The sequence below is a fragment of the Heloderma suspectum genome, chromosome 8 (assembly GCF_057233095.1).
Source record: "Heloderma suspectum isolate Gila_16-S chromosome 8, 16-S_ref, whole genome shotgun sequence".
Taxonomy (NCBI): domain Eukaryota; kingdom Metazoa; phylum Chordata; class Lepidosauria; order Squamata; family Helodermatidae; genus Heloderma; species Heloderma suspectum.
This window is the reverse complement of record NC_139465.1, coordinates 2,312,332-2,819,046: the sequence shown is the minus strand read 5'-3', so window position 1 is coordinate 2,819,046 and position 506,715 is coordinate 2,312,332. Positions and strand designations below refer to the sequence as shown.

At 51.6% G+C, this 506,715-nt stretch overlaps 19 protein-coding genes and 1 pseudogene across 64 annotated transcripts; 13 read left to right on the top strand and 7 right to left on the bottom strand.

Annotated features, from left to right (window-relative positions):
- The first annotated feature begins 23,731 nt into the window (after nucleotides 1-23,731).
- CPNE7 (copine 7) lies at nucleotides 23,732-66,152 on the top strand. Its single transcript, XM_084812697.1, has 15 exons — nucleotides 23,732-24,334; nucleotides 42,617-42,799; nucleotides 44,728-44,802; nucleotides 44,956-45,030; nucleotides 46,381-46,464; nucleotides 48,692-48,781; nucleotides 49,178-49,276; nucleotides 49,983-50,069; nucleotides 50,462-50,521; nucleotides 53,506-53,639; nucleotides 54,956-55,010; nucleotides 59,458-59,509; nucleotides 60,793-60,926; nucleotides 62,623-62,859; nucleotides 64,651-66,152. The coding sequence occupies exons 1-15, from the start codon at nucleotides 24,161-24,163 to the stop codon at nucleotides 64,786-64,788; spliced, it is 1,677 nt and encodes a 558-aa protein (XP_084668823.1). The 5' UTR covers nucleotides 23,732-24,160; the 3' UTR covers nucleotides 64,789-66,152.
- Nucleotides 66,153-90,699: 24,547 nt separating this feature from the next.
- On the top strand, nucleotides 90,700-96,263 carry LOC146338764 (D(4) dopamine receptor-like). The gene is made up of 2 exons (XM_084812455.1): nucleotides 90,700-91,807; nucleotides 93,871-96,263. Exons 1-2 carry the CDS (start codon nucleotides 90,700-90,702, stop codon nucleotides 94,170-94,172), a joined length of 1,410 nt encoding a protein of 469 aa, XP_084668581.1. The 3' UTR covers nucleotides 94,173-96,263.
- A 5,365-nt stretch (nucleotides 96,264-101,628) lies between these two features.
- Nucleotides 101,629-116,730, bottom strand: LOC146338763 (sulfotransferase 2B1-like). 2 transcript variants are annotated; one of them, XM_084812695.1, is made up of 7 exons: nucleotides 116,539-116,730; nucleotides 113,877-113,957; nucleotides 110,619-110,827; nucleotides 108,861-108,987; nucleotides 106,596-106,690; nucleotides 104,836-105,016; nucleotides 101,629-104,626 (listed from the first exon to the last, which is right to left on the bottom strand). In XM_084812695.1, the coding sequence occupies exons 3-7, from the start codon at nucleotides 110,814-110,816 to the stop codon at nucleotides 104,511-104,513; spliced, it is 717 nt and encodes a 238-aa protein (XP_084668821.1). In that variant the 5' UTR covers nucleotides 110,817-110,827; nucleotides 113,877-113,957; nucleotides 116,539-116,730; the 3' UTR covers nucleotides 101,629-104,510. The 2 variants fall into 2 exon arrangements, with proteins under 2 accessions (XP_084668821.1, XP_084668820.1); XM_084812694.1 differs by lacking the exon at nucleotides 113,877-113,957.
- Nucleotides 116,731-129,663: 12,933 nt separating this feature from the next.
- On the top strand, nucleotides 129,664-146,682 carry DPEP1 (dipeptidase 1). The gene is made up of 10 exons (XM_084812692.1): nucleotides 129,664-129,782; nucleotides 139,385-139,517; nucleotides 140,049-140,181; nucleotides 140,968-141,118; nucleotides 141,509-141,578; nucleotides 142,959-143,135; nucleotides 145,472-145,556; nucleotides 145,647-145,722; nucleotides 146,133-146,268; nucleotides 146,434-146,682. Exons 1-10 carry the CDS (start codon nucleotides 129,673-129,675, stop codon nucleotides 146,599-146,601), a joined length of 1,239 nt encoding a protein of 412 aa, XP_084668818.1. The 5' UTR covers nucleotides 129,664-129,672; the 3' UTR covers nucleotides 146,602-146,682.
- Nucleotides 146,683-149,730: 3,048 nt separating this feature from the next.
- On the bottom strand, nucleotides 149,731-161,704 carry CHMP1A (charged multivesicular body protein 1A). The gene is made up of 7 exons (XM_084812690.1): nucleotides 161,643-161,704; nucleotides 159,774-159,793; nucleotides 158,301-158,378; nucleotides 157,200-157,346; nucleotides 155,490-155,618; nucleotides 154,008-154,195; nucleotides 149,731-151,292 (listed from the first exon to the last, which is right to left on the bottom strand). Exons 1-7 carry the CDS (start codon nucleotides 161,647-161,649, stop codon nucleotides 151,271-151,273), a joined length of 591 nt encoding a protein of 196 aa, XP_084668816.1. The 5' UTR covers nucleotides 161,650-161,704; the 3' UTR covers nucleotides 149,731-151,270.
- Nucleotides 161,705-167,487: 5,783 nt separating this feature from the next.
- SPATA33 (spermatogenesis associated 33) lies at nucleotides 167,488-168,080 on the top strand. The gene is made up of 2 exons (XM_084812693.1): nucleotides 167,488-167,634; nucleotides 167,875-168,080. Exons 1-2 carry the CDS (start codon nucleotides 167,562-167,564, stop codon nucleotides 168,078-168,080), a joined length of 279 nt encoding a protein of 92 aa, XP_084668819.1. The 5' UTR covers nucleotides 167,488-167,561.
- A 2,466-nt stretch (nucleotides 168,081-170,546) lies between these two features.
- On the top strand, nucleotides 170,547-180,177 carry CDK10 (cyclin dependent kinase 10). 3 transcript variants are annotated; one of them, XM_084812687.1, is made up of 13 exons: nucleotides 170,547-170,664; nucleotides 173,042-173,114; nucleotides 174,355-174,426; nucleotides 174,534-174,636; nucleotides 175,655-175,736; nucleotides 176,691-176,758; nucleotides 176,942-176,994; nucleotides 177,107-177,176; nucleotides 177,698-177,757; nucleotides 177,967-178,090; nucleotides 178,602-178,741; nucleotides 179,499-179,551; nucleotides 179,630-180,177. In XM_084812687.1, exons 1-13 carry the CDS (start codon nucleotides 170,569-170,571, stop codon nucleotides 179,728-179,730), a joined length of 1,095 nt encoding a protein of 364 aa, XP_084668813.1. In that variant the 5' UTR covers nucleotides 170,547-170,568; the 3' UTR covers nucleotides 179,731-180,177. The 3 variants fall into 3 exon arrangements, with proteins under 3 accessions (XP_084668813.1, XP_084668812.1, XP_084668815.1); XM_084812686.1 differs by having other exon boundaries at nucleotides 179,499-180,147; XM_084812689.1 differs by lacking the exon at nucleotides 170,547-170,664 and adding an exon at nucleotides 171,068-171,184 and having other exon boundaries at nucleotides 179,499-180,147.
- A 182-nt stretch (nucleotides 180,178-180,359) lies between these two features.
- LOC146338758 (uncharacterized) lies at nucleotides 180,360-182,723 on the bottom strand. The gene is made up of 2 exons (XM_084812691.1): nucleotides 180,712-182,723; nucleotides 180,360-180,602 (listed from the first exon to the last, which is right to left on the bottom strand). Exon 1 carries the CDS (start codon nucleotides 182,430-182,432, stop codon nucleotides 181,752-181,754), a length of 681 nt encoding a protein of 226 aa, XP_084668817.1. The 5' UTR covers nucleotides 182,433-182,723; the 3' UTR covers nucleotides 180,360-180,602; nucleotides 180,712-181,751.
- A 532-nt stretch (nucleotides 182,724-183,255) lies between these two features.
- Nucleotides 183,256-189,199, bottom strand: SPATA2L (spermatogenesis associated 2 like). The gene is made up of 3 exons (XM_084812685.1): nucleotides 189,131-189,199; nucleotides 185,772-186,081; nucleotides 183,256-185,673 (listed from the first exon to the last, which is right to left on the bottom strand). Exons 2-3 carry the CDS (start codon nucleotides 186,078-186,080, stop codon nucleotides 184,612-184,614), a joined length of 1,371 nt encoding a protein of 456 aa, XP_084668811.1. The 5' UTR covers nucleotide 186,081; nucleotides 189,131-189,199; the 3' UTR covers nucleotides 183,256-184,611.
- A 5,541-nt stretch (nucleotides 189,200-194,740) lies between these two features.
- On the top strand, nucleotides 194,741-205,092 carry LOC146338756 (uncharacterized; annotated as a pseudogene).
- Nucleotides 205,093-206,470: 1,378 nt separating this feature from the next.
- Nucleotides 206,471-231,932, bottom strand: VPS9D1 (VPS9 domain containing 1). Of its 8 annotated transcripts, none has more exons than XM_084812676.1 (16): nucleotides 231,520-231,932; nucleotides 229,274-229,360; nucleotides 227,464-227,542; nucleotides 225,734-225,826; nucleotides 224,644-224,803; nucleotides 224,385-224,496; nucleotides 221,882-221,944; nucleotides 219,577-219,629; nucleotides 219,368-219,455; nucleotides 218,174-218,259; nucleotides 216,395-216,924; nucleotides 215,129-215,258; nucleotides 214,523-214,731; nucleotides 213,122-213,206; nucleotides 211,064-211,168; nucleotides 206,471-208,027 (listed from the first exon to the last, which is right to left on the bottom strand). In XM_084812676.1, exons 1-16 carry the CDS (start codon nucleotides 231,625-231,627, stop codon nucleotides 207,934-207,936), a joined length of 2,082 nt encoding a protein of 693 aa, XP_084668802.1. In that variant the 5' UTR covers nucleotides 231,628-231,932; the 3' UTR covers nucleotides 206,471-207,933. The 8 variants fall into 8 exon arrangements, with proteins under 8 accessions (XP_084668802.1, XP_084668795.1, XP_084668798.1 ...); XM_084812669.1 differs by having other exon boundaries at nucleotides 229,304-229,360; nucleotides 231,520-231,802; XM_084812672.1 differs by having other exon boundaries at nucleotides 224,644-224,689; nucleotides 229,304-229,360; nucleotides 231,520-231,750.
- Nucleotides 231,933-232,125: 193 nt separating this feature from the next.
- On the top strand, nucleotides 232,126-253,487 carry ZNF276 (zinc finger protein 276). Of its 8 annotated transcripts, XR_014784697.1 has the most exons (12): nucleotides 233,759-234,031; nucleotides 238,366-238,675; nucleotides 239,012-239,067; nucleotides 240,965-241,465; nucleotides 242,186-242,264; nucleotides 244,948-245,025; nucleotides 245,330-245,440; nucleotides 245,529-245,604; nucleotides 246,651-246,768; nucleotides 248,085-248,184; nucleotides 252,711-253,066; nucleotides 253,172-253,469. XR_014784697.1 is itself a non-coding variant. In XM_084812681.1 (11 exons), the coding sequence occupies exons 1-11, from the start codon at nucleotides 232,196-232,198 to the stop codon at nucleotides 252,994-252,996; spliced, it is 1,752 nt and encodes a 583-aa protein (XP_084668807.1). In that variant the 5' UTR covers nucleotides 232,126-232,195; the 3' UTR covers nucleotides 252,997-253,487. The 8 variants fall into 8 exon arrangements, 7 of the variants coding, with proteins under 7 accessions (XP_084668807.1, XP_084668810.1, XP_084668803.1 ...); XM_084812681.1 differs by lacking the exon at nucleotides 233,759-234,031 and adding an exon at nucleotides 232,126-232,232 and having other exon boundaries at nucleotides 252,711-253,487; XM_084812684.1 differs by having other exon boundaries at nucleotides 233,588-234,031; nucleotides 252,711-253,487.
- FANCA (FA complementation group A) lies at nucleotides 253,262-301,996 on the bottom strand. Of its 14 annotated transcripts, none has more exons than XM_084812657.1 (43): nucleotides 301,445-301,770; nucleotides 299,773-299,882; nucleotides 299,016-299,103; nucleotides 298,380-298,513; nucleotides 294,576-294,671; nucleotides 293,655-293,728; nucleotides 291,720-291,835; nucleotides 290,909-290,991; nucleotides 289,398-289,431; nucleotides 287,378-287,444; nucleotides 285,633-285,745; nucleotides 284,311-284,447; nucleotides 282,807-282,948; nucleotides 281,252-281,385; nucleotides 280,491-280,601; nucleotides 279,692-279,787; nucleotides 278,844-278,903; nucleotides 276,174-276,262; nucleotides 275,063-275,123; nucleotides 274,837-274,886; nucleotides 272,456-272,532; nucleotides 271,055-271,162; nucleotides 269,162-269,304; nucleotides 268,435-268,505; nucleotides 268,225-268,324; nucleotides 267,456-267,658; nucleotides 266,905-267,001; nucleotides 266,369-266,545; nucleotides 264,971-265,044; nucleotides 263,964-264,092; nucleotides 263,305-263,395; nucleotides 261,339-261,508; nucleotides 260,621-260,726; nucleotides 260,105-260,164; nucleotides 259,119-259,223; nucleotides 258,404-258,516; nucleotides 257,945-258,086; nucleotides 257,680-257,742; nucleotides 257,241-257,346; nucleotides 257,041-257,116; nucleotides 255,913-256,069; nucleotides 254,723-254,815; nucleotides 253,262-253,379 (listed from the first exon to the last, which is right to left on the bottom strand). In XM_084812657.1, the coding sequence occupies exons 1-43, from the start codon at nucleotides 301,680-301,682 to the stop codon at nucleotides 253,362-253,364; spliced, it is 4,512 nt and encodes a 1,503-aa protein (XP_084668783.1). In that variant the 5' UTR covers nucleotides 301,683-301,770; the 3' UTR covers nucleotides 253,262-253,361. The 14 variants fall into 14 exon arrangements, 12 of the variants coding, with proteins under 12 accessions (XP_084668783.1, XP_084668787.1, XP_084668782.1 ...); XM_084812661.1 differs by lacking the exon at nucleotides 253,262-253,379 and adding an exon at nucleotides 253,402-253,683 and having other exon boundaries at nucleotides 301,445-301,996; XM_084812656.1 differs by lacking the exon at nucleotides 253,262-253,379 and adding an exon at nucleotides 253,402-253,683 and having other exon boundaries at nucleotides 267,456-267,574.
- Nucleotides 301,847-354,737, top strand: SPIRE2 (spire type actin nucleation factor 2). 4 transcript variants are annotated; one of them, XM_084812667.1, is made up of 17 exons: nucleotides 301,850-302,659; nucleotides 311,648-311,731; nucleotides 313,166-313,561; nucleotides 328,101-328,138; nucleotides 333,021-333,383; nucleotides 338,611-338,694; nucleotides 340,333-340,497; nucleotides 341,789-341,875; nucleotides 343,074-343,197; nucleotides 344,955-345,124; nucleotides 346,313-346,487; nucleotides 348,054-348,196; nucleotides 349,637-349,774; nucleotides 349,870-349,937; nucleotides 350,058-350,085; nucleotides 350,327-350,442; nucleotides 351,403-354,737. In XM_084812667.1, the coding sequence occupies exons 2-17, from the start codon at nucleotides 311,686-311,688 to the stop codon at nucleotides 351,605-351,607; spliced, it is 2,346 nt and encodes a 781-aa protein (XP_084668793.1). In that variant the 5' UTR covers nucleotides 301,850-302,659; nucleotides 311,648-311,685; the 3' UTR covers nucleotides 351,608-354,737. The 4 variants fall into 4 exon arrangements, with proteins under 4 accessions (XP_084668794.1, XP_084668793.1, XP_084668792.1 ...); XM_084812666.1 differs by having other exon boundaries at nucleotides 346,313-346,526; nucleotides 349,640-349,774; XM_084812665.1 differs by having other exon boundaries at nucleotides 346,313-346,526.
- A 5,510-nt stretch (nucleotides 354,738-360,247) lies between these two features.
- TCF25 (TCF25 ribosome quality control complex subunit) lies at nucleotides 360,248-395,136 on the top strand. 4 transcript variants are annotated; one of them, XM_084812646.1, is made up of 18 exons: nucleotides 360,248-360,596; nucleotides 361,765-361,926; nucleotides 363,170-363,244; nucleotides 363,781-363,902; nucleotides 368,318-368,383; nucleotides 369,590-369,672; nucleotides 370,578-370,708; nucleotides 379,329-379,383; nucleotides 380,325-380,418; nucleotides 380,662-380,754; nucleotides 381,091-381,196; nucleotides 387,234-387,393; nucleotides 388,842-388,929; nucleotides 389,503-389,661; nucleotides 390,100-390,190; nucleotides 391,105-391,184; nucleotides 392,449-392,521; nucleotides 393,888-395,136. In XM_084812646.1, the coding sequence occupies exons 1-18, from the start codon at nucleotides 360,369-360,371 to the stop codon at nucleotides 394,050-394,052; spliced, it is 2,031 nt and encodes a 676-aa protein (XP_084668772.1). In that variant the 5' UTR covers nucleotides 360,248-360,368; the 3' UTR covers nucleotides 394,053-395,136. The 4 variants fall into 4 exon arrangements, with proteins under 4 accessions (XP_084668772.1, XP_084668771.1, XP_084668774.1 ...); XM_084812645.1 differs by having other exon boundaries at nucleotides 379,284-379,383; XM_084812648.1 differs by having other exon boundaries at nucleotides 363,170-363,286; nucleotides 379,284-379,383.
- Nucleotides 395,137-405,547: 10,411 nt separating this feature from the next.
- Nucleotides 405,548-406,575, top strand: MC1R (melanocortin 1 receptor). The gene has a single exon (XM_084812650.1). The coding sequence runs from the start codon at nucleotides 405,612-405,614 to the stop codon at nucleotides 406,554-406,556; it is 945 nt and encodes a 314-aa protein (XP_084668776.1). The 5' UTR covers nucleotides 405,548-405,611; the 3' UTR covers nucleotides 406,557-406,575.
- Nucleotides 406,576-413,734: 7,159 nt separating this feature from the next.
- On the top strand, nucleotides 413,735-423,020 carry TUBB3 (tubulin beta 3 class III). Its single transcript, XM_084812649.1, has 4 exons — nucleotides 413,735-414,187; nucleotides 419,051-419,159; nucleotides 420,367-420,477; nucleotides 421,610-423,020. Exons 1-4 carry the CDS (start codon nucleotides 414,131-414,133, stop codon nucleotides 422,683-422,685), a joined length of 1,353 nt encoding a protein of 450 aa, XP_084668775.1. The 5' UTR covers nucleotides 413,735-414,130; the 3' UTR covers nucleotides 422,686-423,020.
- Nucleotides 423,021-431,506: 8,486 nt separating this feature from the next.
- On the top strand, nucleotides 431,507-444,385 carry DEF8 (differentially expressed in FDCP 8 homolog). 6 transcript variants are annotated; one of them, XR_014784694.1, is made up of 13 exons: nucleotides 431,524-431,651; nucleotides 434,285-434,419; nucleotides 435,660-435,757; nucleotides 436,691-436,840; nucleotides 437,548-437,689; nucleotides 438,456-438,620; nucleotides 439,007-439,134; nucleotides 440,011-440,124; nucleotides 440,494-440,574; nucleotides 440,839-440,979; nucleotides 442,607-442,716; nucleotides 443,206-443,379; nucleotides 443,823-444,119. XR_014784694.1 is itself a non-coding variant. In XM_084812643.1 (12 exons), the coding sequence occupies exons 2-12, from the start codon at nucleotides 434,296-434,298 to the stop codon at nucleotides 443,306-443,308; spliced, it is 1,356 nt and encodes a 451-aa protein (XP_084668769.1). In that variant the 5' UTR covers nucleotides 431,507-431,651; nucleotides 434,285-434,295; the 3' UTR covers nucleotides 443,309-444,385. The 6 variants fall into 6 exon arrangements, 4 of the variants coding, with proteins under 4 accessions (XP_084668769.1, XP_084668766.1, XP_084668768.1 ...); XR_014784693.1 differs by having other exon boundaries at nucleotides 431,577-431,651; nucleotides 436,691-436,846; nucleotides 443,823-444,115; XM_084812643.1 differs by having other exon boundaries at nucleotides 431,507-431,651; nucleotides 443,206-444,385.
- Nucleotides 444,386-454,202: 9,817 nt separating this feature from the next.
- LOC146338747 (mitochondrial inner membrane m-AAA protease component AFG3L1-like) lies at nucleotides 454,203-486,060 on the top strand. Of its 5 annotated transcripts, none has more exons than XR_014784691.1 (18): nucleotides 454,204-454,394; nucleotides 457,865-457,934; nucleotides 458,743-458,802; nucleotides 459,024-459,139; nucleotides 459,247-459,396; nucleotides 460,223-460,291; nucleotides 460,529-460,653; nucleotides 461,110-461,380; nucleotides 462,055-462,192; nucleotides 462,798-462,951; nucleotides 463,834-463,941; nucleotides 464,988-465,113; nucleotides 466,163-466,273; nucleotides 467,551-467,666; nucleotides 468,783-468,983; nucleotides 469,948-470,142; nucleotides 471,764-472,273; nucleotides 475,791-486,060. XR_014784691.1 is itself a non-coding variant. In XM_084812635.1 (17 exons), exons 1-17 carry the CDS (start codon nucleotides 454,263-454,265, stop codon nucleotides 471,980-471,982), a joined length of 2,361 nt encoding a protein of 786 aa, XP_084668761.1. In that variant the 5' UTR covers nucleotides 454,204-454,262; the 3' UTR covers nucleotides 471,983-475,247. The 5 variants fall into 5 exon arrangements, 3 of the variants coding, with proteins under 3 accessions (XP_084668763.1, XP_084668764.1, XP_084668761.1); XR_014784692.1 differs by having other exon boundaries at nucleotides 481,469-486,050; XM_084812635.1 differs by lacking the exon at nucleotides 475,791-486,060 and having other exon boundaries at nucleotides 471,764-475,247.
- DBNDD1 (dysbindin domain containing 1) lies at nucleotides 480,328-498,313 on the bottom strand. Its single transcript, XM_084812639.1, has 4 exons — nucleotides 498,146-498,313; nucleotides 486,919-487,071; nucleotides 484,919-485,056; nucleotides 480,328-481,600 (listed from the first exon to the last, which is right to left on the bottom strand). Exons 1-4 carry the CDS (start codon nucleotides 498,174-498,176, stop codon nucleotides 481,443-481,445), a joined length of 480 nt encoding a protein of 159 aa, XP_084668765.1. The 5' UTR covers nucleotides 498,177-498,313; the 3' UTR covers nucleotides 480,328-481,442.
- Between the last annotated feature and the right edge of the window lie 8,402 nt (nucleotides 498,314-506,715).

Genomic DNA, 506,715 nt, shown 5'->3' with positions numbered 1-506,715 from the left:
AAGAAAAGGCAGGGCCACTTGCCCCCCAGCCCCCTCCCCCCTGATCAGTTTTCCTGCCTGTGCCACAAGCGGAGAGCAAGACACAGATAAAGAGCAATCGCTTCAGCAAAGGTCAAATAATTTCAGTTGTCGATAGCCGATCTGACTTCCTGGCCTGGAATGCTACCTCCTGAATTTCTCACTTTGCAGTTTGGCTGGATCCCCCCACCCAGGAAGAAACTGATGTCTCTGGAGAATACCCTTGGATGAGGCACATCAGCAGGGCTTGGGAAGCAAATGGCAAGGGAGACTCTGCGTTCTGGAGCCTTCTCCAGGAAGCAGCCAGTGTTGCAAACTGTTCTCATTAGAGACAGGAAATTCTGCCTCCTCTATGTGATCAGCCAGCACAGTGTGCCTTGCTGGACATCCTGGACAGACTCTGTGGCACCTGCTATGGCTGGCAGTGCAGATGGGAAGGGGCTGCTCTGTGCGATGCTCCTGCTTGCCTCAGAACAAGCATTCTCTGCCATGGTACAAGGGGCTTCCCAAATTACAGGAGGGCTTTTTCAGCTGGGTTCTCTGTCCCTCACCCACTTTCCCACTGTGTAGTCCTCGTTTGGGTCTGTTTGTCCCTCGGGCTTGGGGCAAGCCCAGTGCTGAAAGACAGGCAAAGCACGAGGCAAAACACTAGGTCTTGGGAACAGAAGGAGAGCGTGCTGGATCTGGCTGGAGGCCTGTCTCAGTGGCCAACCGTGGGAAGTGTTTTGTGGACATAAATCCCATAGTTCAGCTATGCACCGTGGGAAGGAGGGCTTCCTCTTACCTGTTCTGAATCTCCCCCATTCAGGTTTTAGGGTGCTGTATAGGGGGAGGGAGTAAAATCTCTCCCTATCCACTTCCATTACACCATGCATATTTTTTTCACCTCTATCATGTCTCCTGCTTACCCCTCTTTTTTCTAAGCTAAACAGTCCCAGAAGTTGCAACTTTCCCTCCCAGGGGAGCTACTCCAGTGCCTTGTCGGTTTTGGTCATCCTTTTCTGCACCTTTTCCAGCTCTATTTGCCCCTTGCGTGATGTGGTGACCAGAACTGCACCCCATATTCCAGCCTTCCCCATCCTGGTGCCCTCGAGGCGTGCTGGACCGCATTGCCCATCATCCCCAGCCAGCACGGGCAGAGAAAGCTGCAGTATTCCATAATATTTGGCCAACATGCATCGCAACACTTTCAATTAACTGGCAAAATGCTGGAGTTCTCCTAAAACGTGGCATCGCCTTTCATGAGCAGTGCTGCAGTCATGCCAACCATCCTTGTATTTTTGGTATGCTTGAAGATTTTCATTCCACTCTCTTAGGCAGGTTTGCTGTGATAAGGGCACCTCTGAGCATGGGCCAAATTCCCCTGCAGCCCTGCCTGGGGCCATGGGGCAGTAGTTCCAAAGCACCCTATTCTGGACAAGTCTGGGAAGAGGTTTCTTAATAGTATGAAGCCTCTGCTTTGGAGCAAGCCAGAAAGGAAGCTGATGGCTGGAGATCCCAGCCTTGTGCCTGGCTGCCTCCTGCTCTTTTGCTTTGCCTGCCCTGCTGTGCGCAGAGTCGTGCACAGAGTCTTGCCCAGAGGTGTCAATCATCCTGTAGCCACAGGAAAGCTGTTAACATGCACTGAGAACTCGAAAGAGGACCAGTGCAGGGACAGGAGTCGCAGCGGGTGCACCCGGGCTGTTCAAAATCTGTGTGCTGGCAGGTTGCAGAGGAAACAGGCTTGCCTGCTTGGCAGAGGACTCTTGGGGCTGGTTGAGAGCGGGAAACTCTGCATGCTCCCTCCCTATAAAAGAAAACGTGATTGAGCAACCGCAGCATGAGCTTCCCATATTTTGCCAGTTGACTCTGGTGCCAGATGCTAGTTCCAAGGTCTCTTTTTCAGTGGGATGATGCGTTAGGAAGCAGGAGAAGGATCCCCTGGAGTTGGATATGGTGGTCCTGGGTTCAAGTCCCCCCTGTGCCATGGATTACTCCTTGTACAGCAACCTGCTCTTGGCCTTAGTTTCCCATCTGTGAAACAGTAGCAATACTGGCCTACTTCATAGAGTTCTTGAGAGGGCAAAATTGCTAAAAATCACCTGGGAGGAAAAAAGAGTGGTGCATCTTAAATCAGTGCTTTGCTTGCACCAGTCACAGCCATCTAAGTACTTTCACAGTCTGCAGCCACCTTCAATGAGCCTACCATGAAGTAGTTACCTTCATGGGAGAGGCTGTAGCTCAATGGCAGAAAAGCTGCTTTGCATGCAGAAGGTTGCAGATTTAACCCCCATGATCTCCAGTTACAGCAGAGAAAACCCCATGTCTGAGACCCCAGAGAGCTGCTCCCAGTCTATGTAGACCAGCCTTAGCCCATCTGGAGCCCTCCAGATGTGTTGGACTACAGCTCCCATCACCCCCAGCTAGCACAACCAGCTGGGACAGTGAGAATTTTAGTCCAACACATCTGGACAGAACCTGGTGGGGGGAAGCGAGGGTAGACAATACTGAGCAAGGTGAACTAATGCTCTGACATTGTGTGCAAAGTGTCCTTAAGATCTTGGATTAGCTCATCTGAAAAAGGCTGTAAGCAAGGACAAAAGAGCAAAAGCTGTGTAGTGGCTAAACTGCCTTGCATGGGGTGCCTTCCCCCGTTCTTCTCGTAGATAAGAACCGCCTTCCAGCTGCAGAGGAGCATTTCTTATGGCAGGAGTGGGCAAATTGTAGCTCTCCAAATCTTTTTGCCTACAACTTTAGAGAGCCAGTGTGTTGTAATGGTTAGAGTGCGGGACTGGGGACACCAGGGTTCAACTCAGCTGTGAAGCTCATTAGGTGACTTAGGGCCAGTCACTGAGTCTCGGCCTAACCTTCCTCGCGAGCTTGTTGTGAGGATAAAATGGAGAGGAGGAGGAGGACCTTGGCTCCTTGGAGCCAAGGCAGGATGTAAATGTAATAAATAAAGCTCCCATCAACCTAGCCAGCATACCTGATGGTGACGGATGATAGGAGTTGTAGGCCAAAACCTCTGGAGGGCCACACGGTGTCCACCCCTATCTCATAGGGAGGAAGCCCCCTGCAATCACTGGTTGCCCATGGGATCCAGTCTCCTGACCAGGCTGGGCTGCTGACTAGGCACCTCCACAAATCCCTCAGTCCAAAGGGCTCTTGCTGTTCTTCAAGCAGCCTGCGTTCTTCCCTGCCCACTTTCCCCCTGGGCTTCCCGCCTCTTGTTAACACTCACTTAATGGGCAAATGCCTGCCTTTTGACAGAGTGCATTAATTAGACTGGCTCTCTGGCAGCTACTTGGTGCAGGAGCCATGAGCCATTGCTCTGAGATGGGGCGCATGGAGGAGGCTTCTTGGCTCTGTTGCTGACCCGAAGAAGTCACTGATCAGGTCAGGAGTTCATCTTACATCCTCACAGGCAGGGCCGCATTCTGATTCACACAACCAAGTTGGAATGCGTGCTAAGATGAAATGTTCCTTTGCTGTTTGGAGATTTGGGGACAGGTTTTAGAAACAGCTTTGTGGACAGATGAATCACATGTCCCCAAACTTTTTGGGTCGGTGGGCACATTTGGAATTTTGATACAATGTTGTGGGCACTCTCACAAAATGGCTGCCATGGGGGTGCCTTGCCCATTCATAAAATGGCTGCCATGGTGGACATGGCTGGTCATGTAACACTTGTTTCCCAGAAACCAAACTGGTGAGACTAAAAGAAAAGTGAGTTGCTCAGTAATCTAAGTACAAGGCAGAGGTGGCATCTGAGCTCCAAAATGCATAATCTTCTGAACCCAAATAAAGAGGGTGCTGAAGGGCAGCACTTTGATTTGCAGCAGGCCGGCCGCCCAGTTAAAAAAATAAATACAATAGCAAGAAATAAAATTAAAATCCGGAGGGGCAGGGAGCTTGGTGGGTGCCACGAGAGATGTGTGTGGGCATCTTGGTGCCCATGGGCACCACATTGGGGACCCCGCAGCCAATGTGTGCATAGCCTGCGAAAGATGCCAAAAGTGGGTTGCACTCAGTGGTTTTGTTGCATAAGAAATGGTTAGGTGATTCAGCCTTGAAAGCTGACTGTGGGTAATACAGCTGGCCCAGCAGTGTCCCTCCCCATAGAAGGAACCACTTCCACAGGATGTAGTGATGGCCACCCATTTGCATGGCTTTAAAAGGGGGATAGACACATTCCTGGAGGAGAAGGCTATCAGTGGCTAGTAGTCCTGACGGCTCTGTGCTACCTACAGTACCAGAGGCAGTGAGCCTATGTATGTCACTTACTGGGGAACATGGGCGGGAGGGTGCTGTTGCACTCATGCCCTGCTTGTGGGTTCGTGGTCGACAGCTGGTTGGCCACTGTGTGAACAGAATGCTGGACTAGATGGACCCTGGGTCTGATCCAGCCTCAGGGCACTTCTTTTGTTCTTAAGGAATAATAAAATCCAGTCCCAGCTATCTTCTTTCAGCACAAGCTGTCTGTGCTCTCTCTGAGCCTGCTCCTTGCTGCTACTGCTTTTCATTTATGCAGGGGCAACAGTGTCAGTTGCTGTACAAACCCAGGGACATGGTCTCTGCCCTAAAGGCCTTCCAATCTACACTAGGAACTCCACCATTTTTGTGTTGCTTTTAGGGCCTTTGGATTGGGCCACGCATGTCCAGCAGTGGTGAGGCGGTGTGGCTGCCAAGGTCTCCATCACGGTGCAGATGTTGCAGCAGGAGGTCTGTGCTATGGCCAACCACCACCAGTGCAGCTTGTGCCCTTGTGGCTGGCGTGGGCCGCTGCTCGGACACTGCACGGGAGTATCGGAGCTCCCTGGCCTGCACCCATGTTGCTCTGTCACTTTCTCCGCTACCCCCACTCGTGGCCGTGACCAGTACATGCACAATCCGTCTCCCCTAGTTGCCTCTGAGCACATGCAAAGGGCTTGCACCTCACAGTTGAGTCATTGCTTTATATTGCATGTGTGCGGAATGCAAGGACGCTGTGAGGAAGGTGAACACTTTCTGCACGTGCTCTTTGCACCCCTTTCTCCATCATTTGGGGGTGGGGAGGAGGCTGCATTGCCAAGTTGACGCTGCTAACTGAGAACTAGACACGTCCCCCTGCTTTTCCAGTGCGGGCACCCGCCCCTGTTGGAATCGCGTCATGCAGCTTCGTTTGGAATGTGCTTCCACAGAATTGTGTTCAAGGACAGGTTTGGAAGGGGGTGGAAGGAGTGTGCGTCAGAGGGACCATGGCACAGAGGTGGGTGATGTGCAGACCCTCTACAGGGCAATTCTCAAATTCAAAAATGACCTTCAGGTGTTGGAGGACGCTTCTGAAAACAATAAAAATGAAATTGCAAACTGGCAACCCTTGTGTTATAGTTTTCTTTAAAAGAAAACCAAATATATAACAAGCCCAAAGCGGAGGAGAACGAGTGAGTCGGGAGAATGGCTGAGGAGTGAGTCATCAACAATTTGTTGTTGCTCAAGGGATAAATACTTGGGGATGTGGCTGAAATTTGTCAATTGTGGGATCCGTCTGTCAGTTCAAAATGCTTCTATGGAAATTAACAGAATTCCACAATGCTTCTATTGACTTCGCTGAGTGTTTATCCAGGCAGTTTTCAGTATTTTCAATGCAAAAGCAATAAGCATTTTGTATTGTTGAAGACAATTTTCCCCTTTCATGCCAAAGCTACCACCTGCGATCTGCACAGTCCAGTTCTTCATGCCTGCAAGACTAGTTTAAAAAATGTGGATGTTTTATACACTTCTCTCCCAAATGAACAGAAACATTAATGTTGTCTGTGATGGAGTGCAAATGTAAGAGAAATATGCGTGGGAAAAATGTTTGTACAACTATAGAGAGGAGGCTGTTTTACTGCATTTATTTGTCTTTGTACCGCTCTTTCAGCCAGGATTGGTTCCCAAAACACTTTACAACTATGTAAGAACATAAGAAGAGCTGTGCTGGATCAGACCAGGGTCCATCCACGCCAGTGTTCTGTTCATGCATTGGCCAACCAGCTGTCAACCAGGAACCCACAGGCAGGGCAGGATTGCAACAACAGCCTCCCGCCCATGTTCCCCAGCAACTGGTGTACCTAGGCATAGTGCCTCTGATACTGGAAGGTCGCATATAGCCATTAGGACTAGTAGGCATTGATAGCCGTCTCCTCCAGGAATCTATCTAACCCCCTTTTAAAGCCATCCAAACTGGTGGCCATCACCACATCCTGTGGAAGTGAATTCCAAAGTTTGACTGTGTGCTGTGTGGAGAAGTCCTTCTTTTTATCTGTCCTGGATCTCCCATGAATCAGCTTCATGGGAGGACCCCACTGGGTTCTTGTATCATATGCGAGAGGGAGAAAAATGTCTCCTTATCCACTTCCTCCACACCATGCATAATTTTGTACACCCCTATCATGTCCCCCCTCACTCGCCTTTTTTCTTAGCTAAATAATCCCAGCTGCTGTAACCTTTCCTCATAGGGGAGTTGCTCTTTAAGTTAGCCTTTTCTGCACTTTTTCCAACTCTACAATATCCTTTTTTAGGTGCAGTGACCAGAACTGTGTACAGTATTCCAAGTGCAGCTGCACCATAGGTTTGTATAAGGGGAGTATGATATTGGCAGTTTTATTCTCAATTCCTTTTCTAATTATGCCTAACACGGAGTTTGCCTTTTTTACAGCGGCCGCACACTGGGTTGACATCTTCATTGAGCTGTCCACCACAGCCCCAAGATCTCTTTCTTGGTCAGTCACGGCTAGCTCAGATCCCATCAGCTTGAAGTTGGGATTTTTTGCCCCACTGTACACTTGCTGACTTTGAACCACATTTGCCATTTGGATGCCCATTCTCCCAGTTTGAAGAGATCCTTTTGGAGCTCCTCACAATCCCTTTCTGTTTGAACCACCCTAAATAATTTGGCATCATCTGAAAATGTGGCTACTTCACTGCTCACTCCTAATTCCAGATCATTTATGAACAGGCTGAAAAGCATTGGTCCTAACAGAGATCGCTGTGGGACCCCACTATCTACTTCCCTCCTTTGGGAGAATTTACCATTTATTCCTACGCTCTGCTTTCAGTTCTTTAACCAGTTACTGATCCATAAGAGGGCCTCCCCTCTTATTCCATGACTGCTAAGTTTGCTGAGTCATCTTTGGTGAGATATTTTCTCAAAAGCCTTTTGGAAGTCCAGCTAATGTCCGCATGTATTCATCTTCAGATCAGATAAAGCGCGTGCTGTGTGTGCACATATGCGTGAGAAAGAAAGAGAGCGTGCCTCTGACTGATGGAAGGGGCTTTATTCTCCAAAGTGCTGACCTGTGTCCCAGGCAATTATACATGTTGAAAAACAAGAGGTCGGGGAGGGTAATTTTTCCTGCATTGATTTTCCTTCTGCTAATTGCAGCCATTTGTTATAATTAACCTGCTTGCCTGCTCTCTTGGGACACAGGACAATATGGATGCAGTGACTCACTTGGGCTAGGCCGAGAAAACTGCTCAGGAGTGGGGTGTGTAGCAGGCTCTCCTCGCTGCCCCAGTGGAGTAGCTGAGGCACCACCACCCCACTGCTGGCATGGGGAAGCAGAGGCTAAGTGCTCAGGGGCTGGGTAGGGGCCGCTGTCTAAACGTAACTCTGTGTTTCCCCTTCGTCAGGGGCTCAGTGGCAGACCACCCCTCCCCTTGTATGCAGATGGTCCCTGGTTCAACCCCCAGGATCTCCAGTGCAGTTGGGTCACTTCAGGTTGTGGACTTAACACTCTTCTGGGAGCACCCCTTGTTGGATGACTTGGTTGACTTCAAGATGCAGTAAGCCAGCCGGGCTGCATTTGGGAGACCTCCTGCTCATTTCACGGAATGGGGTTTTGGACGTATGCCCCAGTGGCCTACCCGACAGCACCAGTGTCTCCAGCTAAAAGGATCTTAGCTAGCAGGGGACAGACAGGACCATGGAGGTTCTGACTCAGGATAAGGCAGCGTCTTAGGTTCCACAGCAGCAGCGAGGGGAAGGCAAGGCAAGGCAAGGGCAGCGCTCCTTCCAGGGCTAGTGTGGTGACATGCACACCCACCCTGCCCGCACCTCCAGGCAACTCCGCTTTTCCCAAGCATCCGAGGCTGGTGTGTTCAGGGAAGAACTCGCTGAATCTGTTGCTACAGAGGGTCCAAAAGCAGCATCTGGACTCCTGAACACTGGAAGTGATGGTGCTGAGCTTAGTGCTAAGAACTGCCAGCTTTATTTTAATAGCAACAATACTTTTCCTTCTTCTAACCTGGCTTGAGCAAAAATGCTTTGGAAATGGATTTTATAACATGAAATAAATAAAACATTCTGAACATCACAGCACGTTCCTCTTCAAACAAACAAACATACAAAAGCCCTGGCAGTGTGTGGGGTGTATTACGGTATTACAGTCCTATTGCTGGAGGTGAGGGTTGCTTTCCCATCACCCAGGATGCAGAGCTGGACGTCCACCATCCTCAGTCTCCCTCGAGACCTAGTTGTGTTGTGGCATTGGTCGCAATGTGTGAGGGATCGAGGGGAACCACGGTAACTTAAGTCGCAGAGACAGGGCACTGTCTGAGTGCATTTGCCAAAGAAAAGCTCTTCTCCACTAAGAGCTCCCCCTAACGCACTCCTGCTCCGCTGGGTCATTGTGACGGCCACGCCCACTTTGTGGGCCACGCCATGAACGGGATCTGAGCAGCTGCAGGGAGCCCTTGTCTGCTTGTTGGCAGGAGGCTGATGCAGGAATTGGCCCCCTTGCAGGGGAGAGGGTCCTGCTGCCACCCCCTTGTGCTTCCGAAATCCAGGTGGACTCCTGCTCCCTGCTCAAGGAGCAGCATTGAATAGGCCGAGGTCGAAGCTAAGCTCAGAAGAAGCCTACTGCTTCAGAGACCCAGAACACTGACCAGGAGTGCACCTTGTCTTGCACCAGCAAAGACGTTTGGGTAGTCTCACGATCCTGAAGCTTTGGAAGGTGAGGTTCAACCACAGCTATCTTGCCCACTGGCTGAAGATTATGGGAGCTGTGTGTCCAACACAGCTGGAAGGTACCAGGTTGGAGAAGACTGCATGGACATATTTAAAAACACCCCAAGCTGGAGGACTAAAATGCTTGGGAGAATAAAATGTTCTGTGTCTACCACCAAAAAGACCACAATGGCGGCTGCAGGTGAGCCTCTCTGGGGGAGGGGGGGGGGAGAGAGAGAGAGAGAGAGAGAGAGAGAGAGAGAGAATGGCTAGCCCTGCCCACTCTGTGCTCCAGCCCCACCCACTGCTGGGTTTGGCTCCTCCTACTGCTGTCATGTGGCCGTGATAGAGAGAATGCAGCCCTCAACAGAAAGGGGATGCTGACCTGGTGTTGAATGGGGTGCGGCTACCCTTGAAAGACCAGGTCCACAGCTTGGGGGTCATCTTAGACTCCCAGCTGTCCATGGAGGCTCAGGTGTCAGCTGTGAGCCGGACAGCGCTGTATCAACTCCGTCTGATATGGCGGCTGCTCCCCTTCCTTCCCGACCATCTGCTCCCATTGGTAGTACATGCCCTGGTCTCCTCTCGTTTAGACTACTGTAATGCGCTCTACGTGGGGTTACCCTTGAAGACAGTTCAGAAGCTGTGGCTGGGACAGAACGCAGCAGCTCGCCTGATTAAAGGCAGCCAGTGGCAAGATCACATCACTCCAGTGCTGAAGGAGCTGCACTGGCTACCAGTTGTTTTCCGGACCAAATTCAAGGTGTTGGTTTTGACCTTTAAAACCCTATATGGTTCCGGCCCAGCCTATCTCAAGGAGCACCTCCAGCAACACCAGACAGGCCGCTTAACAAGATCAGCCTCGGATGGCCTTCTCTCTGTCCCATCAGCCAGGACAGCTAGACTGGTGGGGACGAGGGAGAGGGCCTTCTCTGTGGTGGCCCCCACTCTGTGGAACTCCCTCCCCAGGGAACTCCGCCATGCTCCCTCTTTAATGAGCTTCCGTCGTGCATTAAAAACGTGGTTGTTCAGGCAGGCATTTGGGGTGGGCTCGGGTACTTTTAGAAATGTGATGTTTTTAATGTTGAATTTTATTGTATAAACTATTTTTATTGCTGTACATTGCCCAGTGTGGCTGGGTGACCGGCCAGATGGGTGATTAATAAGTTTAATAAATACATAAATAAAACAGGTTCCCCACCCCTGAGTTACAGGGTCAGAGAAAAGGTGAGCAATGCAGCATGGGGGCTCATTCTGGAAGATGGGGGAAGTTGCATGGCGTGTGTGTCAGAAGACATTTGAACAGCACATGGGTTGCTCCTGTTGCTGACTTCCGTGGGTGCCCCCTTTGGCTGAGAGTCAGCAGAGTGAAAAAGGAATTAGAGTTGGAGAGACCTTTCAGGTTGCTATTCTATGGAAATGTTAAATTCCTACTTTGGGAGCCATTTAAGCAGTATTTTGTTTGTGTTTCCTTGTAAGTTTTAGAAGATTGGGTGGCCATTCTGCCTCTGGGGAACGGTGGGGCTTAAACCGACACAACCCGAAATGACGGATAAACCCAGAGCCAGCACCAGACTGAGCCTCTGGCACAGCTGCTGGGAGAGAGGCTGTCCGCCTGCCTGCTCTGCAGCCCTTTCCTCGCCTCACCAAGGATGGATGGAGGCAATAAAGGCCGTAGGCTAACGAGAACCATCCATCTGCAAGCCGCTGCCCCTGGAGAGGGAACATCCCTGGCCAGGCCCAGCTGCCCCCCCCCCCCGGCATTTCTCCTTGTACTGCAACAACTCTTGTGCTACAGCCTCCTCTGCAGGAGCCCAGAGCCACCCACGAGCAGGGGGTGGTTGGTGGATGGTGGGCTGGTAGGCAGAAAGCCTCAGGGGCGGGGTTTCAGTCCCAGGCCAGCCTCAGCTGCTGCATCTGGTGGCGGGGGCTTTGTCCACAAAGGCTCATGCCGCAGTGAATCTCTTCCTTCCTTAAGGTTCCACTGGGCTCTTTGCCGTCCTTCAGCCTGCCTGTCTGGGTGCTCGTTCTTGGCAACTAGCTGGCTGCTTCTCGGCTGGTCTTTTTACCCCAGGGTGTTGAGCCCCTTTCAGCCCACAGGCCAAACACACTTCAGCTGCCTGAGGTTCCTTCCAGATGTGCCAGCAAGCAAGGATTAGGGTGGCTGCAAAAAGGTGCTGTTAGGATGGGTAGATTCAGCCGAAGGGAGCCTCTGCGGTGGAACTGAGCACCTGCTTTGCATGCAGAAGGTCCCAAGTCCTATCCTGAACATCTCCCGTTCCGAAGGACCTTGCCAGGGACGCAAAGAGCCTGTGCCAGTCAGGGCAGACAATAGTGGGTGAGATGGACTTAAGGCAGCTCCATATCCCCAAATGGTGCTCCGGTTTAGCTGAATTTCCTGGAGGATGACATTGCTGAGCTACCTGGGTCCTGCCTGGGTGATGACCCCCCCCAATCCTTTACACAGATGGCAAGAGTGGATCTTTGATTTGCCCAGTGCTGAAGGGAAGGGCCAGAAGAGGAGTCAAGCCAAAGAGGTGACAAGGCAGTTCTGCCAGAAATCCTCTCCCAGGAACTGAATAACTCAGTCTTTGCTGGTGACTATTTGGAAGGCATCTTCAGAGGCCCACGTGGATTTCAAAGCATCCAGGCAGGCAAGGTCTGAATCACTAGCATTTGTTAGGATTAAACAGTAGAATTCAGAAAGGAGATGCTGCAAAGCATTTGCTGGGGGGTCGGCAGGCCGCACACTTGCGCTTGGATGGAGATGGCACATGGCAGCAGCCTCATGCCTGTGGATTAGGGTAGCAGGTGGAGGCGGCTCAGCGTGATTGTCTCTCCAGGAAGTGTCTCCTTCTCCTCTCACCTGCTTTCTCCTATCTGTGGCAGACGCTGGTCACATTTCTGTTACTGCACAACATGACACCTCCTCTCTTGCATTTTGAATTCATATGTTGATTCAGAGAATGAATGAGCTGGGAGAAATGGTCCCTTATATCCCAAAAGAACAGGTAGAACTGTCATGGGGAACCTCAGGCACAGGGGCCAAAGCTGCTCCTTCTGGAGTCCCAATCTGGCCCTCCAGGGTCCCCCAGATGGCCACACCCTTTCCACAGCCACAGCCCTTTCCTCCATTCATCCATCCTTCGGGAGGTGGCTTCCCGCCTTTTGTGCCATTTCCCCCCCTTCCCAAAGGTTGAAATGCATCTCCTAAAGCTTAATGACTGGCTACCAGAGCTTTAAGCTACAAGATGCTGGTAGATGTTTGCACTTTCGGACCCACCCCCATTGCCTTTCGCCTGGCCCACCTCTGGAATGCAGCTCTTGAGAGCCTCATGGAAAGAGAAATCCGGCCTTGGGGCTGAATGAGGTTCAGCATCTCTATGGCAGAGTATTGCCAAAGGACAAACTGAAACGCTGCTCTCTCTGAATGGTTATGAAAGGATTACTGAGAGAATGGATGGGAAGCCCTTTGGACACCCTAAAGCACTATACAACCGCTAAACAGAATCACAGCTATTAATGGCAGTGTCATTAACTCGGTGGATTTAAAGGTAAGCAGACCTAATGGCGTCCATCTCTGTTTGACATTCTTTCAATTAATGGAATCCAATTTTTGTTGAGCAGGCAAGAGGTTTCTTAAGGAAGGTGAGGAATAGGAAAGGCGGGAGGTCAGAGAGCAATAAAGACTGATAGCAAAGAAGACAGATGTAAACAGAAGCTGGGACTGTGCCTCCTCTACACAAATCCCAGCATCTTTAACACCACGCATGTGCAAAGACTGCACCTTACAAGTTCCCAGCATCACACAGGAGCTGCTCAACCCTCCATTGCACCCTGACGCATTCTTGGACCATGAACCACAGCTGTTTTAACAGTCTCCTGGAAGATGTCCCACTCCTTACAGATGTCCCAGGTTACTTCTTTCTTCTCTTCCAAAGCCCACTGACATTTCTGAAGAGGCTTCTCACAATGTCCCTATCCAGGCCTGTCACATGCCTTGTATTGTAGCAGGCTTGACAAGAGGGAGGAAGAATGGACTGAGCACCGGGGTGGGGTGGGGTAGTGGGGGCCCCTCTGCAGTTGGCAAATATGGGTTTATTGGGAGAATACCATACAGCAACCCTGTAAGGTAGGCAGGTATATTGCAAATAGGGAAGAGAGAGGCTGAGAGAGAGGGAAAGAGAGAGAGAGAGAGAGAGAGAGAGAGAGGGTGGGTTGACTAAGAACATCCAGTGGCTGGAGGCTTGAAACTGGCAACATCCTCCTGTCTCACAGTCCCAGTAGCCCCGGGACTCGACACGAGCGGACTTCTGACAGAGAGTAAGAGGTCTGGGGTTCAGGAAACTGAGGCAAAAGCAGAGAAAGCCCAAGAAGGGCTGCTGTCAGAATCCTGCTGAGTGCCGTGGGGGCTTGTTCATGCCAGCTGAGGGCTGCCGAGGGTCCTGGAATGTGGGAAGCAGCATAGCTCGGTGGCGGAGCCCCTGCTTGGCGTGCAGAAGGTCCCAGGTTCAATCCCCGGCACCCCCAGGTAGGGCTGGAAACGTTCCCACCCGCAGTCCTGGAGAGCTGCTGCTGCCAGTCAGTGTCAGCAGTACTGGGCTAGATGGACGAAGGGTTTGACTCTGTCTCAGGCAGTTTCTCTCCTCCTGTGTACCTAAGGTGGTGGTAACAGTGATGTAAAATATCAGAATCAGGCCTAAGAATGCAGGGTCCCCTCCTTTGCAAGGATGCCAGCAGTGGCATATTTGGGACCTGCTCAGGTGTGCTGGCGGTCGGTGCTGACCGAACCTCTTCTTTGTCTGACTCGGGCTCCTTTCTAGCCAGCATCAACAGCGCCCAGCAGAGGGCAGTGGCAGCCTAGCGCAGGGCCCTCCGGGAGAGAGGGAAGCACTGCAGACCTGCCACGTCCCCCCACCCCCACCTCACTCCACCGCCACCCCGTGGTGGCAGGAAGCCAGAGTCAGGCAGCAGGCACCATAACTGAGTTTCATCTCCAGGACTTGCCTAGTCATTGCTGTGCATTTACTAGGATTCTCCCCTCACCCACCACACACACATGCACTTGCAAGGTGGGCTCAAGACAAGAGGACCTCTGAGCACATGCAGAGTATTGTTCTCTCACTACCATTTAACCACAGCCAGTCCCCACATATATAGGTTTAGGGAGAATGGGTCCCTGCCAAACAGAACTGCACACCCAGGCACCAGACCAGTGGCCAGGATACTGTCTCTGGTACTGGCAGGACAACATCCTCATTCTTGAGGTCTTCAGGGGACAGTTGCTGCCTGGTTCCTTCCAGCCATCCACCTGCTCCCATTTCTGTCTTTCCTGACTAGCTTGAAGGCCTTGCAAGAACCCTTGGAGCCCTTGCATTCAACTTCCTTTAGCAGCTGGCAAGAAAGGGACCCAGAAATAAGGTTAACACCTTCCTTGACCCTAAACCTATTAAGGGGAAGTGGGTTCCATTGATCTCTGCAGCTATTTCCCTGCATCATGTTGTAGGATCAGGTTTCAGTGTCCTTTCAGTTTAGGAGACAACCTCCTGCAATCAGTTCCCACTGGGCCCTTTATATTGATGGGCTGTAGCTCACCAGTAGTGCACCTTCTTGGCATGCAAAAGGCATCCCAGGTTTGACCCCCAGCATCTTCAGGTAGGGCTGGGGCACCCTCCCTGTCACCCTGGAGAGCTGCTTCCCTTCAGTGTAGACCAGGGATGCAGAACATCTTTCAGCCCAAGGGCCAAATTCCTCTTCCAAGAAGCTCTCGGTGGCTGCGTTCCCGTGGGAGGCAGTGGCCAAAAGCAAGAGGGAGCGGAGCCCAAATGCAGAAAATACCAGGATATTGTAGCTTAAAGCTCTTAACTGCCAGCAACTCAGCCTTAGGAGAGATGTTTCAACCTTGTAGAATGGGGGGAAACATGCTCAAAGGCTGGGAAACCACCAAACAGAAGGTGGTTGGGGAAAGGGGCGTGGCCCCAGGGAACCCCAGAGGTCCTGATTTGGCTTGCAAGCCTGAGGTTCTGCACCCCTGGTGTCAAGAATACTGAGCTAGGTGGACCAATGCTCTGAGTCTGTATAAGGCAGCCTCCCATGTTGCAACGGGAGCCCAACATGTCACCTCTCCTCCCTCTCGAACTTGTCCAGAGCCCTCCAGAGAGTCTATAATGCAGGGGCACAGAACATGCTGCCCGCAGTTCCAATTCGGCATGCAGAGCCCTGTGCAGCCTCCACGGTTGACTCTAGAATGGAACCCTATGCCTGGTTTCCCCCTTTTTCCGTTCCTTCCTGCTCCATCAAGTTCCTTCTCCATATCAGGGCATGGTGGCTCCCAGCTTGGTGCAGGGAGGCACACATGAACCTCACTGTGTGAAATCCCCCCCCCCAGCCCACATCATCCTGCGAATGCCATGCTGAACCAAGAGACAGGGGGCTGCTTCTGCCAGCAAGGAGGGGATTAGCGCCCACAAATGTTGTCCTACATTGAGGTGCTCATCCGGTGCATTTGCATTGCAAATACCTCAAAATATTGGCTAATTTCATCATTTAAAAAGAGCCTAAATCTGTGCACGTGTGCGCCCATGACTACAACGCAGGTTAGACTGGTGCGTGTGCTCATGAAGATGCAGTAGGTTGCAAAGGGGTGCTGGTGTGTGGTGCTTAGCCGAGGGCCAGATTTAAAGTGTTCATACTAACATCGCAGAGCTGTGCTTTGCTGAGGGAATCCTCTTCAGATAAATTGTGGGGCAGACCAGCTCACCCCAGAAGATGCAGCCAGATTTATGCATCTGTTGCTTGCAGGCTACTGGACCTCCAGTGCTGGTTGCCATGTTATAACTCTGCAAGTTACTTTTCTTTTAGTCTCACCAGTTTGCTTTCTGTGAAATGAGCCCTTTGTGACTGGCCATTTCTACCATGGCAGCCATTTTACGAATGGCCAAGGCACCCCCATGGCAGCCATTTTGTGAGAGCACCCACAACACTCTCAAAATTCCAGATGTGCCCACCAACTGTTCTGGTCACTGCGCCTAGACAAGAATATTGTGGAGTCTGAAAAGGGCCACTGAAATGATCAAGGGGCTGGAGCAACTCCCTCTGAGGAAAGGTTACAGCAGCTGGGATTGTTTAGCTTAGAAAAAAAGGCCAGTAAGGGGAGACATGATAGAGGTGTACAAAATTATGCCTGGTGTGGAGAAAGTGAAAAGGGAGACATTTTTCTCCCTCTCTCATGATACTAGAACCCAAAGGGGCCATCCCATGGAGATGATTGCTGGGAGATCCAGGACAGAGAAAAGGAAGGGCTTCTTCACACAGCGCATTGTTAAGCTATGGCATTCGGTTCCACAGGGTGTAGTGATGGCCACCCATTTGGATGGCTTTAGAAGGGGGTTGGACGAAACCCTGGAGGAGGTTTTCAGGGGCTACAAGTCCTGATGGCAATATGTGACCTTCCACTATCAGAGGCAGTATGCCTATGTACACCAGTTGCTGGGGAACATGGGCCGGAGGGTGCTGTTGCCCGCATGTCCTGCTTGTGGGTTCCCCACAGGCAGCTGGTTGGCCACTGTGGGAACAGAATGGTGGACGAGCTGGACCGTGGTCTGATCCAGCAGGGCTCCTCTTCTGTTCTTAACCCGCAGGGGTTGGGGCCCCTGATCTATCCAGCTCTGAATGATGCGTGCGGTGTGGTTTGGGGGGAATCCATTTCCCCCAGCGACTGTGAGGACTGAAGCTCAGCTCAGCTCAGCGGGAACAGGGGATTCGGGGGGGGGGGCAGCAGAAGGGGTCCGTGTCCCGCTAGTCCCAGGCTGCCGCGCTTGACCACGCGAGCCCGGGCTCCTCTGCACCCGCGCCTTGCCCAGCAGCATCCCGGCGGAGAAGGGGCTGCACACGGGCCGCATTCCCCGCAGAAACGCGCATCCCGCTGGCTGGGGCACGAGAGCCTCCCCCGGGCAGAGAAGCGAGGTGCGGCGCTCTCGGGCGAGCGCGCGCCACAGAGGGAGCCAGAGGCGCGACGCGCTCGGCCCGGGCCAGAGCCGAGGCGGGGAAGCTGCGGCCAGGACAGCGGCGGCGCCCGGGCCCGCGGAGGCGCTTCCTCCGAGCTGCCTGGCGCCGAAGGGGCCAGAGGCGCGAGCGGCCGCAGGCTCCCCGGGGTGGGCCGGGCGCCGCCGGAAGGAAGCGGAGCCAGCGGGCCCCGCGCCGGGGGCCGCTCTTCGCCGCGGGGCAGGAGCCCGGAGCGCCCGACCGCCGCCCTGCCCCGCGCGCGAGGCCTTGGTGCCGAGTCCGCCACGGGGGTTCAGGGGGGCTGGGGGCCTTGCCCCGCTCGGGCGCGCAAAGCGGGGTGCCTGGGGGCGGTGGCTTCAGGCCCACGGGGGGCCATGGCTCCGGAGCAGGCGGGGGTCTCCTCTGTGGGGTGGAAGTGTGGCCCCCCACCCCACCCCACCCCACCCCACCCCACCCCAGCAGGGTCGCGGCCCCGATTCATTTCTGCTACTCGTTGCAACTGAGTGGAAACAGCAGAAGGAGAATCCTTCCTTTCCCTCCCTTCTTTCCCTCCCTTTCGCCTCGGCAAAATAGCGAGGGACAGCGGGGCCTTCCCGAGGAGAGAAGGCTTCGTTTGCTCTCCGTGGCAGCCCGCTTTCAGGTCCGGGCGGAAAGTTGCTGGAAATGGGCCCTGGGGGTGGGTGGCGTCTCTCCGGGATCGTCGCGGGACGCGTCTAGCCCCCCGGGGAGGCCCCTGCCCGGACGGACTGGTCCTCCCGCCCGCCTTCCTGAGAAACTGGCACGTGTTCGGACGGGCTGGCACCGAAGCAGTTAATCCCCGAGTCGCCGCCGCCGCGGCTGGCTCTTCTTCGGGCTCCGCTGCTGGAGAGGCGCAGGCAGCAGGCGGAGGCGGCGGAGGCGGCGGCGGAGCGCGCGGCGCGCGGCGCAGGCTCCAGTGCGCGCCGGACCGGCTGCGAGGGGGACGCTGCGGCGCGGGCAGCCGGACCAAGCAGCGGGTGAGTGGGGCAGCCAGGGAGGCAGCTGATGGGCAGAGGGCGTCCCCGCAGGCGGTCAGACTTTGTTTCCTGGGGAGGGGGAGCAGAGGGAAGCAGGTGGCGGGGGGGGGGAGATGCCCAGCTTGGGCAGTGCTGAGAGGGGGAAGGGCTCAACCCTCCTGCAGGGGACTTTAGCAAGAGGAGCTGCTGGGGTAAAAGGGCAGCCACTGTGGCCCCCCCCCCCCGAACTCGCCCCAGCTCCACCGGGCATGCAAGAAAAGGAGGGCTCCAGCGGCAGCAGTACACCTGTGTGCAAGGGAACTCCGCATGGGTGTACATGTGGACCCAAGGTCTAGGCGTGTGACACAGAAGAGTGTAGATGCTGGGGCACGGGGCACATGCCTGCCTTCTTGTATGCAAGTAAGAGCACTACCACCAGCCCACAGGTTTTGTGCCTGCCTTTGTGGTGTGGCTGATGTGTGTCCTGAGAATTGTGTTAGGGTGCTGGAACTCTGCACGCGAACCAAGGAAATGTTTGTATCGATGTGTGGCACCTCTGTGCGTGTGTACCAGTGTGGACAAGGGTGTGTTCCCAGACATTCTGTGTGCCTGTGCCAATGACTGGAGGGCCAACTTTTTAAGGTATTGCTGTTGTTGTGTCTGGGAAACTGTAGACACTGTAAAACACTGTATACATGCTGTGAGTGGCAGCATGCTGGAAAGCAGATACGCACATCATCTTGCCAATATGTTCACATGGAGCAAAACAAACTCACCACTCTTCACACATCAAGGTGTTCAAGCTTGTGTGTATGTGTGTGAGAGAGACACTGAGAAAGGAAGAATACCAGATCTGGAAAAGAGGCATATGACAGAAACAGACATGAATGTGTGCATCTATGTTGGAATACACAATTCTGCGTGAACGTGTAATGTCAAAGAATGCAATCCATAGCTTGATGAATGTTTTATTCTACATCCTAAGTAGCTTTGACTTTACGCTTGTATCTCATAAATGCATCTTTCCCCATTGGGGATTAGAAGAAGAAGCCAACAAGCTTAAGAACCAGGCAGGCTTGTGGGGATGTTGACAGACGCATGCATACATGATCATCTCTGTGTGCATGTGTGTTACACGGGGATTGTGGCGGCGGAGCATGCATGCACACTAGTGTGTCTGGATGTGCATGCATACAATCATATGCACATGACATCACTGTGTGCCAGCTAATGTGTGCTGTATGTGGGGAGAGATGCGTGCACTGAAAAGTCTCCTTGTCAATCCGGAGGCACCGACAAATCCAGGCAGCAGCTGTGTGCAATTAAGCGCCTGGCAAGGGAAAAGACCCCCACACACACTTCCTCCCCAGTGTGGGGACCCCCTGCTGCTCTCCACTTCCCAGCAGTGCCAGGGTCCAGCATCTGGAGTTTCCTGGAGCCCAGAAATGAGCTGTTTTGCCAGAAGAAGTTTTGAGTTCTGTGTAACAGAACCTGGGTTTCTGCTCTGGCAAAATGGGCAGAAATAAAAGCCACAAAGAGGCCAATCTTGCTCTCACAATGGAGAGAGTGATGCACTCAAACACCGGAACGCAGCACTTGTTCTGGTTTGGGCCTTGGCAGCTAATTTGCAACAGCCGCCCCACCCCCACCCGCCCGGAAAGAATAAACAGGAATGAACAGGGACAGCCCAGCGCTGAGCGCTGTCTGGATTCTGGAGGAAGCAGCAGCTCCCCTCTTGTCCTCCCCATTTTGAGGAAAGAACTTCTCCTGAGGACTTCTCCCTGGTGACCTTGCTGCCCCCACTCCAGCTGTGAGGGAGAAAGTGGCAGGCAGGGCCCTCGCCCCAGAGTCCCAGCCTTTCCAAAGCCCGGAGAGCAGCACGGAAGCCTGCTCAGGTAGCTGCCTCACGTGCGGGGGGCGGGGGAGATACCTGTCCAGGTGGAGCAGTCCGTGCTCGCGGCGGTGCTCCTCCACGCTCTCCTGCTCCAACATGGCCCGCTGCGTGTGCAGCACCTGTGTCCCCCAAGCAGTGCGGCCACGAACAGCGGTTGCTGGGGAGCATCAGCCGGAGAGCCCTGTGAGGGTGCCCAGAGGAGGTCCGCCGGGTCCAGCACCCTGCTTTACACACTGGCCAACTGGATGCCTCCGGGCAGCCCAGAAGCTCAGTAAGAGGGCCGTGGCCCCAGAGGCGTCTGGTGGCCGGCATAAGAAGCAGGGCGCTGGACTTGGTGGGTCTTCAGGGCGACCTCACAGGGCTCTTTTTATGTCTCCCCTCCTTCCATCAAGGCACTGAAGCAGTGGCCACAGGGTGGGGTGGGGTCCCAATGGCAATTGCTACAGCCCTCATCTGGCTCACCTTCATGATGAGACGTTTGAAATGTCCTTCCTTCCTTCCTTCCTTCCTTCCTTCCTTCCTTCCTTCCTTCCCTTTCTATTTCTTTTTTCCCTTTCCCTTTGTCTCCCTTTTCCCTTCATCTCCCTTTTTCCCTTCTGTTTCCTTCCTTCCTTCCCTCCCTTCCTACCTTCCTTCCCCTTCCCAGTTTAATTTCAGCCACAGCTCAGCCCCTTTTTTCTAAATCCCTCTGGCACCGCATGCCCAGTTACGTAACCTCATAGAACAGCAACAAATGTCGAAACAAGGCCCAGCAGCGGCCATGAGGAAAGCCCGCCCCCCCCCAATGAAAGGGCTGCTGCTGCCCTTCACCACTCACTGCCCACAGAACAGCCACCACTTTTGCAAGGGAGAAGGGCTAAGCCATGCCCAGGTTCTCAGGTGAGGGGGTAGATCCTGGCAGATCCACAGTACCCAGGGAGGAGACACTGCCATGAGAGGAAGAGCCCTGCAGGATCAGATGGAGGGTCCACTGGCCAGGCGCCCAGTGAAGTCCTCCCAGGAAGCTCCTTTGAGCATTAGCTCTCTCTCGGCGAACATGCGCTGCCTCTGGCGCACAAAGCGAGGTGTGCCACTACAGAGCCCAGCATGAGAACATGTCTGGGGCTGTGCTGTGTCCTCCTCATCTCTTTGTGTGATTATGCCTGGCATCTACATAGGTGCATTATTTGGAGGTGGTGGCGGAGGGCAGGTGGCCAGTTTTGGACTTCAAACATTCTTGCCCCAGCCTGGAGTGGAGCGCAGTGTGCCCAGGGCCAGGAAGGTGGTGCCTGAGCCAGAGCACCTGGGAGACATTTTTCTCCCTCATAATGCAAGAACCCAGTGGGGTCATCCCATAAAGCTGATTGGTAGGAGATTCGAGACAGATAAAAGGAAGGACTCCTTCATGTGGCGCATAGTTAAACTATGGAATTTACTACCACAGGATGTAGCGATGGCCACCCATTTGGATGGCTTTAAAAGGGGCTTAGACAAGTTCATGGAGGAGAAGGCTGTCGATGGCGACTAGTCCTGATGGCTCTATGCGACCTCCAGTACCAGAGGCAGTGAGCCTATGTACACCAGTTGCTTGGGAACATGGGTGGGAGGGTCACATCCCGCCTGTAGGTTTCCCATGGGCAGCTGGTTGGCCACTGTGTGAACAGATGGACCCTTGGTCTGATCCAGCAGGGCTCTTATGTTCTTATGTTGTTGCAAGAAAACAGAGCAGGGTGGTTCTTATGAGAACTTGGTGGGCCAGGAAAGAGCCAGCCAGGGAAGAATCTGGCAGGGTAAGGATGTAAGAGCCCTGCTGGATCAGACCAAAGGTCCATCTAGCCCAGGTGTGGGCAGCTTGTGGCCCTCCAGATCTTTTGGCCTACAACTCCCATGACCCCTTGCCATTGGCTATGCTGGCTAGGGCTGATGGGAGTTCCAGGCCAAAACTTCTGGAGGGCCACAAATTGCCCACCCCTGATCTAGCCCTTCCTACAAGGGTGAACAGATGCCTCTGGGATGCTCCAGAGCAGGGCATGAAGGCAAGGGTCCGCTCTTGTAGTTGCTCCCAAGCAACTGGTATTCAATGTGGTAAACTGTTCTGACCCTGGAGGCTCCCCTTAGCTGTCATGGCCAATGGCCACTGACAGAGGGCTCCTCCATGGATCTGTCCAGTTCCCCTCTGAAAGCCATCTAACCTTATGGCTGTTGCCAAATCAAGTGGCAGTGAGTTCCATAGGTTCCATGAATTCATCATGTGAAGAAGAGCACTTTCTTTTGTTATGGGCCAAGTCAAGCAGGATCTGGGGTTTGCTGGCTGTTCATACAACAGTCATGGTCCCCTGACTGAGCTGGCTGGATGAGTAAAATGCTGTCTTGTATCCATTCACCAACTCTAAGGGTGCTATCCTATGCAGATTTAGACAGAAGCAAGTCCTGAAACTCCCAGCATTCCCCAGCCAGCTAGGACTTTTTTCTGTCTAAATCTGCATAGGACTGCACCCTGTGGAGCAGATGGAGAGGAAAAGGCCAACTCCGAGATCGAGATGGTGATGGTTGGTGTGGATGCTCTGACATGGCATAGCCACATGGTGCCTGCACAAGAAAGACACACACACACACACACACCCTGATTCTGGAAGACTTGCAGCAGAGGCTCTACATTCTGCTCTTGCAACTTGGCTGCAATGAACCAGAACACTTGCATGAATTTTATTTACCATCTGTGACACAATATCAGCCATTAGTCATAACAGCTGTATAGCTGGGGTCCCCATCATGGGCCCCAGGGGTGCCATGGAACCCACAGACACCTCCCTTGGTGGCCAATAAGGTCACCAGCCACCCCTGATTTTAGGGTAATGTAGAGGAAGAGACAGAATGCATTGGGGGGGGGGGGCATCCTGAGAGTGTGTGTGTTTTTTGTGTGTTTGCAGTGTGGGGTTCTTATATACAAATTGGGGGTGATCTGCCTACTAATTTGGAGAGTTAGTGCAATACATTAACTTCAGAGATGATTTGGGGAAATCAATTGGCTTGCATTTCTGTGAAACGTTAGAGCAGAAAACAATGTGTTCAACAGCATGGTTTTGCATTCTGGAGCTCAGACCCAACCTCTGCCTTATACTCAGGTTCTTGGGCAAGTTGCTTGACTTTTAGCCTCGCCAGTTTGGCTCTGTGAAATGGATGCTGCATGACTTGCTATGCCCACTACAGCAGCCATTTTACGAATGGGCAACCCCCATTGCAGCCATCTTGTGACAGTGTCCATGACACTTCCTTAAAATTCTGAATGTGCCCACAAATGCAGAGACAGCATGCTTCTGAATGCCAGTTCATGGAGAGGGCAATTTGGGCTTCCTGGAAGCACCTGGGTGGCCACCACAGAAAGTAGGGTCCTGCACCTGATGGTCTCATCCAGTAGGGCTCTATTTATGTTCTAAGCTGTTGGTAATTCCTGGATTTTTTTACGATGCAAGCTGTCCATCCATCTAGTCTGTGTCCCTTTTTCTATCCTGCAGGCATCTTTCTTAGTGATGTGGCCACCCTCCATGCCAGGGTAAACCGCTCCACTCGTTCTTGCACAAAGACACAGGAGACTGGGGCTGACGTTTCTTTTTCTGCCTGAGCAGAGGCAAAGAAGACCGGGGCCGTGGCACAATTGACGCTTCCTCTGGTGGTGGATCTGCAGGTGAAATCTGTGCCCCATCTCTGGTTGTACCAACCCAGCATCCAGAAATCCAGGAAACAGCTGGGTTACTTCTGCTCTAAGTGACTTAGAAGAGGAACCCCATCGCTTCTCCCCCTCCCCATTCTTCTCTGAAGTTCCAAAGACTGACACAAGCCAGCAGACAAAGCTGCCACCTCCTCCCCACCCCCAAATTCCTCCAGGGAAAGCCAGAGCGCAGATGCACCCAGGTTAGATCTGTGCCAGCAACAAGAGGGAGGCTGACTTGGATCCAGCATCCGGGAGAGGAAGAAGAAGAACAAACCACCTCTTTTTAATTTGCAAGGAGGAAACCCTCGTAATTAGGTTCATTTGGCAGCTGCCTGGCTTGGCCAACGAAGAAAGTGGCAGCGCCCCCTGTGCGTGCTTTGGGGATGGCATTGACCACGCAGACCCTGTAGACAAAACTCCGCTGTCCTCCCAGGGTGCTGCCAGGAGCTGGCTACTCCCCGGTGCTGAAAGCGAGCTGGACTCCTTGGCTGTGCCACGCAGGGGCCAGGCAGTGTGATCAGCAGCCCCGGGTCTGCCGTGGATGCTGCCTGCTCCCCAAGCCCTTGAGTCCCCGTGTCCCGCCGTTGCTCCCTGCTGCAGCCACCGAGCGAGGATCCTCCACCCCGCTGAGGATGAATGAGTTGTTGGACCCGGCATCCCAGGCCAACCTGGGTGTTGTCTCTGCCACCTGCGTCTCGAAGGTGGAGCTGCGGGTCAGCTGTAAACACCTCCTCGACCGAGACACGCTCAACAAATCGGACCCCTGTGTGGTGCTCCTCATGCAGTCCCAGGGGCAGTGGATGGAGGTAGGCCAAGTCTTGTGCAAATGGGTGGTCGGAGCTGGATGCCAGGCAAAGCGGACATGTGTGTGTGTGCGTGTGCCTGCGCACGTGTATGTATGTATGTGTGTATGATGGAGATGCTAGGCAGGTCACCAGGCTTACATGGTGTTCTACGATCCGGAACAGAGTGGCCCGACTCCTGATGAGGGAGGGGTGCTTGGAGCACATGGTGCCAGTGCTGCAACAGCCGCCCAGCTCCCCCTCCTCATCTTTTGGGCACAGGTGCTGGTCTTGCCAGTTTGGGCCCTACCCTGCAGGTGACTGTCTTCTTCCCTTGATCTTCGCACAGCCTTTCCCGGACCTGCTAGGAGCCCGTCCTGTGTCAGTATTCAGGGTGGTGCTAAGACAGCCTTCCTCAACCTGGAGCCCTACAGATACTTCAGATGACAACTGCCAGGATTCCTGGCTATTGGCCATGATGGCTGGGGCTGATGGGAATTGAAGTCCCAAGCATCTGGAGGGCACCAGGTTGAGGAAGGCCATCTTAGCACCACCTTGAACACTGGTGGAAGGCCCACTCCCAGCAGTTCCATCTTCGTGCCACAATATTGGTGTAGGGCTGTGCGCTTGACAGGGTGTGTTTGTGATGGTTGCCTGGCCATCATGGACACATGTAGAAGACTTGCCAAAGCCTGAGCCTCTTCCAGAAGCACCTGAGACTGCCGTGTGTGGGCTGGATTTTGCAGACCCGGTTAAACCAGTTGAAGGATTAAGATTCTGAACTTAGCTGCTGCTCTCCCTGACTTTGGGGATGGGAGAGGCCCATGTGCACCTTTGAATAAATGAATTAAGGGGGCTAAACCTGCAAGAGTTTGTAATCCCAGTTTCCAGCTCTGCTGCCCAGACTGCACCCGATGGGGAAGACCCAGGCGAAGGACATGAGAATTAGGAACTGACTGCAGCCTGTCCATGCCAGACGCAGAGCAGAGAGATGGATCTGCTGTTCACCTGCAGAACAGCAGCATCTAGGGCATGGGAGTGGAATCTGTCAGCCTGAGGGTCAAAATCAATTTGGAGAAGCTGGGGAGGCACATTCTGATGGGGGGGGGCAATGCCAGCATATTTCCTGCCAGTAACTGAGCCTTTGGAGAGGCATTTCAACCTTTCAGAATGGGGGCAAAACTGCGCACAAGCTGGGAAACCACCAAACAATCGAAAACCCAGAGGGCTGCATCTGGCCTGTGGGCCTGAGGCCCTGCCCCTGTGCCATGATGTGATGTTTGCTGCGCAGCACCGCTTTGGCCAGCACACCCTCCTTGGGCAGCTGCGTTTCTTTCCACAGAGGCAGAGAGATGGGAGAGGGTGCCGGTTTCTCCGTGGGGATGTGGCACTAGGGGCGGGAGCTCCAAGGGACCAGCTTGAGGGGAAAGCGGCGGGGAGGCAGCCGCACTTGTCCTGCAGAGCCTTCTTTGCGCTGGTCATGGATTTCGTTCATTTATTCTCTGCCACAGTGTCATGGTTAGTACGCATCCCCGGCACAGTTTCTTTGTGGGAGATTCACAGGATGAATTTTGCTGTGCTCAGAGTGCGATTGCTCCAGTCGTGATTGAGAAGGACTTCTTTCCCTCACCCCAAAGTCAGATTGCTCACTGGCTGTCGCCCAATTAAAGAAATTAATCATATGAGTTTTGTTTGATTGATTAATCTAGCAATTAAAATAACACCAATTTAAATATGGGTAAAAACCATATTTTTGAAGCAAGAGGCACAATTCCTTGGTTTTTAGAGGATGCGCGAATGTGTCAAAGCAGACATGATCTTAGAAGGGGCATTTCATCCTATGTGAGAGAACAGGAATGCCTCCTAATGTTAGTGTTTGCCATCTGCAGTATTTATAACTCTTGTATTTTTTTTTAAATTTAAGCAGCAGCCTAATTGGGGCAGCTTTTTAGCCAATTAATTTTAATTGATTAAGCTCACAGATTAATTGATCAAACATCATGGCCCTATTAGTGACTCTTGTGGGTATTTTGCCTTCCTAAATGCAGCTTGGATCACTTTTTCAAGTCATCTGGAGCACTTTCGTACCTGTTCTTTGCTTGTGGGATGCTATGATGGACTGAACTGCCTAGGTTGAGCCCTAAGGGGGCCCAATTAATGGACAGTCCTACCTTGCAGTGGGTGGAATCCAGGAACTGCCTTCTGTGGACAGAAGGGCTCCACTCATGGAATGTGCCTCTGTCACATTTTGGGAGATCCCCTTTCCTCCTGTACCGCAGCTCACCCCATTCATCAGGGTTCTCCAACTCTCCATGTAGCATTTTCAGAGGGCTGGAGGGGCTGCTGTGGAGACAGGGGTGTCTGTTTCTGCTAGCCCAGCTGCATGCCCCTAGATCTGGATTGAACCCATTGTGGGTGCATGCTGAACTTCGCCTTGATGCCTTCTCCCAGTCTAGAGGGAAATCCCCGGAGAGAGGCAGCATCTGTCTGGAGAGTCTATTCTCAGGACCTTAGCTTAGTAATAACAGAGCCTGATCAATCTACCTGGTGCGTCACAGGATTAAATGCAGGTGGATCCGTAGAGAAGCCTGGAAGTGATGCTCAAGTCAGGTGCCTTTGGAGGCGGGAGGCGGGGAGAGACAGGGGCCTCGTTCTGCAATTGCTCTCTGAGTATGCGAAATAGACTCCGGTTTCTGCTGCTGGCTGTGAATTGTCAAATTGGGAAGGAGATCAAAGGTCCCAACACAGTAAGGGACTCGTAATTTCTAAGCTGTAAGCACTGAGATCATGCAAGACCTCGCATCTTCTGTGCAACAGGCTGGGCTGCGGTCCTTTGGTGAGAGAAATACATTCAACACATGCTCAGAGGCTCCCTCTTCATAATTATTTATGTGTCATGAGTTAGTAGTTTCTGGTCCTGAATCCTGAGCCCTTTATCACTATTTATTTTATTTTTATGTTATTTATTTCATTTCTATACCGCCCAATAGCTGAAGCTCTCTAGGCGGTTCACAAAAATTAAAACCAGATTTAAAACAGATTTAAAACAGCAAAGCTAAAAGTCTAGAAAGCTAAAATGCTAAAACGCCTGGGAAAATAAAAAGGTCTTCACCTGGCGCCGGAAGGAATACAATGTAGATGCCAGGCAAACCTCACTAGGGAGCTCATTCCACAGCCAGGGTGCCACAGCAGAAGAGGCCCTCCTCCTAGTAGCCTCTAGCCTGGGGGTTAGTGGAGGGGGGGCTTGCTGTTTTCCCACCTGTAAATGCTGCAAGCAGCCAAAGCAAATGATGCAAGATGATGAGGTTTGCATTGGTTTCAGTTAATAAGCTAAGTTGAGATTTTGCAGGTCACATTCGCAGCACCACCACCACCACTGCACTGGGAGGAACCAGACAAAGGGCAACATGCTGGGAATGGAGGCAAGCAGCAGAACTTGTACAACACATGGGAGTGGTAGTCCAGCACACCTGATGGGTGCCAGGTTGGTGAAGGCTCATCCAGCTCCTGATCCCCTATTTTGAGTCTTGTAGTTTCCCCAAGTCTCTGGAAGGTGAAAGCCTTTCTCCATCTTGCTGCCAGAAATCCATTTATTTATTTTATTTATTTATTAAATTTATTAATCGCCCATCTGACTGGTCACCCAGCCACTCTGGGCGATGTACAACCCACCATAAAACAATTTAAAACAATAAAATTTTACCATAAAATTTTTTTTTTAAATACCCTAGCCCACCCCAAATGCCTGCCTGAACAACCACGTTTTTAATGCACGACGGAAGCTCATTAAAGAGGGGGCATGACGGAGTTCCCTAGGGAGGGAGTTCCACAGAGTGGGGGCCACCACAGAGAAGGCCCTCTCCCTCGTCCCCACCAGTCTAGCTGTCCTGGCTGATGGGACAGAGAGAAGGCCATCCGAGGCTGATCTTGTTAAGCGGCCTGTCTGGTGTTGCTGGAGGCGCTCCTTAAGATAGGCTGGGCCGGAACCATATAGGGTTTTAAAGGTAAAACCAACACCTTGAATTTGGCCCGGAAAACAACTGGTAACCAGTGCAACTCCTTCAGCACTGGAGTGATGTGATCTCGCTGGCGGCTGCCTTTAATCAGGCGAGCCGCCGCGTTCTGTACCAGCTGCAGTTTCCGAACCATCTTCAAGGGTAACCCCACGTAGAGCGCATTACAGTAGTCCAAACGAGAGGAGACCAGGGCATGTACTACCGATGGGAGCAGATGTTCGGGAAGGAAGGGGCGCAGCCGCCGTATCAGATGGAGTTGATACAGCGCTGTCCGGCTCACAGCTGACACCTGAGCCTCCATGGACAGCTGGGAGTCCAAAATGACCCCCAGGCTGCGGACCTGGTCTTTCAAGGGTAGCCGTACCCCATTCAACACCAGGTCAACATCCCCCAGCCTCCTCTTGTCTCCCACCAAAAGTACCTCGGTCTTGTCAGGGTTCAGCTTCAGCTTATTCCTCCCCATCCAGCCACTCACCGTCTCCAGACATTTGGACAGGGATTCTACGGCCAACCTTGGTGAAGATTTGAATGAGAGGTAGAGCTGCGTGTCATCCGCATATTGATGACACTGCACCCCAAACCTCCTGATGATAGCCCCCAGTGGCTTCATATAGATGTTAAATAGCATCGGGGAGAGGATGGAACCCTGTGGCACCCCACAAGTAAGTGGCCACGGGTCCGAAACCTCCTCTCCCAGTGCTACCCTCTGGTACCTGCCGGAGAGGAAGGACCGGAACCACCGCAATACAGTGTCTCCAGTGCCCAACCCCTCCAGGCGGTCCAGGAGGATACCGTGGTCAACGGTATCAAAAGCCGCTGAGAGGTCGAGGAGAACAAGGAAGGAGCATTCACCCCTACCCAGAGCCCTCCTCATATCATCCACCAAGGCGACCAAGGCCGTTTCTGTCCCATGCCCAGGCCTGAAGCCCGACTGAAATGGGTCTAGATAATCTGTTTCTTCCAAGTGTGCCTTCATCTCCACCGCCACTACCCGCTCAATCACCTTGCCCAAAAATGGCAGATTTGAGACTGGGTGAAAGTTGTTCAGAACTTGAGGATCCAAGGAGGGCTTCTTTAAGAGCGGTCTTATCACTGCCTCCTTGAGGGCTGATGGCATCACTCCCTCCTCAAGGGAGGCGTTCACCATCGCCTTGATCCCCTCACCCAGTCTCTCTCTGCAGCTCATAATGAGCCAAGATGGGCAAAGATCAAGTAAGCAGGTGGTCGGCCTTACAGATGAAAGCACCTTGTCCACTTCATCAGGAGGAAGAAGCTGGAACCGATCCCACAAAACCGGTTTGCCACAGGCCGCCTCTTGCTCACTAACTGTATCCACAGTGTGCAGAGTAACACACCTAATCTGATCAATTTTATCTGCAAAGTGCCTTGCCAAAGCCTCACAGGAGGCCTTAGAATGCTCCAGTGTGGTTCCGGATTTGTTTGTCTGTTTGTGGGAGTTATATGCCACCTTCCCTGTGTGGCATCAGGTGGCTCACAATGTCAAAGAACAATAAAAACAACAAAAAGAGCAGACGAATCAGCAGATAAAACAACAACGTAATAGTGAACAGATGAGTAAGAAATATGTAGAGCCCCATCCAGTTAAAAGGGACATCAGATGTCATCAAATGCCCTTAAAATCCCAGCTTAATGAGGAACTCTGGAACCCTTTCCGTGCAAAGCCTGCTGTTCACGCTTGCTTAAAAGGGATCAGAAGGGGTGGGAAGCGCTGCGTTTCCTTGCAGAGGTGGGGGTTTACAGTGCTGTCAAAGCCACCTGTGTATTTAGTGCCGCAGTGTGCTAGACCAGGGCGGGTAGAAAGCAGCTCTCCAGACATGCTGGACTTCGGGTCCCCGCATACCTGCCCATTGACCTTGCTGGCAAGGGCTTCTGCAGGGGCTTCTGGGAGATGAAGCCCCAAACATCTGGACATCTCCTTCTGCCCACCCCTGTGCTCGATGCCGTACAGCTCACGGAAGTGACGCACCCCTCCCTGCAGAGAAAGCAGTGTTTTATTGAGCAGGGGTGGGCAACTTGTGGCCCTCCAGATGTTTTGCCCTGCAACTCGCAGCAGCCCTAGCCTGGATAACCATTGGTGAATTGTAGGCCAAAACATTTGGAGGGCCACAAGTTGCCCACTCCTGCATTAGATGGACAAGCTGCCTGGACGTTGGAATCACTGCTCCCCAAACCCAAATGTGTGAAAGTGGGTGGTGATAACTTAGTTTGATGAAGGAAATTCCCTCTTGACATGCTCAGAGGCACTCTCCCCAGTATCACGTCACATAATTCAGGGGTGAACCCTGACACTGAAGAGAGAGGGAGATTTTGGGACCAGACCCAAGCAAGCCAAGGTTCCAGCTAAGCCCTGAGATTAAATCTGCGTGGAAGGATCTGTTCCCACAGGATAAGGGAGCTTGGCTCTGCCATCTTCCTCCCGCTGCCTGTCCCGGGGTCGGCTTGGCCTGCCCTGCCTCTGACTCCCAGGTGGCTTTCACAGAGCCGCCAGTGACCTCCTTGGTCACGACATCTCCTGGCGACCCCCCTCTCTTCCTCTCCCTCTTCTGGGCCTCCTGCCAGCCTCTTCCTGCCTGGAATTCGTTGCTTCCTTTTGTGCTTGCAAAAGCTCCTGGCATTCTGGTTGCTACGTCTCGCTTCCCAGCACATGGTTCTTTTGTAACAGCTTCAGGGTTAATTGCCTGTAGCATCAGATGCTCGTTAGACGCTGGCGTGGAGGACTGTCATCCTCTGTGTGAGCCTCCGAGCCTGCGGTGGTAATAAAGGCCAGGCAGGTGGGCTGGAAGACTCGGAACAACGAGCCCTTTGAACCGTCCAAAGGCCTTTTCTCTGTCTAGGGCTTTTTGGTTTGGAGCGAACTTTTTGGCTGCCCCTTCTGGAGGATGAAGGGCAGTGCGCTCAGACTGATAGATCGGAGACAAAGGCTGATGGGCCCCCTGGCGCAACATGTGCCAGGCATGCCAGTATGCACCTGGCATCCCATGGTGCGCCAGCAGCCTGCCAGCGGCCCCAATGCCATTCAAAAGGTTGACTGCTGAGTTGTGAATCAGGAGAAGTTCTCGGGGGTCCAGGAACTCACTAGTGGAGAGGGGGCTTAGGCAAATCTCAGCCCCTCATCTGCAATATGAGAATAATATTAGCCTCATTTGCAGAGTTGTTGTGACGATTGCTGAAAACAGTATGTGAAATGCTTTCAGCAATACACAATGCTAATTGCTATTGCTGTTCCTATTAGTAAGGGTCCTAGCGAAGTTTGGGGCTTCAGAGCTTCTTGAATTCCTGGGCTTCAAATTCCTTACTGTCTTTTCCCAAGTAGTTTCCAGGTCTGCCACCACATTGTGGGCTGGCAGAGAAACCCTCGCTCCTCTCATGCACCTCCTCCAATGCTTCTTGCAGTGATTGTTGTTGAGTGAGCAGCTCCTATGGCATTGTGGGCACAGAAAGCGGGCGAGCAGGGCGGGGGGAAAGCAGGGGAGTGTCAACTTTAATCCTAACATTCGTTCAGTGGAGAGCAGTTGCCATGTTGGTCTCAAAAGCTCCCTTTCTGTTCTGCTTGATGGAGAGTTCAGTGATACCCAAAAGCTTGCATTGGGGAAAGCCTCCTGACAATGTTACACACTGGACAAAGTTGCTATGTGTGAGGCAGCATTGGCACCTTCCTGGGAGTGCTTTGTTTCAGTAAAAGTTTGGGCTGGCTGATGCAGAACATCTGGTTGAATTACACCAGGGTGTGACCATCTTTCAGGCCAAAGGCCAAATTCAGTTTTGGAGAAGCTGCGGGGGGGGGGGGCTGCATTCCAGTGGTGGGCAGGGCCAAAGGCAGAAGAAGCAAGGCAAGAAATAACAGCACATTGAAACTTAAGACTCGTACTACCGGTAACTAAGCCCTGAGAGAGGTATTTCTACCTTTTAGAATGGGGGTGGAACCACAGAAAAGTAGCAAATGGCTGGTGGTCGAGGGAAAGGGGGTCGGGCCATCTGGCGGTCCCTGGAATGCTGGATCAGGACCACAGCTGGGCTGGATTTGGCCCATAGGCCTGAGGTTCAACACCCCTGGACTAGATGATCTTGGGCAGAACTCCCAGGTTTGTGCCTCTTTCCATGTCCCCCATTCACACAACCACACTGCCTATTTTAAAAAGAAAAAAACAAACTGGCAAAGGCATCATCATCTGCATAACTCACCACCAGCAGAAGCCTCTGCAAACACGCCTGTGCAAACACACCTCCCTGTGTGGGTCATTGGACCCCACAGAGCTGCTTTATGCCAAATGAAACCATTGATCTGCCGAGCTCAGTTTTGCCTGTACTAGCCTGCCCCAATCTGGTTCCCTACAGATGTGCTGGACTACAACTCCCATGGGTTATGGGAGTTGTAGTCTAGCACATCTGGGGGCACGTGGTTGGGGCAGGCTGGTCGATACCAACTGGCAGCTGTTTTCCAGGTTTCCAAACTGCCGTCTTCCCCGACTGTCTCTGGAGATGCCAGGGATTGGACCTGGGACCATCTGTAGGCAAAGCAGGGGCTCCCTCTCCCCCGGCGCGATGGCCCTCCTTCCCTACCGTGCATGGCCAGTGACGGCACGGCCAGACAAGGAGTCCGTGTTCTCAGCAAACAATTTTGACCAAGCATTTGTTATGAGCTCTGTTCTACATAGGCAGCATGGGGAAAGTCTGAGTATTTGAATGAACAATCTTACAGTCCCCTGCGGGACTGTGATGGCATGGGGGTGGGGTGAGGGGACAGGGAAAGGCAGAAAGTTGGCCAGATGATACAGGAGTCTCCTGCCAACCTTGGGTACAGGCGGACTAAGCCCTCATGTGTTGGGTGGTGATAGCATTCTTCCCACTAAGTCCCGGTCCCCTTGCGATTTGCATGATGAATGGGGGCTGTTAAAAGCTTTCTGGATAGCTCAACTGCGGGAATACGTGCATGCACACACTTTGGCTGCCCCTTTTCAGGTAGGATCAAGCTTTACAGGGCAATGGGCAGAGCTGCCCACACGGCAGTCTTCAATCCTTCTGGCATGGTCTCTAGAAAATGCTGTGCCATCTACAAAGAGAACCAGGTGATGGTTGCCAGCTGACCAGGAAAAAATGGCCTAGCCGTTCCTGTGCCATTAATGTTAGCAGGTGAAGCATTTCACGGCATGCAGTGCTATCGCCTGCAAATGTCTTCACAGAAACATTTGAAGCTTCCTTGTACTGAGCCAGACCTCCAGTCCGCCTAGGTCAGAAAGATCTCCACGGACTGGCAGTGACTCTCCAGAGGTGTGCGGGGAGGGTGTCTTTCCCAGTGCTGCCTGGAAATAACAGGGACTGCACCGGGGACCTGTTACAGGCAAACTGTGTGCTTTGCCACTGAGCCATGGCACTTTCTCTGAGGATCAGGCTGCTGTTAAGGGCACAGGTGCAGAATGAGTAAAAAAGTTGGCAACCCCCAAGCTTTGAGCCTGTGAGCAGAGTCAGGGGGACATCGGGGGCTCAGAGAAAGGGGCAAGAGGGAAAGGGTTGGGCCAAGGGCAGTCATGGGGATGCTGGGCAGCCATCTGGATTGTCTCGGGACTGTCTAGAAAACCACACGGAAAAAGCCACTTGGGCTCCAATTAATCCCGGCTTGTGGCGACCTTCAGCCAACATATTTGGCAACTTTTGAAAATCCAAGAGAGGAAGGTAGTGGGCTGGGTCCAGGAACTGCCTTCCACGAAGGGAAGGGCTCCTCTGGCGGAAGGTCTCCCTGCCCAATTTGGGGGGATCCCCCTCCCACCCACACCACTGCTCTCCCCATTCAGCAGGGTCTCCTGACTCTGTGTAGCATTTTCAGGAGCCTGGAGGGGCTGTGGGAAAGAGGGGGTGGCGAAGTCCACTTCCATCCATGCAGCTGATCCAGTGTAAATCTGGATTCAGCCCTTACAAGGCAACCCTAAACATGTCTGCTCAGAAGTAGGAACCTCTAGGTTCAGTGGGACTTACTCCCAGGTAAGAGTCTATACGATTGCAGCCTATGTCTCTCTTGCCCCTACCGCCCACACTTCGGCCTTGCTTGCCTGCATAATTATGATTAATATAGCACCACCATCAATGTGCATGGTGTGTGAGGAAATTGGAGAGGACAGGTCCCTGCCCTGAGAGACTTGCTGTCAACATATGTTGGCACAGGGGAGACAACGGAGGAAGGGGAGGGAGGCAGGGGGAGCGGGCACACACAGGGAGAGCATGCATGTTAATTTCAGTGACTGTGGCTTAGTTGGCCTGAGGCTTCCCAAAAAGGTGGGTCTTCTGCAAATATTTGAAGGAAACAAGAACAACGTTCTGAGCAGAACTCCCAGGCCACACATAGCCATGCACAAGCTGGGCGGGGCTGTAGCTCAGTGGTAGAGCCCCAGTTTTGCATGCAGAAGTTCCAGGTCAATCCCTGGGTTCTCCAGGTACAGTTAGGAGAGAATCCTTCCTGAAACCGTGGAGAGCTGCTGCCAGTCAGTGTCGACAACACTGACCCAGGGTCTGGCTCAGTATAAGGCAGCGTCTGACTAAGTAACCGCACATCAGCATCCTCTGCAACATTGCAAGACATCGTGAGGGGCATCTCCCAGAATACAGCATGCAGCGGCTAGTGAAAGTAAAGCAACCCACGCTCCTTTTGTAGACAGATTTTAATATTTGCATCCAGTCAGATCATAGTACTCATAATGTATGCTAAGCCCAAAAGCAAACATTCTCCAGATGACTCCATTTCAAAGCCAGACAGCCGATGCCATTATCTCTTTTGCATCTTTGTTATTATGCACCATTTGAAAGTTCTGGTTCAGGCATAACCTTCTTAATATGCTATCAAAGGAGCAACATGAAAGTGCCCCCCAATATCTTACATTTGAGCTACCTTGCAGCACAGGTTTAGCAGAGTTTATCTTAATTTCTTCTGGACTTGCATGGACCTCTGCTTTAGTTCAGGTTCTGGAAGTCTTAATTTCTATTAGTTTAGAATCATACAATCTCCTCAAAGGCTGCCAACCCCCAAATTGTGCACAAAGGCAGAATTACTGACCCAACCATTCCAATAGGGCAGAAGGGGGGAAAAAACCAGCTGATCAGCCTGTGCAGGTCAGACCTGAGTGTGCCGTACACAGACAAGAGGTGCACCACAGAAAGAGAAGCAAGCCACATACTGCAAGGGGAGGCACAACAGCAAACCTGCCCAAAAGCCAGGATTATTACTTTGTAAACAACCCTTTCCCAGTCCCAAATATCATAGTCAGGCCCTGAGCAAAATTCAGCCCACCCACCTGGTCATTCCAAGTTATATTTAATTGGCAGCAAGATCTTGTACAGTGTTTTGCTTTGATCTAGCAAGCTCAGCTCAGGAAAACTTCTAATTGCCAATCATGTTGTTAAGAAATTATCACAAAGCTTAAGCAGAGCGGAACAAAAGCTAAATTAGGGCAACGGATTTCAAAGTGGAAAGTCAGACTGGCCTTAAAATAGGTTGTTTCCAAAGTGCAAGGGAGAGTTGCCTGGTCCGAACCCAATCATTCCTTGCCCTGGATTGAGGGGGAACCCATGGGGCAGCTTTCCCCAGATTCTGGGGTAGAGTTGCCTTAGAAAATGTGGTGAGGAGACAACTATAGTGCAGCGAGAGACCATATTATGCTTTCTGTGCAGGGTCTGAATCCCAGCAGGGCTTTGTATCCTACTGCAGCTAGAGATCCAATGCAGCATATACTGAAGCATAATCCAGTGCATAAGCCAAATATGCACACAGACACCCCACTTCTTTGGGCAGTCGACTAGTCCATATTGTTCAAGCTCAGAGTCAACGTATATCTGTATACCAGACGCTGGGGATAAACAGGGGATGTCTTTGCAAGCTTCCCAGGGGCAGCTGGCCAGCCCCTGCCAGAGGCAGAACACTGAGCTAAAGGCACAATCCAATGCTTGTTTAGACAGTAAGAATGCTGGGAGTTGTAGGACTTTGTTCTGTTTAAACATGCATAGGATTGCACCCTATGTGGATGTGGCCTAGCACAGCATGGGGTGTCCTTAAGATTGCTCCACTCCCCTGCAGCAACACTGCAGAAGGGACAGATCCATGTCATCCTGCGTGTAGAACAGCTTTCCTTCCTGGAACGAGCCTGCTTGGCTCTTACTGAGGCTGATTTATTTTCTGAAACAGACAGGGCAAAGACACCGTTGCTGCGAAGATGGCATGGCAAGAATCAATACCGAAATGGGCTCTTGTCTTTTCGAGGGAGCCTCGCTGTCCTGACCCACGTTAACGGCCATGGAAAATCACTTTGGCTGGTGTCCCAAAGGGGTGTTTTGCCCTGACATTGATAAAGTCCCCGTTTCAGGCCTCCTCGTTATTTAAACATCACTGCGAAGTAGAACAACGTGGCAATGATTCCCACTTCCCCAGAGAGCATCTGATAGCTGCTCAGGCTTCAGTGGACCAAAGGGCTCTTGGCAGCTGGCACCGAGGCCTGGCATCTTGTTGCTTGCTAGCACCTGGGACAGTCACGTGGATGATGGGCTTTGTCCCCTGGAGCTCCCCAGGAGGAGGGGAAAGATCCACTCCGCTCACTCTTCCCTGGTGGCTGAGGAGTGGAGACTAGCCTTTGCAGGATGGGCTACCTGTCTTTGTGCAGCTGACATGGCAGTGTCTTTGCAAAGATCTATTCATTGGGGGGGCAGGTGACCTACATTACAGAGGACAGTCCACTATCTGAAGTGTCCTCTGTCTGAAGGGCTGCCCAGTCCAAGTCCAGTTTAAAGATCAAGAACCCTAAGAAGGAGCGGCAGCAGGGGCCTTGAAGTGGCCCATCCGCAGTGAGCACCTGAGCAGGGACACTGGTCACCTGGCCCCAGCTGCCCTCACTATGGTGAGACACGTTGTATCTCTAGTTGGATTATAGTAATTGTGTCTGAATGTGCATCTGTCCATATAAATTTAAAAAAAAAGGTAAAGGTGTCCCCAACCAGTCGTGTCCGACTCTAGGGTGCGGTGCTCATCCCCGTTTCTAAGCCGATGAGCCAGCGCTGTCCGAAGATGCTTCCGTGGTCATGTGGCCAGCATGACTGAACATCCAGGTGCACGGAACGCTGTCACCTTTCCCGCCAAGGTGGTACCTATTTATCTACTTGCAATTTCTTGCTTTCGAACTGCTAGGTTGGCAGGAGCTGGGACTGAAGACGGGAGCTCACTCCGTCACGCAGCACTCGGGTCTCGAACTGCTGACCTACCGACCTTCCAGTCTGCAGTTCAGCGTCTTAACCACTACGCCACCGCGGCCCCATATAAATTAGCACATACAAATGTTATGCAAATCAGTGCCCTCTTTTGTGTGTGCCACATTTCCCCCTTTTTATGCCAACTGCCTGGGTTCCCCTTATGATCAGGACCCCCTAAGCAACTCCTTAAGGATCTCTTCACTCCTTAAGAGTCCCACCTTCCTTCTTTTGCCTTCCCCTTCCAAGTAACGTGGCGTTTAGGCTATAGGCATGGGGTGATTGACACTCTAGACACAGGGTTTAACCACAGCAGTTTACTGGTCAATTAAAGCAAGCAAATCACAACTAAAGGAATTTACACAATAGAGCTAAGTGATAAAAAAGGCCCTAAGAGAAAATAAAAGTTGCAAAACACAAGACAGCCAGTGTGGTGTAGTGGCAAGAGTGTTGGACTAGGAGCTGGGAGATCCGGGTTCTAGTCCCCACTCGGCCATGGAAGCTCACTGGGTGACTTTGGGCCAGTCACACACTCTCAGCCCAACCCACCTCACAGGGTTGTTGTTGTGAGGATAAAATGGAGAGGAGGAGGATAATGTAAGCCACCTTGGGTTCCTTGCAAGAGGAAAAAAGGTGGGGTATAAATGTAAAATGTAATGTAATGTAAGTTCCTTTACAATAGCTGTACTTAGACTTCTCTAGGCTGCTACTTCCTGCTCCCTCTTCTGGCTCTGGTCTCCCTGACTCTGCTCTTACTGGCTCTCTCACTCTCTTTATATACCCTCCTCCTCAAAACCGGAAGTACTGCTTCAAACCTGAAGAAATGAAACATAACTGGGGAAATGAAACTGAAACTTAATTGGGGAAGTGAAACTACTCCTCTTAAGGATATGCCCTCCCAACAAAAAAAACTCCAGGCCTTTTTCTTTTCCTTGTCTCTGTAGGCCTCAGACCTTCACAGCAACGCATATGCAGCCACCCTACTTTATTTACAGATGGGGAAGGAATGAGAGGGACTCAGTCCCAAGACAGGGCAATGCCAGCCCCACTGCAGAGCAGCACAGGCCCCAGCATCCAGGGACAGCCCGAGGCATGTTGGTGCCTGAGACAAAGGACAAGATGGCACTCCTCTCCGCTCCACGTACTGAAGCCAGCTGTGTTGGCACTGATAATGGGATAGCGTCCTCCACCACATGCAAGGGCTGCAGGCTAGTTTACCCACGCAGGACACATGTGGCACGCAAAGCTTTGTCCTCCAAGAGAAGGGAATGGGGGGGGCTCAAGAGGAAAGGCCAGCCTGCCCCGAGCATCTGTCTCCTGAAGTGGTCGCATCACTCTGCCTTATGGTTGGGCCTGGGCCTGCCGGAATCCAACAAGGCCAGAGCAGACCAAGCTGTTCCTCCAAAGCCTTGCTTCCCTAGTACAACCAAGCCCAGTCCTGGCCCCGTCTCTGGTTCCCATCAGCACTCTTCGTTGGTCTGTGATTCACACTAAGGCCATTCTAGTCGGAGAACAACAGAGCTGCTTCTGGAACCAGGGGATCCCGGCTACCAGCTCAGCCCTCCGCAGGCTGGATTGGGAACCCCCATGGGCCAGATTAGGCACACGGACCAGGGGTTCCCCAGCCAGAGCAAGAGGATGCGTGATGGATGGAGGCTGCCCATCTGTCCACTCCATTATTTCAGCTTGGCTGCTGAATCTCGGCATCCTGAGGGTTGGTGAGCAGGAGCTGCTCCAGGATGAGCTGAGCAGCATCTTTAGAGGAGATTAGAGCTGACAGTTATGGCATCTAATTAATAAATCCCCGCTCATTAGAGGGAAGATATTTGGTGAGGTTTCATGAGATAAAGGAGCTTTAGGGAAATTGATTGCCACGGAGTGTGCATCCCACTGGCTGGCTCTTTGAAACTCAAATGAAATCAGGATTGGAGCAAGCAAATGGAAGGCCCGCTGCGCAATCAGTATGGAAAACGGAGGCATTGTCCAGGCTAATCTTGCCGCCTTCCCTGCTGGTGTGAGAAACTGGGAGCGGGGGGTATACTTCCTTCCCTGCCCAAGGAAGGGGTTGCTGGGGTGGAGAGAGGCGTCAGCTCTGCTCCAGAAATCAAGGGTGATCTTGAAGCCCAGGAACATCTCCTGCACAAACAAACAGAAGAACTCTTGCACACTTCCCATTCGTTCCAGTGGCGCTTTAGCATGTGTGGACGAGCGCCTTTGTTCTTCATCCTTTCAGGTCTGTTGTTTGTGGCAGTTAACGGAGAGTGAGAGGGAGGGAGAGAAGGTGTTTGGAATGATACCCTTTGGGACTTCCAGTCAGAGGGGTCCCCGTGGTAGCAAATCAGTAGGTGCTGGGCAGCTATTCCATCTTTTCTTCCTTCACGGATTTTCCATGGTTTAAAAAAACGCAAGAAATGGTGGGAAAACATGGGAGGGTTATGAAGGGAAGATGCCATCAGCTCCCCAGTGAATGAGGCAGGCTGACGGCGGGATAAAAGCCTTGCCTGGAGGCACCCTTTGATCTGAAAGCCCATCATCCTGTCCTGTATATGGAGCCCTCAGCGGCATGAGGAAGGCACTCTGCACATGCTCAGTTTCCAGAGCGGCAGCAGCAGCCCTGTTAGCCTGCAGCAGCAAAACCAGTGGAGAGACGTGTGCCGCCCTGAAGACACACATTGGGGCAGAAGTTTTTGCGGATCCGATGAGGGTGACTTTCATGCATCTGCTGAAGTGGACTCTGGTCCCTGGCAGCTAAGGCCACAATAAATCTGTTAGGCTCTAAGGTACTTCAAGACTCTGTGCTGTTCTTGCACTTGTCCAGAGCCTCTCATCTCCTTTTATTTCCCTTATTATTTATTTATAAAGCACATAAAGTTTTCTAGAGACTGTGCAAAGATTTAAAAAACACACACCATCTAATACACATGATACAAGAGTCGGGTTGGGAGGAGGATGGCAGAGGGAACAGGAAAACAAGCAAATTTGGGCACTAATTCTCTGTAAAGTTACATCGCAAGGTTCTTTTTTAAAGTTGGTGAGCACTGAAGCTTCTGGGTGGGGAGGAGAAGAGATGATAATGTAAAATGCTGCCGCTGCCACTCCCAGCGATACTCCCAGGAGGTTCAATGATGAGAATCATCATTGTGTGTCCCAAATCTTGCCAAGTAGCATCATGTGATGTTTTGGTCGGGGGGGCAGGGCATCTCCTCACCTGGGCAGCCAAAGAGTCTGTACCTCCTGGCTCTTCCTGGCAGCAGAGGTGATTGATGGAGGCTGGGGATGGGGGGAAGACGTATTCCTAGTTGTTTCTGGCATCCCAAACAGCCCCTTGGAGCCCTGGCCCGCATGAGGTCCCACTTGAAATGTCGCATGTTGCAGCTAAGCCTGGGAAGGCCAAGTGAGTGCCCTGATCTGTCCTCCTTCTGCAAGACAGGACCAAATGAGCCACCAGACCAAGGGTGTTGGAGCTCAGGCCTGTGGCCCCCCTGGTTTCCCCAGATGGCCACAGATGAGAAGATGCCCTTCACCTCAGACAGAATGCCTTGGGTAGCCCCTGCTTGTGATGGATTCACTACTGCTTAGTGGTGTCTGTTGTGTATAGGGTATGAACCAGGGCCAGCCCTCCCATTAGGCAGAGTGAGGCAATTGCTTCAGGCAGCAGATGCTGGGGGGGGGGCAGTGGTGGCAGCCACCTGGGTGTTCCTCCTGGACTCCTCAGCTGTTCCCCTCTGTTGGAGGACAGAGGTGTGTGGGCTGCATGACCTGTCCTGGCCCCATGAAACTACCCTGTTGTTGCAGGTGTGGTGCTGGACAGCATTCCCATGCCAGCATCAGTTTCAACTGCTACTGCAGCCAGCTTTGCCCCCAGCAGCAACATGTCTTGGGCTGGCCCTGGTATGAGCCATGTCCTCGGAGCTGTGTGGAAGGGCCCAGGGGACCTGTGACCTGCTTTGGACAAGGGAGGGAGGGAGGGCTCAACCATGGACCAGATGAGCCATGGGGAGAGGAGAGTTTGATGATGGTGCAGAGGCCGGTAAGGCACCTTTGGCAGCATCTCCCTGCTGCTTGAGAGAATCAGGTGGCACCCTGACAATCCCCCCCCCCAAACCTGGCACCCTGACAAAAAAGCCTCCCCATAGAAACTGGGATGAGTGCCTGGGGAATGGCTCATTAGCATCTCATCTGCATTCACCACCCTCACAATTCAATTTCCCCCGAATGTTGAGGCAAAATTCTATTCCCTTTCCATACAAGCGTCAAACTAATAGGGTGGCAGCTCCTGTCCCTTAAGAAGGGAGGAGGGAGCACAGATGCTATCGGCTGCTTCAAATAACCACCAGCCCTCTGGAGCCAGAGATAAAGGGCAGGCAAAGTTCTCTCTCTCTCCTTTTCTCCCCACTGCAAGGCACGTAAGCTGAGCTCCTTCCTTTCATCAGAATCATTTTTACTGTTAATCCAGAAGAACTCCAGTATTTCTATCAGGGCATCTCGGGGGAACAGTCCTGTGGATTTGTGGCTCTCACATTTTCTTGTCCATTTACTATTTACAAAACAGACCTCCAGAATGCGTTATCTTCTTACAGAAAAGAAAGAAGAGCTTTGGCTATTCAGAGGTATAGAAATGTAATAAAGAAAGAAAGAATAAACGAACGAACGAATGAAATGTTATTCCAGGATAGAAAAGTCCAGTGTACATTTTGCCATGTTTACACAAACAATTGCTTCTAAAGCAGGGGTGTGGAACCTCTGGAGATCTCGAAAGCTTGCACATTTTTGCCTGATCTTTGATTTGGGCTAATGAACATACTGCACTAACATGGATTTTGGAATCTTCCTTATGTTCACTTATTTCACAGCAACCTTGTGAGGTAGGTTGGTCTTTCACAGATGGGAACTGGAAGCGAGCGGCTTGCCCAAAGCCCCTAAACTGAGCAAAGGTGGCAGCAGGACTTGAGTCTGAGTGCCTTGCTTCCAAGTCCATCTGTCTTGGCACTGGCCCTGCACTGGCCCTCCACCCATCTTGAGTGCCTGTTTTTCTTTCTGTGCATCCCAGGTGGACAGATCGGAGGTCATCAAAAGCAACCTGAACCCTGTTTTTGCCAAGGTCTTCATGGTGGACTATTACTTCGAGGAAGTGCAGAAGTTGCGCTTTGAGGTCTATGACATCCGTGGCCACACCAGCATTGGGACCCATGACGATGACTTCCTGGGGGGCATGGAATGCACTGTGGGCCAGGTAAGGGTGGGCGAGCAAAGGATGTGCAGGTGGGCACACGTGTGGGTTGCAGCACAGCGGAGCTCTCTCTTTCTCCAAAAGCAAGAGAGAGGCAAGCAGGACCTGCAAGGACCAATTCGTGAGCCATTAGCAAGGCCTGCCGCTCACCTCCTTTCTTGCGGCTTCTCCACAGCAGTTCCCCTTTGAAGGGAGACACTGCACACAAGCCAGGAGCGCTGGGCTCCCTGCTCTCCCACTGCAGGCGGGAGTTGCGAGCGACGGCCAGCCACCTGTAGTTTTGCCAGGCAGCTTGTGTGCTGCAGCGGTGATGAGCAAGTCTCCCGAGGCGGTGAGCAACTTTCTCACGTCCGTGTGCCGCATCTCCCCCCTGCCCACACTGCTGGCGGGCTGCAAGATTCCACCTCATTGTGCTTTCAGTCAGGAGGGGCAGCGTGGGACTTGCACATCTCTCCTTCAGTGCCCCTTAGATCCTTGAGCATTAACTGTGTATTTAAAAGATGTATTTATTTAAGATGTTTATATGCCACCCTTCATTATTGGATTACAGGGCAGTGTAGAAAAGGCATTAAAACAACAATTAAAATAAAATTCAAAGAGAAAAGCAACAACAAAGGAAATCTTCCGCTACGTATTAAGATCAGCAGATGCCTGAGGATGTGCCGAGGGCATTTCTGTCACCCTCCAGTCCACCTTGGGGGGCTTCCAAGGCAAAGGGCCCAACTTCCAGAGATGCTGTGGCCCTGGCATCTCTCTCCTTACGACTTAAGCACCGCTATCACGCTCTTCCTGCTTCCTGCTGCCCTTGTGCCAATAGACACCAAAAGGCAAATGCAAGCGAGGTGAGCCAGCAGTTCACGCACAGAGAGTAAATGTGCTAGAGGAGCACATTGCCTGTTGAGGTGCCTGCGGGGCAGAGAGAGAAGAGAGGATTCCTGCAACGTGAATGGGGGCCCTTCGGGCATTTTAGACCCCGGACGTGATGGTCTTAGGGGCGCCCCCTTTAGTGGCCGTGGGTATTACTGCAGTTGTGAAGCACACCGCTCACATTTCTCTCCCTGCACTTCAACCGCCCTTCCACAGTTTGAAACAGCTTCTGCATTCCTAATATGCTAGAACCATAACACCAGCAAAACTGTTTGCCAACCCTGATGATAAAAAAACACCCTCTGAGCATGTGCAATTTGCACTTAAACACACTTAAATTGTAGCACCATCACGACCACTACTCAGCACTGGTGAGGCCTTATCTGGAGTACTGTGTCCAGTTCCGGGCACCAGACTTGAAGAAGGATGCAGACAAGCTGGAGAGGGTTCAGAGGAGAGCAGCGAAGATGATCAAGGGACTGGAAACAAAGCCCTATGAGGAGAGACGGAAAGAACTGGGCATGCTTAGTCTTGAGAAGAGAAGACTGCGGGGAGCTAGGATAGCGCTCCTCAAGGACTTGAAAGGTTGTCCCAGAGAGGAAGGCCAGGATCTCTTCTCTATCATCCCAGAGCGCAGGACACGGAATAACGGGCGCAAGTTACAGGAAGCCAGATTCCGGCTGAACATCAGGAAAAACTTCCTGACTGTTAGAGCAATAGGACAGTGGAACCCATTCCCTAGGGCGGCAGTGGACTCTCCCACACTGGAGGCATTCAAGATGAGGCTGGACAGCCACTTGTCAGGGATGCTCTGACCTGGATTCCTGCATTGAGCAGGGGGCTGGAGTCAATGGCCTTGTAGGCCCCTTCCAGCCCTACTATTCTATGATTCTATGATGCCCTCATCACCTGCTGCTTTGTGGGTGTCATTTCGGGGCCCTGGAATTTGGCCCCAAGGTCCAACCCTGGCTGCACCTTTGCTTACAGGGAAGGCATGCGTGCGCACGCGTGTGCACGCGCACACACACACACACACGGGCTTATACCTTTACTCTCCCTTGCAGATCGTGGCTCAGAAGCGGGTGAGCAAGCCCTTGTTCCTGAAATATGGGAAGTACGCTGGCAAGTCCACCATTACAGTGAGTGTGCCCCCCTCCCCTCGCCCTGCAACCTGGCCACAGAAGTGGATGTTTGGGGCTCCCTTCTGGCCTCCATGCCACAGGGCCCCATGCAATCCCCACGGGGTGGCCTCTGGCAGGCTTCCTTCTTGACTCCCCCCTCCCGCCCACCAGGTAACCTCAGAAGAGATTTCTGGGGACAATGGCTTTGTGGAACTGTTCTTCCGGGCAAAGAAGCTGGATGACAAGGTACTTAGGGGCCGTGTAGGGCCCGACCCCCACCCAGGGCATTCAGGGGAGTGGGACTCTTGGGCTTGGGAGAGGCAGGCAGTGGGGAGAGAGGATGGGTGATGATGTGTAGTGGGGAGCGGCAGTGTGGAGGGGTTTGGAGAGGGGTAATGCAGCCTTCCTACCTGATGCCCTCCATGGCTGGCTGGGGAATGCTGGGAACTGTAGTCCAACATATCTGGAGGACATCTCCAGGTTGGGCTGGAAAAACTCTTGCCTGAAAGCCTGGAGAGCCCTTGCAGCCCATCAGCGGTCCTGGACTGGATGGACCTGGGGTCTGGCTCAGGCTGCTTCCGATGTTCCTATCTGGCTAGAGGTTGCTGTGGGAGGCAGGGAGTCCCAGGCCATAGCAGAGGCGGTGGGCAGGGACAGGCTGTGGTCGGGGGGTGGTCTGCCTGGACCATCTAGTAGAACAGTTGCATGAAATGAAGTGGTTCTTCTTTATTCGTGGAGGAAATCTGCAACACCAGTGTCCATTGAGCAAAAGGGCTGTGCAGGAGGGACCATAGTCAGGCCCATGGGTGCACATTTGGCCTCTGATGTGACAGGGGTAGAGTGCTCACCCATGCAACTTGTGCATGCAAGGTGTGCAAGTGGGATACAAGTGTGTTTCTACAAATAATCAAACAAAGGTATTTAAAAGTGGAATGAATAGTGTGGGGGCACAGAGGGTGCCAAAGACACACCTTGCCTGATGTGGCTTTGGTCTAGTGCTTCGGCAAGGGCGGGGGGCATTTCACTGGGGTGTCCGTGGGTGAGCCCCTTCCAGCATTTGCCAGCCCTGGCCAGCCAGTCTGCATGGAAGCCCATTTATCTTTTGATTACATCCCACCTCTCCCCAAGGAGCAAAAGGCAGGATTCAGGGTCTCCCCGCACACACACACACACACACACACACACACACACACACTTTCATCTTCATCTTCCTGACCACCCTACAAGGTAGTGGCTGACCTAGAGTTACCCAGTGAGCTTCATAACTGAGCAGGGGATTTAAAACTGAAGTGTCCCCAGTCCTAGTCTAACACTACCCACGACACCAACCTGATGCCCTCCAGATGTGTTGGACTGCAACTCCCATCGTTCCAAGCTGCCATGGTCAGATGTGTCGGACTGCAATTCCTGGTGACTGTTTGCACTACTCTGTTCTGTTGTTGAGGTGCGAGCTGCAGTCCAACACACCTGGAAGGTGGACTAGGGTGGGAAACGCTGCACAGCACCACACTGTATCTCCCCTGGAACATCCAGGGGGAGAGGAGATCCATCCATCCCACATCAGGATAATGGGGCCCTTGCCCTGTCTCCCCACAGGATCTCTTCAGCAAATCAGATCCCTTCCTGGAGATCTACCGGATCAATGATGACAGGAGCGAGCAGCTGGTGCACCGCACTGAGGTAAGAGTTCCTAGCCAGGTGAAAAGGTAGCATTCCCAAACACTATCAGCCCTGGTGGCCATTGGACTGAGGCCCTGCAAAGGGAGGGTTCAGGCACATGGTTGCTTGTCATAAGCTTCCAGTCCTCCTGTTGGCTCTTGCCCATTGAACGGGGCGTGGGGGCTGGGGGGGGGCTGGAATAACTTCCCTACCCCTTGCTGGGGAATTGTGAGGCACCTGGAAAATCCATCATCATCATTTCAATTCCAGGAAAGGAACTGAGAACAAAACTGCCAATATCTTACTCCCCTTATGCAAATCTATGGTGCAACCACACTTGGAATACTGTGCACAGTTCTGGTCACCACCCCTCAAAAAGGATACTGTAGAGCTGGGAAGAGTATAGAGCATCTCCTCTATGAGAGAAGATTACAACAGCTGGGATTGTTTAACTTGGAAAAAAGGAGGGTAAGGGGGGACATGATAGAGGTGCACAACATTATGCCTGGTGTGGAGAATGTGGAGAGGGAGGCATTTTTCTCCCTCTCTCAAACTACTAGAACCCAAAGGGGTCACCCCATGAAGGTGATTCAGGACAGATAAAAGGAAGGACTTATTCACATAGCTCAGGTGAAACTATGGCATTAACTTCTAAATTCAGCCCTTTTGGCATACCGTAGCCACCAATTTGGATGGTTTTAAAAGGGGGTTAGACAGATTCATGGAGGAGGAGTCTACCGGTGGCAACTGGTCCTGGTGGCTATGTGCTACCTCCAGGATCGGGGCAGTGAGCCTCTTTAATATCTGTTTCTGGGGAACACAAGCGGGAAGGCCCTCCTTGTGCGCTCATGTCCTGCTCATGGGCTTCCCATTGAGCAGCTGGTTGGCCACCGTATGAACAGAATGCCGGACTGGATGGACCTTGGACTGATTCAGCATCAGGGCTCTTCTTATGTACCTTCTGGGAATTCCATGGAAAAATGCATTGTCAAAAAGAGGTGTGTATGCGTGAAACCACATACCCAAGGAAACATGAGATGAAAGGACTACAAATCTTAAATCAGGAAGAAGAACAATGCTACAATAAATTAGGGAAGAACAAGAAAGATACATACTAAAAGGCCATAATAGGGAATAAATGTAAAACTCAATACATTTAGAAATAAGCATTCAAAGTTATTATGAGAAATAGATATTGTTAGTTCTCATATAAGAGACTGCTTTTTATAAATGTTTCAAGACTGCTAACAACAAGGTGAACATAATAAAAACAAGCATGATTAAATAACAATATAATGAAAATAGCAACAGGCGGCACAACAGAAGCAATAATACCAAGAAAGCCATTATGATGAAAGATGCTCCACCCGTGTACTCCCTTCTCTTCTCCCCCAGCATTTCCACTTTCTCCCCCCACCCTGGACTTCTGCAGGGCCTCTGAAAGGCTTTAAGACTTTGGAGAGCCAGTGTGCTGTAGTGGTTAGCGTGCTGGACAGGGACATCGAGATCCGGGTTCTAGTCCCCACTCAGCCATGAAGCTCACTGGGTGTCTTTGGGCCAGCCACTGACTCTCAGTTTAACCTACCTCACAGGGCTATTGTGAGGATAAAATGGAGAGGTGGAGGGAGTGAACATGCTGTCCCCAATGAGCAGAAACTGCTGAACAGGAGAGCCTAAGGCAGCCTTCCCCAAGCTGGTATGTTCCAACTGTTTGGGACTTCAGCTCTCATCAGCCCCAGCGTGCATAGCCAGTGGTCAGGAATGCTGGGAGTTCCAGTCCAAAGCAGCTGGAAGGCCACAAGTTGCCCGCCCCTGGCTAGACAGACCAGCGGTCTGACTTGGCAGACAGTGCTTCTTGCGTTCGAACAGGCGGATCGGGTGCCTTTGCCTCCAGAACAAGCTGTCAAGAGCTTCAATTCTTCTTTCTTAATTGACTCCATCCCAAAGTATTCAGGTCAGCAAAGACACTAAAAGATCAGACCAGAAAAACCAAATGACCGTTAAAAAATGCACAATACTGGAATGGTTCTTGCCCTGAGAAAGTTGCCTCGTCCCAGAGGACCCTCAGCCGTTAAGATGGAGCCCAAGCCCAGAAGTCCCCGGGAGGATGCTCAGGTCCCAACTGTGGGAAGCTCCGGGGGAGGGAGCATGCCCCACCTGCGTGGCCGCAGCCCCCGGGAAGGCAGCGCTGCTCTCTGTGGCCTGGCCGGGGGAATCAGGGCCTCTTTTCTGCCTGTGTTTTTCCCAGTTTGTCAAGAACAACCTGAGCCCAATTTGGGAGCCATTCAAAGTCTCTCTGAACTCGCTGTGCAGCTGTGAGGAGAAGCGGAAGCTGAGGGTGAGCCTGCAGCTAGGGAGAGGGAGGAGGGACCCTGGCAGGCCTGGATGGGGGGCGGGGGAGGGAGGCTGGCTCCACTGCGGAAAGTCACTCACTCGCCCTCGGCATGGGGTGACTGGGCTGTGGCTCAGCAGTGGAGCCCCTGTGTGGCATGCGGAAGGTCCCAGGTTTGATCCCTGGCAGCATCTCCAGGTAGGGCTGGAAAACTCTGCCTGAAACCTGGGGAGCCACGGCTGCCCGTCAGTGTTCACGATACTGGGCTAGAGGGACCCAGGGTCTGACTCCGTATGCTGCCGGGAACCTCCCAGAGACCTTTGCTTGCTGGGTGGTACAAAAGTGTAATTAATCAATAAGGCAGCTTCCAGTGTCCCTAAGCAGTCTTCTCTGTGTGTGCAGTGTGTGGTATTTGACTACGACTCCAGAGGCAAACATGACTTCATTGGAGAGTTTTACACAACCTTTGAGGAGATGCAGAAAGCAACAGGGGGCAACAAGGTTGGTGTGTGGAGAGACCCATGTGATGTCCTGTCACTGTTTATTTTTAATATAGGGATTTTTTAAAAGATCAATGTTTCATGGGGGATAAGGCTGTCAATGGCTACTAGTCATGTTGGCTATATAGTCCCTCCGGTAATGGAGGCAGTATGCTGGGGAGCACGAGCAGGAGAGTGTAACTGCATTCCTGGCTTGCTTGTGGGCTTCCGATGGAGGCATCTGGTTGGCCACTGTCAGAACAGAATGCTGGACTAGAGAGGCCTTTGGATGGATCCAGCAGGGCTCTTCTTACGTTCTTACTTTCTTATCTCAGCCCACCATGTGGTTGTAATGGGCACAGAAAGTGGGTCTCCCCCGCCTCTTGGTTCTAGCCAGTGAAGTTCAACTGTGTATTGTCTGCATAATCTGGGAGTGACGCACAGTGATGCGCCTGCTCTGGGAAGGATGAGTGCTGAGGCTGGCATGGAGGTGGGAAGGTTTCACCTGGGCTCAGTACCACAACCTGTGCCCAGTCAGTGCCAGGCCGTGTGCTCTCTCTTGCAAAGGCCACGTTTGTTTCAATGGAGTGTGGAGACATTCTGCCTGGACACTGGTCTGGGGGAAAGCCCATGCTCCCCAGCAATGCGCACCTCCCTTAAGGGTGCGGTGGCAGGCTGGCTTCCCTGCTCACACCCTTTCTCCCCCCTCTCCCCTCCCCTGAAACCAGATCCAGTGGGACTGCATGAACCCAAAGTACAAACTGAAGAAGCGAAACTACAAGAACTCAGGCGTGGTCATTCTCCTAGACCTGAAGGTGAGCAGGGAGGAACTACAGGGTGGCTCCTGTTTCCTCTGGAGGAAGGGGTACACAGTGCCCTGGGGAGGGGGGAATCATGGGGTGGAGATTGGGGAGTGGTCTGGCAAGATATTCTTGCAACCCAGCAGAATCAAGGGAGGCTTGTGCTCCCGGCTCCCCCCGCCCACGTCCCAGGCTGCAGCAGGGTCAGGCGCCTGAGCCTTTCTCCAAATCCTGCCCCTCTGGCACCTGCTAGGTTGCCGATCTCTTAGCAGGGCCAGTGCCTTATTGCATCACCCCGCCCCCACCGGGGCATATAGCCTGGGCAGGTGGCTCATGCCTGCAGGATGACAGGAGAAGGCTGGCTGTGCCCTCCCAGGGAACTGGCTGACATGCTGTTTGTCTGGAAGATCCATAGGGTCTACTCGTTCCTGGATTACATCATGGGCGGCTGCCAGATCCACTTCACGGTGAGTCGCGACACATGCCTCCCCCGTTGGCACGGGGCAAATTCTTATGACCCCAGGTGCCTGCAGCTAGCTGGGAAAGTGAGAGTGCCATCCTGGCCTCTGCTGAAGCTCACGGGTGGTCTTCAGGGGTTAGGGCACGCCTTCTAGGGAGCGGGTCCCTGTGCTGGCGTCTGTGCCAGAGCTTCTGCCACTTTGCACACAGTGAAGCCCTTGCCCTGTGCGCACGGATGCCACAGCCCTGGCGAGGGAGCTCCCTCGTGCAACTCCGTCCCAGGTTTGGGCAGAGTGGCTGTGCGAAGGCAGGCTTCCGATCCTTCGCTCTACCACTCTGCCACCTGGTGTGGGTCCAGGCAGGCGTGTGTGTGGGGCAGCTCCTTTTCCTCCTCAGCCTTTCACAGTCCCTGCTGTCAGACTTTCTCTGCAACAGCTTTGCACAGATTTCTCCCTTGAAAACAACTAGCACCCAGATTGCATTTTGAAAGAGCATCTCCTTCCTGGAGTGAGTCAGATCCCAGAACATTCAAGGAACAGATTGCTGGCTTCAAGCCTCCCCACAAGCTGGGATATGAGCTGGGCACAATCCCAGGAATGAGAAACCCCCCCGGGGGGGCAGGACTGCTGCGTAGTGGTGCTCTGGCTCAGAGGTGAGTGGAAAAGCCGGAGCCAAGGAGCAGAAAGAAGGCGAGTGGCACAGAGCTCTGTCTGGTGCTGCTCCTGGTGGCAGGCAAAATGGGAACATGTACTGGCGTTCCTCCTCCTCCTCGTGCATCTCCAGCAGGGCTGGTATCGAGGGTCGGCATGCTCGGGTACGTGCCAAGGGCCCACGTTCCAGCAGGGCCCACTGACCGGAGTTCCTCCACTTCACCATTGCAACCTGCTTGTTCCCTTGCCTCTCACTCTGGCCCAGGCAACGATGGGTGTGAGAAGAAGGAGCAGGAGATGCTGCGGCCTCCTTGCTTCCTGGCTCTCTGCTTGGCAAACAAGCAGATGACAGCAATGAGGAGGAAGGGGACAGGGAGGAGCAGCTGGTGACAATGCTGGAAAGCAGGCAGATGCTTATTGAGGGGGCCCATTCAGGCTGTATTTCCCAGGGACCCCCCAAAACCCAGAGCTGGCTGTGGTCTCTGGCAGAATGTCAAGTCCTGCGCCCAATGCCAAGCCCCAGGGTACATTAGGATGGATCCAGCTACTCAGCATGGGGGAGAGAAAGATGGAAGAGGCTGACTGCCAGCGGCACTTGCAAGCCCAGATTCCCCTTTGCACCCACAATCAGCCAGAATAGTTTGCTAGGCTAAACGCCAGATATTCCAGTGCCCCCTCGACTTCTCTGCACAACTGGTAAGAATTCCAGTTGGAGGAGGAGCGAGAATCTTGGCGGGTCCCCTCGGTGCTTCCCCCTTCTGCCTTTCTGGGAGGGTGCTGACCCCGTGAAGGGTGCCCGCCCGCCCGCCTGCCCGCCCCTTTGGGGTTCTCTGCCTTGTGCTAGTTACCTTTCACTTTTAATGGGTTCGGTCTCAAGAATTACACATTCTTTCTCCTCTGGAAAGGGTGACAAAGTACATGTCTGCATAAACAGTTATTTCAGTCTAATGAACACGTTTTTGAACTCCTGTTCTGTTCTCGCTGGGAGAAGTGTGAAAGTAAAGAAGAAGCAGGAGAAGGAGAGACTTTCTTAGGAGGAATACATGTTTTTAATCAGATTTCCGTTGGGCTATCAGTGTGGCTGGCCCTGCCTGAACCAATGCCTAGCCAGACAAAAGACTGTCAATAGCCCAGCAATGTGTTTCCATGGGAACTGTTCTAACGGTTCTCTTTTTTTTCCTGAATGGCTAGGAAATATCTGAAAGGGGGCAAAAGGCAAAAGTCTCCACCCTCAGCTAAGGACATTGTAATCCAGGTGTCTGTGTGTGAGAAGAGCAGACTGCAGTTTGAGTGAGCCTGAGAGAGAGGCGGGGGGGGGGGGAGAGCTGAGTTTGGGCTCTGTAGCATCTCAGGGTGTTGGGTCTCACCCTGGAGATCTGACATGGCAGCAAGGAGCATTGGCAGTGGGTTGCAGTGTTCAGGGGCAGGCAATGTGGTGCCCTCCAGATGTTTTGGACTACACTTCCCATAACTGCTGGCCACTGATGATGCTGGCTGGGGCTGATGGGAGTTGTAGCCCAAAACATCTGGAGGGCGCCAGGTTGCCTCCCTCTGGTTTAAGCTGTTCCTCCACCTCCTGTGTTCAGCCTTTATATTGGTAAATCAGTGCAAAGACTACACAGCACCGGTTCACCTCCAGTGACCTCCTCCCAAAGGGAACCAACCTGAGTGTGCGCTGCGCACTCAGCACTCAGTGAAGGGGCGGGTGGGCGTAACAGTACCTCTGCTGCTGTAGTATTTGGTCATATGCATGACACCAAAGCAGGGCTCCTCCCCTTCCCAGGGTGTTACTGTCCACCACAGGAGACAGGACTGTTTCCTCTACAGCAGCCTCCCCCAAGTCGGCGCCTTCCAGATGTGTTGGACGACCACTCCCAGCACGCCCCAGCCAGACATGCTGGGAGTGGTCGTCCAACACATCTGGAAGGCGCCGACTAGGGGGAGGCTGCTGTAGAGGATCCAGAGGGGAGGAGGACCGTGGGTGAAGTATGAGCTCCGTTACGTTCCTCCTCCTGGCCTTCTGCGGAGAAAGAATGAGCCTCTCCTCCTGCGTGGGCTGCTCAAGCAGAGCAGGCCCCTGGTGCTAACGTGCCCCCCCACAGAGGATAACATGGCTTCCAGCCACGACAGCCCTGGTTTGCCTCCAGAAGCAGGGCAGTGTGCCACTGTGCACCAGATGCTGGGAAAGACAAGCAGGAGGGTGCTGGTGCCCGCATGTCCTGCTTGTGGGTTTCCCACAGGCAGCTGGTTGGCCACTGCAGGGACAGAACACTGCACTAGATTGACCCTTGGTCTGATCCAGCATCAGCGCTCTTCTGATGTTCGTGTTTCCATCTTTCCAGGTGGCGATTGACTTCACAGCCTCCAATGGAGACCCCCGGAACAGCTGCTCCCTCCACTACATCAACCCTTACCAGCCCAATGAATACCTGAAGGCACTGGTAGCAGTGGGAGAGATTTGCCAGGACTATGACAGGTGAGCTGACAGGTGTCTCAGTGCGCCTGGCTCTGCCCCCTGAGCAGGCCTCATCCCTCTGCCCTGTCTAAGGACACCTGGGCTGGGGAGGGGCAGGAGGGAGGGGGCAGACACAGCCCTGTGCGTGGGGCTTGGGGAGAAGGGTTAGGCTTGGAGATGCCACGCCCCCTCCCCTTTCGACCTGCACAGCGTGGGCGCACAACCTCTTTCAGCCCGAGGGCCGGACTGCATCTCGGGGGCCACATTCCAGTGGTGGGTGGGGCCAAAGGCAAAAGAGGCAGGGCCAAAATTACAAAAAATGCCAGCACATTTTAGCTGTACGGTCTTGCTGCCAGTCACGGAGCCTCCAGAGAGGCATTTCAACCTTTTAGCATGGGGAAAAAATGGCACAAAATCCGGGAGACCAGCACAGGGCCGGGGAAAGGGGGTGGGGCCAGGTGGAGGGGGCGTGGCCCCTTGGGGGCCTTGGAGGGCCAGTTTTTGGCCCCAGGCCTGCGGTTCAAGCCCCTGCTGTAGAGCCTCCATCAGTGTGCTTGGTGTGACAGAGACACTCCCTGGAACGAACAGGGGTCCTCAAGAGCAGAGTCAGGGCCAGGCCAGACATGATGTTAAAAGTGTCTTTGCATTTAACTTACTCATTTTTTAAAAAAAGAAAATGCAAATAGCTGCTGGGAGGGGCTGGTAATTATGGGAATCACAACAGGCAGGGTGGGGGGGTGGCCCCCTCCCTCCCATGATCCTGACAAAAATCACTCCTCTGCAGATGCTGTTTTCATCGGGAGAGAACCTCTCACCAGCTCCAAACAGAGCTGTCCTCCCAATGCAAACAGCAGCTTCAGAGGAGAGATTTTTGTCAGGACCACGGCAGGAGGGTTAAACTCCACCGCCCTTCCTGCTGTGATCCGGAGCATTATTAGCCACCCCACAAGGAGCTGCTACTTCCATTTTTTAAACGCACGCACGCACATGAAATGCGAACATGTATTTAATGTCACATCTAGTTTGGCTCTTGGAGCCCACCCAAGCGGTCTCTTTGCCTGGCAATATTTTAACCACACCAATGAGGCTCTGTGCAATCCAAGAGTGGGGTGCCAGCATCTTCTCTCCAGCACACAAAGGTGGGGGATCCTGAGGAGCACGGTCGAGCTGGATCTCTTGAGCATGTTCTAGCAGGAGCCAGAGGCTGGGGCAGGGGGGCGGCTGGGCGGCTTGCTTTTCACAGCCTTCCCCTGGGACACCCCTTCATGTACGACCATGAACACAGGAAAACACAACCCCAGTGCCCATCTGACACCTTGAATCCTGCCTCTCCACAGCGATAAGAAATTCTCGGCCCTAGGCTTCGGAGCCAGGATCCCACCCAACTACGAGGTAAGTCCAGGACTGTGTGTGAGACTGGATGCTTTGGGAGGTGGTGAGGGGAGCAGATTGGTTTTGGCCTGGACAGAATTGGAGCCAAGGAAGGGAGCGGTGGCAACACTGGCTCCAGGCTTTGGAGGGGTCTTGGCCAAGGCACCCTCAGTTAGGGATGTATGGATTTTGTAAATCCTGCTCTGTCTGCATTTCACAGATTGTCAAGTGCCTTTTGCTCCATCGTCTGCTCATTGACGAAAGCCAATTTTTTCAGTTTCCCAAATTTGCACAAATCCGCACTTGCACAAATCCCTCCCCCAAATGTGCATTTTCATGCTTTAGCCTATGGGGGAAATGCACATTTTATGTATTTTTCTGCAATTACATTTGCCTAATATTCCAGAAAGTAAAAACAATGGTCCGCAAGTCTGCGGAATCCGTGTGACGGGAAAAGCCATTCCACTGTGGGATTCGTGGGTCGGATTCATAGAAATCCGAACTCATTTGATTCCGTTGTGAATTTCTCCAACGTCACCTGCCCTCCGTGGGCCCCTCCCTCCATGAGGCCGCCTCCTCACCGCCATGGTCTCCAGCTGCTCTGGCTCCTCCTCTTCCTCAGGGCTCCCCCGGCTTGCTTGGCAGGCAGTGAGCCGGTAGGCAAGCCGGCCGTGGCATCTGCTGCTCCTCTTTGCTTCCCACCACCACTGTTGCCTGGGCCAGAGCGAGAGGCGGGTGGACAAGGAGGGTGCAATGGGGAAGAGGAGGAGCAACTCTGGGGGGCTCTTGCCAGTGGGCCCCTGCTGGGGTGCAGGCCCTCGGCAGGTGCCCCACCATGCCTGCTCTTGGCACCAGCCCTGAGATGGGCATCAGTGCCAGAGGAGGCTGCATTGATGGCAAGGTGCTTAACTTGCCATTTTGCAGGGATACAACTGACAGTTTTGTGATGCTATGCCCCCCTTTTATGCTTTGCTCCTCCCTGAAAGGAAGCTCAGCCATAACTAAGTGGTAGAGAGCACACACCTAGTATTCAGAAGGTCCCAGGTTCGATCCCCATCATCTCTAGTTAAAAGGACCAAGCAGCAGGGAATGGGAGAGGCTCTGCTTGAGACCCTGGCCTCTCCCGCTGAGGGATGACAGTCTGGGCTCGATGGTACAGCTAGGGCTGGACTGTAGGGCTGGTGTCCAGGGCCTCCGCAGTCGAGGGGGACCCAAATGACAATGCAGAGAGTAGCAGGGGATGGAGGCAGCAGCAAATAGGCCCTGCATCAGCACCTGGGCTGGCACGGCCATGCTGGCCCCCCCCTGGGCGGACGGCCGCCTGACAGCCACAGCATGCTTTCCTCCTCCTTTGAACATTTGGGAGCAGGCATATATATGGTTGCAGATGCTGCACATATCGTTTTTGCTTTAAAAACATTTTATCCTTTTCTACAACAAAATAGCTTTACAATCAGGGCAGTAGAAGCAAACCCCTGTATCCCTGTAGTCATAGAATATTCATAGAATAGTAGGGTTGGAAGGGGCCTACAAGGCCATCATGACAGTGATGACAGTGGTATGATTTAAGTGAGCTGCAAATGCAAAACTGCACATGCGCAAATTATTTCTTCTTTTTTATCAGGGTCAGCAAACAGATTTTGTAAATGTTGTTGTTGTTGTTGTTGTTGTTGTTGTTCTAACAAGAATGTCGGACCAGTTGTGATGTGTGGAGTGGCAGCTGGGAGGAGAAAAATGTTAGTTCTGTGCATCATTGTGGGAGCGATGCACATGGCTGTCTCAAGGCCAGCCTTCTCACAAGATAACTGAGCTCAGGGTCTAAAATCACAGAGCTGCACCACTGTCTGGGCTATAAGGCCCAATCCAGTACTGTCTACCTTCCCATGGTGCCTTCCAGCTAGGCTTAATCTGAGCCAGGATTCTCCGAGGCTCGGGCCCTGGAGCTCGGAGAGCACGCCTGGTGCTTTGGAGCTCTTACACATCTGAGACGAGGGAGAGGGGGACATGCAAGTGGGCTGGAGCCTCATTTTCTCTCCCTGGCTGGGCTGGTTTGTTGGGACGAATTCATAACAGGAGTTTCCCGTGGCAGCAGAACTGAGCTTTGGCAAGCAAGCCTGTCTCTGGTGGAGCTCCACACCTTGGATAGCTCCTTTCGAGTTCTAACTGAAACCCTGAGTGGATTCACTGCCTCACTGGCATCAGAGCCACCAGCCCCCACTGGGGCTAGGCAGGTTCAGACAACCATTTCCCCCCAGCTGTGGAGCTGGCAGGCAGAAGGGAGGAAGCTGAGCCCACCACTTGCTTTGATTCACCATCTCTAGAAGTGTTTTGCAGCCTTTGCCGTATTTCCCTCTGATCGCAGCTTTTGGAGGCAGGCTATGGCCGTACCTATCCGCGAAGCAGCCTGCGCCGTCCAGATGTGTTGGGCGGCCCTTGGCCATGCTGGCTGGGGAGGATGACAGGTGCAGCCCAGCACATCTGGAGGGCACCAGGTTGGGGCAGGCTGCCTTCGAGGAAGGAGAGATGAGGGGTCCCCAAGGTGCTGCCTGTGGACACTTCCCTCGGCGCCAGCCAGGATCCCTGCCCCTTTCAGGGGTTTTTTAATATAGCTTTTTAAATTATTATTTTTAATTAAAAACCAACTGGAAGGTTGGGCCCAAAGGCATCCTTGGGTGGTGGTGGTGGGAAATCGGAGGGCAGCTGCATCCCAGCATTTCATTCTGAAGTGTGCCCAGCTGCCCAGAAAAAAGAACAAGTTGAGTTGGACTGAGGGCAGCCCCCTGGAAGGGCAAGGGGGGCAGCCTGGGGGCTCGGGGGGATGGTAGAGAGTGAGGGGGCGTTTTGCCTGTACTGTGTGCACGTCTGTTTGCCTCTTTTTTGTTTTGGCTTTTTTTGGAGTGGTATTTGTTTGCTGGTGTGTGTGTGTGTGTGTGTGTATTTTGCCTTCATGTGTTTCTCCGAGCATCATCAGTTTTCCATCTGTGAAATGGGAATTTTGTTGTGCATTATGGGGATAAATATGTGATTTGGCATTTGGGGCTCAGACCCACCTCTGCCTTGTACTCAGTTTCTTGGCCATGTTACTTGTCTCTGAGCTTCATCAGTTTGCCTTCTGTGAAACGGGTGTTGGAACAGAAAACTGTGGGTACAAAAGTTGTGTGTTTTGGAGCTCAGCCCCCCCACCTCTGCCTTGAACTCAGCTTGTTGGGCATGTGACTTTTCTTCTGGCCTCACCAGTTTACTTTCTGGGAAATGGGTGTTCTGTGACTTACCACACAACCACTATAGCAGCCATTTTGTGAGAGCACCCACAACACTCTCAAAATTCTAAGTGTGCCTACCAGCCCAAAAGGTTTGGTGATCTCAATGCCACACAGAAGTGGGACATGAATTTGGGCCTCTCAGCCCTGAGTAGAGGCAGGCTCCCTGTCTAAGTGGACTGCCATTAAAAACACTGGCTGGATGCGCCTGATCTCATCTGATCTTGGAAGCTAAGCAGGGTCAGCCCTGGTGAGTGCTTGGATGGGAGACCGCCTGGGAATCAGGCTTCCTGCACTGAGCTGTGGGTTGGACTCGATGGTCTCGTAGGCCCCTCTCAACCCTATGATGCTGTGAACATAAGAAGAGTCTTGAAGCTAGATCAGACCAAAGGCCCATCTAGTCTAGGGGCAGCAAATTCCATAAACGAATGGAATGTTGTGTGAAGGAGCAATTTCTTTTGCCTGTCCTGAATCTACTGCCCATAAAATAGAATAAAGACCAGCAAAGAGCTTTGTAGCATGTTAAAGACTGATGGGTTTATTGTCGTTGAAGCTTTCGTCATGGTCTACAGCCCACTCCATCAGTGACAGCAATGGTATTATGGAATATTGTGGAGAGTTCCAGCCCATGCAAGCGTTAGCTGCTGTGAGTGTTCATTCTGGGGGCACCACGAGGGCTCTTTGCTGTTCTGGCTGCAACAGACTAGCAACACAGCTGGCTCCTTGAATATTCCTGCCCGCTGCCTTCCACTGCCTTCAAGCCTCAGGGCAGCCACAGAGTTACAGCCAGCAGCGACGTGCTCCCACCTCTCTGCATTGTGCCATGGTGGTTTCTAATCTTCTCCTTCTGCCCCATCCTCCCACCCTGCAAAAGCACCGGCTCAGCTCAGGAGCCCCAGTAACAGCTTGGCAGCTCTGAGCCTTCCAGAATAGCGAAACAGCCAGTCTGTCCGTCCACTTGACGTTTTCCAGCAGGGGAGTCTCCTCCTCCATGTCATTTCTTCCAGGCAAGACAGGTCTTGGAGGTCTTCACCTCCCACTGAATCATCAAAGTGGCACATGTTACTATAGATAGCTGGGGGTGGGGGAGGCAGACAGCTCAGGACCCACTAAGAAGCTCGGCTGTTCTGGCCAAATCAGATCCAGGGCAGGAAAAGGCCACAGGGAGGTTCCTTTTGTACATGGCAGTGTTTCTCTTTCCCGTGCAGGTCTCCCATGATTTTGCCATTAATTTCAATCCAGATGATGATGAGTGTGAAGGTAAGGAAGCAGTTTAACTACTTTGGATCCCTCCTTTATTGTTACCGACTGGGAGGGGTGGATGATGCCAGTGGGGGCGGTCAGGATGAACCTGTCAGGATAAACCTCCTACTCTGTCCACCTGCTTGGGAGTTTCTGAGCCCTATTGCCAAGGACCCTCCCCTTCAGCCCAGCCTAGGAAAACCTAAAAGGAAAGATAATTTGGATTTCCTTGCCCCAAATTGAGAAACACAGAATGTAACCAAACTTTATGAAACTCCTAAGAATACAAGTGGAAGTTTTGTAACCATGCGGTCCTTTGTGCGAGGAAGAGGTGTTAGTAAGAAATTCCCTTTTTAAAGGATGCAGCCAAATGTCCAAATATAAAAAAGAAGTGCTGTTTGTTGGAAAAGGGAAAAAAGAAGGGAAGGCAACGATCCCATACACAGATTTCCAAATAAAAACAATAAAGTCGATCTGACTTATCTAGTTACATGTTACCTACCTGAGGAGAGTCTTGGGTTCCAGAGCATATGCAGAGTTCATTGCAGAAAGTATAGTCTGAGAGAGAGCATGCTGGCCTCTGGCTATATGTTATATGGAAGGCTCACCAGGAGAGAGAGCAAACTCACTTTAATGGGAATCCAAATTCAGTAAAAGCCAGCCCCTTAGCAGAGACAGATCGTTGTTTGGTCCAGTAATGTGATGCTCTCTATTTCTGATGTCAGTGGTCTAACCAGCAAATCAAAACATTGCTTAGTGGCTGGATCAACCTTCCTAATGACCCTAAGCTTACATCTCAAAAGAGCCCACCAGTTTGAACTAGTTAGGCAATTATATATTTAAAAAAGAGCTTAGGTTTTGGGATACATATTAGAGAACAAAACAAGGTGAGATATGCTTATTCAGGCATCCCAGCATGGTGCCTACTTACCAGACTCTCTAGGGGGCACTCTTGAGCTAATCAGTGTCCCACCAGCACAGCACCACTGCAACTTCTGTGCCCATCAGGGATATCCTGTGACCATTCAGATGAGCATGTCCTCTCCATGGGCCTGCTCACTCAGAATGTTTTCCCCTGGAAGAGCAAGCCATGCAAAGGTCATCACTGGATTCAAGACATTATGGCCTTTAGAGATTAAAGAGGAGGATGTCCCCCTCCTATTTGCTAAGGTTGAGGTCTCCCCCTTTTCCCCTGGGGAAAGACTGCCTTCCCCATGCCATTGTGGCCTAAGGAAGGTGCCCCACTGTGGACAATTGCTTGTGGCTGCCTCCTAACCACACTCTTTCCCTCTCCTTGCTAGGAATCCAGGGCGTAGTGGAGTCCTATCAGAACTGCTTGCCCAAGATCCAGCTCTATGGACCAACCAACGTGGCACCCATCATCTTGAAGGTAGCCAGGGTAGCCGCGGATGAGGAGAAAACCAAGGAAGCTTCGGTGAGTGACCCACGATCTGCCGAGCTGCTTCTGGGAAGGTTTAGAGCGTTGAGGCCGATCTCACCTCTGTGCGTTTGTTGAAATTTCAGCATAGGAAGCCCTGGGGCCAAGGAACGTGCAGCTGAATTTCCAACAAGCAACCCCCCCCCCCCCCAATGCCACTTGCTTGGTGGAAAGCTACTGTGCTTGGAGGGAGTCTTGGGCCACTTACAAGCATGCAAGGAAGCAGTGGACAGGCAAAGGGGACTTTTAACTAAATCCTCCTCCATTATTTACACTCACCAAGTACTCGGGAGCTGAGGGACAGGCCCATTTTTCCTCTTCTGAGATCTCATCTCCTCTTTGCTCACTAAATAGCTGAAAGCTTTGCTGACAAGCCTATCAATTAATGACAGTGGCTAATGAATCATTACAGGCCTGCGCTGAGGGTAGGCTGCATCCCCCCCCCCCCCCAGCCCTGAAATGGCCTTTCTGTGGCTTCATTTGAGTTCAAATGTTCAGCTGGAATCTGGCTTCCTGTCACTTGAGCCCATTCTTCCGTGTCCTGTACTCTGGGATGATCGAGAAGAGATCCTGGCCTTCCTCCCTGGGACAACCTTTCAAGTACTTGAAGAGCACTATCCTATCTCCCCTCAGTCTTCTCAAGGCTGAACATGCCCAGTTCTTTCAGTCTCTCCTCATACGGCTTTGTTTCCAGTCCTCTGATCATCTTTGTTGCCCTCCTGTGAACCCTCTCATTTGTCTGCATCCTTCTTAAAATGTGGTGGCCAGAACTGACACAGTACTCCAGGTGAGGCCTAACCAGTGCTAAGTAGAGGGGAACTAGTACTTCCTGGGATTTGGAAGCTATGCTTCTATTAATGCAGCCCAAAATAGCATTTGCCTTTTTTGCAGCCACATCACATTGTTGGCTCATATTCAGCTTGTGATTGACAACAATTCCAAGATCCTTCTCGCTTGTCATGTGGTTGAGCCACGTATCCCCCATCTTGTAACTGTGCATTTGGTTTCTTTTTCCTAGGTGCAGAACTTGGCATTTATCCCTATTAAAAGTCATTCTGTTATTTTCTGCCCAGTGCTCCAGTCTATCAAGATCACGTTGAATTTTGTTTCTGTCTTCCAAAGTATTAGCTATCCCGCCCAATTTTGTGTCATCTGCAAATTTGATCAGCATTCCCTGCACCTCCTCCTCCAAGTCATTAATACAAATGTGGAAGAGCACTGGGCCCAGGACTGAGCCCTGCGGTACCCCACTCGTTACCTCTCCCCAGCTTGAGAAGGTCCCATTGATAAGCACTCTTTGAGTCCGATTCTGTAGCCAACCGCGGATCCACCGGATCATTGTTTCATCTAGCCTACTTTGAGCTAGTTTGCAGGAGGGCACCAGGGTGGACAAGGCTCTTCTTTGAGAACCTGGAGGTGTTGGGGTGACAGCTCCGGAAGGGAGAAAAACAAGCAACAGCTCAGGTGGCCGGTTGTAGTGACTTGGAAGTGCTGATGAATCCTGAAGGAGATGATGTGTGTTGCGGCCTACTAATGCAGCCTGTTGAGGAACCATTCTGAATTCTGGCAGCGAACCTGGGCTATGCTCCTGGGGCAGGGCACGCCAGGGGCTCTCCTCGTTCCCTTCCCTGAGCCTTCTTGCTCATTTTGCATCCCTTATTGGGTGTCTCGCTCATTGCACTTCTCTCTGCAGCAATATTTCATCCTCCTGATCCTGACGGACGGGGTGGTGACTGACATGGCAGACACTCGGGAGGCCATCGTCCGGGCCTCGTACTTGCCCATGTCCATCATCATCGTGGGTGTGGGCAACGCTGACTTCACCGACATGCAGATCTTGGATGGGGACGACGGAATCCTGCGCTCCCCCAAGGGCGAGCCTGTCCTGCGTGACATTGTGCAGTTTGTCCCCTTCCGGGAGTTCAAGAACGTAAGCCGCCCCCGGCACAGATGCCCTCGCCTTCTCTGCTCCTGCTCCCGGGCCGTGAGGCAGGAGTGTGGAGCCTCAGGCCCAGGGGCCCAAATGGCCCCGCCCACTTCCCCTGGCCCCACCCCTCTCCCCAAGCACAGGCCATTTGGTGGCTCCCTGGCTTTTGTGCAGTTCTTTCCCTACTTCAGAAGCTTGAAAGGCTCCAGTACTCGCGAGGGCTTTAAGTTAAAATATGCGGATATTCTTTGGGCCCACCCTTTTGCTTTGGGGCCTGCCCAACCTGGAACAGGACCCGCAGGAGCTTCTCTGAAATGGGATTCATCCCTGGGGCAGAAAGGGTTAGGGTTTCTGGGGCGGTGGCTCCCCAGGGTCTCAGGAAGGGCTTCCCCCCCGCCCTACCTGGAGATGTCAGGAACTGGGCCTGGGGCCTGCTGCATGCTATGCAGGAGGTTCACCACTGAGCTATGGGAAGAACCAGTACCCTATGGGTGCTGGGGGGCGGGGGGGCGAGAAACAGCACTTTCCAGCTCTCTGAGTAGCCACAGCTCGTGCTCTGAGCCAAAGCCTCTCCGGGGCACAAGAGGCGGCTTCCCTGCTCCCTGGCCCTGTCGCCAGACTGGAGCCAGTCTGAGCCGCCCTCGGGCCAGGAGGGCGGGGCCTGGGCAGGCCTGCTGGGGATGTTCTCCTCCACTTCGTCTGCACCTCCCACGCCAGGGAGGGAAATCCATAGCTGGGTATTTCTGGCAGCCGGAGGCACAAGACGTGCCTGCCTGCGCTGGGCCACTGCGAAGGCTTAATTGGGCGTGATTGTCAGTAATTTAGGCCTCAGGAGACAAGCTGTCTGTTGCTTGGAGAGCTGTGAAGCGGGATTAACCCTTTGGGCCCTGGTGCCAGAAGAGCCGACCCGATGAGTGCAGAGAGCTGGAGGATCCCAGGCAGACCTTCTCTGCCTGTGGGGGAGGGAGACATCTTGCCCCCCTCAAGGTCACTCCCCCCCTCCATCCTGGCAGTGTTCTCTGTGCTGTCCAGGAATACAGGGAGCTGCAAAGCGGTGGCTTCTGTTCCATGGAGGGGGACTCTGCAGGGTTTCAGGACCTTTGCATTATGAAATGATGAAGTCATGACAAGCAGCCACAGGGGCCCTTGAGAGTTGGGGGCGGAGATGTTGGGGCTCAAGCCACACCCTTGGGCCTGGGAGCATTTCCCCCAGTATGGGGGAATCTCCTTGACTGAGCCACGGCCGCTCAGTCATGACAGCAAAACACTTTGCACAGACTCAGGAGGTTCCCAGGTATTGTTGCACACATTCCAAGCAAAACCTGGATCTGGGCCCAGCCTCACCTTAAACACTGCTGGGCCACAACCTCCCCTCCTTCCTCTGAGCACTGCTTTGAAAGCGTTCAGCTCTGCCACAGGGACAGAGAAAGGGTCCCACCCACGGAGTATTGGGGCACTGAGGTGAAGGAAAGCCTTGGTGGGCAGCCATGGCCAACATGGGACATACTAAGAGCAAACCACATGGAATAACCGCTGTGATGCCTTGGTTCCTTCGACATGCCGGGAAGACACTAGCTTTCCAAATGGCCAATGGAGGGCATCAAAGCCAGGCGACTGGGCTGCTTGTGCCGTGGCCTTTTGGGCCCAGCCCCAGTGGCCAGTCAGAAAAGAGCTCTCCTCCCCAGCAGCCAGTGAAATGCACCAAGATGCCACCATGGGGGGGGGTGGCAGGAGGGGTGAAGCCTCCCGAGGGAGAAGAGACCAACTAACCCGCTTGCTTCCTCTGCTTTCCAGGCCTCCCCGACTGCCCTGGCCAAGTGCGTGCTGGCAGAAGTGCCCAAGCAGGTGGTGGAGTATTACAGCTACAAGGCGTTGCCACCCCGTTGCCCCAAAGGCAGCACCCCTGACTCCACCCTGAACTCTCCTCAATGATGAGGCCCCGCTGGGGCTCCAGCCACATCATCTGTCTGTCTTCCCCCCGCCTGCCAGCACATTCCCCCGGCAAATGAGAAAGGGGGCAAAGCCCTGCCAGAGATGCAGGACGGGGCAGATGGCTCCTCCTGCGACAACCTCCTGCCAGCGCCAGAGAAGACCCACATTTGCCAGCCTCCCTTGCCAGGCCTCTCCGCAGCTGCCACAGAGCCTCTCTCTTGCCCTCTCCCGTGGCCCAGGCAGCAACTACCCCGGGCCCTTGGATGTGAGCAAGTTCTAAGGGCATCCCGCTCTCCTGAGGGGAACAGAGGGCCAACCCCTGGCAGAACGCACGGCGCTCCCTTGTGAAAGGAGCACTGCTGGCGCCGAGCTGGGAGCACCTAGAGGAAGCCCACTCATGGGGGGGGCACGGCAGGGGGAGGGAGAGAGAGAAGGGGGCACGGGTGGGCAGGTGGCATCGCTGTGTTGGTTTTTAGAAGAGAGAATTCAGGGAAAGGTGGATGGCTCAGTTGGGGGAGAATTAGCTTTATTGCCCGTCGTGCACTCGCACACAAACACACAGACGCGCACACACACTCGCCCGAAAGAGACTCCAGGTAGCCCTTTATTTTTGTGTCCCCCACCCAGGATGAAAATAACCCTCCATATAATTTATCATCCCCCACCCTGGGTGAAACTGTGCTGAGAGATCCTGCAACTCCCCTACTTCCGAGAGCCCCAGCGAAAGAGGGGGAGTCAATGGAGCAGAGGGAATGCTGCGGAGGAGGCTCCCCCTCCGAGGGCTGAGAGGCTGCTGGAGCTGGTGCCGCCCTAGCCCAGGGACATCCCCCTGGTGGAGGGCCCCATCCCCACTCGGCAGGTATGCCCAGGACCCTTGCTGGTGGGGCTCTTTGCTGTGCCAAGGGGAGGGGCTCTGAGGCAGCTGCAGTACATCCCACAGCCCAAGTTCCTGGAAGAACTGATTCAGTAGCTTTTTCTTTGCCATTTCACCTGGGAAATGCACCCAGCCCTCCTGGGTTTCATGAGTGGCAAGCTGGAATCCCGCACCTTCCCTCGGAGTGCAGAATCACCTGGAGGTGACCCCGGGGGCACCGCTGGCCTCTGCATGGCACGTGGGGCCACAACCAAGCACCCAAGAGGATCCGAGTTGCAGCCCCACGGCTGTCGCACTTCCATCCATTTCACTGCCCCTTCCTGTGCATGAATCTAGCTGGGCTCCAGTGGAGGCTTTGTGCCTGGCTCTGCCTATCCCTCCATGTGGTATGTGTTGTCTTGCTCTGATGTCCTTTGCCTAAGGTTTGCATGACAAATCTGCTGTTCTTAATGTATCAGGGGAGGCAGCCAAATAAAAGATGTTATGTTTTCCCCTGTGCTCTGTACCGATTTGATGGGGAAAGTGAAACATCCCCAAAGGGAAAATGTCAAACGGCAGTGGGGCTGGAGCCAGTCCACAAAAATCTAAGAGCATCAGCATCTCAAGCGGTTGTGGGGGCAGCAGTTTTCAGGGGCAGCAATGAAGCAGCCATGTACCACCCAAGAGGCCCCCTTCCCAGGGTGCCTTGCAGTGCCACAAAGGAATGGGGGGCACACCCATTGGCTTACGCAGCACAGTCATTTGTGCCCAGAGAGTAAGATTTGCCCTTGGGTGCTTAGTGAGTGCATCAGCAACAGCAAACCGCCAGCATGAACACATCCATACATTGGGTATCTGAGTGTTGGAGAGTGTATGGGTGAGGTTACATTTCAGAACTGACAAATCACTGGCAGAGAACATGCAGTGGCTGTAATTGCGTGCACAGTGACACTCTCAAATCCCTCTGAAATAAATGTGCCTTCCATGCACATAACTGTGTGTGCTGGATTACACCCGTCTTGTCCGGTGGTAAATTTTGAAGTGTAGGCACTCATATGCAATTTATAATTTGCATAACCACAGGGATCATTCACAATACATTGCTGGAAAACCCCGTTTCTCTCAGCCACTATGGGGACGGCAGCTAAGCTCAGAGGGATCAGAGAAGACTGACCAGGCCGGGGGGGGGGGGGCAGCTGGCATCACCCTTGCTAATCAAACAGCCCCCGCTCCTCGACCCTGTAATCCCTGATTCCACTCCACCTCCAGCCATGTGATTGTGCCCAGTGCACCACGTCCACCTGGGATATTGCTTTTTCTGGGTCTAACAAGGCTCCAAATCTCATTACGCTCCTTTTCTTAAAATCCTACTCTGATGCTTCCCATCAGATATGTGCACAATACCTCTGAGAGGTGGGATTGTCCATCTACTGAGGCGTCTGTCTGGTTTGGACCAGCAATGCCAATTAGAGATGAAAAGCAAAGGCCAGGCGATAGGGGCCGACAACGGAGACTGTTTCTGCAAGCAATGTGCTAACGAAGCCCCAAGGCAACCCCACTGGGAACGGTTGATGCGTCCCTCTGATCAGTCTTGCCTCTTCCTTTGCAGGCCAGCAACATGGTTTGTATACTACTGGCTGCTTAGAGACCCTGAAGCCCAGGCTAGAGGTGGTTCCCATCTTCAAACAATTGAAATGGCAGGATTTATTTACTCTTCTGTAAAAGTTTGTACCACCTCCTGTACAGCCAAGATGAGGCTGCAACACAGGCACACTTCCCCTGGCCACATCTTGCCTAGTCACCAGAACATGTGCAAGGATTAATAGTGTGCTACACAGCCTACTGTACTCTTGCCTCACCCACAGCATCCTCCATGTGGCACACAGAAGAGCAAAACAGCTCAGCTGCACCTGATTGTGGACAGGTTCATGCATAGCCCTAAAAGGGCAACTGGAGTTGAAAACCCACAGAAGCCAGGGTGGTATAACAGTTAGATCAGCTTTCCCCAACCTTGTGCCCTCTGGATGCATTGGATAGGAACTTCCATCATTCCCAGGCAGCATGGCTATCATATCACCTCTTAATTGTCTCGTGCTAGTCTTGTGGCACCTTAAAAAGTAACACATTTATTATGGCATAGCTTCTGTGGACTAGACTGCCCAGGTCATCAGATGCATGAACTGTTATCCTAAGTGGTGGGGAGGGTGTCTGTGTAAGCAATGAGATGTAAAAAGTACAGACAGTGGCAATTACATTAAAGTGTAACAGTGACCTTTCTCAGAGCAGCATTGGTGATAGCACAAACATCCTGGCACTGAAAAGCTAATGTACACAGACAGTGTGATACAAACTTGTTATCCCAGTTCAAGCCACTGGTGATATTAGAATTGGGCTTCTTGATGATTCAGTGCTTCCGCACTGCTCCACTACTCCACTTCAAGAATAACTCTCCTAACGACAGCAGCAGAGTGTTCTGGGAGGCTGAATCCCCCCCCCTTTTTTCTTTTGGAATATTACTGTATTCAGGATAGGGAGTAAAATTAACTGCAAGGTATGGAGAGGGGGAAAGCACCACTACAATACATTCCTTCCACCTGCCACCCCCCACCTGGCATCCTCCAAATGTTTTGGACTACAACTCCCAGAATTCCTGATCATTGACCATGCAGGCTAAGCTGATGGGAGTTGAAGTCCAAAACATCTGGAGGGCACCAGGTTGGGGAAGACTTACACTGTTAATAGAGAGGAAATAGACCACCAAAACATAAAGATTGCATTTTGATTTGTTGTGATTGCTTCTCTCCTTCCCTATTATTTCTCATGCTTCCTTTGATACGTTTCTCCGCGGTGGGAGGGGGCGCTCCAATTTCCATCTTCATTTCTAGTCTAAGTACACATCATGTCAGTCTGCAAAGCATGCACAGATAATCTTGTACACACCCTCTCTTGATTGCAGCCACCCTGACAGGCTGCGCATGAGCGCCAAGGGAAGGGAGTACTAATCCAATCACCATTCCAGTGCGATTAAAAGGCCGTTTCATAGCATTTGCAATAAATACAGCACCATATAATGGAAGCATTAAGACTCAAGGGGAAGGCTTAATGCAATGTGAAGAGAGGCACCATCAAGGCAGAGAGGCAGCTTAGTGCAGTACATTGCTGGCAACAGAAATATCTGGTTCGCTTAGCTCAGGTTGGGGAAGATGGGTTAGTCCTTTCAGGACCTTGGCCAGCACCTGCTGCCCTTGACGGGGGCGGGCGGGGCTGAGCACGGCAGACATTTCCTTCTGATGTGAGCTCCAGAACACACACAACATGCGAGTAGCTGTGAATGTCAATCAGCCAGAACAAAACAAAAAGCCCCCAAAGCTGCTGAAGGGTAATAGCTTTTTTAAGGACCAACTACAAACTCACAAGGGCTGTGTCACTCAGGCCACATTAGGAGTCCTGAGTCCTGTTCTGGGCATTCCATATTAAGGAGGACATTGACAAGTTGGGCCACATCCAGAGAAGAGCAATCAGGATGATGAAGGATATGGATGCCAAGGATCTGGAAATGATCGAAAGAGCTGGGTATATTTAGCCTAGAAAAGAAGATTAAGGGGAGACATGATAGCAGTCTTCAAATGTCTGAAAGGCTGTCATGCAGAAGATGGAGCAGACTTGTTTTCTGTTGCTCCAGAGGGCAAGACTTGAATCAACAGGTGGAAATTGCAAGGAAGCAAATTTCAGCTAAACATTAGGAGAAACTTCTTAACAGTGAGAGCTGTTCATCAGTGGAACAGGCTGTCTCAGGAGTGGGGGGTTCTCTTCACTGGAGCTATTTAGGCAGAGGCTGGATGGCCAACAGTCATGGATGCTGTACCTGCCCCTTGCAGTGCAGACTCTGTCTTGAGCAGGGGGTTGGACTAGATGATGTCTGAGGCCCCTTCCAACTCTATGATTGCATCAGAGGGGTGCCCTCTGTGTCCAAGGCGTCTGATAAAGCCACATCCTCCAGCCTGGAAGGTTCTGGAGTAGCAGATGATGGGTTACTGGATGAAGTCTCCTCCTCTAAGCCAGACAGGCAATCTCGGCTGGAGAAAATGGCACCAGCACCCACTGCCCCACATCTGATACCCAGCTAGATGCTTCTGTGAAGCACGAGCAGGGCAGGGAGGCAAGAGCCCTCTCCCACTGCTGCTCTCCAGGCACTGGTGCATTCCCACTGCCTCGGAACATGGAAGTTCCATTTTAGCCACTATGGGCTACAGATCATTGCTAAGACCTCTCTTCCTCCTGCATGAACTTGTCTAGTCCCCTTTTAAAGCCATCTAAACCAGCAGCCGTCACCACAACGTGTGGCAGTGGGTTTCATAATGCATCGTGTGAAGGACTTCCTGTCTCCCAAGCAAATAGGCACGTGGTTATGCTGAAAGATGCAGCCTTCCTTCCGCTTGAACATGGGTCTATTAAGTTTGCAATAATGTAATGTAAATCCACCCCCTGCAAATGCACACGCAGGAAGACAAATCACCGCCTAGAGCAGGCAGGTCCAAGCTCCCTGCCATCAGCCTCAGAGCTGGGTATTCAGCGTCAGCACAATGAGGCCCTCCCTCACCTGACCCACTCCCCCACGCAACAAAGGAGATGGGCTTTCACTCCAGAACAGCTCTATTCAACAGGGACAAGATGATTATTTCTGACTGTCGGGATAATTGCTCAAATTGTTCTAACAATAAATGGGGCTTGCTGACAGGGATGAAGTTTGATGGGAAAGCACCTGCTGCAGAGAATGGGCGCACATGAACCCAGGGCTCCAGCAAATCTGCTGGAGTCAGATATTTCCATGCTCAGTGCCTCAAATTGTTCAAGTGAGCCATCTCTGCCTTGATTGCTGGCTGGCTTCTGAAAGCAGGCCTGGCTTCACAGGAGGCCAGGCTCACCGGTGCTCGCGTGGCCCACTTTCTCAAAGGAGCCGCTCTGACACACTCATTGCCACACATCTGCTCAGCCCCCAGATCTCTTAATAGGCAAGCAAACACGTGAAGGAGAGAGTGATTGAACACAAAGTAGGGGAAATGGGAAAGGAAAGCGTTTGTGCCACATCCACAGAGATGCTCCGCATCCGTACATATCAGTGTCTGCATCACCATCGGCAGTGCCCGCGCTGGGTCTTGGAGGTCCCTTGGGCAAGACACACTCAGTAGGATATGTTCTGCTAACATTTTGATGAGTTCAGGAACAGGCACATACAATGCTTTTAAAAAACAAATATCTCACAGGCTGAGTTCAAAAAGATAAAGTCCTTTCAAGAGCATCTAGGGCTATTTGGCTTTGCGTATCCAAATGCAGCTTCTGATATTTGCTCCCTACAGTCTAACTCACCCTTGCCCAACCTGGTGCCTTCCAGATGTGTTGGACAGTGGACTACAACTTCCGGCTGGCTCGGAGATGCTGGGAGTTGTCGTCTCACACACCTGGAGGGCGCCAGGTTGGGGAATGATGGTCTCATGGATCGAACCAGCCCACCCTGCATCAAAAGCAGCCTGCAGCTGACACACACCTTCCCATTTGCCCTGTGCAAACCCAGCCACCCATCTGTCTGCTGAGCTCTTTCCAAGTTCAGAGGGAGCCGATCCCTGAATATTCTGCATGCCAGACAGCCCCCTCATCCAGTTTGCCCCAGCCACGTGCCACCCCTCCCAGATCAATCCGCTACAGATCTTCTTATTTATAGCTCTTGATTCATCTCTACGTTCATCTCTATATAAAGAGGGATAATAGACGTCACCATAGTAACCCCTGTGCCTGATGAATTTCGCTCCTTTCTTGGGGCCCAGTCTTTCCTAAGCATGGGAATCATAAAACATGAAATGCTGATTTTCTTGAGCCAAGTTATTCTCCTTTGACACTTCACTATTCATCCATTCCCTTTCTTGGTTCCCCCCACCCCAGACTTCTTTCTCCATAGCCACAGACTTCTTTCTTGGCCTCATCACCTGAGATGGATGGAAGATTCAAGCAGGTGCATGCACATACATGCACACAGTCACATTGGAAAGGGTGATATGCAGTGGTGTAGTGGTACATTTTGAAGTGCAGGTGCTCACCATCACAGGCGTCCTGGAGGAGAGTCCTAAATGCAGGCAGGGACCTGGGAACTCCCCACACCCCTGAACCCCCAAGAATGTAAAGCTTTCTTGTTGTGCTCCATGCCTCAGTGGAGCAGGCCCACCTTCCTCTGGAACAAGGCCCTGACTCACGCTGTAAAAGAAAATAAAAACACAGAGGAGAGAGATGGTTGATGCAGAAAGAAAGAAAGAAAGAAAGAAAGAAAGAAAGAAAGGAAGGAAGGAAGGAAGGAAGGAAGGGGAAGGGAAAGAAAAAGAAGGAAGAGAGGAAGCTGTTTTTTTGCTCTGTGCTGAACTAACATGAACTGTCCTTGCAGGGATCTACCCAGGACTACAGATGCTACAATCTGAGACCACAGAGAAAAGATGCTCATCAGACTAGCCAGACCACAAAATGAAGGTTAGGCCAGGCAGGAAGCACAGAGGAGAAATGAGTGGATGAGGAGGGCAGCTTAATGCAGTTTTGGCAGGTCTGCACTGTGACAAACCTACATGGGCTTTAGTCAGCTGAACCTAACTCTGCCACAAAAGGTGTCTGTCTGTGGCCTGGTATGTGGATGCCACCAGGCTGGCTCAGTGAAGATCGCTTAAGGGCTGCCCTTCACCACACAAAGAGTGATTGGTTAAAGCAGACCTGCCCCTCCCAGGGTCCAGGAATAGCCAGCTGGACACTGAGCTGGGCTTAAGCCCTGGCTCAAAAGGTCAGGCTGGGCAAGCCACTCTCGGCCTCATCACCTGGGATGGATGAAGATCCAAGCAGGTGAGTGCACGTGCATGCACACTGTCACATTGGAAAGGGTGATATGCAGTGCTGTAGTGGTACATTTTGAAGTGCAGGTGCTCACCATCACAGGCGTCCTGGAGGAGAGTCCTAAATGCAGGCAGTGATCCACATCAACAAAAAACACCAGGAAGGAAAAGATCCCAAAGCGCCACTGAGTATGGTCTATAATAATGGTCTATTCAGAGATTTGCACAAGAAATAAACAATTATTATAGACCCTACTCCGTGGCGCTTTGGGACCTTTTCCTTCCTGGTGGTTTTTGCACATAGCACCTTCCCTCTCAGTTTTCCCATCCACATCAACAAACCTAACAGTTTTTATCTCCACCTGGAGCAAGTCTTTTGGAAAGCTAATGGTTCTTAATTGCCCATTAAAACCAAAGCTTCCCTGCCCAATACTTTGATTACAACAGGCATAACTAGGAAAATCCATTTTACCTCCATCTACTGTGGGGATCGGAGCAATGTTCAGAGGGAACAGGGAAGCCAGAGGAAGGTGGCAGATGAGGTCATGATCCCTGCTAATCAAGAAGTCCTGGTACTTTGACCCTGTGAACTCCACTACAGCATAGGTTATATACATCTATTCCACCACAGTCCCCACAACTGCTGCTCTTCCAGTTATGTACACATGGTGAAATGAACTTGAGTAAACCTTCCAAACCTGGGAATCTTCTTCTTCTTCTTTTGGGATTTAAGGGCAGATCAAGGCCAATAAGTTCCCATGACCACCACCTCCTGAAAACCAGAAAAACCCGCAACAAAGTCCGACAAGGGAGCATAAATGCCTGTAACTTTAACAAATCTCCATAGATTTTGAGGACCGCTCTTCTAAGATTTTTACATTGGAGAACAGACTCCAAAGAAAAGCCTCCAACCCCCCCAACTCTGGAGCTCAGTAATAAGAAAGCCCCGTTCTGCACTATACATCAAACAATCCCAGAGAAGATGATCTATAGTTTCATCCACTTCACAAACCTCATAAAGAGCAGAATCTGATCTTCCCAAAACAGACAGATTGCTACATAAAGTGCAATGTCTGCTCAAGACCCAAAACATAGCACCCTGCTGAATCTAACCATATTGGATTCCTACACAAGGCAATCTTGAAGCCATCCAGAGCTGCACAGGATGCAAAACCTCTCCTAACCTGGGGAATCAGGGAGGGCAAAGAGCTTATATATCGGACCCTCCTTGGAGTCTCTTGTTCTGCCTCCATGCCCAATTGGTATAGCATGATCCACATCTCCTGGCTTTAGTCTTAATGGCCAAGCCCATTCACCATAATTATCCTGCCAAAGGCCTATGTTTTGCCCAAAGGTTCAAGGCCTGTCCATGAGTTAATGGTTAATTAGCAGCATTGCCTGTCAGGGCCTTCCTAATTATAAAAGCAGGAAGAGACAAGGCAGCCAGAGCCCCTGGGGTCCTGTCTCACACAGATTGATGGTGATGTTGGCCCACTGCTGGAAGGAAAGAAAGCAGGCAGGCAGGCAGGCAGGCAAGCAGGCAGACACAGCTGGAAGAAGCCAGAAGGCCATGGTGTGGGACTGGCGTTAAAAGTTGGCAAGGCTGGGCACATGCCGAGGGCCCACATCCCAGCAGGGGGCTCACCGACATAAGCCGCCTGGACCTTCTCCTTTTATTTTAATTTATTAATTATATTTCTCCTTTTCTCCTCTGCAGCCTACTTGTTCTCCTGCCTCTTGCTCTGGCTCCAACAACAGTGGGGGGGGGGGAGGCGCAGATGCCACAGCCTGATGGCCCCCGTCTCTCTGCTTGTCAAGCAGGCAAGTGGCAGCAATGATGAGAAAGAGGAGGAGGCGCGAGAGCAGCTGGCAGCCATGGCAGTGAGCGTGTCTTGCAGGTGTTTTGCCCCAAGGACCTAAAAAATCTGGTGCCCACCCTGCCAAGGATCCTAGCCTCCTTCTTGAAGACCACATTATGCACAAGTGACCGCCACCACCCAGCACATACAGGAAATCTTGTGCAGCACAAGTGGTTCAAGAACTGGACTTGGTTCTGGCAGCCTGGATCAAGCCCTTCATCTGCCAGGGCCTTGTTGCAAAAATCTTTGTTCTAGAGTCTGGGAGGAATACTTATGCCCAGCTTAAGTGTGGCAACACACGCACACATCAATGGTCTCTATCCAACACGGCCATCTGCCAGAACCAGGGGGGTGGGATACTGATTCAAAACAGAGCAAAGAGGACCCAGGGAGCCTTGCAAGAGGCCAGACCTACACCTGGCTCATGCTTTCGGGGATGCCCTCATCCACTGTGGGAGGGTATAGGATGGTACACAACAGAGGTGTATGTGCTGTTAGTCTTGTTATCCAATGGAGCATAGATTCAGCATGCCAGATGGAGACATGTCCATATGGCCAAGAGAGAGCACAGAGGGAATTAGGAGTCTCAGAACTGGAACAGGACGCGGTGTTACACTGAGTCAGACCCTGGGTCTATCTAGCCCAGTATTGTCAACACTGAGTGGCAGCAATCGCTCTCCAGGGTTTCAAGCAGGAGATTTTCCAGCCCTCCTAGAGATGCCTGGAATCAAACCTGGGACCTTCTGCTTGCAAAGCAGGATCCCTACCACTGAGCTAAAAGCATTTTGTCCTGCTTGTGTTCATTGCATCCTAGTATTATTGAATCAGCTGCCGTATGCTAATCAAGAGTATTTTCCCATCAAGCCCAGTATTGTGGGCTCTGACTGGCAGCGAGTGTCTGGAGCCTCAGGTGGAGGAACTTCTCCTATCGCCTGCTACCTGATGCTTTTTAACTGGAACTGCTGGGGTTTTGAACCAGGGGCCCTCTGCATGCCAAGCAATGGGATCTCCTGCAACAGAAGCCAGCTGTCCCACAAGTCCAGGGCGGGGGCACTGGAAATGCCGGCCAGCTTCCAGAGACTCTGCCTGCCCGGTGAGCTGGCATGCCGGCTGCCAGGCCTGTGCAGAGCAGCGTGAGAGCCCCCACTGTGGCCCATCTGCTTGCCCTGCTGTGCCACCATCCTGCTGCCAGGCCTGGAGCTCATGCCAAGCTCTGATCAGGGTTAAGTAGAAAATTGATGGCACTAAGTGGAGGGAGGCAGCGGAGGCTTCCCGGAAGCACCTTCCCCCTTTCTCCTTCCAACCCCCTTGGCTCCAGAGTGCTATGAATGTGTGGCAGGCTGGCAGCAAATCGGAGTGCAGACAGAACGTGACAGAGGGTTGGAACTGCCTGGGTAGGGGGAGTCGGTCTTTGCATGCAGAAGCTCCCAGGTTCGATCCCAAGCAGCATCTCCAGGTAGGGCTGGGAAAACTCCTGCCTGAAACCCTGGAGAGCCCTTGCTGCCAGTCAGTGTCGACAACACTGGGCTAGAGGGACGAAGGGTCTGACTCTGTATAAGGCAGCTTCTTAAGTCCCCACCACCACACACACACACACACACACACACACTTCTTCTGGAGGACCAGGAATGCCAGTGCTAGAGGCAGAATGGTGGCTGACATGCCTTAAGATACACCCCAAAGAAGAAATATCCATTGGAACAATTCTGAGATCGGTGAGCTCAATCTCTGGTCCTGGCTGATCACAACCTTTGGGAGGGGGAAGACTCCTCACCACAAGACAGCGTAAGCCTGCTTGGTGTATTCTCCCCTGCCCCCCTCCACGCCACTTATTTCTTCATCCCCGTAGTGTGTGGCTTGGATCACTTGCACGAGTCATCTAGAGCTCCTTGTGCTGCAAGCCCCTGCACTCTGCTTGCAGCTCACCGCAGCCTGGATGGCAGTGGCTGACTGGCAAGGGAGCTGAGGTCCAGCTGATCTGGCTGTTAGCAAAGCCATTAGCTATATGGCTTTGTATCTTATCCAAATCTACATGCTATGTACGGATGTGCGAATCAGCAAAACATCAACTCACCAAAGTTCTCCAAATTCCAACTCGGAGCGCATTCCAACTCAAGGCTGTCTCAGATTGTGAGCTTTGCTTTTTTCCTCTTTGCATGAAAATCTGAGTGCATATTCATCAGTATTTTTCCAAACGTGGGCAACAGTTGTGCACATCTTTGAAATATATGCATTCTTCTCCCATTTTTCAAAAGTACGCATTTTTTCATGCACATTTTTCAAATATCTGCATGCTGTCGAACTCTTTTTTGTGGGGTCCATGAACCACATGGCTCCGAAATGTACGGACTCTGACTCCATGTTCGATCTGGAACATATGAACTGGGTAAATGCTGATCAAAACCAAACTGAAATGAATTTCTCATCCATCCCTAATTCTATGCCACCCTCACCCAACCTGTAGCCCTCCAGATGTGTTGAACTACAATTCCCATCATAGGGTGATGGAAGTTGTACTCCAACATATCTCGAGGGCCACTGGTTGGGGAAGGGTGTTCGATACATCCCATAAGTGGTTCACTTAATGCAGGGGCCCAGAACCTGATGCCAGGGTCCCAATCCAGACCGCTGGGGTCCCCAGAGGGCCAAGTCTCCTTCTCCTTTCCCCGGACAGCCTATCATTGTGGTTTCCTAGCTTTTGTATAATTTCCCCCCATTCTAAAAGCTTGAAATGCCTCTCCCAAGGCTGAGTTAGTGGCAGGAAGTATGCTAAAACAGGCTGGGATTTCTGGCTCCCCTGCAACTTTGCCTCTGGCCCCGCCCACCAGCGGAATGTGGCCCCCAACAGCTTCTCTGAAATGGAATTTGGCCCTCAGGCTGAAAGAGGCTCTGCACCCCAGCTTAATGACATGCCAAGAAGGAACAGACCCCATCTACTGCCACTGGTCTGCCCCTCGCCACCGATGTTCCTCCCCTAGCCTGAGCACCACTTCGCTGTGCTGTCTGAACTTGGCCCTGCGTACTCAGAGGGAGCCTGGCTTTGTGCGCAGAAGCTGTGTCCCACTCAAGGCCAGCAGCTATGGCTCCACTCCAGGATCATGCCGGATGCGTCCCACAGCCATCAGTGCGCAAAGCCTCCCCAGCAGCATCCTCTCTGGCAACATACAGGAGGTGGCTGGAGCTGCATTGCGAGTCCAGCCACAGCACATGCCAGCTGCGCTCAGAGGGACACAAAACATTGCTAATTGCGGGGAGCGATTAAGGCGGGGAGCGGAAATGATTGCAGGGTGCTTGGGTAGGCATGTGCTCCCCCTCCCCATGCCTCCTCCGGCACGTAAACAGCAAACAGCCCCCCCCCCCCCCCGGACTCTGAAAACTTCCATTCAGTCACAGGGCTCTTCTGCATGAACCCAGCCTCGCCTCTTTTCTTTCTGCAAACAGATCTGAGTAATTTGCCACAAGCACGTGCTGCAATTTGGCATGTCCCGTGCCAAAGAATAAGCAGTTTGTGTTTGGCCGTGTGCATGGTGCCATCCAGGGGCACAGAACGGCCCAACCATGCACAGCCTGGTGTGAAGGGGCTTTGTGGCCTCCCCATTCTGTGTGGCAAAGCTCTTGTGCACACTTGCCGCAACACCCCCTCCCAGCCCCCAGAGCAGCTGCCCCTCTGCCTCAAGCGTCACTGCTCGCCCTGCGGTAGGCTCTTCTCCGCCCCATGAGATTCACCAGGGAGCTTTCTCACTACGTTCCCTGTTGGCACAGCAAGAGAGCAGGAATTGGCCTCGCTCCGGGCAGCTCAGGCACTTGCTCACTGAGCCCTTTGGCTGGTTTACTGGTCAGGACGGTGATGAAGTGATGGGCACCGAACCAGCCTTGCCCAACCTGGCGCTCTCCAAACGTGCTGGACCGCAACTCCCATCATGCCCAGCCAGCATGGGATTCGTAGTCCAACACATCTGGAGGGTGCAGATTGGAGACGGCTGGCTTAGGGCTTACTTAGTGGGAACGGCTTATGGGGCGGAGGTGCTGCTGGGCAGCACTGCTTTTTTCTGGCAACAAAGCACCATCACTGGGTAGCCCAACCTCTGTCCGTCAGCCAGACTTCTGAGGATGCGGTGCAGCCTCCCACCAGAGTCCGGAGCGCTGCGCGCGTCTCCCTCAAGAGGTTGCAGACTGGCCGACAAGCACAGCCATGCCTCTATGGAAGGCACTACAGTGCCCCAGCGCAGGCCACGCTTCCCCGAGCCGTGCTGTGCCCCTCCTCACGACGGCCCAGTGCTGCAGAACCGATGTCCTCTGGAAGCGCAAGTCAGATCTATCCAGCCGGACAGAGGGATGCCGAGTTCCAGGGCTGCTCACCAGAACAGGGTCCCTGAGGAGGCACCAAGCACTTTGCCCTCGTAAGTAACGCAGGGGCGTTTAATGCAACTGTCAGGATACATTTGTAACACCACTTCACCAACACCATGTTTAATGCCATCCCTCATCCTTGTCCTGGGCATGGGGTAAGGAATGATGGGGAGGTCTCAGGGAGTTTCTCTACACGTTCCTGTGGACATCCATGTGCTTTGCAGAAATGCAAGTGAAGACTGCACATCCAGAGGCATGCCACGGCCTATGCATCCCCACGTTCAGGCTTATGCACATGTTGCAGCCTCCATCCTCATGCAGGGCTACTTTCTCCAGGCTGTACCCCCAACTCAGTCCCTTCCCCATTCCTGCCCCATCCCTTGATGTTCAAAGATGAGGCAGGAAGCTGGTTCCTGGTTTCCTGACTCAACACAGCACTACAGAAGCAGCATACGTTGACACATCTCTGCATCCTAAAGCAAGGTTTGGGCCTGTTCAGATCCTACACTCCACCATGGGATAGCCCAGGCCAGCCCAGTGCCCTCCAGGTGTGTTGGACTACAACACCCAGCATCCAGGGGAGTCAGCGTTAGGGGAAGAGGGGGCATCTTTCGGGGTTGTCGTTGTTGTTCAGTCGTGTCCAACTCTTTGTGACCCCATGGACCATCGCACGCCAGGCCTTCCTGTCCTGCGCTCTCTCCCGGAGTGTGCTCAAGTTCATATTCATTGCATCAGTGATGCTATCTAGCCATCTCATCCTCTGTCGTCCCCTTCTCCTTTTGCCTTCAGTCTTTCCCAGCATCAGGGTCTTTTCCAGAGAGTTTTCTCTTCGCATTAGGTGGCCAAAATATTTCAGCTTCAGCTTCAGTATCTGTCCTTCCAATGAGCACTCAGGGTTGATTTCCTTTAGGATGGACTGATTTGACCTCCTTGCAGTCCAGGGGGACTCGTAAGAGTCTTCTCCAGCACCACAGTTCGAAAGCATCAATTCTTCGGCGCTCAGCCTTCCTTATAGTCCAGCTCTAGTACATTACTACTGAGAAAACCATAGCTTTGATTAGACGGACCTTTGTCGGCAAGGTGATGTCTCTGCTTCTTACTATGCTGTCTAGGTTGGCCATAGCTTTCCTCCCAAGGAGCAAGCGTCTTTTAATTTCATGGCTACAGTCACCGTCTGCGGTGATCTTGGAGCCCAAGAAAGTAAAATCTGTCACTGCTTCCATTTCTTCCCCTTCTATATGCCAGGAAGTGATGTGGCCAGATGCCATGATCTTCGTTTTTTTAATGTTGAGTTTCAAACCAGCTTTTGCACTCTCCTCTTTCACCCTCAACAAGAGGCTCTTGAGATCCTCTTCGCTTTCTGCCATTAGGGTGGTATCGTCTGCATATCGGAGGTTGTTGATAATTCTTCCGGCAATCTTAATTCCGACCTGTGATTCATCCAACCCGGCATTTCTCATGATGTACTCTGCATATAAGTTAAATAAGCAGGGCGACAATATGCAGCCTTGTCGTACTCCTTTCCCAATTTTGAACCAATCGGTTGTTCCATATCTGGTTCTTACTGTTGCTTCTTGACCCTCGTACAGGTTTCTCAGGAGACAGGTCAGGTGGTCTGGTACTCCCATCACTTTAAGAATTTGCCACAGTTTGTTGTGATCCACACAATCAAAGGCTTTAACGTAGTCAATGAAGAAGAAATAGACTTTTTCTGGAATTCTCTTGCTTTCTCCATGATCCAGCGAACGTTGGCGATTTGATCTCTAGTTCCTCTGCCTCTTCGAAACCCAGCTTGTACTTCCGGTAGTTCTCGGTTCGCATACTGCTGAAGCCTAGCTTGTAGGATTTTGAGCATCACCTTGCTGGCATGTGAAATGAGCGCAATTGTGCGGTAGTTTGAACACTCTTTGGCGTTGCCCTTCTTTGGAAATGGAATGTAAACTGACCTTTTCCAGTCTTGCGGCCATTGTTGAGTGTTCCAAATTTGTTGGCATATTGAATGCAGCACTTTAACAGCATCATCTTTTAAGATTTTAAATAGCTCAGCTGGAAGACTGTCATCTCCGCTAGCTTTGTTGTTAGTAATGCTTCCTAAGGCCCACTTGACTTCACTCTCGAGGATGTCCGGCTCAAGTTCAGTGACCGCATTATCATGGCTATCAGGGACATTCAGATCTTTCCTGTAGAGTTCTTCTGTGTATTCTTGCCAACTCTTCTTAATCTCATCTGCTTCTGTTAGGTCCCTGCCTTCTTTGTCCTTTATCATGCCCGTCTTTGCACAAAACGTTCCCTTGAGATCTCCAATTTTCTTGAAGAGATCTCTAGTCTTTCCCATTCTGTTGTTTTCCTCGATTTCTTTGCATTGTTCATTTAAGAAGGCCTTCTTGTCTCTCCTTGCTATTCTCTGGAACTCTGCATTCAGTTGGATATATCTTCCCCTTTCTCCCTTGCTTTTCGCTTCCCTTCTTTCCTCAGCTACTTGTAAAGCCTCATCAGACAGCCACTTGGCTTTCTTGCATTTCTTTTTCTTTGGGATGGATTTCGTTGCTGCCTCCTGAACAATGTTACGGACCTCTGTCCATAGTTCCTCAGGCACTCTGTCTATCAGGTCTAGTCCCTGAAATCTATTCCTCACCTCCACTGTATATTCATAAGGGATATGATTTACGTCATACCTGAATGGTTTAGTGGTTTTCCCTACGTTCTTCAATTTAAGCTGAAATTTTGCAACAAGAAGCTTATGTTCTGAGCCACAGTCAGCTCCAGGTCTCGTTTTTACTGACTGTATAGAGCTTCTCCATCTTTGACTGCAAAGGACATAATCAATCTGATTTCGATATTGACCATCTAGTGATGTCCATGTGTAGAGTCGCCTCTTGTGCTGTTGGAAAAGAGTGTTTGCTATGATCAGCGTGTTCTCCTGGCAAAACTCTATTAGCTTTTGTCCTGCTTCATTTTGTGCACCAAGGCCATGCCTACCTGTTATCCCGGTGATTTCTTGACTTCCTACTTTAGCATTCCAATCCCCTATGATGAAGAGGACTTCTTTTTTGGGTGTTAGTTCTAGAAGGTGTTGTAGCCAAATGCAGAAGGAGTTGGGTGAGCTCCAGAAATAGCTGGGGCAGGGAGGAGACAGCATCACCCCAGCACCACTGGACTGGAGAGAAGGTGGGGAGGGGGCTTTGGCAGGTATGTGTGCACACATCTGGAGGTACTGCACCCTGGTGAGAGAGAGGCGCGACCAACTGGGCCAGGCAGCTCAGCGCTCCAAAGTGTGTGGAGCAGCTGCTGCCCTCAGCAACTTCCGATGTTTGAGGGCACCCGTGCCATTTTCACACTGGAGCTTCAGAAGACCAGCCCAGGAAGGGCAGGGGCAGGGTTTGGGGTCACCAGCCTTGCTCCATCCAACAGGAGGGCAGGGGGGTGAACTGCACCTACTATTTAGTAGGTGTACTCTTGAATTCTTTCACAGGTCTCTTGGCTGAGCCCTAGACTAAGAACAGGTGCAAGGGCTGCATCCAGACCTCCAAGGTGGACTCCCTGGCACTCTTCAAGCTTCTTATATGGGTTCTGTCCTCTCTATCCAGTCACTGTAATGGGATTCTGCTGCCCCCTGGTGGCCCCCAGCTAGATTTGCCAGACAGCTGCCATCACAACGTGAAGACCCCGGGACAGCGTTCCCTGGTGATCTGCTTCAATGGCCCAATTATCCCCCCTCCCTCCCCATACACAGAACCACCCGAGTGGTGGCTTTGGATGGGGGTGCATCTGTATTCACAAACTGCTCTGCGCCAAAAAAAATAATAATCCTGCACCCGACAGAGCGCAAAATGATCTATGAAAGGGAAATCGATTTCCTTTCCATGGAACAGCCTCTGACTGCATCTTTCGAACGCAGACAGTTGTCAACAAGTGCGTTAGGAAGAACCCAAACAGCCTCCCTGCTTCAGTGAGTTCACAGAAAGCGTTTCGCTCTGTTCACTCTTTTAAAGATTAGAGCAAATTGCCTCCAAAGAGAGAACCAAAGGGGGAACGTGCCTGTCCTTCGGGGAGATGAATCTTGCTGCTGCTCCCGCCCCCGGTACCCCCCCACATCTTCGGTGAGCAGGCTGAAGCAGCCGGGCCTGCGCTGGTAAGCCTTAAGACACAAAGGTTGGAAGCAACAGGACTGGCACTGTGTTGACAATGCTCCGGGATTTAAGAGGAGCTCAGAGCGAAAAGGGGGAAACAATTTTTTGCTCTTCACTGAGGGTGGGGTAGGAGGCAACAGCAGTGGGGGCAGACTCCAGTTAAGGCAGGGGCACGGAATCTCTTTCACCCCGAGGGCACAATTCAATTGCTGTGAAGCTTGGGGGCGTGGCAGCATTCCATTGGTGGGCAGGATGAAGGTAAAGGGGGCCAAAATCCCAGAGATACAAGCCTATTCTAGCTTAAAGTGCGCAACTATGCATCAAGAGAGGCATTTCAGCTGGGGGGGGGGACACAAAGGCCAGGAAACCGCCAAGCGACCAGTGGTCGGGGAAAGCCGAGGGAAAGGGGCGTGGCCATCTGGGAAACCCCTGAGGGCCGGTTTGGAACTCTCCGTGAGCCAGGTTTGGCCTGCAGGTCTGAAGTTCAACACCCCTGAGTTACACAGAAGGAGAAATTCCCTCGCTCTCTGTACAGTTTGGAAACAAAACCTACTGCTTCGGGAGGTGTGAAATCTCCTTCCTTTTGAACCAGACTATGGCCACTGGATATTTTTCACTGACGCAGGTGCCTGGCTTTGGCTTTGCAAACTTCATAGCTGTGAGGCAGTCTCCCAGGGTTGCCATCCCATGGCTTGTGGGACTGCAGCCATCAGCTCAGCTCCTGGGGCTCCCCACTGTGTCGGTTTGCTGCAACCATCACGGCTGTGCGGATGGGTGCACCGCACTGAATGATTCCCCACACCTCCTGATCAAGATTTCTGTGACCCAATTTACCTGGAGGCAAAGGAGGTCAGATGACCAAGTGCTACAGTCTGGAGCCCCCGCACTGCACCCTGCTCTGGCCTGCAGCAAATGAGCCTGCTCCATTAAAGAGCGCTTCACCCCAGGCGCTTAGCAGACACCCCTCTGCGCAAAGCCCACTGCCGGCTGCACTTTAAGCAGAACTGAAAGGGCCCAGCCCCAGCGCCACGTCAACGGAGGCGCAAAGCCCAGCTCAATCGCAGGCCTGCAGCACACTTGAAAGGGAACATTGCCTCCAGGAGATCAGAGGCTCCGCTTGTGGGAAAGCAGACCCCGAGGGAGCCACCACCCTGTAAGGATGTCAGAGAATTCCGCCACGGATCTCAATGAGGCCGAATGTCAGTGCACTTGGCCCCCCGAAATCTGTGGCGGAACAAAGCCCCCTGCCCCACCACCCCGCGAAAGGCGTGCAAAACGGGACACTTACCTGGTGCCGTTCGCGCTGCTTTGCAAATGGCGGCTGCGTCTGCTTCCCTATTTTTGCCATGATAGGCTACGTAAATACTTACATAGCCTATCACGGCTAACGCAGAGACGCCATTTGCGTTCCCTTTTTTTGCCGTGATAGGCTACGTAAATATTTACGTAGCCTATCACAGCGAAAGACAGGGGCGCAAATGGTGGCCACTACACCATTGGCACCCGTTTTTTTTTGCCGTGATAGGCTACGTAAATATTTACGTAGCCTTGTTGTTGTTCAGTCATGTCCGACTCTTCGTGACCCCATGGACCATCGCACGCCAGGCCTTCCTGTCCTGCGCTCTCTCCCGGAGCGTGCTCAAGTTCATATTCGTTGCATCGGTGATGCTATCTAGCCATCTCATCCTCTGCCGTCCCCTTCTCCTTTTGCCTTCAGTCTTTCCCAGCATCAGGGTCTTTTCCAGGGAGTTTTCTCTTCGCTTTAGGTGGCCAAAATATTTCAGCTTCAGTATCTGTCCTTCCAATGAGCACTCAGGGTTGATTTCCTTTAGGATGGACTGATTTGACCTCCTTGCAGTCCAGGGGACTCGTAAGAGTCTTCTCCAGCACCACAGTTCGAAAGCATCAATTCTTCGGCGCTCAGCCTTCCTTATAGTCCAGCTCTCACAGCCGTACATTACTACTGGGAAAACCATAGCTTTGATTAGACGGACCTTTGTCGGCAAGGTGATGTCTCTGCTTCTTACTAAGCTGTCTAGGTTGGCCATAGCTTTCCTCCCAAGGAGCAAGCGTCTTTTAATTTCATGGCTACAGTCACCATCTGCGGTGATCCTGGAGCCCAAGAAAGTAAAATCTGTCACTGCTTCCATTTCTTCCCCTTCCATATGCCAGGAAGTGATGTGGCCAGAAGCCATGATCTTAGTTTTTTTTAATGTTGAGTTTCAAACCAGCTTTTGCACTCTCCTCTTTCACCCTCAACAAGAGGCTCTTGAGATCCTCTTCGCTTTCTGCCATTAGGGTGGTGTCGTCTGCATATTGGAGGTTGTTGATAATTCTCCCAGCAATCTTAATTCCGACCTCTGATTCATCCAACCTGGCGTTTCTCATGATGTACTCTGCATATAAGTTAAATAAGCAGGGTGACAATATGCAGCCTTGTCGTACTCCTTTCCCAATTTTGAACCACTTGGTTGTTCCATGTCTGGTTCTTACTGTTGCTTCTTGACCCTCGTACAGGTTTCTCAGGAGACAGGTCAGGTGGTCTGGTACTCCCATCACTTTAAGAATTTGCCACAGTTTGTTGTGATCCACACAATCAAAGGCTTTAGCGTAGTCAATGAAGCAGAAATAGAGGTTTTTCTGGAATTCTCTTGCTTTCTCCATGATCCAGCGAATGTTGGCGATTTGATCTCTAGTTCCTCTGCCTCTTCGAAACCCAGCTTGTACTTCCGGTAGTTCTCGGTTCGCATACTGCTGAAGCCTAGCTTGTAGGATTTTGAGCATCACCTTGCTGGCATGTGAAATGAGCGCAATTGTGCGGTAGTTTGAACACTCTTTGGCGTTGCCCTTCTTTGGAACTGGAATGTAAACTGACCTTTTCCAGTCTTGCAGCCATTGTTGAGTGTTCCAAATTTGTTGGCATATTGAATGCAGCACTTTAACAGCATCATCTTTTAGGATTTTAAATAGCTCAGCTGGAAGACTGTCATCTCCGCTAGCTTTGTTGTTAGTAATGCTTCCTAAGGCCCACTTGACTTCACTCTTTAGGATATCCGGCTCAAGTTCAGTGACCGCACTATCATGGCTATCAGGGACATTAAGAGCTTTCCTGTATTGTTCTTCTGTGTATTCTTGCCAACTCTTCTTAATCTCATCTGCATCTGTTGGGTCCCTGCCTTCTTTGTCCTTTATCATGCCCGTCTTTGCACAAAACGTTCCCTTGAGATCTCCGATTTTCTTGAAGAGATCTCTAGTCTTTCCCATTCTGTTGTTTTCCTCAATTTCTTTGCATTGTTCATTTAAGAAGGCCTTGTTGTCTCTCCTTGCTATTCTCTGGAACTCTGCATTCAGTTGGATATATCTTCCCCTTTCTCCCTTGCTTTTCGCTTCCCTTCTTTCCTCAGCTACTTGTAAAGCCTCATCAGACAGCCACTTGGCTTTCTTGCATTTCTTTTTCTTTGGGATGGATTGAGTTGCTGCCTCCTGAACAATGTTACGGACCTCCGTCCATAGTTCCACAGGCACTCTGTCTATCAGGTCTAATCCCTGAAATCTATTCCTCACCTCCACTGTGTATTCATAAGGGATATGATTTACGTCATACCTGAATGGTTTAGTGGTTTTCCCTACCTTCTTCAATTTAAGCCGAAATTTTGCAACAAGAAGCTCATGATCTGAGCCACAGTCAGCTCCAGGTCTTGTTTTGACTGACTGTATAGAGCTTCTCCATCTTTGGGTGCAAAGGACATAATCAATCTGATTTCGATATTGACCATCTGGTGATGTCCATGTGTAGAGTCGTCTCTTGTGCTGTTGGAAAAGAGTGTTTGCTATGATCAGCGTGTTCTCTTGGCAAAACTCTATTAGCTTTTATCACGGCCAAAAAACAGGAACGCAAATGGCGGCCACCGTAGCCGCCGCCATTTGCGTCCGCAGGCTCCACACGGCGCCTGCGAATGCACCCAGCTGGCAGCTCCGCGGAGTTCCCGTGGAGCAGAGCCAGCCGGGTTAGGATTTCGTGGGGAGGTGCGTCACGCCTCCCCCCCACTGCGAATCACCCCATCGAAAAGGTAAGTGACTTTCGTACATCCCTACCGCCCTGTCTGGAAGGCAGCATCGGATGCTGCTTTCATCGTGCAGGCACTGGCAGAAACAGATGTCCAGGGCCCCCTTGGAAGAGAGGCGCCTGCGCTTGCTTTTGAAAATCCAAGAGGGAGATTCAGGGTCCTCCCTCTAGGTCTCACCCATCAAAATACCAAAGACAAGACAAAGGAGGGATTTTAATATTTGCAGATCTCTTTCCCTCAAGACCTTCTAGCACAAACCTCCAAAATAAATATTCAGGACCAAATCCTCTAGGAAAATTTCATGCACAAGTCCCCTCAAAGTTAATGGAAGCTATACAAAACTAGAGAGGGACAGAGAGGGAGAGAGAGGAGGGATTTTTTAAAAAGGGGGGGGAGAGAGAGAGATGCAGGCTTCTCTGAAGATGGGTGCACAAGCGAGAGTCAATTATGGTTATGGAGTGACATCCCCTGACAACGTTCAGTCATCATTTGGCAGGAAAAGGTTCCAATTTAAAACATGACACTTGTGTCTCTAGAAACGAGACAAATGAAATCAGCCTCTTCTCCCTGCAGCCCGTTTATCAACAAGAATAAAGACAGCACATGTAACTGCTGCAAGCCTCAAGCAGGGGAGGGGCCGAGCGCCTGCTTTGTGGGCAGAAGACCCCAGGTTCAATCCCCGGCAGCATCTGCAGTCAAAACGATCGGGGAGCAGATGATGGGAAAGGCCCCTCCCTGCTTGAGACCCTTGGAGTAGGCCAGCTGTGCCTTTCAGTTGTGTTAGACTACAACTCACATTATCCACCGCCAGCATGGCCATTGGCTTTTAAGGGCAGCATTTCCCCCCTTCATCCAATACACTTTGCAGATGAAGCAGAGGGATCAAGCGCAAGGGCAGTGTGGTCTCTCAAGGGCAGCCAGCAGCAGCCAACCCACTGACCTCTTTAGTCCAGCGCAAGGGCCCTTGCGCCAGTAGAGCATCATGGGCTGCATGCTCTCTCACATGCAAAACATTTCACAAGTCCAGGGTGGGCAGAGCAGGGGTGGAAAGGCTATGCACTTGTGGGACAGCAGTAAGGAAGTGGGGAAACTACAAACAGCCCTACACAGAAAAAGAACACATCGCCTCTTGGCCGGCACAGCACTGCAGCCACAGAGAACGTGGCAGAACATCAGTGCCCATGTGGTGCACCCAGGACCCAACAGCCAGCATCAACACTAGTGCTGGAGCAGAGGCACTGCCTAGGGTAGTGGGTTGTGCCTAATGGCCACTGCTCCTGTGTCTGCATCTCCAGAGCCCTTGGATCTGTCTTATACCCGCCCCATCCCTAAGGACAGGAGGTCTTCTTAAGATAAGCATCTTTGAAAAACCGGGTTTTTCTTTCTACAGCCCCTTTCGGCAGACTTCTAAAGCAGCAGCCATCATCCCTCATCCAAGCAACTCAGTGGATTTGAACTCGGAATGCTGGACTAGATGGACCCTTGGCCTGATCCAGCAGGGCTCTTCGCATGTTCTTATTATTCCTGAAAGCGAAAAACCCTCCTGCAATTGCGATATTCCACTACAGCACACCACCACCTAGAGGTCACATAGCAGAAAAGCAGGAAAGGAAAAGTTCTTTGTCTAGAGCTGGTATCTTCATGCTGCAAGAAGACCGAAAGTGAACAGAGTGATTAACAGCCTTGTGTGGAAAACCTCTTTCTGTAGCTGTCATTCACGGTCACACACTGCCTGCTCTTCTTGTCCTAAGAGGATGCAAAGAGCCACACACCTTAGGAACTAGAAAGTGCTCTTCACTACCATGGCCTCTGTACCACTAGCACACAAGAAGCCACTCCACTGAGATTCATCTCCCCTCTCCTTGAGTCTTCGGCAATCCTGCCCTGTTCCCAGGAATGGGTAGGTAGAGGCCCAATTCTGCAAAAACTCCTGGTGTTTGCAGGACAGTGATGTGGGAGTAGGTGTTTTCTGGACCATAAGGGCCATGATTTCTGGGATGTGAATCATGACGTACACCCAGATCTCACTCTCCCCACATACCCAGCTGGGTGCTCAATCCATGAGAAAGCACAAAGGAAATCATTATGAGGTGAGAACGGACTCCCAAGGTCTGGAACTGGGTGGAGAACTGTACCTGTTGAATGAATTTCTGCTTGGCACATGGCTGTTAAAGGCACAGCAGCCCTTCTGGGGGGTGAGTGGGTGGCATCTTAAATCCACAAAGGCACCTGGGGCAAGTCTGATATCACAGCTGGGGCCATCACCTTGCGGCATTGCAGAATCACAGCAGAGTTCCTGCTCACAGGTGCAGCTGTCATGCCTGCCGTCCCTATTAGTAGCCAAACTCTATGCAGAGTGAGGCACTCCTAAGCTCTAAATCAGGGGTGTGGCCCTCAAGATGAAGTTGGACTCCAGTTTCCATCAGCCCCAGCCAGCATGGCCAAGGGTCAGGGATATGCAAGTTGTAGTCCAAAAGCATCTGGAGAGCCATGGGCTCCCCACCTCTGCTCTAAATACACCTTGAATTGCATCAGATTGTGCTCTGAAGTGTCCCAAGGGGACCCGAGTTTCAGCATGCTACAGCAGAGAAGCACAGAATTCTAGAGTTGGGAGGGGGCCTTGAGGCCATCAAGTCCGCCCCCCTCCTCAGTGCAGGAATCCAGTTTAAAGCATCCCTGAGAGACAGCTCTCCAGTCTCTGCTTGAATACCTCCAGCGACAGAGAGCCCACCACCTCCTTGGCCAGTTGGTTCCATTCTCTGACTGCTCTGACCATTAGGAAATTTTTCCTGATGTCCAACCGAAATCTCCCTCCCTGTAACTTAAGCCCGTTATTCTGTGTCCTACAGTATTGGAAGACAGAAAACAAGCTGCAACCCTCTTCTGTGTTATGACCATTGAGGTACTTGAAGAGCACTCTCATATTCCCCCTCAGCCTTCTCAAGGCTAAACACACTCCACTCCTTCTATCTTTCCTCGCAGGACTTGGTCTCTAGTCCTCCGATCATCTTTGTTCCTGTCTGTGAGCTCATCCCAATTTATCTGAGTCCTTCTTAAAGTGTGGTGTCCAGAACTGGACACAGTATTCGAGGTGAGGTACGGCCAGCACAGAGTGGAACTATTACTTCCCACATTTAGAATCTATACTTCAGTGGATGCAACCTAAAATTGCACTTGCCTTTTTTGCAACCACATCCCATTGCAGACTCGTATCCAGGTTCTGCACAACCACAGCTCCAAGGTCCTTTTCACACAAGCTGTTGCCAAGACAGGTAAAGCCCATCTCATACCCGCGCATTTGATTTCTCTTCCCTAAATGAAGAACTCTGCTGTTGTTACGTTTCATCCCGTTATTTTCTGCCCGGTCTTCTAGCCTTTCGAGATTGTTCGGAATTCTGCTCGGGCCTTCTCAGGTGTTCGCGGCCCCACCCAACGTGGTGTCACCTGAGCAGGTGATAAGCGGCCCCCACCTCTCCCTCCAAGTCGCTCAGGGCAACCCGAGGAGCGCGGGCCGGGGGCGCTGGCCGGCGCCACAAGCCAAGGCGCGCCCGGCCCCTCCAGCGGGCGAGGCCCCCGCGTCAACACCAGCCTGGAAAGAGCCCTCCAGGCGCACCCGCTCGGCGCTCGCCCGGAGGCCCAGCGGCGGCCTCCTCCTCCGCCGCCCTCAGGGCTGCGGCCGGGAGAAGCGCAGCGCCTCGCGGAGGCCTCCCCCAGGAGCCCGTATAGGGCCCCGCTCCGCGCGAGCTCAGGCCTGAGGCCCTCGCGGGGCAGGCGCGCCGCCCGGCAGCCATGCTCGCGCCCGGCCCCGTCCGCTGCTCGCTGCTGCTGCTGCTGCTGCAGCTGGCCGCGGCCTCGGCGGCGCGGCGGGCGGAGTGGGGCGAGGCCAGCGGGGCGCCCCTGAGCGGGCGGCGCGGGCCGGCGGGGCCACAGCAGGGGCGCGCGCCCTCGGGCCCGCGCGGGGGGCGAAGCCTGAGGCGGGACGGGCGTGCCCCGGGGCCGCGGGGCGCCCCGCCGGGCGGGGAGGGGGTGGCCCGGGCGGGCGGCGCGCGGCAGCCGGCGGCGGCGGGGCGGCAGGCCCCCGGGGAGCCCCCCGCAGGGGAAGCCGGCGGGCCCCAGCAGCGCGGCGGCAGCCGGGCCGTCAAGACCGGCCTCGTGTGCGCGCTGGGGCTGCTGGTGGTGGCGGGCAACGGGACGGTCATCGCCGTCATCGCCTCGGCGGTGTCCGGCTGGAGCCGCAGCAGCCGGCTGGTGCTGCTGTCGCTGGCCGCGGCGGACGCCGCCTCGGCCCTGCTGGTGGTGCCCCTCAACCTGTACCGCGGCCTGGCGCCGGGCCCGGGGCGGGCCGCGGGCGGGGAGGGCGCCTACTGCCGCGCCGTGGCCTTCGTCAACTCCAGCGTCTTCGGCGCCTCGCTCTACTCCCTGGCGGGCGTCTCGCTGGAGCGCTACGTGGCCGTCTTCTTCCCGCTGCACTACGGCCGCCTGCTGAGCCGGCGGCGCGTGGCGGCGCTCGTCGCGGCCGCCTGGCTGCTGCCGGCGCTCCTGCTGGTGCCGCTGGCCGTGCCGGCGCCCGCGGCCGTCCTCCGGGTCCGCTTCTCGGCCGCGGCGCTCCTGTGCGAGCCGGACTACGGCTCCAACACGGCCTACTCCCTCCTGATAGCGGGCGCCGTGTTCTGCCCGGCCGCCGGGGCCATCACCTTCGCCAACCTGCGCCTGTGGCGCGCGGCCCGCTCCCAGCGCCGGCGGGGGGCCGGCGGGGCCCTGTCGGCGGGCGGGCCGGGGCCGGGGCCGAAGCGGCGCCGCCTGCTGCCCCTGGATGGCGCCGCCCGCGTCCTCCTGCCCGTGGTCATAGCCTTCTACGTCTGCTGGGCGCCCTGCATAGTCGCCATCCTGTACAATTGTGAGTGCCCTGCCCGGGGGGGCGGGGAGGCGGGCGGGGAGGCCGCTGCCCCAGGGGCCTCTGCAGCCGGAGGCAGGGCGAGGGCGCGCTCCCGTCGCCCGCTTCTCACCCCAGCACGCGCCCCCATCTTGGCGCGGCCCAGGGGTCTCCAGCCGGGTGCCCGTGGCCCGCCCTTGGTGCCCACCAGGCTCCCGCCCTCTCCTGGCCCCCGTTTTGTTTCTAAGGTGTCTTTTTCAGAATTAATGTGTTTTAAACTGGGCTGTTGCGAACTGACGGGCAGCCCTCCAGCACCGTCTTCATGTGGGTTCCAAAGAGTGGTTCGTGTTCTAGGGCTCAGCTCCCGCTCCCTGCCTCAGGGCAGGCACTTTTATTTTTGTCTCATCCGTTTGCCGTCTAGGGAACGAGGGTTTTGTGATCCGCTGTGCCCACCACGGTAGCCGTGTTAGGGACAGGCAAGCCCCACCATCATGGCAGCCATTTTGTGAGAATGGCCACAACATTCTCTCAAAATTCCAAATCGGCCCACTGATCCAAAAAAGTTGGGCACCATGCTGGCTTGGTTTACTCTGCAGTAAGTTGTACTCTACTGATTTAAAAGCCAAACGGTTGATTAACAGTGAGACCATATGTGGGGAAACTATACAGTGGGCCTACACTAGGTTATCTATCAACAGCTGAAAATATACTTCATCAGTTGTAATATGTGACTAATGGCTTAGGGTTCGTTACAGGAATTTAGCGAGAAGGATGCTAAAGGCGAGTGACATGAGCCTTCCCCGACCAGGTACCGTCCTGATGTGTTGGACCGCAATTCCCATCATTTCACGTCAGCCAGTGGCCAAGCTCACTGGGAATGATGGGAATTACAGTCCAAGACATCTGAAGGGCACCAAGCTGGGGAAGGCTGAGCAACATCCGTTCTTGAGATCTCGCAGAGGAAGCTGAACCCAGAAAAAGGGTCATGCTAGTAACTCGCACTAATAAAAGGTTGTCAGGGTATTCACAAAGGAATAATAAGGATAGTGATGTACCACTTGCAGGAAGCAGAGAATAGGGGCTGTCACTTGTAAACTGTAAATATGTGCAATCCTGAACAAAAAAGGGGGGATTCTAGCAAAGTTAAGTCGCTTGCAGTGTGTTATGCAATTCTGTTTATTTTACTTAAGTGCTGTCTGCCTGCACACTATTCTGAAGTTTTACTCTGAGAAAAAAAATCCCCCCCCCCCCCCGTATGACAGATATAAAAAATGTAGGGTCAATAGAAAAGTAAGAGTAGAAAAAATAGGACCCAAAGCTGTGGAAGATTGAAGTGTCGCAATGTAGGATATGGAAGCTGCATGCACGTGCACGCCCCAACTCTGTAAACACTGGAGGCTTTAACAGACAGGGCTGCATATCACCCTGAAACCTACCAGCCACATCTCATGCACAGAACTTCATAAGACGTACAGGCCTGCCTAATAAAGTGGCATGAGCCCGCCCTTCTTATTGCTACCATTTGCACTGTACTGGGGGATTTGGTCTCAGAGAGAGGGATAAAGTTGGGCATTTTTTGCATGCAGGGTAAATAAGAAAAGCTTGGGGTGACTGAGCATTACGCTTTAGATCGAAGCTCTAAATAGATGTTGTCTTAGAACAGGGGTGTCAAACCTCTTTCAGCCTGATGACTGAATTCAATTTCAGAGAACCTCTTGCGGGGAATGGGGGGAGGCACAAACCTGCGATGCGCAGGGCCAGCCGTACCAAACATACCAGCCTATTTTAGCTTAAAGCTCTTCCCGCCAGCTACTAGCCTTAAGAAGAGGCATTTCAACTGCTTAGAATGTGGGGGAAACTGTGCAAAAGCCAAGAAACCACCAATCAGCAGCTGAGGAGGGGGCGTGGCCATCTGGAGAACCCCAGAGAGCCAGAATGGGACCTCAGGTGGGCCAGATTTGGCCCATGGGCCTGTGGTTCCACACCCCTGGCTTAGAATGAGGATGGGCTGGGTTTGCAGACAACATGGGGAAGGTAAGAAATCCTGAGTGAAAACTGACTCCTGACTCCCTTCTGTCTGCTTGCAGCTATCACACAGGAAAGAGTCCATGAATGGGTTGAGTTTGTAGCCTTGTGGCTCCCCACGGGGAGTGGCTTCATCAACTGCTTTGTCTACTTCTGGATCAACAGGAGCTTCCGGCACAAATTCCAGAAGATCGGGCGTAAGGTGTGCTGGCCTTGCCGTCGAGCCAGGCAGGAGCAGTGGCCACACCATCTCCCCACCATCAGTTGTGGTGTGGAGGGGGGCCGTGAGCTCCCAGGTTGCTCCTGCAGCATTTCCTCTTCCAACAGCCTCGTGCTCTTCCAGGAAGGCCAAGCCAAGCTGTAGGGACCCAAGCTGGGCTCTCCTTGCCCTGTGCGGTTCTGGAAAGCTCACTGTATCATCAAGTTGGCAGAAGAATGCACTGCGTGGGAGAGACTTGGAGGCCTGTGCAAAGCACTTCAGGAAATACAGCCCAGTCCATGACAAATGGGCCACTTCCATTGTGGATGGTGTCTGCTGCTTGGCTTAAGACCAGCTGGCTTTGCTCACTCTCTGCCTGGAGCCGAAATGCCCAGGGAACAGAGAATGAAGTCGTGCCTTACCCTGCCTGGCCCACCCTCTCTCTTTGGAGCCACCTTTCCAGCGTGGTTCTGGGATGCAGGCAGCAGGCTGTTTTTCAGCCAAGAAGCCAGGCAAGCGCTGGATGGTGGTGGAACAGCTCTAGGCAAAAGGCTACAATCTCAGGTGGAGCCACTCTAGGGAAAGAAGGGCAAACTAAGCCCGCGATGATGGGGCATCTGGAATGAACATGGAGCCCTAGGAGGATCGGTGATGTTCCCTCATCTAGAACATCAAGTTTCCGCACAACTCTGCTTCCTTCCACTCCCCCATCCCCCCATCCCCATACAAAGACTTTAGCAAATTTCCTGTTCCACAAGACCAGCCCCCCACAATGTGGTGCCCTCCAAATTTGTTGGACTACAACCCCCAGCACCCCCAGCTAGTTGGCTGGGAATGATGGGAGTTGCAATCCAGCACATCTGAATAGGGCGCCAGGTTGGCGAAGGCTGCACAAGATCATGGAAAGGGGTTTCAGTGGCCAGGAGAGTGGAGGGAGATTTTTTAAAGACTTTTTTGAAAACGTGTAAGGGACGTGATTCATAAGGTGACACCACCTGGTTTTAATGCCCTTTTTAGTGGCCAGCTCTTGAGTTTTAAGAGTTTTAGCTGATCCCTTCCCCCTCCATGTGGTTGACTGCGATCAATGTAAAAGGCCTGCCCTGTAAGCTGGCGGGGGGGGCGTGCCTTGCCACATTCCATGACTTGCCTATGTTCTCTTGCTTGAGGTTTAAATTTCCAGCACATTGTGTAGTCTTTAATTTAATATAATTCAAAGCAAATATGGGGTTCTGTGACATAAAACAAATGCAAATTTCATATTGAAAGACAACGTAAAGATGTTTGACCTGAGCTGACCCACCCGGCGGCTTTTTTTGGCATGTCTTGGCAGGCCTCACATCTCAGTCATTTCTTAGTGTACCTTCTGCAAAAAAGAGCTGAACCAGGATGTGGTGAGTTACCCAGACACACATATCAAAGCTTGCACAGAATCAGTTCCAGGCTGCAAAAACCCACTAGAAAAAGTCAACAGTTGACTTCACCCCGTGGGCGGGGATGCTTGTGTGACCAGATCCAGCAGCTGTGGGGCCTTGGGGCACTCATGCTGCTGTTGTATTTTCCCAGTACAACATCCTTTTGCTGCCCAGTCAGGTTTTACAAACAAAACATCCCCCAGCTACCCACCACAATCTTATTTTCCTTAATTTTTATACACTGGACTTTTAATGCCTTGGACTGAGAATAGGAAACTGTACTGAAGAGATCAAGGTCTTTGCTTCATTTATTTCCCCTGCCCCCACCCCCATTAAAATCCTAGGGCTTACCCACATACGTAGAACACACCACTGTGTGTACAGTTGGGGGGGGGGGCTTTATAGGGATAACTTTCCCTCCCCCCATTTAAGTACAATTGGTAATTTTGAGCAGGTGTGTTGGTGGGAATACAGACAAACTTGTCACTGTTTTTCTGCTGCAAGCAAATCAGACTCGTATCTCAGGCATGGCTTCCATTCAGAAAAGAAGCTGTCTGTGTTAATGATGGATTGTCAATAGCCATTTTATCTATTTTCCTCTGCCACACCCAATTTTCCTGCCCGTGTCTCTGTCCCACTCTACAGCTATTGTGCTGTTGGGAAACAGTACAATTTTATTGCTATCCAAACCTTTTAAAATTCTATTGTGACTCAGAATTCATGGTGTAAATAAAAATCCCTTCTCTCACCCCTGCCACCATGCCCCTGCTTTCCCCTCTAAATGCTGTTTTCCTAAGAGAAAAAAAATTAAAATGTAAAATGATTAAATAAAGATGTTTTTCAATTAAGCACTGGGCTTTCCTAATGTTGATGGTGGTGGTGATGATAGCAGCAGCAGCCTCACATACACAAACTGAGCGGCTGAAGCGTTTCCTGACATGGAGGTAAATAGCCAGCTCTGCAGTTTCTGTGAGGTCTTTTAGGGTCTTGCAGAAATGCCACACAAGTTGCTCTCTGTTCAGTGATATCCAGGGTGCTGAGAAGAATACAAGAAGAGCCGTGGTGGATCAGACCAAGGGTCCCTCTAGTCCAGCATTCTGCTCACACGGTGGCCAACCAGCTGCCCGTGGGAAACCCACAAGCAAGACAGGAGCGCAGCAGCACCCTCCCACCATGTTCCCCAGCAACTGGTGTGCGCAGGCACACTGCCTCTGATCCTGGAGGTAGCGCATGGCCATTAGGATTAGTGGCCGCCGACAGCCTTCTCCTCCGTGCATTCCTCCAGCCTCCCTTTAGAGCCATCCGAACAGGCGGCTACTGCCACCACAGCTTGTGGAAGTGGATGCCACAGTTTAGTTATGGATTAAGTTGAACTGACAGAGGCCCCTCTGCTTGAGGAGAAGCTGCGTGGCCATTGCCACTGGACGTGCAATGGAAGGCAGGTCTTTCCCTCAGCCCAGACTAGTGTGGCGATGGTTGGAGTGGCATTAAGGGATACTGGCAACACTGTTGGCAGGAGCGATGCATATAGACGCTTAGTGGCTGGTGTGCGTTTGTCCCCTCGTCAACATTGCCAGGCCTAAAACCAGTCTTGCCTTTTCTGTTGTATGCATGCACACAAATTAATTATGCACTGCCTCTTTAAATCAGGGATGGGGGATGTGTGTCCCTCCGGATATGGGACTGTAAATCCCATCATCCCTCACTGTTGGCTGTGCTAGCTAGGGCTGATGAGAGTTGCAGTCTGCCAGCTCTGGAGGGCCACATGTTCCAACCCCTGGCCTAAGATACTCTTAAAACAAGCCTCTGCTGCAGGCTTGTATTAGGAGCCCAATATAAACCTCTGTTGACTGAGCCAGTTAAATTACCAGTCCCCGTGTGAAGCCCAAATGGCTGAAGGAGGCTCAACGGACAACGCACCTGTGCTATGTAATACCTTGACAACGTAAATTTTATTACTTGTCTTTTAGTGCAGGAGTCCCCAACCCCTGGGCTGCGGACCAGTAGTGGTCCATGGCCTGTCAGCAACTGGGCCGCAGTGGTGTGCAAAACCCCCTCACCTTGAGTCTGTGGGGGTGGGCGCTCCCCCCCCCCAAGAATCCTTGCTGGCCCCAGTCGGCTCCGCTCCGGCCACTGGCGGACCTGCAGACGCTATTTGCGTCCCTGTTCTACAAGTAATAGGCTACATAAATCTTTACGTAGCTGATTACTGCAAAGAATAGGGATGCAAATGGCATCCGCAAGTCCGCCAGCAGAACACACACACACACCCCGGTTCGTGGAAAAACTGGACCGGTCCCTGGCACCAAAAGTTTGGGGACTGCTGTTTTAGTGCACCTAATGATAAAAATGATCCCCTTCATGGATCACTGCCTTGTTGTGGCGAAGGGGCTTGTGTAACTCAGTGAAGCCATAAGCTATGCCGTGCAGGGCCACCCAAGACGGACAGGTCATGGCAGAGAGTTCTGACAAAATGTGGTCCACTGGAGAAGGAAATGGCAACCCACTCCAGTATTCTTGCCAAGAAAACCCCATGGAACGTATCACAAAGCTAAAAGATATGACGTCGGAAGATGAGCCCCTCAGGTCGGAAGGTGTCCAATATGCTACTGGGGAACAGCAGAGGGTATTTCCAAGTAGCGCCAGAAAGAGTGAAGCGGCTGGGCCAAAGCCGAAAGGACACTCAGCTGTGGATGTGTCTGGTGGTGAAAAGAAAATCCGATGCTGTAAAGAACAATATTGTTTAGGAACCTGGAATGTCAGATCAATGAATCAAGGTAAGCTGGAGGTGGTCAAACATGAGATGGCAAGATTGAACATTGACATCTTGGGAATCAGCGAACTAAAATGGACAGGCATGGGCGAATTTAATTCAGGTGACCATCATATCTACTATTGTGGGCAAGAATCCCTTAGAAGAAATGGAGTAGCACTCATAGTCAACAAAAGGGTGGGAAAAGCAGTACTGGGGTACAATCTTAAAAATGATAGAATGATCTCAGTACGAATCCAAGGCAAACCATTCAACATCACAGTAATTCAAGTCTATGCCCCAACCACTGAGGCCGAAGAAGCTGAGGTTGATCGGTTCTATGAAGACCTACAACACCTTCTAGAACTAACACCAAAAAAAGATGTCCTCTTCATTATAGGGGATTGGAATGCTAAAGTAGGAAGTCAAGAAATCACCGGGATAACAGGCAGGCATGGCCTTGGTGTACAAAATGAAGCAGGACAAAAGCTAATAGAGTTTTGCCAAGAGAACATGCTGATCATAGCAAACACTCTTTTCCAACAGCACAAGAGGCGACTCTACACATGGACGTCACCAGATGGTCAATATCGAAATCAGATTGATTATGTCCTTTGCAGCCAAAGATGGAGAAGCTCCATACAGTCAGTAAAAACAAGACCTGGAGCTGACTGTGGCTCAGATCATGAGCTGCTGCTTGCAAAATTTCGGCTTAAATTGAAGAACGTAGGGAAAACCACTAAACCGTTCAGGTATGACCTAAATCATATCCCTGATGAATATACAGTGGAGGTGAGGAATAGATTTCAGGGATTAGACCTGATAGACAGAGTGCCTGAGGAACTATGGACGGAGGTCCGTAACATTGTTCAGGAGGCAGCAATGAAATCCATCCCAAAGAAAAAGAAATGCAAGAAAGCCAAGTGGCTGTCTGATGAGGCTTTACAAGTAGCTGAGGTAAGAAGGGAAGCAAAAAGCAAGGGAGAAAGGGGAAGATATATCCAACTGAATGCAGAGTTCCAGAGAATAGCAAGGAGAGACAAGAAGGCCTTCTTCAATGAACAATGCAAAGAAATCGAGGAAAACAACAGAATGGGAAAGACTAGAGATCTCTTCAAGAAAACTGGAGATCTCAAGGGAACGTTTTGTGCAAAGACGGGCATGATAAAGGACAAAGAAGGCAGGGACCTAACAGAAGCAGATGAGATTAAGAAGAGGTGGCAAGAATACACAGAAGAACTATACAGGAAAGATCTGAATGTCCCTGATAGCCATGATAGTGCGGTCACTGAACTTGAGCCGGACATCCTAGAGAGTGAAGTCAAGTAGGCCTTAGGAAGCATTAGTAACAACAAAGCTAGCGGAGATGACAGTATTCCAGCTGAGCTATTTAAAATCCTAAAAGATGATGCTGTTAAAGTGCTGCATTCAATATGCCAACAAATCTGGAACACTCAACAGTGGCCACAAGACTGGAAAAGGTCAGTTTACATTCCAATTCCAAAGAAGGGCAACGCCAAAGAGTGTTCAAACTACCGCACAATTGCGCTCATTTCACATGCCAGCAAGGTGATGCTCAAAATCCTACAAGCTAGGCTTCAGCAGTATGCGAACCGAGAACTACCGGAAGTACAAGCTGGGTTTCGAAGAGGCAGAGGAACTAGAGATCAAATCGCCAACGTTTGCTGGATCATGGGGAAAGCAAGAGAATTCCAGAAAAAGTCTATTTCTTCTTCATTGACTACGTTAAAGCCTTTGATTGTGTGGATCACAACAAACTGTGGCAAATTCTTAAAGTGATGGGAGTACCAGACCACCTGACCTGTCTCCTGAGAAACCTGTACGAGGGTCAAGAAGCAACAGTAAGAACCAGATATGGAACAACCGATTGGTTCAAAATTGGGAAAGGAGTACGACAAGGCTGCATATTGTCGCCCTGCTTATTTAACTTATATGCAGAGTACATCATGAGAAATGCCGGGTTGGATGAATCACAGGTCGGAATTAAGATTGCCGGAAGAATTATCAACAACCTCCGATATGCAGACGATACCACCCTAATGGCAGAAAGCGAAGAGGATCTCAAGAGCCTCTTGTTGAGGGTGAAAGAGGAGAGTGCAAAAGCTGGTTTGAAACTCAACATTAAAAAAACTAAGATCATGGCATCTGGCCCCATCACTTCCTGGCATATGGAAGGGGAAGAAATGGAAGCAGTGACAGATTTTACTTTCTTGGGCTCCAAGATCACCGCAGATGGTGACTGTAGCCATGAAATTAAAAGACGCTTGCTCCTTGGGAGGAAAGCTATGGCCAACCTAGACAGCATAGTAAGAAGCAGAGACATCACCTTGCCGACAAAGGTCCATATAATCAAAGCTATGGTTTTCCCAGTAGTAATGTATGGCTGTGAGAGCTGGACTACAAGGAAGGCTGAGTGCCGAAGAATGGATGCTTTCGATCTGTGGTGCTGGAGAAGACTGTTACGAGTCCCCTGGACTGCAAGGAGGTCAAATCAGTCCATCCGAAAGGAAATCAACCCTGAGTGCTCATTGGAAGGACAGATACTGAAGCTGAAGCTCCAATATTTTGGCCACCTAATGCAAAGAGAAAACTCCCTGGAAAAGACCCTGATGCTGGGAAAGACTGAAGGCAAAAGGAGAAGGGGACGGCAGAGGATGAGATGGCTAGATAGCATCACGGATGCAATGAATATGAACTTGAGCACGCTCCGGGAGAGAGCGCAGGACAGGAAGGCCTGGCGTGCTATGGTCCATGGGGTCACGAAGAGTCGGACACGACTGAACGACTGAACAACAACAACAATGATAAAAAGGGGGGGGAATCCAAATGCAGTAAAAAGAAATTGCAATAAAATAAATTGAAAGTCAATTCACTGCCAAAATACAACACACTTTTTTATTTCAAACCTGTGTGTATATGTGTAAGTGAGATAGACACCAGCTACATTTTGTAGCCCATCTGTCCTTTTTGTTTTGATTTGTTTTTTGCTACCACTGGGGTGAACTGTTTCTAAGGTGGCTCAGGCTGGTTTTACTTTATACATATGCGCGCGTGTGCGCGCACACACACACACACACACACACACGGAGTTTATAAGTATAATAATGTGTTCCTGTTATAAGTCTATGGTTATAGTGATTGTCTCTGGAGTGAGAATGGGGTGAGTGACAGGAAGAATGGTGACTTTGCATATGTGTGATGATTGGCTGGGGGAGCGAAGTGTGTGTGCTATGAAGCTGGGTGCTGTGCTTGCGTGAGTCGGACAGGGTTTAGAACAAAGATAGGGATATAGGATTTTAGGTCTGAGAACAGGGAGGGAGGGAGGTCTGAGGTGAGTTGTGAAGTGTTTGTTTGAGAGTGATCTGGATTATTGTGTATGAGGGAACATACATTAATAGAACCATTAAGAGTTACTTATTTACTATTCAACTTATTTCTGTAATTAATAAAAGTTTATTTGTTTATACAAATCCTATGCCTTCTGCTCTTGGCTATGTAAAGGGGAAAGTAATACAGGAAACAATACAGTTGATATTATAAACAAGTGTGTCCTTGCAGATAGAGGACTGACTGTGGGTTGGACCTGAGCCTTAAAGGTCCTGGCGGCAGCATGATTGTGTGTGGGGAAGGTGTTTCCTTCTTGGGGTGAGAAAGGCCTTACAGAAGGGGTATTCTCCCTGGGAAGGGGCAGGAATGCAATAGCTGGTTTTAACCACACCCATAAGAAGCCCCTGGAAAAGATGGATTTGCTGGTATATTTAAAAGTAATCTGAGACTGGCTCCATCTAGCCAGAAAAGCAACAAGGGTCCCGGCAGAAGCTTTGTGGTCAGACAATTCAGCTTTTCTTCTTCATGGCTGCATAACACAGTATGGCCATCCCCAACCGGCTGCCCTCCGGATGTCTTAAGACTACAGCTCCCATTATCTTTTGCCAACATGGGCCCTGGAAAAGATGGATTTCCATTGGCCACAATGGCTAGGTGATTATGGGTGTTGTAGTCCAACCCATCTGGAGGGTGGGGTCAGTATCCGATTGGACTGTTGTGCAAGCGGCCCCTTCCAGCCATGCCGTTGCACACATGGAACCCGCAGCTAGCTTGATTGATGGTTTGTTTGTTTCTCTTTTTATTTCATTTCTATACTGCCCAATAGCCGAAGCTCTCTGGGCAGTTCACAAAAATTAAAACCACAAGCACAGCATAAAACAATATAAAATATAAAAGCTTTAAGCTATGTTATAAAGATACAACCAGAATGAAACCTATTGCCTGCACACCAGAGATTGATTGCTTCCTATAGGAAGCTCCAAAATAAGCGGAGACGCTCATTCTGGATTGGGACAGGGCAGCCATTTGCAAGCTCCACTGCCCTGCCCTGTTCCAGAAATGACCATTTCGCTTGCTCCCAGAAGCGCTAAATCTCTGTGGCACAGGGAGTGGGTCTCGCTGGCAGAACCGAATCCGTGGCGGTGCAGCGCTAGGCTGCAGCACTCTGTTTAAGGGCCATGTGAAACCACAGCTCTAGTTCTGCTTCCAGCGGATTGCTGGAAAGCATGACCTCAGCAGTGTGAAGAAATCGTAGTCTGGCAGCAACCCTGGAAATTATGGTGTACTGCTGTGCAGCGTCATTGTTTGGGATGCTGTTCAGTGGATTGTCGTTGCTGCTGCTGCCCGTCCTCTCTCCTGCCGGAATTTTCACTCTGCTACTTCCTTGAGGTCATGCAGTGTTTAAGATACCCATGGGACGGTGCTGATAAAGAAGTTTGCTGAGGACAGTGCTGATCAAGAAGTTTGCTGAGTCTTGGGTACAGGCTTGTTAAGAGCAGTGAATTAGTCTTACTCACTAATTCCTCAGCTTGTTGAACAGGAAGCAAAACAAGGGCAGAAGCTGCAAGTAGGAAGTTTTGAGCTGAAGGAACAGTGGCCCTCAGAAGTCTCCATGGAGCTTTGCTTGTCCACACAAGAGAAGCTGGAATTGCAACTGCATTTCATCACAATTTTTCCACAGCCAAAGTCTGAAAAACACACACATGGCAGTACATCGTAGTGGCCAGTGTGGAAGCAAAGGTACTTTCAGACCGGTTCCTGGGAGCCGACAGATGTGGTTGCAGGAGAGATACCTGCCTAGATGCAGTGGGCAACATCAGCTCTTCAGGAAGAGGTTCCACTATGCATCTTGCCATGGCTGTGCAAAGGGTGAAAATGGCCACTCCAAAGGCATCCCTACACCAGCCTAAAATCCTGCATTTAAAGTGGGGCTTTCTGCTTCCATTTTAAATGCAGGATCACAACAGACTCCTTTTTTCACCCGCTTCCTTTCCCCTCACCCCCTTCCCCCCTCTTTCTGCCCTTATCTGAGTCTTCCATTATCTTTCATTGATCTCGCTCCTCTCCTTGCCACTTTTCCTCTTTTCACAGGGAACTCAAGCAGAACACAAGGGGGTAATTTGATAGCTCATTATCTGCAATCTATTTAAACATCGAACAAAGGACCCTCGAGGGTCACGGTGAGCCCACCGGGACATGAGGGAGCAATCTCAATTGCAGGATAAAAGCTCTGTGTGAAGAAGCCCAAGACAGCCAGCTGCTTCCCTTGGCTCCCCAGCCCTACATGGGACTCTGCTGCAGGGTACCGTATTGTGGCGACAGACTAGAACAGCCTTCCCCAACCTGGCGCCCTCCAAATGGGTTGGACTATAAATCCCATTGTCCCCAGCTGGCATGGCTAATGTCCAGCACATCTTGAGGGCTCCAGCTTGAGGAAGGCTGGAATAGAACATCTGGTAAGCATGTCCCTTTTGTGGGAGCGCATCATTAGGATGTTCTCCACACAGCTCACCTGCCCTTCCAAAAGATGACTGTGCTGCTCTTCTGGGGAGGCTGCCTCATTTCTAGGCACATTGGCCCATTGCTCTGCAAGCTCTGGGGAAGGCAAGGGAGCCCACGAGGCTGTTGCTACTGCTTCCATCATTCCAGAGCCTGCCTCCCGCTCGTTGGCAGAGCATGTGGCTTTCAGGAAGGAGACGCCAGTTTCAGTCTCAGCCAGAACAGATCTTTGGATAGCAGAGCTGGGAAAGCATTCTGTAACCGGTGCGGGTAGAAACTCTTTGGCTGCATGGGATGTGGATTTGACTCTGAGCCTGTCCGGATGTCACTGAATGTGAGCCATGGGAAAGGAGCATGCGAAGCCTCCATGCAGTGGCAGCCAGCCTGTGGCAAGCTGGTCCTGTGTGCCCACCTTGGTGAGAAGGTTCTGGCAATCAGGACAGACCAGGAAGCACCAGCCAACCCCCTGATGGCTCCCGGATCATGCTGCAGTCAGTCCATGAGCCACTGGAAATCCTGGCAGCGGTCTCCTATTTCCTGCTGGTATTTCTTGTTGAACAGGGCACTCTGCAGCGGGGAGAAGTGGTTCCTCCAGTCTCCGACAATACCTAAGAGAGCAGATGGTTTGCCTTGCGAGATCAGAGCAGACCCCCGTAGCCTTGATCCAGCACTGGCTGGCCAGATGCAGCCATCATGGAGTGAGGAATGCTTGGAGAGGTGTTGGTTGTCTTGGGGGAAGCAGCGACTTTGTGTTCTGCTGCTCAGGCCCCAGCCCTCCCTGCCCTGCCCTGCCCTGCCCTGCCCTCCACCCACTCACCTTTCCTCATGAACTGGCTCTTGCTAGGATCCAAGATCTCATGTGAGATGAGTGCACCGTTCACCATGGTGTTCTTGCTCATGGAGGTGAAGCTGCAGTGCCTCTGGATGGCATCCAACTGGCCTGGCTGCAAAGGGCAGCCCAGGAAGTCGCTCAGTCTCCTCACGCAGCCCTCCAGCTCCTGCGGGTCAGAGGGTGGCAGAAATAGTTTGTGGATTATAGATCTAATTAAGCAGGCCTCTTGTTATCTTGACAGGCTCCTACTTTCTGCCTATATCTGGTCCCACAGAGGTGTGGCTTTCTGATGCTGAGGACTCAACCATCTTACACTCAGCACAGGTACTTTATCTATGGATGCCCATAAATTATATTTTAAATATTTAGTAACACCAAGAGAGTGTATTTGAGATAACTGTAGAAAGAAATTGATACCATGGTATTTGTTGACAAAGGTTACAATAGGAAAGGAAAGCAAGGCAAAACACAGGGCATACATTACCCATACAGATTTCTGCCCACAGAGATTACTCCCCGCTGGAAGAATGCCACCCAACATCTTCCCTTTATTTTTATAGAGCCAGTGTGGTGTAGTGGTGAGAGTGTTGGACTGGGAGCCGGGAGATCCGGGTTCTAGTCCCCACTCGGCCATGGGAGCTCACTGGGTGACTTTGGGCCAGTCACAGACTCTCAGCCCAACCCACCTCACAGGGTTGTTGTTGTGAGGATAAAATGGAGGAGGAGGAGAACGTAAGCCGCCTTGAGTTCCTTGGAGGAAAAAAGGTGGGATATAAATGTAATAATAAATGTATAGTTCCGTACCTGAACATGATATGTGATGTGATTGCTTACTACTCTGATTGGCTACTACACTCTTTCAATCCCACTTCTTCATATTTATTCATATTGGACGGAGTTTTGTTTTTACAGAACTTTCCCAACTTGCCCTTTGTTAATTCGACCTGTCTGGGACATGAACCTTACTGAGCAAGGACGTTTCTTGTAATGTTCCCTTTTCCCCAGGTCAAGCATCCTGCCAGGAATAGGTCAGAAGCAAACTTTGGTTCAGACAGCCATTGCAGCTGTGCCTGAAACGACCGTTGCCTTGAAATTGCCCACAGGAGAAGCAGGCAGAGTGGGAAAGCCAACAGCTCGTGCGCTGCACCTGCCTGCAGCCTCCTGCCAGAGGGCCATTTAAGATCCGATGCCGCTGTTTATATGTAGCAGGGGTGGGCCATTTGTGGCCCTCCAGACATTTCAGCCTACAGCTCCCATCGCCCTCGCCAGCATCGCTGATGGTGAGGGATGATGGAAGTTGCAGCTCACATCTGGAGGCAGTGGAGGCTGGTGGCTCCGATTTTGTATGGCTGTGAATTCATTTCAGTCAGGACCAGCCAGAACTCTAAAGAAGCCATCCAAGGTGCTGAACCTATCCCCAAAATGGGTTCAGTGCCTTGGATGACTCTTTTAGAGTTCTGGCTGGTTCTGACTGAAACCCAGAGTGAATTTGGAACCCCAGCGAAACCAGAGCCACCCACCTCCACTGTCTGGAGGTTGCATGTTCTCCAGCCCTGCTGTGTGGCTTGCCTGGTCTCGCCTCCCAGCCTGCCTCCGTGCACTGCCCAGACAAAGCTGTTCGCTTCCGCAGGGCCAGTTCCCCCGGCACAGCATTCCACCTCCTCTCCTATAGTAGCAGGCCCAATCAAAGGCTGTGCCAGCTGAATAACTACCCGTGTCTTGTACCTGCCTGTAGGTGAACTCACCTGGTGTAGCTCCTCATAGGTGATGTAGAAAACACTCAGCTCCTCCTGGCAGCTGAGCCAGCCTTTGATGTGTTCAAACCAGGAGCCGTAGTGCACTGGGTGGGATAGGGAGAAGAGTAGGGTCAGACAGCTCAAGCAGCCCCTTTGCCTCACATCCCGCCACTGCACAGCTCTGCCAGGGTCCTCCAGTGCCATCCACGCCCTTTGCTGAGCTCTCAGCATGTTGCCTGCCCAGCACACGGCTCTCATGATGCACCCAAGCCAAGCCAAACAGCAAAATGTTCCCAGTCACAAGGGATGCTCTGCCTCAATGCTTTCTCCCCCACCCGCCCCTTCTAATGCAAAAGGCTGGAGGGAGGGGTCCCCATCTGACCAAGAAGGGAAGAATCATTGCCTTCTAAGGATTCATGCCCAGTGCCCTGGCACAGAGCTGCCATTAAAAAAAGCATGTTTCCTGTACATTTGACATCAGCTGCATGGCAGGCAGAAATTCAGGAGCCTCCTCCATCACTGCCACAGAAAGCAGCACCAACTAAATAACAGGGCTCTCCAGAACCACATGTTCAAGCAAGTTGGAAATTTTAATTCCTTTGAGAGATGCCTTCCATAGCTGTGCTTTCTTGTGGGCTCTGCTCCTCCAGGTCTTGGCAAGCCATGCTGAGCTTTGCTAGGATTAAAAGGTGAAAGTTGATTTCCACAGTCTTGTGGGTGTTTGCTAGGAAATGTCTCCTCAGTTAAAGGATGGAAATTTGGAGGGCACCCATTGTGGCCATGTTGGACGTCCCCAGAAGAAAAGTCCTTTAGAGTGAGCCTACTGGAACTGCAATTGCACTGCTGCTTAATATGTTGCATATTTGTATGACAGTCTTGAATTATTGTTTTTAAATTGCCTGACAATGGAGAACAGGTTTCCATTTTTTTTAAAGAACTGCTTAAGGAGAAAAGCACAGGAAATCTCAGCATGAAGTAAAAAATGTGAGCATTTAGTACGTACACACCCATAATCTAAGTAACAGGACCTTGGAGCTGGTGCAAAAAGAGATGACAGATTAGCCAAAAGAGCATTGTGTTGTTCAGGGCATGGAACAAATGAGGTCCTTGCTGTTTTCACCTTACTAGCATCATGACAAAATAGCACAGGTATAAGATTTACCATCTCCAGTGCTATATAAAGTCTCTTTAGCATTATGTCTGCAATTTTGCCTTCTCAGTTTCTTGCGGGAGACTCAAGCAACATTCCAGTTAAACAACAGCTATGTATTGGTGGAGCGCATTCAATTGAAAACATGTGTCATTATGTTCTCTACATACATAACTCCTAAACACAAATGCATAGAAAATATTACAGTAGCACTTTTAGTGAAAACAAAATATCCCTTGTCTTGTGACACATTTCTTCTAACACTTCGAGTCACCAAATTTGAAGTTATTGTGAAAAACCTGAGATGAGAGTTTCTTGAAACAAATGCTGTGAATTGTAAAGATATTCATATACACTAACTCCCAGTTCTACCCAGGGGGAACAGAGATATCTGACTATATTATTGTGACCTTAAATCTCATCCTTTCTGAATTTTGTGGTGGCTTTTTAACAACAATGTATATAAGTCTCCCAGAGAATATTTGTTGATGGGCAGCCAAAGAAATGTAATTAATATGCAGAATGAACTGAACTGAATTTCTGCTTGCCTCAGGAATGCATTGTTACAGGAGTAGCATTTCTGCCAGCAAAAAATGCCCATGGTCCAAGACAAAATTTCCCAAGCACCATCCTTCACCATTACTACCATAACCCAAATAAACAGTTCACAAATAGAGGATCCTTGGAAGCTACCACAGACTGACTAGGACCCTTGGTCCACCTAGCCCAGTATTGTCAACACTGACTGGCAGCAGTGGCTCTCCAGGGTTTCAGGCAGGGGTTTTCCCACCCCCACCTGGAGATGCCAGGGATCAAACCTGGAACCTTCTGCATGCAAAACAGGGGCTCCATCACTGAGCTACGGCCCTTCCCCTAAGCAGATAGTAGTAGTGAACAGAGAGGGCACTATACTGCGGTACCTGTAGAACAGAGAGATCCAGATGACTCAAGCAACTGAGGCAAGCTACGTGCTCATTAACTAAGAATTATCTGCACCTGTATGCCCAGGAGTTTTGGGGGGTTGGGTCAGGTGGAGAAGGGAGAGGGGCCATGGCAGCTAGATCAGTTTCAGGTCAGTCTGTATTATGACTGCGGTGTAGAGATGCCCAGTGTGTCTCACGCACCAGTGCCATCCAAGAAGCCAAGCAGAAACTCGTCAAAGGAACCAGGGTCAGGAAAAAAGTTGGCCATCCTATAGAAGTGATAGTAAGATACAACGACGTCCTTGGGGTTTCTGGCCAGGTAGATCACCTGTGGGAGCAACAGACAGAAAACCCCACTGGTCAACATGACAACCCATCTGGAAAGGACAGCACCTTCCCATTTTCTTTCCCTCCATAAGAAGAGCCTTGCTGGCTGAGACCAAAGACCAATGCTCCAGCTTGTGCTGCAGCCAGGAGTCGCTTTGCCCACTTTGAACAGGCATGCCAGCTGTGTCTGTTCCTGATGAAGTCAGACCTGGCATGGTGAAACAGGCCTTAGTTGCATCTAAATTGGATTATTGCAACATGGGCACTCCCATCAGAGTTTTCAGGCACCGCAATTGATCCAGACTACAGTGGCGAGAATGCAGATGGGCACCCGCAGTGCCTGGAAACAAACTGGGAACCTATGGAGCCCTCGGAGGACAGGTGTGGCAGGATCTCATAAGTGGGTGCCCAGTGGAGGCTGGTGGCTCCGATGTCAGTGGGTGGTGAGTCCACTCCAGGTTTCAGTCCAAGGGCTGCACTGGTTCCCGATTTGTTTCCAGGCACAATTCAACAAGTTGGCAATGACCTTTAATGCCCTAAAATGCTGAGGTCTAGGACACCTTCGGGACCAACTTCTCCCATACCAGACTCTCTGCACCCTAAGATCTGATGGAGATACCCTTCTCTGTGCCCCAACTTTGGTGGAGGCACAGTTGATGGGGACAAGAGAAAGGACCTCCTCTGTGGCTATACTGAAACTGTGGAACTCTTGGCCTCAGGGGTTTGGTTGCCCCCCTCTTTTGATGGTGTTTCACCTCATGGCAAAACCTTCCTATTTTGGCAGGCATTTGTTTTATTGGATAGATAAGTTTTTATTTCTTGCATCTATCTCTATTTTTATTATAATATTTTTAAATTGTGTTTTCTGGTTGGTATGAATCAGGTCCCCCCAAATTTGGGGGCCCAGCAGGCACACTAGGAATCTTGAGAGCATGTCATGGGCATTCTCACAAAATGGCTGCCACAGGGGTGGGGTTGCCCACTTATAAAATGGCTGCTATGGTGAGCATGGCCTACCACAAAACACCCATTTCTCTGGATGAAAACTGATGAGACTAAAAGAAAAGTAAGTTGCCCAAGAATCTAAATACTAGGCAGAGGTGGGGTCTGAGCTCCAAAACATAAAACTACTCTTTTGAACTCACCGTTTCCTGCTCCAGCACCCATTTCACGGAAAGCAGACTGAGGCTTGGCCAAGAAACTGAGTGCCAAGTGCCAATCATCACATACTTGCCCCTACAAAAGACCCATGTGGGGTCCAGAGGTGTTTTTGGAAATAAAGATGCAGCATGCCAGTCTCCCAGTTAATTTTTTTAATTAAAGAACATCAGGAGAGACAGGGAGGCTGAAGGGTGGCAAGGGAGGTGTCTGTGGGGACAGTAGTGCCCATGAGTACCATGTTGGGTACCATGAAATTATTGTTAATGGTCCTGATGAGAGAAATGCATGCCATCTCCAATACCCCCTTCACCAACTTTGGACCTCCACAATTTGAGCAGTTAGGAGCCCCCCCCCCCCCCACAGACACCCTCAGATATCATTGTTTTGGCACAACCCCTGTGAATGTTAATTTTAAGAGACCCCCTGATATCACAAGCAAGCTGGCCAGCTGTGGGACCTCCCTACACCCACCTTGGGTTTAGCTTTACTCAGGGCAGCTGCCAACACCTGCTGAGGCAAGTGAGTGGTGAAGAAGTGGGGCTGATCCCCACCCTGGAAAACGTCTTTGAAGTAGGTGTGCTCCAGCCAGGGTATCCGGGCCCAGTTGGGGATGGTCTTCGCAGGCTCAGGGTCTCCACCGCTGTAGATGAAGGTCAGGATCTCCTGCATCCAGGTGGTCCCTGGAGGGGAGGACTGGGGTGTCAGTGTGGGCAGCGTGGGTCTCCAGGACAGCCGCTCTAACTATGGGCACCATTCGCCTTTGGCAGAAAAAAGTGCATGTGCTTATGGCAGCTTTCCCCAACCTGGTGTCCTCCAGAAGTGTTGGACTACAATTCCCATCATGCCTGGAGTTGCAGACCAACACATTGGGACAACTGACAGCCTGGGACACCTGACTTACAGCATAGGGTGAGGGACCACCAGCAATACCAACAGATTCCAGCCCTATGGAGGAGTGAACACATAACATAGGCAGAAACGTCAGGTGTAATAAATAAACTGTCCAGCTTTTTCAAAGGACTTTGTTCTGAGAATTGGAGTATAACTTAGTCATTTCTTGCAGGCATACAAAATACTCCACGATCTTACAAAGAGGGCTGGTGCCAAGAGCAGGCATGGTGGGGCACCTGCCAAGGCCCCACACCCCAGCAGGGGTCCACTTGCAAAAGCCCCCTGTACTCATTCCTCTTCAGCACTGCAACCTGCTGGCTCCCCTGCCTCTTGCTCCGGCCCAGGCAACGATGGGAAGGAGGAGCAGGAGATGCCGCGGCCTCCTGGCTCCCTGCCTGCCAAGCAAGCAAGTGGCAGCAAGGAGGAGGAAGAGCAAGAGCGGCTGGTGAGAAGGTCGACTCAGTGTGGGAGGCAGCCCACTGTGGGTGTCTTGCCCCAGGGCCACAAAAACCTTTTGTGGCAGGTCCGTGGCAAGACAAGTTGGTTTTTCAAGTCACACACCAGTTTATTCCAGGGGTCATAACCCAAGAAGCCACTGCCTTAAGATGCACATGAGAACTGCCCCAAAGCTGGATCAGACCAAAGGCCTCTGTCGCTGAGCACGTGGCCAACCAGATGTCCCCACAGGAAGCCCACAGCAGGACATGTGCACAATGTCGCCCTTGAGATCCAGCAGCTGCAAAATGTGTGACAGCCCCTGTTCACCTGGGGTGACCTTGCCACAGACCCAGTGTCCCCAGTTCCAAATTCCTCAGCTCAGGATTCCTCCCAAGCAGCTGACAGCGTTAGAGAAGAGCTGCAAAGGAGTGCCTGCTTCTGATGCAAAATGTCCCACCTTCTGTCCTTGGCTTCTCCAAGAAGGTAGGATGGGCAAGGAGGCCAACCCCAGGTAGGGGGAGTTTAACTCATGTCGCCCCCTCTGTCCCCCTGTCTCTGACTTGCATTTCAGTGGAAGGTCTTCTTGGTGCCAAAGAAGGTTTCCCTTGAAGGGCAAATAGCTCTTGTGGCAGGCAACTGACAGGGAGACGGGAGAGTTAAATGTCCCCTTCCCACCCCAACAGCTGAGACTCTGCGTAGGGTTCCGTCCGTCCCCCTCCGCCAGCTACTACTTCTACTACAAAAGGCTGTGCAGGAGAATGGCATTTTGTGCAATTAATGCCTCTTCTAGTCTGGCCTGGACACCCTGGAGCCCTTGCCAAAAGTCAGGCAACAGAGAAGGCTGAGCTAGAGGGGCCAACGGGCCAACCTGACTGAAGGCAGCAACTTCCCGTGAGCTGGAAAATCAGGTCAGCTTCACATTGTGATGTGACTGGCTGCTCTTAAACACAGACTCCTCAGTGGCCATTGTTGCCAGAGTGTCATTCATGGTTGTGGCTTATTTGGCTGGGCTGGTCCTGATATCACATTCCCCTCTGCAGATGTCAGCATGGAACACAGTAGCAAACAAAAAACAAGAACCCAGCTAAGGACGCAAGACACTGCCCTGTGGCAAAACTGAGAGACTGGTTCTGCATACTTTGGGTGGAACTCTTCCGTGCAGCTAGGAAGACAGATGTGTGACACTGGAACCAGCCCATGCCATGGAAGTGAATGCAGCCTAATGCACAGTAAAAGCAAGAGGTGACATGTACTTTCTGTGATATTGTGTGGTCTTACACCTGACGCTACTTACCTTCCTTCCACTCCCCAAAGTTGGCATATCTACCTACCTGGGCTCTTAGGGTGACCAGAGGATAGGGGAACAGGGGTTCTCATGCACCTTTAATTAAGAGCTGTTTAGGAGGCGGAATTTGGGGGTGGGGTGGGAGTGCAGCTTCTTCTCATGAAGCAGGTGAGAAATGATGCATTTGCTGAAAACCCCTCTGCTAAGCAATTGTGCAAAGCACATAATTAATTGCCCTAGCGGCATTCGTTGTCTCCCTTGGTAAGTAAGAGAGATCAGTGCAGGCTTGCAAGGGTCACAATAGGCTGAAGGGGTAGATCTGATCCTACATGTCTGTTGGACCTTGACTATTGCGTTCAGGCTCCAGATAGGTGTTGGTAACATAAGTTTATTAAGCAGGGGCTTATACAAATCCCTGGGAGGGCTCTTAACATAGGCCTGCAAGCCGGGTTTCTCCTAACCCAGGGGAAGAGAGGGAGGGGAGAGTCTGTACTTAAGGGGACAGTAAACAGTTAATTCACTGTTAATTCACTGTGTCTGAAAATTACATAGAGGGCTTTTTCACATGTAACAGTGGCAAATCGTGGGTTAGTTAACCCAAAATTTGTCATGGCACGTGCCTGGTGTGTGCTGCTGCTATTGTGGGTTAAACAAATCACAGTTAATCTAACTACTAATTGTCAGTTAACTGTGGGTCGTTTAACTCACAGTTAACCCATAGTGCCCAGGTTCGGATGTCACAGAGCAACCTCTGATCGGGCTGATAGGAAGTTGCATATTTAAAGAGACAGCAGCACACATGTGGCCCATGTGAACTGGGTCATAAAATTACATAGTTCAAAGAGACCTCCAAGGTCATCTAGTCCAACCCCTTGCTGATGCAGGAAATCCATTGTTACAGCATCCCTGGCTGTAGCTCAGTGCCATAGCTCAGTAGTAGACCCCTTGCTTTGCATGCAGAAGGTCCCAAGTTTGATTCCCAGCATCTTCAGGTAGGGCTGGAAAGAGCCCTGCCTGAAACCCCGGAGAGCCGCTGCTGCCAGTCAGTGTCAACAATACTGGGCTAGATGGACCAAGCGCCTGACTCGGTATAAGGCAGCTTCCTATGTTCGTACCTCTGATAAGTGATCATTCATCCTCTGCTTGAGAACCCCTATGGAAGGGGAGTCCACCAGCCTTCAAGATGATCTATTCTCCTGTTGAACAGATCAGACTATCAGGAAATTCGTCCTAATGTATAGATGAAATCCTCTTCCTTGTAATTCTAACCTCTTGGCTCAGGTTCTACCCTCTGCAGCGAGACAGAGCAAATGTGCTCTACCAGCTACATGGCAGCCCTCCAAATGTTCGAAGTTAGCTATTATACCATCTCTTGGCAGACCGCGTGAGCCTCCAGTGCAGTGCCAGGGGCCTCCAGGTCTGCCTCTCCCCAGCCTCTTTTGGACTGGATACTTAGCAGAGGGTTTCTCTTGTGCTGGTGAAGATGACTCCAAGCATGGTGCAGTACAAGAAGCGGCACGTGCACACCACTCTTTTCTCAGCCTGCTTTTTCAGTTGGCTATGTGCATTTGTGTTTGGGGGGGATCTTCTCGGGTTCTGCAGCCCTGGCAGGTCCAGACAGCTGGCAGGGGACAGGGCAAAACTCAAACTGAAGCAATGCCATTTGTCCAGCTAGTTCAAGATATTTGGCTACCGCAAGGTACACCGCAGAATTTGTAGCCATTTCCCAGAAGGTGCAAGGGCACTACCCTTGGATGGCATGCCCTGATCCAATGGCTCAGCGAGAGATGTTCCCATGTTTCCACTGGCAGCTGCTCTGGCAATCCTCTGTTTCCCAGCCTGTGCCTGTGTGCTAAGCTCGTGCCGTGGCAGCCCACCCAGCTACCCCAGTTTGAGCTCTGGGACTAATGAAGCCCCATAGTCAGAGAGTGCAGTTCTGTCCCTTCAGACGCTGAGTTTGGAACTGCAGCACCTGGAGGGTGCAGAGAGACATTTGCATGGCAGGACCACTGTGGAAACACACTAAAGGCTTTTCTACACAAGGCATTTATCCTGCACTTGTCATTCCCTACCCATGGTTATTTATGGGTTCTTTAGGTGACTACAGGACCTTCCATGGGTTTTGGTTCTAGGTCTAATGAGCATTTTCAGCAATAATTTTTAGAGCAGGGGAAATGCAGCAATTGTGAAAGCAAAATAAACCACTTTTTCACTCGTGAATTTCAGCTATTCTGCTTTATCGATTCCACACTTAAAAAAAGATATTGCAGAGCTGGAAAAAGTGCAGAAAAGGGCAACTACAATGATCAAGGGGTGGAGCAGCTCCCCTGTGCAGGAAGGTTACAACAGCTGGGATTGTTTCACTTGGGAAAAAGGAGGGTAAGGGGGACACGAGAGAGGTCTACGAAAATATGCATGGTGTGGAGAATGCAGACAGGGAGACATTTTCTCCCTCTCTCATAAAACTAGAACTTGGGACCGGCCCAAGAAGCTAATTGGTGGGTGATTCAGGAGAGATAAAAGGAAGTTCTTCTTCACACAGCACATAGGCAAACTATGGAATTCGCTACCACAGGATGAAGGGATGGCCACAAATTTGGATGGCTAAGCAAGTATTAACTTTTATTGAAAGCCACTGGCGGGATGTATGTGTATGCTGAGGTAACAGTGGATTTGAAATCCTATGTATTATGCTTTATCTCATTGTATTGGTTATTGTTATTTTCTTGCTTTGTCTTTTTGCTTAGTATGTAGCCTAGCAAGCTAATGATATATGATGTGTTTTAATTGTTTAATGAAAAACTGCATATGGAATCTGAAAATTCAAAGGGTGGCGTGTATTGGATTTGGTTGACCAAAAGCTTTGGACTGGCCAAAGCTGCTGTCATGTGCCTTGTTTACTTGCTTGTATAAATACCAAAGTCGCCTATTGTTCTGAGTCCAGTCCTGAGGGGCCACATTGACAACTCCTGACTGCACCACCCCTTGGTGTTCTGCTAATAAACATCCGCTCAGACAAAACTCGGTGTCTGTTCTCTGGCTGAGCCTGGCAGAGGCGTGACAATCTGCAACAACGCTTTCTGGGCAGTTATCAAAAGTTAAACCATAAAAGAAAACAACGCGCTAAAAGTAGTATCAAACTTTTAAACGTTGAAAACTACAATAGAAAGCCAAAGTCTAAAAAAAACAGAACACATTAAAAAAAACAAAAACTGAAGAACCAAAATACCTGGGGGAATAAAAAGACCTTCCCCTGGCACCCCAAAGACCGCGGCATGAGTGCCAGGCGAGCCCCTCCGGGAAGCTGCCGCCACCGCAGCATTTTCAGGGGGCTGAGCGTGTTTTGAGAGCGGCTTTGCTTCCCGGGGCACGCACGCTCCGTTGGCAGGCCAGCTGCCACCCTGGCGGGGCTGCGGCTCCAGCGCCTGCTTTGCGGACAGAAGGCCCCAAATTCAGTCCCCGCGTCTCTGGGGCACCCCTGGAGAGCCACTGCTGCCAGTCAGTGCCGGCAGCACTGGGCTATATGAACCCGCGGCCTGACTCGGAATGAGGCAGCTGCCTGTACTTCTTTAGCCAATGCGGTTTTGCGGCCTTTTAAAACAACACAAAGCCCGGGGAAAAGGCGAACCAATCTTCGGAGAACCAAAATTGGAAGGCGCATCCTGTGTTGCATCAAGCGGTGCCTCTTTCGAACAGACGTCGGTTTTCCTTTGGCAAAGCAAAAGCCCGACGCTCATCCGCAGAGCCCCCCGCCCCCCCGGCCCCGGCAACTCTTACCTGACTTGGGGTAGGTGACGAGGAGGACATCCGAGCTGCGGAACTGGAAGGCGCGGGCGGACTCCAGGGACGCCTGCGTGTGGAGGTGGCCGGGCAAGCGGATGCCCGCAAAGCTCTCGCTCACGTCCAGCCGAGACATTCCGCCGAGCTGGCTGGGCGCGCGGCCGCGGGGCTGAGCCCCGCTCCGGCGGCAGGGGGGGCCCGCCGGAGGGGCGGAGCGGCCGGAGACGCCGCGCCTCCTCCCGCCCCGCGCGGCGCCCTCCCGCCTGAAGTGCGGCGGGCCGAGAAGGGCCCGGGCCCGGGCGCGAGGGCGAGCCGCGCTGGCTGCAGACGGCGACGGCGAAGCTGGAGCCCGCGGCCTCGGCGCCCGGCTGCGTCGGGGCGGGGGCTTCAGGCAAGGCCCTTGCCGCCCGTGGCGCTGCCTCGTTCACGGAGCTCGGCGGGGCGCGGGCCGGACATCGTCGCCCGCCGCTCGTGGCCTCCCGGAGCGCGTCGGCCGCCTCGCCCGTGCCGGAGAAAACTTCGCAGCTTATCCCGAGCATTCGCATCTCTACTCAACGGAAGCAGAAGGCAGAGACGAGCGCGCGGAGACCCCCGCCAATGCTGCACGGAGGCTCCCTCCGCGTGCGCCTCGAACAACTGCTGAGTACCGGGCGTGACGAGGCGCAACTTTCGCCAACGCTGACCGGACACAGACCATCGCGGAGGCGGGATGAGTCGCGTAACGCGTGCGCCGCGGTTGCCGGCGCGATGAGCAGGCTGGCTGTTCTGGCTTCAGCCAGCTCTTCAGGGGGCCTCGAAACCCGGGGCCTGGAGTTTCCCCCTGTAGCCCGGCACGTCCTTTCACCCGGGCACGCAGCCTGCCTGCTTCTGCTTGCCGGCCTTTGGTGCACCAAGGTGAGCGAAAGGCAGGGCCAGCCTGAGCACCAGTCTGGCGAATGGCTGTCGGGATTTGCTTCCACACCAGCATTAGCGGCAGCCGCTCTTCCCCCTGTCCCCTTTCTCCTTATGGCTCCCAGCTGCTCGCCTGACAGTCCAAGAACCAGAGAGCCAGCAGGCCGCAGCATCCCCTGCTCCTGCTCCTCGCCACCACATCTGTCTGAGCCGCGGGAGAGGCAGGTGAACAAGCCAGGGGCAATGGGGAAGAGGAGGAACAAGTCCGGGGGCCGTTGTCCGTGGGCCCCGGCTGGGGGGTGGGCTCTCAACTCTTGATCATCTGCTCACCACACTCTCATTTTCTTCATCGCTTCTTCTGCCTTTTTCCTTAGCACAGAAAATCCAAGGGAAAGGCAGACTAGCTGCATCATGTCTTCAGACACTAGGAGCTGCTTGGAAGCACTTTTCAATCTTAAGATGCCACAAGACCTTTTGCTGTTCAAACAGCTGGCTGCAGGGGCTTCCTGCCTCAGGCAGAGCAACAAATGGCACACGCACGCCCAGGTGCTTGATACCTACAGCCAGCCCAGTTATTTTTGGCACCTGAGGCAGAAAATCCCACAAGCACTTCTCCCTGGCAACGCAGATACAGCCATAATAAATTAAGGGCACAATCCTATGGTGATGATTGTAAGCCTCAGAGGCTTATGGTCATCCTATGCAGGGTGGGAAGAGTGGCGGAGGCCATCTTCAGTCTGCATTTTCACTAGATGGGCTTTTTTGCCCATCTAGTGAAAGCTCCTCAGAGTGCAAGGGAAGGAGACTGGGGCGGGGGGGCTGAAGACAGCATGTATCCTGGCCTCTCTGGCCTCTTCCCCTCCCTGGCCACCAGAACGCCCCCTTCCCTCATCCTCCAAGGTTGACTTCCTGATCTCAGAAAGCAGCTGGCACCGCTGCAAGGGGGAGGGGCTTGGAGCTCCGATTCTCAGCTCTGAGGTCAGAGCGCTGTCTCCAGCCTTGGATCTGGGGATCTGTACTATCCTCAGACGCCATCGGGTGGTTCCTTAAATAACTAAGAATGTGCTGCTCTTTCACCCCAGATCAGCTTCCTGAGGTGGCTGCCTCACTCCGCCTAATGGTAGAGCCAGCTGTTGGCATGGGGTAGTAAGGGCGCTACGTAAGTAAGTAGCCTGTGCCTCTGCGAGTTAATTTAGGGTGTAATCCTATGCATGTTTCAATGGGAGAAAAAGTCCCACAATGCCCAGCATCCCTTCAGCCAGCCATGCTGGAAATTGCAGGGCTTTTTTCCTGCCTAAACATGCATAAGATTGTGCCCTCAAGAACGTGAAGTCTGTGTTTTCTCAGCATTATATGACCATCCTGCAAAGTGCTCCACATGTTGTCCAGGACTAGCACTATGGAGGGGGGGAGCAGGGCCAAAGGTCAATTATATACTTAAAAGCAAACAAGCAAAACTGCTGTGCCAGGCACTTTACCTGGGCATACATGCACATGCACGCACTCACAGACGTGTGCACACACACAGACCCCTAGCCTATTTTCTTACACTGTGGATGTGAGCACAACTAGCAAATCATAAGCTCAATTTTTAAAATTGATGGTTTGAAATGTGTGCACAGTCACTGGGTTCTGACAATGGAAATGGGGTCAGAGAAGCGGATTTGGGGGAAGAGTTGACAGACTTCATTATGCCCACAAATGTACAAGAGAAAAACCACATCACAGCATAAAGGCCTTTTTCATGCAGTTAGTGCCTTTTTCACAGATATGCTATTGGAATGGAAAAACCCGATCACCCTTTCATATTAGCAGTTTGAGAATCAACCACTCATCAGAAATCGATGGATGGAGATATGGGTGTTGCTAGGAATGGGCCCGTGATGCTCAGCCCTGAATCAGTTTCCCACGGCCCAGATCTATTCTGCAGAAACCATGGAAGGTTTTTTTCTCAGCTCAATTGCCCTGCAGGGGCAATTTTCAAAGAGGAATGCAGCTGGGGAGGGAAGGCTTTACTCCCCCACTGCTTTCCACATGCTGCAGCACTCTCCAACTCTCACATCCACACATGGCAATAAGCTGGTGGCTCTGATTTCATTGGGGCTGTGAATCCATTCCAGGTTTCAGTCAGAACCAGCCAGAACTCTAAAGGAGCTATACAAGGTACTGAACCTATTTGGGGGTGGGGCTCAGCACCTTGGATAACTCGTTTAGAATTCTGGCTGGTTCTGACTGAAACTTGGAGAGGATTTACAGCCCCACTGAAATTAGAACCACCAGACTCCACTAGAAACAAATCTTTCTGTTGGTGGCAATGGGAGATTTTTCCCTCTGCACTTAGGTTCCCAGCAGGTGTGCTGGGGAGGGATTTTCTCCCTCCACAGGGCAGTTAAGATTAGGGAAAAAAACACCACCTATCAATATTAATGGAAAGACTATCACTAAATCATTTAAATGCCTAGCAAGGCCTCTGGATGGAGAAAAGATTTGTGAACTAAGATTATGCATAAGCTAATTTAGGTCACAATCCTATGTGGGTTTAGACAGAAAAAAGTCCTACAACTCCCAGCATTCCCCAGCCAGCCATGCTGACTAGGGCATGCTGCTGGTTGTCGGGCCTTTTTCTGTCTAAACATGCATAGAGTTGTGCCTTAGAAGGCAGGCAACGCAGCTCAGAATAGCAATTCAGTGGCCATCCTGCCCCCTATTTATATCTTACGCTGAAGCCATTTGCCAAATGAACATACACCTCCTAAATACAAATGTGTCTATTTTTAATCTCTCTATTAGTCTTTAAGGTGCCACAAGACTGTTATTTTTAATCTATTATGGTTACTATAATGCACCTATTCTTTTCTTTGTTCCTCTACCCACAGATCTCACGTAACTGATAATGCTTTAATGCAAACAACACATTTTCTTATTATGCAGTCCATATTGTTGTGTGTGTTATTTTTATACTTATAGGTGTATGTTTGTAATTGTATGTTTTCTTCTTGGTCATAAGCTTTCATCTTTTGGGAGGGAAAAATCTATTTATTTATTCGAGTTATGAGTCAACCTATAGCAAAGCTCTCAAGGAGACATACATAATAAAAACAAATACAATAAAACTGATGATAAAACATATTAAATATTTTTAATGTTCTAAAAGCAGCAACAATATTTTAACATTAGTTTAAGAGAAGATATTAATATCCAAGCAGCTAAAACATGGGGAAAGACTATTTTAAAATGCAGCATTAAACACAGCATTGAAAATAAAACAAGCAGCACTTTGAAACTCTTTTTAAAGGGCTGGGAGAATAAAAAGGTATTTTCCTGGTCCCAAAAAGTAATCAAAGTAGGCACCAGGTGCACCTGTCTGAAGAGGGCATTCTGGGCCACCACAGGAGAAGGCTCACTCACAAGCAGCCACCCATCAAATCTCAGTGTAGGGGCACTCAGAGCAGGGCCTCAGATGATGATCTCAGGGCACGGGCAGGAACATATGGGAAGAGATGGTCCCCAGATCGTGAAGGGTTTTATAGATTAATACCAGTACCTTGAATTGAGCCTGGAAATGAGCTGGGAGCCAGTGAAGATACTGGAGTAGTATGGTCATAACACCCAGTTCCAGTCAGTACCTTAGCTGCCATGTTTTGTATTAACTGAAGGCTCTGGATTGTCTTCTAGGGCAGCCCCACAAGCAATGCATTGTAGTAACCTAACCAGTCAGTTACCATGGATCACTGAAGCCAGGCTATTTCTATCCAGGTGGGGTCATGGGCTCACCAGCCTAACATGGTAAAACGCACTCTGTGCCACTTGTGCCTCCAGTGACACAGTTGGATCTACAAGCACGCCCAAGCTCCAAATTTGATCTTTCAGGGGGAGAGAAATCCCTCCCAGAACAAGTTGACCACCACTTACCCGGACAGACAAACTACCCACCAGCAGTACCTCCATCTTGTCTGGATTGAGCTTCAGATCATTAGCCCTCACCCTGTCCATTACTACGGCTGGTGACTAAGCACTTTCACAGCCTCACCTGGATCTCATGAGGAAGAGAGAGAGAGCTGTGTGTTATCAGCATGCTGATAACATGGTACTCTGAATCTCCAAATGTCCTCACTCAGCAGTTTGACGTTGATGTTAAAAAGCGGAGGGGGGGGGGAGAGACAAGTTGGAACCTGATGGGAACACAAAACATAAATGCCATTGAGTCAAGGAGAAATCCCCAAGCACCACCTTCTGGAAACAGCCATCCAAGTCTGAGTGAAACCACCACAAAACCATACCACCCATATCCACCTCAGATAGCTTCTCCAGAAGGATACCATGGGAATCGAAAGAGCAGAAATGAAGAGAGAAAGAGCATCATGAATGACAGTGAAGAAGGGGGAGACAAGCCATGGTGCTCAAGAAAACAAAATTTATTGCACTCAACACGTTTTGGAATGCTTCCTCAGGAGCTCATACAAGCCGTTTGATCTCTTGCTCTGAAATACACGGCTGTTCTTACTTCTGGATACTTGCAAACAATATAGTTGAAGTCTATTGCTCTCACTAACGTCTTCTTATCGACTTTTTCCACACCATGCATAATTTTGTACATCTCTGTCATTTCTCCCCATAGTTGCCTTTTTGCTAAGCAAAACAGCACTAGACGTTGTAACCTTTCCTCACAGGGAAGTTGCTCCTGCCCCTTAGTAATTTTGGTTGCCCTCTTCCAACCTGACAATATCCTTTTAAGGTGCAGTGCCCAGAACTGTACACAGCATTGCAAGTGTGGTCACACCATAGCTTGTATACAGGCAGTATGATCTTGGCAGTCTGTTTCCCACCTCCCAGCTAAGCAGAGAAGGGAAAAGCAAGTTGCTCCAGCTGGTCCAGGGACTACAGAAGCAAGCAAGCTCCCAGAGAGTGAGCGACCAGAACGAGTGAACAGGGGAGCAAACAGGAGTTGGCCAGGGGAGTTGCAGTGGTAGAAGAGACAAAGGAGACAAAGGAGACAGAGGCTAAGAGTAGGACTCTGCTTTTAACCTCTACTGAGTTCTATGATTTTTTATTCCTTTCCTAATTATGCCTAACATGGAATTTGCCTTTTTCACACCAGCCACACACTGGGTGGATATTTTCATCGAGCTGTCCACTACAACCTCTTTGTTCATCAGTCATAGCCAGCTCAGATCCCATCAGCATATGCATGAAGTTGGGAATTCTTTTGACCCAGTGTGCGTCACTTTGAATGTGCTTACATTTTTGCTCAGGCAGGATTGGTGTCCCTTTTGCTGGCAACCTCTACACAGCCTCTCTCCCCAACCACACCTCAAAAATTAGCTTACAGCTGCTATCAAGGCTGCTTATCTGCCCATGATGATATGCTGGGTGAGGACATACATCAAAGTGCAACCTTCATGTCTCTTGGCTGAATGAGACAGTATGTCCAAATGAAGTCCTCTCCTACTGATAGAACAGGACAGACCAATTAATATGGCAAGCCAAGGGGAGGAGTTGCTGGCATTTCACATGTCAGCAAGGTTATGCTCAAAATCCTACCAGCTAGGCTTCAGCAGTATGTGAACCAAGAACTACCAGACGTACAAGCTGGGTTTCAAAGAGGCAGAGGAACTAGAGATCAAACCACCAACATTCGCTGGATCATGGAGAAAGCAAGAGAATTCCAGAAAAACGTCTATTTCTGCTTCATTGACTACGCTAAAGCCTTTGATTGTGTGAATCACAACAAACTGTGGCAAATTCTTAAAGTGATGGGAGTACCAGACCACCTTACCTGTCTCCTGAGAAACCTGCACGAGGGTCAAGAAGCAACAGTAAGAACCGGACATGGAACAACTGATTGGTTCAAAATTGGGAAAGGAGTATGATAAGGCTGCATATTGTCGCCCTGTTTATTTAACTTATATGCAGAGTACATCATGAGAAACGCCAGGTTGGATGAATCACAGGTCAGAATTAAGATTTCTGGGAGAATTATCAACAACCTCAGATACGCAGACGATACCACCTGAATGGCAGAAAGCGAAGAGGATCTCAAGAGCCTCTTGTTGAGGGTGAAAGTGGAGAGTGCAAAAGCTGGTTTGAAACTCAACATTAAAAAAAACGAAGATCATGGCATTTGGCCCCATCACTTCCTGGCATATAGAAGGGGAAGAAATGGAAGCAGTGACAGATTTTATTTTCTTGGGCTCCAAGATCACCGCAGACGGTGACTGTAGCCATGAAATTAAAAGACGCTTGCTCCTTGGGACGAAAGCTATGGCACACCTAGACAGCATAGTAAGAAGCAGAGACATCACCTTGCCGACAAAGGTCCATCTAATCAAAGCTATGGTTTTCCCAGTAGCAACATATGGCTGTGAGAGCTGGACTATAAGGAAGGCTGAGCGCCGAAGAATCAATGCTTTCGAACTGCGGTGCTGGAGAAGACTGTTACGAGTCCCCTGGACTGCAAGGAGGTCAAATCAGTCCATCCTAAAGGAAATCAACCCTGAGTGCTCATTGGAAGGACAGATACTGAAGCTGAAGCTCAAATATTTTGGCCACCTAATGCGAAGAGAAAAGTCACTGGAAAAGACCCTGATGCTGGGAAAGATTGAAGGCAAAAGGAGAAGGGGACGGCAGAGGATGAGATAGCTAGATAGCATCACCGACGCAATGAATAACACCTCATTACTTTGAATGAGTTCAAATCTCCAGGGCCAGATGAACTGCATCCTAGAGTCATAAAGGAACTGGCAGAAGAACTCTCAGAACCGCTGTCTATTCTCTTTGAGAAATCATGGAGGACGGGGGAAGTGCCAGATGACTGGAGGAGGGCTAACGTTGTCCCTATCTTCAAAAAGGGTAAAAAGGAGGAACCTGGGAACTACAGACCAGTCAGTCTGACATCAATCCCTGGGAAAATTCTGGAGCAGATCATAAAGCAATCCATCTGGAAGCACCTTGACAACAATGCCGTGATTACTCGAAGCCAACATGGATTTGTCAAAAACAAGTCCTGCCAGACAAATCTGATCTCATTTTTTGATCAAGTAACCTCCCTTGTAGACCGTGGGAATGCTGTAGACATCATATACCTCGACTTCAGCAAAGCTTTCGACAAAGTGCCCCATGATATCCTGATGAGCAAACTAGCTCAAAGTGGGCTAGATGAAACAACGATCCAGTGGATCCACAGTTGGCTACAGAATCGGACTCAAAGAGTGCTTATCAATGGGACCTTAAATTGGGGAGAGGTAACGAGTGGGGTACCGCAGGGCTCAGTCCTGGGCCCAGTGCTCTTCAACATTTTTATTAATGACTTGGAGGAGGAGGTGCAGGGAATGCTGATCAAATTTGCAGATGACACAAAATTGGGCGGGATAGCTAATACTTTGGAAGACAGAAACAAAATTCAAAGTGATCTGGATAGACTGGAGCGCTGGGCAGAAAACAACAGAATGACATTTAATAGGGACAAATGCCAAGTTCTGCACCTAGGAAAAAGAAACCAAATGCACAGTTACAAGATGGGGGATACGTGGCTCAACAACACGACAAGCGAGAAGGATCTTGGAATTGTTGTCGATCACAAGCTGAATATGAGCCAACAATGTTGGTATTTGGGGTGGGTTAGGGTATTTAAAAAAAAATTTTATGGTAAAATTTTATTGTTGTAAATTGTTTTATGGTGTGTTGTACATCGCCCAGAGTGGCTGGGTGACCAGCCAGATGGGCGATTAATAAATTTAATAATAAATAAAATAAAATAAACAATGTGATGTGGCTGCAAAAAAGGCAAATGCTATTTTGGGCTGCATTCATAGAAGCATAGCTTCCAAATCCCGGGAAGTACTAGTTCCCTTCTACTCAGCACTGGTTAGGCCTCATCTGGAGTACTGTGTCCAGTTCTGGGCACCACACTTTAAGAAGGATGCAGACAAACTGGAGAGGGTTCAGAGGAGGGCAACAAAGATGATCAGGGGACTGGAAACAAAGCCCTATGAAGAGAGACTGAAAGAACTGGGCATGTTTAGCCTTGAGAAGAGAAGACTGAGGGGAGATATGATAGCACTCTTCAAGTACTTGAAAAGTTGTCACAGAGAAGAAGGCCAGGATCTCTTCTCGAGCATCCCAGAGTGCAGGACACGGAATAATGGGCTCAAGTGACAGGAAGCCAGATTCCGGCTGAACATCAGGAAAAACTTCCTGACTGTAAGAGCAATACGACAATGGAACATATTACCTGGGGAGGTGGTGGGCTCTCCCACACTGGAGGCCTTCAAGATGAGGCTGGACAGCCATTTGTCAGGGATGCTCTGACTTGGATTCCTGCATTGAGCAGGGGGTTGGACTCGATGGCCTTGTAGGCCCCTTCCAACCCTACTATTCTATGATTCTATGAATATGGACTTGAGCACACTCCGGGAGAGAGCGCAGGACAGGAAGGCCTGGCGTGCTATGGTCCATGGGGTCACGAAGAGTCGGACACGACTGAATGACTGAACAACAACAAGGGGTGGAGACAGTCCTTCACATACCCTGCTCCTAAGTCTTGTAGGGCTCTAAAGATGATAACCAACACTTTGTTCCCAGAAACAAACTTCCAGGCAGTGCAGCTAGTATAAACGAGGACACGCATGTCCCCCAAACCTGGCACTGGTTAAGAGCCTTTCCCAGGCATATTTAACTAGCTGAAGTTTCTGGATGCTCTTTAGAGGCAGCCCCACATAGAGGCTCTTTAGAGGCAGCCCCACACAGAGTGGGTGACAGTCATCCACTCCAACTGAGGTTTGTGTGACTCTGGACAGGACTGCCTTCTCCAAGAACTGGTGCAGCTGTTCAGGAGTGCCTTTCCACAACACCACTCCCTGATCAGGGAACAAACTTCAACTTTAAAGGGAGCAGAACTTCATCCAAAGCATGCTGATTCCCAATCTGCCCCAAGAACATTAGTTATTGGATGGATTAGAAATGTAATAAACAAACAAACAAATTATAAATAATAAATCACAGGTTCTCCAGCTAACCAGTCTTTCTGACTTCAAACAAGCAGATATAGGTTAACCTGTCCCTGTCTGGTCTTCTATTTATAGACTAAAGGAGGTGACCATGGGAAAAAAGGTCTAGTCTGGTATCTGCATCATTTAGATTAGACAGGTCGGACCTTTCTAAAGAAATGGTTGCCACTCTGGGATCTTTAAGCCCATCAGAGCAAATGCTAGAAAGACATGAAACAAGTGTCAGTATTGATAAGATTTATCAGGGAGGTTTCCCAGGAAATCCCTTTCCACCTTGCCTCCCTTCAGTTAAATGTCAAAAGCCTGTGGAACAGTGCCAGATTTAGGAACAAGCCAAGTAAGCCACGGCTTAGGGACTCATATTATGAGGGGCCCCTAATATGTTGGAGATAACTAAGAAGTTTTATTATAATTGAAATCACTTTGGCTTAAATAACCTTTCATATAAAATCCACCACCAAAATTCTGAAACCTGACCTCCCAATCCCATCAACTTCCCTTCCAGGGCTGCTGGACTACTCCCATCATCCACAGGTTGCTCAGCCTCACCTCAGACCTCAGAGGAGACCATGGGAGCCAGCCTGCCAACACATTCTAAAGTCCCGTTACACACCAGGCATCATCTCTGCTAATCCCTCCCAGGCGCTTTCCCACCCCCAGACCTCCATTTTCCACCACAAAAGCCTGTAGCCAGCCTCAATTTTCTGGCGGGGATGACAAAAATATAGGGGGGTGTTGTGCTGTAGGAATTGCAAACTACCAGAGATAAGGCCTTGAAGCTTCTTTATTTCAGAAGCTTAGCAAAACTGAAATTTATTTAATTACAGCTATAGAGAAGGGATCTTATGGTCAAGAGAGTACTCAAATCATTCTTGGGTCCAGAATCCACAGTACCAAAACATCTCTCTGGCACTAGGTGAGAAGCACATGCAAAAGCTACTTCAGCTACAGCTATGGGTTATAATTCAGTTATGGATGCTTTTACTCATATCCACACGAATGACCTTGAAAAAGGTTATACAAGAAGAGAAGATGGCATTCTTCTGGAGAAAACGGAAGAATTAGAATCATAGAATTATAGAATCATAGAACAGTAGGGTTGGAAGGGGCCTACAAGGCCATCGAGTCCAACCCCCTGCTCAATGCAGGAATCCAAGTCAGAGCATCCCTGACAGATGGCTGTCCAGCCTCATCTTGAATAGGGAAGGCAGAGAATTCCGCCATGGATTCCAGTGAGGCCGGATTCTTTAGAATCCGGTCCCCTGGAATCCATGGCGGAACGGCCTCTTGCCCACCCCCGCAGAATCCCCCGGGACAGAACTTACCTGTGGCGGATGCGGCAGATGTGGCGGCAGCGGTTCCAGCGGTGGCTCCGGCAGCGGCAGCTCTGGTGGCTGGTCTCCTGGCCGGCCGTGGCCGGGCTGCTGCGGCCGCCATTGGCGTCCTTGCAGCTGTGATAGGCTACGTAAGAATTTACGTAGCCTATCACGGCTAATCCCCCCCCCAAAAAAACCCAGTGTACGCAAATGGCGGCGGCTACGGCGGCCGCCATTTGCGTTCCCTATTTTTCACCGTTCTAGCCTACATAAATATTTACGTAGGCTATTACGGTGGAAAAAAAAAAAGGAACATAACAGTCCCCATAGCCATACCCCCAAGGAGAGCCCCAAATTGCAGCTGTGTGGATGCATATCAACAAAGCAGTTCTAACAGTGTTCAGCTCCACCACCAGCAGGTCTTTTGTAAAGCCAATGGGTCTGAAATGCCCGTTCAAGACCAACCCAGCCCAGAATACTTTGCATTACAACAGGGAACATTGTACATATTGTTACTGGGAATCTCCATTTCCCCGCAGCTACTGTGAGGACTGCAGCTAAGCTCAGGGGGAACAGGGAAGTCCAGAGGGGTGGCAGATGAGGTCCAGATCCCTGCTGATAAAACAGCGCCAGCACTGCATCCCTGCAAGCCCTGGCCCCACTGCACCACTACCCGAGGGCAGCAGCAGGATGGCCAGATGTCCTACTTTACAGGGGATAGTCCTCTGTGTGAAGAGCTGTCAGAGGACAGTCCAGAGGAACAGTCCAGAGGAACATTTGAAGATGTCCTCTGTTGAATGGCTGAAAGCCAAAGAGCCACAGGAAGGGAGAGCCACAGGGGCCTTGAAGTTGCCCATCCACTGAGAGCCACTGGACAGCCGACGGAGCAGCCCCACAGGTCACCTGGTCAGCCTTCTCCACTAGGTGAGATGTATTGCATTTTTTGGCAGAACAGTGAGAACCTAGCAAGGGCTGAGCTATGCAGAACCCTCGCTGAAGGAGCACGCTTTACTCTGGATAAATCACACCGGGGACTCCGGGTCAAAGGAATAAGAACCCTTGCATTGTATTGCGGGAAAGGCATGTTGTATAGGAGGGTCCCCCACTCAAGATGAAGGGAGACCCAAAGAGATGTCTCCTCTCTGAGAGGCAAGAGCATGAAGGAGGAGGAAGTGAGGTCAGCAACCCTAAGGTTATCCGTCTGCCGTGGGAAGGAAGGTCAGCACAGATCAGAGGATAATCTCGGAAGCTTGGAGTTCCTCTCTCTCTCTTCACTTTCCATGCCGACCTTTTCTTCTCTTTTGGAGTTAACCGAGTTGCACGCGCACTCCCAACAGTATCTCTATTTAAATTATAGTTATTATTTCTACATCTGCATTGTTACATATGAACTAGCATATGCAAACATTATGCAAACCGGTGTCCTCTTTCACCCTCTTTTTTTTGGCAATGCGGAAATGGCCCCCCTACTGCTGCAGGCACAGGAGGGGGAGAACCACATTCTGTAGCAGGCAGTGCAACCATGTCAGAGCATCTCCAGAAGGCAGCAAGCTGGATTCCAGGAGCGCTTCTCCACAGGCACACTTGTGCCTCTCACCAAAAAAGCGGTTTCCACACACCCCGCTAAGGCCGAGTCTGAACAGGCGCAGATTGAAGCCAGCTGTTTGCGGTTGTTCCGTGGCTCCTCCTAAGCAGTTATTTATTGACTTTGGAGGGGTATGTTCACCTCTTATATAGCATCTGCGTTGCTGTTTGTGTTCACAGGAATAATCTAAGGAAACAATCGCTCTCCACACCAAAAGGAGGCTCCTTGGAATTCCACTGGGGCTTGTCAGTCCACTGCAGGGAAAGCGTGAGGGTCCTCGAGGAAGCCTCAGCCGAGGAAGCAGAGCCCCCTGGCCAGACCACCACTCTCCAGGATGCCTTTGCTGGCTGCCAGCCTGTTGCTGTCCTGCCTCTCCTGCTGCTCGGCAGAGCCACTTCGGCTGCAGGCAGAGAGAATCATGAACACGACACCTGTGATAGATGGGTAAGGCCTCCGCTTCCTTTCTATGCTTTCCCCCTGCAGTGGAGGGTCAGGAAGAAGCCTGCAGTGCTTCTGGCCGCTAGTAGGTGCTCCCGCCATCATCGCAAGATTTGCCCCTTTGCCACAGGGACCCCCCACAGCATGGACCTGGCTGGGTCACCCTGGGCTCATCCAGGAAGCAGCTGTCCACACGGCCAGCCGGCTTGCTGGGTGTGGGCAGCCAGTGCCATACAGCTGGGCCCATGCAAACAGGGCTGACCCGACTCACATCCGTGCGGCGCCTTTAAGGAGGACCTTGCAGCATTGCAGGGCTGGGTCATACATTGTTCTCAGAGACGGGGGAAAATATATTGCGAGGAAAGCAGAAGAGCCAGATGAACAGGAGTGCCCTGAACAGGGCAGCAGTTTCCAGAAGGGGACATAGGGAGAGCCCTGCTGGATCAGACCCAGGGTCCATCTAGTCCAGCATTCGGTTCCCACAGTGGCCAACCAGCCATCAGCTGGGAACCCACAAGCAGGGCATGAGTGCAACAGCACCCTCCCACCCATGGTCCCCAGCAACTGGTGTACGCAGGCTCACAGCGTCCGGTACTGGGCCATCAGGACTAGTAGCCATTGGTAGCGTTGATCAAACGTTCCCCACCAGGCACTGAGCATTCCCCTGCTGCTCCGGAGGCATGCGCTGATGGCTGCCCAGGCAAGCCCATGCTTAGAGCACATTTGCAGGCAGCCACACCTACATCCCTGTGTAGGAACAGTGTGGATCACTCACATTCCCTTTCTTATCAGGAAAATGCTCATTGAGTTAATCAGTAGTGGGGGTTATTGCCCTGGGTGTCATCCAACCCTTGCACATCTGCCCGGAGCCTCCGGAATGAGGGCTGCAACTCAAGGGGAGATGCTGGCTGGCCTTGGGAGAGGGCCAGGCCCTGACACCTCGCCCACAGTGGTGCGGCTGCGTCATTTCAGACCCTGGACTCGCTGGATAAAAGGAAGAGATGCTCTGCGCATGGGCTGATCTGCATCGTAAACTCCCTTAAATCATTTAGACCATCACGACTACAGCAGGGCCGCATCAAAGGTCGGCTTGGTGGGGCAGCTGCCAGGGCCCACACCCCCGCAGCGGCCCACTGGCAAGAGCCCCGTGGACTCGCTCCTGCTCCTCCCCACTGCAACCTGCTCGTTCACCGGACTCTCGCTCTGGCCCAGCCGCGGGGGTGGGGTGAGGAGGAGCAGCAGACGCCAGGGCCTGCTTGCTCACTGACTCTCTGCCCTGCAGACAAACTGAGAAAGGGGAGAGGAGCAAAAGCAGTGGTGACAATGAAAATAGACTCACCGAGGGAGGGGGGCCACTGAGGGTGCCTTGCCCAAGGGCCCTCAGAAACCTGGAGCCGGCACTGACTATGAGAACAATATGGAGTTTACCAGCCCAGGTGCTGACCTGTTTGCCACTGTCCCCATCATCTGCTGAGCTCTGGGAGGTCATCTGAGGCTCCCCCCCCCATGGCTGCAGGGTTCTGGACGTGGGCCCCAAAGTCCAGTGCTGGCTGCACCATTGCCTATCAGAGCAAGTCCTCATGCAGAAGGAGGAAAGGAGGGTGGTAAAGTCTCAGGGGCCTTCCTTAGTTGCCTTTTCATTTCAGAAATTCTGGCATTGAGGTCAGATTTCTGCTGAGCCTGTTGTTACAGTTTAAAACACAGACCTATTGGCAAAGTGCCTCTGAGGACACAGAGAATGCATTTCCGCTCTTGAAGGAATCCAGCTAGAGTTTTAAGGAAGAAATACTAACAATGCCATATGTATTGAAGCTTGTGCAATCCAGAGTCTGTCTCCAATTCAGCAGTAGTCTTTAAAAAGCCCAGATCAAGGACAACGACAGCAAAGGCACAGCTACCACAGACCACAGGAGCTTCTCCCCGGGAGAGGAGAACGCCATCTGGTTTCACTTGTGGGAAGAACAGCAGGATCCCCTGTTCCTGCCTGAAGGCCAAAACCCAAAGCAGAGAGGTTGGACTGTTCCCTCAGTCATCAGAAAGAGAAGGAGCTCCCTTGAACGGGTGGGGATTTACACAGGGGGCTAAATCGAGTGGAAAGTACATGTCCAACCGTTAGCAAGCTTTAAGACGAGGAAGGCATCCCTGAAGCAGCCAAGGCAACCATGCCAGATGCCAAGAAAGCAGTTAGAGCACTTCAGGTGAAAGTGCTCTAATTATGAGGATGAACACAATACAAAGTGTGTGTGTGTGTGTGTGTGTGTGTGTATTAAAGACAGGTTTGACGAGACTCTGGCCTACTTGTCCCAAAGCATGGCAGAGTTTGGCATTATGACCAAGTGCTAGACCGATAAAAGACAACTTCTACAACTCTGCGGTTAACAACCTTTTAGACTTTGAAAACTGTCTTCCATTCACCTTCCCCACAAGTGAACTCCCTAGTGACTTTTTAGGGTGAGTGCCTTAGGGCGCAGTCCAGTGCATGTTTTGACAGAAAAACGGCCCACAGCTTCTGGCAGGGAGAGGCTGGGCGTTGTTGGCTACTTTTCTGTCTGAACAAGCATAGGATGGTGCCTTTAACTACAGGGAAAGCATGCCTCTTTTCTCTACAGTCAAAAGAGTCTAATGTTTCAGGCGGCTTTTTAAAAAAGAAAGCACCATGCCAAAGCACCCTTTCTGCCAGGGAAGGAGGCAGACAAAAGAATGAAACTCTATGTCATGGGAATTGACTCTGCAAACTGTACTAAAATAAGAGTTGGGCAGAGAAGGAATATAACTGACAAGAGGTTCTCAGCAGAGCCTTCAAGGAATGAGTATGTCTACACAAGGCAGCCCAAAGAGCCATTTCACACATGACACATTAGCAAACCAGAATGACTACCCATGACACACTTTGCCCCCCCCCAAAGTCACATCTGGAAATGTCCTCGAGTCTGGCTGGAACAACCAGTCCTTAAAGCAGCATTCCTAGCCTGATGCCCAGATGTGATAGATGGCTGGGGATGCTGGAACTTCTAGTACAGCACATCTGGAGGGCACCAGGTTGGAGAAGGCTATCTTAAAGGGAAGGGCAGACCCGCTATGTGGGTCTTTTTCTTCTCTGCATGGCAAATCCATCCATTCCTCTGAGCTGCCTGATCCCCAGGCACAGGAAACTAATACTCTTAGATCTTAAATACCTGGAAGAAGTTTGCAGCTGATGCTTAGGCTGTCACTGAGAAATGCTTCTCCATGCCCTGTCTGGTCAAAGTCTTTTGACATGAAATTTCCATAAAAGGTAAAGGTGTCCCCAACCAGTCGTGTCCGACTCTAGGGTGCGGTGCTCATCCCCGTTTCTAAGCCGAAGAGCCAGCGCTGTCCAAAGACGCTTCCGTGGTCATGTGGCCGGCGTGACTGAACACCGAGGTGCACGGAATGCTGCTACCTTTCCCGCCGAGGCGGTACCTATTTATCTACTTGCAATTTCTTGCTTTCGAATAGGCGGTACCTATTTATCTACTTGCAATTTCTTGCTTTCGAACTGCTAGGTTGGCAGAAGCTGGGACTGAAGACGGGAGCGCACTCCGTCACGCGGCACTCGGGTCTCGAACTGCTGACCTGCCGACCTTCCAGTCTGCAGTTCAGCGTCTTAACCACTAAGCCACCGCGGCCCCATATTTCCATGCCTTGTTGCAAAAGTTGGGATCTACATCAAAATGATTCCATATGTCTGGCCCCGCAAAATCTGCATCATCTTTCTCTTGCAAAGAAATACGTCTAATGCCCTGATTACCTAGGGAGGTGGTGGGCTCTCCCAGGGGATTTCTACACCAGCCTAAAATCCTACATTTAAAATGGGGCTTTCTGCTTCCGTTTTAAATGCAGGATCACAACTGATTCCCTTTACACATGCTTCCTTCTCCGTAGATGGCCGTTCCCATAGCATTATGTTTCCATGAAGAGGCATTACACATGCTCCAGGTTCAGCGATGCTTGCTCCTGGGTTCCTGCCCCTTTCCCTCCCTTGCACACTACTGGTGGATGGGGCCTGACACGTGGACAGCCCCCCACACACACCGATCTCCCTGGGCCCCGCCTCCCTCTTCCATGCTTTTGGCCAGTCCCTGCTGCTCAGCTGCTGTGCTGCTCCTCCGCTGTGCCGCCCCCCCCATGCGCTGCCACCCTGCTGCTCTGCTTTGAACAGGCAGGCCGAAAATGGCGAGGAGCCAAAACGGCGCAGAAGCGGGGAGGCCGAGTGCCCATCAGACCTTCGTCGCCACCTTCGGCATGGCCACGCCCCCAACAACTACACTCAGTGCATCATTCACGCCAGGGGAGACATACGCGGGGAGGACATGGCACTCCATTTGCGCATATCTGGAAAAATACCCCACTTTTTTCATTTGAGGAAAACATGGGATAGGTGGGAGGAAACAGTGGAATAATGACTAGACAACCACGATGTCATGTAACGGACCTGCACAATTCAGTGAGTGAGCAACCATGAATGCACAATAAACTTGAGGTGTAGAGATTCCCCCACACTGGAGGAATTCAAGATGGAGCTGGACAGCTGCTTATCAGGGATGCTTTGACTTGGTTTCCTGCACTGAGCAGGGGGTTGGACTCGATGGTCTTGTAGGCCCCTTCCAGCCCTACTGTTCTATGATTCTGTGATTAATTTGGGAAAAGCTTTGCTACTGTAACTTTAGCAAATGCTTTGAAGGACAGGTGGGGGCGGTGGCCAGGCCATTCATGGCCATGTTGAGCCTCTGCCTCTTACCCTCTCTTTGCTATGGGCTTTTCACAAAAGAACTTACAATTCACAGCTCAGCTGCTCACAACAGTCATAGAATCATAGAATAGTAGGGTTGGAAGGGGCCTACAAGGCCATCGAGTCCAACCCCCTGCTCAATGCAGGAATCCAAGTCAGAGTATCCCTGACAGATGACTGTCCATCCTCGTCTTGAATGCGTCCAGCATGGGAGAGCCCACCACCTCCCTAGGTAATGGGTTCCATTGTCGTATTGCTCTAACAGTCAGGAAGTTTTTCCTGATGTTCAGCCAGAATCTGGCTTCCTGCAACTTGAGCCCATTATTCCGTGTCCTGCACTCTGAGATGATCAAGGAGAGATCCTGGCCTTCCTCTCAGTGACAACCTTTCAAATACTTGAAGAGTGCTATCATCTCTCCCCTCAGTCTTCTCTTCTCAAGACTAAACATGCCCAGTTCTTTCAGTCTCTCTTCATAGGGCTTTGTTTCCAGTCCCCTGATCATCTTTGTTGCCCTCCTCTGAATCCTCTCCAGTTTGTCTGCATCCTTCTTAAAGTGTGGTGCCCAGAACTGGACACAGTACTCCAGATGAGGCCTAACCAGTGCTGAGTAGAGGGGAACTAGTACTTCCCGGGATTTGGAAGCTATGCTTCTATGAATGCAGCCCAAAAGAGCATTTGCTTTTTGCAGCAACATCACATTGTTGGCTCATATTCAGCTTGTGATCGACAACAATTCCAAGATCCTTCTCGCTTGTCGTGTTGTTGAGCCACGTATCCCCCATCTTGTAACTGTGCATTTGGTTTCTTTTTCCTAGGTGCAGAACTTGGCATTTATCCCTATTAAAGGTCATTCTTTTGTTTTCTGCCCAGCGCTCCAGTCTATCCAGATCACTTTGAATTTTGTTTCTGTCTTCCAAGGTATTAGCTATTCCGCCCAATTTTGTGTCATCTGCAAATTTGATCAGCATTCCCTGCACTTTGTCCTCCAAATCATTAATAACAATGTTGAAGAGCACTGGGCCCAGGACTGAGCCCTTTGGTACCCAACTCATTACTTCTCCCCAGTTTGAGAAGGTCCCATTGATAAGCACTCTTTGAATCCGATTCTGTAGCTAACTGTGGATCCACCGGATCATTGTTTCATCTAGCCCACTTTGAGCTAGTTTACTCACCAGGATATCATGGGGCACCTTGTCGAAAGCTTTGCTGAAGTCGAGGTATATGATGTCTACAGCATTCCCACGGTCCACAAGGGAGGTTACTTGATCAAAAAATTAGATCAGATTCGTCTGGCAGGACTTGTTTTTGACAAATTCAGTCATAGCTGCATTCTCTTAAAAAGTGATGGATGCAAAGAAAGGGGCAGGTTTTAAAAACTACCTCAGTTACCCTTTTAATCACTTTCTTTCTCAAGAGAAGTCACCTTCCAGCCCAGCTCTATAGCACAGGCAAGCAAATCCATGGGCTTCTAGAACCCACAAAGTGCATGGCTGGTTGCCGAGTCTCTTGCCAAGCTTCTTGTCAGGATGTGACATCTCCAGGGAGAGGTCCTTAATCCTGGGCCCCATCTACATGAGCCTTTTACTTTGGGACGGCTGCGAGTTGAGGTTCCGTCAGGGCATATGACACAGTTGCCACTTTGCAGCCATCCGTGGTTTTCTCCCAGAAAATGCGGATTTCCAAGGAGGTGTTTTGCTGCTATGTTTGTAGTTTGCTGTGGGTTTCCCGCAGTTGCAAGCTGTCTGTCCCTTCCCCGACCTGACTTTGCATCTTGTGGTGGGCGTGTTGCAGGCTTACGTAGTGCTTGTGTCGCTCTGTGATGCCCCTTTACTCCCCCCGTCCCTTCGCATCTGCACAGTTACAGAGGCACAGAGAGGTGTTTTCATTTATTAATCACACTTTCGCACATTTTTGCAGCTTCGTATCTTCACAGTGGTTGTTTTGGACTCAGTGCCCAAGGGCTGGGGGGAGGGTGTCCTTGGGGGAGGATCAACTTCACTCTGGCCACCATTTCGGGGCGATGGCTAGGCACGTACCACTCATGTGAACCATTGCAAGAGTCTCAGGCTGGGGAACTGACAAACAGATGACGTGGAAATGAACACCCACTTTTTACCTAAGGAGGGACGGAAAGACACAACAGAACCCCTAAAATACAAAACAGACACTGCAGTGTCTCACCCCCATGGTCACCGGCCTGCACAGCTGCGCATTAAAGTATAATGGCAAAAAAAAGGGGCACAGTGGAGTCTGTTAGGGGAGCGTGCAGTAAATCGCGAGTGTGTAAATCATATCCCTTATGAATATACAGTGGAGGTGAGGAATAGATTTCAGGGATTAGACCTGATAGACAGAGTGCCTGAGGAACTCAAACAAATCCATCCCAAACAAAAAGAAATGCAAGAAAGCAAAATGGCTGTCTGATGAGGCTTTACAAGTAGCTGAGGAAAGAAGGGAAGCAAAAAGCAAGGGAGAAAGGGGAAGATATAGCCAACTGAATGCAGAGTTCCAGAGAATAGCAAGGAGAGACAAGAGGGCCTTCTTAAATGAACAATGCAAAGAAATCGAGGAAAACAACAGAATGGGAAAGACTAGAGATCTCTTCAAGAAAATTGAACCTAATTCGAAGCTGCAATGCTGTGCAGTTGCAATGGGGTGGGGGTGAAAGTGGTGCCATGTAAATGGGGCCGTAGCTAATGTGGGAGCTCTAACACAGGGGTAGGCAACCTAGTGCCCTCCAGAGGTTTGGGACTGCAACTCCTGTCACCCCCAGCCAGCATGGCAGATGGTAGGGGATTAGGAAAGTTGTAGTCCAAAACCCCTGGAGGGCACCAGCTTGTCTACCCCTGTTCTCCAAAGACTGAAGTGGTTTTGTGTAACTAATATAACAGATTAATGGGTGGGAGTCTGGGAGTTAAGGGCATGTCTGCTTGTTTCTTTTTTTAGTTTAGTTTGGTACTCTATTACAGATTTTTTTTTAAAGCTTACATTGGCCTTTCCTCTACCAGCGTTTGTTAGGTTTTTGTTTATTAAAATTGCAAATGATCTCTGACTTCATTCAATATTTCAAAAAGGCACCTATTTTGAGGTTTTGCTAATCTGTAGATTCATTTCAATTAAATCCATTAATTTAATTGCTTAGTTAGGGGGAAGATGATTAATCAACTAAACATCGTTCAGTTTCCCTGAATAAACATGGTTGTCATATGGAGCTTACAATAAAAGGGACCGGATCTCTTTATGCTTCTGGGTGTTGCCGTATACTCTTTGGTTCTGTGAATCCACAAGACAGACAAGTATACCTGCCTCACCCATGGCCTCCACGAGAAAAAAAAAAAAGCACACGGCTTTATTCGGAAGGTTATATTGCAGAGAAAGGCAATGCACAGCCACCCAAGCATATATCCTGGTTTTAAGTACCTGCTTTCAGATCACCTATTCAAGAGCCTTTCTACATGAGGCATTTATCACATTTATCATGCACTTGTGATTCCTCACTTAGGATAGTTTGCAGGTCCTTTACACGATGTCATCAGTTGCAGGTCCTTTACACGATGTCATCCAGGGCCAATCCCATGCGTTGCAACCATTTTAGCGAGGTTTTTCTCATGAGGAAAGTCTGATATTATTTGTGAATGGCAAGATAAAGCTTAGGGATGTCTGGCGCGAGGAAATCTAGCCCTCTTGGGGCTCAACAGATTTTCCCCGAGCCTCTGGCTTGGCTTGCTTCAGCAAGCCGAGCTGCGGACTCCCTGCCAGAACTTGGGGGCACTGTGCACGAATGGCTGCTTCTCCCCTTCCCGGGAGGGGGAGAAGCTGCCATTTGCGCATGGCATGGCAGGCACTCCTGCCATTGCCGCCATGTGCAAACCCTTTGCACTCTCTTTGCCAACACCGGCAAGGTGAGCGCGAGGGGCTTGCACATGGTGGCGGCGGTGAGCAGTGGCAGGAGTCCCTGCTGCCGCCACCATGCAAAATGGCTGCTTCTCCCCCTCCCGGGTCCTGGGAGGGGGAGAAGCAACCACTTGCACACAACAGCAGTGTCACTGTGCGCGAGTCTCTGCTTCTCCTCCTGGGCCATGCGGCAGAGCAAAGGTGGAAAATCTGCCAGCTGGCCCAACTCAGTGCAGGCTGAGCCAGGCCAGCTGGTGGATGTCTGACCTGAGGCCAGGGGGTTGAGCCAGTGAAAACTCGCCAAGCTCCACCCCCCAAATGGACTCCTTGGGCATCCCTAAACCTAATGTAATTCTGCTATACCACAGTGGCACGTAGTGCTCGTGTAATGGAACATACGGAAAGGAAGAGAAAGGAAACCCCTGGAAAAAAACATGCATGAAGGTGCGGATCTTAATCCTGCAAAGCATCTGGAAAGAGAAGCCTCAGTAAAGTGGCAGGTTAAAAGCCTCATGTAGAAAAGCCCAAAATCACACACCTGAGCTTGCAGGAAACAAAACAATCAGCTCAGAGAGAACAAAGTTTAGCTGATATTTTCAATTGCTCACCATCCTCCTGAGCAATAAATATTTGTTCATGGGCCTTTAATAGTGAATGTATGTGGCAAAGGCATAGAAACCCAGATTCACACCCTGCAACCACTGCAGGAGCCTTCCCCTACCTGGTGCCCTCCAGATGTGTTAGACTGCAACTCCCATCATTCCCAGCCAGCATGGCCATGCTAGGAGTTGCTGCCCAACACCGTTGGAGGACACCTGGCTGCCGAAGGCCATGCCACAGCCACCCTTCTGTTAGGCATCAGGCATGAGATTCTGCTGGAAGAAGCAGGACCCCCCCCCCCGCCTGTCCAGTGGGAGGCATCATGCCCCACACTCATGGGGTCTTATTCCTCTCTGGTTCTAGGCACAATGACTTACCCTGGCAGGTGCTGAAAAAATTCAACAACCAGCTCTCCCTGGGCTTGGCCAACCTTACTGAGCTGCAAGGAACCCACACCAACATCCAGAAGCTGCACCTTGGACGCGTGGGAGCGCAGGTAGGGGAGCCAGGGGGAGGGGCAGCCGCCGATGTGCACAGAAACACCCAAAATAGGTGCTGCATTTCACGCTGCTTTTGAACCATTTGGTAATTTGGATGCTTTGCAAGCTTCCAAAGCCTACAGGTTCTTTATCAGACAAAGGTTTCCAAGAAAAAAGAAAAGCAACAAACAGTAAATGAAGATGTTGTTATATGTTCAGGGTGTTTTCCAACTCCCAGCTGCAAGGCCCTATCTGTGGCAGGACCAAGCTTCACCGTATGCCCACTCCCTTCCTGCAGGTATCACACCACTCTTCCTGTCCCTAAGCTCAGTGTGAAATTGTTGCTGGCCAAAGCGATTGCCTAGTTTGCCAGCACTTTACAGACTGGTTCTCCTCACCATCCACCCGAGTGGTAGAACGTTTGCTGATGTTCCATTACATCCCTGCAGCTCACCCCATCACTGTGGAGCTCACACACAGGCAGCACAGAGGCGGCCATTTTCACAGTACTGGAAACCTTCCTTCTGCTTTCCTCTCTCCTTGCTCAGTTCTGGGCAGCCTATGTGCCCTGCGACACACAGGACAAAGACGCCGTGAAGCGAACCTTGGAACAGATAGATGTCATCCATCGGATGTGCCACCAATACCCAAAAGTCTTTGAATGTGTCACTGACAGCACAGGTAAGGGAGAGAGGGAGAGACAGCTGCTCCCTGGATGGGGATGAGTAGCCCAGGCAGTGCACTTTGAGGACAGGAGCCCATCCATTCAACTTGAGCTGCAACCATTTAGAAGAGGGCTCTAGCTTTGCCAAAGGGAGAAGGCTCTGGGCCAAGACAACCCTGGCTCCCCTACTGCTCCCTGCAGTGGCAGATAGGATGCTGCACTAAGTTCAGTGCAGGCTGCCTTTCAGGGGCGTGGGTGGGTTCAACAGGTACAGCTTATAAGAAGAGCCCTGCTGGATTAGACCGAAGGCTGAGCTAGTCCAGCAGCCTGGTGGCTAACATAGCCAACCAGGGGCCTCTGGGAAGCCCACAAGCACGACAGGAGCACCGGAGACCCTCCCGCTGCTCTTTCCCAGCAACTGGCCTCCAGAGGCCTCCTAGAGGTAGCACGGCCTTCCCCTCCAGATGTGTTGGACTGCAACTCCCATTATTCCCAGACAGCATAGCTTATCGCTGAGGTAGTCTATAGCTAGTGTGACCAGTCGCCACTGACAGACTTATCCGCCAAGATCTTGTCTCCTCCCCCTTTAAAGTCCCGCTTGTGTTGTCATGGTGAGAGAAGCAGCCCTGCCGGAATTCTCCCTCTTGCTTGGTCTCTGTTGCATCCCACGCTGGGTGAGCAGGGGGCCTTGGTGAGAAGAGATGGATTCACAGATCCGAGTGCCTCCATCTCCCATGACTGTCCTGCCCCCGCCACTGACCAAGCTTAATCCTAGAAGCCCACTGGCAATGTCTCCCTTGTAGGTGTCAGGAATGCCTTCCGCAGCCGCCGGGTGGCCAGTCTGATCGGTGTGGAGGGCGGCCACTCCATCGACAGCAGCCTGGCTGTGCTGCGCACTTTCTACCAGCTGGGGGTGCGCTACATGACCCTCACCCACAACTGCAACACACCCTGGTAAGGCTCAGAGGGCTTGACTCATGCTCAGTCTCACCAGTTTAGCCCCAGCAGCTGTGTTCAGCCCCAGTGCATTAAGCAAGTGCCTCTGAGCATGTGCAGACCACAGCGCCCTTGGTACCGATTAAACATCCAAAATGTCTGCAAGTTTAGAGGCCCAGCTCACCTTGCTTCATCTGGATCCATCACGCCTTTAGGGCGAGGGAAGGGGAGCATCTGCCGCTCCTTATGGGAGGAGAGATATCTGGAGTACAATGTTAGGGCAGAGGGAACCAAGGGGTTCGGAGTGCCATCAAGAAATGCCAGTAAAACCCCTTCCCCTTGCACTTGGGAAACGTACGGGCCTCCTGCTCCCTGGCCCACCTCACCTGACGTACCTTCACTCCGCAGGGCTGATAACTGGCTGGTGGATACACAAGAAGAGCAGCCCGTGCACAACGGCCTGTCTGAATTTGGGAAGGTGAGTAGAGCCTCGGCAGGGGGATCAGAGGAGGGGAGAGAATCTTACACTCCTGTTAAAGGAGGTCTTTTGTGTTTGAAGCACAGAGAAAGATGCACCATTGGCACGATGCAGGACAGATTCACAAGACCCTTGGAGCGCAGCAGGGCCGGCCCTAGGATAACAGTGCCCTGGGCGAGGAGTGCCTTTGGTTGCCCCCCCGCCCTGCCAGTTCTGCAGGGCCACCTGGTGGCCCTGATTTATGGGACCTGGGGCAGGTGTGATGTCCACTGAGAATGACTTTGCTCAAAACCTTGATCACTCAGCCACTGCGCTTCCGCTTGCGCAAGCCAAAGTTCAGGAAGCCACGTCCTGAGCAGTGGCTGCGCGCTACTCAACACAGCAGAACTATCACAGGTTTTGCTCATTATGTTCTTTCATTTGTAGCAGCTCCCATCTTTTGGTAAGCATTCTTTATTTTAGAATATGCATTATTTTTATCTTTAAAAATAATAAAGAAAAGTTATAAATAAAAATGGTATCCAGCTGACCTCTTACAGGTTATGGCTTAATTTTATTATTCTTTATATAGGGCTTATAGTGTTTGCAGTGCTACGTGCTCAGTAGAGTAAAGCTGTGTTCCACTGATTTTTACCTAGAGCAAATGACATCAAAGTGGAAATTGAAAAAGAAACATACGTTAAAGCTAAGTGAAGAAAGATCATTTTTGTAGTTAGTACCCAAGCAACCTGTAGAACCTTGAAAGAAAAGCTACAGACACTTGCGCTTTGCTACGCTAGCTCACTGCAGACAGTGCATTCGAAAATGCAGCCACTGAGCTCCGCTTGGCGCCCCCTCACCTCGGCTTGGTGCTCCCCTTAGCTCAGCATCCCAACCACACCTAAGGCCGGCCCTAAAGCTCAGGCTCAAACCTGGGTGTCGTCTGAGCATCCACCATGATTTAGCAAACCTCTGACAGCTGGATTAACGAGTCCAGCCTCCCCCAACCTGGTGCTCTCCAGATGTGTTGGACGGCGGCTAGGGGTGCTATGAGTTGCATTCCAACACATCTGGAGGTTCCAGATTGGGGAACACTAAACTAGGTACAAGAAAGAACAGGGACTTGCTATGATGGATTTATTGTAAGCAATTATCAATAAAAGATGGGGAAAGATGCTGAAGTGCTTGGATACAATCCTGTGCACGCTTTCCTGGGAGTAAGTCCCCTTGAACTCAATGGGGCTTACTTCTGAGAAGACATATACAGGATTGCTTGAGGGTGTTTGTCCTGACACGGTTACTTGGCAACTCCCCTACTATAAAAATTGGAGGCAAAAGCAAAGTGAGGAGCCCGTCCACCTCCTACGTGCCCAAACCGCCTCCCATTTTTCTGCCCCACAGCGTGTGGTCAAGGAGATGAATCGCCTGGGCATGCTGGTAGACCTGTCCCACGTGTCTGTGGATACGATGAAGGATGCATTGAGTCTCTCGAAAGCCCCAGTGATATTCAGCCACTCCTCCGCCTATGCAATTTGTGCGCACCGGCGCAATGTGCCAGACGATGTGCTCCTCCAAGTGGTAAGCAAGACTGTGGCAGGCACATGCTTGTGCTCATACCAGGGACCATCTGAAAGTGTGGCCGCAGCTGAGGAGGGGCAGAGGGCAGCAACTGGAATGCCACGGCTGTTGTCTTCTAGAGCTGCCGCTGCTCTGGCCACTGTCCAGCTAGCCCAGCCCCTCCCTTCACTTCCTCAGCGTAGTCAGCTAGCCTTCCCCAGATAGCTGCCCTCCAGTTATGTCCAGCTACAACTCCCATCAGCCCTCAGCCAGCACAGAATTAAGAATAAGATTGCCAATATCATACTGCCCTTATACAAATCTGTGGCGTAACCACACTTAGAATTCTGTGTACGGTTCTGGTTGCGGGACCTGAAAGAAGGACATTGTAGAGCTGGAAAAGTACAGAGAAGGGCAACCAAGGGCGCAATCCTATCGGGATAGGCAGCTGCCTCCGAACTTGGAGGTGACTGCCTATCCAGGGCAGGGCAGGAGCCGTGTGGAGGGGATCTGTATTTGCTGCTAGACAGCCAATTTCGGGGGGGGGGGGATGCCGGATGACGCACAGCAAGTGTTGGAAAGGCATGTCTGCCCACTGTGCCCCGCCCCCAGGAACACCCCATTTTCACTGCTCCGTGCTCTTCTTACAAGCGCCAAACACGGGCCGATCTCCGCTGTCTATGAGGCAGTGCTGGAGGGGGTGGAGGTCGGTTCTCTGGGAACCGACCACAAGAGCACGGGCTCCGAGGTCAGTTCCCAGGAACTAACCTATCCTATGGCCATCTAGCCACTGAGGCCATAGGATTGCACCCTAAAATGATCAAGGGGCTGGAGCATCTCCCCTATGAAGGAAGGCTACAAGAGCTGGGATTGTTTAGCTTGGGAAAAAGGAGGGTAAGGGGAGATATCCCAGAGGTGTACAAAATTATGCACAGTGTGGAGAAAGTGGAGAGGGAGACATTTTTCTCCCTCTCTCATAACACAAGAACCCAGTGGGGTCATCCCATGAAGCTGATCAGTGGGGGATTTGGGACAGATAAATGGAGGGAGTTCTTCACACAGTGCATAGTCAAACTATGGAATTCACTTCCACAAGTTGTAGTAACGGCCACCCAATTCAATGGCTTTAAAAGGAGATTAGACAAATTACTGGAGGAAAAGACTCTGGATGGCTACTAGGTTTGATGGCTATGTGCTACCTCCAGTACCACAGGCAGTGAGCTTATGTGCACCAGTTGCTGGGGAACATGGGTGGGAGGGTGCTGTTGCGCTCATGCCCTGCTTGAGCATTCCCGGCCGACAGCTGGTTGGCCATGGTGAGAACTGAATGCTAGACTAGATGGACCCATGGTCTGACCCAGCAGGGCTCTTCTGTTCTTATGTAGTCCAACACAACTTGAATACACCAGACTCTTAACTCTTAATTTTCTTGTGCAACTGAAACATCCCCCCACCCACACAGTGTACTAAAAGACAGTAGGCAAGCCACCCTGATGGCCCACTCAGTCCGTTTCACCAAGCTAGGCTTCACCGAGGCCCTGGTTCCTGCCTGGGAAGCCCAGTTTCCCCAACCCTAACCCTAACTTGAGTTTTAATTCTAATTTTCTTGTGCAACTGAAACATCCCCCCATCCACACGGTGTACTGAAAGACAGTAGGCAAGCCATCCTGATGGCTCAGTCTGTTCACCAAGCTAGGCTTCACCGAGGCCCTGGTTCATAGGAACATAGAATAGCAGGGTTGGAAGGGGCCTACAAGGCCATTGACTCCAACCCCCTGCTCAATGCAGGAATCCAAGCCACAGCATCCCTGACAGATGGCTGTCCAGCCTCGTCTTAAATGCCTCCAGCATGGGAGAGCCCACCGTCTCCCTAGGTAACTGCCTGGGAAGCCCAGTCTCCCCAACCCTAACCCTAACTTGAGTCTTAACCAAGCTGTGAAAGCTGTAGTGATCAATTTTGCATTTGCAAACATGCAAATTAATACCTCGTTTGTTTACAAGATTTGCATCCCACTTCACAATCACAAATGATTCTGAAAGCAGACTGTTCATAATCAGTTAGCCTACTCAAACAAGCCGGTTCTTTCCTCCTGGAGCTATTGATGATGAAGATGGATCAATTTAGGCTGCTAACGATAAGCTTTTGATTTTCACCAAATTCCTCCTCAGCATAACTTTCCCCCAGCTGCAGGGCTCAGCTCACCAAACTCTGGGGTCAAGATTAGGAAAGGGAGCTGGGCCTAGAGCAGAGTGACGGGGACTGTTCCTTCTGAGCAATGGGTAAAGGAGCAATGAGTACCAGCTCCTTTACGCCCCCCTCCTTGCCCTGAAATTGCGCCCCCCGCCTCTTTCCGCAGAAGGAGACCCGCAGCCTAGTGATGGTGAACTTCTACAGTGACTACGTCTCCTGCAGCCCCAGAGCCAACCTTTCTCAGGTAGCAGGTGAGCCAGGCAGGGTAGGGGGCCGGTGCGGAGGCAGGGAATGACGGATGATCGCAGGGGCTTGCTCACCTCCCCCCTTCTTGCCCACAGACCACATGGACTACATAAAGCGTCTGGCTGGGCCGAAGGCTGTTGGCTTTGGGGGAGACTACGACGGTGTGCCCAGGTATCTGCAGCAGGCACGACGAGGGCAGGAGACACCCACGTCTCATGCCCGGGACTAATGCTCCTGCTGGGAGCTCGTAGGTGGCTGCCTCGGCCAGCGCTGGGCGCAGTGAGACCTGGCCGGGCGGCGGGGGGGGTTACCGCAGAGCAGAGGCTGCAAGAGCTGCGTGTTCCTCACGCGCCTGTGCCCCGGAGAGTCGCCAGAAATGCCGAGGGGCTTCCAAAGGCGTGCGGGGGGCGCTCCTGACCGGCCCTCCCAGGTGCAGCACCGCCTTGCGAGGGGGAGGGGAGGGGAGGGGAGGGGAGGGGGCGGCAGCGCTCCCCCCCCCCGCACAGGGCTAACGGGGCTCCCCGGGGAAACCCTGGCACTCATTCCCCGCGCTTGTCTCGGCGCCCTCCGGCTCCCCGCAGAGTACCGCTGGGCCTGGAGGACGTCTCCAAGTACCCAGGCTTGGTCGCAGAGCTGCTGAGGAGGAAGTGGGCGGAGGACGAAGTGAGGGGCGCCCTGGCCGAGAACCTGCTGCGCGTCCTCCGGGCCGTGGAGCAGGTGAGCCCCCGCGCCAGAGGGGGCCCGGCTGCAGGGGCCGGCGGGGAGAGGCCGCGCGCGTGCCCTCGCCCCGCGCTGCCGCTCCAAGCGCCCCGGGGCGGCCGCGCCGCTGGGGCTGCCCCGCGGCCCTGCCCGAGATCAGGGCCGGCCCTTCTCCTCCCCTAGGTGCGGGACCGGATGGCCGAGGACGCTCCCGACGACACGCCCATCGCCCTCCAGGCCCTGCGGGAGGCCTGTCGAACCCGCCACGGCTACCCCGACGGCGGGGGCCAGCCCAGGCCGCTGCCCGCGGCGCTCGCGCTCGCGCTCCTCCTCCTCGGGCTGCTGCTGTGAGGCAGCGGCGCCGCCGGGCGGGCCGGGCCGGGCCGGGCCGGGCCCGGCCCTGGGCAGCCTGCTGGGCAGCCGGGGGCGCGAGGCGCGCCGCCCGCCACGAGCATCGCGGCGGCCGGGCCGTTCCGAAGCCCCGCGGCTCCGCTGTCGACGGAGGCGTCTCCAGCGGTCTCGCGCCCGCCCAAGCGGCCCTCATGAAACGAAGCATCAGCCCGGCTTCCCCCCCGCCCTCCTCCGCCCCATTGCGCCGCTCGCCCGCCCCTGGTCCTGCCGCTGTACTTCTCAGTGGGAAACCGGGCCAAGCGTTGCGTACCTTCACCGCGCCCACGCGCCGCGTGCTGCAGGTAGGAGGCTAGTCCCAGTGCACAGAGGACCGCGCCCTCTCTCCGCGGAGTTGCCCTCCTAGGGGCATCAGAAGCTGCCTTATGCTGAGCCAGACCCCCTTGGCCCATCTCGCCTCGTATTGTTAATCCTGGCTGGAGGCAACGGCCCTCCCTCCTGCCAGGGTTGCAGGCGGGAGCTCTTCCATCCCTACCTGGAGATGCTGCCGGGGGCCGAACCTGGGACCTTCCGCATGCAAACCGGGGGCTCCACCACTGAGCCACTGCCAGTCCCCTCGTAACCCCAACGCTGCCACAGGAGGTGCCCTGGCCTACCGCTGGGTTAGAGGGCCCTGTCTGAAATCTCCTGCAGGAGCACTTGAGACAAGCTCGGCGAGGGCCTGGCCGTCCGGCATGAGAGCGCTCCACTAACTCAAGGGCGCAGGCCCACACTCAAGGAAGGGGGCAATTTCTCCCCCCGCAAAGGCGCAGTCTAGCTCCCTGGGTCTTAAGGGCTGGCACCTTGTCTAGCAAGCAGCAGGAGGGCCACATCGATCTCCTCCTTGCGCTTAGGTGTAGGGCTCATTGCCCGGGCACAGATGGCCCTCAAGTACCATCCAGGCAGCTGTTGCCTTCCTGTTTCACAGCCTTCATCCAAGTGCTCCTCATTAGCCAATTAATTAGCTAATCAACCAGCTCATTAGCAGCTTCCGCTGGCATTTCAAAAACAGCCTGTCTCTGATGCGGAGGCGGTAGTGGGCACCTGCACAAGCAGACCTGGGGAGGGATTCATTGCCTGGTTGCGTCTGCTAGCCGGCTGCAGCACAGAGGCTCTGCGTGGGAGGATCAGCACAGGGTGGAAGGTGCAACCCACTTTCCCTCTGTAGCACCCCCTGCTCAGCCCTGCATGGTTCCCCACAGAGAGGAGACAAGCTAGGCAGGTCTCCCTCCCACACTCACCCAGGCCTGTCTTGCTGCCAGAGATCTCAGGATTCCTCAAGAGAAATGAGGTGCATCTCTCTACATTTAAGGCAGGGAAACCAACAGGGGCCTCAGTGTGAGCTGCAACCCACCGCTTGAGTTTTTTATTATATTTAGCAGTATATAAATATCACTAGTATGTAAATAAACCTGCTGTACAAGCGGATGAATGCACCTGTTGCTATGTATGTAATTCCTCTGGAGATCTCTCCATCCATGCTCCTGCATTCCTGCCCTCAGCTGTGCTATGAACAGGCATGTGGGCCTCCTTTTATCTGTGGCCTAGCTGATGCGGAAGTAAGGTTAGGAGAATGCCTCAACAGCTGCTCCCGTGCCTTACATAGAGAACACCTTCCTCCATGTACACATCCTGGAACAAGCCAACTCTGTCTTCAACAAGCCCTGCAGACATTCCACACAACTGTGTGGATGAGCCAGGGACTTGTTTTACTAGAGGACCCCCCAGGAGAACATGGAAGGAGCCGATTAAGCAAAAGCCACACAGGCAATGCTTCTGACACGTTTCTGCAGGTGCACTGGGAGGGAAGGGGGGGGAAGGACAAAGAAAGAAAAAGTGTGTTTGACAAAGGTGAGGGAGAGAAAGCAGGTGGGAGTGTGTGGGAGACCCTAAAGCACTGCCCCCAAAAACATGGAAGAAAGGAATCCTCTGTGCCCAAAGCCAAAAGGGTATGCAGCACCATGAGCAAGGTAACCATTGTCTCAATTAACTTATTTCCAGCTTCTTGGTGCCAAAAGACCGCAGGGTGATCAATTGCTTCATCTTACACACACACACACCCCTACCTTAAAACACCAAAGTTCAAGGAAAAGGCACAAGCAACTTGAAAGCTCACTTTCAGCACTTTAAAACACTGCCTGGCCATCATCTTGCTTGCTGTAGATGTTGAGCTCTGTGGGCACAGGATCCAGCAGAAGCAGACATAGTCGAGGGTGTTACAGCCCCACATAGATCCAGACCACATGGCTCTGTCTGATCACATGCTCAGGGATACCTGCCACAAGTCCCCCACCCCATTTGTCCACAGCACATGATGTAAGCTGTGTAGGGTTCCCTACTCCACAGGACTCTTTGGCCAGCGGTAAATCACACTTGAGGCTGGACTGAGAATGAGGACAAACAAGAAGGGGCGTTCTTAAGGGAGAGGGAGACCTCTAGTGGCAGAACCATTTATCACAGACCCCCCCTCCACACACCCACACCCCATTTGGGAGCCGGCAGGGTGGGGGGGAACAAGCAGGGGAGGCCTGGCTGCTCAAGCAACTGCTCCATGATAAAACGATTAACGGCTGCTGAATCATTAATTAGCGTGTGCCACTTCCTTTATCGCACAAGGGCCGTCTTTTGTCTTTTTCTGTGTATGCTGCAGGGAGCTGTAGCTGGCTGCTGCATCTTGTGGTGTGCAGACACATGTTCCCAAATCTTCGAGGCTGTCCCTCGCACAGTACACAGAACATTAGATAGGCAATTGATGGAGCGATGCACCTGTACCCTGCCACATGTGAAGCAGCCTGCAGTAATCCCCCTGGCATTTCAGTTTGGGTGGGTGGCTGAAAGCACTTCCAGTCTTCTGCAAAACAGTATCACTGGTTCTTAAGAGGGATTACTTGGCTCCTAGCCAGCCTAAGGAGGCAGGGTTGAATTCCAAGGCCAGAAAGGGAGGGGCTGTAGCTCACTGGCAGAGCCCGCTTTGCATGCAGAAGGTCCCAGGTTCGATCCCCAACAACCCCAAGACCTCTAGTACAAAGCAGGATACCCTCTGCTCCCAGCCCCAGCCGACTCAAGAGTGAGCAAGGATCTGTAAACCTCCAGGCGACTACAGATTTCCAGACAGGATATATTTATTCAAAACAGCATCAAAGAACTGACATCATTCACTTTAATTATTTTTTAAAAAAAGAAAAAAGGCAACAGAACACCATTTTCCCGAGAGAGAAGAATGTACCACTCCGTAAAAGGCTCAACAAAAGGGTTACTCTAGGAAGTACAGTTTGGAGGAGCAGAAGCAGCACCGCCTAAGGCCCATGAGAGGTGGTAGGGAGGAAAGAGAATGAAATAAAATGGCCTCCTTTTAAATGACAGCAGCAGAGGGGGAACGATTTGCTCACCCCCACAACCTTGGCCTTGGAGAAGGCTGCGCTCTAAAGCGGGGAGTTCTTGTTCTTTTATGCCAGCCTCCCCCAGCCAGGTGCCGTCCAGGTGTGCTGGACTGTAGATCCCATCATCACCATGCTGGCTGGAGATGATGGGAAGTGCAATCCAACTCATCTGGGGGGTGCCAGGTTGGGGAAGGCTGTTTTACACACTCAGGCAGAAGGGGTCAAAGCAACACTGTCGGGTATTAGACTGTAGGCCTGTTAAATCCTACCGTTTCCTCCCAAAGAGGTCCTGGGGGGGGATATCAGCAAAGGGGTGCCTCAGAACAAACAGCCCAGTATCATCGAGGCCACAATGAGGGAAACGGCTGAAGCATCCCTGTACATGAGGGTTCTCCCTCCAGCTGTGGCATCTTCTGGGAAAGGTGTACGCCAGTCCCAGGCAAGCAGAACGGACAGTCCACAACCAGACAGAGTTCTTAGGAGGGAAAAGCCGACGCCAACAAAAGCAGCAGCTGGAGCAGAGGGTGCAGGGGCAGTAGTGTGAATGTGTGTGGGGAGGATGAGAGTAAAGGACTGTTGTTTTCAAAGGTCACTTAATGGTGTGTAAATCCAAAGCAGGGGTGCACAGCTGCAAGAAAAAGGGGACACGTCCACCGACAGGCTTGCTCCACTGCCCCGTGGACCTCACACGCTGCCAACTGGCTTGGTCCCCATATGCCATCCCCTAAAAGCAGCAACACGGGAGGTCAATAACTGGTATTAGGAAAAACGAACACCACGCCTGACTCCACACCCAGGCCCAGGAGGCCGCGGGGAGCACCCTGGCCCTCTTAAGAATGCCAGCGATTGAGCTCACGCATGGGCCACACTTGAATGATGGGCTCCCGTCCTCTCAGCCAATGTGCTCCAGACACAAGAGGAGGATGGAAAGTGTAGCCTGAAAAGAGAAGAAATGGCAAGGGGTGGGGGGGAAGGGGAACAGACCCAGGAAAGTTTCTTCCGCCCCTCACCCTCAGGCAAGCTCACGCACAGAAGTTTGTCGCTGTCACTGCTTCTTTAGAGCGGGGACACCATCACCGTGCAAGGAGGTAAAGTCCACTGCTGAGCACAGCAGGCCCAGAGGAGTGGAAGGACCAGTCTTTTTTCTGGCCACAGGAGAGTTAGGAGGATGGAAGGCCAGGGGCCTCTCGCCATAGCCCCACAAATCATAGGTGAACAAGGCAGAAGCAACAGTCCATGTGGGTGAGAGGGAGTTAATTCCGCAAGGCAGCCAATCTGAGAAGGAAAATGTTGACACAGAGGAAAGAAATTAATGAAGGAGAATGAACCAAAGAAGATCCATGGACACAAATCTCACATCAGGAATGTCAGGGTTCAAAAATCAGGGGAACATTTCAGACTCCTAGGACACTCTGACCAGGTTCGGACACCATGCTGCTGCTTAGAATCATAGAATAGTAGGGTTGGAAGAGGCCCACAAGGCCATCGAGTCCAACCCCCTGCTCAATGCAGAAATCCAAGACAGAGCATCCCTGACAGATGGCTGTCCAGCCTTGTCTTGAATGCCTCCAGTGTGGGAGAGCCCACTGCCTCCCTGGGTCATCGGTTCCATTGTCGTATTGCTCTAACAGGAAGTTTTTCCTGATGTTCAGCCGGAATCTGGCTTCCTTTAACTTGAGCCCATTATTCCATGTCCTGCACTCTGGGATGATCGAGACAGGATCCTGGCTTTCCTCTCTGTGACAACCTTTCAAGTACTTGAAGAGCACTATCTTATCTCCCCTTAGGTTGCCATTTAACTCACCATGAGCTGAGGCACCTACGGGCACCAGGCTGCGTATGCAACCCCCACTGGGTGGTTGTCATGTTGTGTGAATGCAGAGATTGTGGGTTATGCAAGGGTTAAACAACCATAGGTAAAGGGAGGGTTCTTTAACACTTGCATAACTCATGCTCACCAGGTTTGCACCACAGGATATTTTACATACGCAAAACTGCACCTGCATGCAGCACAGCCCTCTGTCAATGACCTTAGAGTGGCCATTCTCGAACAAAGGAATTTCAGGGAAATTGCTGAAGTACATCAAGAGATTCAATTCTATGTCTTGTAGTTTGAATAAGGACAAAGGTGTTTCTCTAAAATCACACCACATATGCTAATCTCTCACCATTGCAATGATGTTTGTGTTAACAGCCAAAAACCTTTTGTGAATGGCAACTGTTCATATAATTATCACTGTCTGTGCTTTTTGCATTTCAGTTCCCTCTGTCCACATGTTTTACATTTCCTCCCCAGCATATGCATATAGATCTACCAATTCGAGATTAACACTTCATGCATCTGAACATATCAACAGCAGTTTACTCCAGAATACATCTGTTAGTCTTTAAGGTGCCACAAGACTCTTTGTTGTTTTTGCTGCAACAGACTAACATGTCTGTTACTTCTCTAAAAATTGGTATAGAAAAGAGCAACTGAAATGATCAGTGAGTTGTGTTTTTAGTGTAGACAAAATGGGACCGGAATTTTTTTTCCAGTGTTCCCGCCAGCCAGGCATCTTTCGGAATACATCATTCCAGTCCTCCTCCCCCCTTGTTTTCCAACTGTTCCTCCTCTGCCCACAGTCAGCCAGCATTCCATGCACCCCTGCCCAACATCCTCCGCCTAGCATGCTCAGCCCTTATCAGGCTGTTTGAGGTTCCCCTGCAACTAGGGTTTTCTTCCCTAAAGACTTTTTGTACTTCTGCAAACTTTGGGGTTCCCCCAAACCTTCTGTTGCCTCCCCACTTGTGCATGGATAGTGCTGTTTTGACTGCATGGAATAGGCAGAGAGAGAATGAGTTTGCTACTATTATATATATATATATATATATATATATACACACACACACACACACACACACACACACACGATATATGATGCATGATATGATAGTAAGAGGGCAGAGAAAGGACATAGGAGAGGCTTATAAAATTATGAATGGTGTAGAAAGGGTGGAGGCAGGCAGGCAGACATTCTCTCTCTCTCTCCCACAATACTAGAACTTGGGGTCACACAAGCACATTGACTGGCAGGTTCAGGATAGACAGAAGAAAATACTCCTTCATGACATGCATAGTTAATTTTTGGAACCCGATGCTGTGATGGCTAGTACTTTAGTTGGGTTTAGAAAAGGGTTAAGACAGATCCATGGAGGGAAGTCTAACAGCAGCAGCTATCCATGACAGCCAAATAGAGACTCAGACCTTGATCCATCTAGCCCAGTATTGTCAACACTGACTGGCAACAATGGCTCTCTACAGTTTCAGGCAGGAGATTTTCCCAGCCCTACCTAGAGATGCCAGGGATTGAACCTGAGACCTTCTGCATACAAAGCAAGGGCTTTGCCACCGAGCCACAGCCCTTCCCTCCACGTTCAGAGGCAGCGTTCTGCTATCAGCAGCTACCAAGCGTAAACAATGACTGTCACCATCATCACCTGCTTAGAAGTCCCACTCAGGCATACGGTTGGCCACTGTCAGGCAGAGTGCTGGGCTAGGTGATCCTTTTGTGTAAACTAGCAATGCAATTCTTACATACCCATCAGCAAATGCAAGTGGGAGCAACGTACAAGCAGTACAGTGACTGAAGAGCAATGGGTGCTGGTGGCCGAGGACCCATTGCAGGCCAACCACCTTTCTCCTTGAGTTCCATTCTCATGGTTCTCCATACTCCAAGGACACGTTCCTATGCGTGCTTGGACATGCTGGTTGGGGAATGCTGGGAGTAGCAAGACTTTTCTGCTGTCTAAACATGCATAGGATTGCACCCTACGCAGTTAGATGGCGGGGGCAGGGGGAGGACAGAAGAGAGGGGTTACCAGCCCAGAGCTGTCAGGATACAGCAAGTTTAAGAATATAGAGGTTCCCAGGCCGTGTCCTGGGCCACAGCCATTGGCCCCTGGAAGGCAGGAATTCAAGTCCTACCACCCCTCAGGAAGCCAACCAACCTTCGCGATAGCTGATCCTCCTGGGAACGCACGGAGCTCTCGCCCACGGCAGAGGCCCCCTCGGGCAGCTGGCTCAGCTGGTCCATGACCTCCAAGCCATTCTCCTCCGCAATCTGTACAATCAGACTGTCCACTTGCTCCTGGGGCGTGGTCAGCGTCATGGCAGAGCTCATGGAGTCCTCCATCACCTACAGGGGCCACAAGACAGAGCTCAGCGCGGGGGCAAACAGAAAGTGAGAACAGGTAGCCAAACCTGGGCCCATGCATCCGAGTTCTCCCTGCGGCAGGACCGTTCTGCTGCTGTTGCCTCTGCAAAAGCTGGGCAGGAAGGCAGGGATGACCCCTTTTCCTCCACGCAGTTTGGGAAGAGAAAAGGGGGGGTCTCTCCCCCCTCCTGCTTGACTTTGCAAAAAGCCTAGCAGGAGGGCAGAAAACATCCCTCCCTTCCCCTATGTTCCCTTTGACATGCCTCTGGACTCTGGGAAAGGGAGGGGCTGGTGGCAACCAAAGAAACAGTTGGCTAGTACATTAAGGTTAGCTTCAGTGAAGGAAGAAGCAAAAGGACTCATTGCTGCATATTTATGGGAAGAGGAGGAAAAACCCCGGAAGGAGGAATGCTGTTTCTGAAACATGTTGAGCAGAATAAACATCACAGACGCTTCAAGAATCACTGGTCTCTTGTTTCTGCAGGGCATCCAGTGCCTTTCCCTTTTGTTGGTTGTGCAGTAGATTAAGCCAACGTTTGTGGACTCTTCTTAGTCAAAGTATTATTTCAAGACATTGCACATGACCAGGACCGTTTCTTAATATTCTGTGTCCCCCGACCCAGACCAGATATACACACAATTAAAAAACTTCCTGCACTGGATGCTTGTCTTTCAACAGAACTTCACCAAGTCTGGGAGCAAGCAGGATGACTGCACGAGACGGTGACACAGGTAGGCTGGGGCAGGAGCAGGTTTACCGGCAGGGGAACAGGAGGCCTTGCTCCCCGGTGCCTTGAGCCTGGCATCTCCAAAGTGGCGTCCGCGGACTCCTCTCTTGGTGCCCACCAGGCTCCCTGCCCCTCCTGATGTTTAATTCATTTCTTACGTAATTTTTAATTAAGTTGGGAGGCTGGCATGTTGCAAAGCAAAGGCCTGCCCTCGGCACCACCTTTATTTGGGTTCAAAAGAACGGTTTTGCGTTTTGGAGTTCGGAACTCACCTCTGCCTTGAACTTAGGTACTTGGGTAAGTTATTTTGCTTTCAGTCTCCGCAGCATGCCTTCTGGGAAATGAGTGTTTTGTGACAAGCCATGTCCACTATGATAACCGTTTTGTAAATAGGCAAGCCCCAACTACATGGCAGCTATTTTGTGAGAGTACCCACAATGCTCTCTCAGAATTCCAAATGTGCCCTCTGGCCCAAAGAGGCTGGGCACCCAGTGAAAATTCCAGCACAGCTGCCCACTTCTTTTCCTGGGCAAGCATGCAGCACTTACCGAAGTGTGAACATCCAAGTTCTGCACCTGCTGCTCAAACTTGTCCATCACAGCAGAGACCTTCTGCAGGTCCATCGAGCTGAGCGCTTTGTCCAAGGCCTTGGTCACCTGGGCCATGTTTTTAGTCACCTGCAAGAGAGTCAGAAAACATACTTGTGCATTCGAAGAGTAGAAGGAAATGGGGCCTCCCCACAGAGCTACGGCCAGGACCTGAAGATGACTTGAATGCTACGGTCATGGGGAAGGCCAAGGCAAGAGACGGGCAGAGAAGAATCAAACTACCAGGGAACAAGTGTTTCAGAAGTGCAGAGGACATCCACGATGGTCTTGCCCTGGGAGGCCCAGAGGGCCGTTTCATCACTTCCAGTTCTGGAAGTCCAGATGTGTGAGGAGACTCATGGCCCAGACACCAAGGTGGGGCTGGGGCTGAGGAGATGGGAACTACTGCAAGGAGCCAAGGAAGAACTGGGTACAGCGGCAAGGAGTGGACAGGGCAAGAGGACAGACCACATTTTCCCCAGTAAGCCAGCCTGGGTTTAAAAATCCCCAGGAGAGGCCCTTCTCTCTTCTGCTGCTAATGCAGGGACTTTGGGTGGAGACACAAGGAAGGCAGCTCCCAGGCTATGGGACTCCCTGCCAAGGGAGGCCAGGCTACTTCCACCAGTGCTGTCCTGCAGCTGGCTGGCAAAGACATTTGTATCCAGACAGGCTTCTGGCAGCCAAGCCAAGCTGCTTCTGGAGCTGGTTTTAATCTCGTGGGTTCTGCTGTTTCTTTCTTATTGATGTGTTTTCATTTGCGCTTTTATTGGATATGTCTTTAAACAATCCATTTTAGATGTAAGTCTGTCATTGTATCTGCATTTTCTTCTTAGCCACCTTGAGCATTATTTTTTAAGTGGAAAGGCAGGATATACATCTAATAAAATTTAATTAATAAATCAAATACTGAGGAATCAGACCAGTCACTTCAGCTCTTATGCCAATATGGCAGAAGGCAGAGTCAGGCTAGGGAAAAGGGGCTGGGGACGCCACAACTCCTGCCGATACCAGTCAATGTGGGTTCTCTTGAAAGTGGCCTAGGAGTTAAAGCGCCACAGCACGTGCTGGTGCCATTATATATTACATCTGAAGTCTTACAATGCATGAATCTGGGTAACAGGGCTGGAAAAGACCCCCACTGGTGAACTTGGAAAGGTGCCGCTGGTCAAAAAGGACAGTACTGGGCAAGACAAGTCAGTGGCTCGATTCTCCGTAAGGCTGGGGTGCAGAACCCTCAGGCCCGGGGTGCAGAACCCTCAGGCCCAGGGGCCAAATCCAGCCCTTCTGAGTCCTGAGACAGCTTTCCTCAGATGGCCTACCCCTCTCCCTAGGCTCATGCCCTTTCGTTTGGTGGTTTCTTGGCTTCTGTGCCGTTTTTTCCCCATTGTAAAAGGTTGAAACGCCTCTCCAAAGGTGAGTTACTGGCAGGAAGAGCTTGAAGCTAAAGCAGGCTGGCATCTGGGGTCTTTCAGCTCTGAGCCTTTTACCTTCAGCCTCACCCACCACTGGACCGTGGTGACTGAGAGCTTCTCTGAATTGGCATCCAGTCCTTGGGCTGAAAGAGGTTCAATATGCCTGCTGTAAGGCACTTCCTTGTAGCCTTAGGCAGCACGAAAAAGGCACAACAAGGCCGTGGCTACTCAGTGCCAGGGTTAGAGAATGTCTCCTTACCCCCTTCATGGTCACTGCTGTCTGGACCTTGGAGGCCACTGCGTCTACTCGGGAAGCCATGCGGAGCCAGTTCAAGCCTTCATTCTTCTTCCGGATGGCATTCTCTGCATAGACACGGGCACATTCCACATTCTTCTGCTGAAGAGCCTGGAGCACACAGAAGGGGAGCTGGTCAGGACAGATCCACTTGGGTCAGAGCCCTAAAAGCTCACCACCTGCCACAAACCCAGCATCCTCGCCTCTGCCAGCAACAGCATCCCACGTAGAGCCTTTCATATGAATTGGTGAACATGGAGCAGGGCAGGAAAGAGGCCTCCCAGGAGACACAACCACGACAATGCCTGCATGGGCTACGGCCAGGCAGTTGAAAACCTGCCCACCATCGGCCCCCATCCTTTGGAGTGGGCTGAAGGTGCAAAGCTCAGCATCCTGTTTAGAAATGAGAGACCTTTTCTGCAGAGTACCTTTCTAGCCCTCATGGAAGCACATCTGCAGACATCCTGGAATAGAGGCTTAAAACCAGAAGATGGACTTACCACAGCCCTTCCCATGATCAAGGGAAACACTACAGCCCCTAGGTAAGGATTGCTCCATGCTCCTCCTATTACTATGATGAGTACCAACAGTGCCCAGAAAGTAGAAGGGCCCCTATCCAGAGGGCTTACAATCTACCACTATACAGACAAAACAGAAGTGGAGGGAGAGAACAGCGTTTCATGGAGGATCAAGCTGCAGTGGATAGATGTGTGTAGGGGAAAGCTAGAATGACTGGGAACTGGAGTCGCTGAAGAGGCAGGCTGAGGAGGAGGAGATGGTGGTGGTGGAGGAAGGGGGGAACAGCTGTGGGAAAAGGAGTGGCTGTTCCGAGCACAGAATGCAGCAAAAGACATCAAGAGTGGAACTAGGAAAGGAAGGCCAAATGATGCAAAGGTGAGGGGGGGAATTGCAGAGAGCCTTCAACTTAAGAGGCTAGAAGCTGAAAGGGAGCAAGGGCAAGACAGCACAGAGGCTCAAGAGCAGGCCTTCCTGACTGCAGAGGCGCTCGGCCTTCCAGGGCCATCTCCGACAGTGACTCTCCTCATCGGCATTCAGTTCCATCACCTTTTTGACTTTGGCTTGCTCAGTTTTGGAGTCCTTTTCTGCCTTCTTGGCTAGCTTCTCCAGCTGCTTGGCTGTAAACTAGAGAAAGAGAAGCAGATGCTCAGCAAGCCTGCAGGCAGAAGCAGCTGACTACAGGATATACGGACTTCCCAGCCTATCCCATTGTTCTGCATTAGCCCTGATCAAAAGAAAAAGTGAGCTGCTTCATCTGATGCCACATAATTCGATTACCAACTCAGGGGCTGTATCTAACCAAAGCTATTAAAGGGACTTGGGTGGAAAAGCACTTTGTATGGTGGTAATTTCCCTCCAGCAAACTTCACAGCAGAGTCATATTGTCAGCAGCATCTTACACTCCAGAGCAGGAGGAAGGGATGTCCATAAGACACAACTCACTACTGTGTACATTTCTGGCTGCTGCATCTCAAAAAGGATATTGCAGAGTTGGGAAAAGTGCAACCAAAATGGCCAAAAGGCTGGAGCAACTCTCCTGGGAGGAAAGGCTACAATGGCTGGGACTGTTTAGCTTAGAAAAAAGGAGAGAAAGGGGAACTGACATTACGCATGGTGTGGAGAAAGTGGAGAATGATCTTCTTCCTCTCTCTTAACACTAGAACCCAACGGGGTCATCCAATGAAGCTGAATTGAGGTGGGGGTGGGGATTCAGTACAGTTAAAAGGACATCCTTCACACAGTGGACTCCATAGCTTAGCTGTGCACTACCACAAGGTGTGGCAATGGCCAGGTATCCATTATGCTCACTATATCTAAGCCCACATCCTATTTCCATCCTGTTCTGTTTGGGGCAACTGGAAACATTCTCACCTTCCTCTTCTAGGGATAGTTCAGCCTGAATCAGATGCTTCCCAGTTCCTGTTGGCTTCCACCTCCGATTCAGTTTAAAAGCTGCTCTGCTTGTTTATATTATGTGCCAGCAGTCTGGTTCCATTCTTGTTCAAGTGGAGCTTGTCTGTAAATGTTTCCCACTGCCTAACAAATCTAAAACCCTCCTCACTACACCTCTCTCATCCACGCACATACCCCAGCTGTGGGCTTCACACTGGGCCAACGGGTTGGCCACTGTGAGAAACAGGATGCTGCGGGGAAAGCTGCCCTGACTAAGCAAAACTCAGGGTGATCTTGCGCTGCCATTTCCAGGCCCCTTGACACAACCGCAGGCTAGTAACCTGCTAACCTGGAAAGCACTACTGTCCAAAAGACACAGTGCTCCCTGACTGAAACCTAGCAGACACCTACACAAGTTCACCATGACAAGAGTGTACCTGTTTATGGATTATTTATTTATTTGCCACCCATCTGGCCGGCTACCCAGCCACTCTAGGTGGCATACAATACTAATAACAAATTTACATAATCAACTGAAGAAAAAATAACAAAACACTGCTCTAATTTTTTTTTAAATCTAGCCCTAACTAGAGATAAGAGAGAGTGTTTCATAGTGTCTTCACTCACCTTTAACTGGAAGAGTGTATCTGTGAAGAGAAAGACAATCGTTGGAAGATTTCAGGGATAAAGCGGGGCTCAGAAGGAAGGGTATTCACACCTATTATTTTTAACACACACACACACACACACACACACTCCTTCTGCCCTAAAGAGGTCCAAACTGGGTGCTCCTCAGAAACCATTTCCACAGATCTGGAAAGATTCCATGTGCCGAACTGTATGCATGTCTAAAAACTTTATGCTGGAGACTAGGAATATGAAATACCTTTAGCTCTATACAGAGAGTGAGCTCTTAAAACATTTACACTTGCAATTAACAATTATAATATATCCTGCTCCTTGATTCCTGAGGAGTAGCTCTGGTGTCTTGAAGACAAATCTTTTGGCCTCTCATGAGTTTCACAGGCTACATACTAATCATAATTCTGAGACAGATAACATGGAGTATAACTTATCCAAATAAAATTATACACTTCATACAACAGCATACCAGTGTGTCTCTCTTGGAAGTGCCACAGCACGCTCCCCAGAATTCAACACTCAACTTTGACAGCAGGAGTCATGTGCCTCCTCCGTACTCTGGCCTCTCAGGCTGCCCGGGAGAGTAAGCACCTGTGTGAGAGCCCTGCTCTGCCTCCACAAAGGGTGCCGCCCAGATAAACAGCTCAAATACTGTGTCACCTGCCTGGCAGGCAGGAACAGAAAATGGTATACAGGAACCACGGAAAATATGTTAAGAGGCTGCTAAGGGGTCCACTTGAAGACCCTGAATGTGCAGTCTTACTTTGGCCCACAAAAGTGATTCCTTGGTGAGGATGACCAGGCCGGTGAACAGTCCAGTTTCTGGTCAATGCAAGCTTGTCTCTCGAAGGCAGAATACATTTCTGCCAACAGGATTCCATTCCTTGGGGGATTTCATGATACCAATGGGTCAGAAGAGCATCGACCAACCCCCTGCCTTAGGCAGGATCTTCCATACAGCAACTACAAATTTAAAAAACCATGCAATCTAGATCATATAGTGGGCTGTAAGCAAAAAGTAAGGAAAGTTTGCCATATCAAGGATATCCTCAGCACTCCCAATGAATCAAGGCCAAACACTTGATTTCATCACTTGTAGAATCACAAGGCAAGTCCAAGACACAATCTAGTCTAATCCCATGGACAGGACCATCCACCAAGCCCCCACAAAGCAATCCATGATGCCAGCAGAGAACACCACAGACTAGATACACACTGCTAGGGGAAGCAACCTCACTGCTTTTCTGGGAAGGCACCTGAGCCAGAAACTGAAGAGGTGAATCTTCACCTGTCAAGCCTGCACGAGTGTGTGAGGCAGGTTTTCAAGGCACAAGAGCTTGGTGGGGTGGAGCAAGGCTGGCAACCCTAACAGGTAAGCAGAAAGACAGGCCTGGAAGGGGGACCCTTCAACCGAGGCCCCTGCTAAACATCAGAGAACCCACCCCCAGGTCACACTCACTCACACCAGGCATGTATACATATCATTAATAATCAGCTATTAACAAAACCACTTGTATCCTGCTCTTCGGCCAAGGCCCCCAGAGCAGCTTACGAAGCCCAGAAATAAGACAGCCCTGGCTTGCGGTCTAAAAGACACGACGCAAAGGGCAGGGGGTCGGGAGGGAGGAGGAAAGCGCGCGCACATCGCCCTCCCATGGAGTCGAGGCGGGGGGATGCCCGGGCGACGTCATATATCACCCCCTCCCCAGGAGTCCCCCGCCCCGCGGCGGACAAGACTCGTTGACTCGTTCCTTGAGGCGCCAGCCCCTTTCCCCGCCCCGGGCCCGGCTGAGTGTGACGTCACCCTCGCCCACCCCCCACAGACGGAGGGCGGGAAGAGAGCCGCTCCCTCACCGTCCATCCCGGCTCGAGTCCTCAGTCGGTTTCTCTTGCCAGGACTTCCGGGATCCTTCCCCGCCCACTTCCGGCCTCTCCGTCGCCAGCCTCTTCCTTCTCCTCTCTCTCGCGCGATCTCACTCTCGTCTCGCGAGAAACGCCGGTCGGACTATTCCTCGACAGCGCATGCGTAGGCCAAAGGACGGACAAGGCCGCTGTCGCGGGAGGTCATGTGGTTGCCGGTGGCGGTTCCTATGGCAACAAGGAGAGAGCAAGAGTTGTGCAAACATCCGCAACCGCGTGCACAGTCTGGCACAATTCTGCGTATTTTTAAAATAAGAGGCCCGCCTATAAATCAAGACCCAGAATAACGCATTTGGCTCTGTCCGCCCCCGCCCCCAAAAGTTTTGTAACACCTTGCCTGATGAAGAGATCTGGAGAGCTCGAAGGCTTGCACATTTCTTGTGATCTTCTGGTTGGCCGCCTAATAACAACAACAACAACAACAATTGCACCAGCCTGGTGCCCTCCAGAGGTGTTGGACTGCAATGCCCGTGATTCCCAGCCAGCATGGGCACCGGGCTGCCGTTCCCAGGGTGGAAGTTGTGGTCGAACGCCTCTGGAGGGCACCAGCTTGGGGGAGGCTGGTGTACTTCCTTGGCCCAGCCCAGACTTGGCAGCTTTTATATAGCTGAGCCTCCCATTTTGGGGACTTTAGAGTTTGAGGAAAAGGAAAATAGTTGCTACATATCCGGGGCGGGGCGCGGCTTGACACTCCCTTTAGGGTCCCTCAGCCTGAGCCCACAACAAAACCTCACATGCTTCTGGGCTCCATTTCTCTAGCAGGGCTGCTCCCTTTTCTGGTCGGGTTCTGTGGGTGCCCCATCACCTTGATGCAGACCCACACCACCAGTCCAGACCTCAATGCTGTTTCCATACACACCTCACTGTTGTGGGCCTCAGAGGGTCCACTGATTTTGAGGGCAGAGCAGCAGGAGGAGGAAGAGGAGAGAGGGTGTCATGAGGGTCTTGAACTGAAGCCGTCCTCGGCTGGGAGCATCTGGTGTCCTGCTTCTTTGATGATGATGGTGCTGGCTGATGCTGAGTCACAAAAGCACCCAGGCAGCCAAGCAAGGATGTAGTTGTGCCAATGTAGGGGGGCAAGGACTGTTGGCTCATCTATGGGGCGGTCTCACAGCAAACATGAAGATGTGGCAGGAGGTAAAATGTTCTTGTTTACAGAGGGATGTCCAAGAAGGGTACAGGTTAGTGCCAAGCATCAGTTGGCATGAGCAGAAATAGGTCAAGCCCGGAGGACATCTTCACGGCTAGGACTCTTAAAATGCAGCAGGGAGGAGGGTTTCCACCCCCTTTGTTTTGAGAAAATGCCATTTCAGGTGAGAGACGGAGGCCTGGACGCTACACAGGAAGCAGCAGCAGGATGAGGCCACAGAATCCAGAGGTCACACAATGGACTGTTCCACTTGAGACTGAAGGGAGGAGGTACCATTGGTGAATGCTCCTCCATGTAGAAGCAGATAGTCGAGAAAGGTTCTTGCCTAGCCTTCTCTCCTAGTTTTTTTTACTTGTGGGGAGATTTATTTATTTCTGGAGAGCATCCAACAAATGCAATTTCCCCCACCTGGGCAGGCACTTTCCATTTTAGTACCTCATTCTCGTGTCATTTTGCTGCATATGTAGACCCATCCATCCATGCTGGAAGCAAATCCCACAGAAATTAAGGGCACTTACTTCTTGGTAAACATGCTGAGGACCAGGAGATGCCAGTCTCTGGGGTTCCATGCTTAGTTCCAAAACAGATCTAATCACAGTCAGATAATGGCTCCCTCTGCCTTGCTTTTCCCCATCTGGAAAAGGAATTTTCAGACTTTTCAATACAAACAAACGAAGTTGGATGCCCCGTGTAAGCTATAGGACACCTACCGTGATACTGAAGATGATCTTCCTCTTCTTGCTGGCTCCAGTCCCTCCTTCCCTCCCTCCCACCCACCCACTCATCCACTGAGCCACATGCTGGTCTGCATGAAAAAGTTCCAACATTCCACTCATTTTCATCACTGGAAGTTCCTTGTGCAAGACTATGGCTCTGCTGGGTGTCCTCTGAGAGGCTCACAGTGAAGGGTGGTAGAGAAGGACTGACTTTGGGTTCATCCTGAGTAGATGGTTGAAAACGGGAGGGAGCAGGGGAGGGAATAAGGCTGGGCAGGACCGGAGCTGATGACAGGGGAGCAGTTTAGTGCACAGGTGGGAACCTCTTTCAGCCCAAGGGCCAAATTCAATTCTGAAGAAGCTCTCGGGGGCCGCATTCCAGTGGTATGTGGGGTCAAAGGCAGAACGTGCAGGGCCCAAAATACAAAAACTGCCAGCATATTTCAGCTGAAAACTCTCACTGCCAGTAACGATGCCTCAGGAGAGGCATTTCAACCTTTTAGAATGGGGGAAAACCTGCACAAAAGCCAGGAACCACCAAATGATCAGTGGTTGGGGAAAAGGGGGGGGAGCCTGGGGAAGGGGTATGGCCATCCGGGGAACTCTGGAGGGCTGGATTAGGCCCCCAGGCCTGAGATCCCCCACACCTGGTTTAGCACGTCCAGCCACCTTCCTCAATAAAACTTTGGGTTGCCAGATTACAACCCAGGCATTTGACTCATGCCATGGAATTTTCTCACACACAGCAGCTGTGGTAGGAAGTCTGTGTCTGGCTTGTGCCGCTTTAGACTGCAGGTGGAGGTTTGAACACTCTTCCGTGCAAAATATAAAAATACCTGCACACAGAAAACTCAAGTTTCTCAGAGAAAGCAAGGCTGCCTCCTTCTTCCCTGTGGCATCTAGTTCTCTATGTGGAGGGAGAATTCTGTGAGCCCACACTGACAGGCTGAAGTGGTACAGTCCAGATGCAGGTTTATCACCTCATCTGCTTTGTGAGGAGTTGGTCTCACTGTGCCTTACACCCACAAAGGGACGCAGGAACTCTGCCAACCATTGGCTGCTGATTGGTGCTAGTCCAGATGGGCTGCCAGGATTGGCATGGGTGGCACTGGCCAAATCAGGGACATTGACTAATCCCATGAATGCTGCCAGTCTCTGGGAGCCCTCGTCGTATGGCAGGAGTGGGCGCCTGATGGCCCTCTAGATGTTTTGGCCAAAGGTGAAGGATGATGGGAGTTGTAGGCCAATATACCTGGAGCATCACAAGTTGCCCACCCATGTCCTAGAGGCATTTCCCCCCTGCTTTGCACCACAGTCATTGGCTGCGTTTGCATGACATGAAACCCACCCTGTGAACTAACTCACGCAGTGTGGGTTATCATCAGAACAACCCACGGTGACCCTGAGAGACCATCAGGCTTACCACAGATTGTTCTCCCCAGACTGTCTCCGCCTCCCAGCTGAGCTGAGCAGAGCAGAGCAGAGCAGAGCAGAGGAAACTGCTCCAGCTGGTCCAGGGACTACAGAAGCAAGCAAGCTCCCAGAGAGCGAGCAAACAGGGGGAGCAAACAGGAGTTGGCCAGGCGAGATCGGCAGGGGAGGTCAAGGGGGAGGCCCCTAACTTTTTTAAAAAATTATTTTTCTTGTAACACACACTACCACACCAGTGGGACTCTGCTTTTAACCTCTAGTGAGTAGAGTAGCAGGCACAGGCTAGTCTAGAACAATCACAAAGCTAGACACAAAAAGGGAAAAGAGGCTATGGAAGGACAAGACTCTCCAGTGGTGGTGACCTGCAAGTTGTGTGCAATGTTTGTTTTCTTGCCTGAGAACAACATGGCCTACATCTGCAACAAGTGCAAGTTGATCACACTGCTGGAAGAAAAAGTAAGAGGACTGGAGCAGCAACAGTCGACCCTCCGGGGAATAAGAGAAGACGAAGAGTTCTTGGACAGAATGGTGGAACTACAGCAGCAAAGTGAACACCAGAAGCTTGAAGAGCAACAGCAAGCTGAGGCAGAAGTGGGAAATGCTGAAGTGAGGAAAAATGGAGTAGAGGATACTCCTTGGAAAAGGGTGAGTTAGGAGCAGAAGAACTAGACACCACTCTGCACCAGTGGAAGCAGTGGAGTTGTGGAACCGATTCCAGGTACTTGCGGATGAGACTGGAGGACAGCCTGCAGAGGAAGAATTACAGGGGAACCTACACGAGAGTGAGCAAGAGGCTGAAGGTCAGTCAAGCAGAGGCCATGAAACCCAGGCCTACAACAAGAAGAGTAGTAGTCGTAGGAGACTCCTTGCTACATGGGATCGAGACCCAAGTATGTCGTGAAGACCCATGGACTCGCCAGGTATGTTGTCTCCCAGGAGGACGGATTAGAGACGTGACTGAAAGGTTGCCTGCACTCATAAAGCCCACTGACAGGTATCCATTTCTTCTCATCCATGTGGGAACAAATGATACTGCCAAGCGGAGCTACAAAGACATCACGTCAGACTTTGAAGCTTTGGGAAGGAAACTCAAGAACTTTGAGTTGATACCCCGGCTGAATGACTGGCTATGAAGGTGGTGCCGACGAGAGAGATTTGGATTCTGGGACCACGGGCTATACTTCCTGGAAGATGGGCTGTTGGCAAGGGACGGGTTGCACCACACAAAGGCTGGGAAGAATGTGTTTGGCCACAGCATGAAGAACTTCATCAGGAGGGCTTAAGCTGAATCCTGCGGGGAAGGGAGATGTAAAGTTGGGAGTAACAATGGACGAAGGCTCATGTACACAACGGAGAGAACAGCTCTAACAGCACCCAATAATAGACTTCAGACACATGTAGGAAGAAAGCCAGACTATGAAGCACATGGTCTTCAATGTCTATATACTAATGCCCAGAGCATGGGAAACAAACAGAACGAACTTGAACTCTTAATACAAGAGGGAAATTATGACTTGATAGGTATAACTCGGACTTGGTGGGATGACTCTCATGATTGGAATTCAGCAATTGAAGGATATAACTTGTTCAGAAAGAACAGGAGGAACAGAAAGGGAGGTGGGGTTGCACTGCACATGAAAAATACATATCTCTGCACAGAAATACAGGAGGATGAGCTTGGTAGCCCCATCAAGAGCATCTGGATGAAAATAAATGGAGCAAAGAATTAAAGGAACCTGGTGATCAGAGTCTGCTACCGGCCACCCAATCAAGGAGAAGACAAGGATGAAACTTTTGAAAAGCAAATAGCCAATGTTTCAAGGAAGCATGATGTAGTAGTAATGGGGGACTTCAATTTCCCCGATATTTGTTGGGAGACAAATTCTGCAAAACATGGCCCCTCCAGGAAATTCCTGCCTTGTGAGGCGGATAACTTCCTCCTGCAGAAAGTAGAGGAAGGAACTAGAGGATTGGCTATCCTAGTCCAGGGGTGCTGGACCTCTTTCAGCACAAGGGCTGAATTCAATTTCATAGAAACCCTCAAGGGGTTGCATTTCAATGGTAGGCATGGCCAAAGAAAAAACGGGAACCAAAAATTCTAAAACTACCAGCATGTTTGAGCTTAAAGCTCTGGCTGCCAGTGTCTACTCCTTAGAAGAGCCATTTCAACCTTTTGGAATGGGGGGAAAACTGCACAGAGGCCAGAAAACCACCAAAGAATTGGTGGTTAGGGGAAAGGAGTGGGGCCAGGGGAAGGGGTAGAGCCATATGGAAACCCTGGAGGGCCAGACTGGGACTCTAGGCAGGCTGGATTTGGCCCACGGGCCTGAGGTTGAACACTCCTGGGATAGACCCTTGGCCTCTTCCCTTAGGATGCTTCTTACATCTATCTTTGGGGGAAAGCCAGCATATAGCAAAGGAAAAGAATGCTTTGGTTCATTTTAGTTTTTCTTTCCCTTCTATTTTTATTTTTCCTTTGCAGCTCACGTTCATAGAAATATAGAGAGCAGCAAGGCAAAAGATCCAAAACAGGCCTTCCAAGATCAGAGCCCGCATATGCACTCAAGCATTCAACCCTCAACATCCAAAGCAGTAAAGAAGACACCGCCACATGTAATGCAAGTGGAAGGTAAGAGAGATGGCAGTGGGCCAGCAGGACAATGGTGGTGTATGGTACCTGCCTCAACCTGGTGCCCTCCAGATGTGTTGGACTGCAACCAGGGATGCTGGGAGTTATAGTCCAACACATCTGGAGGGCGCCAGGTTGAGGAAGTTGCCTTAAACTTTTGCTACATCCCTAAGCCAGCAGGAGGCTGATGCTATTTCCCCCTTATACCCAGCGCTGTCATATTTCATCACTTCCTTGCAGTATCTGCTGATAAACTTGCCAAGAAGAAAAAGCTTATCCCCAAGATCATTGTCACTGGACCCTCTGAGGAACTGCTTTTGAACAGCTTTACGGATGAACTCCCTGAGACGAAAACTATCCGGGATTCAGAAGACTATGGCCCATATACCGTGCACTCAAAGCCCAGCACAGTAGACGCTTATAAGAACGAGGAGGAGGAGCAGTGAGTGCGCACACTGGAGAGTCGACGGCACTCAGGGTGAAACTGGGGACCCTCCAGGGAACCTAGCAGCCCAGTCCTGGGCTCCCTCTTAATAAATGGGAATCCATCACAATGAGTACTTTCATGGTTTCACTTTCCCTCTCCTCCGTGGCCATATTTGGTGGTGGTGGAGGAGGAGGGGCAAAGCCAAATGTAAATGAGGGAGCTGGATGTTCACTTCTAAATAAATATGTTTGGTAAATGTCTGACAACTCCCAGTCAATAACAAACCGGTATCTGCATGGATGAATGTGCATTGTTGGGGCATGGGTTTGCTCAGCTGCCACAGCTGCGATCCGGGAAAGGAAGGCGCAGGCAGAATTTGTGCGTACTTCGGGTTTAGGACTTGGGGGACCTGCTTGTTGGGCTTACTCCAGGAGAGGGTGTGGCACAAGTATAAGGCACGATCCACCATGACTATGTGACGCCCTTGGTACAAGCCCCTGGTCCTCACGGCGTAGTGCAGGGGTGCAGAACCTCTTTCAGCCTGACGGCCAAATTCAGTTTCAGAGAAGCTCTTGGGGGATGTGTTCCAGTGGCAGGGGGTGGGAAGGCAAAGGAGGCATAACCAAAATACCCCAAATACCAGCATATTTTGGCTTTGAGCTCTTACTGCCGGCAACTCAGCCTTGGGTGGGGCATTTCAGCCTTTTACAATAGGGCAAAAACATGCAAAAGGCAGGAGACCCCCCAACAATGAGCGGTCAGGCAAAGGGGGCGTGGCCATCTGGGGAACTCTGGGAAACCAGATGGAGTCCCCAGATGGGTTGGATTTTGGGGTTCTGTGCCCCTGCCCCACTGCCATTAATCCCAAATGCAATAATCAAATAATCTTCCCTTATTTACCCCTGTCTGTGCTTCCTTCCACTTCCTCTGTCATCTCCCTTGTGTCATTTTCTAGATTCTTAGCCCCTTGGGGCAGGGACCTGTCCTCTCATTTTTTGTAAAGCCCCATATGTGTGGATGGTACTCAGTAACTAGTCAGAATAACAAGCCACCTCGGTAAAGCCACATATGTCTGGATTGGCAGATGAAGCTCGCTTAAAACCCCCAAAATCAGGAAATCGTACTGAACTCGCACCCTGGCACGTGTATTTAGGGCTCCACTGGTCTTGATAGGATTTGTACTTGTAAATCCACAGAGGCCATAACGGATCATTCTGTTTCCTTTCACTTCTATTCCAAACAGCTGTTAGGAGGCTCTACGTTACTATAGCAACTGTGCCAGGGCAAGCAGGAACATCTTAATACATTTGATCATATGGCTCTGCCTGTTTTTCTTTCTTTAAGGAAATGTCTACCCTGGCTTTTGGCTCCTAGACAGGCCCCCAAGGCGGCTTCCAGATCCAAAACAAACAAAATACAGCTAAAATAATGGGACAAAAATAAATACAGTGCATCAGTGTGAGAGGGGCATAAAACCACCTTAGAAATTAATAATATTCCCAAAGAACCATAAAGATTTTCAAACTCCTGGCAAATTAAACCTGAAAATTGGCACCAGAAACCTCAAAGGAGTTTTTCAGGTATGTAGAGATCAGCCTGGGATCATCACAGTTCTCTCTGGCAAACCCTTGTGGGTCCTGCCCCATTCACACATTATGTCTTTCTCTAGTGAGATTTGAGGCCAACCAAGAGGAATCCTTTGCAGTGTGATCCTATGCTGGTTGGATGCCGATAAAATTCTCATTAAAACCCTTGCACTGGTGTAGCTCAGAGTTAAGAGGGGACAGGGAACTTACGATGTCGCCAAAGCTCTATGTTAGGGCTGGCGAACCTGTGGCCCTGTTGTCGGACTACAGCTCCCATCATTCCTGACCACTGGCCATGCTGGCTGTGGCTGATGGGAGTTCTGTGTCCAACAACATCAGGGGGGCGGGTTACCCATCCCTGTCCTGCACCTCATAGCTAAGCCGGAACAATGGGGAGCAAATGGAGGTTCCAGGAGTGCAGTGGAGTAAGATCAGGAGAGTGTCCACGGTGGGTGAGGATGATGGGAGTCGCAGTCCAACACATCTGGAGGACGCCAGGCTGGGGCTGCTCTGTAGGTGGCCTTGATTTTGATCGACGCCGGGCTTGCGGGCTGAGGCGAGCGGCGGATCATGTCCTTTGGGGCTGTTTGGCCCCTCGGGTGCCCCGGGAGTCTTCGGGGTTTGGGGGCTGCCGGGTTCCGACTACTCCCGGGAGCGGGGTGCTCTGGGGCGCACCTCTGAAGAGCCGCCTCCCTCGCCCTGGCGCCCCCCAGGTGTCTGGGGCCTCCACTCGCGCCAGCGCCAGCCAGCACGGCCGACGGCCGGGGCTGCCGTCCGCAAGCCCGGAGCGCGCCAGGTCGGCGAAGCCAGCGATTTCCTCGGCAGCCGGGGAAATGTCCGCCGCGCCCAGCAGGCGGCAGGCCCGGCGCTCTGCTCGGCCGCCGTGCGCTGCGCCCGTCGTCGGAAGCGGCGGCGGCCGTCATGGCGGAGGCGGCCTCCGCTGAGCAGGAGCCGGAGACGCTGCGGCTGAAGCGGCTCCGCGGCAGCGGCTTCTTCGCGGCGCCTTCGGGGCACAGGGTGAGGAGCGCGCCGCCAAGTCGCGGCGCCCCGGGGCGGGAGCGTCGCCCGCGGCCCTCGCGCAGCGCCTGCTTGGCTCCGGCCCCCGAGGCGCCCGGCGGCGCGCGCGCGCGCGCGCGCGCCGAAGCACAGGAGCCCCGCTGCGCGCGCCCGCCCGCCCCGGCGCGCCCGGCGCCGCGCGTGCCACGGCCCCCTCCCGCGCGCGCCGACGGACGAGCCGCGCGCCCTGGGTGCCTCGCGCAGAGGCGGGCGGAGGGCGGCCGCGGGGCGCGCGGCCGGGCAGCGTCAGACCCGCGGGGCGCGGGGCCTGCGGGCGCCCAGGCGCCTCATTTCGGGCGCGACTCCAGCGGCTGCATGCGCTGTCCCCGCCCGCACCGCGCGCGCAGCCGTGCCGTGCTCCTCCGCTCCCGGCGTGCGATACGTGGCTTGCGGCCCTCGTCTGAAAGGGCGCGCCCCGCGCGTGTAGCCGCGCGTGGTGGACGCCCTGGAGTCATGGCGCCGTCGTGACCACAGGGACGAAGTGGGATTTGCTTCTGCTGCTCTGCTGCTAAGCGCGTGTACTTGGGAATAAGCACTGTGTCGTTGTAGAAAAGGGCGATGTGTTTTAGAAGTGAAAGTAATGCACTCGGCCCTGTAACGATAAGCATGCCTGGCCGGGCGCTCCCTGACAGCAGCATGTTTTAAAACAAGTCGGAAGGATGCTGCAGCGGCCGGCCTGGCACGCCCCTGGTGCTGGCATGGCCACCCCGGGTGGGCATTTGCGGGGTGGCCCTGGGCTGCAGGGCGCTGGACCTTGGCCCCGAGGTCCAGCGCTAGCAGCAGCACCACTGAGAACGGTGCAGGTATTTGCCTGTACAAGTATCCTTGACCACGGAGACTGTAGATGAGATTGGGGCTTGCATTTTTACTACCTGGAAAGCACTTGCGTAAAAGAAAGGATGACAACATGCAACTTGCTTGTACTCACATGTGGCACACACACGTTTTTCAGCTGGAGTGCATGCACTGGGAAGCTCCAACCAATCATAAAAACATTGGGTTGGGAAAAAACTCAAAGATCATCTAGTCCAACCCCCAGCTGATGCAGGAAATCCTCTGCTACAACCCCCGATAGGTGGCCATACAGTTCTTGAAAAACTCTAATCAAGGATAGTTCACTACCTTCCAAGGCAGACTATTCCATTGTCAAGCAGCTTGTACCATTGGGAAATTCATCCCATTATTTATTCAAAATCCTTTTTCTTCTAATTTGAACCTTGGTTCAGGTCCTACCCTCTGAGGCAGCGGAGAACAAAACTGCTCCATCATCTCCATGTCAGCCCTTCAAATTTTTGATGATAGCTATCACATCGTCTCTTAATTGTCTCTTCCCCCAGCTAAACATACCCATCTCATAGAGTTGTAGGGTTGGAAGGGGCCTATAAGACCCTTGAGTCCAACCCCCTGCTCAATGCAGGAATCTAAGTCAAAGCATCCCTGACAGGTGGCTGTCCACTTCTGTCTTTCCTCATATGACTTACCATCTCTAAGCCTTCTCACCATTTTTATTGATAGATTGAGTTTATTTAAAATATATCTTAAGTACCCTTTATCCACAGAGTTTCAGGGTGGTGTACAAGAGTGTGAATAAAAGTATTCTTTGCATTGTGTGTGTGTATTCAAGTGCCTCTAAGGTTCCATTTTGCTATCATGGATAATGGCTGCTGCTACGTCTGCCCTCCGTGAATTTGTCTAATACCCTTTTAAAGCCATTTAGATCCTCTCAGCTTTCATTCCACATGGACTCTTTAGCTTAGAAAGAAGGCAAGTGAAGGGAGATGTGATAGAGATGCAGAAAATTATGCTTGGTGTGGAGAAAGTGGGGAGAGCTATTTTTCTCCCTCTCCCATAATACTAGAACCCAAAGGTGTCATCCCAAGAAACTGATTGGTGGGAGATCCAGGAGAGATAAAAGGAATGGCTTATTCTTCACACAGCACATAGTTAAACTATGGAATTCGCTACCACAAGATGTTGTGATGGCTGCCAATTTGGATGACGTTAAAACGGTTAGACAAATTCATGGAGGAGGCTAAGGCTGCTAGTCCTGGTGACTATATGCTCCCTCCAATACCAGAGGCAGCATCCCTATGTATACCAGTTACTGGGGAATATGGGTGGGAGGGTGCTGTTGCACCCATGTCCTGTTTGTGGGCATCTGGTTGGCTACTGTGCGAACAGTAGCCTTGGGTCTGATCCAGCACAGCTCTTCTTAGGTTCTTCAGTAGGCTTTGCCACCTTCCAGTTAGGACTGACCTTTGCTAATGCCCTGGACCCTAGCAGCATCTCATTAAAGGTCCGGCAAGAGCTCATCCTGTGACCTGTCTCTTGTTTTCAGCTGGGAAGATGTCGGAGTGTGAAGGAGTTCGAGAAACTCAACCGGATTGGAGAAGGGACCTATGGCATTGTGTGTGAGTTGTGTCCCCACCAGGCAGCACAGAACCAGGAACCTACTGTGTGTGACCCAAGGGGCTAGGGAAGACATATCAGTGGCTTGAGGCTGAGCATTGGGGCAGCCCCAGAGTGGACTGGGGACCCACCTTTTGAAGCCACCTGTGTTCCTTGGGGCTGTGCCTTCTGCAGTCGTGCAGGGCTCTTCGGGGGGTCCCAGGCAGCATTCAGAACCTCAGCTGCTTGGCCTGGGCAACACACACATCCTCTCCAGGTAGGGACAGATCCATGGATTCAGCTGTCTTTGAAGTCTTTCCAGTGACAGGACACCGTAGCTGACTCGTTTATTTTATTTAGCTCAAGGTAGCTAATGATAATAAAATACACATTAAAACGAATCTTGGTTAAAATCAACATAAAAACAGATCGATTAAAACAAATTATTATTATTATTGTTGTTGTTGTTGTTGTTATTATTATTATTATTAAAAAGTATTTTTATCCTGCTCTTTTGCCAAAAAGGCTCCCTGAGCAGCTTACACGCTAGCAATAACATACGGCAGACCTCCAGTCTAGAAAAGACACAACACATGAGGAAAAGGTAATGGGAAGGGAAGAGGGGGGAAATTAAGTAGTCTTTCCGCAGGCCTGGTGGAATGGCCCTGCTCTCCCTCTCCTCTCCCTCTGGACAGCCTGCTGGAATGGCAGTTGAATATACAATAAAATACATAGCCAGCACCCCACCAGTGAAGCCCCTTCAACAGCAGACCAGCTTACATGGCAAAGGCCTGCCTGAATAAAACCATTTCTGCCTGCCAGCAGGAGGACAACAGAGAGGGAGTCAACAGTCTCTCACGCCCCCACCATGATGCCCCCCCGCGAAAATCTTAACATACATAGTTAGATTATAGTCTTCATAATTATAAGCATTAAGTGTGGGTAACAACATTTTCATATTTCAAATAGGGCAATGATAATTCCAGGTGGAAAAGCAACCAACAGCACGCCCCTATATGTGTCTACTCAGAAGTAAGCTCTAGAATACAATGGGGCTTACTCGCATGTAAGCGTGTACAGGATTGCAGCCCAAGTATTGAGAAAGTGGGTTGCATCAAGCCACTTAGACCAGGGCCGGCTTTTGATGTGCTGGTAGTTGAATCCAGGGCAGGCCGTTTCCTGGTCCTGGTCCACCTGTGCTTTACCGGGGGCGGGGGGGAGGGCTTCCCAAGTGATGGAGCTTTGATTACACTGTCATTCTAGATCGCGCCCGAGACACCCAGACGGATGAGATCGTGGCCCTGAAGAAGGTGCGAATGGACAAAGAGAAAGACGGTGAGCAGGCAGGAGACCCGGAAGGGCGCAACACCCCCGGGCGCTGTTTGTTCGTCCTGCTCCCCATTGTCAGGAAACTGCCTCTGACGAGCTTCTGCTCCCCACAGGCATACCCATCAGCAGTCTCCGGGAGATCACCCTACTGCTGAAGCTCCAGCACCCCAACATCGTGGAGCTGAAGGAGGTGGTGGTGGGGAACCACCTGGAGAGGTACCTGCCAGGCTTTCCTTACGCTCATCATAGTGCCACTGGGGCGAGGAGGCCTGCCGTGGCTGCCCACCAAAGCAGGCATGGGACACATTGGCATGCTTGCACACGTGAATGCCCATGGTTGAATGCTGAGATTGCAGGATACAATAAAGAGAGAGAGGGGAAAGAGCAAAGGGAGCCATGTGGGTGAATCTGCTGTAGATCTGAAAGCGGGCAGAGAAGAAACCAAAGCACAGTTCCCAGGGTTCATGGTGCAGCTAGGGCTGGTCCTTGGGGCCAAAGTCCAGGGCCCTCCAGCCCAGGGGGCCCCACATGATCACCTAGAGAGTACAGGTGATGGGGGAAGCAGCAGACAGGCCCAGCATTGGCACCTGGCCAGCATGAGCCCACAGGGGCTTTTGCTGGGAGCTGCAACAAGTGTCCATCCATCCTTCCTTCCTTGTTTAAAAACATTTTATAGTCAGGGGCCAGCTGGGGATGTATGTGGTTAATGATGCACATTTTATTAATTTGACTTGTAAAATATATTATCCTCTTCTACAACAAATAAATGCATTTAGCATCAGGATAGGAGAAGCAAACTCCATTTTATTCCTATAGTCACGATGGTTTAAGTGAATTAAACCATGTGTGTGAAACTGCACATGCTTGGAGTATTTCTTTTTTAAAAAATCAGCAGACAAACAGTTTTTTAAAACATTTGTTTGGCTGAACCACTGTTTTGCCATAGAATGGCAAGGGTGGGAAAGAAGAGGAATATCAGTTGTGTGCTTCAGACCTGAAGTAATACCCATGACCATTTAAAGGTGGCAGTGGCGGGGAGGGGGGTGGGGGAGTCCCTGTAAGACCCTGCGATCCGGGGTCTAAAATTACCTAGCTGTAGCACTGCGCCAGAGTCCAAGGCCAGCCTCCGTGCCTTTGCAGCCCCTCCTGCCTGTTCAGCCCTATCCATCTGGGCAGCTATCCCATCTCCAACTGCAACAAGGAATGAGCCTGGGTGTTTGTGATTCTGCTGCAGCATTTTCCTGGTGATGGGTTACTGCGAGCAGGACCTCGCCAGTCTCCTGGAGAACATGCAGGCTCCCTTCTCCGAAGCTCAGGTGTGTATAGCTCAAATGGCAACCAGCACAGCAGGGGAAGTAGTTGGCCCAGTTTGCTTGCTGGGATCAGTGTCTTTGCCAGAAGGATAGGGCCGTCATATACGGGTGCAGCTCATTGAACTGAAGGCAATGCTGGCCTCAACCACCTTTTGGAAGGAGGGGAAAAAAGGGCCAGGAAGTGCTTTCTAGTTTAAGCAGTAACAAGAGGCACAAAGAAGGCGATTTCACTCTTGAAATTTACTGCATTCCTATACCACTCAATAGCTGGAGCTCTCTGGGCAGTTCACAAAATAGAGGAGAGACCATAAAATACAAGAACAATAAATCCCAGTGTAATCCCAGAAATTTCATTTCTTTGTACTGAATGGGTTGGGCTAGCAAACTTTTTGCCATTTGTATGCTTTAGGTTGGTTCAAGGAACATATTTTACATTCTTACACTGCCTCAGGTTCACACATAATGCTAAGCCATGGTGTGGTTTGTTGAAGCTTGGCTTGTCGCTGTGCCCAAGCCCATCCCTGTGAACAGACCATGGTTCATTACCAGCTACAAACCCCAAATAGAAGTCATGGTTTGTTGTTGGCTTACGAAGTCTGGCTTGTTTAAGCCATGGCTCGTTGCGATGTCTGAACCCAAAACCATGGCTTATCCCTAGCTTGTTTGTGCTGCTGTCGGCCCCAAAACAGAAGTGCCCAGCAAACACAGCCTGAAAATGAAACTACTCTGAAGGCTGGCAAAACATGAGAAACAGACCAGAAATCCGGAAAACAAGCCATGTTTTGTTTGCTCATTTGCAAGACGATTCATGGCTAAAGCAACCAACCATGGTTAGCATAAACCATGGCTTAACATTATATGCAAATGCAGCCCGTGGATCTCCACCCCAGCGCAGAATCTGGCACAGGACAAAGCAGTGATACCCCTTAATGATGTTCCATTCATGTGCCCTTACAGGTGAAGTGTATCATTCTTCAGGTTCTCAAGGGCCTTCAGTACCTGCATGACAACTTCATCATCCACAGGTGAGGGAAGGGCCCAGGTATCAGGCTGCAACTGTGAGGGATGCATAGCTTAGAAGTCCAGCTGTTGCCATTGGTACTTGCGTGGAACCTTCTGGGAGAGGCTTGCTTAAGAGAGCCAGATTAGGGACTCTTCCCACCTCTCTGTGTCCTCCCGTGGACCTCTCTTCTTTCCTCCAATGACAGAGACCTGAAGGTGTCCAATTTGCTCATGACTGACAAAGGCTGTGTGAAGACAGGTGAGTCTTTGGCAAGTGCTGGCCTCTCTTGCCGACTCTTCCACCCACCCCACCTCCCCCACACACCTGGTTGGTTTGTAACACAGCTGACCTGTCTCCTCTTTGCTTGCAGCGGACTTTGGCTTGGCTCGTGCTTACAGGGTGCCTGTGAAGCCCATGACCCCCAAAGTCGTCACACTCTGGTGAGTAGAGCATCTCCTGGGAGATCCATCCTCCTGCATTCTCACTGCGCAGGACGCTGGTGGGGTCATGGGCTTTGCTCTCACAAATAGGCTGCTTCCCTGGGAATTTGATGCCCAACAAACCCAAAGTGGGAAAGTTGCCAGGGGAAGAGTTGGCTCGGGGAAAGACGTGCCCACATCTGCCAGCCCTTGAAATGCATCTGATGCTGCAGCCCAGGGCCCTCCAGGTGTGCTGGACTGCAAGTCCCACCATTGGCTAGGCTGGCTAGGGATGATGGGAGTTGTAGGCCAAAATATCTGGAAGGCCACAAGTTGCCCACCCCCGGGCTAAACTATTACAACACACACAAGACCCACCCTTTCCATATGTTGCAAGCCGATTAAAGAAATACCTGTCACCTTCCACTGCATGTGAATTGCAGCATTCTGGCATCACAACACAACAGCCCCTTGTGGGCTGGCTGGAACGGAAGCGTGGACCCCCTCTGGCATGCCCTCTGTTCTTTCTTTACACCTCGCAGGTACCGAGCACCTGAGCTGCTGCTGGGGACGACGACACAGACCACCGCCATAGATATGTGGTGAGGGAAGAGGATCTCCTCCCCCCACCCCCCCACTGCCCCTAGTGTGGCAAGTTTGAAGGTGGGGGGGAGGACGCACTCTGCTGGGCCTGGATCCGCAGCTCTACAAAGGACGTGAGACAAACGGGTTTCTCCCAGGCCCATGTGGGGTGCAGGGGCTGCCTGGGGCGGGGGGCTTTATTGCCACTAACTCCGAGTCTCCCCTGCAGGGCGGTGGGCTGCATTCTAGCAGAGCTGCTGGCCCATAAGCCCCTGCTCCCTGGCAGCTCCGAGATCCAGCAGATAGACATGATCGTGCAGCTCCTGGGCACGCCGAACGAGACCATCTGGCCCGTGAGTGTCCTTGGCCCGAGGCCACCTGCTGCTCCCCATGCCTGCATATGCCTTTGCCACATTGGGCCTGTTTTCATGCCGCTTTCCTTGGCGTCACAGCACTGCAAGGGGCGGAAAGCCCGCCTGGCCTGGCTCCCTGCCCAAAGGCATGGCTGTTTGCCAACAGATCCACCCACCACCCCCATCCCAGATCTACACTACAGTCAGCTATGGAGGGACTCAGTGGCAGAGCCCCCGCTTTGCACGCAGAAGGGCCCAGGTTTGATCCCCGGCATCTCCAGGTAGGGTGGGGAAAGACCTTAAGAGCCCTTGCTGCCAGTCAGGGTTGACAGTACTGGGCAAGATGGACCGAGGGTCTGGCTCCGTATAAAGCAGCTTCCTCGGTTCCCAGCGCACTGCAAGATAGTCTGAGAAGCAGTAGCTTTACATGACTCCTGTGAGCGGGCCAAGCAACCTGCTAAGGACAAGTGCTTTATTTTAGTGCCTTTCTCCGCATGCTCCTCACCTCCAGGGTTTCTCCAAGCTGCCGCTGGTGAGCCAGTACACCCTGCGCAAGCAGCCCTACAACAACCTGAAGCACAAGTTCCCCTGGCTGTCGGAGGCCGGTCTCCGCCTCCTCAACTTCCTCTTCATGTATGACCCCAAGAAAAGGTAAGCCGTGCCAGGAGAGGGGCTGCGATGACTGTGGATGCTGCTCAGACTGCCCCCTGCTAAACTAGGAGCGTAGGGCTAGGAAAGGGCCACTACAGTTGCCACGGGTGGACGGATTCCCCCTGCCGCCTCTACACTTCTCAGAATGCGGTTGTCCAGGGTCATCTCCTGAATCTGGCTGGCAGCAGGTTTAAAGACAAACAGAAGCGGTGCCTCATCACACAGCCACGTTGCTGACCTGTGGAGCCCGTGCCAGGCTGGCATTGCAGCTGTCAAAGGTCCAGATCAGCCCACAGAGCTGTCGCCTGCTGCACGCCCTCGCCCCCCGAAGCAGACGTTCCGTGGTCAGAGGCGGCCCAGCACCGCTTGCCAACTGCTGGGCATTTAACCACAGCAGATGACCACCAACCTCATGTCAGGAAACTGGAATCCTGAGCAGGCTGGATTAAATTTGTCCTAGTGGCCATTTCCAGCACATCATGTTAATGCGACCGTGACTGGCACAGTTCCTGAGCGCGAGCCCTTGCCTGGGGGAGCAGGTCTATGCCACGGTGAATGAATCCACGGCACGTGTGCTGGCTTGCACCCGGGATACCAATTGGCCAGGGCCCTTGGCTGGCAGAGGCCCATTCAGGAGGGGTGGGCAGAGCCGCCGCCCGAGACCAGCTGTCCCACCACAGCCAGACCCGTGCGGAGAGGAGTGGGGAGGCAGGGGCGCGTGAATCAGCCCTCACAGGAACATGCCTCTCCTCCCCAGAGCCACAGCTGGCGACTGCCTGGAGAGCTCCTACTTCAAGGAGAAGCCTCTGCGTAAGTCCCTTCCACACCTTCCTGTGCGAGGCACGGAGTCCCCCGCCGCCCTGCCTGATTCATCTTCTCTCTTTCCAGCCTGCGAGCCGGAGCTCATGCCGACGTTCCCTCACCACCGCAACAAGCGGGCTGCCCTGAGTGCCGGCGCCGAGTGCACGGGCAAGCGCAGCCGGCCCTGAGGACGCTGACGGGCGAGCCCTGCTCCGGCAGGCACGGGGCTGGGTGCGAGGCGTGGGGCTGCCTCCGCAAGAGGAGAGCGCAGCTCGGTGGGCGGACTGGCATCCCCGAGGCTGGGGCCCTTTTTCCGTCTTTGGGGGAGTATCTGGGAATGCACACGCCACAAGCGGCAGCTGGCTGGATCAGGGCCACCCGGCCTGCTGCTCAGCGAGAGAAGTTAGTTGAGCTTCGGTCCATCATTCCACCAATTAAACTTGCATGAGGATAAAAGCAGTTCTCCTGCAACAGAGCTGTGCTTGGAGGGGGCAGCCCGTGCCCTCCTGTGCGAGAGGGGAGGGGAGCCTCTCCTTTGCTGGTGTCGGCAGGTCTCTGTGTACTTGTATTCAAAATAAGAAGTGTCTGTATTAAAAACCCACTGCCTAATTAACTGAGGGCACCTTTTGAAGTCTATTCAGGGTTTTTTACATTGATCCATCTTTCTAACTGATTAAGTGCAGCAGCCCTCCACCAAACAGCCCTCCAGTGTAGGATTCCCTTTCCAGCAGGAGTTAGTTGGCTGCTTCTGGCCAGCCTACGAACAGGACACAGTGGCGACAGCAGGTCTCTCTCTGTTGCTTTATTTTATTTATTTCATTTCTGTACCGCCCAATAGCCAAAGCTCTCTGCTGGGCAGAAGCATCCCGACTCCTAACATATAGCCATGCTCCTCCCTGTATCATTTCTCAGATTTTAATCCAGTGGTGGTGCCGTATCCTTCAGGCGATGAGTTCTGTAAGTTACCCTCTGTAAGTTAAATGAAAGCTATAGTCCTGCCTGGGAGATAAGATATGCATTATTTTACCATCTACCACAGGAGACGGCAACTTGTGTGGCCCTCCAGATGTTTTGGCCTACAACACCCATCAGTGCTCACCAGTCTAGCCAATGGTGAAGGTCCATCGGAGTTGTAGGCCAAAACATCTGGAGGGCCACCAGTTGCGCACCCCTGCTCTCCCAAGAGAGAACCTGCCCGTTCACCAGGAACCCTTTCTGTAAAATCAGCCTTCCCTGAACCTCAAAATGCCCCCAAAATGCGTTGGACTGCAGCTCCCATTATTCCCACCCAGCATGGGCTGGAGCACAGAGTTGATAAGCATTTGCCCAATGAAGACATCTGTAGATCTCAAAAATTTGCACCTTTTGGTTGGCCCAATAAAAGTGTTACCCCAGCTCACCCAAATCTGGTATCCTCCATGCTGGCTGGGAGTGATGGGAGTTGCAGTCCAACCCATCTGGAGTGTACCAGGTTGGGGAAGGCCATGTAAGAGCAAAGCTTCTACATCAAGACAAGCATATTCCTGGAATGAACATTTGCATAACTTCTCTTATACATTATTAAGGATGTTGGAGAAATCTGCAACTGAGCCAAATGAGGTCAGATCTTTATGAATCTGACCTGTGGATTCCACAGTCGACTGGCTTTTTGTCTGTTGGGCAGATTCTGCAGACTTGCGGATCGTTCTTCTAACGTTCCCGATTTTTGTGCAAATTTCATTGCAAAAAAATATGCAAACATTTAAGAAACCCAGCCAAAAATGCATATTTCCCCCATAGGCAAAAGCGTGAAGATGTGCCTCTTGGGGGAATTTGCACCATTTTTCACACATGCAAATTTGCACAAATTCACATTTGTGCGAATGCAAATTTGTGCACATCTGGAAACTAAAAACACAATCCAATTCTGTTGATGGATGGACGACGGAACAAAAAGCGCCTGACAATCTATGAAGCAGATGGAATGGAAGTTATGCAAACCATACATCCCCATACATCATTTCTCCTGCTTTTGCTTGTTACAAGAAGGGGCAAAGAGCTGTGCAGGGGCTTGGTATCCCATTCTCCCCAACCCCTGGAAAGGCTAGGCAGGCCCCGTCCCTACCTCTGGCTTCTCAGATCTGGCCCTGCCTTGCTTGCCTACACACCTGCGAGCATCTCAAGAAGAAACTCGCTTCTTCCAACAACAGCAAAGCACGCTAGCCGAGGCTCACAGGGAGCAGAATCCCGTGCCTGGGCCTCCCATCCCGTGCCTCTTTGCCCCCTGCGTGCATCCACAGCAGCCCCCGGCCACGCTGAGGGATAGCTCAGCCCTTCGAAAACCACCTTGGAGCCCCGGTTGCTGAGACAACAAGCAACCCGTGTGCAGGGCATTCTGCTGCCCAAGCACAGACAGTGAGCGCGTGGCTGAAGGGTCTGCAGCAGCCTTCTCCACCTTGGTGCCCTCCAGACAGGTTGGACTGCAACTCCCAGCATCCCCCGGCCAGCCATGCTGGGTGTCGTAGTCCAGCGCAGCTGGAGGGTGCCCGGCTGGGGAGGCCGATCTGCAGGCCCCCAAGGGCGGCACCTGCGTTGCCTTGGTGCTCCGCTCTCTTGCCGAGAAGCGGGGAGCGGCCGCCAGCGGACCTCGCGCGGACGCCTGCCCGTCGCCGGGCCGCCGGGGAGCGCCGCGCCGCGCCGCGCCAGACTGCCGCTCAGCTCCCGCCGCCAGCCGGTGGCCCCGCCGCCTGCCCCCCCCCCCCCCGCCAGCCTCGCGCGGGAGGGAGCCGCGCCTCAGCACGAGTCTTCGGCCGCGGCCTGCGCGTCGTGCCAAAGCGGCGGGGAGGGCGAGGGCGGCGGGCATCGCGCGGCCCTCGCGGCGGGCGGCAAGCGCCCTCTGCCCGACTTCCATTCGGGGAAAGCGCCCGGGGCGGCACTCCGGGGTGGGCGGGGCCACCCCCCCCCGGTAAACGCTTAGCTGAGCGCACACCCTCGCTGCCCCGAGTCGAGGCTCAGGAGAGGCGCTTCGGTCTTGGAGAACGGGGGGAAAGCTGCGCGCAAGCCGGGGAGGCGCCGAGCAAGCGGAGGTTGGTGGAAGGAGGGGCACTGGGGGCCCCCGGAGGGCCACCTTTGGCCCCCACGCCTGAGCTTCGGCGCCCCTTCCGTATAGGAAGGGCTGGGAAAACACCTGGATCCCTAGGAAGCCGCCTCAGATACAGCTCGGGAGGCGCGCACGCCCCGGGGCACCAGGCCCACCGCTCCAGAGGCCAGGCGCGCAACTCCCGCGCGGAAGCGCCTGCCCGGCCCCGCTTAGCAATATCGGGGGGCGGTCAGGGGGCCGCCTCCCTCCCGCCGCCTCCGCGGCAGCAAGCGCCTCTGCGTGGGGCTGAGAGCTCGGGGAGGCCCCCGTCCCGATCGCAGGACGGAACGCGGCGACTCGGCAGCCTCGCGACAAACGCCAGTCGCGCGGAGAAGCTGCCCACACACGACGGCCAGCCAGCAGCGCAGAGGCCGGGCTGGGCCTGGCGCCGTTCGCCGGGCGAGAGCTTGCTTCTGCGGGGCAGCCAAGCACGGGGCCCGGCGCCCGTTCAGGAGGCCGAAAGAGCGCCCCAGAGGCACGCGCGAAGGGCGCCCGCTGCTCCGGCCGCCAGGGGCCCTTGCTCTGCGCGAGCGCCACAGCCGTCCTCCAGCGCGAAGGGGGTGGGGGCTCCTGTGCACCTCTATGTTTTCAGGACGGCCTTGGACACAATTCCAGTGGGCTGAATTACTCAGCCGTTTTCTGCTTGGGCAAGCGCTTGCCTGCAGCCATCGGAAAACTGAAATGCATCCAAAACTGCCTTGTATTGAGCTGGCGCAGCCAGCCTGTATCGTCAATCATTCTGACTCCCCAGGGTGTCGTGCAAAGAGTGGCCTTTCCCTGCCTTTGCTACCCACGATGCTTTTTAACTGGAGAGACTGCCAGAAATTGAACACAGGACATTCTGCAGGCAGAGCAGGCGCTCCACCACCTAGCTAAAGTCCCTGCCTGGCTTCCTTCCAGCAAGGCTTCAAGCTTGCAATGAAAGCCATTTTGCACAGACTACCAAGCTAGCCACACAACAGGACGGGGGAAACTCTAGAGAATCAGGCGGTTTTTGCCTCATTTATTTCAAACTGCATCTTCTGTAAGACACCAGGGAGATGGCGCATGCCGAGGGGCTTGAACCCAGCACTGACCTTGCACGGCATCAGGGGCTCAGATCCTGCCACAAGGAATGTCCCGTCAGGGTAGGGCCAAGGCGCCCTGGTTCCCACCGACGCCAACAGGAGAGGCAGGAAGATTCAGAGATGGGATTCCACCATGCCCCCTTCTGCAATCTTGGGACCTCTTGCCCTGTGCTATTCCCCTCTACACATTGTGGACCACAGACGAGGGAAGCTGCCAGGCTTTGGAATGTCGGAAGGAGCAGACACACAGCAGAGGTGCGCCTCTTGGAAAACATTTTCGTGTCCCCATATTATGAAGGACAGATTCTGGCAAATATATTCCCCACCCACCCTCAGCATGCATTGGACTCCCAGTCCTTGTTAAGCGGGGGGCGGGGGGGAAGGTTCTGAAGCAATCTGCACCAAACGCTCAATGGGAAGCTACAAAACCTCTCACTTGCCCAAGAGCCATCACTGGGGGATTTTCTCTAGCAAAGACAAGTGAATTTCATTAGATTCTGAGGGTGCCAGACAGCCTTCCCCAAGCGGGCACCCTCCGCTTGGGTTGGACTACAACTCCTATCACCCCACAGTAGATTATAGGACTTGTCATCCAACCCATCTAGAAGGTGCCCGCTTGCGGAAGGCTGGTGTAAGATTCACACGTCAGTCGCACGGGGAGGAAAAAGCAACACACATCCCCAATGCCGCACGGTCCCCCCCACCCCCCCCACACATTTCCAAGCTGGGAGCAGGGAAAAGTGCTCTCAGAAGATGGGGGGAAGCGTGGGGGGCCAAAAGCTGGCTCAGCACGTGCCGCTCCTGCGGCAGCGCCAGAGCGGCAGGGGAGCGCAGTGCAGCCGCGCCCTCCGAAGTCCAGCCAAGCCCCGCGGGGCTTTCCGGCCTCACTGCCAGGCCCCCGTCCCCTCGTGCAGCAGCTTGTCCACCTCTGTCCGCTGCAGCCAGAGGCGCTGCTGCTTCTCGCTCTGCAGCTCTTCCACGTGGTGACCGCTCCAGCAGGCCCTGGCTCCGTCGCAGCTGCCGCCATGCAGCATCCGGCAGGTGTTGCAGCAGGACGCAGGGAGGGTGCCCGGGCGCATGCACGAGTGCAGGTGATAGCGGGGCGGCTCTGTCCCGGCCCCCGGCCCCACGAGCAGCACCTGTGTGCGGCGTGCCCCCGCGGGGCTGAGCTGGGGGCTCCTGGGCTGCCACACCAAGGGGGAGGCCGGGCTGTGTGCTCCCTGAGGCGGGGGGCTGGGGCCGTCGCAGTGAGGGCTGGGGGGCAAGAACCGGCCTCCCGGCTGCGAGGCGTGGTCCGCGGCCGCCGTTCTGCTGAGCTCCCGCCTCAGGGAGATGAACGAGAAGGAGGTCTCAAGATCGAGCCCCTCGGAGCCCGGGAGCCCGTTGCTGTGGGGCTGCTCCAGTCCCGACGGCCACGCCGTGCTCCGGTTCTCTGCCAGCCCCTGCGGCGCCCGCAGGTGCGGCTCTCTGCTCCGCAGCCTGGGGCTGCTGTGCTCGCAGAGGGGCGGCGGATGCTGCGCCAGCGGCAACCTGGCGCCCGAGGGCTCCCGATATGGGCTCTGCCCCTGGGGGCAATCCCGGTACAGATCGACCCTGTCAGCTGGCTCTGGGAGGAGGTCCCGGCCCCGTGGCCGCCGAACCAGGCTCTGTAGTTTGGCCACGCACGCCTCCAGGCTGCCCCTGGCCTCCCTCCGGGCCTGCAGCAGGTCTTCCGGGCCCACGGCACTGGGCTCCACCTCCTCCACCAGCTTCCCCAGGATCTCGCACTCCATCCTGGCGGCAAAGAAGCCACACGCCGTGGAGAGCAGGCTGGGCCCGGGGGGCAGCTGGGAGATGGCCAGGCGGAGGCCGTCTCTCTGGACGTAGCCCAGCCGGCGGAAGCTCTTGGCAAGGTCGGCCTCCGGAAGGACTCCCTGCAGCACGTGCACGTAGACGCCGGAGAAGGTCTGCAAAGGAAAGCGCCTGTTAGTGCCTGGTTTTCCAGTGGCCTGCAGCACCCCCGCGGCCCGCCCCTCCCGCTCCCAGCGGCCCCGGCACCGCTCACTTTGATGGTGCCGAATTCCTTGCGCCAGGGGAAGAAGTAGAGGTTGACAGCTGCCAGCTCCAGCACTTCAAAGGCCCGGCCGAGACTGCGGAGTGCTGCGCCCAGGTCCGGCTGACCCCGCAGGGCCGTGGAGAGCATGGCCAAGGCGTCCTCCCCTTGCAGGGCGTGGTGCAGCTCCGGGTCCTCCAGCAGATGGCGCCACAGCAGCTCCCTCAGGGGCCCATCGGTGCAGACGCCAGCGTGGCCCCTGCGGAAGTCCCTCTCCAAGCACCTACGGTACTCCTCCTGCAGCGCAGCACCGGGACTCATCCTGCAGTGGGATAAGGAGCAAGTCCTGAGCCCACTCCCCCTTGGAACCCCAGCAACACCCAGGCCCTGGCAGGAGGGGGGATGGACCTGGGACCCGCGCAGCAGTGAAACAACTGCATTTGGATCTCAAGGCCGTGATACTGAAAACGGCATACAGCACAGCAGGCTTCTTCACTTTGGTGCCCTCCAGATGTGCTGGAGACAGCAGCCCCCATGATTCCCAGCCAACAACGCCAGGAATCATGTGAGTCCCAGTCCATCATGTCTGAAGGGCACCAGGTTGGGGGAGGTTATAGCACTCGGGGGCGGGGGGTTAATAAGAGAAACTGTGGCACAGATACATTTTTTTCCCTGCAGAAAAAATAGCTGTGCCAAGTAAATCCAAATTCTGCCTGAGAGGCCCTTGATCATAAACTGTAGCCCACCACTAGACAAATGCGGGATGTGCAAATATTCTTATTTCACAACTATGTTCTCACTTTCCGTGTGACATTCTCAATGTGCTGTCTTTTTTTAAAAAATGAAAAGAACACTGTGATAGAAAGTGGGGGGGAGGCAGTTACTGCCAAGTGATGGGCAGGGGGTTGCATTTATTATTTTTGTTCCACAGGTTTCTACCCTGCCGTTTGGAGAGGCCCCCCATGCTGCACAAAGAAGCTCCACTCCCGACTGATCTGCTGCTGGAGACTTTGGCAGATGTGTCTGAAGTGTTTTCCAAAATGTACAGGCTCATCTGTTAGAATCTGAAGATTTCCTTTATTATGTCTTAAAAGAAAGCCAAGGTAGCCGGGTTTCTGCCCCAGTCCCCAGACTCTTGCCAAGCTTCACACACATGGGCATACAGGCTTCCCAGGTATCTCCAGACCAGCCCTTTTTACATGAATCACAAACCAAGGGGGGTCAACCTCAGGCCCGCAACCCCAATCCAGTCCTTCGGTTCCCCAGTTCCCAGATGGCCCTGCCCCTTTCCCCAACCACTGATTGTTTGGAGGTTTCCCAGCTCTTGCTGCCCCACCCCAGCCATTTTAAACTGCTGAAGTGCCTCTCCAAAGGCAGGGGCTGGCAGGAGGTGAGGAGGCTCCACAGGAAGGGGGCCACCACACCGAAGGCTCTTTTCCTGGTGGACTCCAACTGGGCCATGGGTCCATGTGGAACCACCAGGAACATGCCCTCTGATGACCTTAGTGCCAGGCAGGTTGCTAAAGAAGGAGGCGCTCTCTCAGGAATCCATGGAGCCTCCTCACCTCCTGCCAGCCCCCATTTCCTTAGCTATCCCCTCTCCACAACTTGTGTGCTCCAGTGAAACAAGCAAGGCGGCACTCTGCCTTTAAACTTGCTAATCTTAAATTACGGCTGTGTCCTTTGCCACTGAATGGAAATAGGCCCTGGTGAGCGGAGAAAAACAACCACCTAAAATCACCTCCTGAATCATCATCAGCAAAGCTCTACTGAACTGTGGCCCTTTAGGAAGGGGCTGTGGCTCTGTGGCAGAGCCCGTTTTGCATGCACAAGATCCCAGGTTCGATCCCCGACCTGGGCTGGATGGACACAGGGTCTGAGTGTAAGGAGGCTTCCGGTGTGCCTAAAGGTGGGCAGAGGGCAGCAGTAGATGGCTACTGAGGTGAGGAGGAAGGTCGCCCGATCTTTGCTTCCTCTTCCAGAGCAGTGCTGAGGCTCTGCTGGCTTTGACTCTCGCCTTTGTGGCCACATGGGTGGCCTCAGCCCCCCCTCCCCTGCACTGCTCAGGCAGGGTGGGCACAGAACCAGCCCAGACAGCCAAGGCACCGAGCACAGGACTGCCCTCTCCCTCCCCCAGCCTTCTGTCTCCAAGCGTCTTGCCCGGTCTCTCTCTTTCTCTGAAGGCTTCCATCAGCCAGGGCTCTTTTTGTTAAAACATGTGGGGACTAAATCATGTGCCACCAGCAGAAGCTGCAGCCACATGCCTGGCTGATTTTTAACTTTTGTATACGTCTATTTATAGGTTTTAGCTGTACACGTTTTAATGTTGTAAAGCCGCCTTGTGTCCCAGTGCTGGGGAAAAGGCGGGATATAATAAATAATAATTATAATAATTAGTATCATCATTATTAATGCTATGTTGATCTATTACTGTTACTGTTACGGTCCTTAACTATTCCCCGGCGCCCCCGCTGTTAACGCACAGCGCCAGAGCAGCCTTGGTGTCCACGCAGCTCCTGCACCATCGGAGCAAGCCGCCGCCGGAGCCCTCTAGAAGCAGAGGTGGGCCAAAGGCTCTAAAAACGAAGCTCAGCAAAAGGACGGGGGGGCGGAGAGGGGTCCGGCACCTGCCCCGGGTATCACGCCCGCCCTCCCCCGGCCGGGAGGGGCGGCGCGGGAGGGCGTCACTTTCGGGGCGGGGGAGGGCGGCCAGGACACGGGGATCGGGCGCGCGGGCCACCCAGAGCCGCCGCCGCCGCCGCGCGCCTCCGCAGGGGTGCGTGAGCCCAGGACAGGCGGCGAGCGCTGGGCCGGCGGGTTCCGCGGCGCTGCAGCCGGGGCGGGGGCGGGCTGGCGGCGGCCGAGGCGCGTCGCCATCCGACGGGCGGCGCCTGGCCAAGACGCGAAGCCGGAGCCGGGCGGCGCCTCGGGGCGGCCAGAGTGGAGACGCCCGCGCACGGGGCGCGTCGCCGGCAGGCGCACGGTCGAAAGCCCCTTCCCCCGAGCTGGCGCCTTCCGGAGGTCTCGGGCTGAGCTCCCACCATCCCCGGCCGGGGACGGCGGGGCTTGCGGCCCGACCCGGCCAGTTAACATTAAAGTTGCCGTTGTAAAGACTGATGGCAGCCAAAGATCCCACAGAGTCCGATGGCGCTGCCGCAGCCTTTCGGGTGCCGCAGGGCTCTTGGTCGCTGCTGCTGCAACAGCCTTGGGAGGGGAACGGGCCGGACGGCCCCGGTAAGGGGGCAGAACTGGGGGCGCCTGATCTGGCGATGGAGCCCGATGTCGACCCCTCTCCCTGCCCTCCGGGCAAGGGGCGGCCCAGGACCTCCCCGAACTAGGCCCGTTGGGATTCGAACTCGCGACCCGCTCACCTGCCACCGGTCGCTCGCCCGCTCCTCTCTCTCTCTCTCTCTCTCTCAATCTCTCCACTTCCGGTTCTCCTTGGCCACGCCCCAGGAGGAGGTTACGTCACCCCCGGGAGCCGGGCATAATTAACCGTTTCGCCGCCGCACCTCCTCACGGAGGATGCTTTTATTTTTTTTCCAAATTTATTTCGTTTTAAAGAAACGGATACTTGTTTTGCGTCTTTATTTTTTTTTGTTATGCTATCACACCCTTCCCCAACCTGGTGCGCTGCAATTTTTTTTACGACTACAGCTCCCATCAGCACCAGCCAGCATGGCTAATGGTCAGGAAGGCTGGGGATTGTAGTCCAAAACTTCTTGTTGTTGTTGTTCAGTCGTTCAGTCGTGTCCGACTCTTCGTGACCCCATGGACCATAGCACGCCAGGCCTTCCTGTCCTGCGCTCTCTCCCGGAGCGTGCTCAAGTTCATATTCATTGCATCGGTGATGCTATCTAGCCATCTCATCCTCTGCCGTCCCCTTCTCCTTTTGCCTTCAATTTTTCCTAGCATCAGGGTCTTTTCCAGGGAGTTTTCTCTTTGCATTAGGTGGCCAAAATATTTGAGCTTCCGCTTCAGTATCTGTCCTTCCAATGAGCAGTCAGGGTTGATTTCCTTTAGGATTGATTTGACCTCCTTGCAGTCCAGGGGACTCATAAGAGTCTTCTCCAGCACCACAGTTCGAAAGCATCAATTCTTCGGCGCTCAGCCTTCCTTGTAGTCCAGCTCTCACAGCCATACATTACTACTGGGAAAACCATAGCTTTGATTATACGGACCTTTGCGGCAAGGTGATGTCTCTGCTTCTTACTATGCTGTCTAGGTTGGCCACAGCTTTCCTCCCAAGGAGCGTCTTTTACTTTCAGGGCTACAGTCACCATCTGTGGTGATCTTGGAGCCCAAGAAAGTAAAATCTGTCACTGCTTCCATTTCTTCCCCTTCTATATGCCAGGAAGTGATGGTGCCAGATGCCATGATCTTAGTTTTTTTTTCTTCCTAAGGCCCACTTGACTTCACTCTCTAGGATGTCCGGCTCAAGTTCAGTGACCGCACTATCATGGCTATCAGGGACATTCAGATCTTTCCTGTATAGTTCTTCTGTGTATTCTTGCCACCTCTTCTTAATCTCATCTGCTTCTGTTAGGTCCCTGCCTTCTTTGTCCTTTATCATGCCCGTCTTTGCACAAAACGTTCCCTTGAGATCTCCAATTTTCTTGAAGAGATCTCTAGTCTTTCCCATTCTGTTGTTTTCCTTGATTTCTTTGCATTGTTCATTGAAGAAGGCCTTCTTGTCTCTCCTTGCTATTCTCTGGAACTCTGCATTCAGTTGGATATATCTTCCCCTTTCTCCCTTGCTTTTCGCTTCCCTTCTTTCCTCAGCTACTTGTAAAACCTCATCAGACAGCCACTTTGCCTTCTTGCATTTCTTTTTCTTTGGGATGGATTGAGTTGCTGCCTCCTGAACAATGTTACGGACCTCAGTCCATAGTTCCTCAGGCACTCTGTCTATCAGGTCTAATCCCTGAAATCTATTCCTCACCTCCACTGTATATTCATAAGGGATATGATTTAGGTCATACCTGAATGGTTTAGTGGTTTTCCCTACATTCTTCAATTTAAGCTGAAATTTTGCAACAAGAAGCTCATGATCTGAGCCACAGTCAGCTCCAGGTCTTGTTTTTACTGACTGTATAGAGCTTCTCCATCTTTGGCTGCAAAGGACATAATCCATCTGATTTCGAAATTGACCATCTGGTGATGTCCATGTGTAGAGTCGTCTCTTGTGCTGTTGGAAAAGAGTGTTTGCTATGATCAGCGTGTTCTCTTGGCAAAACTCTATTAGCTTTTGTCCTGCTTCATTTTGTGCACCAAGGCCATACCTGCCTGTTATCCCGGTGATTTCTTGACTTCCTACTTCGGCATTCCAATCCCCTATGATGAAGAGGACATCTTTTTTTGGTGTTAGTTCTAGAAGGTGTTGTAGGTCTTCATAGAACCGATCAATCTCAGCTTCCTCGGCCTCAGTGGTTGGGGCATAGACTTGAATTACTGTGATGTTGAATGGTTTGCCTTGGATTCGTACTGAGATCATTCTATCGTTTTTGAGATTGTACCCCAGTACTGCTTTTCCCACCTTTTTGTTGACTATGAGTGCTACTCCATTTCTTCTAAGGGATTCTTGCTCACAATAGTAGATATGATGGTCACCTGAATTAAATTTGCCCATGCCTGTCCATTTGAGTTCGCTGATTCCCAAGATGTCGATGTTCAATCTTGCCATCTCATGTTTGACCACCTCCAGCTTACCTTGATTCATTGATCTGACATTCCAGGTTCCTAAACAATATTGTTCTTTACAGCATCGGATTTTCTTTTCACCACCAGACACATCCACAGCTGAGTGTCCTTTTGGCTTTGGCCCAGCCGCTTCACTCTTTCTGGTGCTACTTGGAAATACCCTCTGCTCTTCCCCAGTAGTATATTGGACACCTTCCGACCTGAGGGGCTCATCTTCCGGCGTCATCTCTTTTAGCCTTGTGATACGTTCCATGGGGTTTTCTTGGCAAGAATACTGGAGTGGGTTGCCATTTCCTTCTCCAATGGACCACATTTTGTCAGAACTCTCTGCCATGACCTGTCCGTCTTGGGTGGCCTTGTATGGCATAGCTTATGGCTTCACTGAGTTACGCAAGCCCCTTCACCACAACAAGGCAGTGATCTATGAAGGGGATCCAAAACTTCTAGATGGCACCAAGTCGGGGAAGCTGTATTGTTATAAGGACAGTACCCCAAAAGAAAAACAAATAATATAATCAATATCCCGCTACGTAGGTGTTACAATAAATCACGCTGGCTGGGGAATGCTGGGAGTTGTAGGACTGTTTTCTGTCTAAACATGCATAGGATTGCGCCTTCAAATTGCTAACCGCTTATCATTATACATATTTGTTGTTTTCAATCATTATCATTGAAAACAACAAATATGGACGAAAGTTATCTGGGAAAGTGGAGGCTTTTATTTTTCTGTCCTTCCAAGAAAACGTGTTTATGAGTATTATTGTTTAAGAAAAAACACCTTTTAAAAACAAATAATGGCGTGAATAATTTTCACCGTTTAGAGCAAGCTTTTACATTATATATATATATATATATATATATTTGACAGAAAAAATGAAAGACAGATGTACGCGTCAGAGACATATCAGAAGAGACAAAAGAATAAAGCCAACACGAGGTAAAGGCAAGAATGAATCCAATTAGCCCAGCCTTTCCAATCCGGTCCTCTACAGATGTTTTGGACTACAACTCCCAGCATTACTGACCATTAGCCAGGCTGGCTGGGGCTGATCGGAGTTGTAGTTTACATCTGGAGGGAACCAGGTTGGAGAAGGCTGAATTAGTCAAGCTGAAAGCAGCCACGTGCCGTCCTATCATCTCCAGACCGGGGGGGGGGGGGGGCGCTGCAGCTCCGTCCGTCCCCTTCCTTGCTCCACTGTACCTTGATCCCCAGAGCACCTGTTGCCTCTCTCAGGTGGAGCGGACTGTAAGTCAGGGCTGATGTGATGTGAAGCTCGGGGCGACCCCCGCCCCCGAAAGGAAAGGAAGATCTGGCTTAAAGGTAGGACAGTAACGAGCGAAGATGCCAGTCATGTTGGGTTGTATTTTTGTTGTTTTGCACAAAATTTATTTAGTTCTGTCAAGATCTTTCTAACTTGTATGGCTATACAGCAGCCTTGCGGCCGGGGATGACCCACTGGGAAAGGCTGCTATGTAAGAACACGAAGAACAGCTAAGCAAAATGGGTCCTGACTCCACACCAGTCCCTGGCAGAGGTTTCCGCTCCTGACTCCACACCAGTCCCTGGCAGAAGTTTCCGCTCCTGTTCTATATTTGGACCAGCTGTTTGCATTTCTGAGCTGCGCCTCCAGCCAGCAGCTGGGTCCGAATTGCATTGAAACGGGCTCTTTCCTCTCCATCCTCGCCCCAACAGCTGATTGCTGGGTTCTAAGAACACCAGGTGGCGTCCTCGGGCCACAGGGAGGGAAGCAGAGATCCTGCCGCGCCGCCAGATGTTGCCCCAACCAGGCAGATAGAAGGGCCTCTCTCATAAGAACGTAACAAGAGCCCTGAGGCTGGCAGACCCAGGGTCCATGTAGCCCAGCATTCTGTTCACACAGTGGCCAGCCAGCTGTTGACCAGGAACCCACAAGCAGGACATGAGTGCAACTAGTCATACTGCTTCCTATACTGGAGGTAAGATGTAGCCATCAGCTCATTTTTCCTGCAGTAACTCCACCAGCATGCATATTTTCAGCCAAATGAAAGCAATCCAGTGGCCAGAGGTGGTTAATTTTTGCATTCGTTTTGTGAGCCCCCAAGAGCAAAATGCTTTGTTTTGGCCTGGTCCCGCCTCACAAGGGCACTGTGAAGTTAAAATGCCTCTCTAGACCTTAGGACGAAGGCAGGGCTGCACATTCATTAACATGCTTATCTTGATTTGTCGCAATCAACTTAGCATGGACCTCTTGTTTGGACCAGTAGGATTCAGCTCTTGTAACCCTCAGCTTGGGTCTGCTACGCCAGAGGCCAGCAGGGGCAATGGGGGCATGGGGAGGGGGGTGTCAAATGCAAAGGGAGTGGTCCGTGCCTACGCTTCAGGACCACGGTGATTCCCAAACTAGGAGGCAGGCTGTGGGAAGAGATCAAGCTCCTCCTTCCCCGTTTTTCCACCCCACCCCCCATCAATTTCTGTACAGTTAATACCCACAGTCCCTGTCTCCCCTCAGGGTGCAGAATGTACGCTGTTGAGAGATCGTGGAAGAGGCCTGGCCCATAGCCTGCTTAAACGTTCTGGAGAGGGGGTGCACCAAAGAGGGGGGAGTTCAGATGGTTTATAGGCCTTATAAAGACAAAATTGTAAACTGTTTTTTAATTATTTGTTTGCAAAAAGGGGGGGTGAGAAATTTGGGGGGGAGGGCAGCTCACCCCTGGCTACAGGCCTGGAATAGACCAGTGGTGTGACTGTCCTTTTTCTAGTGTGGTTCCCTCATCTCTGGCTCTGAATGTCTGCCTGCAGAAATTACTTCCATTCTCTTTCCTTTTATTGTTCTTCCTCTGGGCCCAAGACCAGAATGAAATGCAGCCATGCTCCTGGCCACGGAGTTTGCCATCATGCCCTTGAGGATGGAGACAATGGAGACAATGGGACATGGCCTCCCACAAGCCACAGGATGGGCCCACGAACTGTGAGACCCCCAGGCAATGGCTCCACTCTGAGTTTGGTCTACTTGGGGCTTTGGAAGGCTGCAGTGCCTTTCATCAAGACAAGCTCTGGGAAATATTGATCTGGCTTTGTGCCTCAATGTTGTGACACCAACATGGCATCAGCCTCCTCTGCCAAAGCCGTGTGGTGAACAGGACCAGGAGGTGGGGAGACAGGAGGGCGGGCGGGCCTTGCCTTCCGTGGAGGTGGGGCTCTTGGGTGCTTTCCTGCCTTATTCTCCTGCGTGGGAACTGCAGCCTCACTTGCCATTTGGTGGCTGGCCCCTGAGCAGCACGGCCCGTCTCTGCTTGCCAGGATGTCTGCATCGGACCAGGTGGTGCTGGTGCTTGGTGGAGTGGGCACGGTGGGCTCAGGCATTGTGAAGGCACTGCTGGAGAAAGGTAAGGCGTACGCTGCCGAATCTGTTCTGGCGAGATCCTGGTTCCAGAACCAGCAAGTCGCGTGTGTATTTGTACGTATTTGTGCATATGTGTGAACGGCCGTGTGACTGTCTTTCCCTGCTGGCATTCTGGTGTGTTGTAACCCTGCTTTTGGTGGTTCATTTCTACAAAAATAAGTGCTGGGGCCCAAACCTACCATGGAAGATCTAATCTCCTAAACATGGGAGGGGGGGAGTTGTGCACACGCCCAAGTTGGGGAGTTCTGTGGCTACTTTGTGCATGCCCAGACATACTCTTGTCTCTGATTACCTCATGCAGCCCAGGCTGGAGCCCTAGCATTAAAAACAGGTCTCAAGTCCAAGCCTGAATTATGTTTCAGTGGCTTCCCTGCGATCGCTCAGATATAGGCACCAATCATATTTCACGGGCTGTTCTGCCGCCTTCCATGCAGGCTTCCACATCGCCATCATCTCCCGGGATGGAAGCAGACTGGAGAAGCTGAGGGAGTTTTTGCCGGCATCAGCCTGTGACTACCTGCACACGCTCATTGGCGACGTGGGCAGCCACCGTTTTGCAAGCAGGCCTCTTGAGAGCACTCTGGGGTGGGCGGCAGCGGCAGCAGCTGCTGCGGGCAGAGATGGGCTCTACTTTTTGTCTCTGCAGCGACTGGGAAGAGGGTTTGGGTGCGATGGTGGAGAGAACACCCCTGCTCGTACAAAGGCCCAGAAAGAACCAGGTCATGGAATGGAGATGTGGCGATGGAAGTCTTAGGCCATGCTGTTGGGGTGCCAGTGGCTAGAAAAAGGAAAGGCAGATGCCAGCCCACAGACCGACAGCCTCCAAGAGGCAGATGGGCGGATGACACCACCCAGCAAGGAGCTCCTTCAGAAAGCCAAGAGCAGAGCCAAAAGGACGCCTTGTGCAAAGGGGGAATCATTGCGCCAGGATCTGGATTGCGATGGGTGTCAGTTTGCTCTCGAAACCGGCTTTGAGAGACATTGCTAAGCAGATGAAGGCTTAATGTCCTCCTCTGGATGAGGCAATCATGTGAGGTATCAACTTGCCATTTTCCCCACTGCAGCCAGCCCGCTAAAAACCTGCTTATGCCAGCTGGAGGGACCTCGCCCAGTATGCTGGCATGACACCGGAGTTAGCAATCCGCCCACTTGCTGAGACCACCCCTACTGTAGAAGGTTGCAGGAGGGAGGCAGTGATTCGTTCATGGTTGGGAGGCGACTGCCTGGTCTCTCAATCTCCCTTCCCATATTTATTCCATCCAGGGTCTGAAGAGGAGCAGAGGCCGCCAAAGGGGCCCTGCTGGAGAGCCTTGGGAAGGTGACAGACGCGGTGTCCTTGCTGGGCTTCAGCTGGGGGCAAGGGGGGCCCCCCTCACACTCAGTCCCTGAAGGAGCTGCACCAGGTGAGCAGGGAAGGAGATGATCAATTATCACACGCGACAGTCTCATGTAATCATGTGTTGGTGCCGCTGGCGCTCTTCCTCGCCTATAGCACTGTGCACTTTTGTACAGAAAAGCGGCATGACATTTGCAAGAACAGCCACACAGAGGCCATTCTGCCCGTCCTTAGGAATGGCGCTTCCGCTGTGGAGCTGGACGAGGGAGGGAGGGAGGGAGGGAGGGCAGCTTTGCGCAGAATGCTGATGGGAGCAACATTTCATCTAAGGTTAAAATTAGAGATGGGTTAGACTCAGATGTGAAGAAAGATGTGAAAATCATCCAACAAACAGGATTTAGTTGGTGGCACCATCGTTATAAGGGTGAGCATTTTTCTCTCATTATTTTAATTTCTGAGCTAAGGAAGGCGTTTACAGAATTGCATTTACAGCTGCCCTCCGCCCGCCCACCACTGCTGGCTAAGGCAGCTTCTCCCTTGCAGGCGGGGCTGGGGAGCGGCTGCTTGAGCCGGGCACAGGCTTCCTGACCCTGGGGCCGCGGCGGCGTGGGCCTTCGCCCTCGTGGTGCACGCGGAGTACCCGGAGGCGCCCTGCAAGCTGAATGAGGTCAGGGCTTGGCGGCTGGAGTCGGCATCTTGCTTCGAGCCCGGGCCACCGCCCTGCCGGCTTCAGCGCAGGGGGGACACCTTGGCATGCCCGGGTCTCTTGAGGATGGAGTGCCCAGCACCTCCAGCACATTCGCGGCAGGGACAGGAAAGGCCACGCTGGCAAGGATGATGGGAGTTGTAGTCCAACACATCTGGAGGGTGCCAGGCTGGGGAAGGTGAGGGCAAAGGCCTCCTTATGCAAACAGGCCTTTAGCCTTCAAGGGTGGCTGGGGGCTGCCTTCATTCTCTGATTTGTTGTTGTTTATTCGGTCAGTCGCTTCCGACTCTTCGTGACTTCATGGACGAGCCCACGCCAGAGCTTCCTGTTGGCCGTCGCCACCCCCAGATCCCCCAAGGTCGAGTCCGTCACCTCCAGAATATCATCCATCCATCTTGCCCTTGGTCGGCCCCTTTTCCTTTTGCCTTCCACTTTCCCTAGCATCAGCATCTTCTCCAGGGTGTCCTGTCTTCTCATTATGTGGCCAAAGTACTTCAGTTTTGCCTGTAATATCCTTCCCTCAAGTGAGCAGTCTGGCTTTATTTCCTGGAGTATGGACTGGTTTGATCTTCTTGCAGTCCAAGGTACTCTCAGAATTTTCCTCCAGCACCACAGTTCAAAAGCATCTCTCTTCCTTCACTCAGCCTTCCTTATGGTCCAGCTCTCACAGCCATAGGTTACTATGGGGAATACCATTGCTTTAACTATGCGGACCTTTGTTGTCAGTGTGATGTCTCTGCTCTTCACTATGTTATCAAGATTTGTCATTGCTGTCCTCCCAAGAAGTAAACATCTTCTGATTTCCTGGCTGCAGTCAGCGTCTGCAGTAATCTTTGCGCCTAGAAAGACAAAGTCTGTCACTGCCTCCACGTTTTCTCCCTCTATTTGCCAGTTATCAATCAAGCTGGTTGCCATAATCTTGGTTTTTTTGAGGTTTAACTGCAACCCAGCTTTTGCACTTTGTTCTTTCACCTTCGTCATAAGGTTCCTCAGCTCCTCCTCACTTTCAGCCATCAAAGTGGTATCATCTGCATATCTGAGATTGTTAATGTTTCTTCCAGCGATTTTAACTCCAGCCTTGGCTTCATCAAGCCCAGCACGTCGCATGATGTGTTCTGCGTACAGGTTGAATAGGTAGGGTGAGAGTATACAACCCTGCCGTACCCCTTTCCCAATCTTAACCCAGTCCATTGTTCCGTGGTCTGTTCTTACCGTTGCTACTTGGTCGTTATACAGGTTCCTCAGGAGGCAGACAAGATGACTTGGTATCCCCATCCCACCAAGAACTTGCCACAATTTGTGATGATCCACACAGTCAAAGGCTTTAGAATAGTCAATAAAACAGAAATAGATGTTTTTCTGAAACTCCCTGGCTTTCTCCATTATCCAGCAGATATTGGCAATTTGGTCTCTAGTTCTTCTGCCTTTTCTAAACCCAGCTTGTACATCTGGCAATTCTCATTCCATGAATTGCTGGAGCCTACCTTGCAAGATCTTGAGCATCACCTTACTGGCATGTGAAATAAGTGCCACTGTTCGATAATTTGAACATTCTTTGGTGCGTCCCTTTTTTGGTACGGGGATATAGGTTGATTTTTTCCAATCTGTTGGCCATTCTTGTGTTTTCCAAATTTGCTGGCATATGGCATGCATCACCTTGACAGCATCATCTTGCAAGATTTTAAACAGTTCAGCTGGGATACCGTCATCTCCTGCTGCCTTGTTATTAGCAATGCTTCATAAGGCCCATTCAACCTCACTCTTCAGGATGTCTGGCTCTAGCTCACTGACCACACCGTCAAATCTATCCCCGATATTATTATCCTTCCTCTACAGATCTTCCGTATATTCTTGCCACCTTTTCTTGATCTCTTCTGCGTCTGTTAGGTCCTTGCCATCTTTGTTTTTGATCATACCCATTTTTGCCTGGAATTTACCTCCAATGTTTCTAATTTTCTGGAAGAGGTCTCTTGTCCTTCCTATTCTATTATCTTCTTCCACTTCCGCGCATTGCTTGTTTAAAAATAATTCCTTATCTCTTCTGGCTAACCTCTGGAATTTTGCATTTAATTGGGCATATCTCTCCCTATCACTGTTGCCTTTTGCTTTCCTTCTTTCTTGGGGTGCTTCCAGTGTCTCAGCAGACAGCCATCTTGCCTTCTTGGTTTTCTTTTTCTTTGGGATGCTTTTTGTTGCCGCCTCCTGATCAATGTTGCGAACTTCTGTCCATAGTTCTTCCGGGACCCTATCTACTAAATCTAGTCCCTTAAATCTATTCTTCACCTCCACTGCATGTTCATTAGGAATGTTAGTGAGCTCATATCTAACTGATCTGTGGGTCTTCCCTATTCTCTTTAGTCTGATTCTAAATTGTGCAATAAGAAGTTCGTGATCTGAGCTACCATCAGCTCCAGGTCTTGTTTTTACCAACTGCATAGATGTCCGCCACCTTTGGCTACAAAGGATGTAGCCAATCTGATTTTGGTGTCGACCGTCTGGTGAAGTCCATATATAAAGTCGTCCCTTAGGTTGTTGGAAGAGAGTGTTTGTTATGCACAGTGGGTTGTCTTGGCAAAATTCTATCAGCCTATGTCCCACTTCATTTTGTTCTCCCAGACCATGCTTGCCTGTAATTCCAGGTGTCGTTTGACTACCCACCTTAGCATTCCAGTCTCCTATAATGAAAATAACATCTTTTTTTGGCGCACTATCCAGTAGGTGCTGCAGATCCTCATAGAAGTGATCTACTTCTGCTTTTTCAGCATCTGTGGTTGGGGCATATATTTGGATCACTGTGATGTTAAATGGCTTACCCTGAATTTGAATTGAGATCATTCTGTCATTTTTTGGATTGTATCCAAGCACTACTTTAGCCACTTTATTATTAATTATGAAGGCTACTCCATTTCTTCTGTGGTCCTCTTGTCCACAGTAGTAGATCTGGTGGTCATTTGATGTCTATATTTAATCTTGACATTTCACATTTCCCCAGTAACCACATCCAATTTGCCCTGGCTCATAGATCTTACATTCCAGGTTCCTATGGTGTGTTGATCTTTAGAACATCGGATTCGTCGTTCACCACCAGCACCATCGGCTGCTAGCTATCCTTTCGGCTTTGAGCTAGCTGTGTCATCACATCTGGGGCTAGTTGAACTTATCCTCTGTTCCTCCCCAGTAGCATTTTGACCATCTTCCAACCTGGGAGTCCCATCTCCCGATGGTATACCGACATATCTCTGGTTGTACTGATCCATTTAGTTTTCATGGCAAGAATACTGGGGTGGGTTGCCGTTTCCTTTCCCAGGGATCGTATTTAGTCTGACCTCTCTGCCATGACCTTCTCAATTTGGGTGTCCCTTCACGGTTTAGCTTATGATGTCATTGAGGTGCTCAAGCTCCAGCACCATGACAAGGTAACGATCTCCTTTGCTGAAGCATTCTCCGATTGCTGTGCTCTTATAGGATTTTAATGGGTTTCGATCTCTTTTAAATGGTTTCCGTAAGCGGCCTTGAGTGCCATGTTTTGGTGGACGGGCACGGTAGAAATAACACAAACAACCGGCTGTCTTCCGCTGCCAGTGTGACGGCCCCTGAAGTGGCTTCGGTTGCTGTCACGGAGCAGCAGGTCTCCAGCTGACAAGCTGAGGAGACTCCGTGGGAAGTGGGCCGGGGGGAGTGCCGGCTGCCCTTGGTGCAAGCTCTGGCATGGTCTTGCCTTGCCTCCGCAGGTGAAAATTAACATGGGAGTGACCGCACCAGAGGGCCTGGGCCCAGGCTATGTGAGCCACCTTGAGGTGGGCCGGGCTGTGGCCTCCCTGGTGGAGAAAAGACTCGTCTCACATATGGTACTGAGCACCAACTCGCCTGCTGACCTGAAGACCCTGGCGCAAGAGGGGAAGATCGGCGGCACCACCCAGAAGACCGTCCTGCTGTACCTACCTGCAGACCACCCCCCCGCACTGATCTCCCTTTTGCCGTGGTCCTGGGTGTGGGTGGGAAAGGGAGTGTTTCTGCCCCACAGTGGGCTACCGATGGGCAGTCTGGCTGCTTCTGCTCGGCCCAGTCCACCTTCAGCACCAAGTGATGACCACCAGTTTAAAGCAGGAGTGCAGAACCTCTGGTCCAGGCCAAATCCAGCCCATCCTGAGTTCCCCAGAGGGCCACATCCCCTTCTCCTCTCTGTGCCCTCTTTCTCCCCAACCTCCAATCGTGAGGTTTCTGAGGTTTTGCGTGATTTTCCCGTTCTAAAAGGTTGAAATGCCTCTCCTAAAGCTTAGTGACTGGCAGAAAGAGCTTGAAGCTCAGATGTGTTGGCATTTCTGCCGAGGGCATTTCATTTGGTCCTTTTCCATTTGGTTCCACCCACCACTGGAATGCAGCCCCCGAGAGCTTCCCCAAAACAGAACCTGGGCTGCGAGAGGTTCAACACCCCTGATTTAAAGCACGTACCTCATTAATACATGAACATTAGCAACAGACACACCTTCGTAGTAGTAGGAGGGCAACCCAGCTGTCCTGTTCATCCCCTTGCCATGCAAACACACACAGTTTATTGCAGCAAAGGAGTCCATTAAGCAGGCCAAGAGCAAAGCCGAGTTTCTACTGGCAAACAAGGATTCTCCAGAGATAAGTCAGGGCCATAGCCGAGGTGCAGTGCACAGGACAGCAAGCAAGCATCATCAGTGTCATCCAGCGGAGCTTTTCCGAGTGGTTCGCGGCCTGTTACATTCTGGGCCAGGGAGAGAGACGGTGGAACCCTCGGTAGCACGCTATGACAAGTTTGCGCGGCACTTTGAGGATAAAGTCGCTCAGATTCGTCATGAATTGGACACCACCATTAATGCAGTTCCATTGGTAGAGGCGTTCAGAGCACCGTCTGGTCCAGTTTTATTGGATGAGTTTCAGTTACTGAGGCCTGAGGATGCGGACAAGGTGCTTGGCCAAGTCCGATCGACCACTTGTGTGCTTGACCCTTGCCCTTCATGGCTTATTAAATCAAACAAGGAGGGGTTGTCCGGCTGGGTCCAAGAGGTTGTAAATTCCTCCTTGAGAGAGGGAGTGGTGCCTGCTGCTTTAAAAGAGGCAGTAATTAGACCACTCCTGAAAAAGCCTAACCTGGACCCAGAGGATGTTAACAATTATAGGCCAGTGGCCAACATCCCCTTCCTGGGCAAGGTGCTTGAGCGGGTGGTTGTAGGACAGCTCCAGGCACTCTTGAATGAAACGGATTATCTAGATCCATTTCAATCGGGCTTCAGGCCTGGTTTTGGAACGGAAACTGCCTTGGTCGCCCTGTGGGATGACCTCTGCCGGGAGAGGGACAGGGGGAGTGCGACCCTGTTGATTCTCCTGGACCTCTCAGCGGCTTTCGATACCATCGACCATGGTATCCTTCTGGATAGGTTGTCTGGGTTGGGAGTTGGAGGCACTGTACTACAGTGGTTCCGCTCCTACTTGGATGGCCGATTCCAGAAGGTGGTGCTGGGGGATTATTGCTCTGTGCCATGGCAATTGTGCCATGGGGTTCCACAGGGCTCTATTTTATCCCCCATGGTGTTTAACATCTACATGAAACTGCTGGGGGAGGTTATCTGGAGGTGTGGGCTGAGGTGCCATCAATATGCGGATGACACCCAGCTCTACCTCTCTTTCTCATCAAAACCAGGTGAGGCAGTGGCTGTTCTGAACCAGTGCCTGGGCATGGTAATGGACTGGATGAGGGCTAATAAACTGAAACTCAATCCAGACAAGACGGAGGTACTGTTAGTGGGTGGTTTGTCTGCCCGGCTAGGTGATATTCAACCTGTTCTGGAGGGGGTTGCACTCCCCCTAAAGGATCAGGTTCGTAGTTTGGGGGTGCTCTTGGATCCAGAACTGTCACTTGACGCACAGGTGAACTCAGTGGCACGGAGCACTTTTTATCAGCTTAGGCTGGTATACCAACTACGCCCTTATCTGGACAGAGATAGCCTAGCTACAGTTATCCATGCTCTGATAACTTCTCGTCTGGATTGCTGCAATGCGTTATACGTGGGGCTGCCTTTGAAAACGGTCCGGAAACTTCAGCTGGTCCAAAATAGGGCAGCAAGATTGTTAACAGGGACTGGCCTGCGAGCTCATATTACGCCAGTACTTTTCCAGCTGCACTGGCTGCCAGTCCATTTCCGGGCCCGATTCAAAGTGCTGGTGTTAACATTCAAAGCCCTTAACGGCTTGGGGCCAGGTTACCTGAAGGATCGCCTCCTCCCATATGTGCTTGCCCGGACCTTAAGATCATAGTCAGCGGCCCTTCTCCGTGAGCCCCTGCCAAAGGAAGCGAGGTGGGTGGCTACTAGTAGGAGGGCTTTTTCTGTTGTGGCACCCCGGCTCTGGAATGAGCTCCCTAGTGAGGTTCGCCTGGCGCCTACATTGTACTCCTTTCGGCGCCAGGTGAAGACCTTTTTATTTTCCCAGGCATTTTAGCTTTCTAAATTTTTATCTTTGCTGTTTTAAATCTGTATTTTAAACTCCTGTACTGCTGCTAGGTTTTACTGTGGTTGTATTGTTATATTGTGGTTTTAATGTTCTATATATTTTAAATTGTTTTATTGTGTGTTGTTTGGTTTTAATTTTTGTGAACTGCCCAGAGAGCTTCGGCTATTGGGCGGTATAGAAATGAAATAAATAATAATAGTGGTAATAATAGTAGTAATAATAATAATAATAGAATCCAGAGGCAGCATCAGGCAGAAGTCCAAGGTCAACAATATGGCAGTCCAAACACGAGTTAAGGTCAGGAGACAAGCTGAGCACCAGTATTGTTTTCAGCAAAGCCCAGACAGAAAATGCAGGGTTATATTCCTAGGGCCTCCTGAGCCCCACCCACAGCTCAGCTGCCATATATTGCAATCCTTACTCTTGAGGAGTTCTTCCTTGGCGTTGGGTGCTTCCTCTTACAGGAGCCCTACTGCTCTGCCTCTTAAGGCAGCGGCAGCACACTCTGGGGTGGTGGGACACTCAGCCTCTGAAGCAGAACTCCCCTCTTCTGGTGGGGGCAGCCTGTGAGCCTCTCCCCAGAGGGCCCTGTCTCCTGTCAGAGGTGGCTCCATGGCTTTCTCTGTCTCATGCAGTTCCAGCTCCTCAGAAGAGGATCCCTCCAGCAGGAGCATGACATCAATGAGACAATCCTGAACTGGCTCTAGCCGAGAGAGACAGGTGGGATCCTCTGATCACCAGATCCTTGCTCTCCCCAGGGAACCTTCAGTACTCCCCCTGGAGCTCGTGGTGAGGCAAGACGGGGTACGTCAGTGGGGTGATTACCAGGTGCTGCTGTGCAGAGTCCCATAGCCCATCGCTAAGGCGGCCTTTGCCAACCTGGCACCTTCCAGCTGGGTGGGGACCACAACCCCGTCATCCACGCCCAGCATAGGTGAGTTGATGGGAGTTGCAGTCCAACACCTCTGGAGGGCACCAGGTGGGGAGAGGCTGCACTAAGGGCTTCCAGAGTGCACCAGATAGGGATAAGAGGGTGGCAGTCCAGCAGCAATCACGGAGGAAGGGGAGAGACGGGTGGCCGGAGAGGGTTGCTGGGTGGGCGCGGCTGTGTCCCAAGCACAGTGAGGGAGGCTTTGCTGAGTGCCCTTTGCTTATTCCAGACACACACCTGGCTGCTGGATCTCCCACCCGCCTGCCATTAAGGGCAGCCAGCTGCCTCTATGTTTACATGGAATTACCACTACAGCAAAATCATGAGCAGCCTTGGGAGAGGTGAAGTGGTCCTCTTGCCCCGTCTTGGTGCTGCAGTCTTGCTGCCCTCCTCCTTTGCAGACTGCTCTAGCCCACAGGGTGCCCGAGCTCCTCTGCCTGGGAAAGCAAACGCCCTGTCTGCCAGGCCTTGTCTCACCCCACCCCCCACCTTTGGGGATCACCCCAGACATCCTTGCATGTTCCTGTCTTTTCATGGGTCCTGCCAGATGGCGTCTGTCATGTCCCGTTGCACTTAATAAAACTTTCCTTATATTTAGGAGGCCCCACATGACACCCAGTGTGCTTTTCCTCCTTGTCCAAAAGCCGCCTTTCAGAGAAGGCTCCAGCAGGATCTGCTTGCCCAGGGGCAGGTTGAGCATCCGCCTTGTGGTGGGAGGACAAGCCAGCAATGGAGAACCAACAGTAGTTGGCACTGTGGGTCGCCGCTGGGATGGGGATGCTGTGGGACCTTTGCATTAGGACCAAACATGGCCAGACTTCAGGCTTGCAGGATCCACTTGGTTGTTTCCTAGAGACCCGGGACCCACCAACTGGGGCGTGGTGCAAAAGACAAGCCCTTAGCACAGGGGCATCAAATCTCTCTCCGCCCAAGGGCAAAATTCAATTTCAGAGATGCTCTTGGAGGCCACATTCCAGTGGTGGGTGGGTTGAGATGGGCCAGGCCCCAAATACCAGTCTATTGGAGCTCAAAGCCCTGATGGCCACTTAGCCTTCAGAGAGGCATTTTGACCTTTTGGAATGGGGGAAAACTGCACAAATGCCAGGAAACCACCAAAGGAAAGCTGAGGGGAAAGGGTGGGCAAGGAAGGGGGCATGGCTGTCTGGGAACCCCAGAGGGCCAGGCCGGGAAACTAAGAGGGCCAGACTTGGTCCTCACCCCTGATTTAGCATGAAAAAATTCCAAGGCCAGGAATGTATTTTGAGTGCCCAGACTGAATGGAGCTCCCAGCCCTTCCACACAAAAATCCACTCCTGGTTACACTAAAGAGATCTCCCAGTAGGTCCAGAGCTACTTTCTGCCCACCCCTGTCCTAGACTAGTCAGTGCATATGTGAAATGCATGTGAAGTGCCCCACTGAAAGCAATGTGGCAGCAAGATGATTGTATTTCAGGAAGACATTTGCACAGGGGTCCCTGTTTGGCCCCCAGTTGCTTTACAAGCCCCTCCTTGCAGGGGAAGGGGAGGCAATAGCTGAGAGGCATCTCTCACCTCTAGACACGAGGTGGTTTGCAACGGGACAGGCAGCCCCTTAGATACATATAAACAAATACATGTAAATAAAATTAAATATTAAATAAATGTCTGGTCTGCTTTTAGGATGCCACCATGTCTCTCCCCCTCACCAAGTTCTGCAGAAAGGGCACGTGCAGGGTTTCACTCTCCCAGTAACTCGCCCACTGAGGAAGTCTCTAAAGATGGGCCATTCAGCACTGTTGGCTGTATTGCTTCAACAGGCTGGAAAAACGGATGCTAGAGGCAGAGTGGCTGAATCCAGGGAAAGGATGAACAACATGGGACATACTGCAGGGGTTCTCCAAGCTCCCCCACCCACACCCCAGTCAGTGGACTTTGCAGGATGCACCTATTCCAAAAAGAGGTGGGAAACAGGCACAATGAAGGAATGTCCCCCAAACTTGGGAGTCGCCTCCTGTGCAGGCCTGGTCTAAGACCGTCTTCCCAACTGGTGTCGTGCAATGACCAAGCTGGCTTGAAGATTCCCCTAAGCCTAAGGTGATGTTGTTCTCGGAGGAAAACTGCTCATATCAACATAAAGGGTCTCTGCTCCATCCCCTCAATGCACCCCCCACTGCCACTTCCCAAAGAACACAACTCACGGTGCAGGCAGGAGTGTTTATTACAGAACAGTCTCCAAGAGCTAAGCTGGGCGACTGGTAAGGCGAGGAACCAAATACTGATGCGCCAGGGCCATGGGCAGGGGCTCCCAGGGCTTCACACTGCAAGAGGCCGCGCTGAGCACTCAGCAACAACGTGGTCCCTGCACTTCACAGCTCTAGGTCCCGCTCCCTGCCCACACAGAAGCCCGGCTGCCTTCTCCGCACAGGAGCTCGTGTCACACACCACACTCAGCCGTGTGGTCCATAAGGAGGGGGCAGCACCCCCATTCTCCCCCCTCCACACTGCCAGACTGCCCTCCAGCCTGTGGCTTCCACCTGGACCCAGGCAGGGAGCACAGGGCTTTCCCAGCGTCTCATCTGGCTGTCCGGTCAAACGTCGCTGCATTTCGCTCAACTGCAGCACCAGGACAGTCCCGGCAGATTTGTGCAAATTCATCCAGAGATCCCAAGTGCTCACTCTTTGCTTGACCCCTGCCCTCCAGCCCCAAGCTCGCGTTCAGTGTACTATGCAAACCCCGATGAGGAAAAGACACACACACGTTTTGCTTTTAGGTCCATTCGCTCATCTTTAGACACTGCAAAACAAAAGACACCCAGTCTCTAAAACCTACACAGATCACATTTGAGGGGTGGGGGGTGGACAAGTAGCCAGTCTCATCCCCCTTATCAAGTGCAGGTGAATGTGTCCAGGCACACGCGCACGCACGCGCGCCCCTTAACTCACAGTTAGAATTCCAGCAGTGCCTTTGGGCCAGAGAAGGAGGATGTTGCCGTCTTCCCCTGGGCCTCACAGAAACATTCCCGCTCTGCAGTAGACCCATGTAGTGAAAATGGAGATACAAGAGGGGTCATGCGGGGGGGGGGGAGATCTAGGGGCGGCCTCTGCCCAGGCAGGTGCCCATAACCAATCTGGCAAATACTTGGTAAAAGGAGGATGGCAGTCGCTGGGCAGAGCGGCTCATTCCCTTTGGGCTTGGCAGCAAAGGCAGTGGTGAGCAAGCTACCAATCCTCCTCAGAGAAGTGTGAGAGAGAGTGTCGCCTCACCCCCCCTCCCCTTAATGCTCACTGGTGCAGACGGACTCAGCAGCAAAGACAGGCTCAGACAGAGCATCCCTTAAAGCCAAGGATGTGACCAATCCCACCCTATTTCCCCTACGGGGAGATCAGGCACACCTGCCAACGTTTCTAGAGAACACAAAGGACGCCCCCTCCCCCCACCCCCAGAAAAAGAAAAAAATATTGCACAGAGTCAAGGGCCCAGGAGAACCACAAAGCCTTATCAGCAGGTTTTGTGTTTGCAGGCAGGGAAAAGGTGGTGGCGGCCCTCTCTGGAACAGGTGGTCTCTGGCTGCGTCTTGCGTGGGAGCAGAGTGGCAGGAGTGGTCCCATGTGAGGGAGGACGGAGGGTGGTAGTCCTTTGGGCAACCCAGCAGGGAGCTCAGCTACTTTCCCAGGATGGGCCTGTGCAGGGATTCCACGTAGGAGAGGGCACTTTGCAGAGACGTCAGGCAATATCCTTCTTCCCCGATCAGGTACCTGCAAGGAAGCAGGAGACACACCCCTTCAGGGTCCAGGGAGAGAATGGAGTAGGGATGCTCGAGAGAGGCTGCTCAGGGAAGCTCAGACTTTCATGGCTCTCAATGCCAAGGCGGAGCATCTTAATGGACAACATCATGCAGCCTCCCCTGACCAGCACCCTCCAGATGTGCCGGGCTGCAATTCCTATCACCCCCAGCCAGCATAGCCATGCTGGCTGGGGGTGATTGGAATCACAGCCCAGCACATCTGGAGGTCACCGGGTTGGGGGAGGCTGCTATATATAGTGGGGGGCAGGGGAGAGAGAAGAACGGTTCTCCCCTCCAGAATAATAGAATTCAAGGCAAGTCCATTGACAGGCAGCGGATGCAAGGCAGGCGAGATAAAGGCCCCCTTTGCACAGCCCGTAATTACGTTTATGGAACCCGCTGCCACGGGATGTGGAGATGGCCGTTTGCTTCAGCGGCTTTCAAAGGGAATGAGACAGATTCCTGGAAGGTATTCTGCGGGTCTCTGTATCCTGCTTGGGAGCTCCCCAAAGACATCTACGTGGCCACGGTGGCAGAACAGGACCATGAAGCAGACGGACCTTTGCTCCAATCCAGAAGCGCCTCCCACCGCCCTTCTAAGACCTGTTAATCTTCAGGATGCCTGGAGCAAGCTTTCAAGTCACAGAGAACCCTTACTCAGAGTAGACGTTCAAAACAAAAACAGAGCCCATGATTGAGTGCAAGGCTGGTGGTCGAACCATACTGCATTGCTGCGCTGATAACGCTGCTCCTCCGCTTACCTCCAGAGTCTTTCAAGAGAGAAAAAGCAGGCAGCAAAGACACTGAATCAGATAAGAAACAGGCCTGGCTAGCAAGGCTTCCAGCCCCCCAGCAACAAGACAATAACGAAGAGAGTGTTGTTCCACCTAGCTTTTCATAGTTAACGCCACTCTGATTTTTAGTATTTTCCCAGTTTGCCCTGTTCAGCTTTTTGCAGTTTATGTATCTTATGTGTACATCAGCTCAAGTGCTCATGGAATAGAGGGGCAATCCAAAGATATACTAATGAGTAGAGGGTAGGCAACCAGGTGTGCTGGACTACAACTCCCATCTCCCATCAGTCCCAGCCAGCATGGCCAATGGTAAGGGATGATGAGAGTTGTAGTTCAAAACACCTGGTTGGCCCAAGTTGCCTAAACTAGTACATTCTGTGAAAACACAGGCAGTCAGAACGGCCTTCCTGAATTTGGTGCCATGCTGGCTGGGGGGTGATAGGACTTGTAGTCCAGCTCATCTGGAGGGGCCCAGATTGCAGAAGGCTGAGTTAGGAAGTGGAAAGCTAGAGAAGCAGGAAAGTAGGGTTTGTGACCAGTCTGTCTGTATGCCCGCAGCATGCCTCTAGTCTGCCTCAGGGTCATTTGTGGGGGGCTCCAAAGGGAGTTCTGATGGGTGTGGAGTGGCAAAGGGGCTCTGTCTCAGGCAGCAGGGAGAGCAAGGCTAGAAAGGAGAGGCTGAGCCCAGACTCAGTCATGAGACATTCTCACAGCTGCAGCAAGGCTCCAGTCCCTCCCCAGCCAAGCTGCCGTCCCCTACATGCCTGTCTCGTCTGGTTATGTCTCGGCCATCTCGCTCACATGCCGGCCACGTCTTGCTCCATCTCTGGAGCTAGCAGGCCGCGTAAGTGGAGTTGACAGCCCAAGGCAGTGGTGGAGGGTCTCACTCCCCACAACACGGCAGATGAGCAGTGCACCGCGCGGCAGGACAGGTTGATCCCATGGTGCCTGTGCCCAGCCCCAGACAACTGGAGGAAGAGCGGGTCTTGCACTGGCCCATGTATGCAGACGCACGTGGTGTGTGCAGAAGGTCCCAGGTTCAATCCCCAGCATCTCCGGGGAGGGCTGGTGGAACAATCCTGCCCGAAATGCTGGAGAGCCATTGCTGCCAGGCAGTGTAAACTAGGGGTGGGCAAGGTGGTGCCTGCGGGCACCAATGTGCCCCCCGACACATTTCTTGGCACCTACCAAGGTGCCAGACCCCTCCCACTTTTAAAAAATTAACATGTTGTCTTACCAACAGCTGGGATTGCTGTGAAATGGGTTACTGTTGATGCTGAAAACTGTGGGTCCAAAGGAGTTGTTTATTGTGTCGGGCCTCAGACCCCACTCCTGCCTGGTCATTAGTCTTTTGGGCAGGCTGCTTGTCCTTTGCCCCACCTCCCCTGGCAGCCATTTTGTGGTGGTGCTCAGGACAGCTTCTCAGATTGCCAAATGTGTCCACAGCCCAAACTGGTTGCCTACCTCTGGCATAGACAATACTAGGTTAGATGGCCCAAAGGCCTGACCCAGTAGAAGGCAGGTCCTTGCGTTCGCCACCTGCTTGCAGACGACGTGCTCTAGACCCTAACATGTCCCAGCTCAGGTCCTGTCTCTGCTGGGGGCTCCCCATGCAGTTTTGAAAGCATATCCTCCCACCCTTGCCCCCGACAGCCTCACTTTTGCCATCCAAAAAGAGGGAACAGCATGAACACAAATATAAGAAAGGTAAAGGTGAACTATGCCAAATGACTGGAGAGGAAAAGGATTATTTGAACCCATTCCAGCCCGGCTACTAGACTGGGGATGGAAACAGGCTTGGTGGCCCTGGGGTATACAGGGCCAGGGAACGGACGTGGGGAGGGCCACCTGACCGGCTCTCTCGGATCTCTCAGCAGCTTCTACGACACTCGGCATCGACAAGAGGGTGGCGCCCGAACTTTGGAATGCCTTTGCCACCTGGCACCAAAGTTGCCCTCTTTTTGGCACCAGGCCAAAGCCTTGTCATTCGCCCAGGCACTTCCCGTTGGTATCTTTTTCAGCTAGTTGGAAGGGTTTTGCGCCTCTCCGTTTTACTGCATTAAGGTTTGGTTTTATGCTGCTTTTATTGTATCACATATGTGACTTATGTGTATCCTGCCCTGAAATCCTGTTTTTTGATGAAGGTCTAGAAAAATGTGAAACATAAATGGTAACACCAATTCAGAGGCAGCACACAAGGGCCCAGCACCTACCCTTCGTGGATGAACTCCTCCAGCGCAGCACACTCCGAGACCAGCTGGGGCAGGCTGCTCCTCAGGACCACATAGGACAGGATGGGGAGGAGATCATCGGCACCACTGCAAGGGGGCGAGGGGAGGAGAACACTCAGGAGCCCCATGATGGCTGGGTTCATAGAACCATAGAATCGTAGGGTTGGAAGGGGCCTGTAAGACCACCGAGTCGAACCCCTGCTCAATGCAGGAGTCCAAGTCAGAGCATCCCTGACAGGTGGCTGTCCAGCCTCGTCTTGAATGCCTCCAGTGTGGGAGAGCCCACCACCTCCGTAGGTCATTGGCCCCACTGTCATATTGCTCGAACAGTCAGGAAGTTTTTCCTGATGTTCAGCCGGAATCTGGCTCCCTGTAACTTGAGCCCATGATTCCGTGTCCTGCACTCTGGTTTGATCAAGAGATCCTGGCCTTCCTCTCTGGGACAGACTTTCAAGTCCTTGAAGAGCGCTATCCTCTCTCCCCTCAGTCTTCTCTTCTCAAGGCTAAGCATGCCCAGTTCTTTCAGTCTCTCCTCATAGGGCTTTGTTTCCAGTTCAGCACATGCTGCGCCCAGAGGTGACTGAACAGGGTCAGCAAGAGGCAGGGGTGAGAGTGCCCAGCATGCTTTGCGAGGGCAAAAACATTTCCAGCCCCGCCAAGTTCAGAGGTCGGTCTGAGACCCTGTGTGTGTGTGTGGGAGGGAGGCAGCTGGGAGGAGCCGTGGCTCAGCGGCAGAGCCCCCGCTTTGCATGCAGAACGGCCCAGGCTTGATCCCTGGCAGCATCTCCAGGAAGGGATGGGAGAGAATCCTGCCTGAAATCTGGAGAGCTGCTGCCAGTCAGTGTCGACAGTGGTGGGCTAGATGGACCCAGGGTCTGACTGAGTCTAAGGCAGCTTCCGATGGCCCTATGCCCTGGCTGGGCTCTGTCTCTCTCTGGACAAGCTCCTTCGTTCACTGGCAGAGCTCCTCCTCTGCGAGTATCAAAGAGGGGTGAGATGCATCTCAGCAAAGCCATGGGGTGGAAATGAGCAAGTGTGAGCAAGAGGGGCAAGGGGACCGAGAAGGCAGGGCTCCAAGGACAGGCCAAAGGGCTGCCCACCGCCCGAGAGGCTCCTGCAGGCCAGGCTCACCGCTCTTAGCATGCACAGAGGCCGGGCTGTTTACCACCCATTGCCCAGATGCCACGACCTCCCCCCGCTCAGTCAGTGGTCCAAAAGGGGCTCTGATGCAAGCCTTGGCGGGCGGGAGAGAGATGCCACGGAACGGTCCTGATGGTGCAGCCCGGCAGCAATGCCTGCTGTAAGGGGCCGGGGCTCCGTGGCAGAGCCCTGCTTTGCACGCAGAAGGCTCCAGGTTTGATCCCCGGCAGCATCTCCAGGAAGGGCAGAAAAAGCTCCTGCCTGAAACCCCGGAGAGCGGCTGCTGCCAGTCAGCATCAACAGTACCGGGGTAGACAGAGCAAGGGTCTGACTCAGTCTAAGGCCGCTTCTGGCATCCCGCATTCCGTTGCCTCGCTCGGCGGGGAGCCTCCAAGTTCAGGCCCTGCCTCAGCCCCTGCAGGAAAGGGCCGCCTCACCTGTGGGCACCCAAACCCTGTGACGGCCCCCCCTCTGCTGGCTGTGTCGGCTTGGTCTCCCGTCCTCCTCCACCCTTCCTCTGTGACCATTCCCAAGCCCCTTGCCAGGCGGGCTCAGCCCTGGCCCCGCTGGCCACAGACGTGAGGCCTTGGTGCTCGGGTCTGGCCCAGCAGGGAGCCTGGCTGGCGGACGGGATCCATCAGGGCTGGGCCCCCCGCTGCGCGCGTGCCTCTGCACCGGAGAGCCTGGAGCCCGAGCGCCGGACGCGGCGGCTCTGCCTGGAGCTGCAGACCTGTCCTCCTCCCGTGAGTGCGAGGACGGCCTGTGTCGAAGGGGAAGCCCCTCCCCCAGCCGCTTCAGGGGAGGGGGCCGACGCTCCTCCCAGCCCAAGCGCAACGCAGCACTGCGCGCTTGCCAGCCAGACCCCCGGCCCCGTGCCCAGCCTCGGGTTGCGGTACTCACATGGCAGCTGGCGCCGGCTGGGGCTTCCCCTCGCAGCCCCCCCAGTACTCCTCAGCACATTCGCAGATGATGCGCAGCGTCCGCACTGCAGAGCAGAAAAGGCGGCGGGTGGGAACGGGCATGTGCCTGCTCCTGCCTGGCACTTCCTCCCAGCCAGGGAGGGCGGTCGCTCCGTGGCGGAGCCCCTGCTTTGTGTGCAGAAGGTCCTGAGCTCCAGCCCCAGCCTCTTCTGGTGGGGCTGGGAGAGACCCCTGCCGGAGACCCTGCACAGCCTCCCCCAGGGCGCTTCCAGATGGACGGCTCCAACGGCGCCCTTGTGGAGGAACTCCACCTTTCCCTCCCTAATGGATTTCTTTTGTGGTAAAAGGTGGGGAAACACGGGAGGGCTACATATGGAAGACAACATCATCTGGACCCCCTGTAAAATTCCATGAACGGAGCAGGGCAATTGCACCATAAAAGGCTGGTGTGGAAGCACCCCCAGTCAGTGTCGACACGCAAGAGAGCGTCCTGTATTCCTTCCTAGCTAGAACTCAAGACATAACAGAGACGTGCTGCACACTAATTATTTAGCCCTTAGATCAGGGGTGGAAAACCTAGTGCCCGCCAGACATTCCAAACTACAGTTCACATCATCCCTCACCACAGGCCATGCTGGCTGGGGCTGATGGGAGGTGTAGCTGAACACACCCGGAGGGCCTCTGGTTGCTTACCCCAGCCTTAAGACAGTTGCCCAACTCTATCCAGGGTGCCGCATGGACTCCAGAAAGATCGCTTTCCTCCACCACTCACTGGCCTCTGGGAGCAACTCACCAGAATGGCTTTCAGAGCAACAAGAAAGAAGCTCCGCTGCGCTGGCAGCTGGCACATCTCACCAAAACTCCCTGCTGGTTTGAATTTGGGCAAACTTAAGGACCTGGAGGGAACTCTTTCCTGCCAAAGACACCAATTGTTTGCGGCCCCCATGTGGGCTACCCCACAAGCCTCTTTTCAGTTCTCTTGGGCCACCAGTGCCTCACTGGAGCAACAGGGCTCACCAAGAGGGTGCCAGGTGTCCTCATTTACAGGGGACAGTCCTCTATCTGAAGGCTTGCCAGAGGGCCACGCTCTGTTCAAAGGCATCCGCTCTCCGAAGGGCTCTCCAGTCCAAGCATGGTTGAGAGACAAAGAGCCATCAGGAGGCAGGCAGGGAGCCAGACTGCCCTCGGCCGTGAGCCACGCAGGTCACCTGGTCTCAGTCTCCCCACTCTGGTGAGGCGTGCTGTACTTCCCCTTCTATTGAGGTAATTGTTTTGACATTTGCACCTATGCATACAAATCAGCACATGCCAGTGTGATGGGGATCGGCGTCCCCTTCCGTGCTTTTCCTTCTTGCGATTCTGGGGCAGCCTCCCCACTCACCAATGCAGTCCAGCTTCTTCTGAGGACAGCTGCCCAGGGGAAGCAGCATCAGCTCCTGCACGGCGGCGCAGTAAGGGTAGGGGCTGGCCCCGCTGGGCAGGCTCCCCTGGGGGAGGAGTTTGGAAGAGATGCCGATGTCGGAGGGGAGGGCGCTTCTGTGCAGCTCCATGATCTTGGAAAGGGACGCTTCCCGGGTTTTGTAGACATTCCTAAATGCAGGAGAGAGGGGGGAAGCGGAGAGAGAGAGAGAAAGAAAGGAGCTAAAACCAGCCTTCTCCAGCCAGCTGATCTTCTGATGTGTTGGACTACAACTCCTAGCATCCCCCAGCCTGAAAACCTGGCTGGGGAAGGCTGATCTAAACACACAAGATGGGGCGATCTCAAGAGCAGATGCATTTTCCTTTTTAAGTCCATCAGCAAACCGTATCTGACTCACTGCTCCCAAGATCCACCAGGCGGAGTGACCATCAGCCCTCCTTCCTGCCCTTCCAACCAGATAGGAGGCCAGACTGCCCCACAGGCAGCGCTACTTAACCAGCGGCATTGTGCCTGGAAGAGCACTGCTGCGCAATTCCTGCCAGAAACAATCCCCCCCCCCCCCGTTACCTGTACACAGCCAGGAGGGGAGCCCAGAGTGGGGCGAAGAAGGCTTCCTCCAGGCGCGCCACACACTGGTCCTTTGTGGCCGCCGTGTTGAGGCCCTCGAAGGCCAGCAGAGTCAGGGACAAAAGTCTGTCTGGGGAGAGAAAGGGCTCAGGCTGGAAAGAGACTCCAGGAGCAGCTGGCCCTTCCTTAGGGCAGTCTGAGAAGGACAAGACCAGGCCTGGGCATCGGCCAACGGGGCGGCAGCAAACGGAGACAACATGCCAGGGCTGCTCCTCTGTCCTGCCACCTAGAATGTTAGAGCCCCAGTGGAGTTGGTCCACAAAGCCGAGGGGTGGAGATTCAGGACAGGCAAAAGGAAGGGCCTCTGCACACAGGGGACGGCACTTCCCTGAGAGGTGGTGATGGCCACCCATTTGGATGGCTTTAAAAGGGGGTCAGGCATATTCACGGCGCAAGAGGCTATCAAGGGCTCCTAATCAGGCCTGAGGGGTGTGTGCTGCCTCCAGAATCAGAGCCAGGATGCCCGTGTATGCCAGTTGCTGGCGAACAGGGGCGGGAGGGCGCTGTTGCACCCCTGTCCTGCTTGTGGGTTCCTGGCCAACAGCTGGTCAGCCACTGTGGGAACAGAATTCTGGACTATGGACCCTTGGTCTGATCCAGCCTCAGGCTCTTTTTATGGCCACTGGTGCCCTGAATCAGTCCCCAGTGGGGGAAGCTGGGGAGATCTGGCGAAGACAGTGTGGCAGGCACCAGTTCAGCTGCCTTGCAAGCTTCACGCAAACCTGTTGGAGGATGCGGCCAGAGGACGCGGCGAGGCAGCGCTGCCCTCTGGTGTCAAGAGAGCCGTGCAGAGCGTGGGAGGAGCTCAGCCCTCTCTCACCCGGCACCCACCAGTTGTGTTGGACTGCATCTCCCGTCATTCCCAGCCAGGCTTTGGCCATGCTGGCGGGGGTGATGGGAGCTGCAGTACAACACATCTGGAGGGCGCCAGGTGAGAGAAGGCTAAACAAGCTGGAGCTTTTCCCCAGTCCAGCAGAACTGGGCTGCTGTTCTTAGCAGAGATGGGATGTGCACCCCAATATTTTAAAAGAATGACTGGCATGTGCAAAACTAAAAAGGAAGGGCATGGCAAGAATTCCGGTAGGGGGTGGGGGGATTCTTGGCCTTGAATTCTCATCTATTTGCCTGCAGCAACTTTGTGGGATTGGGTCTCCCACCCCCACTGCACTTCCACAAGCCCCCCCTGCCCCCCGTTCAGTCCCTCACCAATGGAGTTGTGAATCTCCTTCACGACCACCTTGAGATGCTCTTGATGGGAACCGTTCTTCCCAGCCGGGGGCTCCTGCAGGGGGCCCAAAGGCCAGGCTTCGGGGGCAGACAAGAACCGCTCAAGGTCTTCGAAGGAGCTCTCCCTGTCGGCCAGGAGGGCTGGGGCTGGGCCTTCTCGAGGGAGGCTCGGTCCCTCGGGGGGGCTGCTGCCCCGCTCTGGGCACAGGCAGCTCATGCTCTGGTCCTCGATGAAGGGTGTGGCGGAGATGCTGTGGCACAGGTTCAGTTTGTTGTTTTCCTGGACGGAGAACATGGAGTGCAGGCTCTGGGAAGCGCGCAGCCTCCGCCCCTCGGGAGCTGGTGACAGGAAGGCCTCGGCGTCCAGCGAGGAGGAGAGGGACAGGCCCCGGGAGACCCTCCCCGCCAGCCTGCTGTCCACTGCGCTCCGGCTCACCAGCGGATAGAGGAGACTGTAGACCGAGCACTGGAGCTTCTTCAGCAGTTGGCAGATGGGGTGATCTGCAAAGCTGGGAGCAAGGACGGGGCTGGTGAATGAACAACGCCGCACAAGGCCCCTCAGAAGTTAGGGCTGCTGAACAGCTCACACACTTCCTCTCTCTCTTGCTCTGGAACGACTGATGTATCATGCAAAGAAAAACCAAGCGTGCCACGTTTTGCCAACAGATGCAGGGAAGCCTGCAAGGACTCCAGCTGTCCAAATGTAGATTTGGACATGGACCAAGAAAAAGGTTTAAAAGAAGAAACGGCAAGGCTGCTAGACCTCATGGCTGAAGCAGAAGCCAAGGCACTGGCACATGAAGGTTAACAGCCTCGTCTAAGGCAGGGCTGCGGACCCTCTCTCAGCTCGCAGGCCAAATTCGATCTCGGAGAAGCTTTTGGGGGCTGCATCCCAGTGGTGGTCATTTCAACCTTTTAGAATGGCGGGGGGGGGGGGGAATGCACCAAAGCCAAGAAACTTCCAAACAATTGGCAGTTGGGGGAAAGGGGGCTTGGCCCTCTGAGGAACCCTGGAAGGCCGGACTGGGGCCCCAGGCAGGCCAGATTTGGCCCCCGGGCTTGAGCTCCGCACCTCTGGTCTAAAGGCAGCCCCAGAGAAGCCTTCCCAGTGGCCCAGCCTCGCTCCTGCTCATTTAAATTTCATGGGAGCTGCCTCCTGGGGGTTGGGGGTCCATGGCCAGTAATAGGTTCGCAGCACAGCCCTACTGAGGTGAGCCCCACTGTGCTCAGTAAGGCTTATTCCCAAGCGAGCTTGCATATGACTGCAACCTAGGCATACGCATAATGAAAATCATTGGCATTTATTTCCCCATCCTTCCTCCAAAGACGCTGGGGTGACATACATGAAGCTCGCCCCATTTTATTCTCACAACAACCCTGTGAGGTAGGTTAGGCTCAGAGCACATGACTAGCCCAAAGTCACCCAGTGAGCTGCGGAGCTAGGTGGGGGATTTCAACTCAGGTCTCCCCAGTCAGACCTCCTCCCCAGCTCTATCCACTGAGACCTGCCAGCAGAAGCAAAGACATCAGCAGCCTTAAAACCCAACCTCTGCCGTTGCCTCGGAAAGCATGTCGAGATGAACGCCAGAAAACGGCCCCCCCAGCTGCTCAAAGCTGCTCAGGCCACGACCTGCCACAACTCCCACTCCCCTGCCCCCCTTGGCCCTCGACGTCCCCAGCCCTCCCTGGCTGCCGCCTGCCCGTGGCCCGGTGGAAGGCAGCCTGAGGTGGCGGGAGCTGCAGCTGCCTGCTCCCTACCTGAGGAGGTGGGAGACGAGCTTGGGCACCAGCGATAGGTCTTGTGGGCTCTTCTTCAGCTGGGCCTTCCATGCCCTCGGCCATTCCTATGGGAAGAGCAGAGGAATGGCCCTCTCAGGGCAGAGCGGCCTTCCCGGCTCAGCGGCCTCCAGCTGCACTGGGCGGCAACACCCCTTGGAAGGGGCCAGAGCGTGAGCCCACGCCGCTGCCTGGCGCCTGCACAAGCAACCCCGACCCCCCTCCCCCGGCAAACGCTGATGGATGCAACGGCACTCTGCTGCTTAAAGCCGTCCAGCCCTCCCCACCCTCTGCGGGGGCACCCGGAGCGGCGTCACATGGGCTGTGGGACAGACAGCCTTTGGAAGGGGTGGTACATTCTGGGGCCTTCGAGATCCCCTTCCTCTTCTGTGGCTCCAGGCATGGAGAGGCTCAGCACGGGATGTGGGAAGCTGCCTCGTTTGGTGCCAGACCGGGGCTCCATCGAGCTCAGTATGGCCAGACTCCCAGTAGAAGGAAAGCAACGTGGCAGCTGCCAAGAGCGGTGCCTGGAGGAACACTTGGAGACCCCAGACGGACAGAGCTGACGTCCCCCTGAACCAGGGCGGACAGCCTGAAGACAGGTAATGAAGGCGCACGGAAGGAGGGGCATCAGCGGTGGGCTCCGGGGAAAGGGTGTGAGAGCCAAAGGCTGGAACCAGGAACGCTTGGAGCAGGAGCTCTGGACCCGCCCAGGGCAGCCGGATGACCCCCGCCACCCCCTCTGTGACCTCTCCCCACTTTGAGCTCCCGCAGGCTGGCCCCTGGCAAAGCCAGAGCAGCCACCTTGGTAACGGTCATCCTTCCTTGCAGGGCGCACGTAGAGTGTGTGTGTGCGAGAGATCCTTGACTTTTAAATCCGAACGCAAAGGAACGTGGCGCTCCTTCCCTTTCCCCCGTACTAGAGTTCTTTGAGGCCGTGCTGGGCGTGTGGCACTGCTAAGCCACAGCCCTTCCCTTAGCTCCCGGGAGTGGGGGTCATGCCCCACTTCTAGGCCGAGGCCTCCCTCCGTCTCTCCTCTTGCCCCAGTCCTTTCCAGTGTAAAAAATCATGTTCTTTCAAACCTGAACCTTGGCGGCACAAGACAGACACGCTGTGCTTTGCCGTCGCAAGCGAACGCAGCCCACAGGCACACGCCGGCCTTGTCCCACACGTACGTGATCCTGTTCGTACTCCAGGACGGCGGCGTAGATCGCCCGCTGCTCCTGCTCTTCCGTGGTCAGCACAGCATTGCTGGAGAACCTCCTGAGGGATGCAAGCGCCCACCAGGGTCAGGGAAGAAGCAGAGGGCTGAGCCCCGGCTCCTGACGTGTGGGCAAAGGGAGGAGGGAGAGGAGCCGGCCACAAGCCCTGGGGGAGTACTCGCCTGTTGGCAGCTTCCTGGAGCCTCAGCCGGCGCTCCTCCATCTTCCTCTGGAGCTGGGGTGGAGCAGAGTTAAAGGTTTCACAGGCAACACTCGTGCCTCCCCCCCCAAACACACGCCCCTGCCACAGCGACCACAAGCCAGGAGTCAAGAGGCCCGGTCCTCTGGCGGCAGGTGTCACATGCTCCCAGCCAGGTAAACACAGAGGCATCTGGGACAAACTCCACTTCTGGTTATCTGGGGCAACAGGGCTCCACCGGAGAGGAGGGGCGAAGGTCCAGCCCAGTCTGCACCCGCCCCTGGTGTCTGACCTCACAGCCACCCAGAGAAGGGAGAAAAGACTCAGTGGGGAGTCACAGAGGTAACTGCATGGTCTTCGAGGCAAACACGGCGAGGAAAGCCTGAGCAAGCGGTGCATCTTTTGCCTGCAGTGGAACACCACCACGAAGGGAATGGGGGCAGGACGGCCTGGCTCCTTCCAAATATAGGGAAAAGGATCTCAGAAAGATGAGGGAGCACAAGCCCTCTCTCTGCTCTCGCGCAGCCTCTCCAGCATATTGGACTTGTGAGGGTAGGCCTGACCAGGCTTTGTAAGTACTTCTGTTCAGGCAAGGTACCCGATGGGACTGAGGGAGTGTGTATGTGTCTGACCATGAGAAGGTAATCGCAACTTGCTCATTGTAAGTAGGAAATTCCTATCCACCAGGTTAGTTCCTCCCTGAAGATAAGAATGCCGCTGTGCTGATAAGACTGTCCGCTGAGCTAAATTAGCTCTTGTGCATGCGTAGTGTATTTCCTTTGTTCTCCAATGAACAGTCCGTATAAATGCATCCTGTTTCTTGTATTTGGGGAGACTCAGTTTCGACTGACTCTCCCACAGCTGTGTTGCGCTTAAATAAATTCCTGACTATTCAACCAAACCAGCACTGGATCTATTTTTACCCATCAGCCCCAGCCAGCATGGCACCTTGTAGGGGAGTTGTAGAACAACACATCTGGAGGGCGCCAGGTTGGCGAAGGCTGGGCTACTCATCGAGCGAGACCAGTTCATGGAGGAGAAGGTGGCCCAGCAATGGCTAGGAGCCCTGAAGGCCAGGCACAACCTCCTGTGCCACAGGCAGCGAAAGCCATGGAAGAGCGGTTGCAGGGAAGCCACTCCGGGAGCGGCCACCTGCCGTGGGGAGCTGCTCGTGGGCTTCCTCCAGGCATCTGGCTGGCTACTGCAGGCGGTAGGAGGGTGGGCCAGGTGGCCCCTTGGCCTCTTCTGATTGTGGACAGCTCCTGGGCCTGCCAGAATTCTCCATTCTGACAAAGCATCCCTGGCGGAAACTTGACCATCTCCAAAGAAGGGGGCTCCCGGTTCGCAGCCCGCCCCCCGCAGTTCCTCCCAAAGTTAAAGGCTGGAACTTCTTCCTCACGTTCCTCCCTCTAGCGCAGGAGTAGGGAGCCTTTTCCGGCCCAAGGGCCAAATTCTGTTTCGCAGAAGCTTTTGGAGGCCGCATCCCGGTGGTGGGCGGCTCCAAAGGCAAAATGGGCAGGGCCAAAGATAACAGCACATTGTAGCTTAAAGCTCTCACTACTGGTAACTGAGCTTTAGGAGAGGCGCTTCGATCTATTAGAATGGGAGGGAAAAAACTTCACAAGAGCCAGCAAACCACCCAATGATCGGTGGCTGTAAGGCAGGGGGTGGGGCCAGATTGAGAGCTTAGCGGGCCAGATTTGGCCCCTGGGTCAGACAGATTCACACCCCTGCTTTAGCACAAAACCACTGCTTCTCAGCCCGTCCTCGGAGAGGACGAAGAGCCACTCTGCTCAAGACGTCGCTCTTCTTTCGCACGCCTGTCTCGAGGTCTGTCTGGAATCTTCCGCATGCCCTCAGGCCCAACGGCCTGCTCTGCGTCAGGGTAAACCCCCTAAATGCCTGCCCCCATTTTACAATGCACCGTCTCTCCTCTCTGCAGCTGATCTTGGAAGGCTTTCCTGTTTGACCACATTCTTCCCTCACCTGGAAGATCTCAGCACAGCAGACACAAATATTGACATCCTGGCGAGACGAAGCACCTCGCACACAAAAGCACCCCCGCCTGCCCCCCCGCCCCTGAACAGCTACAGAGCAGAGAGCAGCTTGTCGGGTGTGACCAGCCCCATCCACAGGGACAGAAGGGCTGCAAGATCCCATCCCGCTAGGTGTCTCAGCATCATGCAGCTTCCGAAAAGAAGAGTGGGGGAGATCAGGAGCTGGCCAGCTCCAAGGACACCTGAAGAGCACCCCCACACCTTCCCCGCAGCACGAGCCAAAAAGGATACTGTCTCTTCCCGCGCCGTTGCGATCACCAAGTTCTCCATCATTTGACGTTGCAGCGAAAGTGTCTGCGGAGCAGAGATTGGCACTGAGGGAACAGCACAACCGGCTGAAGGGGCCAGGGGGGTTGGACAGGGAGAAAGAGGGGAAAGGACTCCAGAAAAACCCACCCCCAAATCTGATTGGGCCCCAAACCCTCCCACAATTAGTTTTTTTATTGATAATGATACTCTGTTATGAAGCCAGTAGCGCATTCCTCAATTTTTGCTATGTATTATTGTTCCCACTGCTCTTGGCCTGGTTTGCATGTCACAACAACCCAGGTGTTCCTTTTAAACCTGGGTCGCGGCGAATGAGCGGGCAGGTGTGCACCGCACACTGCTCCCGTGGCGACCGGAAGTGGCTACACAACGGCAAACCATGACTCACTCCTCTGGCTTGTAGGGGGAGAGACGGACCAGAGCTTCTGGTCCGCCCATCACGGCAGCCAAGGGATGGAGTGTCCCGGGGCTGTTTAGCTGCTCCCACACACAGCAGGAAAGGTCAGGCAGCACACACCGGCACGCTCGCTCCTTCACAACAACAAAGGGTTTAAAAAATCTCTGGCTTGTTGTGACATGCAAAGTGTGCCATTGTGGGCTGTTTTGAGCTTGCTTGCTTGCTCTCTCTCTCTCTCTCTTTCTTGGAAAGGCAGCATACAAATAAGCCAGATGATGGTGAGAGCACAGCCCACCAGTAACAAATGGCAAATGTGCATCTCTGGGAGCAGCCGTTCTTCAAAGCGGGGTGTGTGTGTGTGTGTGTGTGTGCACGCGCGCGCGCAGCTGCAGCAAACTGTTCCAAGCCAGGAGGAGCACTCTGGGGCTTGCCAGGCAGTGCGCCACGCTTAGGGACGCCTCCCCAGCCAGGAAGATGGGCTGCACCATCCCATAGAATCATAGAACAGTAGGGTTGGAAGGGGCCTACAAGACCATCGAGTCCAACCCCCTGCTCAGTGCAGGAATCCAGGTCAGGGCATCCCTGACAGGTGGCTGTCTGGCCTCGCCTTGAGTGCCTCCAGTGTGGGAGAGCCCACCGCCTCCGTAGGGAATTGGTTCCGCTGTTGTGTTGCTCTGACAGTCAGGAAGCTTTTCCTGATGTTCAGACGGAATCTGGCTCCCTGTAACTTGAGCCCATGATTCCGTGTCCTGCACTCTGGTTTGATCAAGAGATCCTGGCCTTCCTCTCTGGGACAGACTTTCAAGAACTTGAAGAGCGCTATCATCTCTCCCCTCAGTCTTCTCTTCTCAAGGCTAAACATGCCCAGTTCTTTCCGTCTCTCTTCATAGGGCTTTGTTTCCAGTCCCCTGATCATCTTCGTTGCCCTCCTCTGAACCCACTCCAGCTTGTCTGCATCCTTCTTAAATGTGGTGCCCAGAACTGGACACAGTACTCCAGATGAGGCTAACCAGTGCTGAGTAGAGGGGAACTAGTACTTCCCGGGATTTGGACGCTTGCTTCTATTAATGCAGCCCAAAAGAGCATTGGCCTTTTTTGCAGCCACATCGCATTGTTGGCTCATATTCAGCTTGAGATCGACAACAATTCCAAGATCCTTCTCACTAGTGTTGCTAGTGCCACGTATCCCCCATCTTGTAACTGTGCATTTGATTTCTTTTTCCTAGGTGCGGAACTTAGCATTTATCCCTATTAAATGTTATTCTGTTGTTTTCTGCCCAGCGCTCCAGTCTATCCAGATCACTTTGAATTTTGTTTCTGTCTTCCAAAGTATTAGCTATCCCGCCCAATTTTGTGTCATCTGCAAATCTGATCAGCATTCCCTGCACCTCCTCCTTGAAGTCATTAATAAAACTGTTGAAGAGCACTGGGCCCAGGACTGAGCTCTGTGGTACCCCGCTCGTTACCTCTGCTCAGTTTGAGAAGATCCCATTGATAAGCACGCTTTGAGTCCAATCCTGTAGCCAACTGTGGATCCACCGGATCGTTGTTTCATCTAGCCCACTTTGAGCTAGTTTGCTCATCAGGATATCATGGGGCACCTTGTCGAAAGCTTTGCTGAAATCAAGGTATATGATGTCTACAGCATTCCCACAGTCCACAAGGGAGGTGGCCTGATCCAAAAATGAGATCAGGTTCGTCTGGCAGGATTTGTTCTTGACAAATCCATGTTGGCTTGGAGTAATCACTGCATTGTTTTCAAGGTGCTTCCAGATGGATTGTTTTATCATCTGCTCCAGAACTTTCTATGGCATTGATGTCAGACTGACTGGTCTGTAGTTCACAGGTTCCTCCTTTTCACCCTTTTTGAAGATAGGGCCCACATTAGCCCTCCTCCAGTCATCTGGCACTTCCCCCGTCCTCTGTGACTGCTCAAACATTTCATCCTCGGAGGTTTCCTGCCCTCCAAGCTCCTGTGCTATTGCAGGCTCGGGTTCATACTGGGACTCCAGACCCTGGAGAGGCCATTCTCCGGCCGAGCCACGCCCACCCCCCACGGGCCCCACTTGCCAGAGACGTCTTTTGCATGGACTGGCTGGGGTTGAGCCGGGCCAGCCGGGCCTCGTAGGTGGCCTTGAGCTTCTGGTTCTGCAGCGATGCCTCCTCCAGTGGGGTGAGCTCCCTGCCCAGGAACGAGAAGCGTTTTAAGGGGCTGCATCCCCTCTCCCACAGCAAGCCAGATGCACCTTGGCCCAGGGCAAAGAGGACCTCCCTCCATCAGCCCTCCCTCCGAGGCAGACCACAGGCTCAGGCACAAGGCCTCGCTTACTTCTTCACGCTCTGCACTTCCGTAATTTGCAGCTTCTGGAACATCTCTGGAGGAAGGAAAGGCAGCAGTTTGCCACCCTCATCGGAAAAGACCCTGCGGTGTCGGGAGACAGGAGCAGGGCCCCAAACCCTCTCCGCTGCCAGCTTGGTCTTCGCTTTGCCTGGAACCAGTGAGAAGAGCAGCACTAGCAGCAGCAGTGCCAGGCCAGGCCAGGCCAGGCCAGGCCAGGCCAGCGATCGCGGGGCCCTCCTCCGCCTGCTGACGGGGCAGCCCGCCTCAGGGCCAGCGCGAGGGGTGGCACGGTGGGGCGCCTGCCAGGGCCCGCACCCCAGCGGGGCCTGCCGAGTGCCCCCGGAGTCACCCCTCCTCTTACCCGGGGCGCCCTGGCAAGCGCCTGCCTCTTGCCCTGGCCCAGGCAAGGGCGGCAGTGGGGAGGGGGAGCTGCCCACACCGCGCCTGCTTGCGCCCTGGCTCTGGGCCCGCCACGCCAGCCAGCCAGCCGGAGGAGGAGCAGAGCAGCTGGCGTGAAGGCAGACTCACGGGGGGGCCCTCAACGCCTGGCGCCAGCACGGCTCAGCCCCCTAGACGTCCTCAAGGCTGCGTGACTCATCCCAGGCACAGGACCTGGTCTTCCTGAGGACAGAATGTGGGCTGGGGGACAGGGGCATGTGACCGATCCCAAAAGACTGGCGTCCACCCATTGGTCAAGTACACTGAAGAACGTTCGCTATGTTAGAAAAAAGTGTTTTGAAGTGTGGCCCTCCAGGTGTTTCGGCCTACAGCTCCCATGATCCCTCACCACTAGCTATGCTGGCCACGGCTGATGGGGGCTGCAGGCCAAACTATCCGGAGGGCCGCCAGTTGCCCGCCTGTCTTAAGGGCTGACCAAGGGAAGGAAGCTGTGCTTCTCCGGAGGCAGCTGCCTCAGAAAGGGCTGCCCCCCTCCGCCTCCCCCTCGCTTCGGCAAAGGGGCTCACAGGCAGCGATGCAGTGATGACAGAGCCTCGTCCCACCTGGTCGTCTGGCGCTGCTGTTGCTGGGAGGAGGGGGCTATGGGGGGGCATCTGCAAGGCAAGCAACCGGCACTCACCGATTTTGGCAATGCTGCTCTTGGCCCTCTCCAGACACTGCTCCGCCACCTTCAGCATCTTGGGGGTGTCAGGCGTCACGTCGCTTCCGTCCGCTACAGGGGAGGAGAGCAGGACAGCGTGGTGGCACCTCAGCCCAACCCCAGGCGGAAGGAGCCCCCTCCCTAGCCAGACACCCCAGGATTCCCCATCCCCTTCCCCCACCCTGCCACGATGTGCCCCTGCTTGCTTCCCCCACTCCAGCTTGCCCGTCCGACAGAAGATGCACCAGGAAAGATGGGGGAAGTCAAAGAGTGAACGCTTCCCCCAGCCACGCCCCTTCCCTCTGGGTATGAGCAAGCCCAAAGCATTGGGCAGGTCTGCTCAGAAACGGCGCCGGTGCCCTCTGCCTGGATTACTGCAACGCACTATGCAGGGGGAAAACCTCTGAAAACAGCCCAGACGCTTCCATTGGGGCCGAACAGAGCAGTGAGGCTGCTTACTGGGACTGGCCGTGCCAAACGTATTATGTGAACAGCACTGGTTGCCAGTCAGTTTCCGGGCCCGATTCAAAGTGCTGGTGCTGACTTTTAAAGCCCTAAATGGCTTGGGACCAGCCTGCCTGAAGGAGTGTCTCCTCCCATACATTCCTGCCTGACTGCTAGGAGGATCTCCCTGATCCTCCCTTCAGAGGATCTCCCTGGCTGCTGCCACCTGCAGTGGCGCAACGGGCTACTACCAGGGAAAGAGCCTTCTCTGTAGTGGCCCCCTCCGATCTGTGGAATGCCCTCCCCAGGGAGATCCGATGGGCGTATTCACTGTATACATTTAGAAGTCAGGTTAAGACCTTCCTCTTGAAGCCTTTCCTCTTTAATCTGTTCCTCTGAGTATTAACGTTACTGCTTGCTCTTTAAGATCTTCACTTTTTAATATTTTGATATTTTTACTGCTGTACTTATTGCTTTGATTACTGTATTGTTGTTTCGTGTGTGTGACTGTAAACCGCCCTGAGGGCATCTGCCAGTTGGGAAGTACATACATTTAATAAACAAGCTGCCTATCAAACAAGCGGCAACCTAACAAGGCCCTTTTCAAGGGCTCCTCCCCATTCCAGAGACTGGGCACCAAACGCTTGGTGTTTCGAGCCGCAAAATCCTGCCGGTCTGGTCTGAGCTTCGCTATCAAGGAGAAGGCGGGGTTGTCACTGGTCAGGGGAGAAACCCGGTGGGGTAGTTAGGAAACACTCAGGGTGTTGTCAAAAGGCTGGACAGCTTTAAAAGATCAGTTAGGGTCCTGAGCTCTGCTCTTGTTCTAATAACCCCAGCCATTCCAGCAGGCCTGTACCGAGGGAGATGAGAGGGGAAGCAAGGCTGTTCCACCCTCCCTGATGAAAAAAAACTTAATTTTTTCCTCTTCCCTCCCCATCCCTTTTTCCTTGTGTGTCATGGCTTTGTATGTTGTAAGCCCGTGAGAAGGGACTACCTTGTTTAACTAATTTCATGCAAGCTGCTCCAGGAGCCTTTTGGACTGAGCACCAGGATAAAAAGGCTTTAAATAAATAAATAAATCCTCCTCGCCCCACGTAACGAATTGCTGCAATTCCAAACATTAAGAGCCAAGGAGACAACTAAAGGGCTCAGCAAGCCAGGTAAGCCCATCGCCACCTCGGAGACTGAGCCATTCAGCCACTGAAAATTTGTGCCAGAGGGAACAGAGAGCCCACTGAAGGAGCTGCAGGGAAACTGAGGCACACCGTTTGCTGCTGCCACCGCCTCTTCCAACAGGACCTGAGAAATGTAGTTGATGCTCTTGAGGTATTCCACGTAGGCTTCCTGGCAAGCAGAGAGAGACAGCAAAGAAATTCAGTTCAGTGGGGCAAGTCCTGCAGGGTCCACTGATGACAAAGCAACCCCATCCTCAGGGTCAGCCCAAGACATGCTGCTGTGATATGAGAAGCAGGCAGCCGGATCCCTAGTCATGTCCCAGAGGACATCTGGGCGCCCCTCTCAGATAGCGGGCTATTGCCCTAAATGGCCTGCCACTTGGGGTGATTAGAACTTGAAGCCAAATGAGGACACTCACTGGGGAAAGGCCCACTTGCTTGAAACCAACAGAACGACTGGGGGCTGAAAGCAGGGCCTACGCAGACATTTTGCTGCCCAAGGCAAGAGCCAAAATGGCACTGTCCCACCATTCCACATACGGAAGCCCACTGGACAGGAAGTTGGATCCGAATTCAGTGGCGGAGACCCCGCTTCGCAAGCAGAAGGTCCAGGTTTGATCCCCAGCAGCATCTCCAGGGCTGGGAAAACCCTGCCTGAAACTCTCAAGAGCCGCTCCTTCCAGTCAGTGTCAACAATGCTGGGCTAGAGGGACCAAGACAGGGTCTGACTCAGTGTAACACCAAGAAATGCTGTAAAGCGCTCAACTGTTATGTATGACTATTTCAAATGAGCACATTACTATACAGTAAGATAAAATTCAACTGTGCATATTAAAGAACAGTAAGACTGTAAAAAATGGGGAGGAAAAAAATAAAGCCGGACTGAGCTTACAAAAGCACAGGGCCAGGCACCCAGTATTGTACCCGTTTTGTGTATCTTCATCAGAAGTTATCCAGTAATAATATGTGAATTCTTCCTCCATTAAACAACAGTTTCAGTTCTGTCAGGGCCAAACATGGTCACTTGTTTTCCCAGCAAAAACTTTGTGTCAGCTTATCAGACGCTTCCTTTTTTCATGACAAAAGCCTGCTTAAGGACAGTAGGTAACAACCGAAGACTGCAGCCCCACTGTTTAGTCAAACCAGAAGGCTGCAAAGTAGTCAATCTCAACATTTTTGAATTTTATTGTAATGTATAATGAAATGCTCATTTGAAACTGTTATACATAACAGTTGGATGCTTTATAGCATTTCTTGATGTTGTCAGCAACCGTTGCCTTTCTCTTTGTTCTGCCTTGGCTGGTTTGCACATAACGCGAATTCCTGGATTAAACACTTTGTAAACAACCCAGGAATGCTCCATTTGTGGGTTGTTGTCATGACATGTCCTGTCTCACTAACATTTCAGAGTTCTTTAACAGTGTCAGTAAACATGTAGACGGTGTGATCCAGTAGACACTGTTTACTTGGACTTCCAAAAGGCTTTTGACAAAGGCCCTCACCAAAGACTCCTGAGCAAACCTAGCAGTCATGGAATAAGAGGAGAGGCCCTCTTATGGATCAGTAACTGGTTAAAGAACAGAAAGCAGAGAGTAGGAATAAATGGTAAATTCTCCCAATGGAGGGAAGTAAATAGTGGGGTTCCACAAGGATCCGTATTAGGACCAATGCTTTTCAGCCTGTTCATAAATGATCTGGCATTGGGAGTGAGCAGTGAAGTGGCAAAGTTTCCCGATGACACCAAATTATTTAGGGTGGTTCAAACAAAAAGGGACTGTGAAGCGCTCCAGAAGGATCTCTCCAAACTGGTAGAATAGGCATCCAAATGGCAAATGTGGTTCAATGTAAGCAAGTGTAAAGCAATGCATGTTGGGGCAAAAATCCCAACTTCAAGTATAACCTGCTGGGATCTGAGCTGGCAGTGACTGACCAGGAAAGAGATCTTGGGGTTGTGGCTCAATGGAGATGTCAACTCAGTGTGCAGCTGCTGTAAAAAAGACAAACTCCATGTTAGGCATAATTAGAAAAGGAACCGAGAATAAAACTGCCAACATCATACTGCCTTTATGCAACTCTATGGTGCAACTACACTTAAGAGTACTGTGTACAGTTCTGATCACCGCCCCTAAAAAACAATATTATACAGCTGGGAAGAGTGCAGAGAAGGGCAACTAAAAGGATCAAGGGGCTGGAGCATCTCCCCTCTGACAGAAGGTTACAGCAGCTGGGATTGTTTAGCTTGGAAAAAAGGAGAGTAAGGGGAAACATGATAGAGGTGTACAAATTTATGCATGGTGTGGAGAAAGTGGATAGGGAGACATTTTTCTCCCTCTCTCAAAATACTAGAACCCTGTGGGGTCATCCTATGAAGCTGATTGGTGGGAAATTCAGGACAGATAAAAGGAGGAACTTCTTCACACAGCGCAGAGTCAAACTATGGAATTTGCTACCACAGGATGTAGTGATGGCCACCAATTTGGACAGCTTTAAAAGGGGCTTAGAGAAGTTCATGGAGGAGAAGGCTATCAATGGCTACTAGTCCTGATGGCTATGCACTACCTCCAGGCTGTGAGCCTATGAGCACCAGTTGCTGGGGAACATGGGTGGGAGGGTGCTGTTGCGCTTGTGTCCTGCTTGTGGGTTCCTGGTTGACAGCTGGTTAGCCACTGTGGGAACAGAATGCTGGACTAGATGGACCCTTGGCCTGATCCAGCAGGGCTCCTCTGTTCTTATGATGTGTGAACCTAGTGCTCTGGGTCGTTTATGGTTAAATAACAAAATATTGGTTAATACTCGAGGCCATTTAACCCGAAACAGAATGCTGAGTTTGGATGTCACGACAATAACCCACGAACAGGGAGTTCCTGGTTTGTTTCAGAAAGCGGAATCAGGCAGGAGCCAGTAGACTTGCTTGCACCCACGAACAACCCATGGTTTGTTAACCACGGGTTGTTTGATCATGTGAACCAGGGTATCTCTTCCTATGGCCGAGGGCAGCACACTAGTTCAGGGGATGCCAGTCAGGCCGGGTGACCTACACGTGTCTGTCCTCCGACACCTTGGTGCTGCACACCCACTCTGCCCCCTGCTTGCTCAAGCACAGGCTGCAGTGCAGCATCAGCACCCGCCGCAGAACAGTGCCAGGGACATGGGCGGGCTGCCCCCTGCCTCGCTTGATCCAGGGCCTGGCCCTCTGGCACTCCCTGTGGGAGGAAGAGGAGACTAAGGGCCCAATCTTATGCAAGTTCAGAGAGGAAGAGGTCTTGCAACTCCCCCCCCCCAGCCAGCACAGCCAATGGTCAGGAATTATGGGAGTTGTAGTCTGAAAGATCCAGAGGGCCCCAGGTTGGACAAGGCTGGGTCAGGAGATCATTTACACCAGAGGGGGGGTTTGTAGCCCTCCAGATGTCAGACTACAACTCCCATCACCTTTAAACATGGTTCACGCTGGTTGGGGATGCCAGAAGTTGGCATCTAAGATAATCTGCAGGGCCACACATCCCCACTCCAATTTAGACCCTGCGCTCTCTTGCCCCTTGGAGAAGTACCCTGGGGATCAGCCTTCCCCAACCTGGTGCCCCCGGGTGTCTTGAATGACAATTCCCAGCATTCCTGACCATTGCTCCTGCTGGCTGGGAATGATAGGACTTGCAGTCCAACATACCCGGGGGGCAACCAGGGTGGGGAAGCCTGTTGCGGAGTCACACATCACAGAAATAACGGCCACAAGCACGACCGTGGCCTAGCAGTGGGGCAAAGCGACACAAGGCGTTCGCAATAGGGACTAGGCGCTTGGCGCAGGCGGCGGACAGCGCTAGGAGAGGGGCGTGGCCGTCATGCCCGTCGAGGGCGGGGCGTCCAGCCGGAGGCCGCCGGCCGTCGGCGCAGAAGGGGCGGAGGCCGGCCGCTCCTTGCCCAGCGGGGGGAGCCCCGCCCCGCCCCGCCCGGCCGGCCCGCGGCTGGCAGGCAGAGGTGGGCCCCCGAAGCCCGCCCCGCCCCGCCCGGATGCGAGGGGCGGCCCAGCCCCGGGGCGAGCGGGCCCCCGCAGGCGGCCACCCCAGCCGCGCCCCGCCGGCCCGGCGAGCGAAGGCACGGGAGACGCGTCCGCGCGGGCTCGGGCAGCCGCCGCGCCCCGCCGCGCCTCACCCGCGGCCGGTCCCCGGCGTCCAGCTCGAGGGCGCCCCTGGCCAGCCTCATGGCGCCCTGCAGCGCCTTCGCCGCCGGCTCCGGAGCGGCCGCTGCCGAGGCGGCCATGGCGCGCCGGAACCTCCCGGCCGCGCGGCGCGGCGCGACGAGCAGAGCGCGGGGCCCGGCAGGCGAGGCCGAGGGCGGCGCTCCCGCCCGCGCGCTCCCCGCGCTGCCGTTGGCCAGCGGCTCGCGGGCGGGCGGGACAGGCCCGCTGGCCCCGCCCGGGCTCGCCGGGGCTCGCTCGCCCGGCGGGCGGGCGGGCGGGGCGCCCTCTGGCGGGCTCCCCGGAGATGCGCCGCCTTCGGGCGCTCTGCCCGGGAAGGACGCCGGCGGGGCCTCCTGCGGTGGCGGCACCGGAAGAGGACTGTTGCGAGGGGGCCGCAGGAGCGCTTTTCGGGGGGGCGCCGCCGCCCTCTAATCTCACAAGGGGGAGCGGCAAAGATGCCTTTGCGCCCCCGACAACTACAGAATCCGCAAAGCAACAGGACGCGAGCACGCCCTTCCCTGGCCCCGCTCCAGCATGCGTCGGGCACCCGGAACATGCTCAGAGGCGCCGTTGTGCTGCAGAGACAATGGTGTTTTGGACTGCAGCGCCCAGCATTTCTGACCACTGTGGCCATGCTGGCTGGGGCTGATGAGAATTGAAGTCTTAAATGTCTGGAAGGCCCCAGGTGGGGAAGGCGGGTTTACACCTTCACTTATTTATTCTCTGAAACATTTCTGCTCTTGTGTTGGTGACACTGAGTATGCGCAAAGTGCCTTCAAATAACCCCAGGCGTCCAGCTCCATTACTGCCTATGACCTCTTTAGACTGGGGTGGGCCCCCCCCCCGATGTTTTGGCCTACAACCCCCATCATGCCTCACCATTGGCTAGGCTGGCTAGAGCTGATGGGAGTTGTAGGCCAAAACATGGGGGAGGGGCAAAACAAGTTGCTCACTCCTGCTCTAGACCCACCTATGTGAGTTTCTGTAATACCCACATCTCTCCAGGTGTGAGTATGGAAGTCACCTTCTAACAGGATGCTGTCCATATGCTCCAGCTGTCTCCCGGTGCCCCCGCTGTCGGGAGTGGCGTAGGTGGCGACTGGGCCAAGGGCTTTCTCTCGTGGGATGCCTGCATTCACCCCTAGGAAGGGCTGCCTGGCACCAGCTCTGATGTGCTTTAGCACCAGGCAAAGGGCTTTTTTAGTCTCCCATCCCAGGCTTTTAATTTTTGCTGGAAATAATTTTAAAGGCGCTGGCTTTTATCCTGCTGTTTTATCTGTTGCTGCAAGCCATCATGGGAATGTTTTGACAATGAATGCTGGGATACACATTTATATAATTAAATATATAAATTTATACAATTTATACACCTATCTCTATAGGTGTTTGTGTGTGCAGATAGAGGATGTCGTGAAGGAGCGAGGGTGGCCAACTGGTCTCTCTCCCCCACGGACCTCCCCAGGCATTCAGATCTTTGAGGAGGCCCCTCCTGGAGTACCTCCGTCACCGTCAGAGGTTTGGCAGGGAGCCACAAGACAGGGCCTTTTTTGTGGTGCCCCCTGCTTAAAGCACACCTGCCCCAGAGCAGGTCCAGGGCACCTTCCCTGCTTAGTGGCCAGGCAGGTACAGCGGCCTTCTCATTTGCCAGAGCTTTCAATGACCAGTAGTCCTGTTTTTATCTAGGCAAACAGCCAAGGCTCTTGTGAGCCCCAAAGACGAACGAATGTATTCCGAGATGAACTTTACGCGGCCGAGCCTGTGCGCCTGGGCCTGTTCGCGGGGTGTTCCCTTATGACCCGCTCCTCCCCTCTCGGGAACTCTGAGTCCCGGTTGCCAAGCCGGCGCCCGCGCAGCGCCCTCGGGACTGGCCAGATGCGCTTCCCCTCGCGCGCATCCCTGCCCCGGCCGGGCTCCCCGCGCGGCTCCCCTCTGCCCCGCCCCTGCGGCGCCTCCCGGGCGGGGCCGGCTGGGGGCGCCTCCGCCCGCCGGGCAGCTCCCCCCGCTCGGGCCCATGGCTGGGGGCGCTCAGCAAGGGCAGCGCGCCGGGCGGGCAAGCGCGGGCTGCTGGGGCCGGGCCGGGCCGGGCCGGGCCGAGCCGAGCGCGCCGCCGCCCAGGCGGCCGTCCGCGGCGTTCCGAGCCGGCGCCGGCGCCGCCCGGGCTCCTCCGTCCGCCAGGGGCGCTGCGCCGGAGCCGCGCCGAGGCACGGCGGGAGCCCGCCAGCCAGCCAGCCAGCCAGCCGAGCGGGGGCCGGTGCGGGCTCTGCGCGGCCATGAAGCGCGATCGGCGCGGCCGGTTCCTGCCCGCGGGCGCGCCTGCGGCGGCGAGGGGCGCTGCGGAGCCGCCGGCAGCCGAGGCCGGCAGCCGGGCCCGCCGGGGGCGCCCCGCCGCAGCCGCCCGGCAGCAGCAGCAGCAGCGGAGCGCGCCGCAGCCGGAGCCCGAGCGCTGGGCCGCGCCGGCGCCGGAGGTGGCGGCCGCGGCCGCGGGTGAGCGGAGGCGGGCAGGGCACCGGCGGCGCGCCCTGCCCGGGGCGGCTGGCGCGACCCTCCCGGGGGGGCGGCCGGCCGTGTGCCGCGGAGAGGGGGCGCTGGGCAGGCGGCGCAGCCGGAGCGGGGAGCCCTCGCTGGGCTCGGGCCGTGCGCCCCGGAGCGGAGAGGTCTCTCCGCGGGAAGGGGGAGCCGGAGGGACAGGGAAGGCTGCGCCCCTCCTGCCTCGCTGCCGGGCGGCGGGAGCTGGGCTTCACCCCGCTCGGCGGGCAGGCCGCCCGGGTGGCATCCTCGCCAGGGCTTGATCCCCCAGAGCTGGCTGCTTCCCGTGCGGGGACGGACCTTCAGCTGTGGGGGGCAGGAAGAGAGCATGTACAGAGCGACTTTCCTTCGTCGCTGGGTAGTCTGTGGCTTCATTTATTTAAAGGATTTTTTTTATCCTGCTTTTCAGCCGAAAAGGCTTACCTAAGAACAATAAAAACAAGCCAGTCCCACAGGCCGACAGTCTAAAGGACATGACACGGAAGGAGAATGGAGGAGGGGGGACGAGGAAGACTGTCACCCCTCTTCCAGCCATCATTCCTGCCTTCCAGAGAGGGGGCAACCCACCCACCGCAACCCCTCATTTTAGGCATTCCTTTCTTTTGCAGCCCGCGAGCTCTCTGCTGGGCCGTTTTGGATACACTCCAAATGGATTTGATGCTGGGCTTCTGCTCACAGCCACCCCCAGCCTGGTTCCCCGCCAGAGGTTTTGAACAACTCCCCCCAGCATCATTCCTGACCATTTGTCTTGCTGGCTGGGGGCTGCTGGGAGAGCTGTACTAACCGGCCCTCTGCCCCCAGGGCCAGCCCCAGACGTTCGGGGACACCAGCTAGTCCTTGCAACCCAGGCGCAACGTGCAGCGCCACAGAGGCTGTCGGGGCACTTTGCTCCATTGAGGCCCCTGAAATACCAGCGTCTGGGTTGCTGGCGCAGCAGGGCTGGCCGTGCAAACTGGGCTGGCAAGGGCGGTGCGGGACCAATGCCAGCACCTGGTGTCTCCTCAGAACACAGTGATGCCCAAGGAGCACGCACAGAGGTGTGTGCAGAGGAGGAGTCTGTGTGACAGCCCAACCTGGTGCCCTCCAGCTGTGTTGGACTACAAGTCCCATCTCTCCCAGCCAACATGTGCTATCTGACACATCTGGAGAGCACCAAGTTGGGACTAGAATAGAATGGCCATCCTTTTGTCTGTCTTGTGGCCTCTCTGTTCACACTGCTGTCCCAGACTTGCTCTGTATTTGCCGGTAGTTGTCCTGTGAAAGGCCACGCTTGCTCGTGCTTTTGTAACAGGCAAGAAAGAAGCTGAAAAGGGGCACCAGGGAACCAACAGCCATCCTGGTACCACAGCCACACCGTTTCAGAATGCCTGGTCTTCCATGGAAACTGTTTGCTTCCCACCCCACGTTCCTCTGGACAGCTGTTAGTCAGAGATCTGTCCAATGCCGACGCCCCGCACTAGGGTCTGTCATTGTGATGGGCAAACGCAGGTGTGCAGAGACATTTCCTTTCAGAGGGGCTCACCTGAGCACCATCTTGCTCCACTTTTACTGAACACACTTGGCTTGGCGATGGCCTCTGAAAGCCCTCTGGCCAAATCATAGGACTTGTGCCAGTGTGCATGTTGGGGGTTGCAGCTAGTTCACCACACCTAGAGCAGAAATATAAACCAACTCAACATACGTGTTGGCTCTGGTCTCCCTAACTGGACCTCTGTGTTGGGCTAGTTCCTAGCCCGAGATCAGGTGCACGAGCCCACCTGAATCTCCCGGGTTCACCTTGGATAGCTTAGGACTGGTGTCTCCAGCGTGGTGCCCCTGGACACCTCCTTTGGCATCCGTCACGCTCCCTCCACCTCCTGGTTTTTATTTTCTTAGGATTTAAAAAATAATTATTTTTTAGTTGGGATGCTTGCATGCTGAAAAGTGACAGGCTGCCCTCCAGCATGGTTTGTTTGAGCTCAAAAGAGTAGTCTCATGTTTTGGAAGTCAGCCCCCATCTCTGCCTTGTTCACAGGTTCTTAGACAAGTTACTTTGCTTTTAGTCTCACTGGTTTGGCTTCTGGAAAATGAGAGTTCTGTGACCAGCCATGCCCACCATTTTATGAATGGTCAAGGCACCCCCATAGTAGCCATGACCCTCAAAATTCCAAATGTGCCCACAGACCCCAAAATGCTGGGGACCCCAGGCTTAGGAGAACTTCCCCCAACCTGGTGCCTTCCAGATGTTTTGGACTACAGTCCCCAGCATTCCTGGCCATTGGCCTATTCTGGCTGGGTCTGATGGGAGTTGGTCAAAACATGTGGACAGCATCAGGTTGGGGGAAGGCTGTCTTAGGAGAACCTTTGTTATTTGGCACAAGAAGAGACCAGACTAAATTAAGGCATCCTTCAATTTCCTGACCATTCTCATCAGAGCAGCTGAAAGAAGCCAAAAATACCCACGACTGGGCCCCTGTTAGGGCGAACACATGCAGGAAGCCTGGTTGGTGAATGGATTGCAATTTGGCTTTATAGAGACAGTTATGGGAAAAGATGTGAAGGGTGCTGTTGTGCTCATGTCCTGTTTGTGGGCTGCCTGTTTGGGCATCTGGTTGGCCACTATGGGAATAGAATGCTGGACCAGAGAGCCTCTTGATCGGATCCAGCACAGTTCTCCTTATGGTGAGGGACTGAGCAGACAGCTTTGCTCTGCTTGGGGGACGCTTTTGCAGGGCTGGAAATATCCCAGGAACCTGAGAAGATGATTGATGCTGGTTCCCTCGGAACAGCACTAAAACGGAACCTGGTGCCTGGGAGACGGTACTCTTTCTTTGGCCCCTGGATTCCCTTTGTGCGTGTCACTCTCAGCTCTCCTTTGGCACAGAATTGGAGGGCTGTGAGGAGACGCCTGGAGGAAAGGATCCCTGGAGGTGCTGAGCCACGGGGCTGGGGGCACCACCCACGAGGAAGGTGGCCTTGTGACACCTTTGAGAAAATGAGGATTGTGATTGGCTGACACAGCTGCAAAGCCTGCTGACATCACTGGGGGGCGTGCTGGGGCTGGGACGTAAGCCCTGCCGCCTTCAAGCCCGGAAGTCCTGCCCACAGGCTGCTGCAAATCCAGCTCCTAAACTGAGTGCTGAACTTAAGAGTCTAAAGTAAACAAAATGAAAGGAGTTTGTTCCTGTTCCCTTGGAATTCTCAGCAAAGGGGGAGCTAAATGGTTAAGGCAGGGCCTGCTTGAGAGAAAGGGCCAGATGCCAAACCCCAAATGTTCAACCTGAGGCAGTGCTTCCCCGAGGTCACGTGATCACTGTACATGAGCAATTGGTGCGGAAGCCCAGGGGACAGACAGATGAGCTGAAAGATGTAGCTGTCATTTGCGACATGCTGACTCAAGGTGTGTTCAAGGGCCCTGGAGAAGGAGCCACTGTGGCACAGTGGGCAGTGAGACACCCTGGTCCAAACCCCTGTTGAGTCAAGAACCTTCCTCGCTGCCCAGAGCAAGTCCTTTGCCTCTGAGCCTCTCCTGGTTCCTGTAGGGACGATGGCCACATGCATCAGACAGTCCATAGTCCATATTGCACGGGCCCTCCCGATGTTTTGGCCCACAGCTCCCGGCAGCCCTAGACAGCATAGCCAGTGGTGAGGAATGATGGGAGTTGTAGGCCAAAACATCTGGAGGGTCACACACTGCCCACCCTTGCTGTATCAGGACATGCACCCCCTGTCTGTATCATGTGAAGTGGCTTAAGTGTTCATTACATTTTTATCTCACCCTTCCTAGAAGCAGCTCAGGGTGGCTTACCACCCCCCTCCCCATTTTATCCACACAACAGCCCTGGGAGGAGGGCCAGGCTGAGGGGAAGCAAGTAATGTCACCCAGCAAGCTCCTTGTCCAAGTGGTGATTTTAATTGGCACACTAACCACTACACGACACTGCCTCTCAAACACATTGTAAGCCCGCCTTGCCCAACTTGGTGCCCTCCAGATGTCTTGGACTACAACCCCCATCAATTTCCATGGTCAGCTGAGTGATTCATTCCTGCTTACCTCTGAGTAGACATACAGAGGCTGTTGTGCTTGCTGCTGAGTAGGCTTAAAATCAGTAATCCTCACCTTCTGGGCCTGTCCACTCTGCCTTTGGCCACCCCCATGGACAGACTGCAGCCCCCGAGACCTTTCCCACATTGCAATTCGGCCCTGGAGCTGAAAAATATCCCCAGGGCCTGTTACACAGGCAGCTTCCTGCATTCCTGAGGCTGTGCACGCTTGCTCATCCCAGGCTGATCGCCTCCCGTCCGCCCCACAGGGACCGGCCGCAGCTTGAGCACCGGCTACTGCCGGCTGTGTCACGGGAAGTTCTCCTCGCGGAGCCTGCGGAATGCGTTTGGGAAGGTCCCCGTGACGGGCGAGAGCTCCGCGAAGCAGCGGCGCCTGGACCAGGTCTTCTTCACGGATTTCCAGCGGCTGGTGGGGGTGGCTGCCCGGCAAGACCCGGCCCTCCCCCAGTTTGTCTGCAAGAAGTGCCATGCCCAATTCTACAAATGCCGCAGCGTCCTCAAAGCCTTCATCCAGAAGGTGAACGTCTCGCCCGCAGGCCACCTCAAGTCGCGAGGAAAGTAGGTTGAGCAGCTTTCTCCACTCTCTTTATCAGTAGCCACACACCTGTGGCAAGTAAGAATGGCCTGCCAGGCAGACATTTCTGAACCAGAAGAGTTGGTCCTGTCCTTAGCCATTGACATGCCAGAAATGACTTGGCATGCAAGCTCGTGAAGTACGTTGTGGACTAGTAACTTGTGTGGTCTTATTTGCAAGGGCAAATGCCCTAGGAAAGCTGTCTTTCCTGCAGCTGAAAAAAACTAAGGCACATAGCAGTTTGAAATTGCCACTTTTAGAGAAGACCCTGTCTTCTCTGGGAGGCATCTGATCTGTGCTGCCGTCTGTTTTGTGTACAGGAACAACGTTGTCCACCCTCCCCTGCCTGCAGTTGAAGGAGATGCTCCCTGCTTGGGTAAGTGGAATGGCTCTTCTGAATTTTGTTCTCCATGTAGATAACGGTTGCCATGTTGCTGCCAAAAGCAAAGGGCCCTTCCACTTTGCCCGCCCTCGCAGCTGTTGTGGTGCTGAGCTCCCCGCGTCTAGCAGAGATGAGTGTGTTCGCTGAGCCGTCACTTTTATTATTTTCTGGTTTGTTTTAAATTGTTGTGCACCACCTGGATGGCTTTTAGCAAATAAGGTGGAAGAGAAGTTATAAAAACAAACAATACGTGACTGCTTAGCAGGGCAATTTTTTCAGTGCCAATAACCAGCCATGTGCAACCCTAGAGACAACCACCAGCCTTCTTTGCAGTTACTGCAGACTTGGGCCAACCTTTGCCAATGAGGGCGGGCACAAAACTTTTCACCACTGCCAGTTCCTCCACAAACCAAATGTTAGGTTAGCCATCCCCAACGTGGCGCCCTCTGGATGCATTGGACTACAATTCCCATAATCTCCAGCCAGCTGATCATTAGAGCCCCACCACTGGTCTTCAAAAGATTCTAAGCAGCATACATTTAGCACAACTCTTACGATTTTTGAGATTACATATTTTGGACATCTTTTTAAACATATCAGTGCATTGTATAATATGCATTTGTAACCTGCTTTGAGGGCATTGCTGGGGAACAAGCTAGAAATTGAACAAGGAGCGAGAGTAGTAAATGGTTACTACTGTTTACTACTACTAAAAATGTTTACTACTGTCCTTGTCAGTCTGATGCTACACATGGTTAAGCATGTCTAATGCTGCCTAGGAAAAGCCTGCCTCTAGTAAGAGAACGGAATGGTGCAAATGGTATAAACGATAAAAATGTGTTAGATTCCTGCAATTACGGAGGATGAAGAACCTCTGGGTGGCATTAAAGCTTTACTATTCCTGAGCCTGGAAACCTCACACAGTGCAATCGTATATATGTCCACTCAGAAGTCCCACTGAGTTCAATGGGGCTTATAGGATTGCACCCTCAACCACCTTCTGGCTGCTGAGAAGTCACAAGGCAGAGACCGACCATCCATACACTTTCACACCTATGCAACGCTCATAGACTGAAGCCATCATGATACTTTTTTTTTTTTTAGTTTTTAGAGAGGTTTCCAGGAGGCTGGATTCAGTGCCTAAGTAACACCTACATATGGTACCATAATTAAATATATACAGCCTTTATATCTCACCTGAGCTTTGGGGTAAAACACACATGCACTTTGAATTTTATGTTTTTTTAAAAAAGAATGACACGAGCAAAAAGTGAGGACTGTTGTTAAAACGTTCCAGAGGTTTCCCAGTGCACTTCTGGCAGCTGCCCTTAGAACATCTGGCAGCTGTGTTGTGGGAAGTCAGCTCTGAGCAATGGCTGGCTGTTGGATGGGTCCATTCCGAACATAACAAGCTGTTCTTGCTTTGAGTTGGTGGATATATCGTCTAGCTCTGCCACTGTGGTCCATGCTGTTATTACAGTAGCTGTGATGGCAAGGTGATGACCCACGCATCAGCTTAGATACAAAATACCCGTGTGCTGCTTCCCTTCCAAATCCTTCTTCAGATAGCAGATGTTATTTACTTACAGCATTTTTACCCCCTTCTTCAGGCCGAAAAGGCTCCCAGAGGGGCTTACAAAGATGCGTACTGAGACAGTCCCTGCCCTCGGGCTTACAGTCTGAAGGACATGACACAAAAGGAAAGGGGATTGGGGGGGGGGAATAAAGTTTAAAAAATTAACTCCAACAGGCTGCTGTTCCCTTGAGTTGGGGAGTGTGCCCCCTAGGAATCCAGGACTGGTCCCTGCCAGGAAGTTATTCTGGCGGTGGCGTGGAGCAGCTCTTCTGACCGCGTGTGCCTGGTCCTCCCCGTTTTTCTCCCTGCGAACAGCAGACCTGATCACGTCCAGCCCCCAGTGCCTCCGCAACTTGGTGATGTGGACTCACAGCCACGCGGAGAGCTGCCAGAGTGCACCGAGCCTGCAGAGCGTGCTGTCCTCCGAATACTGCGGGATCATCCGGGCTGTGTGGGGCTGTGCGGACGGCCACGACTACATCATGAGCACGGATTCGGGCTGCAGCACATTGCTGGTGGAGAATGCCTTGGCCGTCAAGTGGGAGCTGAACAAGAGCGCCGCTCAGTATGTGACTGGCAATGGAGTGGATGCCAGCAGCACGGGGGCCGCTGGAGCAACACCAGAGTCCCGGCCCGGCACCGCGAGGACAGCAGCCAGTCAGCAGCCTGCCAACAGCAGGACTGCCGTGCCTCCTTTTAGCACAGAAAGCCCGGTGCCAGAGAGCCAGGATTCGCCTGCCTTGCAAGACACCTCCGGAGCCCCCATGCCGGAGGAAAGCCTGCCGCAGCCAGCCTGTCCTCTCAATGGGAGCCCAGGTAAGAGAGTCTGCCTAGAACAGGGGTGGAGAGCCTCAGGCCTGTGGGCCAAGTCTTGCCTCTGGGGTACCCCGAATGGGCACGCCCCTGGCCTCCAACTACCAGTCGTTGGGTGGCTTCTGGGCTCGTGCGCGTTCTCCCTGCCCCCACCTGTTCTGAAAGGCTGACGCGCCTCTCCGAAGGCCGAGTTACTGGCGGTAAGCGACGACAGGCGGGCGGTTCGAGTATTTGTCACCCTGCCCCTTTTGCCTTGGACCCTGCCCTGGCATGCAGCCCCCGAGAGCTCCTCCAAAAAAGAACTCTGCCCCCAGGCTGAGAGAGGTTGAACACCCCTGGCCTAGAATTTAACTCCTGGTTGCAGCCAGGGTCCAGGGTCACAAATTCACGTAGACCTTTATACACTCAGCCCTTAGAAAAAGACAACGTCTGGTCTTGCAGAAAGAGAGCAATAGCTATTCAAACCCTTTTCGAATTAATGCTTCCACAGAACTGAGCGCTGGCACGTCTGTTTGATAGCCCAGCTGTATGCTTTGTTACTTTAATTGCCACTCCATTAACTTGGTTCCCCCCTCATATTTCCACAACCAGTGATGGGTGCAGACACCCACAGCTTTCCTACGCATGAGTTTTGGGTGCCAAGGACCTTTGCGTGACAAGAACCACTCTGCAGGATTGTGCCTCTCTGCCTTTTGTAACACTTGCCATTCCCCATTTTCCTAGGACCGCTGAGTGAGAAGCCAGTTCCGTCTGCAGCATCGGATGAGCGGGTAAAAGACGAGTTCAGTGACCTTTCTGAGGGGTGAGAGAAGAGTGGGTTTGAAATGTTGTCTTTGCAAGCATGAACATGGTGGTAGGGGGATCTCATGCCTTACCGAAGGGCTCCATGTCACTGGAGATGCCTTTTGGGAGGTGGGGTTCAGGGCAGTGGCTGACAGACAGGCACGTCTGAGTGCCCTTTACAACAAGTTAGCGACGTTGTTATTCTTCTAAGTACAACTTAAATTGTCTTGCCTTGATTGGTTGAAAAGTTCCCAAATGAAACTGGGCCTCTTCCTGTCTGTGTATATGAGAGACAGAGCTGCTACTTCTCTTTAGTTCCACATTTTTAAGTCCTCCAGAAAACCCATCTGGGGTCTCTTCTCTCTCTAGCTAGATGGATCCTAGTGTAGTTAGCACTTCAGTACTAAAATTACCAAATTACTTCAATACTAAATTACTTCAATAGAATCACAGAATTATAGAATAAGGTTGAAAGGGGGCTATAAGACCATCGAGCCCAACCCATGCTCAATGCAGGAATCCAAGTCAAAGCATCCTGGACAGGTGGCTGTCCAGCCTCGTCTTGAATGCCTCCAGGGTGGGAGAGCCCACCACCTCCCTAGGGAATGGGTTCCACTGTCCTATTGCTCTAACAGTCAAGAAGTTTTTCCTGATGTTCAGCCGGAATCTGGCTTCCTGTAACTTGAGCCCATTATTCCGTGCCCTGCACTCTGGGATGATCTAGAAGAGATCCTGGCCTTCCAGTACTAAAATTAGAGTTGCTGGGGCTCAAATCTGCTCAGACACCACACCTTCTGACCTGGTACTCCTAGTTGTACAGGGACTGGTTATAGTTGCTGAGTGGTAGGGAAGTATGGATTGTGTAAAATCCACTCCGCCTGTGTTTCGCTGATTCACGGGCGCCTTTTGTTCTGTTGTCTGTTCACAGACAGATTCAATTTTTTTTTCATTGTGCAGAAAAATACACAAATAATTCCAACAATTTGTCTGCAACAATTTACATAATTTACCTTAGTACGTAACATTTAGCATATTGTCCCCCATTCCATTCCACTATTCCTGTGTACATTTACCAGTCTCAGCAGAAACGTATTTTCCTATGAATAAATATGCATATGTTTCGGGAAAGTAAAAAAAAAAATCCAGAAGTCCACAACCCTGTGCAGCCTGAGGAGGTCGGTCCACAGCAGATTCCATGAGTTGGATTCCTAGACATCCAAGCTCCTTTTAGTCTGCCTCAAATTTCTCCAGCATCCATACTGAGTGAAGACGAGAAAGCATTCTCTGTGGTTATCCAGTCACGGGTTCTTCCATGTCTAAGCCCTAGTCCGTCTTCAACCCTGAAGATGCTCCTTCTTGGGGAAGTGCCTGGGATCCTGTGGGTGCTCAGACTGTTTTGGCAGAGTTGCTGGAGACGCTGGCTAGCCAAAGTTCCCAGGTGCCTCCTCAGCTGAGCCTGTAGCCATCTGTTTGCCTTTGAAAGCAGTGGCCCAGGGGTGACTTCCTTCTGGACAGGGCTGCCTACGATATTGACATGGGCCTGGGAAATAGGTTCACTGTCCTCTGAGCGTATGGGTGGCCCCAGAGCAATTAGGGCAGACTTGCCAGTAGCCATTACAGAGGAAATTGCCAATGACTTGCCAGCCAATAAACTCTGCTAGATCAGCTACACTGTTACGTTGCAGGTTAAAAATCAGCTTCCTGGCACACACACCGTTTCCTCGTTATTGCTTCCAGAAGAGCCTTGTCATCCAGAGGGGCATCGCTGACCTCCAAGTTCAAAACCAAAGTTCAGGAGGGGCTGTAGCTCAAGGGCAGAGCCCCTGCTTTGCATGCAAAAGGCCCGGGTTCAATCCCCAACATCTCCAGTTAAAAAAGCATCAGTAGCAGAAAGGCCTTGCTCAGATCCTGGAGAACAGTGGCCAGTCACAGGAGCCTTCCTCAACCTGGTACCCTTCAGACGTTTTGGACTGCAGCTGTCTTTGGCTGTGCTGGCTGAGAATGATAAGAGTCGCAGTCCAACACATCTAAAGGGCAACAGCTTGGGGAAGGCTGCAGCAGACAATAGTGGGCTAGAGATCTAGGCAGCTTCCTATGTCTTGCGCTGAGAAGCTCAAATCTGCACATTTATACCTTGAAAGGGATTTAAAACAATTCAGCGATGCATTGGGGTTTATTTGATCAAATCAGATGTATTCTTTTCACTGATGGCTGGACTGGGGACATGTACAAATGTACTGCCATGGGCAGTTGTTCCAAACAAGGAAGCCACTTGGGGTCCTTCCAAGAATCCCCTCTGGTCTCAAAACCTTTGGCAGGCGCCCCATTGGCTTTTAAAACTGGTCCTGGCACCGATGAGAGCCAGAAGCCTGTTTCTGGTTTTGTTTGAAACCCTCTGAATGTTGCCTTCCACTTATTTGGCGGATGCTTAAGAAGCCGAATTCCTGGGGTCGCCTTCCAGCTACACAGTGAGGTAGTTTCCTTGCTTGCCTTTTGATGTCGGCATGGCCTGCCTATCGAGCTGCGCCAACTCATTCTGGGCCGCCGTCTTTCAGAGCAACGGAGCTTCTTGTTTCCTGAACTCAAGACAGCTTGTCATGGAGGGTGATGCACCACTGGCACCTAGATTTGCCGTGTCTGTCAAATTGCTCCCCTTTTATCGGTGTGACTACAGAGTGAAAAGGGCCTGTTTACTTTCTCAGAGACTCCTCGAGCGATGACGAGAACGACAAGAGAACGCGGTCTTCAGACGATTCCTTTGAGCCTTACCCAGAGAAGAGGTAGGGGGCTTTTGTTTCTCTTCCAGGGGCCCAGCACAAAACAGGAGTGGGGACTTTCTCTTAAAGGAGTTTTTATTTTTATTAATTTAAAATTATTTTTAGGCCACCTTTGAGGGTAGAGTTCAGCCTTCTGCACCCACTTCCACTGTCCAAGGGCAGAAGTCCACAAACATTCCCCCTCCTTCCATTTCCAACTTTTTTCTCATGTCAGGAGCAAAACGTTTCTCTTTTATCCATAAGTATCACATTGTTTGTAACTACTCAGTTGAGAGGCTATGACAGCCTCCGTGCTCCTTCCCCATAGGGTGTCCAACAACAGAAAAGCCGAAAGCAAAGAAGCAAAGTTGGAAGAGCCCAAAATAAGGAAGAAGCCAGGGCCTAAACCTGGCTGGAAAAAGAAGATCAAGTGCGAAAGGTAACGTACCCAACACTTCAAGAGGTGCAAGGTCGCCAGAGAACGGGGCAACTGCTCCCTCTCCTCATACTGTCCTCTGCTTTTTCAGGGAGGAGCTGCCAACCATTTATAAGTGTCCTTACCAGGGCTGTACAGCTGTGTATAGAGGGGCAGATGGCATGAAGGTATGTGGAGAACTTCTAGTAGCCACAGTGCTTGTCAGCCCCTAGGCGGGACTGTATTTTCAAGGCCAGGTGTATTCCATGACTGAATATTGGTAAGCGAAATATTATTAGAGATGCCATGTTTCCTTCCAATAATAATCTTGTGGCATTTGTTAACTTGCAAGAGACATCTATACCTCATTACAATTTTTTAATTGGCTGACAGCATTATTTTCTGGGGGCTTCCTTACTTCATAAGGAAAAAAGAAACCCGGGCTTATAATTAAGAAGGTTCATATACAAGATCCCAGTTTTACTGCAGATTTGATTAAAAGGACACAACTTCCTCCTTTGTGGTTCTAAACATACAACTACTATTACAAATTAGGACTGTCACTGCAAACCTGCATTGAAAATGCCCGGGGGGGCAGGGAGAGGAAGGGACAACCAAATTGCCCTATGAATAGTGAATGTGGGGCAACCTATATAAAAGGTAAAAACAATCAAGCGTCTTGTTGCACCTTAGAAGCTAACCAATTTATTCCGGCGTACACTTTTGTGGACCCTGGCCATTTCATCAGATGCATGCGGAGAGTGCCCCCAAAGCTTATGGCAGAGTAAATTTGTCAGCCCTTAAGGCCGGGGTGCACCACCTTTTCAGCCCTCAGCGCTACGTGTGATGCTGACTTAGGGACTGCACACACATCCCAGAGGACTGCGCGATGATCTCTGGGGGAGGGAGTGGAAAGTCTTCCACTGAGCGGTCTCGACACTTGCTGCTCTTTTCTCCTTGCTAGCAGTGGCAGGCAAGGAGTGACCTGTGAGAGGCCTTCTGGGGTAGGGCGGGGAGAGTACAGGCAGTAGGGAGTTCAGCAGTGGCGGTAGGGGCCGGAGCACCCTTGAGGGTCCGCAGCAAAGGCCCTGGGGCCCTGCCTGTGGCCCCCAGGACATGGGTTGTGCAAGCCCTGGTGCCACAAGACCCTCGGTCATTTTTGCTGCAGAGGGCCAACGCTGCCACCCTCTGGAACTGTTGCCCGCCTAAAGCGACCCGTTCTTTTCGGATTTAGAAGCACATCAAGGAACATCATGAGGAGGTGCGGGAAAGGCCCTGTCCACACCCGGGCTGCAACAAGGTGTTCATGATTGACCGCTACCTTCAGCGTCATGTGAAGCTCATTCACACTGGTATGTTGCGCTCACAACTGCAGGACAGTGGAGTTGCTGGGAAGGGAGGGGGTGCCCCAGCCCAGGTGATGCATCCCGAACAATGACCATAGCCACAAGCATGTCGTTATCAACCCGCTCACAAATTGTGTAAACCGCTTGACACCATAGACGCTTCTGTTGTTCTATCCTGTGTGGCACCTTGAGAGGTTTTTTACCCTTAAAAGCGGCCTGAAAAATTGTAAATAAAAAAATAGATGGGGTGCACAGAGAGCGCTTCAGTCTTGCCAACTTCTGGAAGGAAAGGAGGAAACTCATTTGGGCACCACGTACCCTGTCAGTTTATTGCCTGCCTGTCTCCTTTCTTCCTCCCTCCCTCCACTAGCAGCTGTGCCCCCATTGTCCAGTATCTTCTGGAAAGCATTCCATTACCTTTGGGGTGATCCACTCCTCCCCCTGGGCTGCAGGCAGACTCCAAACGGCTCTCGCCAAGGCCATTTGGGGGCGGCTGTGGCTGGGCTTCTTTGCTTCTGCAGAGCGGCCCTGCCTACTGCCGGAGCACCAGGTTCCCAGAAGACTTTAGGTTGAACTCGGCAGTGGTTTTCTTTTTCAAGAATAGGCGCTGTGCCGCCTTCTCTCTTTCACACCTTCCTCAACCCCCACCCAACACATCCTAGCTAGGGACTGGGCGTAGGTTCACGGGGGGGGGGGGTGGCGGCATGGTGTCTGTTGTGGGGGAGGGGAGACAGAGCATGGACACTGTTCTGCAGAGGGAGCATAACCACTGGAGACCCCCTCCCCAGGAACCATACCAAAGGGACTGGAACGCCCTCCAGAAGATCAAGGGAAAAGAGAAGTTATTACTGTGAATTGGTCTTCCTCGCTGTGTCTTCCGGAGGGCATTCCAGCCACCCTTTGTCTTCAGCGGACCACGATCCTTTTCAAAGACATCTGCCTTTCGATACGTGTGGGGATGGTACTCAGGAACTCCTGAATCAGCTCCTCCCCATCATCTTCCGTTTCAGTTTATTAATAGCCTGTTTAACCTAGTAATTCCTTTCAAGTTTGTTATTAAGTTAGTGCTGGTTGCATTCAAGTAGATTAATTACTACTACTTGATGTAGATGTGTAAGATAGGTAGTCCCTTCCCCTAGAGAGTATCAACTTTCGTGACCCTGCCTGCAACCCAAGAGGAGGGACTAACCCAAAGGCTCTGGAATGCCCTCCAGAAAATAGATCAGGAATCCGCGGTAAGAAACTCCCCCTCCCCTTGTGAATGTCAGGGGGTGGAAGCAGTTGTAGTGACTTTTCAACTTGGTTTCCTTCTCCAATTGCAGAAGTACGGAACTATATCTGTGACGAATGCGGCCAGACGTTCAAGCAACGTAAACACCTCTCAGTGCACCAGATGCGCCACTCGGGAGCAAAGCCTCTCCAGTAGGTGCCCATTTATGGACAGTTTGCATTGCTTCAGGGGGTGTACAGTTGTTGTTGTTCAGTCGATAAGTCATGTCCAACTCTTTGTGACCCCATGGACCACAGCACGCCAGGCCCTCCTGTCCTGCGCTCTCTCCCGGAGTGTGCTCAGGTTCATATTCATTGCATCTAGCCATCTCATCCTCTGCCGTCCCCTTCTCCTTTTGCCTTCAATTTTTCCTAGCATCAGGGTCTTTTCCAGTGACTTTTCTCTTCGCATTAGGTGGCCAAAATATTGGAGCTTCAGCTTCAGTATCTGTCCTTCCAATGAGCAGTCAGGGTTGATTTCCTTTAGGACTGACTGATTTGACCTCCTTGCAGTCCAGGAGACTCGTCTTCTCCAGCACCACAGTTCGAAAGCATCAGTTCTTTGGCACTCAGCCTTCCTTATAGTCCAGCTCTCACAGCCATACATTACTACTGGGAAAACCATAGCTTTGATTATGCGGACCTTTGCGGCAAGGTGATGTCTCTGCTTCTTACTATGCTGTCTAGGTTTGCCATAGCTTTCCTCCCAAGGAGCAAGCATCTTTTAATTTCATGGCTACACTCACCGTCTGCGGTGATCTTGGAGCCCAAGAAAATAAAATCTGTCACTGCTTCCATTTCTTCCCTTCTATATGCCAGGAAGTGATGGGGCCAGATGCCATGATCTTCGTTTTTTAATGTTGAGTTTCAAACCAGCTTTTGCACTCTCCACTTTCACCCTCAACAAAAGGATCTTTAGATCTTCTTCGCTTTCTGCCATTAGGGTGGTATCGTCTGCGTATCTGAGGTTGTTGATAATTCTCCTGGCAATCTTAATTCTGACCTGTGATTCATCCAACCCGGCGTTTCTCATGATGTACTCTGCATATAAGTTAAATAAGCAGGGCGACAATATGCAGCCTTGTCGTACTCCTTTCCTAATTTCAAACCAATCGGTTGTTCCATGTCTGATTCTTACTGTTGCTTCTTGACCCTCGTACAGGTTTCTCAGGAGACAGGTCAGGTGGTCTGGTACTCCCATCTCTTTAAGAATTTGGCAGTTTGTTGTGATCCACACAATCAAAGGCTTTAGCGTAGTCAATGAAGCAGAAATAGACATTTTTCTGGAATTCTCTTCCTTTCTCCATGATCCAGCGAATGTTGGTGATTTGATCTCTAGTTCCTCGGCCTCTTCGAACCCCAGCTTGTACTTCCGGTAGTTCTCGGTTCACATGCTGCTGAAGCCTAGCTTGTAGGATTTTGAGCATAACCTTGCTGGCATGTGAAATGAGCGCAATTGTATGGTAGTTTGAACACTCTTTGGCGTTGCCCTTCTTTGGAACTGGAATGTAAACTGACCTTTTCCAGTCTTGTGGCCATTGCTGAGTGTTCCAAATTTGTTGGCATATTGAGTGCGGCACTTTAACAGCATCATCTTTTAGGATTTTAAATAGCTCAGCTGGAATACGGTCATCTCTGCTAGCTTTGTTGTTAGTAATGCTTCCTAAGGCCCACTTGACTTCACTCTCAAGGATGTCCGGCTCCAGTTCAGTGACCGCACTATCATGGCTATCAGGGACATTAAGATCTTTCCTGTATAGTTCTTCTGTGTATTCTTGCCACCTCTTCTTAATCTCCTCTGCTTCTGTTAGGTCCCTGCCTTCTTTGTCCTTTATCATGCCCGTCTTTGCACAAAACGTTCCCTTGAGATCTCCGATTTTCTTGAAGAGATCTCTAGTCTTTCCCATTCTGTTGTTTTCCTCGATTTCTTTGCATTGTTCATTTAAGAAGGCCTTCTTGTCTGTCCTTGCTATTCTCTGGAACTCTGCATTCAGTTGGGTATATCTTCCCCTTTCTCCCTTGCTTTTCGCTTCCCTTCTTTCCTCAGCTGCTTGTAAAGCCTCATCAGACAGCCACTTGGCTTTCTTGCATTTCTTTTTCTTTGGGATGGAGTTGCTGCCTCCTGAACAATGTTACAGACCTCCGTCCATAGTTCCTCAGGCACTTCGTCTATCAGGTCTAATCCCTTAAATCTATTCATCACCTCCACTGTATATTCATAAGGGATATGATTTAGGTCATACCTGAATGGTTTAGTGGTTTTCCCTACGTTCTTCAATTTAAGCTGAAATTTTGCAATAAGAAGCTCATGATCTGAGCTACAGTCAGCTCCAGGTCTTGTTTTTACTGACTGTATAGAGCTTCTCCATCTTTGGCTGCAAAGTACATAATCAATCTGATTTTGATATTGACCATCTGGTGATGTCCATGTGTAGAGTCGCCTCTTGTGCTATTGGAAAAGCATGTTTGCTATGATCAGTGTGTTCTTGGCAAAACTCTATTAGCCTTTGTCGTGCTTCATTTTGTACACCAAGGCCATGCTTGCCTGTTATCCCAGTTATTTCTGGACTTCCTACTTTAGCATTCCAATCCCCTATGATGAAGAGGACATCTTTTTTTGGTGTTAGTTCTAGAAGGTGTTGTAGAACCGATCAACCTCAGCTTCTTCGGCCTCAGCGGTTGCGGCATAGACTTGAATTACTGTGATGTTGAATGGTTTGCCTTGGATTCGTACTGAAATCATTCTATCGTTTTTGAGATTGTACCCCAGTACTGCTTTTCCCACCCTTTTATTGACTATGAGTGCTACTCCATTTCTTCTAAGGGATTCTTGCCCACAGTAGTAGATATAATGGTCACCTGAATTAAATTCACCCATGCCTGTCCATTTTAGTTCGCTAATTCCCAAGATGTCGATGTTCAATCTTGCCATCTCATGTTTGACCACCTCCAGCTTACCTTGATTCATTGACCTTACATTCCAGGTTCCTAAACAATATTGTTCTTTACAGCATCGGATTTTCTTTCCACCACCAGACACCTCCACAGCTGAGTGTCCTTTCGGCTTTGGCCCAGCCGCTTCACTCTTTCTGGCGCTACTTGGAAATTCCCTCTGCTCTTCCCCAGTAGTACATTGGACTCCTTCCGACCTGAGGGGCTCATCTTCTGGCGTCATCTCTTTTAGCCTTGTGATACGTTCCATGGGGTTTTCTTGGCAAGAATCCTGGAGTGGGTTGCCATTTCCTCCTCCAGTGGACCACATTTTGTCAGAACTCTCTGCCATGACCTGTCCGTTTTGGGTGGCCCTGCACGGCGTAGCTTATGGCTTCACTGAGTTACGCAAGCCCCTTCACCACAACAAGGCAGTGATCCATGAAGGGGTGTGTGTACAGTACTAATGTATTAGCTTGTGCAAAGCAGCATTTGGAGACAATTTAAGTCCTAAGGGATGAAGGAAGATTGCCTCACTGGCAGAGGCACCATAAGGAGAATTTTCAAGTGAGAACACAGGAAGCTGCCTTTTACCGCGTCAAACCCTGGGTCCATCTAGGCCAGTATTGTCGACACTGACTGGCAGCAGCTCTCCAGAATTTCAGGCAGGAATTTTCCCAGCCCTGCCTCAAGGTGCCAGGGATCGGACTTGGGACCTTTTGCATGCAGGGGCTCTATCACATCAAGCCACAACCCTGTGCTCAAGTAACATTTTAGGCCCTTGGATTATTTTTTTGTGGGGGGATTCACATGTATAGCCATAATGAGGAAGCAACACCCCTAGGAACGGGGCTACTGAATCCAGATGTTTGGAGAACATTTCCTGCAGTCGTAGTCTTAAAGATGTGCAGTTACGTGGGACTGGTCATCCTTCTGGGATAGAGGGGCAAAGGGTCCTGTGGGGGCATGTGACCTCACCTGCATGGGAAAACAAGGGAATGGCACTTCCAAGATGGAAGGAAACAATGCAGGTGAGTCTGGCTGCACTGGAGTGATGGAGAATAACTCCATAAAAGTCTGTCTTGCAAAAGCACCAGTCAGTAAAACGGGGCCCACTCCTGTTTGTAACAGAAAGAAGAGTACGGTCTCCTGTTATACCAGAGGTTCAGAACCCAAGGCCCATGGGCCAAATCTGGCCTACCAGAGGTCCCCAGATTGCCCCCCCCCCGATTGTTTGGTAGTTTCCCAGTTTTTGTGCACCCACCCACCTGCACCCACTCTAAAAGGCTGAAATACTCTCCCAAGGCTGAGTTACTGGCAGGAAGGGCTTTGAGTTAAAATAGGCTGGTATTTTTGGTATTTTAGGCCCTCCCACCACTGGAACGCGGCCCCGAGAGCTTTTCCAAAATGGACCACGGCCCTCAGGCTGAAAGAGGTTGGACCCGCCCTGCATTTGCCCTGTGGCCCTTCTTGGTGGATGTTCCATTCCCACCGAAGAGTTGGCATCATGGCCCCATCCGTTTCCTGAATTTTTGATCCAGGCATCCAAGCATTAATCTAAAGCCATGTCCTTTCCGGATATGTGCAGCTCAGAATTCAGGGCACCGACAACACAGGTGAAGAGCGTTCCCACTCACCTGCTTGACACGCAGAGTAGGAGCAGCTGCTGGGAAGTCCCTGCCGAGGCAAAGGGCTCACAGCTCCCTCTTTGCAGGCACAGCCACCCTCTTTCTGCTTTCCCTCTCCAGGTGCGAGATCTGCGGGTTCCAGTGCAGGCAGCGAGCGTCTCTCAAGTACCACATGACCAAACACAAAGCAGAGACAGAGCTGGAGTTTGCCTGCGACCAGTGCGGGAAGCGCTTTGAGAAGGCCCACAACCTCAATGTCCACATGTCCATGGTGCATCCCCTGACCCAGACGCAGGACAGAGCCAAGGCGGCCGAGCCCGAGCCCGGGGCCCTTCCAGATGCTTTGGGGACTGCCGAAAGCCAGCCTGTGAAAGCTGAACTGAGCGCCCAGCAGGAGCCCACCTGAAGCAATGGCTCTCGGAGGGGAGCACCTGGCCCAGGCTTGAGGAAGCCACACTCAAGGGGGAGCTTGACGTGTATGTTTTGACAGGACTCTGTGGAAATCACTTCTGCTTGCTCACGAAAAGCTTTCCATTGCGGTGATGATTCTCTCTCTCTCTCTGTGCTTGCGTCCAACACAGCAGCAGAGCGACATCCGTCTTGCCAAAGGGAACAGGCTGCCCTGCGTTTCCTCTGACGGGGTGATGATCAAGGTCAGAGAGGTGGCACACCTGTTATCAAGGTGTGCGAGTCCACAGACACAGACAGATGATGTGTGGTGGCGGTCAAGACGATGGAAACCCAATTTAAACCCAGACAATTTGTTTTAAATTAAATCCCAAAGCCAATCTGAAAACAAAAACAAAACCAGAACATTTGTAACCTAACTTTTATTGTTACAAAGTCATGGTTATGCTTGTAATAAATTATTTACACAGTACTGTGGACAGATTAGGCCATGGGAGCCATGTTCACTTTGGGTGTGTGTGTGTGCGTGTGCATGTGCAAGGAATCGCCCAAAGCCCAGCCGGCCCAGGCTGGACTTCAGCTATCAGAAAAGTAGCGGTTCTTCATCGAACAATTCCCTGCCTGCACTGCTATTCTCAAGCGCGGCCTTGATCTCTGGGTCCAGTGCTCCGCAGAGGTCCAGGAACTAAAGAGGGGAAGGAGAGGCTGGTGTCAGAGGCCAGTGGCCACGTCTCTGAAGCAAAACCCCTGGCAAGCAGTCTCCCTGCAGTATGACGCGAACAAGGAAGGCTGCCGCGTCTCCTTAAATGATCCTCCAGCTCAGCTGTGCCATTTCCAACAGCACGCACACCACTGTGTTTTGTAATCTGCACCGAATGTGGACAGCAACAGCCAAGGGTGTGCAAAACCTGTGGAGTAGCTTTCCCCACCCCGGTACCCTCCATGCTGGCTGGCTGGAGGATGCTGGGAGTTGCAGTCCAGCACATCAGGAGGGCAGTAGGTTTAGGAAGGCTACTCTAGACAGGGCTATGTCTTGGTTAGAGTGTGCAGACACTGAGGGGGAGGAGGCTGAGAACACTGGTCAAACGTTATGCCTGTCTTCCCCAGTGTCGTCTACTCAGACTGACAGTGGCTCTGCAGGGTCACTGGAAGCAGAGCGAGGCCTGTCCCACCTACGCCACTGAGATCCTTGTCCTTCGGAAGGTTAGTGGTGGAGCCTGGAGCCTTCTGCATGGAAAGCAGTTGTGCTACCACTCAGCAACAGTCCCTGCCCACAAACCTGAACTTTGGAACTAGGGCTGCAGAACCAGAATGTGATGGAGGGCTAAACCTTACCAGGCCCTCAGTGCCAGTCAATATCCTAGCTTTGCGTGGCGCCCATCTTCCCCATGGGGGCAATGTGTCCCACTCGGAAGAGCACCAGCCAGGTCCTCTGCCAGCCCCATCCTTGCTGTGATCTCAGACTGCAGATCGGGGGGGGGGGGGGGCTTCATTGTTTGGGCTTGGAGGTTAAGCCCCACCCCCTGGAGGAACCCAAAGAGGCCCCACAGGCCGGAATAGGCCCATGGGCCGGAGGTGCCACATCCCTGTTTTAAATGGTACAGCCTTCGTTACCCCTTTTTCATCAGTTATATTGGCTTCAAACTGGCAACCAGAGGATGAGCTTATTTCAGAAATAAAACTTATTTCTGAAGTTTTGACCTGGAAAAAAGACCTTCATGCACCTGCTGGAGGTTGGAAAAGCTCCCTTGAGGGCACTGGGGGATCACACGGAGCAGGAACTGCCGTGCTCTCTTTATCAGCACTAAGGAATCCTCCTGAGGAAGACAAAAACAGTTCAACATAAGAGCCCTGCTGGATCAGGCCGAGGGTTCATCTAGTCCAGCATTCTGTTCACACAGTGGCCAACCAGCTGTTGACCAGGAAACCACAAGCAGGATACAAGCACAACAGCACCCTCCCACCCATGTTCCCCGGCAAGTGGTGGACACAGGCTCACTGCCTCTGGTACTGGAGGGAGCACATAGCCATCAGGACTAGGAACCACGGATAGCCTTCTCCTCTAGGAATTTCTCCAACCCCCTTTTAAAGCCATCCAAACTGGTGGCCATCACTACTTCCTGTGGTAGTGAGTTCCATAGTTTAACTCTGCGCTGTGTGAAGAAGTCCTTTTATCTGTTCAAGCAACATTGCAGCTCATCCTCACCTTAAGAGCTGTAGGAACAAAAGGGATTTAGCCAGGGGATGCTCTAACCCAGCCCTCCAGATGAGTTGGACTGCAACACCCATCATCCCAGGACAGCATGGCCAATGGCACCAGGGAGGGCATCAAGTTGGGGAGACCTGACTCTGACCTGAAGCAGGGCGTCCGATCCAAACCAATGCCTGGGCTTGGTGATTCCCCAGCCTCCCCAGTGTTAATCTAGTACTGAACTGCTCCAGCAGTTAGAAATTTCTTCCTAACATTTAACCTAAATCTGTCTCTGCTTTAAACCCCTGCTTAGGATAGGTAAAGTGAATAATTGGGCCCGCTCTATTAAATATTCTGAAACTAGCCCAATTCAGACATGGACTTCAATAGTCCTCTGCAGTGTTTTACTTCAACATGAAACTTATTTACTCCCTGAAGCTAGGAAAAGGCAAAAAAATGCAAAGCTGATTGCTACAATGACACTTCCTTAATTACACAGCTTCAGTCTCTCTCTCTCTCGATCTCCCCCCAACTGGACCACTGAACCCTAATCTGTCCCACGTGCTCCCAAGTATGAGCTGGCACTCTCCAAATCATGAGTCACGAAAGTCAACACAACAGGTAAATAGACTCTCTGGACAGCCAAGAAGGGAAGATGGTGGTGACAAAGGAAGAGGACAAGGGCTGACACGACCCTAGGAAAAAAGGGAACGACTTGCTCACAGGCTCACTGGCAGGCAGCCTTCCTTCTCTCCAGCTTGGTGTTGCCACTGGCGCCCCGTCCATAAAGAGCTGCAGCAACTGCGTGTACATGTCCACGGCAACATACAGGAATGTTTGCTCTCTGATAAGCTGTTCCGGGCCAAAGGTGAAAAGGACGCTGATGAAGAAGGCACAAGTTAGTGGTCTGAGCAGGCAGAATGTGACCAAGTTACGCTATCTCCCCGCTTTGCATAGCATGACATGCGGGAGGCAGAGTGAAATCCAGCCTCTTGACCATTTCTTTGGTTTTGAACATTCTAACCAGGTATTGGGAAAATGGAAGATGGGAACAAGGGGTGACTCTTTTGGCCAGGACAGCCTGGGCCAGAGCTGAGCTTTGCAGTGTGCCCAGCCGCCTGTTTTAAATAAGTTTATTTTAAATAAACTATTTAAAATAATTTTAAAAGGGATTATAAGGGGGAATTTTTAAGGGGAAGGGGCACTGGCACCCCCAGGAGCTGCTGGAGGGAAATCTTCAGATGATGGGTGGGGTGGGAGAAGCAAATGCTCTTGTGCTTACAGACCCTCATGATATCTGAGTAGTTGTGGCAGAAGAGCGGCTGTGGCAGGGGCCGCTCACCAGAGCCAAAATGGCAATCCTTGTCTTGTGAACGCAGTGTTGCACCTCAAGTCAGTGCGAAAGAGTGCTTGGGTGAAGCAAAATGGAACTAAATCCATTGGGAACGGTGATGAAGTCCCTCTAAGAGCAGGGAAAGTTTTTAGAAACCTTATTTTTAGAAAACCATATCCTCTTATCTTGTTAAAATCACTCAAAGCGGCCAATATACAAATTATAAACACACTAAAACATCAAAATGCAAAAATTAAGGCCTTTTTTTTTTTTTAGCAAATCCATAAAATACATGGCACCAGGAGAAAAATACTTTCTTTCAAACTTGGGATATTGCAGGTGTTTGGGGTTTTTTGAGAAGTAGTCATGGAAATAAGATACTAATCAGTTAAGCAAGCACTGAACTGCTTCGAAACCAGAAGTCGCCCTGGCAAGTTCCTTCCCTGAACATTTCCCATGGCCCTGGATTTCCTCAAGAAGTAGGTTTATTACATGCAGAATGCAGTTCTAAAATTTACCTATAGAAGGCAAATGGCAACATCCCCAAGTGTTGATCCGACACAGCACTGCGCAGGATTTGATAAGGGCTCTGGCCTGCAATGCCAGAAGAGACAGGCGTCTTAGTCAAGAGCAGCAGCAGCAGCTCCATCGAGCAGTTCTCACAGCACTGTTATCAACGGCACACCAAGAACTGGAGCAGATGGAGTAGTGTCCTCACCCTGCCCTGCTGAGCTGAAGACCCCCAGCCAGGACACGCCTCTTTCCTCCAAGCACCGGAGCACCTCCGAGCTCCAACCCCAGGTTTTGTGAGCATCCAGTCCTTCCTGCAAATTACAAAAGAAATGCACACGCATGCCTCTTCGGCTGGGTCCCTGCCGCCACAGGAGCCACAGGGAACAGCCCTCGGGTGGCTTTGAGAAAACTGCGATGCCTCAGCTCGCTCATCTGTAGAAAACAGGGTGATACGAGGGACCTGCTGCACAGGCTTCCTTTGAGGTCTGCAGTCGGACAGACTGTTGTGCTTTTGAAACAGTACCAATGTTATATAAACTGAATCGAAGACGCTTCTGTGAAAGTCAAATAACCATGGAAAACAAGTCACTAGACCTTTCTCTACTTCCCTGCAGCAGCCAGTTGCTTGGAAAGGGTCACCTTACCTGCGGCGCCACTCTTGTCGAGATGAGATCCATGACGGAAAAGAAGAGGAGGGACACCAGGAGCTGCCGGTTTAAACACACCACGTCAGCTGTTGACTTGAGGCTCCAGCACTGAGTCCATCTCAGACTGCCTCAAGCCAGCAGGCCGGCATCTTCCTCCATGCCGTCACGGACACCCCCCATGGCTGCATTTGGCTAGAACTCAAGCACGCCCCAAGGGGGGGCACACATTCTGGAGGGGAAATGGCATAATGTAATTGCTCACTTGTTCCACTCTAGGCCCCAACCTGTTCAGCACGCCTCCCATTTTTTCATGCGTCGTTTGCTGTTGAACAGTAAAATGTAGGAAGGCAGCAGAAATCCATGGTATGTCAGAGACCAGGGACGCTGCTTCAGATGAGAGAAAGCTAGAAGGGAGGGCCAAAACAGGGATCAGGGAGGAGTACTGTAGCATCGTAAAGGCCACCTGGCTTCTCGTGGCTTGAGCTTTCATAGAAGGTGGACTACTTCATCAGGTGCATGACCTGGCTGAGAAGGTGGGGTGCACATACACCTAGGTCTATGTCTTCAGCAGGCTAAACCATGTTTACCAAGGTGAGAAGTAAAAAAAGGTTATAGGAATGCAATCTTGCCCCTCTCCCCAAACTTGTCTCCTCATAGCTGGGATGGGAGACATGACTGCAGCACACCACAGCTGCACCGACATCGGGTTCTTTGGACTTACCCGCTGACCGAAGACTGTAACTCCCGAAGGCTTTGCAATCCCTGTGCGAGAGGAGCTCTGAAGAGTCTTTTCCACTCTGAGCAAAGCGTGGGCTCCAGCCTCTGCCACCACCGCTTCACGGAGCAAAGACAGCAGAAGTCAGCCACTTTTCATAATTTCTTTTATTTATTATACATATATCCCACTCTTATATAGGACTTCTTCTGTCCAAGGAACCAAGCAGATCCTCACCTTCTTCACTTATTTAATAAATTTATATCCCACCTTTTAGATTTTGTTTTCTTATAGGTGGCTTACATTAATATATAAATTGAACAATTTAGAACAATATTTTAAAACCAACAAAATTAAAACAACTTCAGCAATGCGGCAGCATTAAGTGCTCCAAACCTACTGGGTCTATAATTAGCCACTTTTAAGGTGTTACAACGGCAGTTACACCAACAACCAAGAGGAAGTTTTGGAAGGCAAACACAACAGCAACATCACTATTATTATTATGTTTGAATATGCATACTTTGGCATAGGTCTTCCCAAGACAGGTTACTATGGTTAAAAAAAAAAAGTGCACCTCAACCCGTCTCCAAAAGATGCTAGCTTATTGGGTCCCTGCACAATATATCAACAGAATTTGCATTGTATTATGGGCCAAGAGATTTTAGGATACTTCTACGTAGGTATTTAAACAATTAAATCAAGATCATGGGCCTCTTACCGCTGCAGAACAAAGGATAATAGGACACTGGGCTTGACACAATGTGAAAACAGCAGTCACCTCCTGCGCAGGATTATCACACTCCAAACTGGCGCTCAGCAGGCCCTGAAGGACAGCAAGGACATCTGGATGCAGCCCACTGCAACGATGTAACCACCTGTGTCCCACTGACATGATTGGGAGCAGCAGGGAAGCAATGCTTGGTGGACTGAGCTGTGCGTTCTTCTAAAGTACTTCAAACAGCAATATGACACCACCTATCAGGGCTGCCTAGTTACTCTAGAGCAGGGGTGTTGAAACTCAGCCCGTGGGCCAAATCCAGCCCTCCGGGAGTCCCCAGATGTTCCCACCCCCTTCCCCTGGACACACCACTTTCTGCTGACTGCTGATCGTTGGTGGTTTCCCAGCTTTTGCAGTTTTTCCCCCATTCTAAACGGTTGGAATGCCTCTCCTAAGGCTGTTACTGGCAGGAAAAGCTTTAAGCTAAAACATGCTGGTACTTTGGCCCCATCCCTTTTGCCCTTGGTCCTGCCCACCACTGGAATGTGGCCCTGAGACCTTCTCTGAAATGGATGTGGCTCCCAAGCTGAGAGAGGTTCCCTACCCCTGCTCTAGCCATTCCATCTATGAGACAGCACGTCTTTCAGCACCCACAGACAATTTCCCAGTGCTCTTTTTTGGTACCCCAGATACATCCATCAGTTCCTCTTCCACCCTCTTATGATATCAAGCGCTCTGTCTCAGTTGCTCATCTTCCACTATCTTACAGTAAGACACAAGAGGAATAAGCATAGGAATGGAGATTCGTGTAATAGCCTAATTGTGTCTCTCTCCCACTGCCACACACACACACACGCACGCACACCCAAAGTGCACATCCAACTTTTAATACACAAGTAGATCAAGGTTGGGGAATTCAATTGCTCTCCTGTAGACAAGTTGCACAGCGGGAGAAGTGTGGAAGAGATACGTTAGCAGTTCGTTACCCTGAAGAAATGAGCAGTGATGTCGTAAGAGAGCGCACAGCCTCTGGGGCAGACATTCCTCTGTAACAGCATTTAAAAAGAGAGAGAGAATTCATGAAGAGTTGGCGGGGATGAGGAAAATGTTCCCAAGAAACCCAGATCATGAACTTCAGTGGCTATTACACAGTGTGGCCTGCCCAGGACTATGGCTTTCCGTTCAGGGTGCCGACAGCGCAGCATGTCTTGGGTTGCTTCTCCTCCTGCGTTAGCAGGCAAGACGAATGCTATCACAGAAAGAGGGGTGGAAGCCCTTCCCCAAGCAGTGATCTCTCAGAGACAGTAGGCTAGAATGGGAGGTGCAATCCCTAAAAATCAGCAGCTCGCTCTCTCACTGGCATTAAAATAACGGAGTCTGCTTTACGCCCCAGAAGGTGCCTAAACGAATCAATGACGACCTTCCAGCACTCCCAGACTGCAAAATCCATAGTTGGGAGCAGTTACCAAAAGTCCTGCTGTTCCTTAGGAAAAGGTACACACCAGTTCCGTGTTTACAAAAGAGAAGAAATCTTCACAGTCCAGAACGATTTTCTTTCCTCTATGTTGGGTTGCAGTGAGAACTGATGGAGGGAGACCCAGGAGAATCCTGAACAAAAAATAGCTCCTTTCAGGATACAGCCACATGCTCTCTGCTTGGTTTGCTGCGGGCCTTAACGCAGGGGTGCAGAACCTCAGGCCCCCTGGGGGCCAAACCTGGCCCTCCAGGACCCGCAAATGGCCACGCCCCCTCCCCCCATCCCAGCCCCTTCCCCCAGCCGCTGATCGCTTGGTGGCTTCCTGGCTTTTGTGCTGTCCACCCACCCATTCTAAAAGGTTGAAATGCCCCTCTTGCGGCTTAGTTACTGGCAGTAATATGGCAGTACGCCAGGAGTTTTGATATTTCGGCTCCAACTATTTTTCCTTTGGCCCACCCACCACCAGAATGCAGCCCGAGAGCTTCTCCAAAATGGAATTCGGCCCTCAGTCAGAAAGAGGTCCTGCACCCCTGCTTCATGGATTCTCAAACTGCCAACAGGAACCCATAGGCACTGGCAGAACTGGGGCCAAGGCCAGACAATTCCTGCTCCTCTCCCTGCTCGTTAGCACAGCCCAGGAGAACGTTGCAAGGAAACTGTTGCAGCGCACTGACCTCTGTGCAGCTGTGACTCCAACTAGCCCCAAAGGCACATGGACTTGCCTGCAGCCATCGCACTCTCACCTGGTTTGAAGGAGCAGCTCCTGCTGCCGGAGCAGCCTTTCGCCCACAGCAGACCCGCTCTCCAAAGCTTTCAGCCTCTCCCGGAAAACCTGGAACAGGAAGTGCTCCTCTTTGTTGCAGGTGTCGGGTGGGGCTCTCCTGCGCTCCAGCTCCAGCTCCAGCAGCACCTCCTGCAATCGAGAGAGCAGCCCATTTGTGTGTCAGGAAAGCACAAGCACAACGCCTTCTTGGACCCGTTTGTTTCTTCACAGCAGTAAATCCAAGTTCACGTCAGTGGTGATAAGCAGTAAGACATACCTAATATTTATATATGAACTTTCCTCAAAGCACATCAGATACACACATGTGCACAGTTCTTTAAAACCACCTTGAAGGACAGGCTAGTATTAGGCAAGAGCTATGTCACAAATTCATGGCTAAGCTGAAGTTTCCAGACTTCAGGCTCAGAAGGGCTTACCAGCATGGTGGTTCGACAGCCGCTACACGTGACTTAAAGGCTCAGTTCGGACATCACAAAGGTAATTATCCTTTAAATACCCTATCAAACTACTGCACAGGACTGAGGTGTGCATTTTACAGGCAGGAAGCCTGCTTACACATGAGTAGACATGCAGAGGCTTGGTATTTGATGCTATTTGAAAGTGCTGCTGAGTGATTTAGTTCTGCTTACTTCTGAGTAGGCCTAAAACCAGTAATAATCACATGTGGCCCCACCCACAGATAGAATGTGGCCCTGGAGACCCCCAGGCTGAAAAAGGTTGACCCTTGAAAGCCACTGCCCCCATGAGCCTCTACAATCAGCCCTCCAAATAGTTGCCTCTTCCCCATCCTATCCCTAACGCTGCCGCACCTTTGTCTGTGGTGTTCTGCGGCCGCAGCAGCATCCTTGTCCAGCAGCGATGGCTAAGCCTGGGGCCTGTAGCTTGTGTTTAGGCCTATACCTTGGTGTACTTAAGTTAGTCAAGCTGGCTTTCTTAGAAAGAATGCATGTGATGGCCAAATGTGAAATAGTAAAATTGGCTGAAGGCAACATTTAGGGGAACAAAGAGGAATGAGCTGCAAATAAAACTGATACAACTCAGAAGCAAGTCTGAGGGTGTTCTAGCAAAGATGCACTCCTGACCCCACCGCCCCTTCTGACACAGGCAAAACAAAGACTTGCAATCTGAAGACCATGAGTAAACAGCATGGACGCTACGTGATCCCCATGTGAGTGCTGCGTGACAAGGCCGGAAAACAGCCTACAAGGTAGACTATTATTGGGTGTCATCATCATTTCTTGAAGCTAGTTGGAGGCATAAACCAGGCGTGGAAAAGTATAACTGAGGGCCACTGAGAAGAACCAGGGAGAGAAGCCTTCATCTGCAACCAAAAGGGACTTCATAGTGCACCTAGCATTGCTTCTCTTGTCCCTACAACACACATGCTCTGGATTGGCCATTCCAAGTTGCATGACTGTAAGTATGGAAGTGACTCTGAACAACAGCTTAGGAAAGTAGGATTGCTTTTGCCTGCCCCACCCCCTTGAGTGAAATTCCCTCAATGAAAGTTACATGCATAGTGTTAACTGCAAATACACATGTTGGTATTTTGTTGTCCCTTTTAAGGTCTGTGTAATTGGGTAACATGCCATTCAGTTAAAAGAAGCACGCAACACTGTATTTCCATATAATTCTGCACATGTGGACACACAAGTGCCCGTGCACCATTATCAACATGGTGTCTGGAACTGGGCTGCCAGTAGCCATTGCAAGCAGCCGATGGACAGGACAGCTGGTCACACGACTGACCGACCCTCCCACAATTTGAATGAACAATGCTTTATGTTTTGGAAAGCCTCTGTGCATTTGTCATATAATGCTCTGCACCAAAAGGAAGTGAAAAAGGCCAACCCTGAGTAAGTGGGAGAAGATTAAAGGAGGAGAAAACGAGTCCAAACAGACTGCAGCACACACAGCTGCATCACCTGTAATCTGCAGTAGATATCAGGGCTTCCTCTCCCATGGGACATGGGATATTTTGGGTTCTTTAGGTGACTGCACTTGTCCAGCTCAGACCTGGAATTAAAGACAACATAGGAGTGACAAATCTCTGAATACATTAGAGAAGTTGATGGCATTTGCCTGAGAAATTGGGAAGTGGAGATGTGTTGAAAACACCCTAGAAGATTCAGACGACAGGACTACATCCTTACGAATTTTAACGCATAATGGGTTGTATCTATACTTAGTTATATTTAGAGAAGTCTCATTGATTTCAGTGGGTCTAAAGTCAGTTGCTACTAATTTAAGTCCTATTAATTGCAATGGGACTTCTCCAAGTATGACTAAGTATAGATACAATCCAATGAAAGTATTGATAAGCCAAATCTCTTAATAAAGTGGATTCTTGGGGTGGGGGAATTAAATAAAGAGGGGAGAAATCTCAATTGTGATGGGTGTTTACAAGCATTTTGTAGGTATAGTGCAACATATGCTTCATCCAGTTACTTAATCACAGGCAGACAAAAAACAAGCTAGAATTTGTTTTGCAGAGATGTCCGGCGCTTTCCTCAGACACATATTGTATGTAGAAGTAACTTAGCCAGCACCTTTGTGCAGGGGAAACACCTGAGAAGCTGTATACCTTTGACAGAAATCCAGGATGGTGCCCATAAGAATAGCGCACATCTCTCTCAAGTCTCCTTCACAGCCCCCAGAAGCAGCAGACTCTGGGAGATAGTGCTGATACAAAGCCCAGTAATGGAACTCCTGCCTGCAAAGAGGAGACAGACAGTAAGCCTGACTTTGTCATTAAATCAAATGCCTAAAATGAGAGACTTACTGGGGAGCAGCCCCATGTGAAATCTACTTATGGGTTCCCAAATATGGCCAGACTTGGAAGCCAAGATCAATCTTGTGACCTTTCTCATTTTCCCAGGCTTTGTAGTCCTTCAGTTTTAAAAACTGTGTTAAGTGCATTTTTAGATCTTTGCATTGCGGTTGCTTTTTACCCTGGTTTTACTTGAGTTTTCTTCTGTTTGAAGCGTAAGGGTTTTATTGTATGTTGTATGACATTATTGTATTTTGTTTTGAATTTTTGTTTTGTGAACTGCCCAGAGTGCTTTGGCTATTGGTGTTAGAGAAATGTAATAAATAAAATTAAGTAAGTTTTCAGAGGCGATGCAGAAATCACAATTTTTCATACATTTCTGTGATGTCATCACACGTACCTGCTCTATCAATAGTGACACTATTTTTTCTTCTAGATCCCACCCCTGCAAACCTCTTTAACAGTAAGAGGCCAGCCAGACATCCCCAGCCCCTGAGAAGGAAGCCTGGATGCCCTATTTTCGCATTCAAGACAGGACTCCTTTGCAGGTGACCAAAAGAGCCCATTGGGAGAATGTAATCTGCTTTCCACTAGAAGGTATTCTTAACACTACTTGTGGAAACATCCTAATGGCAACCAAGGAGTTGAAAGGCACCAGGGTTGATTTATTTTGCTGGCTGAAGGAAGAAGGCTTATAACGAAGTCTGTAAGGCTTCCCAAATAGCGGCTGCTTAAACATCTACCAGGCTCTGAGCTCTGCCATTCCCAGATGGAGCAGCATCAGCTACTGCTGCTGTCTGATTAGGACTTGCTGCCCCCACCTCTCACAAGCAGGAAGGACGTCTTTGTCAGGAAGGACCCCTAGCTCCATCAGCAGCCACTCCCGGAAAGTCAGCTAGAAGAAAGGCAAAGAGATTCAACACAGGAGATGAAACAGCAATACGGTCATTTCAAATACTGTAGACAAGTATTTCCCCCTGCCATTAGGTTGCCTGCTTCTGCTCTGGGGCAGAAATTGAGGTGCGAACGACCTAGAATGCCTTCAATGGCTGGGCCCTACATGCCCCTATGGGCCACTTTCTCCACCGGGCTTCATTGAGGATATTGTCAGGGTTGTATCTGAGCCCACAGAGTCCCAAAGCAGCTCTGATTCTGAGGAAGAGAGGCAATTCGTGGGGGAGGAACTCTCCCAGACTTCAGAGGCGCAGCTGGAGGGGGAGCCCCCGCTCCTCACATCCCTGGGAGCGACAGCGAACCAGGCGTGGAAAGGGAGGGACAAGCTGAGCTTTTAGACACGAGGCGCAGGCTCGAGCGAGAGACCGCAGGGGCCGTGCTTCGGCACTCAGCCCGACTGGCTTGACGCCAGCAGCTGCGCCCAGAAGCATCGCGGGAGAGGGGGAGTTCTTCCCCTCCCATCCCTTAAGTTCAGAGAGTTGCCGCCCGTTTCCCAAATGGAGATGAACTGACGTACTTTCCCTCTGAACCCCTAGATGGCTGTTCATTTGTAGTTCCCTGAGTCTCTAGCAATTAGTATCTGTATGCCACATTAGGGTAAATGGAATTAAAGCCTTGGAAAGCAGCCCTTTTGTCTGAGTGTTGATTTGGCTATTGGCGTATTCAGCAGGCAACAGGGGAATCCTGACAGATATCATAATCAGATTTTATTACTACAGGGTTATATCCAATGGTGTTATTCCACTGGTGGAAGGGAGATGGCTGCAAACTCCCCCCTCCATCTGCTCCGGAGGGTTGGAGGACCTCCGGAGCAGATTAGGAGGAGTGCCAGCAGCTGCAGGGGGAGAACAGAGACTTCCCATCGCACCAGTGAACTGCTCATGCGCTGTTGTCTCCAAGTCCCAATCTTTGCTCCCTAATCAAATAGGAACAACCCCCAGAGAAGCAATCTCAGCAGCTACCACACAAACAGTGGAGCTTTGGAACAGATGTATGCAATCACTTCCAAAGTGATGGTGTGCACAGTGTACCCACACTCTTTAATGTGTATCGTTTGAACAGCTCTTCTACTTTCACTCAAACTGTACCGTTCCAAAGGGCTGTTCAAACCCTGGCTAAACCAAGCATGGCTAGCATCAGCGCTGGTGACTGGTGACAGCAGAACGGCACCTGAACAAGGAAGACTCCAAACTGTGATCAAGACATGGTTTGGGGCGGGGGTGGTGGGTGGGCAGGGGAGTGCAAGACAGAGCCACAGTATTTACCTGGAATGCTTTCTCCTGCAAGAGTTCTTTGAAATAGGTTTGCTTCCACAAGCAGAGAGCAGCTTTCCCATAGCAGCGAGTGGGGTGGGATAAAGTTTTCCAAGGAAGCTCGGCTGTGTCTCCTTCACTGCCAATCCCTCGAGCTTCTGTGCTAAGCCGCGGCACAAGATACTGAAGCTGCAACATAGAGCAAGGCGTTCAAGGATGATCCAAAACTGTGCAGCATCCAGCGAGTTCAATTAAATCAGAGAACAATTCTAGGTTCTGCCTCACAGAGTGGGTGCACACCAGCCTTCCCCAATGTGATGCCCTCCAGATGGCCACACCCGCTGGAAATGATGGGAGCTGCAGTCTAACACATCTGGATGGCACCAGGTTGGGGAAGGTTGGTTTATATGATCTAGAACACATGTGTCAGGTCAGCAAAGCATAAAATGCCTGAGCAGTAAAATCTGCAGTGGAAAGATCTATGAGTACTGGAATTTGGCGGAGTGCAGTTTAACTGTGGCTTGCTTAAAAAAGCCAAAAGAGGTTACCTTTTTTACAAATCCAGGATGAGGTAAGGAGCATAAACCATCGTGGGAAAGGGAAGAAAACTTGCATAAAAAGTATGAAACTGCTGCTGTACAAAACCTACCAAAAAGAAAAAAATGTTCTTTAGTTTGATCCATCTGTTACATCAATTCCTTTTCCAAGTATTATTAATTACGTCTTTATCCCACCCTCCCTCCATGGAGCTCTCCCCCTGCCTATTTCATCCCACAACAACTCTGTGAGACAGGTAAGGTGAAGCAATCGCACAGGGCCCAGGGTCACCCAGGGAGCATCATGGCCAAGCGTGGATCTGAACCCAGGTCTCCCCGGTTCTAGTCTGACACTACACCACATTGACTCTCCATTTTATAAAATTCAAATTGTATTTACAAAGTGCCTAGTATACAACGCTGTATAGAGAAGTAGTGTGAACGAGACTTTCTCCTCCCCTGCTCATAGGCTTGCAATCCAGGTAATGTTTCCAGGGTAAAGCACCGTGCTTCTCTCAAGGAAAGATTTGTCATCCAGAGCATCTGATGCAAAAGAAGCCTACCTCATGCAGAAGGCCATGGCGTCTCCTGTCCTGCACACCAAGAAATAACCCCAGAGCTCAGTAACAGAAAGGCCACTTGTGGAGGCAGAGGGAGGAGTCCCGGAAGAGCAGACGTCCACCTCAGGGAACAAGGATTTGGCTTCATTTAAATGAACGACAAAAACAGCCAGGCCTATGACCTGAGCGTCGCTTAGCAAAGAGCCCTGCAAACAGCCAAACACACACACATGTCAAGGCAAGCAAGGCATTTCACTCAAGGCACTCGTCTTGGTGAAGAGGGTAGGCAGAGTGATGTCCCAGTGCTTCAAAGCAGATCTGCATTCTATGGTGGCAACAGAAGGAGCCAGCTAAATTCTTATTCTTCAACCGGCTGTTTGTTTAAGTCATGGGGGTTGAACCTCAGGCTCATGGGCCAAATCCAGCTTGCCTGGGATCCTAATCCTCCAACATTCCTCAGACAGCCAGACATCATTCCTCTGGCCGCACCCCTTTCTCTGACTACCGGTCACTTTTGGCTTGCCTGTTTTTGTGCAGTTCTCCTTCCCCCATTCTGAAAGGTTGAAATGCCTCTCCTAAGGGCTGGTTACTGGCAGTAAGAGCTTGAAGCTAAAACAGGCTGGCATTTTGTCCCCGCACTTTTGCCTTCAGCTCTTCCCACCACTGGAATGTGACCCCCAAGATCTTCTCTGAATTTGAACTCAACCCTTGGGCTGAAAGAGGTTCAACGCCCTGGTTTAAGATGTCAGCACACCGCAGCTGGGAAACCAACCTGATGATACATAAGTTGGCAGAGACGGCTCAACAAGGATGGCAAAAGTCGACGGTACCCACAAACCATTCTCACGAAGAGGGACGGCCAGGCCCCCTGCCTGCAGGGAACACAAGCCGCACCGTCATATTGCTGCCAGGATGAACAGAGATTTGTGCACATTTCAACTGCGTTATAAAAACGGCTTGTACATAGTAAGTGTTATTTTACCTATCGGGAGGGAGGAAGTAAGAAGCAGCCATTACATTCTGGCAGAATGATGTCAGCAGAAGATCAACAGCCTGAAACAGAGACACATGCTTCTCATTTCTATGCCAGGGCATTTATACCTGGAGTTGGTATGCAATGCTGTGTGAGCATACTCAGGCACAGAATTAATTAATTATATTTTTAATCCATCCAATAACCAAAGGTCTCTGGGTGGATTACAAACAGTTAAAAATATAAAATACAGTACAAATATTTAAAAGAATACAATACAATAAGCATAAGAATCGATAAAAACAGTCATAAAAATCTAGAACTAGATATTAGTTCCTAAGACATAACAGCAATAAAGTGAGAGCTACAATTCCCTAGTGTTGTCTCACACAACACAGAAATAAGAACCAATTCTCATAGTTCCCACTAGAGCGCTAGGTTTGGGGATCATGAAATTCTGCTTTTGTGGGCAAAGTTCCTCTATACATACGTGAGAGGCAGTGTGGTATAGCGGTTCGAGTGTTGGACTGGGAGCCAGGAGATCTGAGTTCTAGTCTCCACTCACTCACTGGGTGACTTTGGGACAGTCACAGACTCTCAGGCCAACTTACCTACAGGGTTGTTTTTGTGAGGATAATATGGAGAGGAGGAGGAGGATTATGTATGCCGCTCTGGGTTACTCGGAGGGAAAAAGGTGGGATATAAATGCAATAAATAAATAAATAATATAACATACCTCTTGATGCTGCTGCTCAACTTCAGGAGTGGAAAGGTTAAGCTTGATTCGAAGAGTCAGAGATGCAGCTTCATCCTCATCTTTTGCACGGCCCAGAACCCCGGTCAGTTTCTCAGAGACCACAGCAATCTGAGCTGGCACCGCTGCACAGAACAACAACGTGACAGAAGCGCTGACAAGGAAGGTCTGCACACAGGTAAGATGTTGAAAGAGAAGCCAGCAGGAGCTGTCCAACTGTTCATGTTTTTAAAAGCTCACACATAAGTTGCTTTGCCAGCCTGTACATGCAGCACCATAAGCACATGGGAGTTTGATTCCAGCAGAAGGAATGGAGAGTCTTAGCAAACAACACTTGGAACAGAGGGCTGACTGGATGCATGTGATACATTTGGGAACAGGAAACACACTTGGGTAGCCTAAAGCGAATGAGGCTGGGGGGGGCTGCATTTAGCACGTATGCCCCCCCAATGGATGCTATACTTACTCGAGCCTTTTTCAGCCAAGACAAAGCGCCACTTTTGAACATGGAAGCAAATCAGACAACCATCCACCAGCCTGGTCTGGCGAGCGCCTCGTGGCTCTGCTTCCCCCGCTGCCCCCAAACAAGCTGCACGGGCCGAGAGAGGCGCAGCGCCAACGCCCGCCTCGGCCAGGCAGTGATGTGAAGCTGCGGCACACATGCCCTCGCAGCAGCTCTCCTCGACCGCATGCGGCAGCAGCTTGAAGAGACGCAGCAGCTACACCTGGCCCTCGGGCACCCGAGCTGCCCTTCCTGGCCAGCCACGCCTGGCTGGACTTGCCTTGCCCAGCTGGCTGACGCCGGGAACGGCAGAGTCTTCCCAGAGCCGCCTTCCCACCCGGCTGCCTAACCCCACTTCCACGAGCAAGCAGGACCGTAAGTGGGCCATAAACACGCCACACCGCAGCGCAGGCCCTCACTTGCTCTTGCAGAGCTGTCTACATGGGCTTCCCTCGAAGACGGTCTGGAAGCGGCAGCTCGTGCCCAACGCTGCTCCCATGTGCTGACAGGGCCGGTGGGATGTGAGCCTCTCGCACCAGCTCTGAAATCTCTGCGCTGGTTGCCGGCGAGTTGCTGGCCCCAGCTCAAGGTGCTGGTGCTACGGTACAAAGCCCTACACCACCCCGAGCCCAGGTAGCTGAAGGCCAGCCTTCCCTCGATCCTGGCTAAGGCAGGATTTAAGATCAGCCAGGGAGGCTTTAAGAAGACAAGAAGAGCCCTGCTGGATCAGACCCGGGCCCATCTAGTCCAGCATTCTGTTCACACAGTGGCCAGCCAGCTGTTGACTGGGAACCCACAAGCAGGACACAAGTGCAACAGCACCCTCCCACCCATGTTCCCCAGCAACTGGTGCACATGGACTCACTGCCTCTGGTACTGGAGTCAGCACAGAGCCATCCAGACTAGTCACAATCGATAGCCTTCTCCTCCAGGAATTTATCTAACCCCCTTTTAAAGCCATCCAAATGGGTGGCCATCACTACGTCCTGTGGTAGCAAACTCCATGGTTTAGCTACGTGCTGTGTTTGTGATGCCCTTAAGGAATGTGGTCTGTGGGGGCTACTGCACCTGGCACCTGACTATGGATCCAGCAAAGATTCAGCTGTCATTCAGGTGCCAGTTAAAGATGTATTTATTTATTGATGTTTTGGGGGTGTAGGGAAGCGTTTTATCTGTTTCCTGGTGTCGTAGCAATGGTTGCATTGTATTTTGTTTATTCGTAATTTTAGAGTTACGATTTTTACAGTATTCAGGTGTTCTATGGGTTGTTCACCACCCTGGGCTCCTTGTGATGAAAGGCAGGATATAAACAGAAATAAATAAGGCATTTCACTTTTATTTTCCCCCTGTATGTCCCAATTGCCTTCACATACCACCATGCTTGTTTTCATCTGCAGTCAGCAGTCTCAGCGCTTCGAGTTCAGCCTTCAGCAGTTCCAAGGGCTCCTTGAGGCCACTCGTGTCCACGTCCGTTGATCCGCCTACAGAACACAGGAAGCTGCCTTAGGCCAGGCCAAGACTGTTCCTGCATCTAGCCTAGCAGTAGCTCGGCAGGGTCTCAGGCAGAGAGCAGACCTTCCTGTCACCTGCTCCCTGAGCCTTTTAACTGGAAGTTCCACAGATCGAACTTGGGAGCTTCTGCATGCAAAGCAGGCATGCTCTGCCACTGGCCAGGGTCTCTCCCCTGAAGGGGAAGGAAATGCAGTTCAGTAGAGCCTGTAATGTATAAACACCCTCCGGCTGATGTCTCACCAATTTGACGGGGCAACTTCAACAAAGCATCTGTAAAAGCAACAGACTAGCTCAGCCTTCCAAATGTGGTGGACTGCAACCCACATCAAGCCCAATGGCCATGCTGGCTGAGGATGCTGGGGATGCAGTCCAATACATCTGGAGGGTGCCAGGTTAGGGAAGGCTCATCTAGGCTGTTGTGGGGTGCTTGGTTGACACACAAGCTACAGATCTACCGTTGCTCACAGCACCAATTGACCAAATTCACCCCGAAACAGAAACAATATTCAGCTGCTTGAGCACACCGAAGCCTCCAGGCTAATTTAGCAGTGTACTTTGCTAAACCTGCTCCACAGACGCAATGCCCTGGGCGGGAACTGACAGACAGCAATCGTTTAGAGATAACAGCCAATGCAGTTCTATCAATATCAAGCCAGCTGCATTAAAGGACAAAAGCAGGCAAATCATTTTGATTCAGTTCCTACTCAGAGGCCGTGAGCTGACTAGAGCAGCCACCAGGAGTCAGTGTCTACCAAACCACTTCCTCATAATGAATCATTCACTTTCATCTCCATCATCTCACCCTGACTGATTCCTGGCACCGAGGACTCCAAACAGCTAGGCCTGATCACAGCATCTCAGTCTTTATAGTAAGGAGAAAGAACCAGAGCGCCTCCAAGGTGGCAGCAGGTCCCTTGAGGGCACATCTGCTCCCCATCACCTTCCAGGCTTTGTACCAGAGGGTGCAGAGAGAAGCTTATGCAGACAACACTGTAGTTCAACAGGCTCTGAGCCCCAAGATTCTACATGCTCTGAAACTCTTTCGTGGCTCAGCACCAGCAGCATCACCCCAACAGGGCTCCGATACCCCTCTTAACACCCAGGAAGATGCCACACCTCGGAACTGCAACACATTCTCCTCTTTACAACAGAAACAGGTCGCTATACTTGGGAAAATGCCAAGGGGTTTGTTTTAAACACACACACACACACACACACACACACACACACACACACACAGCATCTGAGTTCATTCTTCTCACCTTGCAAGAGCTTTTCTTTAAGAGCTTGGCATTCTTCAAGATATGCAGCATATGTTTTCAGTGGAATTTTTTCAGCACTGTTTTAGGGGAGACAAACATTTTTACACCACCACTGAATCAGGCTTCAAATTACCACCACTGCTTGCTTCCACACTAGCCCTTTGGTCTGGAAAAGGCATCCTTTGTCCACTCGCATTTTCCAGGAAACCAACACTGTGTTGTCATAAAATAGTTGCATGCCTGTGTTGTTTGTGCTGTCCTCCCGTGTTTTTTTAAAAGATCTGGTTTGCGGCAATATTTTTGCTATAAAATGCAACAGAGGAAGGTTCATAACTCAGTGGCAGAGCACATGCTTTGCATGCAGAAGATCCCAAGATCCCCAGCATCTCCAGTTAAAAAGGGCCAGGTGGCAGGTGATGGGAAGTTCCCCCTGCCTGAGGCCCTGGAGAGCTTCTGGCTGTCACAGCCAACAATAGTGAGCGAGGTGGGCAAAGAGTGCACTCTGGTAAGAAGGCAGTTTCCTACACACTCTATGAGGATTGCAGCATTGGAGAGGCAAAGCGCTATTAGGGATTTTAAGGGGAGCTGGTCCTTTAAATCAGGGGTAGCAGACATTTTTCTGCTGGAAGGCTGAATGGCAGCACGGGAAAGGACTCCGGAGCCACATTCCATCTGTGGGTGGCACCACAGGCAGAGTAAAATGGTAATTATTACCATTTTAAGCCCACTTAGAAGTAAGCAGGACAAGGCTTCAGCATGTCTATTCAGAAGCAAGCAGGACTGAATCACTCAGCAGCAAATAGCATCCAAATACCAAGCCTCCGCATGTCTACTCACAAGTAAGCAGGTCTCCCGTCTGCAAAATGCACACCCATGCAGCAGCTCCATTCTTTACCGGTTAGTTAAAGGATATTTTTATTCATTACATTTATATCCTGCCTTTTTACCTCCTTAAGGAACCCAAGGTGGCGTACATAATCCTCCTCCACTCCATTTTATCCTCACAACAACAACCCTGTGAGGTAGGTTGGCCTGAGGATCTGTCCCTGGCCCAAGGTCACCCAGTGAGTTTCCATGGCTGAGTGGAGACTAGAACCCAGATCTCCCAACTCCCAGTCCAACACTCTAGCCACCACCATAATGGCCTTTAAAAACCCGCTTATCTCCGATCCAGCCTGCAAGCAAAAGAAGTTTGCAGGCTGGATGGGGAACCCCTAGGGGCCACATCTGCAGGCCAGAGGTTCCCTATCCCAGCTTTAAATCAAAAGCTTCCGTCCATTTTATTGCTGACCAGGGAAATAATAAAATGGGCTGGACCCGCAAACTGGAAGCTGTCAACTAGCGCTATAGACAAGACCTTTGTTGAATGGAACCGGCTTGTGAATAGATATTGTGGAAAGATTTTGGCCATGGAGAAAACATTGCTGTTATATCAATTTGCTGTGTGGAACCTCCAGGATCAGAGCAGTAAGCCTATGTACACCAGTTGCTGGGGAACATGGGCGGGAGGGTGCTGTTGCATTCATGTCCTACTTGTGGGGTTCCTGTGGGCAGCTGGTTGGCCACTGTGTGAACAGAATTCTGGGCTAGATGGACCCTGGTCTGACCCAGCAGGGCTCTTTATGTTCTCAGCCTCTGAACTTAGCTGACTATAAAACGTTTGCAGGTTCTAGCATGGAAGCAACTATGAGATAAAGATCATTTTGCATCACATGGGAATATTTTGCACATGAAGTATCCAAAGGAAACCTAGGGGCCGAAGAACAGTCTACAGGCATATACTAGAGGCAGCAAGGTTCAGGGGGTGGGGGGGGGGAGTGTAACATCACTGGGTTACACTACTGTAGACACAGAAACAACCCTAAGGGAGCAACCCTATGTCCCCTAGACAGCATCTGGGGGGACATAGGATTGTTCACTTTCCTGGCTCCACACTCGAAGTCAGGGCTCCGAGCTGGGAAACTGTGCTCCCCTCCCCGTCGTAGTCGACATGGAGAGAACTGTGGCGGGTACTTCTCCAAGTTCGAAAAATGGAGCACAGAGATGTGGAAAAGGAGACAATCCCGGGAGAAGGGAGGGGGTTGGGGACATGGGGCTATGACGTATCCCCAACCATCCCCACACTCCTTCCTTGCCCCTCCCCGAAGCCTCCACTAGACAGGTGAAATTGCCTGTCTAGCTAAAATGCAGAGCAGAAGGCTCCTCTGCACTGGATACTCATAAGCCTCCAAGTTCGGAAGCTTATGAGCAGCCAAGGCCACATCCCATAGGATTGCACCCTAAATGCATCGTGGTGGTAGCCTCTGACAATGTCACGTTCCCTAAGAAGAAGGCTGGAAACCTGGGAAAAGATGGCAGCTTGACACATCCCACTTCCTTACCTCCTGAGGGAGTCTATCAACGCCATGCGGGAATCAGGTTTTTCAGGAAGCTGCAATTTTAAAATATGCATTTAATATATATGTTGACATTGTGGATTTAATGCAAGCATTTGGACCCTGCATTTTGAGAGTGAGTTTTAAGAAATAAAATGTATGAATAAATAGGAATTTATTTTAAGAACTGCACTTGTCACCTAAAAATGGAGGAAACAAAAAGGATACTAACCACACGTGGCACAAGCAAAGCTGGAATAAAATGGGAAGTATAATAGGACCGTCTGAAAATACTGAAACACAAGAAGGCAAATGTAGTAGAGATTAATCACAGCTGAAACACAGAGTAGAGATAAACATTTCTCGGAAGGCCTTAAAATCAGCATATTAAAAAAACACCCACCCACTCCACAAAATAGATCTCAGAAACACAGAAGGTGGGTGGGTGTTTTATACCTACAACGGCCCTTTGATTTGTTTTGTTACAGGGCGGTTTCACCGCAGGGAGGGAGAACTCCAACACACAGAAAGCCACCACAAAAACTAAGACATGCCATTAAGTTTATCAGGGTCTTCACAGGGAGGCAGAAGCACCTTCAACTGCAGTCCATCACAGCTTCCTCAAAATGAGAAGGTCCATCCAAAGTCCATGGAGCTGCTTTAGCACAGGGCTGCAGAACCTCAGGGCCACGGACCAAATCCAGCCCTCCAGAGTTCTCCAGACAGCCCCACCCACTTCCTGGGCCTGGTTGTTTGGTGGTTTCCCAGCTTTTGTGCAGTTTTTCTAAAAGGTTGAAATTCCCCTCCTAAGGCCGAGTTAATGGCAGTTATGAGTTTTAAACCAAAACAGGCTGGCACTGTCTGTATTTTGGCTCCTCCCTCTTTTGCCTTTGGCCCCTCCCACCACTGGAACACAGGCCCAGAGGGCTTCTCCGAAATGGAATTTGGCACTCAAGCTGAAAGAGGTTCCGCACCATTGCTTTAAAGCAAGTGATCTGAAGCTGCAGTTGGAGGGGCATAATCCACCACCATTTTTTCCTGAGCAAGCTGTGCTGGAACAAAAGCAGAATAGTGGAAGAGATGGTCTGTGTTTGAAGTGTGAGATGTTTCCATAAGGACTCGTTCTGGGGGGGCCGCCCCTCATGCATCCTTGGCTCTTTTCCTCCTTCAAAGGTCCTTTGTACAAACAGCCTGCTGCTTGCGGTTTGCCTCCAGCACCATGCAGTACACGCCAACAGCTTCCATGAGCTATCTTTTATTCCCCTGCTTTACGCCTGTTCTTCCCCCACTTTCCAGGTCATCAAAATAGACTCTTTTAGAAAGTGGCAATAAAGATTCCATACCTGGCTTCCATCACACTTGCTGGGATCTTCGCAGTGTTTTCAAATATCTGAACGGCCTTTTCAGCATCTTGAAGGGCCTGACAATGTGGCTGATGCATGCACACAACAAAAGAGGAAGAAATGTTTTTTAATCCCCTTTCTTACAACTAATCGTGTCTTTCTTGCATGCTCTTTCGGGCTTTGCTACTGTCTCATCTACCCACAGGAGACATGAATGGTTCGGTTGCATAACAAAACACTTGGTGATGGGAACAATAACAAAACACTTGGTGATGGGAACAACGACTGCCTAACCAGGCCTAACCAGGGAAGAGTAAGAGGACCAAAACGCCAACCGTATGGGGTAAACCGTACTCAAGAGTATCTTCCAAATTGCATACATTTTGTGTGAAGGAATTAAAGTAGATACTCATCAGTGTGAAGAAAACGTTGGCTAAAGCCAGGCAGAAAGACAATTAATGCACTTTGGGGTCTGGCACAAAGAGCAGCCGAAATAGACTGCAAAAACTACAAGAGCCAACCAAAATAATTTTGTGACATTCTACAGGGCCCAATATAGAGATAAGAGGAATGATAAACAACCGTTCACCAGGCAGACATTGAGAAACTGGAATCAAAGCCTCCACAAAACAATCTATATACCCCCTACATGTCATAGTCAGCAGTTTTAGTCTTCACACTTGAAAAAAACCAAAAATGCCAGTTTGCTATGCTTAATTTCCACAGTGCATCAACAAGTTCCAGTATCTCCTATTGGAATACGTGTAGAAATAGATAAATATAATAATCTTGATTTGAGCTAACCAAACCAGGATGCCACATGCATTTCTGTCATAGAAATCCAATTGCATGAGCTTACACTTGGGCGGGGGGGGGGGGGGGTGCTGTTGCACTCATGTCCTGCCTGTGGGTTTCCCGTGGGCAGCTGGTTGGGCAATGTGTGAACAGAACACTGGACTAGATGGACCCTTGGCCTGATCCAGCAGGGCTCTTCTTATATTCACTTTTCTGTCTTGTCACCTGTGCCTTTCTGAGCATGTACAGCAAGAGATTTTGCTTCCCTTCAAAACAAGCCTGTGGGTTCTAAGGTGTGGGAGGGTCAGGAGAGGTGAGAGCATATGAGGAAGAGGAGCCAGCAGTGGGCAGGAGGTGAAATGGGACTGCAAAACCAAGTGAGGCCCTGGAAATAAGTCCCTAAGGGAAGCCTCCAAAGCAGACGCCAGCAGCAGCAGCAGCAGCAGCAGCAGCGCCTTTGAGGAGAAACTCCCAAAACAAAGCTCAGCAGAAGTGCTTGCCTGCTTCAATATTTAATAATTTCCCAGCACCCATCAATCTGAAGAACGGCTTGGATACTGGAAGGGGATGCAGCTTGCTTCAGAATTCTCTGAGAGCCCATCCCTGGCTTGGCTCCAGCCTCCTGGACCATCCCACGCACCTCTTAAGTTCTGATGGGGGAGACTCTTCTCTGCATCTTGAGGCTGAGGCAACAGTGGTAGGGCCTTCTCTGTGCAATTCCCTGAACTGGACAATCCCCTTACCCAGGAGGCCTGTTTGCCCTATTAGTCAGTCTGTCTTCTACCACCAAGTAAAGACCTTCCTTTCTGGACATGCTTCTAATTTGCCCAGTTAGGGTTTCAACAGCTGACCCCTGCCATTTTTAGTTGTTGCTTTTAATCTGCTATGGCATCTCTTATTCTTGTTTAATTTATTTTTGTTTGGTATCATTTTGGTGCTAGGCACAGTTCTTTTTATTGTCTCAGGCTTCTGAATCCTCCATACACTTTTATGTTGCCTGGTGTTTGCTTTACTTCTGCTGACTTTTTATACTGCTTTTTTGTCCTGCCATGTTTTAATTTGTTCTATTGTCCTTTTAATTTTACATAAGCTGCCACACCAACCAGATGAAGGGGCAGGGCATAAATCAAATAATAATAATATGAATAAATAATATTCATTAAAAATAGCAACCATCCTGGGTGCTATTTTTAAAAACAGTGGAAGGGTGGATATAAATGCCCTTAAATAAATCCCCTCTCCACTTTACCTTCATTGGAGCTTTTGTGCACCCCTCTAGGAACGTAAAAGAGCCCTGAAACTGAATCAGGTCATAGGCCCAGCATTCTGTTTGCGGTCACCCACCAGCTGCCTCCAGGAAGCCCACAAGTAGGGCCTGAGTGCAAATTCCCTCTCAGCGTTCAGAGCCATATGGCCTCCAACCCTGGAGGCAACATGCAGCCACCAAGAGCCTGCAGCTCCAGCGCTGACACTGTAGGCGCAGATGTACCATGGCTGTTAAGAGTCCTTCTATTTGTTATCCACTCCTGTAAAGCAACACTGCTAATGAAATCAGTCGTCAGATTGATCTGCCCTTGGGAGAGGTCACCATCTCCCAAACAGCAGCATTTATTAGTGTTACAGTAGAGACTCCCATAAGAATAGATGCAGTATCTTAGGAATTAACTGAAACTACTGATCTGCGTATAAAACGTAACTGAGGCCTACAGCCTCTAACTACAGTCAGCCAGCTTAACAGCCACAGCTAACAACCAGGAGTTCTTCTTCCCACCCTGCCTCTGCACCCCTCTTGCAACTACGAACTCTTCGTTCGCCACGGTCTATTTCACGCACTTGGCCACAATTAGGAGGTCAGTTTGGGCTGCCCTCAGGTACCTGGATGGCTTCCTTTGTGGAAGATAAATCCTCATAGAGGCCCATGTCTTCTATCGAAACCTGAAAGGTATCACAAGAAACAGAAGCACAGCTGAGCGCAGGGTAACAGGGAACGGGGATGGGGGAAGGTTAGTATGTGCGTGGGCTCAGCACCAGAACTAGTTTCCAATGGTTCCGAGGTTGATCTGTGGGACAGATACAAGGTGCCTCCCTTACCCTGCAGAAAGGCCATGACCATCTCTTGCACATCTAGAATATAAGAAGCAGATTCCAGGTAGGCAACAGAGTCCTGGAAACACTCTCTTTAGAGCAGGGGTGAGAAACTAGTTTTAGGCCTCTACAGGCCGGATGACATCCGTGGCTGTGGCCACACCCCACTGATGGCAGGGCGGAGCCAACCCACTGATGTCACCCACCCATTTTGCCTTTTGCCATGCTGGGAGAGGCACAGATTCAGCCGACATCGTGAGTCCCCGATCACAGCTCTCCAAGCCACTGCTTTGTCTGCAGACCAACTTTACCTGCCCTGCATCTTCCCCCACTGAGGATGATGCAGTGTGGGCAAGGCACTTTGCACACCATTCCCCCTCCAAACTGGGAAAGGGAGCAGCACGCTAAGTAAGGGGGATGCCCTTGTTATCTCCTATCTGTGAATGGAGGTAACACGGGATTCTGCTCTCTGTGCCTGGGAGCTTCCAGGCCAGGGGTGGGGCTTGGTGAGGGATGTAGGCGGGCTAGCAGAGGGAGCCCAGCCTCCACAGGCCGGATGGGGAACCTCCACAGACCGACGCTCCCCACCGCTGCTTTAGAGATTGTGCCCTGAGAAAGAAAGAAGCCCCTTCACTGACCTTGAGATCAGCCAGCCGGGTTTTGGCCAGAGTGATGTACTCCAGAAGGAAGGGGCGGTATTTGGTGGGCACGAATGGTGGATGCATGATGTGGACCTAGAGAGAGTTCAAAGCCAGGTGAAGGCACTGCCACAGCCCATTCGTTTCCCAGCCAGCCTGGCTTCCCAAGGCATGTGCGTGCAGCAGGTTCTCCAAGCTGCAAAGCAGGGCCGGGAGCTCAGCGAGCCTTGCTGGAAGAGCTGTTCAGTGATGGAAAGGCCACTTTCTCTCCACTGTGAACGCAGGAAGCTGGCCTTGCACCTCAGCTTCTCCCTTTCCGAGGTGTGGGCTGCTGAGAGCCGAGGGCAGAAGGACTGCCAGCGCTTCTGCAAGGGAAGCCTGGATTCCTGCACTGAGCAGGGGGTTGGACTCAATGGTCTCATAGGCCCCTTTCAACCCTACTATTCTGTGATTCTATGAAGCCATTTTCCCAGGACTTGCCAGAGGGAAGCTCCACAGCACAGCGTTACTTAATTAATCCATTCCATTTCTATACTGCCCAGCAGCCAAAACTCTCTGGGCAGTTCAAAGTAATACAAAACCTTTAATATTTCAAACAGTTTGAAACAGTTAAATTAACAATAAAACTACCACGACCCATCGAGACCAACTGTGCACCAGCTGTCCAACAGCATGGCATTTTTGTATAAAAAATGTGCTGAACAAGGAGCTCCAGACCACTTCACATTTCCAAGAAGTTCAAGCAGCTGTCAAGAGAAGCGGCTGTTGGAAGGGCGGGGTGATCCAGGGGATGTCTCACCTTCAAGTACTGCGGGGCTTCGAAGGGCACCAGCTCCGACAGGAACTTGAAGAGGAACACCAAGGCTTTCTTGCTGCTGCTGTGCAAGCCACTGGCACTCCCAAAGGCATCCTGGAAAGAGGCAGCGAAGCATGATGCGCAGAACCCCATCAGGCCAGCAAACACCTTTCCTGCCCCAGTGCTGCTGTGGAACATTCAGAGCGTGTGCTTGTGATCCACCACAGCAAAACCAGTTCCAGCCCAAAGGCTGAATTCCATTTTGGAGAAGCTCTCGGGGGCTGCGTTCCAGTGGTGGGCGGGCCAAAGCCCAAAGGGGCAGGGGCAAAATATCAAAAACACCAGCACATTTGGGCTCCAAGCTCTTGCTGCCAGTCGCTGGCCCATAGGAGTGGCATTTCAGCTGTTCAGGAAGGGGTGGGGGGAGATGCACAAGAGCTGGGAAAACACCCAACAAGTTGCAGTTGTGGGGAAAGGGGGCGGAGCCAGGGAAAGGGGCTTGGCCACGTGGGGAAACCCGGAGGAACTGATTGGGGCCCCAGCTGGGCCGGATTTGGCCCGCAGACATGAGGCTCCACACTCCTGATGTGCCTGAATAATGATGCCACATTCCAGCTTTGGTTTTGCAGCTTTCTGTTCTACTCTATTTCTGCTCCAAATCCAGTCCAGCCAAGCGTGAAGCACAGAAGTCTGCCTACCCTCGCGGGCCCCCAGGCTTGTCACTTACACAACACGTTTCTTGGAAAGCCTCCATTTGCTCTTACCTTAAACCATTCTGAGTAAGGCATGAATACAGCAGGCCCCTCCAGGGCTGCCTGGCGGACTATTAAGAACGCGGTGATCATATTTTCCAAATCATAATTCTCAAAGGCTTTTGTCAACAGATGGCCTAGGAGGTCTGGAAGAGGCACAGGAAAATCACCAACCCATTACATATCTGTGGAACAACTTGGATCTACGAGCCTGTATTCAAAGATCAAACTGCAGCCAAACACGGTTTGGAATATTCCTATATTAGGCAATTATTTGTCATAAAGGTGTTGAGGAAACTGCCACAGGCATTTACACAAAATGTAAATTCAAGAAATAACTTTGCATCTTCTCTGAAAGGCAGCCTAAAAATCATTTAAAATAAAATCAGTAATTTCAGAACCTTTTTTTGCTATGGGGCGAGGAGGGAGGAGTGTGAGGTGGCAGAACAGTGCGGAATAGATGTTCTTAACCCTTCCTGCAAGGCGGTCAGGGTAACATGCCCAGGGTGGCTAGGCTGAGAGATAATGACTGGTCCACCGTCATCCAATGAGCCTCAGGGCCAAGGGAGATTTGGGCCCAGGTCTCCTCTGCCCTGGTCTGACCTCTGGCCAGTGGTCAACATCAGGGGACCTCTACTGTGTTCCTCTGCCAATTGAAGTCTGGCGGGTGGGTACAAGGGCCAGGGCCTTTTGAGTTGTGGAGTCCTCGTCAAACACCGTTATTCTGAGTGCTTGGCTGCCTGGCAAAGACGCTGCTCTTTTCTGATTACTGACTCTTGCTGCTGCTACGATGTGGGGAAGTTTCTTTTTGCTGTTGACTTCTGTTGTATTTATTGTTAGTGTGTTATTGCTTCTCAGTTAAAGTTTATTTATTTATTTTTATGTTTTTCACCGTTAGCTGCTTTGGGCTAGTTTTCAAATGAAAAGTGGGATTTTAACAAAAAAAGGAAATAAGCATAATGACTTCAAAACCACCTCCAGCGTTTTCCAAAAAGAAATTGTATTACAACTCCAGTGTTACACTGCCACAGATCTTTAGATATTAATGCACATGCTTGAGCATGAACCCCTACCTTTCAAAGGGAATGGAAGAAGCGTCTCTCTGTAGAATGGGACCCAACACAGTATCTGAGGCATAAACCAAACTCCACAACCGCCCCCCCCCCCCCGGCCACTTTATGGCAATTTAAATACCTTCTGCATAAAGATCCCTAATTGAATTAATGGTGCAATCCTATGCAAGTTTATATGGTCCTACAATTCCCAGCATGGCTGGCTGTGGGATGCTGAGAATTGTAAGACATTGTCCCATCTAAACATGCACAGAATTGTGCCCTAAAATTTTCAAAAGACTGCAGACATTTAGCAATAGTATCATATTCAAACCAGGGACATTTCACAGAAAGGTCAATATTCTTTGTGAATATTTCTAGAATGCTGAGCTAGCAACCTTAAGCACCACATGCCACTGGCTATTTTCCTCCATGCCCCCATCGGCTCCAGCCTTTAGAAAGCAAGGAACAGCAATATCTACAGCTAGGCCATTTTCTCCAAATTCCATCTGTACCTTTAACCAATGGTTCTGCTTCAGAATGACAGACTAACAGCGTGGAAACACAGGAAAGGACATGATGCCAGTTCACTTCACTTGTCTCCAGGACCTGCTGCAAGTGATGGATCAGGTCCTCTGCTCTGAACACCACAAACAGCTAGAAAGAAAGAACAGGGAAGTCCTTTTGGAATCCATGGAAGTTTGAAAAAATCACCCAAGAAGGTTCTCATGGATTGCTCCTGGACATCCTGGGAGGGGCCATGGCTCAGTGATGGAGCCCCGGCTTCGCATGCAGAAGGTCCCAGGTTCGATCCCCAGCAGCATCTCCAGGTAGGGCTGGAAAAACTCCTGCTTGAAACCTTGGAGAATTGCTGCTGCCAGGCAGTGTCGACAGCACTGGGCTAGATGGGCCAATGGCCTGACTCAGTATAAGGCGGCTTCCAATGCTCCTAAATAGAAGTCCCTTCCGTCAAATTGAATGGTGTGGGGGGAGAAAGGGAATCACAAAGTTTGCATATCCAGTAGATGCCAACTTTCATATTCAGTGCTTGCCCTCCAAGCAAAGGCGACTTTTCCCCCTCCTCCCCACTATTTACTTCCACAAGAGCATAATGAAACCTTCAAACAGAAGGTTTCCCTCCCTGGCTTTTAATTAAAAAAACAAAAAACAAAGACTAATGCCCTGGATACATCCTTACTTTCCTTTTACTTCCATTTTTTACACACGTGTGCGCACGCACACGCACCCAGTTTTGCAAGCGTCTTGGCACAAGCATAATCTTACTGATGCATGATTTGAATCCCTTCTCTCCGGTGCCTAATCTTCAGTTCCTCAGAGCCAGTTTCAATTTTGTTATAATTGAAACTTGCTATTTCTAAGCAGCCCAGATGATGTAACAGGGACTGTGACACAAAAGCCAAAAACTGCAATTCCAGTAGTTAAGTGATTTTAAAGAGGACAAGCTGTAAATGAAGAAAAATGAAGGCCTGTGCTAAAAGGTGAGGCTCATACATAATACTAACCCACAGTTTATTTAACCCATGGGTTGTTGCATTCCAGGTTGCTGTGATGTGCAAACCCAGTCACACTAACAAACCATAGTTTATTAACCACAAACAACCCAGAAAGAGAACATATGGGTTGTTGTTGGGTTGTGAACTCTGGGTTGTTTAAACCATCAGATGTTATGTTTGAACCCAGAATTGTGGGTTGTTCACAGGTTGTTTCACCAGCCTAGAGAGGTGGCGGGCAAGAGCACTTAAAAAAACCCCAGCCACTCTGCATGCCAGTAGTACAGCACCGCAAAGGGATTTGGGATATAGGGAGGGAACGGGCAAAGGAGGAGGGTAACAAACAACATGGGATTGAGAAAGTAAACCATGGCTTGTTCAATTGTCTGCCAGACCCTGGGTAAAGCAACAAACCATGGGATAACCATGGGTTAAATAAACCATGGGTTAACGTTATGTGCGAACCAGGTTAAAGTGTTCCTGTTCCAATCCCCCAAGGAAGACATACTTTGCGGTACAGCATGGTGAGCACCGAACTGGTTCTTGCAAAACTCCATTCTCTCTGCAGATTGATGGCATCAGAAACTGTGTTCAGAGAAGACAGGATGGGGGGAAAGCTAACTTCACAGAACAGTAAGCGCAATGCTGCAGAAGAATAAAAATATCAACGCTCCCTTTGCTTTTGCATCCCCAAATACGTCAGTCAGTTATTTCTGGCAGCTCCCCAAGCTGTAACCCCAGGACCTCCCTTGCATAGGCTGCTCACTGAAGACCTAAGTCAATGAGTGAAAAACTAGGAGTTTGCAGTGAAGGAGAGTCCATGTGTCTGTATGGCAATGCAGTGTTGCCAGCCAGGTATTCTCGCTGGGGGATTATGAGAACTGCAATCCAACACATCTGCAGGGCACCAGGTTGGGGAAGGCTGACATGAGATGAGTGGAAAACCAAGTTCTTTGTGTGGAGTGTCACGATCAGGCTTGTGAATTAGCACTGCAGGGGATCCCTGAATTCCACCATCTTCCAGGGGAGCCAGGAGAGCATGGCCTCCCTGTTTCACAGCCAGCTAGTCTACCTGAGCAATTGTGCTCACTATTAATAACAAAAGATTAATGTGTATTTTGCTTTTGTCACTCGGTTTACAAGCGTATTTAGCTGAAAACATATTAATAAATGTCTAAAATAAAGAGGCTGAGAAGCAGGACTGAGAATCTTCAGGCCTGCAGACACCAGCTGCCCATCTTCCAGCTATCCGCGTGGGCCCCACTCCTTCCTGCCCCTGCTTTCACTCCCTTGGTCTGGCCTTAGATCAGGAGCTGAGAACCTCATGCCCTTCGGGGTTTGACAGATGGCCACACCCCCTTCCCCCAGCCCCACCCTCTTTCCCCCAACCATTGATCATTGGGTGGTTTCCTGGCTTTTGTGGTTTCCCTCCCATTCTGAAAGGTTGAAATGCCCACCCCCCAAGGCTGAGTTACTGGCAGGAAGAGCGTTAAGCTAAAACAGACAGGTGTTTTTGGGCCTGCCCCCTTTGCCCCACCCTCCACTGGAACATGGCACCCAAGAGCTCATCCCAAGCTGAACTCAGCCGTTGGGTGGAAAACATCTCCTCTCCTCAGGCCCATCTCTGAATGCTACATCAAACAGGGCTGGCGTTTCGGGGGCCATGCCGGGGCTGCTGAGCCACAGGGGGAGCCTCTTCGGTGGCTGCCCACCGCACTCCAGGGAGGGAACAGCCAGCCCTCCAGAAACCCCCACTTAGTCCCTCTGAAGGCCTGTGAGGGTTCATATCTGGCATAAGGAATTCATCCCTCATCCCTGGAGTCCTCCTACCTTTTAACTGGGGGTTGTAGGTCAGAACCTGGGTCAAGGTGTGATTAAAGAACTGCTGCAAAGACTCAGGAGGAACGGTGCCTTGGGTTGCTGTCATGCTGAATACACGGAGCCTATAGGAAAGAACACGCGCTCAAGAACAATGACTCACAGCAGATGAATTACTGTTAATGGCTCCCATTTTCTCGCTAAATCGGCAGTCACCAGGAAGGCTGTCAAAATGTATGTAAATATTTACCATTTATTTTAGCTACATTTGCAGGAGGAAAAATACACTGATTTTTTTTTGTTGAAAGTAAGGAATTACACCAGCGCAAAGAACATTGCTGAGGGATGCACCTCAGAAGGGAAAACTGACACTCAGGAAAAATACTTATCAGCTCGCAAGAACTGGACTGACTGGGGCTAGAGAGATCTCGGGAGAAAGAGCAGGTGACAACTGCAGCTTGCAGTCTGGACAGTAAAGCTTGCATAGGAAGCTCAAGATTAAAAAAAATAAACAGCTACAACTGCTGTAAAAATCCTGTTAATGTAAAAAAAAAAACACATTGTTTAGGGTTTCCTATTCAAATGCTACTGAAGCTGAACATTGGCCAGAAGAACATACCATGCATATCTCAGAATTAAGTGTGCACAGGATTACAGCCATAGGCATTATGATACTGCCTCAAAATAGTGCCTCATCTAGTTCAATTCTCTATTTCCATCACAAGCAGGGCAAGATGGAGGTGGCTCCTGCTTTCTGTCTCCAACATGGGACAGCTGGAAATATACTCCCACTTTAAATAAAAGAACGGAAGCTCAATGTAATTTTGCTAAATACAAAAATATACATCTAGCATATCAATATTCAAAATTATAAATCACATTATGTAACAGAACAATATAAGATTATACACCATTAAGACTGCTTGATACGAAGTTTAAGACACTGTTACTTTTCACAGTTGTGCCATCACAGATTCCTGAAATATAAATGCATCACTGATCTCCAAATGGCGATCAGTGTTCTTTGATAAGCAGTTAATTTAACTGATTTGATTAAATCCAAGACTTTAAAAAACTTGTTTTCTTTAGCATTCCCAGAGTTTAAGATAAATGCTTCTAGCAGCAAGTAAACATAAGAGTGGATTATATTTATAGGTGTAATAGGGACATAGCTGTGGGTCTACAGAGAGCTGCTGGTGGAAATTGAGCTTCCATTCTTAGGAAACATATCGCACCACACACTACCTCTGATCTGCATATATCTTCAGGGTAAGAAGGAAACACAAGTTGGAAGAAATATTCCATTAAACAGGGGTGGGGGACCTCTTTCAGCCTGAAGGTTGAGTTCCATTTCAGAGAAGCTCTTGGGGACGGCACTCCAGTGGTGGGCAGAGCCAAAGGCAAAAGGGGAAGGGCTAAAATGTCAGAGTATTTTAGCATAAAACTCCTACTGCCAGTAATTTAGCCTCAGGGGAGGTATTTCAACCTTTTAGAATGGGGGGGGGCTGCACCAAAGCCAGAAGCCACCAAAGGCTTGGTGGTCGGGGGGAGAGGAGATGGAGCCAGGGGAAGGGGGCATGGCCCTCTGGAGAATCCATGAGGTCTGCATCTGGCCCCTGGGCCTGAGGTTCCACACCCCTGCATTAAAGTGTCTGCTCGCTTAGTTAAGAAGTGCTCCCCACAGCATTTCACTGCTCTCAGAATCATGCTCACTAGACACACCTTTGCAAAGCCTCTAGAAAGGGGCAGATCCTTACCAGCTTTTCACTGCCTTCAGTGCAGAGTCCTCCTCTCCTTTCTCCTTAGCTACAGCATCAAGCACCCCTAAATAGAAACAAAAACAAAGCTCCCTGAGCAGGCAAAAGAGAGCTAGAAAGAATCATGTTGAACAAACACGGAAGAAGCCACTTGGGCACACGCGTACAAAAGCAGAAGATGGTGCACATCCTTTAAGACTTCCTTCCCTAATCTGATGCCCTCCAGACTGGGGATTGTGTTGGACTGCAACTCCCAGCATCCTCCAGCCAGGGAAAAGGAAAAGTTCTTCAAACGCTGAAGCTACTATGAACACTTTCTTAAGAAGCAGAGAACTGGAAACAATTAACCCTGACCTTGAACCACTTTCCAAGGTTTGCCATGTGCAGCTTTAGTTCTGAAAGACTGCCCTAATATTATGCAGCAGTAATTGGGGCACAATCCACCAGGAAGGCTCATCTCACAAGTACCACTGAAATGAATGTCAGCTGCACATGAGTGAGCACAGTAGTAGGTAGCACTGCGGGCTTTCTGGAAGCTTTTCCTATGGAAATTAGGCTAATTTCCATATGGAAATTTGCATCAGAATATTTTCAGTCTGCACCAGAAATTTTTTTTGTGCCTAGAGAGTGATCTAATTTAGCATGTTTATTTTACTTGTATTTACAGAGCACTCCTACCTGCCCCTGCAGGGAGAGTCTGGGAATCATGGGATATTTTGGTTTCCTGGCTCCAAGACTGGAGAAAGGGCCACAAGCTCAGAGCCAGGAAACCACACTCCCCCCGCTCCCCCTTTCAGCCAGTGGGGACAAAGCCATGCTGGCTGCTGTTACAAGCTCACACAAGTGAGCTCCTAGGAGTGTTCCCAGGGGCAGGAAGGGGAGGAGACCGGGGACGTGGGGCTATGAGGAATCCCCAGCTGCCCCCAGCCTCCTTCCCTTCCCCTCCTCAAAGCCTCCGCCAGGCGGGCAAAATCGCCCATCTCGTCGGAACGTGACGCGGGAGGTGCCTCCTGCTCTGCACTGGATACTTGGAAGCCTCCGAGTTCGGAGGCCTCCGAGTACCCATGGCGCATCCCATAGGATCACACCCTTAGTAAACAGCAAAGCTAAAAAGAGTAACCCATGTTAACTTGTTGTCCCAGTACACCACAAGTATTTGACCAGACATATCGGAGTAGGAAAATTAAAGCACACTTAATGTGATTTAATGTTCTCTTATGTAAACGTTTTTATTGGAATACTTGTAAAATTGTAAAGGCAATGTCATGTACTTCCCTTACATTGTTTATTTTTTCTTACATCTAAAATTACTTATAACTCTTTCCACACTAATAACAACAATTTTTAGCAACCCAAGGAACTGTGCAGGATATGTTGACTACTACTCATCTACAAGCTTGAAGTTGCAAGCATGTCTAATATTATATTTACAGTCGGCGGCCATTCATTGTTATGAATGAACTTATGAAATGGAAACTTTTCTGTGGATAAATAAAGCACTAGAAAAATTTCTGCCCCACATCTCTGGTAGTGGGTGACAAAGGTTACTGGCTTCAGAATAAAAACACGGTGACCTGGAGCCGGAAAATTTGCAAGACCAATCCGGCCCCTACTGTGTCATCCTGAGACTGATACACAGCATGCTGGCAACTATCCAACGCCAAAAAAAAAAAAACCAACCGGGGGTGGGGCGGGGTACACATTTTAGATGTGCTATTGCAATTCAGAGATGTGCAATTTGTAGGTTTTAATTTCATTGACTCCGGCTCATGACATATTAAAAATACATTGGTGCCATCGACAAGGCACCAAGACACCACATAAAAGGGTCCAAGCAACTCAAGTTTCAGGTTATAGCTCTTTATCATTAATGATCCCCACCCTACACATGGAGAGGTAGTTGAAAAGCTAATTATGTACTCAGCACGTGAACAAACCCCCGCAGAAGAGAGAAGTATCTGTACTAAAGTGTAATTATAATTAGATCCCAATGCAATTTATTTCTATAACCACCACTTACATGCCAGCATTTTCTCCAGTACAGCACAGGAGGTCTGTAAAACACACACACACACACACACACACACAATACAATTAGTTTTTCAGCAGATCTGTTCAAGTGACTGAAACTCTTAGCTGCTCTGCCAATTTTTAACTTAAAAAGAAATGTATTTGTCAGTTAAATAAAATAAGGACATAGATTCACTAATTTAAAAAGGTAAAGAGAAAGGCACTTATGGACCCTTATAACCCAAGAAAAAGACGAGGAAGCAAGCACAGGCATTTAAGGGAAAATACATGACCCTTGGAGAGCCAGTGTGGTTTAGTGGTTAGAGTGATGGCCTGGGACTTGGGAGATCCAGGTTCTAGTCCCCACTTGGCTATGAAGCTCACTTGATGACTTTGGGCCAATCGCTGACTCTCAGCATCTCCTACCTCAGAGGGTTCTTGTGAGGATAAAATGGAGAGGAGGAGGACTGGGTAAGTTGCCTTGGGTTCTTTGCAAAAGGAAAAAAAGGTGGGATATAAATGTAATACTAAAGAAATAAATCTTGCATTTACACCACCCTGAGGCCAGTTTCTCGAGACTATGAGAGTTTTCAGAAAGATTCCTCAAATTCACTGATGACTCAGAATTGATTAATTGCTTGCAGTCTGTGGGCAAGACAAGGAACACTTTGAGCCTTTGATAGGTTTGCTATTTCCAGATATGGTTTTAATGTATGTTTCTGAACTTGCTTCAACATTTTTTTAAATAGTAAGCGATATAAAGGTTTTACGTAAATAAATTTATTTATTATTGATTATTAAATTTATATCCCACCTTTTTTCCTCTTGCAAGGAACCCAAGGCGGCTTACATGGTCTTCTGCCTGTCCTTTTTATCCTCACAACAACCCTGTGAGGTAGGGTAGGCTGAGAGTCACTGACTGGCCCAAAGTCACCCAGTGAGTTTTGTGGCTGAGTGGGGACTAGAACCTGGAACTCCAGAGTCCCAGTTCAACACTCTAATGATGACACCACAGTGGCTCTCGAGAACAAACGGACACACAGCTGCCTTATAGGGAGGCTATGGGGGGGGGGAGGGGAGGTTGGCTATCTTTCTGCTGTCCTTCTGGGGCAGGCAAAGACCTTCATATTCAAGGAGGTGCTTGGCGTGTAAACGGGTTTGTTGGGTTGGGTGTTTTTTCATTCTGTTATTGTTGCATTTTTAATTAAACTTTTAATGACTTCATTTTATTACTGTTTTACTCAAATGTTTATTTATCTGTGGCTGTAAGCTGCCTTGAGTGCCATTTTCTTGGTAGAAAGGTGGGGTACAAATCAAATAAAGAGTGAGAACATTGGTCCATCTAGCTGCAGCTCTCCAGGGCTTCAGGCGGGGTTCCTTTTCCCTGCCCTATCTGATGATGCTGGAGATGGAACCAATCTCTTCCTGCACGGACTCCGGCTTGTTTTGTTCATTTCTACAGGGCTATAAAAACTGTTTTATTAGAAGCCACCATAGCGAGCAACTCTATGCCGTTCTTACTTCAGAGGTCTTCTGCAATTCCAGCTTCTTTTCCAGCTCAAATGTTTTTTGAAATCCATTACGAAGGAACACAATCATGAAGTCTACAAATCAAGAGCAAAGCCACTGTCAACATTCCCCTACACCAGCTGGAACACATAAGGGAAGTTGGATAATGGGAAAGAAGGATGGAAGGCAGGCAGGCATTAAGTGCTGCCTGGATGCCCCTTCTGTACTGAATGAGGGTCACCTCTGATTTAGTGAACCTCAATCCATGAAAAACGAAAGCAGCACTGAACTGCTAAGAGAATAATCAGCAGAAGATGGATTGTCTCAATGCTCACAATTACTCTAAGGTGTATCAGGAGCCAGGATGAAGGGGCTGGTCTCCCTGCCAGCAAGGGCCTGGCTTAATGCTAGCAGTTGTGCCACTGCTGACTGGGGATTACAGTAAGACACACCGGTGTTCGCTAGCACAAACTGAAGATGCTTAGGCTGAGGAAGGCAGCTTAAGGCAAGGAGAGAGAGGCCGTTCCCTTGGCACAGCAGATGTGGCACCTATCAGAATATTCTGGACTAGGGACTGATTTGATCAGAGAGGGGTTATCAGCAACACCCAGCCAATTAGAAGTCTGTGAGGGGAGGAAATCAAGGCCTGGATTATCCTGCAAAATGACCGTGTCAGGCAATGTTCAGTGCTGGCAAGCCTTCGTAGACGTGCCAACCAGCCACAGCGCTGCCTTCAGGCACAAAGGATGGTGGCGCTGGTCTCCTCAGGAGCCAACATCTGCCAGGGCCCACAGTATCTGCTGCTTTCACAGTCAGAGCTTGCCTCTAAGAAGCCTGCACCCCAGGGTCTCTGTGTCCAGGGAAGGATCTTCCGTCTGATGGCACAGAAGACGAAGGCTGCTGCACAACCAGTCCACCAACGCAGAGGCATCTGGATTGCTGAGAAGATACAACAACAGCCACCGCAGCTTGCATCATTTGCTCTTTTCCAGGGGGCGGCTCCCCCCGCCCCCCAACATTCAGCTAGACATCTGCTCTTAAACAGGGCACCAATATTTTGCAGTTCGTTCTCAGCCTGGGAGTTAAATTAGGCACATCGGGAGCTGCCTCATATCAAGTCAGACCACTGGTCTACCTAGTCCAGAATTTTCTATATGGACTAGCAGCAGCTTTCCAGGGTTTCAGACAGTTGACTTTCTCAGCACTGCCGGAGGATGCTGGGAACTGAACCTGGGGCTTTCTGCATGCAGGTGCCCAACCAGCGAGCCATGGCCCTTCCCTTTGAAGGAACACCAGCTTTTTAAAAAGCTAAACACGTGGTAAACCAACACACACACGTTTATTGGATTTTAGGTCCGATACTTTAACCCAGGTATTGGCCCTCTAGATGTGGTTGGACTCCCAACTCCTATCAGCCTCAGCAAGCATGGCCAATGGCCAGGGAAGATGGGAGTTATAGTCCAACAGCATCTGAGACTCACTGGATCTCCACCCCTGCCTTAACCACTCAGGCACTCTACTTGCTCATTTCGGAATCCTGTCCAATGAGAATGCCCCCAGACAAAGTCCTCTTTCTTGGGGGAGATCAAGCCACTTTCGGATCTTCATTTAAAGGCTGCCCAGTTATTTTAAAGGAGGGAGCAATGCTAATGACTTCAGCCCTTGCTTATTATCTGAACATAGGGAGTTGCTGCTTTATACCGAGTCAGCCCCTGGCTGGCAGCATATCAGGATGCGAGCCCTCCCACCCTGTAGTCACCAAACAAAGAGATCTCCAAGTCAGTAGGCTTTATTATGCAGAAGCTGTCAGTCTTTCAGCAATTCAGATCCTAAGTTCTTTGACTAAGCTGCCCGGAATCTTACTTCAAGATCTCTACCATAGGATAGAAAGTTCTTGCAAATCTAACTTTACACAATCAGCACAGAACTTGAAAGGCTTTCTCAGTCCCTCCCTCAGAGAAGATCTTCCCCTAAAGACTATCAGTGATGGGCTGACCGGGTAGCTGCCTTAATTCCTTCATCTGCTCTTAGATCAACATCTGGCCTGTGCATCTGCCACGCTCTCCCCCTCCCCTTCTGCAAGTTGCTGAATTCCTTCCGAAGGAGAAGTGGTATCTATGCCTGGTTCTAACTGATTAGCGTGCCCTTGAGAAGATTCTCCTCTGTCTCCTGGAGCCCTTTGAGACATTTCCTCTCCCCGCACCCCCAGCCCACCTCATCTTCTGACTCTGATTCCATGGTCTCTGCAGGGAGTCCGGGCTCAATCCTGACACAACAGTTCTCCAAGATCTCAGACAAAGGCTCTTTGTCAGCCCTCTAGGCAGAGATCCTGACACTAGGGCCTTGCGCAAGCAAAGCACATGCTCCAAGCGCACAGCACTCAGGGACAGCAGGCAATGTTGACATCCGAACTCGTGCCTCCACAGAGACTAGGGTGCCTCCTGTACCACAGACCAGGCCTCCCCAACCTGGTGTGCTCCAGATGTGTTAGACTGCAACTCCTACCATTCCTGGCCAACATGGATCTGGATGGCATCAGGTTGGGGAAGGCTCCCACAGACCATTTGGCCAAAGACTCCAGTGCTGTTTGGCCATGCTGCCAAAGCATCCTGGCTATATTTCATTGTCCTCTATAATGCACTGCAGGTTCTTGGCTCTTAGAGCAGCTCTCTGCCGAAGGTCACTGCAAATCTTGCTTAGCACGCTATGCACAGCACACACACCCTTGTCAAGTGCATCTTGTCAAGCCTCTACTTACTTCTCCAGCAGTTCTTCCAAGCTAACAATGTTCTCTCTGTGCAGGTGCCATGCAACCTCCAGGACAATTGGGTGCTGAGGGAAGGAAGGCTACAGTAAGACCACAGGACAAGCAAAGATGCGTGGCCAGCACCAACAGCCAAGCAACTCAATCCCTGCCAGAGACGCAGGGGCTGACTAGGCCTGGGGGCCCCACATCATGCTACAACTCACCTGCTCCCTCATGCTCAGCCAGCATGAAGACTGCTCTGAGCGAATGAGATAAGGTCGTAATACTATGAGGCAATCAACAGCATAGTAACGCAGACCACTGCCTTAGATCATCAGAACATTCTTCAGAAGTATTAGGACGTGTATCAAAAGCCAAGTGGGATTGATTGACTGACTGTCTTTCTGTGCTGCCTTTCTGAAGCCAACCAAGGCAGTTTACAAAAGGTTCAGAAAACAAAAAGATCACAAAAGATTAAAACCTTAAAAACCCAAGTCAAAAAGAAGTGTCTTGACTGGCTTCCTGGATGTAGAGGGTTTGGAGGCAACACAAGAGAAAGGCCCTTTCCCACATGCCTGACAAGCAGCCTCCGTAAGTGAGGGTGGCTTCGAAAGGGCCTCTCCTGCTGATCTTAGTAACAGAGCAGGTTCATACCATATAGGAGGTCCCTCAGATTTAGCACAATTCGGAAGGTTTCACAGGCCTGAACTCAGGAGTTTGCTACTGACTTACACTTAAATAAAAACATTTTCAGACATCAGAGGAAGAATCCAGGACTTCTCTGCAACTTTAAAGGTGCTTTTCAGCATTCATGCTTCAAGAGGAGTGACACTACAAACACGTAGCAATGTGATTAATGGTTCTCTAACGTATGCATATAGTCCCACCACCACCGCGCTTCTCTCTCTCTAGGAGCCCCACCCACCATCTTACCTGCATTTTCCATATTTCTTGAGCAAGCACCAAATGGCAGAAAGCATTGTGTGTTAACAAATCCTTCAAGGCCTGGAGCAAGCAAGACAGCTTTTTCTGTAATTGAACCAAAAAACGGTGCTGTAATTTGATTCAAGATTTTGTTTTTAGACAGTGAATCATCTGCCTTTTCAACAATCAGTCATTGAGTTCATTACATCTATATAAGACTACCCTCTGCAAAACCCCAAATGAAGGTCCTTTGGAGAGGAACCAGAAGGAAAGTTAATTTTGATTAAAACTAAAGGTATTTTTAGGCTAACTTTTAGGGCCAAGCCCTCACACAAGGCAGCTTACATTATATAAAGAAAGCTAACATGCTGCTAGAAAGAAAAGGAGCCATGAATTGTTTCCTCTTCATTATATTTGGATTAGGGACTTTCTGTTTTAACATACCAAAATGGCTCCCAAAATACACAAGTTTAAGATTAATCAATATTCTGGAAGGTAGTTTTTAAAATGTATGAGTTCAAGTAGACACTGACCTGGTTCACATGATCACTGGGGGTGAAACAATCTGCCTAATTACCCCTACCATGTCATCAAACCGGGGCAGCATGGCTTCTTGGAGGGGGAAACAACCCCCAACCCATGGCCTGTTGTTGGGTTATTTGAGGGTTATTTCCCCTCCAAGAAGCCATGCTGCCCGGGTTCGGACGGCACAACAAGTCTGCCTGGGCAGGTAATTAGGCAAATCACGCCCAGCACAAACTGAGGATTAAACACGCCCTGCACACACTGAGGATTAAATAAGGCACAGTGGCTTGTTTAAGCCTTGGTCATCAGTCTTCTCCGAAAAGAGGGTCTATGACCCCCCTGGCAAAGGCGAAGTCCAGGCTGAAGGGGCAGGATTGCAGCTTGAGATCGACAGGCATATGGTCAAGGAACACCTAATTAATGAGTTCAAATCTCCCAGGCCAGATGAACTGCACCCGAGAGTAATAAAGGAACTGGCAGGAGAACTCTCAGAACCGCAAAGATTTATCTTTGAGAAATCATGGAGGATGGGGGAAGTGCCAGATGACTGGAGGAGGGCTAATGTTGTCCCTATCTTCAAAAAAGGTAAAGAGGAGGAACCTGGGAACTACACACCAGTCAGTCTGACATCAATCCCTGGGAAAATTCTGGAACAGATGATAAAGCAATCCATCTGGAAGCACCTTGAAAACAATGCAGTGATTACTCCAAGCCAACATGGATTTGTCAAGAACAAGTCCTGCCAGACGAATCTGATGTCATTATTTGATCAAGTAACCTCCCCTGTGGACCGTGGGAATGCTGTAGGCATCATATACCTCGACTTCAGCAAAGCTTTTGACAAAGTGCCCCATGATATCCTGATGAGCAAACTAGCTCAAAGTGGGCTAGATGAAACAACGATCCAGTGGATCCACAGTTGGCTACAGAATCGGACTCAAAGAGCGCTTATCAATGGGACCTTCTCAAACTGGGGAGAGGTAACGAGTGGGGTACGGCAGGGCTCAGTCCTGGGCCCAGTGCTCTTCAACATTTTTATTAATGACTTGGAGGAGGAGGTGCAGGGAATGCTGATCAAATTTGCAGATGACACAAAATTGGGAGGGATAGCTAATACTTTGGAAGACAGAAACAAAATTCAAAGTGATCTGGATAGACTGGAGCGCTGGGCAGAAAACAACAGAATGACACTTAATAGGGATAAATGCCAAGTTCTGCACCTAGGAAAAAGAAACCAAATGCACAGTTACAAGATGGGGGGATAGGTGGCTCAACAAGACTACAAGCGAGAAGGACCTTGGAATTGTTGTCGATCACAAACTGAATATGAGCCAACAATGTGATGTGGCTGCAAAAAAGGCAAATGCTCTTTTGGGCTGCATTAATAGAAGCATAGCTTCCAAATCCCAGGAAGTACTAATTCCCCTCTACTCAGCACTGGTTAGGCCTCATCTAGAGTACTGTGTCCAGTTCTGGGCACCACACTTTAAGAAGGATGCAGACAAACTCGAGAGGGTTCAGAGGAGGGCAACAAAGATGATCAGAGACTGGAAACAAAGCCCTCTGAAGAGAGACTGAAAGAACTGGGCATGTTTAGCCTTGAGAAGAGAAGACTGAGGGGAGATATGATAGCGCTCTTCAAGTAATTGAAAGGTTGTCACAAAGAGGAAGGCCAGGATCTCTTCTTGATCATCCCAAAGTGCAGGACATGGAATAATGGGCTCAAGTTACAGGAAGCCAGATTCTGGCTGAACATCAGGAAAAACTTCCTGCCTGTTAGAGCAATAGGACAGTGGAACCCATTCCCTAGGGAGGCGGTGGGCTCTCCCACACTGGAGGCCTTCAAGACGAGGCTGGACAGTCACCTGTCAGGGATGCTCTGACTTGGATTCCTGCATTGAGCAGGGGGTTGGACTCGATGGCCTTGTAGGCCCCTTCCAACCCTACTAGTCTATGATTCTATCCTTACCAGCCCAATGTCTGCTGCAGTATCCTATGGTCTTTTTTGTTACTGTTACAAGGAAACCCATAATAGTATCATCTTGAAACGTAAATTTCATAGCTTTAATATAAAACCTGGAAGGAAAAGCCATAACCAAGGATGCGATCCTGTGCATATTTACCTGACTGAACACAGTGGGACTTGCCTTTGAGTAAACTTGCATAGGATTGTGCTGCATACTTCTTTTTCATAAAGTCTGGCGGAAGGAGCTAGTACTTCTGAGCCACAAGTCCCAGAGTCTTTGTTAGTTGTCTTCTATGATTACAATCCCCCTCCAAATTCTTATCTGGCTCAGATTAAAAAATGGGCTGGAAAAGAATCTGCAACATAACCCCTTCCCCACTTTGCCAACCCTCAAATCCCCAAACGACAGTATGCAAGGACAGGAGACATCCGCAGGGAAAGCCCTGGCAGGCAGGAGTCTTCAAAGTCTCCATAAGCTCGAGCTGCAAACAATTGCTTTTCCTGGTCAGGAAAACCCCTGCCTGCAAACATTTCAGTTACTGCTGGGGGCGGGGAGAGCACAGGCAGAAGCCCACCACATTGGAGACCCTTCAGACAGGAGGGTCCCCTGTGAGGGAGTGGGTACTTCCCCTCCACCAACAGTTTCCAGGGATGAAGACTCTTTAGCTCCCTGTCCCCTGTGGCAGCTTGCACCAGCCAAGAAAGTGGGGTTTAAACAGGGCTGGGGAATGTGTGGCCTTCCAGATTCTGTTGGGGACTGCAACTCCCATCAGCCCTCACCATTGGCTATGCTGGCTGAGGCTGATAGGAGGTGCAGTCCAACAACATTGGAGAAGGGGTCACACAGTTTCCACCACTGATTTAAAGAGAAGGGATGAGTGGCATGGAAGAAAGGGTCATGGCATTAAGGGCTTCACTGGGATGTGGCACATCTGGAGCAGTTCGGAAGTGAGCCAAGTTATTTCTGCAAGTTTTTTTCCAATCCTACTTGAGCAGGGAGAGGGAGAGCTCGCCCACCTATTCTAAGTACCAGATGATGGTTAGACATCTATAGGCCACAGAAACCTCACAAGCAGCTTGCAAAACTACCTGCAGTATCTACCACAATAAATGGAGTGTGATGGGCTAAGCGGTTTTCACTTCTTGATCACAGAGAAACTGACAGGTGTACCCCAAAGCCAAAATTCTTGGAGCAGACCCTCTGAGTGTGCACCCCACACACATCTTTAGTACCTCTAATCGCCATTTAACGTTCATGTAGAGAAAAACCCTAACCCTAACTCAGTCTTGACATGCATGAAAGCAACACCCTTTCCTCTTACTCTCTGCTCTGCATTCAGTAGCGCAGCTTGACCAGACTCTACAGAGATCTTCTCAATGTTGCTGGCAGCAGTTCGGGCTGATAAGATTCCTACGGGGACACCCAGCATGGAGGCTTGATCCTGCAAGGCTGACACTACAACATAAAAGCAGAGACAGATGTTTTAAAAAAAGGGGTTCTGAGTGTAAGATGGAGCCTAAGGGGCCGACTGTTCATGATGGCTTTATCCACTGTTGCACCCAGGCCTTAAAGACACTACCTGAATTTTCACCAGGAAACAGCAAATCAAGGATGGAGAATATATTTCTGGGATTGAGGACATATTTTGCTTTTAGAAGTTCCCAGGCTTAATTCCCAGTGTCTCCAGCTGAAAAGGCTCAGTCTGCAGGACTAGGGCTGCATGCAATAGGTTGTATCCGGAGTTACCTAATTTAAGTCCCATTCATTTCAATAGGTCTGCTCTACGTAAGACCAACATTGGATACGACTGCTAGGAATGATCACTGCCGCAAAACTCTGGAGAGGTGTTAATGACAGTTACTGTTGATAGTACCAGACTAAATGGACCATTTCTATCAATATTCTTATCTTGCTGAATAAACTGACCCACTAGCAAAACAGGTTCTTCTTCACTCACCAACAAATAGTTCTGGAACTGAAGCTTCGCTGTCAAGTGTGCCTGAACTATTGGAACATATTGGCTTGTTACATCCTGAACTCCCCACCTGTAAAAACAGAAAGAGAGAGAATTATCATCTTGCGTTTACTACACATGTATCAAATACTCTGGCCTTTGCCTGGCCTGTTCCAGATGCAGCATTTTGACAAGCCCTAAAACATTTGGGCATTGCTAACACAGCAAACATTTCACTGTCCAAGAAAGAAATGTAATGCTTCTGTGAAATGGAGATAGCCTCACAGAATCTCTGAAAAGATAGGGGAAATATTCTACAAACAGGCAGGAGGAAACACCTGGTTGAGATGTGAGCAACTCATTTATTTTTTATTCAAATATCTCTTTAGTAGTGCTGAAGTTGTTCATAAAAATTTAAGACAACAATCCTAACGCATTTACTAGGAAGTAAGCCCTACTGAGTTCATGCAACTTATTTCTGAGTAAACATGCTTTGGATTGCACTGCAAGTGAAGTGTGCTCCCTACAGAGATATTACCCTCTCCTCAATAGAAACACTCCATGGGTTGCATTCAATGTTTGTCTAATTTAAATCCCATTTATTTCAATAAGTCTATTCTAAGTAGGAGTAACATTGGATACAACCCCATATATTTATCTTTAGATGTCTGCTTTTAAGCCCAGTTCATCATTACCGGTCACCACAAATTAAAAAACTCAATCCTCAACTTCTGTATGGAAGCAAAGCTCCCTCCCTTACCTCCAGCAAAAGGTCACCCAAGTTCTGGTGGCAACTCAAAATACGCAGAGCGGCTTCCTGCAGCTTCTGTTCATTTTTATTTTTGCATTTCTGTTTCTTGGATCTTCCTGCTAGAAAAAAAGACACACACAAATATATTGGCCTAAGAAACCAAGCAACAAATTTTTGGTAATTGGACAAAGTTGGGTTGAGCTGTGTGCCTCCTAACTGCAACCTTATGGAGAATGGGAAAATATTTTCCAAAAGTCACTTTTAAATATTTACAGTGCAGTCGTAAAGATATTTATACAGAAGCAAGTCGCATTAGGTTCACTTGGATTTATTCAGGTAAGTGGGTATAGGACTGTAGCCTTAGTAGCCAGGCCTTGGAGAAAGTTGAGGAAAATGGCTGAATTCTGAACAGCCAACATCAGATTTTTAAAATCATGGGAGGCTTGGGATGTTTCTGCCCTGCCCTGGTGCATCCTCTACCTCAGGGGTGGGCATAAGGTAGATCATGATCCACCGGCAGATCTCTGGATTATTTGCAGTAGGTCAGCAAATCCAAATTGTTAATAGCAACAACAAAATTACTTTTCCCACCTACCTTAGGTTGCTGAAATAAAGAACACTTGGGGGTAATCAGCAATGGAGTTTTGTGTGACAAAAGTCACACAAGAGACAGTAAGCGCCACTTAGTTCTGGTTCTCGCAACAAATTCCTAGGCTCGCAATGTGCTCAGAGGGACCCCGATCTCAGGGTTCCCGTAAAAAAGCAAAGTACATCTGACAAGCCTGAAGTTTGCCCAGCCCTGGTCTACTTTGACTATTGCTGTCCAGGGTTTCTTACAGAGAAGGGTCTTTCCAATTACCAGACCCTTTTCAGTGGAGATGCCAGGCGGTTGTGAGGATAAAACAGAGAGGGGGAAGAGGACCACGTGAGTTGCCTTGGGTTCCTTGTAAGAGGAAAAAGGGGTGAGATGTAAATGTAACAATAACTACATTAAATAAAATTAATCCCAGGACCTTCCGCATGTGAAGTAGGTGCTCGGTAGACAATTCTCAGCTAGATGGACAAATAGTCTGACTTGGTGTAAGGCAACTTGCTAGGTTCCCCTCACAGGTTCATGGACCTTTCAGGGTTGTTGCAAGGAAAAAACAGTTCAGAAAAAACCATGTACTCCAGCCTTCCCCAACCTGACACCCTTCAGATATGTTGGACTACTGGGCAAGTGCTGCACTCCTTCCCAAGAGAGCTTCTGAGCATACACAGAGTGCAGCTTCCTCTCCAAGAGTGCGGCACCCTTTGCAAACAGAAACTCTGAGCGTACACAGAGTTCAGTTACTTCTCCAATGGGCAAGCGCTATACTTCTTGCAAAGACAACCCCTATGCATACACAGAGTACAGATCCTTCCCCCCTGGGCAAGCGCTACACCCCTTGCAAAGACAGTCTCTAAGCATACAGAGCATGCAGCTCGCTCCTCACTGAGTGAGCCCAGCACCGTGCAGAGAGAGCCTCTGAGGATACACAGAGCACAGCTCCTTCCCCATTGGACGAGCACCGCACCCTTTGTGAAGAGAGCCTCTGAGCACACACAGAGCGCAGCACCCTCCCCGTTGGACGAACACTGCAGCCTTGCAAAGAGAGCCTCTGAGCATACACAGACTGGGCGCCCCGGAGCGGCCACCTACCCAGGAGCGCGGAGAGAGCCCGACCACGCGCGGCGTCCCCTCGCCCGGCGGCTGCCATCGCCGCCCGGCCTGAGGCGCCCCGCGGAGCCGCCCGCCTCCCCCGGCTCGCCGCGCGCGCCGCCAACAAGCGCCCCGCGCGCCCTGCGCCCTCATTGGTCACCGGCCGAACGGCTCGGCCAACAGGGAGGCGGGCTGCAGGCGGGCCCTTTCCTGTTTCCGAAAGGGGCGCTGCGGCCATCTTGGTAGTGGCCGCGCAGAAAGGCCGGGCGAAGAAGGGGCGGGGCCATCTTGGTGGCGGCGCGAGAGAGGCTCGTTTGCTCCGCCGGTCACTGCGGAGCCCGCCGCTTGCGCATGCGCCAGGAGAGGGCGGGCGGGGCTTCGCGGCGGGCGCGCTCTCTGCGGGGCGGGCGCCGCGGGCATCGGCGCTTGCTGCGAGGGCGCCCTGCGGGGCGCGCGGGTGTTGCGGCCTTGTCGCCTCGCTGGCGCGGCGGCCGCTTCTCCTTGAGCCGGGCGGGGTCTGCGCCGAGAAGCCATGCGGCAGCCAGCTGCGCAGTGTGCCGCTCGGCGAGAGCAGACGGCGTGCCCGCCCTCAGCGGGGCTGGGCGGGCTCCCGTCTGCAGCGCGCCCGGGTTGGCGGAAGGCCTGTCAGCGGCTGCGGCTCCTCGCTCCCCCGAGCTGCGCCCTGCAAGCAGCCGTCGCTCCCTCGGAGCCGCCCGGCTCCGCCCATGAACAGCGGGCCGGGCCGGGCCGGGCGAACGGACAGTCCAGCGGGACGTACTGAGGCGTGCGCGATGGCCTGTTTGCCTTTCCCAGAGACCAGTTAAGAAAACTGACTTCTGCTGGAACTGTCAGGAGGCGTTTTAAAAGCCTTTCCGCACTTTTCCGTAGCGGCTTGCTCAGCAGACCTTCAAACGCTGCAGGCCAGACACAGCCCTTCTGCTCTTCCCGACAAAGAAGTCAGAACACACCTCAGGAGGGCCAGGGAGAAGCCCGAGCCCTCTTCTCCCCGGCAATGCTTTTCTGGGGATGCCATGCTTGCCCTTTGAGCATATTGTTGTTGTTCAGTCGTGTCCGACCCTTTGTGACCCCATGGACCACAGCACGCCAGGCCTTCCTGTCCTCCGGCTACCTCAAAGATGGTCTCCTTCCATAGATACCTCCCAGAACTCAAGATCATCCATAGAGGCTTTTCCCCGGGTGCCCCTGACAAATGAGGTGAGGTGGGTGGCTATCAAGGAAAGGCCTTTTCAGTGGTGGCACCCCAGTTGTGGAATGCCCCCACCACCACCAAAGAGGCTTACCTGGAGCCTATGTTGTGGCCTTTTCAGCACCAGGTGTAGACCTTTTAATTTTCCCAAGCTTTTAGTCCTTTGGTTTAAAAAATGGTGTTCAGGTGCAATCCTATGCATATTTAGGCAGAAAAAAGGCCTACAACTCCCAGCATGCACCAGCGAGCCTGGCTGGGGCATGCTGGGAGTTGTAGGCCTTTTTGTTGTCTGAACTTGCATAAGACTCCATCCTTAGTGTGTTTGCACTGCTGTTGGCTTTTGTCTTGATTTTGCCTTTGGTTTTATTTGGGTTTAAAGTTACGGATTTTATATTGTGTTTTTACTATGTTATTGTATTTTATGGTTTTAAGTTCTGTGAACCCCTCAGAGGGCTTCAGCTTTTGGGCAGTATAGAAATGGAATAAATAAATCAATGAAATTAATGAAAACACTCCCCTCCTCCAAGGGAGCAAAGAATGACCTTGAAGATGGCAAGGGGAATGGGGAGAGTTACTGGTTCTGGTGGGCCAGATGTGAAGCATGCTTGTGTTGCAGAACTCAGAGTCAGAGAGACCACAGAGTGAAGGAAAAAGAGTTTCTTTATTTAACGCGCGGGCTTAAGGCTGGAATAATTTCCAAAGAGCCAGAAGCCCTGATTTACATCAGCACATTGTTTTTATAGATATTGTGACACATAGGAAATGGCTCCTCCTCTCCCTCCCGTGTGGGGTTGCAGTCCTTAACATTTCTTCTCCTAGCACCATTGTTTATAATACAAGAACTGGGTTATAGGGTAGCCATGATAAGCAGAGAACAGAAGAGAACATGGTATGCAATAAGCAAAGAACAGGAACATGATATGCAATTTGACTTAACCTTAGCCTTGCTGACAAGATAAGAGATTCCTGTGTCTTGTCATCTTACAACAATATATTCAAGGGAGAAAGAGCTCAGCAAGAACATGAAGCATGAGGCACTTAGTCTGACCCTCGATATGGCTGCTACACTTGGACACAATAGGACATCACCAGTTAAACTGGGAAAGGGGGAAGTAAGAAGATTGAGCCCATTGGTAAGGCCTGGGTCATGTCTGCTGGAAGAATGCCCTCTGAATCCTTCATTAGGGTCAGTCCACAGCTTAGTGCCGGAGCACCTGCACCTTTGCAAAGAGAGCTTCTGAGCATAGACAGAGTGCAACTTCCTATTTGCTGAGTGCTGCGCCCTTGCAAAAAGAGCCTCCGAGCATTGGCAGAGTGCAGCAGGCTCAACCATGCTCATTTGAAAGGAACGTGGAAGGAAGCCCCAGTGAGTGTTCTGGAATCCCTGAGTTTGACTCATAGGAGAAAATAAAACCTCCCTGTTTTGTGTAGGTTGCCAAAGCAATTATATCAAAGGTGGGAGGAGATGATAAGGACCTGTAAATATCTGGCAACTGCAAATAATGATGGAGCGGGAAAAGAATGTCCTTGATGGGTGGAAGCAAGGAGCAGGCAATTGTAGGATTAGGAGAACGCAAAGGAGACTCTTTTAGGTCAAGATAGGTCAGGAGCAGAGAGCAGCCTTCCCCAATTAGCAGAGAGCAGCCTTCCCCAATTGAGTGCCCTCCAGATGTGTTGGACTACAACTCCCATCAGCCCCAGCCAACATGGCCACATCTGGAGACACCAGGTTGGGGAAATCTGAACCTGATAAACTAGTTGTAGTCATTTCTGCTAAAATAGAAATCTGGAGATACAGACAGATTCCTAATGCATTTGCCCATATGAAATGGGCAAATTTCATATTTGAAATTTATAATTTCAAATATTATATTTGAAATTTATAATTTCAAATATTATATTCGAGCACCAAGGTTGGCTTTGGGGGCCCTGCTCTTGGGGCCGTCGTTAGGCAAGCCCAGACCGGTGGATGCCAGGGATGGGGCCCTTTCGGTGGTGGCTCAGCTGTGAAACTCTCTCTCTAGCCCACTATTGTCGTTGCTGACTGGCAGTGGCTCTCCAGGCTTTCAGGCAGGATTCTTTCCTCGCCCTACCTGGAAAAGCTGACGATTGAACCAGGGACCTTCTGCCTGCAAAGCAGGGGTTCTACCACAGAGCCATGGGATCCTCTCAAATGGAGGGACAAACATACAGCAGAGCAAGGCTTTCCTCCTTGTTCTGGAATTAAGTATCTTCAGAGACATGCCTAATAACTGATGAAGGCCTGATGAACGGCTCAGCCAGAATAGGGAACTGGAACATGCTTCTTTCTGGATTGTCCCAGTCCCGCTCTGTGCAATAGCAGGATGACTGTTTGGCTCATGCAGCTGCATGTAGCATGTTACCTGTGTGACATCTCTGCTCCCCAGGCAATAGCTCACTCGCTCTGCCACTAACAATAGCTCTCTCTATTTTTAATTTGCCTCGAAGCTTTCAACAGTCTGCTTTCCCAACTTGGTTGCTATTAGGCTGTGAGCCTTCTTTTATATCATGGTGAGGCCAGCAACTTTGAGTTAATTTCAATAGGATAGAGGCTTTTAAAATTAAAACGTTAACAAAGAGCCCCGATACGAAGCAGAGCATCTTTTAAAAAATTGCTCTTGAAATGAGGTTTCTTGAGAGCTTGTTGCAGAAGATAGTAAGCAGGGGGTCCCAATTTAGCCCTCTGGGGTTCCCCATGTGGCCACACCCTTTTCTCCCAACCACCAATCATTTGGTGGTTTCCTGACTTTTGTGCAGTTTTTTTCCATTATACAAGGGTGAAATGCTTCTCCTAAAGCTGTGTTACTGACAGTAAGAGCTTGAAGCTACAATGCACTGGTATTTTTGCTATTTTGTTCCCTCCCCTTTTGCATTTGACCACACCCACTACTGGGATGCAGCCCCAAGAGCTTCTTCGAAATAAGATTCAACCCTCAGGCTGAAAGAGGTCCAACACCCCTATAGTAGAGCGTAGATGGCTACAGCCAAAGAAGTGATTGGCTGAGCCTCAACCCCCTCTGCATTGCACCTTTGTTTGAGCTTTTACGCAGGACTAGGGAGGCCATGAGGCATGAACCAGGGAGAGGGGCCTGTAAAAGAACTCTGTGCTGAGCTCGGAGAGGGGTGGTGTGGTCCGGAGCCCGGATAAAGAAGCGCCACTCTGCAGAGCTAGCCTGGACGGAGTGACACTAGCTAGAAATTGCACCGTAAGCCTGCTTTAGTCTGTTTCCCCTGCAAATGGTTAGAAGCCCCCAAAACAGTTCTAATCAGCAAGATCAGCGCTGGTGGTCCTCCTGGGAGGTTAATTTTCTCTGTGGGCTTCAGACTGGGCTAGGATGAAACTCAGGTCTCTTCAGCACACCAGGATGCATTTCATGAAAGAGAGTGAGCAGCTTGCCTGGGCAAAGCTGCAGTGAGCAATGATTTGGGGGTCATGTTGGTAGGGGGCTCACAGGCAGAAATTCCACCAGGGAGAGAGTGGAGGGCTGACAGCCACTGTGTTAAACCCCAGGTGCTGAAGACTGTAGGGCAAATGGAAGCCAGGGCCCATCCTGTAAGCTATTCAGCAGCGAGGCAGGAAGGACGAGAATGGAAGTGCTGTGCCTCTGGGGCTGGCAGCCCCCTTGTGCTGTGTACAGGACTGGGGTGGACCTGACTTGAAGAGCTTGTATGTAGGGGAATCAGAGGGGAGGCAAGGCGTTCGGGACTTCAGAGATCCCAAAGCCAGCAGAGGAAGTTGGGGCTCAGGGGTGGAGCGCCTGTTTTGCATGCAGAAGACCCGAGATGCAATCTCCACAGCATCTCGAGGTAGTGCTAAGAAAGAATCCTGCCTGAAGCCCTGGAGAGCCTTTGCTGCCAGTCAGCGTCGACCCACGGTGCAGAATCTCAGACCCAGAGAGGAAATTGGCCCTCTCTCCTGGGGTCCCAGTCGGACCCTCCCAGGTCTGCAAGATAGCCACGCCCCTTCCCCCTAACTGCAGATTGTTTGGTGGTTTCCTGGCGTTGGTGCAGTTTTTCCCCATTCAAACAGGCTAAAGTGCCTCTTCCAAGGATCCATTACGGGCAGTGAAAGCTGTGCACTAGAATATGCTGGTCTTTTGGCCCCACCCCTTTTGCCTTTGGCCCTGCCCACCAATGGAGTGCAGCCCCCAAGAGCTTCTCCAGCATGGAATTCAGCCCTCAGGCTGAAAGACAGAGGTGGAGACAACACGGAGCAGCGGTCTGACTTGGTCTGCAACTGCTTCCTATGTTCCTCTCTATGTTCAGAATGTATAGGCACACTGCATAATCCTCTATGTGTTCACTTGGAAGCAAGTCTCCCTGTGTTAAATGCAGCTGGCCTCCATCTGCTAGTTGTACATAGGATTGCAGCTGTGCAGCCTGGCCCTGTGCAGAGCTAGGGGCAGTTAAACATTCATTTCAATGGCCTTTAGTGCACCTAAGAGCTTTTCTAGATGAGGCTGTTTAAGCCACTGTTTCTACTTCTGGTTTCATTGCAGAATTGGGATCAGAGCTCTACATCAAGGTATCTTCCTTTCCTGCCTTTTTGTACTTTCTGCTACATAACCTGTAGGTGGCACTGTGGTATAGCAGAATAATGCAACTACACTGTGGGGACTTGTGCTTTGTTTCACATGGTCAAAAAATACAGGATTTTTCCTGCTCCAACCCCCCCCCCCCCACACACACACATGTGAAAAGTGCTCTTAAAAACCAGATGCGAAACTGGAGGGTTAAGATGTTGTAAACAACCTTGAGTGAAAAATAGTGAGCGCATAATAAAAGCCCCGTTTAGAAAAGCTCTGATTGCATAGGATCAAAGTTTTAACTGCCTGAGGCTTCTGTCTCTAGGCCTGAAGCATTCTGGGTCAGTTTCACAGATGCTACCTGAACCACACTCTTGGAGCAGATTCATCCCTATTGCTTTTGCATCAGGTTCCCCTTTTGATGCTCATACATGTTGTGTAACTGTTATGCACACACCTAGACATCTGTTGCACTCTAAAGATGGTGGTGTTGAACAATAGCATCCATCAATCAGTGCCCTGCTTTTATTTGGAGGAGGGCAAGCAAGCCTTTTAATTAACATGCCACTTTTAATTGTGGTTAATTCTCTGGGAGAGGGAGAATGTGTCAGGGTGCTTTGGAGTGCCCGCCCAGTTATTTCTTAAGGCCTGGCATCTGTGAAAGCAAACCTAATAGCTGGCACCATCCACAGTACCCAGCAGGCTACTGAGGGAGCTCCATTAACATGTCATTTTATTCCACCATCTGGAAAGTGCTACTTTCTGCCTGTGAATTTATATAGCCATAATTCAGACAGACTTTGGACTGAAAGAGCCTTGCTGCGGCTTAGGGTAGAGCCCCCACTTTGCATGCAGAAGGTTCCAGGTTCGATCCCTGGCAGCATCTCCAGGTAGGGCAGGAAAAACTCCTGCTTGAAACCCTGGAGAGAAGCTGCCAGTCACTGTCAACAGTACTGAACTAGATGGACCAAGGGTGACTCAGAAGAACGCAGCTTCTTATGTTCCCACCAGCACCAGCCCAGACATGTGCGTATGTATGTGAAAGAGGAGAGAGGATTACCTGTTTGTAGCATGTAATGCAGGAGTGGAGAAAAAGTAGACTACAGCAATCCATCAGTGGACCACTGTCCAATTTCCAGTGTGCCACTTGATGCCTACTGGTCACTGAGATTGCTGCAAAGAATACTCAGTTGTATCGGCCTTGGTCTGATGTAGAAAGGCATTTATGTTTTAAGCAAGAGTGCAAACTCAGGATGATTTAACCCAAGTTATGTCTTAACTGTTAAAGATCCTGAGGCTCATTCAACTGAAAGACAGGATGGAAGACTTCTAAATAATGTTCAGGAAGTACCATACACAGCTCCCTCCCTGCCGCATGAAATGCTGTCATGTAGTTTTGTCCACACTGTGGCTAAATGCAGCACACCCTCTATTTCCTAACATGTTAAACAGCTTTGAGGCCAGGCCAGGGATGCTGAACCTCTTTTAGCCCAAGGGCCAAATTCAATTTTGAAGACGCTCTCGGGGTACGCAGTCTAGTAGTACATGGGACCAAAGGCAAAAGGAACAGGGCCAAAGTACAAAAATCCAGCCTATTGAAGCTTCAAGCTCTCACTGCCAGTCACTCGGCCTTTGGAGGGTCATTTCAGCCTTTTAGAATGGGGGAAACTGTACAAAAGCCAGGAAACCACCAAACAACCAGTGGTCAGGGGAAAGGGGCTTTAGCCTGAAGACGGGGAAGTGGCCATCTGGGAAATCTGGGAGGGCTAGATTGGGACCCCAGGTGGGCCAGATTTAGCCTGCAGGTACAAGGTTCATCACCCCTGGGCTGGACCAACACAGACTGTCCTGTGGCACAGGGCTACTCGGGCAGCAAGAATATGAGTCCTGTGTGGGTCTCCTGCTCTGTGTGGTCCAAGGAGCCTTGCATTCCTTGCAGAACTATCATTACCTTTTCCACTGAACAAGCTACCTCCCAGACAGCAAGTCCAGTCCTGAGATGGGTGGATCCATTTCCTTCTTTCTGCCTTCCTTTTGTGGTGTCCACCCAGTACTTTTCAAGCAGAAGGCTGTGCACTACTTGCTCCTTCTAACATAGCCACCACCCCACTCTTGTGGGCTGCCTGTTCCTTTAAAATGGTGGTCTCATTTGGCCCCCATGCCGCTGTGCACAGTGCACCAGCTGAACTTTGTTGGCTTATTAATGTCCTCCTGCCTCACCTGAGAGTGGCTTGCCCAGTTGTGATGTGAGGAGTTAGCAAGTGTGGCAGAGACGAGTTGGTTTGGTGCTTCTCTGTACAACGGTTTTAATGGAACATTTTGTAGGTATGTGAGGTTAAGATGGTGGTTAGTGCTGTGCTGTGTTATAGCAAGTTCTTCCTTACCTCAGAATATCTCCTTTTTGAAGCAAACTCTTTGTTTGCAGCTGAGCCCAGGGGATCCACCAACTGAATTTTGGCTCTGGAAGCTGCCCAGAACAGAAAACTTGTTATGCTAGACCCCCAAGAGCATCTTTTTATGTTTTATTGGATCAATTTTTCCAATTTGAAGTTATGCAGCATTTTAACAGTCTGTAATCCTGCTAGTTGAGGCTAATTAGAATGCCATTTGAATAGTACATTGGACTACTGATCCCTTCCCCATGACATTTGCTTTGCATGAACGACAGGGTGAATGGGTTATTTTCCTATGTGGCCTGACAAAGGATTCTTTATAGCTTATATTAAATATTTATTTTCACATGCATTTTTGTATTTCCCTATGTTTTGTAGAACTTCTAACTGAATAATCTGGTGTCATCAGTAAGCAAGCTCTGAGTGAGCAGAAGAGTAAAATAGAAATACAACGTAATAACTAGATGCATAGAGGATCATATCTAAAGCAGGGGTGTAGAACCTCAGGCCTGGGGGGGCAAATCCAGCCCTCCAGGGCTCCCCAGATGGCCACACCCTCTTTCCCCCAACCACTGAGGACTGGTAGTTTCCCTGTGGTTATGCACTCCCCACCATTCTAAAAGGTTAAAATGCTTCTCCTAAGGCTTAGTTACTGGCATTAAAAGCTTTGAGCTAAAATAGGCTAGTACTTTTTGGGGGGGGGGGGGTTGCCATGCCTGTTGCTTTCAGCCCCACCCACCACTGGAATGTGGCCCCTGAGAGCTTCTTCAAAACTGAATTCTGCCCTCAGGCTGAAAGAGATTCCTCACCCCTGCTGTAGTTTGGGGGGGGGGGCTTGCTTCTAGCCCCTACCTCATACTTCCCCAGCCTGGTGCCCTCTAGATCTTTTGGACTACAATTCCCAGCATTCCTGACCATTGGCCATGTTGGCTGGGGCTGACGAGAGTTGAAATCCAGAACATTTCAGGGATACTAGTTTGGGGGAGGCTTCCCTAGTTCTGTTTTAAAGGGCTACATTAGTCAGCCTGTTCTTGAGCTTTTTTAAAAAAAAGAACTCACAAAAGTTACAAAATGTCACAGGCATGTGAGGGTGTGTGTTTGCATGCATGACTGCATGTGTGCACACCACTGTTTGCTATTGCATCTAGGTATCATGCAGCTGCATTCCATACATAAAACATGGAACTGCAATTACTGTATTAGCTTGAATGAATAGCTTTTTGCTACCAAATGGAATGTCCCTGTAATGAAATGCTGTCCCAAGGGAAAGACGCCTGGATCCCCTGCCACAAATTTGTTGAGTTTACTGTGTCTGGGGAAAGCATCACCTGTTAAGGCCACTATCCATCCCTCTCTCTCGTATGCACTGGTATTGGACAGGTCTGGCGCCAAAGGTAGCCATGTTTGGGCATTTCCAAGGGCCCACACCCCAGCAGGGCCGTCAAAACCCTGGAGCTGCCCTGGGTGTGTGTGTCTTGCGTTGCCTCTGAGCCAGCACCACATGCGGCCTGTGGGGATGAAAAGGTCGTGCACCTCTGCTCCGTCGCTAATATCCTCCTGCATGAGTTTGTCAACAACCTCCAAGCTAGCTGCCATCACAGCATCTTGTAGTAGCTAATTCCACCTACTTATTCTGAGCTCCAATATTTGTACTTAGTGCTATGGGAAATTCACTCTGCACGTGCTCAGATGCACTCTCTGCCACGTTGCATATTTTTAGGGCTGAGCCTTGATGTTGAAATTCCAGAGCTGAGGAGCCCTGGCCCCTTCTCCTTGCAAGAATGGGTGGGAGTTGTCTAAATTGAGGGAAAGAAGGTGAGATCTATCAATATAGGGTGTGTTAGAAATATTGTAATAAATAAAAATAAATTATGCAGGTAGAGACTTGCAGAGGCTGAGTAAACTTTCTGAAGGTGAGAGATCATTCAGATATCAATATATGCATAAGTGCCTGTCCTCTGTGATGTGAATAGTTTTGTATGCCCATAGGTTTGCAGTAGAACTTTTTTAGAAGTCGCTCTACACATGCTCAGAAACACTGTTTTACCTATTTCAGGACCGAGCCTTGGCAGTGAAATCCAGCTCCTTGCAGGAATGGCTGAGATATCTAATTTAGGCGAATCCATTCCTCTGAGAGAAGGTAAATTGTGCAACTAGAGAGAGCCTTGTGGGGGGAGGCAAGCGAACTCTCTGAAAGCAAGGGAGACCTTTCAGATATTAATATGCCTATGTGCTCTTTTCTGTGGTGTGAATATTTTTGCATGTGTTTATAGATTCTCAATAGAACTCTTTAAATATATCATATTTCAAAAGTCACTTTGCATACGCTCAGAGGCTTTGCTTATTTTTCAGGACTGAGCCCTGGTGTTGAAATTCTGTTCTGGAGCTGAGCCTGAACTGGAAGGAGTCTTCCAGTTCCCCGCAGCTCTGGTGCTGTGTCTCCCTCCCACCCATGTTCCCCTGCCCTCTGCTGGTGGAGGGAGGTGTCATGTGCATGCAGGGATGCAGCTAGGTGATGGGGCGCTGGCCAACCCGCCTGGCATCAGCCCCCGTGCTGGTGCTTGCCACAGTGTCCCTTCTTATTTTGGAAGCCTTTTTAGGGGCAGGGGGAGCGATGGTGGTTATATTATTTTTAAAATTTTAAATATATGTATATATTATTCTTCAACACAATGGTGCTTATTGCCCAGGAAATGGCTTGAGCATTGGAACCAAGCTCCATTCTGTTCCTGTAGTCACCCTGGTACCTTGGTGGAAGTCAGCTTAAAATGCAGCGCTGAACGTGCTCTGAGTGTTTCTCTTACCAGGGTCGCCAAACGGTGGTTGGTTTTGCCCTCGCATCTGAGGAACGTAGAAGCAGCTGCAACGCGCGGAATGGCAGCTGACGCGGGGGGGCGGGGCGGGGAAGATGTGTTGTGTGTTTCATTGCTGAAAGAGTACTCGTGGCCCCCGGGGCGGGGGGCGAAGACTTTAAGGCCAGGGTCTTAACAAGGGCGCAGAACCCCTTCAGCGTGAGAGCCAACTTCCATTTCAGAGCAGCTGCCGGGGGTGCGTTCCGGTGCTGGGCGGGGCCAAAGGCAAAGAGGGTGGAGCCAGAAGTCCCAGAAGACCAGCATGTCCCCGGTTGAGGCGCGGTGCTACGCGCGTTTGGCGAGAGAGAAAGGCCTGCGGCTCCCGACGTTCTCCGGCCAGCCGTGCTGGCTGGAGAATGCTGGGAGCCACAGGCCTTTTTCTCTCTCCGAACGCGCATAGCGTGGTGCCCTAAAGCGCTGAACTGCCAGCAGCGAGGCCGTGGGAACGGGGAAGGCCCTGCGCAAAGGCTGCGCCCCCACGCAACGCCCCCCCACGCCGGGCCGGCCCCGGGGCCCGAGGTTCCGCACCAATGGCCTGAAGGGGCCCGGCTGCACCACGGGCGGGGCGGGGCGCGCGCGGGCCCGCTTCGGCGCGCCCGCCGGCTCCCATAGGCTGCGGCGCTCCTGCGGGCTCCCGCCTGGCCCGGCCCGGATGACAAGGCAGCCCCGGCCAGCCGGGCTCAGCCCGCCCTCCTCCTCCTCCTCCTCCTCCTCCTCCTCAGGCTGGCCGGCAGCGGCGCTGTTACGGAAACCGGCCCGCCTCGCCGCCGCGGGAGCCGATGATGGAGCAGCAGCCATGGCCCGCGCGGGAACGGCGGCGGCGGCGGCGGGCGGCGGCGGCGCGCCGGCCCGGGCGGACGAGGAGCGGCGGCCGGGGGCGGTGGCGGAGGAGCTGTCCCTCGAGGAGGTGCTGAAGGCGTACGAGCAGCCCGTCAACGAGGAGCAGGCGTGGGCCGTCTGCTTCCAGTGCTGCCGCGGGCTGCTGCTCCCGTCGCCGGGCGCCGAGGGCGGCGAGCCGTCGCCGCGCTGGGGGCCGGCCGGGCGCATCCGAGACACCGCCGACCTCCGCCTGCACAAGGACGGCGCCGTCTCCGCCCGCGGCGAGGGCGGCGTGGCCGGTGAGTACCGCGGGCGGGGAGGGGAGGGGCGCCTGGCGGCGGGCCGGCGGGCGGCCTGGGGGGCGGGGGCGCCGCTCCTGCCCTTCTGAAGCTGGCTTTATTTTGCCATGTATCTAAATCCGCCCGACAACCCGCATCCTCTAGGCGGGCTGCACCCAGTGGAGCGGATGCCACGCCAGGCGAAGGAGCCGGGTGGGTGAGCGGCAGGGCGAAACCGACCTTCGGCACCGGGACAGATCAATAGGGAGAGATCAGTGAGCGGCTAGACAAATCTAAACCAAAAGACCTCGCAGCCCTGGTGGGGACAGGGTAGCTCGTCTGTGCGCAGTCCCCGTTGCGGAATTATTGCTTCTGATGGGGCGGGGGGGGGTCCAAAAAATAAAAAGGAGGGAGCCAGGGAAGGGAGGCTTCAGCCTTGCAGGAGCTGCGTCTAATGGTTCCATCCATCCAGCACAGCTTGGGTGGGGTGGGGGCTGCTGGGAAGAGCTGGGCTGCCGAAAGCAAGGAAAGGCTTCTCTGTCCAGTTCAGCCCCAGATGCAAGGGCATCCATCCGCGCAGGTGTCTGCAGGCATCTGCTGGTCCCTAATCAAAGGGGATGGTGGGTGGGCAGGTGCAGCCCAAACTATACCTATGGCATGCCAACTGGGAGGGCTCGTCCTTGGCAGAGGAAGACCCGGCAGCAGGAACTGCAAGGCTCGTGCCCCTGGGGCCCACTCCTTGCCTCCTCCCAGATCTAAATGTTAGTATTAATAACTAATATTAATAACTCTCTAGGTTCATCTATTCAGAGAAAAATATTGCAGTGTAAGTGTGTTGGAAATACTCTACCTCTCTCTCCTGCTTTTAAGGGCTTGTTTTCCCCCCTAGAGTTCTGATTATTTGGGGTAAAAGATTTAACAGCTTGGGTGCACTCCAAATTTCCCAAAGAGATAACAGGAGATCAGTTGTGGTTGGGGCAGAAACACTCATGTACCAGCTTAATGCATCCTCTTGGAATGCTGAAACCAGTATGCAAATAATGAATAATGGAAAGAGTTTGCTCCCAAGCAGATGAAGGAAATAGTGAGGGTATAAATCAGATGTGATAGCATGTGAGGACATACTGTTTTGTGGGAGCCGGTCTGTGCATTTTGGTCTCTGTTTCTTCTTTTCTTGCATATACAATAGAACATAATTCTTTGTAAAGCAAGTTTAGGAAGCACGGATGGATTACTCAGGCTAAGTAACTTGCGGTGTTTCTTGCCTACTTTAGCAGGTTCTGTCTTTGGATATTCATCAAACAAGGTGTGTGTATATGGTCTCCACTTGCAGGTGAAATGTGCTTAAGTTGCAGAATGGAAGATAAAATGTTTGCATGCTTTTTTTAAAAAGCAAACACCCACCTTCTAACAGGAATGGTTATGCTGTGTCTGGCCTATGCATTTTAGGGGTGTTCATGTATTGTAGACAGAAACATCTCTTGAAGTATGTTACAGAGTTCCTGGGAGGCTATGTTTTCTGAAAATCTTATCTCTACCTGACGTGTGTTTTCTTACACAAGTCCAAAGTCTCCCCATGCCCTAGTGAGCTGGGTGGAGATCCTTGACTGTAATGAGTCCTGCATTATCTTTATTGCATGAGCATAGCAGTTAAAGTACCTTGCATGGACATACATCACATCCTCGCTATGCTTATGATGTGTGTAATTAAACCAACTGCCAGCACAGATCTGGTGCAATTTGATGTGTATCTCATGTGCTGCCCCATAAACGCCAGCAACCCAGTGTGGCATCAATGCTGCTCATCTTCAAAGTTTTGCATACCTGTGCAAGACAGGTGTAGATGTTTAATAAGTGTAGACTCTGCCTTCTCTCTCCCTCTGGGGTCCGGAAGTAGTATAGCACAAAGGGATGAAGCAGCAAGAGGTGGTTAGCCAGGCCTGGTATAGCACCGAGGAGTGGAAAGCAGTACCGCCTGGGCGTGAGCTCAGCACCTGTCTTCATCTGCCACATGGCAGGTGATGAGAAATTTGTGCATCCCTGGAGTCACTGCCGTGTGACTTCTCTTGGTGGCTTCTATGGCCTGCAGCAGGAGAGACACACATGCACAAGTGAGGCACACATATTTTATTTAGGCTCTTGTCCACATCTCAAGGCTAAGGGTAGGTCAGAATAATTGTAGGATAATAGAATATCAGGTTCCCATGCTGGCTTGTAAAATGTTAAAAGAAAATGAAAGCATTGAAACAAGAACATGGAAACACAACAGTAGAAAAGAGCAGTAGAAAACCAGCCAGCAGAATTAAAATAAACACCCAGGAGCATAAAAGTAATGTACAGAGGATTAAGAAGCCTGGGATTTTTTTTAACGCAAGGTCTATGCCTAGCACTGAAATGACTTCAAGGTGGGTATCAGTCAAGCCTCCCTGAGGGGGGCATTCCACAGTCAGGGTGTCACCACTGAATAGGCTCTTTCCCCTGTAGCAACCCACCAACTCCAGATGTCAGGGCGCCTGAAGACAGGCCTGTGCTGGAGTGCAGGCAGGAACATGTGTGGACAAGTGGCCCTTCAGGCGTCCCAGGCGCAAGCCACGAATGGCTTTAACGGTCAGAGTCAGCCCTTTGAATGGAGCCTGGAAAAGCACTGGGAGCCAGTGCAGCTGGCGAAGTGCAGGCACTCTGTGATCATAATGGCCAGCCCCAGTTAGCAGCCTTGCCGCTGTATCTTGGTCTAACTGGAGCTTCCAAACCATCTTCAGAGGCCACCCCACATATAAAGCATCACAGCAGATTGTTTCTGCAGACCAAAGTTAGCCTGGATGAAGGGCTGCCTCCCCCCTTCCTTAAAAAGCCAGGATTTGAAACTGAGATAAATTAGGAAAATGGCATGCATGCAAAATGTGTCTCTTCGGGGTTTTCTGGTAGCTGCTTCTCTCCCCTTACACTCTCTGTGTAGTTCAAGCAAGCTGGGGCCTTAAGGGTTCTTGGCAGGCTGACATACACCCTGGCAGGTTTGTTGTCACACCCAAGATATCTGTTTCAAGATGAACGTTAACAGAATCAAGGCAGTCCCTTCTCTGCAAACAGTTACTGCTCTCTTTCTCAGCTGTGCTAGTGATTGTTTAGTGTTGGAGCATGACAAATTCAGGTTTAGCACCCTAGCTACCGGCCGTTGTTGTGTGCTTTTTTGCCATCTGTAGTACTTGCCTGGCTAAACTGGTTTTATCCTCAATCTACACACAGGGCTGTTCATGGACCAGCCCTCACTTTTGTCCCCTTCGTGTATCTGCTGGATCATACTGTTCACAAAAGCTCTTGCTGTAACACTTATTTGTTTGTTGCATTTGTATCTGGCCCTTTCTCCAAAGAGATCCGGATGATGTAGTTCATTCTCTCTCTCCCAGTGACATAGATTTGGCTGAGTGAGAGCGACTGGCCCAAGGTCACCCAGTGAGTTTCATGGGCAAGCAAGGATCTGAACCCAGGACGTCCTGGACTTAGTTCAATATTCTCTCCACTACACTACACTGGCCCTCATTTAGTTGGGTTGCTGTTATTATTGTCGTCGTCATCCTCATCATCAAGATCTTATATTTCTCAGACATCTTTCTCAAAAAAGACTCAAGGTGACTTACAATAAAATTAAAACATACAGAATTTAAAATGACTAAAAATAATTATCCACTAAATTACCACCACCCCATAGAACAACTAAAACATCTGTGGCAACCATAAACAATTCACTGATGCATTAAATAGTCCATCAAATGCCTGGGAACAGAGGAAACTGTTGACCTGGTACCAAAAAGATGGTGACGTCAATGCCAAAGAGGCCTTGCTGTGGAGAGCATTCCACCTCTGGGGGAGGGCCTTGGAGGATGAGCATGGGATATGGTAGGCTCATGCCAGGAGAGGTGCTCCATCAGGGACTGCGATCCCAAGCCATATGAGTCTTTATAGGTTAGAACTAGCACCTTGAACTGGACTTGGAAACATCCAGGCAGCCAATGCAAGCAGGCCAGAAGCGGTATTATATGTTCAGGCCTTCTGTTCCCTGTTATCATTTGGCCACTGCATTCTGCACAAGCTGCAGTTTCTGAACCATCTTCATAGGCAGCCCCACATAGAGCACATTGCAGTAATCTAAGCTGCCCTAGGCATTTTTAAGGTTCTGAATTTTATACCTTCAAGCTAAGTACCAACTGAAGGAGCTAAAGTAAGTTTCATTGAAACAGATGCATGTCCTTTCCCCTCCAAGCTCCATTTCCTCTTAATATCATGGGCCTAAGTATGGGTTCCAGGATGGGCAGAACTTGTTCAAAAGACAGGAGCGTGGCTGGCTGTCACTCATTAACTTTGCACACTCTCATGTGAAGAGTAATTTACAACTACTGTGTCCGCTAAATGGGACCTCTTTGGCCATGCCACAGCTCCCTGCATGTGTAGTCTCCTATATCGTTATTTTGTGTGCAAGTCTCGTAATATACAACTGAAGAAACAGCAGCCCCACCCTCCGTGCCGTGTGCTGCACTTTATAGATAGACGTGCCGTGCATGCCTGTGGGCATGGTGGTAGCTGGCTAAGCCATAAAGCCCAATCCACTCTGAGCATTTCCCTCCTCCTCCTCCTGCCATTTGTGGAGATGAATTCTTTCATGCTTGGCAGTTTGTGTTGGCCTATGAACTACGGTAAGTGGGCTGTCTGCTTCAGTTCATCATTTGTACCCCGCTACCTATAATAATAAAAGAGGGTGTGTGTCTGTCCGTCCGTCTGTCCTTCACCACCATAGTTCCAGGACTGGGAGCTATGCATACTAGGCAAGCATACTAAGGGGACCCTAGGGGTCTAGACCTCATAGTTATTTTGTTTTTTTAATGCATTAATTAATTGTAATTAATGTTAACATGTCCATGAGGTTGAAGCCCGCAGTAACATCTTCAGACACAAGTGGCAGACTCCCCTAACCAGCATGAAGCTTTATAGTCCATAGAGTTTGAAGCCCAGGGAGATTAGTAGGTTGAGGGACAAAGTTATAGGCTTGCCCACTTCCCCTGGCTGTGGGACAGCCCCCGCCTTCAAGAGAATGGAAAAGACAGACCCATCCACCATTTTCAGTCACTAGGGTAAAACTTCCCTAACGAGCGCATTGTTTTATATTCAATCTAGTTTGAAGCCAAGTGACACAATTATACACCTGTTCCCTTCCCTCTGCTGTGGGGCAGCCCCCCCCCAGATGAATTGAGTGGGAAGACCCCTCTCTCAGGGGGCAATAGGGGTGGCAGAAGCCACCCGAGGGGTGCCAGCAGGCGAGGCTTTGTGCAGATGGGGTGGGCAAATGTGTCCGACTCTGACAGCTGCATAGGTTCCCTTGCAGACTTTGTGATATCAACACCAGGGGTACTCCCACCTATGTAAAGTTGGGTCTGTTCGCTAGTTCACAATAAAATCTTTCCAAGGCAGCTTACACAATAAGCAATAAAAGCAAAAAGAAGGGAACATCATAAAGTACACCACCATAAAAGGTTTTGAAACCTCATCGAAGAGATAGCCATAGAAGCAATCAATCACAAAAAAAAAACATTGTGCAGCCAAAAAGGTTTTCACACCTTGTCTAAAGAAGGTGAGACGGGGGCTTGGTTAGTGGATTTCCCCCAAGAGGGAGTTTCACAGCTTAGGAGCCACCACCGAAAGGGCCCCGTCCCTGACATCCACCGGTCTGGGCTTGCCTAATGACGGCCCCAAGAGCAGGGCCCCCAAAGCCAACCTTGGTGCTCGGTAGCTTCATATGGGCAAATGAATTAGGAGTCTGTCTGTATCTCCAGATTTCTGTTTTAGCAGAAACGACTCTAAGTAGTTTATTGGATCCAGCCTTCCCCAACCTCCAGATGTGGCCATGTTAGCTGGGGCTGATGGGAGTTGTGGTCCAACACGTCTGGTGGGTGCCAGGTTGGGGAAGGCTGGATGTACTGTTTAATTCCCCCCCCTTACTGGTTTCCTTAGCATGAAATGTTAGTTAGTACCTCATAAAACAGTATTTACCTTTTCTTGTGCCCATGTAGCCAACGGGAAACTGTTTTACAACATCCATTTTCCCAGTCATTGGTCTGCAGCCTCCTCCTCCACTGTGGATGCCTCCTTTCCCTTCCATTACATTTATCCATTGTGTCTGGCCCTGGGTTGCCAATCCCCACCAACAGACACACCTACATTTTTTGCGTTGCGTTTGGCCCTGGCAGCTCCTCTCCAGTCCCACGGCAATGTTTTGACATCTCTCCGGTGTCTGCAAATGCATTTAGCTGTCTTTATTTTTAAAACCTGAGTCTCTCCCGCTGATCCCAAGAGAAGGAAATACAGAAAGAAAAGCACTGGGGAGGTAATTGCCTTCTGTTTTGATGTTCTAAATTGTGTATGAAAACCCTAATAAATAGGAAATGCACAGAGGGACAAAAGCAAAATAGCACATTAAGAACTGTGGCTGCAGAGAGCTGCTGGTGCAGACACGACAGCAGCCTGGATGATGATTGTCCCCTGGCAGCATTTTTGCCTTGTACAGGATGTGGCTGGTCATTTTGGAATCTTTGCAGGCAAAGGTAATGCTGCGGCTTGTTCTGATAATATTTACTTAGAAGCGCTGTAAAGAGTGCCTTTAAAAACTGGTCCACCCGGTTCTGGAATATATACTCTCACCAGGTGCTAAAGGCTCACCGACTCTTACAGCTCTAACGATGCAAAGTGAAAGTGACTCCAATGGTGCATTCAGAATCATTCCAGCCCAAGCGCCAGCTCTGCCTGCTGATGTCTTAGTGGGGAGGAGGCCAAGAACTGCGGCAGTTCAATGGTCCCTGAAGGAACATAGCAGTGGGCAGCAACAATATAGCAAGGGATCTTTCCTGCCGCAGAGAAGGCTTTGTTTCTCCTTGCGCTATATTTTCTGGCACCCATGGTGGTACCCTAATCGCCTTGCTTGATATCTTTAGAATAAACCGGTATGTAGGTGATGCGATGCGCCTGACAGTCCATTCCAGAACAAAACAAATGACCAATTATAGTGCATCCAGTTGATCAATGTATAAATTAAGAAAATTATAAACAGATTTTAAAATGTGAAACATTTTGGCATGAAGCACCAGCTTCAGTCACAAATAAGAGCCTGCTTGGCTTGTTCCTAAGTGGTTCTGGCTCAGTTTGTAGGTGCTATTGTAGCATACTTTTATTTGTGACTGAAGCTGACGTTTTATGTTGAAACGTTTCACATTTTAAAATCTGTTTATAATTTTTTTAATCTATACATTTATCAACTGGATGCACTATCATTGGTCATTTGTTTTGTTTTGTAGTGATATCTTTAGTGGGCCCATCCATCACAATGCATGGATACCTGCTGTATTTCTTGCACGTATTCCTGAGTGGTGGTGCATGCGGTGTTTCCTCCCTCTCTCTCCCCACCGCCACTGGTCCCCACCACTCTTTTGTTGGGCTGTCCACCACGTAACTCTGCATGCTTTCCCTTGGCAACTTTGGAAATATTTTGAAATGGAATCATGCTGGAGTTCCAAAACAGGCCAAACTTAGCGTAGGAGTATGCACACTTCTCAAGTGTCTCAGACTATGCTGTTGGGCCTCATAGAAATAAAGGGAAACATGGTTGATTTCTCAAAAGAGATGACCTGGGGTTCAAGCATGCTTGGATGCCCATGCCATCTTCCCTGAAACTCTGTTTTTTTCATCTTAACTGGTGTGGGAAGAGGGCTGTGATGCTTTGGTGATGAAGGAGAAGTCACTGGCCACATGTTCAGAGGTATTCTTTGCTTCTACTTTGCAGGTTTGTACTGGAATCGGAGTCTTGGGCTGAGGCTGGCCCAGATTAAGCCCTGATGAAATGTTCAGTATAAATATGGCGATAGCTCTGTTCCTGCCTCCTAATTATCTTTTCGCATTCAAGAGTTTTGTGGAGCTCTAACCCAGCCTTCTCCAACCTGGCGCCTTCCAGATGTTTTGGGCTTCAGCTCCCATCAGCCCCAGCCAGCATGGCCAATGGTTAGAAATGCTGGGAGTTGTAGTCCAAAACATCTGGAGGACACGAAGTTGGGATAGGTTGCTCTTATGCCTGCTTATTCCTACATCAACCTTCTTCATATACTTTTAGCTATTTAATATCCAGTGCAGAGAAATATTTTCTGCTTAGCATCCGCAGTCCTCTTTCAGGGCCGGGCTGACAACGGAACTGGAACTAGGGGTGGATGTGATACACGGGAGGTGCTGGAGCCAAGTCAGTCCATCAGCTGGCTCAGTGCCAAGTTTGCAAGGTGGAAATTTGGGCTGCTGCTTCTTTGTTGCAGTTTATGACGTTCCTCTACCAAAGTGCCGAGAGGAGAATGTTCAGTTTCTCTGAAATGTCTCATGGTTGCTAAGATTCTGCTGAGTCCTTAGACTGTGCTGTGCTGATGCAACTGCAATAGCCAGCCTTGAACAGCTTTTGCTCTCTTTGTGATGCTGTTGAACGGCATAGACATCTGAAGACCCGGCTCTGCTAGTGTGTTGCTGCATTAAGTTGCTCTCTGCTTTCTCCTAATGGAAGTGCATCTTTATGCCAAACTCTTAGGTGTATTGATTGCTGCCTATGAAATTCTCTCCAGAGAAAGGTGACTCTTGAGCTTATTCCACCAACCCAAACCCCCGCCCTTGCACCACTTGCACTGGTCAATGAGATGCACTTAGGCTTATTTTAATTTAATATTTATTTATTAAATTTATTAAATCACTTGTGTATCTGCATCTTTGTCACAAGGGTCTCTGAAGCAATGCTGAGGATCTTTTACTATTTATTTTGAAACTGCAATTATCTGTTCCAGCTTTGATGCAATTGATCAACACTTCTGGTGAACTGTCTGGCTATTTAATTAATTAGTCAAAGCCTGAAATGATGCTGATTGGAGATAGTGTATATACTAGTGAATTAGCCAATTGGCAATTTCAATGGTGCCCAGATTTTATTACCTATTTGGGAATATGTATTTCCAGAGATATATTTCAAATGATCAAGCTACATTTAAATAAGCTTATTAATGAGATTTCACAGAATATAGATAGATGGGCATCCTTATTTATTTATTAAATTTATTAATCGCCCATCTGGCTGGTCACCCAGCCACTCTGGGCGATGTACAAAGCATATAATAAAACAGTTTAAAACAATAAAATTCTACAATAAAAACATTTTCTAAAATACCCTAACCCACCCCAAATGCCTGCCTGAACAACCACGTTTTTAATGCACGGCGGAAGCTCATTAAAGAGGGGGCATGACAGAGTTCCCTAGGGAGGGAGTTCCACAGAGTGGGGGCAACCATAGAAAAGGCCCTCTCCCTCGTCCCTGTCAAGGTGGACACTGAGCCCATAGAACCTCAGAGCAGTTCTGATTCTGAGGAGGAACAGCCGTCCTTGGGAGAGGAGCGCACTCATCCCTCCCAGGCCCTGCAGCTGGCAGAGATTCCTCCTACCGGCATTCCAGACATAGATAGCAGTCCTGGGAGTGAAAGAGCGCGGGAGGAGGACTGGCTGGATGCTCGACGCAGACACAGAGAGCGACGAGCTATGGAGGGCGCGGAAAGGAGGCGTAGCGCCCGTTTGGCGCGCAAGCAACGGTCACGTCCAGAGGACCCAAGGGAAAAGGGGAGGGACTCTCCCTAGCCCATAAGTTCAGGGTCTGGAAGTGATTCTCTTTCAAATGGGGACCAACTGTTTCCAACCCGGGGCATAGATTACTCTGCTGTTCATAGCTTAGTCGCTGGTGATAGAGTTATTAAGTTGTAAAAGGAATAAAGCCTTGAGAAGAATCCTTTGTCTGTGTCTGGAGTTGGCTACTGGAGTAGACTGAAAGAGGCCGGCTAGGGCCTCCTGACAGTCCCCACCAATCTAGCTGTCCTAGCTGATGGGACAGAGAGAAGGCCATCCGAGGCTGATCTTGTTAAGCGGCCTGTCTGGTCTTGCTGGAGGCGCTCCTTAAGATAGGCTGGGCCAGAACCATATAGGGTTTTAAAGGTCAAAACCAACACCTTGAATTTTGCCCGGAAAACAACTGGTAACCAGAGTCAAGACTTTCTCAGCTCCCCTGGCAATTGGAGCGAGACCTTGGCGTCCTCTGCAAACGGCAGCACCTCCTCTGCCTAAGGTCCCCATGAAACCTTTGCTTCATGTAGGAGCTCTTCAGGGGCTTACACAGACCTCAGGCTGCCCCGACTCTTGACACACACTGTTTCCTAAGCGAAGGGGCCTTGTTGGCTGTCTTGGAGCTTGTCACTGTGGATTGGGCTGACCTCTCTGTAGGGCAGCCATTAAGTGGCTCATCGATTGGGTGAATGGCAGGAAACAGGGAGTGAGTTCCCCCCAGGGAGAGGGGAGGGCGCCTCTCCAGGTAAGTGTCTTTGAAATAGTGGCCATTGCAGAAAAACAGCAGGAGAAGCCTGGCTTAATGGTGGTCAGTGGCAGGCTGTGGCTCAGTGGTAGAGCCCTGCTGTGCATGCAGAAGGTCCCAGGTTCAGTCCCCATCATCTCCAGGTAGGACTAGGAAAAACTCCTGCCTGAAACACCGAAGAGCCATTGCTGCCCGTCAGTGTTGGCAATAGTGGGCTAGATGACTCCATCTCAGGCAGCTTCCTGTGTTCCTCACTGCTTTCGCCCTGCCCAAGGACTCTGCATTCTTACTAACACAGGCTCTGCAGTGAGGACCGTTGAAGTGCCCCCCTCCAGTCTGCTCTTTGGCCCAAAGGGCAGCGTTAATGGCCTGACCTGCCTTACTCCATGTCTCAGGAAGATTCACTGGGAAAGCTCCTTTTGCCCAGAGAGCTCTTCCTTCCCCCTCTGGCTGTTGTTGCACCAGCTAAAATTTGTCTCAGTTTTCCTTTCTCTTTTTCCTTTGCCAGCTCCAGCTGCTCATACATTTGCTTCTCTCTGAATGCTCCCACCCGCTCGATATTTCATAGCCTGCCAGTAACCCACACTGCTGCCACCTGGGTGTCCACAAGAGGACCAGGATCGTTCAGTTGATGTGCAGACTTGAGCCACATCTACACATTGAGCAGGACGGGGGGTTGAGTTGGACTGTACTTCTTCAGACTCCCGGGCAGGGATGGGGGGATGATACCATTTTTAATGCCTTCCCATGTGTGTTTGTAAAAACACCTCTCATCTACTGCTGTTTTACTGATTTTCTTTTCCTGTGGGAATTTATCCCTTTATTTATTACATGTCTATTCAGCCCAATAGCCAACAGTCTTTGGGCGGTTCACAACCACTGAATTACTAATCTGTCTTTATAGATAAGATACAAATATTTTAAATAAATAACTCCCTGCAAGAAGAAAAGTGGAATGTCAAGTGGAAAGGGTGTGTTAGCTGAGCCCACTTTATTTATTTATTTCATTTAATTTCATTTCTATACCGCCCAATAGCCAAAGCTCCCTCCTGCTATTCTGGTTTTCTACTTGTAGTGAGGTTTTGGAGCTGAATTAAGAAGGCTTTGGTTTAACTTTAATTAGTCCATTTGGCATTTTGTTTATTTTGTAATGCAATATGCAAGTATCAGTTCTACTCCCACACCCATTGCAAAATACAAGGCAATGTAATTTCTATCGGGTGAACATGAAGTCCTCGGAATGAAAGCAACACGCACGTTTATGGCAACATTTTGCCTTTCAAGTATGAGGCAACCCGGCCCCAAAACTCACTGTTGGGTAGCCAGGTGTCTTACTTTACAAGGACACTCCTCCATTTGAAGATGGGCCCATAGCCAGCCTAAACCTTCTGGGGGTGGGGGTGCTGCCAAAAAAGTGGGGGGGGGAGTTCTGGTTTGCAGGGCTTTTAAAGGCAAAATTGTAAACTGTTTTGTAATTATTTGTTTATAAAAAAAATTGGGAGGCAGAGAAAATTTAGGGGAGGCCAGCCCCCCATCACATGCCTGTTTGAAGATATCTTTTAGTTTAAAGGTAAAGAATGCTAAGAAGGGAGAGCAGCAGGGGCCTTGAAGTGGCCCAGCAATGCTTAGCACCTGGACACATGGGTTGCCTGGTCACTGCTCTGTGGTGAGAAGCATTGTATTTCTATTTAAATTATATTGGTCATTTCTGCATTTGCATCTGTACACATAAATCAGCCTACTTAAACCTTTTGGAAATCTGCACCATCCTTTGTTCTCTCTCTCTCTCTCTCTCTCTCTTGATGCATAAGTGGCCATCCTGGGGGGTGGAGAGGGGGGTAGGATGGGGATGCAAAATACCTCAAAGCAAGGCTCTCTTAAATTCTGTCCTTCTCTGGGTACGTAGGAGAGTATTCGAGATGTGAAAACAAAGTCTTGCAACCCTCTATGCCACAAGACAGTTGTGAAGCTTTCCCGGCGTATTTATTTATTTAGGGCATTTTTACCCCACCCTTCAGCCAGAAAAGGCTCCCAGAGTGGCTTACAAAGATAAATATTAAGACAGTCCCTGCCCTGAGGCTTACAATCTGAAAGACATGACACAAAAGGAAAAGGGACTGGGAGGGAGGAGAGGAAGCAGATGAAGTAGACTTCATCTGACGCAAGATGTGCTTATGCCTAAGCCGCAAGGTGTGACTGTTAAGCACATGACTGCCCCTTGCATGCCTGGGTTTTGTTTGCTAAATTGCCCCTTCCGTGCTCACTGTGCTCACGGTCCACATTCTCTCCTCTCCTCTCCACCCCGTGCCTCTGTTCTATTTACTAAACACAATCCAAGTGCCACGAAGTGCTGCTTCTTTTGGCTACAACAGCAAAAAAAATGTGTTTTCCCTGCCTTCAGTATCATGTCAGGCCTCATCCTGTTACACATGTCAATCCAGCTTTGGCTCCATCATCTCCAGTGCTGCGGCCCCCTCTCTCTGTCCTTACATTCGGTCCTTTCAGAACCTGCATGATTATCCATGATGGTTTTGAAACCAGAACAAAAGAGTGTATAATAGGGCAAGGAAAAGAGGCATTTTTTTGCCCTGAACAATGAAGACACTTGAGGGGAAATGTGTGGGATTTAACTTACTCAGATTGTTACACCTTCAGTCCTTTTGAAACAGCATTTGGAGTTGGTTTTTAAGAGCTTGGGGAGTGGGATGGATCAGATGAAGGCAATTTGCCTGGATGTGTTTTCCCACACTTAAATCTGCTTGGATTTGGACAGAATCGTTGCTACTGCTCTTGGCAGACAGTAGTGCTCTGACCTGAAGGCACCCTTTCCCAACCAGCCTTGTGCCCTCCAGATGTGTTGAACTGTGACTCCCATAATTCCCAGCCAGTATGGCCATTGGCCATACCAATATCAGTATAAACCCGCCTGCCCATACTTTAAGAACAAAAAGAGAGGCCCTTCTCATTTTCCCACCTGTGAGAGCAGTTAGGTGGGTGACCACATGTGGCAGGGCTTTCTCTGCAGAGACCCCATAGTTCTGGAATAAGTTGCTATTGGGGGTCTGCCATGCTCCAGCATTGTAGGCATTCAAGGAAGCCTTGAAAACATATTATTTTACTCTGGGCTTCTCCTGGTATGACTTGTGTTGTTGCTGGTTTTGTTGTTGTTTTTTATTGCTGTTCTTATCGCTCTTAATATCGTATTGGTTTTATGTGTTTTATTGCTGTATGCCACCTTGGGAGGGTTTCTGACTTGAAAGGCGGCCAAGAAATACTGTAAATAAAAATAAATAAATAAATAAATAAATACAAAGAAAAATAAATGCTATAAAAACATAATCTAAAATCAATACCATACAAAAAGTGTCAATCTTCAATACACAAAAATCTCTCCTCCCACCCCTCTAGAATGAACACTGCAAAAACTACCCACAACACTATTGTTGTTGTTGTTCAGTCGTTCAGTCGTGTCCGACTCTTTGTGACCCCATGGACCATAGCACGCCAGGCCTTCCTGTCCTGCGCTCTCTCCCGGAGCGTGCTCAAGTTCATATTCATTGCATCCGTGATGCTATCTAGCCATCTCATCCTCTGCCGTCCCCTTCTCCTTTTGCCTTCAGTCTTTCCCAGCATCAGGGTCTTTTCCAGAGAGTTTTCTCTTCGCATTAGGTGGCCAAAATATTTGAGCTTCCGCTTCAGTATCTGTCCTTCCAATGAGCACTCAGGGTTGATTTCCTTTAGGATTGACTGATTTGACCTCCTTGCAGTCCAGGGGACTCGTAAGAGTCTTCTCCAGCACCACAGTTCGAAAGCATCAATTCTTCGGCGCTCAGCCTTCCTTATAGTCCAGCTCTCACAGCCATACATTACTACTGGGAAAACAACACTATTAACCCTTTGCAAATACAACTGCAGGTTTTCTGGGCCCTTTGAGTTCCTGTCTGCTATGTTGTAGCAGGGAATATGGGCAGAGAGGGTCCGGCTTTGAGAAGGGAGGCAGGATTGAGTCTTGGGTTTGGCCTGGCTCTCATGCCTGGGGAGATCTGTGCATCAGTGGGCCACACAAGGGAGCCAAATAACTTAACAACATTCTGTGATCTGGATTCAAGAGATGGGAATCTTAGCGGTGTCGTTTTCTTCTTGCAGAGCTCCCGCTGACCTTGACGCCCTCTGCTGAAGCACAGGTACGTTGCTGAATGCCTCATGGGTAGGTTGACCATATTCCCTTGAGACAAAAACAGGATATTGGGATGACAAAAATGGGACGGGGTTATGTAATGTCCCACCGGAGAGTTCCGCTATAATAAAAAAATAGCTAACAGCCTGTTGAACCAAAATATGAGTCTGAAAAGTCCAAATCAAACTGAATGTAGGGCAGAAAGAATCTCTATGGGCGGAATGACGGTAGAAATAACAGCAAGACGTGCCCTCCTGGCTCCCACACGCTGAATGGGGCTTAGTGACGCCTCTCGAATTCCCGCCACTGCAGACAAGCCGGGGGCAGTGTCTGATCGTCGCCAGCTCAAGACGCCTGGCCCTGGCTGGATGAAGGAAACAGAACTTCCTCTTTCCTCACACTAGTAGTTTTACTGCACGCATTGATTAGAGTAGAGCCTTATGATAAACGCGTTCGGTGTTTTACAAAAAATTAAAAATGGGACAGAATTGACATTTATATTAAAACGAGGGGACAGTCGGGAAATATGAAAAAACGGTACGTATGGTCAGCCTACTCATGGGAAATAAATGGTCTCCTAACCTTGCCCCAAAGACCAATGAGACCTTCCAAAAGGTTTGTTCAAAAGTTCCAATGTGCCTTCCTCCTCCCAGCCAGTGAGTGAAGCTGGCCCATTGGAAGGCAGCACAGATTTTAAGTCAGGGGCATTGAACATCAGGACTGTGGGGCAAATGCAGCCCCCAGTCTGTCCCTCTGGGATTCCCCAAATGTTCATGCCCCCTTCCCCCCCAGTCGTTCAGTGGCTTCTCAGTTCTTGCATCGTTCCCTCCTGCTGACCCCCATTCTGAACGATTGAAATGCCTCTTCTCCCAAGGCTGAGTTACTGGCAGGAAGAGCTCTGAGCTACACTATGCTGCTGTTTTGACCCTGCCCCTTTTGCCTTTGGTCCCGCCACCACTGGAATGTGGCCCCCGAGAACCTTTCTGAAATGGAATTTGGCCCTCGGGCTGAAAGAGGCTTGGCAGCCCTGTTGCAGGTGATCAGCCACTCTTGACTAAGTGCAGGAAACCGTCGCCTGCTCAGACCGTAAAGACCACCCTGCTGAGGCAGTCCAAAGGGGCTCCATTTAGTCCAGCATCCCGTTCCCCACAGTGGCCATGCCAGCGCCTCCAGGGAGTCCGCTCCCACGCCTGCTCCCCAGCAGTCAGCATTCAGAGGGACGCTGACTGCCTCTCTGCTTGGGGGCGCCACTAGGCTCTCGTGATGGTCACGGCCACAGCCACTGACGGATGCCCCCTCCATGAGTGTGTCGATTCCTCTCTTAACACCCGCTAAACCAAGGACCACCTCCATCTTGTAGCAGCAGAGTCCATCGGTTCATTACGCGCTGTCGGATTAAGTACTTCCTTTTGGACGTCCTGAATCTGCTTCCCGTAAATTTCATTGAATGGCCCCGAGCTAGTATGAAGGCCCCATTTAAGTATTATGAAAGGAGAAAGACACCTGGCACAATTTAACAAACCATTGTGACTATGCAGTTCTGTAAATGGCAGTGCTTTAAAGTGGGGCTCTCTTCTGAATCCTTGTGACCTCTGTGTGTGCCCTTCTGTTCCAGAATGCGCTTGCGCGCGCTCTCTCTCTCTCTCTCTCTCTGTCTCTCTCCCCCCTCCCTGCCCCCCTCCCCACAAAGCAGCCCTGGCTCCATCATCCATCCTCTCTCCTGGGTGCCCATCCGTCGTCTTTGTAGCTAAGCCCAGGAATGGGTGTGCAAGCTATTAATAATTTACAAATGCATAAGCCCCAAGTTGGAGGAGGGAACTGTATTCACTGATTTCCAGAAGGGTAACAGCCATGTCAGTCTGTTGCAGCAAAAAACAGCAGAGATTTGTGGCACCTTAAAGGCTAACGCATTTATTTTGGCAGAAGCTTTTGTGGACTATAGCCCACTTCATCAGATGCAGCTGATGAGGTGGACAGAGTCCATGGAACCTTGTGCCAGAATAAATGTGCTAGTCTTTAAGGGGCCACAGGACAATGGGTCTCTTTGCGTGATCACAGAGGGGGAAATAAGCCTCTGCATGCCATTCGTATGCTGGGAGGGGACTTGCATAATTGCCCTCTCTGGCATGGCTTGCCGTGTCCTGTGCATCCACCGAGGGCATCTTGTTGCTGTGGTTAACAGGCCACCCAGAACCCGTGGGCTGCTGTAGGGTTCTGGGGTGGCGTGTTAACTACGGCAACAACCTGTGGCTTATGTCCCCCTCCGTGATGGTGAGAACCGGCTGCTCTCTTGCATTTGCCGAGTCTCCCAGACCGACCCTCATCTGGAGTGGCAAAACTGTGGTGTGGCCTGCCTTCTGATGGACCTGGAGCCCAGAGCAGCCCAGGCAAGAGACCCTGGCATCGCCCTTCGGCAGGTGGTGTGCCGCTCGCGTGCTGCGCCGCTGTTGAGATCTTCACGAGGGCCAAGCTCAGGCCCTTTGATTTGCCTTTTCCTGCACCCGGAGCATCTCTCCCTCTTTTTCCAGATTGGCATGACAGCATCTCTACTTGCCCCTACAAATGTGAACCTCCCTCCCTGTGCGCCCCCCCCCCACTTTCCCACAAGAGGACAAAGCAAGCGAACACTGCAGCCTCTGTTTTTGCCTAGCGACTCTTGGCTGTCTCTTCCCACCAGTTCCCTGGGGTGGCTCATGTTCCCCTTGGCTTCTAGATAATAATGGACCCACAGTGTACATGGCTTCTGTGGGGTGTGCTGGGACACGGAGGAGGAGAACACCTGCATTTTAAAGTCTTTGTCCATCTCTATGTTGCTTTTCAATGACTGAAAAACCTTCAGTTTAAAAAACAATAAAACATATGTTAAAATAATAACAAATAAAAGTGGGACCTGCAGCTAGGGGCGTTGCTAGGCCTTGGCCCTTGGGTCTTGGCCCCAAATCTATTTCCCAGGGTCCGAGATCTATTCCACAGATTCCTGACATCTGTGGATGTCAGTGAGAGAAGTCTTACTTAGCTGCATTGCCTTGCAGCCAGTGATTTCCAGGGGGATTGCAGCTGGGAAGCGAAGCGTTAACCCTCCCCCACCCACATGGCAATGAAGCGTAGGGAAAACCTTCCCTTTGTAACACTAGAAGCTTTTCTCCTAAGTTTCATTGAGTGAGGTGGGGGCAGTTTTCCCCCAGGTGGGGAAAGGGACAATGAGAGATTGCAGACGAATTGCAACTGAAGAGGAACTACTGATTTGGGATGATCTGGGCTGGGATGAGAATTAATTGAAGAATTTATTTTATTTGCTGTGATTTGTATGAGAACTTAATTGGCTGGCTTTGCCTTCTGTGAAATGTAAATAGATCGTAGTGACTCTTTCTAAATTTGCTTTTAAAGACATAAACTAGCATATGTAAATTTTATGCAAATTTGTGTCCTGGGGGCCTAGCAATGCCCCTGCCTGCAACAACACACCACAACAGTGTATCTGCCCTCCTAAAGTAGTGCTGCTATTCAGGGTTCCATCAGCCATTCCCTGAAGCAGAGCATTCCACTTTTCTCACCCCCATTTTCCATGTTTATTTTCCAACTGTCACACAACATTCTGTGGATACCAAGCATGTTCAGTCTTCAATGGGTTGTATGGGGGGGGGGGGGCTATGTGTGACCCCTTAGGTTTTTGGTGGTGGTGATGATGATGATGTAGTTCTGCAAATCTCAGGGTTCCCCTAAGTAAGGTTCCCCTACTTCCCTCTTCTCAGTGGCCCTACTTTGGCTTATAAGCCTGTTGGCACTCACCAGCTGAGTTTGCTATTAGAAGGAGTGATACCCAAGAGGAGGCAACAAAAGACTCCTTTTTTTCACCCAGCAGGAATTATTTTGGAGTTCTGTAAAGGTCTTAACTGCCCTTTTCAAAAGGGCCAGTGATACAGAACTGGTAGATCTCCTGTAGGAAAGAAGCCAACAGGATTTGAGTCAAGACTGAGAAATCGCTGTTTTCTAGTGATGAGAATCTTGCCTCCAGTGATGGAGGCACGTGCAGTGGGGCCTCCCAACCAATCTGAATTTGGGGGAGGGGCTATATGGGGGAAAGGCAGTTGCTCAAGTTTGGGTTGATGCGGAGTTGGGGCTCCCCCGACACCCTCCCAACACTTGTTGGAGGAAAATGGATTCACTTCATATGGAAAACCGAGGGTCAGTCCACTTAACACAGTGGCACCCACAAATTATGCAGGCCCTGTTTCTGTAGGGTCTAGTAAGTTATTCTGCCTAAGTATTTAGGAAATTATGTTCCAGTGCTTCCCTGGTGCATATCAGTGTGAATACAGCCTGATATAAATATTGACCCTTGGAATTGTGGCATCAACAGGTGTGTTTGTTTTGCCTTTTTTAACTCATGTGTGTGTGTTGGGGGGAGTGTTGAATGGTTACTCCAAGAAAGAGGCATTGATAGGTCTTAAATAAGCCTTTACCAACCTGGCGCTCTCCAAATGTGTTGGACTGCAGCTCCCATCATCCCCAGCCAGCACAGCCAATGGCTCTTACTATCAGTAACTAAGCATCCTGAGAGGCATATTAACCTTTTAAAATGGGAGGGGGGAAACTACACAAATGCTGTGAAACCATCAAAGTGTTGGAGTCGAGGGAAAGGGTGTGTGGGGACCCCTGGAGGGCCAGATTTGGCCCCAAGTGGACAGGATTCAGCCCTCGGGCCTGAGGTTCAACACCCCTGTCTTAAATCATAGCAGCTGCTCTCTCTCTGCTGCCTGGGCTAGCAGGGACCTTACATCTTGGCCCTGGCTTCCTCCCTCCTGACAAAGAGGTGCCCTTAATGCCACAGCCACAAACCTGACGACATCCTATCATCCTCACCACCGGACCTGGTGATCTGCTTGCAGATGGTGCAGTCTCTGGGCTTTGCGATCTACCGAGCGCTGGACTGGGGTCTGGACGAGAACGAGGAGCGGGAGCTCAGCCCAGAACTGGAGCGTCTCATTGACTTAATGGCCAACAGCGATTCTGAGGACAGCGGCTGCGGCACGGGAGACGAAGGCTATGGTGGGCAGGAGGAGGAAGAGGAGGCATTGGCGGAGGGGACCCTGAGGGCCGTGCGCACCTTCAGCCAAGCCATGCGGCTCTGTGCCATCCGCCTTGCCCAGCCCCAGGAAGCTCAGGTGCACTATCAGGCGGTCTGCAGAGCTCTCTTCCTAGAGACGGTGGAGCTGAAGGCTTTCCTGGCCAAGATCCGTGACACCAAGGAGGTGAGTGCTCTCTTAGCTTCGGCTGGGGAGGGGGACATGCTTCTCCTGCCACATTGTCATTGATGGGTGAGCACCTGCAAGAGCGTTGCCACTTAGTCCCAAGGCTATGTGGCATTTGTAATGCGGTGGCATATTACAAACACCGAGGAGCCGTCTAGAGCTACATAGCAACTTCTGGAGCTACATTGATGAAATGGATAGCTCTCCCTGCCCGCAAGGAGCTTACAGTCTAAATATACAGCAAGGAAAGCAGAGGAAGGGAGAAACAGTGGGGCTGATGGAAGGCAGCTAGGCTTCTAACCGGTACACACTATTGGGACCATATTGCATCTGCCCCGAAAGACCTGCACTAGTTGCCCATTGCTTCCTGGGCTCAATTCAAGGCGATAGTTTTAACCTTTAAAGGACCTGGCTATGTAAGAGACCACCTGTCTTGCTGTGAACCTGCCCAGGTATCCTGACCTGCAGGAGACGCCCTCTTTAGGACACTGTTGTCAGCCACGCATGAAAGGGCTTCCTCCTGCATTGCCCCCAAACTGTGGAATGCGCTCCCTCAAGAACTATGATTTCCCCCCCTCCTCAATTCTGTGTGAAGGCACACCTTTTTAACTCAGCCTTTAACAGTCTGCTGATGTTTTAATGTTCTATGGATGTTAATGACCATCTTATGGTGGTAGGGTTTTTATTGTTTTAAATTGTCATGCATGGCCTTATTTTCTAAAAAGCCATTAAGGCACTGTATAAATGTTAATAATAATAAATAAGACCTGGTGCAGATGCTTTTACAGAAGCATCAAGTTGGGTTATAGTTGGGGAGACTCTTTATACTCGGTGGCACCATTGCTTTGTGCCTGAACCTGCAACACATAAGCCGCTCTGCGGCTAGCGGAAGAGTGCGGAGGCCCAAGTCCTGCACCCATCTGTAGCTGCTCAGTGGCAACCTTGTTGCTCTGGGCAGGGATGCCACAGATTGTCTCCTGAGCTCTGTGCCAGAGCTGCTGCTGCCACTAACAAGACTGTTTTCCGCCTCACTGAGCCGTTCAGCTGGGCTTTGTCTGTCGGCCTGCCTGTGCCACCTGTGTCCCGGCTGGGCCTGGGTCTGTTTGCCAGGCTCCCAAGCTGCCAGGGTAAGCTGGGGTGCTGGTGGCTGTTGCAAAAAGGAGGCGGTGGTGCCACGGTACTGTTTGGGGTGGAGGGCTGTTCCCATGGGTATAAAAGATGTGGGGGGGGGGAGCTGCGAGGGGGCTCCAGCAATGGAGCACAACATGGGCCCAGCAGCCCAGTACCCGATGAGCTTCAGCCAAAGGGCCACGTCTTCCCCTGTGTTCCGTGTCCTAGGCCAGCCTTTCCCAACCTGATGTTCTCCAGATGTGTTGGAGTACAACAACTGCTAGCATGGCCAGTCCCTGGTTGGGGGATGCTGGGAGTTGTAGTTGAACACATCTGCAGGGTGCCAGGTTAGGGGAGGCTGACCTAGAGAGAGGCTGTTGTCTTCCCTGTGTCTATTTGCAACCAGGAGGAAGGCACTGGGTGGCGGAAGCCGCTATTCTTGGCCCAGTCTGGTCAGAGCAGTGGCCACGGAAGGGGGGCGCGTGTCCCATTCACACAGCATGGGAGCTTCCTTGTTGTGCAGGGGCCTACGGGGCACCCTGAGTGTATCATGTCGTCTGTGAGCAAACAGCTGCATGTCAGAAGCGACTGCGGACGTCTTCCCCGCTTACCTTCGCCTCAGAGGCTTGATGCAACCTTGATGCTTCTGTATATTTTCTGGACCAGCTGTAAACCTTCTTCCATTTGGGCTGCCTTTTAGTAGCGAAGTCAGGCTGCCACGGGACAAAGTCTGGAGGGTGGCCATCTTAGTCTGTTGCAGCAAAAACAGCAAAGAGCCCCGTGGCACCTTTGCAGACAAACACATTTATTCTGGCATCAGCTTTCCTGGGCTATAGCCTGTTTCATCAGACACAGGATGTGTTATGGAGAATTTCACTTCTTTTATGCCATACATACGGGGCGGGGGATGGGGGGGATTGTAAACAGTGAGGTCAGGAGGACATTCAATGCAGAAAGTACTCATGGTGACAATCACGTTATTAACCACGGTCATGCGCAGTGCAGATGTTGCTGATAACAAACAAGCGCAGGACTTTCTTGCTCACATCTCCCTTTGAAGTCCCTTTCTCCACAGTGGCCACTTTAACGGCTGTGACAGGGAGTCCCCTGGAAGGCTGAAGTGTTTTCTAAATTAGAATTCATCAACAGGTTCAGTTCTGTCGCCAGAGGTTTGAATTGGGATAAAGGATCTTTATCACACTGCATGTGTTAATTGGCTCACCTAGTGTCAAGGTGTTTGTGTTACCAGCAACAGCTGCTCTGAGAGTGACCACTGCTAAGAATGTGATTGTCACCGTGAGCCCTTTCTGCATTGAATTTCCTCCTGACCTCTCTGTTTACCTTTCCTTCCCCTACCTTCTGTTCTGTATAAAAACCTGAAACTCTCCATAATACTCCACGCTTCTGATGAAGTGGACTACAGCCCATGAAAGCTTAAGCCAGAATAAATCTGTTAGTCTTTAAGGTGCCACAAGACTCTTTGTTGTCATGGGACGGTTCTACTTGGAGAAAATGTCCAGTATCCCTGGCTATCATTCCATCGGTCCTGTTTAGTTTTTAAGTGGTGTATCCACCACAAGTCCTCAGGATATGGGGAGGTTAACCATCTGAGTCACTCAGCTGGCTGCTTATGTGGGTGGCATTTTGCCACTGTGCACGGGGCTCATGCAAAACAGTGAAGGCTGTCCAGGAACTCAGTCTTGCCATGGGGAGGGAGGGAGGAAGTGGCGGGGAGGGAACAGGCAACATGCCACATCCTGATGAACCACCTGCTGTTCCTCCTCCAAATAGTTCCTGGCTTCTCATGTGCAGATCAGCAGTGTTGAATTGGGGCCCATCCCTGCTGTATCAACACAGCTCGGTTCACCAGGATCCTGCACCCTGTCTTGGCACGGCTGCTTCCAGGCGCCAGGCAGGCTTGCTGTGTGTGCTGCTGAAAGCAGAGAGCCGGCACCAGCACCTCCCTCTGGCTGGCCTCCCTTCTGCAACCTCAGCAGGACAAACGGGCCTCTGGCTTGCTGGGCATAGGCTTTGTTGCAGTGGCTGAGCCACCCCAGTAGTCGCATCCCTGGGAGGCGCTTGCTGCGGGAATGGGCGGGGCAGCCCTCTTCGTGCCCCCCATTCCAAAGGTCCCAAATGCCATCCCGGCACAGAGGCACCTGTCTCCTGGGAGGGAGGAGAGCAGGCAGTGCGGCCACCTGGCCCTCGCAGCACAAAGGAACGCTTGGTGCCCATCCCCGTGGGTTTGGCATTCGTCACTTGGGAGGGCCCCCGCTTAGCTAATGTGCAGTGCTAATTAGAAGCACTCCAACCAAATGTTTATCCAGGGAGGGAATCCATCTTCTCTAGGAAGCATGGGGCAGCGATATCCCTTCCTCTTCCTGACACATTTTCTCTGGAACCTGCTCTTCTGGGAGTGGAATGTAACACAGTCCTTTGCAGTCGTCACTCTGATGAGTGGAATTCCCTTCAGGCATACCTTGGAATTCAAACAGGGAAAACAAGGAAGCTCACAGAATGCTTCCTATGGCCTTCTCCAGCCTGATGCCTTCCAGGTGTCTTGGATCAACTCCAGTCATCCCCAGCCAGCATTGCCCTTCTCCTCTCAAGGAGGAAGAAAGAGAACAAGCAAATTTATTAAGTGTAACAAGGGGGACCTCAAGCAAAACATTGCATGGTGGAGTTCAGGTGTCCTACCTCCCGGCATTACCCTTTCCAAGGATACTCCATTTTATTTTCTATCTCCCCTAGTTTTCCACGCCCCCCGCCAAAAAAAACATGTCCAGCATGCTGGGGCCAGTGAGCAGGCTTGGGCCACATTGGCCTGTGTTTGAGGGGTTTTCCCCTGTAATTGTTTTTGGGGAGTATTTCTGCAAGGCCTACAGAGAATTGTGTGAGTGAGTGTGTGTGTGTGCGTGCGTGCGTGCATGAGAGAAAGAGAGAGAGTGAGAGCGAGAATATATGTACGTATATATACATGTATGTATATGTATGTATATAGGAGGATGTCCCAGGCCTTTTTGGAATGTTGGAGGGGAATATTCCAAGGCAGTTGAGCTCCATTAGGGAAAAGAGGCATATCAGAGTAAGGCCAGAGAGAAGAAGAGAAGATGGAAAGAAGAGACTCTTCCATTGTTTGCAGAGTCAGGATTTATTGTTAATCATTATGAACATGTGAGAAGTCTTATTGATTAATAAGATAAAATGTCTGTTCACCATTCTGTTCTTCAGTAATGGTAAGTTCTTTGGCAACCACAGCCTCTCCCAGAGGTCTGAAGCAGAATTACTATATGAAGCTCTTTGCTAGGGCTTGACAACAATACATTAAGGATTTGTTAAATAGAAATAAACTGTGTGTGTGAGTGTGAACATTACCCAAGAACGCAGCTTGATGCGCTAGGACAGAAGAAACAGGGTCAGCGTCAAGAGTCAGCATGGCCAGGCAGCTGCCGAGGGCCCACACCCCAGCAGGGGCCCCCTGGCAAGGGCCCCCTGGCAAGAGCCCCCTGGACTTGCTACTCCTCTTCACCATCACAAGCTGCGCGTTCACCTCCCTCTCGCTCTGGCCCAGGCGACGGTGGTGATAAGATGGAAGAGCAGCAGATGCCACGGCCTGCTTGCTCTCTGGCTCTGGGCCTGTCAAGCAGGTAAGCAAGGAGGAGGAGGAGGAGCAAGAGTGGCTGCTGACAAGGATGGTGAGAGGGTAGGCTCACTGAGGGAGGGGCCTGTTGCAGGGGCCTTACCCAAGGGCCTTCATAGACCTGGCGCTGGCACAGTGAGAGGCAGGTGAATGAGCAGCTTGCAGTGGTGAAGAGGAGGAGCAACTCCAGGGGGCTCTCGTCAGTGGGTCCCTGCTGAGGTGTGGGCCCTTGGCAGGTGTCCAAGCATGCCTACCCTCGACACTGCCCCTGAGAAGAAAGCTGCCCTTGTGGCAATTCATGGCTCTTGGATGGTGTCTCCACTTTTGTCAAAATCCCACATGGGAAAGGAGCCCATTTCTGTCCAGGGCCTGCCCCCCCCTTCCTCCCCCCCCTCTGTGGACCCACTGCTGGGTTGCCTGCTTTGGTCCATGCAGATTGAAACGCTTAAACCTGTGTTCTTGTCTTGGGGTGTGCAGATGCTGACAAAGCTGAAGGATGAAGATGAGTTGCTGAGGGACCAATCAGCTGCGGATCTGGATAACCTGAGGAACACAGACTGGGTACAGAGCGGTGCTGGGGTGGGGAGATGTCGTTGGAATGAACAGCATGTGGCTGTAGGCCAGTCCCAGTGCGCTGACTTTGCTGACAGCTTCAAGGCCAGTGGTCCTGCTGGACAAGGCAGCTGAGCCCACCCCTAGTGAGAGCAGTGGTGTTGAACCTCTTTCAGCCTGAGGGCTGAATTCAGTTTTTGAGAAGCTCTTGGGGCAGCATTCCAGTGGTGGGTGGGCCAAAACTATGGAAAACCCCAACCTCCAGCTATTTTTGTTGTTCAGTCATTCAGTCGTGTCCGACTCTTCATGACCCCATGGACCACAGCACGCCAGGCTCTCCTGTCCTGTGCTCTCCTGGAGCGTGCTCAAGTTCATATTCATTGCATCGGTGATGCTATCTAGCCACCTCATCCTCTGCCGCCTCCTTCTCTTTTTGCCTTCCATCTTTCCGAGCATCAGAGTCTTTTCCAGTGACTTTTCTCTTCACATTAGGTGGCCAAAATATTTGAGCTTCCGCTTCAGTATCTGTCCTTCCAATGAGCACTCAGGGTTGATTTCCTTTAGGATGGACTGATTTGACCTCCTTGCAGTCCAGGGGACTCGTAAGAGTCTTCTCCAGCACCACAGTTCGAAAGCATCGATTCTTCGGCGCTCAGCCTTCCTTATAGTCCAGCTCTCACAGCCATACATTACTACTGGGAAAACCATAGCTTTGATTAGACGGACCTTTGTCGGCAAGGTGATGTCCCTGCTTCTTACTATGCTGTCTAGGTTTGCCATAGCTTTCCTCCCAAGGAGCAAGCGTCTTTTAATTTCATGGCTACAGTCACCATCTGCGGTGATCTTGGAGCCCGAGAAAGTAAAATCTGTCACTGCTTCCATTTCTTCCCCTTCTATATGCCAGGAAGTGATGGGGCCAGATGCCATGATCTCAGTTTTTTTAATGCTTTCAGCTATTATTATTTTATTCATTATTATATTAAGTAATGTATTAATTACAGTGTTAATTATTGTGTTAATTATTATTGTGTTATTTATTATTTATTATTTACAGTTATGCATCACTTTCCACTACAAAAACCAGTCTCAAAGCAACTTACACACACAATAAGAAATCCATGATTAATATAACAGGAAGAAGAAAAAAAGAAAAGGAAACCTAAAGTCATTATAAGTCATAATCAGTACAATAATACAAATAAAATTGCCAGCAACTAAGCTTTAGGAGAGGCATTTCAACCTCTTAGATTGGGGAAAAATTGCACAAAAACTGGGAAACCACCAAACCATTTGTGGTGAGGGGGAAAGGTGGTGGGGCCAGGGAAGGGGTGTGGCCATCTGGAGGGGCAGAGTGTGAATCCAGGAGGGCCACATTTGGCCTGTGGGTTTGAGGTTCAACACCTCTGGCTTATAGGAAGGCCAGAATGAGGGAAGACTGGGAGAAGAGACTTTCAGTTCATATACGTGTGTGTGTGTGTGTGTGTGTGTGTGTGTTGAGGCGGGGATCAAAATGACCCTAAGGTGGGCCCAGAGATGGATCACAGAGAATCTGCCCTGTCTCCATCTTGGAACAAGTTTGGACAAAGCCTGGGTGAGGCCTCCATCCCTCTGGGGGGTCTCTCGTCAACGTTGCTCTGTGCCTTGCAGGCTCGGCTTTGGGTCCAGCTGATGAGGGAACTCCGCAACGGAGTCAAGCTGAAGAAAGTCCAGGAGAAGCAGTTCAACCCCCTGCCCACGGAGTACCAGCTGACACCCTTCGAGATGCTGATGCAGGACATCCGGGCCCGCAACTTTAAGCTCCGCAAGGTCATGGTGAGCGAAGGGGGCCTCTGGCTTTTTTTTTTTTTTTAATCACTGCAGCTACAGGACTCATCGTCCCCGTTCTCTTTCTCATTATTCCCCTTCCAACTGCTGCTGCTCCATTGCTTGTGCTCAGGAATCAGTTCAGCGGCACACCCTCCGCGGAACATCCAAAGCCACTTTCCTCCCACCAGCATTTTGCAGAAGAGAACAGGGACATGCCCGTTCCCCGTTCCCATGCCACAGGTTACGGTTAAGAGGCTGGCTCCCTTCCCTACGGCATATTGCTGAAGATGCTGTTCCACCTTCTCTATACAACATTCCAGCCTTCCCCAACCTGGCACTCTCCCAACGTGTGGGGCTACAACTCCCATCATCCCCATGCTGACTGAAAATAATGGGAATTGTAGTCCAACACCTCTAGAGAGTGACAGATTGACTCTGCAATGGCCAAAACGGTCTTTGTTCTTTTTGGCTAAAGGTATTTTGGAAAAATGTAATTGTGCCCTCCTACTCTATGTTTCATCAAGAGTTCGAAATATATCTCCGTAACTGCTGTGCGCACGCACTGAAGTGGCAGGCTGCGCACTGCATGGTGTCTTCAAGTTCACATGTGTTCACTGACAAGGAGACGCTGTAGAAACGAGGTGCACGCCCGTGCCCCATTCCGAGATTTAACTTCCAGAGATCCCCCCTGCACTCTGCCCTGCCCTCCTGGGGAGGGAGCTGAAAGCTGAAGGGCAACTCACCCTAAAAACAACTTAGAGGGCTCCTGCACGTGGAGCTTTTATCCTGAGATCGAGATGGCTCCCTCACCGAAGTTTGCAGGCTCTTTACATGACACGGTGACCCTCCAGGGTGTCTCCTGCACTAAATGCCCTTTGTTCCATTTTTAAATAAATCGCAGATAATGAGCTATCAAATTACTCTTGTGTTCCATGAGTGAAAAGAGGTTCCATGAGTGAAAAGAGGAAAAACGCAAGAAGAGGAGCGAGATCAATGAAAGATACTGAAGACTCAGATTTGGGGAGAAGGAGGGGGGAGGGGAGGGGGGAAAGGAAGCAGGTGGAAAAGGGAGTTGTGATCCTGCATTTAAAGCAGAAGCAGACAAAGCCCTGTTTTAAATGCAGGATTTTAGGCTGGTGTAGAGATGCCCTAAGGAATTCACAAAGGCAAAACAATAACAATAAAAAATAGGGACAGGGACTTGGAGGGGCCAGGAAATCGGGCTCCGGACCTGGTAAAGGGGAGCAGCTGGGAGGGGTGAGATACCACTAATCCTTCCTTTTGGGGCGTCCATCAGGTGGACGGTGACATTCCTCCCAGGGTGAAGAAGGATGCTCATGAGCTCATACTGGATTTCATAAGATCCCGTCCGCCCCTAAGACAGGTAAAAATGTTTCCGTTTGCCACAAAGCCTCGGGGGTGGGGAGGTGGCTTTAGGAGTCAGGGGAATGGATGTCATGGGCTCAGGAGGCTCCCGAGTCACGGGGCTGGCGGTGGGCTGGCACTCTGCTGCAGCTGGCGGTGGCTTGTCAAGGCCACCCCCTGCTCTGCTTCCAAGATCCTGCTAACCGGACACACTAGGGACTGAACCTGGGACCTTCTGCATGCTAAGCATGCGCTCTGCCATTGAGCCATGGCTCCTCCCCTTCGACGCATGGAACTAGTCGTGTGGTCCCTGGGTCTTGGCCATTCCCTCTCCCTTTTTTATGGGGTCAACACATATTAGTCCCTGTTAATTAGGAAGATGATGATTAACTATAGAGCTCAGCCTTCCCTGCCTGCTTTCCTCCAGATGTCTTGTACTACAAATCCCATCAACCCCAGCCAGCATGGCCAATGGTCAGGAATGTAGCTCAGTGGTAGAGCCCCTGCTTTGCATGCACAACATCCCAGGTTCAATCCCCAGCAGCATCTCCAGGTAGGGCTGGAAAAGTTCCTGCCTGAAACCCTGGAGAGCTGCTGCCAGTCATTGACCCAGTTCGCATGTAACACCGGCAAGTCGTGGGCTAATTAATTTTTGTGAACCACCCAGACAGCTTCAGCTATGGGGCATTCTAGAAATATAGTATAATAAAATATACTTAATTAACCCACAATTTGCCATGGCAGATGCTGAGCGCATTCTGCAGCCATTTTGAATATTCAGCCCCTGATCGAGTTAGTTAGAGATTGCCGCATGATGTACGAACCTGGACGGTATTGGTTAATCATGGATTAAACAACCCATGGTTAACCTACAATTCGTAGTTAGGTTAACTGGGTTGTTCAACCCATGGTTAACCTATAGCGTCTGCGTTCAGACATCACATAGCAATGCCTGAATATTCAGCAATGCTGCAGAACATGCCTGGCACACACCACAGCAAATCGTGGGTTACTTAACCCATGATTTGCCCCCATTACACGCAAACAGTCCCAGTGTCTACTGGGCTAGATGGACCAAGGGTCTGACTCAGTGTAAGGCAGCTTCCTGTGTTCCTATGACGGGAGCCATAGTCTAAATGATCCGGAGGGCTCCAGGTTAGGGAAGGCTGATACAGCCGTTCTGGATGTGACAGCCCGGTCACCCATCCTCACGGCAGGCTTCAGAGCGGAGGTTGCGCCCCATGCCTCAGAAACACAGGACGCTCCATGAGAAGATTTTGGAGGAGATCAAGCAGGAACGGAAGCTTCGGCCTGTACAGCTGCGGTACCAGAATCAGAAAGGTGAGTCTGCAGTCACGAGAAGGTTAAGGGGGAAGCCCTTCAAGCTAGCAAACTCCATGTCAGGAGCGCCCTAGCGGCCTCTTTCAGTCCACTCCAATAGCCAACACAAGACACAGACGAAAGGATTCTTTTCAAGGCTTTAATCCTTTTACAACTTAATGACTCTTTCAGATGCTATCACCAGTGACTAAGCAATGAACAGCAGAGTGGCCTATGCTCCGGGTGGGCAGTTGATCCCCGTTTGAAGGAGAGTCACTTGAAGACCCTGAACTTATGGGCTAGGGAGAGATCCTCCCTCTTTCCCTTGGGTCCACAGGAGGCGGCCATTGCTTGCGTGCCAAACAGGCACTATGCCTCCTTTCCGCGCCTTCCATCACTTGTCACTCCGTGTCTCCGTCGAGCATCTAGCAAGTCCCCCTCCCTCACTCTCTCACTGCCTGGGTCACTATCTATCTCAGGAACGCCGGCAGGAGGAATCTCTGCCAGCTGCCGTGCCTGTGAGGGATGAGCTGGCTCCTCTCCCATGGATTGCTGCTCCTCCTCAGAATCAGAACTGCTGTGGGGTTCCATCGGCTCAGTCTCCACCCTGACACTCCAGGCCCATCAGCAGGGGCGTGGGCAGGCACTTAAAACAATCAGGGTCCAGGCCCATGGGATATAAATCTGCACAAAGTCTGCATATGCTAATTTATATGTATATATGCACATTTAGAAATGTTTAATTAGCTATTTATGTGTTAGATTTATATTCTGCCTTTCCTCCAAGAAGACCAAGGTGGCGTACATGATCCTCCTCCTCTTCCTCCTCCATTTTATCCTCACAACAGCCCTGTGAGGTAGATTAGGATGAGAGCTAGTGACTGGCCCAAAGTCACCCAGTGAGCTTTATGGCCACATGGAGACTAGAACCAGGTCTCCCCCATCCCAGTCCAAGGCTCTAGCCAGACACCACACTGGCTTTCCATAATTACTTGGAATGATTTAAATTTCACAGGAGGCAATGGCAGCCAATTAATTTCCCATCCATATCATCCCCCCCCAAATTATATTCTTCAGTTAATTTGCACCCTGACCTAAATCATCCCAAAGGTTTTTGTCTAAGCTTCACTGCCATGCAGGGGGGATGTCTGGGGAGGGGTGTGTGACAGCATGTGGGAAGGGGAGAGTTAACCCTTCCCTCCCCAGCTGCAATCCCCCTTGAAAATTCCCCCCTGCATGGCAGTGAAGCTGAGGGGGAAACTCCTTTGATTAGTACCCATGGGCACTGAGTTCTGAGGAGGGGTCCTGGGCCCCTGGGAAATAGATTTAGGGGCCCAGGCCTAGCGACGTCCCTCACATTAGTACAGGGGGTGATTCGATCCATATCCTCCTGGAATTAAGTGGAAACTAGGAGGGGCAAAGGTTAGGAGCTGAGATACTGGGTTCAAGGGGAAGCTCCAAAATCACCACTCACCTAGCCATCTCAAGGTATTCTGAAAGCCCAGAGCAACTGAGGGGTTCCCCTTCCCTGGACCCCACTAACTTTAGAGACTGCTGGTGGAGAGATTTAGAGTGGCTCGGAACTCTCTCCAAGGGAAGGGAGTGCAAAAATGTTTTGCGCCCAGCATATCCCAAATGTTGTTTTACAAAGAGGGAAATCATGTCGGTCAGAGCTTTCCACATGCCCCGCTCTCTGCGGAGAGAAGGTCTGAGAAGATGGTTTGCTCCCGTCCAACCCTCCCTGTGCTCTCCTCCGGTTGCGTCTCCTCCTCTTCCAGGATTTGGCTCCCTGCCCTGCATTCTGAACGCCTGCTCCAGCGATGTGAAATCGACCTCCTGCATCAATCTCTCCGTCTCGGACCCCAGCGCCCCACCCCAGCGCCAGAGGCCGAGGGTCTTGCTGAAAGCTCCCACACTGGCAGAGATGGAGGAAATGTTCACTTCCGAGGTAAGAATTCGGCCCGGCCTTTTGCAGGGGTGTTGCCAGGCACTCACAAGAATTGGACTCCAATCTTCTCATTGGCATCAATGGAAGTATTTTTCCTAAGTTTAATTGCCGTTGGAGGGGAGATTTTGGGGGGGGGGGCACAGGGAGGGGAAGCCTAACCCCCCCCCCCCAACTGTGATCCTTCTGGAAATCGCCCCTGCTTGGCTGCTAAGCTTAGGGGAAAAAACCCACACCTCCCATTGGAAAGATCTTTTTCTCATCTTAATTGCCATGTACGGAGGTTTGCGGGGGGGGGGGGTTGTCTTGCTACATGTAGGAAGGATACGGTTAACCCTCCCCAGCTGCAGCCCCCCTTGAAATTTGCCCCCTGCAAGGCAATTAAGATGAGAAAAACAGTCTTCCATTGGCACCAATGGACACTTGGGGGGCTGTGAGAAATAGATTCGAGGATTGGGACCCCATGGGCCCAGGCCTGCCAGTGCTCCTGGCCTTTTGGTCACTGGGGGAAGAGGGATACTTTGACCTCCTGGAACTTGTACTGGGCTCCCAGGTGATGCTGTGCAGCCTTGCTCCCCTGTGGGCCACCCTCGCCTTCTCTCCCCACTCCCCACCCCCGCCAACATCGCTTGAGCAATTTTCTGCTGCTCACAGTTGCTGCCGCCGCCACGTCCTCATTCCCAGCCACCACGTTACTGCTCATTCCCGTGGAGCCCAGGGATCTCTCTCACGAGGACAGCGATGCAGCGTTTGTTGCTCTCTCCAGACTGTTGCCTTGCGCTCAGAAGCAGTGCCAGAGTGGAGCCAGGCTCACGGGGCTGAGGTGCCAGGACTTTGATTAGCAGGGATGGTCAAGCACTCTGCCACCCCCTCCAGACTTCCCTGTTCCCTCTGAGCTTGGCTGCAGCCCTCAGAGCTGTCATGCAAAGGATGCTGGCTTGGTCTTGAATGGGTAACAAAAACCCCTTAACTTTACAACAGGCATATATAGAATACACCCAGAGAGATGGATCAATACAGCAACCTGCATGTTTGGATTCTTGTTGGGGGTGTGGCTGTGGGGACTGTCACGAAGAGCGCCTGCACTTCAAAATCTGTCATGACACCACTGCGCAGAAGCCGCGCCCCCAAGCGTGGCTTCTTACATGTCTGCACACATGTTCATTCTCCTTTTGTCTCCCTTTTTGGCAGGAGGAAGACTCTCCCATCTCAGAGGCTGTGCAGGAACCCGGCCCGCTGATGCCCCTGAAGCGCGACCGCTCCTTCTCTGAGCAAGACCTGGCCCAGCTTCAGAGTGAAAGCGACAGCAGCCAGCCTGGCCTGGAGTACTCGGGACCCAGCAGGTCTGAACTGAGACCCCGCTCAGGTACCACGAGCCCTGCATGGACCAGCATGGAAAACACGGGCAAGTGTACCTCCTCTCCGCCCCTGCCACCAACCCCCTCTGTCACTGAACTCCCCACACACACAGCAGCAGGGGTGGCGCTGTTTGGGGCCCCACCATTTGCAGGCCCCTTCTCCCAGGGTGGCCTTGTCCTCCATCCCACGGATCTAAAACTCTCTGCAAACTGCTATGGAGAGTGGAGCAAAACTGGGGTTCTTTCCCCCTCCGATGGTAGTACTTCTGCCCTGGCATTGTACCGCTGGTGTCTTGTCCCCGCTGCACCAGGCCCATTACAGCTTGACATGAAAGAACTGCTGGAAACATCTGTCACTAGAGCCCTGTTTCACCTGGAATGCTTGTGAGGATCAGTGAAGGAAGTCTTGGGACCAGGGCAATAACTGCTCCTGTCTGCCTGCACAGAAGTAATGGCCTTTTTCAAAGGCAGCAGCCTCCCTTATACAATGCAAAGGACTTTTGGAATAGCTGCTGCTTTTCGGCTTGCCATACAGCCAGAGCAAGAACCAGCAGGGCTGGTGGAATGCCCACTGGCGTGGCTGTGCAAAAGCTGTGCAGAAGCAAAGCATGTCAGTTCTGAGTGCTTAAGTTGTAACTAGCGAACGGACCAGTTTTGCACGGGTCAGACTAATAGCCCCTCGTTTGATACAGCAAAGCCTTCAAGCAGACCGGCCCAGCTGCCATAGCTGGAAACATGGTGCCTCCCTGGCTGAGTGAAGCCATGCCTGCTGGCACCCCTAGGCGCAGCCCCTGCCATGATGCAGCCCCCCAGCCCCCCGAGGGAAGGGGTTGTCCCACTCCATTCCCCTGGGGGGGCCGCCTCACAGTAGGGGTGAGGGGGAAGACTTATAACTCTGTCTCTCGGCCTGCTAGTCTGGCTTCAAATTGCATCAACTGCGAGGTGATCTACTGGTTAGGGGGCCTTGCCCCTCGTGACTGAACAGGTTCCTGCAGGCTTCAGGCACATGGACACATTCCAGTTAATTACAATGTACGTGTTTAAAAAACAAAGTAACCCTGATGTGCACACCCCTGGGGGCTTCATAGTATGCATGCCAGGATCCAGCTGTCTTGGTTTCACAGTCCTGGTGCTATGGCATGGACAGACAGACAGACAGACGTCCTCCCTTTGTAGATTGCATTGCTTTTCCTCCATCTGGCTTCCAGCCAGCCAAACCTGCTTAGTTTCAGCAGTAAAACTGCATCATTTGGAATAAGCGATTCTCTTTTGAAAAGCAGCTGCCTGTGCTGGGGCGTGTGTGTCCCTCCTGAATGCGTGTGCCCCCCGCCATGATGTCATGGTGAGCCCCTGCATTCCAGCCACAGAAGAGCAGCCAGGCTCTGGTCTGTCCCCTGACCAGGCACCTCCTGTTTCTGGTTGCCTTGTATCTTGGGGTCCAGCAGCTCTGAATGAAGACCCTGCTCGGGCACCATGAACCCGGCACTGACCAGCCTGGCATGCCTGGGCAAGTGTGTGTCTGTGCTGCTGTCCCAATACTGACTCTTGTGTGTTCATGTTCTGTCTTTCTCTAGGTTCAGTTCCAGCCAGCTACCAACGGGTCCCCTACGGAGCCAGTCCTTTCCCCCCTAAACATAGCCTCCTTGGCTCTGTGGATGAGAAGCCGGAGGTGGGTTCCGGTCCTGCCCCAGATCCCAATTTGAAATATTTGTGGCTGGTAAGTGTCTGGTATGAACCAAATGGGAGTAGAGCGTGGTGGTGCAGCTCAGACCCAATCTCTCAGCCACCTTGGATATTGGCCCCATTCTGTTTCCTAGTCCTAGTCTGGTGTGACCTGAGTGTGAAATGAGCTGTGCTGTTGTAACCAGGAAGCAAAGTTGCATGCTGGCAGGGATAGCCTTGGCACTGTGCGTGCGCTGTGCGTGTGGACTTTTGTGTGACATGGCATCTCTCCTCTTCAAGGAGCGTAGTGTGCAGTAGCCACCTGGATATTACCTGTCCTTTCTTTCCATATCCCAGAAGAAATGTGTAGGGCTCCCCTTGTCCCCATTTCTTGGCTTTTGAAGCTGAATCTTGTAACTCCTCCTTTGAGTGTCTTGAGTATTGGTTGGGGGGGGGGGGGTGCATGTGCCTTTGCAGTGGCTGGGTGTGGGATTCCTGCTATCAAGACGTGGCCTTTCCTCTTCCAGTGACTGACCGAGCATCAAAGTGTGCAGAAGTGTTGGACACTTTTCCTTTATGGAATCTGGGCACCTCCCCACTTCCATGGCCCCTCTTTGGACCTGCACATGTTTGGGGGCTTCCCCTGCCTGCTGCTGTAACCCCAGGGCCGAATCTTTCCTGGGCTCAGTTTAAGGACGGACTCCATGCGCCCCCAGGTCCTAGTCCAGGGGTGGGCAGCTTGTGGCCCTTAGCTCCCATCATGCCCCAACACTGGCTGTGCTGGCTGGGGTGGGTGGGAGGTGTAGTCCAGCAACAGCTCTAGTTACAGATCCGTCTCCAGGCAAAAAGACCTCAAAGAGCAGGGCTAGGAAAGGCCCCTCTCTGCCTGAGGTGCTAGGGAGCTGCAGCTGGTCGGAACAGGATGGGCCAGGGGGACAAGGCTGCCCTGGTCTGCGGCCGCTTCCTGCATCCCATGCATGAACATGGGGGGGCAGGGGCTGCTGCGCTCACGTCCCGCTTGTGGGTCCTGGTCGACAGCTGGCGGGCCACTGTGTAAACAGCATGCTGGACTAGGTGGACCCTGGGCCTGATCCAACCTCAGGGCTCTTCTGATGTCATGTTCTTTGACTCTCTACGCATGGCAGCTCCAGGCTTTTGAGGGCCCTTGGGCCGGGCCCCCTCCCTCAGTGAGTCGACCTCCTCACCGCCACGGTCGCCAGCCACTCCAGCTCCTCCTCCTCGGGCTCCCGCTTGCTTGCTTGCTTGCCAGACCGAGAGGTGGTGAGCGAGTCGGCAGCGGCATCCGCTGCTCCTCCTCACCACCACCCTCCCCCGGCTCGGCCGGAGCAAGAGGCAGGGGAAGAAGGCTGCGGTGGCGGCGGAGGAGGAGCGAGTCCAGGAGGCTCTTGCCAGGGGGCCCCTGCTGGGGTGGGGGGTCTCGGCAGGTGCCTGGCCATGCCGACTCCTGACGCTGGCCCTGTTCTTTGCCCTGCAGCAGGAGTTCAGCCACCCAGTGGAGAGTCTGGCGCTCACCGTGGAGGAGATGATCAACGTGCGCCAAGTGCTGGTGAAAGCAGAGATGGAGAAGTTCCTGCAGAGCAAGGAGCTGTACAGCAGCCTGAAGAAGGGGAAGGTGAGTCCTGGAGGATGCCGGGGGCCTGCTGGGGCTCGTGTTGAGCCAGAGCCAGAGCCAGCTGGGTGCTCAAGGTCTCTTTCCCCACTTCTTAGATCTGCTGCTGCTGCAGAACCAAGTTTGCCCTCTTTTCCTGGCCTCCGACCTGCCTCTTCTGCAAGAGGTGAGCGAGTTCTGGGGGGTCTGGGGTCCAGGCCAGGAGTGGCATTAATGGATGGATGTCAGCAAGGCTCCTTACTGGTTTATGTGTATTTCCCCATCGGCTTTCTTCCTTTGCCTTTAGGTCTGTCTGTGGCTCCTGCAGCTTGAAGGTAAGAGACTTCCCCTTGACTCTGCCCACCATGAATAACACCCCGTGGCACAAGTGCAGAGGAAGGTCGCACCAGCCCACTAGTGGCTCAGCCACCAGTCCCACCCCTTGGGGCTGCGACTTCTCAAGATCTTCTGCAGTGAACTCCCACAGGGCATTACACAGGGGGTCCCTCTCATGCTATGACCATAACGTCCACTGCTCCCCACCTTGTCCTCTTTTTCTCTCTCATGTCCCACCAGATCAAGATGCCTTCCAAGAAACTTGCCCATATCCCTGTCTATGCCCTGGGCTTTGAGACCCTGCCAGGCTCACTGGGTGCCAAGGCACCCCCATTCCGGAGGAGGGAGGCTTTTCAGTGAGTAGTGCACTCCTTCACTCTCTACACCAGGCATTCCAGCCTTTTAGAACAGGGGGAAACTGTGCCAAAGTTGGGAAACCACCAGTCAGTAGCTGGGGGAAAGGAGTGGGGCCAGGGGAAGAGGGGGTGGCCATCCAGGTTTGGCTGCTGTGTGGTTGCTCTGTTAATTCCTGGTATGTACTAAACACACACAGCACAGCACTCGTACTGTCCCCCTTCTCTGCCCTGTCATCCAAGACCGCCGTTCGCAGCCTCTGCTCTGTTGTTGTTGACATTTAGGGAAAGGGACATCACCAGCCCTGGTCTGTGGCCTGAGCCAGGACCACGTGATGCAGCAGCAGCACTAGCAGCTACAGGCTTTCTCCCATGGGACTCTGTGTAGTCACACTCCTGCACCACAAAAGCCTGGAATATTGCACTTGCTTTCTTTTAAAGCTTCTGGTCCTTACAGCAATGAGCTTCTTTGCAGAGAATAGAGATAATGGAGGACTCCGATACGGGGACAAGGAGGGGGGAAAGGAAGTGTGCGTAAAGGGAGTCAGTTGTGATCCTGCATTTAAAATGGAAGCGGAAAGCCCCATTTTTATTGCAGGATTTTAGACTGGTGTAGAGATGCCCTAAGTGTGGTGGCCTTGAACCAATGCATAAATGGCATTGCTGTTGCATCCGATGATAGGAGGGGCGAAGCTGAATGGTACAGCCCCTGCTTTGCATGCAGAAAGTCCTGGGTTCAGTCCCCAGCAGCACCTCCAGGTAGGGCTGGGAAAGACCCCTGCTTGAGACCCTGGAGAGCCTTTGCTGCCAGGCAGCATCAACAGTACTGAGCTAGATGGACCAAGGGTCTGACTCTGCATCCAGCAGCTTCCTGGGTTCCTACTGAGCAACTGAAAGGGTGTCAGGCTTGGCTGTCTCTTGGGCTGAGGAGGGCATTTACGACAGAGCCTCCCTCCCTCCCAGCTCCCTGCAGGGCACATGCTGGCGCAGCGTGGAGGAGGAGTTCCCGTACATCTACGCACACGGCTCTGTGCTCAAGGACGTTTGCAGCGACTGCTCCGGCTTCGTCACGGACGTCATCAGCTCCAGCCGCAAGAGCATGGACATCCTGAACAGGACGCCATGCCGGAGCCGCAAGACCCAGTCCCTCTACGTCCCGTCCAGCTAGAAGAGCCGTCTCCTAGCGCGGCATGCCCTCTGCCACTGGCCTCCCCTCTGACCCAACCCCCTGCGCCTGACCTTCCTTTCATGGGCCTCTGTATTTTAAGCACCAGGCCGGGAGGAGGCCGTTGACTCTCTTTCTCAGGCAACGGAGGCACTGCCTTTGTCTGGACTCCCACAGGGCCATTGCCTCCTGGCTTTCTTGCTTACTTGCATCTGCTCAGATGCCCAGTGCGCCCCCCCGCCACGCCTTTCATGAATGCCTCCTGCCTGCGTGTGTACATATATACATACCTATAGACTCTCTATATTTATATTTGTGGATTGGCTGCTCTGGCTCATGGGAACGCCCCTGCCTGGAAAACTCTGCTGAAGGAAACCCTTGGCTGTTCCTTCTCCTCTCCCCCTGCCCCACCCAATCTTCTTTGGATTGTAAGCAGGCAAAAGGTCAGGTAAGATAATCCCAGAACACTTGGGAGAATCCACCCATTTTTGTTGCAGCAATGAAACCTGGAAGGCAAGGCCATGCAGTGGCCCCACCCTAGATGACAAGCTTGTCCCCTGTGTGGGTTTTGACCTCCCAGAAATGCTAGCAAGAGAGGCTCTGTCACTGTGGTCCCTCTCCTCGCTGAGAGGTCTGAAAGGGGGTGTCCTATGTTTTGGGCACTTTCCAGTCTTCTGGAGAGCAAGCCCACCTTGCAGCTACCTGCCCAGTGCCTGCCAGGGTCTTGAGCGGTTGCCCTCTTTCTCCTTGCTGTTCCTCTTTCTTTTTTTTCTCCCCACTGTGTCCTGATTATCTGCCTACTCCATGTAGCAGGACGGGCTTTTAAAATCCATTCAGACCATCACAGTCTGTCCTCTGATTTTTGTTTTTTTAAGGCTGTGCTGTTAGGGGACAGGCTTTCTTCTTCTCCTTCCTCTATAAGAAACATATTTTACATGTACAACAACCCCCTAATTTTGTAAGCGTTTGAACAAGGAATAAATAACTCCCGTCTGTTGGGTCTTGTGTGGCATGAGCAGCAGGCTGTTTGGGGAGTGGTGGGCAGGCCGTGGGCCACCAGGGCAACACTTGGGATCTGCTTGCCATGCCTGGGAATGGCCCAGGCCTGGCAGCTGTGTGTGGCAGGACCTTGTCCTCCAGCTGGCAATGGCCACCTTCTGATCAGAGCTCTTGCTCCCCACGGGCTGCACAGGGGCGCAGTCTATCCACAACTGAAATTTGGGAGCAGAGACCTTGCCCAAGGTCACTCCTCTGTGAGGACAGAATGAGCTCTGGGCGATACCAGGCAGTGCCAGGCTGAGGTCAGGCCACCACATGTCTTGCTGTTCCCTCTCAGGGTGTTTGGGGAGGAGCTGTTGAGGGCAGGGCTGCTTAAGAACCCTCCAGCCACTTTTCCTGTGGTCCCAGCCGCTGCTGCAGCAGGCGCAGGGAGGCGTGCCTTGCCCTGCCCTGCCCTGCCCTGCCCTGCCCTGCCCTGCCCTGCCCTGCCCTGCCCTGCCCTGCCCGTCTGCCTCCCTTGCTGTTTTCAGACCCCAGACCCCACCTCCTCAAAGTGCCCAGAAACAGAAGAGGCAATGTCCAAGTTAAACTTTGCCATGGCCCAAAACACCAAACTAGCACATTTAGACCATTGGAGCTGGAGGGGGAAAGTGGATCAACTGAGGTGGGTGGAAGAGGGCCTTATTCTTCCTGCTGCTTTGTTCTTATCCTGGTCCTGCCGTATTCAGGTAGACCAGCTCTGCTTTTTTTCGTATCTCTGTCTGCCTCTGATTAGCCCCTATTTCCTCCAGAGATGACAAGCCCGGCTTTGCATGTCCAGGAGGGCAAGAGACCAGGCTGCAACAGGCTAAGTGTCACTCCAGAAATGGTAGCCCAGTCTTCTACCAATGGACCATTTAGTCCTCCGTTTGCAGCACACGCACACAGAGTCCTGGAGCACTTTCAGGATGTAGTTTACGATGGCGCAATCTTTCGTGGACTAGAGGCCTGTTGCACCGGTTGAAGTGGTCCCCTAGTCCAGGAAAGCATTTGCCATAGTGCAGCCTTCCCCAACCTGGCGCCCTCCAGATGCTTTGGACTTCAACTCCATGCAGCCCCAGCCAACATGGCCAATGAGCAGGAATGCTGGGAGTTGTAGTCTAAAATACCTGGAGGGCAAAGCTGCCATAATAAATTAAGCATGGAAGATGATACAGGACTCCTGCTGCTGCACCCCCCGGTGCTGCCTGTTCTCTCCAGGGGACAAATGGCATTCAGCAGTGCCACTCGGGTTTTGCCAGGAGCCTCCATTCTTGCACGTCGCCTCAACCACAGCTGCTTTGCCGAGGAGGAGACCCACCCGGCCTCCACTTCGACACAGAACTCCTTCCCTGCCTCCCAACAGCCGAGCTAGTACTGAATCGCATGAGCTCCTGCCAAGTCTGCAGCCAGCCTCAGAGCCGCTCGCTTCTCTCCTTGCCTTGGGGGGTGGTGGGGACGAGCAGCTCCCTGATGTGCCACTGGCCTTGTGCGTGGGGGCCACCGGGCTCAGCATTTTGTATGCTGTGGTGCTCCCAAGCGGCACACGTCTGGCCTAGTGCTGCGGGTGCGTCCTAGTGGCAGTGCAGGCTACACCTGCGGGCGCACGGCTGGGCACACCAGTAACTGGCTGGCTGATCAATCAGTGGCTGCGTGCAGAGCAAGTGGGGAGCCCCTGCTCAGGCGCCAAGGCTGGAGACGGGAGCGGGGAGGGAGAGCAGCGGGGAGGACCCCAGGGGCAGAAGAGGGGGCCAGGATTCTGCAGGCCTGCGCTCACGCCAGCTGTTCTTCAGCCGCTGAAGAGTGGGAGAGCGATCCGACCGGAGCAAGCGCAGGCTCTTCCTCGTGGCTGTGGCTGCACCTCTGCTGCTGCTTGTGCCAGCCTGTGTGCTTGGTGTTCCGCCTTGGCTGCGTCACGCTGCTGTTCCTGGGCCCTCACCATGACTTACTGGCACTGCTCGTGGCTCCTGCAATAATTCATAGCCCTCCATGGGGGGGGGGGAGGGAATTCCCCCTTGCTCTTGTGTGTCTTGCCTGCACTTGGCCTCCCCCCAGCCAATGTTTTATATGCAGCCTGTACTGTAAAGACCTGTAAATAAAACTGAAAGTGAACCTGATCTTGTGGTCTTGCTCTGTCTCTAATAAATACATGTTTTATGCGACAAGGAATTACCCTTTGAAGGACTGCGCAGAGCGTAGTGGCAGCTGTCGGGGACAGCTGAATGGAGGTAGGCTGTGATTGTCAGGGGGGGTTGGGAGTTGGTTTTGATGGGGACGGCACAGGCCTTTTTGAGGCTGATGGGAAAGCATCCTAATATTGACAGGTGGACTTGGGGGGCTTGTCAGGGTTGGTGTCAAGAGTCAGCATGGTTGGGCAGCTGCTGAGGGCCCACCCCGCAGCAGGGGCCCACTGGCAAGAGTGCCCTGGAGCTGCTCCTCCACTTCCCCATTGCACCCTGCTTGCTCCCCCGCCTCTCGCTCTGGTCCAGACAAGGGTGGTGGTGAGCAGCAGCAGATGCCCCGGCCTCCTTGCTCCCTGGCGTCCTGCCAAGCAAGCAAGCGCTAACAGTGCTGAGCACGATGAGCAATGAATAGCGCCCGGTGACAATGGCACTAAGGCTGAGGGAGTCTCGCCCAAGGGGCCACAAAGGAACTGGAGCTGGCGCCACTTCCAGATGAGACTGTCACGGTGCCGCTGCCCTGCCCCATTAGCAGAATTTTAAAGGGCACGGGGAGGGTCCAGACGTTGCCATCTTCCACTCCTATCCCTCCTGTGTTTCCTACTGCATCTTCCTATCTTGTTCCTTACCGTAGAAAATCTGTTAAAAGAAAAAAAAAAGATGCCTTCCGAATGGCAGCATTAGGAGTCCTCTGTCTGCAAGCACCCTTGGTTATATATACATGCCCTAAGGAGCTTGGAACCCTGGGCACTGCGTCTTCCACCTCACCATTTCATCCTCAGAGCAGTCAGTACTGGGCTAGATGGACAGAAAGTGTGACCTGGTCAGGACAGACAAAAGGAAGGGATTCTTCACACAGCGCATGGTTAAACTATGGAATTACCTACCACAGGGTGTAGTGATGGCCCCCGATTTGGGTGGCTTTAAAAGGGGGGTGGACAAATTCCTGGAGAAGGCTATCGATGGCTACTAGTCCTGTTGGCTATGTGCTACCTCCAGTACCAGAGGCAGTGAGCCTATGTATGCCAGTTGCTGGGAACATGGGTGGGAGGGTGCTGTTGCGCTCATGCCCTGCTTGTGGGTTCCTGGTCAACAGCTGGTTGGGCACTGTGTGAACAGAATGCTGGACTAGATGGACCCTTGGTCTGATTCAACAGGGCTCTTCTTATGTTCTTATGAGGCAGCTCCCTACATCCAGATGCTGTTTTTAACATAACACATGTCTAAAAGACTGAGCGAGCTGAGCCATAGATGAGGAAGGTTCTTGCTGGGGGTGTGACACTTTGGGTCTTAGTGGCTGTTTTGTATTTTAGGGGTTTTTTGCCTCTGTCTGTTCCTTGTTAGATAAAATGTGGGTGGTCTGCTCCTTCATTACCATGCCAATGATTTGGCAGTTCTCCAGCCTGAGACTCTCACGATGGTTCACATGCGCCAAGGTGTGTCCCCATGAGAGGTATGTGCCTACCTGTCATTCCAAAATGGTGGCTGGAGTGAAGTTGGTCCTGGACCTTCTGCTCTCCCAGGACCCCCTGACCCTTGGCCACTGACTCCACAGCAGCCATTGCAAAGATACGAAGCTGCGAAGGTGTGCGAAAGTGTGGTTGAAGAAATGAGCACACTTCTCCGTTCCTCTGTAACTATGTATTTATTTATTTATTGCATTTATATCCCACCTTTTTTCCTCTTGCAAAGGAACCCAAGGCGGCTTACATTATCTTCCTCCTCTCCATTTTATCCTCACAACAACTCTGAGGTGGGTTGGGCTGAGAGTCCGTGACTGGTCCAAAGTCACCCAATGAGCTCCCATGGCTGAGTGGGGACTAGAACCCGGATCTCCCGGCTCCCAGTCCAACACTCTAGCCACTACACCACACTGGCTCTCAGTGCAACTGCGCAGCTGCAAAGGAACAGGGAGGAGTGAAGGGGTGTCACAGAGTGACACACTACGCATGCCTACCACACACCCACCACAAAATGCAAAGTCAGTTCGGGGAAGGGACAGACAGCTTGCAACCGTGGGAAACCTGCAACAAACCAAAAATATCGCAGCAAAACGTGTCTTTGGAAAACTGCATTTTTCAGGTGAAAACCACAGGCTGCAAAGTGGCAATTGTGTCATATGTCCCAAAGGACCTTGAATCGCAGCAGCCCCAGAGTAAATGGCTCGTGTAGTTGGGGCCCAGGATCAGGGGCAGAATACCTCTCAATGCCAGTTGCTGGGGAACATGAACAGGAGGGTGCTATTGCACTCCTGTCCTACTTTTTGGCGTCCCAGAGGCAGCTGGTTGGCCACTGTGGGAAACAGGAGGATTAACTGGATTGGATAGACCTTTAGTCTGATCCACCAAGGCCCATTTGTTAACCTGTCAGGAAAACTTTTGTAAACTTCATCAAGTTGGACCCTTTTTCTGGCCAGCAATTGTGCCACAAATAAGAAAGCCAGGGATATGCAGACAAAAAGGCTATTATTTATTAAGATTTTATAACCTGCCCTTCAATTGACTTATCAGAGTGGCTTATAAGTAAAATAATACAGAACACAACAAAATAACCAACCACTGTTAGTTGAAGCTATAGGTAAGCCCTAAACCACTTACCTGGGACTCTGGGAGTAACCCCCATTGAACCCAGTGGGACTTACTTCTGAGTACACATGTATAGGATTGCGCAGTACATTCATTACAAAAATAAATGGTCAAATCTAACAACATAGATCAACATGATATTCACTTCCTAACACGTTTAATGGCACAGCCAACATCACTATGGCAGCATTAACTAAATTGAAGAATGTAGGGAAAACCACTAAACCATTCAGGTATGACCTAAATCATATCCCTTATGAATATACAGTGGAGGTGAGGAATAGATTTCAGGGATTAGACCGGATAGACAGAGTGCCTGAGGAACTATGGACGGAGGTCCATAACATTGTTCAGGAGGCAGCAACTAAACCCATCCCAAAGAAAAAGAAATGCAAGAAAGCACAGCGGCTGTCTGATGAGGCTTTACAAGTAGCTGAGGAAAGAAGGGAAGCGAAAAGCAAAGGAGAAAGGGCAAGATATATGCAACTGAATGCAGAGTTCCAGAGAAAAGCAAGGAGAGACAAGAAGGCCTTCTTAAATGAACAATGCAAAGAAATCAAAGAAAACAACAGAATGGGAAAGACTAGAGATCTCTTCAAGAAAATTGGAGATCTCAAGGGAACATTTTGTGCAAAGACGGGCATGATAAAGGACAAAGAAGGCAGGGACCTAACAGAAGCAGATGAGATTAAGAAGAGGTGAAAAGAACACACAGAAGAACTATACAGGAAAGATCTTAATGTCCCTGATAGCCATGGTAGTGCGGTCACTGAACTGGAGCTGGACATCCTAGAGAGTGAAGTGAAGTGGGCCTTAGGAAGCATTACTAACAACAAAGCTAGCGGAGATGACAGTATTCCAGCTGAGCTATTTAAGATCCTAAAAGATGATGCTGTTAAAGTGCTGCACTCAATCTGCCAACAAATTTGGAACATTCAGCAGTGGCCACAAGACTGGAAAAGGTCAGTTTACATTCCAATTCCAAAGAAGGGCAACGCCAAAGAGTGTTCAAACTACCGCACAATTGCGCTCATTTCACATGCCAGCAAGGTGATGCTCCAGATCCTACAAGCTAGGCTTCAGCAGTATGTGAACCGAGAACTACTGGAAGTACAAGCTGGGTTCCGAAGAGGCAGAGGAACTAGAGATCAAATCACCAACGTTCGCTGGATCATGGAGAAAGCAAGAGAATTCCAGAAAAAACTCTATTTCTGCTTCATTGACTACGCTAAAGCCTTTGATTGTGTGGATCACAACAAACTGTGGCAAATTCTGAAAGAGATGGGAGTACCAGACCACCTGACCTGTCTCCTGAGAAACCTGTACGAGGGTCAAGAAGCAACAGTAAGAACCAGACATGGAACAACCGATTGGTTTGAAATTGGGAAAGGAGTACGACAAGGCTGCATATTGTCGCCCTGCTTATTTAACTTATATGCAGAGTACATCATGAGAAACGCTGGGTTGGATGAATCACAGGTCGCAATTAAGATTGCTGGGAGAATTATCAACAAACTCTGATATGCAGACGATACCACCCTAATGGCAGAAAGTGAAGAGGATCTAAAGAGCCTCTTGTTGAGGGTGAAAGAGGAGAGTGCAAAAGCTGGTTTGAAACTCAACATCAAAAAAACGAAGATCGTGGCATCTGGCCCCATCACTTCCTGGCATATAGAAGGGGAAGAAATGGAAGCAATGACAGATTTTATTTTCTTGGGCTCCAAGATCACCACAGACGGTGACTGTAGCCATGAAATTAAAAGACGCTTGCTCCTTGGGAGGAAAGCTATGGCCAACCTAGACAGCATAGTAAGAAGCAGAGACATCACCTTGCCAACAAAGGTCCATCTAATCAAAGCTATGGTTTTCCCAGTAGCAATGTATGGCTGTGAGAGCTGGACTATAAGGAAGGCTGAGCGCCGAAGAATTGATGCTTTCGAACTGTGGTGCTGGAGAAGACTCTTACGAGTCCCCTGGACTGCAAGGTCCTCAAATCAGTCCATCCTAAAGGAAATCAACCCTGACTGCTCATTGGAAGGACAGATACTGAAGCTGAAGCTCCAATATTTTGGCCACCTAATGCGAAGAGAAAACTCCCTGGAAAAGACCCTGATGCTGGGAAAGACTGAAGGCAAAAGGAGAAGGGGACGGCAGAGGATGAGATGGCTAGATAGCATCACCGATGCAACGAATATGAACTTGAGCACGCTCCGGGAGAGAGCGTAGGACAGGAAGGCCTGGCGTGCGATGGTCCATGGGGTCACGAAGAGTCGGACACGACTGAGCGACTGAACGACAAGATAGCGACAGGGTCACACAGCCCATTTTTCAAAGCAAAACAAAAGCAGCAAAACATCACCCGCAGCCTGAAGCAGCCGTCCCCAACCTGGTGCCCTCCAGATGTTTTGGACTGCGCCTCCCAGCGCTGCCATGCAGGCTAGGGCTGACGGGAATTGAAGTCCAAAGCACCTGGAGGGCCCAGGTTGGGGACGGCTGGCCTGACGTCTCCGGGGGGTCGTGCCCCAGAGGCTTGTCTGTGGGGGTTTCTGCCTGGAAGGGGCCTGTGCGTTCCCCGGCGCCCTTGGGCCGCGGGGTGGCGGTGCTCGGGAGCTGCATGCTGGGGAAGAGGCCCAGGGACTACGAAGAGGGCAGCGCGGCGCGCAGACGCCGCGGGGATAGTCGGCAAGGCCTTCGACGCTCCTCCAGCGCCCCCTAGAGGCTCGACCTCTCCCATGGTTGCGCAAGGGGGAAACGCTCTCGGGCGCTGCCGCAACTTATTCCGCGAGGCCCCGCTCGCGCGAAATAACGACCGCTCAGGCGCACTGAGCAGGCGCAGAGCATCCGGGCGGTTCGCCAGCAGAGGCGCAGGCGCAGAGCCGAGAGCGAGGGAGAGCGCGGCGGAGCGGCCCGCCTGCTCTCTTTCGGGTCCTCCCCCGGCTTCCGGTCCGGCGGCGTCACTTGCTCGGGTGCTGCAGCTGCGATATGTCGCGACGGGCCTTGAGGCGGCTGAGGGGGGAGTCGCGGGGCCAGGCGCTGCTGGAGGAGGCGACCCCGCCGCCGCCCTTGGGGGAGCCCGGCGGGGGCCGCGGCGACGAGGAGGAGGAGGAGGAAGACGGCGAGCTGCTGTCGCTGCCAGGCGGCGGGGGCAGCAGGAGGCGGCGGCGGCGGCAGCACGAGCCGGTGGGGCGGGTCGCCAACCTCTTCGAGCTGGTGCGTGTCAGCTGAGCTGGTGCCCCCATTATTGGCCCTGAGGCGTGAGTGGTTTGCTGGAACGGCACAGAAGGGGCCCAAGTCCCACCATCTGCTCCCGCCAGATGTTTCCAGAAAGCCCACGAGCAGCAGCAGGGCGTGAAGGCAGCAGACCTCCCCCCCGCCCGATTATTTGCCCGTCCAGTAACTAGTGTCCGGTGGTAGACTTCCCCTGTTCATTGAGGGTAGACTTCCCCTGTAATCCAGCATCCTGCTTCCCACAGCGGCCAACAGGGAGGGGCTGTGGCTCGGTGGTAGAGCCCCTGCTCTGCATGCAGAAGGTCTCCGGGTCAATCCCTAACAGCATCTCCAGGAGGGGCTGGAAAAACTCCTGGCTGAAACCCTGGAGAATCGTTACTACCAGTCCGTGTCGACAGTACTGGCCTAGATGGACCAAGGGTCTGACTCAAGATAAGGCAGCTTCCAATGTTCCTATGTCCTTCTGGGAAGCAAGAAAGAGGCAGGCCCTGAAACCAACAGCCCCTCCCACATCTCAGCATCTGGTTCCAGAGGTAGACTAGCTCTGTACATGGGAGTTCCATTTCGCTGCCATGGCTAATAGCAGACTTCCATTGATTTTTCTCATGTTCCTTAAAGCCATCTGAGCTGTTGTGGCTGAGAGTTCTGTATGTGAATTGCACCACTGTGTACAAGTGCACTTCCCTTTGTCAGTTGTAATCCTGCTGCCAGTGATTTTAGCGGGATGACCCTGGGTTCTAGTGCTATGAGAGAGGAAGGGGGAAAAGGGAGGCAGTCCTGTCCTTCCAGTTTTCTGAACCTACAGACCTGCCTTATACTGAGTCTAGCCATTAGTTAATCTAACCTGGGATTGTCTATTAGTCTGAATGGTAGTCACTCTCCAAAATCTCAAGCAGAGGTCTTGCCCAGCTCTGCTTTCTAAAATGTATTTAATTGGAGATGCTGGGGATTGAATTTGTGACCTTTTACATACAAAACATGAGCTGACTATTACTGAGCTATTGGCCTCCCCTTTATATGATTAATGCATACCTTTGTGTTAAATCTTCTAGCTCTCAATATGGAGCAAGCAAGCCTCTGTTTTTATTTCAGTAAATGATTGGGAAATCAATCCTATTTGCTTAATTGGTCCAATTTTAAAACTGCACAGATAACCAATGAAGAACTAGAGGATGATCTAGCATCCAAAGAGGAGAAAGATGATTCCAGGCTGCAGGAGGAGGATGACATGGGGAACAAAGAGATGGGACCTGGATGTCTGCAAAGCGACAGGCAGAAAGGAGGAGAAGAGGCAGAGCAACTGGACCAAATGGCAAGTACCCTGTAGGCAGTAGGATACCAATGCACATACCTGTGCATTAGGGTAGTGAATGCCCCAGAAGTGTCCCTGGAAAAGGCGAAGAGCTTTCTTCTTGGTACTCCCTCATACATATCATATGAATCTAGCTGTACAGACTCTGCTGCCTGGACAGGGTGTCAACCCCAGCTCAAACTCCTTGCAATGACCTTCAGGCACCAGATGTGCTGTGTGGTTGCATCCAGTTCCCAAAATAACCACCAAGTAAATGTGTCCTGTGCACTAGAATGTGTGGATCAAGAGATGATCTACTGGAGAGGCTTTAATGTTAGCATGGAACAGCAAGCTCTTTCTGTAAGTCTAAAAATAATTATCTATTTTAATTCAATTGGGGAATTAAATATTAGGATTAGAGCACAAGTCTGATGCCTTTTGAAATCAGACTTCAAACTCTTGTTTTCATCACAGGTTGGAAATGAAAAATGCAGAATGGTTAAAAATGTTACCAAACAAACTACCTATTTAGAAGTCCTAAGTTTTCAAACGTTGAAAAAAAATATTTTACAGTTTTATTTATTTAAAATACTTTTATCCTGTCTTTCTGCTTGAAAACTGACATCAAAGGCAGCTGACAATAAGAGAAAAATTAACACACAATTTTTTTTAAGGCAGTGATGACTGATGAAAGCTCAGAGCAACAATAGAATAAGAAAGTCCTTAGATCAGCCTTCCCTGGCCTTGTGCCTTCCAGATGTGTTGGATTACAGTCCCTGTCATCCCCAGCTAGCATGATGGCCATCGTAATCAAATATTGTAGAGATTGCCAGGTTGGGAAAGGCTGTCTTAAATTATTGCGAGCGGTGCTGATTACCTGAGTGCCCTGGAAATGAAAGAGGTGTTTGGATTCAGTTATGGACCACATTTTGCTGCCTAAAAATACAGCTAAAAATACAGCAAATGCCAATTCTTCAGGGAAGAGGAAGCCAGGGAAGGAAATGCCATCTGGGAAGATTGCAGCTTGTTTTTTTTTCAGTGTGGTGTCATTGAAAATAAGACAGAGCTCTGGAATGTTTCCAACTGTGATAGTTCCTCTTGCATTCTAACATTTGTTTCAAACCAGATTGTCTGTCTTAAATAGACTCTCTGAAGTATTGCTTATGCCTTTCCATGGACTAGGTCCCTCATTTACATTCATATTTCTGACTTGATTTTGCAATACATATGCCTTACTGGTGCCATTAATTTTTATTTTTAAAAGCCTGTTTCAAATAACAAATCACGGAAGAAAAAGAAGAAAAGAAAGAATAAGAAGAATGCATCAGGCGAGACTCTGGTAAAATTTGCACCAGGATGGGGTTTAAGCACTCAGAGGGAGGTACCAAATGAAGTTGGCTAATGCATTTGTTTATTCATTTATTTATTATACTTTTATACCACTTAATATCCTAAGATCTCTAAGTAGTTCACAATACATAAATAAACTGTGGGAATGCATGCAGGAAAGGACAGGGCTGAAGAAATCCCACACTCCTGTTCACCTTGGTGCCAGGAATTTGAAATAGTCATTCAACCTTGTGTAGGGTTAGCTCTTTAAAATATGACACCTCCATGGAAATATTCCAGTCTTGGAGAATGCTGACCTTCCATTACCCAGGAGGATCATGCCGTGGAAGAAACAAAGTGGGTTGGTGGAGGCAGGTGAGACTTGTGCAAGGACAAGCTAAAGCAGCAGGTACTAGCCAGATCTAATCAAAGGGAGAGGGCTTTATTAAGCATGGGCATGTACAGGACACCATTGAGAGTTCCTTTAGCACAGCCAGAGTCTGAGAAGGATGGAGCTTTTTTGCAAGCTGCAGTGTTTCTGCACAGTGCCCTCGAGATGAAGACATCGAGAGCATCCTGGTGAGGATTGAGAACTCAGACGGGCCATCATGCCAAAGCCAGAACAGAGTGGTCACGGATAGTCGGCCACTGCTCTATGTAGAGCACAGGTAAGAGGCTGCCTCATGGAGGTGTTGCCCTGTGCCTTGCATTTGGGGCTGGGGGGTGAGTTGCTCAAGTGAAGTCTTTGGTTTGTAGAACTTCTCTGGCAGCATCCAGAATTCCTGCTCCCAATTTCTGCCTTTGCTTTAGGAGCCAGCCTTTCCCAGCCTGGTGCCCTCCAGAGGTGTTGGCCCGCAGCCCCCATAATTCCCAGCCAGTATGGCCATTGGCAATGCTGGCTGGGAATTATGGAAGTTGCAGACCAACACCTGGAGGGCACCAGGCTGGGAAAAGTTGCTTTGGGGTGTGCTGTTGGGGCTTGGCCTGCATCCTTTCCAGTCTGTTTTGCATTTTGGCACCATTTGTACATCTCTCTTGGCTCCCTAAAAGGCCTAATTCTAAAAGGCCTGATTCTGATTGAACTAGTTCCAAAAGGCCTAATTCTATATAGTCGTGTCTGTATATATTCTCTATGTTAGGCAAATTTACCGAGGAAATTTAGGATTTCAGGGGAACCAGCCAGCAGGGCCGCAGCAGGATTAGGTGTCGCTCCAGCATGGGTAAGGTGTCCGCTGAGCATCTTTGTCGTGTGTGTTGCTGCCCCCACCCCATCCTGGCCTGTCGTTAGGGCCCTGATCCAGAGCAGTTGTGTGTGTTCCATGTGAAGCCTCTAGGGGGCTTCTGCTGTCTTCCTATAGAGCAGTGCAGGAGAAAGTGAGCAGGCAAGCAAGCCACCTCTGCCCAAAGAAGAGACGACAGCGCTCTGCACAGGAGTTACTAGTGGGACACGCTGATGCGACAGTGGGGAGGCGGGCATCCGCCTCACAAGTGCTGCCAGACAAGCCCTGCACCTCAAGCTCTGAGGCTCTGTTTGGACGTGCCTGTCCCTCTGCTCCTGGGGCTATCTGGGTGGGTCAGGGGTGAGGGTGTAAGGCCAGTCAGGGTGTATGGACTCCTCTAAACCTGCAGTCTCACAAGCAGGGCATCTCCCTTTATGGTGGTCTTGGGAGGTTTATTAACTTTCCCAGGAACCCTGTCAGTACCAGGGCAAGCCCCACACTCCTCCTCTCGAGGTTTTCCGCAGTTCAGCCCTGGTCCTGCGAGGAAGGTGGTGGGCCTGGAGATGGGGACTGAGTGGTTTATTTATTTATTTATTTATTATTAAATTTATTAATCGCCCATCTGGCTGGTCACCCAGCCACTCTGGCCGATGTACAACAATAAAAACAGTTCATACAATAAAATTCAACATTAAAAACATCACATTTCTAAAATTACCCTAGCCCACCCCAAATGCCTGCCTGAACAACCACGTTTTTAATGCGTGGTGGAAGCTCATTAAAGAGGTGACATGGCAGAGTTCCCTAGGGAGGGAGTTCCACAGAGTGGGGGCCACCACAGAAAAGGCCCTCTCCCTCGTCCTCACCAGCTTAGCTGTCCTGACTGATGGGACAGAGAGAAGGCCATCCGAGGCTGATCTCGTTGAGCGGCCTATCTGGTGTTGCTGGAGGCGCTCCTTGAGATAGGCTGGGCCGGAACCGTATAGGGTTTTAAAGGTCAAAACCAACACCTTGAATTTGGCCCGGAAAACAACTGGTAGCCAGTGCAGCTCCTTCAGCACTGGAGTGATGTGATCTCACCGGTGGCTGCCTTTAATCAGGCAAGCCACCGCATTCTGTACCAGCTGCAGCTTCCAAACCATCTTCAAGCGTAACCCCACGTAGAGCGCATTACAGTAGTCTAAACGAGAGGAGACCAGGGCATGTACTACCGATGGGAGCAGATGGTCGGGAAGGTAAGGGCGCAGCCGCCATATCAGATGGAGTTGGTACAGCGCTGTCCAGCTCACAGCTGACATCTGAGCCTCCATGGACAGCTGGGAGACTTAAGATAACCCCCAAGCTGCGGACCTGGTCTTTCAAGGGTAGCCGTACCCCATTCAACACCAGGTCAACATCCCCCAGCGTCCTCTTGTCTCCCACCAAAAGTACCTCAGTCTTGTCAGGGTTCAGCTTGTTCCTCCCCATCCAGCCACTCACCGTCTCCAGACATTTGGACAGGGATTCTACGGCCAACCTTGGTGAAGATTTTAATGAGAGGTAGAGCTGCGTGTCATCCGCATACTGATGACACCGCACCCCAAACCTCCTGATGATAGCCCCCAGCGGCTTCACATAGATGTTAAATAGCATCGGGGAGAGGATGGAACCCTGTGGCACCCCACAAGTGAGTGGCCACGGGTCCGAAACCTCCTCTCCCAGTGCTACCCTCTGGTATCTGCTGGAGGGGAAGGACCGGAACCACCGTAATATGATGTCTCCAATACCCAACCCCTCCAGGCAGTCTAGGTGGATACCGTGGTCAGAGGTATCAAAAGCTGCTGAGGTCGAGGAGAACAAGGAAGGAGCATTCGCCCCTATCCAAAGCCCTCCTCATACCATCCACCAAGGCGACCAAGGCCATTTCTGTCCCATGCCCAGGCCTGAAGCCCGACTGAAATGGATCTAGATAATCGGCTTCTTCCAAGTGTGCCTTCAACTGCATCGCCACCACCCGCTCAATCACTTTGCCCAAAAAAGGCAGATTCGAGACTGGGCGAAAGTTGTTCAGAACTTGGGGATCCAAGGAGGGCTTCTTTAAAAGCGATCTTATCACTTCCTCCTTGGGGGCTGATGGCATCATTCCCTCCTCAAGGTAGGCGTTCACCACTGCCTTGATCCCCTCACCCATTCTCTCTCTGCAGCTCATAATGAGCCAAGATGGGCAAGGATCAAGTAAGCAGGTGGTCGGCCTTACAGATGAAAGCACCTTGTCCACTTCATCAGAAGGAAGAAGCTGGAACCAATCCCACAAAACTGGTATGCCACAGACCGCCTCCTGCTCACTAACTGTATCCACAGCACATGGAATAACACTCCTAATCCGATCAATTTTATCTGCAAAGTGCCTTGCCAAGGCCTCACAGGAGGTCTTAGAATGCTGCAGCGGTTCCGGAGCAACTGGACTGACCAGGCTCCGGACCACTTGGAACAGCCTCCTGAGACAGCACTCTGCAGATGCGCTAGAGGCAGCATAATATTTGGCTTGACACAGCTTCTAATTTGAAGGGGAAAAAGAGCTCCGTTCTAAGAGAGGGATGCTCTGCGCCACATTGCAGATGCTTGCAGAGCTCAATTCCAGCTGTTTTTGTGATGACTTGGAGGCCTGCAGGAGGTTTGTTGGGTTTGTTGCACAGTTTGCCCAAGAGAGGGCAGCACCAGCGTTTTCTCTCTAGGTGTTGTTCTGTGGGGATATTGAAAGGGACATCAGCGGGGAGATCATGCACACCGAGCAGTCCTGCGATGATTACTAGCTGTAGTCCTTATTCGTTCTGCCTTTTTTCAATAAAGGATGGAATATTTGAGATAGCCCTGTAAGTACTTATTGAGATAATGATCCCTTCTCCCCTCCTTCATTCTCCTGAACCATTTCAGCGGTAGAGGTGGGGTAAGGGAGAACCTGCACAGAGGTGCAGGAAATGTATAAATAGGGCGCTTCAGTAGCAGCATTTCTGAACATGTCTTTTGCAGAGGGACTTGATGAGCAGATTACTCAAACGTCTCTGGCTTTTCTCCTGTTATGCAAGCTTGGAACTGCCTCCCAGGACACCTATACGATGTTACTGCTCAGAGTCGCCTCAGATCCTTCCACAAAATCCACAGTTCCCCTCTTATTGTAGAAACTGGTGTGTGTGTCATTGAGTCCCATCCAGGAAGATGCCCTATAGCCAACATTAAAAGGCCCCTTAAAGAGTGCATGTCTTGAGAACATGCGCACATTTGTACATGTGTCTAGAGGAACTTGCTCAGTAACAAGGCCTTGACATGACCCTTAAGTCCTCATCTCTGCTTGCAATTAAGTTTTAGAAGTCTGACTAACACAAATTTATTTTGTTTCTTAAAAGAGTATATAAACTGTGCTTCATCTTTGTGGATACCAGGGCAGTGTACAATAAGTATGACTATAAATCAGCCTTCCCCAACCTGGTGCCCTCCAGATGTGTTGGACTATACACATCTCCAGCTATGCTGGGCTCCAGCTATAGTCCAATGCATCTGGAGGGCACCAGGTTGGGGAAGGCTGCTATAAATGGCCATATAAATATAAAATACAATAAGCACAAACAAATACCGTCACCAAAGCAATTGAGAGACAGTCAAGATAATCAGGAAAGAACCCAGATGTATATTTGTCCCCTGACTCCTTCTACCTTCATTTCCCCTCCTCCCCATTCCTCTGTTGTCAGACTTTAGACTGTAAGTGCCTCTGGGCAGGGAGCTCTCCTCTTGTTCTTTGTAATGCTCTACGTACATTCACGGCACTATATAAATAATCAATAGTAATAAATAAATAATAAGCTGGATTCGTGTTACGACTTTTCCAGGAACTTGAATCCGGAAACGGAGCTGAAGAGATATTTTGGGGCCCGAGCAGTTCTTGGGGATCAGAGGTGAGATCAAGCCTTGTAAGCAAGAAATGTGTGCTCAGATGATGTGGGAAACAACAGCATCTGGCAATTGTGCTGTAAAAATGCACATTCAAGGTGCATATTTTGCTCAACCCCTAAACCATGTATGCTGAGAAACTTTTTTACTCAACGCAACATTTCTAGGCCCTTTCTGAGCTGAGGGTTGTTATGGAGAGCTTGGAAGTTGCTAAGTGCTGGAGGCAAGGGAAGTGGAGCCTTCTCAGAACAAAAGCATCAGTGTCTCCTTAGAAGTAGAGTTGCTTTTTTGACTCAGTTCCAATTTTACCAGCTTCTCCAAGCCCAGCCTGCAAGCGTGAGAGGCCTGGATGTGGATTCAGAGTTGTAGGTCAATTGGATGTGGTTGGAATGAGGAGACAGTGGTGGCTTTGAACCATGATTAAGGAGCTGTTTCAAGTGCAGGAAGGCGCTCAGAATTTCCTGAGGAAGGCTGAGAGCGAGGAGCTGCCACCCAAAGACACAGGCGCAAAATTATGGGCCCTTGCGGGTGGCAAACAAGGCAACGGTCAGCAATGTAACTGCTGCCCTAAAGACCAGTCCTGTCAAGCATCTTCTCTCCCACACCTTTGCCATTCCCAAAATGCCAATTCTTAGGCTGAATATACAAAGAGACTATGTGTGGCTGACTTTCAGTGTATTTCCTCGGGGCGGGGGGGGAGCTTGTGGGTGTTGCTTCCCTTTTGTTGTTTTTGTAATTCTTGTGCTCTTGTCAGTAGGTGGTGCTATGGCGATGTCACGATAATGGCACCTACTAGTCAAGCCCAGCAGATAATAGTGAGATTTCTGCTGAAGAAAAATGGTTTTTATTTGAGTGGGAAGGACCAGATCTTCCTAATTCTGAGAGACCAGACTGCGTTTCTTAGATCCAGGCAGATACCCACAGGAGGAAGCCAGGGAGGTCAACTACTGAAAAAGGACTACTCCAAACTTGGTTTTCAACCTGTTGGGCTTGGTATACAAATAATCAGTGACCCATCTGATATATAGATAAGGGTTGGGATGCAGGAACATAGCCCTTTAGATGCTGGATAAGTGCCAAAAGTGACTTGCCATGGGGTGTTGAGATAAATGTTATATTTCCCAAGACCCATCCAGGAAAGGCTTGCAGTATTTGTTGGCCCTCTTCTCTCTCACAGCTGCTTGTGGCACTGAGATCTGCTTCTTCTTCAGGTCGAGGACAAGGCAGCGCCAGTATGTCCGCAGCACGTGGCTGACGGTGCCCAAGAACACATGGCCACGCCATAGCAAAGCAGGTGAGAGGTCCTCCCGGTTCTCTCGGGTGCTGTGGCACTCCTGCTGGCTTCAGGGTCTGCCTTGGAAATGCACCTCTGGTGGCTGATCCCATCAGCTTGGCTGTTCCTTTGCTGCGCAAAGAAGTGCGACTTGGCTGGTCAGGTAGCAGGACTCTGTGCTGAGCTGATGTGTGGGAACTGCATGGTTGCGTATCACTCTACCATGCAACTAGAAGAAGGACTCTACGGGCATCCCTGGCATCATCACATCATTTAGCTTCATGGAGGCCTTTGCAGAGGATATTCATTTCCTTCCAAAAGTGTCTGCGTCCCAGGTTCCCCATGCTAGTTGGCCTGTGTAATTGCCTAGGAGAGAGCGGGATTTGTTTCCAAAGTGAAGAAAGCAAGAATCTTTGCTTTACATTGGGACAATATATGTGTTTTGCAAAGAGAGCCAGCTAAGCCTTTTTTGGCCCGTTCCCATGGTGGGGGCTGTATGGATATTGCATCACATGAACTCCAGAATTTGTGCTAGGAGTCAGTAAGCAATGCAAGTGATGTTTGTTTACAATATTCACCAAACATAATGCTGTTCTCAAGTTTTGAGGTTTTAAAGAGTTGAGATCTTTTGGTGAAGCTTGCTGTTAGGGAAAGACAAGGCAGAAGGAACTAGTGGGCTCAGAGGGTGGGGTGGGAGAAATCCAAGCCTAGCCTCAGTTGCTCAGGACAGCATTCCGTCTCATATCTCTGCATCATCTCCCACGCCCTGCCCAAATAAATTATCTTTGTATAATGTTTGCTTTCAAGATTTGGGTTGAAAAGGCATTTGGAACTTCTCTGAGGGGGGATGACTGTCTGCAGATTTTGGAATTAGGCACCCTCTCTCTCTCTCTCTCTCTCTCTCTCTCCGCCCTAATTCTGTCTAGGTATATCCATGGCGCTGCTAGAGACAAAGCGGGGAGTGCAGCACTTTGCCTTTGAGCACCATCGAGAGTACCAGCAAGTGCAGTTCAAGTTCTTGGATGCTGTGGAGTCCATGGATCCAAACAATCTTGTGGTAGGTTCCCCATCGGGCCCTGGTGGGATGTTTTGAACCCACCAACAGTAACTGCAGCCACTTTTTATCTAGCCAGCACTTGATCTCTAAGTGTCCAGAAGTCTGCTATCCTGTTTGTATGTAGGGTAGCCTTCCCCAACCTGGTGCCTTCCCAATGTGTTGAACTACAATATGGAATGATGGGAGTTGTAGTCCAGCATATCTGGAGGGCAGCAGGGTGGGGAAGGCTGGTGTAGTGAACATAGAATCATAGAATAGTAGGGTTGGAAGGGGCCTACAAGGCCATCGAGTCCAACCCCCTGCTCAATGCAGGAATCCAAGTCAGAGCATCCCTGACAGATGGCTGTCCAGCCTCGTCTTGAAGGCCTCCAGTGTGGGAGAGCCCACCACCGCCCTAGGTAATGGTCTCCATTGTCGTATTGCTGTAACAGTCAGGAGGTTTTTCCTGATGTTCAGCTGGAATCTGGCTTCCTGTAACTTGAGCCCATTATTCCATGTACTCTGCACTCTGGGATGATCAAGAATAGATCCTGGCCTTCCTCTCTGTGACAGCCATTCAAATACTTGAAGAGCGCTATCCTATCTCCCCTCAGTCTTCTCAAGGCTAAACATGTCCAGTTCTTTCCGTCTCTCAGAGGGCTTTGTTTCCAATCCCTGATCATCTTTGTTGCCCTCCTCTGAACCCTCTCCAGTTTGTCTGCATCCTTCTTAAAGTTCGGTGCCCAGAACTGGACACAGTACTCCAGGTGAGGCCTAACCAGTGCTGAGTAGAGGAACTAGTACTTCCCGGGATTTGGAAGCTTGCTTCTATGAATGCAGCCCAAAAGAGCATTGGCCGTTTTTGCAGCCACATCACATTCTTGGCTCATATTCAGCTTGTGATCTACAACACTTCCAAGGTCCTTCTCGCTTGTAGTGTTGTTGAGCCACGTATCCCCCAGGTGCAGAACTTGGCATTTATCCCTATTAAATGTCATTCTGTTGTTTTCTGCCGAGCGCTCCAGTCTGTCAAGATCACTTTGAATTTTGTTTCTGTCTTCCAAAGTATTAGCTATCCCACCCAATTTTGTGTCATCTGCAAATTTGATCAGCATTCCCTGCACCTCGTCCTCCAAGTCATTAGTAACAATGTTGAAGAGCACTGGGCCCAGGACTGAGCATTTATCCCTATTAAATGTCATTCTGTTGTTTTCTGCCCAGTGCTCCAGTCTGTCAAGATCACTTTGAATTTTGTTTCTGTCTTCCAAAGTATTAGCTATCCCGCCCAATTTTGTGTCATCTGCAAATTTGATCGGAATTCCCCACACCTCGTCCTCCAAGTCATTAGTAACAATGTTGAAGAGCACTGGGCCCAGGACTGAGCCCTGTGGTACCCCACTCGTTACCTCTCCCCAGTTTGAGAAGGTCTCATTGATAAGCACTCTTTGAGTCCGATTCTGTAGCTAACTGTGGATCCACCGGCTCGTTGTTTCATCTAGCCCACTTTGAGCTAGTTTGCTCATCAGGATATCATGGGGCACTTTGTCAAAAGCTTTGCTGAAGTTGAGGTATATGTCTACAGCATTCCCACAGTCCACAAGGGAGGTTACTTGATCAAAAAATGAGATCAGATTCGTCTGGCAGGACTTGTTCTTGACAAATCCATGTTGGCTTCAAGTAATCATGGCATTGTTGTCAAGGTGCTTCCAGATGGATTGCTTTATCATCTGCTCCGGAATTTTCCCAGGGATTGATGTCAAACTGACTGGTCTGTAGTTCCCAGGTTCCTCCTTTTTACCTTTTTTGAAGATAGGGACAACATTAGCCCTCCTCCAGTCATCTGGCACTTCCCCCGTCCTCCATGATTTCTCAAAGAGAATAGACAGCGGTTCTGAGAGTTCTTCTGCCAGTTCCTTTATGACTCTAGGATGCAGTTCATCTGGCCCTGGAGATTTGAACTCATTCAAAGTAATTAGGTGTTCCTTGACCATATGCCTGTCGATCTCAAGCTGCACTCCTGTCCCTTCAGCCTGTACTTTGCCTTTGCCGTTCTGTTGCAGGAATAAGTGTGTGAACAGAATGCTAGACTACATAGGCTTTTGGTCTGATCCAACATGGCTCTCCTTACGACTTTCCTGGGTCAGAGCAGGGGTCTCAGCATTCTGTCTACTTGCAGATGCCTCAGGAGGCTCCCAAGCAGGGCATAATGGTGTGATATTTGATATGTTCGCCCTCTGAAAAATGAAGTTGTGCTTCTGCCTATCCTGGCCTTAGTGTAAAGACAAGGAATGTAATGTTGCGTGAAGTCTGAATACAAAAGACAGCAAATGCTGTTATGTTCTTACCTGTAGTCTTGTGGGAGAAGAGACATCTTCACAATACAAGCATGGTAACTGATAATGCAGCCTCCCCTCCAAATCTTTCACATAAAATTTGCGTGTGCATGTGTAAGAGTTGGACTGAAGGGTACCTGCCTAAAGAGACACTTGAAAGAGACAAGTTTAGCATAGATAGACGAGAGTTGCAATCCAACTCATCTGGAGGACATCATGTTGGGGAAGGCTGTGTTATGGGGTTTTTGTGTCTTGAAGATTTATTTATTTATTTATTTATTTCATTTCTATACCGCCCAATAGCTGAAGCTCTCTGGGCGGTTCACAAAAACTAAAACCAAACAACACACAATAAAACAATTTAAAATATATAGAACATTAAAACCACAATATAACAATACAACCACAGTAAAACCTAGCAGCAGTACAGGAGTTTAAAATACAGATTTAAAACAGCAAAGATAAAAATTTAGAAAGCTAAAATGCCTGGGAAAATAAAAAGGTCTTCACCTGGCGCCGAAAGGAGTACAATGTAGGCGCCAGGCGAACCTCACTAGGGAGCTCATTCCAGAGCCGGGGTGCCACAACAGAAAAAACCCTCCTCCTAGTAGCCACCCGCCTCACTTCCTTTGGCAGGGGCTCACGGAGAAGGGCCACTGATGATGATCTTAAGGTCCGGGCAGGCACATATGGGAGGAGGCGATCCTTCAGGTAACCTGGCCCCAAGCCGTTAAGGGCTTTGAATGTTAACACCAGCACTTTGAATCGGGCCCAGAAATGGACTGGCAGCCAGTGCAGCTGGAAAAGTACTGACGTAATATGAGCTCGCAGGCCAGTCCCTGTTAACAATCTTGCTGCCCTATTTTGGACCAGCTGAAGTTTCCAGACCGTTTTCAAAGGCAGCCCCACGTATAACGCATTGCAGTAATCCAGACGAGAAGTTATCAGAGCATGGATAACTGTAGCTAGGCTATCTCTGTCCAGATAAGGGCGTAGTTGGTATACCAGCCTAAGCTGATAAGAAGTGCTCCGTACCACTGAGTTCACCTGTGCGTCAAGTGACAGTTCTGGATCCAAGAGCACCCCCAAACTACGAACCTGATCCTTTAGGGGGAGTGCAACCCCCTCCAGAACAGGTTGAATATCACCTAGCCGGGCAGACGAACCACCCACTAACAGTACCTCCGTCTTGTCTGGATTGAGTTTCAGTTTATTAGCCCTCATCCAGTCCATTACCATGCCCAGGCACTGGTTCAGAACAGCCACTGCCTCACCTGGTTTTGATGAGAAAGAGAGGTAGAGCTGGGTGTCATCCGCATATTGATGGCACCTCAGCCCACACCTCCGGATAACCTCCCCCAGCGGTTTCATGTAGATGTTAAACAGCATGGGGGATAAAATAGAGCCCTGTGGAACCCCATGGCACAATTGCCATGGCACAAAGCAATAATCCCCCAGCACCACCTTCTGGAATCGGCCATCCAAGTAGGAGCGGAACCACTGTAGTGCAGTGCCTCCAACTCCCAACCCAGACAACCTATCCAGAAGGATACCATGGTCGATGGTATCGAAAGCCGCTGAGAGGTCCAGGAGAATCAACAGGGTCGCACTCCCCCTGTCCCTCTCCCGGCAGAGGTCATCCCACAGGGCGACCAAGGCAGTTTCCGTTCCAAAACCAGGCCTGAAGCCCGATTGAAATGGATCTAGATAATCCGTTTCATTCAAGAGTGCCTGGAGCTGTCCTACAACCACCCGCTCAAGCACCTTGCCCAGGAAGGGGATGTTGGCCACTGGCCTATAATTGTTAACATCCTCTGGGTCCAGGTTAGGCTTTTTCAGGAGTGGTCTAATTACTGCCTCTTTTAAAGCAGCAGGCACCACTCCCTCTCTCAAGGAGGAATTTACAACCTCCTGGACCCAGCCAGGCATCCCCTCCTTGTTTGATTTAATAAGCCATGAAGGGCAAGGGTCAAGCACACAAGTGGTCGATCGGACTTGGCCAAGCACCTTGTCCGCATCCTCAGGCCTCAGTAACTGAAACTCATCCAATAAAACTGGACCAGACGGTGCTCTGAACGCCTCTACCAATGGAACTGCATTAATGGTGGTGTCCAATTCATGACGAATCTGAGCGACTTTATCCTCAAAGTGCTGCGCAAACTCGTCACAGCGTGCCACCGAGGGTTCCACTGTCTCTCTCCCTGGCCCAGAATGTAACAGGCCGCGAACCACTCGGAAAAGCTCCGCCGGACGACACTGAGAAGATGCAATGCTGGTGGAAAAGAACTGCCTCTTTGCCACCCTCACCGCCACAGAGTAGGCTCGATAGTGGGCTCTTACCTGTGTTCGGTCAGACTCAGCACAAGTTTTCCTCCACCTGCGTTCTAGCCGTCTCCCCTCTTGCTTCATTGCCCTCAGCTCAGGTGTATACCAAGGAGCTGGCCGGGCTCTGCTCAGAGGGAGAGGGCGCTTGGGCGCAATCGTGTCAACCGCCCGAGTCATCTCTGCATTCCACAGAGCGACCTGGGCTTCGACAGGAGCACCAGCCATACCAGCAGGAAAATCCCCCAGAGCCCTCTGGAATCCATCGGAATCCATTAATCTCCGGGGGCGGACCATTTTAATAGGTCCCCCACCCTTGCAGAGGGGAAAGGCCGCCAGAAGTCTAAACCTCAGCAGGAAGTGATCTGACCATGACAAAGGGACAGATGTTAATTCCTCCACTTTCAGATCTCGGCTATTAGCCACTGAAAGGACTTCCCCACTCCCAACCCTACCTTTTCATCTAGTCCTTTTCAAAAGCTATTTGTATTGATACCGTCACAACATCCCTAGACAATTTTGATAGCCTCGTGTTTATGGACCACTTTTCCCAAGGAAGCTTGCCTGGCACCGACACTGTCACCTTTTTGGCACTAGGCAAAGACATACTTATTTTCCCAGGTATCTGGACAATATTTATGGCCCAGTTGTTGTGGGCTGTTTTTGTGGTGTTCATTCTAGGCTGAAGGGCAGGGAGGAGATTTTTTTTTTTGTATTGTATTGTGGATAAACACTTATTGTACTGTTTTAGATTATGTTTTTATGGTTTTCAGTTGTATTTGTATTGTGTGGATCATGGTATACATTGATTTGTGGGGTTTTCTGTTACATGAATTGTAGATTTCTGTATATCTATTTGTATAAGTTGTTTGGGGACTGTCTTTTGTGGTAGGAAGCAACACGTAAATTTAAGCAACGATGCTCTTAGACAATGAGTGCCATAGGCAGAATATGCAGTGTGGGGGGAGGGGAAGGTTCTTCCCTTTGTTCTCATTTTGAAAATTCAATGATCAGATTTGGGACTGGGGTGGAATGTTATTTGTTGACACAGTGAGGTGTTCACTATGTTTTGTGGAGAAAAGGCAACCTATTCGGAATAATGGGCTCAAATTGCAGGAAGCCAGATTCTGGCTGAACATCAGGAAAAACTTCCTGACTGTTAGAGCAGTACGACAATGGAACCAATTAGGGAGGTGGTGGGCTCTCCCACCCTGGAGGCATTCAAGATGAGGCCGGAGAGCCATCTGTCAGGGATGCTTTGACTTGGACTCCTGCACTGAGCAGGGGGTTGGACTCAGTGATCTTATAGGCTCTGTCGAACCCTACGATTCTATGGTTCTGTTCATGTTGCTCTATAGAGCAGAACCCCTATCTGGCACAGAGGTTGCCTGCGCTACCCTAAAGAGTTTGCAGCACTTGTTGCTGACCTGATGAGACCCATCTAGAAAACAAGCCTCTGCCAGAGGACTCCTCTCCCATGCTTATTTTTCCCAGTGGCTGGGGGGCAGAGGGTGGGTTGGGTGAAGGTGGGGGGAAGAGCCCTTCATAGCTTCTAATAAGCAAGATTTGAACAGGCAGCCATGCTATTTATAAACTTTTTCCAGCTTTGAAGAAAGAGATGCCTAATTTCTCCTGGTACTTAGCAGAACAGATGCTGCTTTGAGGGTTTTATTGAGCGTATCCAAGTGAGTTAAACTGGGCAACAACTTTGATGGCACGCACAAAACAGGCAAATGGTAAAACTTGTTCTTGGCCAACCTAATATTAACATAATCAAGACATTGAGCTGAGAGAACCCCCAACCCTCCCTCCCCTGGATGATGAGGACACACACGCTCTTTGAAATGGCAGTGTTCCGTTTCTCAAATAGAACGGCCTTTGTCTGGGGAAAGCTCTTGCATCATCTTCACTTCCCTCGCTCACTGCTTGGGCGTGGAATCCGTGGCTGATGATTACTGAGAGCCAGTGTGGTGTAGTGGCTAGAGTGTTGGACTAGGAGTTGGGAGATCCGGGTTCTAGTCCCCACTCAGCCATGGAAGCTCACGGGGTGACTTTGGGCCAGTCACAGACTCTCAGCCCAACCCACCTCACAGGGTTGTTGTTGTGAGGATAAAATGGAGAGGAGGAGGATTATGTATACTGCCGGAAAAAAGGCAGGATATAAATGTAATAAATAAATAAATACTAATTTTGTCTAAATGATAAAGCCAGAGAAAGCAGTTAAAAGCTGCTGCTTGGCAAATTCAGAGAAGGCATGCAGTTGTAGGAATGTAAGCCATGGCACCGTGAGTCAAGGTCAGACCAAATGTCTGCCAAGGTCAGCATTTTGTTGCCCACACGTGGCCAGGCAGATATCCCAGGGAAGCGCACAGCTAGAGCCGGTTGGCGTCCCCCAGCTACGGATGACCTGAAATACAAGGGTTGCCATTTGTACCATGAGTGTGCAGGATCAAGGCTTATGCCAGATCCGTGCTGTGATCCTCTCCCATCCCATCAGTGCACTGTGCAGCCATGTGGCTGCCGTTGCTTCCTTCAACCCCGAGGTATTTGATCCCTGTTGGCTTGTTGGCTTGTCAGGACGTCATCCTCCATGCATGACTCCAAGAGCCTTTGGGGGCAGAATTGCTGCTTGGCCACAACCTCCATGACACAAGAGATGCTGAAGTCAGGTGTGTACTTGGACTCCTTCAATGAGCCGGGGGCTGGACTTGATGGTCTTGTAGACCCCTTCCAGCCCAACGATTCTGTGATTCTGTGACTAATGGGCTCAAGCTGCAGGAAGCCAGACTCCAGTGAACATCAGGAAAAACTTCCTGACTATCAGAGCAATACGACAGCAGAACCAATTACTTAGGGAGGTGGTGGGCTCTCCCACACTGGAGGCATTCAAGACGAGGCTGGACAGCCACCTGTCAGGGATGCTTTGACTTGAGATTCCTGCATTGAGCAGGGGGTTGGACTCCATAGTCTTGTAGGCCCTTTCCAGCCCTATGTTCTATGATCCTATGATTCTACCCTAGCTATGTGAAAGTGTCAAATTGGGACTGTCTGATAAACACAAGTAATTCAGAGCCTGTCCCCTGAGATCCCTCTAGTAGATCTGTTTTCTTGTGCAGATCATCCCTGATGGCCTGTTGGGTGTGGTCAGGATGATCCATTCCAATTTCACTTAATACACCCTTTTTAGAAAAGCTCTGTTGCTTGTTTTTCGAATCTTGGAGCAATCACTTTTTCTAAAAAAAAGAATATTCAAAGTTCATGGAGAGCAAGAAGGTTTACAGCCAGCAAATGAACACTTCCTTTTATAACCCATGTGCCTCAAACCCTGTGGCTACAAATCCTGTTATCACAAAATGCCCTTTTCTTGAATACAAATCTATGGACCTAGCTGGGTGGCAGATTTGCTGTAAGGGAAAAGGAGGACTCCAATACAATGGAATGTCTGTAAGTGAGGTTAGTTGTACAAGGCACCAAAGAAAGTAGATTCTGTGCCTGGGGTTGTTCACATTTGTGCACATTTACTGAATTCAGAGTTTTGCAGGTTTAGGCTGTAGAAGACCTAAAAATCAACAGGAAGTGTGACCTTTCAGCATCTGTCTGTCATAAATCTGTCCACAAACCAGGAAAGCTGGAAATTTTTTAAAAACACATGAATAAGCTCTCCAGCTGATGGAAGCTAAATGCACCTCCAACATCAAATTCTGCTGGGTAAATATGGGATTCTCTGAATACACCCAGCACTGTTTGAAGGTTGGTTAATAGGCACAATGGATTCAAGGGAGGTGCATTGGTAGTTCTGAAATATCCAGTCCTCCTTCCCTCTTGCTGCATTTCTCTCCTGCATTGCAGTCCGCAGAATGCCGCTTCCGCTGCTCGATCTCCCTTCTGGAGGGGCTGGGGTCCTTCTTATCCACTCACCTGCTTTGTTTGTCTGCCGGCAGCTTTTGCTCCAAATGAACCCTTCTCATGTGGACTCACTCCTACAGCTCAGCGATGTGTGTCGGATGCAGGAGGACCAGGAGATGGCCAGAGACCTCGTCGGTAAGAAGCAGAGAGCAGCCAAAGGAGGAGGGCGGGGGCTGCCTTGCCGATTGCTTGAGTCGTTCCTAACCTTATGGGACTCCTCAAATGGAGGAGGGAGACTACAAGGGTGCAGACGTTCTAAAGAGGGCCAGAGTGGTGGTCAGAGTGGGTGACTGTTGGGGCCCTCTGAAGCGAAGCATTAGGCCTGGAGGAGGGGGTTCCGGAGCTTTTCTCCAGAGTGCCCGCCCTTCTCTTTCTTTGGCGTTGCCCAGTGCTGGGTTTCTGCTTGGCCATCTTGTGATCAGGCTGGAACCTTGGAGGCCATAATCCTGGTGGAGCCACATATAATCCCCAAAACGGGTGCAGAACCTCAGGCCCACATGCCAAGTGCAGCCCTCCTGGGGTGTCAGCATGGCCCTACAGGGGTCCCTCCAATGGCCCCCTTCCCCCCAATCATTGGGTGGTTTCCTGGCTTCTGCACACTTCCCCCCCAATCTAAAAGGTTGAAATGTCTCGCCGAAGACATAGTGGTTGGCAGGAAGAGCTTTAAGCTACGGTATGCTGGCATTTGGGGTATGTTGGCTCAACCCCTTTTGGCTTTGTCTGTCGCTGGAATGCAGCCCCCAAGAGCTTCTCAGAAATACAATTTGTCCCTCAGGGTGAAAGAGATTCAACACCCTGGCTTTGCCTTTTTCCTGGCAAGCAGTGGGCTACCTTAGTAAGGCACTGCAGGAGCAAAAACGGGCACTAATGCCATTGAGTGTGTGTGTGGGGGGGTTAAACTGTATTTCATCAGATCTGTACTTCATCATTTGTGTTAGGATGTGAATTATGTGCTTGAAGTTAAAGCGTTACTTCGTGTGCCTTTGGGTGGAAAAGGTTGTTTATAAACATGATAAACACATGTGAAGCGACTGAATGTGACTCAGCCACACTCCACTCTGATGCTTCCTTGACAGAGCGGGCCCTTTACACCCTGGAGTGTGCCTTTCACCCAATGTTCAGCCTCACCAGCGGGATATGCAGGCTGGACTACCGGAGGCCTGAGAACAGGTAGAAGCCTGCGGTCCGTGCTGCGTGGGCGTTGTTCGGGGGGGGGGGGGGTGCCTCCTTGCACAAACCACAAAACACGGCCAACCCATGTATCTGCTGGGCTTCATAGGTTCTTGCACATCTGAGTCTGTCTGGGGCCTCAGTTCACGCCTCTGTCCGTGCCCAGACTGAACGCTATGGGGGAGCCCTGCTTTGTGTCCACGATATTAATGGAAGGTCTTTCCTTTCTGATGTCCCCCACAGAGCTTTCTATCTAGCTCTCTTCAAGCATATGATTTTCCTAGAGAGGAGAGGTTGTCCTCGCACCGCCCTGGAGTTCTGCAAACTTCTCCTGAGGTAATTACTGGCTCTTTGAGAGGCTGCTTTGAGCTTCTGCTTGTCTTTTAGACTCGACAGAGTACAGCAGCAGAGGGGAAAGAATTGGCCAGGACCTCCCGCTCCCATCTCTGCTGCAGCCAGAATTGTGTGTTCTACACCCCTGAGACCTTAGTTGTGTGGCTAAAGTCATCTTAAGGGGTCACCCCCCCACCCCCCAAGCACTGGGAAACCTAGATGTGCTGCTGATCAAACTCGAGGCAAAGAGCCAATCTGCCCTTTTTGCCCTTCGGTTTTGTAACAGCCTTCCTGTTTTTCCCTCCATTCTCCTGGCTGCAATCCACCCTGTCTCCAAAGCCTTGATCCAGAGAACGACCCACTGTGCATGCTGCTGATCATCGATTTGCTGTCGCTCCGAGCAAGAGAATATGCCTTCCTGGCACGCGTGTTTCAGGAGTGGGAGGTGAGTTGCCAGCTAGAGGCCCTGCCAGGAGGCACATGGAGGAACGAAGAGAGCCGGCTTCCTGCGGCGCCAGCCCTGTCAGCACAGGGGCAGGCTGCAAGGAGCAGGCTGGTTCTGCTGAGATGCGTTGCCTGAAGGTCGCCACCTGTTCTCCCCCCACCCCTGGCAACTTCGGAAAGAAATAGGCTTTCAGCCCTTCTGGAGCTGGCCATGGGTTGTATGTATCAAGTGTTAGTCTTCCTCAGAGTAGACCCACTGAAATGAACTCGACTTAAGTTAGACTAACATTTATTTATTCATAATTTAAAGTCATAAAAATACCATGACATAAAAAACATAATATGAAAACATTAAAAAGTGTAAAACAGAATAAAACTAGAATGTAAAAAAACCAAAACAAAAGCCCACAGCAGTGCAAAAAATGGATTTTTTTAAACCGACAGACAAAAAAGCCTGGGAACCTAAAAGGGTTTCACCTGGCGCCGAAATGATCACAGTGCAGGCGCCAGGTGAGCCTCTTGGGAGGGGGAGGGCATTCCGCAACCAAGGTGTGGCCACTGAAAAGACTGTCTCCTTATTGGCCACCCATCTCGCTTCCTTTGGCGGGGGAGATGACCTTAAGGTCCAGACAGGTATATATGGGAGGAAACAGTCTTTCAGGCAAATGCTTTAGGGCTTCAGAAGTGAATGCCGACACTTTGAGTTGGACCCGTAACAGCCTGGAAGCCAGTGCAGATTACAAAGCACTGCCGTAATGTGATCCAATGGCCAGTCCCCACTAACCACCCTGCTCCCCTATTTTGGACCAGCTGAAGTTTCCAGACTGTTTTCAAAGGCAGCCCCATGTGTAACACATTGCAGTAATCCCATTACCCCAAACATTAGATACAGGCCCATAACTCCAGATCTCACTCATGGGCAACTGTCATAAGCAGTGTTGGAATCTCTTTGGGGCTGGGATGAGGGCTCTTAATCTCTGAAAGGCTCTGTTTCTTTGCACTTGTGGGGAGGGACTGAGATGGCAATGGAATTACTTTTTTAAAAAAATACTTTTTATTCTATTTTTTATCTTTATAAATGAAATAAACAGTACCAACAACCTAGTCATTATCTACAGTTTCCAACAATACAGTATTCTTAGGAGGACACAGCAATAATGAAAAAGGGAAAAAAAGGAACAGAAGAAGGAAGAGGAAGAAGAAAGCAAGAAAGAAAAAGAAAAAATATTAAAAAGTTACTTAAAAGGATTTAAACTGCATTACACACAAACTTCAAGTATCATTCTACTTAAAAGTTATACCTATAACACTGCCAATATTACAATTCAGTACAGCACAGATAACCTTACATTTCAGTATCATATCTTCAGTCTTATAGCAAGGGAGCAAGCCTACAATTCATTTCCATAACCATATATTGCCCTTCAGTTAACACATAATAGTAAAGCTTAACAATTTAACCAGCCCAAAATATTACTAATCAAAGTCTAATAATAATAATAAGGAAGGAAATTAAAAAGGATAAGTAATAATAATAACTTTATGCTATCTATATTTTAGATAGTGTCATTTCTAAATCTATATATGAATGTATACATATCTATACACACACAAGCATGAATTTTAGAGTATATCATGTCTAATGTAAAAAAAAGAGGAAGTAAGAGAGAGAGAGCAAAAGAGGATATATGTAAACAATCCTCTGGACTGGCGTACTGCCCAGACGTTATAACCCAAATAAATCGGAAAAAGAATAATAATTGAAAAGTTCCCAGCTCATGAAGCTGGGGAAGATGTCTCCCATGCCTTACTTTGAACACCAGCTAGCCAAGCCTCCGCCATTTCATGATTTAAGAACTTTTTCATCTGGCCTTCAAAAAGAATGCAAAATATAGCAGGATATTTGATATATTGCAGATTCATTTGTCTTGCCTGATTTCTCGCCTTGGTAAATTGTCTTCTTTCGTCAGCGATTTCTTTAGCGTAATCCGGAAATAACATAACTTTGTCTCGTGTCAGCCCCCAAAAAAGTTCTCCCACTTCCCTTGCCAAGCGCAAAATATTATTTTTGTGGAAACTCTTGCAAATTGAACTATAACAGTATAGGCATTCCCTTTGGTGTCACGAACTGGACCTGGAACACGGTATGCATGCTCAGTATCAAGTAAATAATCAGATGGCAGAGGGAGTAGCTCATGCAGAAATTTATCCAAGAATTTAAACAGACTTGTATCAGCAGGCAGATCTTTGATACCAATGATATGCAAATTCGCTCTACGAATATATGCCTCCAGTTGGGAAATTCTCACAGACAGGATATTATGGGAGACATGCATAGTGGTCTCTTGCGCAGACACCTGGTCTTGGAGAGCACTAACCTTCAATTCCATCTTTTGCAAGGAACTATTAATTAAATCCACAGCCTCTTGAAGGTGAGTAATAGAATCTTGGATTGTATCCAGCCTCTTAGCCTGTTCTGTTAACTGAGAAGACAAAGTTTTTATCAGAGCCATCAACTCCTGTGCATCTCTAGAAATCTTTGCCAAGGGAGGTGTTGGGAGAGTTGGCAGTGGTCCGACAACCTTTTTCCTTCCCCTTGATGCTGCCATCCTCCTCTTCCGTAAAGAAAGCAAGTAAGTATAATTACAAACCAACAGTCACTTCAACAGATTTTGCAGGTCCTCAGATATTGTTGGTATTTCTAATCCATAAATACTTTTGGAACTCGTCAGCCCTGAAGTCTCCTAATTACATAGGAGTTTCAAAACAGTTTTGTGAAGATGACACTCCAGAAAATTGACCTTAGAGTCCAGCTGTTCTGCTGCTCCACAAAAGGAGTTGTTCTTCCGAGAGCTTGTCCAGATGGTACTCTAGCTTCCCCTTTTAATTCCAGGGGAAGATGAAAAGGTTTTTCAACCTTCTAAAAGCTGTTTGAGGAGGCGACCTGCGGAGCCTCCGCAGGATGCTTGCCAGGGCGTCATGGCTCCTATCGGAAGTGTCCGAGATGGCAGTGGAATTACTGTGACTCCAAGGACCAGTTGTTGAGGGGCAACAGCAGCAAAAGCTGTGGGCTTCATGGAGGCATCTGGTTGGCCAGGATGTTGGCCTAGAGAGGCTTTAGGTCTGATCTGGTAAGACTCCTCAAGTTGCATTTGCCTTTTTTGCAGCTACATCACACTGCTGATTCATATCCAGATTGTGATCAGCTACAATCCCAAGATCCTTTTCACATGTACTATTGCCAAGTCAGGTATCCCCCATCTCATACCTATGTGTTTGATGTCTCTTTCCTAAAGGAAGAACTTTGCACTTGTCTCTGTTAAATTGCATTCTGTTATTTTCCGCCCAGTCTTCTAACCTATCAAGGTCTTTTTGAATTTTGTTTCTGTCTTCTAATATATTAGTCATCTCACCCAATTCTGTGTCATCTTCAAGTCTGATGAGCATTCCCTCCAAGGTACCTCTTCCTCCAAGTCATTACTTAAAACATTGAAGAGTGCAGGGCCCAGGACCAAACCCTCTGGCTGCCCACTTCATATCTCCCTCCAGTCTGATGAGGAACCATTGACATGCACGCTTTGAGTACGGTTCTCCAGCCAGCTGTGGGTCCACCCAGGCCACACTTCGCTAGCTTGCCAATCAGAGTATCAGGGGCGCATTGTCAGATGCCTCGCTGAAGTCAGGATATATTATGTCCACAGCATTTCCATGATCTACTAAGGAAGCTACCCAATCAAAAAATGTCATCAGGTTAGCCTGGCAGGACTTGTTCTTGACAAATCCATGCTGGCTTCCAGTGATCACTGCATTAGCATCAAGGAGTCTACAGATCAAGGGCTTTATAATCTGCCCTAAAATCTTCCCAGATATTGATGTCAGACTGCCTAGTCGATAGCTCCCCGGATCTTCCTTTTGGCCCTCTTTGAAGATAGGGACAACATTTGCCCTCCTTCGGTACTTCACCTGTTCTCCAGGATTTCTCAAACAGAATAGATGGAGCTTCCAAGAGTCCATCTGCTAGCTCCTTCAACACCCTACGATGCAATTCATCTAGACCTGGGGGCTTGCATTCATTTACGGACCTTAGATATTCTCTGTCAGTCTCAAGCTACACTGCTGCTCCTTCAGCCTGTTTGTTACATGTGCCTGATAGAACACAGGCCCTCTTTTGGGAGAAGATTGAGCCAAAAGAAGAGTTGAGCAGTTCTGCCTTTTCCTTGTCACCTGTCAGCGTTTTGCAATCTTCACTGAGCAGCTAGACTACCGTTACTGTTGTTCTCCTTGTACTTTGGACATATCTGAGCCCTTTTTTTTATTCTTAGCATGCCTCACCAATCTCAGCACAGGACTGCTTTCTCCCCTGTGAGCCTGATACTCTAGTACTTAATTTTTGTGAACCGCCCAGAGAGCTTCAGCTATTGGGCGGTATTTTATTTATTTATTTATTTATTTCATTTCTATACCGCCCAATAGCCGAAGCTCTCTGTGCGGTTCACAAAAATTAAAACCAAACGGTATAGAAATGAAATAAATACATACATACATACATACTTGGGTCACTTTCAGATGCCCTGCTCCAAGTGCCCCCTCCATTACAGATGTGGAGGCTGGTGTTCCGGGACAGGGTTTCTGCTGTGGTGGCATCAAGGCTGCAGAAGATATTCCCCAGGGATACTTGCCTTTTCCCCTTAGCTTTCATTTCAAAGGCTCTTTGTGCCTCCCATTTTACTGCTGGAGTTTCCCTTTTCTGTCTTATTTTGAATTGTTCTGTTGACTGTTAATATTCTGTTTTTTAACTGGTAAGCTTCTTTGTGGATCCATTTGGGGCCAAAAAGTGGGTTACAAGTTTTCTTAAATAATGCTCACTTATATTAAATAGCTGTTGGCCTTCTGTTCCACCCTATACCATCCCAGGGTCAAAAAGGACAACTTTGTATGTAGTTCTATGGGTAAAACATATCAAGTGAAGAACTTGTTTCTCTCCAGGACTTGGAACCTTTTACAAGAAGATAGTTGGGAGGCTGCTGCTGCTGTTGTTTAGAAACAACCCTAAAAGCAAAGGCCTGCAGGCTTTTAGTCTATAGTCACAATACAAAAAGAATAGGGAGGGAATAAGGGAAAAAAAGCAGATTCAGGTGCAAGTAAGGACAAAGGGCTTAAGGGACATGTGGAGAGAAAGGGAACTGGGCAGGATGGACTTACCAAACTTCCTTCCACTGAATTGGGCCATTAGGTCCATTTCTTTGTTTATTTAGAGTATTTTTATCCTGCTCCTCAGCCAAAAAGGCTTCTGGAGTGGCTTATCTATAATCAAGTCAAACCAGGCAGCCCCTGTCCGCAGGCTTACAATCTAAAAAGACATGACACACAAGGAAGAGGGGAAACGGAGGGAAGACGTGGGGGATTGAGTCTTTCTGCAGGGCTACTCAAATGGCTCTGCTTCCTCCTCTCAGTTCCCACAGTACACTCTGCTGGAATCCAACCTGTTGCTGTCTTCTCCACTTGGCAGCTGCTCACCAGGAGATTGGGCAGGGGGAACCCTTTCCCATCCCCAGCTGTTCTACCCAATCCTTGTAACTGGAGATGCTTCTGGGACTTGTCCCTGGGACCGTATGTGTGCAAAGCAAGCACACAGCCTCCAAGCAGCAGCCCTTCCCTCAAAGGTTGTGGATGTTCTTTCCGTTGGACATTCCTTTTTGATCTTCAGCATGCCACCTGCATGTTCGCAGACTCTCTGAAGTCATGAGCTCTGAGAATTTGCATTTTAAAAAACCCAAAGAATCAGCTATGTTCTTTGTTGGGCGATGTGTTACTGTTATTTGCAAGTATTTATAAACAGTTGACCTCTACAGATTTCAAAGTGGTGTACACAAATCATAAAATTTTGATTTTAAAATCATAAAAAATCATAACACATAAAATAGAAAACTAGTACATAGAACCAATATACCACATCTGCATATCCATATTAATAAAATAAATGAGTCGTGAACCGGATTCTGTGTGGTTTCTCTCCCTCCCCCCTCCTTTCTTCCTAGGGTCATCGGAACCTGTCCCAGCTCCCAAACTTTGCCTTCTCAGTCCCTCTGGCATATTTCTTTCTGAGCCAGCAGGAAGACTTCCCTGAAGTGGAGCTAAGCCAAGCCCGTGAAAGAGCGGCCAACCTCATCCAGCAAGCACTGATCATGTTCCCTAGTGGTGAGTCTGGCTGTGTGAAATATTCAAAGATGGGTGTATAGATGCAGGACCATGAGCAGCAGGTGAGAGATGGGTGTGGGAGAGAGAAGATGTAAACTTCCAAATTCCAAGCATAGTTCTGCAGTAGAAGAAGAGGTTTGTAAGATCTCCTTTCTTGGAGGTTTCCATTAAAAAAAAGTGTAGACTGCCTTCTGCTCAGGATGCTTTAGGTACTAGGGATCTTTATCTTGAGGGGCTACATAATCTCAGTTATTAATGATAGCGCTCAAATTAGTGGTTATTCAGCAATGTCTGGAGCTGTCCCTTGGGGTGTAAAGGGGTGGGAATGAGGCGCATCATGTGGGTTTTCCCCACTGTAAAGAAAGGGACAGTGGTGGTTCGTTCATTCTTCCATCCAGCTCAACCACCCTTGTCTGCGAATAAAGCCCTGCTTATTTCATTATTGTGGAGAGGCTCGGGGAGGGTAGTAATACTAAACCACCGAAGGGGGGGCGGGGTTGCTTTAATCCAGATTTCCCATGACTTTCTGTCTTCTCTTCGTGCACACTCTCCCTCTGAAGCACTGAATGTCACGCTTCAGATGGGAGCAGCGCCTGGGACTCTGCTTGTCCCTGGGAGGAGCCATAGCAACCTTCCCTCTTCCTGCCCCAAGCTCTAAAGGGTTGCCAAAACTGTTTTGCTTTGTTGGACAAGAATCTCTCTCTCTCTCTCTCTCTCTCAACAAAGGGGGCCCAGTTTGGGCTGACCCATGATCAGGAGGGCCCTTTCTGCGCCTTGACACAGTGCCTTAAAAAAAAACCTTTTGAAAATTCAAGATTATGGGCCAGAAATGGTGCGCTGTACTTAAAGGCAGCTCATTCCTTGCACATCTGTCTTGTTCAGAACCTGTTTCTGTGCTTTGAGGAATAACAAAGGCATAGTCACAGGATCAGTTTCTAATGAATGCTAGCGAAGAGGGTAGTGAAGGATCTTCTGTCTGCTCTTGGGTTTCAGTCCGTTTAAAAGCTTGAAGAACAACCTGGTCAAACGACACAAATCTCCTTTCCTCCTCTTCTTATACTGTTCTATGGTATTTTAGGTTTTTTTTTTTAACTGTTTGTAATCCACCCAGAGAACATTATGCATTGAGCGGATTAGAAATGTAGTAAGTAAAAAAAATACGGACTTGAGCACGCTCCGGGAGAGAGCGCAAGACAAGAAGGCCTGGCATGCTATGGTCCATGGGGTCACGAAGAGTTGGACACGACTGAACAGCAACAACAACAACAAAGTAAAAAAATAAACAGGAGACATCCCTGCAAAATACCAGCTCAGTGCAACAATACTGTGCCCCCCCTAAGCACCCGTAAACTATAGCACCATTCTGGGTCAGGGCAGTGGTCCATATGTGGAGGTTGGAGATCTTTTCCTGACTTGTTTCTGCCCCATCCCCCTTGTCCCTCTTCCAGTCCTGATGCCACTGCTAGATCGCTGCAGCGTGCAGCCAGACCCCATGGCTGCCTCCCACTCATTCTTTGGACCGGAAGCCCAGCTCAGGTAAGGAGCATGTGGGATGCCCTTTGCGGTTACAGGAACACAGGAGGCATTTATGATAGTAGCAGCAGAGTCTTGTTGGTGTCAGAGGGCTGCATGTCAAGGCAATTCATCCTTGAGGCCAGACAGGCCAGGAACCTGTTGTTGACATGGATGGTGTTGTAGTCAGCGGCTGGTGCCAATGGGAAGGATGAGATAGGGACAGCCATGGAGCAGAGGCTGCGCCAGATGCCTTCCACAAGCTGGAGTGGCTTCCTGGTTCAAGACTGAAACTGCATGGTCTGTCACTCCAGGGAGCCAGTGGGGCAGGCCATCTCTTCGCCTCAGTCCCCCATCTGTGAAATGGGAATAAGGTTGACTTGTGCCTCTTTCCCCCTCTCCTCCCCCAGGACAAGGGCGAAATAACGATGGGCAAGCGCCCTGTGCAAAGGAGCACATCCACGAGGCGGCGTAGCGTGGCCGTTTCTGTGGCAGCCTGGCTGCCTGGTGGCAGAACTGAGGGGCAGTCCTGGTCCCGGTCCCCTTCCCGCCAGGTGCTTTGACCTGTCACTCAGAAGCCTGTCCTTTTCTCTGCAGTTCGCCTTCTGCGCTGACCCAGCTGGTCTCGCTCTACCTTGGGAGGACCCATTCCCTCTGGAAAGACCCGGCTGTTGTGGCCTGGCTGGAAATGAACGTGCATGAGGTGTTGCGGAGGGTGGACTCGAAGGACCCGGCGCTGGAAGAGGCGGAGCAGAAGTGAGTCTTTCCAAGGCCGGGTTGCTTTCCTCTGCTTGCTCGAGACCAGTTGACACGAGGGTGGGGGGCTAGAATATTCCTCCAGTCTTGTTCCAGATATTCCCTGCCGTGTCCAGCTTGGCACAGTACCCCTTCCTGCCCCCATCCGGTGAGAACGGAAAGCGCTTTCCAGCCTAGGGAGGTGGGTTGTGCTGGGCGGCTGCGTAGACGTGCCCAGCTGGTCTGCTGGCGGCTCCGTGTGTGTATCACAAAAGGAGCTTTTCATCCACTTCTTTTTGAAGCTGCTATCTGAAATGGCCTAAGGTGGCTCTTTGTGGATGATTCTGCCAGCCTCCGAGCAGCCCTGAGTGGCCGTGAGGTTCAGGAGAGGACTTGGCGTAAGAGGGCTGGGGAAAGAGTATCCCAAGTTGTGTAACCTCTCTCTCGTTTGGTCCTTAGGCGAAAGGCCAGGTACCAGAATGCCCCCAGGAACGTCCACCGCCACGTGATCCTCTCTGAGATAAGGGAAGCCACGTCAGCATTGCCTCTGGTGAGGGATCTGATTGGTGCAAATGGGGGGGGGGGGGCTGAAGCCTCTTGCACATACCCAGGCACTCCCAGTTCCTTGTCTGGCTGTCGCTGCTCCTCAGGACCCAGGGATGTTCCTCCTGGGAGGTCTCTGCTCTGCATACCCCGTATCCCAGTTCTTCATATTTAAGGCAGACTTCTCCAACATGGTGCCCTCCAGATGTGTCGGACTGGATCATCCCCGGTCACCATAGAATCATAGAATAGTAGGGTTGGAAGGGGCCTATAAGAGGCCAGTGATTATGTGAGTTGTAGTCCAGCTCATTGGGAGGACACCAGGTTGGGGAGAGCAGATCCTGGGATTTGGCTTGCCTTGAGTTGCCCGCCACCCAGGACAGTGCTTTCCGGGGCACAGGCTTTCCCCAGTGCTGCTGGAAGAGATCTTTCAGTGGAGCTGCCTGCACCTTCTTGCATGTGGTCTGCCACCAGGCAAGGGCCCCTCCTTCCCCTTGTCAGCACAGTGAGCTTACTGCTGGGTTCGCTGTCTTGAGTTCCTTAAGGAGGAAAATAGGCAGGATATAAATGTAATAATAAATAAACCCAGCAGAGTACTAAAAGCAGTTCTTAAAATGCCTGGGATAGTCTTATCTGGTAGTGGCAGCAGCAGCAGAGGAAAGGCGAGACCCACTCCATGGCCCCTGAGAGCTAAACTGCTTCTGTTCAAGCTGGTCACTGTCAGAACTTTAAGAAAGGGTGTCTGAATGTGTTTTCCTCCTCCCTCCCCATCCCTTTCTCCTTTTGTGTCATGATGCTTTAGTTTACCTTATGCAGGCCACCCTGACAGCCTTTTCTGTTGGAAGGGGGTGGTAAGAATGCTTTAAATAAATAACAGGCAGTGGCCTCTAACCTGGATTCCCTTTGCCTTTCTCTCCCAAGGAAGTGACCTCCCAGCCTATAATGGGGTTTGACCCCCTGCCGCCTCTAGACTCCATCATTTCATACACAAGGCCAGAAAGGTACCTCCTGTTTCTGTTTAAGAATATACCTGTCCCAGAATATAACAAAATTTTAATATAGACACCAATATCTCACTCAAAATCAAAACAATTAATTAGCAGTCACAAATGCCCATCAATACATCACATACATAGGCTGTACCTATTCACAATATTAATTTCCCAAATACATAGAGAAAGTACAGCCTGTGTGTTTAGGACATTAGTATTGTGAAAATGTGACTGCTAATTAATTACTCTCGCTCAAAGATATTAATCTCACTCAATATCTTTGAGTGAGATATTGGTATTTATGTTAACATTTTGCTATATTTTCTGTGGCTTGCAAGTGGGTACAGATAGAACCATTTGGTTGGTGTTTTGTTTCTGTTTGAGAAGAAGTGCCCGGCTGGTTCAGGCTTGTCTCGTCCACCTTCCTGCTTCCTTCAGTGGGCATGGGAGGCCCACCAGCAGGACTGGAGGGCAACAGCACCCTCTTGCTCCCGTTGCCCACCAGTCTTAGAGGCAGCATGCAGCCGGCATGGCTAGTAGCCATGGATAGCCTTCTCCACCCTGAATTTGTCTGATCCCCTTTTAAAGCCGTCCAGTTTGGTGGCCATCACCCACTCCGTGTGCTTCACTAGTTGAGACACTGACTGAGTTCCACCTGGAAGACGCTTCTGTGCCTGGAGCAGAAGCTGAGAACTTTTAGCCACTATCCCAGCATGAAACTCCCTCTCAGTCTTTGAGACATGTGCTGTGTGTCACGAACTGCTATCAACTCCAGTATTGTCTACCCTGACCGGCAGAAGAAGGGTTTTTCTCATCACCTGTGACTTCTTTTGATGGAGATGCCAGGGGTTGGACTTTCTGCATGCAAAGCATGTGAGCTTCCACTAAATTATGGACCCAAAAGCATGATGTCAAGCAACCTTCCCCAACCTGGTGCCCTCCAGATGTGTTGGACTGCTACTGTGAGCAGCCCTCAGCTAGCAGGGACAAAAATACCAACATGTTTCAGCTTCAAGCTCTTCCTGCCAGTAGTTCAGCCTTTGTAGAGGCATTTCAACCTTTTGGAAGGAAAAAATCTGCACAAAAGCTGGGAAACCACCCAGCGATCCCATGCTGGCTGGGGGATGTGATCTAACACATCTGGTGGGCCCCAGGTTGGCTGGGTGATGTAGAGCTGCGCACCATCTCAAGCTTGTGTCCTGCCATCTCTCCTGGGAAAGGTGGCAAGTATGTATGGCCATGACAAGCAAGACTGGGGCCTTTCTCTTTCCAGGCCAGCTCATCTGTCCAACGAAAGCACTTTATCTCTCTTCTTTCGCTCGCTGCTACCAAGCTTCAACTTGCAGGTAAGTCGCGTGTGAAATGGCTGGCTTTGGGCAGGCAGAGATTCTAGGCTGCCTGTGCACAATGCACACTTTTTCTTGTCCTTTGGGAAATACAGGGTAGTTTTTGAGCCCTTCTGGACCCCTGTGCTCTCTTGCTGGGGCAGGGCAGATCCCACAAGTGCAGGACCTGTTGGGTTCTCTTCGCCTCTGAGCTCCAAAGCAATGAGGCTGTCCAGGCCCTTCCTCCATGGGTCATGATGCTAATAGGGAGCAGAGACAGGCAGACCGAATCAAGCCCCGAGACAACTTGGATCTAGCCCCGACAACCCTAGCAAATGTTTCATGCGCGTATAGCAGGGAAGTTGACCTTCTCTCAGCATAAGGGCCAAATTCAGTTTTGGAGAGTCTCTTGGGTGGGGCAGGGTGAAGAATACCAGCATGTTTTAGCTTAAAGCTCTCACTGCCAGCAACTATCGAGGCATTTTGACCTTTTAGAGTGGTGGGAAAATGGCACAGAAGCCGGGAAACCACCAACACTCGGCAGCTGGGGGGAAAGGGGGTTGCGGTATGAGAAGGGGAATTGGGGAACCCCGGAGGTCCACCCCACCAGGCGGGATTTAGCCTTTGGGCCTGATATCCAATACCCCTACAGGACAGCGTTAAAAAATTGCTTGCAGTTCCATCACCTGCAAGGGCAGGAAGTGATGAGGACACTTGGAGAGGCAAAAGCCCACCCTGTTCATCTGCCTCTCAAGGGGGCCCTTCAGGAAGTGCGCTGGGAGGACACGCGCCCCCTGGCTGATGTCAGCATGGCAGTAGAGCCTGAGCACCCCTGAGGGGGCTGGGCTGGCCAACAGCAGAACCAGTTGCCTAGGGAGGGGGTGGGCTCCTCGCCACTGCAGGTCTTCCAGCAGAGACTGGACCGCCATCTCTCAGGGATGCTTGAAGCTGGATTCTGCACTGAGCAGGGGGTTGGAGTCAATGCCCTGAAAGGGTCCCTTCCAACTCTAGGTTCTATGATTTGAGGCAAGCACCTCCATGGTGTCCGTGGCCCCTCCCTCGGGGGAAGCCAGGGCTGGCCAAAGGAAGGAGGCAGGTCAGCGATGGGGAAAGAGCAGCCAAGCAGACTGTGGTGAAGATGTCTTGGTTTGCTGGCAAATGACCCAGTACTAGAACTGTACAGACCTGGAAGGGGCTTATGTAGAGCTTCCAGGCAATCAGAGGCTGGGGTGTTTTTTAACCAGTAGAGAGTGTTTGGGGCCCCACGTTGGCCTTGTAACCTTTCTTCCGTCAGTCCCACAGACAGAGCTTCTAGTCTTGTAGCATCTGGCAGGCACCCGCCAGCCACGTTGCCTTGTTCTCCACTTTATCGCATGCTGTGTTTCAGGGGGAAGTCAGAGCCGGTGGAGAGGAAGAGCCAGGTGCAGGACAGAATCTCAACCAGGGGGTGAACCGGCTAATGGCAGCCATGCGGGACATGCTGGCGAACATCCAGTTTCAAGAGCCCCCACGCGATGACAACCCTGAGGGGGATGGAGGAGAGTGGGACTGACCCCTCGCCCCCAGAATAACCCCCCTTGCCATAAAATAAACAGCCATGAGGTGTCTCTGTGCCTTTCTTTCACACACTCAAGAAAAAGGGGCATGCTGTCAGTTCTGGCAAAGCCATTTCAGAAGTCAGAATCAGCCCCTGCAGCAGCAGTCCCTTTGCGCTGAAAGTTGCACAGAGTTGGCTCCATGTCTGCCCCCCCCCCCCCGCCGCCCCCAGTCGGAGGCTGCCTTACCCAAGGAAGGGCAAGCAGTCTGCTGTAGAGGCACCAGTGGCAAAGAGCTCATGCTAGTCAAGCATCAGCGGATACTTTTGCAGGCCCCTCAGTGTTCTTGCGCTCCTCTGAAATGATCTAAGGGAATTTTGTGAGAGGGAGGAGATCAAGATTCTGTGTCGGTGACTTGGTGCTGCAGGAGGTGTGGGATCCCAACATGTTTTTTCAAGGCTTAAAAGCTGTGGCTTGGATAAATTTTGATCATGACCACAGTGGTGGGGACCACAGCCTCTTTGAGAAATCCTGGAGAACAGGTGAAGTACTGGAGGAGGGCAAATGTTGTCCCTGTCTTCAAAGAGGGCCAAAAGGAAGATCCAGGGACCTATAGACTAGGCAGTCTGACATCAATATCTGGGAAGATTTTAGGGCAGATTATAAAGCACCTGATCTCCCTTGATGCTAATGCAGTGATCACTGGAAGCCAGCATGGATTTGTCAAGAACAAGTCCTGCCAGGCTAACCTGATGTCATTTTTTGACTGGGTAGCTTCCTTAGTAGATCATGGAAATGCTGTGGACATAATATATCCTGACTTCAGTGAGGCATCTGACAGTGCGCCCCTGATATTCTGATTGGCAAGCTAGCGAAGTGTGGCCTGGGTGGACCCACAGCTGGCTGGAGAACCGTACTCAAAGCGTGCATGTCAATGGTTCCTCATCAGACTGGAGGGAGATATGAAGTGGGCAGCCAGAGGGTTCGGTCCTGGGCCCTGCACTCTTCAGTGTTTTAAATAACGTCTTGGAGGAAGAGGTACCCTGGAGCGAATGCTCATCAGACTTGTAGATGACACAGAATTGGGTGAGATGACTAATATATTAGAAGACAGAAACAAAATTCAAAAAGACCTTGATAGGTTAGAAGACTGGGCGGAAAATAACAGAATGCAATTTAACAGAGACAAGTGCAAAGTTCTTCCTTTAGGAAAGACATCAAACACATAGGTATGAACTGGGAGATACCTGGCTTGGCAATAGTACATGTGAAAAGGATCTTGGGGTTGTAGCTGATCACCAGATGGATATGAATCAGTGTGATGTGGCTGCAAAAAAGGCAAATGCAATTTTAGGTTGAATCAATAGATGTATAATTTCTAAATCACAGGAAGTCATAGTTCCACTCTACTCTGTGCTGGTGAGACCACACCGCAAATACTGTGCCCGGTTCTGGACACTACATTTTAAGGATTCTGACAATGGAACGAGTTCAGAGAAGGGCAACAAAGATGATCAGGGGACTAGAAACCAAGTCCTAGAAGGAAATGGGGATATTCACCCTTGTGAAGAGAAGACTGAGGGGGGATATAATCTTCAAGTACCTAAAGAGTTATGACACAGAAGAGGGCCACAACCTGTTCTCCATCTTCCAGCACTGCAGGACACAACAGGCTTAGGAACATGGGAAGCTGCTTTATACTGAGTCAGACCATTGACCCGTCTAGCCTAGTATTGCTGACACTGACGGGCAGTAGCAGTGCGCCATGGTTTCAGGCAGGAGTCTTTCCCTATCTGGAGAAGCTGGAGATCGAACCTGGGACCTTCTGCATGCAAAGCAGGGGCTCTAGCACACTGACCCACAGCCCCTCCCTAAGGCTTAAGTTATCAGAAGACAGATTTTGGTTGAACACCAGGAAAAACTTCCTCATGAACAGAGCAGTCAGACAATGGAACCAACTGGCTAGGGAGATGGTGGGCTCTCTGTCACTGGAGATCTTCAAGCAAAGACTGGAGAGCCCTCTGCCAGGGATGCTTTAAACTGGATTCCTGCACTGAGCAGGGGGTTGGGCTTGATGGCCTCAAGGGCCCCGTCCAACTCTATGATTCTGTGCAATTCATGTGAACAGCATATCTGCTCTGAGTTTGACTAATGAAGAAAAGATTGCACCAAATGTAATGAAGATAAATCTGCATTTAAACTCCTGCACTGCTTCAGCATCTTGCCCTGAGCCAAATCGCCCCAGGATCTTGGGACAGTAGATATTTTCCTTGGGCAGAGTGCATGAGTTGTCCCCTGCACCGCTGTGACCCCCCCCATTTTTGTTGGGTACAAAACCAAGTTTTTGTTTTTTCAAGGGAGACCCGTTGTCTTCATGAGGTAGGTCAAACAAGGGCATGGCCACATTGAGTTTTTCTTTAGAGTGGAAACATATTCATGGAAAAGCATAAATTTCAACTGTTATCCTAGCTGTGACATTTTTACAGCATACTAGTTGAAAGCTGCTGAATTTAGGGGTGTTGCATGTATGGAAGTTGTCAAGTTCATACATATTGCCTTAATTTCAACAAGATTAACAGAACAATCCTATGGTCCCTGGGACAGCATCCCAGGGACCATAGGATATGGCAGGTTCCGACTCCCGAGACCATAGACACTGCTATTACCTTGGGAGGAGGAATCCCAGATTGGACTGTTCCCCCCCCACACACACCCTCTTGTAGCCCCTGAAGAAACTACCCTGGCAACTGCTCTTCCAAAGTCACCCAGGGCGAAGAGCGAGGAGGGGAGAGAAGAGAAGAGGCATGAATCCACCAGATCCTACAGCCTCTCCAGTGTTGTTCCTGCCCACCACCAATAACTCAGCTAGATAGGCTCAGAGGCCCAACTAGGTGAAATTGCTTCTTTTTAAGAGGGAAGGGAGGCAAAATTGCCTCCATCATTCTTCCTGCCCTGCCTGGCTCTTTTCTGGCAGGGCTTTGGGTAGACGGAGGGCTCCAATCCCTCCAAATTGAATTGTAAAATCAAAATGTTTGCATCACATTTGTCTGAGATTTTGAGTTCATGTAGACAGTTGTGCTGTCTTCTGGCTTGGGGTGGAGTACAAATGAAATAGCCAAGTTAGTATAGTGTTTGGTACTGACTTTGGGAAAAGAGGAGCCTAATCTGGCAAGAAAATGTGTACGCTTGGGAGACCTGAACAGTGTAGAGCCAGCAGTGTGAAACTGAATCTCTGTCATCAGAGCTGCCTCAAAAGATGAATGAAAATGGAAGAGTAGAGCTGCATTCCTAGGACTTCAAAACCAAAGATAGATGTGCTGGGGTGGGGGGAATCAAAATCCACAATTCATAGGTTTCTTTGTTCATTCCCTCTGGTTGTACCACCTGGTCTGTTGAAGAGTTCTGGAGAATTCACAGGTTTGCACATTTTGGTGGAATAATCCTAATAAAAGAATTGTCCAGCTGTGGCATTAGGATTTCTGCTCCCAGGACAGACATTTTTGCGAAGGTAGAGTTGAGAAGTGCACGAGCCATTGCTGTGAAAAGCCTTCTGCCTTGTTATAACATCTAATGACCATCCCCCCCAGAAGATATTCCGTAGAGAATTGACAAATGGGGAAAGGATCTACACATAGGCAATGAGAGAGAGAGAAAGAGCAAGAGAGCAGAGACTGTCATGAAGCAGCAGCAGCCTCTTGTTAAAATCCAGAGCTGGAAGGAGCAAGGCCAGGATTTAAAGCTGGCTTTTGATGCAGCAGCTAAATTCACTGCTGCACCTGTGGATAAGCACCAGCAGCCAAAATCCTACCATGGGCCATCTTCTGAACTGCCTGCGTTCTTGCTCCCTGCCACCCACCACCCACCCCACACACAGAGCAGTGGCCTCTTCAGAAACAATTCCCGCATTTCAGATTGTGACCTGCAGCTCCAGGTGGGGAATCTGCCTCTGCAGCTGGGACCAACCTATTGGCCCAGCTTCTGCCGGGGCTGCCTATGCAGCCAGCACCCTGCGCTCATGCTCAGAGCAAATGCTTCCTGGGCCTAGCAAGCCCGGAGAGGAGGTGGCGACGGCAGCAGCAGCCCAGAAGGCCGGGCTGCTCACTGGCTGACTCTCTTGGCCCGTAGGCAAGGGTGGCACATCTGCTGCTGTGGTCACACTTTGAAGTGCCCTCCATTAGCTCTGCACTCAAAGGCTCCATTGACAAAGCTAAAAGTGTTCTTGCCGTTGGTAAAAAGGCAGCAGCCCGAGAGATGTGCTGAGTCTGTCGTGCATCTCATTCGCTCCCCTTCTCAGTCACCAGGCCGGTTTTGCTCCCACGCAAACAATGCTATTTCAGTTTTTTAGGGCTGCAGTGATTGAGGGGGCAATCAGATCACTGATTTAAAATCTTCTGATTTGACTAAAAGGTGGCCCTGGCTAATAAGGCAAAACATTTTAAACAATTATTCTTGATAGAGATATTTATCTAAATTAGAAATTCATCTACCGGCTTCCAAGGTCAACAGTTGGGGCTAGGTTATGGGAGGACTGTCAGCATCCAGATGAACAGACTGTCAGTGCCTTGACGGGAGCATTGGAGGCCCTGTGTGGTGGCCAACCGCTAAGAGGAGGTTCAGGCAAGGGCGAGCCAAGTGATCAGGGAGCTGGAGCAACTCCCCTGGGAGGACGCGTTGCAGTGTATGGAGCTCTTGCGCTTAGGAAAAAGGAGAGTAAGGGCGGGGTGAGGGTGATAAAGGTGAATAAAATGCTGCTCTGGTGTGGGAAAGCAGCTCTCTCCTAATGCTAGAATCCAGTGGGGTCATCCCATGAAGCTGAATGGGAGGAGATTCGGGACACATAAAAGGACACAGTTGAACAAGGAATTTGCTACCACAACATGCAGTGATGGCCACCAACGTGGATGGCTTTAAAAGGGGATTAGACAAACTCATGGAGGAGAAGGCTATCCATGGCTTCTAGTCCTGATAGTTCTATACTACCTCCAGGATCAGAGGCAGCATGGTTCCTAATATCAGTTGCTGGGGAACACAAGCAGGAGGGTGTCCATGGACTCATGTCCTGCCTGTGAGCTTCCCAGTTTTAGTCTGATCCAGCAGGGTGTTTCTTATGTTCTTATCAGTCAGATTGGCACACACTAGGAGCAGGGCCTCTCAGTGGTGTCCCCTGGTCTGTGAAATTCCTTCCCAAGGGATGTATGGTTGGCCCTTTCAGGCTTACTGTTCAAAAAGGTTTCAGATACCTAACTGTTCCAACTATCTCCTAGCTGATGCATTTTTATTGGACATGCTGTTTTGTCGCTATGGCTTTAGCGATTGCTTTGTACTGGGTGAATTGTGGTTTCCCTGAATTTTTGAATGTTAAACATGTTTAATGTTATATTATTGTAACATTATGTTTATATTGTTGTTCAGTGCCTTGAGCAGATTATAGTGATCCTCTCCATTTAAAAGCAGGTCAAGCCCCTGGTATGAATGTGGGTTCCACAAAACATAGGAACCTAGGAAGCTCCCTTATACGGAATCGGACCCTTGCTCCATCTTGCCCAGTATGGGCGACACTGACTGGCAGCAGCGACTCTCCAGGGTTTCAGGCAAGACCTTTTCCAGCCCTACCTGGAGATGCTGCCGAGAATCAAACCTGGGACCTTCCGCATGCCAAGCGGGGGCTCTGCCACTGAGTGGTGGTCCCTCCCCAGGAGAGGCTGACACTGGAATGGAGGGACAACAGAATGACTCTTCCTGGCAGCTGCAGCCTCTTCATTTTGGCAAAAGAAGCAATCAACATCCTTGCGACAGGCTTCACCTTTTCTTTAGCCTTGGGGTGAGGGACCGCACGGCTTAGTGGGGCTGGGGCTGCCTTGGTGCGCCACCGCTCTGCTCCTGCAGGGGCAGGTAAAGAGCCTCCCTTCTTTGTGGAGGGCACAAGGTCCACACAGCTTCCAAAATGCAGCAGCTCCACATCATGCATGCAGGAGCTGCCTATTTCCATCTTCTTCCCCACCCGGCAGCCCTTGGAGCCAGTTCAGCTCAGCAGTAGCCCCAAGACAGACTCGGCAGGGGAGGGAGGACCCTAGGACTTGATATGGCCTGTAGTCATTTCTGTACCAAGAGCATTTGTAATTCCTGCCTGTTTTCATCACCAGAGCACTCGTGGGACCAGCTCAACCCAGGCAAGCCTAAGTTTCTGTCTAAATTGCAGCTGTCCCCCCCCCCCCACACACACACACACTTTATGGCAGCTAAGTCACGCACACTCAACATGAGGCTTGTGAGATCCTAAATGCAAACAGGGAGAAGAAAACAAGATGTTTTTCTTTTCTTCTGCTCCTCTACCTTACATTGGACCAGAGTGGTTCAGTTTGTGCTTCAGGTAGATCTGCGTCATGGCAGTCTTGTACTTTCAAAGGAAGACTGGCTGTGGCTCCTTTGTCCGCACGTGCTTTGGTGCCATTGGCAGCTTCCTTTCCAGGGTAAGGAATATTGGGGCTGGGGAGAAATTTTTGCAGGGACTGCAATGCAGAGGGAAAAGGTTAAACGCCCTTCCCTGCACATAGCCTTCCTACTTAAATGGCTGTTTTGTAAGTAAAGCAAGACATGTTAAATACTTTCTAGCTGCGAGGTGTTTTTTCTCTTGCTTCACCAGGAAGAGTTCTGTGATACTGGAAAGCTTGCTTGCTGCTTTGAAGGGGTATGTTGTCCTAATAAAGATGATGCACTGCTGTTGCTGTTTGGATTCCACCCCCCACCCCACCCCAGTCAAGGGCCAGCACAACTGCCTTCGAATCATGGAAAAGTAGGGCTGGAAGGGGCCTGTAAGACCATCGAGTCCAACCCCTGCTCAGTGCAGGAATTTGAGTCAAAGCTTCCCTGACAGGTGGCTGTCCAGCCTCCTCTCGAATGCCTCCAGTGTGGGAGAGCCCACCACCTCCTAGGTAATTGGTTCCATTGTCGTATTGCTCTAACAGTCAGGAAGCTTTTCCTGATGTTCAGCCGGAATCTGGCTTCCTGTCACTTGAGCCCATTATTCCATGTCCTGCATTTTGGGATGATCGAGAAGAGATCCTGGCCTTCCTCTCTGTGACAACCTTTCAAGTCCTTGAAGAGCGCTATCCTATCTCCCCTCAGTCTTCTCAAGGCTAAACATGCCCAGTGTTTTTAGTCTCCCTTCATAGGGCTTTGTTTCCAGTCCCCTGATCATCTTTGTTGCCCTCCTCTGAACCCTCTCCAGCTTGTCTGCATCCTTCTTAAAGTGTGGTGCCCAGAACTGGACACAGTACTCCAGATGAGGCCTAACCAGTGCTGAGTAGAGGGGCACTAGTACTTCCCAGGATTTGGAAGCTATACTTCTATTAATGCAGCCCAAAATAGCATTTGCCTTTTTTTGCAGCCACATCACATTGTTGGCTCAAATTCAGCTTGTGATCTACAACAATTCCAAGATCCTTCTTGCTTGTAGTATTGTTGAGCCATGTATCCCCCATCTTGTAACTGTGTTGTAACTTCAGTGTGTTGTTGTCATACTATTTCTGTGGTTAGTGTGCTGCTCTACCCGTCTCAAGTGGGCTGTGAGCTGACCTGTGCCTTCAGTGATCTCCGTATCATCCCTCTTGTAGGGGCCAAGGATTGCAGCATGAAGCTTGGCAGGACAATGCAACTAGAGTTCTAAATGCAATTGTGTAGAAGCAAGCAGACAATTCACAGAACCACACTGACATGTCAGAAAGGTGGCTGAGGAGGGTCAAAAGACCCACTCACCCACCTCCATTCCCCCACCACCTGACATTACTTTCAAAGTGTAGTCCAAAACATCTGGAGGGCACCAGCTTGCCTAATCCAGATATACTGAATGGCAGCAGCTCTGCTTCCAAGGTCAGGCAGGAGTTTTTGCCAGCCTTCCCTGGAGATGCCAAGGATCGAACCTGGGACCTTCCGCATGCAAAGCAGGGGCTTCACCACTAAGCCATGGCCCCTCCTCTACTCTGGAGCAAAGGTGGAGGTGGAGTAAAGAAGAAAGACCCACCACCCACAAAGCCCTCTCCCATGCCCACCAGAGGGGAAGCTGGAAGCTCCTGTTTCTGCTTCTCTGCACCATAAGAGATCAATCCAGGGAGACATTAAAAGGGGCACTTTGGCTGTGCCATCCCTGGGTGCATGGACATCCCAGCACACAGGTGCCAAGTTCAGCATACTCCAGAGATGGAAGACTGACGCTGCCTTTGTGTCTCCAGGGTGTGTGCATGTGGGAATAATTGTCCCTAGCCATACTTCCATAGCTCCAATCGCAACATAGGAATATTGACTGGGATTTGAAATAACTTGATGACCCTACCAACAGCATATGTATCATAGATACAGAGCAACCAGGGAAGTAGCCATTTCTCTAAATCCCCCAGGGTAGAAACTTCAACCAAGGGGTGTTGAAATTCTTTCAGTTTGAAGGCCAAATTCAGTTTTGGAGAAGCTTGGAGGGGCCACATGCCGGTGCTGGGCAGGGCCAAATATACCAACATATTGTGACATCAAGTTCTTTCTGCCAGGAAGTAAGCCTTAAGAGCAGCATTTCAACCTTTTAGAATGGGGGAAAAACTGTGCAAAAGTTGGGTCACCACAGACTATAGGCAGTTGGGAGAAAGGGGTGGGGCCAGGATAAGGGGGAGTGGCCATCTGGTGAACCCTGGAGGGCCAGATTACACCTGTGGGCCTGAGGTTCAACACCCCGGCTTTAAACCAAGCCATGACCATGGCGTGAAGGAAATTTCTCTCTCCACTGGCTGCACACATGCAGAAAAAAAAGAAGACCACCAAAGAATTGAACATCTGCTACTTCAAACCAGGGTGAGCTCTGCTATTGAGACATGAAGCATGCACTGATTACAGAAAACTTGAAAATGGATATTTTCAGATTGTCCCACCTGAGGATGTGGACAGGATCCTTGGAGAGGTGAGGCCTGCCCCTTGTGTGCTGGATGCTTGCTCTTCCTGGCTTATAAAAGCATTTGGGGGTGGGGGGATTGGCTGAGTGGGGAAGGGTTGTGGTGAACACCTCTTTAAGGCAAGGTGTGATTCTGTCTTGCCTAAAGGAGGCCGTGGTAAGACCTTTGTTTAAAAACAAAACAAAAACCCTCTCCCTGAAAACCACCATATAGGATAATTTCCAGCCAGCCTCCTGATAGTCAATTTTGGGGGAGCGTGTGGTGGCTTCTTAGCTCCAGGGATTTCTGGATGAGACAAACTCTAGATTCATTTCAATCTGCCTTCATTCCTTGTTATGGGACAGCTCAGGTAACCTTGGTGGACAGGAGGAATGTGTCCCTGTCAGTTCTGCTGGATCTTTCAATGGCTTTCGATACCATCAACCATGTATCCTTCTGGGGCATCTGTCTGACAAGGAACTGGGAGGCACCATTATGCAGTGGCTCCGATCCTTCTTGGAAGGGTGATCTCAGAAGGTGGTGCTACAGGATTCCGTTTCAACGGCATGGCCTTTGGCATCCCTCAGGGTTCTCTCTTATCCCCCATGCTTTTTAACATATACATGAAACCGCTGGGAGACATTGTCTGGAGTTTTGGAGTTCAGTGCCATCAATATGCTGATGACACCCAAGTCTATTCCTCCTTTCCATCGAAACCCCAGAAGCTGTTCTGGTTCTAAATCGGTACCTGATGTCGGTCATGGACTGGATGAGGGCAAACGAAGTGAAGCTTAATCCAGACAAGACAGAGGTGCTTTGGGTCAGTCAAGAAGCGGAACAGGGAATAGAGGGCTTAACCTGTGCTGGGTGGGGTTACACTCCCCCTGAAGACCCAGGCTTACAGCGCAAGTATACTCTTGGACTTGGCCCTGAACCTGGAGGCCCAGGTCTCGCCGGTGGCCAGGAATGCGTTTGCACAGCTGAGGCCAGTGCACCAACTTCCTGGAGATGTCTGATCTGGCCATGGTCACGCATGCCTAGTTACATTCTGTTTGGACTACCGTAACACGCTGTATGTGGGGCTGCCTTCGAACACTGTTCAGCAACCCCAGCTCGTCCAGAATGCTGCAGCCAGACTGTTGACTAGGGAGCACGCGAGTCCCTTGTTACAGCAGCTTCACTGGCTACCAGCCTGTTTCCAGGCAGAATTCAGAGTGCTGGTTATGACCCTGAAAGTCCTCTGCGGCTTGAGACCAGGCTACCTGAAGGGGCACCTTCTCCCATATGAACCCGCCTGGTCCTTAAGATCCTCTGGAGAGGCCTTTCTCTTGAGACTGACGCCTTCGGAGGAGAGGGCTTTTTAGGTGGCCGCTCCCAGATTGTGGGACTCCCTCCCAAAGGAGGCTAGAGAGGTTCCCTCTCTGCTGTCCTTTCACTGGCAGGCAAAGGCTGCTTTCTTCAAGAAGACCTTTGGCCTGTAAGCGGGTCTGTTGGGTTGGGTGCTGTTTTTATTATTAATTTTTTATCCTGTAATTGTTATGTTTTATTGTATTTTAATGTGTTATGTTGTTTTTGTAAGCTGCCTTGAGTGGCTTTTTGGTAGAAAGGCAGGGTATAAATCAAATAAATAAATAAATAAATAAAGTGTCCTCCACCAAACACTGCAGAACTAACAAGCCGCAGAATGTTTCTCCTGTAGACAGAAAGAGTAGGCAACCAGGTCTGTTAGCCCAAGATATCCTGGACAAAGTGTGAGCCATGCCGGGGGGAATCCCACCTAAGGAAAAGAAGGGAGTTTGTCCAAACAGAGCTGAAGCCAGCTTTGGGACAACTGGGCACAGCTGAAGAACCTTCTCTCCATCACCCGCGGTCCGTATGAGGCCGCATCACATTGAAGTCCACCCAGAGATGGTGAGTCATTCTTCAGTGCTGGAGCACCCTCCATTCTCTCTGGTGCTTGGCATGGGAGGGCATCACACCACCAGGATATCAATGGAAGAGGAAAAGTCATCCAGCGTTTAAGGGCTGTTTCGTAATTTCTCCAAGCGCTTGCAGCCTGGGTCGCTATCATGTGGAGCTCGCCCTCCACCCTCTGCTGAAGGAGGAGCTGGGAATATTCCTTTAAAACTAGGGGAGAGAAAGGGTTCTTTCTTCCTTTGCTGTGAACTCCTGCTAATCAATTACTTTGGGGCAGAGACAAATAAAGCAACTGTATCGTCCAAAGTGAAGGCAAGTGGGAAAGAGAAACATTAAGAAGAAAGGGAGGCACCAACTAGTTCTCCTCTTCTGGCTGCAGGACTGACACCCAACAGAAGAAATAGGGGGAACCAGAGAACCCACGAACAGGAGAAACCCCAAGAAAGGTGTTTTTTTTGTCAAGAAAGCCTCCTTGGAAGCAAGGTGTTGACCGTGTTGAATCTGCAGTTGTCTCCAAACCCTCGGCTGGGGAGTGTCAGGTCTCAGTTTCATTTCCAGACTGCCAGATCGCTTTTCTGAGAGGAAGAGCAGTCACAGAGGTATCCTGGAGGCTCCGCAGCCTACTGGTGAGTTTCTGGGACGGGCCAGCTGTGCTTTGCCTTCAGCCGTAACTATCTGGGGGGAATGCTTTTCCAGACTCGGTAGTTCACCCTTGTTTTTCAGTAGCACTCTCACTGGGTGGTCAAGATGCCTGTGCCATCACCCCTGAGGCTGCTGCCCGACTCCCACAATGCCACCACAGACCTCCCAGTTGCCAACAGGACCAACGAGACCTTCTGCAGCATTGACCAACAGCTGGTGGTCCCCGATGCACTCTTCCTGACCCTGGGCACCATGAGCTTCGTGGAGAACCTGCTGGTGGTGGCTGCCATTGTCAAGAACCGGAATCTGCATTCACCGATGTACTACTTCATCTGCTGTCTGGCTGTTTCAGACATGTTGGTGAGCATCAGCAATGTGGGGGAGACGGTCTTTATGCTTCTCATAGAACACGGGGTGCTGGACATAAAGCCCGCCACCATGAGGCGTGTGGACGACGTCATGGACATGCTGATCTGCAGCTCCCTGATGTCCTCGCTGTCCTTCCTGGGCGTCATTGCCATTGACCGCTACATCACCATCTTCTACGCCTTGCGCTACCACAGCATCGTGACCTTCCAGCGGGCCGTCATTGTCATCGTGGCTGTCTGGATGGCCAGCAGCATCTCCAGCACCTTCTTCATTGCCTACGACAGCGCCGCCGTCATCCTGTGCCTAGTGATCTTCTTCCTCTCCATGCTTGCCCTCATCGTGGGGCTGTACATCCACATGTTCACGCTGGCTCACCAGCACGCCCGGAGGATCTCCAGCCTGCAGAGGAAGCAGACGGCCACCCAGTTCGCCAGCATGAAGGGGGCCATCACGCTCACCATCTTGCTAGGGGTCTTCTTCACCTGCTGGGGGCCGTTCTTCCTCCACCTGATCCTCATCCTCATCTGCCCTAACCAGCCCGCCTGTAAATGCTACTTCAGGTACTTCAGCCTCTACCTCATCCTGGTCATCTGCAACTCTGTGGTGGACCCCATCATCTATGCCTTCCGGAGCCAGGAGCTCAGGAGAACCTTGAAAGAGTTGGTGTTGTGCTTTTGGTAAGGGAGGGAGGAGAGCCCGGGGCCTGAGGGGCGCCTAGTCCTGGGGCTGCAGTCTGCCACAGGGCTGCTAGAGTGGCTGCCTCGCAGCCTGGAAAGCAGTGCCTCCTGGCGGCTGTGCTAGGGAGGGCAGGCAGATGGAGCCATTGGGAGGCGGCGGCGGCGCCAGGCAGTGGCCTGTCCAACCCACTACCAGAAGCGGGAGACAGCGCAGGTGGGCACTGCTCTTTTATTTTCTGGCGGCCTTTGGACCAGTCCCACATTCCGTCTCCCCAGTGGCCAGCCAGGTGCCTATGAGAAACCCACAAGTGGGACTTGAAGGCCAGGGCCCATTCCTGCTGTTGCTGCCCAGCAAATGGTGCTCAGTGGCATGCTCCCGTTGCACGCAGAGGGGCCCTCGAGCCAGCATCGGCTAGCAGCCATGGATAGACCTCACTTTCTGTGGGTTTATCCAGCCATCTTTTAAAAGCAGTGGTGTATAGGGATGTACGAAACACCTACCTGGCTCCGCACCGGGCAATCCGCTGTGCGGGGGAGGTGCTCCATCCCTCCCCCCGGAATCCTTGATGTGGGGGGAGGCGATCCGGTCCTCCCCCCTGGAATCCTGCCCAGCCGGCTCCGCTCTGAGGCCAAGCCACGGAGCCACCGGCTGGCTCCTCCCACCCGCGGCCAGACATCCGGCCACTGGGCAGACCTGCAGGGACGCAAATGGTGGCTGTCGTAGCTGCCACCATTTGCATCCCTGTATTGAGCCGTGACAGGCTACGTAAATACTACGTAAATACTTACATAGCGTATCACGGCAGGGGGAAAAAAACCCAGCGTACGCAAATGGTGGTAGCCACCGCCATTTGCGTATGCTGGGTTTTTTCCTCCCCCTGCCATGATAGGCTATGTAAATACTTACATAGCCTATCACGGCCTCCGCAGGGACACAAATGGCATCCTTGCGTTAACCATGATAGGCTACGTAAGAATTTACATAGCCTATCACGGCTATGAAGACGAAGCAAATGGCGGCCGCAGGATGGCTGCCATTCGCAAAGCAGAGCGGATGGGAGCAGGTAAGTGCTCCATTTCCCACGCCTTTTGTGGGTTGGGGGGGTGGGGGCTTCATTGTGCAACGGATTTCGCTCACCAAGATCCATTGCGGAATTCTCTGACATCCCTAGTGGTGTAGCAGAGGGGGAAACACAAGGGCTTAGCAGTGGGAGCGTTTGCAGAGCAGGAGCAATGTTGTCATCCAGGGTAACTAATGGACCCTCCTTGCTCCTGTAAATGAATGACGTGACGACAGGCTTTCATGTTTTGCCATCGTTTTGTGACAGATGAGTATGGAGGAAGCCAGAGAAGGAGGGAACTAATCCAGCAGAGGCACTTCTTTCCTTTGATGGGGTTCCTAGCAGTTTAAATGGTGGCAGTCCTTTGCAAGGTGGGTTGCATTTCTCATTAATAGCTGAAGAATGTCCTTCAGCTGGCTGAAGACGTTTTCTTAAAGCTCACTACATTTTACAAGTTGAACTTGTGAACTTGTGAAATCGTCAGAATTGAAAACCACGGAGCTCAGCGGACCTGATTCCCAGCAGGCAAGTATGCATGGGGTTGCAGTCATGCTGATCCTAACAACTTGGGCAATAGTCAGTATATGGCTGCTTTGGGGTGTGTGGACATGCACTGTCATGATGCACTCCTGCACTTCAGTCTTTACAACAGTGTCACTGTGTAAAGGTATCTAAGCTTAACATTGTTGTATTCAAGGCAGGAAGGACACAAAGGGAAATGCAGGTGGCTTGTTGCTGGAAGCATGGAGGGCTGGCCACAAAAGCTAGGAATAAAACCCAGGAATCTGGACCTCCTTGCCTCAGCGCTTTCCACCGCATTTTGGGGGTGGATTTGTGTTTGTTGAACCAGCTCTATGTCTTGACTACAACTTTACATGCTCCAATTCAGCTCCTTTTTTTGAGAGAGAGAGAGAGAGAGAGAGAGATGTTTGCCAAAGGCATTTGAATTCCTACTTGGACACACCTTGAAGCACTCACAAGACCAGTCTTACAAAAGCCAGCCCACTGAAACTTTAGCTCAGCCTGTAAAACGATGGCAGAGGGAATCAAGCTTCCAGTTGTTCTTTGTTAACTGGAAGTTTTGTGGACAGTGTCATGACTGTGTTTACTGAAGAGGCCTAGCCATGGGGCAAGTGGAAAATTGGGCTCAGACACATGATTTACGTATTCATCAGCCCATTCTCTAATATGGTAAGGATGTTGTGTGGTCCATCTATCTGCCTGGTATGTATGTATCCATTCAGCCAGACTGTGCATTTCTGTATAATAAAGCTGAGTTCTGTAGAGCATATATCTCAAATTACAGCTCTGTAGAGGGTGCAAAGCCAGTGTGTTGGAGCAGGGAGGAAGGGGGAAATAGATCTCTCTCTCTCTCTCTCTCTCTCTCTCTCTCTCATTCTCCCTCTCATTCTTGTGTGTGTGTGTGTGTATACATGCACACACATACACATACACACACACACATACACACACACAAAAACACACACACACAACTGCTGGAAAGACACACACACACAACATTTATTCCACCCTCTTTTATCTGAAATGTATTCTGGTAGGTTATTCCTGCGCACATGCTATAGATTTACAACCAACAAATTGTGTGGGGGAGGTGAAGGTGGGAGGTGGCTGCAATTATTAATTAGTGGGAGTACCACCTGACTAGGGGTTTGGCATTGTTTTGTTTGAGTTCTGCCACAATGAGTCATGCCCAAGGAGATATTATTGAGCATCAGTTCAAGCCACTCAGTAGCCTGACCCTTGTCCCTGATGGCTGGTTGCATCCCTCCCTTCTCTCATCTGGGGGTCCCAGCTGAAGCACCAGAATAAAAAACACAAAAATATCCCATGGAGGCAAAGGAGAAGCCCCTGAGCACGTGGCTATGATGTGCATGCACGGTGTGTGAAGTGTCCTTTGCATGCCTCTTACACATGTCCATTCCATAGGCACCAAATAGATCATGCATGTGTGACATGTCCATGCTTCCATGGAACAGCACCTTGCACAGGCATACGACGTTCATGCACAAATGCATTGCTCATATACCCTTGCAAAGATTGCCAATCTGGGGGATTTCTTTCTACCCGTGGCCAACAGCCGTTAAAGTGCAATCCTATACATGTCTACTCAGAAGCAAGCTCCACTGGGTTCAATGGGGCTTTCCCCCAGGTAAGTGAGTATGGGATTGTCCTGTTAGGGTAGCTCCCACCCTCCATTCACAAGCCCCTGAGCAGACATATCCCCTTTTACTGAAGTCTTGGATGCTTCCAGACTGAGGGCTCCCAGCACTTCCTGTCAGAAAGCCTGGGGCAGCTCTTCCGTCTTCTTAACAGATTTTCCACAGTAAGAAAAAAGATGGAAGAAGCAAAGAGAAAACACAGGAGGGTTACGAATGAAAAACGATGTCTGGACCCTGCATAAAATTCCACGAATGAGGCAGGATGATTGCACGATAAAAGCCTTGTCTGGATGCACACTTACTCTCTCATTGCATAGCAGGTTAATTGTTCTGAAATGGCAATGACCTCTACTGGCAGGAGATGACAGCAGCTTTTGCCTACTTGGCCCTGCTGGGTGAATGACCTCAGTTGGTTCTTTGGACCCATCCAGACAAGAGCTGTAGCTCAGTGGCAGAGCCCCTGCTTTGCATGAGGAAGGTCCCAGTTTTGATCCCCAGCGTCTCCAGGTAGGGCTGGAAAAGAATCCTGTCTCAAATCTTGGGAGAGCCATTGCTGCCAGTCAGTGTAGACAATACTGGGCTGGATGGACCAGTGGTTTGATCCATGCCTTGCTTGCCCCATGTGTTGTTTCACATTCAAATGGCCAAGCAGGTGAACTGGCTACAGCCGTGCTTGTCTGTGGCCACAGTCAGTGGTGACCTTCTTGCCTCCTTCCAGGGCCTGGTCTAACCCTCCTTTAGTCTGGCTCTTCCTTGAGGCTCTACCTTCTGCTGGTCTTGCAGTTTGCTTGATTACCGTTCCCTGCCACTCCTCCTGCCAAACAGGTCCTGTTTCTGGACACAGCTATTCCCTGGGGCAGTGACTGCATGATCCACCGATCTGGGAATTCAGATGCTTCTTGGGATAAGCTCAGAGTATTTTATTTCCCCCATCAACTTGCCTGTGTTTTGCTGGTCCTACTGTCACTCCAGATGTAGGGGGGACTGCTATGGGGAGGGCTCAGCAAAAGAATGGCCACAGGCAGGTCCTGTGGATGGAGAAGAGCTCAGAGGTCAGCTGACGTTATTCCAACCTGCAGCTACCTACATTTTGTGGAATGGGGAAGGGGAGTCGCAGTGGGAACTACATTTTGTGTGCAGTTGGCATAGGGGGTTTAATAAGGAGCTAGATTGTTCCTTGAATAGAAAAAAATGTGGAGAAGTAGATAAAAAGAAATAGAAAATAATACTTACAAGGTACATAGTGATTTTGTTATGTGCATTAAAGCCTTCCCTTATTCTCCAGTTCTTTACAAATCATCCCCATTTATCTCCCTCCCTCCCTCCCTCCCTCCCTCCCTCCCTCCCTTCTTCTTTCTTTCATTTCCCCTCCTGTCTCTGTCTTTCTTTTTCTGCAAGTCTTCCTTCCCTCCTCTCCCCTTTCCCTTCTTCCTTTCTGATAGAAAGGGGCAGAGATGCTTGTCTGGAGGGGCTCTGCCAGCTGAATGTATAGTGGGGAGGGGTTCCAATAAAGCTACAATAAACTCTAGAGGCCAGCATCTTGAGAGAGAAGCAACTTTGCCATGGTGTAGCAAACAGGATTCAATTTGAGCCAGGTTCAAGCTCTGTGACTTGTTTTCATTGCCAGACTGAGCTGGCCCAAAATATTTTGCTGCCTGAAGCAAAGAGAAAGACCCCACCCCCCGCATTTCATGTATGAAAGCTGACTGGACCAGCAGATGAATCTCTCTTCAACACTGATGATAGGACTACATCTTCCACTGGACCTGAAGGCAGCAGGCTAACTTAGGGGGTGCAGAACAGGCCATGTGGTACACAGGTGTTTCCTCCAGCACCTTGTTGCTGCCTCCCAAGGTCTGCCGCCTGAGGCGCTGCCTCACTCTGCCCAATGGTAGGGCTAGCCCTGCTGCCACGGCACACTGGAAATCCTAATAAGGAGGTTGAGGGCATCTTTGAGCATGTACAGAATACCACCGAGTCATCGCAAGCGGCTGACAAACCTCTGTGATTTAAGGGCTGCTGGGCTTGCAAGTGAGAAGATGCTATTCCCAGACATGTTGCAGCCCTAACCTCTCTCATGTAAGGAATTACATATCTGAGGCCTAAACCCCTGCAAAGAGTAATCTTCCTGCCTTCAGCAAGGACAGGATCCTCTTGGTTGAAAGGGCTGTATTGGTGAGAAGAAGAAAGATCCGTGCACTGGCCCCATTCTGCCATTGAGCTGTTGCAGCTAAAGGGGGGGGAGGGTGCCGCCCCTGAAAGCCCCCCCCCCATTCCCTGGCAGGGGATCTCAGCTGCAGCCTGGTTATTGCTCCACGGTCCTGCTGCAGCTCTTCCCCATCAGGGAGGGGCAGGTTGCCCTTTCCCATTTCCCAGATACCCACCCTAAGCCATGTACCATCTCTCTTCCATGCAAAGGGGCAGGGTGCAGAGCCTCTGCTGGGGACAGGCCTTTGTTCCCCCTCCAGGGGTTGCAACAGCTCAGACACAATGAACGTGGAGGAGAAAGCAGCAGGAAACAGGTCTGTGGGGCCCCTCCCCATCACCCCACCCATGGAAAGCCAGGGAAGGAGGGAGGAAAGGGATCTTCCTGCCAGAGCCCCCCTTTCTGATGCTGTGGGCTGAACAAAGGGCAGGTGGGAGGGGGGCCTGGCTGCAGCGTCTCTCTCCTCCTGCTGCACAGCTGGGACCAGGAGGAGCAGGAGAAAGAGGGGGCTTTTGTTCTGCTCATGCTTCCCCAGCCTTCTCCCACCGGGGCTGCCAGTTCTATGGAGCTCCCCTGAACGCACCCTTCCCCGGCAGCCTGACGTGGCTCTCCAAGCTTGTTCCCAGTGCAACAGCTTCAAGATGCCACCCTCCCTCTCACCGCCCCCCCCCCGAGGATCATGTGCGCAGGAAGCCCACGCAGCTGCCTGGGGGCTGGAGCGCTGCTGAGTCAGCAGCCTGGACAGCTGGGGCTGGGGATTTCTCGGCAGAGCAAGGGGCGGCCCTGGCAGTTTGCTGGGCACTCCCTCCAGATGTGCTGGCCTACAAGTCCCAGAGCTGGCTGGGGATGATGGGAGTTGTAGCCCAGTACATCTGGAGAGCACCAGGTTGGGGGAAGCTGAGCTAGAGCCAACAGTGCCCATGGCGCCGCACATGCGCAGCAGTGGGCAAAGAGCAGCAAAGTGGCAAAGTATTTGAGTTAGTTTAGACACCCCCAGTGTGTTGCCCTCCAGGTGTTTTAGACAGCAACACCCATAATCCCTGATCACTGGCCATGTTGGCTGGCTGGGGCTGATGGAAGGGGTAGTCCCAAACATTCAGAGGGCAGCAGGTTGGGAGAAAGGTCATCAGGCTTCTCAGCTGCCTTTCTATCAAACTGATGGCCCATAGCAGATAAATAATAGAATTAAAACCATTTAAAGACCCTCTCCCCCCCAAACACCCCAACCCAACATAACTAAAACAGCAGATAAGACCACAATTAAATGTGGATATAACTTATAAGAGTGCAAGGCCAAACTCTACAAGGCCTGCGTGGGGGGGGGGTGGAGGGGAGGTGGATAGGCTGAGTTCAGCTGCGTTATAGTGACCCCCGCTCCCATCAAGGCTATTGCAAAAGCTCCAGCCATGAGAGCAGGAGGTGCCTGCTGCAGTTCCTGAGAAGGAAAGAAAAGGCATTCTACATATGCTCGGGGAGACTCCCTTCTTCTGAGGTATGGCCATCAAACCCAGATTCCGGACTGAGGCGGGGCTGAAACCCGAGTCTTGGCCGCTCCATTTGTAACGTGGAGGGAGCGCTGGACGGCAGCAAAGATGTCCCCCAACCCCGGATATCCCAGGAAGATTGATGCCACCGCGGGGTGTGTGTGTGTTAGACTAGAGTAGGCGTCTGCCGCCGCACCCTGAGGTGCGAAGAGCCCCCAAGCAGCTTCAGGAAGCGGGCGCCCCCTGCCTGCGTCGTCCGCACGGCTGTGTGGGGAGGGTCCCCGGGAGCGCCCCTCTCCCGGACCCCAGCGTCCCCGGAGAGGTGGAGCAGAGGTGGCGGGGGCCCGGCCTTGGCCCGCCCCGTCCGGGCCGCTCGCATTGTGCAAGCGCGGCTCGGGCCGCCGCCGAGGGATGCGCTGGTGGTGCTGATGCTGCAGGGATGTTGCAGTATTTTGCGGCGGCGGCGCCTGATTGGCCGAGCCGCCCGCGGTGACGTCAGCGCCCGGCCCGGGTGCAGCAGGAGACGCCGATAAAACCCGCCGGCAGCAGCCCCGCCGCCTCCTCCAGCCGCGCCGCGCCCGCCGCCCACCTGCCCTTCCTCGCAGCCCGCCGCAGCCCCCGTAGCACCCGCCGCCACCGTCCGCAGCATGAGGGAGATCGTGCACATCCAGGCGGGCCAGTGTGGCAACCAGATCGGAGCCAAGGTAAAGGCGTGGGCGGGCCGCGGGGAGGGAGGTGCTGCTGGGCCCGCGGGCACCGGCACCCCCGCCCCGACGGCCCTCTGGAGGCGCAGGGTCTGGGCTTGGGCGCCTCTGGCTGCTCATCCTCGGCCTCCTCCTCGCCGAGGGAGAGGCGTTGCCCCGACGGGGCGAACGCTCCCCTGGAGCTCCCCTTACCTAGATCCGGGCGAGGCAGGCCGTTAGCTCGACTGCCAGGGCTGTGGAGCCGGTTCCCTCGCTTGACATCGGGGGTGGACTCGTCTTTCTCTGGGACGCTGTGGGCGTGGAGCTGCCCTGGGGCGCTGCGGGGCACAGTATCCTGCAAGGGAAGGCAGCGCCGGGCTCCCCGGGAGAGGAAGGGAAAGGCGCTGCTGCCACGCCCTCCTGCCCAAATGGCGGGCCTGGCCCACCTAGCCAGGGGCTGCAGGGGTGGCTGGGGGACCCTGATGCCCACCTGGGCGTCCTTGCAGAGAGAGTCCGTGGAAACTCGCCTGGCCGTCCTTTTGTTGTCCTCTTTCTTCTGGCTGCTTCCTGCCGGAGACAAAGAGGAGGAGTGGTCTCTCTCCCTCTTTCTTCCAGCCTCCCCCCCCCCCAGGCAAGGGTGCTGCTGCTGCCACACCCGGGAAGCAGCAGAATGACCCCTGAGTCGCTGGAACAAAGCCAGCGCCCTTGTCTGGTACAGCCATGACCTTGGCTAGGTGATGAGGCAACCCAAGCCCTTGACTAACGCAGCAGTTTTTTTCTCTCCTGACTACGGGAGGATCTATTTATGTTTGACCCTTATGTCCCACCTTTTCTTTGAGGAGGGTGGTGGCTGCTTCTCCCCCACCTTCCAGCCCTCTCTGGGGCAGAATCCCAGCAGTGGTTCTACAGGGTGGGGTTCCTGGCCAACCTCTTTGTCCTTCCTCCCCATCCCAACAAGTTCAGAAGTTTGGGTATTTGAAGCACCTTTTACCAGCCTTTTTCTTCCAGGGCAAAGAGGTCTTGTAAATGACTGATTGAGGCTTTAAAAAATTCCCATTGCCGCCTGGGATGTCTCCAACTCTGGACTAAGCATCTTCTGTCTCCCCCCCCCTCCAGTGCTGCCCCCCCCCCCAGTCTTGGCAGATGCAGGGCAGGGCACAATGACACCAAGCTGTCGACCATCCCAGACAGAGCAGTAGGGATTTTGAAGGGGGCACCCTCTTGTGCTGGAAGCCACTGGGTCCCTGCACCCATAGCTGTGCCTTGCTGAGGCACTGTTTCTGGTCATTTGTGGGTGGAAACCTCTGCACTTGGCTGGCGCAAATGTGTCATAGGAAAGCAGGGAGTTTCCTCTTTGTAGACAGCAAGCAGCTGACAACCCCTCCACCCTGCCCCATGTTCTACAAAAGGCAGCCTCCCCCAGCCAGATGTGTTAGGCTATAATCCAACACATCTGGAGGGAACCAGGTTCAGGAAGGCTGACCAAAGGCATGGCAAACACCAGTCTGGGTTTTTTTGTTTGTTTAGTCCAGAAAAAAAACCACTTGGGCATCTGAAACAGAGGAGGTTTTCTTGAATGGATGAGACAGCCTGGTTGCTATTCATCCAGGAGGCACCTGCTGCCATGACTTAGCACCGCAAAGACAGCCAATGATCCACTGAACCCCCACCACCACTTTCTCTCCCTGCTCCTCTCCTTTCCTCTCCTCTCCTCTCCTCCTCACCCACAACCCAGACATCTGTGCCTGCTCTGAATGAAAAGCAGGCCAAGATGCAGCAGCGTGATTGTGCCACTTAATGCTCTATCCCCATGGGGTGGGGGTAGGACAGCACAGCAGGCTGAGATCAAATCAGCCCTCTGGAGCTCTTCCACAGCTGAGCCTGGGAGCTCTCTCTCTCCCCCCGCCCCCTTAGGAGAAAGGGATAGTCTGGTCATTATGCAGGCTGCAGGGCGGTGGGTGAGGGGCATGGAGAACACCTGCCACTCCTCCATCCATCCATCCATTCCCTGGCCAGGAGGTTATTTAAGAAGCTGAATAATGAGGCTTGAAAGGCAGCCAGTGCCCCCTCCCCCCCTCCACCTTTCAGGTTTGTGGCAAGGATCCTGGCTGTTTCATGTCACAATACGCCAGCCTTCCTCAACCTAGTGCCCTCTGGATGTGTTGGACTGCAGCTCCCTTGTTCCCCAGCTGGGCTGGGAAAAGGTGCAATAGATCTTCTAAGGGATGAAGCATGCCTTTTTGTTTTTGAGGTGCTCCCAGAAGAGTGGTTCCTGGGGTTCCTTTCTTTTAAATCTGGTTGGCCATTTCCTACCATCCACCCCCAAATGCTGAGGAGGATTTTGTGTGATGCCAAAAAGAAGCAGGATAGATTTCACCTTGGAAAGCTTATCAGTTTCAGTTCTCAGCTTCTCTGGAACTGCATTACAAAAGGCAAGGAAATGGGATTACAAAGCTGTTAAAATTCCCCCAGGATTTGCTGCTTTGCTCTCTAATAAGATGCACTGGACTCTTCGGCAGCCAGTTATGAGTCATGGTGGTGGCGCTGAGGGCTAGCTTTCTACCTGGACTGGCTTTCTGCATGGGCTACCCTAAGCAGACTCGTACATATGTGAATTCTCATGAATAATTCATTGCAAACTCACCAGGTCCTGTAATTGACACATTCTGATCAATGCAGGATAGAGACTGGCCTTTGTGTGGGCACCTGGCTTGGCACAGCAGAGAGATTTAAGAGTTGTTGTTTTCCTTAAAGGGGACAATTTTAAGCCACTTGGCTGGTCTCCTGCATCACCCTGGCCACTGTATGCCCCAGGGAACTCTGCTGCCAAATTCAGAGCGTTGCTCTGAAAAGCCTTCTTTGAAGCAACAGTGGACCTGTGCCATGGCAAAGTTCTGTGCTTTATCCCTATCTTAAGACCTGACAGTTCTTTCATCGTGCCTTTGGGGTTCCCGTGAAACCCCTCAAAATGGGGCCAGGGACAATTTCAAAAAGGGTTTGCTGTCAGTCTATCACAGCCACATCTCACCCTTGATTCCAAGGAGCTCTGGGAAGTATGTGCTGTGCCTGATCCCATTTTATTATCTCATCCAGTGAGCCTTATGACCAAGCCCAGGGGGACTGAACTTGGGTCTTCCCAAAGCAAGTCAAACACACTTTCTGCAACACCATGCTAGCTCCCGGCAGGGCTTAGCCCTAGAATCTGCATGACATGCTGGGACCGAGTCCTCGAATACTTAGACGAGCGGGGCTTAGAACCCCTGACAATGTTCAGTGTGCTTCTGCCACTAAGTCATCTCGGGGCTCCCACTATGTACCTCATATATTAGGGTGTGCCATTTCCCACTCTGCTTCATTTTTAGAAATGAGTTGTCATTGAAGAGTCGTTCTAAAGGAGGATCTTTTGCACTCGCTGCTTGGCAGGGGCTGGGGAATCAGCCCTGTACCATGTGGACACCATCATGTTTACTGTCTTCCTGACCTTGCCATCAATTTCAATTTGTCCTCTTAGTAGCAAGAGCTCTCTGGTAATTAAAGCTCTGGAGATTGTGAGCATTGAGCTCACACCTCTTCTCTTCTCCACACGGCACAAACTGACTTAACAAGGACTGAGCCATCTTGTATAGCTGGGCCCAGACAAGCTTTTCTTTCCACCCTCCTAACTGCCTTTTAAAAATGCACATCCTTCAGTTTTGATGGAAAACCTCCATCAAAAGAAGTCCCATCCCCACCCCACCCCCCATCATCTGTAGGAATGCAGCATATCCCTTGTTCACAAGAAACCATTGGTCCAAGGTAAAATGCTAGAAACTGGATCACGAACTGGTATCCTTCCCGGTTCTCTGTGATGCTCTTGCTGCAGCCTGCGTAATACTGTTGGTCATTACAAGTTTGCACCAATAACCAGCAGTGGGAAGTCATGTGCTCTGTTGCCTGTGAGATGACGTTGCACAAATACAGTGTCTTTCTGGCATCATTTCAAAGGCGAAAGGCTGGGGTGCCTTTCAGAATGCGTGCAATGTCCTGATCAGTCCTCGGCCACCCGTGGCTTCAGGGCTAAACATTGCAGCTGAGTGTGGTGAGTTCTGCTGTGTGGCAATACCCAGTCTCAATGGCCTCATTTCTAGCAGGCTTAAATAATGATGGATGCTAAGCCAAGCAGCTGCTTAACCATCTCCGTGGCTGCGGTAAAGCATCTGCCTCTTACAAAACAAGCTAGGAGTGCCTTTAACAAAGCCTTCCCCAACCTGGTGCTCTCCAGATGTGTTGGACTGCAGCTCCCATCATTCCCAGCCAGCTGGGAGTTGTAGTCCAACACAGAGCTCCAGGTTGGGGAAGGCTGCTTTAAGGTAACAGGCAGTCACCATTTCAGCACCATGGCCAGATCCCCACAACAGTGCAGAACGCTGGCGAACGGAGCGCTGTGTAGGCTGCCACCTTCCCCTGCAGCCTTGCAAGCCGTCCCTGCCCTGGCGCTTGGGTCTGACACTGTGTCTCTTGGCTTGACGTCTTGCTGAAGGACTCTTCAGAAACCTACAGCTACCACATGTGGCTGAAGTTACCAATGTGACATTGGAGTAGTGACTCACATTTGGACCGAATCTCAACTAAGCGCTTCACTCATTCTGAAGGTCTGCCTGCATTTACACACTGCATTGCAGATTGAGCGACTGAGCAAGAGAAGAAGGAGCTAAAGGGGTAAAGCCAGTGCTCTGCCTAGCCCAAGACGATGCCTTCAGGAGGAGCTGACTTGGGATGCTTTTCTGGAAGTGCAAAACAGAAGAGCAATGGAATCTCCCAGCTTCTGATTCCACTTCTCAACTGCCTAACCTATGGGGACAACATCCCTTGACCCTCTCTAACCCCCTCCTGCTCTTTCCTTAGTTCTGGGAGGTGATCAGCGATGAGCATGGTATAGACCCCAGTGGGAACTACGTCGGCGACTCCGATTTGCAGCTGGAAAGGATCAGCGTCTATTACAATGAAGCGTCCTGTAAGTTGTGCTTCCTGCCCAGGTCTGGCTGCTCTTCCTGATGGCAGGAATAACCCATTAGGCAGAGGAACTTCCTCCTGGCCCCCTTTCTGGAAATGAGGCAGGACAATGGTTCCCACCCCATGTGGACAAGAATGTCCCTCCCCCTAAGAGCTTGCAGAGGCATCTTGCATGGCCTCCTATCCCCTCTCCCAATTAAGCAAGAGCAGCTATGCGAAGAGCATTCTGTGGCCATCACTCCCAGACACTGTTCTGCTGTTTTGCAATGTAATTGCAAAGGTGCACTTGCTGATGGCGGGCAAATGCTGCTTTGTGTTGGGCCCTCTAGTGCTTTCCGTTTGTCAGAGCAGGAGCAGAATGGCCCTAAAATAGCTCTGAACATCTGCCCAGTCTTCCTTGGAGGTCTGGATCTACAGACCTGCATAACAAACAGCCTCAGGAATTACCTGGCTGGTGCTGAGAACTGGGACAGGGGACAGGCTCTTTCCAATATGGGGAAGCAGCTTAGCTATGCATCCTTTCAGCACAGCATGGCTAACAGGAGAGTGAGTTTAGGGAGAGGTAGTGAGAAGCCCTGTGGTGTGTTCTCCTGATACAGCTCTTGGCAAAGGATTCCTCAGGTTCTGCAATGGAGAACTCATGCCAAGGATGGCTGTGAGTGGGCTGGGGCCTGCCAGTGCTCAGTTGCGGTCTTGCGGGGGTCACCATGCCAAGTGCGCACAAGGAAGGGAAATAATGGGGTGGATAGGGCTTGTTTAACCAGTTTCCAGAGGGGCAACAGTCATGTTATTCTGTTGTAGCAAAAACAAGAAAGAGTCTTGTGGCACCTTAAGGATGAACAAATTTATTCTGGTACAAGCTTTTGTGGACACTGCATCTGATGGTGTCCATTGTACATGAAAGCTTATGCAAAAATAAATTTGCTCATCCTTAAGGTACCACAGGACTCCGTGTTGCAGTCATCCCTAACCTGGTGCCCTCCAGATGTTTTGGACTACAACTCCCACCATTCATGGCCATTGGACATGCTAGCTGGGACTGATGGGCCTTGAAGTCCCAAACATCTGGAGAATACCAGCTTGGGAAAGGCTGTTCTATTGCTTTTGTTTATCGGTTTATAGCTGATTGCAATGCAGCCTGACTTGACTTGGCACAGTGGTCCATCTAGTGTGTTCCATTCAAGAGGACACCTTCTTTGTCCCTGCAGCTCACAAATATGTCCCTCGGGCCATCCTGGTGGACCTGGAGCCTGGCACCATGGACAGCGTTCGTTCAGGCGCTTTTGGACACCTCTTCAGACCAGACAACTTCATCTTTGGTATTGTCCCTCTTCTTCCTTCCGCTGCACCTCCTCTCTCCTCATACCTTCCCTAATTTAGCATCCAGATCCACACCAAGAAAATGGCTTGGTCTCTCCCCAGACGTGCATAACTCAAGCTGCTATATATTTGCAGGTTTGGGGAACTTATAGCTGCTGGCAAGGAAAGATGGAAAGTGGGGTGGTTTTAAGGAGAGGCTAGGTAAAAATCTTTCCAGGCTCAAGGATCTCCACTCCTTGGCTAGTCTATGCTCTTGCCTAATCCCTCTTTGGTTCTCGAGACTTAACCAGGAGTTTCCAACTCTGAGTCAAAACTTACAAAGGCAAAAGTCTTCAGCAGACTCTGACACTTCATGTGTCTTTTACTTTGTATACCTGAGCTCTTGTCCACCCTCTAGGTAGGAAATTGAAACTTTCCTCACATGCTATAAATATGGTCCACAAGGAATTGTTGCTTTTCTGGGCTTTCCCCTCCTTAGTTAAGACACGGCATTATTGTTTCTCCAAACAGTCTGAAATTTAGGAGTGGTATTTGTTCCTCAAGAGCTCCCAGAACCCTACCTAGTTTCCCTCAAAGTGATTTAGGAGCCTTGCACTGAAGATGGGAAGTGGATCTGAAGTGCAAATTGGGGGTGGGGAGGAAGGGCTCACCTTGTTCCCCACACCACTCCTGCACCATGGTGTCTTCTGGGGCTAGTCTCTGCCTGCCCCTTTGAAAAATCTGGCTAATGAGAATCTTCCCAGAGCTTCCAATGGAAGCAACTGGAAGAGGTGCAGCACAATACTATTGTATGTTTTCTCACTTATTAAATCAAGTGGGCTTTAGAGAACTCCAAATATTAATGACAGGTTCCCTTCTGGCCTTTTCTTTAACCATGTCCTGGCCTGTTTGCTGAAATCATCATTACTGCTGTGTGTCATACCTTAGGTCAGCGGTGGGCAACTGGTGACCCTCCAGATGTTTTGGCCCACAGTTCCCATGAGCCCTAGCCAGCATAGCCAGGTGCCCCTGGCTTCGGTGCATGCGTAGGTCTGTCCCTTCTCCAGTGCCCATTGAGGGGTGGCAGCAGAGCAAGGCATGGCACAGAGCAGTGTTGGCTGCCAGAGGGTGTCAGTGTCTCTTCCTTCACAGGTCAAAGCGGTGCTGGGAACAACTGGGCAAAGGGGCATTACACAGAAGGGGCCGAGCTGGTGGATTCTGTGCTGGATGTGGTGAGGAAGGAGTGTGAAAACTGCGACTGTCTGCAAGGCTTCCAGCTCACTCACTCCCTGGGTGGGGGGACAGGGTCCGGCATGGGGACCCTCCTTATTAGCAAAGTCCGCGAAGAATACCCCGACCGGATCATGAACACTTTCAGCGTGGTGCCTTCCCCCAAGGTGTCCGACACTGTGGTGGAGCCCTACAATGCCACCTTGTCCATACACCAACTGGTCGAGAACACAGATGAGACCTACTGCATCGACAATGAAGCCCTCTATGACATCTGCTTCCGGACCCTCAAGCTGGCCACCCCTACCTACGGAGACCTCAACCACCTCGTCTCAGCTACCATGAGCGGCGTCACCACCTCCCTGAGGTTCCCGGGGCAGCTCAACGCCGACCTGCGCAAGCTGGCTGTCAACATGGTCCCATTCCCCCGCCTTCACTTCTTCATGCCCGGCTTTGCCCCACTGACGGCTCGTGGCAGCCAGCAGTACCGAGCCCTGACAGTGCCTGAGCTCACCCAACAGATGTTTGATGCCAAGAACATGATGGCTGCCTGCGATCCCCGTCATGGCCGCTACCTCACCGTGGCCACTGTCTTCAGAGGCCGCATGTCCATGAAGGAGGTGGATGAACAGATGCTGGCCATCCAGAGCAAGAACAGCAGCTACTTTGTGGAGTGGATCCCGAACAACGTCAAGGTGGCTGTGTGCGACATCCCGCCCCGGGGCCTGAAGATGTCCTCGACCTTCATTGGCAACAGCACTGCCATCCAGGAGCTCTTCAAGCGCATCTCGGAGCAGTTCACGGCCATGTTCCGGCGCAAGGCCTTCCTCCACTGGTACACAGGTGAGGGCATGGATGAGATGGAGTTCACAGAGGCAGAGAGCAACATGAACGACTTGGTCTCAGAGTACCAGCAGTACCAGGATGCCACAGCTGAAGAGGAGGGAGAGATGTACGAAGATGACGAGGAGGAATCGGAAGCCCAGGGTGCCAAGTGAGGGGCCTGGGCTGTGGGCAGTGCTCAGTTCCTTCCAACAAGAGCAGAGCATCAACACGGCCCTATCGTCACCACCGCCCTCCATTTTCCTACTCATTTGCTGAGTTGTAGGCAACCAGCTTCTAGTTGCTTCTGACCCAAGGGTTCCAAAACTTAAAAAGTTCAGTATTTAACCATCTCTCCCCCCATGTCCTCTCCCCTCCCCTCCCACCAGTTTTATGAGTTAGTGCAGCTTCCTCTGTCCATGACTTTGATAACTTCAAGGGCCCTGGTCTTTATTTTTTACTGGTCTGTGTCTATTTTTATGTTTTGGAATACTTAATAAATTGATTGCTGTCCAGCATCTTGGCTGTCCCATTTCTAGCATTTGGCGGGTGGGGGAAAAGGACCTACATAAGTATTGAGGTATGAGATAACCAGTCCCTTGGGCACTGTTTGGTGGCTTCCTCTGTGTGTCTGTGCATGTCTGAAATGTAAGAGTTAGCTAGGAGTCACTCACAAGGCCCTCGGCTCTTTCAAAACCCAGCCTTGTCTACTGTGGCCAAGCAACAGGCTTGCTGTTGAACAGTCTTTATCATCATCAAGAACCGGAGCAATGCAACCATTGCTTATGATGCTCAGTATTAATCTTCTTTGCATCAGTTCCCAACCTCATGCCCTCCAGACAGCAACTCTCGACATTCCTGACCATTGCCCGTGTTGGCTGAGGCTGATGGGAGTTGAAGTCCAAAACATCTGGGAGGCACCAGGTTGGGGGAGGTTGCTTTGCACTGAGGATAGCCACTGGCATGAATAGCATGGGCAGCAGGGTGGTGTGCACAACCTGAGCTGATTCTGTAGAAGCCCATCAGTAGTTCTGCTTGGAAAGAGCTAAGATGGGAACCTTTCTGCAACGCGCTCTAGCATAGCGACTGGCTGCCCCTGGTGCCGTGGAGCCAGAGCTCACATGGGCAAAGCCCCAGGACTTTATTTGATTTATTAGCTGCCCATCTGACCAGCTACGTGGCCACTCTAGGTGGTGTACAATACTAATAACAAATGTACATAATTTTGGATTAGCAGGGATGATGGCATTATCCGCCACCCCCTCAGAGTTCCGTTTCCTCTGAATGCAGCTACAGTCCTCACAGTAGCTATGGAGGGGTGGGGGGATGGATTTTTTCAGCAACAATATATTGCTGTGAGCTATCACTGTTTGTTAACGTTTATGTACTGCCTTATTTGCTAAAAAGCCATCAAGGCAGTGTACAACAATACAACCTTAAGACAAGAACATTAAAAGCGGTGAAACCACTACACAATACAAAAGACAAAATTAAAAGGATGTGCCTTCACACCTTTTCTAAATGCCTGGGGAGTGTGGGGCAGTCGTCCTTGCAAGAGCACATGGCCCAGGTTGGGAGCAACATAGCAGGAAGCTGTTTTCGCCCAAGCCTGACCAAGGGGCCTCTGAGGTGAGGTGCTGGAGTCAGAAAGCGCTGGAACAGGTCTGCTGACATGGAGATGAAGTATTTTCCCCTAGTGTTGGGAAAAGAAACTCCTGGAAAATCGTGAGCTGGTGGTCTTATGCTGTTGGGAGACATGTTATATCTTTCCCTTTCTCATACCGTCTGCGGTGTCTCCACCAAAGTCCAACATGCTAACTACTACACTGCCCTTTGCAAGATCACTAATCCATGGCTGTCAGCGGATCCTAATAAAGTGGCTATGTGCTCTGTGTGTGTGTGTGTGTGGGGGGGGTGCGCGCGCGTGCACTTGCCCATGCGTGAACACACAGCGAGATCAGCCTTCCCCCACCTGGCACCCTCTAGATGTCTTGGACTATAACTCCCAGCATGCCCCAGGTGGCCGTGCTGGGAGTTGTAGTCCAGCACATCTAGAAGGCGCTGGGTGGAGGAAGGCTGCTAGAGGTGAACACAGCTGCCTGCACTGTTGGGCTCTTCTTGGGGGAACTGTTACAATAAGTGCCTGCACGTCCAGGTTTGCCATTGCGCCACTGCTGCCTGCCAGCTCTGAGGGCAAACGGAGAGGCAGTCCATGGCCCTTTCTAGACACAGACGGGACTAGGATTGATCTACTCTCGGGGCCAATTTATTATAAGCTGTTGGGTGAGGATCTTCCTGCCTTGAGGAGGGCTTGTCATTGTGACAAATGTGCAATGGAGTCCCCAGTGGTGTCCTTTGACTCTGGGGACACAGGCCAAGATAGCAACAGTGTGCTGCTTCGAAAATAGGTGGCGCTGGACCCAAAATGAGAGCCTAGCACAGGGTCCCTTGTGACACTGATGGGTGCCCTCTCAGTGGGGCCCTAAATCTTCTGAGCCTCAAGAAGTGCTAAACTGGCTGTTGCAGCATCCATCATCTGCGAAGCAGCTCTAAACCTGGCTATAGGCTAATCGTGTAGAGCACATCAGATGCCTGCAGGGGGAGCGAGGGTCCTCAGTCCATGCTGCTCACCCACCCACCAGGCTGATGGGAATAACAGCATGCCCCGTGCAAGCCTTGCGTTGCAGCTGGGACAGGGAAGGGTGTTAAGAACATAAGAAGAACCCTGCTGGATCAGCCCAAAGGTCCATCTAGTCCAGCACTCTGTTCCCATGGTGGCCAACCAGCTGTTGACCAGGAACCCACAAGCAGGGCATGAGCGCAACAGCACCCTCCCACCCATGTTCCCCAGCAACTGGTGTACACAGGGTCACTGCCTCTGGTACTGAAGGTAGCACATAACCATCAAGACTAGTAGCCATTGATAGCCCTCTCCTCCAAGAATTTGTCCAACCCCCTTTTAAAGCCATCCACCTTGGTGGTCATCACGACATCCTGTGGCAGCAAGTTCCACAGTTCAACCATGCACTGTGTGAAGAAGTACTGACTGTTCCAGAGGGGTGGGGCAGCATCTTCTTGTGCTCCATCTGTGCTCCAAGCCAGGAAGATGAACCTTCTATGTGACGCACCATACAGAAGTGTGGAGGTATGATGAGTCTGGTGGTCCATTTGCACAAGGATTGGGGAACCTCCTGCACTTGAGGGCTGAATCCAGCTCAAGAGAGGCTCATGGGGGCCACACTCCAGTGGAGGGTGGTAAAAAGCAGGCAGGGCCAAAAATACCAGCCTGGTGTAGCCTCGAGCTCTTCTTGCCAGTATGGACGCCTCAGGGGGGCATTTCAACCTTTCAGAATGGGAGGAAACTTGCACAAAAGCTGGGAAACCACCAAAATAATGATGGTTGGGGGAAAGAGGGTGAGACCCTCTGGGGAACCCCTGCAGGCTAGAATGGGGCCCCAAGAGGGCTGCATTTGGCCCCAGGCCTGAGGTTTCCCAACCTGCCCTTACCCCCTTTGCCCTGGCTAGGACACATGGCCCTCCTTCGAGATTCATTGTGGTTGCCGCTGCTGCCTCAGTCTAACATCGCTCGCTCTCGCTCTCGCTCCCTCTGCCCGGGTCATCTTTCCAAGCGGCATCACTGGCCCAAGGCAACAATGTCTCCCCTCCTCTGCTGCACCACACCACCTCCAAGATGCCCCACTGGGACCCTTCCAGTGCTGCAGAGGGTGCTGGGTGTCCTTTGTCTTCCTCTCAGAGGAGCACAGGAAGCAGCCTTTCCTACAGGGTCAGACCCTCAGTCCATCTTGCTCAGGATTGTCTACACTGGTAGTAAGCAGCCTGCTGCCCTCCAGATGTTTTAGACTACAATGCCAATAAGCTCCAGCCAGCATGGCCAGGGGTCAGGGATTATGGGAGTTACTGCAGCCCAAAACATCTGGAACAAAACCACGTGGGCCCCTGGCCTGCACTGATGAAGAGCAGCTCACCTGGGTTCCAGAGAGGGATCTCTCCCAGTCCTACGTGGAGATGCTGGGGATTGGACTCGGGACCTTCTGTATGCAAAGCAGGGGCTCCACCATGGAGCTTCAGGGCCTTCCAGTGGCAGTCCCACCACTCTCAGTAAACTATGGTGTCTTGAGTAGCATTGGCAGGAATAAATCCCAGAGGTGTAGTACCTGCCTTAGTCTGTTTCTGAAAAACCAGGACCTTTCTAGTTACAAGACTTTTATTGTCAGAGGGCAGGGATGGGTGTGGGAGCAAAGAACCTACAGTGGATGCAGGTGAGGGACAAACCAGATCCATATTTTCCTCTCTCCATCTGGATCCTGTAGGCCACATCAATGCCGGCTCGTTTCTGGAAGGCCCTTGGGCAAGACACCCTCAATGGCCCCTTCCTCAGTGAGCTTCTCGCCTTCTCACCAGCTGCTCTTGCTCCTCGTAAGAACATCAGAAGAGCCCTGAGGCTGGATCAGACCCAGGGTCCATCTAGTCCAGCATGCTGTTTACACAGTGACCAACAGCTGCCCACAGGAGACCCACAAGCAGAACAGGAGGGCAAGCGCAGCCCCCTGCCCGTGGTCCCCAGCAACTGGTGTACACAGGCTCACTGCCTCTGGTACTGGAGGTAGCACAGACCCATCAGGACTAACAGCCATGGATAGCTTTTTCCTGTTCAGGTTAACCTCATGGAAGACTGCAGTAGCAGATGGAAATTCTGAATAGAAAGCAATGTATCCTAGGTTCTCTGCCCTTGAGCTGATCCCGAGTGGCAGAACCTCCACCCCACCTCTGCTTGTTTCTTGGAATCTGCTGTGCAAGTTTTTGTGGCCAGTTTGGTATCACTGCCCACCCGTGGGGCTTTTCTGGCATGCCTTGGCAGATCCAGAAGGCTCCAGCTGTGTTCTCACCTTGGACTTGTAAATAAATCCCTGGTGAGATCCTTTCTGGCCTCTCGTCATGTCGCTCCAGAGAGAGAAGATTGGGAAGGAGGGGTATGCCGAAAAATTGTCTGCCTTGTGGCCTGAAACAGTCCAAGCCAGACTTCTGCAATTAGGAGAGGGGCTGTGGCTCCGTGGCAGAGCCCCTGCTTTGCATGCAGAAGGTCTCAGGTTCAATCCCTGACATCTCCAGGTAGGGCTGGAAAAACCCCTGTCTAAAATCCTGCAGCCAATACTGGGCTGGTTGGGGATGAAGCGTATAAGGCAGCTTCTGATGATTGTTTAATGGGCACTTAAAATGCTGTATCCAGTGGGATATATCTCTGAGCAAAGCAGTTCAAGATCATTGCACAAGATGTGAACCAAGAAGCCAATCCAAGCAGCAGGGATTTGGGGGATCCATCTGCTAAACTCTACATCAGGCAGATGGTGGAGGAACACAACTTGTGGTGCTCCAGATGTTTTGGCCTATAGCGCCAATCAGCCCTTGCCAGCATAGCCAGTGGTGATGGCTGATGGGAGTTGTAGGCCAAAACATCTGGAGAGCCACAAGTTGCCCAGTGCTGATCCAGACAAAGACTCTCAGCCTAACCTACCTCACAGGGTTATTGTGAGGATAAAATGGAGGAGGAGCTTCAAAGTCTGCTTCAGACTTTGAAGCTTTGGGAAGGAAACTCAAGAACTTTGGGGCCCAGATAGTTTTCTCATCCATCCTTCCAGTAGTTAGAAGAGGAATAGAAAGGGAATGAAAAATACTCTGGGTGAATGACTGGCTACGAAGGTGGTGCCGACGAGAGAGATTTGGATTCTGGGACCACGGGCTATACTTCCTGGAAGATGGGCTGTTGGCAAGGGACGGGCTGCACCTCACAAAGGATGGGAAGAATGTGTTTGGCCACAGCATGAAGAACTTCATCAGGAGGGCTTGTTCAGTTTAAACTGAATCCTACGGGGAAGGGAGATGTAAAGTTGGGGGTAACAATGGATGTAGGTGCATGCACTGCAATGGAGAGAACAGCTCTGATAGCACCCAATAATAGTCTTCAGACACATGTAGGAAGACAGCCAGACTATGAAGCACATGGTCTTCGATGCCCAGAGTACGGGAAACAAACAGAACGAACTTGAACTCTTAATACAGGAGGGAAATTATGACTTGATAGGTATAACTGAGACTTGGTGGGATGATTCCCATGACTGGAATACAGCAATTGAAGGCTATAACTTGTTCAAAAAGAACAGGAGGAACAGAAAGGGAGGTGGGGTTGCACTGTATGTGAAAAATACATATCTCTGCACAGAAATACAGGAGGAGGAGCTTGGTAGCCCCATTGAGAGCATCTGGATCAAAATAAATGGAGCAAAGAATTAAAGGAACCTGGTGGTCGGAGTCTACTACCGGCCACCCAACCAAGGAGAAGATGAGGATGAAACTTTTGAAAAGCAAATTGCCAATGTTTTAAGGAAGCATGATGTAGTAGTAATGGGGGACTTCAATTTCCCCGATATTTGTTGAGAGACAAATTCTGCAAAACATGGCCCCGCCAGGAAATTCCTGACTTGTGTGGCGGATAACTTCCTCCTACAGAAAGTAGAGGAAGGAACTAGAGGATCGGCTATCCTTGACTTGATCCTAACCAACAGAGATGACTTAGTGGATCAAGTAGCAGTTACAGGAACTCTGGGGGAAAGCAACCATGTTGTACTTGAGTTCTTGGTTCTAAGGGAAGCAAAAACCGAGTGTAGTCAAACGCGTACCCTGGATTTTAGGAAAGCTGATTTTAATAAACTCAGAACAATGATCAGTAAAGTCCCATGGCAAGCGACGCTAACGAGAAAAGGAGTCCAAGATGGGTGGGAGCTTTTAAAAAAGGAAACTCTCAAGGCACAATCACAAACAATTCCAACAAGAAGAAAAGGTGGAAGACAACAGAAGAAGCCAATGTGGCTTCACAAAAAGCTTAGGGATGACCTGAAAACAAAGAAGGACACATATAGGAAGTGGAACGAAGGCCAAGTAACAAAGGAAGAGTACAGGCAGGTAGCACAGAATTGCAGGGATGGCGTCAGGAAGGCTAAAGCTGAGAACGAGCTGAGGTTAGCGAGGGATGCTAAAAACAACAAAAAGGCATTCTTCAGCTACGTGCATAGTAAAAGGCAGAGGAAAGAAATGGTGGTTCAGCTATTAAATCAGGATGGCAAAACGATAACAGATGACAAAGAAAAGGCAGAGGTGCTCAATTCCTACTTTGGCTCAGTCTTCTCCCAAAAGAGGGTCTATGACCCCCCTGGCAAAGGCGAAGTACAGACTGAAGGGGCAGGATTGCAGCTTGAGATCGATAGGCATATGGTCAAGGAACACCTCATTACTTTGAATGAGTTCAAATCTCCAGGGCCAGATGAACTGCATCCTAGAGTCATAAAGGAACTGGCAGAAGAACTCTCAGAACCGCTGTCTATTCTCTTTGAGAAATCATGGAGGACGGGGGAAGTGCCAGATGACTGGAGGAGGGCTAATGTTGTCCCTATCTTCAAAAAGGGTAAAAAGGAGGAACCTGGGAACTACAGAATGGCAAATGCTCTTTTGGGCTGCATTAATAGAAGCTTAGCTTCCAAATCCCGGGAAGTACTAGTGCCCCTCTGCTCAGCACTGGTTAGGCCTCATCTGGAGTACTGTGTCCAGTTCTGGGCACCACACTTTAAGAAGGATGCAGACAAACTGGACAGGGTTCAGAGGAGGGCAACAAAGATGATCAGGGGACTGGAAACAAAGCCCTATGAAGAGAGACTGAAAGAAATGGGCATGTTTAGCCTTGAGAAGAGAAGACTGAGGGGAGATATGATAGCGCTCTTCAAGGACTTGAAAGGTTGTCCCAGAGAGGAAGGCCAGGATCTCTTCTCCATCATCCCAGAGTGCAGGATACGGAATAATGGGCTCAAGATTCCGGCTGCACATCAGGAGAAACTTCCTGACTGTTAGAGCAATACGACAATGGAACCAACTACCTAGGGAGGTGGTGGGCTCTCCCACACTGGAGGCCTTCAAGATGAGGCTGGACGGCCATCTGTCAGGGATGCTCTGACTTGGATTCCTGCATTGAGTGGGGGGTTGGACTCGGTGGCCTTGTGGGTCCCTTCCAGCCCTACTATTCTATTCTATGACCATGTAAGCCACCTCAGGTTCTTTTCAAGAAGAAAAAGGTGGGATATAAATGTAATGAATAAATAAATAACTAATAAGATGTAGTGATGGCCTCCAACAAGGATTGCTTTAAAAAGGGGATTACAGAGATTCAGGGAGGATAAGGCTGTCATTGGCTACTGGTCATCATGCCTATTTCGGGATCTGGTTTGCACAATCAAAATAAGCCACCATTTTTATGCCACAGTGGCTTATTTAAATTGTGGTGCCTGCTGGTGCAATTTCCATAACCACTGCCCAGGTGCGTCTTATCACGTCATCTGAGTCTGGGTGGCTTGTTGAAGGGGGAAACAACCCTCCAATGACCCATAGGTCAGAGTAAAGAAGTAAAGTAACTCTGTTACAGAGTTATTGGACGGTTGTTTGGTCTGATCCAGCCTGGCTCTGCTTATGTTCTTACCTATGTGCCAACTCCATCTCTCGAAGGCGGGGGTGGGTGGGTGGAGTAACACCGGACGATGAGTTTGGGCTTTGCATTGGTTGGGCAGGCATTGCCCTGTCTGGAGGAGGGCAATGCCTTCGTCCAGGGCTTGTGTGGCCTCCGCTGCAGGGGGGTTTTCGTCCGGCTCAGGCTGCGGAGCAGCCTCCGACACCCCGCCCCTCCTTTAGCGGCCCCCAGACCCAGGCACGGCTCCAGGTCATAGTGTGGGACGCTGGTGGAGGGGCGGCAGCACGGCACGAAGCGCTCCAGATGGAGCCGGCAATCTGCGATTCTTGCGGGGGGGTGAATTAATTAGCCCCCCTCGCCGCATGTCCTGGGGCGCCCCCTGGCGGGCCGTGGCGCTCGCGGACCCCTGCCTCCTCCGGGCCGCGCGGGGGCAGCAGCGGGCCGGGCGGCGCTGCTCGGGGCCGCCGGGCTACACTGTAGCGAGCGGAGGAAGCGGCGCGTCCGGGCTGAGCCGAGGCGCGGGCAGCCGAGCCGAGCCGAGCCGGGCCGGGCGGGGCCGGGCCGGGCGGGGCCGGGCCGGACCCCCTCCCCCTCCCCCTCCCCATGGGCGCGCAGGTAAGGGCCGCGCCAGGTGGCCGCCCCCGGGCCCCAGAGCGCCCCCCGCCCGCACTGCCTGCTCCCCGCCGGGGCGGGTGGCTCGCTCGCGCTTTGCCGGGCCCGGACCGGGAGGCTCGCGGGGGCGCTTGGAGAGGCGGCGGCAGCTCCTGGGCCGCTGCGGGGAGAGAGCGAAAGCGGCCGCCCTCCGTCCTCCCCCCCGCACTTTCGCCCTGGGTCTGCCAGGAAGGCTGCGGCTGCCAAAGCTGGCTGGGCACCGACCGACCGACCGCCCCCCCCCCCGCTTGCTTCTCCGGGTCGGAAGGAGGCTCGGCACGCGGCCTCGGGCCGGGGGGAGCAAGGCGGCGCGTGCGGCTTGGCTCACTTGCTGGAGCCCTCTGGCTCGTTCCCTTCTCCTGCCTTCCATGGGCATATGGGGGCCTTCCCCTCATCTCCCCCCTTGTACTCTGGAGCTGCCTTCCCCAGCCTTTGCCCTCCAGATGTGTTGGACTACAACTCCCAACATGGCTGGCTGAGCATGCTAGGATGTGTAGTCCAACACATCTGGAGGGCACCAAGTTGGGGAAGGCTGTCATAGGCCAAGGGGGTAAGGGATGTGACCTGTCAGAGGTGCCGACAGGGTGGGACTTTGGGGCAGAAGCCCAGTGTCCCATTTAACAGAATATGAAATGCACAGAGCCATCTAAGGATGGGGGGGGGGGGAGTCCATTAAGTCCAGACTCTAAAATTACTTAACTGCCCCACCATTCTCCTTCTGTACTCCTCATTAGGCCAATACCCCCAAGCAGTCCCAGGAGCAGCCTTCCTCCGCTCCCCCACCCTCATTTCTGCTGCCTCAGTGCCCCCCGCCCCCATGCCAGACTTTGGTACTGTGCCAAGCATCCCCACAGCCTCACGTGTGCAGCCAGGGCTGTGCATGCACAAGGGATATCCCTCCCACCCACTCCAGCTGTGGCCACGGAGCCAGCCATCGTCTGGCCAATTGTGTCGTGTTCCTTTTTCCAGAAAAATCAGCTTCTATTCAGTTAAGTGACTTGACATTTATTTTAGAAGAGTTTTAAGGCACAATCCTATGCCTGTTTAGACAGAAGAAAAAGTCCTACAACTCCCAGCATGGCTGGCTGGGGAATGCTGGGAATTGTAGGACTTCTTTCTGTCTAAACAGGCATAGGATTGTGCTCTTAATGAGTGTGTTCTTTAAAGTGTGTTTTTCTATCAAACACAAAGTGAGGTTTTTAATCAGGGCTACTTCTTAAGGGTAACCCTTAAGAAAGGTAACCCTTGTTCCCTTCTTAAGGGAACAAATACAAGTCAAACTGTTCCCCCCCCCCCCCGTATTTTAAATCCCAATTTTAAGAAGATAGGGGTGGTTGAGTGTTGTTGTGTGCATGTGTTAAGGCAAAATCTGGTCGAAGCTGATGTGGAGATTATTAGAGCTGAATTAGCCTTGCATTTATGGGAAAGAGAAGGTTTCTTTGATGCCACTTGGGGGGGCGGGGTGATGGGGAAATGAATTTCATCAGAAAGGCTGTTTCTGGTTAGTGATGTAAGGTGCTTATAGCTGGGTGATGTCATTTGAAAGGTTCTTTAGGGCATATGACAGAAGAGAATTAGCCAAGGGAGGAGCAGCAAATGGAATGCTTTCCCCTTCCTCCAAATATATTTATCCTACGTCTTAATAAACACCAGAAAGAGATTTCTATAGTGAGATTCCTAGAAATGTGTACTCCTTTTTTTCTCTCACTCTGCCAAATGATTTTTTTTTTTTGTCCATTCACGGACAACAGCATAGGGCATATTGCTGCTTTGCTGTTTTCAGACTCATTTAGGGCACAATCCTATGTATGTTTAGACAGATAAAGGCCTACAACTCCCAGCATTCCCCAGCCAGCATGCCTGGCTGGCAAATGCTGGGAGTTGTAGGACTTTTCTCACTCTAAACATGCATGGGCTTGTGCCCTTAACTGCCTTTCTCCACAGCCCCTCCCCTGCTCTGGCCGTGTGGGTCCCTAGATGACCCTCTGTAGTTACATGACTGGGCTGAAAATTGTTTGCCAGAGGTTGCTACTATCTTTGCAGAGCGAAAGTTCCCAAAGATGATGAAGGCAGGACATTGGTAAGGGGTTAAAAAGTGGCCTGTGAAGCTGTGCACTAAAGCCTCCGCTCTGTACAGTGTGGGTGGTCTTGTCCAGTTAGCGTCTAAAGGCGGCCAGCGCCTTGCAGAGAAGATGTCTGGCCCTTGACACCACACCCCTGCGCTCCATGGGAACTGTTGTCCATTCCCAGGAAGCGACTGGCAGTGACCTCATCAGGCAGGAAGGGGAGTTCCCTGAGGATGCTCCTGAGCTGCCCGGCTGGATGCCTGCATGACTCTGCAGTGAGCTGTTCTGTGACCATCTGAGGTGGCAAAACAGGCTTCTCTACCTTCTGAGCACAAACAAGCCTTGAGATGCTGGAAAGGTCCACCTGAAGGCAGACACCATATGGGAGGTGCCCTCCTGAGTGGCCTTTGCCTGGGCTGAGGCCGTAACCATGGCAGGCGAGCTCACCTGTCTGCTCCAGGAGTAGGTTTGCTTAGCCCTGACCTGTTACGCCTCAGCCCTCTCACCCTGGCCTCTGTGTGGCTCCCACAGGTCGGACTGCTATGGAATATGACGAGAAGTTGGCCCGCTTCCGACAGGGCCACCTCAACCCATTCGACAAGGCCCCGCTGCAAAGCCAGCATGACCAGAAGACTGCCGGGACTGGGGAGGAGTTTCCACAGAAAGGTGAGCGAGTGATGCGCTTGAGAGGTCTCCCATCTCCTCTCCCCACCACTGGGCAGGGCTCCGTTTGGAAACTCCGTTTGTTTTCAGATTAGGTCCAGGAAGCCTCAGAAGAGAGTGCTCCTGTGTGTGTGCAGAATTCCTTTCTCTTCTTCCTGGGTAGACTCATCTCCCCAACGCCACAGACTGGGAGCAGGGTTCCATGGCAGGGGGTGTGGCTTCATATGATGCTCCCTTCCAGCTGAGTTAACCACGCCCACACGCAATCCACCTGTTGGTTCCAGCACTGCCTGCTCGGGCAGGCGGCGTCCCTCCAAGAGTTCTGGCCTCGAGGCACCTTTTCTGATCCGGCCACCTGAGGTCCTTTGAAATGGAGAGGCCAGGGACTGAAGTGGACACTTTCGGCCTGCGGAGCAGGGACCCTATCCCTGTGTAGTGGCAGCTTTCCTTTCTCAGACCAGGCACCCTATTCTTCAGCATCGCTGTCCCAGACAGTGTCTGCCTTCCCCAACCTGCATCATCCCCCAATCTATGCTGACTCAGGGATGATGGGAGTTGCAGTTCAACACATCAAGAGGGCTCCAGGTTGGGGAAGGCAAGTCAAAAGGACTGTGGACATGGAGGAGGACATCAGGTGGTGGCTTTTCAAATCAAGTGGGGATGAGATGGTGCATTTCTCCCCCCCAAACCCCCCTTCCCTAAAAGTTGTCCTGTTACTGTTCTGCCCTCTGTGGAGAAATAAGATGTTCCATTTCCAGCATGGGACCTCCTGCCTCTTCAGCCAGATATGTGGGCAAGCCCTTCCTGCCTTCGAAAGCCAGTGCCTCCCACAAGGAGTTGTGTTCCACTGGGCAGCATATGTTGCAAGTGGGAAGCAAATATTTGGTCCAGAGCTAGGTTCACCAGGGGCGGGGGCTGCAGGCCTCAGAAAGAAAAGAGATGGAGGTCTGGCACCTGGCCGGCTTTGGCACACCGGAGGGAGTGGATGGGGGATTGGGACGACAGCACAGATATGGGCGGTTCATCCCAGTCCCTATAGTGGCTGGTTCCTGCACACAGCTCTCCTTTCTTCCAAGCAGCAGCCAGAGCTGCGGTGCCCTTGTAGAGCTTTGGGTGGCCCCTTAGCATGGGGCAGGCGTGCTCTGGCTCCTTGAGGGCCACACAAGTGCGGTTGGGGTGGTAAGAAGGAGGATCTCAGTCCTCCCCCACCCCTGCCATTTCTTTCCCTCTTTCCTTCTTGTAGACCTGAGGCTGGGATTGTCCCCCAGGGAGCCTGAGCTGCAGTGCTCGGAGCACACAATGGACCTGGGACTGGCGGAGGATCACTTCTCGCGCCCAGTGGTGAGAAGAAGACCTGCTGCTTTTGTCTTGGCCTGTTGCAGTGGTTCAAATGGAAGAACACCCCCACCCCCAAATTGCACCAAAAACTTTCAACATGCTTTAAAAAATAGTAATAATTACAAATCATACAGCTTTAATATACATCGTTCCTAAAAGTCTTCACAGGATGACAAAATCACAGTTGTTCACAACAAAAAAAAAAATGGTTGAATGGCGTCCTAGAGTTATTATTCCGATACGCTACAAACAGCATCCGCTTTCTCATAAATCGCTCTTCATTACTCTCCCTTTGATTTCTCAAATAATAAGTAACCATAGACATGACATCAGTATTCCATATCTTTAAATACCATTCTGAAATAGGAGGAACATAACTTTTTCCCCCAGTTACTGGCTGTACATATCTTAGCTGCCATCGGTAAGTTAATTATTAACTCCAAGTCAGATTCTGGCATGATATTCTTCAACTAACATAGTATAACCACTGTAAGACCTACTGGTAAAGTCTGGCCCGTTATCCTAATGCCCTGTCTCCAAAATTGCTTAATAACTGGACATGTCCCCCAAAATATGGAACAAATCAGCACGTGATGCAGAGCATGCCAACGTGCATCATGTCCTGCATTGTAAAGATTCCCTATGAGGATAGGATTTAATCTTTTGCAAACTTGGAGAAAACAACACCAAAACCCCCCAGGCTGTGAGCTCTCAAGGCTAATCCGCACTCTCCCAGGCATATGCCACACACTAAGCAGCCAGTCCACTCCCTTGCCTGAATCACAGGGCAGATCCATCCCTGTAGCTCCACCTGGACCTTGAGGCCACAGGCGTAATACCTTCTGGGACCACCTGGCTCTGGGGCAGGCGGCCAAGGCTTGATGCTCTGTCTCAGTGCTGATGGTCCTTTGATGAGCGCTGGCTCTTCCTTTGCAGGGCTTGTTCCTGGCCTCTGATGTGGAGCAGTTGCGGCAGGCGATAGAGGAGTGCAAGCAGAGGATCCTGGAGCTCCCCGATAACTCAGAGAAGCAAAAAGATGCCGTGGTACGGCTCATCCACCTGCGCCTTAAACTCCAGGAGCTGAAGGTGAAGGTGCAGAGACTGGCTGGAGAATGGGCCTTACTTGGCCACAGAGCTCGGGGATAGAGAGTTCTGGGTCCTCCGACTGCTGAAGAGGAAGCTGGCGAAAGAAGGGGTGGGCTTCTCTCTTGCTTTAGCTCAAGGCTACAAGCTTGTAGGTGTGACGTATGACTGCAAGAGCCAACTGTGCTCCAGTGATCCATGGTCATGGTGGGCCTTGGATGCCTGAGTTTGAATCTCTGCTCAGCCACAAACCACAGAATGGCCTCTGGCAAATTGCAGTATCTCAGCTTCAGCTTCTCAGGCTGAGAAGGGAAGGGCCTTTCCCTCCCTCCCACCACCACTAAGCAACTCCACCCCCAACCACACACACCATACCTGAGATTTGGGAGAGAGGTTTCCAGATTGGAGGGCACTGATGCTGGCAAAGCTGAGCTCAGGGACTAAGGTCAAAGAGGAAGAAATGAAGGGCTTTAGCATATTCATATTTTGATCGCTTTAAAATTCAGCTAATTTTGAACGCGGATATAGCATCTTGTCTGAACCACCGGAATGGGGGGAGCTATACTTTAGAGCAGCCTTCACCATCCTGGCACCCTCCAGATGTGTGGGGCTTCAGCTCACATCATCCCCGGTGGGGGAAGCCTGCTTTTCAGATGCAGTGGCAGAAAGCCCTGTGAGCATCTATCTGTGTCTGCCTGTCCATGCCGCAGGACCCCAGTGAGGACGAGCCCAACATCCGGGTAATTCTGGAACATCGCTTCTACAAGGAGAAGAGCAAGAGCGTGAAGCAGACATGTGACAAGTGCAGCACCATCATCTGGGGACTCCTCCAGACCTGGTACACCTGTACAGGTGAGGAGCCCCTTGCCTTAGGGTGAGAGGAGCCCCAGTTGGGGAACATGGGCTATCGGCTGCTGTTCCTTCCCACAGAGGATTTGCTGTCTGGCCAGGTGAACTCTTCTTGTGTTTTGCTCTTGGGCAACAGCGTAAATGTGTATGCTTGCTTCCTGTTTCCATGGGCTGGCTGTCCTCTTTAAGGCCCTGGGAACTAGCTGTTGACAGAAGGAAGTTGTCTGTATGAACTGAACAGAAATGCGGAGGCAGCTGCTTGAAATGTGCTTTCACGGGGGATGCAGTATGGCCGAGTTCCCGCTGTGCAGTAAAACCCCTCGTTGCCTTCTGGCTTTCTGGCCTTGCCCCCTTTGGATGGCCCAGATGTTGTCACCCCTCCCCATTACTGTTAGCCTCCTCCTTGTTCTGCTGATCTGGGAGAAGAGGCCCTTTGAGTCCTTCCTGGGCTAAATCTGGTGACCACGTGTCCCATCTGCTTGTCCTGCAGAACTCCTGCTGCAGGGCATAGGGCTGGCCCTTCAGATGTGCTGGGTTGCTGCTCCCAGGGCCGTGCTGGCTGGGAATGAAGGTAGTTTCGGTCCAACAGAGCTGGAGGGCACCTGGTTGGGGAAGGCTGAAGGAGGAGGCCAGAAGCTGCCCTCTGCATTTGCATCAGGGGAAGTTCCCTGCGAAGGCGCTTGAGGTCCTGCTGCGAGGCCAGCCCAGAGCCTCTGGAGAGGAGCGTGGCACTGCAGCTTGCTCATGCTTCCCTCTTGTTCCTTGCCAGGCTGCTCCTACCGCTGCCACAGCAAGTGCCTGAACCTCATCACCAAGCCCTGTGTGCGCTCCAAGGTCAGCCACCAGGCTGAGTACGAGCTTAGCATCTGCCCGGAGACGGGGCTGGACAGCCAAGACTACCGTTGTGCCGAGTGCCGGGTGCCCATCTCTCTCCGTAAGTGGGGGGACGGGGCTGGCTGGTGACCCCTGAACCTGTAGGGTGCCCTCTCTGTCCCCGTTAGCTGCCCCATGGGCCTGCCGTACGCTGTGGACTGGGACAGAGGGCCAGTTCAGGGAGCTTGGAAATGCCTCTCCCAAAGCTTGGTTACTGGCAGCAAGAGCTTGAAGCCACAATAGGCTGATATTTTGGCCCCTCCCCCTTCGCTGTTGGTTCCACCCACCCGCCACTGGATTGCAGCCCCTGAAAGCGGCTCAGGAATGGAATGTAGCCCTTGGGCCAAAAGAGGTTCCCCACCCCTGTGCTGGAACTCTGCCCAGCCAGGTGGGGGTGTCATAGCCCTGTTGCTCACCCTGCCTCACTCTGCTCGGTGCCCCCTGCAGGAGGAGTCCCAGGCGAGGCCCGGCAGTGTGACTATACCGGCCTCTATTACTGCAGCAACTGCCACTGGAACGACCAAGCAGTCATCCCTGCCAGGGTCATCCACAACTGGGACTTTGAGCCCCGCAAGGTACAGGGCGAAATTTCCCAAGGACGGAGGGGTCGAGGGGAGAGGTGGGAGACGTGTCTGCGGGGGCTGCTTGCCTTGGTGGCCCAGTGCACAGCCTCTGTTCTCAGAAGCAGCATATCTCTTGAGTATCAGGTGCTGGTGATAAAAGAAGTAGGCAGATCGCATATTTGTGAGCCAGTTGGTCACAAAATGATGGCAAAATGATGAACTGCATCTGGGGTCTCAAACATGGAGCCCATGGGCAACAATGTGTCCACGGCACCCCCTCTTGGCACCCACCAGACACCCTGCCCCCCCATTTCAGTGTTATGTCTTAAGATTTTTAAAAATTATTATATTTAATTGGGAAGTGGGCATGCTGCAAAGCAGGGTGCTGCCCTCCAGCACCATCTTTATTTCAGTTCAGTAGCAGTTTTTTGTTTTGCAGCTTAGACCCCACCTCTGCCTTGTACTCAGGTTCATGAGCAAGTGACTTTTCCTGTAGTCTCACCAGTTTGGCTTCTGGGAAATGAGTACCATGGCAGACATTTTATGAACGGGCAGGCCTCTCTCATGGCAGCCATCTTGTGAGAGTGTCCACAAGTGCTCTGTCAGAATTCCAAATGTGCTCACTGACCCAAAAGGTTTGGGGACCCCTGAGCTACAAGAACCCTTGGCCTGAGTAGCTGTGGCAATCCTGATGATGGCTGTAGAGCAGCCTTCCCTGCCACCTGGTGCCCTCCCGATGTACTGGGCTACCACAAGCCTAGCTGGCTGGGGAATTGTGTGAGTTGCAGTCCAATACATCTGGAGGGCACCAGGTTGGGGAAGGCTGTGAGAGACCAGCCCTGGCATGCGTTGCTGCTGCCCAACCTGACTGATGACTGTTCCTTCCAGGTGTCTCGGTGCAGCATGCGCTACCTTGCGCTGATGGTGTCACGGCCAGTACTCAAACTGCGTGAGATCAATCCTCTTCTCTTCAGTTACGTGGAGGAGCTGGTGGAGATCCGAGTGAGCATCTGTGTGTGGTGGTGGTGATGGTGGGGAGTTTGGGGGTATATTCAGCCTGGAAGCCCTTGATGAGAGCAGGGGGGTAGTATTTGGGGGCCTAATATAACGTGTCCTGCACAGATATTCTAGCACCCAAAAGAGAGGTTGGGCCTCTTCCCTCATTACTTGGATAAGGTCATTTCCTCTTCCCTCCCTATTCCTTTTTCCTTGTGTGCCATGTCTTTTTATATTGTAGCCTGTTTTACTGATTGCATGCAAGCTGCTTTGGGAGCCTTTTCAGCTGAGGAGCAGGATAAAAATAGTCTAAATAAATAAATACGTTTTCCAACCAAGTCTGTCCCCCTCTCCTTTCTGATTCCTCCCCTGCAGAAACTGCGCCAGGACATCCTTCTCATGAAGCCGTACTTCATCACCTGCAAAGAGGCAATGGAGGCCCGGCTGCTACTCCAGGTCAGGAGAGACAGGGGCTCTCCCTGTCCATTTGAAGCCCACGGTGGGTGAGGCTCTTTCAAAACGCTGGGATTCCCACCACTGGGTTTTCTGTGCTCAGCTGTCCTTACCGATGGACTGAGGTGGCTTGCAGGCATTCAGTTAATGGTGCTGCACAGGGCCCCTGACTTCTCTAATCATGCCACCCTTGCATTTCCACACGTTGCCTCACCACCACCATTTTGTCCATCTCTGGGACGGTAAGCAATCACACTCTGTCCTCAGTTGCAGGATCGACAGCACTTTGTGGAAAATGACGAAATGTATGCGCTGCAAGACCTGATCGACGTCAATGCCGGGCGCCTCAGCTGCTCCCTGACGGAGATCCACACACTCTTTGCCAAGCACATCAAACTGGACTGCGAGGTGAGGATAGCCAGGGAGGAGCCGCCCTAGCAGAGAGGAGGTGCCTCCGCAAATGGAGGGCCAGCAGAGAGGCCAGCCGCAAGGGGCTGCGGGGAGAGCCCACCACAGGCGCTTCCCATCACTTGCTCAGCTGTTGCACAGGGGTCGGGTTCTTCCAGAACACCGCAGGAGCCCTGCCGGACCAGACCAGCGGCCTTTCATCCAGTGTTCTGTCCACACAGCGGCCACAGAGGGGCCTCAATGGGAAGCCCACAAGGAGGACGTGCGTGCAGAAGCACCTTCCCGCTCGTGCTCCCCAGCAACTGGTATGCAGAGGCATGGTGCCCCTGCGTGCTGCCCTCAAGGCTCCCTCCCTCATAGCACAAGAAGTCAGCGGAGGCACCCGTGAAGCTGGTTGGTGGGAGGATCAGGACAGATGAAAGGACGGTCTTCTTCACTGGTGCAGAGTTAAATTATGGGACTCCCTTCTGTAAGGTGTGACGACAGCCACCAACTTAGACATCTTTAAAGGGGGATTAGACAAATCCGTGGGGGAGGAGGCTATCAATGGTTACTAGTTACTATGGCTAGAGGGTGCTACTTCCAGGACCAGAGGCAGATTGCCTGTTGCTGGAGAACAAGAGTGGGAGAGACGGCTCTTGCCCTCCTGTCCTCCTTGTGGGCTGCCAGAGGCATCTGGCTGGTCACTGTGGCAAACAGGACTGCTTCCAGCAGGGATCTTCTCTTCTTAGGTTCGTATATCTAATAACTACTGATAGGCCTCCATTAATCTGTCTAATCCCTGTAAGTTTATTTTATTGTTGCATTTATATCCCTCCTTCCTTCCTCTTGCAAGTAACCCAAGGTGGCTTGCATGGTCCTCCTTCTCGCCATTTTATCCTCACAATAACCCTGTGAGGTAGGTTAAGGCCATCGACGCTCGCAGGCATTGCCACATCTTGTGGTAGTGAATTCCATACATTATGTGTTCTGTATGAAGGAGTACTTTCTTTTGTCTGTCCTAAATCAACTTCCTCAGATGACTCCACGCTAAAGTTTTCAGAGACATTGTGTTTGCTGAACATTGGTTTTAAACAAATAAATGTTTAAAACTCATATTCCAAGAAAGAAAGAAAGTCTCTCTATCATGCATAATCTTGTAAAACTCTACCATGCTCCCCTTACTCTAGAGAGCACTGCTGTTGCACGTAAATTGCCTTTTCCCAGAATATTTTGCTGCTGGCAAAAATGTAATTCCCTCCCACCCCGCTTTGCAAACCCACTGTTGTTCAGCACTAGTGGGTGTCCAACCTTCCCCAATCCTGGTGCCGACAGATGTGTTGGGTATGCTGGCTGGGCACAATGGGAATTGCAGCCTAATGCATTGAGATGGCCTCAGGTTGGGGAAGGCTGTTCTAAGACCTAGTTCTCATTAGGAATGGGAGAAAGACAGGAGTTGTAGACCACCATATCTGGAGGGTTGGGGAAGGCTGAGCTACATGAGTGCTGCAAGCATGCAGCAGCAGCAGCCTTGTGGTAACGGCACCCGGTATGGCGTAATCATGAGCCTGTTGAGCCCCACATCCATGGGGAGGAGAAGTCAGTGCTGGCACGGTGACTCACTAGCCTCCCTCTCTTCTTCCCACAGCGGTGCCAAGCGAAGGGTTTTGTGTGTGAGCTGTGCAAGGAGGGGGACGTGCTGTTCCCCTTCGACAGCCACACCTCAATGTGCATGGAGTGCTCAGCCGTCTTCCACAGGTGAGTGCCAGAGCTTACAAGCTCCTTCTAGCTTGCTCTAGTGCAGGAGTGCACAACCTTTTTAGACCTGAGGGCTGCATGGGATGCTGATTGGAGGACGGGGGCCCATAAGCGCACACACCGCTGCTAGCAGTGAGGTCAGAGCAATCTCTATCAAGATCGCCGGCGGAGGGAATTTGGCTGTGGTGGGGCAGGGGGTGGCAGAGCAGCCTTGTGGGTTGCAGGGGGTGCACCCTACTCTATTGCTAAATAGAGGCGCAAGTGAGAGTCAGCTGGCTACCGACTCCACCTCCAGACAGAGGAAGCTGCCCTTTACAGCATCAGACCATTGGTCTGTCTAGCCCAGGACCGTTGGCATGGACTGGCAGTGGGGTTTTGGGCAGGGTGTTTTCCTGGCCCTAACTGGAGATGCCGGGGTCCGAACCTGGGACCTTCTGCATGCCCCCTCCTCACTGACACACTGACAAGCCCTTGTGCCTCCTCCCGCAGGGACTGCTATTACGACAACTCCACGACATGTCCCAAGTGTGCTCGGCTCAATCTGAGAAAGCAGTCGCTGCTCAGGGACCCCAGTGTGGAGCTGCAGGCATAGAGGGGCCTTTGCTTGGCCAGAAGGAAACGGCACCAAGGAACACGATGCACCCAGCAGGCCAGGTTTCACCTGTACGTGCCTGAGAGGCGACTGGGAAGGAGGGGAACCTTTCACCGGAGTGCAGCTGGGAATGTACTCGCCAGAGCTGGAAAATAGGGCAGCTGGGCAAGTGCTGAACTCTTATCTCAAGTCCTAGACTCTTCTCTCACCAGAAGAGCAGTCGAGACTGTGCAGCATGCGCCAGACTTTGCAGAACTCCCCCTTGCCTGGAATTAGGAGGCTGAGGTTGAGGTCACTGTCCGTGCAGGACTCAGGCTTTTGGGTGGGAGGAGGACAAGCTCTTGGCCTTGGGCTTATTCCTGGCAGATCTTGGCAGGTTGAACAATCCTGGAGAAAGGGCTGCCTGCGTTTGGTGCAAAAGGGTTGCTGCCAGCTTCCTTTAGCAATCGTGTATTAACACCGCCACTCTGTGCTGGCACATGGCACTGAAAGTGCTTCTGTGGCTCCCTTCCAGACAACAATACTTCAGCAAAGAAGATGATCTCAGCTGGGTTGGCCTTAAAGACGATTTGATGCCCAGAAGCCACTCCCTCTGACTTAGATGCGCAGATGGTGCATCTGTCTTGGAGAAGGGCGGAGAGGTGCTGCTTTCTCCTCCAGCCTGCCTGTGGTGCCAGATCCAAGGACTGGATGGATCCTGAAGTTGGAACAGCCCCTGGCAGCCAGTGAGACTGTGGGGCACATAAACCACAGGCATTTATCACGAGCACTAAAATCACTTTAAATAAAGCCGTGTGTTAATCTTGCTGTGCTGCTGTGGGTTTAGGCTCCACCTGTGTGGCCTTTCTTTGGGGCTTGTTCTCTTCTTGCTAGATGTTGCCTCCCTTTTTCCCCATGGAAAGGCTTCAATCTTGCATCCGTGGAGGCTGTTCATAAGGGTTTGTAGTCAGACAAAACTGGGGGCAGATAACTCAAAGCACAACTTAGAGACCAACTAACTTGGGATCCCTAGTGTCCAAGTAACAGAGACTTCTATGTAGAGTCTGAAACTTTTGCAGTATTTACCTGGTTATTATTCTCAGAGTGTATACTTAAACTGGTAGAGTTGGGTTGAGCATTGGGAAAATGTGACATCAACAAAGGTGTGGCCTTCAGCGAAGTTGTGTAGTAAATATTATTAGTAAATATAATATTTACTACACATGCATGTGTACACACATGAATTATGTGGACATTATCTTAGTTGTTTTGTCTCCATTTGGTCTAAGCAGATTCAAGTGGAAGGAAGGCACAAATACAACAGCTTCACCTTTGTTTCACTTAGAGGCTTCCAACCGTATCTGTAATGTAATGAAGTATAACAGGATTTTATCATAAATCCAAGCCCCTAGGTGATGAGTAGGCATGTGGGAATTCAGTTTTAATCATAGGTAGATAGTAAAGGGGTGTGGGGAAAGGAAATGGGGGTTTCATCTCCCATCACTTAGTTGGGTTATTTCAACATCACAGAGCTAATTTGGGCCTAGGAAACAAGTGTTACAGTAGTACTGCTATCGTTGGCTTGGTCAGTGGCACAACACAACCTTATCAAGGAAGGTATTTCCTTGCTCTACCACCATCTATTGAGGGTAGCAGCAGGGAGGCGTGTGTGAGCTATATATATCACAGGGATAAGAACAAAAGAAGGAATGTGTTGGATCAGATGAAAAGCCTCCCTAGTGCAGCATTCTCTTCCCACAGTAGCCAACCAGAGATGCCTCTGGGAAGCCCACCAGCAGGACATGAGTGCAACAACACCCTCCCACTCGTACTTCCCAGCAACTGCTGTTCAGAAGCATACTTCCTCTGATACTGGAGGTAATTCATATCCATCTATACCGCCAAGAGAGTTTAGCCTATTGGGTGGAATAGAAATGTAATAAATACATGAATCATGACTAGTAGCCATTGTCCTCCATAATTTGGCTAATCCGCTTTTAAAGCTGTCTAAACTGGTGGCCGTCATACCATTTAGAGGTAGCAAATTCCATAGTATCTGGTAATACTCAATTCTGCATTGTAATAATTGAGGGCTCTTGCACTGACACACTTTAGAAAGCAGACAGAATTGCTTGTATATATCCCTGATTGTCCCTTCATGGATCACTGCCTTGTTGTGGCGAAGGGGCTTGCGTAACTCAGTGAAGCCATAAGCTATGCCGTGCAGGGCCACCCAAGACGGACAGGTCATGGCAGAGAGTTCTGACAAAATGTGGTCCACTGGAGAAGGAAATGGCAACCCACTCCAGTATTCTTGCCAAGAAAACCCCATGGAACATATCACAAGGCTAAAAGAGATGACGCCAGAAGATGAGCCCCTCAGGTCGGAAGGTGTCCTATATACTACTGGGGAAGAGCAGAAGGTATTTCCAAGTAGCGCCAGAAAGAGTGAAGCGGCTGGGCCAAACCCGAAAGGACACTCAGCTGTGGATGTGTCTGGTGGTGAAAAGAAAATCCGATGCTGTAAAGAACAATATTGTTTAGGAACCTGGAATGTAAGATCAATGAATCAAGGTAAGCTGGAGGTGGTCAAACATGAGATGGCAGGACTGAACATCGACATCTTGGGAATCAGTGAACTAAAATGGACAGGCATGGGCGAATTTAATTCAGGTGACCATCATATCTACTACTGTGGGCAAGAATCCCTTAGAAGAAATGGAGTAGCACTCATAGTCAACAAAAGGGTGGGAAAAGCAGTACTCGGGTACAATCTCAAAAACGATAGAATGATCTCAGTACGAATCCAAGGCAAACCATTCAACATCACAGTAATTCAAGTCTATGCCCCAACCACTGAGGCCGAAGAAGCTGAGGTTGATCGGTTCTATGAAGACCTACAACACCTTCTGGAACTAACACCAAAACAAGATGTCCTCTTCATCATAGGGGATTGGAATGCTAAAGTAGGAGGTCAAGAAATCACCGGGATAACAGGCAGGCATGGCCTTGGTGTACAAAATGAAGCAGGACAAAGGCTAATAGAGTTTTACCAAGACAACACGCTGATCATAGCAAACACTCTTTTCCAACAGCACAAGAGGCGACTCTACACATGGACATCACCAAATGGTCAATACAGAAATCAAATTGATTATGTCCTTTGCAGCCAAAGATGGAGAAGCTCTATACAGTCAGTAAAAACAAGACCTGGAGCTGACTGTGGCTCAGATCATGAGCTTCTTGTTGCAAAATTTCGGCTTAAGTTGAAGAACATAAGGAAAACCACTAAACCATTCAGGTATGACCTAAATCATATCCCTTATGAATATACAGTGGAGGTGAGGAATAGATTTCAGGGATTAGACCGGATAGACAGAGTGCCTGAGGAACTATGGACGGAGGTCCATAACACTGTTCAGGAGGCAGCAACGAAATCCATCCCAAAGAAAAAGAAATGCAAGAAAGCCAAGTGGCTGTCTGATGAGGCTTTACAAGTAGCTGAGGAAAGAAGGGAAGCGAAAAGCAAGGGAGAAAGGGGAAGATATATCCAACTGAATGCAGAGTTCCAGAGAATAGCAAGGAGAGACAAGAAGGCCTTCTTAAATGAACAATGCAAAGAAATCGAGGAAAACAACAGAATGGGAAAGACTAGAGATCTCTTCAAGAAAATCGGAGATCTCAAGGGAACGTTTTGTGCAAAGACGGGCATGATAAAGGACAATGAAGGCAGGGACCTAACAGAAGCAGATGAGTTTAAGAAGAGGTGGAAAGAATACACAGAATACAGGAAAGATCTTAATGTCCCTGATAGCCATGATAGTGTGGTCACTGAACTTGAGCCGGACATCCTCGAGAGTGAAGTCAAGTGGGCCTTAGGAAGCATTACTAACAACAAAGCTAGTGGAGATGACAGTATTCCAGCTGAGCTATTTAAAATCCTAAAAGATGATGCTGTTAAAGTGCTGCATTCAATATGCCAACAAATTTGGAACACTCAACAATGGCCGCAAGACTGGAAAAGGTCAGTTTACATTCCAATTCCAAAGAAGGGCAATGCCAAAGTGTTCAAACTACCGCACAATTGCGCTCATTTCACATGCCAGCAAGGTGATGCTCAAAATCCTACAAGCTAGGCTTCAGCAGTATGCGAACCGAGAACTACTGGAAGTACAAGCTGGGTTTCGAAGAGGCAGAGGAACTAGAGATCAAATCGCCAACATTCGCTGGATCATGGAGAAAGCAAGAGAATTCCAGAAAAACGTCTATTTCTGCTTCATTGACTACGCTAAAGCCTTTGATTGTGTGGATCACAACAAACTGTGGCAAATTCTTAAAGTGATGGGAGTACCAGATCACCTTACCTGTCTCCTGAGAAACCTGTACGAGGGTCAAGAAGCAACAGTAAGAACCAGATATGGAACAACCGAGTGGTTCAAAATTGGGAAAGGAGTACGACAAGGCTGCATATTGTCACCCTGCTTATTTAACTTATATGCAGAGTACATCATGAGAAACGCCGGGTTGGATGAATCAGAGGTCGGAATTAAGATTGCTGGGAGAATTATCAACAACCTCCGATATGCAGACGATACCACCCTAATGGCAGAAAGCGAAGAGGATCTAAAGAGCCTCTTGTTGAGGGTGAAAGAGGAGAGTGCAAAAGCTGGTTTGAAACTCAACATTAAAAAAATGAAGATCATGGCATCTGGCCCCATCACTTCCTGGCATATAGAAGGGGAAGAAATGGAAGCAGTGACAGATTTTACTTTCTTGGGCTCCAAGATCACCGCAGACGGTGACTGTAGCCATGAAATTAAAAGACGCTTGCTCCTTGGGAGGAAAGCTATGGCACACCTAGACAGCATAGTAAGAAGCAGAGACATCACCCTGCCGACAAAGGTCCGTCTAATCAAAGCTATGGTTTTCCCAGTAGCAATGTATGGCTGTGAGAGCTGGACTATAAGGAAGGCTGAGCGCCAAAGAATTGATGCTTTCGAACTGTGGTGCTGGAGAAGACTCTTACGAGTCCCCTGGACTGCAAGGTCGTCAAATCAGTCCATCCTAAAGGAAATCAAACCTGAGTGCTCATTGGAAGGACAGATAATGAAGCTGAAGCTCAAATATTTTGGCCACCTAATGTGAAGAGAAAACTCTCTGGAAAAGACCCTGATGCTGGGAAAGACTGAAGGCAAAAGGAGAAGAGGACGGCAGAGGATGAGATGGCTAGATAGCATCACCAATGCAATGAATATGAACTTGAGCACACTCCGGGAGACAGCGCAGGACAGGAAGGCCTGGCGTGCTATGGTCCATGGGATCACGAAGAGTCGGACACGACTGAACAACAACAAATCCCTGATTGAGACCTAGATGCTGTATACTTTCTTCATCCCAGTTTTTTTGTCTTTCTCTTCAAAAATCCTTTGGGGATTGAAGCATCTGTAGCTGAGACGGAAAGGGCAACATGTAGCTCCTACTATAATGGGCAACTTTCCACTTGTTTTAAAACAAATACGAATTGCTAGAGCTAGGAGATGAGGGGAAAGCATGGAAACATGAAACCATATGATAAGAACCACCACCAGGTGTGACTAGCTGTATACCGTCTTTTGCATTGATGGAACAGAACACTGGAATGGTGAGTGAGGGCTGTGAGGTTGGGAAGAGGGATGCTGTTAACGTGTGCTGCTTTAGAGGATGCTTGTTAGCTCTTACTTTGCCCTCGCTGCTAGTGGGGAGGAGCTGTGGCTCAGTGGTAGAGCCCCTGCTTTGCATGCAGGAGGCCCCAGGTTTGATTCCTGGCATCTCCTGAGTTGTTGTTCAGTCGTTAAGTCGTGTCCGACTCTTCGTGACCCCGTGGACCATAGCACGCCAGGCCTTCCTGTCCTCCACTCTCTCCCAGAGTGTGCTCAAGTTCATATTCATTGCATCGGTGATGCTATCTAGCCATCTCATCCTCTGCCATCCCCTTCTCCTTTTGCCTTCAATCTTTCCCAGCATCAGTGACTTTTCCAGTGACTTTTCTCTTCGCATTAGGTGGCCAAAATATTTGAGCTTCAAATGAGCAGTCAGGGTTGATTTCCTTTAGGATGGACTGATTTGACCTCCTTGCAGTCCAGGGGACTCGTAAGAGTCTTCTCCAGCACCACAGTTTGAAAGCATCGATTCTTGGGCGCTCAGCCTTCCTTATAGTCCAGCTCTCACAGCCATATGTTACTACTGGGAAAACCATAGCTTTGATTAGACTGACCTTTGTTGGCAAGGTGATGTCTCTGCTTCTTACTATGCTGTCTAGGTTTGTTTATTTATTTATTAAATTTATTTCTTTATTAAATTTATTAATCGCCCATCTGGCTGGTCACCCAGCCACTCTGGGCGATGTACAACATATAATAAAACAGTTTAAAACAGTAAAATTCTACAATAAAAACATTTTCTAAAATACCCTAACCCACCCCAAATGCCTGCCTGAACAACCACGTTTTTAATGCACGGCGGAAGCTCATTAAAGAGGGGGCATGAGGGAGTTCCACAGAGTGGGGACCACCACAGAAAAGGCCCTCTCCCTTGTCCCCACCGGTCTAGCTGTTGTGGCTGATGGGACAGAGAGAAGGCCATCCGAGGCTGATCTTGTTAAGCGGCCTGTCTGGTGTTGCTGGAGGCACTCCTTAAGATAGGCTGGGCCAGAACCATATAGGATTTTAAAGGTCAAAACCAACACCCTGAATTTGGCCCGGAAAACAACTGGTAACCAGTGCAACTCCTTCAGCACTGGAGTGATGTGATCTCGCCAGCAGCTGCCTTTAATCAGGCGAGCTGCTGTGTTCTGTACCAGCTGCAGCTTCCAAACCATCTTCAAGGGTAACCCCACGTAGAGCACATTACAGTAGTCTAAACAAGAGGAGACCAGGGCATGTACTACCGATGGGAGCAGATGGTCTGGAAGGAAGGGGCGCAGCCGCCATATCAGATGGAGTTGATACAGCGCTGTCTGGCTCACAGCTGACACCTGAGCCTCCATGGACAGCTGGGAGTCCAAAATGACCCCCAGGCTGCGGACCTGGTCTTTCAAGGGTAACCGTACCCCATTCAACACCAGGTCAGTATCCCCCAGCCTCCTCTTGTCTCCCACCAAAAGTACCTCAGTCTTGTCAGGGTTCAGCTTCAGCTTATTCTTCCCCATCCAGCCACTCACCGTCTCCAGACATTTGGACAGGGATTCTACGGCCAACCTTGGTGAAGATTTGAATGAGAGGTAGAGCTGCGTGTCATCCACATATTGATGACACCGCACCCCAAACCTCCTGATGATAGCCCCCAGCGGCTTCACATAGATGTTAAATAGCATCGGGGAGAGGATGGAACCCTGTGGCACCCCACAAGTGAGTGGCCACAGGTCCAAAACCTCCTCTCCCAGTGCTACCTCTGGTACCTGCCGGAGAGGAAGGACTGGAACCACCATAATACGGTGTCTCCAATGCCCAACCCCTCCAGGCGGTCCAGGAGGATACTATGGTCAACGGTATCAAAAGCCGCTGAGAGGTCGAGAACAAGGAAGGAGCATTCACCCCTATCCAGAGCCCTCCTCATATCATCCACCAAGGCGACCAAGGCCGTTTCTGTCCCATGCCCAGGCCTGAAGCCCGACTGAAATGGATCTAGATAATCAGTTTCTTCCAAGTGTGCCTTCAACTGCATTGCCACCACCCGCTCAATCACCTTGCCCAAAAATGGCAGATTTGAGACTGGGCGAAAGTTGTTCAGAACTTGGGGATCCAAGGAGGGCTTCTTTAACAGCGGTCTTATCACTGCCTCCTTGACAGCTGATGGCATCACTCCCTCCTCAAGGGAGGCGTTCACTACCGCCTTGATCCCCTCACCCAGTCTCTCTCTGCAGCCTATAATGAGCCAAGATGGGCAAGGATCAAGTAAGCAGGTGGTCGGCCTTACAGATGAAAGCACCTTGTCCACTTCATCAGAAGGAAGAAGCTGGAACCGATCCCACAAAACCGGTGTCCCACAGACCGCCTCCTGCTCACTAACTGTATCCACAGCGCACGGAATAACACTCCTAATCCGATCAATTTTATCTGCAAAGTGCCTTGCCAAGGCCTCACAGGAGGCCTTAGAATGCTCCAGCAGTTCCGGAGCCACTGGACTGACCAGGCTCCGGACCACTTGGAACAGCCTCCTGAGACAGCACTCTGCAGATGCGAGAGAGGCAGCATAATATTCCTTTTTTGCTGCCCTCACTGCCACATGATAGGCTGAAGATACAGCTCTAGCCCGTGTCTGATCATCTTTGGAGCGAGATTTCCGCCACCAGCGCTCTAGCCGTCTCACCTCCTGTTTCAGAGCTCGTAACTGCGGATTGAACCATGGTGTGCAGGCCGAGCCATGTTCAGGGGGAGAGGGCGTTTTGGAGCCACCCGATCTAATGCCCCAGTGATTGCGGCATTCCAGCCACCCACCAGGGTCTCGACCGAGTGGCCGTTGGCATGCCCCAGAGAATCCCCAAGCACGTTCAGGAATCCATTCAGATCCATAAGACGCCTGGGGCGGACCATTTTAATGGGTCCTCCACCCCTGTGGAGGGGTTGTGGAACCGAGAAGTCTAACGTCACCAGATAGGGATCTGACCATGACAAGGGGGTGGTGGATATACCCCCGACTTCCAGATCACTCCCCACTTCTCCAGAAACAAACACAAGGTCTAGTGCATGACCGGCTACATGGGTGGGCCCAGTTAGAATATGGTGCAGCTCCCAGGAAACCATGGTCTCCATGAAGTCTTGAGGTGCTTCTGTGAGGATGGCCTCCGAATGTACGTTGAAGTCCCCCAACACCAATAAATTAGGGGATGTACATGCACATCAGGGGCCACCTCAAGCACCTCGGCCAGGGAGTCAGTCATGCAGTGGGGTGGACGGTACACGAGCAGAATCCCCAGACTGCCCTTTGGGCCCAACCTCCAGTACATGCACTCATCAACCTTGGTCTCCTGGAGAGGGGTCTGGTGAAGACCAAGGACTCCCGGTAGATAACAGCCACTCCCCCTCCCCGATCCCCAGCCCTCGGCTGCTGTGCATATGAAAACCTAGCTCGACACATGGCCGCAAGAGTTGGAGCAGCAGCCTTGGCCAGCCAGGTCTGCACCTTTGTCCAGGATCATGTCATGGATAAGGGAGATTTCTGGGTAACAGACCTGGCATTGCAGAGCAGCAAACAAAGGCCAGAAGATGGAGTCACGCCTCCCCCAGCCATCCTTTGGCTCTGGACAGGCCCAGAGCAGGGGACAGATACTACACATCTCTCCCTTGTTCCCCTTACCTGGCATGGCCTGCCCCTAGCACTCCACCAGCGCATGCCGCCCAGCCTCTGTATGTTCTGGCCCCCAACGCTCCTTCCACTGCCTCCATCAGGTGGACACATGCCCCCTCACTCCCACCTATCAGGCAGGCTACCCACCCCTAAAAACACAACAGAATCCCCCAGAAATTAAAAACAACAACAACAACTAAACTAAACTAAAAAATCCTCTTAAAAATAATGGCAGGCAGAAGTCTGCGGGGAAGGCCTGGTGGTGGTGGCGGCAGTGGTGGTGGTGGTGGTGGTGGTGGTGGCGGCGGCGGCAGCAGGCCCAGCAGCAGCAGGCACGCCTCTTCCCCAGTGGTGGTGGCTTCTCCTGCAGGCCCTGGCTCTCCCAGGCCACCTCAGCCAGCCAGCTTATGTAGCCCCCTCAGGGAGGGGCAGGTGGAAGCAGCACAGCTGGCTCAGTACCTGGGGGCCTGGTCCTGCAGGGACTGGCAGTCTACCAGGCAGAAGTCCATGGGGAAGGCCTGGTGTTGTTGTTGTTGTTGGTGGTGGTGGTGGTGGTGGCAGCAGCAGCAGGCCCAGCAGCAGCAAGCACACCTCTTCCCCGGTGGTGGTGGCTTCTCCTGCAGGCCCTGGCTCTCCAGGGCCAGGGCCTGCAGGAGAAGCCGTGGAAAGCTTCTCCTATGGAAAGTTTGCCATAGCTTTCCTCCCAAGGAGCAAGCGTCTTTTAATTTCATGGCTACAGTCGCCATCTGCAGTGATCTTGGAGCCCAAGAAAGTAAAATCTGTCACTGCTTCCATTTCTTCCCCTTCTATATGCCAGGAAGTGATGGGGCCAGATGCCATGATCTTAGTTTTCTTAATGTTGAGTTTCAAACCAGCTTTTGCACTCTCCTCTTTCACCCTCAACAAGAGGCTCTTTAGATCCTCTTCGCTTTCTGCCATTAGGGTGGTATCGTCTGCGTATCGGAGGTTGTTGATAATTCTCCCAGCAATCTTAATTCCGCCCTGTGATTCATCCAACCCGGCATTTCTCATGATGTACTCTGCATATAAGTTAAATAAGCAGGGCGACAATATGCAGCCTTGTCGTACTCCCTTCCCAATGTTGAACCAATCGGTTGTTCCATGTCCGGTTCTTACTGTTGCTTCTTGACCCTCGCACAGGTTTCTCAGGAGACAGGTAAGGTGGTCTGTACTCCCAGCTGTGCAAAACTCCCGCCTGAAATCCTGGAGATCCGCTGTCAGCATCAACAATACTGGGCAAGATGGACCAAGGGTCTGATGCGTTTGAGGTAACAAATGTGTCTCTGAGCACCTGAAAAGTAAAATTCCCTGAATATAAGGGGCCGCAATAAGGCTTTCACCACGCAGAAAGAAGCAAGCCTGCCCAACCACGTTTAGCCAGGAGCTGTGTCTTTATGTAGCCGCGTCAGGAGGGTTGGCATGTTAAGACACGACTCTCCCCGTCCCGAGTGTCGCCGATGGAGTATTCTCGAGCAAGTTTAAACCCGGAACTATAAGTCATAGGGTCCGGATGTCAAGCCGAGCCGTTTCCTAGTGACACAATATGTCGTTCACTCTCTCAGAAAGGGAGGGAAAGGAGGGCTACGGCGCCTGCGCGCTACGAGCGTGTACTATTGAAACGGGTTAACGCATGCGCAGTACATGGCCGAGGGGTGGGGCAATTATGGCTCATCGACTGGCGGCCGCGGCTTTCGGGCCTCCTTTGGCCGCCTTGTGGAGGGGCCGTTGCCCCGGGTTCCGGGAACTGGCCCTGAACCGGCAGGTGAGGAAATGGCAGAGACTGCTTCATGTACGGTACTGTCGTAAATGCAACAGCAGGGCTGCGTATAGCCCCCCCCCTCATAAAGGCCTAGAGTTGGGAAAGGCGGCCGGTGCCTCCATGATAAGCCGTATTCGGTGGGCGTGGCCCGAACGAGGCTCCCTCTGGGCTTGGGCGGAGCGAAGGCCTAGGCCCCTCCCGCTGGGGCCCGGGCGCGGCGCGAGGAGGGGATCTGACCAATCAGCAGGCGCTTGATTGCATGCAGTTACGTTTGATGTGGGGATGGGCGGGGGCCGCTCGCCCCCCCGGGCAACGCTGGGGCCGCGGCGCTGGGCCGCGCCTGCTGCGCCACCCGAGGCGCCCCGCGGCTTGGCCGCCGCGCCGCGCGCGATGCGGGGCTGATCGCGGCAGGCCACGTGGGAGGACTGCCGCGGGCCGCTCAGCCTCGCCCCCGGCCCGGCCCCGAGCGGGGCGGTGTGCGCCAGTCGCCGCCTCCCCTCCGGGCGCAGAAAGCGTTTGCAGGGCGACGTCTGGAGTGCTTTAAACCATTTTCTCCCGCTCGGGAAGGCCTGGGCGCGAAGGAGCACGTTCTGCGCGGGCGCATCTGCAGCGTCCCGTTGATCACGAAAGCTGCGAGTGCTGCCTCCGGAACGAGGGCTCGCCTGCCCGCGTCGCAGCATGCCACCTGGGGTACTTCCAGGCCGAGGGCGCCCGGCGCTAACAATCCAAAGGGATTTTTATTTATTTCATTATTGCATTTATGTCCCGCCTTTTTTCCTCTTGCAAGGAACCCAAGGCGGCTTACGTTCTCCTCCTCCTCCATTTTATCTTCACAACAACAACCCTGTGAAGTAGGTTGGGCTGAGAGTGTGTGACTGGCCCAAAGTCACCCAGGGAGCTTCCATGGCTGAGTGGGGACCAGAACCTGGATCTCCCAGCTCCCAATCCAACACTCTTGCCACTACACCACCCTGGCTCTCTATTTTGCAGCTATTCCCGTCTTTTTCTCCTTAATGCATTTTCTATGGGAAGAAAAAATGATGGAAGAAGCAGTGGGAAAACATGGGAGGGTTATGAGTGGAAGGCGGCGGCAGCATCTGGACTCCGTAAAATTACGTGAATGGGGCAATTGCACTATAAGAGCCTCATCTGGAAACACCCATGCAAAGGATGAACTCCACATGACGCAGGTCACCCCAGCCCAGTGGGTTTTATTAAGAACATAAGAGCCCTGCTGGATCAGACCAGGGTCCATCTAGTCCAGCATTCTGTGCACACAAAGGCCAACCAGCTGTCGACGAGGAACCCACAAGCAGGACACAAGTGCAATAGCATCCTCCCACCCATGTTCCCCAGCAGCTGGTGCACATAGGTTCACTGCCTCTGGTACTGCAGGTAGCACATAGCCATCAGGAATAATAGCCATGGATAGCCTTTTCCTCCAGGAATTTGTCCAACCCCCTTTTAAAGCCATCCAAGTTGGTGGCCATCACTGCATCCTGTGGTAGCAAATTCCATAGTTAACTATACGCTGTGTGAAAAGGACCTTCCTTTTATCTGTTCTGAATCTCCCACCAACCAGCTTCACAGGATGACCCCAGGTTCTAGTATTTTCAGAGAGGGAGAAAAGTGTCTCCCTATCCACATTCTCCACACCATGCATAATGTTGTACACCTCTGTAATGTCTCCCCTTACTCTCCTTTTTTCCAAGCTAAACAATCCCAGCTGTTGTTATCTTCTGTCATAGGGGAGGTGCTCCAGGCCCTTAAGCCCCTATTGGCTTATGTACATCCAGTTATGGGCCATTCCTAGCCCAGAGGTTCAGAGCAGCGTACATTTCCAGTGCCTTCTGCTTCCCCGCAATTAATCCCTGACCACCTCCCTCTCTTAACCTATTTTTCATTTCATTTATTACATTTCTATTCTGCCCAATAGCCAAAGCTCTCTGGGTGGTTTACAAAGATTAAAAATGTAAAAAATAAAATATACATAATGTGTAAAAACTGTTTGCATAGAAACATATAAACAGACAGCACACACACATGCATATATATAAGCTATTTTAAACAATCCAAAATAAGAAAATCCAGGACTTTATTAAAACCTCATTATATACTGTCAAATGCCTGAGAGAAGAAGAAAGTCTTAACCTGGCACCAGAACAGCTACCAATGTTTTGGTATCTCTCTGGGGGAGGTAATTCCATAATTGGGGGGCCACCACCAAGAAGCCACCCCGCCTTGTTGCCACCTGAGCCTCCCTTGGAGGAGGCACCTGGAGGAGGGCCTTAGATGATGAATGTAGTAAATGAGTAGGTTCATGCTGGGAGAGGTGCTCCATCATTTTTATTTCATTTTATTATATTTATATCCCACCTTTTTCTCCAAGGAACCCTTGGTAGCATATATGGATCTCTCTCCGTGCTCCCTTCTGTCCTCACAACAACCCTGTGAGGTAGGCTAGGCTGAGTGTGTGTGACTGATCCAAGGTCACCCTGTGAACTGAACTGGGATTTGATCCTGGGTCTCCTTGATCCTAAACCCAGACCTCTAACCACTACACCAAGCTGCCACTCTCTTAGGTTACATTTTCTTAGAACAGAGATTCAGGACTCATGGTAGCCTTATTGGAGATCAGGAGTTTAAGAGTGGGAAGTGGGAACCACCGCATTGCTTTCCTGCCCAAGGCTCTGGATGTTGCATAGCTGCATGGCAGATCAGTAAGTGCAGCTTTTCCCACAGTGACATGGAGGTTTCGGTGAGGAAAACAGTTTCTGCTCCTCCCAAGAATCGGAGCATTTTGCCTGTGTGAACAGGAACTTCAGGGACTTTCCTGTTAGACATCTAACATGGTCCCAGCAGGCGTATCCTCTTGGCCAGCTGTCTCCAACCTGGCGCCCTCGAGATGTGTTGGACTACAACCCCCAGCATCCCCAGCCAGTGTATGCTGGCTGAGGGATGCTGGGGGTTGTAGTCCAGTACATCTGGAAGGCACCAGGTCAGGGAAGGATGCCCTTGGCCAAGCACCTCTAATTGACTGCATACGTTACGCTGTTTATTTTAACGTGCTGAGGTAGGTCAGTATTGGTCCCATTTTACAGGTGGCTAAAACAGTGGCTTGCCCAAGGCTGCACAACAAATCAGCAGCAGAGGAGAGAATTAAACTCCCATCTCCAGTGCTCAGCAATTGCCTGTTCATTAAATGTGAAGTGAGTTTTAGGCCGCCTTTAAGAGTAGAACAGAGCATAACTCTAGCTGGGGCACCGCATTGGCTCCCATTCTTAGTTTTCAGCTGTTAGTTGTAGAACTCCTGATTCAGAAAATATTTTGCTGCAGCTCCCTTCTGAGTACATGCTGTGAGGCCTTTATGGCCACTGGGTTGCTCATCTGTACTTCTTAACTTTGTTCAGGGGAAAGGGGGAGGGAACCTTGCTGTCGCTCGGGAGACCAATGCTGCCCTTTGCTCATTCTAGTGGTTTAAGAGGGTCCATCCAGGCCGCATCACATCCTTCCATCACTGGATGTGCTCCAAGCCACCTGAAGGTATGTCTTTCCGGGGGAGTGGGGGTGCTTTTGGCTGCAGGAGTGCTGGGAGGATGAATGTCGTGGAGGTTCTAGCTTGGTTGTTGAGCACATGCTTTGCCTGTAGAACAGGGCTGTTGGATTTCCGACCTGTGGACCAAATCCAGCCTGTGGGGTTCCCCAAATGGCCACGCCCCCTTCCCCCCACTGCTGACCGTCTGGTGGTCTCCTGGCTTTTGCACATTTTCCCCTGGTCTAAAAGGTTGACATGCCTCTCCTCGGCTTAGTGACTGGCAGGAAGAGCTCAAAGCCACAATAGGCCATTACTTTTAGCATTTTGGATATGTTGGCCCCACCCCTTTGCCTTTGGCCCCGCCTACCCCTGGAATGCTGCCCTGAGAACTTCCCTGATACTGAATTCTTCCCCTGGGCTGAAAGAGATCCCACCCCCCACTGCAGGAGGTCCTTTGTTCCAGCTCTGGTCCCTTCCTTGATAAGTGTGCCAGGTGGCAAGGCTAGATGTGACCTTGAGGCCTGCCGCCAACTGTGGTTGACAGGACCAGGCAGGGTCACAGGATCATCTCTTCTGGCCAGTGGATAGTTGCTGACTAGCCCGCCTGCCCTTCGGGCTGAAGTGTCAGGTGTGGGCACGGGACATAGGTTCTGGGCATTTCTGCTCTTGGGCCACTAGAGCCAATGTGGCTCGACGGTGATGAGCCACTTGTCCCCCAGTATGTCTCCTCTCCAGGCTGGGCAGAGTCTGGGAACACCCAAGAAGAAAAGACAACCACCCAAGCTGTGAACAATAAGATCTCTTCTCGTCCCATAGGTCTTGAAAAGACAGACGAAAAGAGCCAGCATCCAGCAAACAGTGCTCCTGATGATCAAAGTAACCCTCCTCTCCTTCCCTCTCGCTCCTCCTCATTTACTTCTCTGATGATATTGAATGCCTGGTGTTCCAGGAATTGCCACATCTCTCATTTCTCTCCCTATCCTGTTCTGCCACCCCTCGTTTTCTACCTGCAGCCATATGTCTGATATTCAAACAGCAGGTGACAGGTGTCGCCTTTCAAATGCCTTTGGATAGTCTTAATTTTTTCTCTTCCCTAGAACCTCGTGGTTCCACAGGTCTCAGTCACCTGAAAAATGCAGGGGGCAGCAGTGGTGGAGGAGGCAAGAGAGGAAGGAAGGAGGAGGATTCGGGGTGGTGGAGTCGCATACAGAAGGTTTGTATCCGTCCTGTTAACTGCCTGGAACTGTGAGGATCGGGGGACTAAAACAGAAATGTAAAATGACCCAACAGTGACTATAACCATTCCCTACTTGCCACCAGGGAGAGTTCCCATGGGATAATAAGGACTTCCGGTACCTGGTGATCATGGGAGCCGGCGTTGTCTCAGGATTCCTGTACTTCTACTGGCGAGATCCAGGCAGAGAGATCAGCTGGAAACAATTTGTGCAATACTACCTGGCCAGAGGACTGGTGAGGCAAAGGGTTGTATCCTCATGCACACACTTTACTCGGGCCTGATTCTTACCGGTCTGCTGCAGTGGCCTTAGCAGCAAGTGTGGCCACCTGAAGGAGGAGGCGGGAGCAGGGAGAGTGACTAGGGGGTGACTTCTGCCATTAAGCAGGCGTTGCATGTGCTCACAACCTCTTTTGTGACCCTCCAGCAAGAAAAAGCAAGGAGTCCTGTGGCACCTTAAAGACCTTAATGTGTATTCTGGCAGAAGCTTTTTTGGACAATAGCCCATTTCGTCAGATGTGTGGGGTGTTATGGAGAGCTTCAGGTGTATGTACAGCATATATGGTGCTGGGGGTGGGGAACTGTGAACAGTGAGGTCCGAAAGAAATGCAGTGCAAAAAGCGACAATCACAATTCACAGTGCAGTTGTTGCTGATAACACAAACATCCTGGCACTAGGTAACCCAATTAACACATGCAGTGTGATAAAAATCCTTTATCCCTTTTCAAGCCTCTAGTGATGGAATTGAATCTGTTGATGAACTCCAACTCTGCCATCTCTCCCTCTCATCTCCCTTTGAATGCTGACTCTAAGGTCAATGACAGAGTGTCCAGGGAGGCTGAAGCATTTCACCACTGGTTTATAGTCCATAAAAGCTGCTGCGACAATAAATTTGTTGGTCACAAGACTCGAGCAAGGAAATCATTATTTTTGCTGCAACAGAGTAACATATCTGCCCCCTGAAAATTGCACCAAGGAAGTCAGTCTCTCTCTCTCTCTCTCTCTCTCTCTCTCTCCCCCCTCCTCCTCCTCCTTTCCCCCCATTCACTTTCTCTCTTCAGGTGGAGCGACTGGAAGTGGTGAACAAAGACTTTGTGCGGGTGTTCCCAGTCCCTGGCACTACCTCGGAAGTAAGGAATTATTGGGGAGGGGGAGCTGAGGGGGAGGGAGGGAGGAAGGCCGTGCAGTCCTGGCTGCCACAGTTGGTCCTTTGAAAGAAAAGCCATGTGCCAGAGCAGTCTGGTAGTGAGGGAGTGGGGTCCGCAGTTATCCCCTCCACCCCTGAACAAGAGGAGGGTCTGCAAAGACTGCAGGGGCCTGCATGTGCATGAAGTCCATCATTCATCATCTCTCATTGGTTGCTGCAGAGGTACGTCTGGTTCAGCATTGGCAGTGTGGATACATTTGAACAAAATCTGGAGACCGCTCAACTGGAGCTGGGGATCGACACCGCGCACCATGTTTCTGTGGTCTACAGCACGGAGAGTGATGGGTGAGTGCAGGGCCGGCGTCAAGGGTAGGCATGGCGGGGCACCTGCCAAGGCCCCACACCCTAGCAGAGGCTAGCTGGCGAGAGCCCCCGGGACTTGCTCCCCCTCTTCACCATTCCAGCTGCTCGTCCAACTGCCTCTCGCTCTGGCCCAGACAGTGGCGGTTGTGAGAAGGAGGAGCAGCAGATGTCACAACCTCCTTGTTCTCCGCCTGTCAAGCAAGTGGCAGCAATGATGAGAAAGAGGAGGAGGAGCAATAGAAGCTGGAGACAATGGCAGTGAGAAGGAAGACTATCTGAGGGAGGGGGCCCATGGAGAGTGTCTTGCCCCAGAGCCCTCAGAAACCTGGAGCTGGGACTGGGCGAGTCCCAGAGCAGGTCAGAAGCAGCAGCACTGAAGCCGCTCTCCCGGTGTCCCCCACCGCAGCTCATGAGACACCTGACCGTCTCCCCTTGCAGCTCTTTCCTCCTGAGTATGGTGCCCACCCTGCTGCTGCTTGGCTTCCTGCTGCTTGCTGTGAGACGTGGACCCATGGGCAGTGGGCGTGGCGGACGGGGAGGAGGGATCTTCAGCGTGGCAGAGACGACAGCCAAGATCCTGAAGGGCAACATAGGGGTGCAGTTCAAGGACGTGGCTGGCTGTGAGGAGGCCAAGCTGGAGATCATGGAGTTCGTGAACTTCCTGAAGAATCCCAAGCAGTACCAAGAACTCGGGGCCAAGATTCCGAAGGTACATGCACCTGACTTGTAGTCAAGGCACTGGGTGGAGCAGGCAAGACTGAGTGGTGAGATCTGGGCTTTTGGAGGAGAGGTGAGGGTGGCAGCTGAAGCTGTGCTCGATAGCTGGTCAAGCAGGAGCACCCGTCAGGCCCATCAGAGCAGTGCTGGTTTGAGCGGGTGGGGGGCTGCAAGTGAAGCAGTCTATACTGAGGGAGATGAGAGGGGGAAGCAGGGCCCACCCACCAGCCCTGCTCAAGACCACCTCCATGAAGGCTTCCCTGCCCACCACTGTCACCGCCAGCTCCACTGAAAGGCTTGATTTTTTCATCTTCCCTCCCCACCCCTTTTTCCTTGTGTGTTGTGTCTTTTTACATTGTAGGCCTCCAGCCAGGGACTGTCTTGCTCCAAGCAAGAGTGCCTTGCTCTTGTAAGCCGCTCTGGGTGCCTTTTTGGCTGAGGAGTGGGATAAAAATACTTCAAGTAAATAAATGAAATCCTCCCAGAATGAGAGACCTCTGCATGCCAGCAATGTTTTAGACCAGGATGGCTAGAATTCCAGGCTTTGGGGAGCACCTGAAGCATGTTGGTTGGCCAGTTCAGAGAAGGGCTTGCTGTCGTAGGACTGCCTGGGGCCCTTTTGCTGCTGTACTGTCCCCCATGTAGGGATGTGACTGTCTCTTGCAGGGAGCAATGCTCACCGGCCCTCCAGGCACAGGCAAAACCCTCTTGGCCAAAGCTACTGCAGGAGAAGCCAATGTCCCCTTCATCACTGTGAATGGCTCGGAGTTCCTGGAGATGTTTGTTGGAGTCGGACCTGCTCGGGTGAGGCTGGGGCCCCCGCAAAACCCCCAGCATTGGCAGGCTTCATAGACGGCTGGCTGATTCAGGAACTCGTAGCTCAGTAGCGGGGTCCCTGCTTTGCATGCAGAAGGTCACAGGTTCGATCTCCAGTTAGGGCTGTGGGGGAAATCCTGCCTGAGACCCTGAAGACTCTGCCAGCCCAGTGTTGACGGTACTGGGCCAGATAAACCAAGGGTCTGACTCCGTATGCAGCAGCTTCTTAGGTTCCTGTCCACTGGGGAGAATGGAGAAGGGACAAAGAGCACAATCCTATGCGTGCTTAGACAGGAAAAGATCCCACAACTCCCAGCAGTCCCCAGCCACCCTTAGAGACCTTAGCCGGTGATGTGAGCATTCATGCTTCAGCATTACGCTTTTAATGCTCTGCTCTGGGTTTGGCCTGGGGCTCACTTTCCTGCCCCACACTGGGCAGTTGCACCAGTCCCTGATCCCTTGCACCTGCCTCCCTGTCCAGCCCAGACCCCCCAGCTGAGCCCGCTCATTCTCCAGCAGAAGAGGGGGGTCTCCATCCTGGTTCCACTTCTCCGCCGGTCGATCAGCGCTCAGGGAAAAGGTGTGTGTTTCAGGTTCGGGACACATTTGCCTTGGCACGGAAGGACGCCCCCTGCATCCTCTTCATAGACGAGATCGACGCCGTGGGGAGGAAGCGGAGCCAGGGGCACTTGGGGGGGCAGAGTGAGCAAGAGAGCACTCTCAACCAGCTGCTAGTCGAGATGGACGGTGAGCGGCCCCCTCAGAGTGGTGTCGGGGGGGCGGGGGAGGAGGCATTGTGTGGGAAGGCTGCTGTTTCCCTGGAGCCCCAGCCTAACATGCTTGCCCTCGTTTCCTTGCCCCAGCCTCCCGGTGGCTCCTCCAGCTGACGTTTCTAGGCGGTTAACAGGGTTCCCCCCTGAAAGGCCTTGGTCTTTCCTGGCTGAAGCACCTCCTCCACAGAGATGTGAAGGCCTGGAATGAAATCAGGGGGAAATGGGGACGGGGGCCTGGGAGGGCCCGGGAGGGCCCTTCTTGTGTGTAATTATTTTTTCCCCAGGGATTTTTGGAGAATTTGGGGGGAAACCTTTTTCTGAATTTTTCCAGGATTTTCCCAGCCCCTCACACCTCAGCCCCTCCTTGTGTCCTGTCGATGGAGAGCGCCCTCCTGGGCGCACCATCACTGTGCCAAGGTCAGGCCATGGCGGCGTGTGGAGAGGCCTGCTCAGTGGTTGCTCTGCAGCTCTGGAGCTCCTTTCCATGTGAGGCTCCTCAGAGTCCAAGCTTGAGTGTCTTCCAGAAGTATCTGGAGAGTAATTATTTAGTGGTTGGGGATTAAAAAAGGGTTAGTTTCAGCAGTATGGGGTTTGTTTGCTTTCAATGAGATTGGCTTCTAAACCTTTCTGAAGAGAGATTTAGTAAGTCAGCCAAATTGCGTAACTGTCCAAAAATGTATATTCTGCATTTTGTTGGAAAACAATGTCTTTCAGTCCAAATAAATTAGCCGCCCTCACAGGAAGGCTTGTGGGATGTTTCTCTGGGCCTGTGTTTTGAGCACCGAATTCTGGGATGTTTCACCACCAGGAATGTTGAGCCCTTTGGCTCTGATCTCCTTCCCCCATTCTTTTGCAGGCTTCAACAGCAGCACAAATGTGGTGGTGCTTGCAGGCACCAACCGGCCCGATGTCCTGGACCCGGCACTGATGAGGCCGGGACGCTTTGATCGGCAGATTTATATTGGTAACAGCGGCCACATAGAGTGGTGTGAAATCCTGGTCCTGTTTTTTTGTCCCCAGTTTGTGAGCCTTGGGCTTGGGACTCTTCTGTGTTGCTCTGTAGCCGCTAGTTAACCCTGCAACAAGTAGGGAAAGGCAGCCAGTGGTTGGGGCGAGCAGAGCCGGGCCCTGGGCTCCTTTGCCAGGCTCCACGTATACAAATTCAAGGAGCCCATTCAGCATGGGAGCCAGACAAGAGCCCACAACCATCAGAGCCAGTACAGCTTTGAATGAACAGCCCACGGGAGATGTGAGGCAAAGTGCTGGTTTTGTGCCGTGCTTGTGAGTTTCCCAGGGGCCCGCACCCAGCTGGCATGGCATATGCCATTGTGAACTGAGCCCGTAAGAGGAGCAGAAGTAGCTGTATGGGATCTGTTAACCCAGCTAAGGCCTGGGGAAGAGCGAGAGCTCATATGCTGTCTGTCTCCAATTCACAGTTGGAGCCGGGTCTTCCTCCTCATGAGTAGACCCTTGCTCCTGAGGAGACTGGGCAAAAGGGGCTCCTGGCAGCCAGTGAGGCACTCTGGCGATGGCTCTGAGCATCCCACTTGGTCCATTGGTGCCAGTGCTCCGATGAGCCATGGCTGCAGCTAGGATTGGGATGGGGCTGAAAGGCTTCTTGGGAACCTCAGGTGAGGCACCTCTACCACAGGGCCCCTCGGGTTGCCTCAGGTTGCCTCAGGTTGCCTCAGGTTGCCTCAGGTCTACTGTAGGAGAGAGTTGTGCTGAGGGATTGAACTCCTCCTCCTCGGAAAGAGGTCTTCCCTGGGCTTGGGTTGGCCAGGAACTTGACACATTGTCCTCTCCATTCCCAAATCTGTAGTGAGGTGGTCTTTTGGGGGGATAGCCTGTGCCTCCTTGCATTTCTCCCTCGTTCTGGTGCCTCTGGGAGGTTTTGGAGTGTGGAGAGATTGATTGGCTACCACATGAGAGGGCAGGAGGGAGACAGTACCCAGCCAGCCCCTTTAAACCCATCCTTCTCATCCCTCCCTGGCTCTCTTTCCTGACTAGGCCCGCCGGACATCAAAGGCAGAGCATCCATCTTCAAAGTCCACCTCAGGCCTCTCAAATTGGACGCAAATATCAGCAGAGACACTCTGGCCCGGAAGATGGCGGCTCGGACTCCTGGGTTCACGGGTGAGATGGGGCTGAAATGCTAGCTGGGGCAGGAGCGTTATTGGCCATGGGGTAGCGGGGAGGGGGGGACCTGTGGGGTGTGCCATGATTTCCTTGCTCGAGCTGTTTGGAGCTGTTGTTTCTTTGGCTAAGGGTGCAGTAGAAGGGCAGCAGCTGGAGAGAAAAGAACAGCACCCTTCGACACCGTGGCAGTGCTGCGTGCTGTTCATGGACATCTGCCATCTTCTCAGAGGAGCTTCCTGGTCTTTGCCCAGGGTCAAAACCAGGGGTGCAGAACCTCTGGCCTAAGGGCCAAATCCCCTTTCCTCCACCACTTATCATTTGGTGGTTTCCCAGCGTTTGTGAAGCTTTTCCCCCCATTCGGAAAGCTTGAAATGCCTCTCCGAAGGCGGAGTTGCTGGCAGGAAGATCTCTGAGCTACAATAGGCTGGGGGTTTGTATTTTTGCCCCTGCCCCCTTTGCCTTCAGCCCTGCCCACCACTGGAGTTCATCCCCGAGAGCTTCTCCAAAAGGGCATTCGGCCCTTGGGCTGACAGGGCTTCTGCACCTCTGGTCCAGACCGAATGAGGTGGCCTGGGGCAGATGGCCCCCCGAGGCTCAGCAGCGTCCTGATCCTCTCAGCCCCACCAATTCTGCGCAACGCTGCAGTTGCAGAAGAGCATGGCTGCCTTGGAGAAAAGCCTTCCAAGTGTGCTGTGGCAGATCCCTTTCTAAGAGAGGAAGGGAAAGGGCACATGAACCCCCAAGTGAAAACAAAAAAGGGCACTTGATTCCATCCCCATCAGTGGGTGTAAGCTGGTCTGCCCCCCTGCCGTAGGAATGCCATAGCAAGAAATGTCACCCTTCTCCCTGCCTTTCTGGATGGCTCCAGAAATGCCAGCAGAGCTCTGGGGATGAACTGGAACCCCTTTCTCCTTTGGAATGCATTCTGGGGAGCAGCTGCAGTGGAGGGGAGGGGGCTTCTGCGCTCTGCAAAACAGATGCTTGCTCGAGGCACCAGTTCCTGTTCTAGGGCTCATCCCTTGACAGCACCATCCCTCTCTGCGCAGGGGCCGATATCGCCAACGTGTGCAACGAGGCTGCCCTGATTGCTGCGCGACACGCCCACCCCACCGTGAATGAGGAGCACTTCGAACAGGCAATTGAGAGGGTCATTGGAGGTGAGCCTGCCTGCCTGCCTGCAAGTGTGGGACACCCAGCAGGGGAAGCCAGGGCAGGCAGCCTACCTCATCCTGTGCATTTACTTAGAAGCAAATCTTGTCAGTTTTTGTGGAACAAGTTGGGGGGCGTTTGCACCAGCAATTTCCAGCTGGCTTACTGGTGGATCTGCCACTGAACTTCTTTCTACAGCACTTCTCTTGCTTGTCAGCCAGGCTGGAGTTGTGAAAGCTTAGGGAAAAAACACAGAAAAACTCAGGGAAACCCTGTCTCACCCACCCCCACACACAACTTTCTCAAAATATCTGGGGGAAAATAAGGGGTTTTCCTGAATCCCCCCCCCATTTTTCCGGGTGGTGGTGGTTTCGAGGCCTTCAAATCTGTAGGCTGGGCCCTCACGCCCAGTGTGTGCCTTCCTAGAGGCATCGGGTTGACCGCTGCAGGAAACAGATCATTGGATTCCTTGTCCCTTTGGTCTGACTCAGCTTCAGGGCTCTTCTTACGTTCTTGTGACTCTGAGAGTCTCCGTCGTTGCCCTCCGTTCCTGAGAGCCAGGGAGCTGTCAGGTTTTGTCTGGGTGGTGGAGGAGAGAGGTCTCTGCAGCACCATAAGCACTTCACCACCCAAGAGGAAGTGGTCCCCAGAGGGACCGAGGCAGAAATAATCCTCTGCAGCTGCTGACGCTTTGCTTGGGAAACTTAGTGAAAGGAAATGGGGCGGGGCCGGGGGGGGGGAGAACCACAGACATTTTTCCCTGGGGAAGTGGAGCTCTAGCAGCCTGCAGAATCGTGCACAGATTGTGGACCCCTCTATCTGCAGTGGCTGAACGAACTGGCCACGTTACTTCCCAAAGAAAAGAGGCCAACAGGGCGCTGCCCTGCAGCTTCTGATGGCAGAACGTTTCCTATAGCAGAGTTAGAGAACTAAGGCTTAGACCTGTCCTGTGAAAACCAAGACTTGGCATTAATGCAGCTTGCAGTTAGAGCAGCCTTCTCCAATCCAGTGCCCTCCAGACGTGTTGGACCACAATTCCCATGGCTGGGAATGATGGGATTTGTAGTTCAGCACATCTGGAAGCTGCTAGATTGGGGAAGGCTGAATCAGAGTGACCTTTTGTGTTTGGGGACCACAAATAAGAAGTTTTGTGTGGATTCTCCTGTGTGTTGCTATCTGCTGGAGGGTTCCCTGGTTAGTGGAGACCCCAGCAAAGCCCAGAAAGACCTTCCTCATTCCTTTCCACTGCCTCTGCTCTCCCTCCCTCCCCCTGCTATGTCCCCAGGGCTCGAGAAGAAGACCCAAGTCCTGCAGCCAAATGAGAAGGCCATAGTGGCTTACCATGAAGCCGGACACGCCGTGGTTGGGTGGTTCTTGGAGCACGCGGACCCTTTGCTCAAGGTGTGTCTCCTCACCTGGGCTTCTGGCCCTTCCACAGAGGAGTATGGGTGGGTGGGGAAGACCCCTAGCCATTGGAAACTCTCCCAATATAAATGCAGAACAGGTTATTTTGTTGGAGGAGCCAGGGGAGCATAGATGTTCCCCGAAGCTCCAGGTGGCTCATCGAATGTCCATGGAGTCCTGCAGGCTGTATTTTGCCAGCCCTTGAACTGCCCTGGAGCCTGCTGCTGGTGCTGAGGACCTCCCGGCTGAGCTGAGCTGAGCTGCCCAGGATCTGGGTGTTTGTCCTCTCAGGGTCTTGCAGCATGGATGCAGGAAGAGCCATAGCACCCAACGATGCTCCTGTTAGACCAGGAAAGGTGCATGGTGGGCTGGCCCTTCCCAGCACCACTTCTTGCCACTTCTAAAGCATCAGCACATGGCTTCGCTTCACCTGTGGTGTCGATGGGGCTGGGTCAAGATGCAGAGGATGGCAGGTGTAAAAAATGATCTTCGCTGGACCTAATTCTGAGTGGGATGACAGCAAAGGATCATTACCGTTGGCCTGCACCCAAAACAGAGAAATTCCCCGGGAATGGGGAATCAGGCCCTCCGTTGCCTGTGCAACATACAGAACCGCTCTGTTCGCCGAGACTGCTGGGAGCTGATGGAGGCCTTTGCTGTACATCATTTGGGTCCTCATTTCTCTGCTCCTAGCAGGCCCCCTCCCCTAGCCTGGAGGCTATCAGAGGAGGGGTGTTGGGGAGGAGTGGGGGAGAGGAACCTCGTTATCCTTGCTGGTGATAATAAGGGGATTCCAGTTAGGAAGGGACTTGGCACTTGCAGGAGCTTCCCATTGGGATGGCGAGTGGCATGTGAAGGAGGTGCCTGGCTACTCAGCTTCGCGTGCTCCATGTGGGAGAAGGTGCAGGGCAGGTGAAACCCTAGCCGACGTGCCCAGGACTGGTTCCTCATCTCTGCCGTGAACGTTTGACTGACTTTCCCAGCAGGCGAGAGTGGGTGTCCCCCCCCCCCCCGAGTTCCCATGAGGCTCTCCTCCCAGTTTGCGCAGAACAGGCCTGTGGCTTGTGTTGCCGTTCTGCTCACCGTGGCTCTGTGCGCGTGTGTGCCTGGCAGGTCTCGATCATCCCCCGAGGGAAGGGCCTGGGCTACGCACAGTACCTGCCCCGGGAGCAGTTCCTCTACACGCAGGAGCAGCTCTTTGACCGCATGTGCATGATGCTGGGAGGCCGGGTTGCTGAGCAGCTGTTGTTTGGCCGCATCACTACCGGTGCCCAGGATGACCTCCGGAAGGTGACGCAGAGCGCCTATGCCCAGGTAAAGCCCAGCAAGACAAGCCCTATGCTGGTTCATGGCCTGGGAGGTTGTCAGGAACTGAAAGGGGCAAGCAGAGGTGGAAGGCAAGGAAGAAAGCTGGGCAGAGCACGAGCTGAGATCCAGGGAGACTTTTACAATCTGCATTCTCAGCTGCTTTGCCGCCACAGAAGCTGGTGCCAGCTGAGCTGTCTGTATTCCAGTTAGCTTGAGAGCTTCCTACAGTTAGTTTTGCAAAAAGGAAGCATCTGTCCATCAAGGCTCCAGAATAACATGTGGAAACATGCATAATGTCTAGTGAAAATCTTGTGAAATTGGGGAAACCAGGGCAAGATAGATGCCCTCAGGCCTCAGGCAAAAGTGTCCTATTCTGTGGTTACCTGAGACTCACAGGGGAAATTAATGTCATCTGACAGGGTCAGATTTGAGCGAGGAGATCCAGTTCTATGTAGAACAGTGAGGTCAAGGCAGGTGAGGTTGTGCCAGGTAGGTAGAGTCCAGTCAAAGTAAGTGCCCCACATACAGCAGTCTAAGTAAAGGCAGAAGCCCTCTCATATAAAGGGCAGCTGCAACAGGACCACGGACAGCTCAGAGTGAGCTTTGCTGGTTGGAGCTCTCTCCTACTAGAAACACAGGAGGATGTTGTCTCAGCAGCAAGCTAGAGCCAACCAAACCCTTATGCAGGCAGCCACGATCTGTATTGTGGTTAGTGCCTCCTCTCTGGAGGGGTTGGCTGGACTGGACTCAGAGGGTGATGGCAAGGCTGTGTCTTCTGGCCGAGGAGGCCCTGAATACAGAACTGACTGTCTTTACCCTGGAAGAGCAGTCCGACCTTCCTCTTTGTCAGAGTCTCCTCCTGTACCCTGCAAAGGCCAACAGTTGGGAGACATGACAGGGAGTAATAAATTGCTCTCCCATCCACCCATCTGGTCCTGCTGCTGGCTCAGTGGTGTCACTCTCTTTTTAGGTCGTGCAGTTTGGCATGAGTGACAAGCTGGGCCAAGTCTCCTTTGACCTTCCGCAGCAGGGTGGGCTGGCGCCTGAGAAACCCTACAGTGAAGCCACCGCTGAGCTTATTGACGAGGAGGTGCGTGCCTTGATCAGCACGGCCTACGAGAAGACCCTCGAGCTCCTGCACCACTGCCAGGGCCAAGTGGAGAAGGTACAACGGCAGGGCAAGTGCCTCATTCTGATGTGGGCCGTGCCTCAAGTGGGGGCCGACCTGCCTTTCAGATCCATTTCTCAGTGCCCCAGCTGCATGCCCCTCCTGTATCTGAAAGAGATTGAAGTGGATCAGGTTTGCAGGCAAAAGGGGGTCAGTGCAGCTGGGGCTGGTAGAAGTGGCAATTGACACAGAAATTATTGTTTGAAAGGTTTAAATCAGCTGTGTGACAGGGGCTGTCTCTTCTCTGCCCAGTTTGTTTTTTCTTTCTAAAGAGATTGTGGTTTCTGTAGTGTTGCTTGTCTTCAGCAGCCATTTGGAACCCACAAATCCTTGGTCCTGTGCTGCATAGTGGAAAGTGGAACAGTTGGTTCAGACCAGGGCTGGAGTTGGTACCTCGCCTCCGTGGGCAGGTGTCGGAGCTTCAGTGCCCTGGCAGAGCCCACGGCTTATGCCAGGGGTGGGGAACCTCTTTCAGTCTGAGGGCCAAATTCCATTTTGGAGAAGCTCTTGGGGGCTACATCCCAGTGGTGGACAGGGCCAGGGGCAAAAGGCCCACACCACCAAAATTAAAAAAGCATTCTAGTTTAGCTTAGGGCGCTTCCTGCCAGTAACTCAGCCTTAGAAAAGGCATTTCAAACTTTTAGAGTGGGGGAAGGAGAGCGCCAGAGCAGGGAAACCACCAAATGGACATGGGAATGGGGCGTGGCCATCTGGGGAACCCTGCAAGACCAGACTGGAACCACAGGTGGGCCAAATATGGCCCCCACCCTGCGGCTCTGCACCCCTGCCTGATATCCACTCCAGCATGCTTCACAGAGGGAGCTGAGTGGGAGAGCAGGCCGCCCCGCTGAAAGGTTACTCCCCCCCCCTTCCTTTTCCCTTGTGTGTTGTGCCTTTTTCAATCATAAGCCTGCGGGCTGGGACCACCTAGTTTAACTGATTACATACAGGCTACTCTGGGAGCCTTTTTGGCTGAGGAGCAGCATAAAAATACTCCAAATAAATAAATAATGCCTATCCTGGGGGGGCCTCTTTAGAAAATAATTCTGGGTTGGTACTCCAGACAGCTTGGTCCATCTGCCATTTTAATTTCCCATTTGGGGTATTGTGGGAAATTAAAACGGCAGCTGGACCCAGCAACCTGGTGCCGCTTGGAGCTGCCCTCTGCCACCAGGTAGGACAACCAGGGCCCCACCCACGCTGAAGGGGGCTGGCCAGGGCCCCCCAAACCCAGCGCTGGCGAATTAACTGGACTTCTGAGTGAACGCTGCTTGAAGTTAACCCCTTGTTTGCTAGTGTTCTCTTGAAGATTCTGTATAGATGCAGATGGGTTTGATGTACCCTGACCAGCAGAGGGCGCAACAGGCCTCCTCTTGAAATCTGCCATTCTGCTTATGTGAGATGTCTCCCTCCACGCATGTCTGCATTGCAGCCCCAAACTAGTTTCCCTACTTCAGCTTCCCCTCAAGAGATCTTTGGATCTCTCTCAGAGAATTCTCAGCCCCAGTACAAAACCACCCTTCTCGAGGTGCCATGGCAGTTACACTGATTTACACAGAGGGGCTGGAAGGCAGGTAGCTCTGGAGGAATCCACTGACCAGTTTCTCTTTCCCTGCAGGTCGGAAAACATCTCCTGGAGAAGGAAGTCCTGGAGAAGGCAGACATGGTGAAGCTGCTGGGGCCGAGGCCCTTTGCAGAGAAGTCCAGCTACGAGGAGTTTGTTGAGGGGACCGGGAACTTAGACGAAGATACCTCCCTCCCCAGGGGGCTGAAGAACTGGAACCTTGAGCCGGAGGAGGAGGCCCAAGCGAAGCGAGCCCAGGAGAAGGCCCTCTAGAGGAAGAAGGACCTGCCTGGAAGAGCACGGCGTGTGGTTTATCGGTGAAGCATTGGGGCCTGTTTCTCCACGGATCAGCTCCCAGAGGAAACGTCTCCCTTGCAGGCCCTGATGGGGCGATATTGCAGAGCGGCTAGAGAGCAGCTGAGCCTTGCTTTGCCACGGAATCGCAGGGCTGGGACGCATCTGGACTGCTTTGGGGCCATGGCTGTCAGGTTCCGCTTTCGCCGAGGGACCAGCTGCAGCGATGGAGGGATTTTGTCTGCAGCAAGCAAACCTCTTCAGCAATGGGTGAGTTGTGGGAAAGAAAAGTAGTCGCCTCTCCCTGAACTGACCAAGACCAGCCTCCCACCTACCTGAGCCTGGTGCCCTGACCTCATGGGGCATGCAGTCCCGTGCTCTGGGAAGGTAAGAAAAGAACAGGCACAGCATGTTCTTTCCAGCAGAGAGCCCTGCCGCAGGGACCAGGAGTTGCCTTTCTGCACTCAGTGCTTTCACTCCAGCTTCACCTTGCCTTCTGCTCCCCCTGCCAGCCAGCCAGCCAGCCAGCCTGCCTGCCTGCCTTTGAGCAAAGCCTCCCGTGGCAAGCCAAAGAGCCAGACACGTCAGTGGGATGTCCTGTTTGGGGCTGGAAAAGGGTCTGTGTGGGGAGTGGGAACATGGTGCTCACTAAAATGGTGCTGCTTGACCCCCTCCCCCTTGTAGGCATCGTGGCCCCAGAGGATTCTGGGAGCAGGTGCTCCTAGCACAGCCCATGCCCCCACTCATGACTGCGGCCACCCCATGCATTACATCCGCTGATTTCTCATTGCCTGTGGAGCTCCCTCTTCACGCAGTAGTACCTGGTTTCTCCAGGCAGAATGCCTTCCCCGCACAAGGGTCTCTGTCTGAGGGAGGGTCAGGGAATGGATGCACATTCCTTTCAGTCCTGCTGTTGATTTACATGTCAACCCAGCCTGATCCCCCCCAGGGAGCTTAGGACATCTTTGGGTGCAACTTCCTGCTAGGATTTTCCTTGAAAACACCAGCCAGAATGGGATGGCGTTGAGTGCCCAGCACCTTCCACTTGGGCTCAAGCCATCATCCATTGCAGTGCCTTCAGGGTCCCATGTCCCGCATTAGTTTTGCTATTTCAGCCAAAGTTAGGGAAAGCACCCGGAGGTGAAGGCACCCGTGATCCAGTTTGCCACCACCCACCGTTCTGAGTGCTCCTTCCTTGGCCCCTCTCACTCAGTTACCAAAGAGCACTGAATTCCTACCTCTACAACCCTGGGCAAAGGGAATGTTTAGCCACCTGCTTCTCCAGTTCCTGTTGTGAATTGGGTCTGAACCCCCTTCTCCTCCTGGATGGCCAGTGGAAGTCACGCCATACTTGTTCCAGGGTGCCTTATGCTGCCTCTGAGCCCTTTACTTTGGCAGATGCTCCTGAAGGCCTAGAGACTTCCTCAGCCCCGTGGCCTGGGATCCCTTACCTGAGGACTGAACCCAGGGCCGTCTGCGCGCAGAGTCGGTGCTGTAGCACTGCGCCACAGCCCTTCTTTCGCCAGAGCAGCGGAACAAGGTGCTCTCTCGTTTTTACCCACCTCGCTGCCCACATTGATTCCCGTTCATTGCCACGAGGGATGCATCAGAGAGATTCCTCTGAATTGCACCATTGCTCTACCATCAGGGGTTGTTTTGATGTGTTGAATCTTTTGTAGCTGGGGCGATTTTGCCCGGCTTTCTCCCAAGTGCCAAGGCAATATGGCATCGCCCATGCAGCGCCCACTGGGCCGAGGCTATGCCGAAGCAGGACCCTCCATTCACGAAGCCTCCCGCGTGGCATCTGTGTGTCGGCCTGGTCTCCCTTGCCAGCTGGTTCTGGCATTTCCTTATTTGACCTGCCAATGTCCAGCATACTTCTGACAAAGTGACATGGCAGAAATAATATTTACTGACTCAGCAGAACTTTGTTGGCGTTATCAAAAGCCATGTCTGCTCCACCCAGAGACCAAAGCAAGTTTGGATACTTGCTTCTCCTTCTAGAAGCCCAGCACAGGCAACATCTACTTTATGTTCTTGAGGAGCTTTTCCTCAACGGGTGCCCTGCAAAGAGTCCCACGTTTCCTCATTTTCTAATGGGTGCTGCTAATAGCTTTCCCAGTCCACATCCATGCTCTGGGTTTAGCTTGCCAAATAGGATGTGGCTTCACCACTGTGTCCCTTAAGGGCATTTAGTGGTTGTTCGGACAAAAGTCGCAGTGCCTTCCATTCTCCCTGTTGTCTTGCTCTTCCTCCTCCACCTTTCTCTTTCTACCCCCCCCCCCCCCCCGCAAATCTTGGGAACATCAGAGGCTGTCAGACTATTTGTCCATCTTGCCTGATATTGTCTACTCTGATGGGCAGCAGCTGCCCAGGGTCTCTCCAGCAGAGGTCATCTTACTTGTGTTTCCCTCAGAGAGACACTTCCCTGCTTGTGCTCACGTCTCTGTGCTCCAGTCTCTCACAAGGAAAGCATTCCCCTGCCCCCACTTTTCAGATTTTACAGACATTCTGTAAATTTAGCCCTGTAAAAAAGGGCAGGTGTGTCTCACTGTGTGCAAATGCAGCCCGATTTAAAAACAAAACATACAAGCACTAACGCCGCCCCCTCCCCAAACAGCACAGTTATTACAGAAGGAGGAAATGAGTATCTTGTAATGTATTACAATGTGGAGGTTGTGGAAAGCATCCTGCATGGAGGACAATGTGAAACCGAATGTTCAGCACCAAAACTTTAAGGGTACCAATGGGGCAAAGTACCAGTGTGGGCACAATCTTGTGAAGTGCTCTGTAGTCCACGAAAGCTTTCGCCATAATACATTTGTTAGTCTTTAAGGTGCCACAAGACTCTTGGTTGTTTTAACCTAATCGATATCTGGGTTAAAATGGAACATATATGGAGGCTGAAAAGAGTTGTTAAAGAGACTTGCAGGCCCAGCATTCCCGGTGAGGATTATGATAAAGAACAAACCTGGTTGGACAAATAGCTCCAGGTTGAACCTCAGTGTTATCAGCAGAAAGCAAAACACCTGGGTTTGAGGGGGTGGGGTGCAAAAAGCAGAATTTGTGGGCTCTGCAGTTAATAACCAGAAAGTGGGGGACCCAGATGTGTAGTAGTTCCCTGCTTTAGTGCTGTAGACCCCAGCTTTAGCAGCCTTTCCTCCCGTGCAAAGACCAAGGAAGGAATTTGTTGGATTTGGGAATGCAAATGTATTTATTTGATAAACAAATCTGTTTTCTTGTGCTTGTGGGGGTTTTGTTTGTTTGGCTTCATAAGAACAAAACAAAAAGCAACGGTAGTCTTGCTTTAATGGTTCAGCCGTACATTATCAGGACGGGGCAGGTCTGTGCTCGGCCCATTCTGAGCCTGTGGAGACTGAGGCTGTCTGGCCCAGGAACAGCCATGAATCATAACCAGATGCATCCATGCTCCAACCCCCAAACACACACACCTGGAGGACACATGTCTGTGAGCGACTGACAAGGCTGTGGTGTGCCCACCTGTCACAAAGCGTTGCCAAGCTCAGACCTGGGTCTGCAAGCACAGTGGGCCTTTTTTGCCGGTCTTTATGCCAGCAAGTGCATTGGTTGAGTCATGGTCAGGTGCTTCCCTGCACTCTGTTGATTGGGGCCTGCCCCCTATAAAACTACTTCGGCCACACTTCCTCCATCAGAGCATCTCCATTACTGATAAGCAGTAATCATAATGCAGTGATTACTCGAAGCCAACATGGATTTGTCAAGAACAAATCCTTCCAGACTAATCTGATCTAATTTTTTTGATAAGGTAACCTCCCTTGTGGACTGTGGGAACGCTGTGGACATGATATACCTTGACTTCAGCAAAGCTTTCGACAAAGCGCCTCATGATCTCCTGATTAGCAAACTAGCTAAAAGTGGCCTAGATGAAACAATGATCTGGTGGATCCACAGTAGGCTACAGAATCAGACTCAAAAAGTCCTTATCAATGGGATCTTCTCAAACTGGGGAGAGGTAACAAGCGGGGTACCGCAGGGCTCAGTCCTGGGCCCAGTGCTCTTCAACATTGTTATTAATGACTTGGAGGAGGAGGTGCAGGGAATGCTGATCAAATTTGCAGATGACACAAAATTGGGCGGGATAGCTAATACCTTGGAACAAAATTCAAAGTGATCTTGATAGGCTGGAGTGCTGGGCAGAAAACAACAGAATAAAATTTAATAGGGATAAATGCCAAGTTCTGTACCTAGGAGAAAGAAACCAAATGCACAGTTCCCAGATGGGGGATAAGTGGCCCAACAACACTGCAAGCGAGAAGGATCTTGGAACTGTTGTCGATCACAAGCTGAATATGAGCCAACAATGTGATATGGCTGCAAAAAAGGCCAATGCTCTTTTGGGCTGCATTAATAGAAGCATAGCTTCCAAATCCTGGGAAGTACTAGTTCCCCTCTACTCAGCACTGGTTAGGCCTCATCTGGAGTACTGTGTCCATTCTAGGCACCACATTTTAAGAAGGATGCAGACAAATGAGAGGGTTCAGAGGAGGGCAACAAAGATGATCAGGGGACTGGAAACAAAGCTCTATGAAGCCAGACTGAAAGAACTGGGCATGTTTAGCCTTGAGAAGAGAAGACTGAGGGGAGATAGGATAGCGCTCCTCAAGGACTTGAAAGGCTGTCACAGAGAGGAAGGCCAGGATCTCTTCTCCCTTATTCCAGAGTGCAGGGCATGGAATAATGGGTTCAAGGTACAGAAAGCCAGATTCTGGCTGAACATCGGGAGAAACTTCCTGACTGTTAGAGCAATATGACAATGGAGCCCATTCCCTAGGGAGGTGGTGGGCTCTCCCACACTGGAGGCATTCAAGACAAGGCTGGACAGCCATCTGTCAGGGATGCTCTGACTTGGATTCCTGCATTGCGCAGGGGGTTGGACTCGATGGCCTGTAGACCCCTTCCAACCCTACTACTATGATTCTATGAACTCAGGTAAGCACTGTCAGGGTGCACTGAAGGTCACTGTGGGAGCTAACCCCCCCACAACTTGGCAACTAGCCTGCCTTAGCTAGTGGCCCAGTGTAGGAGATGCCTGGCCTGCGCTGCCCCAAGAACGGCACATTAGATAATGATCGCTAACAACCTTCCCCCGCCTGGTGCCAGATGTGTTAGACTATAACTCTCAGCACCCCCCAGCCAACACATCTGGAGGGCACCAGGTTGGGGAAGGCTGATAACTAGTATCTCTGTGCAAGGCCTGTCTCATTAATTTGACTTCAGAAAGGCCTCATTTCAGACTCTCTGGGTGGGCCTGTCTGCATGAGAGGAGGGAGAGAGCTATGAATAATTCCTGCTGCTGCTTCTAGACAATTCAGTTCTGTGGCTTTAAAAAAACACATCCCTGAAAAGACGGCCTCCAGCGGCTCTTGCATACAGATCCTAGGGGGTGAGGCGTCCTGGTTATTGGCGCCTGGTTCTCCGACCTGCGCATGTCGCGGGGCCGGGGGGACTGTGCTCCGCCAAGCACGTGCAGCCCAGAGGTGCATCTCAGGCGCCCGTGGCCTGGCTCAGAAGGCTGAAGTCGCTACCTGGAGAGCTTCCCCACCTCAGGGAACGGCTCGGTTTTCAAGCAGCCTGGAAGGTTGTTGTAGCGAGGTGCAAGCAGAGCACAAGGGAAGGCTGCCGCGGCTGATGGCAGCTGTGCAGCTCCAGCTTGCACCAACAGCCTCCCGTGTCTTGTGCTGAGCCTGGGGCCCTGGCGGGCCCTGCTTGTACTTCAGCCAACACAGCTGTCATTCCTTAGATGGTGAGGAAGAAATCTGCTTCGCTCACACTGCCCCTTCGGGAGAACCAGTGGCTTTTCCGCAAGGTTCCTCCTCTGCCGCAAGCCCCATAAGACATGGCTAAGGTCAGGACTTGGAATTCCAGGGGTGGCTTCTGGTGCCTGCATTATAAATAACAAGCCGGATTTTGTGGATTGGTAAAGGGTGTGCTGCTTGGCAGCATCCCTGCAAACTGCTGAATTTGGCTGTGGAAGCAAAGGATTAGTTTGGGAAGCAGCTGCTGTTCTCGCTGAGCCCCCCCTTCTCCCCCTCCCCTGGTGGCTCATGTGTCATCGGGGCCTCATGATCGGCCAGCATTTCTCCTTCGGCTAGCCCCTTGCTGGATTTGTGCTGCCATCAGCAGATGCTTATTGGTCAGGCACTGACACTCTGGAGCAGCCCGGAGTGCTGTTCTCCAGCCAAGCCCACTGCGATGGTGCCTGAAAGCGATCCTCATCTGGCATGGCAAAGGCGGAAGCCTCCGTCTGACAGGAGATGTGTCGCAGCTGTGCAGTTTGGAATTTCAGAAGAGGGAGAGGAGATGCACCTGTGGCTACAGTTCTGTTTGCCCCAAGACACGCTCCTCTCCCCCAGGGATGCCAGGACTGTTCCGCTGATGATGATGGAGGCTGCTGGTTGCTAGAGTCAGCGAGGCAAGGGCACTGGACCTCTTTCAGCCCAAGGGCCAAATTCCAGTGGTGGGCAAGGCCAAAGCCAAAATGGCGCAGGGCCAAAGTGTCAGCCTATTGCAGCTTAAAGCTCTTCCTGCCAGCAACGGCCTCGGGAGAGGCATGCAAACCTTTTAGAATGGGGGGGGAACATGCAAAAGCCAGGAAGCCACCAAATGATGGGAGGTTGAGGGAAAAGGGCAGGGCCAGGTGGAAGGGCCAGGGTCTTCTGATGAACCCGAGGGCTGGACTGGAATGCCAGGAGGGCTGGACCTTGCCTGAGGTGCTGTGCCCCTGGTGTAACGGAGGCAAAAACAAGACCAAATAGGCTTGCCTGCCTTGGATCAAGCAGCCTTGGAATGCAGCCCAGCCAGTCTCTCCTGGCTGCTGGAAATGAACACAACACCCTTGTCCGGAGAGGGCCAACACGGTGTCCCAGGCAGCCCCTCCTTATCGGAAAGACAGGTGTGGGGCTGTGCAGTTTCTGGGGGCGGGGGCTATGCGGTAGTAGCTTCTCTGCAGGAGGGCCTTGGGGACTGGAGAGCCAATGTGGTTCATGGCTCGAGGGCTAGACTGAGCTCTACGCTACAGCCTCACCTTGGTGCCTAGCCACAGCTGCAAGCCACCATCGCTCAGCCTCCAGTTCTCTATCACTTCGGCAAGTGGGAGCTGCCTGCTCAGCTTCTTTCAATGGCAAAATTAAGACGGCTGTAGAGCATTCTGCAAATGGAACCAGGCAAAGTAATACAAACAATGCAAGGGAGGGAGGGAGATCGGTTGTTCCCGTACCATCCAGGCTGAGAAGGACGGGGGAGGTGGGCCGTGCTGGTGATGCAACTCTTGGCGTCTGTCTAGCTGGGTGTGGCCCTGTGCATGCCCAGGTCTGGCTTCAAGGGTTGGCATGGTCAGGCCCCTGCTAAGGGGCCACACCTCCTCAGGGGCCCCACTGACAAGAGCTGCCTGGGCCTGCTTCTCTCCGTCATCAATACAAGGTGCTTGTTCATGCATTGCTCACTAGGCCAGAGGGACTGAGCAAGCAAGCAAGGAAAACGTGGTGGGAGGAGGAGCGACCCTTCCTTCCTTGCTTGCTGCCTCTGCTTGGCAAGCAAGGTGGCAGCAGAAATGATGAACAGCAGCAGCAACTGGGGACCATGGCGGTGAGGGAGGAGGCTCTCTGAGGGGGGCACAGAGGGTGTCTTGCCCAAGCCTCCACCAACTCACAAACAAACCACCTGGAGCAGGCACTGCCCAGGCCAGACGCTTTTCATCTCTGCTGCAACCATGCAGAGACTGAAACTATTCTGTGAGGGAGTGTTGGGATTGGGAGAGGGAGAGCAAGCTGAGTGGTGGATCCCCTAAGTATCCGGGTGTCATGAAGGTTCAGAAACTGAAAGGGGCCCCCAGTGGGTGAGAGGGATGGGAAAATGCTAGGAGGACCCTGCAGGGCCAAGGGTAGGCATGGGTGGGCACCTGCCAAGGGCCCGCAGCCCAGCAAGGGCCCACTGAAAGAACCCCCTGGAGCTGCTCCTCTTCCCCATTGCACTGGCTTGTTCGCCTGCCTCTCGCTCTGGCCCAGGCAACGGTGGCGATGAAGGAGCGGCTGCAGGTGCCACAGCCTGCATGCCCACTGGCTCTCTGACTGCCCAGCAAGGAAGCGAGAACCATGATGGGGAAGAGGAAGAGGAGCAGCAGCAGCTGGTGACCATGGCGGTGAGAAGGGTTACTCAGGGAGGGGGGTGCATGGGGGTTCCCTTGTCCAAGGACCCTCCAAAACCTGGAGGTGGCACTGGGTCCCTGTGCTGGAGAAGGCCTCTCCCTGCTGCACAAGTTCTAGCTAGCTATCCTTCGCCTCTACAGCAGCCCCATCCTGATTTCAGCGGAGCTCTACAAACAGCCCAGGCACAAGGACTTGCACGTGGCCTCTGGACTGATGCACAAGCTGTGATTCCTGGAGGCAGGGGGCTGCTGCCTGGAGGCAGTCTGGGAAGCGCCTCTTTCCACGGAGCACGTTTGGCAAAAAGAGGCCCCCCGTTCCACAGGAGGACGATCCGGAAGCACCTCAGGACGGGCTCAGCTGCCCTTCGTATTGCCTTGCTTGATGTGGTCCTGTCCCGCAACTCTCCCTTCCTGCCTCCCTTCAGCAGTGGTCTGGGCAAGCGCCCGCAGAGCTCTGGGTCCTCAGCGTTGTTGCAATTGCCAGCCATCCCCGCGTGGGAGCTTCTCCTCTTGGGCGTGCCCAGTGTTGCGACGCGAGTGTGGGGCTGCCCTGGCGGGATATCGGCAAGCCGTGCTAAAACGCCAGCCCCGTCAATGCCGTGTGCTGAGGCTGACACTCCAGAGCGGCGGGCAGGAGTTAAGGCCACTGGGAAGAGAATGTGCTTTGAAGAAATGAGGGCTGGAGCCACCCTTGCCCAGCAGGTCCTCCTGATGCCCAGAAGTCATGCTTTGCTGTAGGTCCTGGAGGTGTCCCAGGAACTGTGCTCGGGTTCCCCTTGGTTCCTTTGGCATAACAGGGTCCCTTGCGCTGGCGAAGAGGCTTCCTCGGGGCACCCAGCATCGCTCAAGGCACGCAGCTGAAGCGGGCTGTTGCTCTGTGCTAACGCAGCTCTTTTCCTCCGGCTCCTCCTCCTTCCCAATGCAGCCTTTTCATGTCTGTCACCACTGGTTTTGTTCAGGGGGAGCAGCAGCAGGTTCAAAAGTGCCTACAGAAAACGGGAGGGCCCCCATCTGCTCCTTGCTGTAAAGTGGACCTTGGGAAAGAGGCTCCTGATGGGCAAACTTCACTCCCCCTTCCTCCCTGCCCAAGAGTTATCGGTCTACAGACCCAGCAAGATTTGCAAAAGTCCTTGATTTGGGAGTGGGGGGAGAGGGAGGAATGAATGAATGTCTCTTAAGGCCACAAATTGCCTGGAATTTGTGGTTAGTGCAGGAGTGAATGTTGGCACCTTGGTTTGCCCTCCACTACCCTTGTTATTCCTCTTTTGGCTTCTCCACAGCCAGGAACGCATCTGCTTGGCCAGCCTGGAGCTCCGAGTCGCTGAGGTGTTTCTTCTCCCGACCCTGCTCTGCTTTTGTCCTAGTCCAGGATGGGGAGCGCAGGTAGCCAGCCCGGGGGTGGGGGTGCAGACCTGTGCGGAGACAAAGGGGGGATTAGCAAGCGGCGGGGGGAGCTGGCTGGCCTCCGCACCAGAACCCTTCAGCACTGCTGTTGTGCCATCAGCTGGGAGTGATAAAACAGTGGTTTTGCACTGCGCTTTTGCCCAACAACAGTGTCCTTTTCCATGGCCAAGATCCTTCTCTAACATCTACTCAGACGTAAGGCCACTCAAGAAAAGTCCTATTCAGTGATAATAAAAGGCTTCATGTTTTGCAGATTTAGCCCATTTTAGGAACTTGCCTAGGTCGTTGTTGATGAATAGCCTCTCCTCAAATGTTTGCTTTTGTCTGCTTGTTATTTAAGTCATTTGCCACCGTTCCACAGACTACATGTCCAAGGTGGCCAGCAAAAGCAATGTACATGTGCAATTTTTAAAAAATTAAATGAATACCACAAGCAAATAAGACCTCAGTTAAAACAACAGATCAAAACAAAAGCAGATAAAAACAAAAGCAAATTAACACAGTAGCCAGCTAAAAACCCAAAGTGAAAACGGATGGTGTTGGCAGGTCAAAGGACTGTCTGAACAAGTTTCATGCTAACTGGGGGGCAGGGGCTGGATCGGCCTCTCTGAAGAGTGTGTCTGAATTCCTCCTGATGGTCAGTGTCTGTTCCTGCAAGGAGGGAACCCTTTAACTACAGGTTTCCTCCACCGTTTTCTCTTCATGTTCATTTAGCAAGATAGCACACATGGGCCACACTTCCAAATATTTCTTCAGGGTGGGAGGGATAATCAGGCCCCAGGAACTCCTGCTTAATCCCTGGATGGCTCAGTACCATGCGCTTCAAAATACCAACCTTTCCTGCAGGCACTATCTGGGTCACTTTCCCAGAGGGAAAGAGCATTTATGATGTCAACCAAGCTGAATGAAAAGTAGACACATTAGCATTCTTCTAAACCTCCTTCCCTTTCTTTTGTCTGCCCTGAATCTAGATCCTGCCCAGTCAATGTAATAATTAAATTATTTTATTTAATTATGAATTAAATTGCGGGGGGGGTGTGCAGGTGGGAGAGAACGAGGGATTCCTGCCTCCTCCCAAGCACCTGGAAGCCTCCAGGCCACGGGGAGGGATGTGGGGCGGGAGTGGGCAGGGCCCGGAGGAGAAGCCCAGCCTCTGCTGGCCGGATGGGGGGCCCACTGGTGGCTGGATTAGGCCTGTGAGCCAGAGGTTCCCACCTTTGATGAACTGGATGACACTGGGACTGAGAAAGCAGCTTCCTGTCGCAGCAACATGGCCGCACCGGCTCTCAGTGGCCACAGTCCAGCTCTGGCTACAGGCAGCGAGTCACGCGCAAGAGGGAGTAGCTGCCCAGCCACATCCAAAGGCACATCCGGCCCGTTCGCTGGGCCTGGCTGAGCCTTGTGAGGTGGTAGCACATCCTGACACAGGTCCTCGGACAGCACTGCACCCAGGGGTCCCCCTTGCTGGCTTGGGGGCGCGCGCCCAGCATGTCTGGCCAGGGCTGCTTGAACCTCTTCCCGGTTGCAAGCTTCCGGGGAGGGGGGGAGGGAAGGAGGGAAGGCGCACTGTGAGCTGCACGTTTTTTGGGGGGCTCAATTGTTTTGGGCAGCCCCCACTTCTGTACCCCTCTTTCTGTGGGTGAGACTGTGGGTGGCTTGTTTGCCCACCGGGGCCAGCTGCACTCTGGATTTTCGTCCCTCCCGCACCTGCTGAGTGGGGAGCAGGGAGTCCTCATTAATTCCACTCACACTTTCCCACCAAGGAGGCCAATTTGCACTTTCATTCCATCTGTCACTAAGATGCAGCTGCCGCCGCCGCCACCCCCTTTGCGCCCCTTTCAGCAGGAGACGTGGTGCAGCACACCCATCCCCCTCCTGCTCATCACACCATTGCTCTGGGAGAGGCAGAAGAAGAAGCAGGCTGTGCAGCGGGGGGTGGGTGAAGCCACCAGGGAGCCCCCCCCACACACACAGACACACACACTGCACAAGCCCTCCTTGGAGCAAAGGCTTACACATTTTCCTCAAGCAGCTAATGAGGGCGTCACTGCACAGAGAAGAAGCATCACGCCTGGGATGACCTGGTATTTCCACGATCAAGCGAGGTCCTCCAGGCCTGTGCGTCTCCCTTTCTGAAATGCCTGGCAAAGGCCGTCGGGTTTTCCTGGGATTCATGGAGCAGCTGGCATGCTGAACAAGATGCGTGCACCGACACCTACCTGCATGCCTGGTTAACCGTATTTGGCAGCAGTGGCAAACATGGTCCCCTGGCGCTTAGGTTCCTGCTTGTTACCGGGGGGGGGGGGACTGATGGACAATTGGCTCAGCTGACCTTTCTGCCTTGGTTCTGCTGCCTGGGGAGACGATGAGCCAGCCCAGCACCACAAGGACAGCGGCATCATGAGCTGCCAGGCCATTCCACCCTCTCCCCGGTCTTTCTGCACCAGACCTTGCATAAGTAATGAAAAGTGTTTGTAATGGGGCCTCTCATGGCCTTGCTCGTGCACACAGAGCACTGGCATTTAAAAAAAAATCTGGGAATTAAATGCATGGCAATCTAAAAAAATGTAGGGCACCTCAGTGCAGAAAAGTTCCCATTTTGCATGTCAAAAATCTTCCAGGTTTGTGAGCCATCAGGCATGTGGAGCACTACTCTGTCTTTTGGCTCTTCCCCTTCATGTCATGTTTGATGTGTTTGCTTATTTATTTAAAGCTCGGGGAGAGTAACAACAGATCAGAATTATACCGGAATCAGTAAATCCCACTGAATAGATAAGAAAGTTTAATCCCAAGCTCCCAAAGCCAGTCTGCAGAGGAAGGCTTTTGATTCTCCAGCAGGTTACAGAAAGGTGTCACAAGGCTTACACCTCCTCAGGGCTCAGTTCTTCAGGTAAAGCCCAGGGACCTGCCCCGCTGCATCCACAGGATGTCCTTGGACTCCAGCCATGAAGACACCAGCATGCCACAGCTGCTGAGGATGCTAAGAGAAATGACCTTACTGTGGAGGCTAACCAGCCTAAATGAAGCTAAACCCCTACTTAAGGCTCAGTCATGATCTGCTGCATGTTGGAACAACATACAGACAAGCCTGTCTAACTTTCTGCCCCAGCACTACTCGGAGCCCTCCATGGTGCTGCCCTATTCCAGCCTCCCTGGGAAACCTGACTTACCCAAAACCTTGGTAGACCCATTCTGTAGTGGAACTGTATAATCCAGGCCTCACCACTGCCAATGATGCTAAGTCCTTGCCACTACAGAAGCCAAACAGAGCATTAAAACTCATATGTTTCAATGACACTAAGATTTAACTGGGCAACCACACTTACCAGCAGAGTCATTGGACACATTCTCATCATCAGAGTCAGCAAAAACTTCTGCTAGCTCCTGGTCAGACATGTCTGTTAGTTCCGTTAGGTCCAGCAGATCAAAGTGCACCTCAAGGGAGGAGACGCTGCTCAGAGGTTCTGAGGAGACAAAGTGAGGCCAGTCAGATGCTAGAGAGACAGAGGACAGGGGCCTGTTGAAATGATCAGTGGCCCTGGAGTCAGAGGTCCTGCCCCATGTACCCCTGCTGGCCTAAGCTTGCTGGGTGGTCACAACAGCCCTTTCAGTTGTGGCACCACCACTTCATGCTACCTGGAAGGCAAGCCAGTGCAAGCGGGTTCACGCTTCCCTGCTCTGCTGTAATGCAGTGTGAATCCAGCACAAGAGGCTTAGTAGCAATCCTCTCCCTCATCTCACTAGCAGAAATCAAGGGTAAGATTGCACTGTTAGTAGAGTGCTATGGGACTGTACGAGAATGCCCATGGTACCTCCATGGTAGAGCCCCTGCTCTGAATGCGGAAGATCCCAAGTTCCATCTGCAGCATCTCCATTGAACAGGATCAGGTCACAGGCCATGGGGAAGGCCCTTTTCTGCCAGAGACCCCGGGGGGCCGCGGTCAGACAAAGCTGGCCATACCTGGCTAGGTAGACAAGCCTGGTATAAAGCAACATTCCTGCACTTCTAGGTCACATGCTTTAGGTCAGAAGTCCTTTAAACTGCACAATGAATAAAAAGAGGGTGGACTTCGTAATTTCTTTTCTATTCCCCCTTCCTTTTCCAATATTTGTGTAGCCTTGTGTGTTTCTTATGTTTTGTGCATATTAATTTTGTTTAAATATATTTTGCATGTATGCAATAAATAGTAGTTTTTATTTTATTTTTTAACCCAGAGAGCCATCATGGAAAGCTTCCTCAATGGACAGTCATCTCAGACTCAAAGCCATAATTCCAGCAGTTGCAAAGTACGAAATACAGCAGCACTGGGAAGAGCTGAGATAGTCACCTCATGATGGAAACACCCTGGAATTCTGCTTTATGTACTTCCAGACAGCATTTGTCATCTTGGGATAGTGGCAACCTCTAAATGCAGGTTATGTGAAGGGGCTACTGCCTTTTACTTTGCCACTCTGGGTGGCCTTAGGCAAGCTGCTCCATCTCAGCTACCCACCTGCAATATGCAGATAACCACAGGAGCCTACCTCGCAGGGTTGTTTTAAGGATTCACAGGCAGCAGCGTCCCCCGACCTGGGGCTCTCCAGATGTGTTCAACTCCAATTCCCATCATTCCCAACCAGCATGGTCAATGGTCATGCTGTTCATGAATGATGGGAGTTGTAGTCCAACGCATCTGAAAGGCGCCAGGTTGCGGGAGGCTACTGTCTGTGCATGCTCAAAATGCTCTCTTTTAAAAGAATAAATAAAAAACACCAATAGAACAATAATTACTCAGTAACAAATCAGAATGGAAAAAAGACAATGAATTCAACTATTCATCATCATTATTCATGCACATACCCCCAAGAAAGCCAACACTCTCAAGTGCTATATTTATTTATTTTTCTTACTACTGCTACTACTACTACTACATTATACATTTGCACAGTGCTTTCAAGCGTTTAAAGTGCTTCATGTACATTATCTGCTTGTAGTTCTCACAACAACCCTGCAAGGTTGGTCAGTGCTGTTATTCCCTGTGTTGCCGATGGTGGACTGGGGCTGCGAGAGCAGCTTGCTTAGGGCCATCTTGTGAGTTCACAGCAGAAGCAGGATGCGAGCCAGGGACCATCTGATCCACCCTCGGTCTCTCAGCCACTGTGCTGCACCATCTCCCTATACAAACACCACACGCACGGATTGTTTGTGGCAAGCTCTTCTGCGGCTCCTGGGCAAAGCCCTGCGCGCGAATCTGCAGCTGCGCTGCTGGGCCTCACAGGGTCCTGAAGGAGCTGCTGCGCTCCCGTGGCAGGAGCCACCCTCCCGTCCCCTCCGGATTGTACTCACGCCTGCGCTGTGCGACCTGCAGCAGCCCTGAAGTGGGGATGGGGATCCCTCCTTCCTCCTCAGCGGGGGGGCTGTGGGGCTCTTCCACCAGTCCGTGTGTGGGGAAGATCAGGGGGGCTGGCCTCTCCACCTTCGGGGCCTCTTTCATCAGCTCTGAAATCACCAAATGGGGCTGCATTGATTAAGGCAGGGGTGCAGAACCTAAGGCCAGGGGCCAGATTCAGCCCCCTGGGGTTCCCCAGCTGGCCATGCCCCCTTTCCCCCCACCGCCGATCATTTGGTGCTTTTTTGCAGGTCCCCCCCCCCTTCTAAAAGGTTGAAATGTCTCTCCTGGGGCTTGGTCACTGGCCATAAGAGCTTTAAGCTAAAACATCCTGGTATGTCTGGCATGTTGGCCCGGCCTTCTTTTGCCTTCAGCCCCACCCCCCACCCTGGAATGCGGCCCCTGAGACCTTGGAGAGCCCGTGCTGCCAGTCAGTGCCAACATCCTTCCAGGATGGCAGATCCAAATTGGCAAAAGTGTGTGCGTGCGCGCGTGCGTGTGCTAGAGGGGACCTCTATTAGCCAGCTCAACTGTAACATCTGAAGCAAGAAGATCTTTGCAGCTGTAATGCTGTGAACAAAGAGTCTGCATTTTTAAAGAGGGACACCTGATAACCTCCCTTTCCCTTCCTTCCTTCTTTGCCCTTTCCTCACTTTGCTTAGCCTTGGACTCTAAGCAAATCCATGGGCTAAGCGCTCAACACGCAGCGCTCCACCTCATAGGGGAGATATGCAACGAGAGGTGGCCAGCAGCTTGCTTTGTCTGCCGAGTATCAGGAAAGTCCTGTGCCCTCTTCCTCAGCTCCCCAGGAAGGGGTTGCAAGAACCTGAGACTCCTGGTTCAGCAGAGCCAGCCCTCTGCATCTGCAAAGACAAAAGGCCGGCCTGTTTCAGAGCAGGTGGGCAAAGCAAGACAAAGGCCTGTCTGTCTGGAGCAAGGAAGATGCAGCCAGGGCTACAGCCCCGGCCCTCAGCCATATATGGCTCAGATGCCCCCCCATGCCCATCAGGGTTGCACGCACAGCTGTCAGACCCCGGGCATCCATATGTGCAGGGAGCAGCGCCAGGACCATGGGCAGCTGCCAGGACCTTGGCAGGGCATGCTGCTGGTGCTCGCCTTGCCCCCCACCCCACTTTAAGTCTAGCCACCATTTAAACGCCTCACAATGCCCGACACAGGTTCTGCTCACAGCGCTATGGGGCTCCGCCACATGCCATCGGAGGGCACTTTGCCCCAGGGCCCCTTCAGCCCTGGAGCCCGCCCTGAAAGGCAACGTGATAGCCTAGCTGTGCAAGAGTTCAGGAGAGGCCCAGAAAGAGAGACTCTGAGAGTCTAAGGCAGCCTTCCCCAACCCGGTGCCCTCCAGATGCATTGGTCTGCAGCTCCCATCCTCCTCAGCCAGCATGGCTATTGAGAATTGTGGAAGTTGCAGGCCCACACATCTGGCATTAAGTCAGGACACGGGCATGTTTGCTGGAGAATGGTAGTTTTGTAGGGCAAAGTGACACAAAGGATGAAAGAAGAAGTACAGAATGGAGGCCAGCATAGCCAAAAGAGTCTCATGGCACACTGGCTCCCGATGCGCAGTGAAACGTGCGTGCACGCTTCACTAGAGAAATACTTGCCGACGTGACCACACTGGCAGCCCTGTGTGCACGTGTGTTCGGTATTCTGCTGTGGCACCCTGCGCATTGCACTGGCCGCTGGGAGAGCAAACCACTCTTTCATTTCTGTGCCTCTTTGTCCAAACACAGTGTGCCCAGGAGCAGGGGGAATGTGGCATTGATTTCCAGTACAGAAACACTAAATGGCACCAAACGGAGGGGAGGCGAAATATTTCCCATCCCTGCTGAACCAGAGCAAAGGCGAAAGGGCCCCTGCAGCCTCTTCGCTCCAAGGCAGTGCGGGAGTAATCATCCCATCAGTGCAAGGAAGAGAGGCAGCACGGGCAAGGGCAGCCAGAGCAGCCGGGCACTTCTGCGAGGGCAGCACCACCTTGTCTTGAGCTGCAGACGCTGCTGGCACTCATGGATGCCTGTCTCCCCACCTGCCCGTCACCAGTCAAGACCTGGACCCCAGGCCTGTGTGCGATGTATGTCTCTCCCTCTCTGTCTTTCCACTTCTTGCGATGATATATTTCCTCATATCAAGGAGAGGAGGGCACTGGGGACAGGTGGAGTATGGGGCGGGGTGGGGATCTGTGTCTTTGACAACCTACAAGTTGTGTGAAGGGATTCTTATAGAATCATAGAATCATAGAATAGTAGGGTTGGAAGGGGCCTACAAGGCCATCGAGTCCAACCCCCTGCTCAATGCAGGAATCCAAGTCAGAGCATCCCTGACAGATGGCTGTCCAGCCTCGTCTTGAAGGCCTCCAGTGTGGGAGAGCCCACCGCCTCCCCAGGTAATTGGTTCCATTGTCATATTGCTCTTACAGTCAGGAAGTTTTTCCTGATGTTCAGCCGGAATCTGGCTTCCTGTAACTTGAGCCCAATATTCCGTGTCCTGCACTCTGGGATGATCAAGAAGAGATCCTGGCCATCTTCTCTGTGACAACCTTTCCAGTACTTGAAGAGTGCTATCATATCTCCCCTCAGTCTTCTCTTCTCAAGGCTAAACATGCCCAGTTCTTTCAGTCTCTCTTCATAGAGCTTTGTTTCCAGTCCCCTGATCATCTTTGTTGCCCTCCTCTGAACCCTCTCCAGTTTGTCTGCATCCTTCTTAAAGTGTGGTGCCCAGAACTGGACACAGTACTCCAGATGAGGCCTAACCAGTGCTGAGTAGAGGGGAACTAGTACTTCCCGGGATTTGGAAGCTATGCTTCTACTAATGCAGCCCAAAATAGCATTTGCCTTTTTTGCAGCCACATCACATTGTTGGCTCATATTCAGCTTGTGATCGACAACAATTCCAAGATCCTTCTCGCTTGTCGTGGGTTGAGCCACGTATCCCCCATCTTATAACTGTGCATTTGGTTTCTTTTTCCTAGGCGCAGAACTTGGCATTTATCCCTATTAAAGGTCATTCTGTTGTTTTCTGCCCAGCGCTCCAGTCTATCCAGATCACTTTGAATTTTGTTTCTGTCTTCCAAAGTATTAGCTATCCCGCCCAATTTTGTGTCATCTGCAAATCTGATCAGCATTCCCTGCACCTCCTCCTCCAAGTCATTAATAACAATGTTGAAGAGCACTGGGCCCAGAACTGAGCCCTGCGGTACCCCACTCGTTACCTCTCCCCAGTTTGAGAAGGTCCCATTGATAAGCACTCTTGGAGTTCGATTCTGTAGCCAACTGTGGATCCACCGGATCGTTGTTTCATCTAGCCCACTTTGAGCTCGTTTGCTCATCAGGAGATCATGGGGCACTTTGTCGAAAGCTTTGCTGAAGTTGAGGTATATGATGTCTACAGCATTCCCACGGTCTACAAGGGAGGTTACTTGATCAAAAAATGAGATCAGATTTGTCTGGCAGGACTTGTTTTTGACAAATCCATGTTGGCTTCGAGTAATCACGGCATTGTTGTCAAGGTGCTTCCAGATGGATTCCTTTGTCATCTGCTCCAGAATTTTCCCAAGGATTGATGTCAGACTGACTGGTCTGTAGTTCCCAGGTTACTCCTTTTTACCCTTTTTGAAGATAGGGACAACGTTAGCCCTCCTCCAGTCATCTGGCACTTCCCCCGTCCTCCATGATTGCTCAAAGAGAATAGACAGCGGTTCTGAGAGTTCTCCTGCCAGTTCCTTTATTACTCTAGGATGCAGTTCATCTGGCCCTGGAGATTTGAACTCATTCAAAGTAATGAGGTGTTCCTTGACCATATGCCTATCGATCTCAAGCTGCAATCCTGCCCCTTCAGCCTGGACTTGGCCTTTGCCAGGGGGGTCATAGACCCTCTTTTGGGAGAAGACTGAGCCAAAGTAGGAATTGAGCACCTCTGCCTTTTCTTTGTCATCTGTTATCGTTTTGCCATCCTTATTGAATAGCTGAACCACCATTTCTTTCCTCTGCCTTTTACTATGCACGTAGCTGAAGAAAGCCTTTTTGTTGTTTTTAGCATCCCTCGCTAACCTCAGCTCATTCTCAGCTTTAGCCTTCCTGACGCCATCCCCGCAATTCTGTGCTACCTGCCTGTACTCTTCCTTTGTTGCTTGGCCTTCTTTCCACTTCCTATGTGTCCTTTTTTGTTTCCAGGTCATCCCTAAGCTTTTTGTGAAGCCACACTGGCTTCTTCTGTTGTCTTCCACCTTTTCTTCTTGTTGGAATGGTTTGTGATTGTGCCTTGAGAATTTCCTTTATTAAAAGCTCCCCCCCACCTTGGACTCCTTTTCTCGTTAGCGTTGCTTGCCATGGGACCTTACTGATCATTGTTCTGAGTTTATTAAAATCGGCTTTCCTAAAATCCAGGGTACGCGTTTGACTACACTCGGTTTTTGCTTCCCTTAGAACCAAGAACTCAAGTACAACATGGTTGCTTTCCCCCAGAGTTCCTGTAACTGCTACTTGATCCACTAAGTCATCTCTGTTGGTTAGGATCAAGTCAAGGATAGCCGATCCTCTAGTTCCTTCCTCTACTTTCTGTAGGAGGAAGTTATCCGCCACACAAGTCAGGAATTTCCTGGAGGGGCCATGTTTTGCAGAATTTGTCTCCCAACAAATATCAGGGAAATTGAAGTCCCCCATTACTACTACATCATGCTTCCTTAAAACATTGGCTATTTGCTTTTCAAAAGTTTCATCCTTGTCTTCTCCTTGATTGGGTGGCTGGTAGTAGACCCTGACCACCAGGTTACTTTTATTCTTTGCTCCATTTATTTCAACCCAGATGCTCTCAATGGGGCTACCAAGCTCCTCCTCCTGTATTTCTGTGCAGAGATATGTATTTTTCACATACAGTGCAACCCCACCTCTTGGAGTGCAGCAGCCAGCATAGGTGCCAGCTCCAGGTCTGGGGGGGCCATTGGCCAAGAGTCAATTGTCAGTGAGTCTGCCATCTTAACAGCATCGTCACCAGCTGCTCCTCGGCCTCCGCCTCTTCCTCATCATTGCCACCACCTGTTTGCTTGCCAGGCAGAGAACCAATGGGTGAACAGACAGTGACATCTACTGCTTCTTCTCCTCGCCACCAGTATACTCTGGACCAGAGCAAGAGGAGGGTGAACAGGCAGGTTGCAATGATGATGAAGAGGAGCAGCAAGTCCAGGGGACTCTTGTCAGTAGGCCCCCCGCTAGGGTGTGGGCCCTTGGCAGATGCCCAGCCATGCCGACCCTTGACGCTGGCCCTCGCTAGTATGGGCAACACCCATCCCTAAGCAGAACCAAAGAAGGCTGCACAACATCCAAGAGCACACCGCCAGCTGTCCCTTTCCACCAACTAAGTGAGCACACAGGCACACCTTTCTCCTGGCCCTAACTGACAGAGCCGTTTCTGGATCCCGTCCAAACACTTTGCATTTCATCCAAATGTTTACAGGTTAAAAGACTCCTTGCTCAGTCAGAATTGCCTGTTCAACCCGCAGTAGCACTCAGCCATTGCTGGAGCCCACCTTACAAAGAGCTCCAGTGGGGAATGCTTTCCCTCAGTTCTTAATTTCTGCAAAGAGAAGCGTCTGGGCTACAGCCATGGCGTCACGGGGAGGCCTGTTGGGCGCCTGCCAGGGGCCACTGACAGGCGCCCCCCGGACTCACTCCTCCCCCCTTCCCCATCGCGAGGTGCCTGTCGAGCTGCCTCGTGCTCTGGCCCAGGCAACGGTGGCGGTGAGGAGCAGGAGACGTGCGCCTGCTGTTCCCTGGCGCTCTGGGAACCCGTCAAGCAAGCCTGGGTGGGAGGGGGAGGTGCAAGAGCAGCTGGTGACAACCGTGGTGAGACAGCAGACGCACCGAGGGAGGGGCCCACTGAGGGGTCCTGCCCAAGGGCCCTCCAAAACCTGGAGGCAGCACTGCTTGTATTGACTGATGGATTTCACTGGTCTAGTTTCGCATGTACAGGTGGCTTTTCTGGCCCAAGGCTTCCAAAACCACCATTTAAAATCATTTTAACAATGAATGAAATCAGTCAATAAAAATTAAGAGATTTTTAACTCCCCGGCCTGTGGGGATTTGCTGCAATTCATGGTGGTGAGGAAAAGGCATTCCGCACATTTGCAGAGGCGCTTTCTTCTTTTCTGACCACTTTCCACATTCCAGGACTGGATCCTAGCCCCGAAACCAGTTGCTCTGGCCAGGCTTCGCATTATTTCCCAGACACTGACTCATCTAGCTTGGCCACTGCAGTGCTGGGCTTGGCCTTGGCACAGCATGTCTTAAGCCAATTTGGAAGCCCATCACTTGCCTCCTGCAAGGTGTGATCAGGTGCACTATTGCTCATGGCAGCTCGGCCACGAAAGGAGAGGGCAGAGTCAAGTGAGGTGCGCAGGTGTAATGCAACCTGCCCTTGACTCATCATGACGATCCTGAAATTGCCTGGCATGATGGATGCCTTTTCTCGCTGCTTGGAGAGACCTTTGCTGAACCCCTATTAGGTGGGGTCACGTGGAACTCTGCTTCCCAGTGCATTCAGCTGTGGGAGTCAACACTCCAGGAATCACAGGCAGGCATGAAGGAGTCTCTGTCATTAGCATAGCATTGGGGACAGAACCTATCTCCTAAATCCCGTCCCCAGTGGACAACAATTGGCAGCCTGAGTTCCAGGCCATCTTCCTGCCTCCAGGCATGCCTGTCTTCAACCTTGTCTAGGAAGATCACATTTTCAGAAACGAAACCCTGACAAATGATGCCCACCCAAGCAGGGGCTTCAAAACAGAGGCAAAGAGGAAGGAGGGAAGGGCTGTTGTGGGTTTGCAGCATCTTGTGGCGGAGCCGTGTTGTTCTGAAATCCTGGATGGTCAAAGCAGAGTGCCTGGAACTGTATTGTCTTTCCTGTCCCACAAAGGGAGTGGGCTACTCCTGCAGGTGGAACAATTGTGAGGGCAACAGCAGCTCAGAGAAGACTTCTGTTCTATCCCCTCCCACAAGCCCCAAACATCGTGCTCCACTGGTTTAGGACTTCAATACTGTTATTCCTTTCGTCTTGTGCAGTCATATTTCTGTATCCAAAAAACATTTTTGACTGGGAAACTATCAAGGATGCAAGTTTAGCCTGTCAGCTGTCTTTTATTCCTCTGCATATTTTCTTAAATATGCATATATTTAATATGTGTTTGTTTATTATATAGATTCCAATTTTATTCCAGTCTGGGGTGGGTGAAGGAAAGACAAACCTTTCCTCCAAGTCTCTTCTCTAAGCAGAAGCCAGTATCTGCCTTCCTTTTTCATCATGACTCAGCCCTATGCCTTCGTTCCTTCTATTTGAAATGTAACTGAAATGCTTCTGATGGACTCAAAACAAAACTTGTGTCAGGGTGGAGACTGAGCCCATAGAGCCGCAGAGCAGTTCTGATTCTGAGGAGGAACAGCAATCCGTGGGAGCGGAGCTCGCTCATCTCTCACAAGCACAGCAGCTGGCAGAGATTCCTCCTGCCAGCATTCCTGGGATAGCGACCCTGGCAGTGAGAGAGTGCTGGAGGGGGGCTTGCTGGACGCTCGGCGCAGATGCAGGGAGCGGTGACAGATGGAGGGCGCCAAAAGGAGGCGCTCTGCTCGTTTGGTGCTAAAACAACGGTCGTGTCCCGAGGACCCAAGGGTAAGAGGGAGGATCTCTCCCTAGCCCATAAATTCAGGGTCTTCCCGTGATTCTCCTTCAAACGGGGACCAACTGCCTTACCTGGAGCTTAGTCTACTCTGCTATCTTTCCCCAGGGCTGTTCATTGCTTTGACGCTAGCGACTTTGTATTCTGAGTCATAAAGTAATAAAGGAATAAAGTATCAGAAAGAATTCCTCATCATCTGTGTCCTGAGTTGGCTATTGGTGGGGACTGCAAGAGGCAGCTAGGGTGCCCCTGACAACTTGTGAGGTCACTGGCACATCTGAATGTAGGGCTTTTGTCCTTTAAAGAGTGGTCTGGTGGCTCCTTCTTATGAGCAAAACTTTGTGTGACTCCTGCTTAGAACAGAGGCGGGGTGGGGGTGGGGGGAGAGATTGTGTATGCGTGTGTGGATTTTATTTTTACTTGCTAATTGCCCCACTTGCCAATAGAACAGTAATTTCTTTGGACAGATATATTTTCCTTTCATATTGTTTTTCCATGTCTACCAACATAGTTTTAGCTAAGTTCAAATGCTATTTTGAAAAATATATTCTGACATGCCTGCTCTTATGTTCTCTTCTGTCCCCCCTGAAGGCTGATATAAGTAATAATATAGAATTGGGTTGAAGTTCCTTGGAGGGTGAATTGGGTGTTTATAAAGTCCCTTGTGTGGAACATTAAAACAATTCACAGGCTCAGGTCAGTTCCAGGTCTTCTGGGTTTGTCTTAGCCAGGTATCATTATTTATCTGGGCGCAGATTGGTGGCACTGTGAATACAGGTTAGCCTGCTGTACTTGCCCTTGGGCTGGATCCAGAATCTGCCTTCCGCAAGAGGAAGGACTCTGCTCAAGGAAAGCCCCCCACCCAATTTGGGGAGATCCCCCTCCACACACTCCACAGCTCACCCCATTTACCAGGGTCTCCTGACTCTCTGTGTAGCATTTTCAGGGGGGTGGAGCAGTGGTCATGGGAAAGCAGGGGTGGGGAAGTCCACTTCCATCAGCGCATTTGATCCAGCGTAAATCTGGATGCAAGCCCTTGTGTATGTCAAAGGGTGGCTGGGTCCCAGTGGAAGAACTCACATTGGCTTTACTGGAAACTTCCCTGGATCTGCAACAAGAACTGGAATGACAGTTTGGCAAAATCTCACATTCCAAATTCAAGTGTTTCAAGTTTGAAAATGTGTGCGTGTGTTTTAAATGCTGAAATCCAGTTGAGGGTTGATAAGGCAACAGCCCTAAGCTCTGCTTGCCAGATTCAAAACCTACGTCTCTTTTCCAAAGCTCCAGCATCTGGCAGCACGCGTGTGTGCGGTGGGATCAGCTAGAACAAGCTGCAAGCTGCTGCGCCTTGGCGGACCCGCTTCGTCCGCGCCCGGTCCCCCGCGGCACCTTCTCCAGCCTGCCTCTCCCACCCCGGGACCTCCGGGGGACGGCGGGGCTGCCTCGCTGCTCCTGCCTGTGCCGCTCTGTTCGCTTCAGCATCCGGCTCCCTCCCTCGGCCCGCCCCTCTCTGCTCCAGCAGCACCCGTGCGCCCGAAGGAAGGGCTTGGAAGAGCCGGCGTATTCCGCGCCCTGCTGACTCACATGGCGCGGCAGGAGCCGTCGGGCCCCCCAGGCCCGCCCCGTGGGGAGCCGCAGGCTGGGCACAGCAAAGAGAGGAGGACAGCCGAGGCCCCCGCTTCCGTGTCCAGCGCTGGCGCTGCCAGGGATCGCAGCCGCCAGAGGGGAAGGGGGCCCTCCCCAGAGCCATCAGCGCGCGCGGGGAGGGCTGGGCTGGGCTGGGCTGGGCTGGGGGGCTCCGGAAGCCCCGCCCCTCCCCCCTGTCAGTCAACGCATCCCCTGCCGTAGCTTTCTAGAGCGAGCAGGTGAGCGAGCCGCACAGAAGGGAAGGGAGCCCGCCCCGCCCCGCCCCGCCGCGCCCCCGGAAGTCCAGCTCTTGGAGGTGTTGACTGCGTTGAGTCAGTGGTCAGAGGGAGTCACTCTGCTTATGCTCCGAGGCACTCTTATTCCAGCCCCGCACGTTTCGAGGGTGAGAGGTACCGTTCCAAGCAGGGGCCGGGGGCAGCCTTGCTGTTGGTCAAATCGAGCCCGGACGTGTCCCGGGGAATCGCCCGGGCGACACCTGACCCCCTGCAGGCCCCGCCCGGCGCCATTTCCACCAGCCGGTTCCGCCTCTGCAGGGCCGGCGGGCCTGTCTCGCTGCCCCCCCACGCGCCTCCTCGCCGGCTCCGCTGGGGGTGGAGCGCGGCCCAGGGAGGCCCCCGCCGGCGCTTGCCCTGCCCAGGCCTCCTCTGCCGCCTGGAGCCCCGGCTCGCGCGGTGCCAGCTGCCAGGCCAGACCTCGCCTTGCGCGCGTTGTTGGCGAACCGGCCAGAAAGCTTCGGCCGCTGAGCGGTGCCCAAACGGAACCAAGACGCGCCCCCGCCCGGGCGCCACGTGTGCTGCGAGAGGCCTCCTGGGGGCTGCTGCCTGGGCCCAGGCACAGGGAGCGCGGAGAGGCGGGCGGCGGGCGGGCCTCCAGGCTGGAGCGAGGCGGTGGCTCCGCGGACGTAGCGAGCGGGGCCGACAAGCCCCGCCACGGACCCGCGTCTGCCGGTAGCCTTTGCCAGCCGCCTCAAGCGCCGAGCCGCAGCGCCAAGGGGGGCGCGGGCACGGGCGCGGCACCGCCATCACGGCCGCCAGCAGCCACCCGACACCACAGAAACCACGCCTCAGCCCGCGACACACCCGAAGCCCCGGAACCGCTTGCCGAGCGCAGGGGGAGCGCCGAGCCGCCCTGCTCCGCGCACACGCGGCGACGCGTCCCCACATGCCTTGCTCAACAGGGCCCGGAGACGCGAGTCCGGGAGCCTGCCGGGCGCACCCCACTGCGCGCGCCGCCCGGCCTGCGCGGACACGCCCCGCGGCGCCCGTCTCGCCGGCTCCCCGCTCTGGAAGCTGGTCGGAGTCCTAACGGCGCGTGCGGGGAGCCCCCCAGCACTTGCCCAGGCGAAGGGCTCCGCCGCCGGAGAAACCCACTCTTTGTTCCGGGGGGGGGGGCGCTGGCAGCCTAAAAATGCCCCTTTGTCTCTCCCCCGCCCCCTGACACTCAGCATTTCAGCTGTGGAGGGGTGGCGGGCGGGAGAGGCTGACCGAGAGGTGGTCTTCCTTAACAAGCACCCCCAGTTTGGGACCCATCCTGATGAGTCCCGTGCAGGACGGGGGGGGGGGAGGTTGCAGCGCCGTCCAATCGACCCCCCCCCCCGCGCGCACTCTCCACATTCCCTCCAGGTCCAGAAGAGGAAGCCCAAGGCGGGCGGGGCAGCCTCTCCCCTAGAGACCCCCTTCTCCATGACGGGGGCCATCCAGGCGCCGGGCGCAGCCCGCGAGCAAAAGCCCAGCAGCCGCGCCCGGCGAGCCGGAGCCCCTCACCGCGGCGTCAGGGCGGCCCGCTCGCTCCAGGCCTCCGCCCCTTGATCCCTCCCCCCGAGGGCGCCCGCCGGGGGTCCCCCCTCCACTCACCCGGGGTGGCGGCCCCTTCCGGCGCCTCCATCCGTCCGGCTGCAGCAGCCGCTGCGCCGGCAGCCGCCCGCCCGCCCGCTCGCTCGATCCTGCGCTCGCCGCCGCCGAGCAGCCGCGGCCGCCTCGCCTCGCCTCGCCCCGCGCCGCTCTGGCCACTGCAGCAGCAGCAGCCGCCCGAGCGCACATCGCGGGCCCGGCCGGGGCGGGGGAGCGAGGCCAGCGCGCCGGAGCAGCGGCGGCAGCAGCCCCGAGCGCCGAGGAGCGCGGCTGGCCCTGGCCCTGGCCCTGGCCCGGGGGAGGGGACTTCGGGCGGGCGGCGGGGCGGGCTGGCACGCAGTCCGGAGCGGCCCCCAGCTCAGGCCCTCTGCTATGGCCACTGGCATCAGCACCCAACGCACGGTGGGGCAGTGGGCGAGTTGGCTTCGGAGCTTGGCCCCGGGACCTTTTTCTTTTTCTCTCCAAAGCTGGGTTTCAGCCCTGGGACTTCGAGGAGGAGGGTGCCTCTGAGCATCTGCAGAGTGCCAGAGCTGAAGATGCAATCAGCATGCCCTGGAAATCAATGGGAGAGTCTCTACGAATGGGAACGGAGGTGCAGGGTGGATTGACAGTTATGTGGGAGCAGCTACAGAATAGAGGGGGGGAAGGGGAGCAAGGGAGAAGACTGGTTACCTTCACACTCTGCTTTTGGGTTCCTGGAGGCCTCACTGTGGACTAGAAGGATGACAATTCTCTGATCCAGGATGGCGATTCTTACATTTTACTGGAGAGGTCTATATGGCTAAGAATGGATCCTCAACGTCAGTGAAGGCTGGTGGCTCCAATGTCAGTAGGGCAGTGAGTTGGCTCTGCACCTTGGAGAGCTCCTTTCGAGTTTTAGTTATTTAGTTATTAGATTTATTAGCCGCCTATCTGGACAGCTACCTGGCCACTCTAGCCAGCGTTCAATTTATTAATCAACTGAACAAAACAACATTGCCCTAAAAAACCCTAACGCACCCCAAATGCCCACCTGAACAGCCAGGTTTTCAAAGCCCAGCGGGAGCTCATCAAAGAGGGGGCATGGTGGCAGTCACTAGGGAGGGAATTCCACAGAGTGGGAGCCACCACAGAAAAGACCGTCTCCCTAGTCCTCACCAGCCTAACTGTCCTGGCTGATGGGACAGAGAGAAGGCCTTCCAAGGCTGATCTCATTGAGCGGCATCCCTGATGTTGTTGGAGGCACTCCTCAAGATAGACTGGGCCGGAACCATATAGGGTTTTAAAGATCAATGCCAACACTTTGAACTGGGCCCAGAAAATAACTGGTAACCAGTGCAACTCCTTCAGCACTGGAGTGATGTGGTCTCGCCGACAGCTGCCTTTAATCAGGCGGGCCACCACGTTCTGCACCAGCTGCAACTTCCGAACCATCTTCAAGGGTAACCCCACATAGAGTGCATTACAGTAGTCTAGGCGAGAGAAGACCAGGGCATGAACTACTGATGGGAGCAGATGGGTAGGGAGGCAGGGGCACAGCCGCCATATCAGATGGAGTTGGTACAGTGCCGCCCAGCTCACGGCTGACACCTGAGCCTCCATGGACAGCTGGGAGCCTAAAATGACCCTCAGCTGCAGACCTGGTCCTGCAGGGGCAGCCACACCCCATTCAACACCAGGTCAACATCCCCCAACCTCTCCTTGTCTCCCACCAACAGTACTTCAGTTTTGTCAGGGTTCAGTTTCAGCTTAGTCCTTTCCATCCAACCACTCACTGACTCCAGATACTTGGACAGGGTTTCTACAGCCAACCTTGGTGAGGATTTAAATGAGAGGTAGAGTTACATGTCATCCGCATATTGTTGACACCGCACCCCAAACCTCCTGATAGTCCCCAGCGGCTTCACATAGATGTTAAATATCATCAGGGAGAGGATGGAACCCTGTGGCACCCTGCAAGTGAGCAGCCAAGGATCTGAAGTCTCCTCCCCCAGAGCTACCCTCTGGTACCTGCCAGAGAGGATGGAACAGAACCGCCAACCACCATAATACGGTACTCCTATGCCCAACCCCTCCAGGGAGTCCAGGAGGATACCATGGTTGATGGTATCAAAAGCCACTGAGAGATCGAGGAGAACAAGGAAGGAGCATTTTGCCCCTAACCAGGGCCCTCCCTATATCATCCACCAAGGCCATTTCTGTCCCATGCCTAGGCCTGAAGCCCGATTGAAATGGATCCAGATAATCGGCTCCTTCCAAGTGTGCCTGCAACTGCAACACCACCACCCGCTCAATTGCTTTGCCCAAAAACGGCAGATTCAGGGAGGGGCAAAAGTTGTTCAAGTCTTGGGGATCCAAGGAGGGCTTCTTTAACAGTGGTCTTATCACTGCCTCCTTGACAGCTGATGTCATCACTCCCTCCTCAGAGTGATGGAGGCATTAACCACTGCCTTGATCCCCCTTCCTAAGCCTCTCCCTGCAGCTCATAATGAGCCAAGATGGGCAAGGATCGAGTAAGCAGGTGGTCGGCCTTAAGATGAAAGTACCTTGTTCACTTCCTCAGAAGGAAGAAGCTGGAACTGATCCCACACAACTGGTCTGCCACTGGCCACACCTCATTCACTAACCGTATTCACAGTGCACAGAATAGCACTCCTGATCTGGTCAATTTTAGCCACAAAGTGCTTTGCAAACTCATCACAGGAGGCCTTAGAATGCTCCATTGGTTCCAGAACAACTGGATTGACCAGGTTCTGGACCACTTGGAACAGCCTCCTGGGACAGCCCTCTGTGGATGTGATAGAGGCAGCATAAAAAACGAGTTCTGACTTGTTCTGACTGAAACTCAGAGCGAATTCACCACCTCACTGACATGGGAAGCACCAGCCTCCCCTGCTCGAGGTTCAGAAGCAGGAGGAGGCAAGGTCAGGACAGGCATGTCACCCTCCTGCCCTGCCTGTGAGCATCCGGCAGGCCACTGGGGGCTTGGGGGGGATGCAGGGCAGGGCCAAGATATTTCGCTGCCTAAGGCAGCGCAGCAGATGACCCCCCTACCCCCTACCTGACACACTGGTCAGAGGCCTCCCCAACCATATGAAGATGCAGAGTACCCCTGAGCATGCACAGAACTGGCTTGAAAGGGATGCTTGAGTTTAGATCAGTACACAGTGCAAACAATCCGCACACTCAGGGCACTGGCCTCCTCCCCCCATGGGGCTGCCTTCCCCAACCTGGTGCCCTCCGGATGCAGGTCTTGGAGTGCAATGCCAGAATCCCCCAGCCAGCATGGGAGCTGTGATCCAACACATCTGGAGAGCACCAGGTTAAGGAAGGCAGCCATGGGGCAAAGGCATGGGCTCCCAACCCCAAAGAGCTGATGTGGGTCCAGAAATAAATATTTGCACTAAGACACAATGTGTCCATTGGATTTATGCATGCTTTGCCCCCTAGACGCGCACGCGTGCACACACACACCCCTACCTTATTTTTCCTGCATTTAGCCTTGAGGAATGATTTGTGTACCCTGATCCTGTCCACACTGTGGGGGCTCAGGAGGCATGGCTAGGGTGTTCCTCACTTGTCCTAATGGTAGAGCCAGCCTCGGTAGGAAATAGGATGCTGAAGAGGCTAGATAAACCCACTGTGGTCTGATCCAACAGGGCTCCTTGTGTTCTTACGGCACCCTGAGGAATCTTGAGGCTCCTAGGCCAGATGGTGTGACTTCCAGCGGCATTGTAGGCTCGAAGGCCAGCTCTCTGCATTTTTAACATCCACAACCAGCCAGCTCCCACCCAGCTCCGCACCCCCAGGGAACCGAGCTGCAGGTGCATTTGGCTCTTTGCTGGAGAAGCTTCCCTGCAGCCGTGCTCCTCCTGTCCCATGGCCCCGGTGGGGGTAGGGGGTGAGCTGGCATCTCTCTGCCAGCTGAGCTGTACAGGCCTTTTACTCCAGTCTCTCACTGCCAAGTCTCTCTCTCACAGTCGCCCCAACGACAGCTTCTAAAAGCAGAGCGAGGCACAGCTCCAAGTGGAAGGGCCCAGAAAAGTGACGCCAACCAGAGGAAGCGCTAGGGATGCCTTGCAGGAGCCACTTTCCAAGGGATGCCACAGCAAGGCTTCTGCAAAGTGAGATCAAAGCAGAAAGTACCACAAGACTAGATGCTGCTCTCCTCACCACCACCACCCTGGAAGCCTCGTAGGCTAGCAGCTAGTTTGGGGCAAGAGGACTCAGCGGAGAATCGATGGGCCAAAGGCAATGCTTAATATCCTAAGCCAGGGACACAGAGGCCCGAGGCTGCCTGGAAGTTCACCTCTAGCTAAAAGCCTTGAGATCCATCATGGAATGAAAGCAGAATATACATGAAGAGCGCAATCCTATGCATGCGTAGACAGAAAAACGTCCTACAACTCCCAGCATTCCCCAACTAGCTGGAATGCTGGGACCTGTAGGACGTTTTTCTGTCTAAATGTGCATAGGATTGCACCCTGAACAGCTAAATGAGGTAACTGTTGATTACTTATAGGGGAATTGCACTCTGCACGTGGTCACACAGGCCTGGTACTGTTAACCCTTGCTGTGTGAAACACAGCAAGGGTTAACAAGCTGTGTCCTTATCCCCTGGTGGGGAGGCACTCTGACTGACTCCAGCTTGCTTGCTTGCTTAATAAGCAAAAGGACAGTCTCGGCAGATGTTCCTTGCTTAGGGTGAAGACAGTAGCTGCATCTCTCCAATCACACAGGGCTTCAAAGTGGCCCTTGCAGTACACAAGGAACCCCCAAAGACAGAGCCATCACAGCTGGAGAGAACGCGAAAAGTGATGGAGCCCCCTTTGTGGGCCAGGGGTGCCCAGCTGGCCAGAGAGCTAATGAAGGGAGCTATTAGTCTGGGCTACCAAGCTGCTTTGTTTGAGGACAGGGCTGGGCAATTAACCCAAAGCCATCAGGGTCAAAGCTGAACATGAGGTCATTATTTCAGCCTTGGAGATAAAAGGGTAACAAACCTATAGAGCTCTATAGGCAAAGTTCGGGAGGCTTGTAATTGGACCCAGGGGGTTGGAGATGGCTTGGGAAACATATGGCCTCCTGATATTTCTCTACAGGTCATATAGCCCCACTGAGCCCATAGCCCAACACTGGCCCCACTGCCTCTCCTCGCCATCTACATCTCTAGCCATCCCGATTCCCTGCTTGGGCGCCTTCTGCAGCTAGGGCCAACATCCACGCCCACCCCCACCCTCCGTGACCACACAGAGAGCAGCAGATGCAGAGGCAAACTCCATTTTAGTTCTGCAGTCATGATGGTGCTATTATTTATGTAAGTTTGAAATGCAAACCGCACATGGTCAGAGCATTTTGTTTTTAATCAGGGTTGGCAAACAGTTTTGTTGTTCTAAGATATCAGGAATGTAGAAGCAGTTTTAAAGCATGGAATGGTGGTTGCAGGGGGGTAAAGAGAAATGTTAGCTGCGTACTTCACAACAGAAGCAATACCCACGGCCATCTAAAGCCCCCACCCCACCCCACGGGCCTCATCAGCCCATTAAGTCTAGGGTCTAAGATCATCTAGCTGCACCTCTTCCTGACTTCTTGCAGCTTTGTTGGCCTCATCTGCCTGTGTTTGTGGTAGATACGGAAACAAATGGCAAGAAAATTTATAATCAAGGTCTACCCTTGTCTCAGCAGGTAAACCTGCTTTGTCTAGGCAAGCTCTGTGGAAGGGCCCCCTCTCCTTCAGGAACCCCCTGCATGCTTAGAGCTTCAATAGTTCCACCAAAGATGGTGCGGAGACCAGGCCCCGTGGGACCCAACCTGCCCATGCAGCCCCGTTGATGCCACTGGGTGTGCTTGCTGCTGCCCCCATCACCAACTGCTCTCTGGGTGGCTATGGGGGGGGGGGCTGAGCCCCCAGGTCCATCCCTAGCCGCACCAATGCCAGCAACTGGTATTCAGGGGCATGCTGCCATTGACTAGCAGCCTAATCCTCTTCCAGGAATGTGTCTAAGCCCCTTTTAAAGCCATCTAAAATGGTGGCCATCACTGCATCTGTGGAAGTGAATGCCACAGTTTAACTGTGCGAAGCAGCCCTTCCTTTTCTCTGCCCCGCATCTCCCACCGCTCAGCTTCATGGGATCATAGAATCATGGAATAGTAGGGTTGGAAGGGGCCTACAAGGCCATTGAGTCCACCCCCCCCCCTCAATGCAGGAATCCAAGTCAGAGTATCCCTGACAGATGGCTGTCCAGCCTCGTCTTGAATGCCTCCAGTGCGGGAGAGCCCACCACCTCCCTAGGGAATGGGTTCCATTGTCGTATGGCTTTGACAGGATGTTTCTCCTGATGTTCAGCCAGAATCTGGCTTCCTGAAACTTGAGCCCATGATTCTGTGTCCTGCGCTATGGGATGATTGAGAAGAGATCCTGGCCTTCCTCTCTGTGACAACCTTTCAATTACTTGAAGAGCACTATCATCTCTCCTCAGTCTTCTCGTCTCAAGGCTAAACATGCCCAGTTCTTTCAGTCTCCCTTCATAGGGCTTTGTTTCCAGTCCCCTGATCGTCTTTGTTGCCCTCCTCTGAACCCTCTCCAGTTTGTCTCCATTCTTCTTAAAATGTGGTGCCCAGAACTGGACACAGTACTCAGGATGAGGCCTAACCAGTGCTGAGTAGAGGGGAACTAGTACTTCCCGGGATTTGGAAGCTATGCTTCTATTAATGCAGCCCAAAAGAGCATTTGCCTTTTTTGCAGCCACATCACATTGCTGATCATATTCAGCTTGTGATCGACAACAATTCCAAGATCCTTCTCGCTTGTAGTGTTGTTGAGCCACGTATCCCCCATCTTGTAACTGTGCATTTGGTTTCTTTTTCCTAGGTGCAGAACTTGGCATTTCTCCCTATTAAAGGTCATTCTGTTGTTTTCTGCCCAGCGCTCCAGTCTATCCAGATCACTTTGAATTTTGTTTCTGTCTTCCAAAGTATTAGCTATCCCGCCCAATTTTGTGTCATCTGCAAATCTGATCAGCATTCCCTGCACCTCCTCCTCCAAGTCATTAATAACAATGTTGAAGAGCACTGGGCCCAGGACTGAGCCCTGCGGTACCCCACTCGTTACCTCTCCCCAGTTTGAGAAGGTCCCATTGACAAGCAGTCTTTGAGTCCGATTCTGTAGCCAACTGTGGATCCACCGGACCGTTGTTTCATCTAGCCCACTTTGAGCTAGTTTGCTCATCAGGAGATCATGGGGCACTTTGTCAAAAGCTTTGCTGAAGTTGAGGTATATGATGTCTACAGCATTCCCACGGTCCACAAGGGAGGTTACTTGATCAAAAAATGAGATCAGATTTGTCTGGCAGGATTTGTTCTTGACAAATCCATGTTGGCTTTGAGTCATCACTGCATTGTTGTCAAGGTGCTTCCAGATGGATTGCTTGATCATCTGCTCCAGAATTTTCCCAAGGATTGATGTCAGACTGACTGGTCTGTAGTTCCAAGGTTCCTCCTTCTTACCCTTTTTGAAGATAGGGACAACGTTAGCCCTCCTCCAGTCATCTGGCACTTCCCCCGTCCTCCATGATTGCTCAAAGAGAATAAGACAGCGGTTCTGAGAGTTCTTCTGCCAGTTCCTTTATTACTCTCGGGTGCAGTTCATCTGGCCCTGGAGATTTGAACTCATTCAAAGGAATTAGGTGTTCCTTGACCATATGCCTATCGATCTCAAGCTGCAATCCTGCCCCTTCAGCCTGGACTTGGCCTTTGCCAGGGGGGTCATAGACCCTCTTTTGGGAGAAGACTGAGCCAAAGTAGGAATTGAGCACCTCTGCCTTTCCTTTGTCATCTGTTATCGTTTTGCCATCCTAATTTAATAGCTGAACCACCATTTCTTTCCTCTGCCTTTTACTATGCACGTAGCTGAAGAAAGCCTTTTTGTTGTTTTTAGCATCCCTCGCTAACCTCAGCTCGTTCTCAGCTTTAGCCTTCCTGACGCCATCCCTGCAATTCTGTGCTACCTGCCTGTACTCTTCCTTTGTTGCTTGGCCTTCTTTCCACTTCCTATGTGTCCTTTTTTGTTTCCAGGTCATCCCTAAGCTTTTTGTGAAGCCACACTGGCTTCTTCTGTTGTCTTCCACCTTTTCTTCTTGTTGGAATGGTTTGTGATTGTGCCTTGAGAATTTCCTTTATTAAAAGCTCCCCCCCACCTTGGACTCCTTTTCTCGTTAGCGTCGCTTGCCGTGGGCCCTGACTGATCAACAGTAACACTTACTGTTACCGGGATGATGCCCAGTTCTAGTGTTATGATGAGTCTCCATCCTCTCCACCCCATGCACCGTTCTGTACACCCCTGTCACGTCCCCTGCACGCGTCCCAAACGCGGCCACCTTTCCTCAGAGGGGAGGAGCACCAGAAGCTGGACCATTCGGGTCGCCCTTTCTGCATCTTCTCCAGCTGTACCGAACTCCCTTGTAAAGGTGCAGACTATCACCCAGCTTACAGCCGCGGAGGCAGGACAAGGAATAAGCCCAAAGTTTTGTCGTCGCCGTCCTTAACTTGCCGTGTCGGCCAGACCCCCCGCCCCGGCATCGCTGGCGCAGCGCGGCCGG

Bases quoted from the DNA above. Each gene is read 5' to 3' on its own strand.
- DPEP1 (XM_084812692.1), top strand. From the start codon at position 129,673: ATGCCTTTGCTGGCTGCCAGCCTGTTGCTGTCCTGCCTCTCCTGCTGC. The intron at 145,723-146,132 runs GTATCTGCAGCA...GGCTCCCCGCAG, and splicing joins GACTACGACGGTGTGCCCAG to AGTACCGCTGGGCCTGGAGG. The intron at 146,269-146,433 runs GTGAGCCCCCGC...CTCCTCCCCTAG, and splicing joins TCCTCCGGGCCGTGGAGCAG to GTGCGGGACCGGATGGCCGA.
- VPS9D1 (XM_084812676.1), bottom strand. From the start codon at position 231,627: ATGGCCGCCTCGGCAGCGGCCGCTCCGGAGCCGGCGGCGAAGGCGCTG. The intron at 225,827-227,463 runs GTGTGCCTCAGT...CCTCCCCTGTAG, and splicing joins GGCGGTGGCAGCAGCAAACG to CGGACGGAAGCGACGTGACG. The intron at 224,804-225,733 runs GTGAGTGCCGGT...CACTGGTTCCAG, and splicing joins GAGCAGCATTGCCAAAATCG to GCAAAGCGAAGACCAAGCTG.
- LOC146338758 (XM_084812691.1), bottom strand. From the start codon at position 182,432: ATGGAAGTCGGGCAGAGGGCGCTTGCCGCCCGCCGCGAGGGCCGCGCG.
- LOC146338747 (XM_084812635.1), top strand. From the start codon at position 454,263: ATGCGCAGTACATGGCCGAGGGGTGGGGCAATTATGGCTCATCGACTG. The intron at 462,193-462,797 runs GTGAGGCTGGGG...TGTGTGTTTCAG, and splicing joins TTGGAGTCGGACCTGCTCGG to GTTCGGGACACATTTGCCTT. The intron at 465,114-466,162 runs GTGAGATGGGGC...CTCTCTGCGCAG, and splicing joins TCGGACTCCTGGGTTCACGG to GGGCCGATATCGCCAACGTG.
- TCF25 (XM_084812648.1), top strand. From the start codon at position 360,369: ATGTCGCGACGGGCCTTGAGGCGGCTGAGGGGGGAGTCGCGGGGCCAG. The intron at 387,394-388,841 runs GTGAGTCTGGCT...TCCCTCTTCCAG, and splicing joins ACTGATCATGTTCCCTAGTG to TCCTGATGCCACTGCTAGAT. The intron at 388,930-389,502 runs GTAAGGAGCATG...TTTTCTCTGCAG, and splicing joins GGACCGGAAGCCCAGCTCAG to TTCGCCTTCTGCGCTGACCC.
- CDK10 (XM_084812686.1), top strand. From the start codon at position 170,569: ATGGCGGAGGCGGCCTCCGCTGAGCAGGAGCCGGAGACGCTGCGGCTG. The intron at 175,737-176,690 runs GTGTGTATAGCT...GTGCCCTTACAG, and splicing joins CTCCCTTCTCCGAAGCTCAG to GTGAAGTGTATCATTCTTCA. The intron at 177,177-177,697 runs GTGAGTAGAGCA...TACACCTCGCAG, and splicing joins CCCAAAGTCGTCACACTCTG to GTACCGAGCACCTGAGCTGC.
- SPIRE2 (XM_084812665.1), top strand. From the start codon at position 311,686: ATGGCTGAGATATCTAATTTAGGCGAATCCATTCCTCTGAGAGAAG. The intron at 340,498-341,788 runs GTGAGCGAAGGG...GGCGTCCATCAG, and splicing joins TTAAGCTCCGCAAGGTCATG to GTGGACGGTGACATTCCTCC. The intron at 349,775-349,869 runs GTGAGTCCTGGA...CCCACTTCTTAG, and splicing joins GCAGCCTGAAGAAGGGGAAG to ATCTGCTGCTGCTGCAGAAC.
- CPNE7 (XM_084812697.1), top strand. From the start codon at position 24,161: ATGAATGAGTTGTTGGACCCGGCATCCCAGGCCAACCTGGGTGTTGTC. The intron at 42,800-44,727 runs GTAAGGGTGGGC...TCTCCCTTGCAG, and splicing joins TGGAATGCACTGTGGGCCAG to ATCGTGGCTCAGAAGCGGGT. The intron at 62,860-64,650 runs GTAAGCCGCCCC...TCTGCTTTCCAG, and splicing joins CCTTCCGGGAGTTCAAGAAC to GCCTCCCCGACTGCCCTGGC.
- DBNDD1 (XM_084812639.1), bottom strand. From the start codon at position 498,176: ATGGAGGCGCCGGAAGGGGCCGCCACCCCGG. The intron at 487,072-498,145 runs GTGAGTGGAGGG...TGGTGATTTCAG, and splicing joins GGAAGGGGCCGCCACCCCGG to AGCTGATGAAAGAGGCCCCG. The intron at 485,057-486,918 runs GTGAGTACAATC...TTGTCTCCTCAG, and splicing joins GCAGGTCGCACAGCGCAGGC to AACCTCTGAGCAGCGTCTCC.
- LOC146338764 (XM_084812455.1), top strand. From the start codon at position 90,700: ATGCTCGCGCCCGGCCCCGTCCGCTGCTCGCTGCTGCTGCTGCTGCTG. The intron at 91,808-93,870 runs GTGAGTGCCCTG...GTCTGCTTGCAG, and splicing joins AGTCGCCATCCTGTACAATT to CTATCACACAGGAAAGAGTC.
- TUBB3 (XM_084812649.1), top strand. From the start codon at position 414,131: ATGAGGGAGATCGTGCACATCCAGGCGGGCCAGTGTGGCAACCAGATC. The intron at 414,188-419,050 runs GTAAAGGCGTGG...CTCTTTCCTTAG, and splicing joins GCAACCAGATCGGAGCCAAG to TTCTGGGAGGTGATCAGCGA. The intron at 419,160-420,366 runs GTAAGTTGTGCT...TTGTCCCTGCAG, and splicing joins CTATTACAATGAAGCGTCCT to CTCACAAATATGTCCCTCGG.
- DEF8 (XM_084812640.1), top strand. From the start codon at position 434,296: ATGGAATATGACGAGAAGTTGGCCCGCTTCCGACAGGGCCACCTCAAC. The intron at 435,758-436,690 runs GTGAGAAGAAGA...CTTCCTTTGCAG, and splicing joins ATCACTTCTCGCGCCCAGTG to GGCTTGTTCCTGGCCTCTGA. The intron at 440,125-440,493 runs GTGAGCATCTGT...CCTCCCCTGCAG, and splicing joins AGGAGCTGGTGGAGATCCGA to AAACTGCGCCAGGACATCCT.
- ZNF276 (XM_084812684.1), top strand. From the start codon at position 233,818: ATGAAGCGCGATCGGCGCGGCCGGTTCCTGCCCGCGGGCGCGCCTGCG. The intron at 234,032-238,365 runs GTGAGCGGAGGC...TCCGCCCCACAG, and splicing joins GGTGGCGGCCGCGGCCGCGG to GGACCGGCCGCAGCTTGAGC. The intron at 242,265-244,947 runs GTGAGAGAAGAG...TTACTTTCTCAG, and splicing joins TTCAGTGACCTTTCTGAGGG to AGACTCCTCGAGCGATGACG.
- SPATA2L (XM_084812685.1), bottom strand. From the start codon at position 186,080: ATGAGTCCCGGTGCTGCGCTGCAGGAGGAGTACCGTAGGTGCTTGGAG. The intron at 185,674-185,771 runs GTGAGCGGTGCC...TTTCCTTTGCAG, and splicing joins AGGAATTCGGCACCATCAAA to ACCTTCTCCGGCGTCTACGT.
- FANCA (XM_084812661.1), bottom strand. From the start codon at position 301,682: ATGGCCGCAGCGCCCCTTTCGGAAACAGGAAAGGGCCCGCCTGCAGCC. The intron at 298,514-299,015 runs GTGAGTGAAGAA...TTTATGTTGTAG, and splicing joins AGTTCCAGAACTATTTGTTG to TGTCAGCCTTGCAGGATCAA. The intron at 261,509-263,304 runs GTGATGCAGCTG...TCTCGATTGCAG, and splicing joins ATATCTACTGCAGATTACAG to GAGGTGCTGCTGGAGCTGGA.
- CHMP1A (XM_084812690.1), bottom strand. The intron at 157,347-158,300 runs GTGATGGAACTG...TGTGTGCTCCAG, and splicing joins AGCAAGCCAAAGTCAAAAAG to GCTCTTCAGCAGAAGAATGT. The intron at 151,293-154,007 runs GTTGGTTGGCTT...TTTCCTTCTCAG, and splicing joins GAGGATCAGCTATCGCGAAG to ATTGGCTGCCTTGCGGAATT.
- LOC146338763 (XM_084812694.1), bottom strand. From the start codon at position 116,677: ATGTCTCGGCTGGACGTGAGCGAGAGCTTTGCGGGCATCCGCTTGCCC. The intron at 106,691-108,860 runs GTGCGTGAGACA...TATCCCACCCAG, and splicing joins TGGCTTCTTGGATGGCACTG to TGCACTACGGCTCCTGGTTT. The intron at 104,627-104,835 runs GTGAGTGGGTGG...CTGCTCTCTTAG, and splicing joins GAGCCAGTTCATGAGGAAAG to GTATTGTCGGAGACTGGAGG.
- SPATA33 (XM_084812693.1), top strand. From the start codon at position 167,562: ATGCACTCAAGCATTCAACCCTCAACATCCAAAGCAGTAAAGAAGACA. The intron at 167,635-167,874 runs GTAAGAGAGATG...ACTTCCTTGCAG, and splicing joins ACATGTAATGCAAGTGGAAG to TATCTGCTGATAAACTTGCC.
- MC1R (XM_084812650.1), top strand. From the start codon at position 405,612: ATGCCTGTGCCATCACCCCTGAGGCTGCTGCCCGACTCCCACAATGCC.